Raw genomic sequence first — 538,532 nt, 5'->3', positions numbered from 1 at the left:
TTTAACTTGGGAGAGGTATATGTGTGTATCAACCTGATTCTTTTAATTTAGAGTCTGACGGACCATTCTCTGAGTCATCATCATGACTCCTGCCATTCTTTTCTTTTTAAATAATGAATGTTTTAACGACACTGCTGTTATTTGGATGAACCAATTTAATAGTGCACTAAAAAACACGATTCTTTAAAACTAAAAAAATGACTTCATTGAATATTTACTAATTAAACTGATTGTGGGTCAACTTTTGCAAGGTGGTATGAAAAAGACATCACCCGAGGAATACACTCCAGACAACTCCTGTGGGCTCCTTTGATTTTAGAGGCTTAGACTAACCTGTCACAGGACTGCTCACTTATCCTACCTGCTTCCCCCCTCTTTGAACTGCAAGAGACACCTTTGTATGTGTTGTTGTTTGGCCTTCTTTGGGCATCACATGACCATAAAGACAACAAAGGGGTCGGACAACCTGGGGCGCCAGAGTATTGTTGCTAAAGGCAACACTTCAGTTGCATTCATTTAATTTAATGATCTGGGGGTAGTTTACCATTGGAGCCCCAACTTCAAAGGGTCAAGTAAAAAGAGAGGTGCTGCTGGTAAGAATGCCCTGATGTGGGATTATTGGAGGACCTTGGCCCACACAGTTTTCCCAGTTTGCCTTGTCACTGCCGTGTCACCAGTTCTTGCACACAGTGAGTGCTCAATGACTCCACACTGAGTGATGAAATGCCATTATTCCTTTTAAGAACTTGAGAGACATTTTTAGTTCCTCTGTGGAACAATAGGATAGCAGGTATTTTATAAATAGGATCAAATGATTTAATGGCCTTGACCAGAATGTTGTAAACCATGGCCTCTGAAAAATGACAGAATGGATTTTTGTTTGTTTGTGTGATCAATGAATTATTTTCCTCATCTCAGAGTCATTGGCCATCTGCCCTTCTATGTTCCTGGGCACTTCCTTGGTAAGTGCTCGCAGCTCTTCCAGCTGTGGCCTCAGCCAGGGCTGTCAGTACACCCCATGCAGGAGGGTTTCGTGAGGATTCCAGTCACCCAGTGCTGTCTTTCCTCCCAGGGTGTGGCCCAGAGGCCCCCGAACTTGCCAGGTTCCCATTGGGGCTCTTTACAGGGAGAGGAACATTTTCATGGAGGTTTTGGGATGAGCTCAGCTTCGCTGCTAAAAAATGAAGGAAAGTCAGTCCAGAGCAAGAAGCTGAGGAGACAGAATATAAAAGAATATTGCCTTTAAAATATAATATATTAGGTTTCTTAAAATTTTAGTTTTAGACCCTTCTTCTTGTGGCTATAAAATTAAATATTAACTAAAGAAATGTGTTTCTAGTTCTTGTTCAAAAGAGCATGCTGTGATGATAATACTGCCGAGCAACCACTTGGAGTTATTTTCCCTGCCGAGTGGTAGGTTGCATTGACTTTCTCCATCCTCTCAGGACTGGTCCCCTCTGTGTTTGATAGTGTGTTGCCATGGAGTCATCGGGAAGTACTTTCTTGCCAATGGACCTGCTAATGGACTATTCTATTCTCGGTATCAAAAAGGGAGTGGAGAGAAAAAATATAATTTAATCAAATTAACCGAATAAATCCCATGAATGTTGGGAAAATAATGACAAAAATATTTGTATGCAGAGGAGTTATAAATAATCCTCTGATAAAACAGTATTCATGAGCAATATGCTTCTCTTTGTGCATTAAAATGTATTTATTTACTAAAGACCCAGTACACAAATTCATGCATGGGTGGGGTCCCTAGGCCTGGCCAGCGATCAGGGCTGATTGGGGCCTGCCGGACAGGGGGAGGGATCGTGGGAGGTTGGCCACCGGCCCCAAGGAGGGAGCTGGCCCTCAGCCCCCCTGGGAAAGGGGCTGCATCCACCGTCACCTACCCCCAGTTCCCCGTCCCAGCCCAGGGCCTGAAGGCCCCAGCGGGGTCGGGAGAGGAGGTGACGGTTTCGCCAGGCTGGGCGTGGAAGGAATGGACACCGAATGCCACCGTTGGTGCCCTGCCACCGCGAGGTTCCCCGCCTCCCCCCTCCTCCTTCCCTCGCCGCCATGCTGCCACCACGGCGGGTGGGCTGTGGGCTGATTGGGGCCTGCGGACGAGGGGAAGGGATGGGGGGAGGAACCGCGGGAGGTTGGCCGGGGTGCAGGGAGGGACTGTGGCTGTCCACGGGAGGTTGGCTGTGGGAGCACACTGACCACCAGGGGGCAGCTCCTGCATTGAAAATCTGCCCCCTGGTGGTCAGTGTGCATCATAGCGACTGGTTGACCGGTCGTTCGGTCATAATGGTTGCTTAGGCTTTTATATATATAGAAGATCTTTTAAAATTTGGTTTAAACTTTTCAATGCTTGATCTAATATTGGACTTTACCTTAGAGAATTTCGTCAGATTATCTTCTTATTAGATCTTATACAGTCACTTGACATAGTATTGTTTCTCATAGGATATCATGCTTGCATATAAAGGTGCTTTCTTTATAATAATTTAAAAATGTTTCTATGTATCCTAAAGAACATTTTTTTTTGCTGTAATTATTCATTATTGTCAACATTGCCTAACTTTTAAAACTGTTTACTGATTGTTTTAATAGTTTGCCTATCATTTTGGTAACTCTGGGTTTAAAATTTTACAGACAAGTTTTGGCAAAATTCCTCCAAATTACTGTCTTCTTGACTAGGTTAATTGAGTTGACCTCTCCCCGCTCTGTATTTTACATTAAAAAGGCAGTTAACCCTTTAAACTTGAATGTACTAAAGAAATAGCTTTGCCTATGTGAAGTTATGGAAAGGAGGACCATTGGTGAGGGCTACAGTGTTGGCAACTTTAGAATCTCTGAAGAGAAGGCAAGAGTAAACTATGGCAAAGAGGGAAAATAATCTATTAAAGATGCTCCCTATGCTAGAATGTTGTTCGCCAGCAGGTGAGCAATATATTTTGAGATGAACGTTATCACTCTGCTTTATTATCATTTTAGAAGCTATCAACTAAAATTCAAAGCACAAGACAGTGCCTTGGTGATCTCTTGGCTGAGTCAACAGCAGTGACTAAAGAAATCCCTGGAAAGTTTCTCATGACAAAAGAGCTCCAGGCAAAGGGGGCGCTTTGATTGTGATCAACAGAAAGAGGACACATTAGGTTTCCAGGGGTGGGCAAACTTTTTGACTCGAGGGCCACAATGGGTTCTTAAACTGGACCGGAGGGCCGGAACAAAAGCATAGATGGAGTGTTTGTGTGAACTAATATAAATTCAAAGTAAAGGAACGGAGGGGAGAGCAAGAGAACCCTCTGCTCTTTCGGCTCTGCGGGCCGGATAGAACAGCTGAATGGGCCGGATCCGGCCCGCGGGTCATAGTTTGCCCACGGCTGGTTTAGCCACATCTCTGGAGACCCTTAGGGTTACTAACATCCCACAGTGACAAGCAATGTAGCAATTCTTGAAGGTAAAGGAATCCATTCAGAAATATGTTGACATTTTGCCACGTAGATGCATCCTCGTAGAAGACAAATGGCCTCAGTGGGTATTGGTATATGTGCGTGTACATGTGTGTGTGAGTATGCACACACATGCATGTGCTGTTGTGTGTGAGTTTAAATTACACAATTTACACATTGCAATTGATTTCTCTGAACCCACATATTTAGAAACCACTAGTTATTCTCATCCTTCAGAAATGACATTTTCTTAGTCTGATAGTATAAGATGAAGAAGTTTATCTTGTACCCTCACATTTGAAGTGAGGTTATTGAAGTTCTGTCTCCATTTATACACAGCAACACATCTTTATTTGTCTATCACTTTGCATGCATCTGTCTAATATGGAGGCAGCAAGGGCATAATTAGCTCAGGAGATGGTGGCTACATCTTTGTCTGAGATCTATCCCTGACTGGCTGTGTGTCCCAAGGCAGGCGGCTTAACTGCTCTGGACTTCTAGTTCCACATAGTGTCTAAGTCCTCTTGTTATCTCTGTGTTTCATAGATCATTACAGAATCTGCAGGCAATAAGAATATTTCAAGTTTTTGTAGCCCTAGAACTGCCAATCATGTAGAGGAGCAACATATAAACATAGAAAACATCACTATATTAATGCATTTTATAAAAAATTTTCAAAAATCCAGGCATGGGCTGACTTACATGGTTGCTTCATTTCTGTCGTGGCAGTTTTGAGCTCTTTCTGAGGAATGAGCTCTAGACATAAGGGCCTCTGAAAAAGTTTTTAGGTCTCTTAGAAAAATCTGAGTTAACTACAAGGAAGAGGAGAAGAGGCAGAATAACCTTTTGTTACTTCCTTATTAAATTCTTAGTGACCAGAGGTTAGAGGGAGACAGGGAGACCATTTTTGCTGCTGGAATGAAATGAAATGTTTTTGTTGGTGCTATAATTTTACTGAAAAATGTTTGTTCAAATTTTCTTTTGAATGCAGTATTTACAGTTATTTTAAGGATTTTGAATTGAAACATAATCACTCCCTGTGGGAAGGTTAATTTATAGTGAATGAAAACTAAAGCAATGAAGAGAGGAATGCATGGGTAGGAGATTTAAGGATGGAAGTACTTGCTTGGTTTTAAAGATGGTAAAGCTTTAATATCAATCAAATCTTTTTCTTCTATGTTATAATGGAACTGGCTAGAGTTTCTTGAGACAGGCAGATCAACTGAAGATGGCATAGAGCTAAATTTCTTTTTGAAAAGAAATTTAGCAACACACACCAATAACTTAAAAAATTCTTACCATTTGACTGAATAGTTCTACTTTTAGAAATCTATTCTTGGGAAAAACGATTGAAAATGGAGAAAGATTTACATTTACAACATGCTTATTGTAAGGCTATTTTGAATATCAATCCATCTCCTGATGTTTTGACTTGGCTTCTTTCCAGGCTAGGTTCCATAATCTAGTATTACAATCATTCTCTTGCAACTGCCTTCCTTCTTCTTGTCTGCCCTCCTTTTAATTACTCATTGGGCGAACCCTAACACTGGGTGAACCCAACTCTCTTGGCTCTCTGTCTGTACCTCACCTTGGAGAGAATCACAGTCAGGAAGAATTGTAGCACTGTAAGCTCATGATTGCCAACCCTATAAATGTCAACCTTCAGCCCCTGCCTCTCTCCAGAGCCTCAGGTCCCCAAATTCAAATACTGACTTGACGGAGCCACTTGGCCATTCTCTAGCGTCCAGGTTTGACATCTCTTTCCATCTGCTCTTCCTTTAGGAAATGTTGTTCCACCTATAGAAGATAACTTCCTTAATATTTTGGTGAACTTTATGCTAGGGCAATTATAGCTATTTGTGAAGAAAAATACAAGTATTAGAAAACAAAACAACTTAGAACCCCCCCCCCAAAAAAAAGCCAACCAAAAAAACAAACAAACAAAAACCTCCCTCCCCCCCAACACCCCAAAAACAAACCTAAGAACGTTCTTACTCAATTACATGACTTGGGTTGTTTTGAAGAGTTTATTAAGCTTCCAGTTTATTAAATGCAAATGTTAGAAATTAAAAAACACGGAACACTTTATTAAGAGCTAATAGGATACGTAATGGTAATTTGAATGTTATTGAAAACAATAAAAAAACAAACCCTGGCCAGTTTCTTCGTTGTTACATCTGTAATTTAGACAAGCAGAAAGCGCACTCCAGGTGTGAAAATGGCTACTTCTCAGAGGAACAGATCCACAGATAGTCTCATTTGCAGCAATGCACCTGGGACCAGTAGCATTAGCATGGACACCCTACTTATGTCCATAGATTATAGAAACACCCTGAGGCGTGCAGGAAAAAGAACTGTCTCTATTTGTGCGGTTGCCCTCAGGGAGAAGCAGAGCTGGAATGTGAGCGTTAACAACAATGATTCTCTTTCGAAAAGTAGATCAGCTCGAAATTGTAAGTCAGAAACAATTTTCTAGCTCAGTGGTTCTCAGCTTTTCAAAGTATGAGAATACCTTTCTAACACCTCCTTCCCATAAAACAAAACAAAATTAAACCAAAGCTCCAGACAAAATCATGTAGCTGTTATGTTTTTATTTCTTTCAACTGAGAAAATAAAGTGACAAAAAAGTTTCTATGAATTTGGTAATTCTTTAAGAAACTTGTATTCCTTTCTCTCCTTTCCGTTGCCTTTCTTCCATATTCATATTTACTTTTCTAGTTTTATAGAAAAGTAACCCCAACCCTAAATCTAACCCATATATGGTATGTCACTCAGATTCTTTATAGGTAGTAAAAAGAAATTAATTTAGTGATTTTTTTTTACTGGGTAAGGTATTTTTAAAAATTATGAATAATTTATATTTAAACTAGTTAAAGCTACAGGTGCAAATAGTTTAGAACCATCCATCAGCTGCCTCAGTTTAAAAAGTCAGACTATTTCTACAGGGCTTGCAATAAAAAAATACCAGACCATAGGACACCTCTATACACCCTCCCAAATTTTCACTCCTCAGCAATAATAACTTTCAACTAATTGAGCTGTTTTCTGATATTTACTTCATACCTCTATATAGTTTATGTTGTCACATTTTTTGCTACAGCTCCATTACTAAATCTTTGCAGTTTTAGTCATAATGTATTGACTAATTCCCTTGCTTGATACTTTTTCTTTTGACCTACATATTTACTTCCTGCCCCTCCCTCCTAATACAGCTGTAGAAGAATTTTCCTTATATCAATGTTCAGTGTTATTATTTTGATCATAAAAATGTTATTTTACAGATAAGCCAAGGTAATGCTTTATTTTCCTTGGAGTTGATAATTGTTTTCTCCATTATTTTATACTAGAGGCCCGATGCACGAAAATCATGCAAGAGAAGGCCTTCCTTCCCCTGGCTGCTGGCACCGGCTTCCCTCACAGCCCTGGCTTCGTCTGGTCTAATTAACATATTACACTTTTATTATTATAAATGATTATCACCAATTTAATGCCAAACTCTCTGTCAGTTGTCCAAATTTAATCAGCCACATTAAGTTCTATCTGGTTATTTTCTTGAACCAAATCCCTCTTGGTGCTTTCTAACTTGCTTTAAACTCTCTCAGTTGCTCTAAAGACCTGCTTCAGAATCACCTTCTTGGGAGCTCTCTGTACCATCTACCTAGGGATATTTTTCATTCTTATGTTGGATTGCCTGCTTTTTTGGTTCCCTTGTCTTCCTGTTTCTTGGTTTCCTCCCTTGTTTTGATGGAACATATCCTTTGATAGTTTCCTGAGAAAGGTGTATCTGAGAAAAGGTTTTTCAGACTTATATTATCAGAAAATATTTTTTTATTTCATTTTCACTTTTAATTAATAGTTTGAGTATGTAATTCCAGGTTGAACTCTTTTTCCCCTCATAATTTTGACTGCTGGTTTCCAGAGTTTCTCTTGGACAGGTCAGTGCCAATCTGATTCCTAATGTTTTGTAAGAAAAAAATTATTGAAGCTTTTAGGATCTTTTCTACTTTTCTGTTGTTTTGAAATTTCTCAATGATATGGCTTCAAGCAGGTCTTTATTCATCTGTATTAGAATGTTGTGCACCTTTCAATGTAAAAACTGATTTTGTTTAATTATGGGGAATTAAAAATTATTATCTTGATTATTTACTCTCTTATTTCTCTGTTTTCTCTTTCTAGATTTTCTGCTATTTGTGTGTTCGACCTACTGGACTTTTGTAATTTTCTATTTTCCATTTTTTTTTGTTTTACTTTCTGGAATATCTGTCCTTTCTTCTAAGTTTTTCACTTATGCTATCATATTTTTGATTTCTCAGAGCTCCTTTTTGTTCTCTGCATATTATTTTTGGTAGTGTCCTGTTTTTGCTTCATGGATGCAATGTGTTCTCTTATCTTTTTGAAGATATGAATCATATTTTTGAATATATATATTTTTTACTTCTACATTGTATCTGTCTCCTATAAGTTACCTTTTTTCTTGTTTATTTGCATTGGTCTCTGTCTTTCATTGAGATACTTTTCTCCAGTGTCTGGTCCTTATTTGTCTGTCATTTTTTTTCTAGTGAGTGTGGCCTATCTTTAATTTTTAAAAGATTTTTATTTATTGCTGAGAGAGAGAGAGAGAGAGAGAGAGAGGGAGAGAGGGAGAGAGAGAGAGGTTTGTTGTTCCACTTATTTATGCGCTCCTTGGTTAATTTTTGTATGTGCCCTGCTGACTGGAGATTGAACCTGCAACATTGGTGTATTGGGATGATGCCCTAACCAACTGAGCTTCCCGGCAAGAGCTGTCAGCTCATTTTGTAAATGTTTGGAAAAACCACTTAAAAGCTGGTACAGTGGTTCTCAACCTTTCTAATGCCGCGACCCTTTAATACAGTTCCTCATGTTGTGGTGACCCCCAACCATAAAATTATTTTCGTTGCTACTTCATAACTGTAATTTTGCTACTGTTAATGAATCATAATGTAAATATCTGTGTTTTCTGATGGTCTTAGGCTCTACAGCAGCGGTTCTCAACCTGTGGGTCACGGCATTAGAAAGGCTGAGAACCGCTGGGTTAGAAGCTCTGTACCTTTATAGGAGGCCGGCTGCCACGGGCTGTCCTGTAAAGCAGTCTGGTCATGTCAGTAAAGTTAGAACTGTTCTCTTGGGCTGGTGTGAATGTCTAGAATAGTTTCCTCTAATTTTCTTCCTAGAATGTCTGTACCCGGGAAGAGAGTGTCTCAAGTTTCATATGTAAGCTCTTGCTTAATTCTACCCACGTGGTTGCATAGGATAATTTTTCTTAGGTTCTATAAGTGTGAAGAGAGAAGGGGAAACCTCCAAGCCCTGAGAGAATCTCTGTGGTCACCCTGCAAAAGTGGGAGGACCCTCAGCCCACGTTTGGTCCTGGTGGTGCCATACACACACTAAAGGGATATGAAAAGGTTTAGCGCCACATTGATGAGGATTTCTGGGTGAGGGGAGCAGGACAGATTTCTAAAGCAGGTTCAAAATGTCTTGAGAGAGCCAGGAAAGGAGACTGGCCTGGGTTTTTATCCTGGTTAGGGGTGGGCTGGCAGAGGGCTATGTGTAAAAGAGAATTAGTGGTTTGAACCTCCCACCTGTGCCAACGCAGGGAGCACCCAGCCAGGCTCAGATGATAGCACAGGCCGAGGGGAAAGGGAGGAGTGAGGTCTGAGAGCTGCGAACAGTCAAACACCAAACATCAAACTTGGAGTCAGGCTCTGGCCCGTGTAGCTCAGTGGCTCCTAAAGGTTGCCGGTTTGATTCCTGACCGGGGCACATGCCCAGGCTTGATCCCCAGTGAGGGGGTGTGCAGGAGGCAGCTGATGGATGGTTCTCTCTCTCACATTGATGTTTCTCTCTCTCTCCCCCTCTCCCTTCCTTTTTGTCTCTCTCAAAAAAGTAAAAGGAGTCAGGATCCTCATTACAGGAATGCTCCAAACAGAAGGCAGAAGAAATATTTTAAGAATGGTTTCCACTTATAGAAAACTAGAGACCTGATGCACGAAAATTCATGCAAGATTAGGCCTTCCTTCCCCCGGCTGCCGGCACCAGCTTCCCTCTGGCACCCAGGACCCAGGCTTCCCTCCTCCAGCTGCCTGCAGGCACCCGGGACCTGGGCTTTCCTTGGGCCGCCCACAGGCACCTGGGACCTGGCCTGGCTTCCCTCGCTCCGCCCACAGGCACCCGGGACCTGGGTTGGCTTCCCTCCGGCCCTGGCTTTGTGAGGAAGGACGTCTGGAATGATGTCCGGTCTAATTAGCATATTACCCTTTTATTATTATAGATGATACTAGGGGAGATTGTCTTACCCAACTAGGTGCAAGATACAGAAAATCTTTCAAAGTTCTTTCAAAGTTCAGTTCTCTCATTGTATGGGGAATGATAAGGCCAGGAGTTCGTAGGTAATTTTATTGTTAGAAAAAATGTCTTTAAAGCCGTGACTTTCAGAGTGTGGCAGGTCACCAGCAGCATCAGCATCTCCTGGGAATTAGTTACAAATGGAAATCCTCAGGCCCCACCTCAGACCCACTGAACCTGAAACTCTGGGGGTGGGGCCGTACAGTCTCTGTTTTGATGAGCCCTCCAGGGGATGATAACACTTGCTTAAGTTTGATAACCACAGGTGGAGTGTGTGCAAGTTCAGACAAGTCTGGGAAGGGGCAGGAGAACATAATGGCACAGCATACTGAAGAAATAGGGTTTTTAAATTTTCCACTGGCAGGTGGAAATAATAGGTCACTGTCCCTGGCAAGGGCAGATAGCCGGGAAGTCTTTGCAGAGGGGAGAAGACCCCAGCCACACCGCAGAAGGGAAGGGAGTGAGGGAGAAGAGAGGTGGTGAAAACTTCCAGGAGGTAGGGATGACCAAGGACCTTTTAAGGATGATGATGTGTGATGCTCTCTTGTAAATTTTCTATGATGTAATATCCTTCCCGCAGTCACAGTCTTCAATAAAAGTCACACACAACCAACCTGTGTGAGTGATGGAGAATGAAAGAGATGCCAAAGGAAAGAGAACCCACCATCACTGTGCAGACACCACACGTTTCACTTATTTCCTTGCCGATCTGTGACCCAGTGCATTCGGGTTCCCTGGACTGTCTGACTAAATAAATGATGTGTCTGTGTATTTTAGAATTTATGACAAAAATGTAGGCACATTTTTTTAAAAAAAGAATTAATTTGTTCCTTTAGGCATCTTATGTATTAAAAATAAAAATGAAAAATGCATTTGATTTTTCTCCTTAAAAATGGTATGTGATTTCCTTATAATAGAATACACCTATATCTATACACATCTGTATAAGTTATCTACATTTTCCTTGAAAATTGTTAAAATGAAACCTTATTCCTATAGATAGATGTCATGAGTTTCTAGAGTACTTTTTCCCATATTTAAAAAAAGTTAAACATTCTTATTAGCGAATACTATAAAATAAATATAATGTAAAACAATGACTAACGTTATCCATAATAACACATCTAGAGATGGGCAGCATCATGAAGAATTTAGAACTGGAAGAGACCCTCCATTTTTTTTAAAATTTCTTTATTGATTAAGGTATTACATATGTGTCCTTATTCCCCCATTACCCCCCACCCCCCATTCATTCCCTTAACCCCCTGTTGTCTATGTTTATTGATTAGGCTTATATGCATACATATAAATCCTTTGGTTGATCTCTCCCCCTTACCCCCACCGTCCCCTGCCTTCCCTGAGGTTTGATGTTCTGATTGATGTTTCTCTGTCTCTGGATCTGTTTTTGTTCATCAGTTTATGTTGTTCATTATATTCCATAAATGAGTGAGATCATGTGATATTTATCTTTATCTGTCTGGCTTATTTCACTTAGCATAATGCTCTCCAGCTCCATCCATGTTGTTGCAAATGGTAAGAACTCCTTCTTTTTTACCGCAGCGTAGTATTCCATTGTGTAGATGTACCACAGTTTTTTAATCCACTCATCTGCTGATGGGCACTTAGGCTGTCCCAAATCTTAGCTATGGTAAATTGTGCTGTTATGAACATAGGGGTGCATATATCCTTTCTGATTGGTGTTTCTAGTTTCTTGGGATATATTGCTAGAAGTGGGATCACTGGGTCAAATGGCAGTTCCATTTTTAGTTTTTTGAGGAAACTCCATACTGTTCTCCACAGTGGCTGCACCAGTCTGCATTCCCACCAGCAGTGCACGAGGGTTCCTTTTTCTCTGCATCCTCAACAGCACTTGTCATTTTTTGATTTGTTGATGATAGCCATTCTGACAGGCGTGAGATGGTACCGTATTGTTGTTTTGATTTGCATCTCTCTGTTGATTAGTGACTTTGAGCAGGTTTTCATATGTCTCTTGGCCTACCTTCTGTCTTCTTTCGAAAAGTATCTATTTAGGTCCGTTGCCCATTTTTTGATTGGGTTGTTTATCTTCCTTTTATTAAGTTGTATGAGTTCCCTATAAATGTTGGAGATTAAACCCTTATAGTTGATTGGCAAATATGTTCTTCCAGGGCTTTCTTGTTGTTTTATTGATGGTTTCCTTTGCTGTGCAAAAGCTTTTTATTTTGATGTAGTCCCATTTGTTTATTTTCTCTTTCGTTTCCATTGCCCTAGGAGCAGTATCAGTGAAGAAATTGCTTCAGCATATGTCTGAGATTTCGCTGCCTGTGGATTACTCAAGTATTTTTTGGTTTCCCATCATATGTTTAAGTTCTTGATCCATTTTGAGTTTATTTTTGTGTGTGGTGTAAGTTGGTGGTCTAGTTTCATTTTTTTTTTGCATGTATTTGTCCAATTTTCCCAACACCATTTGTTGAAGAGACTGTCTTGACTCCATTGTATGTTCATGCCTCCTTTGTCAAATGTTAATTGAGTGTAGTGGTTTGGGTCGATTTCTGGGTTCTCTACTCTATTCCATTGATCTATATGTCTGTTCTTGTGCCAGTACCAGGCAGTTTTGAGAACAGTGGCTTTGTAATACAGCTTGATATCTGGTATTGAGATCCCACCTACTTTGTTCTTCTTTCTCAGATTGCTGCAGCTATTCGGGGTCTTTTTTTTATTCCAGATGAATTTTTGGAAAGTTCGTTGTAGGTCTGTGAAATATGCCATTGGTATTTTAATGGGGAGTGCATTGAATCTATAGATTGCTTTGGTCATGGACATTTTAATGATGTTGATTCTACCAATCTATGAACACGGTATGTTCTTTCCTCTGTTTATGTCTTCCTCTATCTCTTTTTCCAGTGTCCTGTAGTTTTCCATGTATAGGTCTTTGACCTCCTTAGTTAAGTTTGTTCCTAGGTTTCTTAATTTTTTTGGTGTGATGGTAAATGGGATTGCTTTTTTAGTCTCCCTTTCTGTAAGTTCATTATTGGTGTATAGATTTCTTGGCGTTAATTTTGTATCCTGCTACATTGCTGAATTCATTTATTAAGTCTAATAATTTTTTGATGGAGTCTTTAGGGTTTTCTATGTACAGTATCATGTTGTCTGCGAATAAGGACAGTTTTACTTGTTCTTTTCCAATTAGGATGCCTTTTATTTCTTCTTCTTGTCTGATCACAATGGCTAGTACTTCCAGCACTATTTTGAACAGGAGTGGTGAGCGTGGGCATCCCTGTCTTGTTCCTGTTCTTAGGGGAAATGGTTTTAGTTTTTGCCCATTGAGTATGATGTTGGCTGTGGGTTTGTCATATGTGGCTTTTATTATGTTGAGGTATGATCCATCTATTCCCACCTTGTTGAGAGTTTTTATCAAGAAAGGGTGTTGGATTTTGTCAAATGCTTTTTCTGCATCAATTGATATGACTATGTGATTTTTATCACTCAATTTGTTTATGTGATATATCACATTTACTCATTTGCGAATATTGTACCTCCTTGAATCCCTGGGATAAATCCTACTTGGTCATGGTGTATGATCTTTCTGACATACTGCTGGATCTGATTTGCTAGAATTTTGTTGAGGATTTTGGCATCTATGTTCATGAGGGATATTGGCCTGTAATTCTCTTTCATTGTGTTGTCTTTATCTGATTTTGGTATTAGGGTGATGCTGGCTTCGTAGAAGGAGCTTGGAAGTGTTCCTTCCTCTTGAATTTTTTGGAATAGTCTGAGGAGGATAGGTTTCAGTTCTTCCTTGAATGTTTGGCAAAACTCCCCTATGAAGCCGTCTGGCCCTGGGCTTTTGTTTGCTGGAAGCTTTTTGATGACTGTTTAAATTTCTTCCATACTTATCAGCCTATTGAGATTTTTAGAATCTTCCTGAGTGAGTTTTGGAAGGTTGTCTTTTTCTAGGAATGTGTCCATTTCCTCCAAGTTGTCTAGTTTGTTAGAATAGAGTTGTTCATAGTATTTTTTAACAATCCTTTGTATTTCTGTGGGGTCTGTTTTATTTTGCCTCTTTCATTTCTGATTTTGTTTATTTGGGTCCTCTCTCTTTGCTTCTTGGTGAGCCTGGCTAGAGGTTCATCAATCTTGTTTATCCTTTCAAAGAACCAGCTCTTGGTTTAATTGATCTTTTGTATTGTTTTTTTGGTCTCTATGTCATTCATTTCTGCTCTGATCTTTATTATTTCCTTCCTTCGGCTCACTGTGGGCTTTTCTTGTTGCTCTCTTACTAATTCTTTGAGTTGTAGAGTTAGATGATTTATTACCATTTTTCTTGTTTTTTGAGGTAGGCCTGTAGTGCTATAAACTTTCCTCTCAGGACTGCTTTCATTGTGTCCCATAGCATTTGCATTGTTGTGTTTTTATTGTCATTAGTCTCCAGGATGTTTTTAATTTCTTCTTTGATCTCATTGATAACCCAATCATTGTTTAATAGCATGCTATTCAGCTTCCAAGTGTTTGAATTTTTTGGAATGTTTTTATTGTAGTTTATTTCTAATATTATGACATTGTGAGACCCTCCATTGTTAATCACATACCCCACCTTTCAGAGCTCCCTGCCCTCCAGCTTGGGGTTTTTCCCTGCACACATTTACTTATTGATTTAGACCAAAGTGTCAGCATCAGTTGCCACCCTTCATCATTCTCCACCATGGCTATTGTGGTAGGAAAAGTCAAAATTCCTTCCTTGAAGAATCCATGCTCTTTCTTCTAAGTGTCTTTTTTCTCAGTATCCATTCATACTTCATGTCTGAGAATCCTGCTCTGTGAATCCACCTGTTCTTCCAACTTTCATGATCTGAGGATCCCCAACCTGTTTTTTGAGCTCAGATCTCTTTTCTGTAACAATTTCATATCTCCATCTGCCCTTATGAGATTTCTTTTTGGATGTTTTCTGTTACCTCAAAGTCTTTATTCCAGAATGGAATCCCTGTTATCTCATTCTCACTCCAAAATAAGCTCCCCTGTCCTGATTTACCTATTTGTGTCACTAGCACCATCATTCTTTTAGTCACTCGTGCTATCAACCAACTCCTCTCCCATCTCTAATCTGTCACTGAGGCCGGTTGATAGTTCTTTCCTGAAAGCATCTGTGCTGAGCCTTTCCTTTTCTATTCCTCAACACCCCCCACCTGGATTATTGCAAGAGTCCTGTGAATGCCTTCCTTGACTTGCATCTCCCCTCCCCTCCAAGCCTCACTTGTAAGTGCTGTAACCTTGGCAAAGACTCTACTCATATCCTATCATTCTCCTTTTTAGGAATCCTCAGGGGCTTCCCATTGTCCACAGGGTAAAATCCACAGTCCTTGTCCTGGTGCCTAGCCCTTCCACAATGGGCTGTCCATCCTTCAACCTCATAGCCACCTATTTTCTAATGGGAAAAATACCATTCTAACGAGGTTGTCCTATATCTGGTCCTTTGAATTCTCCTCTTCCTCTGGCAATCATCTTTCTCTTCAGGTCTTACTTCAGATGCTAATATTATATCTCCTCTGCATCATTTTTTGGATCAAGCAACCCACACTGATTTCTCACTTGTTTGAACTTTGAAATCACATTCTGTCCCATGTATTTAGCTCCTAGTTATAGAATAACAGCTACTCTCCTTTAAGCTGAATGCCTACTATGTGCCCAGCACTGGTCTAAGTTGTTCTTAATTTATTTATTCATCATACAATCAGATGAAGTAAGTACAGTTGTCAGAGAGAACAGAGACATAGAAGGTTAAGTAATTTACACAAGGTCTCAGGGCAGTAAAACCTGGGCTTGAATCCAAACTGTGTGGCTCAGAATCTGCCCTCTTGTCCACTCAGGACTGCCCCTCGGTGTGTACTGCCTTAGGTGGCTGTTTCCCTAACATGTGTGTGCACATTTTGCGTGTGTTGCCTTCCCAATTAAATTGCATGCCCCTGGAAGGCAGGGGCCAGAACTTGCATGTAGGCTCTAAAGGGCCTGGCAGAAAGCTGCATGCTCAATCAGCGCTGAACATATGAATTGAATGGATAAGAGAGCCTTTTATTCCTTCCTGAGATGATATAGCTAATTTTCATTAATTGAAAAGATAGTCTGAAAATCAGATTCGACTAAGTCATGACCAAAGGAAAGGCAAAAATTAAGGGGTGAGCCAGTGTTCTGGCCTCAGCAGAGTCTGATCATTTTGCAAATCATCCCATGTGAAAGTGTGAGATATAATAAGGGCTTAATGAGCTCCACGCCTCTCCCTGTTCTCTGCAGTGGAAAGTAAACGTGGGTCAGGCCCGCTTGTCAGCAAGAAGGAATGAACCAGCCTTAAGTTGCAGCTGAAGGACCACCATGAAAAAGGCAATTTCTCTCTTCCACTTTATTATTTATTTATTTATTTATTTATTTATTTATTTATTTATTTATATTTCCCTTGAAGCCAAGTGTGAGCTGTGGGAGGGAAGGTTTGATACAATTTTTGTGTGTTCTCGGGGGCTTCACTGGCAGGCTGTTCAAGAAAAAATCCCACAGAAATGCTTGGCGTCCCAGGAAGAGGCAAATAGCCAAAGGTAGGACAGAGAAGATATTTTTTAACCCACTGAATTGTGTCGGATTACACACTTACTTACACCTATGCCACAAGTTGTAATTCTTGATGTTGTTTTTTTCCTACAATGAAACTCTTCAGTTTTTCCAGATTACTTTAAAAAAAAATATTTTTATTGATTTCAGAGAGGAAGGAAGAGGGTGAGAGAGATAGAAACATCAGTGACAAGAGAGAGTCATTGATTGGCTGCCTCCTGCATGCCCCCCACTGGGATGGAGCCTGCAACCTAGGCATGTGCCCCGAACAGGAATCGAACCTTGACCTCTTGGTTCATAGGTTGATGCTCAACCACTGAACCAAACTGGCTGGTCTAAAATGGTCTTTCTTGAGAGCCATTCACTTTTATTTTTTTTTAATTTAAATTCTTTATTGTTTAAAGTATTACATAAGTCTCCTCCCCTACCCCCTATCTGTGTCCATTGGTCATGCTCATATGCATGCATACGAGTCCTTTGGTTAATCTCTTACCCCTGCACCCCACTGCCTTCCCTCATAGGTTGGACAGTCTGTTCGATGCTTCTATGACTCTGGCTCTATTTTTGTTCATCAGTTTATGTTGTTCATTATATTCCACAAATCAGTGAGATCATATGATATTTATCTTTCTCTGACAAGAGCCATTTGCTTTTAAAAAGTGGGTATGGATCTCAAATTATATGCCAGTTGAGTTTTCTGGTATTTTTCAAGTGCTTTGTAAGTGTAAAGGACTACCTGTAATTTTTTTCTCATTATTATTAACCTGCATACAATTTGCCTTTTGCAAAGCTCTTGGATACACACACACACACACACACACACACACACACACACACTTAAAGAAATACATGACTTGTTATTTCAGGTCATGAACTGAGCCCATTTGGCATAATGTTGGATGGAAAAACAACCTGGGCCTGGTTCCTGTCCTGACAGCATTTATCCTCTAGTTGTGAAGGCCCGATGGGGTTCAGGCCCCCCTCCTTCAGCCATACATTCTTCTTTCAGATGTCTCAGCACCCTTGGTAATGTTCAGCTTTTGTTTTTACTCTATCGGACCAGATTTGATTTCTAGCATTATTTTCTCTGACTTGACCTGGGAGGTAATTACCCCAAGGCTGCCTCGGGGTATTTGCAAGTTGTGCATCTGGCACTCGGCAAAGCTGTACCTTGCTCAGCCTGCACATCAGCATGGGGTGCCCTGACCACTGGGTCTAGGTGATTTCTGCAGGTTGCCCATTTTATTTACTTTGTGTTGGTGTCACTAGTTTAATACCCAGAGTTCTGGAGGAGGTCGCCTTACTTTTATCCCCAGGTACTAATCATAGAAGATACAAATGAAAGAAAAACAAAGACCATACATTATAAATACAAGCATATGATAAACTAAAGATTAGATGACTTGAAAAATGCATTCTTAAACTTCAGAGGTAGGGTTGCAATTGTGGAAATATGTGGTAGAGTCAGAACATTTGGTCTTTATACCAGTTCAGTTATTAATATTTTGATACTTGGTGGGTTATTTAACATTTAGGAGCCTATAGGAAGTGGAAACACCTGTTTCCTTGGGTCTTTACAAATCTCACAAGAATATGCAAGAGAGAGTGTGGTAGACACAAATGCTATATGCAGGGGTGAGGCCAAGTCGTCATCAGGAACACAGGGCATTGAGTGGTTTGGAAAGGAGAGTCCTGAGCTGGGATTAAATATAGAATTTTTTAGTGCATAAGACTGAAGGTAGGAGCCATATTTTGTAACCATCTCTCCCTTAAACACTTAGATATAGTTATGAAATCCCTGGTTTTGAAATGAAAGAAAAAATAGGTAAAGTCTACAAATCCAGGGAAAAATGTAACATATATTGACCCAAGCTCTCAAATTTTTCAAATCAACAAATATATTCTTAGCATGCTTACTATGTGCCAGCCATAAAGATAGGCACTGAGTATATAGCAAGGAACAAGACAGAGTGGTCCTTGCCATTAAAGGATATACTGTGCTGGCAGGGCAAGAAGATATTTAAAAATTGATGAAAAATATGGCCTTGGCCAGAGTTTCTCAGTGGTTAGAGCATCAGCCCTTGTATGGAAGGGTCGTGGGTTCGATTCTTGGTCAAGGGCATGTACCTGTGTTGTGGGTTTGCTCCCTGCCTCCATCGGGATGCGAGCAGGAGGCAACCAGGTGGTGTGTCTCTCTCACATTGGAGTTTCTTTCCCTCTCTCTTTCTCACTCTCTCCTTCCCTTCCACTCTCTCTGAAAAGCAATGGAAAAATATCCTTAACAAAAAAAATTTGATGAAAAATGTGTTGCCTATTATAAAGAGATATCCAGGTGCATAATTAGGAATCTGACAATTGCTCATTTTAAGACTATTATTTAAATACATTAAAACACATTTGCAAAAACAGTTGCCTCTCAAAGGACTTTTTAGGACAAAAATTGGCAGTTGATATGATTTTCCAGACTCCTCCTATTTTCTTGTACTCGAGAGACTTGTTTGTAGATTCTTTATGGTATTTTCTCACGGGGGCCTAACGCATGGCAGCTTTTTTCTAGGAAACATCGAGTGGCATTGTCAGCTTGGAGTTGTTTATTTTTGAAGAATTTATTAAACATTTACTAAGTGCAAGGAGATGCCTGTAGAAATGCACGCTCCACACGGTCCACAGACACGTGCACTTGAACTGTGGCGAGACCGAACTGAGATGTGCTATAAATATAAGACACATCCTGGATTTGAAAGAGTTAATGTGAAAAAAAGAATATAAAATATCTCATTAGTAATATGTTTGCATTGATCACATGTTGAAATGATAATATTTTGGATTTATTGGTTTAAATATATATAAATTTTACGTGTTACTTTTTTTGGCATGTGGCTACGAGAAAATTTAAATTATACATGTGATTCACATTTGTGTCTCATATTAGCTTTCTCCTGAACAGCGCGTTTTTAGACGTTCATATGATAGGGAGACAGACATGGAAGCAAATCATTAAGTCAGTAAGACAGGTGCTTTAAGGCAGATACGTTGGAAGGATAGAGGGTGTGGCCAATTTGCTGGTGTGCTCAGGAAAAGATTCCAAAAGGTGGGCCATGAGATTAATTTTAAATGCACAATAAGATTTTTAAAAGAAAACTGGAAGGGGAGGCAGGCCAGGAAGAGAGAGAAGTATGCATAAGGCAGGGAAAAGACCGGTGGCTCTATGAAAGCATCTACAGAGAAAAAGAAAAAGGGGACAGAGAAAGAGTCCAGAAAAAGCAGCAGGAAACTATAGAAATTTTTCATAGCATTCTATGATATAACTAAAATCGAGTGTAACTTATCTAGAACGTTATTTATTTGCCTTTCGATCTGAATGACAAAAATTGTTTTTCTTACACAAATTACTCCAATGTCATGAATGCATTATCTGAGGCACCACCAGATGGCACTGTGCCCTAGGATTGAAAAGCAGGTTGGCAAGAAAAAGTGGCAATTTCTTGGCTCAGCAGCTGCCTAAATTTTTCAAGAATACTTCCTGTCATGTTTGAGCATGTTAACTCAATATATGTGTGTTTATTTACATAAAAATTATATACCTGATGCTGCACTAATATATTATGTCAACTTAAGACATAGAAAAATGGAAATACACAAGGCTATGATCAAGATTAAACTTAAGTTCTAATGTCTTTCTTGCCCTTCAGTGGGTTATTTGTGTGTGCCTCACTCTTGAAAGAACACTGGTCCATTTCATGGATTTTATCTTTATAAAGATGAAAGTAACACGCAAAAGTCTAAAACAATATATTTTTACTACACGTGGGATTAAAATATGCATTACAGTTGCATACCAATCCATGTACAGCACTAAAATTAAAGCCTAAAAGGAAAAAAGACAAGACTTGTTGGCTTTAGGATCTTTATATTTTTCAATTCTAAACCAGATAGGATCTGATATATTTTGTTGTTTAAAAATCACAGGTTAAAATTTTTATAAAGTAACAATTAAAAGAAACCCCAAAGAATGGCCTAACCAGTGGTCGGCAAACTCATTAGTCAACAGAGCCAAATATCAACAGTACAATGATTGAAATTTCTTTTGAGAGCCAAACTTTTTAAACTTAAACTTCTTCTAACGCCCCTTCTTCCAAATAGACTCGCCCAGGCCGTGGTATTTTGTGGAAGAGCCACACTCAAGGGGCCAAAGAACCGCATGTGGCTCCAGAGCCACAGTTTGCCTACCACGGGCCTAAACGATATAAATAGATTAGTGGTGGTGCCCATGACAAATAAATATGTAGGACTGAGTTTTAGTAAAAGCCCTCCTAAACCAAAAGCAAAGAAGAACCTTATCCTGACCTTTTTAGAGGAATACAAGTAATTGCATTTGCCCTGATTTGAGGTAAAGCCCTGAGAGACCTCTTCCATTCCCCCTTAAAAGGGTGACCTTTCCTGAAACAATGCATTCTTTGCTAATAATTTCCTGCCCCCATTCCCAACCCCACTTTCTGCTATTCAATGGAGCTCCTATCTATTTACTAGATAGGATACTATCCCATTCATGAATCTTTCAATAAAGCCCATTAAACTTAAACAAATTAAATTTAAAAAATTTGGCTCTCAAAAGAAATTTCAATCATTGTACTGTTGATATTTGGCTCTGTTGACTAATGAGTTTGCCGACCACTAGGCTATCCCAATTGTACTGAATCTGGAGGAAGTCAACATCTTCATGGCTTTGGGGGTTGGAGTCTGTTACAATGAGTGAATGAAGGACCATATAGATAATTTTTATTTATTTAAAATTCAAAACAAGAGGAAATAAAATAAAAGGGACTTGATGAGTTCATTTTTGCCCTTCAGGAAGCATTGTCTCAGAACCTGGCTCACCTAATTCTGCTGGTGACTCAACTCCCCAGGGCACTCCATTCCGGAAAGTGAATTATATAATAAGAGGAAGTTACACATGTAACAGAGAGAGATGACCCCCTTGGTGCTGTATTTAAGCCAATGTTTTAACCACCTTTTCTGTCTAATTCCTCAGATAGGTCAGATTAGGTTAACACAAAGAGCTACGCTTTTCTGATGAGGACATGGTTGCCATGTTAGCTTCTCTTGCCCTTGGCTGTGCTATTTTGAAGATCAAATTCTTGAATTTCCCAGACTTTGGATTCAAGAAAAAACTCAATTGCAGGTTAGCTTTGTTAAAAAAAAAAAATTTGTCCAAGTAAAATTTGCAGATTTAATGGGCTTTATTGAAAGATTCATGAATAGGACAGTATCTTATCTAGCAAATAGATGGGAGCTCCATTGAATAGCAGAAAGTGGGGTTGGGAATGGGGGCAGGAAATTATTAGCAAAGAATGCATTGTTTCAGGCAAGGTCGCCCTTTTAAGGGGGAATGGAGGAGGTCTCTCAGGGCTTTACCTCCTAGTGCTGACAAGGAAGTTCCATGTTGGTGGGTTAAAGGTTACATTTCTGGGGAAGCTTGAAACTGTAATTAGGTTAGGTATTAAGTCTTGGTTTACTGATGTGGGGCCTTAACACAAGTGACTTCATTATGGGCCTGTTGTCTCTCTCCTTTTTTAAAAAACAGCCTTAAGGGGGTACAATGCCATGGCAGGACTTCTTATGAGAAATATAAACATTACACCATATGTGTGACATTAATATCTTCATGGCTTTGTGGGCAGGCTACATGGAGGATATATACCTAGGATTCCACTACTAGACCAAACTCCATCAGCTTTGCTTTTAGTTATGATTGATTGATATTGAGGCATTTTCATTGTTTTACTGGACTCATTTAGGATAAAAGTTCCAGAATTTTAATATTAGCCTATGACACGTGCACACTTAGGATGGAACTCAGATTTTAAGATCAAGCACCTTACAAGGCAACACATAATTTTCAACATGACAGTATTTAATAGAGTATACTCTCTAAATATTCCCTATTGTACTGTGTTCTGCAAACTCTTTTGGGGGTAAGGCACTGATATTAATGAACAATTTTATTTATATATCATGTACATCTATGTTATTTAAGTGCATCATGGTATTTTATCATGAAATCAAAACACACAAAATAATAATTTCTGAAAGGATGAGGTAAAAAAAACAAATATAAATCAAAGCTCTGATCTTTTCTTCTCACCTGTCCTGGGGTCTGTGTTCTCTGCTTGGACTCTGTTGAGGTTCACAAACTCAGCATTGGATGTACCTTTCCCATACCTCTGCAAATAAAAACAAGAACCAATGTCATGATTCTGGAAGGAACTTCTCAGAGTCTGCTTGTCCAACTTCTTGTTTTTTAGGCACAATTATGAGATTACTTCTAAGGTGAAAATTAATTAGTTCTCAAAGTTCTACATTTTAAAAGGACTTGCTCACTCATGTGTGGGAGTAGAGTTCTCCTTAATAAGTGGGAAAACACATACGTGGTGACATCACTCTGTGATTCATGCCCCACTGTGTGGCCCTCTGTCTCCAGAGAACCAAATGTTTGCTTGAGAGCTGGTGATGCCCAGGACCTGGGGAAAATGTGTCTGTGTCCAGGCTCCCTGTTCTGTAGCCTGAGTCACAGGCACACAAAACCAGGGGATGGTTAGGCATACACCTAAGACCAGGATGGAACCTGTTCATAGACGCGGCTTCAACTTTCTGGCAGCTCCCATAGCTACTCCTAATCCACAATCAGATGGAATAGAAAGGCGCATTCATTTATTTGTCCTGTAATAATTGAAACTAACCTGAGCACAGCTTGTTCAAAGGAGGAACAGATAGGGCATTTATTTAAAGCGACATTGAGAGCCAGAGAGGAAACTTGTGTGCCTAATATTTCCATTTGCTACTGATGTGTCTAGGTCTTGTTACCATGGCTTCTGAGAGCTTTCACCCAGACACCAGGCGGGAATGGGTCCCTGTGGGGATGCTTTCTCTGCTTGCAGATGGCTCTTGTTCAGCATCTTTCTCTTTCCCAAGGCTGTTTATTCCTTACTTAAGAATTTTTTTTTTAATTTCCCATCTTTTTTAGTAGAGCTCAGAAGGTTTTACAGTTTTCTCAGACATCACTTCATTTGATCTTCATAACCATCTAAGGTGGATAGAACAGGCTGTTGGTATCTCCCTTTTATGGATAAAGAAACAGAGCCTTAGAGAGGTTCAATGACTTCAGTAAGCTGCAGAGCTGGGAGAACACTGGTCCTCTGATTCTTTCCAAAGAGTCAGAAAAATTATAGCACAGGAAGTATATTTTATTATAGCATTAGGCATATTCAGATTAATTCTACTTTATATTTTATTTCAGCTGAGTATGTTGCAGTTCATCTATTGTTGTCCTGGAGTTCAGTTAGGTGGGGTCACCTGGTCCTAAAATAGATGCATTAGCTGCGTTTGTATCCATCCTCCCAGCAGCACTCATTAGCCTGGTGCCAGGAAATTGATTATAAGAACATGACGTGTGCAGTGCCATCTTAAGAAGCCCCCTTTAAATAAAACTATGGGAAATGTGTCCTTCGCTACAGAGGACGTTTAGCTGTCCTGACTGTAGGACTGTATACCCTCTGGCCACTGGCTGTCACAAAGATAAAATTGACAGCTTAAGAGACCAGCCAGCTAAGTGAGATATTTAAGCCAACAAACAGCTTAAACACTCTTAGGTCATTTTGCTGTACTTTATGGGGCAATTTTGTTTGGGGAAAGTGAATGATTTCCCTCTTGCTTCCTAAATCAAGATGCCTCAGACTCTGTCTGCTTTGGTGTTTGTCTCTTTGTGCCTGGATCTGCCTCTTTTTTCTACATCTACTCCCAGCTCTCTGTCTTCATCTCTCTCCTCCTATATTTCCCTTTTTTGTTTTGCTCTCATTTTCTTTTATATTATTTGTCACCTTAATTTACACATAATTATCACTAACAGATTAAAAATCATATTAATGATGAGGAAAATTTAGAACAATTTCCTTTAAGAATTTTTAATCATTCTCTGTGTGTGAGACTGAAATTTATGTAGTGACATGCTATATCCTTAACCTGAGACCCCAAATGTATAACCAAAATATACTTCTGTCTTGCTCACAGTACCTCTCCTGCATAAATGCCCTGATTTATGCCTGATTTCTTTACAAATAACTCTGCAATTCCAATCACACATATTTGCATAGATCATAACAGAATCTTGCAAAATATACTTTCTTTCCCAGGAGTGTCTGCATAGGAGGAGGAGGCCAGCAGGTGTCAGCCTCACTCAGTAGGAGAGCCGAGAATGGCTTCGTTGCAGTATTTCTTTAAGACAGTTTACTTTTTTTTGAATGAACTTTTGAAGAACCAAAGTTAAATTCTTGTTTGTTTTAAGCAAACTCTGGGTTGGTTTAAGAGAAAGTAGATAATCTCAATCCTGTTTCACTACACCCCCAAAGTGCTATACTGATTGGTCTCTTGTTAAAAAACACAGCTATTGGATTGAGGTCTAATCTCATTATTGTCTGGGCATCTGTGTATCAGTAAACAGGTGATTTAAATTTAATTTTCACTTGCAGGGTGATTGATTCATGATAGAAAACAGAACTCCATGGAGGGTGCCTTTGGATATGTGCAGGAATATCCCAGTCCCTGGAATTTGGATGTAGTCTTCAATGCACCAACCATACACCCTCCCAGCCCACTTTCAGATGAGAAAACAGAAGTCTAGAAAATATTAGTTCAAAGACTCACAGCTGTGGGGAAGAGGATCTGAGTTAGAACTAAAGTCAGGAGCTGGTCTTCAACGGGCCTGTATGATAAGTTGATAAGTCTAAAACTAGGGGCCATGTTGTTGACCTTGGGGCTTGTCTGGCATCCATGCTCTGTTCCCCTGGTGTCAGCATGTTCAGATCGAGAGGGCAGAAGCCACATGAGACTGGATTGGGCTGCCAAAACCTGTGCCGGTTCACAAGTGATTACCTTCAGTGTAATCCCCATAGCAACGGTGCCAGCCCAAGGCAGGATGATAAAGATGATTATGCTGGAGAAGGAAAGAAAATCCTAGGGACAACTTGATTGAGGAGGGGTTGTTTTGCATGTCAGCTCACAGAATTGCTTCTCCTTAAGCAGCCGCCACAGCCCTGTGTGAGAGGGGCCTGTTGTTTACATAATCAACCGAAAAGCACTTATCCTTGTCTAGCTGACTAGCGAGCCAGAAGTCACTCGGCTCAGGCTCCCTTTTTCTAGCTCCTGAAGGTGTTTAAAGATGAAGGATGCTCTGCCAGCCAATCCCTGCCTTTGCTGTGGGGTTCAGGAAACTGGAGCAAGCAGCAGAGGCCAAGGAACAGATGCTCAAGGTGTTTTTTTCAGAGGCCCATACTTGCCAACCTTGGCGGAGGAAAGCAGGCTTAACAGACATGGGGACAAGCTCAAGGCAGGCCTCCCAAGAATGGTGGTCCCTGTGTCTTTGAAAGTGGTTTATGAATGTTACGTTTTAAAAAATGTTTTTAGTTAAATGGCATGTCTCTCTAAAGCATAGGATTCAGGTGCCTTTGATAGAGGCAACTAGGGAGTACCCCAGTCTGGCCAGTTAATAGCGGTGTGGGAGAGAGACATGGAGCGAGTTGCTTGTATCTTTAAGGAAGAGCTTGCTGGTTGGCTGGGGGGACTGCTGTTAACGGAGAGCCTGTGGTTGTCATATCCTTCTGTGTCTGCCTCACCTGCAGGGAGTGGCTCCCTCTGCCCAAATAGCCCACCTCCAGTGACCGAGATGGGGAGGGGGGTAAAGGCTAGCCAGCCATTTCCACCCCATGTGGCCCTACTCACCAGAGCTCCCAGCTGGGTTGGCCAAGGCTTGTTGGACATCGAAGTTCCTCTTTTCCCTTTGCCCAATCCAGCTTTGTCCCCTACCCTCCACAGGTATTGATCCCAAAGCCATCCTAGCATCTGTTTTTGGGGAACCCAACCTGCAACAACCAACATATCTCTTCTGTTCGGAGAACTTTATGGCCCCATAAGGTAAATGCCTAAAAGTCTTTTGTGATCATTTAACTTTTCAGTAATCCTATCTAATAAAAGAGAAACATGAAAATTGACTATACCTCTGCTACGATACCAGCCAATAGGAGTGAGTATGCAAATTAACCCAACCAAGATGGCGAGGCCCATAGCGGCCAGGTGGCGCTGGGGCTGCCGGGGCAGATGAGAGACACAAACCAGCAGGGAGGCCGGCACCCAGCAGCCCCAAGCCCCGCCATGGCCGTGCTGGGGCTGTAGGCGGCTGGATCAGAGACACAAACGGCAGGGAGGCCTGAACCCTGCAGCCCCAAGCCCCGCCACCACGGACCTGGGGCTGGGGGTGGGAGGGTGGATTGGAGACACAAATCCACAGGCCTGGCACCCACCAGCCCCAAGGCCCGAGGCGGAGGCGCTAGGGCTGCTGGGGGGTTGTGGGGTGGGGGGGGGGGGACAGCAGATACACAAACCCCGCAAGAAACCTGTGGAAAGGGAGATAAACTATCATAACTTTATCTCCCTTTCCACAAGATGAGAAAACTGCCCCTGGATTATTTAGTGATGTGGCCCACACCTTTCTACAAACACAGGGTAATGTTATGATCACTCCCAGGAAGGTCTGGTCAGAATACCTTCTCCAGGGAATAACGCTACTGTGGCAAATCATCTAAGAGAGGAAACAAGCTTTTGTTGGGTTTATTCTGAAGGGCAGAGAACATGCCACCCCAACATATGCTGTGTTGTTATATTGATGATCTTGACCTGCAGATGCTTGAAAAACAGCAAATGCATGCAGAGGATTTCACTGAAGTCTCCTGATCTGCCTAAAATTGGACCCCCCCTAAAGGAGCTTAAATGTCATAGGTCCCCTTGATGGGAGAAGTGTCATCAGGCAGAGAAGACTGACTCATCACAGGACAGGAGAGTAGAAGTTGACATAACACCCAAACTTTGTTACAAACTATTTCCCCGCCCCCATTCATCTTTCCTAAAAATCATTTACTCTCCTCTAAGAGGCCTACATCTCCCATCCCCTTTCCCTCGGAAGAAGGGATTTAAATCTGCATTCTAAGCCACCTTGGGGAGTTACTCATTTTCCCCTGGGATCTCCCACATATACACGAGGTACACATGTTAATGAACTTTTGTTTTTCTCTTGGTTATCTGTCTTTCATTACAAGGGCCTCCACTAAGACCTCAGAAAGGTAGAGGAAAACTATTTTTCCTCCTCCATAATTCTATCTTGGGAAATCAAGTCCCCAGCTGAACAATGAGGTTGGCTCAAGTACCAAGCAGTCTTGGCTGATGGGAGGAAAGCTTCTAGGGAGAAATCAATGATATTGGCATCAAAGTGGGAGGGAGGGCACATGCATGGATGTTGGTGGGAGTTTAAAGTAGTTCAACATTTTTGGAGGATGATTTGGCAAATTCGATAGAAATGTTCAAGGTACATCCAAGAGTCTGTTCTAGGAATCACATCTGCTGAGATAAAGCACAAGCACATAAGCCCTGGTCAGAACCCAGGATGCTACTGCGGGCTCCCCTTCCATGATAGGAAAACCTGGGAACAACCTGCATTTTTAGGACAAGGTGGCATCTATACTAATAAAAGGGTAATATGCTAATTAGACTGAACATCTTCCGGACGACCTTCCAGATGTCCTTCCAGACATCCTTCCTGACAAAGCCATGTTGGCGGGGCCAACACAGAGGAGGTTAGAGGTGATCAGGCAGGCAGGGGAGAGCAGTTAGGGGGATCAGGCTGGTAGGCAGGTGAACAGTTAGGAGCCAGAGGTCCTGAGAGGTCCCAGATTGGAGAGAGTGCAGGCCGAGCTGAGGGGACCCCCTTCCCGTGCACGAATTTTGTGCACTGGGCCTTTAGTCCTATGTAATAAAGAGGGAATATGCTAATTGACCATCACTCTGTCACAAAGATGGCTGCACCCACAGCTGAGGCCAAGTTCCCATAAGGAGCCTTAACGAGCAATCAGCAGGGACCTGAGGCTACGCCCGCCCCCGTAGGGCTTGACAGGGGACCTCAGGCTGCATCCCCACCAGGTGGGGCTTGACAGGGGACTTCAGGCCATGACCCCCACCCCGGCACCAGGCTCAAGCTGCGCCCCTCACCCCAGTACCAGGCCAGGAGACCTGAGGCTGCACCCCCCTGCCTGGCTGGGTTTGACAGGGGACCTCAGGCCGTACCCCCCACCCAGCGGGGCTTGATGGGGGACCTCAAGGTGCACCCCCAGTGCTGGGTCAGGGGAACTCAGGCTGTGCCCCCCACCCCAGCACCGGGCCAGGGGACCTGAGGCTGTGCCCCCCTGCCTGGCTGGGCTTGACAGGGGACCTCAGACCACACCTCCCACCCAGCGGGGCTTGACAGGGGACCTCAGGCCGCACCTCCCACCTTGGTACCAGGCGGGGGGAACTCAGGCCTCGCCCCCTGCCCTGGTGCCAGGCCAGGTGACCTGAGGCTGCGCCCTCCTTTCCTGGCGAGGCTTGACGGGGGATCTCAGGCCATGTCCCCCACCTGGTGGGGCTTGACAGGGGACCTCAAGGCATGCCCCCTGCCCCAGTCTGGGCTGGGGGACCTCAGGCCATGCCCCCGTCCTGGCGCTGGGCCAGGGGACCTGAGGCTACGTCACCTGCCCAGCAGGGCTTGACAAGGGTGGGACTGGCCAGGTCTGGATCTAGCCCAATGGGGGCGGGGGCTGTCCGGGTCTGGGTCTCACACGATTTTGAGGTGCAAGTGGGTGGGTGGGGACTTGACTCTGGGTCCCATGGTGCACCCCAGACTCTGACAGGAGGAAGGTTTTCATATACATTTTACTAATTTTCTTTCATCTCTGACACTTCTATTATAGAGAAAGGGCAAATAGCAATATTAAATTATTTCCTCTAATTAATCCCCTTTTATGTGCACGAATTTTGTGCACCAGGCCACTAGTACTTAGATAAGAAAGGAAGTATTTACAATCTCAGAAAAGAAAAAAATAGTTATCTAGAATTAGGACTATAAAACAGTCAGTTGACTCTCAACATAGTCCACATAACATTTTTTACAATTCAAGGAGAGGATTCTTGAATTGTTGATTTATGACACCCCAAAAATCTCACAGTTGAGGTTTTCACAACCAGTTCCTCATTGATGAATGGCCCCAAAAGTTTTTCACATGTTTCTAGTTGAGCTTTGTGGCTCCATGAACCTTCTTAGGTAGTCTCAAAATACCAGTGCATTGCCTTGCTCTTGTTGGGGGTGAGGTTTTAGTGATTTTCGGCGAGGGGCAGAAAACAGGGGGAAGAAGAATTGGGTGGAGAGGGTATCTCTAGGGCACCAAGCTCCACTCTGGCCCTGGTGACATTGTTTCCAGAGACTGCTGGATCTGTACTTGAGCCTTATTTACCTAATTGGGTAGTTTAGAATTTAACAGATTGGGTCAAAAAAAGAAAACATCTGAAGGAATAAGTAATCTCATCTTGAAGGTGCTGCACAGGTAAGGGGGCAGAGATAATGAGCAACTGATTCATGGCACTGGTAAATTTATTTTTGAATTGATAACATGTTCGATGTAACCTAAAAATTAATAAACATATGCAACAAATTGGATTACATGAAATCTGACAAATTTATAATTTGAAAGGTACAGAGATTTAAAGGAACAATTCAGCCCAAGTCAGAATTAGAACAGTTTTTAATATGATACCAAAGCGTGATAGCCTGCATCACACAGGGGCTGGATTTTGTGTGTTTGTTAGAACTAAGATAGCATCTTGTTCTTATCTGTATTTCAGGAAGCATTCTTATTAGAACCACCTCCTAGAAGAAAGCAAGTTATATTAAAAATATTGAAACATGAGTCAGTTTTCAGTATTGCAGAATGATGAAAAAGCAAATATATGAATCCTGAAAAGTTTAGTGAGAGTAGACGCTTAAAAAAAAACATGACAAAGAAGAGTTGGTTTTTATTTCTGGAATTAAGCAGTTTTCATAATAATATATGGATATAGTTCTGTCATAAAAATGTGGTTTAGGCTTTACTCAGTAAGTTGTTAAAGCTGTTTTGCTTTCTCTAACATGGTTCTCTTAAATTTCATCTGCTAAGTAAAAAGAAAAGTGTCACAAACTTTTTACAAAATGAAACTCTCCTTTTCCTCAGTGGTAATTTAAAACATTCAAAACCATTGTCTCACAATGCCGTGAATGAAAGAGTCTCAGAACTATGGGTTTTAGATTATGATACATTTCCACTATGTTTGACCCCCACATGGGAGGTGGATGTTTAAACTAAGTGGTGTTGCTTTAGGGGTGCTTCAATCTGCAATGCAAGCATTTCCTTTGTTGGACTTTAGGCTTTCATAGCACTTCCTAAATAAAATATGCTGGATTTAAAATCAGTGGCTCTCACCATGTGTTGGCTGGGCTTCTTAGCTAGGTCCATGTTATGAAAATCAGAGAGCATTTAGTCTCATCTGGCCTGTTAGAACACAAACCTTCCCCCCACTTTCTCATTTCATTTTCCGACCTGTGAAAGCGTCTCAGCTGTGCACCCTCATGGTTTCTTCCTTGATTCTACCATTAGTGTTGATCTCTGCTGGCTAATTTTTTTCATTCATCCTACCATTCCTGGCTTTTTTTTTTTTTTTTGCCTATTCGTGTCAATGTTCCTTTTTAAAAAATTATTATTATTTTTAATCTACTGAAGAGAATTCTTACCATGTTCACTTGAAAGTGCTAGTGGCAATTTTCGAGGTCTTAATTGAACTCAATCTGCATTTCAAATGCCAGTATTTTACTTAAAAGAAATATTATTATTCAGCTTTATCCTCTCCAAAAGACAGTAGGGAAGGGAGAAAAAAGGACACAATTGTTAGCAATTAACAAATCACAGGAGAAAATTCTTACTGGGTCACCAGGGGATATCCAGGGAAGTTAGGAGAAGTTTGTCTTCTCATTGTTTTGCATTTGATTATGTGTCGAGTATCATTGGCTCAGAAGTTTTCAATTCCCATCAGAGCTGTTCTCATTTTGTCAGAAAACTTCGATTTAGTCTCTTAATTTGTTTCCTTTGGTCTATCATGTTAATGTCCAGAGGAGTCATACAGAGACTGTAAGAAGACCCCAGGCCTCTGTATTTGCCTTCTCCTTCAGCAGGCCTTTATCAGATGTTTGTCACTCTCGTCAGAGCAGTAAAACACTGACATTAAGAAAGAGAACCCAAAGGAGCAACATTATCCTGGGGCTTCATTATCAACAATTTGAAATGTGAAAACAAAACTGAGCCCATGAATGTCATCTTTGGAAAGGTAACTACTTTGGAGAACTTGGTCCTCTGGGCTTTGGGGGAAGAGTTCTGAATGCCTCAGAGATACAGCACTTTCTCTAGACCAGTGGGATAGCTCGTTCCATTCACTTTGATTTTTGCCACCTATCAGAGTCTGACCTGCAGATTCAAATCTAGGTGGAAACTAAATCTCTTTTCCTTCTGTTCATTTTATCTATCTTTCGTTGTGTCTACTGAGAGAACAACGTTTTTAATAGGTAAATGTTTATTTTACCATGCACAAATTTTCTTGGATACATATCATAAAATTCACTGGTAGGGCATAAATATATATTTTTTAATTTGGAAAAAATTTCAAACTTACAGAAAAGTTGCTTGAATAAGAATAGCACAAAGGACAACAGTTAACCCTTTACCCAACTTCATCTATTGTTAACATTTTATGCAATTTGTTTGATCATTTGTGCACTCTCCTCTCTCTCCATGTGTATATACACACATATATGCATATATACATACATACACATACGTGTATAATAATGTGTATGTACACAGATAATATTTTGCTTTTCCTAAAGCATTTGAAAATAAATTTCTCAAAATAAATTTTGAGAAACACATCACTACCCCTTAAATAGGTTAGTACTTTTTACAGATGAGGGTATTCTCTTACATAACCACAGGGCAGTTGTCAACTTTGATAATAAAACATTAATAGTCTTATCTGATTTGTATGTTAATTTTCTTATTGTGCCATTGATGTTCAGGATGAAGTCTAGGGAGGGACAGGTATTGCATGTAGTTGTTATGTGTCTTTGATCTCTGAAAGGTTTCCAAAGCCTTTCTTTGTCCTTTATGACATTTTTGAAGCTGGAGTCCCCCTTTTTTTTTAAAAACAGGACTTTCCTCTTGTGTTTTTGTCTGATGTTTTGTCATGATTAGACTCAGGCCATGCGTTCCTGAGGGGAATACTGTACACATGACACTGTCTGCTTTTCAGACAGTCACACCTGGAGACACAGGATCCATCTGCCCCTCCTCAGTGATGTCAACTTTTCATTCGACATTCGCTATGTCTCTACTTCAATGTCTCCGCTGAGTACTTACTATTTTCTCCCTTCCCACGAAGCAGTTTTTGGAGAGATACTTTGGAACCATGGAAATATCCCTCTCCTCATTAAAATTTCCCCTTAGGTTTTGCCTGAATTGACCTGCTACAGAATAATGATGGTCCATCCAGCACTCCCTCCTGTTTTCCGGTCGGCATGCAACATTCTACCGTGTCCAAGAACCCTCCCTTCTCCCTCACACACGAAGTTCTGCATTATCTGTATGGACTTGTGGCTACCTGTTTCCCTCCCCACCACTCCTGACCCCAAATGGTCTATAAGTATTATCCTCACTTAGTAGTTTAGAGCTCAGATTGTCCCAGATTAGGTCAGTGAGAGTCCCTTCAAGCTGGCTCCATGCACCGGTGTCTCACTGCCATTACTCTTTTGAGCACATCCTTATCTTCTGGAAAAACAAAATGTTCCAGGCTCATTCTGAAGTTCCTCTTCCCCAGTCCTGCTTTCAGTGACTTCCGCAGGACCACTGGCTCCTTTAGTGGGGAATGGTGTCACAGATCAAGGTGTGTGCACTAGCTGGCTCATCGCTCCTGGGATGTCTGTGCTTCTAGACCTTTTAGTGGACAGAGCCAGGAAATATGTACATGCATGTGATACACACATATAATTACACTTGTACATACAAAAACACACATGACATGCAGATACACAAACATATACATATTTTGGATAACCTGAGTCTATACCAATATCTCTAATTTCAATTTCTCTTTCTGGTCTTTCCTGTTTCATATTTATATATATATTTAAAATTTTTTAATCCTCACCTGTGGATATTTTCCCACTGATTTTTAGAGAGAGTGGAAGAGAGAGGGAAAGACAGAGAGAAATATCGATGTGAGAGAAACACATCGATTGGTTGCCTCCTGCACGCTCCCCGACCAGGACCTGGGCCTCTTGCAACCGAGGTATGTGCCCTTGATTAGAATTGAACCCAGGACCCTTTGGTCTGTAGGCCAATGCCCTATCCACTGAGCCATACTGGCTAGGGCTTTCCTGTTTCATATTTACATACTCCTTTCACAGCGATAATCCTAGCTTCCTAAAACACCAAGACATTTACTAATTTGCCCAATCCCATAATACATCTGAAATAGTGTCAGAACACCTTCACTCACATCTACTACAATAAACAGAACTAATGAAGAGTTCAGGATCCCTAGTTTCCAATTTTCCCATCTCCCCACCCTGCCCAAGACTCAGGATCCCTAGTTTCCAATTTTCCCATCTCCCCACGCTGCCCAAGACAAAGGGCACGCAGGGCATATAGTCAAAACTGTGTTTGTAAGTTACTCAAATTTGTTTTTGTTTTTTTCCCTCTTCCTACATTGTGGTTATGGTATTCATATGAAATACAGTTGGTTTCATTTGTTCCAGATTCTTTCTGTTTTTGTTTTTTGATTTACTTTTTTTTGAAGGTAAAACATTATTGTGCTTCCAATAGTAAAAACTTATAAACAGGTATAATCAGGGAAATGCCCCTCTCTCAAAGTCCCTTGCACCCTCTTCTTCATTCCCTATAGCCATGATTTTCAACCGATGTGCCAAAAGAATTTTTAAAACATGCAATATAGACTATTTAGTCAGGAGCATTGACCTCTTTTCCTTAGATGGTCAAATAAAAAAATAACAACAGCCAAAACAATAGCCATCTGGTGTGAATGATTAAAAATTATACCTATATTTTTGTCAGATGGCAAAAAAATATAGTTTATGGTGTGCCACAGAATTTTAATAATTACTTTATGTGTGCCATGAGATGAAAAAGGTTAAAAATCACTGCCCTATATGTAACCAACTTAATTATTTCTGTTTTTTCTTTCCTGTGATTTGTTTTTGGAAAGATAAGCTGATATATGTACATTTTCTTACTTCCTCTTCTTTGTTAAGCAAAGTTAATGGTACTAGATATAATCTTTTGTGCTTTGATTTTTCACTTTATAAGCTCTCTTAGACATCATCACCTCACGTCAGTTCATAGAGAGCTTCCTCATTCTTTTGTTCAATAGGCTAGTATTCATTGTACCAGGGTTTATTCAGCAATCTCCTAGGCTATGATGTTCAGGCAGTTTCCAGTATTTGGAAATTACACATAATGCTGCAATGAGTAAACTGATGCATGTATTTGTTATGTTGTTGGAGGGATATCTTCAGGATCAATTGCATTTGTAATTTTGTTAGATATTACCAAATTTCCTTCATAGTGTTTGTATCATTTTGCCTTCCCAGCAATAATGTATGAAAGTGCATTTCCTCACAGTTTCAGCAACAATTGTATTGTTAAGGTTTTGAATTCTTCGCAATCTAATGGGTGAGAAGTATATCTCATTGTAGTTTCAGTCTGTGTCTCTCATATTACAAATGAAGTTGAACATCTTTTCTAACGTTTCAGAACCAATTTTTTTCTCATTTTGTAAGTTGTCTGTTCACATTTTCTGCCCATTTACCTTATAAGTTTTTTTTTTTATTTTCTCCCCTCAATAAAATTTTTTTAAATTTTAGAAGTACTAACACTTTATCTGTGATATATGTTGCAAATATAGTAGGTTTTTTGTACCCACATGGGGTTGGTTCCAGAACCCCCTCTTCATTTCAGGTGGATATGAAAATCTGTGGCTGCACAAATTCTTTATACAGTTGACTCTTGAAGAACTCAAGTGTCATTGGTGCCTATTCTTCACATAGTTGAAAATCTGCATATGTTTTGACTTTCCCAAAACTTAAATACTAATAACCTACTGTTGACCGAAGCCTTACTATTAATGTTAACAGTCAATTAACACATAATTTCTGTTATATGTATTACGTACTTTATTCTTACAATATAGTAAGCTAGAGAAAACATTATTAAGAAAATATGAACTTTGTTTTTTCAAATTGTCACAAATCTCCAAAATTTCCCCCAATATGTTTATTGAAAAAAATCCATGTATAAGTGGACCCACACAGTTCAAACCCATGTCGTTTAAGGGTCCACTGTATAAAATTCCAAAGCACAGAGAGAAAATACTGTTTTCCATCCATAGCTGACTGAATCCACAGTGGCGAAATCCAACTGTATTTTATCCTAGTTTGTACTTTCTTAGGTGACTTTATTTTAGGCCTTGTAAAAATTTTAATTCTTATGTAGTTAAATTTAATATGCTTGTTCAACTGCATGCTGATTTTTAGTCACAGTTGCAAAGACTTTTCCTACCTGGATTATAGAGAAACTCAGTTATCGTTCTTTCTCCCTGGACTTGTATAGTTGTTTTTCGTTTTTTTTTTAAACACTTAGATCTGTGATTGTGAAACACTATATTTATATATACAGTAGGTACTTGCTAATATTTGGCTGTGCTAATATTTAGTATTTGTTTTTTGACTTTGGCTCCTGACACAGAACTTTGAAATTTCTCGAAATTTCCTGGGTGATAGAAATGTCTTTTGTTCTGAGGTGACTCTTGATGGGCTTCTGGATGGGAACTGGTCACTAAAAGGACCAGCCATGATTAGAGTCTTGCAACTTTTAGCCCCAGCCCCATCCTCCAGAGAGGTGGAAAGGCTGGAGATGAGTTAATACATGATCATGCCCATGTAAATTATGGGGCTTGGAGAATTTCTGGGTTGGAGAACATATCCACATGCTGGAGGGGAACCACCCCAAATTCATGGGGACAGAAGCTACGGCGCTCAAGACCTTCTGGAGCCTGCCCTATGTATCTTTTCATCTAGCTGCTCATCTGTATTCTTTAAAATATCCTTTGTAATAAATAAGCAATGGTAAATCAAATGTTTTCCTGGGTCCTGTGAGGTGCTTTAGCAAACTATCAAATTTAAGGAGAGAATTGTAGGGACCTCTGATTTATAGCCAAGTAAGACAGAATTTGAGAACCTGAGAACCTACCACTTGCAATTGGTATCTGAAGTGGGGGAAGTCTTGTGGGACTGAGCCCTTAACCTGTGGGGATTGTACTAACTCTAGGCAGTTAGTGTCAGAACCGCTTGGTGTGGAAATCCATCCATCTGCTGTTAGCGGTATTCTGAGTGTGGTAGTAGTGTGAGAGTAGACATCAGAAAAACAAGAGTTGTTCCTATTAATTTCCCTGGTTCATTTGGAATTTATTTTATGTGTGGTGTGAGGAATGGTTCTAATTTTCTCTTTTTCCAAATGGCTAATCAGCAGTCCAGCATCACTTATAAAAAGACTGTCTTTACTCTGGTGACTTGATATACCACTTATGTGCTAAATTCTCTAAGTAGGTAAGCCCTACCTTTTGCCATCACTAGATAGATGGCAATAACATTTTGGTTTAAGTAAGCCCTCTCAAGTCAATAGACCCTCTATAAAAGAGGAGTTTTACAATTAAAATATCATTTACAGATTTTGATATTAACCTCAGTAGAGTGTCTGAGTTGGTGTCACAATGAAAGCAGTAGAGGGTTGTATGTCCCTAGTACCAGTTGTCAAGCTTTGTTAAAATGCAGATTTCTGAACTCTATTATTAAAAATTCTCATGTGTTGCCTTGGCTGGTGTTGTTCAGTGATTAGATCTTTGGCCCGTCCACTGAAGGGTCGCTGGTTCCATTCCCAGTCAAGGGCATGTACCTGGGTTGCAGGTTTGATCCCCAGCCCAGTTGGGGTGCGTGTAGGAGGCAACCAATTGATGTGTCTCTCACAACAATGTTTCTCTCCCTCTCTCTCACCCCTCCCTTCTACTCTCTCTAAAAATAAATGGAAAAAATATATCCTCAGGTGAGGATTAACAAAAACAACGACAAAAAATTCTCATTGGATATTTTATCTCCTTAATAACCAACGTGGGTAGATGGGGTAGGGGAGGTCACTGGATCACTTTTTGAAAAGAAAAGGCTTAGGGGGAAGGGACTGACTACATGGAACAACTATCCAATTCAGTCACATGTGGGAAAAGTAATAGTTAATTTGATGATGAAAAAAAAATTCAGGCTTTCCACTACACTACATACAAAATGTGAGAGTTACTCAAAGCGCTAGACATTTACCACAGAAATCATTGGAAGTACATTCACATTTGGTAATCTTCCCACTCTTTAGATTCTATTCTCAGTTGTCTGGACATGAGAATTAGGTCTGTGATTCTCAGACCTTTTCAGTTTTACATGTTCAGGAAGATTAGGGCTCTGAGTGACTTGTTTTTGTGATAAAGCCTCTGATTTTACAAAATTAGAAATGAGATTAAATAAGAAACTACACTTGTAGTTTAATATTATGCATTTTACAATGGTAACATTAAAATTGCTCCATACACTATCGCCTAACATCTGGAAAATTAGTAATTCAGACGATTTCTTTCCAAACCAGGGACCTCAGTGGTTGAGCATGGAGACAATCATTGGTACAGATCTCTATCAAGCTTTGACTCTCCGTGTTTGGCTGGATTGTGTGTTAGAAAGTACAAGAAACACTTGCTTCCATTTCCTGGGACTGATTCACCCAATCTTTTTATCCAGACTGTTTTCATCTGCCTATTCCTTTATCTCTCAGAATAAAGTGCATTGTGGTTCTAATCTCTGTTATGCACGTTCCTTATGAATAAAAATCCAGGCTCACAGCACACGGGTGCACATTTTATTATGAGATAGTAAAATCTCAGTGTGTGGCTCCTCGTTCCCAGTATGGCCTTATGGTTCTCACTCTTTGCAGCTTTAAATTTTTATATGAACCTGGCCTCCGGAACAAGGATTTTTCTTCTTTATTGTAAGTCAGAGGAGTAATATACCAGGCATAGAATTGCTAAACGTGGAAAGGCTTGTTGGTAAATATTTAAATATCTGCCCTTTGTTTTTTTTTTTCCTGGTTTTCATTTGTATTTCATAACACAAAATGAAGGGATTTTGCTTTGATGAAATCTGACTACTAAATGATGCTTGCAAATAACACACTTATCAACTAGCATTTTGGATTTTGATTAAACCATTTTATAAGTAACTTTATATTGGTGGCCAATAAAGAGTATATTTTGAAAGGAAAAATAAGTTTTGGCATTGAGTGCTTGGAGTCAAGTTCCTCTTCAGATGATAAAAATCTATGCAAATTGTAATGTGACCTTTTAATGTACAAGTTAGCCCTTGGGGTCCCAGTGCTAACTATCACATGATACACAAAATATTGCACATGTCAAACATTGTCAATAAAATCTCAACCTGTTTCACTATCGACCTGTTTCACACTTTTATTGTCTACACTGGCTCTAACTGGATATGTTGTCTCCTTATTCCCATTCTGTTGCTTAAAACATTTGCCCCATTGTTTTATTCATGCTTAGTCAAATCTTCATTGGCAAATACGGTTATTTGATTACTCATATTCTATGGTGATTCCTGGCATTTGGCTCAATATTTTTTTCTTTAGTCTCCTTATTTTACTTTTGAAATCCCTTACATCTCACACAGCAGCAGTTGAATATCTCAAAGGTACCTCAGATTATCCTGACTCATCCTTCAACTTCTGATAAGGACCCTACCCTGGTATCTTAAGACCTAGGTCATACTGCCTTAGTCATAGTCTAATAGGTTGTTAGAAATTGTTCTATACAGAATAAAAAAATCCAACTCCATTTAGTTGTCTTTCATTTGCAGATATTACTTGAAATTCAAGTTAAAATTGCATAACTTGGGATGAAACAATCTTAATAAGATGAAATTGTTGAAATATTAAAAATTTCCTACTCTTAAATGTTATTTCATAAGAACTTCATAGTGGATCACTCTAAAGTAACTATAGAGTTGTTTTTATTTATTATATTCCATTGAACAAAAGTAGTTGGTGTAATTGTGTAGTGGGTGACATAATTTTTACCTTATTCTTTTGTATCCTGTGTCACCAATTCTTTGCTTTGTGTACAAATCCTCTGGTTCCTAAAGGCTGCTGAAATAAAATATCTTTTCAATATAGTGATTAACTTTGAATGAATATGCATTTTTTTGGGGTGGGCAGTGCAAGTAATAATATTTCAACTTACTATGTATCATTTTTTTCCTTGCAGGTGCTTTATTAATTCACACGTGGTATCATATCTTTTATTCACCTTCACCAGAACAGATCTCTCTTCCTTCAATAATGTTCTTTCCTTGAGTAAATGCTGCCATTCTTCACAGTATTTTTGCCTAGATTTAAAAAACAACAACATTTTTCTCTAACAAGAAGTCCAGACATTATCGGATGGCAGAGTTAGTCCAGTGATTCAATGGTGTCAGGTCTGACATTTCCACAACAATTTTAGCCTTTTCCTTATGGTCAAGGATGGCTGCCACCAATCCAGCCATCGTATCTGCCTTCAAAGCAGGAAGAAAGGGAAAGACGTGCCTTTAGCTTACAGTTTAAGAAACAGATATGAAACTATTTTTAGGAGGATCTATAACCTGAAAACAGAAAGTGTTGTGACTTATATTTGGAATACTATTTTATCTTTCAAACTGGTTATCTGAAAGGCTATAAAATAGGTATTATATTATTATTTTAATATGTTTTTACTGATTTTTTTTTTAGAGTGAGAGAAAGGGAGAGGGAGAGAGAGAGAAACATCAATGCGTGAGAGAAACAGGTATTGGTTGCCTCCTGTCCAGGGACTGAACCCGTAACCTGGGCCCATGTCCTGACTGGGAATCAAACCAATGACCTTTTGGTGCATGGGTGCATGGGATGATGCTCAACCAACTGAGCCACACTGGCCAGGGCTATTTAGAATATATTAATTTAAGAAATACTGTGCACCAACTATGTGACAGATAATGTTTTAAAAGTTGAGACTATAAACTCTAATAAAACAGAGATTTTACCTTCAGGTATCTCCTAGACTCATTGGGAAGAAATGCCAGAGAAGAAGCAAATGCATTACTGTGTGACTGATAAATGGTAGAGCTTAGCACTCACTGTAATGTGCAAGATTAGAGTGTGGAGTTGCTAACTGGTACTTGGAACTGTGAGACTTGACCTGAGATCTGGTGCATGAAGATAAAATAATTGAAGATAAAATAAAATAAAAGTGAGAGGAAAGTATCATATGGGAAGAAAAATTTCCCCTTCTTCCCTCCTAGGTTTTTTGGCTGCTCTAATAACTACATTGATATAATGTAGATTAACAGGAGAAAACCAAATTTAATTTCATACATACAGGAGCCCCAAAGTTACCAAACTTTAAGAAATAACCAAAGCAGGCAGTTTTTATGCCTTTTAGACAGGCAACAGTTAAGTTTGTGGAGAACTGACAAATGGATTTAGGCTTGAGATAGCAAATTAGTGAAATAATAAGGCTTGTTTATGCAGCCTTATTGATGGGCCCTGAATTCCCAGCCTATGGTGATTAGGGTGTCTTTTATCCTCCTGGTACAGTGAGGGTAGCCTAACATGGGAGATTTAGTTCCTGCTTTCAGGGGAATCTAGGAGGGTCAGAGTGTTCTTTTTGCATTGGCTGTTTCTTAAGTAACTTTGATTCAAAATAGTCAATACGCCAAAGTGGCATATTTGGAGGATATACTCTGTTCTCTTTCAATATGAAGAGTATCCAGGCCTTAGGACCTGTGTATGCAAAGGCCTGGAAGTGTCAGTGTGCGTGGTTTACTCAAGATCTACAAATAATTCTCTGTGGCTGGGTCACAGGCATGAGAGCTGGACATTTAGGCAAACATTTTACAAAGGACATTAGTCTTCATCCTACCCTTGGTCTTGTACTTTCAACTGATGCTAATTTCTTGGAACTTAGTTTTGCTACCTGAAACCTGTGGGCTAACATATCAAGTATGTTCTTAAATGAACATTGGTACGCAATAAAAGCTGTATATGGGTGATCTGTTAACATGCAGACATGGTTAGTGTTAGTCAAGAGAGGAACTTGGGTGGAAATACAGAAGTGGAATTCTACCAGATACAGAGATGAATAGATGCAGAAATACCTGGTGAACTCTAGCTTGTCCTCACGGTCTATCACTTGGTAGCCCTCTCCTCATCCTGATCACTGGACCTGTTGGCAAGCCATGGCCCAGGGACACCATCAGATAGATGCTTGCTTCACAGGTCTCTCCACAAGCTTTGACTTGTCCCCTGGGGTCCTTACTTCCTGAGAGCTGGTTAATGACTCTTCTGCCCTCAAATTCTGTCTTCTAGACCTTTGCTTCCCCTGTTCCTTCTGTAATTGTGAAAGCTCTAATTCCTACAGTAAATCCCTTCCCATAACACTTACAGTGACTCTGTTTCCCCAACTAAAGCCGACTGAGACACTCCTAGGCTCATCCATTGCCTTTCTCAGAGTGAAATTTTCATAGTGAAAATAATTATGTTTTGACTCAGTTCTCCCTATTAGTCTTTGATCCCCATCATTTCTCTTTCAAAACTCCCACTTTGCAAATTCAGAATCCCTGGGTCCCGCCCACCCCAGCATACTTTGCCCACACCTGCATGCTTTGGAGTGGGAGGCCTCTGCTCGGATCCACTGTAACACAGAAAGCTAGGGTTGGGTGTGAAGCAGATCTTGATTCAAATTCTTGATCTTCTTCCTAGGCGGGGCCTTGGGCAAGTTATTTGGCAAGTTTTTAGGCACAGCTTTCTCACTTGCAAAAGGAAGATGATAGTCACAGCTACCTTAAGGAACTGGTGTGAGATGTAAGTACAAAGCTTTCCACAACTATTAACTTGCTTTTTCTTCTTAGCTGCCAGTCTTCCACTGCCCTCCATGGAGAAGAAAGATGTGTCTTTGTGGTCCTGATATTTCACTTCCTCTACCACCACAACTCCCAGTGGAAGAGGCCAGTGTGTGAATTATGGATTGAAGCACTGAGATTGGGGTAGGAGCATCTTGGTTCAGGGGCAAGGGGCCGCTCTTTCTTTTGATGTGGGTGATAGTTCCTGTGAGTGATGATAGTGAAGCCACATTAAAAATAATTGCTGGCATTGATGTTAATTATGGATTTGAAGAATGGAGAAAATGAGAGAAATTTTAAAAAGGGACTTGACTATTAAAACAATATTAATGATAGATGCTTTTATCCATGGCTTGTAATTTATGCCTAATAATTAGTATAGCACACAATGGCATTGATGCAAATCATTAAGTATATCTCACCATTAACTTGTTTGTTTTTATTTTCTTCAATTGCAACAATAAGTTTCTCCATGTACATTTAACCATTTAAGTTTGTTGTTTAGGTAACATGTTTATCTGCTAGAAACCCAGAGCAATTAGAGGAAAGTCAGTTTCCACAAAGATAATGCTAATATGTAGTGATCCTTTTTTACATTTTTATTCCATTAAAATGAAGGGGGTCATTGGTTATTATTCTTATTCCATTCTTTTCTAACAAGAAACTAAGTCTCAGGGAATATAACTAAATATGTAAAGCTGTAAAGATATATATTGGAGTCAAATAATGTTATGCTCCAAGCTTTTATTAGGACCTATGTGGCAAAGTGGATCTGTTGGAAGATGTTTAGTGACATACATAAATGCCTTATATATGACAGGAAAATGTGAAGACAGTTGGGTTTGCATCAACCAGGATTTGTAGGTCTAGGCCTAAGTCTAGATCCTGGAGTAAGGGCGAGACTGGTTATTTACCCCTGGGTTCCGATTTCTTCAGATATTTTTGGTTTCTAGCATTTGTGTCTGCCTGTATCTTAAAATCTGTAGACTTCCTAAAAGCTCGAGATTTAAAAAAACAATTATTTGGTCTCTTTTGCATGTTCCAGCATCTCTGAGCTGCTCAAATGGCCTTGCACTGTTTCATATTTCACAGACATTGCTCTGTTCCAGACAAACAGTAGTACCCCTGGTGACAGTGTGATTCCTCACCCTGGTGGATGTGTGGGTTCTTATACCTAATGGCCTTCGGAAGAGGATGTTACTATCAATCCAAATTCCTAAATAAGACTAATAAATACCCCATGTTATTCTGATCTGATGGTCCTGAAATTCTTTTGCAAGGTGTGCAGGAGAATGAAATTCAATTTGTTATGTTTGAAGAAAAGAAAAATGGGATAAAGAAACTTTCACAATGTTTTGAAATCTTGAGAAAGGTGGATTGCATGATCTTCTTCCAGGGTGTTGAGTTACCCTTTTACTTCCTGGCTTGGCAGTTATTTCATGCTCCTAAACACAATGTATCAATCATCTATTGAATAGTGTACCAATTAATTTATGGACCTGAAGATTAAATGGCAATCTGCTAATGCTGCATTAACATGTTTATGATTTTCATTAATACATGGACCAATTTTGAGTTTTATCAACCTCAGTGGTTGAAATTAACCACTGAGGAAATAACAACATTTGTTTTTTTGTTCTCTTTACCAGGCAACTAATTAGTTTCGTCTGGGTAATGACAATTAACACAGTTCCTCTGGTGTTCCTGATCAGTGCACAGCTGGCACTTGGATAATCACCAAAACTTGGTTTTATGTGGTGACATTAAACCCATGTCTAACTGGGGAAGTGAATTAACTGTAGATTGTTGCTGAGTTATTAATTCTAAATTATGCCTCAATGAACATCTCAAATTGAGACCAACAGTTATATTAATAAATTGTTGTCAGAGATAGTTATCATGAGAGTCTACTACTGAGTGTTGATTTTGCCTGCATCAGAATATCTCATCTGCTTGTATTTCTAGGCATTCTTCTTTTATTTTATTTATTTATTTATTTAATAAATCTTTATTCAGATTATTACAATTGTTTCTCCTTTTTCCCCCCATAGCTCCCCTCCACCCGGTTCCCACCCCACCTTCTGCCCTTACCTCCCCCGCACTGTCCTCATCCATAGGTGTATGATTTTTGTCCAGTCTCTTCCTGAACCCCCCATACCCCTTTCCCCCTGAGAATTATCAATCCACTCTCTTTCTATGCCCCTGATTCTATTATATTCACCAGATTATTCTGTTCCTCAGGTTTTTAATTCACTTGATTTTTAGGTTCACTTGTTGATAGATATGTATTTGTTGTTCATAATTTTTATCTTTACTTTTTTCTTCTTCCTCTTCTTTAAGAATACCTTTCAGCATTTCATATAATACTGGTTTGGCGGTGATGAACTCCTTTAGCTTTTTCTTATCTGTGAAGCTCTTTATCTGCCCTTCAATTCTGAATGATAGCTTTGCTGGGTAGAGTAATCTTGGTTGTAGGTTCTTGCTATTCATCACATTGAAAATTTCTTGCCACTCCCGTCTGGCCTGCATAGTTTCTGTTGAGAAATCAGCTGACAGTCGTATGGGTGCTCCCTTGTAGGTAATTAACTGTTTTTTCTCTTGCTGCTTTTAATATTCTCTCTTTGTCTTTTGCTCTTGGCATTTTAATTATGATGTGTCTTGGTGTAGTCCTCTTTGGGTTCTTTTTGTTTGGGGTTCTGTGCGCTTCCTGGACTTATAAGTCTATTTCTTTCACCACGTGGGGGAAGTTTTCAGTCATTACTTCTCCAAATAGGTTTTCAGTATCTTGCTCTCTCTCTTCTTCTGGCAGCCCCATAATTCTGATGTTGGTACGCTTGAAGTTGTCCCAGAGTCTTCTTACACTATCTTCAACTTTTTGGATTTTTTTTTTTTTTTTGCTTTTTGCTTTTTTGGTTGAGTGTTTTTTGCTTCTTTGTATTTCAATTCTTTGACTTGATTCTTGTGTTCCTCTAGTCTGTTTTTGGGTCTCTGTATAATATTTTTTATTTCAGTCAATGTATGTTTAATTTCTAGTTAGTCCTTTTTCATATCTTCGAGGGTCTCATTATATTTATTGGCCTTTTCTAGGATATTCTTAAAAAGCCTTATAACCGTGGTTTTGAATTCTATATCCAGTCATTTGTTTTCCTCCATTTCTTTCATTTGTGATCTGATTCTTTGATGTTGCATTTTCACTGCTTCCCTGAGTTGGTAGGGTAGATTTGTGTGCTAGGTTTCCTATATGGCCCAGTGGGTCGGCCTCCCCAGTTAACCTGAGGTGGACACTCTTGGCGCACCCCTTTGTGGACTGTGTGTACAGCCTTGTTGTAATTAAGTCTTGATTGTTGTTGGTATCACTGGGAGGAATTGACCTCCAGGCCAGTTGGCTGTAAGAATCAGCTGTGTCTATGCTGGGAGAAGTTCGGTGCTGGAGACAGCCTTATAGGATTAGACTTGCCAAACTGCAATAGCCTCTGTGATCAGCTTGGATGGGGTGGAGTCTCAGGGCGGAGCAGACAGTCTTGGCTTCCGTCAGCCCTGCCCTTGCACGCACGTGCACGCCTTCAGACCTCTGCCTTCCCCGGCTCCCAAGTCTCCGCCCGAGAGTCCAGATTCCCCCCGTAAGAGCATGGGTCCCCAGGGGCTCGCCTGGAACTGGGGTTCAGTGCAGTCAGAACTGGGGTTCAGTGCAGTCAGGGGCTTCCTTCCCCCTTCCGCCAGAGAAAGTCAGCCAGGCTCTCTGCTGCCCTTCCTCTCTGTGCGCACAAAGACCCTTTGCCGTACCTCCAATTCTCTGTGAGCTTTTCTCTTTCCTTCTAGTTGTAGAATTTTCACTCAGCCAGCTTTCCTGTGGTTCTGGATGGTGTCCGTTCTGTCTTTTAGTTGTAGTTTTGAAATTGTTGTGTGAGGCAGCAGTTTAGGTGCTTACCTATGCTGCCATCTTGGTTTCTCCCGGCATTCTTCTTTTAGTTAAACAGGAATTTATTTGGTAGGCCTGGACTTTGGGGCTGGCTACTCACTTCCATTCCCTGGGCTTTCCTGGAGGGTAGGTTTAGACAGAGCTGGCTAGAGGATGTTACCAGACTAAAGGGGTCTATTTGCCTATGGGCATGAAAGCCCAATTAGACACCAACAGGAGCTTGTAGTAAAGAAAGTAAGGATTTATTTTTAGGAAGTGGCCCACGCTGGGAGTCACAGGTGAACAACTGCTCAAAGACCTGGCTCCCGATGGCTTCCAGGGAATGGGTTATATAGGGGAAAAATCATTAATAATGGTGACTAAGGGAGTTAGGTTCATGGTCAGGGTCGTGGTCTCTCCCGTTTGGTTGGTGCTGGGGTAGGGGGTCATTGGTTAGTGCATCTGGTCCTGATGTCAGCCATGGTGTCACTTGGTCTGGGTCCACTTCTTTTCAGGGCCTGGAGCTTAAACACAACTGAGGCCTACATGTTATCTCTAGTTTGACTGAAATTCTTTCTCTGGGGTCAGCAGACCTGAGGCTTTGTTCCTAAGATTATTTGATGCTGATCAGAGCCTCAATGACCTGAGGGCTTAATGATTATGGAAAGGAGTGGACAGACATAAAGGAGAAAGGGTCATGTTAAAGAAATTGAGTTTCTTTGAGGTTTCAAGGGCCTGTGGAATGTGTATCACTGAGGGGAATCCAGGGCCATGCAGGGCAGCCCTGAGTGGAATGCAGGGGCACTTCTCCGTTTGTACTGCTGTAAAGACTGTTATCCTCCTCCCATACCTTGCACAACAGTCTCCTTAGGGACAGGACTACACATCAATTACTTTCATTGCCAAGTTTTGCACAGTGCTTGTAATCTAACCTATGCTGATCAGTGTTTGTTGGATGAATGAAGGGTGGTGGAAAGGAAGAATGGCATGTTTGGTCCTTGCTAGGAAAAGAGACTTGATATTGCTTGATCAATGACTGGTGATTATGTCTCAACAATCATGCAGAAAAGACTATGTTTGCACTCATATTGCCTTAAGAACACCAGTACGTGTCATTTCTTAAGTTTCCATGTGGCAAATTTTAAAATATAATAGTACTTTATGCTGATGAGGGTATGTAAAAGACATACTTATGCAACCCTTTAGGAAACAAAGTAAGCAATATCTATCAAGAAATTGGATGTTTATTTTCTTTTTTTAAATAAGTAATTTAAAAATATATTTTAAATAATTTATTGGGGTTATGCTTGTTTTCTTTAATCTGGCAAAATTCAGCACCTGAAAATCAATTTTGATGAAATAATTTAGAAGAGAGAAATTACTCTCTGCACACCAATATGCTCACCTCTGATTTGTTTGAAATCATTGAACACAAGAAACAACCTAAGTTTCCAATAACATGGGGGTGGTTAGTAAAATGTATCATAGTCACTAATTGGAACATTATTTGCTGATATAAAATGTTCATCAAGATTTTACAGTGAGATAAAAATTTTTTATGTTAAGGTATAAAATTTATACATCATTATCACAACTAAAATATACCATGTATAGAAAAAGCCCGGAAGGCAATATTAAGAAATCTAGAATAGAAGAAGATGGGAAGAAAATGCACCAAAATATTAACATTAGTTCTATTTTTGTTTCTTTTTATTTCTCAGTTTTTAGCAGACCACTCAAATTATGCCTCCCCTACTCCTTTGTATTGCGAATACCTGACCCTGTCCTTTCTCCTATCCTGTCCCTGTCCTCTCCACGTTCCACTGCCTGTAACAGTCGTGATGGGCACCTGATTCAGGTTGAGCAAATTGGATTTTCTTTCCTGAGAATTTAGAATTGGGAATTCAGAAAAAGCAAGTCAGTTTGTATGCATGCCTTGGATTGAGGGACAGGAAGTTGTGGACTGGACGTGCAGGCATCTTTCCTCACTTGCACAAAGAAAGCACATTTGCATAAAAATAAGAAGAAAGCAGATACACAAAGAAAAAAAAATGACAAGAAATCATGGGACCCAGAGAAAAACTGGTTTCTGATGACTTTCTTGTTTCTGGTTTTAGTCCTGATGAGGCCTGGCTTAGTGCCAGGAGATATTATTTTGTCCTTATAACATATTAATTTTTCTCAAGATTAAGTATAAGTAAATAAGACACCTCTACTTTTGGATATTTAAAAAATATCCAATGTGGTGTTCCAGGTGTTGCCCGCCCAGCAAGTGTAGCTCAGTGGTTGAGCATTGACCCATGAGCCAGCAGGCAGGATTTGATTTCCATCCAGGGCACATGCCCCAGTTGTGGACTCATCCCCAGTAGTGGGTGTGCAGGAGGCAGCTGATCAATGATTCTCTCTCATCACTGATATTTCTGTTTCTCTTCCTCTCCTTTCCTCTCTCAGAAATCAATAAAACACATGTATAAAAATATCCAAAATGAGCAAGTATTACTCCTAACCTAGTATTATAGTAAACATAATAATTGATGTATTTTTTAGAAACAGTAGATATTTTATCAAAAGTTCCTGTTGATACACTGTAATAAGTAAGAAACATGGGTCTTTCATGGCTGTCCTATATAATAAAAGCCCAATATGCTAAGTTTCCAGTTGTCAGGTCGGCCATTCAACCAATCAAAGCTTTCCTTGCTAATGATATGCTAAGGCCGCTCAACCACTCAATATGACATGCACTGACCACCAGGGGGCAGACACTCTGACTGGTAGGTAGGCTTGCTGCTGGGGTCCAGTTGATCGGAACTGAGCAAGACGGGCCGGTCACGCTCTGGAGCCCTCCTGCGGTCCCTCCCTGTCTGGCCAATCTCCTGCGTCCCTCCCTGGCCCTGATCATACACCACTGGGGTCCCTCAGCCTGGCCTGCACCCTCTCGCAATCCAGGCTGAGGGACCCGCCCCCGCAAGTGCACGGATTTTGTACACCGGGCCTCTAGAATTATAATATTTCTTCTGGTCCTGTTTTTCTGATTTTGGGGAAGTTTGATAATTTTATTTGCCTGTAACACACAGTTGTTTGTTATTTTTAGCAAACTTAATATGACCAATTTCAATAAAAAAAATGATGAGAGAATCATCTGTTAAGGCAGGTCACACCGCCCTCCCCCACCCCCAATTCTCTTCCCCTCTGCTATTGTCTGACCTCTGTTCCTGACTCTTGGCCAGACTAGACAAAAATTATGTTTGCCACCACCCAACCACTGGAAACACTCATGGATAAAAGATTACTAGCAGAAGACATTGTTCATAATGTGCTTATCAATAAAAACACAGGTTATGATCCTAATTACACTAAAAACTATAAACATCTGAATAAAACCTGAAAAGAAATGTACCTTAATATTAAGCATTGTGATTTTACAGAGAATTTAAATTTCTCTTTCTGTGCTCTATTTTCCAAATTTTCTACAGTATATATGAGTTTAGTTGGTAATAGAATAAAAAACAAGTTAAATTTTTAATGAAATAGTCATTACTTTAGTCACCAAAAGAATCTTTTCAGGCTTCTCTCCTGATTTTATCAGGTGCCAGCATTCACGAAGGGAAGGAGTAAGGAAGGACAAATAAATAGAGCTTGGGCTCCCATGGATGTTCTACTTTTGGGATTCAGGCCCTCTGCTGCTTCCCAGGGGAGCATGTATCAGGAAGAAGTGGACTGGGATTTGTTTTCAGTCTGGAGACTCCAAGGATTTCAGCAGGTAGTGGCTAAGAGCTCTGGCTTAGGAGTAAATATCAGTTTTTGACCACAGCCCTACTCTTTTCTACCTGTGGGGACTTGGAAAGTAGCTTAACCTCTGTAAGTCTCAGCTCCTCATCTGTAAATGATGTGGTTCCCTCATGGAGCTGTTGAGAGCAAAAGATGAGATGGCGTTGTCTCAATCACTTAGTAGAACCACTGGCTTGTAGTAAGTGGTCGTGATGTTTTTTATTATTACTGTAGGTGACAGACAACTCCTCCATATGCACTCCACCAAGCCTCCAGTTCTCAAGCACACAGTCCATATTCTGGTCTCCATTATTTGAGTTTGCCACTGACATATCATTTCCCCTACGTTTCTATCAATTCTAAAAGGAGCTGCATCAGTGCTTCTCAAGCTTGAATGCCCATAGGTGTCTGGGTCTTGTTAAAATGCAGATTCTGACTCTATAGACTCTAAAATCTGGGTGGCATCCAAGATTTTAAAATCCCCCCCGCCAATGACTATACCATTTTATTTGTTTGTTTATTTCACCAGTTTTATTGAGAAATAATTGACAGACATCACTCTATAAGTTGAAGGCATACAGCATGATGGGTCGTTCAGTTTACATATATTGTGAACAAGATTTTGAATTTTTCACATGTTCCCACGTCAGGTCGGTGTACTGTCCAAAGGCCACTTTAGTGGTAGGAGTCAATAAGGATGGCTGAGCGCAAATCCAACATCTGTGTGAAATCACCTCTAATGTCCCCAGTCAGAATGGTCCTCTCCTTTTATGGCTTTCAAAGCCCATCATCTAGATTCCTAATTTAGCACTTATCGCATCTGGCCTGCTTTGGTGTATCGCAGTGCGTGATTCTGTTCACTCGTAACTAAGCTCCTGACAGCAGCCTGTGTGCTGTTCAATCCCTGGCAGCTATCAGCACCAGCAGTGATGTGGATGCCGTGTGCAACCCAACGACTGTCAAATTATTGAACTGAATGAGAGAATGAAATGATATCTTAAAAAGAAGTGTTTTCTTACATGAGTATTCTCTTAGAAATTGTCAACATAAAGCAATACAATTGGTAGAAATAGTGAAAGAGGTATCTATGTGAATGAATCCCAAATGGCAAATATAGAATAGTGCTATTTTTCTTTCTTTTTAAAATACATCATAGAACACAGTGGGATGATACACTTGGTACAATGACAAAGTCAATCTGGGATGATATCTTTTCCATAGATAACCAAATAAATGGGTAATTATTTTGGTTTTCAAACTCCGAGTCTCTTGACCATAGCTTAAAAGTAGCATCTTGGCCCTGGCCAGGTAGCTCAGTTGGTTAGAACTTCGTCCCCATATGCCAAGGTCATGGGTTTGATCCCTGGTCAGGGCACATACAAGAGTCAATCAATGGATGCATAAGTAAGTGGAACAACAAGTCAATGTTTCTCTCTCTCTCTCAAATAAATAAATAATGAATACATAGATAGATAAATACATAAATAAAGGTAGCATCTTAATGGGTCTGAGGCCAAAGTTAGATCTTGTAATTAGTGGTCTTTGGGTAACATGGACTCACTATTGCTGAGAGTAATTAGGGAAGAAAATGTGTGAGACCTGACGAAAGTACAGTGTAGTTCTGCTCTCTCTGGATATTTCCTGGTGGCCGAATAGCCGGGGCGTTGCTCTGTATGTCCATGGAGTTCGTTCAGCCTTGCCATGGCCACTTATTGTGTAATTCTCAATTTCCTTCTCTGGAGCAATTGACATTTAATTTCAGGAGGGCTTTCAATTTTATGTAAAAAATCCAATCAATACGAATAGAAAAGAAACTGCATTTTCAGTAACCTTTTATGCTTCTACTACTTAAGTCCTTAGGGAAGCTTAAAGAATTTTCATCTGTACACTAAAAATAAATTGTTGGAAATATTGCAAAACTTTTTTCAACACTGGATTCCAAATCCCCATTACTACTAAGACATTCTTTAAAGAAACCATTTGGGGAAACTTAGCAACTACTGTTTTCATGAAGTGGTCCCAGTGGGGATGTGGTTTATGCCTCGCTCTTTTTAAATTTAGTTTCTGTATCTTGTGCCTGGTATCCAGCATTACTTACAGAGTAAGCAGTGTTTTCCAAAGACTGACAGGGTCAGCTGCTCTGGGAATGTGTCCGGTGACCTCCCTGATGGATCACTGTCCTGCAGGCTGCTTCCAAGTCAGTGGAAAGGTAAGCATTTTTTCTGTAAAAGTGCAGACTGCTTTTGAACATGTTTCAGTTTCAACTGATCAAACTGAAAGTATACCCTGGGCACACTGTCTGAGAGGGCGCGGGGCTGTTACTTTGGGGGCAAAGTGATTTGTCATGTCAACACAACCGCAACTGCTAAGCTGCTGGGCTTAGGGGATAGTGAGCTATAGTGCTGAAACTGCTTGCTTTGATTAGTCATAAAGACACAGGAAAACTAAACCCCAAATTCCTTTCTCAAGTTAGAAATACACATTGTCATTCTAATATCCAACAAGTAAAGCTTTCCATTTTCATAGGCCTTTTCCCTGAAGTCTTGTCACTTTAACTTGGCTTGTTGTCTTCACTTCTAAAACAGCAATGTTGTGAGTGTGTGTGTGTGTGTGTGTGTGTGTGTGTGTGTGAGAGAGAGAGAGAGAGAGAGAGAGAGAGAGAGAGAGAGAGATTGAGATTCGCAGGAGAGAGACTATTATGGAAATATATTGAGTGTTAACCAATGCAAGAGCAAAAATCTGTTGCACCCGGCACCTCTGTAGATGTCGCCATGAACAAGAGAAAACATGTCAAAAGTCTCTTGGAAATTGTAGGCACTGAGTGTAGAATAGTTGAGAAAATGGAACACAGTGGACTTGGATCCCCAACTGGTTTTAATCAGCTTGTATGTTATAAACTCTGGAGGTATGGGTTTAGTTTCATATTAGAATCATTGTTATTTACAAGTTATCATCAATGTTCTTTTTAAAATCCTTACATTTTATTTTTCAATTTTTTTTTGCTTTGTTAAAAGAATTGCATTTTTTAGATGCGCACATTAAAAAAGCGCTTTTCAAAGTTCTCCCAGCTCTCACTAGATGGAAGTATTTTCTAATGCTCCAAACAAATGCTCTGTTATGAAGAATTGATTTTAAAAAGAAAATGTTCCTGCCCTTACATTGACTACAATATCTTTTCTATAGTCATTTAAAAAATAAGGCCCAGAACCCAAATAAGGGGACAGATAGTATCAGAAGAAGTAAAAAAACACACAAAAGAAACAAAACAATATTCCAGTAGAAAAGGCTTATGTTTCACTGAAAAGTGGTAATTACAAAGGTACAAATTTGTACAGCTGTTATTTGTAATGATCATAAACTGATATTGTGGGGTTTGCTTTTGTGTCCACTTGGCAGATTCAACTTACAAAAAACGTTTATTATATAGCAACAAACTCACCTTTAAGAAATTCCTCTGTAGACATTATCTTTCTACGAGCCTTGGGCGTATATATACCACACTTCTTAGTATCCTATATCTCTGACCTGCAGATGCCACAAGGGATGCTTAAAAGTGGTGATGGTGGGGGGTGAAAAGTCTTCCTGTATTTGCCTATGTGCTAGGTGCACACACAGACAGGAAGGTAAGAGCCAGGGGATTTTCCAGAAGAGTCCACAGCTGCTGCTTGAGGGTTCACAATTGCCAAAGCTGATAGATAGACCCAGGTAGGGATTCTGGGAAAACCAGAACATTCTGGGAATTCTTTTCTGCCTTTTGTTCGTTACTGCTGCCTCCCACCCTACCCCAACTGGACTACAGATAGAGCCTTTAAGTGTTAAATTTTGAACTAAGAGCCATAACAACAGGTCAAAAGTTAGAGCATTTCTCAGTGCTAGGTCTGAGCTAGATTTCCATTTGACTCTTGGATATCACAGGAAATACATTCCTGATGTGGCTCTTGGGACGGGCTATGGCTCCTGGAGGCTGCACTGAGTGTAGTATCCTTGTTCACTCCTGAATGGGAATGGTGGTTACATGGACTTCGAACTTGACCATGGAGAGCTCATAGGACCCTTGAAGAGCTATGTGGAATGTGAAGAGACCTACATGAAAGGCATTCATTATCTCAGAAGAGGACCCATGTCTAATAAAAAGATATTTATCCTTGAAACATAAAATATAAAATATCCTCAGGGTCTACACACCATGCTTTGCAAACTCATCTTTTTTTTCCCCAAAAGAAAACAGAATTTTTTATGCCTCATGTATATCTATCTACTTTGTACAGTTTCAGAAATAGAGCATTTACCTGTGCTTTTGTTTTGGAAGTGAAAGTTCTTTAAATGGCAGGTATAGGGAAATTGCCACCATCAACAAATATATAAACAAAACTGCATCTAGCCCTCTGATCCAGTAGATGAACAAGCCAATTTAGTAGCTGCAAACCAGACTTTCCTCCAGGGTTTGAATACAGAGACAAAATCTGAGCAGCTGAGATTTCAAAAGTCACATATTACTCACAAGCCACATGGTGATGATGCAAAGGACACATGCAAGGGAGGATAAGGCATTGTCTTGGAGCAAATATCACTTGCTGAGGGTCACTTGTTTCAATTTTGAATGGGATTATTGCTTGCCTACTGTAGATTTTAATTTCCTATTTGGAGTGACCCATTGTGCATATTATATTCCTGGAAAAAATAATACATTTCTAGTTTAGAAAGGAATTATAGATCTTCCTCTGATATTTAAAAAAATAGATTTATTCAGATAATCTCATAACATTTATTCTTTTAAAACATACATACAATTCAGTGATTTTTAATATATTCAGAGTTATGCAGTCATCATCACTATTTAGTTTCAGAATATTTTCATCACCCCAAAAAGAAACCCTATACTCATTTGCAACCTATTTTGCCCTTCTGGTAACACCTGGCAACCACAAATTATCTGTTTTTATGGATTTACCTACTCTGGACATTTCATATAAATGAATCTTATACTATGTGGCTTTTTGTGACCAGCTTCTTTCACTTATATTATCAAGGATCATCCATTTTTTGTATGTATCATTAATTCATTCTTTTTTATTGATGAATAGTGTGCCACACTATATAGATACATCACGTTTCACCATTCATATATTGGTAGATTTTTGTGTTGTTTCTAGCTTTTTACTATTATTACTAATGCTATCATGAATATTTGTGTACAAGTTTTTGTGTGGATATATGTTTTCACTTCTCATGTGGAATAGCTGGATCATGTCCATTTGATACAATTCCCTCCTATCTCACCCTCTTTCCCTTCCTCCCTCTTTCATTCTTTCCTTTCTCTTCCTCCCGCCCTCTTTCCTTTACAAGCATTTGTTAGTGCTTATAATATGTTTTTAGTGCCTGGATAAAGTGATGAACAAAGCACCCTCTGGTGCTTATACTCTAGTAGGAGACATGAACTGAAAATAAGTAGATAATGGATAAACTTGAATCATCATGTAAAATAATAAAATACCAGAGGCGATAAGAGCTATGAAGGCAACAACAGCAAATAAATGGACAGAAGGTTTGCTATTTTAGATGGGGTCATTGGGGAAGAGCTGGATGAAGTGAGAAGGGGGGCACATGACATGTGGGGAGAGAGCACAGCAATCAGAGGGAGGACCAGGTTTGTTGTGATTGATTAACAGAGAGGGGACCAGTGTGACTCAGTCTCTTCTGCTTGACCAGCAAGTGCATGAGGACTAGCTTTTGCATGGGCATATATTTTTTTTACATGTAACAATTTATTGGGGGTGGAGAGAAGAAGGGTCAGGTTGGTATTAAATTTATACTTAAACAAATGATGATGATGATTGAAAGGAAAATTGCCACGGTGATGATTGTAACCTTTTTAAATGTTTCCACCATACCCTCCTAAGAATCTTTCTTGTTTTTTGGGGAGTCTTTGGTAGTTGTTTGGAGATCATCTGTTCTGTCAATGAAGATACTCAGTTTTTGTTCACTTTCCAATATTTTATCAATACTTTTTTATATCAGACTAGAGGCCTGGTGCATGGGATTCGTGCACTGGTGGGGGGCGTGGCCTGTGGGGATCAGAGCTCCGCTCATTCCGGGCAGCCAAGTGGCTGTGGACCCGCCCTCTGAGTGGCTGCTCCCTGGTCCAGCATCTTTCGTGGAGTTGGAACACTCGCCTCTCCAGGGGACCTGGTCAGGGCCAGGCCCAGGGACAATAGCACTAAGAGGTGGTAGAGTAGGCCTCAGTCCCACGGCAGCCATGAACCCTCCTCCCAGCCTCTGGGGTCAGCTCTGCGAGCCTGGTAGTGGTGCTGCATGACATGTGGGCATCTGGAGGAGGTGGCAGGGAGCGAGGAGGAGGAGCCTGGAGTGAGGAGGTGACCAATTGCAGCCTGGGTTCCTGCCCGTTGGCCCGGGGTTCTCAGCGGGAGCAATCACTCATCCTGGTCAGCCAAGCAGCGCTCCCACTGTGGTAGTGCACTAACCACCAGGGGGCAGCTCCTGCATTGAGTGTCTGCCCCCTGGTGTTCAGTGTGCGTCATAGCAACTGGTCAACCAGTCATTCTGCCATTCGGTTGCTGGGCTTTTATTACATAGGATATTTAATTCCACAGTATCGATATTGAGCTGTCATCTTGATTTTTTGTTGTATTTCATTAGTCTGTTCAGCTGGATTTCAGGCAGTTCTGAATGATGCTTGTTATGTCCTTCAGTTGTAATTTTGATGTGGTTTTGGGAGGTTCTGAGAACTGCATTTACCTACACTGCCATCTGCATGGGCATACTTTTACTCAAGGAAACTCTTGTTCTTAAAACATACCTAACATATGTTAAACATATCTCTAAATGAATGGAGTAGATAGCATTCACCACGCATGCTGGTGCTGTTCCCCCACCCTCTCTTTTATGTCTGTGAGGAAACTGTTTGATCAGAGGCACTAATGTGCACAGTGGATAGGAGCTTGGGCCAGTGGCTTGACTGCCACCTGTTAGTTGTGTAACTGTGTCTAATTTTTTTAACTCTAAAATGGGCGTATTAGTTTGCTAGGGCTATGATAACCCATACCACAGACTTAAACAACAGAAATGCATTTCCTCATAGTTCTGGAGGCTGGAAGTCTAAGATCAAGGTGTTGTCAGGGTTGTTTTTTGTGAAGGCCACTCTCCTTGGCTTGTAGATGACCATCTTCTCCCGATGTCTTCCTTCTATGTGTATCTTTGTTCTAGTCTCTCTTTCTTTTTTTTATTCCTACTTTAAAAAAAAAATTTCTTTATTGATTAAGGTGTTACATATGTGTCCTTATTCCCCATTAACCCCCCCCACCCCCCCACTCATGCCCTCACCCCCCTGTTGTCTGTGTCCATTGGTTAGGCTTATATGCATGCATACAAATCCGTTGGTTGACCTCTCCCCCTGACCCCCACCCTCCCCTACTTTCCCTCTGAGGTTTGATGGTCTGATCTCTTACAAGGACACCAGTCATACTTGATCAAGGCCCACCTTAATAACCTCATTTTATCTTAATTACCTCTTTAAAGACCCTATCTTCAACTATAGTCTTATTCAGAGATATTGGGGGTTAGGACTTCACAAAATTTTTTTGGTGGGAGACACAATTTAGCCTTTAACAATGGAGAAAATAATAGTATCTACTGTCTAGAGTGGTTCTGAGAATTAATTGAAATAATATATGGAAAGGCTTGAAGCAGTTTCTGGCACATGGTGAGTGCTATAGAAAGGTGCTGTATACGAGTGTTACAACCCTGCTTATATCTCGTCACGCCTACATTATTTAAGGGAAGAAATGTAGACACTGTATCTTTTTAATTTTTATTTATTATTTTTAAAACATCTGTCTGCAACTAGGATAATCTCCGCCGGCTATAGGTACTCTGTGCATGTTTGTTGAATCCCAACTTTAAACCCTTCCACTGCCACTGGCACAGGCCTCCCATTATCACTATTCTCTTCATCTCCAACCAGCTCTGTGGGCCACCATCCCTCTACTCCTAACTGGATCCTGAATTCCCCTTTTGGGCATGAAACTAGCTAGAATTGAGTTTACTTTTGCATTCCTACTGTGCTTTTTTTTTTTTTCCCCTAGAGAGATTTTGGAGGTTCCATTTACATACAATTTCAATGATTGCCTTGCTTTTGACACAGGCCAGTCTTGCACTCTGATAAATCTAGATTTCAATTTCCAAACTTGTTAGGGCAACAGCTAACACGTATGAGTCCCTTTCTGGAATTCAGAGTTGAGCCAAAGAGGGAAGTCCCTTTTTCCCATGAATGTAATATAGGGTTTTTGAATTATGCTAAAGCAGGAATAGTTAGGCCTATTATATGTCCACTTCTGAAATCCTCAGCCCTTCCATCATGATGCAGAGTAGGCTTTAGCAACCCTGCCTGGCCACAGAGGACCAGCTACAATCACGCTAAAAGACAGAGCTTTAGAGCACATTACCTAAAATGTTTTCTTAAGAAGTAAAGAAAACACTGATAGGACATTTGAGTTAAGGTCAGAAACAGATGTTAATAGGACATTTTAAGCAGGTTGAGGGATTAAGCCAGCATAGAGATCAGTCTTAGCTGACTCTGAACGCCTTTTTATTTTTTATTGCCCTCCACATATCTGGATTGCTGTAAAAACAACAGGGAGAGTTAATTACCAGCAAGCTACACAATTCATTTTCTTTAAGGCATGCAACAATTTCTAAAGAATTCTGAAAACATTTGTTCCATTCGAGATATAAATTTCATCTCTTATCTCTTAACTTTGTTTCCAGTAGAAAAGCCAGAACAAAATCAGTTTTTGTGAAAAGAAACATGACTGTTATTTCATTTGGCAACACCCTTTGAATATATGTGTGTGGGTCTTAATACTTATAATTACTTATCCTTTGCTCTTTCCCTTTAATTGACTTTTAAAAGTTTTGAGTACCAAATAATACATAAATGCCTGGACTATCAGGACAAAAATTGAAATTTGAGAGACTAAGACTGGCTGATTCATATTTGCTATATGACCATCGCATTAGTCCTTTACAACTGATTTATTAGGCCTGCATTCTAAAGTGTATTTTATTCTTCTCCAAAGGCAGTTAATGAATTCTTTGACAGTGGCTATTTGTCACACACATCTTCCTTCATTCAGAGAACCTAACCTGTTGGAATATTCTCCTGTTGAAGAGTTTGCTTTTATATCTAGTGACATTTATCTTTATCTAAGGCCAGCTGCCTGACTCCTCTTCAGTGCTCTGTTTATGGGGCTTGGACTTCTATAAATGGAAACACTAGCTAACCCGAAATTATCGCCAGGGCTTCCTGATAGTGTCCTGGGCTTTCACAACTTGGAGTGTCTTGCAATATCTAACATGTAAGCACGTCACATCATTTTCTAGACAGAATCTGAATCTCTCTTTTTCTGTTTCTCTCTCTCTTAATCATCATGGAATTTGAAAAGCATGAAAAAGGAAGCGTATTAAATGAGAATTTAGAGGAGAAATTGACGGTAAGATCTGTGAGATTTGGCCTGTACAGATTTATAACATAATTGTCAGAGTGAAGAAGCAGCCGCCACAGATTGGAAAAGTTGTGTTAGCCAGTCTGTTTTTTCATGTTTTCATGGTCAACAACCTTGAAGTGGAGAATTCCATGGGCTTTAGAAAAAATAATGTATTAAAGTTATTAAAATTTTTTCATTAGTAGAATATGGGCAAAGTTGATTTAGTTAAATGATGTGCTTTACTTTCATTTAAAAAACCAGAATCAATTTATTTTGAGCCCTTGTTATGATTGCCTCAATACTGGAAAATTATTTTATTTGTTGATATAAAGCTTAGCAAATATTCATAGTCTAATTTCTCCTGGAGATACTAGGAATGTATATCAAGGAAAATATATCAGTATTATTGAATATTTTAATGTTTTATGGAATAAGTTAATGAACTTCTAATGTAAGGATAAAGTTAACAGATAGTTATTATTTATTTGCCCTAAAAGTTATAAAAGTAACTTTATCTTGATGCTAAAAAATTAATATCAGTGAACTATTGTGGTCAACTATATTTGCTCAGACAAATATGCTATAACCTTGAGCAGAATCATGGTTCACCTGATGGACATAGGAGGCTAATTATATTTGTAAATTTACTGTTAATGGTAGAACAGAACATGGCTAATATTAATAGTCGTGCAAGTAGCAAAACGTAAAACCATATCGATGATAAAACCATGGTTTCTTAAACTGATGAGAATGCATTGTTCTGGATGCCTGAGGTTGAGATTTATGCACTGTTAATGATATTAATACTTGAATTATGAAAAGAAGAACCTTATTGAGTTAAAACTCTTAAACTATATTAGAACTTTAAGGTCTTAAAGAAATATATTGGATTAAAATATAACCTTCACTTAAAGGATTTAGGTCATAATTTTGAATATCAATTGTGGACCTCTATTCCACATGGTTGTCTAAACATGTAATGGCCACAGACTATTTTGCTTTTTGACTGTTTTTAAAAGCCATATATTATTGTAGAACTAATGAGGGGTTTTAAGTCAGAAAGGTGTGGGTGACAATTCTTACATCCCAGCTTCTAAGTGTAGGACTGTGGGGTTTCCTTTAAGCTTTCTGAGTCTAAGTTAATGTACTTGTGAGTCAGGGAACAGTAATACCTAATTTGAAGGCTGTTTGAGGATTAAAAACTATAATGTATGTGAAATCCCTAGACTGAGCCTGTGATTTGCAATATGTTTCGGCCTGACTTTCTTTGAAAGAACATACCCAAAGTTTACTAATAAAGAAAGAGAAAACTGAAATGCATTTCAAAGTAAAAGAACATTTCAGATATGCTAACCATAAAGATTTGCTTAATAATAATAAAACCTTTATGGAACCAGATAGACAGTAAGTGCATGAATAAAGAGTTGCTGTATGTTAGTGTGAAATTTGACCTAGATTTTTCTAGCAATGTTTTACAAGAAATTTTGCAAGTAAACATAGTGGACTTGGGGCAAGAGAAAAAAAGTGAAAATGATCTCTTATTATTTGAAGTGATTTGATGTATAAACATTTCAAAGGTCAGACTTTCTGCATTCCTGACTCTACCTGAAACACAGCTATCAATCTAGAAGTGAGAACCTCCCTTGGAGAAAGTAGCACAAAATTTATGAACATTCTCGGGATGAGAGGCCCAGTGCTAGCCTCTGATTAACTTCCAGAAGATTGGAGAAAATGTGGGACAGATCAGAAGGCATGAGGACATCTAATCTGCACTGAGAAGGGACGGTTCTCAGCAGGGAGGGAATGTATTAAAGTTCAGTATTTGGGGCAATTGCCTGTACAAAGAGAACTAGATCCATAACTCAAACACTTTTCAGATATAGAAATTCTGAAAACACTGTTAGCTTATGTGCAGTATCTCTACATAAGAGCTGAAAAATAGATGTCTTTGAAAGATTTTAATAGACATTATTTTAGTTAAACACTTTGTCTGTTTTTGTGAATAAATATTCCAAAACTTCAACTCATGGAGCAGTGTATTCCTTGCTAAAACCAATTAATATAGTATGATTGGCTAGATTGTGAATATAGTTTCAAATGTAGTTTTGTGAAATTTAGTAAGTTCTGAAAATTATTACATTTATTTTAAATAGTTTATGAAGATGTTGTTTTGAAAAGGTCAGAATATTTTGCCATTAAAATATTTAAATATAATACTGTTGAGTTATAATATGCATCTTGTTTAAATTTAAAGGTGTATTTATAAAGGTCATTATCATGAACAATGTTCTAGTACATAACAATTAAACAATACGCATAGTTAGCTTTGTTTGAAAAAACTTTTAAATATATGATTTGTAGCAAGTAAGAAAATCAGTGGTCAGGAGGTTTAAAAAAACTTTCAGTTCATTCTACCCAAAGATATAGACAAAAATAAATTAGGTTTCTTTAGTACATATGCAATGTGGATTGTACCTTGTGAATTGCTACCTTTAGCTATTGACTTTTTGCCCTTAATTTGTTGCTCTTTGGTGATTAAAAGTTGATTTCTGGGTGCTTGACAATTGAAGGTTCCACTTTTACATCCATTCATCAATTGATAATTAAAAAATAATATTATGAATCTCAAATCATTCAAAATGTCCTAAATTTACCAATGCCAATCTAAATTGTGTTGAATATTTTAGTAAAATTTGATTCTGCAAAGCCAGATTATATGAAAAGTCATTTTTTGGAGAGGGTGGAGGAGGGAAAGGGGGCTATTTTGTAACAACACTGTTCAGTTTTGTTGATTCCACAATGATTGGTGTTCGTGCTGAATGGATCTTTTGTTTTTTCTGGTCAGGCTTGAATAACCATTGTATCATGTGTCTCCCAAAATATGCTTCTTGGAACTCTGATTTTCCAGCTGCCTCAGAAAGAGATGCTGTGGTCTATTCTCAAGAACATTTATGAAACTCTGTGTAGGGAATTCACTAGGCAGTATATTTCCCCATGGAGACTCATACTGTATTCTAACATGCTGGAGGCTAGGAAACCCTCTGGAGATTAATTTAGTGTTTGTTAAATTCCTTACCAATATAGTGCTTTGTAATATGTGTATGCAGTGACAGTGAATATTTTAAGTAGTGTTCTCTGGAACACACTTTAAAATGATGTGACAACATAGTAATTGTCTAATTTTATTTGTGAGTTGCATTTTCAGAATAATGATACACAGGACAATAAATTCAAGCTGGGAGCCATTTATATCTATAACATGAAGTTATTTCTGGAATAATTTTAAAAAATAAGAACCTGTCTATTTAGTACATTTTAATAAATGAGTAAAATTGAGTCAAGAAATTCTGACTGCTTTCCAAACTCTTTTTCTTTTACATTATTAAATGCATCAACAAAGAATTTCACTTACATTTATCTTCATCTGAAATATCTTAATGAAAAGGAATAATTCACATATTAATAAAAAGGATCATGCACCTCAGGGCATTCTGACATAATGGTTTTTCTAAGAGATAAGACAAACATATCTCACGCATATTTTAATAATTTCTATCATATTCGTATAATATGTCTCAAGAGACAATTCCATCTTCCCAAGTAATAAATTTTTAATAAACATCACAAAAATAATGATAATAAGGGGATGTCATCCAGCTCCCTTTATATTGAGTTTTGGTAGACACAAATCAAAACAGTAGATAATTTCTGAATATCATAAATATTACTTTATTGAGTAAAAGTAACTGAGTTTGAGAAATAAATTATGTAATCTGACAGTTTTTTAAACAGGGTGTATCTCAAATTCGAAGCTGAAAACATTTTAAATAATAGAATTTTTACTTTTTACATTTAAAATATTTTTAATTTATTTTGATCCTGATGGTGGAAGCCTTATTCAATGATATATAAATTTTCTTATGATCTCACAAAAAATTTTGAGATTATGCCACTTCATCTTTAATAGTACAATGAAAAAAAAAAGAAATTGAAGAAAATACTGTGGATAAAGTGTAGAAACACAGAAAAAGGAAATATGCATTTTAAAATTCTGTGATAATTCAGTGAAACATAGCTCTTTAAATTAGGTTAAATTAGTTATTAATTCATAGCTTAATTAATACAAATGAAATTAATTATTTACTAGAAGAGATCTGTTGCAAACAAAAAACATGGAACTAGCACTTTGGTTATAATTCCCGAAGTTATTATCTGCTGACAAGTTAAAAATGTTAGGGAGCATCTTCAGAGATGCAGCCTAGTGTCTATAAGAAATGTCCTAAAAACCCCCCAAAATAAGTCTTTCAAATCAATACATGTTTCTGAATGCCTATTTTGAGCAAGACAGGGTACTAAGAGCTGCAATGGAAACACACATGCTAAAGTCTTGGCCATCAAGGAGACTATTATGTTTTTTTAAATTCTTTATTGTTTAAAGTATTATATATAGTATTACATATGTCTCATTTTCTCCCCATTGACCTATCCCCAGCCACCCCCATCCCCCCAGCACATGCCCTCAGCCCCCCTACTGTCTGTGTCCATTGATTATGCTTATACTAGTATGCATGCATACAAGTCCTTTGGTTGATCTCTTACTCCTCCCCCCCTCCCCCCGCACCCTCCCCTGACTTTCTTCTGAAGTTTGATGGTCTGTTCGATGTTTCTCTGTCTCTGGATCTGTTTTTATTCATCAGTTTATGTTGTTCATTATATTCCACAAATGAGTGAGATCATGTGATATTTATCTTTCTCTGACTGGCTTATTTCGCTTAGCTCTCCATGTCCATCCATGCTGTTGTGAATGGTAAGAGTTCTTTCTTTTTTTACAGCAGCATAGTATTCCATTGTGTAGATGCACCACTGGTTTTTAATCCACTCATCTGCTGATGGGCACGTAGGCTGTTTCCAAATCTTAGCTATTGTACATTATGCTGCTATGAACATAGGGGTGCATAATGTCCTTTCTGATTGGTGTTTCTGATTTCTTGGGATATATTCCTAGAAGTGGGATTACTGGGTCAAATGGGAGTTCCATTTTTAATTTTTTTGAGGAAACTCCATACTGTTGTCCACAGTGACTACACCAGTCTGCATTTCCATCAGTAGTGCAAGAGGGTTCCTTTGGTTATAAGGACACCCTCACCAGCACTTGTTGTTTGTTGATTTGTTAATGATAGCCATTCTGACAGGTGTGAGATCTCATTGTTGTTTTGATTTGCATCTCTCAGATGATGTGAATTTGAGCATGTTTTCATATGTCTCTTGGACTTCCATATGTCCACTTTCAAAAAGTGTCTAAGTCCTTTGTCTATTTTTTGATTGGCTTGTTTATCTTCCTTTTGTTAGGATGTATGAATTCCCTATAACTTTTGGAAATTAGGCCCTTCTCGGATAAAACATTGGCAAATATATTCTCCCATTCAGTCAGCTTTCTTGTTGTTTTGTTGATGATTTCTTTTGAGAATATTATATTTTGATTATGAAATAATAATGGTAAGTTTTATTAGCTTGGGAATATTCTAAGTGGACCAAATAAAAACATTCCAAATTCATTTTTTTCTCACATAGATTTACAACAGCAAGTCTATAATTATTCATCAGAATGTTTTAACAAAGGGAGCCATTTTAAAGCATTTTATGTAGTAACATATTTTTTTTCCATCATAATATTTTCAATGGGAGGAGGTCATTGAGAGGATGTGACCACTGGTTGACCCATGATTTGGACCCTGGGCAATAAGAGGCTCCCCCCAACTCCTGTTCTTGGAATGTACATTAGTCACCCCACCGTTCCTACAGTGGGAGCTGTTTTCAAAGACATGGTCATGAGAGTAAGGTATTGTTGAGAACATCTGGATGACTTAGAGGACTGAACCCAGTTAAAAACCTCTACATAAACTTTTAAGATTCTGGTGGGCAGGTGCAGAAATCTACTTGTCTTGTGGCTGCCCAAGATAAGCTTCATATGTAAGTTCCCTTGCTTATTAAACCTACCATCTACCAATCTGGAGTGGTCTGCTTTCCATGTCTCCTTGTTCTTCATGTAAGGGGGCCAGTTTGCTAGTAGGCCTTCCTTTGCCTGACTGCCGACACCAGCTTCCCTGTGGCACCCAGGACCCAGGCTTCCCTCCAGCCACCAGCAGGCACCTGGGACCCAGGCTTCCTTCGCAGCCCTGGTTTCATCCGAAAGGACGGAAGGATGTCCAGAAGGATGTCTAGTCTAATTAGCAGGAAGCTCCCAATTTTTTACAACTGACATCTACATCTATTTTTATTTTTCTAACTGTATCTCAACAGAATAGTTGTTACAGGTACTCAGTAAGCACTGACACACCTGAAGAAAAAATTTATATTGCTGTTGTTTCTGATGTGTAATTTAGAGATTATTTTCCGTAGGGCATGAATGTTGTTTCTGATCTATACATAATTCCTGACAAGATAACATCCTATCTAATAAAAGAGTAATATGCAAATTAACCATCACTCTGCTACACCCACAAGCCAATCAGGAGCCAGTATGCAAATTAACCCAACCAAGATGGCTACGGCCACAGAGCAAGCCAGGAGGCTTGGGTTTCCCTGGCAATGGAGGAAGCCAAGCTTTCTGCACACCCTGGCCAGACCAGGCCTCCACTCAAGGCTACAAAGTTTCAATTATAGAAGATAAATAAATCCCAACAAAAATGGTGGCAGCCACGGAGCTGGAAAGAGCGGGAGGCTTGAGTTGTCCCCGGCGATAGAGGAAGCCAAGCTCCCGCAGTCCTGGCCTGCCTTAGCCTCTGCTACAAAGTTTCAATTATAGAAGATAAATAAATCCCAACAAAAATGGCTGTGGCCATGGAGCGAGCAGGAGGCTTGGCTCTGCTCAAGGCTACAAAGTTTCAATTATAGAAGATGAATAAATCCCAGATACCAGGGCCTCCACTTGGGTCACTGGGGGTCATGGCCAGCCTGCAAACCACCACAGGCCCCTCGCCCAGGCCACCCCATGCCCCAAGGGAACCCCCACCCTGATCGGGGACACCCTTCAGGGCAAACCAGTGGCCCCCACCTGTGCACCAGGCCTCTGTCCTATCTAATAAAAGAGTGATATGCAAACTGACCATCACTCCAACACACAAGATGGCTGCCCCCATGTGGACACAAGATGGCCACCACCAGATGGCCAGCAGTGGAGGGAAGTTGGGGGTGACCAGGCCTGCAGGGAAGGGCAGTTGGGAGGGACCCAGGCCTGCAGGGAAGGGCAGTTGGGGGGGACCCAGGCCTGCAGGGGAGAGCAGTTGGATGGAACAGGCCTGCAGGGGAGGGCAGTTAGGGGCAAACAGGCTGGCAAGGGAGCAGTTAGGCATCAATCAGGCTGGCAGGGGAGTGGTTAGGGTGTTATCAGACTGGCAGGCAGAAGCAGTTAGGGGCAATCAGGAAGGTAGGCAGGTGAGCAGTTTGGAGCCAGCAGTCCTGGATTGTGAGAGGGATGTCCGATTGCCCGTTTAGGCCCGATCCTACTCGGATTGGGCCTAAATGGGCAGTTGGACATCCCTTGAGGGGTCCCAGATTGGAGAGGGTGCAGGCTGGGCTGAGGGACACTCCCTCCCCCCCCGTGCACAAATTTCGTGCACTGGGCCTCTAGTCATATAATAAAATAAGTGGTGAATTTAGGGTCTTAAGTTTCTGGAGGTACGGTACTAGATTTATGTATCTTTATATCACAACTAGAGGCCCGATGCATGAAATTCGTGCAAGAGTAGGCCTTCCTTTGCCTGACAGCCGACACCAGCTTCCCTGTGGCACCCGGGACCCAGGCTTCCCTCTAGCCACCAGCAGGCACCTGGGACCCAGGCTTCCTTCGCAGCCCTGGTTTCATCCGAAAGGACGGAAGGATGTCCAGAAGGATGTCTAGTCTAATTAGCATATTATGCTCTTATTATTATAGATTGATTGCCCTGGATCCTTAATAAACTAATTTGGTAGATCAAAATGAAGGAAAGATGAAAACAAACCAACAATGACATTTCCTTTTCTTTGGCATTTGATTATTTTGGAAACCTTCCATTTCTCTGCCACTTGTAAGAGTGGACCAATGACTCTTGTATGTTCTGGATTTTACTGATAAAGTTGCATGGAATGCCAATTTTGTCTGCATGGCCATTTTGATGGTAGGGGATGTGAATTCATTTGTTCCCAAACTTTAGTCCCTTATGCTGCTGACTCATGTTTGCTTTTATGGGAGACACTATCATGGAGAATGGTAGGCATTTGGGCATCTTTAAGAATGCTGCTGGTCTCTCTAACATATTTGTGGTACTTAACAGGATGGCCTATTCATCAACAGTTATATTTTGAATTTATTATTCCCTTTTCTCCATAGAGGACGAGAGCTCTATAATAAGTTGACATTTAAAATACTCTGTGGAAATAATTATTTAAAAAAACACACAGATGGGCAGTGATGAACAAAATTTTATGGTTAGTGCCTCAATAAGTATCTTTCAACAGGAAGGCAAGTAGAAGAAATTCAGAACTAGGATGCTCTGAAGTTCTGAGCTCAGTGTTGCATATAAAATTTTAGTATGATTAATTTATTTCCTTTTCTAAGGGAGCTAAGAACTCTCTGAGGAGTCAGTAAATTGGACATAGGATTCATCAGTCTGTACCTGGTATTAGAGAGTTGACCGATAATGTTTTCCACAGAATTGAGACATCCCTCAAGCATTACAAGTAATAATATTCGGGTTTTACTCCACTGATGATGTATAGTTGCAAAGAGAAACCATAAACCCCAATCATTTGGCAGGTCAAAGTTGAAAAACTAAATAATTGGTCTTAAATCTTTCTTTGCATAAGAAATAATTCCACCCTGACCTCTTTCTGGCCTCCTCTTCACAGAGCCAATAACAAATACATTTTTATAAGGTAAAAATTATTTTATTTTTTAAATTGAATTTATAAAGAGCTTATAAAACTCAATACCAAAAAACCCAAACAATCCAATTAAGAAATATACAAACGACCTGAATATACACTTCTCCAAAGAGGACACACAGATGGCCAATAGACACATGAAAGGATGCTCAATGTCACTAATCAACAAAATTTAAAAAAATACCTGAAGAATCTGCAGCATGAAATTTAAAAAAGGAGGAAGGGGGTGAGATGCCATGATAATGGTGGACTACGGGGATCAATGAGAAATTACTAAGCAGTGGGAATTGAAGTCATAATGGGCATAATTGCAGAATGATGAGTTTTGCATAATGTAGAATGATAAATTGCAGAATGATGATAATGGAGAAATGATGAGTTAGGGCAGGTGAGTGCATGCAGGTGTTCTGGGTACCATCCTAAATTTCTATGAGAACTGAAACAAAGAGCCCATGCCTTTGTGTGTGTGTGTGTGGCGGGGGGTGAGGACTTCTTCCAGAGAAGAGGCCTCCATCTTTTCCTAAGAGCCATCTAGTATGGTAAAAAGCATTTTGTATCTGAGTCTAGGACAGTGGTTGGCAAACTGCGGCTCGTGAGCCACATGCGGCTCCTTGGCCCCTTGTGTGTGGCTCTTTCACAAAATACCACGGCCTGGGCGAGTCTATTTTGAAGAAGGGGTGTTAGAAGAAGTTTAAGTTTAAAAAATTTGGCTCTCAAAAGAAATTTCAATCGTTGTACTGTTGATATTTGTCTCTGTTGACTAATGAGTTTGCCGACCACTGGTCTAGGAGATCAGTATTGGTGTTAAAGTTGTGTTTGTGTGGCCTTTGACAAATCACTTAACCTTTCGTTTCCTAATCTACAAAGTGAGAGGTTGGGTTGAATTTGCAAATATTGATATGTTCTTTAGAATTTTATGTCTGCAGAAAATGTCCTTTGGCTGTGTACTTATTAAATCCTTTCCATGCCAAATAATGCTTGTTGAGAAACCTCCAAGTAGCTCATAGTTTTAAGTCATCACTGACCAAATGTAAAACAAAAGTCCTTGTTATTAGATTAAACCTTGTTTGTGTCACAGAATGTTTATAGTTTATTACTCATGAGTTGAATGGCATATATTTTCTATATTTTCCCTGTGAAACAACAAAGACTTAAGGAATTGGATTGTGGGTGAAAATTATGGAGTAGGTGAAGAAAGTATCCTCAATATTAATATTGAAACATTATCAAAACAAAGCATTCTATTTTCTTATAATATTACTTAAAATGAAGTGGATGGTGTGTTTTCATCAGGAATAAAAAAATTAGAAAATATAAGGTCAGTGTTTTAAATGTTATTTCTAAAATGGTTTCTTTAGCTCTATTCATTCCCCTTTGTAGTTCTAACTACTCCCTGCAAAGTACCTGACACAGATATCGTAGTCCCTTTGCGACTCTAATTTTAGTCCCTTTGCATCACTGGAGGTTGGGGAAAAGTGGACTGTGCAGAAATGGCAAAATCCCAGCCACCAATTCCATTTTTCTTATTCCTTTAAGAAAAATGAGACTGTGTGTATTAGAACCCAGGAGGGGAGGTGAAAGTAAAGTGAAACTGATAAGGATCGATATTTCAACTTTATGGTTCCAATGAAGTTCTGGAAGCCATCCAGTCCTTTGAAAACCACTGCTGGTTAAAGCAGTGTCTGCCGATAATGTAAGTCTGAGATGCACTGTTTCAATGGATCTTTTGATACAGCTCTGTGTGATGGTGAATAACAGAAGGGAGACGGATTGCCGGCTTTAATTGAGCTGTGCTTTCACAGTGACATTTATAACACACTGTATGTACAGTGAAATGTTTTCTAGGTTTTCATTGTGGGAATTACAATTACTTACATATCTAGTTGTTCCGTCCCAAGTATGGCTCCCCTCAGGGAATGACAAATAGACTGTTGTATTAGTGATGTAATTGCTTAAAGAGTCATGGGCTTTATTTTGCTACATGATCTTCATAAATATAAGGAAGTGACTTTTTTTTAAATGGTGAGAGGATGTCTGTGGTTTAATTGCTGATGTTTCTCTTTTATTTATAACCTTAAATTTTCTCAAGGGGCCTTTCAGCAATTTTCTTCTCAGTTAATGGGCGTTTTCCTTGCATGTGTCACCCCAGCTTGTTCTCCAAAAAAGGCCCGTGCCCTTATCAGAATGTAGCAATTCAGAGACCACCTCATGCTTTTAAATACTAACTTGATGACATTCATCTCAGGAGCAGACGAGAGAGCCCATAGGATTGTTTTCCTGAACCTGTTATAATTTCTCTGGGATATCATGTCCTAGGGGGAGACTGAAGGAGGAAAATGTCAGCATGAATTAATAAGCTTATCACAGAGAGTTCTTTTAGAATGTGTGAAGGAAATGTGAAAAATAAAATTTTTCATTCCTATTTTCTTTTTCCTGTTGAATTCAGCTTTCAGTCTGAGATATCCTGCATGTTTGTTGTTCCATCTGCTTCTGCTCATTCATTCTTCTACCCACCCACCCATCCACATGCCCATCCATCCATCTATCCATCCATCCATCCTGGGAGTCCTTTGCTTGCAGTTTCTTGGCCTCCTTGTTGGTGCTATTCCTTTGCATGGGGTGTGGAAGGAGAAGGAGTAACTGGTCTTAGAGATTTTTAATCAAGTCTCTTCTTTGCAATCCCACCACAGTCATGCCCCTATGGGATTTGCCTTTCTCGATTCTGGAGGGCCGTACAGGGCTTGGAAAGGCATTTATTAGAGCCCCTTCCTGGCTGTGGCTCTGCATCATCTAGGAATAAACATCCATCTCCTTTTTATGTTCCGGAGATTTATAATATGCTTTTCCATGCTGATGCTCCTCCCCTACCTGATCTCTAACTGTTGTGGATGTATTCTTTTAAATTCCTATACTCCCATTTTAATGGGGTCAAGAGAAGGATATGAGAGAAACTCATGTGTTCCATCAGCCACCTGGAACCAGAAGCCCCTCAATTGATTTTTAAAGTTCTTTCTTAATATGTTTTCCATAGTTGGTAAGTGTTGTGGAGCATCCTTATTCTTCATTGAGAGATAAATGGCATTATGCATAGGCTGTGCTAAAGGACATGCCAAAAAAGATTCTGAGCATATAACTGAAAAAAATTATGCCATTTTTAGAGGTTTGGAAATTAAAAATTAAGAAAGTTATAGTTCCTACCCTCCTTCTTTGTGCCAAAGTGGTTTTGATGGTTAAACAAAAGGACTTTGGGGTGAGGATTCAAATCTAGGCTCTTGTGTGCTCAACCTATACAAGCCACAGTTTCCTCATCTGTAAAATGGGATATGACTTGCCTCCCAGGGCTGTTATATGGGTTGAAATGACAAAATCTTTGAAAAGTGCCCATGTATAGTAAAGACTAAAAAAACACGGTAGTTATTAGAGTAAGGAGAATAACAGTTATGTATAATTAACTTTCTTGTTTCTGGAGAAATGCTGGCTTTGTGATTGGTGTTTGTTGTCTTCAGACCACATGCCATTTCAAACTGACCATTAGAGCAGAGGAAATGCTTACTTTCCCACTAGGCAGTGGGCCATCATCAAGACTTTGTTAAGTTTTAATTGTATGTCTGTGCTGTGAAGACTGACAGAGATTAAAAATAAGAGTGTTTAAAACATGATGACTTTTCTGAAAGACATTATGTCCTGGCCTTAGTGGAGAATGACTATATTACTTGAATACAAGTACTGTATAGGATAGGACTTAATGGCTAAATTGTGAGTTGTAAATAATTAGGACCATACTTAATATGTGGCTCATACAATTAGTAACAATATACCCCAAACTGCTAGACTTATCAAGGCAGGATATCTGTAGGAGGGGAAGAATATAGGTGAGTAGAAGGAGGGTTATGGAAAGCATCCTGGGTGCGTGTGTGTGTGTGTGTGTGTGTGTGTGTGTAAAATGTTCAAAAGAGGAACATAAACATGGTTAGCAGAACTATCTGATTTTAAAACGTTTTAAATCCAGAAGCTATTTATTCTGTATTGGATATCTAATTATGTCTCTTAGCTTCATCTGGCATTTTCCCCCTGCATGTAAGATATTTTCTGGGAAAGAGACACTTCCAATAGTTAGTTTTTTTTTTTTATTTTTTATTTAGGACTTTTTTTTTTCTATAAAACATATAGTTTCACATACTACAAGTAGAACTGTAAATTAATGTAACTTTTCTGGAGCCTAATATGCACAGAGGCCTTAAATACTTATATGCTTACTGGCCAGGTAATTCTACTCTAGGATTCTGTTTGAAGTGAAGAAATATACAAATATTTAGTTATGATGATGTTTACTACAATGTTTTTTAAATAAAATATTGTTCATTGGTAAAAATAATGGACACAATAGTGGAATTACTGATCTATAATAGCATACAGGGAAATTTAAGGGCATTTATATAGTGGACAATATGCTACATATTTTTCTATAAAAATTCAAATGTTATGCAAAGAGGAACAATTCCTTTATGGACCCTCTATGTTGGCAGAACATTAGCATGCAAATCAGTGAATAGATTTGTGCAGCACATCTCTTATAGCTAAACTGTAGAATCCTAATAGTTCAAATAAAGGCCAAATTACCGTGGGTTGAATTGTATTTTTCAGTTTCACTGATATTCCAAAGAGCTTTTTCATCATAATCTCACATTTTTTATGATCCTGCTGAATTGATGAGATTTTATCTAGAAGATTGAAAGGTACGCTGATATTTGATGTCTTATTCTTCATCTGAGAGCAGATTTATGGACACCTTGGGTGCTTTCATCTTTTTGCCTAACAGCCTTGGCCACCAGCAGACCACAATTCTTCAAGGTCAGGATCTTAGTTTTCCTGGCACCGAGGGCTGTGTCTGACACCTGGCAAGTGGTCCGCAATAAACCTTGTTTAAACTGCAGAGGCCTGGCTTTTACTTGTTGCTCTGTGTGTGCCTAGCACTCTATCTGACTTGACAAGTGGCGGAGATCCCTAACTGAGCCTAAACTGAATTCACTGAGGTTCCGCCACATCCGGAGAGCTGACAGTTTGGCACTTTCAAAGGACTAGCTTGAAGCGACATGAAAGAGCCTCCAGGCAGAGACTTATCCCCAGGCCCCAAGGGAAAAACAGATGAGATACCTTCGTTGTTTGTTCAGAGAAAACGAGTGACCTTGCCTCCCCTTCTGATTGACTTCAAACTCAACCTCATCAATTTTGCTTGTGAGTGAAAATGGAAAGTTGTTTTCCGTGAAGTCTTTGAGCAATGTGAAAAGCACTAACTGTCCACATGCTTGATGCTAGCAGCTTTGACAGAGGTGTCAGCATGCTCAACATAGAGCCCTGGACACCTTGGTGTGGCTGTGGCCATTGGCAGGCAGCTCTGGCATTGGTGGCAGACTCGCAGATTGGCACTGGCAGTAGCAAGCCAGAAAGTGACAGGGGGAAAATGGCAGACTCCATACGTATTAGCCAACGTGCTAATTAAATAATTTTAGAGGTTGTGGAACTTTCTCATAGTGGATAGAAGGACAGCCATAAAGTACCTTTTTTTTTTTAAATCCTCACTCCAGGATAATTTTTCCATTGATTTTTAGAGAGAGTGGAAGGGAGGGAGAGAAAGAGAAACATCAATGTGAGAGAAACACACATAGATTGGTTGCCTCCTGCATGCACCTCTGACCAGAGCTGGTGGTCAAACCTGCAACCCAGGTAGGTGCCCTTGACCGGGAATCAAACAAGTGCCCCTTCTGTGGGTGGGCCTGACACTCTAACCACTTAGTCACATTGGCCAGGGCTTTAGTACCATTTTAAAAATTAATTTTACCTTGTTTTTGTCCCAAGAATAGGTTATATTTACAATGCACTTGTAGAAATTAAGTACTATAGAAATAGCACTTAGTATTAGATATTTTCAGGTATCTGGAAACTCTTTTCCATTGGCAGTTATAACTAATAAGATATTTAGGAAAAAAATAAAACCTGCATTACCCATTGAGAACTTTTATGTTTATTTTGGGGTTATTTTTGCTTAGATTCCTTTTCTTATCCTCCATTGCTTAGAGGTAGATTCTTCTCTCTCATACTCTGCAATAATAACTGTAGAGTATGGATGAGGTAGAACAGAGTACTTGAGATACCAGGCATTTTTGTACATCTGGTTTTAGTTTGTTTTCATAATACTTGAGATGTAAAAGCAATCATTTTCTCGCTTCCCCCAGGTACAGTAGCCCCTCCTTACTTATGGTTTTGCTTTCTGCCGTTTCAGTTACCTGTAGCCAGCCATGGTTCAAAAATATTAAATGGAAAATGAAAGAAATGAACAACGTGTAGGTTTTAAACTGCTGCCCTTCTGAGTTGCATGATGAAATCTCGAGCAGTCCCTCGCGAGAGGTGAATCACCCCTTTGTGGAGCGTCGCCATGCTTAGACGCTCTGCGCCTGGTAGTCGCTTGGTAGCCGACTCGGTTATCAGGTGGACTGTGGTGGTATCACAGTGTTTGTGCTCAAGTGACCCTTATTCTACTTCAGAATGACCCCAAAGGGCAAGAGTAGTGATGCTGGTGACTCAAATATGCCAAAGAGAAGCCATACATTTCTTCCTTTAAATAAAAAGGTGAGTACAGTACAATAAGATATTTTGAGAGAGCAACCACATTCACATAACTTTTATTGCAGTATATAGTTATAATTATTCTATTTTATTATTCATTATTGTTGTTAATCTCTGACTGTGCCTAATAAATAAATTAAACTTTACCACAGTATATACGTTATAGGAAAAAGCGTAGTATACCAAGGGCTCAATATGATCTGTAGTTTTGGGGTCTTGGAATATATCCCCCTCAGGTAAGGGTGGACTACTATATTTAAAGTTCTTAGTACAATTTTAGATGGGCCTTTTCAATAACTGTAGGAAAGAGTGAGCCTATTGTTGGAAAGCACCGAGCGTGCTGAGTGCCTTTTTCTGAGAATATTGTTTTTGTTGATATTTTATTATGAATGCACAGCTGTTAGTGTTTTAATTCAGTAGCCCAAATAATTTAAGGCATTATTCTTACAAAGTATTTTAATTGAATTTTTAATGCAATAGCAAGCTTTACAACGAGGTCTTTAGTTAAGACTGATAGTTTAAGAAAACCAGTAATTTTGCCTGCATGTTGATAATATCGATGATGGTTAGGGCAGTGGTCGCAAACTGTGGCTCACAAGCCACATGCAGATCTTTGGTCCCTTGAGTGTGGCTCTTCCACAAAATACCACGGCCTGGGCGAGTCTATTTGGAAGAAGGGGCATTAGAAGAAGAACAGATATTAACCAGGATTGGCCCAGACAATCCAGGGCACATGGGCAACTACTATTTAACTTAACCATGAATGGAGACCAAAGAATTAATGATTCCAGGGGTCATGGATGGCTTCTATACTCTCTAAAAGTTGAAAAAAATTCCTAACAGATAGATGTCTTAGCAAAAGGGATGGAGAATACTAAAAGGACAACTTAAATATATTCACTGACATTCTTTTTAAGAGCTTAAACTTAGTTTTTCTTTTTGTATATCATGTATTTTATGATAGAGGGATGATCTTTCAAGTCATTGCTTCAGAGCTAGAGTTATTGGCACAGCCAGTGCCCTTGACCATGAAGAGGGAAGACTCAATCCAGTTTTCCTAAATGTTGGTTAATTTCACTTGTGGAATGAGAAGAATCCAGTAAGAGAAAGAGATGATTCATAGACAAATAGATGTATCAACTTCCCAGTGAATAGAAATTTATATTACATTACTTAAAAGTATGGAAATTTCTGTGTAAATGTGTAATGGTATTCGTTTTTAAAACATCATAAATATTGTCACAAAGTTATCAGGGAACATTAAATGTTGCTCTTATCCTTGGACTCTCATAGTTGCTATTCTCTGAGTGAAAGAATGAGTAAAACTTGGCCTTTAGTTTAAGATTTACCAAGACAAGTCACTTACCCTCCCTGGATCTCCATTTCCTCACTGATAAAAAGAAAACATTGAACCAGATAATCTTGGATTCCTCCCAGTTCTGATTTATATATTCCTATACTCTCCTGGGTGTATGTGGCCAGAGAAGGGTGGAGCTTAGGTTCTTTTAAGTTCTGATTTGGGAATCATCATGCCTAGATTTCATGCCTCACCTATAGAAAGAGGCAAGTCCAAAACATTTCTGGAGTTTTTACCATGGAAAACAACTCTGTATTGTATACTTGAAATTTGCTAAGAGAATAGAACTTAAATGTTCTCTCACACACAAAAAAAGGTAAATATGTGAGGTGATGGATATGTTAACTAAGTGGGGGAAATTCTTTCACAATGTGTACATATTGCAAATCATGTACTTGATACATAGACTTTAAATATCTTACAATTTTACTTGTCAGTTATCCTATATAATAAAGAGGTAATATGCAAATTGACCATCACTCCAACACACAAGATGGCCACCCCCATGTGGATACAAAATGGCCACCACAAGATGGCCAGCAGGGGAGGACAGTTGGGGGTGACCAGGCCTGTGGGGGAGGACAGTTAGGGGCAACCAGGCTGGCAGGGGAGGGCAGTTAGGGGCAATTGGACTGGCAGGGGAGCAGTTAGGCATCGATCAGGCTGGCAGGGGAGTGGTTAGGGGGTGATCAGACTGGCAGGCAGAAGCGGTTAGGGGCAATCAGGCAGGCAGGCAGGTAGGTGAGCAGTTGGGAGCCAGCAGTCCTGGATTGTGAGAGAGAGGGATGTCTGACTGCCCGTTTAGGGATCAGGCCTAAACGGATAGTTGGACATCCCTCTAGGGGTCCCAGATTGGAGAAGGTGCAGGCTGGGCTGAGGGGTACACCCCCACCCCCCACCCCCATGTATGAATTTCGTGCACCGGGCCTCTAATACCTCAATAAAGTTAGAAAATATGTTCCTTTAATATTACCCTTGGAGAGGCACAGGAGCATAGTAAGTGTTTGTGGTATTTATTGATCTTGTCTTTGGTTTACCCAGGACCATGAGTAATATTAACCAGGATTGGCCCAGACAATCAAAGTTTTGGGCACTCAGAAGGGGGTCTCTAATAGGTTTCATTACTTTTCCCCACGTTATGTCCTGCTTTTGTTCTCATTTGATTGATAATTCAGTGTATGCTCAGCAAAGAATTGGTGATAACATTCACAATGTTCCTATTATCCTACGAGCTGGGATATGTCATACAGATTTAGTTCCACCAGCCTTGACTCCACATGTTTGGTGTCTGAAATCTTGCCAATCTTCCATGGCTTTCCATGTAATCCAAAATGATTACCTGAGTCCACATAGGGGATTTCTTCTCAAAGGACTTTTGTTAGCTACTAAACCTGCGTGAATGCTTTTGCCTGTGTGTGTTTGTGTGTATGTGTGAATGTTGAATATGTGTGTGTGTGTGAGAGAGAGAGAGAAGAGAGAGAGAGAGAGAGAGAGAGAGAGAGAGAGAGAGAGAGAGAAGAGAGAGAGGAAGAGAGAGAAAGAGATTTAAAATGTAGTAAAAGAGGTTTTAATAGGTGCCTCCAAGTAATTATATTTTCTCCATCATGATTTTGGATAAAAGCAATATCCTGTGAAGTGGAAATGTCTATTAATAGATCCGGGCAGGACTGTGGGCAAGGTTGGGATTGTGATGGGTAGGGGGAAGGAGGCACAGGCACGGATGCGGGCAATTCTGTCCTCACTTATAAACTTAGTTTCACACAAAAAAGCAGTTTTAATAAAGAAATGTTTCCTTTGGGAAAAAAAGGGTGGGTGTCTTATGTTAGTTCTTGGGAGGCTTTGAAGAAATTTATTAGATTTTTTGAGAAAGCAAAAGTCAGCAGCCTAGAGGTACATTTTCATAGGGGAAAGACCATTCTGAAAAAGAGATTTATGGATTTCACAGGGGAGGGTTGTGGGTAATGGTCCAAACACAGTTGACAGTGCTGGGTGCTTAAAATGTCATGTTGGATTCAGAGATAGAATCACAGCTCTGATGCCTTCCAGCTGTGGTGATGTCTTTGGCAACGTTTAGTGACCTAAATTTTCCTTTTTAAAGTATTGTTACTAATATCTTTTGATTATACAGGCTTGGGCAAAAGTAGGTTTATAGTTGTGAGTACATGAGGTACCCCATCAAGCCCTGCCAGGGCGGAGGGCGCAGCCTCAGGTCCCTGCCCTGGTGCCACACAGCCTCAGGTCCCTGCTGATTGCTCATTATGGGAACCCACCTCCACTGTGGGCGTAGTCATCTTGTGATGGCATGAGGGTTAATTTTCATATTACCTCTTTATTATATAGGATTATTATTTTTCCATATGAACAACTGTAAACCTACCTTTGCTTACCCCTGCAATTTCTTTGAGTTCTCTCTTAAAAAAATTTTTTTTTTGCTCAATTCCTTTATCCCCCAACCTTGGCCCCCCAACCCCAGAGCTGTCTGTCTGCTCTCTATGAGTCTGTCTCTATTTTGTGCCAACCCTGTATTTTTATGATTTAACATGAGATTAAAAAAATGACGACACCTAGACTAATGCAAGAAGGTGTTCAGATCATGCTTGTTCCTGCCTCACCTTACCTCCCTATTCTTCAGGATTCTGCCAAAGGTCAGCTCTGGTACAAACACATGGCAGGAGTGCCTGTAAAATGAGCCAGAGTAAATGCACATAGTAGACTATCAAATATGCCTTTTGATAACTCATCAGCAGACATTAGTTCTCTGATATGACTTCAGTCTACGTATGTGTGGTTATTACTTTCAGAGTGAGGTTTTCTCTTACATTTGGTCAGAAGAATTGAAGCTCCTTGAAAAGAGGAGGTCTTTAAAGGGGAGAGTAAAGATCTCAGAAGTGCCTCATTCATACATGGTGTTCTCTATGAAACTGAATGAATGCCATGAATGGTTTGTGGGTCACTGCTGGTCTGTGGCAGGTTTTACTTACTCTAGAGTAAATAAGAAAAATAAGAACGATGTAACCCCCATAAAGTAGTTTATGTTTATTTCAATATTTGAGTCCCTTTCTTTCTTAATTTTTTGATTTAAAGTTTTTCGTTATTTATGAAATGATGATGAATTCTTAAAAAATAATTACTGATCTGTGAAGTTCTAAAGTATGGAAAACCACTCTTTCTGACATTTCAGTCTTTGTTTTCAGATGCCCATAGGAAGGTATTCTGTATTTTTTGTCATTATAAATTGTAACAGTTATATAAAAAGAAGCCCATTTTTCTTTTGCTTCTTTCAGAATCCTAATTTTCACACCTAGCAAACAAATCGGTCTGTCTTATATACAAACACTAAATTAATTTTTTTCTATCTTATCATTCTTTCACACGTGTAAGTAAGCACATTTACTTTTCATACTAGGAAATTCGATTCAAAACTAACAAGGGTTTTGAGCACATCATGACATAGCATATCATTGGCTTTTTTATATGCACTATCTCATTTTTACCTAATCACAGCCTTGCTTTATATTTCTTGAGAATCTGGTATTTATTTTTCTCTTATGAAATTGGATATGGTATGGGTAATAACTGAGAAATTGTAAAACATTAGGTGTTCAGGATGTTATTTTAGAAGGATTTTTATTAATGAAACCCCTGGTTAAATTAAGATGGGTGTTTTATTAATATTCAGCTCAGAGAGAAACTAAAAAAACTCCATAGCCCCAATCATACAACTTAATAGAAGTAGAGTTGTTATTGTAAAATTTATCTCTGATATGAGTGGAAGATACATAAAAATAATGTATAAAGTAGATTTAAATAATTTCCTAGGATTGATGTTCTTGGATCTTTGAGCAATAAAAGTCTCACAAATAAAGGATATGAACAAATTTGTATAAGATCTTTGGCAACTGTGTTTCTAGTAATTTTCAATCATGTCATGTACACAGTTTAAATGTGTACATAACATGTTATGTATAAATTATCCAAGAAACTAAGATGAAAGTCAAACTTAAACGTTTGACTTTCATCTTAGTTTCCTGGGTAATTTGTTAGAGAAAGTGGTACTGTGTGATGACATTTTATGAACTTTGAATCATACTCCTCTGAAAACCATGCTGGGAGCTGCCATTTAAAAACAAACAAACACAAACTAACTCATGAGAAATAAATATATTGGATTTAAAATGGGTGAATGTCATTGAAGTGTATTAATTAGGCCAAGACTGATCTTAAAGCCAGAGCTCACCTGTCTTTCAAAAAATGAAATGTTCTTTGGCATGATGCAAGTATAGGCAATGTGACTATCAGGTTTAAAGATGGAAAGAAGTAAGTATTGGCATTGAAACAAAATTAGAAATTTATTTTTGGCATGGTGCTGAACTGTGAATTTGGTTTCAAATGAGTGAAAGAGTGCTAGCCCCATATGTAAACTTGCATACTGTTGGTTTACTCAGTAACCAAAACAAGCAAAATATAATAATTAAAAACATTTTATTTTAGTCGTAACTGGTTTGGCTCAGTGGATAGAACGTCGGCCTGCGGACTGAAAGGTCCCAGGTTCGATTCCGGTCAAGGGCATGTACCTTGGTGGCAGGCATATCCCCAGCAGGAGATGTGCAGCAGGCAGCTGATCAACGTTTCTCTCTCATCGGTGTTTCTAACTCTCTATCCCTCTCCGTAAAAAATCAATAAAATATATTTAAAAAAAACCCACTTTATTTTAATTTTGTCCTAAGTCACCTAATTCCTTTTGGTTTTGTAGTCCATGAAATGAAGTTGAAAAGAATAGAGGCCATGTAATATATAAGCTAATATCAGCTATTGTTTGTCTCTTTACATGTGTTCTGTGCTATGGTGAGTTGTATGTTGGGCTGTGTAGCCATGCTAAGATGCTGATCATCTTTAGACCAAAATCAAATAATAACTATAGAATTCTTCGCTTTCAGATATCTAGGGCACTTAAAAATAAGGAAGTGCCTGCTCAGCAGACAGTGACAATGACCATGCAAATACATTACATTTGATCTGAAAGAGAATTTGATAGCATAGACACTTGTTAGCAAGTAATACTTTGAGTTGAATATAGTATGTTAAAAATAAACTGAGGCATATTAAAAATGGTAACAGTTTATTTGAGGAAAAAATCTATTCAAATCAGGCATTGCCAAACTGGAAGTGGTTAGGAGCTCTCCCCCAAGAGGAGCTGGAGGAGAGACTTTTATAGTGAAGAGACAGAAGCAAAACAAGGAAATTAATTCATTGGTTATAACTTAAGCAGTTGCCTTATTTGGGAAGCCTGGTTGGTTGTGATTGGTTGCCCTTAGGTTTTGATTTCTTAACTTTGAGGCATTACAGACTTTGGTTTTGGTTTGACTATATGGTCTACTAGGGCACTGAAGCCACCCTAGTCTAATTGTTTAACTAATTTAACAAGTAGAATCATAGAGGTTTCTATATTGATTTTCATCATTTTTGAGCACATATTATATATAAGGCTACTAACTTTCATTCATTAGTAATTAATTTATTTATTAAAATTTTTTTGAGCATTTACTGTATATCAGGCACTTATCTAGGTACCAAGGATAAGAAGTGGATATGACCAAGCAGATCACAGCCTTCATGTGACCAGCATTAATGTGGAGGATGTTGAGAGAGCTGACAATAATCCGTTAAACAAACAAATAAGGCAATTTCAAGTAAGAAATGGACAATGAAAATAAAACAGGATGAAGGAATAAATATTGATAACGGTGAGGAAGTAAATGGTGGCTATTCAAGAGACTTTGAGAAAGCCTCTTTTAAGAGTTGACACTTGATGAAGAGGAGAAAAGGGAGAGCATACTCCACAGAAAAATAGGCACAAAGGGTTTTTATACATTTATTTTATGTATTTCTCATGTTGAAAATGAGGAAACAAATTGTGCAAGTTTGACTTGTCCAAAGTAGCATAGTGAGGAACTGGCACATTCTTTTCCTGAAAGTATTTAACCCAGATCCTATGTTTTTAGCTATTATACTGCTTAGTGGAGATGGCCACTGACTAGAGCCTTATTTGATTTGTATAATGAAACCAACCAAACAACCAACTAACCTTAGTGTAGTGAACAAAGGCCTGACTGGGTTCCACAACAGAGAGCTGTAGCTCTAGACCAGTGATTCCCAACTTTTTTTGGCCATGCCCCACCTAAGCATCTCTAAAATCCTGATTGCCTCCCCTCTGCCCATGAGATATAATTCTTATTATTCAAAAAGTGAACTCCTATTCACATGGAGGAAGCCTTTTAGGCCATTAACTTGGTCTAAACAAGCTTCCAAAGAATATGGCATCCATGAAAGAGAAAAATAAAAGAACGAAAGGGCAGTTGAAGTACTGAGGAAGAAATCACTAAGAAATTGTTAAAATAATAATAATTTTTAAGTGCCCTAGATATCATAGAAGTGATATGAAAAAATAGCAAATAAAGTTACAAAACATAATAGAGAACTGAAATGCATAAATATGTCACAATATATATTTATATACTGTATATGAGGACCCTAGAACCATAAAAAATGCAAAAAATTCACTGTTAATAACTCATTCTTGAATTGCCCCCCTTAAAAATCAAATTTCCTCTCTGTGGGGCATGTGCCCCACATTGGGAACCCTGCTCTAGACCGATATTGTTCATACCTTGAGTTGCCAGAGGAAGGTTTAAAATACGAACTTTCTATTTTATATAGCCAAGTTCTATTAACCAAGAGCAATTGCAAATCAATGAGTAAAATTAGAAAAAGAAAACACAACATTCAAGAGAAAAAAGGACATGAACCAGAACAAGAAAGAGAAAATGGCAACGAGGATGCGAAAAGATGTTTATTCTCATTAATTATTAAAGTTTAAATTAAAGCAGTCACTGTTTTGACCTTTTTTTTTTTTTTTTTTTTTTTTTTTTTTTTTTTTTTTTTTTTTTTTTACTAGCAAACATGAAAGAAACCAATAATATCCAGAATTAGTCTCTTTTATCTATCACAATTTGAATGTAAATCCCTTATAGACTAGTTGGGCCACTTAAAAAAAATATTTTTATTTATTTCAGAAAGTAAGGGAGAGGGAGAGAGGGGAAGAAATTTCAATGATTAGAGAGAATCATTGATCAGCTGCCTTTCACATGCCCCCTACTGGGGATTGAGCCCACAACCTGGGCATGTTCCCTGACTGGAAATCAAACCGTGACCTCTTGGTTCATAAGTTGACACTCAACCATTCATTCAACCACACCAGCTGGGCTGGTTGGGCCACTTTTAACAAAATCTTACAGATTTCTTGTTCATAAGTTATAAGGTGTAGTAAGTTGCATGGTGCCTCATGCTCCCAAAAGATACATCTAGTCAGACTTCTATTATAACTTTATTTGTAAAAAAGGTGTTTGTGGCTATAATTAAGTTAAAAATCTCAAGATGAGATTATTCCAGACTTGGATAAATTATTAATTCAAAAACTAGTGTCCTAAGAGAAGAATAGGAAGACAGACACAAAACAAAGCTATTTGAATGATAGCAGAATTAGGGTTATGCTGCTACAAACCAAGAAATACTGGAGTCATCAGAAGCTGGAAGAAACAAGGTTTTCCATCTGTTGCCCTGTCAACAAAGCTTGATTTTTTTTTGGAAAAAATTGTTTATTATTAAAAGTATTGCATATGTCCCCCTTTCCCCCCATTGTCCTCTCCCAGCCTGCCTCCACCCGTCTGCCCTGGCCTTCACCCCCTCCTCCATTGTCTGTGTCCATTGGTTATGCTTATCTTAATAATTAAAGTCCAGGATTGTAACGACCGCTCAGAACCAAACGCTGACAATCTGGAAGTCAGTGCTGGGTTGCCCAGCTGCAGCCTGGTGACCCAGCACTGACTGCCCAGGTGGCTGAGACCAGAAAGTGAGTCAGGGTCTGATCTGCAGCCTCAGTGGAAGCTGTTGATCAGTGTACTTACCTCTCTCTTTCTCTCCCTCTTTCTTTCTGATCTTCGCCAGCAGCCAGGCTTTTCTTTCTCTCCGGCCTCCACAGGGGGCTGCTGTTAAGCTCCGCCTCTTTGATCAGGCCCAGAGATAGGCCTGGAGATGCTGACTGGCATAGGAACCGACCAATCAGAACCAAAGATGGGTGCTGTGGGGAGCCACTGGCTGCCTAGGAGGTGGAGCTTCCGACGCTGACTGGCATAGGAACCAACCAATCAGAACCAAAGGTGGGTGCTGTGGGGAGCCAATGGCTGCCTAGGAGGTGGAGCTTTTGATGCTGACTGGCATTAAAACCAATCAGAACCAAATCTGGGTGCTGTGGGGAGCCAATGGCTGCCTAGGAGGCGGAGCTTTTGACGCTGGCATAGGAACCGACCAATCAGAACCAAATTGGCCAGCAGAGGAGGGCAGTTGGGGGCAACATCAGGCCTGCAGGGGAGGGCTGTTGGGGGCAAGACCAGGCCAGCAGGGGAGGGCAGTTAGGGGCGATCAGACTGGCAGGGGAGGGCAGTTAGGGGTGATCAGGCAGGCAGGCAGGTGAGCAGTTAGGAGCCAGTGGTCCCAGATTGTGAGAGGGATGTCTGACTGTCGGTTTAGGCCCAATCCCTGGGATAGGGCCTAAAATGGCAGTCGGACATCCTGCAAGGGGTCCCCAATTGGCGAGGGTGCAGGCTGAGTTGAGGGAACCCCCCTCCGTGCACGAATTTCGTGCACCAGGCCTCTAGTATGCATATAAGTTCTTTGGTTGATCTTTTCCCCATAAGTCTCCCCCACCCACCACCCACCCTCCCCTAGAAGAGGTCAATGGAGAAATAAAGGGGACATATGTAATACTTTCAATAATAATGATTAAAAAAGATTTAATTATACTGACAAGTCATCAATAATATGAAAAGTAAGAAAAATATGTAAAAGTAGCAAATCTTATGTAGATCCTATACTGATTAAAAAATATAACCCAAAATATACATTTGTATATATATATTTGACATAAAATGATTCTGAATGTGAGGTAATTCCTCATTTTTCTGATAGGGATAACATAAAGGGTTTTTTTGCTAACTTGAATATGCAAATCTGTAGGGATATAGATGAAATAATCAAGTCTACTCATAAATTATTAATTTAGCTGAACATGCATATTTGATATAACATATATAAGATAATATTAACATATACAGATTTGTTCTTTTAAATTCTTGATTTTTTTTTGCAAATTTATTCAAATTCTTGACAAGTTAGGTATTACTTGTGATCATTTCAGGTTAATACTTTTTCCTCAAAAAACAAAACAAAAACAACTGCTTAGTGAGTTAGTTTTAGTGGCTGAAAGGCACCACAAAGCAATGGAATGTTTCCCAGCTGTTTTTAGGGGTAATGTAGCAAAATCTGAGAGAGCATGATTACAGATATTAAAGAAAAATATAATCATTTCATGTCTGTATTCTACTGAGATCAGTCTGTACAATATACTATATATTCAGCATTTGTTTATGTATAAAAAATGTTTGGGAGGGTATAAACTAAGTTATGTTCAAGTTAAGGGTGGTTACCCTGGGGAGTGTGATTAGTAGTAATCAGTTTTGTGTGTGTGTGTGTGTGTGTGTGTGTGTGTGTGTGTGTGTGTTTCACCATTTAGTCTTATAGTTCTACATTGTTGGACTGTATTATATGGGTAAATATTCCTTCTGTTGTACTAATATTATACATTTTTAAAAAATATTAAAACTTCTACCAACCCTCCAAGATCCAGGCTACCTTTTATCTGTGTCTACATTCTTATCCGGAAATATTTCTCCCCACTCAACTCTCTCAGTGTTTTTTTTCTCTCTCATTAATACACTATAACTTTCTTTGCTAAATAACTTTAATTTGTTTATGAGCACCTGCTGCAAAGTGAAAAGCTATAGAATAAATATATTTGGTAATTATTTTATTTTATTTTATAACTAGCATACGGTATATTGAATTTTATGTATAGTCCTATACATTTTAACACATGTAAGATATGAATACACTACCATCAGGATACAATACAGTTTAGTCACGCTAAAAAAATTTCCTGTGGAGATACAATAAGAAATTCCAAATCTTCCTTTTTGTAGTTACATCTTTTCCTTCCTCCTAACCCCAGTCAACCACCAATCTACTCTCCAAAACTGTAGTTATATCTCTTTGAGGGTGTCCTATGAGTAGGATCATACAGAATATAACCTTTCACTCAGCTTAATGTCTTGAGATCCATCCAAGTTGTTGCATGCTTCAATACATCAATACTTTGCTCCTTTATTGCTGAGGAAGACTCACAGTTTGTTTAACCATTCACCCACTAAAGAACATTTAGATTGTTTCCAGTTTGGGTTTGTTATGAGTAGAGTTATTATAAACATTTGGTGTGCATGTTATTTTTTGTGTGTGAATGTAAACTTTCATTTCTCTAGGGCAGGTAACTAGGAGAGGACTTTGGGTGTATGTATACCTTTATAAGAAACTGTCAAACTGTCTTCTCAGAGTGGCAATACCATTTTGCATTCCTACCAGCAATGTGAGAGAGTTCTAGGTGCTTGGTATCTTTACTGACACTTGGGTATTTTCAGCATTTTTCATTATAGCCATTCTTTTTTTTTTTTTTTAAAGTAAGTATAGTTGATATGTAATATTAATTATATTAGTTTTAGGTGTACAATACAGTGATTTGACATTTTTATACTTTACAGTGTGACCACCCCACTAATTCTAGTAATCAGCTGTCACCATGCAGACTTATCACAATATTATTGAAAACCACTGGCTTAGAAATTAGAATTTTTCCCTGTTGCTGGAATAAGGTCAGTTTCCCATAGTTCACATGGGATTTGTGTGGGAAAGGTAGCTAACTTAACAATATCAGGGTTCTTGTAGGGAAAGAAAGGGAATGAACGCTATTCAGAGGACCAGCAGTTTCCACTGGGATTTAACTCCCTTTTCAACAATCTATGGCTTTTACTCATGGCCTTTTTGTGAGTAATAACTTCTTAGATGTAATAAGCATTGTCAGGATCAGTCATTGTCATCGTCATCATCATCATTATCATCATCATTGTATTAGCGAGTCTGCAAAGAATCAGAACTGATAGGCTATCTCTTTATATAGATATAAAATATAAGAGGAGATTTATTATGGGAATTGACTCACATAATTATGGAGGATGAGATATACCATAACAGGCTGTCTGCAAGCTGGAGAACCAGGAAAGCACTGGTATAATTCAGTTCAAGTATGAAAATCCAAGACTAGGAGCTCCGATGTCCAAGGGCAGGAGAAGATGTACATCTTAGTTCAAGAAGAGAGTGGACAGAATGGAGTTTCCTCAGAAAACTAAAAATGGAACTCCCGGAGAAACCAAGATGGTGGCATAGGTAGACACCTAAACTGCTTCCTCGCACAACAATATCAAAACTACAACTAAAAGACAAAATGGACACCATCCAGAACCACAGGAAAGCTGGCTGAGTGGAAATCCTGCAACTAGAAGAAAAGAGGAAAGCACATTGAGACTCAGAGGAGCTGCAAAAGGCTGATGTACGGAAACTTGCACGCGGAGAGGACAGGCGGCTGTGTGCACAGGCAGCTGAGTGTGTGGATGGCTTTCCAAAGCAGGAGGGAGAAGGAAGCTCCCGACTGCACCGAACTCCAGTCCCGGGCGAGACGCTGGGAAACCAGACTCATTTGGGGGGAAACTGGACTGTCAGGAAAAGAGAAAGCACACTGAGACTCAGGAGCTGCGTAAGGCAGAGGTCTAGATGCGCGCGCATGCAGAGAGGACTGACTGCTGAATGCACGGGAGGCTGAGTGCGCAGCTGGCTTTCTAAAGTGGGAGGGAGACAAAAGCTCCTGACTGCGCTGAACTCCAGTTCCAGGCAAGTTTCTGGGAACCCCGACTCATTCAGGGAGAAACTGGACTGTCTGGCAGCGGGCGAAACTTGAGGGTGGCTTTCTCTCAGAGGTGCTTGCAGCAACTACCGAGGGACATTGAGACTCAGGGGCCTCATAGGGCAGGGCTGACAAGAAACCAAGGCTGTCTGCTCCGCCCTGAAACTCCGCCCCATCCAAGCTGAGCACAGAGGCTTTTGCAATTTTGCAAGTTTTGTCTCATAAGGGTGTCTCCAGCACAGAAGTTTTCCCAGCGTAGAAACAGCTGATCCTCACAGCCAATTGGCCTGGAGGTCAATTCCTCCCAGTGATACCAACAACAATCAAGACTTAACTACAACAAGGCTGAGCACACAGTCCACAAAGAGGTACACCAAGAGTGTCCACCTCAGGTAACTGGGGAGGCTGAGCCACTGGGCTCTAGAGGACACCTGCCACACAAAGCTACTCTACCAACTCAGGGAAGCAACAAAAATGCGGAGACAAAGAAACAGATCACAAATGAAAGAAATGGAGGAAAACAAACAACTGGATATAGAGTTCAAAACCACGGTTATAAGGTTTTTCAAGAATTTCCTAGAAAAGGGCGATAAATTTAGCGAGACCCTGGAGGATATGAAAAAGGACCAACTAGAAATTAAGCATACACTGACTGAAATAAAAAATATTATACAGAGACCTAACAGCAGACTAGAGGACCACAAGAATCAAGTCAAAGGTTTGAAATAAAAAGAAGCAAAAAACACTCAACCAAAAAAGCAAAAAGAAAAAAGAATCCAAAAATTTGAAGATAGTGTAAGGAACCTCTAGGACAACCTCAAGCGTACCAACATCCGAATTATGGGGGTGCCAGAAGAAGAGAGAGAGCAACATACTGAAAACCTATTTGAAGAAATAATGACTGAAAACTTCCCCCACGTGGTGAAAGAAATAGACTTACAAGTCCAGGAAGCGCACAGAACCCCAAACAAAAGGATTCCAAAGAGGATCACACCAAGACACATCATAATTAAAATGCCACGAGCAAAAGACAAAGAGAGAATATTAAAAACAGCAAGAGAAAAACAGTTAATTACCTACAAGGGAGCACCCATACGATTGTCAGCTGATTTCTCAACAGAAACTATGCAGGCCAGACGGGAGTGGCAAGAAATATTCAAAGTGATGAATAGCAAGAACCTACAACCAAGATTACTCTACCCAGCAAAGCTATCATTCAGAATTGAAGGTCAGATAAAGAGCTTCACAGATAAGAAAAAGCTAAAGGAGTTCATCACCACCAAACCAGTATTATATGAAATGCTGAAAGGTATTCTTTAAGAAGAGGAAGAAGTAGAAAAGGTAAAGATAAAAATTATGAACAACAAATACATTTCTATCAACAAGTGAATCTAAAAATCAAGTGAATAATAAAATCCGATGAACAGAATAAACTGGTGAATATAATAGATTCAGGGGCATAGAAAGGGAGTGGACAGACAATTCTCAGGGGGAAAAGGGTGTGGGAGGTGCGGGAAGAGACTGGACAAAAAGCATACACCTATGGATAAGGACAGTGTGGGGGAGGTAAGGGCAGAGAGTGGGGTGGGAACTGGGGAGAGGGGAGCTATAGGGAGGAAAAAGAGGAACAATTGTAATAATCTGAACAATAAAGATTTATTAATTTAAAAAAAATGGAACTTCCATTTGACCCAGTGATCCCACTTCTAGGAATATATCCCAAGAAACTAGAAACACAATTAGAATATATGCATCCCTATGTTCATAGCAGCACAATTTATAATAGCTAAGATTTGGAAACAGCCTAAGTGCCCATTAGCAGATGAGTGGATTAAAAAACTGTGGTATATCTACACAATGGAATACTATGCTACTGTAAAAAGGAAGGGACTCCTACCATTTGCAACAGCATGGATGGAGCTGGAGAGCATTATGCTAAGTGAAATAAGTCAGTCAGTGAAAGATAAATATCAAATGATCTCACTCATTTGTGGAATATAATGAACAACATAAACGGATGAATAAAAACAGATCCAGAGACAGAGAAGCATCCATCAGACTGTCAAACCTCAGAGGGAAGGTAGGGGAGGATGGGGGTAGGGGGGAGAGATCAACCAAAGGACTTGTATGCATGCATATAAGCATAACCAATGGACACAGACACCAGGGGGGTGAGGGCATGAACAGGAGTGGGGGTGGGGGGGAATAGGGGGGTAATTACACATATGTAATACCTTAATCAATAAAGAAAAAAAAAAGAAGAGAGTGGAGAATGCACCCTTTCTTTGCCTTTTTGTCATGTTGAGGCGGTCAAAGGAATGGAAGATGCCTGCCCACATTGGTCAAGGCCAGATCTTCTTTCCTTAGTCATCAGATGCCAATCTCTTCCAGAAATACCCTCACAAGACACACCCAGAAATAATGTTTACCAGCAATCTGAGCATCCCTTAAGCCAGTTAAGCTGACATATAACATTAACCATTATAGCTTCATGCTCATCCTCATTATCCTGTAGTAATGAATATTTAACTGGCTTGAGAGGTAGGGAGGAGGCCATGAATAGGAAAGGAGACATGGAGACACAAGGTGTTATCTGGAAAGATGGAGAGGCATTATATGATGTAAGTATAAATTATAGGCAAAAGTCTCAAAGCATTTGAGATTTTTTTCACAGAGTGGCTGCATAGCACCCCACCACATCCCACCCTTAAACGTTTAGACCCAGTGCTGCTTCCTTTGAGGTAGCCTCAAGTCAGGAGAGTGGAACAAGTACTCCTCAGTGTTTTGTACAGCCTAATGCTGTCTCCTCCAAGCTAGACATTTTTTTAAAGCAAATTTCTTAATTTTATCTTAAAAAAGGAATGTGAATATTGTATTTTTTCCATGATGTGATTGTTTTAATGTAAAAATTATGATTATGTTTTCAGTTAATAAGAGCTTTTACCTATCTCCCTTGTGGTTAAACTATAGTGAATTGAAAAGATCACTGTTGAAAAATTGAGCTGAATTGAAGAAGCTTAGCACAGCATGCCAGGTTCAGCATCTATGTAATTTCTCTTCTTGGTGTTTGGGTTTATTCCAGATGTTTTTATTTTTGCCCGGTCTCAGCCCTCTCTAAGGAAAGCTGCTCTACCCACAGCCCAATGACTTTAAGGTTTTGTGCTGAGTATATGCTCCACCCACCTCTATGCAAAGCTAACTGAGCAAGGGATCCAGCCAATTCAGAGCCAGAACAGAAAATGATATCAGGCAGAGAGATGGGCTGGACTCTCTCTTAGAATTCAGGACTAGGATGCCAATGAATGGTAAGTTACCATGTAGAAAGAAGTGGGGAAGTTACACTGGAGAGCAAAATTAAGTAGCAGAGTCCACAGTTTTACCTAGTAAGTATGGCAATAGTGTGTGTAATGGATAAGAATGAAGAGGAACTGGAATTGGGGAGCAAGACAGAGCCTCACTTAACTAAACATTGTGAGATGTAGGTAGGCTGGAATGGAACCAAGGGGATTCAGACCTATGGGAAGTTATGTGTTTTATCTCAAAGAGTTACCGAAGAGATGATGACTTAGTGCTTCTTTCTTTTCTTGCAAGTGGAGTAAAAGCCAAATTCCTTGGACTTTTAAGAAAGAACACTTACATTATCATTTTGTTCCTAGTGTAGATTTAGTGATTCATAGCAAAGAGCAAATAGTCTAGTGATTTAAAATATTTAGTATTTAAATTTGACAAATGTTCCAATTACCTTGAGCTGTGGTTCCTGATTCAAGAATTAAAAGCCACAATCAATTTAAAAGGCTGCCACAATCCTTTTGGAGTGAATGAAAACAGAATGCCAAGCAGCTTGGCCTTCAGTGCCTGTTGTCTGTACACAGGATGTGTGCTACTGATATGATAGGGACTGCGTTCTTTCACCATGTCAGTCTGATTACTCTGGCCCAAATGAAACACTGTGCCTCAGAATCTCTCAGTCTTGTTGGAGATATACACCTTAGTTTCTTTTTTATTCCCCCCCCCCCGAAAAATTGCAATGTTTGGGAAGTATTTCAAACAAATGGGCCCATGTTCATTATTGTTAAAAAATATAGGCCAAACACATGGCTCCTTTGGCCAAATTTTAGGTGTTTGAAAGCCATCTTTTCTTGTGGGGACAGGCTTTTTTCAGTGTAACTTTACTTCAAAAGAAGAGCTTAAATGTCATTCAGAAATTGTTAATTAATTTGTACTTCCATTATGAAGCCTTTAAGGGGTACTGCTCAGTGAAATTAATGCCAGAGGTATGAGAAAGAAATAGCAAGACCTGAGCAGTGGAGAGGACACAGGGAACCAAGCATTCCTACTTTAAAAGTTCCTTTAAAAGTTTTTCTCTAGTGCTGTTTAGGTGCATCAGCTTTCTTCCGATTTAGAATAGGCAAGAGTAGAATAAATTTTCTTATTGAGCTTGTGTAACAGGAAATGGCTCATGGGATTATACACAATATTTGACATGTAGGGAAGTCTAGATTTTTATTTTAAAATGTTATATTTATTTTAAACATAGCTATTTTAAACTTGGTTCGACATCGTTGAATTATACTTCCCTCATTAGAAATTCATGTGACATGGTGACACTGTGCATGACCAAATTGTGAGAGTTTTATCCTTCTCAAGGAATAAGCTAGTGGCACAAATATAAATTTGATTTTCCTGTGAGTCATCAAGACCTATTTTATTATGCAGGTAGATTTGCTATGGATGTTGACAGAACAACGGCATATTTGGCAGACCTCTAATTTTGTATTTCGTTAAGGTCAGTTGTATTTAGTGTCAGGTTCTCTCTAGGCAAGACTATTAAGTGGGGAAGCTGGTATTTTTATCCTCCCCCTTTTTTGACCAACTGTCATTGGTGGCTATCTTTTTCTTTCTTCTAATGAATTCAGAAACTCATGTCTTCTCTTTCTCAAGACTCTATCAATATATGTTTTCCACAAATGTTGAATAATCTAATTATATTGACTCTAGATGTTGACCAATAAAATACTATCTTTAAGGTTTAGGGATTACTTTTTTTGGACTGCTATTTTTAATAACAAGAAAACTTTTTTCTCTTTCTATAATTTATTTTTTATTTTATTTTATAATATATAGAAAATATAGCCAAACAAAAAATTAAAAAAAATCTCATCATCCCAGTTCTCCAAGACTACCTCTGCTAATTTTGATATGTATTCTTAATATAACAAAATGGAATCATCCTATGTGCAACTTTCAAGCTGTGCTTTTTTCTCTTAATTTCTGATGACTTTTTAATATCTTTAAAAATGCTGATAAGCCATGTTTAATATTTCCATGGTTTTGTGTTACACGATTGTATCCTAAGTTATTTAAACAATCCACTATTATCTGACTTTAAGATTGCATCTATTATTTTGCTATTACAAGTTGTCAAAATTAACATTCTTTAGCTTATTTCTTCAAATATAATCCTGATCATAGGGGAAACACCTTGGATATAGTACCTTGTTGCAAATGAACCTGGGACAGAGAAATTTCTTGCCCCTTGAAGTCCTATCTATGCAGCCATTTTCTTTGCTTGCTGTTCAGGATAGCCTTGTTTGCCAGCCCTTGAAAATGTACTAAAATTGAGCTAATTTGTCACTCACCAAGGGAGAAAACTAATAGCCAATAGTTGAAAGTTTGGAAGTGCTTGATGTTAGATTGAAAAAAAAAGTTGTCTGGCCTATATTCAACACAAATAACTATGATGTTTGGAAATACTCAATGAAACTGAGTTTACAGCATTTGGAATTAGATAATAGAACTTTTCCCATGAGAGTTACTCATTGCTGAAATGTTCAGGATTCTAGAGTGGTTTCTCTGAAACTGTAATTCTTGTTCAGTGTCAAAGTTACATGGGAGGTAGATGAGAAACTTTGCTTGAGACCAGTGAAGGGGAACAGGCAAAGAGAAATGGTCAGTGAATGGAAAGGAGATGGATGTTAACAGATGCAAAATTCATGGGATTTGAAATGTGACTGGTTAGTAGGAGGGAAGGAGATAGTGGGTGGATGATATGAACCCAGAGGCCGAAGGATGGTTCTGCCATTTGTAGAGAAGGAACAAGTTGTGTGGATATGGGCAAATTTCCTTGCAGGCATTTGACCTGAGCTTCTGCCAATTTAACCATGTGAAAATATCCCAGCAGGGAGTTTGAAAAGCAAAATTGGAGCTAGAACAATAAATATATACAATTAATAGTTTTAACCAATGGAAAGAATACGTGTGCCTCTAGAGAAAGACTGGTACATTTGAAGGTTGAAGTGAACAATATGATGGCAGAGTTAGCAGGGAGGACCGTAGGAGAGTGCAGGGTCAGGAGGAACCCAAGGAGGATGTAGCTTTGGTGACAAATGAGGATTGAAATCTGCTGACCCATGACCTGGTGTCATTGCTGAACTTCAACTAAGGTGTTCAAATGCATGTGTGTGTCGAAGTTAGAGAATAACAGATAAACAAACAAACAAACAAACAAACAAACAAAAAACAATGCCAACAAGAAGAATAAAATGTAGCACGTGTTAAGAGTCAATTGCATTAGGTCATTTAATCCTCTCAGCAATATCTGTGATGTAGAAGTTTTTTTTTAATCCTCCTCCCACACTTTATAGAGGGAAACTAAACTCTACAGAGATGAAATATTTTTCTCAAGATCACACAATGTGTCACATGTTGGACACAAACTCATGACTGTGCTCTTAATTTCTCTGTTTCAATGAGCTATGCAGCCTTCGAGGGATTATATAGTAAATGGTTGGTGAGAAAGTGGGCAGCAAATTGGACTCTTTTTTAAGAAGCTTAGCTCACTATTGAAGAAAACCATGGGAGTTGCGGAGCAAGAAGACGGGGGTGGGGGGGGGGGGTGAGATGGAAGAGAGGTACTTGCAGAGTTAGGCATTGAGAGAGGAGCCCTTCCCAGTGAGAGTCCAAGGCATGGTGATGTCTGTCAGTAGGTGGCAGAAGTACAGTGGAAATAAAAGGCATTTTTGCTGAAAAGGTCAAGTTCTACCTTGAGATCAGAGTTCTGGAAAGGTTATCAGTATCCATGTTCTCCTTTAGGGGAAATAGAAGAGACCAAGTTGAAGAGTAAGATGCTAAAATAATCAAGGAAGATGGACAATTGTCCTGTAGCCAAAAGATGACAGATCTGTATCATCTGTCATGGGCTGAGACTAGGTGGTCCTTGCGGTGAAAGAGGATTTTGAGAGAACAGAGGTTATTAGGAAATGGCAGAGAATAAAGGTTGGAAATCAAGAATTGAGGGGTGCCTTGATGTGCTTCTAGCTTCCAGTAGGTGTGTGCTCCTAGAAGGGAGTGATGGGAAAGTGTAAGAACCACTGTCTTCCATCGCTCTGTTGGAAAGATGTTTAATTGAAAGGGACCTTGAGGAAAGGGGAAGATTTCAGTTATTGGGGAGGAAGTAAAAGGAAAGAACAAGGCACAAGCTAAATATATTTTTCCCTCCAGAGAAGAGTGTTTCCACAGGGCCCAGGTGAAGGTGCCAGTCTGAGCCTTGGGTGGCATGGGTATGTTTCAAGTATTTTAGTAGGAGGTTGTGAATAGATTAGAAATACCTGCTAGTGATGGAGACAGGGCAAGATGGGGCGGAGCCCTGAACTGCCTGAGTTTTAGACCACATCTCTCTAAAATTTCTGAGTTGAACTTTTGGTCTTTGCAAACTGTTCTTCAACAGCCAGGACTCAGGACCAAGAGCTGCTCCAAGAGAAAGTCAGGGACAGTAAGGAAAGGAGAGGCATATCACACTTGAAAGGAAATGCTAATGTTGTCCTGGCTTGTCTGAATAGTTGTAGCCTTTCCTTGAAGGTCCATGGAATGGAATGACAGAATTTACTTCAAAAGAATTAGACATTTGATGTCTTAAATGTGCATAGACATAGCCCAACATTGAACCAGACATCTCAACCTTGGCTGGGTTATAATCCTCTGTGGGCTTTCAGGAAATACCTGCAGCCTATCAAAGACCAATGAAGAGCTAATGCTCGTGGCTGGGTCTCTGGTATCGGTGTTTAATAATCCTCCTCAGGTGCTTCTGATGTACTGTGAAGGCTGAAAGCATCTGCCTTACACTAGCATAAACAGCAGACCACCAGGAGCATAGCTGAATAAACCTTTTGTGGTGTGAACCCAGCTGTGTGCTCACACTTCTGCTGGGTCAGGGGTCTGGCGTCATTAATAAGTATTGGCATCACTTGTTGCTGGCCCATTATTAAGCTACGGAATGTGGACACACATACAAGATTAGTATTGATAGTATTTGTTTGACAATTAATATTACTCTATGCTTTATCTCCCACAAAATAAATGTTAGGTGAAAGGACGCAAATTGGGAAACACCCTATTTACTTGTGCTGAGAGTAAAATAACAGGCTTAGCATGTAGAGACACTTTCTTACCCTTTAAGGTATTCTGTAGCGCTCAGGTAACACCACCATCCACCCTCAATCACAACTCCAGGTCTTATCTTTAATGCATTATTCCAAATTATATAAATTAAGATCTTATGTAATTTACCTTTTGCATACAACTAATAACATGATGTCAATTAGTTGTAGTTTCAATGAAACAATCATTAAATAATTTGAAAGGTCCTTGTGAGATAATGTCAAAAGGAAATGAAAGAGCTTAGTCCCTTTATTCTAGTTATTTAAAATATATATTACATGAAATTTTATTATGGTAAAGTTCAACATTGCATGACTGAAATGTTGATGGTAGCTTAAGAATGGTCTCAGAATTTAATAAACAAATTGAAGTTTGACTTGGTTTTTGAAGGGTTTGACTAAGTTGTGTAGTAGGTAGAGCTCTTATTTCAGAAACAGAGAGCATTCATTCATTTACTTCCTCAGGTTCTTTCTCAGGAAACATCTGAATCTCAGTGTTTACTTTAAATTCACTTTCTCCCAGGTAAAGAATTAAGCCTTGTACATCCATAAGTACATACATATTCATATATAACAACTAGAGGCCCGGTGCATGAAATTCGTACATGGGGGAGGGGGGTGTCCCTCAGCCCAGCCTGCACCCTCTCCAATCTGGGACCCCTCAAGGGATGTCCAACTGCTCGTTTAGGTCTGATCTCAGCAGTCGGACATCCCTCTCACAATCCAGGACTGCTGGCTCCCAACTGCTCGCCTGCCTGCCTTCCTGATTGCCCCTAACCGCTTCTGCCTGCCAGCCTGATCACCCCCTAACCACTCCCCTGACAGCCTGTTTGCCCCTAACTGCCCTCCCCTGAAGGCTGGTCACCCCTAACTGCCCTCCCCTGAAGGCCTGGTCACCCCTAACTGCCCTTCCCTGGTCACCCCTAACTGCCCTCCTCTGCAGGCCTGGGTCCCCCCCAACTGCCCTCCCCTGCAGGCCTGGTCACCCCTAACTGCATTCCCCTGCAGGCCTGGTCCCTCCCAACTGCCTTTCCCTGCAGGCCTGGTCGCCCCCAACTTCCCTCCTCTGCCGGCTTGGTCACCCCTAACTGCCCTCCCCTGCAGGCTTGATCGCCCCCAACTGCCCTCCCTTGCAGGCCTGGTCCCTCCCAACTACCCTCCCTTGATGGCCATCTTGTGTCCACATGGGGACAGCCATCTTGTGTGTTGGAGTGATGGTCAATCTGCACATTACTCTTTTATTAGATAGGATAGAGGCCTGGTGCACAGGTGGGGGCCAGCTGGTTTGCCCTGAAGGGTGTCCCGGATCAGGGTGGGGGTTCCCTTGGGGCATGGGGCGGCCTGGGGGAAGGGCCTGTTGGTGGTTTGCAGGCTGGCCACGCCCCCTGGCGACCCAAGTGGAGGCCCTGGCCCTGGTATCTGGGGTTTATTTATCTTCTACAATTGAAACTTTGTAGCCTGGAGTGGAGCCAAGCCTTCTGTTTGCTCCATGGCGGCAGCCATTTTTTGGGGGATTTATGTATCTTCTATAATTGAAACTTTGTAGCCTTAAGCGGAGGCCTGGGCCGGCCAGGGTGTTCGGAAATCTTGGCTTCCTCCATCACAGGGGGAAACCCTAGCCTCCTGCTCTTTCCAGCTCCATGGCTGCCGCCATTTCTGTTTGGATTTATGTATCTTCTATCATTGAAACTTTGTAGCCTTGAGTGGAGGCCTAGGCCGGCAAGGGCAGGCGGAAAGCTTGGCTTCCTCCATTGCCAGGGAAACCCAAGCCTCCCTCCTGCTCTCTGTGGCCATAGCCATCTTGGTTTGGTTTATTTGCATATTTGCTCTTGATTGGCTGGTGGGCGTGGCTTGTGGGTGTAGCGGAGTGATGGGTCATTTGCATATTACTCTTTTATTATATAGGATATGTATCTCTCTATATATTTACATTACAAGAGTAATAAATTCTCAGCTTGAACACAAATAAGCAAAGGGAAGAAAATGAAAGCACTTGCAATATATATGTATGTAATCTTATCATCTGGCTACTCCCTTGGAGCATAATCTCCTTGCTTTACATCCACACATATACACATACAACGCAAGCACACAGATTAATTCTGTATATAGTGTTTGGTAACCTGTTTTCTTCTCCCTTAATAACATATATGAACATTATTGTTCTCATTCAATATTCTTCTACAATGTGACTTTGTTGGAATAGTGTTGATAATATAATTTATTTGACAATCTGCTGCTTGACATGTAGATAGTTTATAATTTTGTTTGCTTTTGATTTTTGGTAATGTAAACAGTGATGGGCTGAATATTTTCATAGTTCAATTCAAAGTTTTTAATGCTGAAACATAAAAGGGTGAAAAAAGAGGCGTGTTCTGCCTCATTGGTTACCATAGGTAATTAGGTAATGTAGTGCATTTTTAATATTCTGGCGAGTTGCATGGACCTCATTGTATTAGTCCCCTAAACTTGACATTTTGAGAATTCTGAAAGCCCACTGAAGACAGTAAGCTCTTCTCCTGGTGTTCTGCACCTACCACTAATTGTTTCTGTATGCTCATCTTGCACATGAACTCCTACGGATCTGAGCCTGTTGTGTTTACCAACTTACCCTGGACTTTTGAGTTTCTGTCCTCATGCTGCTGACTACTGTTGCAAGCTTTTGTCCCACCATGTTTCCAACTCAGGCTTTTGAAATCCAGCTCTTCGGCCAAGCCAGCTCAAAGGTCACTTTTCTAAGAAAGCCTCCCCTTTCCATCAGGAGGAATTTATCTTCATCTCTTTTTTTTAAAAAATATATTTTATTGATTTTTTACAGAGAGGAAAGGAGAGGGATAGAGAGTTAGAAACATCGATGAGAGAGAAACATTGATCAGCTGCCTTCTGCACACCTCCTACTGGGATTGTGCCCGCAACCAAGGTACATGCCTTTGACCGGAATCGAACCCGGGACCTTTCAGTCCGCAGGCTGACGCTCTATACACTGAGCCAAACTGGTTTCGGCTATCTTCATCTCTTTTGTGCTCCCTGCTCCATACCTCTTTTCCCCACAACCACACCCAGGCTTCAACTTGGACTTGCTGATTATCTTAATCTTGTTTAAAAAGTACAAAATCCAAAACATACAAAACACCCCTAAACTCAACTTGAAAATAGTCTCTTCATTTATCCCCTGCATTACTTGTTCCTGATAAATTCTAATGTCTCTCTGAGGCCTTAATTATTCCTGATAGTGTCACCTATATTGTAGATAATTTGGGAGTATATAACTTGTAACAGAAATGAAATCTGGATTCTGATCTCAGGTGGTATGAATGAAGAACAATTTGATTGTGAGAAACACTTTAATCTCTCTGTGTCTCTGAGAACAAGAATATATCTCTATGGTCTAATCCTACATAATAAAAGCCTAATATGCTAAGTGTCCGTCCATTTGTCTGTTCAACCAATCAAAGCATAATATGCTAAAAATATGCTAAGGCAGCTCAACCACTCGCTATGACGTGCACTGACCTCCAGGGGACAGACGTCTGACTGGTAGGTTAACTTGCTGCTGGCTGATCGGAACTGAATGAGATGGGCCAGACACACCCTGGAGCCCTCCTGTGGTCCCTCCCCAGCTGGCCAACCTCCCGCGTCCCCCTCAGCCCCAATCGTGCACCAGTGGGGTAACTTGGCCTGGCCTGCACCCTCTTGCAATCCAGGAACCCTTGGGGGATGATGGAGAGTTGGTTTTGGCCCAATCCGGTAGCCAGGCCAAGGGACCCCACTGGTTCATGAATTTGTACACTGGGCCTCTAGCCCTATCTAATAAAAGAGTAATATGCAAATTAACCATCACTCTGCTACACCCACAAGCCACGACCACCAGCCAAACAGGAGAGAGTATGCAAATTAACCCAACCAAGATGGCTGCGGCCATGAAGTGAACAGGAGGCTTGGGTTTCCCCGACAATGGAGGAAGCCAAGCTTTCCACACACCCTGGCGGGCCCAGGCCTCCACTCAAGGCTACAAAGTTTCAATTATAGAAGATAAATAAATCCCAGATCCCAGGCCTCCTCTTGGGTCGCTGGGGGGCATGGCTGGCCTGCAAACCACCACAGGCCCCTCGCCCAGGCCACCCCATGCCCCAAGGGAACACCCACCTGATCTGAGACATCCTTCAGGGCAAACCAGCTGGCCCCCACCTGTGCACCAGGCCTTTATCCTATCTAATAAAAGAGTGATATGCAAATTGACCATCACTTCAACACGCAAGATGGCTGCCCCTATGTGGTCAAAGATCCTGCCCCCATGTGGACACAAGATGGCCACCACAAGATGGCCAGCAGGGGAGGGCAGTTGGAAGGGACCAGGCCTGCAAGGGAGGGCAGTTGGGGGTGATCAAGCCTGCAGGGGGGGGCAGTTGGGGGGGACCAGGCCTGCAGAGGAGGGGAGTTGGGAGCAACCGGGCCTGCAGGGAAGGGCAGTTGGGGGGGACCAGGTCTGCAGGGGAGGGCAGTTAGGGGTGACCAGGTCTGCAGGGGAGGGCAGTTAGGGATGACCAGGCCTGCAGGGGAGGGCAGTTAGGGGTGACCAGGCCTTCAGCGGAGGGCAGTTAGGGGCAAACAGGCTGGCCAGGGAGCAGTTAGGCATCAATCAGGCTGTCAGGGGAGTGGTTAGGGGGTGATCAGGCTGGCAGGCAGAAGTGGTTAGGGGCAATCATGAAGGCAGGCAGGCGAGCAATTGGGAGCCAGCAGTCCTGGATTGTGAGAGGGATGTCCCACTGCCCGTTTAGGCCCGGTAGGATCGGGCCTAAACGGGCAGTCAGACATCCCTCGAGGGGTCCCATATTGGAGAGGGTGCAGGCTGGGCTGAGGGACACCCCACCCCTGCATGAATTTCGTGCACTGGGCCTCTAACTATAAAAGCCTATAATTTTTAAAGCATTGTTGTTGACACATATATATGATTTAATAAGCACTTAGTATGGACTAGGCATATGCACACATTTTGGTTTTGGTTGTTGGTCACAGAAATTCAACTCAATTTGCTTCTGATAAAAAGAACATCATTGACTGGTGTAACTGGAAGACCACAGGCTATGGACATTAGGCACAGCTGAATTTAGGAGTTCAAATGCTGTGTTCAGTGTTCTGCCTCTCTGCATCTCATCGCTGTTCTGCCTTTCTCTGTCTTCTGGCTTCTCTGTGTTGGACTCACTCTTAGATGGGATCATAGGATACCATGGAAAAGATGGATGGTGACAGTCTCAAGTTAGCAAATTAGTAGGTAGGACTCTTAACTTGTCAAATTTAGGTGTAGACATAACCCCTTGCCCAATCACTAGGTCCTGGAGAAGCATTATATAATCCTTGGCTGTGCTGAATGTCAAACTGGGTGTTTGCAGGACAACTGTGATAAATAGTCACACTGGGACCAATGAAGTGGAACAGGAGGTAAAGAAACAATGGGGTCAGGAAAGTATATTAAGCTCCTATCAAAATCATGACACTCTTGGGGCAGAAGAAAAACTTAAAATTCATGTATCTATTGTTCAGTCATGCATTGAGAACGTCTATATAGCTTCTGCAATTCTGGCAAAAAATAAAAAAAAAAGATTTAGGTTATGTTTAAATAACACAAATTTTAGAGAAAGAATTAGCATTTTTACCTTTAAAAGACACAGATATCTGTTTTTCTTTACACAAAGTAACAGAAACAGTAAATAGTTATCTATATAAAAATGGATAAATGACAAATCAATGTTCCTCTTGCCTTCTCTCTCTCTCTCATCAATAAAAAAGTTTAAAAATGGATAAACATTGTGAGTAATGTTTATATAATTGTACTAAAAATTCCTTAAGCCCAGCTGGCATGGTTCAGTGGTTGAGCATTGACCTATGAACCAGGAGGTAATGGTTTGATTCCTGGTTAGGGCACATGCCCAGGTTGCGGGCTTGATCCCCTGTAGGGGGTATACAGGAAGCAGCATATCAATGATTCTCTCTCATCATTGATGTTTCTGTCACTCTCTCTCCCTCTCCCTTCCTCTCTGAAATCAATGAAACATATTTTTTTAAAAATCCTTGAGTTGTAATCACTAGTTTTACCACACAAGAATGCTATTTGCTTGCTGTTTCTTTACAGACAAAATAGAGTAAAAAAATATGCTTCTTAAAAAGAGGAGAGTGATGATCCAAGATAGAAATATGAGAAAACACTGTGACAAATTTTAAGTATGTATTGCTAGAATGAGAGAATAAATTAGAGTGCAGAGTTGAATCTTGTTTGGGTTCTCAAGTGAATTTGACACTATTTCTCAGAAAAAAGTGATGGCATTGCAAATGAGGGCTCTTATTATGCCCCTCTACTTGGAATTAAGAGGTAATGTAAGAGGAAGGTATGTGGATTGGTGGCTTATTGGCATGGTTGGAAAAACATATACAACGGTCACTTCATAGCATCATTGACCGCTGACTGTGGGATGGGGCTCCAGCAGGTGCTTTGTACACATTATCTTCTCACAAAGGTGGGCACTTTCAAAAGCCCCATTTTACAATGAAAGGACCTATGACTGAGAGCAATAATCATGTGCTAAGGTCACAGACCTGAGAGTGGCAGTACCAGGACTTGAACCTCAGTCTCCTTGATCTGAGCCTGAAGCGGTGTTATCTGGTTGGTTGAACCATATAGACTTCCTATATGATTCAGAACATATATATATATATATATATATATATATATATATATATATATATATATATCAGCTATTTCATAAGATGAAAGTATGTGCTTGGCACTAGAACTTTGAAATATTAAAGGGATGATGTTTATATTTTTCTACCTTTAAAACCTCATTCAAGATGTTTCTTCGTTCACAGTTTAGAGAATGTATCTTTCTTTTCTCCTAATTCTCATTCCAGGCAAATGCAATGTGAAATTTGAATTATTAGTCATACTTACCATAGTCAGGGACATGTGAAAAATCTCATTATAAAGTTCAAGTGATGTGATATTAATTTCTTGATTTACCATAGCAGGTGGTCATGAAATTAAAATGGAAGAAAATAAAGCCAATTGCAGAATGCCATTATGATTACTAGTTTTGTGACCATGGGCAAGTAACTGAATGTGATTCAGTCATAATAAGCTAATATACCTTGTAGAGTTATTGTGAAAATTAAATTAGAAAATGTAAGTGAAGAGCTTAGCACAGCGCCTAGCTGAATAAAATTTCCCCTGTTATTATTAGTTTCACTTTATTTTCAGGTTTTGAAGTGTGTATTTGAGAATGGTACCCACTGGGGATTTTCTGAGATGGTTTGCTGATACAAGTCCACTGGTGGCTAATATAATAAATAATGCAGGACTTGAAATGAAGGCTCCACAAAGCACCCCTGGGCTGTTTGTTAAACCTCCGCTCTGTTATCAAAGCCTGTGGTGCTCTTCAGTACCAAAGCTTATTTCAGAGAGTAAATTTTACTTAAAGGAAAGCATCCAACTTTGTTATCTGAGCTGCGGGAGAGAAATGTGGTCACGTGACACTTTCTGATCTTCTGGAGTGTTGCCTATCTACAGATTTGCCCTTTCTTGCAGAAGGACCAAAGTAGTGCAGCCACAGCACTACTACAAAGTTCTCAGCAGTTACAGCAACTTGTCAAAAGGCCCTCCCCCTTCCCTTGCTGAAAGGCTGCTTTTTTATCAGCACTCTCCCGAGAATGTACATGCCACAGTGAGTCACGCAGTAAGTTCAGTGCTTCCCAGCAAGCAGCTTAGAGTCAAGTTCTGCAGCTATTCTTAGCTGCTCCACACCCTGTAATGGGAGATACTGGATGAACTTGCAAATGACATATTGTACTGATGACAAACGGGGTGGATCGTGTCAGATTGAGTTTCCAAGGCTCTATTTTCTTTGGTGCAATAAGGACAGTGGGGGGGAAAAAGCCAAAAAAAAAAAGTCTTCCTCAGATCAGTGCGGAGCAGATATAGCACTGTGTAGTGGAATGTGTGCCGAAAGCAATAATGTGCTTCTTTGCAATACTCTGACCTCCACACTGTTCCCAATATATAATCGGGGCGAACTTAATGATATCAAAGCAGTTATATCTCTATCTCATTTATAAGATCTCATTGTGATTGTGAATAATTCAGAGGCAGTGGCCTTGCTTTCAAATGGCAAGTAGAACACTGCATCATCACCTGCATCAGCAAGGTGACATTTCCCCTGGCAGCGTGGACATTAAAGTCAGCACGCAGACACTAAAGTGCATTTCCTAGAGAGATAACTGTTCCCACATTTCCCGATTCATTTTCTCAAGAAGCCAGACATTTCCTAAAGCAGAAGAAATGTCCATACAGGGCGGGAGGAAAAGTAAGTTTACAGATGTTCGTATGGAAAGTAATATGATAATAAATAGTAATACAAGAATAAACTCTGTTTCATGGCCTCATAACTATAAATCTACATTTGCCCAACCCTGTATATTCATTATAGTGCCTATCAAACTGTATCACCATTCTTTTTATATGTCTGTTTCCTGAGTATCCTTTTTTCATCTGGGTAAACTTGTAGCATAACGCCAGACAATAGTAGGTAATACATACTAATATGAACATACAAATATGTGTATATGTATTGGAAATGGGATCACATTATATAGGTTCTTTCATAATCTTACTTTGAACTTCTAATACCATGGAGATTTTGCATGCTATTAAATATGGAAATATATATTTTTCATATATTTCGTTTTACAGAAGAATCACAGTTTACCCAGTCCTCTCCTATTGGACTGGTTTATAATTATTAAACCAACTAAAATTAAACAATTAAATGAATTAAAACAATTTATAATTATTAGGAGGAAGGTCCATTGCATTGTGTTTTTATTCGATCTCTCTTCACTTGTTAATTCAGTCAGCAAATATGTATTGGTTACCTCATCTGTGTCAGATACTGTTTAAACTCTGGGTATACTATAACAAGCCAACATTTTAGTGAGAAGAGAGAAATAATAAACAAAAGAGAGTAGAAAAACATAATATTGGATCAAACTAATCACTTATGATCTGCTACTTTTCTTAATGAATATGGCACATGAATAAGTATAATTATTACATAAATATTTTCAAACGTGTTCAGTACTATGGAGAAAAGTTAAACAGGGAGCACTGGAGGGAAAATTTAAATAGAATGACATCTGAGTAAAGACTTGAAGGAGAAGGGTCCCTGCTAACCTCTTTAAGGGCATGGATCACGTCTCTTTGCTCATCCTTACGTGAAGATAATGGCCATCAGGGAGCTTAGCATAAGGTCTAATGTTACCTGAGTTATTTCCAAGTTGTGAGGGTAGGAAAATTTTTGTATTCTCTCTCTCTCTCTATATATATATATAACATTATCTATAAATATTTAAAAATATGTATTTCATTATTTTCAAGCTTTTCTACAACAGCCATATACCACTTTTACAATAAGAAAACAATGACATATTAACTTAAAAATACTTTCTTGAATTACTTTGTTAGGACATCACACTGTGGACACACGTCATGGTGTAAACCACCTACCCCCTTCCTCAGCCTCATTCATGGCACCCGCTATTGAACCGAGACTCATCCATCATGCACATAGGCAATCTTTTCTTTGCTCTAAGTGCAACACTTTGTATTTGCATCTTTAAGTTTTGGCTGTAAGTTACCCAAGTTTGGGAAAATGTAAAATTTCTTTGAAAAACTGAAGTGGAACGCACCGTACAGCAGCTTGAACGTGAAAAGTCAAGCCGACCTTTGGGAGCAATTCATAGAGGCTTTGCTCATCATTTCTTCTATCTTCTCTCCCCATTTTGAGAAGATGTTGCTCTTTCTCTTTGTTGGAGGTCATTCTGCTCCCTGCACCTCTGTTAGGCTGCTCTATGAATCGATGTACTAGGGAGTACTTGCAGAAGTAAATAGTGGGAGACCCAGGAATGAGAGACTTGTTCTGCTTCTGAAAGAATGCTTTTATATTTTTTGTGTAGCATGTTTTAGGTTCACTCTGTGATACTAAAAATGCCCAAGTCTTTTATATGTAGAAAAATGCTAAAACCCATCTCTAGAAGCTTACAGGCAAGAATGCCTTTATTTCTACAACTATTGTCTACTCTGATGTAAAATTCCCAGCTCTTTTTAGTGAAACATTTCTCTTACAGAGTGAATAGGAAAATAGTTTAAAAAGTGTTTGCAACTGAAGGAAGAAAGATAGGAAAAAATTTGCTTAAAGTTCATAATATTAGTTTTATTTCCTCCTAGTATTTGAATAGGAGCTGATAAATATTCCAAAGCCTTTTTACATCTCTCCTGTGATTTTCACAATGCTCTAAGGTAGAATGTTATTTTGGTACATGCTTTATAAATGAGAAAACTAAGGCACAGAAAAGAAAGAAAATTGCCCAAGGGCATACGGTTAACATTTATTGAGTACTTACCAGTGTCAGGCAGGATTCTAAGTACTTTCTATATATTCACCCATTTACTTCTCACAGTAGCCCAGATGATGTTGGTATTCCTTCTACCCTAATTTTCCAGAGCAGGAAATAGGCATTGAGAATTTAAATGACTTGCTCAAGGGCATGCACAGCTAGTTAGTGGCAGAGACAGCCTAACCTGGCTCTGACCCCAAGCCCTGAAAACATGATTCAGTACACCTACTCCACTGGGTAGACGGGAGACTGTTCCAGAGTCTGAGCTCTGGAAGGTCTGTAAGTTCAGGAGCTGCAGCCCTGGTAGGAGCACAGCCTTGGGGTGCAGAAGTGAATCAACTAACCTTGGGATTTCATCAGTGAACTCACAACAAAATGTATTCCTAGCAATTCTATTACATTCTTCTGTCCATAAAAGATAATTAATAAAACACCTTTCAATTTGCATTCTTAGAGGGTAGGGGTAGTACTCCCTTTTTTGGGCAACAGAACCTTAGGAGAAGTTAGAATATAGTTCTCCATTAACTTTCCTCCTTCCTGCACAAGTCTCTTTATGATATCTCTGACAAATGCCAACTCATTTCTTTTTAAAAATAATTTAACAAATATCTATACTTTATTCAGATTTCCTTATTTATTTATTTATTTATTTATTTTTTAAAAATATATTTTATTGATTTTCTACAGAGAGGAAGGAAGAGGGATAGAGAGTTAGAAACATCGATGAGAGAGAAACATCGATCAGCTGCCTCTTGCACACCTCCTACTGGGGATGTGCCTGCAACCAAGTTACATGCCCTTGACTGGAATCGAACCTGGGACCCTTCAGTCCGCAGGCTGACGCTCTATCCACTGAGCCAAACCGGTCTTGGCTAGTTATTTATTTTTAAAAATTCTTTATTGTTGAAAGTATTGCATATGTTTCCTTTTTCCCCCATTGACCTCTTCCCACCTGCCCCCCCAACCCGCCTCCTGCACATGCCCTCACCCCTCTACTGTCTGTGTCTATTGGTTATGCTTATATGCTGCATACAAGTCCTTTTGTTGATTTCTTAACCAACCCCCCTCCCCCTGACCCCACCACTCCACTCCCCTGCCTTCCCTCTGAGGTTTGAGGGTCTGTTTGATGCTTCTATGACTCTGGATCTATTTTCATTCATCAGTTTATATTATTCATTACATTCCACAAATGAGTGAGATCATGTAATATTTATCTTTCTCTGACTGGCTTATTTTGCTTAGCATATGCTATCTAGGTCCATCCATGATGTCACAATTGGTAAGAGTTCTTTTCTTTTTTTACAGCAATGTAGTATTCCATTGTGTAGATGTACCACAGGTTTTCAATACACTCATCTGCTGATGGGCACTTAGGCTGTTTCCAAATCTTAGCTATTGTAAATTGTGCTGCTATGAACATAGGGGTGCATATATCCTTTCTGATGGGTGTTTCTGTTTCTTGGGATATATTCCTAGAAGTGGGATCACTGGGTCAAATGGCAGTTCCATTTTTAATTTTTTGAGGAAACTCCATACTGTTTTCCATAGTGGCTGCACCAGTCTGCATTTCCACCAGCTAATGTAGGAGGGTTCCCTTTTCTCCACATCCTTGCCAGCACTTATTGTTTGTTGATTTGTTGATAATAGCCATTCTGACAGGTGTGAGATGGTAGGTATCTCATTGTCATTTTTATTTGCATCTCTCAGATAATTAGTGACTTTGAGCATGTTTTCATATGTCTCTTGGCCTTCTGTATGTCCACTTTTGAAAAGTGTCTATTTAAGTCTTTTGCCCATTTTTTTATTGGATTATCTTCCTTTTGTTAGGTTGTATGAATTTCCTATAAAATTTGGAGATTAAACCCTTATTGGATGTAACATTGGCAAATATGTTCTTCCATGCATTGGGCTCTCTTGTTGTTTTATTGATGGTTCCTTTTGCGGTACAGAAGCTTTTTATTTTGATGTAATCCCATTTGTTTATTTTCTCCTTAGTTTCCATTGTCCTAGGAGATGTGTTGGTAAAAATATTGCTATGAGAGATACTTGATATTTTTCTGCCTGTGTATTCCTCTAGTATTTTTATGGTTTCCTGTCTTATGTTTAAGTCTTTTATCCACTTTGAGTTTATTTTTGTGTATGGTATAAGTTGGTGGTCTAGTTTCATTTCTTTTTGCATGTATCTGTCCAATTTTCTCAACACCATTTATTGAAGAGACTGTCTTGACTCCATTGTATGCTCTTGCCTCCTTTGTCAAATATTACTGAGCATAATGTCTTGGGTCAATTTCTGGGTTCTCTGTTCTGTTCCATTGGTTTATATGTCTATTCTTGTGCTAGTACCAGGCCGTTTTCAGAACAGTGGCTTTGTAATATAGCTTGATATCTGGTTTTGTGAATCCTCCAACTTTGTTATTTCTCAGGATTGCTGCAGCTATTCAGGGTCTTCTTTTATTCCAGATGAATTTTTGGAGAGTTTGTTCTAGGTCTGTGAAATATGCCATTGGTATTTTAATGAGGTGTGCCTTGAATCTGTAGATTGCTTTGGGTAGGATGGACTAGTTATTTCTTAATGTTCTTCCATTCCAAAATCAGGTCCAGAATACCATATTACATGTAGTGATTACATGTCTTTACACTTTTCTTGGTTGTGACAGTTTTTTGACTTTTCTTGTTTTTGATGACTTTGACAGTTTTGATGAGTGCTGGTCAGACATTTTGTAGAATGTCCTTCAATTGAGATTTATCTGATGTTTTTCTCAGTTTTTAAAATTTAAATAAAAAAATTTATTACCATTTATCTCCTCTATGCTCTCTTCCACATCCACCTCCCTCACAGTCACTACACTGTTGTCTATATCCGTGAGTTCTCTCTCTCTCTTTTTTTTCTTTTGCTCAATTCTCTCTAACCCTCAACACCCCTGCTTGGGCATACCCAGCCATGGCAAGTCTCTTAATTTTTTGAAGCAGTTTGTTCTATTTGGGGATAACTAATTGCTGGGAATTTCATATCTCCCACACATATATTTTTGATAAAAATCTATGTCCTGATTGCATTAAAATATTCAGCTTAAGGACTACAAGATAAAAAATGAAATCTCTGTATTCAAATAGAGCCCCCATTTTATCAAGAGAATGCAGGAGAACTTTACAAACTCTATGGGACAGGGAGGTAAAAATAGAGACTTGATGTTTAAAAAATACATTAATAGTATTAATAGGGGAGAAAATTTGTAATAATACATTGTGCTAACTTCTATAATTTTTTCTACTTTACCTCTGAAACTTTCATTGTAAAACTGATTATAGTAGTAAGACTAATATAAGCAAATAATTTTGGATGACAGACTTGGAACAAAAAGTTTACATTGTGTGAAGATTACGTGTGTGTGTTTGTATGTATGTGTTTTAAAGGGGGTAAAAAGAGAAAGATGTAGGAAATAAATTGGGCAAATTAATTGAAAGGCTATTTTTATAATTAGGTCTTTCCAATGTCAAAATGTCAAGTATTAAAATTTAATTTGCTAAATAATTATTAAGCATCTTCCTGATGCCAGACTCTGTGTTAGATACTGGGATTATAATGGGAAAAACACAGGTATGGTCTCTGCCTTTAGGGTATTGTGTGTGTTGGGCATGTTCCTGCCAAGGGCATGAGTGGACTGAAGTGCAGGCAGCATTCCCCTTGGTAAGCCTGAGCCTTGGCGAAGGACCACATGTCCCCGGGGGGAAAGGGAGACCTTTATCTAACCAGCACAGATGTGCTGTATGGGCTTGTGCCCCTCTGCCTGTCTTTATAGGACTTACATTCTAACAAGAAAGACAGTCTTTAAATAACAAGCAACTAAGGGGAAACATAAGACACAAAGCTATTTTATTTCAATCAAAAGGTCAGGAAAAGTCTCCTTGAGAAGTGACATTGATGAGCACTAAATATATGATTAGGAATTGAAGCCACATTGGTTTAAATGAAAAGAAACAGCTTCCTTATCCATGCCTCTCTCAAAAAGTTGCTGATAACATTGGCCCCTCAAATATCGGATATTGGCTGAAAGATAATTGTAATTCACAATTAGTTGAGGTAGGAACCAAATATCTAGGGTAGGATAAAGACAGATAGAAGGAGAAAAAGGAGGGGATACAGAGAAAGTTATATGGACATTGACTTACCTCCTTCCACTGGAGTAAATTGGAGCTTAAAACTCTTGTAGCTAAACCTGCATGGTTTCAACAACAACCAAGGAAAGTACTATAAGTTAATAATAATAATAAATAATAATAATAAATTATAATTTGGAAACTGATGTATAGGTTAGATATATGTACTTTTTTAATGCAGGGAGGCAAGCTATGAATTGTGTATTCAGACACCTTTCTCTAGGTACCTAGCTTGCTTTTTCTCCTTTCTTTTCTATGTTCCTTTCAACTGAATGTGCTGGTTCTACTTATTTTTGGATAAAGAAAAAGATTGCACTTAGCCTCAAATCTATCTGGTATTTGAACAGTTATTAATAAAATGTTACTTTGATTTGCTTTTGTGCATGCTGCTCCCTTGGAACTTTTTGAAGTTGAGATAATTTGCAAAACTCAGACATTCCTATGAGTCTTGCCATATTATTCTTAAAATATCACTGCTGATACCCTTCAATGCCTCTTCTTTATTCTCAAAATGGAAAGAAGATGAAATAATAGGGAAGGAAAATAGGATAGGAATTAAAATTTGGTGGGAATTAAAAAAAACTTTGGAATGTGAGTGTCGGAGGGAAGTAATCATCTGCAATGTTCTCATTTCAGTGTTCATGAGTGAATGACCCTGGATTCACCAGGGAATGTTGTTTTAAATATCCTGCTGACCATAAGTAACAAGTTAGAGTTTTGGCATGTCTAGCGTTTCTTTATAGTGAATGGTTATGTAGTTAATGGTTGTTTAGAAAGAAAAAGAATAGAATGTGTCTAAATTTGTTATCTATTATGCACTTTGGTTTTGATTAGAAAATCATTCCATGGTCAAATTAAGTTTCTTTTCTATGATTGGTGTTTCCTTGTTCTCAAAATAGTTTGAACCTTGATTGGAAATAAATCTAGTTCATCCATAAAGGGTATTTGAACCTTGATTGGAAATAAATCTAGTTCATCCATAAAGGGTATGTATTTATTTTCCCCAAAGTCTGTCTAAAATGTAGACTTTTGTTGAAAGATTTTTAAGAGTAAACATAATGCTCTTGTATATTAGTATTACATTCTATAAATGTAGAGAATTAGGATAGTGTGAAAGTGGAAATGACATATAAATTGCTATGTGTCTGGAGAAATCTTAAGTAGTTTTAAATATTCTCTCAGAAATGCCTAGATACTACCGGAGCCACTGAAATCTATAGTTACCTCCTCTACTTTTAAAAGATGACAAAGTTATATCTTAAATGTGGCCTTCTTGCCAAAGTTCTAAAGTGCTGCATGCTGAAGTGACATTTTTCTGAATCATAGTTATTTTAGCAACTCTTTCTTTTTAACAAGTTCAACTGAAATGTAAGAAATCTTAGGGAGAGAAGTTATTACCTGTATTGCAATTTGACCTTTCTCTGTTAAAACCAATATTCTTAAGTGTTTCCAAAGGGCCAGATAAGAGAAAACAGGAAGCAAACCTCAGTTGGATGAGAATGTTTGTTGGGTATGTGTTTAATGATTATGTGTGGAGGTCACAGTTGTGAGATGTGACTTCCAGTTTGCATTCTTTCCTGAGCCATGCTATCTCACTATGCCTCTAGTCATTCAGCTAATACATATTTTATTTCAAAAATATTTTTATTGATTTTTAGAGAAAGGGGAAGGGAGAGGGAGAGGGAGAGAAAGAGGGCTGGGGATTGAACCTGCAACCCAGGTACATGGCCATGACCGGGAATAAAACCCATGACCCTTCAGTCTGTGGGCTTATGCTCTAACCACTGAGAAACACGGGCCAGAGCAAAATTATATGATCTTATTAGTAGATGTAGAAAAAGCATTTGATAAGATACAACATCCATTTATGATTAAAATACTCAATGGTTATAGAAGGAAAGTAAGTCAACATAATAAAGGCCATATATGACAAACCTTCAGCCAACATCATACTCAAGGGTGTCATTATTATTCCATTGTGCCCAAATCTTTGTACTAGGCATCAGGCTCTAGCCTTTGAAGAATTTATGTCATTCCAGAGACAAAACATACAAATTGAAGTTAAATGACATTGAAAAAAATGAGATCTTTTATGGATTAAACATTGTGCTAGAGTTAGAATATAAAAATGAATAAGATGCTGAAACCGGTTTGGCTCAGTGGATAGAGCGTCGGCCTGCGGACTGAAGGGTCCCGGGTTCGATTCCGGTCAAGGGCATGTACCTGGGTTGCGGGCACATCCCCAGTAGGGGGCGTGCAGGAGGCAGCTGATCGATGTCTCTCTCTCATCGATGTTTCTAACTTTCTATCCCTCTCTCTTCCTCTCTGTAAAAAATCAATAAAATATATTTAAAAAAAAAATGAATAAGATATCATCCCTGCCTTCAGAAAGTTTACACTGGAGAATTGATATAAAAATGATTGTAAATTGTATTGTAATAATACTACCAGTGCAGATATGAAAAACAGAGGTGATCAGAGTGTTATATATGGGTTATACAAGGAAATCTTAGAAGGGATGGAAGTAAGACAAAAGTCAGTTTAGAAGTCCTAGTCCTAGTATAAGAATTGCCTAGAGATTTGTCTATCCCATTACTCTCTCATGTTGGCTAGATCTGTTTTTAAAACTACTGTCTTTTAAAAATCTTTGCTTTGAAATGTACTAAATTTTGTTCTAGACCAGCCGTGGGCAAACTACGGCCCGCGGGCCGGATCCGGCTGTTCTATCCATTTCTCTTGCTCTCCCCTCCGCTCCTTTACTTTGAATTTATATTAGTTCACACAAACACTCCATCCATGCTTTTGTTCTGGCCCTCCGGTCCAGTTTAAGAACCCATTGTGGCCCTTGAGTCAAAAAGTTTGCCCACCGACATTTAAAATATTTAATTTTTTTGGAGAGTTCTTAAATCCTTTCTAACTGACTTGATTTTACATTAGATACCTTTTTATTAAAAAAGGAAATAGCATTCAGAGACATAAATTCCAGCCCTTCCTATCTGAATAGCAGGGGCAAATTAACCAAATCAGAGAACAAATTACTTTTAATATCAGACGTAAATCTAGACTTCTTTGTCATGTTTCTTACTTCCAACCCAAACACTATTATAATGTATTAGTTCACCCCAACAAGCTGTTCTTCCTACTCTCCTTTTCTATTAATGATACCCTTATTATCCTAATCACAATTTTTACTTTTCCATTTACCTACCCTTCACTCCCCTCGGTTGTCAAGTTCAGACAAAGCTTTCTTTATAATGTTGTTTGAATTCAATCTATCTATTGTCCACAGCTAATTTCTTGGGGCATTTAAGGGACTTTTGTAAATGTCTCCATTATACTGTACGTGTCACAGCCAGGTGAATAGCACTAAAAGCCTCTTAACAATAAATCAGACTGTTTTCTTTTCTAAAAACTTTATAGTTGTCCTCCATGATGAAGTCAAAACTGCTTTAGACTTTAAGGTGATCTATCGTCTAGGCCTAGTCTACAATTTGCCACCTTTCTGAAGTCTTTTCTGTAACCTGAAAGCAGAGGCTCTTTAATTTACGGTCCTCAGGAGTGTGATAGGATAAAGGGGAAAAAAAAGAGAGAGGTGAGGAATTCTGCTCTAAACCTCTGTGAATCCTGAATTGACTTGAATATTTATTTCTCAGGTTTTTAAAGTGGAAAAAATGATAAAGGAAATTATCCATGGCCATTGGAAAACAAATGAAAAAGGGAAAAAATCAAGTTTAAAATAGCCTCTTCATATATTTTTGAACAAAAATTAGATCTTGTGCCTGTCATACAGTGGCCACTTAATAAATGTTTGTTGAATGAATAAATGGTCAGGGCCAGAATTAAAATGGGTCAAATTTTTTTTTTGCCATGATTCCTCAGTTCCTTCACCTTTTTCCTATCAACTTGTTTCTCTTTTAACCTGAAAACTCCTAATACTCTCTGTGTCAATGTGTATGCACATGTGTGTGTATGTGAACTTTTGAAGAAAAAATTACATTTGAATAATACCTATTTTATAGTATTTACAGGAAAAATTTTGCATATGATAAAAATATCATGACTTTGGTATGTTTAATTATGGTGTGCTAACTCTGTATATACAATTTTTTTTGTTTATAGGTATAAATGTACTGCAAATAGGTATTAAGCAATTTAAACTATTTGGATTTACCTAGTCAGTATTGTTATGGTAAGTAAATTTGCTCAAGATAGATTCACCCTAAAAAAGTCAAAGCTTTTTAAAAATAGACATGATTAGATGTGTAGGGGGAGGCAGAACTAGGACAGTGGTGTCTGTGTGTGTGTGTGTGTGTATGTGTGTGCTTTCATAGTCTATAAAAAGAAAATCTTATTTCAAATTTTATTGCCTGAGGCAGATAGAGAATCCATTGTATTCTTTCAGAATTCTATGCTGAACTTACTTGGTACAAAGAGTTAGAAAGGCCATGTATATGTTTAAATTAAATACTTTCTTTTATCAAGAACTTCCAATAGTGTTTCCTTGTACTTAAACTTATTCAATTCTGGGGAAAGGAGCATCAGAAAGCATTAGAAAGAAGCATTAGATTTTCATAGTGTCATATCACTGGCTGCTGATGGCTAAAATAAAGCATCCTGGAGATTTGTCCTCCAGAACCATTGAATCCTAATATTTATCAGCACAGTATGGAAGAGTGTGTGATACAAGAATCCTGAGACTCAAAGTCTCTTTGAAAAGCCTCTAAATTTTGGTAGCAAGATAAACATTTCTCCCTTGTCTGAGTTAAGGTCAGCTGCAGTTTTTGGAACTAATAAGGAAAAGTTTGGAGGGCAGAGGGGATACAGGAACACCAGAGACAAAGGAATGGATTCACATTAAACCAAATAATGCATTCTCAGCAACTGACAGTATTTGAGGCATTAAGGAGTTTAACTGTATACATACACTTATTGCAATTACTTCTGAGTTCCGATTTGGAAGAATCTGGAATTAGCAAGCAGCTGCCTATCAGGGGAATCTCCTTTAATATAGTGTTTCCATGTTGTTAAGAATCAGGATTGTTGTTAACAGGAGAAAAGTAATGGCTAAAGAGAGGTAGTATTGAAAGTGATTGAGTGATTCTTTTTTATTTTATATTTATTTTTTTCAGTTACAGTTTACATTCAATATTTTATATTTGTTTCAGGTGTACAACATAGTGGTTAGGAAAATCATATGCTTTACAAAGTGTTCCCACCCGATATTGCCAGTACCCACCTAGCACCATACTTAGTTATTAAAATATTACTGACTATATTTCCTATGCTGAGCTTGACATCCCCATGACTTTTAGTAATTACCAATCTGTACTTCTCAATCTCTTCACCTTTTTCACTCAGTCCCCCAGCCCCCCTCCCCTCTTGAGTAGCTCTTCATTTAGATGATAGGTATACACGTTCTGGTTCTGCTCAAACTAGTAAAATTGTGAACAATAAACTTCTTTGTTCCTTGGTTTCTGTCTCTGAAGAATATAAATGTACCTGCAAAGCATGATTGTTGTGAGGCTAAAATGAATTGGTCTATAATAAACACCCAGAATGGTGCTCAATAAACACTCATTGTGTGTTTCTTATTGTTATTAACTAAATTATAAATAATCACTTCTTATCACATCAAAACTACCTCTAGTTGAAAAGAATGATAGACTTCTCTTTTTTATTTAAAGAAGATTTAGATGCATATTTAAAGATGTGTAAAGCGAGTTGCACAAAGGAGGAATACTAACTAAATGCTGAGAGAACAAAATAAAATATGAAAATTATATACCATTTGATTACAACTACATACAATTCCAGTTGTATGAAAACTGGAAGAGATTGCAAGGGGAAGCTAAATGTGTACAGGGAATTGCACAAAGGAGGAATGCTAACTAAATCATTGTTTCTCCCTAGGGAAAAGCAATCACAAAATTCTTAAGCTATAGCATAAAGGCATTAGAGGAACCAAAAGGAAGAATAGACCAGTGAGATTTATGATTAAGTCCAAGTAAGATTATGAATCTGGGATGCTTCAGGCCGGTCAGTTTTAGATAGCATTTGAAACAATTGGGTTGAATTTTGGTGCTTTGTTCTCTTGGGTTTCTAGCTATTGCTTCCAGGGGCTGCCGAAACCCTTCCTGGAAAAGGCAGTCTAGGCCAGTGGTCGGCAAACTCATTAGCCAACAGAGCCAAATATCATCAGTACAAGGATTGAAATTTCTTTTGAGAGCCAAATTTTTTAAACTTAAACTTCTTCTAACACCACTTCTTCAAAATAGACTCGCCCAGGCCGTGGTATTTTGTGGAAGAGCCACACACAAGGGGCCAAAGAGCCGCATGTGGCTCGTGAGCCGCAGTTTGCCTACTACTGGTCTAGACCAACCCTGATTTACCTAGTCAATATACATTTTAGTCACCACTCATCTCAAACTTTTTGAAAATTTAATAGTTTTAATTTATTTAAATAATTTTTCAATGAGACAAAAATGGATTTCTGACTCTGATAACTGTATGTGTAATTTTCCCCCACAATCTCTTCCAGTTTTCATACAACTGGAATTGTATGTACTTGTAATCAAAAGCTACATATCATTTTCATATTTTATTTAGTTCACTCAACATAATTTTTTGTATCCTTTCTACATTTATCTTAGCTGTAGAATCATTCATCAAACCTCTGTATAAATCTTGAATAATTTTCCTATTATTGACTATTTTGGTTGTTTTTATATTTTCCTCTTAAAATGCTGTTATAAATGTCTTTGCTACTTTTTTTCATTTTTCACATTTTTTATTTTGAACAAATTCGAAATGTTGGATGACTAAATCAAAGGCATTAACATTTCTATGTATCAGGTCAAAGGCATAAGCACTTTTATGTATCGCCATGCATATGCACACACATAGCAAGATTTCGATTTCTGTCAGCATTAAATGTGTGTAATATATTTGGCTCAAAATAAATACTTTGACTAGCTCAGATTGATGCATGAGAGACTGGTGGCCTTTTCTTTCCTCATTTTAGAAAGAATTCTAAGCAGTATGAGTGTGTATGCATATGCACGCATATGCACATACTTCTGAATATTTGGAGGCAAGAGGACTTTCTCTGGTACTTTGATCATGCTGTATAGCAGTATAAAGCTTGCTCATCTGGTGAGGCCAGTTTAAGTAGAATTTAGATAGATACTGAGTGAGGGAAGGCAATAGATGTTTTTCCCAGCATTATATTATTATAAATTAATGAGAAGTAGATTGGTTTGGCAGGTGGTTTGTTACTTCAGCAAACACTTTGTGGAATCTCTCCTACTTCAAAAGCACGGAGTTGGAGTGCTGTTACAGCTACATAAGTAAAAACTACACTCTCAGCCTCGGTGCCTTCTTAGTCAAGTAAGGGAGATAACACATGACCACAAATCAATTTAATGCTAATTAGAAAGTGATGTTTCATCCAAAAATAATGTGGAAGTTAAGTAGTATTTTTATTTCCATTTAAGGCCAGTGAGATTTGTGTTCAAAACTAATTACATACAAGCTTTCTGGCCTTTATCAGTGGCATAAATACATGAAAATATTTGGGAAACTTCATGAAAGTCCAGCATCCTTGTGGAAAGCAAACACACTGTAATTTGCCAAAACCATTTATTTATTAATGCAAAATCTCTTCTGGGAGGTTGAGATTAATGGGAGAACAATTTATAAATTATTTAAAAATTTATGAGTTGGCATTTGATCTTTAGCATGACACTAAGATTAATTCAGCGTATAGTATGTAGTTGTAGCCGAATTAATCAAATATGCTGAAATTGATAAAAGGAAGGAAGAAATTGACTTTGATGTACTGTTTAATAGTTGTCATTATGTTAAATGCCCAGCAAGTTCAATAAAATAGTCAGTTTAGAAATAAAATAAAAGAGGAAATGTAAAATGGGCACTTGAATTCTTTCTCTTAGAATTGTACCTTAATTAACCTTCAACAGCTGCTACAGAACTCTTAAAGTAGCAGATTCTTTAGAAACAGACATAAAAGTTTCCATTCTTTAATATCATCAGCTTATTCAATTCACTTTCTAGAATTGTATTTGATTACTTTTTCTGTTAAGGCTAAATTTTACTGTCTTCTAAACAGGCAATCAGCATTTTGAGACTTTCTTAGGTTCAAGTGCTAATCACCTGAAATGAATTCTGTGTTTTAATATTCAAGTCACAAAGTTTAAAGCTGTCATGCACATAGCCCATACCTTGAACACTGTAGGCAGAAATGGGAAATCCAGGGTGCTATAAAACCTCCAAATCTTCATTGTAGTAAACAGGACTGGTGTAAGAGAAAGGAATCAAACTGTATAGAGTTTAGGCCAAAACAATATTTTATTGACTCACATATCCAAGCCAAAGTTGACAATCCAGATCTTACCTGAGACTGGGCTATAAAGGCCCTTGGGGATATTTGAAGCTGGGATTTCCAGCTGCCAGGTTATTCCCTGGGCACCGAGCCCTAGTTCTTTCTTCCTGTCAGTTTCTTTCCCACCACATATTGAGGTTGTTATGTGGATGGAAACATGTCATCAGTGGCTCCTGAATTTTACTAGTATGTTTTAAACCTTGCCATTTATGGGGAGGATGGACTACAACAATTCATCCCTCAATGTAAAACATCCAAAAGAAAAGTTCTTGTTGGTCCAGTTAAGGCCAACTGTTAATACTGAACATGGTCTAATGAAATAATTAATGGAACACTCTATCAGAAGCAATCTTAAACCTTATAAATACGTTTTTGGCTTTGCTCTCATAACAACTCTATGAGATGAGAATGTTATAATTATTATTTGATCCATGATATAATTGAGGCTTAAAGAATTAGTTGACTGGCATAAATTTGCCAGCTAGTAAATCTCACAGCCAGAATTTTCTTCCAGTTTTATTTTTCTGTCCTCCATTATCTATCTCTGTGATTACATCCTCTGGGTCAGGTGTTCTCCTATTTATTGGCAGGTGAAGGGACCATGAAGAAACATGCCAACACCCAGAATAGTCAGAGTGGAAGAGGGAGTTGGAGGTGGAGAAGCATCTTAGAGACTAGGACACTATTACACTTTAACCATCACCTATAGAGATTTCAGTGGTGTTTGTTTTCCTGGAGAATATTGATTGCCCTGACTAATACAGGACACGTCTAAGTCACTTCATGTTCAACAGTGTTCCAAGTGTCCAAAGAATCTTCATTGTGTCTCTAGGTCTGCAGTCCAGAGGTCACAGTTTAGGTTTGCTTATTTTTATTTATTTATTTATTAGAACTAGGAAATATAGGGTGGGATAAAAATAGGTTTTCAGCTGTAAATACGTGAAACACAGAGTTTATTCTTGTATTATTTATTAGTTATTGTATTATTTTCCATATGAACAACTGTAAACCTGATTTTGCCCCACCCTGTATTTATTTATTCTTGAAATAATTTCAAGATTATTCAGTGAATGTTATCCTTTTCTTCCCAATACAGAGGATTAACCTTTCTCTGTGGTATGTTTACAGATGACAAAGAGAAAAATATATTTTACATACACATGTTCAAGTGGAGACCTTTATAATTGCTTGATGATGAAAATCATGCTTTTGATTTAAAAATTAAATAAAATACTCAAAATTTAAAGAAAATATCCTATATAATAAAAGGCTAATATGCAAATAGACTGAACGGCGGAACCAAACAACGGGTCGCTATGATGTGTGCTGACCACCAGGGGGCGCATGCGGAACATGGTGGGCGTCGGCCTTGGCAAGATGGTGGAGCAGGTGAGCGGAGGCGCCAGACCAAGGTGGGGCAGCGGTTGCTTTCATCTGGGCAAACTTCTGGTGGTTACTGAAAATTCTTTGTTTCCATGTGTCGCGGTCCTGCCCAGCGCTCACACCTGCTGCCGGCGCTGACCCTGCTCCCACCCACTGCCAGCACCCGGCGCCAGCCCCCATTGCTCAACACCATCAGGAGATGTGAGTGGTGGCTGCCGGCCCCAATTGCTCCTCAGGGTTTCTCTACCTCCCCCTGCTCCTGAGGGGCAATCAGGGCAGCAGCCGCCACTCGCACCCGCTGATGGCACAAGCAGAGAGGGGTCCAGGGGTCATGGTGGGAGGGGCCAGGCAGGGGCATGGAGGATGGGCCGAGACCTGCCCCTGTGCCCACCACAGCCTCGTGGCCCACATTTCCTTTCAAGGTGCACAAATTCGTGCCCTGGGCCCCTAGTGTTCTTTATAAAAAAAGATCAAATCAGCAGTATTTTTATTTCAAGCATAATAGACTAAACTACAAAGTAAGCTTAAACTATATCTTATTTCTCTTTGATACCATAATGTTTCATCATCATAATTTTTGGAAAGTTGGGAAAAAAATACTGGCAAAATGCAGAGTGGTTGCATTCAAGGTGTTGGCTTATTCAACAATCCTTTTTGTTTGTTTTGCTAAGCATTTTTTATCTGTGTGGCAATGTGTCCACTATACAGTTTCTCATTTTGTTTTATTTTCCCCCTTCTCTTTTCCTTTTGGAGGGAAACACCAAATGATTGCTTTGACTCTGTAAAAAGAGGGAGGGCCCATTCCTGCCATCTATACACAATTGCTTGACTATTATACCAAAGACACAGCAATCCAGCGTGTCCCCTCAGTCAGTCTCCATGCCTCATTCATCATTTTTGTTGTTTTGCCTTCATTTTTTTCAGGTTTTTAGTATCATGCTGAGACTAGCCCAGCTTGATATAATGTCAGATTTCCCCACCTTCTCCATGATTTATATACTAGATAATGGCACTTTGTTAAACTAGATTGCTTTAAGCAAAGAGTCTCTGTTAACATTCTGGTTACATAGATAAAGTAGGTATATCCAGCTAATGATTTTCAAGGTGACAGTTTATGTAATGTGCCTCTAGGACCATGTTGCTTCTTTTGTTTCTGGAAAAGGCATGGGATGTCAAATTTATTACATGCAAAATTTATTTTTTAACCTCAAGGAACCCTTTCCACAGCTATTATGATGTTCTGCAATCTTTTGCTGCCCTGGACAAAGAAAAACAAATATGATAAATGAACTCATTATATACTTGTTGGGCCATGGATCCTTTTGTCAGTTTGAGGAAGCTGATGGTCCCCTTTTAGCATTTTTCTTTTACATGCATAATATAAAATACACACATTAAAGGAAACCACTTATATTGAAATTGGGGCATCAACATATTTTTTAAAATTGTGACAGTAATATGTGCTTCTTTATTCATTCAATAACACAATTTGGTGGTGGGTCTAATAACTCTTATAATTTGAAAGTAGTGACCAGTGATTGTTCTATATCTGCAACACTTACAACATTTTAAAAATTTATGATTTTAATAGGTATCAAAGTCACAGATAGTGCTAATTTTACAGAGGTTGATTGATTACATTTATAGTTGAAGGGAATGTTAAATTTCAGTTAGAAATCAATGAAAACATAATGTAAAATTTTTCTCATGATGGATACTGTCTCTCTCAAAGTTGTCACCTCCATAGACTATAATCATATTTGCATACTATTTCTAATTCCAGAAACTTCCTTGGGAACAATTTTTCCTCATCTATTGAGTTCATGATAAATAATTTTCTTTCAATAGCAGATTTTATTTTTAGAGTCAAAGTCATGGTGAGTTAACTTGTTTAGGTTTTTTTTTTAAAGGTGTAATTTTAAGGCAGTAAAACTAGTTTCCTTTTCTTATAAATTAGTTTTTAAGTTAACTCCAAGAGAGAGTTAAAAATATTTTGAGAAATGGCAGAAACATGAAATAGACATATAAACTCCCCCAAAGTAAATTATTGTAGATAAAGTTCATATGAATATACTGGTATGTTTGTTTAAAAAAATCTTAGTTCATGAACCATATGTCATAATTTGGGAGTAGAAATACTCTCCTATTGAACTTCAAATCCCATGATTTCAGCATTTGTCTTTTCTGCTTCAGCTTCCTAAACACTGCCACATTCCAAATGAAATTAAGAACTGTTTATGGTAGAATCCATTAATAACTGTTTTTTTTTGGAGTTTTCTAGAATTCTGCTGCATGAAGCATGCTTTCATTTACCTTCAAATGGCACTATGATGCTTTCTGAGAGGTCTTAAGCAGAGCAGAAACAAAATTTTATGGGAATCTGTCATCAAAAATAATCTTGCTCTCCTTCTCGCTGAATATTTCATGTAAGTGTATTGAGTGATTGACTTCATTCTTCTCTGCTTACAAACCTCTGAGTAACAAACAGCCCATAGATACACACAGGTGCTTTCCAAGCATTCCTCTTTTTTCCTTCCCCTCAGGGGTTGCTGGTAACTTTGTCAGCTTCTGGTGGACACCAGTAGCCTTGAGATCTCTGGGGATGTTTGCCATCCCTCTCTCAACCTTGCCACAGTTATCAGAGGCCCCGTGGCTGCACTCAGCACTCACTCCCTTCTCCTGATAGGGGAACTCAGTCTCTGTCACTGCTCTCCTGCAGACCTTGCTCAACCTCTAAACTGCATTCTTCTCCTGGGATAGGAGGGTGAAGGATTGGGACTTGGAGTGCCTTTTTGCAGTAGCAAGTTGCCCCTTTCTCATACACCTTGTTATTGGTGGAAGTGGAGTATCCACCAGTGAAAGTGGGGGATCCCTCTCCCCACTGGGTGCTAGAGGTTGGGTCTTTATGATATCTTGAGAAAAAGAAATTTCTGAGAGTCTCTCTCATGGGAGGATGAGTGATTTTTGTTTGCATGGAATTACATCCCTGGGTTTCAAAGTCCCATTTCCCTTAGTACAGTCCTGGAGAAGATGCAGTTGGAGATTTAGTAGAGCTAGAAGCAAAGCTAGTGTCCAAAGTTTCTGTTCCATGGTGGATCTGGGTCGTTTAGTATTAGGCTAGTTGCAGTCCATTAGTCCATTGTGTGTGGGGTCCACATGGCCCTCAGCAAATGTAAGAGAGTAGGAGCATGAGAATCCCATAGGTCAGAAGTCAAGTGTGAGCAAGAAAGAGAACTCCTTTGTTTAGGAACTTGAGTATTGTAAATCTTCCCGTGCTTGCAGAGGCCATGCCTACCCTGGCCAATGACCTACACCCAGGAGTGATTGACAAGTACCTCCCTATGTCACCCAGACTTTACTGGGCATGCATCTAAATTGCAGCTGTGTGGCAAAGCTGCACAAATGGCATGCCATAATATTTGGCCTTTCCCTTGCTCCTTTCCAGTTATTAATAACTAGGTTCATTACAACGGCATCACCTTGACCACTCCCATGTATCAATTTTCAGCTTTCCGTAGTTGCTTCTGCCAGGACATTCCATTCTAATACCCATTAAATTGTATTTTTAGCATGATAGTTCCAATTTTAGAAGTTAAATTGGCTTTGTGAGTTTCTTGAGAATTTAGAACATGTTACTATATTCGTATAGAAAAACAACACAAGTAGTTTACAAGTAAACTTTCAGTAACTATCTATAAATTGATAATTACTGTAGTTAACTTTTCTTTGGTTAGTCCTAACTGGACATATTTTAACCAATTCTTGTAAACCAGAACACTGAGTTCATGGGCCCTAGAATAGTGGTTCTCAAATTTTAGAATTTCTTAAAAGTCTGTTATGACATAGATTGCTGAGTCCCACCTCCAGAGTTCCTGATTTAGCAAGTCTGGGTGGGAACTGAGAATTTGCATTTCTAACACATTCCCAGGTGATATCATGCCATTGGTCTAGAAGCTGATTTGGAGAACCACATCTAAAACTACTACTAATCTCTATTATTCCTAATATAATCTGAATCTCAAATTTTCTCAAGAGTGTGAATTTTAAATTCCTCCAGAAGAAGCAAATAAATGGAGATGCATCCAGGCTCACTTATAACTTATTTTTATTTAAAAAAAATATATTTTATTTATTTTTTTACAGAGAGGAAGGGAGAGGGATAGAGAGTTAGAAACATCGATGAGAGAGAAACATCGATCAGCTGCCTCCTGCACACCTCCTACTGGGGATGTGCCCACAACCCAGGTACACTTATTTAGGTTTAATCACCAAATTTTAGTCTTGCTATCATATATTAACTCCACAATTTATAATGAAAAATTTTTATAAACTATCCATAAATGGGCTACTATTTATGAATTCATATTTTTAATCTGTGCTAAACCAAACTAAGTTTACTTTTTTTTTTTGTCCCAGCCATTTCTTTGGCCTTTTAACTACATTTTCTTAAGCAAGTTTTTTTTTTTTAACAGCTTTAAAAACTAAATTTTCACCAAGTTTGTTATCTTGTTAGTTTAAAGTTCAGTGGGATTTTGGTTTGTTTAGCTTTTTACAGTACTATTGATAAATGACTTCCAGTATGTGCCTGCTGTGATAGGTGGAAAATGTAATTGATTTTATAGTAGTGTTGAGTGCTCACCTCTGTGATCTACCTATACTGTGCAGATGTGTGAATTGAATTGGAATGGGAGAATTCTGTTGCTAATCACCACATGCCCCCAGACTTGGCATCACTTTTCCTTTCTTGAGAAAAAAATGAAATCAAAGTCATAGTATGTTTTTCTGTTTCTTTGTTTTTTGTTTTCCTACTGGTGCTCATATTCTCACTTTAAAAAACAAATACCTTTGATTACATGTATCTTTGTTCAGTTGTCTTCCTGAAAGATAACTAATGTTCATATTTTAGGTTGAGGAGTTTCGCATTGCACATAAGTAAAAGTAGCCTGAGTTTGGCTTAATTTATGCAAATTGGTGGGTGTGTCTCTTTGTTCCAGTGTTCCTACTTCTGCATCTAGTAAAGCATTCACACAACTGGGCAAGCAGAGTGGCATCAAAGAATGAGCCCAACCTTGGGCACATCAATCTTGAGTTTAAAGCCCAACTGAGTCATTTGTTAGTTATGTGACCTTGGGCAAGTATTTAGTTTCCTTGTCTATAAAATTACATGGAGCCTGTGAGGGATTAGAAACACTAGATGTAAAATAGCTGATACACAGTAAAATCCAATAAATGGAAGTTATTTGATAGATATATATTCTTAAATTTGCTCATAAATTTCACATTTTTCTGATTTCTTCATTTACAAAAGCACAGTTGCTATATTTATTTGAAAAACAAGTTCTAAGTCCCCGAATAATAACCAGAGAAATGCCTGTGTACTTCTTACTGAATTTTTATCCAAGGTGATTGATGCTTATTTGTCCTCATTTTTGGAGATGAATTTGTGTTTGGTTCTTTGCATTTTAATAGCCACATCAGAAGTTTTACCAATTTGATCAAACTCTTTAAAGCAACTTTTAAGTATGCAATAGTTATAAATAGGATTGCTATTATGAGCTTGATAAATGTTGAAAATCCCTACCACCTTGCCTAGCACATACCATTAACTCAATAAATATTAGGGATGATTGTTAGTAACTGTAATATTTAGAGATTCCATCATACATGTTTCCAGAATGTAAATGTTTTAAAAGAAAAAGTAAAAGTGCTATTTCCCTCCACCCCCACCACTACTTATATGGGTCCATAGTCAGGATGCAAGTTACGATATCACTTCAGAGATATCTCACAAAGGTCTGTTTTCTCTTTTATTGCTTTGGCCTCCTGGTCTCCCAGGCCATCCAGGCAGTTTTCCTAATGACTCTGATTGCCCAGCACCAAAGCTGCTGCCTCACAGGTTCTTCTCTAGAGTCTGCCAGGTAATGCCTAAAGTTCAGTCCACAAAGCCAACCTAAGATTGGCCTTTGTCACTCAAGTTTCACTACTCTTAAAAGAGGGGTTTGAATATCTATATATATAAAAGCCTAAAGGAAGGTTCGACTGTTCGACCCATAGCTATGACGTGTACTGATCACCATGGGGCAGATGCCCAGTGCACAGGCATGGAAACATGGAACAGACTGATGAATCTCAGAACGAAGGGGGGGGGGGTGCGGGAAGAGATTAACCAAAGATTTTATATGCATACTAGAGGCCCAGTGCACAGACTCATGCTGGTGGGGTCCCTCGGCCTGGCCTGTGCCCTCTCACAATCCAGGACCCCTTGGGGGATGTCGGAGGCCTGGTGCACGGTTTTGGCCTGATCCCCACAGGTGTGGCTGAGGGACCCCACCAGTGCATGAATCCATGCACCAGACCTCTAATACATATATATATATCATCATTATAGAACCATTTTTTCTTCTTCTCTTTTTCTTTTAAATTGACAAATGGTACAAAGGGCAGGATGAAGTTAACTTGGATCCGAATTGGGAATTTTTTCAGTAATAGGGTGTATTATTTCTTTTTTTAGCCTACTGCTCTGATGAGCATCAGCATGATACATGTCTGACATCTCTGGAGAAGCATTTACTTCTAGGCAACCACCCTTCTTCTCCTTTCCATATGGTTTTGGAATCAATGGATGTACCAAGGGGTGGCTTTGGGTGGGGAAACCTAAAGTCCCTCCCTATAATTTCCATTACCCTTCCCAAAGCCAACTCCAAATAAATATAAATCTAATTAAAAGTTATGTTCTGATTGTGCCATCATCCGCAATGTGTGGTCAGGGTGTCCTTTATCCAATCCAAATGAGGTTGATGTGTCTGGGCTTTGCTAAGCAGCATTTGGTGCCTTCACTGTCCTCCCTTTCTCAATTGTAGTGGTGAGAGTTGACCTATAATTTGGAAAGGCTGCTTTGACCATGTTTCAGGGGAAAGCATCTCTGGGGCACTGCAAGTAGGATTTAATTAATAGAAATGCAATGTAACACACACGTTTTCCGAAAAGAGGCATGTCTGTAGCCAATGTTTGAAAGATTTCCTGCTGGAAATTGATTGCAGTCCAATAGATTGTCTCTGGGTGGCTTTTGTAGGTTTCAAAGAATAAATTTTGCATAGCGTCCTGGAGGTACTGCCAAGATCAGAGCCTGAATACAATTTTATCTTACACAGCCCTGGGTGGAAAATGTGCACCTCCTATATTCCCAAAATGAAAGGGTACCCACTGATCATGGTGTCTGCTTGGTGGTGTTTGTTGGCTTGATTTAGGGTAGTATTTAATGGGGATGAGGGCAGGATTTGCCAGAGGCAAGAACTTTAATGGATTTTTAGTTTTAAAAAGATAAAAGAAGGAAATCAAACTGGATTGTTAACCCCATTCTTACAGCAACTGGATAACATTTTCGTAGCTCTTATGTCTACCAGGAGCAAAGGACTGAGACGGATGATCCACTGAGAATGCCTTTTGCATTAGACCAAGTGAGGAGAGAGCCCCTTTCATCAGATTTTACTCTTCCTATTGCTTTGCTAGGAATTTTTACATTGACATTTACATTTTTATCAATAGTGCTTTAGACTTTAGTCTCTTCACTGTGCAAAGCCTGAATTATCAAAACTGGCACACTATCCTAATTATATCCAAATCAGCCGCAGAGGAATGATCAGTCCCCTTTGACTGGTGGTAAATGTCTATTTGGACTAGAGGATGGAAATCCTTTGTGTAAAGGGCCAGATAGTCAATATCTTAGTCTTTGTAGGCTGTAACTATTTGACCCCAGGGTTGTAGCAGAAGACAATATAGTAAAAATGAATGAGTGTGGTTATATTCCAATAAAACTTTATTTTCCAAAATACGTGGCAGGCCAGAATTGGTCTGTGGACCTTAGTTGCAGACCTCTGATTTAGACAATTTCTAGTGAATCTATAAAAAGTAGACTGTACTAAAGGCTTTAATATTCAAAATAATTATCAGGTATGATCTTGTTTGAAAAGGATACCAAACTTAACTTTTCCTTAAAAAATTTAAAAGGACAAGCAAGGGCTCTTAATAGCATACCTTCTAGCCCTAGCTAGTGTCGTTCAGTGATTAGAGTGTTGGCCATACACGGGAGGGTCTTGGGTTCGATTCCAGGTCCAGGGCACTTACCTGGGTTGCAGGTTTGGTCCCGCCCTCCTGGTTGGGTATGTGCAGGAGGCAACCAGTCTGTGTTTCTCTCTTTATCTCTCTTCCTCTCCTTCCCCCTCTCCTGTTCCACTCTAAAAATCAATGGGAAAAATATCCTTGGGTGAGGATTAACAAAAACAAACAAACAAATAAATAAAATAAAAGCACATTCTATATAGCAGTGGGAGACTGTGTGTCTTATTAATACTAGGAAAAGGCAAATGCCACCTGTCAAATACTAGTACATTGATGAAAAAGGTACACCAGTGAAAAAGGTGGGACCAAGAGCTTCATCAACTTAGAACACTGACTGATTTTGGCACAACATTTATAAAGTTTGCATGGAAGTAAGTGCTTTAAGAAGCAGATGGATAAAGTTCAACCAAGAGCATCCATCTTCAAAACACATGGCTCACGACATATCTTTTCTTGCCAGACATATAGTTGGGTTATTCAAACTATTATTGACAATTATGGAGTATTTTTCATTAATGAGAAAATAGCTTTCCATACAGCTAAAAATTAACAATGTTCTAGATCAGGAATCCACTTCACTGTGGTCCAGTTTGTTCTCATTTTCACTCAGCAATTTAACAGAAAAATAGGATGTGACCTGAATAGGTTATATGCCATCATGATCTACTGTTATTTTGGCAGAAATGTTTCAACTGGCTCCATTTACCACTCCCGACAGGCAGGGAGTTCTTTGTTGAATCAAAGCTGCTGCCTTTGATGCACCTCCTGCTTCTAACTTTCACCATTTAGGTTAGCAGTGTTTGAAAATGGATTTGTAATCAATTCATTTTCTCTCTAAAAATTTGTGCTCAGAAAATACCACAAAGGTAGTAAGTAGTCAAAGTAGTTCTCTATCACTTTTTACAGTCTTGGCACAAAGCTTGGGAATAGCATTGCCAGAGTTTACTATTCCAAATTTAGTGTTTATAATTTTTGTGAGCATTTTATATTAATAATACATTTAATCTATAAAATTATATGTAGTTGATTTTAAATTTTTAAAAATAATACACAAATTATATCATAGTAGTTATCCTATATAATAAGAGGCTAATATGCAAATTGTCCCCTCAACTGGAAGTTTGACTGAGAGTTTGACCAGGGGGTGGGGCCAGTCAGCCAACTACCTACGGCCCCTCCCCCCAGCCACCCTCATCCCCCATTGCCCCCCTGCCATACACACACCTGCCAACCACCCTTGGTCCCCTCTCCCCCAGCCAGCCCAGCCTGATTGGCCCCGATCGGGGTAACCGGCCAGACCCCACCTGTGCATGGATTCGTGCACTGGACCTCTAGTTCTTTTATAATTTGCTTATTTGCTCAATATTATATTGCTAAGATACAGGTATATTGATAGATATAATCTAGGTTATTTATTTAATTGCTTTGTACTATTTCACTGGACATATTTATTCTTAAATTGATAGGCCTTTAGATTATTTCCTATTGTTGTCCTCTTTTTTAATGTAAAGCATCAATAAAATATTTATGTACATGATTTCTTGGGTCAGGTGCAGGAGTTTCTCTAGGGTATATACCTTGGGACCAAATTGCTGAGTCAAAGAGCATACCCATGTTCTCTGTCTCTGGAATATTGACAAATTGCTTTCCAAAGTGGATTTACCAAGTCATTCTCCCTTTAACTGTATGTGACATCATCTGTGCTCCACATTCTTGCCAACATATAGTATTGCCAATTTAGTGGGTAGGAAATAATATTTCACTATGGGTTTAATTTGTATTTTCCTGATTACTAGTAAGATTGCATATTTTGTCATGTTTTGTTTTTGTCATTCATACTTCTTATTCTTTGTATTTTCTTCTTTTATAATTTGCTAATTATTTCATTTATTTATAAAATTGATGTGGAGAGCATATGTATTTATTATTATTATTATTTGCATCTATGAGTTTTAAAAAAGTTTGTTTGCTTAATCCCATACTTTTTTCACCCAGTCTCTCAACCCACCTCTCCTCTAACAGCCGCCAGTCTGCTTTCCATGTCTATAAGTCTGCCTCCACCCTGCTCCCTCATTCTGTTCATCAGATTCCACAGATAAGTGAAATTATGTGGGATTTGTCTTTCTCTGACTGGCTTATTTCACTTAGCGTAATATTCTCCAGGTCCATTCATGCTGTCATAAATAGTAAGATTTCATCTTTTTTATGACCAAGTAATATTCCATTGTGTATATTTAGCACAGCTTTTTTTACCCACTGATGGGCCCTTGGGCTGCTTCCAAATCTTGACTATTGTAAATGATGTTCCAATTAACATAGGGGTGCATATGTTCTTTCAAAGCAGTGTTTCCGGTTTCCTCAGATATATTCCTCAAAGGAATCACTGGGACACAAGGCAGTTCCATTTTTAATTTTTTCAGTTAATTCCATACTGATTTCCACAGTGGCTGCATCAATATGCATTCCCACCAACAGTGTACAAAGGTTCCCTTTTCTCTGCATCCCCACCAACACTTATTGTTTGTTGATAAGTCATTTTGACAGGTGAGATGGTATCTCATTGTGGTTTTAATTTGCATCTCTCTGATGATTAGTGATAGGAAGCATCTTTTCATATGTCCATTGGCCATCTATATGCCCTCTATGGAGAAGTGTCTATTCAGGTCCTTTGTCCATTTAAAAAATTTAATTGGGTTTTTTTTGGTATTCAGTTATACAGTATAAGTTCCTTATGAACTTTGGATATTAACTTCTTTTCTGATGTATCATTGGCGAATATGTTCTCTCATTCAGTGAGTTGTCTTTTCATTTTGTGGATGGTTCCTTTTTCTGGGCAAAAACTTTTTAGTTTGATATAGTCCCATTTGTTAATTTTTTCTTGCCTGAGGAGATATATCAGAAAAAATATTGCCAAGAGAGATGTCAGAGATTTTTACTGCCTATGTTTTCTTCTAAGATTTATATGGTTTCTAGTCTTACATTTAAGTCTTTTACCCATTTTTGTATGGTATAAGAAGGGAGTATATTGCCAAAACCGGTTTGGCTCAGTGGATTGAGCGTCAGCCTGTGGACTGAGGGGTCCCGGGTTCGATTCCGGTCAAGGGCACGTAACTTGGTTGCGGGCACATCCCCAGTAGGAGGTGTGCAGGAGGCAGCTGATCGATGTTTCTCTCTCATCGATGTTTCTAACTCTCTATCCCTCTCTCTTCCTCTCTGTAAAAAAATCAATAAAATATATTTTTTTTTTTAAAAAAAGAAGGGAGTATAATTTTTTTTGCACATATCTATCTTATTTTCCTAACACCATTTACTAAATAGACTATCTTTACCCCATTATATTTTCTTGCCTCCTTTGTCAAATATTAATTGATTACAAAAGCATGGATTTATTTCTGGGCTCTCTACTCTGTTCCACTGATCTATATGTCTGTTTTTATGCCAGTACCATGATGTTTGGATTACTGTGGCCTTGTATTATAGTTTGATATTAGATAGTGTGATTCCTCCAATTTTGTTCTTCTTTCTCATGATTGCTGAAGCTATTCGAGATCTTGATGGTTCCATATAATTTTTGGAATATTTGTTCTAGTTCTGTGAAATACACCATTGGTATTTTGATAGGAATTATGTTGAATCTATAGATTGCTTTGGGTAGTATGGACATTTTAATGATGTTAATTCTTCCTATTCATGAGCATGGTGTATGCCTCCACTTATTTATATCTTCTTCAGTTTCTTTATTCAGTGTCTTATAACTTTCTGAGTAGTCTTGTATATTCTTGGTTAAATTTTTTCCAAGGTATTTTTTTGATGCAATTGTAAATGGGATTGTTTTCCTAGTTTCCCTTTCTGAAAGTTCATTATTGGTATACAAAAATGCAACTGATTTCTGGATATTTATTTTGCATCAGCTACTTTACTGAATTCATTTATCAGTTCTAGTAGTATTTTTGGTGGAATCTTTAGGGCTCTCTAGAAACAGCATCATGCCATCTGCAAATAATGACAGTTTACTTCTTCCTTATAAACCCTTTTTTGAACTACAAAATCTTTTCCTCACCAATGAATTAGCATAGCATTTTTCCATCTGTGGATTAACATAGCAGTTAACTCATTGTGGAACATTTTGTTTGTGTATCTCTTTCTCTCATAAGACTATAAATTCAAGTGTGAGCAGGAGCAGACATTTTTATTTTGATTTTCTTAGTCCGTGGCACAAAGGTGACACTCAGCAAAATTGCTTGAATTGAATTGAGAATGTCACTTAATTTAACATGAATGCTATTATAAATTTGAGATTTTTACTTACATCATTTTGAAAGCATTTGTGTTAGTCTTAGTCATGTGACATATACATATATATTTACATACATACACACATATAAATACATACCACTTAAAAGAGTGACAATTTGCAACCGAGTCAGATTAATTTGGTCCTTTATTAAACTTTAACATAGGGCTTCCCTCAATTTGCAGGCAGAGTTTCTCTTAGAACACTTCTAAGGTCAAGATAGGTTAATACATTCAGATAGGATTGAAATAACAGATGTATTGCTATTTCTAGTCCTGAGCTGTTGGGGAAGCAAGGAGGAAGGAGGCATAATTGTACAATGCTTTGTCATCTTAGCAGCTCATCAATATTAGCAGCTGACACAGGCAAGTGTTTGCTAATGAATTCTATTGGCGGACACTGACTTTGTCGTTACAACCATTGCTTCCTTGACATCTCTTAGATTGACATGTGGCACAAGTCTCCGTGCGCAGCTGGTACCTTGGATTTGAACATACTGTGAGTTCTCTGGCATTGTTAGTACAATTCCTTGTTATTGTCACCATGTCATACCTTTGACATCAAAAATGGCTGCTTTTCATCTCTGTGTTTATTGCTTTATATCACAGTAGTTATGTTTTAGTTGATAGGACTTTTTATAGTGGCAGCAGATAACATGTTAAATTAGCTATGGACTGATGCATGTTCAGTTTTTGAATTGTTCAAGGAAAGTTGATTTTAGTAAGACTTTATATAATGAGAAGCAATTTAAATAAATTGTGGGTTGCAATGAGAATCATGAATTTGTAGAATTGCTTTTTATATAAGATGTAACTGTTTTTTACTAAACTTGAGGTTATATATTTTTTATTTTTAAATATTTTATGTAGAAGAACTTGGGATTGTAAAAATCTATTATTTGAATGATTTGTTCTTAAAATATGGTTCAAAATGCAATTTTAACTTCCATTTATTTATTTATTTGCAATTTTAACTTCTTAACATATTCTTAGTTATGTGTTGGGATTACAAAATGTAGAAACCACAATTCTCACATTTTCCCCTTTCTCTTTCCTTGAACTTCCCTCCTTCTCTCTCTCTCCCTCTCTCTCTCTCTCCCCACTTTCTCTTATCTCTGTCTCTCCTGATCCCTCCCTTCTGTCTTTCCTAACCTGGCATCCAAACATTCTTCCCCTCTTCAGGTGAAGCTTAGCACTCAACTTTTAAAGTTTTATTACCTGTTCCAGACCCTTCCTCCCCCCCCCCCCCCACAAATGTCCTTTGAAACTAAGAATTATCCACAGTAGTGACTGGAGATAAGATTGCTATTTATGGTGCTGCACATAATTACACTTACTGTTGGGTGTGTCAAGTCTACGATGATAAGAATAATAAATGGGTACTGAATGTTCCTGCAGCTTTTATTTGTGAGGCATTGCTCATGCAGTCAGGGTCACATTACCTAGATGTAAGTGAAATAAAGCCAGGAAAAGAGGACTTATCTAACCCACCATGAAGGCATTTCAGAGTGATTTGGTTTTCTCTACTTTCTAGCAGGTGGCTATGTGCATATGTGCAATAGCTGGAAAATTTTTTAAATTTAGGTTAATAAGAAAGAAAAGTACTCTTTGCCTTGCAAATGCAGGCATCTTCTTTTTTTTCTTCTAGAATTCTTCAAATTTGGAAGATTACTACATTTTCATTGCCTTTTCAGCTGTAACTATTCACAATGTCCTTGTTGTTGTAAAAGCCTTTTCATCTCATAGTTAAGGGGGCAGTTGAATCGTGAATTTTTATTCCAGAAATTCAGCACTTATGAATTTCTGTAAAATTTTGTCTCTGCTATTTATTTATTTATTTATTTATTTATTTATTTATTTATTTATTTATTTTTGTCTAAAAAGTTATATATGCTAATACTTGAAGGTTTTTTTGAGATGATGTCAGAAGTTATTCTAAAAATGTATCCAGATTCCATGCCAAACACCCACTTCTTGGGAGACCCAATAGGATGGATAGATCTGATTTCTAATCCACTGCCCTTATCCTGTAGATAGCTTTTCACTGGTAATTGCATCCACAGCAGAATTTTTATCTTTAGTAAATCATGGGCTCTACCTGGGCATTCTTACATAGATAATGAGGGGCATGGCCAGGTTAACTTGAGAGTAACATCTCCATCCTACTCCTCTCTCCTGACTCCAATCTCATAGTGTCTAACTGCCTACCATCCCAAGTGGCATCTCTGAGAGACACAGTTCTGAGAAGCATTGTAGGACAGTGGTTAAAGTTATGTTGCCATGGAGTCAGGCAGACTTGGATTTGAGTTCTAGATCTATCATTTGCTTGGTGTATGACCCTGTGAGAAGTTATCTAACTATTTTAAAAAATTCTTAGGACTTTATTTTTAGAGAAATTTAGCCTCTAATTTCATATTTACTATGCTATCATGACTATTATGACCAACTCTGATTATGTCAAAATTCTGTCTGGGATATTTGAAGATAGCAGTTTCTCATTTGTAGCTAGGATACTGGTCAACAAAAGGAATCAATGATTAAAGGGTGGAAGCCCAGCAGGATGAGGCTTAGCAGTTTTACAAGGACAACTGTGTAGTATCCTGTGAGAAGCCTTCACCTTACCAAGTGCAGATCTATTGCTTTGAAGAGATCATTGTGTATAATCTTTTACAGTTGTCTTCACATTAAGCATTTACTCATGCTCATTTTCTTATTCATGTCCCCAGAATTCTAGCCTCGTTTCAAGGCATCTCTTATTTCCCCCCCTGGGCAGTCTCATAGCTTATTGAACTTTATTTCCCTTTATGTTGGTGACTTCTAAGTCTACATTTACTACTCTCATTTCTCCTGAATTCTAGTTGTATATTTCCATCTTCCACCTGCAGCCCAATAATATCTCAACTTTATTATCTACACTAATAAAAGAGAAAGATGCTAATTGACCGTACCTCTGCTACGCCTACAGCCAATCAGGAGTGATATGCAAATTAACCCAACAAAGATGGTGGGTAAATTTGCATATGCAGGCCGGGTGGGCAGGCCTGACGCAGCCCGCAGGGTCCAGGCCATGATTGGGGACCCGGGCAGGCAGCACAAGGCAGCACCTGATGCTACCCACAGGGTCTAGGCCGCGATCAGGACCCGGCAGGCCTGGGTCTGGGTGGCAATCGGGGACCTGGGTAGGCGGGGGTGGCCAGGGTCTCCAGGATCACTGTCTGCCCCCGGGCCACCTGCGGACACTGGTGGAGCAGGCCTGGGTTGAACATTTTAATGAAAATGGGATGCCTGTGCCCTGCCCCACCATGCCCCATCCCTGGCGAGGAGAGGGAAGTGGGCAGTTAGGAGGCACCGGGGCTTGGAAGGGGCTGGGAGCAACCTGCAGGCGAGCTACCAGGAAGAGGTGCTGAACCACGAGGACGCAGAGGGCTGGCTGATGGAGGTGCGCAAAGGTGCAGATGAGGCTGCTCTTGCTGGCGCTGAACTCAAAAAGCGCATGGACAGCCTAGGATGGACTAAATTGCCTTTCTGAAGAAGGTGCACAAAGAGGAGATCGCGGAGCTGCAGGTGCAGATCCAGTACGCTCAGATCTCTGTGGAGATGGACGTGTTCTCCAAGTCCGACCTTTCCGCCATGCTCAAGGACATCCCCGCCTAGTATAAGAAGCTGGCTGCCAAGAACATGCAGAATGCCGAAAAATGGTACGTGCTGACCGAGAGCGCTGCCAAGAACACCTACGCGTCCGAGAGTCGCCGCCTGCTCAAGGCCAAGACTCTGGAGATCAAAGCAAGCCCGGGGCATGAATGAAGCGCTGGGAAAGCAGCTGCCAGAGCTGGAGGATAAGCAGAATGCTGACGTTAGTGCTAAGCAGGACACAATCAACAAATTAGAAAATGAGTTGAGAACTACAAAGAGTGAAATGGCACGATATTTAAAAGAATACCAAGACCTCCTCAATGTGAAGATGGCTTTGGACATTGACATTGCAGCTTATAGGAAACTCTTGGAAGGTGAAGAGACCCGGCTCAGTTTCACCAGCGTGGGGAGCATAGCCAGCGGCTACTCCCAGAGTTCCCAGGTCTTTGGTTGATCTGCCTATGGTGATTTACAGACCAGCTCCTACTTGATGTCCACTCTCTCCTTCCTTTCTTCATATACCAGCCAATTCCAGTTGAGCAGATTGAGGTGGAGGAGACCATTGAGGCTGCAAAGGCCAAGGAAGCTAAGGATGAACCACCCTCTGAAGGAGAAGCTGAAGAGGAAGAGAAGGAGAAGGAAGTGGCTGAGGAAGAGGAAGAGGAAGAAGGTGCCAAGGAAGAATTTGAGGATGCAAAGGAGGAAGAAGGAGGTAAAGGTGAAGGAGAATCTGATTTGGGAATGGTTCCAAAGAATCTGAGGACGAGAAGAAAGATGAAGGTGTTGGGGAGGAGCAAGCAACCAAGAAAAAAGATTGAGCCCCCCTTTCCTTAATTATTTCAGGAATAATCCTCCTGAAACCAGGTCAACCCCGTCACCAATAAAGCAGTTGAGTTCCCAATACTATATGAATTAAGAAGTCAATATATATAACATTTTGAGGTGACTCAGGTTGGACATTAAATGTTGTGCTATGATTTTTCTCCTTATGCAGAGTATCTGTTTGCTTGCAGAGTGGCTTCCTGGCTTGCTGCCAGCCTGTGCATGGTCCACGCTTATGAGTTCAGGATCTATGACAATGTGAATAATTCAAATGTTTACAATAAAAACACATGAATACATGAATTCACTCATGTTAATGTTAAACTTCATGGAAAAAATAGTCTTTTGAATCTTTGGTGGTTAGAAATTAAAGACCTCAACTCATGTGCAATAAACAGTAAATAAAGTTACACTGAATGGCAAAAGAAAAAAATACATTAGGGGCGAGGAAACATTCAAAGAATTGGGGAACCATTCTCAAATCAGGAAGGGAAGTCACAGCGTGTATATTATTGCTACGAATACAGTATTTCTTACTACTTACAACATATACAATGTAATGTATTAGATGCCTTCCTATCGCATGAAGTACGTATTCTCATAGAGTAATACTGGTAGATATGTTATAGTTATGGCAGTATGTCATATCTTATCTATATTAATAAAAGGGTAATATGCTAATTAGACCATGAGACCTTCCAGACATCCTTCTGGACAAAGCCATGGTGGTGGGGCCGAGGCAGAGGCAGTTAGGGATGATCAGACCAGGAGGGGAAGGCAGTTGGGGGTGATCAGGCTGGCGGGGGTGGACAGTTGGGGACGAGCAGACTGGCAGAGGGGACCAGTTGGGGGTGAGCAGGCTAGCAGAAGGGTGCAATTGGGGGAAAGCAGGCCAGCAGGTAGAGTGATTAGGGGTGATCAAGCAGGCAGGCAGGTGAGCGGTTAGGAGTCAGCAGTCCCAAATTGTGAAGGGGTTGTCCAACTGCTGGTTTAGGCCCAATCCCACAGGGGTCCCAGATTGGAGAGGATGCAGGCCGGGCTGAGGGACACCCCCCTCTCCCCGTGCACGAATTTCGTGCACTGGGCCACTAGTCTCTATAATAAAGTGATTTCTCTTCTTTTTTGCTAGTGGCATTAGTGTGTCTCAAGTCTATTGTTTAAATTTCAAAATTGAATAAGTTCCTAAGTGTAATCTCTAATTTCATTTATATATACATGTCTCATGTACTTAATGGACATTCTCAACGATTCAAAAAGTAGGAACATATACTACACATATTGCCTGAAAAACTTACTAAAATATATGAACTGCAAAACACAAAAAATGAGGAAGTATTTAAAAACAAAATGATAAAATAGGTTTTAAAATATTTGTTATAGCAATGAATATAAAGGGAACAAATATCTTCTGTAAGGCCCTCATGAAATCCTACCACCTCAAAAGTCCTATATAATAAAAAGCTAATATGCAACTTGTCCCCTGGACCCAGAGTTCAACTGGGAGTTTGACCAGGGGGCAGGGCTGGCCAGCCAATTGCCCATGGCCCCTTCTCCTGGCTGGCTCAGCCTGATTGGCCCTGATTGGGGCAGGCCAACCAGACCTCACCTGCACACAAATTTGTGCACTGGGCCTCTAGTAAAGTATAAATTTCTTAGGTTGCATTCCAAACTCTGTATTCTCTTCTGGACCCATCATAACCAGCCTGATTCATGTGTCCTAAGTCCTAGATAAACTGAACTGTTTTCTATGCACACAACAATTTTGGCCTTAGCCTTGCTTTCATTTATCACCCTTGCATGTTTGTTCATTTGTTTTCACTTACTCCTTGGGTAGGGGCTATAATTGAATATCAAGGCTTCAAATGATCTATATATCTTGATAATTCCCACATTTATATTTTCAGACAAAACCTCACATTCAAACTCCTGACTCAACAACTTTACTTGGATTTCTACAAGACCTCTCCAACCCTGCATGTCCAAAATTCAACTCCTGTTCTTTCTCAGTGAAGATTATTTAGTGTATTTTTCCCCCCATTTCAGTTTAAGGCAGCTCCATTTTTCTAGTTGCTCAGTTCCAAAACTTTGGAATAATCATTAACTCCCCTCATCTCCCATACCCCACAGCCAGTCCATTAGCATCACTATGGCTCTCCCCTCAAAACAAATTCAGTCTTCCCAATTCCTACTTCCTCCACAGCTACTATCCTGGTCCCAAACTAATCTTTTCTTGCCTAGATTTAGTGCAAAATTAGTCTCTTTGCTTCCAACCCATGTTACCCCATGGTCTATTGCAGCGATTTTCAACCAATGTGCCATAAGAATTTTTAAAACATGCAATACCTGACTATTTAGTCAGGGACACTGATCTCTTTTCCCTTATATTGTCAAATAAAAAAAATGACAACAGCCAACACAACAATAGCTGTCCAGGGTGAATGTATCAAAATTATACTTATTTTTTTGTCGGATCAGCAAAAATTTTCCCAAGAGTATGAATTTTAAATTCCTTCAGAAGAGACAAATAAATGGAGATGCATCCCGGCTCACTTATAACTTATTTAGATTTAATCACCAAATTTTAGGCTTGCTATCAGATATTAACTCCACAATTTATAATGGGTGCCATAGATTTAAAAAAAAAAAGGCTGAAAATTACTGGTCTATTATCTTATTTTTAAGTGTAAACATTTATTCTCTTGCAAAGTTTTAGATTCTCCCACTCCCAGCCTTTTCCGGGACATTTTGTCCAAGTAAATCAGTTTAAATAAGCCAATATGATTAGTGCCTATTGCCCAATAATTGTCTGTACATATAAAATAAAGTGGTAGTTCAGTTATATTTTTGCTTCAGGCTAACAAAGGATTCATTGAGACTTTTTGATAATTGATATTTGTGATTTGTTAGAAACAAGGTAAGCAATTTTATACTAATATGTTTTAATATATACATTCTTTTAATATTTTTACCATTTTTATATTTCACTTGATATTAAAAATATCAAAGATTCTTAAAACATTTTTGTGCAATGAAAAGCAAAAATCCTTTGTCTAGATTGACCAATTATTTAACATTTTGACATATTTGCTTTATACCTCTATATCTATCATTTATTTATTTATCTAGCTATCATTTTTCTTGTTCATTTTTCTCGAACTAATTGAGAGTAATCTTTGAACATTATGATATTTCATCCCTAATAGCTCAGCATGGATTTTCTAAGTATAAGAAAATTTTCTTACGCAACAGTTATCAAATTTAGGAAATTTAGCAGAGATACAATAATGTTTCCTAACATATACCCTATATTAATTTTCTTCATAGTTACTACTCTGATCTCAAATTCATCCTTTTTTTTCTGGAGTAGTGCAAAATTATCACAATGCCCTTTATAATACAGAGTAGGGCAAAAGTAGGTTTATAGGTGTGAGGATGTGAAACAGAATTAATTCTTGTATTATTATCTATTAACTAGAGGCCCGGTGCACAAAATTAATGCATGCGGCGGGGAGGGGGGTGTCCCTCAACCCAGCCTGTACCCTCTCCAATCTGGGACGTCCCTCTCACAATCTGGGACCACTGGCTCCTAACCACTCTCCTGCCTGCCTGCCTGATCACCTCCAACTGCCCTCCCCTGCCAGCCTGATCACCCACAACTGCCTTCCCCTGTTGTGACTCGCCTCCTCCGCTGGTACCTGCCTCTGTGTGAAGCAGCAGAGACGCCAGAACTGGCCTCCTCTGCACTGTACAGAGCCACGGGACCCCCAGGCCTCACCACGTGGAGCAGCCACCAGGCCTCATCTTCGCTGTGCGTGTGGCCATCTTGTGGCAGCCATCTTGTGATGACATCATGCAAGGGCGTAACGCCATCTAGGCTTTTATTGTATGGGATTATTGTATTTTTCATATGAACAACTGTAAACTTACTTTTACTCCACTCTGTATTGCCCTTTATAGCATTATTTCTTTTCAATCCAGAATGCAGTCTGGGGTCATGTTTTATATTTACATATCATGTCTTTTTGGCTTTTTAAATATAGGACAATTTCTCATATTTTCTTTGTCTTTTTTGATGTTGATATTTTAAAAGTGCAGAATATTTATTTTGTAGTCCTTTTATTTGGGTGATTTTTGCTGTTTCCTCCTTATCAAATTCAGGTTATTATTTTTGACCATAATGAAATATAAATGATATAGTCTTCGTATCATATCATATCATATCATATCATATCATATCATATCATATATTATAAAGCACATGATTTCAGTATATTTACTTAATGTTGATGCTAATGAACACTTGTTTAAGGTGGTGTCTACCATACTTACTCCTTTTGCAATTAATATATAGTCTATGAGGAGAAATTAAACCTCCTCCTTGTATTAACTTCTTTTATTTTTGTTGTGTGGTTTAATGTTGTCAATTCTAAATCTGTTAGGTTAATTTGTTTCTATTTAGATTCACTTTTAGGATCTCCTCCATTGTTGATTTGATTTTATCTTTTTAAACATGTAAAACATTGGCATGACTTTTGAAATCAAAACTATGCAAAGAAGTGTAATTTAAGGTATAACTCCCTCCTGCTTTTTCCTTCCCTTCCCCCACTTTAAGTAATCACTTTATTTATTTCTGTTTTATTTTTCCTGTTTTCTTTCCTAATACAGTAATCAGAATGACTCTTTCAGAAGAAGCATAGTGCAATCATGTTACTGCTTTGCTCAAATTTTCTAATGGTTTCCCATCTCACTCAGAATAAAAACCAAAGCCCTAGTGTCTGACAGAGCCCTCATGATCTGGCCCCATTCTCAAGCACTATTGTCTCACCTCCTCTGGCTCTTCCCCAGGATCACTCATCCTCAGCCTCACTAGCCTCTGTTCCTCAAATATGACACATATTTCCCCATCTTTGGGTCTTGGCTTTTGCTGTCCCCTCTTCCTAGAGTATAGATATGTGTATGGTTTACTAGTATTTCCTCACTTTTCTCAATTCCCTTCTTAAATGTCACCTTTAAGAGAGACTGCCCCAATACAATCTATTTACATCTATTTTGCTCCCATCCTCGGACCTTCTGGTGCTCCCTGTCCATATTCTATGCTTATTTCCCGCCCCCCCTCAGCACTATAACTTCTAACATGGAACATTTATTTTATTTACTAGAGGCCCGGTGCATGAAAATTCATGCACTGGAGTGGGGGGGGGGGGGTCCTTCAGACTGGCCTGCCCCTTCTCACAGTCCGGGAGCCCTCAGGGGTGGGAGGCGATGCCCCCATCACACCTCTGCTGCTGCCACTGCCGGCAGCGCAAGCCTCAGCCCGCCCTGGTTACCTGAGCCTTGGGCGGCCCTGGGTGGCTGGGCAGCCACCATCCAAGGCTTGCCTGTTCCTCAGGCCTTCCCTAGGCAGCTGGGGGCCTGAAGGGACTGGGGAACTCCAGAGGCAGGCGCACAGCCTTGCCGTGTGCCTGCTGCCCTGGCAGGGCTGAGGGGACTGGCACTGCCATCTTGTGGCTGTGGGCACAGCCATCTTTGAGGGCAGGGCAGTCAACTAGCATATTCCCTCCTTATTGGATGTGGGCGCCACCATCTTTGAGGGTGGGGCAGTCAATTAGCATATTCCCTCCTTATTACCTGTGGGTGCTGCCATCTTTGTGATGGCGTGAGGGTCAATTAGCATATTCCCTCTTTATTAGTTAGGATTGTCTGTCTCTCTCCCATGGAACAGAGACTTCAAAAGAGCAGGGATTGCAGAGGAGGTTGCGGTTGGGGGGGTGGGGTGGCTGTAGGAGATCAACCAAAGGACTTGTACGCATGCATATAAGCATAACCAATGGATAAAAAACACTGGGGGGGGGCAGGTAAAGGCATGTACTGGGGGGAAGGGGAGGCTGGGGGAAGGTCAATGGGGAAAAAAAAGGAGACATATGTACTACTATTTGTAATACTTAAAACAATTTAAAAAAAATAAAAAAAATCTTAAAAAAAACACAACAGGAGCCACTTAAAAAACACACAAAACAAAACAAAACAAAAAAACCAAAAAACAGGAGCCACTTAAAAAACACACACACACACACAAAAAAAAAAACAAAAGAGCAGGGATTTTATGTATTTAGTGCACTTTTCAAATGTCTAGACCTAGAATAGTGCCTAACACATAGCCAGTGCTTAGATCAATATTTATTGAACAAATAATGAATGAATGAACGTGGCTGAGGAGATAGCAGTAGAGAATGGCCTTTGAAAGGTCCATACCATTATGGCATCAAGTTATAACACTACACTGTGGCTGCAACACTTTGGCAACTGTGAGGGTGGAAAGTAGGGAGGTGTTACACAATCTGCTTTAGGGATGTAAACTGCTGAGGAGGTGGAAGTTTCTAATTTACAGCAAATAGCTTTGGGGTGTAGATGGTTTATTAATAAGAATGAACTGAATGAATTAATTGAGGTGGGTGGTTTCATAGAGGGAACATATTTTAAGTAAAGGAAGTATTATTTGAAGAAAAAAAGGAAATCAGAAAGGAAAAATAAAGCAAATGCAAATGAATACAATGAAAAGGGCAAAGGAATCAGACAAGTAAAGAGTCCCGTGAAAGCTGTTGGTGGCTCCTCCTGAGTGGTCCTGCTTCTTCACTCTGGGACAGCTGGTCAAGGAAGTGTGTGTGTGAGACAGTGAGAAGAAAGAAAATCCCAGCTCTCAACCCACAAGGGTATGTTTGTTGTAAGAACATTACTTGGCCCAAATAAAAGAAAGCAGATTTAGCCTGGGTGATGCTGCCATTTATGGAACTGATTAAGAAGAGTTTACCTAAAAAGCACAAAATAACTTCAGGTGCTTATGAAAAAAAATACCTATTTTAGGCTCTTCTACAGTGTGAGATCCTTGCCCTTTGCCAGAAAGCTGTCTGCCAGTCGGCAAGCCGACTTTCTGTAGGGCCAGAAGCTGTACTTGGGGAATGCATCCAAAGGGAGAACATCTGGATGGGTTGAACTTACTCTTTATTGAACTCCAATTTCTTGAACGGAGCAGCTCCCTTTGGGAGTCTTCAGAAAGGGCTATGGTGTTATTTTCATTTTAGTTCTTGTTCCAAAGATAAAATATGCATATTTTCTTATGCTAATGTGTTTTCCAACTATCACACATTTAGTTTAAGCCAGGTGGTTTTGGAATTGAGGTAAAATAGTTTGTCTTTTCTGAAAAGAGAGAAACGTCTGAGAGGGCTTTGAGGCATCAAACTTCCTGAACATGTCAAAGGTCAGATGCTGCAGGTTCAGGAGGAAGAGGTAAGAATATGACCTACGTAGGAGACCTGAGAAACAGGGCAAGACACACAAAATGGACTGGCAGTGTTTTACCCTTCTTTGCTTCCCTTATGTTTCTGTATCAGATGAGACAATCTTGATGCCAGAGTTGAAAAAGGCCAGTGAACATGAGCAGTCATAGACTATGTCATTAGTTAACCTTATCCATGAAGATAAATGCCACCCATCCCACTGTTATCAATGAAAATCGAGTATCCACTGGTGAAAGTGGGGGATCTCTTTCCCCACTGGGTGTTGGAGGTTGTGTCCAAAGAATTTTCTGAGACTCGCATAGGAGGATGAGTGATTTTTATTTGTGTGGAATTACATCCTTTGGTTTGCAAAGCCCTATTTCCCTTAATCCAGTCCTGGAAAATGTGCAGCTGGGGATTCAGTAGAGCTAGAAGCAAAGCCAGTGTCCAAAGCTTTCGTTCGATGGTGGAGTTGGGTCCAGTTAAGCATTAGGCTAGTTGTATACCATTAGTCCATTGTGTGAGAGGTCCACGTGGGCAAATGCAGGAGTCTGAGAGCTCTGCAAGCCAGGAGTCAAGCGTGAGCAAGCCAGAGAGAGAACTCCTTTGTTTAGGAGCTTACCTTAAGTCTTCTCGTGCTTGCAGCAGCTATACCTATTTTGGCCAATGAGTTGTTCCCAGGTGTGACTGACAAGCAAATATCTTCCCTATGTTACCCAGACTTTACTGGGCATATGCCTATTCTTCCTTTGTCCAGTCCCTTCCCCTAGGATCTGCAGGGAATAGATCTTGACAGTGTTAAATTGCAGCTTTCTGGCAAAGCAGCACAAATGAATGCCTATATTATTTGGCCTTTCCTTTGTTCCTTTCCTCTTATTAATGACTAGGTTAATACAACGGTATCACCACCATCTCTTGATCATATTCTTTAAATTACTGGAGTATCAAAGAATGTCTCCTGAAGCCCATCTGTATCTTATATGTTAGGGTAAATTGGCTTCTCAACTTTGTTGGGTACTGTTTACCAGTCTCCATCAGGCTCAAAAAGTGTTGTGCCATAAAATCAGCTACTATGCACTTGAATAGTTTAAATTATTCCTATTGCAGTGGTCTCAAAATGAGTAAGCACATCACAGTGCTTGTGCCAGGAATCCGTTAGGGCATGGGGAGAAGTGATTAATCTATATTAATTTTTATTTTCACTATTTTAATTTCCACTTAGGTGCATGGTTTACATTATATATTGTGCAAGAGCACATATATAACATAATAAATATTCATATAGAGAAAGCATGTGCTCAAATTATTTTATTGGTGGGTACATACTCCAGAAACCTTGGTGACCACTGTCCCAGTATGCCCTTTGATACCCTTACCTCAGCTTAAACAATCTTTATGTGCTAGTACCCTGAGACCGGGGCCTCCCCCTTCAGGAAGTATTTAATAAACACTTAAGAGCTTCAGCATTATAAAGGATGAAACCCCTACTGGAAAGAAATTTCTTTGTCTTCTTTTTTTTTAATGGGCATGCTCATTATGATGTTATGGATGATACCTCAATAAATTTTTTAAAGATATTTTTTAAAGTAACATTTTTTTCCTACAAATTAAAAAAATTTGAGGCTTATAACAAAAAAATTGAACTGTTTCTAGTGGAACCTAAAAAACAGAAAGAAAATACAATATTTAGACAAAATTATGGTGTATTTGTAAGAAAAAAATTGTGCTCCCATAACAAAAGTACATTTATAAGCATTTCTCTTTTAAAGAAACCTGATTTTCTCCAAAAATTTTAGTTGTATTAGTAATAAATTGACTCAGGATTTAAAAAATGCATATAACTGAATTTGCAGAGGTTCTATATACATTTAGCCATGCTGAGTTACATAACTTTATTTATTGAAAAGATAAGTCCTTTCACAATAATAACATTTCAACAAGGCTAAAATATCTATTTTCAGGGTGTAAATACTATTGGAAATTGCCTTAACTGAGCTTGAATTTTAGACTGCTTGGTCTTTTATATCACCTGAAAATGTTTATATCCCAAAGCCATAAGATAATTTTACTCCCAATATTTGAAGCTGTGCTTTATATTTTAATAGAGTACAGAATGTGATGGAACACACATTTCAGTCTGAGCATTGAGGGTTAGCTGAAGGACCCAGATTTAGGACAGTCTTACTTCTAATGGATGGCTCATGCAACTCAAATTCTGAGACTGTCCTTCACAGAATGGTCATGCCTGACCATCTAAATCTTTCAGGAATCAGAATCAGAATGCCCTTGAACAGCATCTCAAGAAACAAAACCAAACACTGTCCTGTAACATCAAATACACTTGAAGAATTTGCTAACACTTTAATTAAATCAAATATTGAGTTTATTTTTTACACTAAAATCTGTATTGAACATTTTTAAGTATTTAATTTGAACTGCTGCCAAACTTCAATATTTTCAAAAACTATTGAACTGTAACAAAACTAGGCCATCAGTATATACTCTGAATTAAATTGGATTTGATCCAGGACATTTGTCTTATTTCCCTGAATTAAATCTCCTAATGGCAGTAGCGTCCTCATGGTGCCCATTCCACCATAACTAATTTTTTATTCATCTTTGCTGATAGTACCTCTCCCTAACAAGGTTTTTAATATCCTTACCTCTCATTTGGAAGTATCATTCTTAGAGAGAAGAAATTGAGTTGAATAATCTATCAGTTTTTATTTGTTTTCTGATTCTTTATTTCTTTTCTTGTGCTGTTGCATATTAGGAGTATGCAGAAAATGAGCAGTTCACAGAATACACCTTCCTATCATTGGATGGAATCTGACCCTTGAGGGATTTAAGTTTTCTTCTCAACTCTTCCTCGGTGCTAATCCCTTACCATGTCTTCTCTGGCAGAAAATGCTCAGATTGCTATAGAAAGCATACCAATTATTTTATAAGGATGTGCTGAGATACAAAAGTTATGCACAACAACTACATTGAAGGATACCCATTCTCTATTAGAGTCAACTAGATTTACAAATCACTCAATCCTTCTCAGGAAGGTACTCATACCTCCATAATCAGTTACCGTGTTTGATAGCCTTATTCTAAGTCTTTCACTTTAACTTGTTTTTATTTTCACTTTTTATCCAGAATAACTTCCTTTGACCATTAAACTATTAATCCTTCTGACTCCAAGACAGTCACTTTGACCCTCTCAGTTGGAGCCACTGGTTGGTATATGGACTCCAGTTGTATGCAGGGCATTCCATCTGGGTTAAGTGGTGTGTGTGTGTGTGTGTGTGTGTGTGTGTGTGTGTGTGTGTGTGTGACAAAGAGAGATAGAGTCTTATGCACACACACACGACAGTATAGCAGATGATTTTGGCATGCATGACTTTAAAATTCTCAAGCAATCTTGAAGCTCCAAGTCATGGAGTCATAAATTGACCTGCAATTATGTTGAACCTGAACATGAGTTCCATGTATTTGAGGTTAATGTAGGGGAGCAAGTTACTTGGCTAGTGCAAGGTTACTCAACCTCAGCAAGGTTCAAGGTTGACATTTTGGGCTATGTAGGTTGTTGTTGAGGGAGGCTGACCAGTGCATTGTAAGATATATAGAGACATCCCTAGCCTCTACCCACTAGATGCCAGCAGTACACCTCTCCCCCATGTTGTAATAACCAAAAATGTCTTGAGACATAATCCTGGGCAGGGGGCAAAATAGCCCCAGGTTGAGAACCACTTCTGGGTTGATAAATGAAAGTTAGGCCATTGAAATTTGATTCCTGAGAATGCATTCCTTTCATAAAATTACAAAATTATCTTAAGTTTTTGTCTTTTAAATATGCTTACTAAATATGAAAAACTAAATACTATAAAATCTATATTCCTTTAAAGGAGATGTCTAACAGCTGAAGCTTCTAAAAATCTTTTGCAGTGAAGTTTGAACTAAATACTATCTCTTTTTCTATTGAGTAACAATGTTTCCAACATAGGCATTCTTCATAGACACTGTTTGAGAGAAATTATTGATCAATTGAATATAGGAGTACATGGAGAATGGAAAGATTTTATTTAAGGAATCTGGCCAGGAGACTGGATTAGCCTTGTCTATAAGATAGGAATAAGGGTGTGTTTTCAAGATCTGTGGAAGATAAATGAGTGAGTTTCAAATAAATGGTGATTTTGATTACTGTCAATGAAATCTAACCATTCCTACATTGAGGTGGAGAACAAGCAAATGACTTGGCTTTTAATCTCAGGGAACAGCCTCAAGTGCTCCTTGCATCAACTCTCATGATCCTTCTAAACCCTAGGCCTCCCCTTATAGATCTCTTTTAATTATACTCACATCTGTTTGAGAACTTGTAAACATTCAGCACATTCACGTATTCTTATTTACTCTCTCATTTCTGTGTACTTAACTAATTTCATGATTTCTGCTTTTTAATTCTTCAGATTTCAGAGTCATTTCTCTTCTCAGCAAAATTGGCACTGAACTGGGCTTGTGTTTCTGAATACTAATCCATGAAGATAGTTTTCAGAAGGGAAATTGCAGCTAAGTGAAGCACTGTTAATTTGTCAACCTGGATTCTTTTTACAACATGACTTGACTAGGATCTGGAATTAAATACCAAGAGAGAGGATTAAAAATAGAAGGGGTTTCAATTTCAGAGAGTGAATTCTTGAAGTGTCTTTCCTGTCCTTTTCATTCCATTTATCACATACCCTGGCACTACCATTTCTGCAAATGAGGCAGTGTTTCCTCTGGGACTTCCAGATTAAAATGGAACCAAAAGGGCTGAATTCTTTTGGCTGGGTTTTTCTGCAGGCAGGGGAGTTGCCATCTCAATGCAAATTGTAACATATTGGCCTAGAACTAGCATATATGGTACCCTTCAAGTGGAGACAAGAACTGGAAAGTTTTGCCCTTCTTACATATCTTGATATATGTTTGATTCATTTCAATATGGGCCCATATTTGATGATGGGCTGGGAGATATTTCATTTGGTCTTGTTTCATTTACATGTAGGCAAATAGTACCATGAGAGTGGGGCAGATTTTTCAGAACTTTTTCTTCGTTGATCATATTTTCTATTCAAAATATATTACTATAGGTATAATTACATTATATCTATAATGTAGCAAATGTATTACTACTATTAATATAGCAATAGTGTTATAAAATGACAAAAACAGCATGATAATAGAATTCATAATATAACAGAATAGCATTCATAATAGAGTGATTATAGTTTCTCAATAATTGCAATATTTTGAGATGCTGACAGAATTTGTAACAAATATAATTCTATTGACTTTCAATCACTTCAGCGTGTGGTTTGATTGGTTTTATTGAAGTGAGAATGGGTTATAGAGTTAATGACTCTTAAAGCTGCACAAAGCTTGCAGATCACCTGGTCCAATGTTTTTCAAATTTGTTAACCACAAATTCAGTGTGTGTGTACTCACAGAAATCTGAAACAGAGTCTCTGAAATAGTGCTCATTTGGATATTTTCTATTAAATTCTACTTTGTTCCATTCTATTCTTCTCTTCTAATTCACTTAAAAATGCTGAACAGGACTCACTCATAGTCATAACTTATGGTTTGAAAAACACTGATCTAGGTCAAAGAGCTCATTAGCAGCTAAAGCGAATGTTCTTTGAAAAACACATATGAGATTTCAGAGTCAAGTCACTTAGTATTTGGCCCTTACGAGGTGATTCATAGCTAATTCAGAAAGACTTTCAAACTGCACCGATAGATTCAGGAGGCCAGCACAACCCACTGCACATGCACAGGCACACTTGCTAATCTCTGCTACTGGCCCTGTGGCACAACAGGCCCAAGAAACCTGACTCAGGTTGTTGGCTTGTGGTTACCTTGTGCCTTTGGCATGGTGATGGGAGACACACAAAATTCCCAACTTGCCTATTTACAACTCTGGGCCTTGGAGAACCCATGGACAATGCAGCAGGAGGAATCTCAGGAGCAGGTGCCAGCACTCCCTGCTCTTCCCCAGGCTGCCATACAATACGTGCTTTGCGCACGTCACTTAACTTTTTAGGACCCTATTTTCTCTCTCTGCAGCATGGGGATAATAATATCACCCATCTTTCCTCCTGGGCTTTTTGGGAGGATCAAATGAGAGAATAGGATAAATGCTTTTGAAAGACCACAATGACACATGCATAAAGAATATTTAAAAATATTTCCCTACTTGTCAAAAACAGGTATAATTTTTCCTTTATTTTTAAAGCATAGAAAGTCATGAACAGGATTATATAGAATTGTTCTTATATTTCATCTAAAAAATTAACATTAGTAAAATCAAAGGTTGGATTTGCTGTTTATATTTTTCATACCTATTACAATAAATAAAACTATTAAAATGTTTATATGTGCATCTCCTAAAGTAATCCTGAATAAGAGCCAGGGATACATGCATCTCACTCTGGAATGTGATGAAGAGAAGACAGTTGTTTGGCCATGGCTAGACCTAGGCTCAGACTGGCCCTCCACCCCATCTGCTCCCTGTGTGATTGCCGGCAAATTAGTCAACCACTAACAGGCTTGGTTTCCTCCTTGGAGGAATGAGGATGCCCCTGCCAACCTCACAGCACTCTAAAGACATTTATGAAATAATTAGGGGCTTGTACACTACACCTGCCATTTATTTGCACACTAGGGTCCCCTAGGCCTAGTCTGCCATCAGAGCCATGTTCACCACCCCGCGACGCCTCACACACTCCATGGACGCTGCTGGTGTCCCATGACGCTCCCAGCTCGCGCCCTTCCCCCGGGCGCTGCCTACCCCTGCCGCACCCCTGTTCCTCCCCCTGTGGCGGGAGCACCTTTGCTTGCCACCTGGGGACCCATGCCTTGCTCCCTGCCCCCGCCTGCCCTGCGCCCATCCCCTGCGCTCTCTTCCCCGCGGGGCCCCGCCCCCCGCGCCCACCCACCGCCTGTCTTGCCCCCGCGAGCCCCTTGAGAACCCTGCCTCGCCATGCAAGATGCGAGTCCTGGCCCGAGAGAGGTGCTCTATGCACCTCCTGGTGACCAGTTGTTTGGTTGTGACTCCGTATGATATAGGCTTTTATGATGTAGATTTTCTATCTCTGCTTTCACCCTACAGTGGCAGAGTTGAGTGGTTGTGACAGGGAAAGTATGACCAAATGAGTCTAAAATATGTATTCTCTGGCCCTCTAGAGAAAAGTTTGCCAATTCCTAAGAACTGTCTGATAATGAATGTGAAGCACTAGCCGTTTCTGTCACATAGTAAATACCCAAAGAGGAATAGCTGCTTTTTTTATGCAGTGGTAATGGAAATGAAGGTGACATGAATTATGTTAATATTGATGATAGTAATAACAGATGATGGTGGTGTTAACAGTGATGATGATAATAGTAATCTATTTTTGGCTATTAGCCTCAATTCCTATTACCCCATTATAGAAACCACTCTTTATATTGCCCCAATATCTAACACTTGAATTTTTTTCTTTCCTCAGTATTAAACTTATTTTTCAGCAAAGGATCTGAGACTGGCTATGAGGTAAAAGAATGACGTTCTAGATATTTTAGGCTTAATCAGCAGGAGTGGTATTTTGAGGGGAAATCCAGATCTGCTTCTTGTCCACTTCTGCAAATAATCTCTTCATACTTATTTTTTATGAGGGATTTTTGTATCCCCCCACCCCCGCCGCTAAAATTATATTGTTAGTGTGTACCAGAGGCCTTCACGTGTGCAGGGCTTTGAGATGAGTCCTGGTCATTTTCTTGGATCTCATGGGTTTCCTGAGAAAATATGCATATCTTGCCTGGACTTTTTTTTTTTTTTTTAAGATTTACAAAGCTAAGAGAAGGAGAAGAAATAATCTTTATTCATAATTTCTGGGCTGTAGTATTAAGGTTTCCTATGAAATGGATAATTTTGCTATATCTATGGCCAAAAAATGTAACCTATTTTTGCCATGCACCGACCCTGATATGTCTCCAAGTAAATGAGACTCACTCAAAAACTTAGCATCTGTGTTTTTTTTTTTCCTTCCAGTTCTAAATTCATGAATAGGATCTGTTTCTTTCTTTAAAGCAGTTTCCTTAGCAACTAAACCACCCTTATAAGATCAGAGCAGTTTGTCACTTTCAAAGTTTGACTTTCTGACAAGGCCTTCTGGCTCAGGGGCATGAAAAAAATAACATCCAAACACAAACATTTCTACAACACTCAAGTAGGGAATTATAAATTGAAACTACACGTAGGTGACTTTTCTGTAGATTGGTGTCAGTCCCCAACATCACCACCCTCCCCAACCAACCAGCGAAGATTGCGATCTGTTGAAGTAGCTATCTTTGTAACAGAGAACAGATGGGAGTGATTCTTAAAGTGGCTAAATTACCCTAAAGATATATTCTGGGAAACAGTGGGTAGGAGAAGATACAGGAAGATTTGCAGCAGGCAGCCACACAAAGTAAACTCACCTTGTTATTGTTCAATCTTGCTTAACCGTAGGCTGAATTAGAAGGATCGGTCGCAGCTCAGAACTCAACATGGGGACACAGACTTTTGTTCCCTCTGCTCATAAAGAGCCACGAAAGTTAGAGGATGGCTCTCAGCTAATTCTCAGACTGGCTTTTCATTTATTACTATTATTATTGTTCTTTCAGCCCTTGCTGCTTCATCCCCCCGCTGCTGTCCTGTTTATCAGTGACCAGCATCAGAACCTCATTCAATTCTGGGGTTCTTTCCCCTCCACAATCCTATTCCAACTCCAGCTATAACTAGAGTGCAATGGGGAGTGGATAGAATGATTACAGTAGGAAAGAAGGATGGAGTACAAAAGGAAGTAGGCTGCTTTCTTATGTCATTTCCTTCTCACCCCTTCACAAAGTGGAGACACAAATTTAAGAGACCTCTAGAAAGTTATGACACTCTTTAGAGACCCCCAAGTGAGTTTAGATTGAAAGAGAACTGGAGCATCGGAGAGAAGAGTGGAAACAACAACAGTGGGTGTTTAATCAAAGTGTTTTCATAGTGAATTTGCCGTGTGATCTCAAGATTAATGGTGAGTTTTCTTCCTTGGAAGATTTTCCCCAAGAGCACAGTGTTTCTCATAGCAATCCAGTCAACCAGGCAACTGTGCCCCTCTAGCTTGTACTTCAGATGGAATGTGTCTGGAAGCCCTGGCAACATCTAGCATGGTGGTAGGCATTACATGGAGTTAAGTAAAAATGCATGTTCTGTAAAACAAAGGGCCTTAAACCTTTCTAAGTCAATGCTGGTTGTAGGACGCAGAAGGAAAATGTTTTGAAAAAAATATCTTTAGATACCTTTTTTTTTTAGGGCATGAGTAGATTCATTCAGGAACTTCGTACAGATATATTTCTTAGGCTAGGCATAGAGTATGTTTTAATGAAGTATTCTGTAAATATTTACCAAACACCTATTATAGGTTTAATATTAAAATTGGTGTTTGGAGAAGAGAAGCATAAAATCTAGACACAGGGTAGTAGACACAGAGATGTGGTGCCCGGATCCTTCGCTGAGGAAGCCTTGTTGCTGAGCTGCAGGAATTGTGGTTGTCAGGCAGCCTGTAACTGTCTCCTCCTTCAGGGTCTGCCTCATCTGCAAACAGATGCTTTGCTGAGGTCACATCTTCCCAGGGCAGCCAAGTCAGGTGAAGGCCTGGCCACCTTGGCTGGATACAGGATACCCTCATGGTCATCCTTACTCCTGAGCTCCCTACTCCATTTTGCTGACTCTGTTAGGTCTGCCTCACAGTTCAACTTCCCTGTCTGCCCAGTCCTCTTCTGCCGCTTTCCTCTCACCCGTGTTAATCTCGCAGAAACAATTGGCATCCTGAACTTTGTCTTGAGATCTGTTTCTGGAGAAACCACCCTCAACACCTGGTTTTAATTATATTACAGATAATTCAAGAGACATGATTATCCAATGGGCTAATTGGTAGTGTGGTATGAAATACAAATACCACAGCATTCTTATGAGAGGGAAAGAGTTGAGCACTTCCAAACTCAGATATAGATTTTGCGTAGATCTGAACCATTTTGGTAGATTGAGCCCAAGGGAGACTGAAGAGACCTGGCTGGGATGAAGGGTACATGTTAGGGCAGAGTTAGAAATTAAGATGTTGTTAATTCACTTAAGATTAGATCTGGCTGTAGACAAGAAAGAAATATCACCGTCGATGCTTACTTCTCTCTCACATAAAAAAAGTTCAGAAGTTGTCAGTCTTTACTGTGATTGGGAGCTCCTCCTGCTAATTCATTCATCTTTCTATCATCTCCAGAATGAAACTTTTATCATCAGTGTCTAATGTGGTTGCTAGAGATCCAGCCATCACATCCAAATTCCAGAAAGCAGGATGGTGGATGTAATAAAGAAGGGCATTGCACACCATTTTAAGGAGACTTACTTTTAATTACATCTCAGTGGTCACAGCTTAATCACATGGCCACACCTACCAGTAAGGGAGGCTGCAGAATATAATCTTTGCTTTTTCAAAATTATATTGACAATTTTTTATTATTTAAAATCACTCTAAACATGTATTTTAGACTTATAAATAGGCACAAGAGCTAAGATATATAATTTTAATTCCCTTAAATAAATTCTAAAATAAAGTATTTATTTATTTATAACTACATTTAGAAAGGTGTTTCAGTGTTGTGATTTTCCTGAAGCTGCCCAGAATATAATCTTTAAACAAAGCAGCAACATACACAGCTGAGAAGAATTTAAATTACAATTAAAGAACATATTAACATATTTTATTTCAGATGATAGAAACAAGTGAGAAAATAATAAAAAAGCAAAAATCTGGTGTCTTGAAATTGATGGTAGCAGTAAAACATTTCTAGAATTATTGCAAAGAAGAGTTATTTTATATGTGTGTATAAAATGTCAATATTTGTAGGCATATTTAATTAGGCATTAATATTAATAATCATCTAATATATGATGAGCATTTTCTACATACCAGGCACTATGTCAAATGCTTTATGTCTATTGTCTTAATTAATGGAGCCTATGAGGTAGGTTTTCTAAATGATCTATTACAGATGAGGAAATGGAGATTTCGAGCAGTTAATAAATCGATCAAGATCATGCAACTTATCAATGGTAGAACCAAGCCTCAGGCCCATGTTTGTCAAACTCCCCAATCCAATCACTTGCACTGTGGTGCTTGTGTTAGAGCCACCAAGTGAAACAGCAACAAAGAGAATCTGGGCTTGGCCAGAGAGAACTCAGGCAAAGGGAGGAGGAGGTGCTAAGTCTGAGTCTCTGGATTCTTTCTCTCAGAGGAGGGAGCGACACAGAGGAGTGACTGGGGGAGTCAGGGCAGGGAGGGTTCAGAGAAGACAGGAAGACTTTCTTGATGATGAAAGGAGCCAACAATGTCATTAACACGGGATTTCAGAAAAAAACATCAATGATATGAGCAGTTAAGAGGTCATTCATTGATTACCTCTAAAAGTGTTGGAAGCGGCGGTGGATTTGGTGGAAGAAATAATAGATGAACTATTAAAACATCTATGGTCATCCTATTCTTAGTAGTAGCTGACAATAATAGTTAATATTTGTGGAATGCTTAGTCTATGCCAGGTATTGTTGCCAGTGCTTTTGTGTACAAATTCATCTAACCTAACCCTATGAGGTAGCTACTTTTATTATTCCTATTTATAGGTGAGAAAATTGAGGCAGGGAGATGTTAAATAATCTTTCCAAATTCAAACAGCTTTTGAGTGGCAGAGTTGAGATTCAAACCCAACTCTTTGGCTGCTGAGCCCTTGGTTAGTAGTCTAGAAAAGCCAAAGTTTTCTTTAAAAGTAATGAATTGCCGAAACCGGTTTGGCTCAGTGGATAGAGCGTCGGCCTGCGGACTGAAGGGTCCCAGGTTCGATTCCGGTCAAGGGCATGTACCTTGGTTGCGGGCACATCCCCAGTGGGAGGTGTGCAGGAGGTAGCTGATCGATGTTTCTCTCTCATTGATGTTTCTAGCTCTCTATCCCTCTCCCTTCCTCTCTGTAAAATATCAATAAAAAAATATATTTAAAAAAATAAAATAAATAAAAGTAATGAATTGGTGAAAGTCCACAGATTTTTTTTTCAGAGACAAAAATCTCATGTATATTTTCATAGGAAATGTTAAGGGTACTTAATGATTATTCATTCTTTCCCTAAAAAACTATTTTGGAGAGGGATTCATTTTGTTTTATTTTTTTTCCTATGTCATTTTTAAAAGGAAAGATATTTTTTTAAAAACAATTTAAGTAAAATTTGAAGTCCTGAGGGAGAATAAACTGCATTTTCAATAGTAAGCTTATTGAGAGAATTGAAATGATGCATTATGGACCTTAGTAAATGTCTCCAGAAAGAAAGAGAGCTTTCTATCTTTACAGCAAAACATTTTAATGACTGTGTGCTGTAACAATGATGTTTTTGTGTCTCAAATTCCTTTATGCCTACGACTGCTCAACTGAATGTCATTAGAACCTCTAGAACTTACTTCCAAGGCTCTCTCATCTCCTACAAGGTCACGTGTTGATTTGAAAAAAAATTATATATATATGTGCATAGCTGGACATAATACAGGATGGGTAGCAGAATCTAAGACTTCAGAGTGCCAGCCTGCTCAGCATTCCTAACTCTGCCCAGGTAATCAGATTTATCAATGTCCATACATGCTTTCCAAAGACTGAGAAATGATTCTTAAAATATTTCTACCAGGAACACTATAATTAGATTTCTGAGTAAAATAGTACTGTGGTATTGAAAACCAAAGACTTGAAAAGCATTTCTGTTTTAGAATTTGCTCCTAATTGGACTGGATGGGCTTGATGGAAATAAGTTTGCCTTTGCCTTTTCATGTAATCGTATCAATTAACAAAATCACCAGTGAGAATGGATTTTCATTATATACAGAGATGTAAACTATAAAAAAAAAAGTTGAACAGAAAAAAATCCAAGTACTAATTTTAAAGAAAAAGTAGTTTGACGTATATATTCAGTAACAATATTTTTATGAAATTTAAAAATGATGATTTTGTAACTGTCATTTCTTGGTTTTGAATATATACTTAATGTTAGATTGCTAGTTAATTTGGGCAACTCAACATTATTTCATATAGCTACAATATCAACTAATCATGTCTGAGAGCTTATCAGATTGTAGGCATGATGTGGGGAATATCCCATGTGTAATTTTACTTAATTATCACAAAATCCCTGTGAGTTAGATAATCTAGTTTCCTTATGGAAATGAGGGAACCATTTTTCATTATAAATTTTTAATAGACTCTTTATTGTAATCCATGAGCAAATTTGATAAATAGTGCTCTTCTCAGGTAAGATGGTTGCTATTTCAATTTCCCTGTCATAATATACAAAAATACCTTTAAATGATCTATTTTATTAACTTGAAAAATGTCTTCTTATATCCTGCATATTACTTCATCACACACTGTGAGAAGAAAATAAATAAAAATGTTTTCCTCATGCTGTCTTCTATATTGCTCCTTAATACCTTACCCTCGAAACAATAGCCATTTCTGACTTAGGGAGCCTTGTATCATTTAATGTGATTCAGTCAGAGACGTACCAGTGGGAGGTTAAATCCTAGTCACAGCTACCGACTTACCACTAAGGTGAGTCCTGGGGAGAAAAGCTTTGTGTTGTACCTCCCATTTCTTCATGCCTACTCCATAGCACCTCCGTTTCTTACCTCTTATGTTCTCTAGGGTAGGCATACACTGTTCATTCATTCATCCAACAAATATACTAGAATCTTAGTATTTACTAAATGTGAAGCACTAGGGATGCAGTGGTGATCAGAGAAAAAACACATCATTAATTTCTGTCTTCATGGAAGACTGCACGACAGCGTTGGTCCCAGGACTTTTCCCATTTTGCAGGAATATATTGGCATACTGGGTAAAAATTACTGTCAAATCTAAAATTAGAAGGAACAATTCTCCCAGTGTAATTTGATTCACTTGCAAAGCTTTACCCACTCTATTATCTTTTACAAGTGCATATGCATCTTCATTAAAGAAAACCCCCCAGTCTAACTGGTGATTGATTCTGGAGGATATGAAGCAAATGTTAATCTGTTAACTCGCTACTCCATTTTTGGCTGACTCCTGATGAATCTGGTTTTTAGCAATGCGGGCAAGTCACAGGGCTCGTAAAAGATTTTTAGGATGATGACAGTTAAGGGTTAAAATCTGCCTTTCTGTTTTGTTTTGGAGTGTCTACATTAAAGGGGGAAAAGGAGGAGACCACAGGTAAACATGATAGTATTCTGATACTTGTGTCAATTGTAGTTTTCCTTGAACCTCATACATTTACTTTCTCCTAAAAAAAGATATTAGTATTTTTCACATGTCCACTGTGTGTCAGACTACATACTAGAGGTATTATATGTCATCTCATTTTATTTTTACATTAATTCTGTGAGATTTGGATATTTGTATTATGCCTACTTTATAGATGAAGAAACTAAATCTCATAGAATTTAAGTAACTTACTTAGTATCGTCAGTTAATTATAGGTAAACTTATGATTTGAATATGATTCTGACTCTAAATTTGTTTCCATTAGTGGAATTAATAAATTGGTAGTGTAAACATAGATTAGAGCTCACCCATTACTTCAGATGTTTTTGAAGATAAATGTTATTTATTTAATATAATGACATATTCTTTATAAACACATTTAGTCATTCAACAATATTTTTCTGTGTCTAAGCTGTACTACCCACATTGAAATTTATGTAGCTTTAATGCTCATACCAGTGACAACATGCACTTTTTTGGGTGATATCTCATTTTATTTTATTTTAAATCTTTATTATTGAAAGTATTACATATGTTCCCTTTCCCCTCCCCGCATTGACCTGTTATAGACTGCTCCCACCCCCTATCACAGGCCTTCACCACCCTATTGTTTGTGCCCATGGATTAGGCATACAAGCTCTAAAATTATGTTACAAAATAACCATGCATTACTTTTTTAGCTAGACTGACATAGACACAGTAAGAGAATAACAGGTATAAAAGTTAGAAAAGTCAGAGTATGTAGCAACATTTTTGCACATTTTGAGAATGAATACTGAAGGCTCGGGAAAAATGTCCATCAGAGCCCAACTCTCCTGGGTAGGAGTCATGTTAAGAACAAAATCCTTGCTGGTTACTGCATTGTAATGTACTCTGTACTACCACCTTTCTTTTTTTTTTTTTATATATATATTATTGATATTTTTACAGAGAGGAAGGGAGAGGGATAGAGAGCTAGAAACATCGATGAGAGAGAAACATCGATCAGCTGCCTCCTGCACACCTCCTACTGGGGATGTGCCCGCAACCAAGGTACATGCCCTTGACCGGAATCGAACCTGGGACCTTTCAGTCCGCAGGCCGACGCTCTATCCACAGAGCCAAACCGGTTTCGGCTGTACTACCACCTTTCTTATCACATTTATATAAATGAGTATTTCTAAGATAAGGCTGGCAGAAGCAGTCAGCAAATATGAGTCAACATTCACCTGGGTTCTGACCAGGCAGACTTGAGTTCAAACCCAATTGAATTATGTGCTGTTTAAGCAAGTAATTTAATCTCCCGAGTCTCATTTTTGTTACTTGTCTAATGGACATCATAATTCTCATGTTGGCTTGTTGAGAAATATAAGAGATGATGTATATTATATATCAAGAGAAGCAGCACATAAAACTTACCAAATGATACATATATTATATGTAGGACAAAATCTGTCCTTGGGATGAATGAGTGCAGTGTTTGGGGTAGCCAGGGTGACAGCCTGTGGCTGCCAAGAGTGGGAGGAATAATCTAGATAGAGATGCTTTTCCCATTTTAACTGATGCACCCTGGCCCCTCACATACTCTTTTAATGTTGATGCCTTCCACAAACTCCTAAAACATTCACAGCTTTGGCATTCAGTGTGGATTGTTATTTTTATATGTGTGCTCTATCTTCAAAGTAATAAAATTATACAGTGATTAATCACTCATTACTCTGTGGACCCTGATATCATATATTTCTTGAAGACAGAAGTCTCTCTTGCCCACCCACTCTGAATGTTCCATATAATTATCATGAATGCACACAACCATTCACTTATTTAATGGCCATTTATTGACGCCCTCCTATGTGATAGGCACTATACTAGGTGATGGAGGTACAGAAGGGAACAAAATAGATATTTCCTGTTGTCATGGGGCTTGTGTTCCAACTGGGGAGCCAGATCCTAAAGAACTCACTATATAATCATAGAATTTTAATGGCAGCAAATGCGATGGAGAAGTACAAGGTGCTAAGAGTGTACCACAGGCCATTGCATCCGACACATGGAGTTAGGGAAGGAGCCTTTAGGTAATATTTTATGAAGTACACTGTGTGTCAGAAATCATTCAATTCTCATGATGAAATTACATCAATTCATCCTGGAATCTTAGAGTTCTTTAGGACTCAGCAGGGTGAAGAGGAATTAACTAGGGAGAAGGTGGCTGGAGAGCATCCCAGGCAGGGCAGATAACATGTCAGTCATTTATCTTGCTCCATTTTTAAAAGATAATACAGTAAGCTTCTCATATCATCCCCATCCCTGACCAGTACCCTATTTTCTAGAAGGGAGCCAACACATATATCGTCAAACTTCCTATATAGAATACTAGAGGCCCTATGCACAAAATTCATGCAAGGAGCTCGGCCCTTGCAGCCTCGGCTTTGTCTGGAAGGTCGGCTGGAAGGATGTCTGGGAGGTTGTTCAACTGTCCGGTCTAATTAGCATATTATGCTTTTATTATTATAGATTATATAATGCCCTTTTAACCTCACAGCAGTATTGAGATATTATCATAGAGTAGCAAATAAATAGGCTGATTATGTCTTGGTTTGCTCTAAATAATTACATTTTATGCTTATTGTGCTAAAGTAAAATTATTAAAGTGCCTCTGCCTCCTTTCATGCTTGAGGATATCCCAGTTTTTGTAATAAATTCTGTGGTCATAGACAAATGGAGCTCAGAGAAATCAAGAATCTGTCTTGGGTCACATAGCTAATAAGTAGAGGGTTGGGAAGACCACACCAGTACTCTTTGAACTACAGCCCATATTCTCTCTACTATATTGCAAACACATTAGTTATATGCACCCTTATATTGCTCTCTAGTTTGTTCTTTCAATTTAACACAAAAACTGACAAAAACTGGCTTTCTGACATCTGCCTTCAGTTATTCTGCTAAGTCATGTATTTCTATAGAGTAGAAATGAAAAGAAATGATGAATTAAAGTAAAATATAAAATATGTAAAGTGAGCAGTAGATATTTTTGATATGCCTGTCTTCACACTTATATTTGGTCTATTTTTTATGTTACCCAAGTATGATGAAATTAATTTAAAATGCAATTGCTTCTGAAAGTCAAGATGAGACTCTAATGACAAAACATTGGTTAGTGATCTTTTCTATGATAATATACCCTGTATGTGGAGGAGGTTCACGACATATCACGGTGGGCAGAGCCTGAATGTAAAGCGATTAAAGCTTTTAAAATAATCAGTTAAACCCTTTTATGCTTAAGCCATTTTAATAACACCTTTTGAACACAATTTTTATCATTGTTAAAACTGGTTAATATAGATAAAATACTTACCTGTAGAATATGATGAAGGCTTTTTAAGAGCATTCTTCAAATGTAAATATATCTGAAACATAAAATAGGATGCTGTTGTGTCCCCTTTTATTTTAAATAAAGTACATATAAATCGTATTATACCAACAGTTACATTGGAAATAAATATTACTTTCTCATGTTATATTACAAAGTTATGATATAAACTAAAGATGTTAATATCCCCCTGTCTACTTACAAATAAGATTTTATGCACTGTATTCTGGGTCAGAATTTGTTTCTCTTAGAAATGATTCACTATGGAATCTTTGAATATTAAGATTAAATATTGTGCTTCATCCCCAGCTGTTTCCCCCACCCACCCTTTATTTAGTACCTCTTTGGACATATTTTGAGATATGTTAGTCAATTCCTCATCCTCGTATTTAATCCATATTCCTGTGCTGTTGAATATGTTGTTCATGAACTGTTGGCACAAGTGGGTTTGTAGTTGGTAGACCTGAGTGTGGGCAAGGGGATAGGATCAGAGTTGCAATTTTATGTAAGGTGGTGAGGGATGCTTTACAGTTAGTGATGTTTAAGCAGGGACCTGAGGAAGTGAAGGAACAATGAGCTTGGGAGAAAACATTCCAGGGAGTGGGGTTAGCATTCTCTAAGAATGCATAAAAAGCATTGTGGCTAGAGTTGAGGAGAGGAGTTTAGTAGGGACCAGATCACATTGGGCTCTTGGCTATTGTAAGGATTTTGGCTTATTTTCTAGGTCAGTGGTTGGCAAACTGCAGTTTGCCGCTCTGTTGACTAGTGAGTTTGCCAACCACTGTCATATACTACCCTTTACCTCATTGCACACAATATGCCACAATTGCCTAATCCTCACAGCTTCCAACTACGTGGTAACATTTAGTCTAGTCCAGTGGTCGGCAAACTCATTAGTCAACAGAGCGGCAAACCTCGGCGCGAGCCGCAGTTTGCTGAACACTGCTCTAGGTGACAAAGGAATCTATTGGAGGGTATTGCATAAAGAAGTGACATGGTCTGATTTGCATTGGGTGCAATTTTGCTACTGTGTGGAAAATAACTGCAGTAAGATACAATAGACCAGGCTTTCAGAAAGCAAACTGTGAGATGGAAAATAGCATGCACGAAGTTTATCCTCATAGACGTGCTCTTACTAATAATACTTTGGGAGATGGAAAGGAAGCAAGATTAGGCAGAGGGAGATTTGGGCTGCAGTGCAGTCTCAACAAAAGCCTAACTGATCTCATGAGGAGCTCTGAAATTGGTATCACCCTTTAGAGTTGTCAGAAATTGGAATGAGAGTGCCAGGCCTTTACGTGGATGCCTCAATAGCCATTGGATGCAGAAGGCGGAGTGACTGTGGGTAAGGAACTTTATTCAGCTGAGAGCTACTCTTGGAGAGGACTGACAGCTGAGTATGGTCACAACACTTCCAGTATCTGGGGAATAAATAGTCCCTAGCTTAAAGGGAGAGAGGATTTATCAGAGCATCCACTACAGGAGGCAAAGTGGAAGCAGGCAAACTAGTTAGAAGAAAGTGATTCAAAAAGGAGACAGTGGTAGGTTCTGCAACTAAGATGTTAGAAATAGAAGTAGTGATATGTTCATTTTCTGGATTTATTTTAAAAAGAGAGCCAGCAATATATACTGATATATTGATGTGGAATTAGCAGGAACCAAGACATAGACAATATAAGTCCATCATTTTTGGCCTATGTCACGAGAAATAAGTACAATTATATGCTGAAGTGAGAAAAAATTTTTGGGGGGTGGAGAACAGTTTCAGGAGAAAGAGAAATAATTCAATTTCAAATGTATTAAGTTTTAGATATCTCTGAGATATCTAAGTGAAGATGTTAGTTGGATATATGAGTGCATTACCCAGGGAAGCCATCGAGGCTGGGTAATTAAATTTGAAATTCATTGGCTTATACGTGCTATTTAAAACTATGGGGCTAGATGAGATTATCCAAGGAGTGACTCCTGGGCTATTACAAAGCTTAAGGGTCAGATGGCACAAGGCAGAGAGAGAAGGGAGTCCAGGGTATGGGAAGAGGACCAAGAGGAAATAAATGGTATGACAGAAACCAAGCTAAGAAAATGATTCAACAAAGGGAGAGTAGCCCCCAGACATTATTCCTGATGGATCAAGGTTTCTTATCATTTTCTCTGTTCCCCTTTTAAATTCTACCATTCACAAGGCCTATTCATTTCTTCTGAATATCTAATTACGTCAAACATTCTCACTTAGGTGCTAGATTATTTTTCAATATTTGGAAGTTTCATGTTTACTTGAATTAAGGAGGTTTACTAGTGTTCTTTTAACAAGGATGATATATCCAAAAGAGAGGAGAATCTACAAGCAGTAATCACAGGAGTAGAAGTAATCCAGATGAGGCCAATACAGATGTCTGATACAGATGAGGCCAAAGTTAGGCTGTGATGGAATCTCATGCATTTTTGCTGAATTCACTTAAAATATCATGCACTCATTTCGGAGTCTGTGATTTGGGATAGCCCTGATTGAGATCTCTGGAATCACCCATCACCCTGGAGACAGGGATCCAAACTCTTGATGATTCCTATCTCAAAGGAAACACACCACTCAGGGCCACGGCAGAGTGAGTCTCAATGTTGGTCAATTGAAATAATAAACAGGAAACAGCAGCTAAGAGTGAGATGTCCCTGGGAATGGCCTGAGACAAGGTTTTATGCAGCCTATATTCAGCATATAACCTTGCACTCTCTCCTATTTCACTTACCACCAGTGTAACTTGTGAAGGTGTCTTGTTCATGAGACTGTCACCCACATTGAGAATAGGGTCCAAGTCTTCTTTATCCTGATGTCTCCCAAAGCTTAGAATAGTGCCTGGCACGCAACAGGTGTTTATTAAGATAAATAAATGGGATTTCTAGTACCTTCATTTATCAAGCATAATGCATGAAGAACAGACAAATGGATACCCAGTAGCCTGGGCAGGTGGATCTATTTAATTCCATGTTCCTTGGCAAACTTTTGTGGGCTAATCTATTTTTCTCAAATTTGTTTTGCATGTCAGGAAGAGAGACTATTTGTTCTGTATTATTTATTTAAAAAGCAATATCTTAAGAGCCTTTGGCTGGAAGGTACTGCATCAATATCTGTTTAGTAAGAAGGGTGAAGCATGCCTTACTTCAGCTATCAATGATGCTAGCTTTTAAAGATAATTTTAGATTATATATTTTTGTTGCAAATTTTGATAAACTATTTTTTTTTTTTTAAATATAACTCAACGGAGAAGTTTGTGCTCCTTAGTTGAAGAGAGATCATTAAAAGTATTTGTTTAGAAAATACTTCAGGGTCTTGGGCAGACCCTAGGTGACCTTTTAATCCATAAGAAAAGTGGTTGTAATTGGAGGATAGACTGCCCTCACCTCCTTCCATCTGTGTAAGTAACTTACCTGTTCTTCATAATTCAAGACTGGGGCCTGTTTTTTTGTTTTTGTTTTTGACCAGGCACCATCATTTTCTATTCAAATGAGGATGGTTTCTATAGAAATTATCCTAAATACATCTGCTTTTTGAGGCTATATGTAGTTACTCACCAGATGGCTGATGCATGCTGTTATAATACATGACTATATGTGGTTTTTTTTAAGTAAAATTTATAACTTCTATCAATATAATAGTCTCTAACACCATCAGTTATTAATTAACTAGAGGCCCAGTACATGAACTTATGCACCGAAACTGGCTCTCCAACATCCCCCAAGGGGTCCTGGGTTGCAAGAATGCACAGGCCAGGCCGAGGGACCCCACTGGTGCATGATTGGGGCTGGGTAGGGACACTGGAGGTTGGCCAGCCGGGAGGACTTTGGAGGGCTCCAGGGCATGTCTGGTTCATCTCACTCGGTCCCGATTGGCTGGACCCCAGCAGCAAGCTAACCTACTGGTCAGAGCATCTGCCCCCTGGTGGTCAATGCATGTCATAGCGAGCGGTTGAGTGGCCTTAGCATATTACGCTTTGATTGGTTGAGTGGCTGGCTGGACAACTGGACACTTAGCATATTAGGCTTTTATTATATAGGACTAGAGGCCTGGTGCACAAATTTGTGCACAGGTGGGGTCTGGCCGGCTGCCCCGATCGGGGCTGATCGGGGCCGGCTGGCTGGGAGAGGGTACACAGGAGGTTGGCTGACTGGCCCTGCCCCAGATCAGGGTGGGGGGTGGCTGGAGGGCAGAGCCTTGGGAGGTTGGCCGCCAGCCCCACCCCTGATTGGGGCCCAATTGGGGCTCGATTGGGGCTGGACTGGTGGGGGGTCCCCAATTAGGGGGGGGCTGATTGGGGGCCTGGTCAGCGGGGGGAGGGGCCACCAGAGGTTAGCCGGCCACAGTGTATGTCATAGCAACTGGTCGTTCCAGTCGTTCCAGTCGCTTGGCTTTTATATCCTATATAATAAAAGCCTAATATGCTAAGTGTTTGGTTGACCAGTCGGCCATTCAACCAATCAAAGCGTAATATGCTAATGATATGCTAAGGCTGCTCAACCACTCGCTATGATGTGCACTGACCACCAGGGGGCAGACGCTCCAACTGGTAGGTTAGCTTGCTGCTGGGGTCTGGTGGATCAGGACTAGGCCAGACGTGCTGGACATGCCCTGGAGCTCTCCCACAGTCCCTCCTGGCTGGCCCACCTCCTGCATCCCTCCCTGGCCCCGATCATGCACTGGTGGGGTCCCTCGGCCTGGCCTGTGCCCTCTTGCAATCCAGGACCCCTCAGGGGATGTCGGAGAGCCAGTTTTGGCCTGATCCTGCAGGCTAGGCCGAGAGACCCCACTGGTGCACGAATTTGTGCACCAGGCCTCTAGTATATAGATAAACCTAAAAAAATGGGAAAGAAAATGATTAGTAAAAAATTGCCAGTAAGACACAGAGAAAATAGCAAAATACAAGGTGGAGCAAAAGTAGGTTTACAGTTGTTTGTATGGAAAAGAATACAATCTATACTAATAAAAGGGTAATATGCTAATTAGATCAGGAGACCTTCTGGGAGACCGACTGTCCAGATGTCCTTCTGGACAAAGCCATGGTGGCAGGGCTGAGGCAGAGGTGGTTAGGGGTGATCAGGCCAAGAGGGGAGGGCAGTTGGGGGTGATCAGGCCAGCGGGGGGGGGGGGCAGTTGGGGGCGAGCAGGCCAGCTGGGGGGGGGGACAGTTGGGGGCGAGCAGGCCAGCGGGGGGGGGGGCAGTTGGGGGTGATCAGGCTGGCAAGGGGGGCAGTTGAGGGCAATCAGGCTGGTAAGTGGGGGAAGTTGGGGGTGAGAAGGCCAGGGGGGCAGTTGGAGGCGAGCAGCCTGGCATGCAGAGTAGTTAGGGGTGGTCATGAAAGCAGGCAGGTGAGTGGTTAGGAGCGAGTGGTCCCGGATTGTGAGAGGGATGTCCGACTGCTAGTTAAATCAGCAGTCAGACATCCCCTCAGGGGTCTCAGATTAGAGAGGGTGCAGACCAGGCTGAGGGACACTCCCTCCTGTGCACGAATTTCATGCACCGGGCCACTAGTAGATAATATGTATAATAGAATACATATATTCTTCATTTCAATTCCCCACTGAGTAAATTAAAACAACTTAATTCAAGATTTTTGATGATCAAGACTTAACCTTCTAGTCTTATTGCCTTTATTCTCATTTATGTTACTTACCAAACTGAATAACACAGAGTTAAGGCTTTACATGCTGAATTTTACTGTTATCCTCACAAGAATCCTGTGAAAGTTTTATCCAAACTTCACAGGTGAGAGGACAGAGACTTCTGGAGGTTTAGCAGCTTCTCTGGTCCCACAGCCAGTAGCCAACTGACTCCAGGGTCCCGTCCTTTTAGACTACACCTGCTGCTCCCTGCAGTTCTGATCAGTGCCTTCATGCAGGCTTTCCTCTCTGCATGAAATTAGTGCTATTCTTTCCCATCTTTATAGCTCCCTCTTCCCCCATGTTTCTAAGAGCAGCCCAAATGCTGCTTTCTCCTTGAATACCTCTGGGTGGCTGTGCTCGCACCATGCTGAAAAATTCCTCCAAGCCCTTACTACTCCACGTGTCACAGGCCAGCAGTAGGGGATCAAATGGAAATGCAGAATCTGAGGCCCCACTCCAGATGTCCTCAATCAGAAACTGCATTTTTATAAGATCTTTGGGCAGTTTATGTGCAAAGTTTGAGAACTGCAGTATGGGATACTTTTTTCTTCCTTTTTTTCTTTTCCTTTTCTTTTCTTCTTCCTCCTCCTTCTCTTCCTCTTCCTCCTCCTCCTTCTCTTTCTCCTCCTCCTCCTCCTCTTCTTCTTCTTCCGTTCTTTATACCTCTGTTATTTGTATACCTGTTGTATATTCTCAATTGAGCTGTAAGATCTTTGAGGGCAGGAGGATATTATATTCTCTTTTGAACATATAAAATATACTCATAAATATACATAACATAGAAAAGGCACATAATTTGTTTGGTGATATAACAGAACTTATATTTAAAAATTCACATAATTTTTTAGGTCAAAAAGTACTGTGTTATTTGGAATATTTTTTTCCATTGTGCTAACAGAGTCACTTTGACAATTAATTTACTGTTAATATTTCCACAAATTCAAGCTTTTGATAACATTGAAAATGTTAAGAGGCATAATCTAAGTCCTTAAAAAAAAGCTTTCATTCTTTCCCATATCCTTTGGTCTATAACCAGCGCTTGGGACAATACATCTTTCATTGCCAGAGTAAAAATATAGATATTACAGATTTGGAGTAAAATCAATACTTAGAAAATAGAAATACTGAAAGCTGAGGACTTCAGTCAATTTCACGTGTGAAGTTTTGAAGTTTGTCTTCATTCAGGCCACTCACAGTCTCCTAAGAACATTGGAATGGAATTTTGTTTTGACAAATGTTTGATTCCAAGCTTTATTTTATAGCTAATTTGTTGAAGAGCAAAACCTCAGTCACTGCAGATGCTCCTATATCATTCTTGCTACTTACATGCCAAGGACCGATAATTCAAACTATTGATTTTTTGAAATGATTAGTGTATGTTTTCTATTTTTCTATTTAGACACAGTGTTTGCATATATTTGTACCTTTAAGTGTTCTCAGGAAGTGTGACCAACTGATCACTGAGACTGGCAGATGCTCAGCCCTTCAATCAGCTTCTTGTTGCTGCTGTACAATCTGGCGTCTCTTCTTTCTGCAGAATATGTAATTGGAACACATGCGTGAAGAGGGCAAACACATAGCGGTGGCTTTTTTACCTTCTGCTGGCTCCATTTCAGCAGTCAGTATGACCGCTCAGAAAGTTACAAACCTAAAAATTGTCTACATATAAATACACCCTTTGGAGCTGACAAAATTCTTCAGAGAGGATTACCTCTTTTCAGAATTATTTCTTTTTCCCTGTGTGAGTGTGTGTGTTGCTTCAGTCACAGGCTCCCTTCCCACCTCATCATTGGCTTGCTCACTCCCTTATGTGATGAGTCAATGCTTCCAGAATAGGGGCTTCCGAGGGACTGCGGGAACTATTACTTCCAAATGAGCTCGTGCATCTTAACAGGGAGCGTTCAGACCACACCCCAGGTAAAAGGAAGTCTTTCCTTTATGCTTTCAAGAACTTTTAAAGGCTGTGTACTGTGGTATTTGCTGCAAAAGGGCTTGAGGGAGAGCTGCCTGGGTGTAGATAAATTTGACTGTGTATCAAAGAGAAATGTTATCTGCAGTTACTGTAAAGGCAGAACTGCTTACTGGGGAACTAAAGAAAATGCTCAGGACGGCCCTTGGCTTAGTGTCAATGCTAAGACATCCTGTAATGTCTGTTTTCAACAGGAGGCTAGTGGCCATCTGTGAGTGTGGGTGTCAACACTGGAAGAAGAGAACTTTTAGGGAAATAAAAGAAACGAAGGCATTGCAGCCTGAAACTGAGCAAAGGAGCAGTTAGCTGTCATAGCCTGGGGGGAAAACAATTTCTTAAATTATTTGGCTGTCTGGTGAGAAGGTGACAGGCTCAGAACTTTTGAGTGCTTGAAACCATTTAGAAAAAGATTTTAATCCTGCCAGCTCTAATTTCTATTATTAAAATAGTTAGTTTCCCAAGGATAGGAATGAAGACGTGATTTTAAACCGCACTGACAACTGAAAGTGTTAACTGGCATTTAACAAATGCAATGGTATTAACATGCATCTGTTTCTGCTTTGTGTGGAAAATGATTTTTCATCACCATAGCGATTCATTTCTGGGCTCCAATGAAACTTGGCCACAGTATGTGGTAAATAGCAATTTTTTTTTTCTTTCCTGAAGAAGGGATTTAGCAGTCTACCGGCTAGGCTAACACGTGACTCTTCATCTAAATGTAGCTGCTGTAATGTCAAATCCCTTTCCAACTGAATTCTGTACAAAATTTTGTACATCCTTGGTAAGATAAGAGGCTGCTAGGTAAAGGCAGAGAACAGAGCCCCATGCTAACACTGTACTCCCAACTAAAAAGCGAATACCAAGCCATTGCCCTTTTTGTGGTTGCTGTTCTGAGGAATGTGTATGGACAGGAATTTTTTCCTGATCTTGTTCTCTAACAGTAAACTAGGAAGATAAATGAGTCTTTAGTCCTATTAGATTTTCTGTTTTAATGTTATTCTTGAATGGCATGTATTGGTTCAATTAAAATTTAAAAGAGTATTCTTCTGCAACTGGTACAGAAATTTCATGTAGGATAGGGATACTTTTATAAGAAAATATAACAAATGCTTCTTTTTAGTTGCTTTCATTGTCAACATGTGATTATGTCCTGACATTCCTTTGAGGGTGTTATAAAAGCACACTTTATTCATTGAAGCATCAGTTTTCTTTTTTAAAAAATTTCTTTAAAAAAAATCTTTATTGTTGAAAGTATTACATAGGTCCTCCTTTCCCCCCATTAACCTCTTCCCGGCCCCTTCCATTCTCCCCGCTCCCCAGGCCCTCACCACCTCACTCTCTGTGTCCACAGATTATGCATACATGCCTACAAGTTCAGTGGTTGAACTCTTCCCACTCACCCTCCCCTGCCTTCCCTCTGAAGTTCAACAGCCTGTTCAGAAGCATCAGTTTACATCCACACTAGTGGAAATCTGTGTATTTTATAGAGATTTAAGGAGTATTAAATTATACAACTTGTGCAAGATTTTTGGAGACATAAATTTTCATTATTTATATGCTTTAGAAGGCAAGGGCACTTACTTTTATTAATGGTTATGTATATTTCATAACATATGAATTGCTTATACTGAATGGGGTGTTTATACTGAAGACTGTACTACATTAGTATTTAAATTTCATTTGGATGAAACCAAAAATACACCTATAGTCACCATGTAGGGGCATGAGGGAGGCCTACAGAACCTGGGGACAAAATCACATTGTCACCTCTTCTTTGACTTCTAAATGACAGTCTATAATATGATGAACTATCTGAACAACCTAAGTGATTTTTTTGCTAAAGCCACTCTCTATCCATCATGATATTGATGAAATTAGTCATGTCAAGAAACCTTTCTAGAAAATCCATGTAGAAAGTGTGTTGCATTATGTATTGCTGTTAAGACTAGTGGGCTTCCCAAATCTCACAAAAGATCTAATGTTCCTCCCTACAAAGGAAAGCACTGGTTTTCTATTTTCTGATGATAAGCTGCAAACTGGGAGTTGTAACATGATTGCAATCATGGAATAATGACAAATATCATTCAAGGCTAAAAAGAATATTAAAAAATAAAAGTTGGCTCAGGAGGATTTATCTGTGTATGTTACACCCACTAAGGATTATGCATTGTTTTTATAAGACATAGATGTTTTAGGTTTTTAATTACCAGAAAGGTATGCCCTATAATAAGTGGCCCAGACTTAGTTTGTTAGGCCTGTAACTTCAGCAAAAATTTCCACAAGGAAATCCAGTTCTCTTTGTTTGATCTCATGTCCACAAAGGAAATATTCAGTTACTAATGTAGTGTCCAAGATAGCCTGTTCCAGGTGCCCTCTAACCTCAGTCTCACATTGAGCCACCATGCTGTCTGTCTTTCTCTCCAGCCCAGTCTTTCTGTTACCCAACACATCTTTTGTTTTTATAAGGATGACCTTGTTGACATCCTTGTGTCACAATTCCTTAACCGTCACAATCTCAGTGTCCCTCCTGCTTTTTCATTTCAGATACTCAATCTCAAGGCCAAAGCCTGGACCTCATAATCACCTAGAATTATTATACTTCTAAATCTTAAACTCTCACAACCATGCTTGACCCTAAGCCTTCTAGTGTCTTGAATCTGTGGTCCCTCTTCTTTACCCATTTAAACTAATTCTGTCCATGGTGGATCATTTGCTCTACTCTCATTAGTACTCTCAATTTCCTTGTACTCACAACATCCTTCTGCTAAAACCACATTCAAATGTCAATTCTCTAAATGCTACAACTCACTTTCTCTGTTCCTTTGATAGGCAGTTGAGCATCCCTGGAAAGAATATGAAAAAGCTAAGCAAATTGCTTTACTACAACTCATAGATTTACATTTGGACTGGGCCCTCAGTATAATCTGTCAATCCTTTTGTTTATTTATGGTTAGTCCTCTTTCCTATTGCTGTCAAAGATATTCCAGGCTTTCCTAATTTCTTTAAAATCAGATGTTGCCCTAGCCAGTTTGGCTCAATGGATAGAGTGTGGGCCTGTGGACTGAAGGTTCCTTGGATCAATGCCTGTCAAGGGCATGTATCCCAGTTGCAGGCTTGATCCCTGGCTCTGGTTGGGGGCTTGTGCAGGAGGCAACCAATCAATGTGTGTCTCTCACATGGATGTTTCTCTCTCTGTCTCTCCTTCTCCCTTCCACTCTCTCTAAAAATCAATGAAAAAATATCCTCGAGTGAAGATTAACAAAAATAAAATAAAATAAAATCCCATTTTGCCTTTACTAGTTCTTCCTTTGCTGCTTGGTCACTTAATGGTAAAGTCTGGAAGGTTCAATCTTGGATCTCTTTTTTTCCCCTCTTTGTGGTAATTCCATCTAGTCTCATGATTTTAAATACTATATATAGGTTAACAACCCTAGTAATTTAATCTCCAGCACAGACTTTCTTCTAAGCTTGACTCCCTATACGCATTCTACTTGGATGTATATTTCAAATTTGATTTTTATTCTCAAACAAGCTTTACCTATTGTTTTCCCCATCTAGTGAATAATAACTCATGTTTTAAGAAATTACTGACATAAAAAATGTTGACCTGGTCTTGACTCTTGTCTATCTTTTATATCCTACATCTAACTTTTCAGCAGTTTCTAAGATTTTACTTTAAAATATAGCCAGAAACTTACACTTCTAATCACTATTATAGCAGCAACCTGAGTGCAAGCTACCATTTTTTCTCCCATGGGTTATTGCAATAACCTTATAGCCAGTCTTCATAGCTTATAACTATTGGAAATAATATATATTATACAGAGTTTTTTTGTTTTTTTTTTCTCTTCTGTTCACTAGAATGTAAATTCCATTAGGGTAGAGATTTTTGTTCACTGTGATATTACCAATCCTACAGTAGTACCTCACATTTAATAGGCATTTGATAAGACCCTGTTCAAAATGAAAGTAAATAAAATGTTCAAGTGAGGATTGTTTTTAGTAGGAACATAGTATCAGGACTGAAGGCCACATAAAATGACAAAGATGTAGGTGAGTGGATAGATGTGTGATGGGGACCTTGGAAAATCTTCTCCGATTGCTTTAATTATCTTAATGGAATGAGAAACAAAGTCATCAGCTTAGAGTGAGACTAGGGGAGATGTTGGGGGTTTGAAGAAAGAAAAAAAGATGTGAGTTTTCTAGGCAAGTGGAAGAGTGAATGGGCTATGGAACCATAGTATGATTGTAGAGCAGCATTGAAGAGCCTACTTGAGGCTTAGAGTCATAAATTTGAAGTGAAACCAGTAAGCACAGTCATGTGATTTTCCATAACCACATTCACCTCTGTGGTCCAGGGGTAGAATAGGCATGGGGTCAGATTTAGTGAGGACTGTGATTTACCCACACAGGGATGACAGTGTGAGAGAGGTAAGACATGTAAGGGGTATGCATGGGAGTAGTTGTGGTAAATGTGGTCATGTGGTAAATGCACGCTGATTATAAAAAAGAAGTATGGGAAAACCTAATGTTGGAAGAATCAGTAGATTTTCATTCTGGTTGGATCCACAAAGTGTTGGAGTTAGAAAACTGGAGTGAGTGGTATTATGAAAAAAAGAAGGGGTGGTCATAGAATGAAAAAACCAAAAATATGGAGGGGCTGCAGGAGGTTGGCCAGCCAGCCGGCCCCGCCCCCTATTGGGGTGGGGGGGCAATCCGGGGTGGGGCTGGCCAGAGGGAGGGGCTGTGGGCTGATCAGGGTGGTGGGGGCCCATTGGGGGTGGGGCTGGCTCGGGGGAGGGGCTGGTTGGTTTTGGTCTAGGCTAGGAATGTGAGAGGCAAGGAGAGTAGAGGTCAAGGCAACATAATACTAGAAAAATTATCCATGGAATCTATATATATAAAAAACCAGCAACCTAATGTCGTAAGGACCATAACAACCAGTTGCGATGAGGCCTACTGTGGCCAGCGAACTGGCTGGATCAGGGGATGGGGCCTGCCAGCCAACATTGCAGCCCCTTCCCCCTGCCATCCTGCCCCTGATCAGACTCTTCCACCCAGATCAAGGGCGGACTGCCGGCCAAACTCACCCGCCCCTTCCCCCAGGCCAGCCCTGTTCCCCATAGACGCACCCCACCATGATAGGCCCACAGCCCCTCCCCCCGGCTGGCCCTGCCCCTGATTGCTCCCTCCCCCAATAGGGAACGGGGCCGACCCGCCAACCTCCTGCAGCCCCTCTCCCCAGCCAGCCCTGTCCCCAATGGGCCCCTACCACCCTGATCAGCCTGCAGCCCCTACCCCTGATTGCTCCCCCACCCCAATAGGGGGTGGGGCCGGCCTGCCAACCTCCTGCAGTCCCTCCTCCCACCTGGCCCCACCCCAGATCAGCCCCTCCACCCTGATCAGGGGCAGGGCAGGCAGACCAAACACCAGTGGCCCCTCCCCAGGCCCCTGGTCCCTGATTGGCACACCCCACCCCATCCGGAGGCAAGGCCAGCTGGCCCACCACCCACAGCCCCTCCCCATGGTAGGCCCCACCCCCAATCAGCCCCCCAACCCCAATTGGGGACAAGGCTTGCCGGCCAATCACCCATGGCCAATTTCCCCAGCCGGCCTGGCCTTGATTGGGCCCCGATTGGGGCAGGCTGACCAGCCAGCCTCCCACCATCTCCTCCCAACAGGCCCAGCCCCAATCCGTCCCAATTGGGTCCAGGGAGGCCAGACCCCACCCATGCACAAATTCCTGCACTGGGCCTCTAGTATAAAATAATGAAAAGCATAGTGTAAGAGATAGTAGATTGAGCCAGGAACCTAATTTTTAAAGAAAAGAGTTTGATGTAGGTATGGACAGGTAACTGTGACAAGGAGAAGTAGCGAGTGTTCTAGATTGATGACACAAGATTCAAAGCTGGAAGTTTTTAGGTAAGAGGAAGGAAGAAGAATGGTCTGGAAGCATTAAGAAGGAGTAAGGAGCACACCTATTCTACTCCCATGTCAGTGTGAGAGGAAACAGCTACCACTGAGAGAGCTTCTTGGGAAGGAGAGTCCTTCAGAGGGAACCATGGTTTGGTTAGAGCTAGAATATTTAGGGAAGAAGTTAAGAGAATGGAGGATTTTGTGATGGCTGACTGAATCCAAGACAGTGAACAGTGAAAGTATATCAAGAGTTGGAGCATGGTACAAGATGGGAATAAAACTAGGGGTGTGTATAACATATAGAGATTGAGGGATGATGCAGAGGTCTGGATTTTCACAGGGACAGAAGTGATCAGAGTTAAAATCCATGTTGAGATAAGGTCCAAGTTGTCCAAGGCATAGAAAGGTAGTACAGCTTGAAGGGAACGGAAAGTAGGGATCTTGCCAGGGCATATCATATATATTTAATATTTTTTTTTTATTGATTTCAGAGAGGAAGGAAGAGGTAGAAAGAGATAGAAACATTAATGATGAGAGAGAATCATTGATTGGCTGCCTCTTGCATGCCCCCCACTGGGGATTGAGCCTACAACCCAGGCATGTGCCCTTGACTGGAATCGAATCCAGGACCCTTCAGTCCGCAGGCCAATGCTCTATCCACTGAGCTAAACCATCCAGGGCCATATCATATATTTTCTGACAGAGGCATGGAGGCAGCAAAGCAGCAGTGTTACTCTGACTAGATGGGGCTGATTCTGTCACGTACATTGATTATATAAAAAATGATCTCCTCTCACCTTCCCATTTCTCCACTCCATCAGATGTATGAGCTTTTCTTCATCTTAATTAATTTTCTCTGGACTCCAAGGAGGCCATGTTCCTTTTCTTGTTTCCATAACTTATTCTGCCTGCTTCTTCCAAGATCTTGCTCTGCTTTTATTTTCTACTGGTTCCTTCCTTCAGTATAAAGACATGTTCAAGTCTATTCCATTACAGATCAAAAGGTTATCTCCTTGACTCTGCTTCCCTGTCTGACTACTCTTAACCTTTCTCCTTACTTCTCATCCAAACTTCAAAAGAGAAATCTACAGCACCATCTTCTCTTTCTCCCTTTTCATTTAATCCTCAGGTGATTGCTGTTGGCTTTTTGTCCTTGTCTCTAGTCTTGTGTCCCTTCAAAACCAGAATTATCTATCTAAAAATTTCGTGTGAATATGTCATTTCCCAATCTTTAATGGTTCTCTGGTGGCAATAAGTAGGACACAATGAAAGCTTGATCTACCCCCCATTGCTGCTTTTTCCCATGCTTTCTCTCTGCTGGATGTCTCAGCCCTGGACATCATTACCTTCCTCTTCACTGGGACTTAAATTTCAGGTTTGTTTTTTTCTCTGAGGTTTCTAGATTGGGTAGGTACCCTATCACTTTTCCCTTAGTATTCTGTGCACACTCTTTTTCTACTTGTGAGTGGTCTATTGACTGTTTCCTATTCACTGTTTTATCCCTAGCTCCTGATTGCCTGCCACATAGAAAATACTTAATAAAATTTATTTCTGAATAAATAAAGAATGAATGAAAGATAAAATATATCCTTTAGCAGGCATTCACATCCTGATAGCCAGAAAAGCATGCTTCCAATTTTAAATCCACATTTAGCATTCTCATTATTGATAAATGTTAAGTTTCTTTCATGCTTAGTGATTATGAGTCCAATTGAACCTGCTAAACCAGGGTTAAAAGGATAAAAGTCCATTTTGAAACAGACCAGAAGCTGAGTTTGTGATGAACCCACCGAGGTAGAGATGCCCTATAATATTCTAGCACATCAACTTGCCACCTGTTGTTTTATTGTCATCCCCTACAACAGGATCTTCCTGATACACTATGACTATTTTTATAGCTGTTTTCTTTGGCAACCATAAACACGATCACAGGACAATAGGCAATTTATCAAAATAAGTGAGATAAATATCCTTGTGTATAGAGAAAAAGTCAAGATAAACCTTTGACAAGACTGAAACTCTAATTTATTACATGTCTCATAGGTCTCTTCTGGTGATTCTGAAGACAAACCTCTGATCTTCACATTTGTCCCCACTGTCAGAAGACTACCAACCCACTCTCAGTTGGCTGACACCTCTAAATTCCTTGTTAAAATTCCTGAGGAACCAAGTGATAAGAATCCAGAAACTGTAAATAGGGTAGGATTATTTTTATTCTTTTTTATATCAAGCAAATAACATTACATTATCCAAACTAATGTCTTAGAAGTTTGAATGAATGTTTATTTCCTCCGCTTAAAGTGAGATGACTAAGAAATCTAAGGTTGACTAAAAATATAATTGTGTAACAGAAACTTAAATGTAATCTAATCCCAGGTTCTCTCTACTACATTATTCTCAAACCTTTAGAGTTGACATTTTATTGTTTGCCTCCTGCCACCTCCCCTTCTCTCAAATGTATTTTAAATTATAAAAACAAAATTAAAAAGAAGTTTACATTTATTTAGAAAGAAAATACAAGATAAAACAGTGAGGTGCTACTATTTACATGTAATAATTGGCAACATTAAAAAAATATAATACCCAATGTTGGGGCCATTGTGGGGATATTCACATGGCTCACATTTTGTTGCTAATTATGTGAATATGTACAATTTTGGTGGAAAACCTTTATCCACTATCATAAAACTGTTCATAGCCTTTCAATAACCTGACTCTTTGAAATGTATCCCCAAAAATAGGACAAAAAAAGAAAAATGTTATATAGAAAAATATTTAGTGAAAAATAAAAACAGCATAATACCAGAAAAGTTAAGAATATGATAATACCTCACCTTGACAAACTTATAATTATGGTGATTATGTAAATTCATGGAAAATGTTAACCTTATAATATTATAGTACAAAATAGGTTATAAAATTGCATTTATACCCTGATTATACCTATCTAAAATGAGACCAATAATGAAAATAAATTTAAGACAAAATAGAAAAAAAACTGAAAATGACTTATATTAGAAAAGTAAATGATATGTGGGTTAAAAAAAATCTCCTTAGAATGTGTTTCAATATTGTCTTATTTAAATAAAATGTGACTGGGGAACTTTGTGGTATTCTTGAGCCAACTGGAAGGGCATAAAATAATCTGATTTACTTTCTATGAAAACATCTTATCTAGCAAGTAGTAATATATCTGGGATTCTGGGTATTTCAATGCTATCTTATTTCAAAGACCATTGGGGCCAAATTATTTTAGAAAAATTCTGAATATGCATAAGGCACTTCTGGGAAGTTTCTAACAGTAGTCAACTACATATAATATATTCATGGGTTCCTTTGTTGTTAGGCACTATGATTATGTGAGACTGTAAATATACGAACCAATTTTGGTTTCATATTTCCAAAGCTTCCTAGGATGATGATAATCATCTGATGTTTGCAATGATACACACAGAACTACATTGTTAAAATGAGATTAAAGGTTTTTCTTTCTATTTTTTAAACAGTTCAGTATTATAATGGAACAGGATAAATAATCCCTCATTCTTTCTATATTTCACTACTATTTACTGAATGTGTTACATGCTTGGTGCTGTGTATTCTGAGTGAATCAAGTCAACGCATAAGTTATTTGTTATTGGGAATGCAGGCAATGAAAAAACTGAAAAAATATATAATAGTCTCTAATAGTGATAAATGCTGTAAAAATCTTCAGAGTAAAGGGATAGAGAATGATAGACAATGGGTGAATGGGCTATTTTAGATCCTTAAAAATGTTTTTAAAAACTAGTTCAATTTTTTGCCAGTTTTTTAGTTATTCCATTACTTTTCATAATAAGAAATTTGTCATTGAATACTTCTATTTTTAATTTAAATCCTTCCAATTTGGGGGGTTGTTATTATAGAGCATCGTAATTAATATGTGAAGTGACCATTATCAGAGAAATCCTAGTCAGAGGCAATTTGTATTTTATCTTGACTATACCAGCACCAGCTGAAAGGTGTGAAATGGGTGTGTAAAGTCAACTCCTTAGTTTAGTTACACCTAATCAATGATCTGACTTCTATTCTGTCTTTATACACACAGAACACATACATACATATTATCACACATTATATTGATGACCATAGTTAAAATTATTTTAGTTTAATTAATGTATTCTTTAACTTCTATTTTGAAATAATTTTAAACTTAAATAAAAGATTAAGAGAAGAATATTAACCACTAAAGGCTTGGTGCATGAAATTTGTGCACAAGGGAGGGGTCTCTTAAGCCGGCCTACACCACTGGCTCCTAACTGCAACTGCCTGCCTGCCTGATCACCCCTAACCATTCACCTGCCTGCCTGCCTGATTGCCCCTAACCCCTTTGCCTGCCTGCCTGATCGCCCCTAACCACTCTGCCTGCCTTCCTGATCACCCCTAACCACCTCTGCCTCGGCCCCTGCCACAGTGGCTTCATCCAGAATGATGTCCGGAAGGTCGTTCGGCTGTCCAGTCTAATTAGCATATTATACTTTTATTATTATAGATGGTATGGTTATCGAAACCAAGAAAATTAACACTGGGTCTTTTAAACACAATCTTAGCATAACACAACTACTATCATTTTAGAACAAATTGTTTTGGTAGCATGGTAAAGCTGTCTTACATCTGGTCTTATGAACCTTCTTTATATTCATAAAAAATTGGATGGGAAAAGGTATAGAATTATAAATACAAAATAAAATAACAATAAAAAATACTTTGTACTGAAAATATCTTTTTTGGGTGTCCTATTCACAAGTTCTTCCCAATTAGCTTAGATTGTTTTGTCTGATTATCTGTGAATTTTGTTCCAATTTAAATTTTCCTCTCAGATTTTTAGAGATTTATATTATTTTAGAACATTTCAATGGGATTTCCTCTCTCCCCCATTTATACAGACTATATAGGTTTTGCTTGACCATTAGCTAAACCCTTTACCAGTCTCCCTTTGTTTCATGAATGTCTTTATGGAAAACATTACTCTCTTCATCTCTTTTTACAAAGTTATCTCATGATTTATTTGAAAGCAGGTTTGTTTGTTGATGTTGATTCTGAGGCCTACAGTGTTGGGGTTTGGACTAGGACAAATAGGTGGGCTAGTAAAAGTAAACTGTTAACTTCAACCTAATCTTTCTTCAGCCAACCTGATTTTTAAATATATTTTTAGAAATTCTTGTCCTTAAGCAGGCTATGCTTTTAAGTCTACATGCAAAAACGTAGCATGTATCAAACTGATGTCAATGCTTTTATTTATTGCAGTCTAATTTCAGTGAGTACTTGACCTTGAAAGCTGGGAGCCAACTGCAGAGAGACAGAGGGGCATTGACTTATCCTTCAGAGGTCATTGGAAAGATATCACAAGTAAGGGAATTTAAAGTGAACGAACCCCAAGGAATGCAGCAAAGTGGCCTCTTCAAAGCTGAATATGTCTTTATTGTGGACTCTGAAGGGGAAGATGAAGCTACAAGCAGAAAAGTTGAACAAAGCCCCCCAGAGGGGATGGGCACCACAGCTACTCGCCCTACATCTCTGGCAATCTCCTCCAGTCTGGTCTCTGATGTGGTGCGTCCCAAAACACGGGCAGCAAACCTTCAGGCTCCATCACATCCTGAAATGCCTCATGGGATGGCTTCTCAACAAAAGCATGGGCAGGTGGGTTTTTCTTCTTAAAAGAAAAAAATATTGTTTATACACCCTTTGTTCTAGACTGTTCCTGGTCAAGGCATAAAATACTCTTAAAGAAAAAGATATTATAATACCAAAATCTTATGATAATAAATCATCAAGGTGTAAATATAGGCAGTAAATTTATAAGACATAAAAGATTATATAATTATACTGTGAATTGGCTGAGGAGAAAATGTAAAACCTTTAGTTGGAGTGGATTTCAAGAAACACTACCTCTTCCTTTTGAACAATTCTTGGGAAGGTTGATAATGGGAGTTTCTTAGGAGAGAGTGCTTGGTGAGCTGGGTGCTTCAAGAGGCACATTGAAAACATGAGAAGCATCCAATGAGAAGACATCCGTTGGATTTTAGATATACTAGTAAACATGTTGCTTTTGAACTAGGAAAAGAGTAATAAAGGGTACAGTAGGAAATAAAAGTGTATAAGGAAAATAAGTTCCTCCTGTATGTCATAAGGGAAATATGTACTGTAGACCGGGAAGCCACCAGGGTGGGACTGGCCTCAATAAAATGGGAAGAAGATCCCATCCCATAATTTAGCAGCAAGATTGAATGATTTCTTTAAGGTGGACAGAAAGCCTTTGGTACAGTAGAAGACTGATGTCTGTGATGGCAAGAAAAAATATCAAGGAAAGAAAGGGAGGGATTTTGAAGGGGAAAATAGGAAGATTTTGCCATTGACTGTCTATTTGTTGTAATGAAATTATTGGATGACTTTAAGAAAGTGTAGGTAGAATGTCAGGAATGAAGAGGCTGGCTTTGGAGTAAATAGTGAATGGAGAGTTGCCCTTGACAGTGAGCATGGGTGAGTACCAAGATGTTGTTTAGGATCTATCAGACCAGATATTTGCAAGCACCCCAAAGTAGTTGGGTGAACATTATTGATGAACTGGACTTTTGGTTGGACTTTTGGATCTATGCAAAACTGTAGATAGGCATCTTATTTTTGGTGCCACCCCATCTTTATTTCTGTGCTTTCACTGGCTTCCTGATGCTGTATTCATATCTCCATCAAGCATCCAGTATCCTGATGCTGCTTTTTGGTGATAGAAGACTCTTTCTGGGCTATCTCTACCCAGGATGACTGGACTGAAAAAAAATTATTTCTTCTTGAAGTTTATTCTCAGCTAGTTATTGGAAATATTCTAATTATATAATTAAACATATTCTCAGTAAGTGGTGATAGGCTTAAATATTTTTTTTTCTTAACTCAGGAAAGATGATGGAATAACCAAGTAGGAGATGTGAGGGTTTCCATAGTCAGTAGAGGGTAGTGTGATGGGGCCCCTTTGAAAAAGAACATGCATGTGTGATGATACTAGATATAAATGAAGAAAAGTATTCTTAATGAAACAATTTTTAGCGATTTTTTAAATTTACTCTTTTTTCCCAGTTGATATATTTCTTCCCAAATTGGTCATTTATTTTGTTTTCATGAGACTAAATATATAGAGGTCAAACTGGATACTACACACACACTTTGGAAACTTTTTAAAAAAATATATATTTTATTGATTTTTTACAGAGAGGAATGGAGAGGGATAGAGAGTTAGAAACATCAATGAGAGAGAAACATCGACCAGCTGCCTCCTGCACACCTCCCACTGGGGATGTGCCCGCAACCAAGGTACATGCCCTTGACCGGAATCGAACCCAGGACCCCCCAGTCCGCAGGCCAACACTCTATCCACTGAGCCAAACTGGTTTCGGCACACTTTGGAAACTTTTTGCAGCATAGGTTAGTTAGGAGGTTATAGTTCACGCTATTAGAGCTCCAACGGAAAGGCAAAGCTCCACCTTATTCATTAGTGGTGGCTGAAAATGATGGTTACCACTGATGGAGGAGTTCTGAATCCCGAAATGTTTGGGAATAGCCGTTATTCCTGTTTCCATTTTCCTTAATAATTCATTTTAATGATGAATAGTAGGTCATCATGAAATAAAAAAAGATGAATTAAAAATAAGAGGACTGCCACACACAAATTTAAACTAAAGAGAAATGACCGGAGCATGAAAGAAGACACTCTAAAATAAGTTTAATGATGTCAGTAGTAGAAGTTTAATGTAAAAAGTGTAAAGACTACCCTGTGATTGGATTACTTGATGCCAACAATAGCAATTTTTCAATCAGAAATGCAGTTAAGTGATTTTCTGTTCAACCTGGTGAAAATGAATCCATATATAGGATTGTATATAAATTAGCACTATTAGTTAGTCATAAGTATTTATTAGGCTATTCCTAAAAAAATGTCTTTAGTTACTTGTTTGGGATTTAAGCTTTTCATAACCTAACCTAAATGTCATTTTCTACTCACATCTTGTACCTCTCTTCTTCAGTTCTCCCAAATTATCACCAAAGTTCACACTTCATACCTTTCTATCCCAGAGCTCTTGATGTCTCTGTGTCTGTGTGTAATGCTTCTTTCTTCCCTGGACCCAAGGCCATATTGACCCAGGCTACTTGACACTCTAAGTTCAGCTCAAGTAGCACCTTTTCCTAGACATTTTCTTTGAAGGTGGGTTAGTTTTTCTTTTTCATCTCTGTCACTTTTTTTTATAGTTTTGTAGCCTCTTCAATGCTTATACTAATTGATTTTATCTTTCTTCCTCACTAGACTGAGAATAACTTGAAGTCAAAGTCTGTCTCCTGTTTATTTCTGTATCCATAGCACAGAGTGTAGTGTCTTGAACATAGGTGAAGTTCAATAAGGTGTATGAAAAGAAAAATATTTGGAAGTTTACATCTTTGAAGTTTTTTCTCAGATATTGACTCCTTTATGAAGTCTGCTTTGGTTCTTTCAGTGAAAGCAAACTCTCCCTCAATTTAATTCTGATAACTTTTTCCCCTGAACATTTTTTTAAAAATTTCTTTATTGATTAAGGTATCACATATTTGTCCTCATCCCCCCATTCCCATCCCAAACCCCTCCCCACGCATTCCCCCCCCCCCCTGTTGCCCACTGGTTAGGCTTATATGCATGCATACAAGTCCTTTGGTTGATCTCTCCCCCTTACCCCCACTCTCCCCTACCTTCCCTTTGAGGTTTGACAGTCTGATCGATGCTTCCCTGTCTCCGGGTCCATTTTTATTCATCAGTTTATGTTGTTCATTATTTCCCCTAGATGAGTGAGATCATGTGATACTAGAAATACAGTTATAAGAATCGAAAATGAGACAAGCAATAATGGTTATGCTGAGAGGCAAATGAACCAGTCTGTAGTGAGTTTCTTTCTGGGCCAACAGTTCTTTTGAGTCCCAATTTCAATGCCAAACAGTTCCTTATGTGTACATGTCAGCATGGTATTTCAGTTCTGGATGGTGGACAAATGGTGGTAATGCAGGTCCGACCCTCTCTGGTTTGGTCCTGGGCAACCTGCAGCGACGCACAGCTGCTGACTGCTAGTATGGCAAGGTGTCGTCAGCATCTTCTATCTCTGAACTGTTTCTCTTCTGTCTTCATGGCTGGAGCAGTCCTGTCAATTCCTCTCTGTTGCAGGAATCCACATGGTCTTGGAGTTGTTTTCTGAAAATATACAAACATATTCTTGACCAAAAGTTAATAAAGGAATCTTTTCTATAAATTTGACTTGGGATCCTTTTTCATTTTTTGCCCCAACGATTTTCCTTTGGCTTGTTTTGACACCATGTGTGTTTTTCATGGGTGTCTTGATGTTAGCATTACAAATGAAAGTTAATTTTCTAAAGTAAAAATTTTCTAGATGTAATTTACTTACAGGATATTTTTCCTTACATGATATTCTTCTACTATCCCCCCTTTTTTGATTTAAATATTAGGAGGCTTTTGGAAATTTTATAATGTAGTCTTGATAGCTTTTAAATTTTATTTTTTTGCACTAAAATATGACTGCTTTAGGTTCATTACATGTTACGCAATTTTACCATGAGATGAACTACCAATAAAAATTTTAGTTAACACTTTAGGAACAGCTTTTTGTCCAGTACCATTTATTACAATTATCCTATTACAGCATGTATTATAACTATGTAGATTTGTGCCTCATCTTCCCTAGCAGACTGTAAATTCTTTATAGGTAAAGACCCTGTTAAATCCATTTCTATTAAACATTTTGTTCCCTATAGTAGTTACTGTGTTATCTTGAACATAGTATAAATATTGGGTTGAGTTTATTTTTGTTTGAAGTATTTTTATTGTAGTGGCATGTAGAATTTCAATTGTAAAGTGTAAGTAAAAATGCTATATCAGTAATTGAATTAAAATCCTCATTAGTAAAATTCAGAAAAAAAGTACTGTTTTTGAATGTTTGTGTAAAGGTGCAAGAATTGTCTTACTTAGAGATAGTATTAGCATCCAAAGGGAGGTGAATATACACATACAAACACAGAGTGATTTGTCTGAAAGACTTATGATAAAATATGGATTTAGGCAATGATAGTGTGAATAAAAAGACAAACTTATGGGGTAGAGTTAATTGTTTTATGAGAAAAAGTAACAATGCTTGAATTTATAACCAAGGAAATTAGATGAATGTTGGATTAACTGGGGGAAAAATAACAGGTATTGGGAAGGGATAGGAAGAGGTAAGACGTTCAAGGGTAGCTTGAGATGCCTTGGAAGCACGGCATGATGATATCTAAAAGGAAAGTAGGAGTATGAATCTGGAACACAAGAGAGAGCTGGGAGACTGGAGATACTTGCTGCATAAATTAAAACAATGAGAATGGATATATATATATATATATATATATATGTATATATATATATATATACATATACATACACACACACACACACACACACATATATATAGAACAAGTAGACATAAGATACAAGTCAGGAAACAGTAAGATATAAAAAGCCTGTGGAAGTAGGGAAGCCACTGAAAGAGACTGAGAAGGGACCAAAGAAGCTGGAGAGAGGGGTTCATGCAATGGAAGCTAAACGGGCTTCCAACAAAGAGTGGAATATGAACAAGGTCATATACCTAAATATGTAATATTTAGTTAAATTTATTGATTTTTTAAAGGTAGCTCAGTAATTTTTTTATAGAATTCAAATGAATCTGGTATCAATCATATCACCTTGGGAAAGCAAAATAATAGTAACATAATAATAAATAATAACTTTTTGACAGTGTGACATAATTTGAGTACTGATCTAGGTTTATCAAGTATGAAGCACAATAGTTCTCCAACTTTTATGCTGAGAGACCTCATGGAGAATGAAACTTTCCTTTACAACATTGTACTTTCATATTTTCTAGCTGCCTTGCCAGATTTTTTTAATGTACATTAGCAAGTACTTTTGCCAAGTTGGACAGGCAGGTTAATATATGCTGCTGCTTGAGTAGGGAAGAAGGGCAGGTTGGGAGATTCAAGAGGCCCTGATCAAAGCTGAAGGAAGGATCAAAGGCCTTTTGCTGACATAGCTGGATGTGAAACATGAGGGCAACCTACCTCTCTCCTCAGTATTAGCAGGACCAGAAGATGTGTAGGGATGAGGCCAGGGGTGTGAGGTCTGACCTGGCCACAATCTCAATTTGGAATATGAGAGCCCTTTCACTCTCCTGGGTGAGCCCCTAGAGCCTTGTCTGCCATTACCTGCTTGGAGCCACACCTCCTTTGTGCTTTCTCTTACTCTGGGAGAGGCAGGATGAGGTTCCCTAACATCTGACCAGTTCAGCTACAGAAGAGGCACTTGGTGCCTTTTATTAAAATATAAAATTTAATATAATATAAAATATAAATGTAATACAAGGAAAATATAAAACAAAGTTCAATAAAACAGGCCCTCAAAACTTCTTAAATCTGGAAATTAGGAGGTTATTTGGTGACTTTAATGTGAATAGCGTGAGTGGGGTGGTAGGGACACAAATCAAGTTGAGAAACAGATAGGTGATGAGGAAAGGAACTTCTATGTGTTGGAGGGATGGTATGGGAAAATGAAAATGAGGCAGGCAACTGACTGGCCATGCTCTTCTGGGTGACTACTTGTAATCATAAACCTTAGCTTCCTTATTTGTAAAACGGGGTGGTAATATCAAATTTCCTTATGAAGGTCAAATTAAATTATATATTTATTAATTTATATTTATACATAAAATGATCATAACAGTTTCTGGCCAAAAATAAGTTCTCAACAAATAATCTACTGTATATTAGAAGTCTAAGAAGGTAGCATGTTTTGGGGTACAGAGTAAAGAACATGTGAGGAGAAGAGGTTTTATATATTGGTTCAAATGTAGCTTGAATGTAAGAAATGAGGAAAGACTTGGAAAATAAGATCAGAAGAACTGGTTGAAGTCAAATAAAGGAGGTTTTTACATAAAATGATTGGAAATTTGGACATTAGATTTCCTGAATCCATGGAAAAGGGATTACAATGAATTATTTGGACAGGGCATTAGACATAGAAATCTTCCTTATAACCCTGGGGCCTCAATGCTCCAATATATTTGTGAGCCTCATTATGACTAAAAAATCTTCTTGCCTTCTGGTCCCCATCACCTAACACAATGCCTGGGACACTTGTAGGTGCTCTGATAAGTGAATAAATGATCCTCCTTTTCACAATACCCTGGGATATAAATAGGGACTAGACATTATATGAATTGTCTTAACCCAAAATATCAGCATGAAAGAGAGCCGAGGACTCCTGCCTTATACTTTAGCTCTTGTTCCATATTTTGCTTATTAAAATAAATCCTCTATACATAGCTTTTGCTTTAGAGATTTAGAGATTGAAGACTGAAAAAAGCTGGTAGATTAAACTTCCTTGTTAGATTCTGTTAACTGCTGGGAGGACTAGCTTAGGATGACTGAAGTAGTTCCTGAAAAATGGCATTAATATTAAGATGCTGGGAAGTAATATGCACCTGACAATCATCTGGATGACACTCTAGCTGCTATCTGGATGACACTCTGGTTTGCTCAAGTAGGTGAGAGGTGATCAGTGTAGTAGCTCAGATTCTGGGTGGGCTCTCTTGGTCATATAATTGCCTTGAGGCAGTAGTGATAATGTAGAGGCCCTCATTCTTTTGTTATACACATTCCTAACCAAGTGATTTTTAAAACATATTTATTTATTTTTGAATGAAAGTATACCAGTAGTTGGTATACACTTATATTAGTTTCATGTGTACAATATAGTGATTACATCTTACAATGTGATCACCACAGTCAAATTTAGTAGCCATCCGTCACTATGCAAAATTTTCACCATAATATTGAATACTAGAGGCCTGGTGGACAAAAATCGTGTACCCGGGGGGTTCCCTCAGCCCGGCCTGTGCCCTCTTGCAGTCTGGGAGCCCTCAAGGGATGCCCAACTGACGGCTTAGGTCCGATTCTCGAGGGGAGCAAGCCTAAGCCTGCAGTCAGACATCTTTAGCGCTCCCACGGAAGCAGGAGAGGCTCCCGCCACTGCTGCTGCACTCCCAGCCATGAGGCTGGCTTCTGGCTGAGCAGCACTCTCCCTGTGGGAGTGCATTGACCACTAGGGGGAAGCTCCTGCATTGAGCGCCTGCCCCCTGGTGGTCAGTGTGTGTCATAGCAACTGGTCGTTCCACTGTTTGGTCTATTTGCGTATTAGCCTTTTATTATATAGGATATTTCCTTTTATCTTTGAAAAGTCACCAGGTGGTGATTTTAATTTTTTAACCACCTTTCTCTAGTGATCTTCCCACTGCCACCTCCCCATTTCCCTTCTTGCTTGAGGTGAGGATATGATTCTGTCCTCTTAATCTTTTTGTCACCATCTATGGTGAGTGAGATTGGACACACTTAGGAGAATTTTTCTTACTCTGTGGGAGGCCCCAGGCTCTGCTCTGATGCTGGTGGAATCGGATGCTGTTGCTTCCTCTGGATGAAACATCATTTGTACCATTAGCTCAGAGGATAGAGGAAGTACATTTATGGGAAATCAAGTTGCTTTCACAATTCCAGCAGAAAGATGATGGAGCCTTTAAAAGGAGGGTCTCCTGACTTGATATCAGAACTCAAATTTTTTTCCCCTCGCTGGTGAGGTAAGACTGAATTGGCCATCAGAGTCACTGTTTTCTCCGTCCCTCACCTAACCTCACTGTCTGGAGTCTGTAGCAGAGTTAGAGGGGACAATCTCTGAAGGAGGTGATGAGGCCTTTTTTAAGGAGACACTATGTCCCTGCTCTATGTACTTTTGTTCTTACATTTACAGGATACTTCTTCATTCTTGCAGGAAAGCAATATGCCATGCACTAGACACTAAGGGGATAAACTTTAAAAGGCATAGCACCTACCTTCAAGGAACTTGAAAACAGATGCACCTGAATGACAATGAAAGGTAACACATTCAAGGAACAGATGCACCTGAATGACAATGAAAGGTAACACATTCAAGGAACAATGGGAAATGCAGGGGAGGACACCTAAATCAGCCTCAAACCTCAGGAAAGGTTCACATTGGATGAACTAAAGTGTAAAGATTAAGTACAAGTTTTCTGGGCAAACAAGCAGTGCTTAGGCATTTCTAGGAATCAGCAGAGAGAAGTTCTAACATATAAGAGAAGAGGCTGAAAAAAGAGAAGGACTGATGAAACAGATGCCACAGATAAAGCAGTTTTGAAAAGGAGGGAGAGATGGGAAGTGTCAGATTCTAGAGAGAAATCAGAAAAGATAAGGGATCCAAGTGCCTGTTGGGTTTAGAAAATGATAAATCATTGTAGACAATGGTGATAACAGTGCCTGTGGAAGAGAGGGGTGGGAGGACTGTTAAGAAGCCAGTGGAAAGTGTATTAGTTTTCCATTGCTGCATAACAGATCTCCATAAATTTAGTGGCTTAAAGATGTTTATTCTATTTATTTGCTCTGCTATTTTGATCTCTAACCTTTTGGTTCATTTTTTAAAAACTCACTTGATTAGGTCATACCCACACAGGATAATTTCCTGTTTGATTAACTTCAAGTCACCTGATGAGGGACTTTAATTACATCTACAAAATTCCTTTCCCTTTGCCAGGTTCTATTAATTAGAAGCAAGTCACAGCTTCCACCCATACTCAAGGAGGGGATTATACAAGAGTGGGATTCTGGGAAGTCACTTTAGGGTGTGTTGGCCATGAAAAGGAAATTAATACAGTGATTGTATGGTAAAGATGTAACTGTCAAGGGAACAACATGGACCTGTAACTATGGGAAAGACAGGATCCACTTTGATCTTAGTGTATGTATATGCATACATTTCTAATTAGCTTTTACTACTTAACAAACCATGCCAAAATTTAGTGTTTGTAAAGAACAACCTTCAGTTTAGCTCAGAAATCTGCTGGTCAACAATTTGGCAAGGTTCAGCCAGGTGGTTCCACAGGACTGGATCCTTGTTGTGGTTCACTTATGTGTCTGCAACTGGCTTCTGGATTGGTTTGTAGATGTTAAGCTGTCTGGTGGCTTGTTAGTTGAGATGTGGTATTGTATTTTCCAGCAGACCAGCTGGACTCATTCACATTATGGCAATGTTCTGCACTCAGCAAGCCAGTAAGCTCCAATGCACACTGCTTTTCTACACTGCTTCTTTTATCACATTTGCTAATGATCTACTGGCCAAAACAATTATATGGCCAGTTGAGCTAACAGGGCGAACAAAAGGAGTTTGCCTTTTTAATGAAAAGACTAGAGAATGGTAAAAAATTTTCTAGCCCACTAGATGATATTTATTATGATGTTTTAAATATTAGAAAAATTCTGCTTTATATTTATGTTAAGATGAGAGAGCTAGTAAAAAAAACACAAACACACACAAAAGGATGAATACATAGCCTAGGAGAATAACTGATGAAATGTGATCCCTAAGAAGACAGGATCTTCTGTGACTCAGAGTATATAGAGAAAATTAACCTTTAAAAAGTGAAAAGTCATAATTTTTCTAGAATAAATAAAATAAAATGAGGGTAAATCGAGAAAATTGGATTTTCCTGGTAATCTCAGTTTTCCTTGGAGAAAAGGAATCTACGTTGTTGAGTATAGTGAGAGAATGGTGGGAAAAGGGTTCATGGTGAGTGTTGACTTTTTGGAAGATCTGTTGTTCAGAACAGGAGAGCAAGCTGATGACAGCAGAACATTGCAAGTATCCTCTGTTACTGAGATTATGTGAATGTATTCCAGGATTCAGGAGAGTCTTTCTAGGAAAAGAGAGTTTTGAGAATGACTTTGGAGGAGGTGTGTGGTAAGGGGGCTCAAATAATCAGAGGAGGGTTTGGAATTGGAGTACATAGTCAGTGGTAGCTCTGAAAGGTGTTTGAAGCAAAGGACTCAACAAAGATCAGGTTAGAAATAAATAGTGGAGAAGAAGGAGAACAAGTTTGAGGGAAAAGGAATTAGAGCAACAGTAACAAACCCAGTAACAAACAGCATGAGGAGTTATTAATGGGAGAGAATGAAAGGATGGAAATAATTTATAGACATCAATAGAGAAATAAGGGATTTACAGGGAAGAGGTAAAATAAAGGCTGGGCAACTGACTGAGCATTTGACAGGTATCCATTCTTTCTGCATAAAATCATTCATGTCTTTAGCTCCTCTTTTAAAAAACTAATTGATGAGAGGAACTCAGGACAATGAGTATTTTTCATTAAAAAATGCATTCTTCACTCCTTGAAATTTTAAAGAACCATGGTGCCCCCCCCTTTTTTTTATTAAGGTATTATATGTGTACATATCTTACCATTGCCCCCAGTGCCCCTTTTTTTATTAGTATAAATTAGAATAACATCAGAGTATATTTACAAATTAGAAATGAATATATTATAAATACTTCTAATATACAGAATATAAAAATATGTAGATTAATATAAACAATAAACATTCTTAGATTTTTCAGAGTTTTTCTTTTAGAAGTTCTTCATAATCAACTATTAAAAAGTACAATAAAACTTTGAGTTACTTATATTAGTTAAAAATATGACTTCATGTAGTAGAAAATTTGGTAATTAGAATCCATGCTCTTGAAAAAGTTTGTTGGAACAATATTTTCCCCTGAATGAGATCCTCAAAATTATGGCCCTATGATTTTATCATGAAATTTTGATGAATAATCAGGATAAATTAATGAGTTTGTCATATAAATTGAAGTTATTTGGAAACATGACTGTTTCCAAGATAATGGGATTTTGGGGTTCTATTACTAATTTATAAAATTCTTTACTAAAAGCTGTGGCACAACATGAAAAGGCACCCTACCAGGTCTTGAAATGTTTTCATTCCTTCTGTGAGGAGACCATCATTGGAAATAATAAGAGAAGAATTTCATTTATGATTAATCACATGAAACAGTTCTACAACCACTGAGGGAATTTTTAAGCTTTCTTTCTCAATTTCTCTGCTTGATGTTTTCAATTATCCCATATTACGGATATTCTGGGTTATGCCAATGTACTCAAATATTATTTATTGTGGCAAGAATTTTGTGTTGCAAATACATATGTGGCTTACATATAAAAAGAAATGAATATTTTGGGTATGTTTGCTCAGAAACTGGAAAGTCTGGGGTGAGTTGTTTGAATTTATTACTTTTAAATATTTTTCAGAACTCAAAACTATATATGAAAATCTTTACATTAGAACTGATGGATACCTTAACATGGACACCTTAAGCAAAACCAAGAAGTATCTTTTACTGAATTTTTAAATCAACCTTTTATTAAGTTTAAATATTATGGTCATACATTTTCCTGCTATGTAATGTAAAAAATATATACATATAAAATCACTTAATAAATATTCATTAATTCCCTAAATTCTTTGTTAGACACAAGTAGTTTCTCTTATGAACTGATGGAATCAAATCAATAATTTTGAAAGAAAACCTCTGTTTAAAAGATTTACTTTAGACTCACTTATAATTTTAGTATTTGTCTTAAAAAAAGAGCACAGGAATACAAACACCCTGTTATTTCACAGGCTCACCCTAGCCTTGCTTGACAAGGATACATTATTTCTTTATTGTCTGTTTATTTTGTGTGGAATTGATGAGTTAGTTGCACTGTTTAAGGTAGATTACATTTGTAAAGTACTCCGGATTCCTTTGATATGAAAGAATATGTGTCCCTTTTAGTAACAAATGACCAAGTTGTTTGTTATGTGTTTATCCTGGCAAGTAATTAGGGAAAATATTTTTGTAAGCTAAAATTCCCTCTCTGTTTTGGACTTTGCTTTCACTCTCTCATTATTTATCATTGTATATTGATATTGGGTGCTACATCTTTTGAATTCTGGGCATTTTTTTTTTTTTTGGTTCACAATATGTAACAGTAGTCCAGATTTTTAGAATTTCAAACTTTGAAGTATGTTAAATTTTTTGAGGACTGTAGTCATTATTATTATATGATGGTTTATATTCTTACAATGAAAGAAAATCTATTTCATTTTCCGAGGTGAATTTTGAAATTTAGATTGACGATGATTTAAATCTTTTCAAATCACATAATTCCAAATTAAGATACCTCTTTTAGATTCTGTCAATGAATCATTTTCTAAATGGAAATATGCAAATATAATTTAATATCGATGCTCATTCTGGGGAATAAATGAGCTGTTGTATATAATACTTCAAGTTTTCTAATATTCTTTTCCAAATTCAAAACAATGCCTCTTTGGCAAAACAGAATTTCTTCCATTTTTATGGAGGTTTAAGGTGCCTCTTTTCATGTAAACTATTAGGACTGTTTGCATAAACACACAAGTGCTAAGACTATTTTGATAGTTTTACAAATAATGTCCTATTACAATCTGTCTGTTTCTCTCTCCTCCAGTCAACTTCTTCCACTACCTCTGAGCAGCTTGCCTGTAAACCACCTGCTTTCTCCTTTGTTTCTCCAACTAATCAGAAAGCACCACCTGACCCCTCTAAGCTCGGAGGGGCCTCTGCCCTAGAGGAGTTCCACACTAGGAGGCTGGATGCCCATGGGGCCTTGGTGGAAGAAACAGCTACGTATTTTCAAACTTCTGCTCACTCGTCACCCTTTTTTGCATCGAAGGGCACCTCCTCGACGTTTCAGTTTCCCCATTCCACCCAGTTATCAGGTTCTAATTTGTCCAGTCCCAGTGAAGCAGATCAGAAACCTGGGCGGACCTCGGAAGTTCTGAGGAAGACTGCGTCGGCCTCACATGTCCTTAGCCCTGGAGAAAGTCTGAGACCCTCTTCTCCTCCACCATCCTCCAGTGCTTCTCTGAAGTCAAATTCAGCCTCATACATACCAGTCCGTATTGTCATGCATTCACTCTCTCCAAGTCCCAAACCATTTCCTCCCTCTCTCCATGGCTCTTCTTCCACTATCTGTAGCCCAGTATCTTCTAGTGGAAATCTCTCCAGGTCAGGGGTGAAATCCCTGGTGCCCTCCCGGCTTTCTCTTCTCACTGCCATCCTCAAGTCAAACCCTTCTCACCAGAGACCTTTGTCCCCTGCATCCTGTCCCACTTTCTCTCTCAACTCCCTGGCTTCATCCACACTCACACTTGATCAAAAAGCAAAGCAAGCCCCATCCACACCTAAAAAATCTCTCTCAAGTTGCTCACTGAGCGCCAGGTCTCCTGGGCAAAGGGAACACCAGGATTCTGAATTTAGCCAGCCATCCTTTCACTTACCTTTTTTCACCCAATCTGCTCCCCTTCCTCAGGCACACCCCCTTTCTCCCACAAAACATGAGAGTAGTAGCCTTGCTTCTTTGAATGTAGAGAAAACACCATCACCCACTTCTTTGAAAAGTAATCCAATCCCCTCCCTGCTGCAAACAAAGACATTGAGTCCTATAGGTCTTCCTCTTGCTTCACAAAGATTTTATCCTTTTTCTTGGAAGAACAAAAGGGATGCTGACCTCGGGGGTCCAGAAAAGCCCAGGAATATTTACACATATCCTTCTGCATCAGACTCCTCTATGTCACCGTCTGCATTTCCCACTAACCAAAGAGCCACACTCTCCTCTCCAGAGAAAAGTTTCCATCCTTCCCCAGTTCTTTCAGACCTGCTACACAGATCCCAGAGAGCATCAGCGCAGCTCTCTGGCCAAGGGCAGAATCCTTCTGCTCCTACTTCACCACCTGTCTCCAGTGCTAGCTCTGCCTCTCTTCCCAAATTGGGGTCCTCCCCTTCCCCTCACGCTAATCTTGCCACTCAGGCACTCCAGCTCAGTCCTTCAGCACTGCACCCAAATTGTGGCAGTGGCACCTTACCTTCAAGATGTGGGAAATCGGAAAGCTCAATATCTGACCACAGGTCATCTGTTTCAACCCCATCACCTTCCACCTCTCTAACAAGAACCAAGGAGCTGATTTCACCTTGTGCATTTTCCATGCCAACAGACCCTGAGAATAAGAAACCCAAGGTATTTTTTGCATGTTGCATGGTGCATGCTTATTTTGAAATATGGAAGATTTTTTTTTTTGAGGACTGGGTAAAACCAGTGATTATGACATTCATTCTATTCCTATGTGAAAGTACAAGTGTGGGGTTGGGGTGTGGCTAGGATTTGGTATATTTGAACATGGAGTTGAATTATAATCTGTCTAAAGTTGTGCATGTTTCTGTGAAATACTGATTTTGTATATCCTCCTGTTATGATAAATTCTTATATTTTTATTGTTTCAGGCATAATATGGGTTATATCATTGATTCAAAAGCTGGAATTTAAAGCAGCTAGTAGAGATTTGGTGATATGATACATGTCTAATTATTTAATAACGTGGAATCAATTATCCATAAAAACATCCTGTACTGATAGAATTACAGATAGGATTAGTGTAAAAAGGAATATTATCTTAGATCTAGGCCCATATTCTAGGCCAGTGGTCGGCAAACTCATTAGTCAACAGAGCCAAATATCAACAGTACAACAATTGAAATTTCTTTTGAGAGCCGAAAACCGACTTCTGTGCATGGGCCATGAAGTTTCAATCCCACTGTATGTGCACGCCCACACGTGGCATTTTGTGGAAGAGCCACACTCAAGGGGCCAAAGAGCCGCATGTGGCTCGCAAGCCGCAGTTTGCCAACCACTGTTCTAGGCTAAGCCAATTTAAAAACTTTCTATTTCCCTTGTCATCATTCATTTATAAATATTAATTTTTCACCTTCTACCAGGTTTATTTCATTATTGCTCTTCATACCTCAAGTTAAATCAATATGCATTTAGCTATATCCACATAGGGCAAAAGGAAATAGAAATTTCCTTTATATGTGAAAATGATTTGATTTACAATAAACACAAAAACACTTAGTAATTTGAAATACAGAGAAAATAGACAGGCTGGTTATAAGGAAATAGAATTAAGAAAGTAGAAATATTGACTTTTGAGTACTCCAAAGCAACCCACTGAGCAGAGATGTGAAACTGGCATTTATTTTAATACTAGAAGCCTAGCGCGCGAAATCGCGTGGCCCCGCCCACCTGCACGCTCCTTGCTGTGCTCACAGCCCCACCCACCTGCATGTGCCTCACCGTGCCCACCCGCCTGCTGCCAGCCTTGCTATGATTGGAGCCTGTGGGCCGTGGGGGAGGGACTGAGAGGTGCTCCATGCACTTCATGGTGACCAGTTGTTTGGTCGTTATGGCGTATGGCCATGGGCTTTTTATATATATAGATAAGAAGGGAAATATTTGAAGTAGTGATCCACAGAGCTCATTTCTTTTGGAAGAAGGCAACACTGCTATAGAACATGCCAGCTTCCCAGCTATTCTCAAATAATTTAGAATGTGCATATTATACACCCAGAGCTTGGTCATTGCTATATAAATAAAATAAAATTATGAAAGTGCTTGTATTAAGAGGGAATTCAAATTTTCAGTTCAGTGCATTGAAGTAACACAGTTTTACTGCTTTCAATTTCCATGGAGACTGTGTCCAACTCTGTTTGAAAGATGAACTTAAGATAGGAAAGATAAAACAACTCACGTGCTCTTACTAATGATGTAGTTCAACTTAAAAAGCATGCATGCATTAAACACCCACTGTATGCCTACCACTATACTAGATTTTTTAAGATGTGTGTATAAATGTGTTTCTGTGTGTGTTTAAGGAAAGTAAGAGACCATTTTTTTCTCTTAAATTTTTTTATTCAAAAAATACATATGCATAATGTGGAGAAGCTATCTAGAGTTATTAAATCTACAATAATGCTAGAAAACAAGTATAAGGAAATATTAACATAATATAATACAGTTTACATATAATTGTACACTGAATTTGATATAATAGAAATATCATGAGAGTCAGGCCAGTTGAAATATTTAGTATTTATCTTAATGAAGAGAAAGGAGTTGATATTTCAGAAAAGGTAAATAACCTGACAAATATATAGAAGTTGATTCCAGGGAAATGTAAGTGGAGACATAAGAAGATTGGCTTATCATCGAATAGTGATGATAATAGTAATGACGACTATAGTAACAGATATCAAATGCTTTCTGTGAATCAAGAAGTATCCTAGTAGTTATTCAAAATAGTTAAAAATTAATTAAAAGGGACAATGTCAGTTAATTTTATGACCATATGAGATTGGTAATATTATTTTCTCCATTTTATACACCAAGAAACTGAAGTTCAGTGAACAATTTATTGTTTTATAGCTGTAAAACAACAAAAAAACCATATCAATTATTATTTTGTCTTTATTTAATAGTTCTCATGAAGAAAATAATTTTTATAGAATAATGATAAGAATTATCAATTTATATAATATTTGAGCCATTTAAAAATGTCTTATTAGAGATTATTAAGTCCTTGCATTTTAAACTTTCAAAGCAAATGGGATAGAGGAAAATCTAACATTTTTATAACTCTAAATTGAAAATCTTATTTATTTGAGGTAAAATGACCTAGTGATTATCTTCTTAATGCATATGCAATTATGAAATTTATTTGTGCTATATTACAAAAACCTGGTGATGTAAACATTATCATTTTCTGAATTTATTAATAATTATTGCCTGAACCCTATGGCCATGCACCTAAGTCATTCCTCACCTTTGTGGGAAATGACTGTACTCTGGAGGCTTCTTCCAAGTGTTTCTGTTTGTAGTCACTTTGCTTCATTCATGTTTTGTCCTGTTTTGGGAGAGAGCTGGAAGAGGCTTGGCCCAGCGGGGCTTTTGCTAAAGCCAAGTCCTTTTTTTGTTCTAAAATCAAGTTTGTTAAAGACCTGTTTTTCCACAGCTCATTTACTGCTCCCAATATTAAAGAACTTTCAGCATTTGCCCTCTATTTTGTTTATTTTCTTTATTTCCAAGCTAAAAACTAAGCTTCTAGGAATGCACGATAAATTTGATGTAATTAAAATGTAAAAATATTAAGAAATTATAATTTGTCTATTTTTACCTGATCCTTTGAACAGAAAAATATTTCTTATAATGGGTAAAACTTATGATAACTTCTGCAAAAGGAGTCACTCTCTGAGACATGCTGTTCTTTGTCTATTTATTTCTTCCTTGCTTCTTGCTATTATCTCTCCAGGTAAAAAAATCAGCCTGCATATATATATTTTGCAAACTATTTTTGCAGAAATTGTAACCTGAATATAAAAATTCATTAAAATGGATTCTGGAATAGGTAAATCTTATCCCAGTTTCTTTGATGTTTGACTAGTCTTTATTAAATTGGTAAGATTATTTTATAGATTGATGGGAGAAAATAGACAAAAGCTTTGGTATATCAAAGAATTTATATGCCTTTATGGATTGTTTCTTGTCTTGCTCCTTTTTCTGTGCTGCTAATCTGAGCACAGGGCTATCTTTGAAATTAAAAAGCTTCAGATATATATCAGCTCCACTTAGTGCCACATCCTAAAAAAGGAAAGAGGTCCTGGAATACAAATGGCCATCATATTAAAACATGAATACTTGAATGACATTAGTTCAAAGTCTGGGCCCTGCTGGCCTTTGATATGAAAATAAAATGTAACAGTAGAACATGCTGAGCTAAATTCAGGTACAAAGTATGTGTAATGTTTCTTTTTCATAGTTCAAATCTTAAGGTTCTGAATCTGTGTGTATTAGTTTGATACAGTTAACATATTTTAATATCAGATATAGTTAAGAATAACATTTCACAATATGATCAGGGCTGTAGACAGGATGGACATTTCCCAGTATGTTGTTCAGGCTACTCTTTGATCAACATATATGTTGTCTGAGATATTTTTAACCCCTTGGGAAAGCCTAAATATCACAAAATTAATCCATGGAGTTGTATTCACGTTCTAATATATTTCGCATTTATTTATGAAACAGCTTAAAATTTCTCCTAGTGAGTCATGATGTTCCATACACTCACCCCCAAGATGATGGTGTGCCTGTGTTGGCCTTAAAGTTATTTGGAAACATAGCATATTTAAGGAATTAGTTGGGAGCTTTTTGATATCTTATGAACTTGTAGCTGGTATTATTTTTTTTAAATAAACTCTCTTTCCTTTAAGGCATCTAAACATTTCTAATTATATCATACTGGAAACTTGGTGGCAACAGTCTTTATGTAACTTTCTCCATTTCTGCTAATCTGTATATAATCTGGGAAATGAGCAATATGAAATATACCTCCATGAGCTAAAATGCTTAATGAGGGTTCAAACAAACCACTCATTCATTCAATAAATATGTACTGAGTGCTTATTATGTGCAAGGATATGTGCAAGGCACTTTTCAAAGTTGCAAGGATATATTGCCACAAATAAAATAGCAAAAATGCCTGCTCATAGAAAGTTTATATTCTGTGGTGGCACAGAAATAATCAATAATAATCCCCCTTCCCAAATAAATACATTTTCTTGTGTGTTAGAAGGACATATGTGGTAATGAAAAAGTATAGCAGGGTAAGGGATGGTGTCACAAATTAATATTGGGTGGTCAAGGTAGGTTTCTTTCCGAAGGTGACATGCAAGGAGGTGTTGCTCATAAGAGTACAGTCAGGAAAAATCCCTGAGGCCAGAGAGTGTTTGGCAGATACAAAGAACAGGGGAGCCAGAATGGCCAGAGTGGAGTGAGTGAGGGAACTTGAGGTTGTCAGAAGGAGATGTGACTGTGAGTTATTGTAGGCCAGTGAGATCTTGCAGGCCACTTCTAAGCCTTTGATTTTTAATTTGAGTAAAACAGGAAGCAATTGGTGTGTAGGGGGAAGGTTAAATAGATAACTGACAATCTTATCTATCTGGCTGTGTGTGAAGAACAGACTCTAAGAGAGTGAGAGAGGAAGTAAGGAGTCCTTAAGAGGCTATTGCAGCCCTGGCCAGTGTTGCTAAGTGGTTAGGTGAGGATTAACAACAAAAAAGAGGCTATTGCAACAATCTAAGCAATAGTGATAGTGGCTCTGGGAGGTTACAGCAGTGAAGACAAAGACAGCATTTCTGTATATATTTTGTAGGTAGAAAAACATTCAGCAATCATTAAAGCTAGCCATATGTGAAAGAGTAGAACAGCTAAACTACACATATGTGCCTCCTTGTTTCCTTTTTGTCTTTTACTCTACCTCCTACTCCACAGAGTTCTTGGCACCTTTCAGGGGATTCTAGATTCATGATTCTCCCATCCCTGCTATCTGTCATGTCCATCTCTATACTAACCAATGCTGTGTCCCATTTTCTTTGCTTCTCTCCAGCCAGGTTTTCTGGATTCATCTTAGCAATGATTTACAATGTCAGGGATTGACAAACCTTTTTTTATTTTTCACCCCTTGGGGAATATTTGCATTTTAATTGAGAGAAGCTTGTGCAGTTTAACTCAAAGAACATACTTAGGAATATATCCCAAGAAACTAGAAACACCAATCAGAAAGGATATATGCACCCCTCTGTTTATAGCAGCACAATTTACTTAAAAAACAACAGGGATTCAAGGTCATGAGTTCAAACCTGAAAGTTCAGATCATTGAAGGAAGATGACTTTAGGAACTTAACGCATTGGAAATGTCTCTGGGGCATGCTTGAATAGGGAAAGAGAGTCTTCAACATCTAAGACTTGGCCTGAAGATGAGGAACTAAAATTTTGGGTTTTTATGTCCTCTGAATCAGCATAATTTTCTCAATTAAATACTTTAATTTTAGTCAAATATTTGTTCTTGCCAGGATGATATTAGGTTTTGGAAATAATATTAAATTCTCCCCTTAAAGATGTTACAGGGTAATAGGGATCGCAAAAATATTATAATACAATGAAATAACTATTATACATTTAGAGTGCTAGAAGCACAAAAGGATAAATCAGTCATGGAGAGGGCCCCTGGGAAAAAAGTCTAGGAAATTTTCTTAATAGATACCACTGTCATCTCTCCCTCTCCTACTCCTCCACTTTAGTTATAAAAATCATTATAGAGATTGTGCTCTGCCAGTGATCCAGATATAAGGGAGATGTCTGGCAATCTCTTCTGTGAGTTGGATCAGGACCTCAGTTGAGCTTTCATCTGAAGGAGAGTCTGACTCAGGCAGTGCAGGCATGTCACTGAAGAGCAGGAAGTATATGTATAGAGTGATGCTCTCATCTTTGTTCATCGATGCTTCTGGCAGGAGAAGTTGGCCATAGTGAAAGGTAGCCTCTTCACTAGAGTTCTCTTTTGTCATTTATGTAATCCGAGGTTCTGCTCGTCACCTTTACTTAAAGTGTAATCATGAGTTCAAATCCCCAATGCTTCAGGCGACTAATATAGTTCACTTTGAGATCTTCTGGGTCTTTATTACTAGAGCCTGGTGTGGAAATTTAGGCAACAGGGGATAGGACAACAGGGGTGGGGAATATTTTCTGAAGGAGAAGGATATGCTCTTGCTATCTCCACCCTCACATCCAGGATTTATAGTGTAATATCTAGGATTGCCTATAAATAGGATTAGTTCTGATAAACGTATGTCCTAAAACTCCATTTCCTTTTCTAAACCTAAATTTTGCAGTGTACCTGTCATGTAGTGGATATTTAAGACATATTTATTGGATGTTGACTAAAAGCATAGATTACAAATTGGAGGGATACAATAAGTATCATTAATTTTTTTGCTAAATTCAGGGTCAGGTTGGTCAGGTCTACCTTCTGTGATTTGCTGAAGGTGATTCCAACCTGTAATATGACAGTCTATTATTCAAGTTATAATTACCTTGACTAGAGTGATTTCTAATTTTAAACAAAGGAAGGGAAAGAAATGAATCTGGTTTAATACCTGGAAGCCTTAGAATGCTGAGGAAGAAATATGTTCCAAATTAGAATGTTGTTAAAAGAACCCAGAGGAAATATAGTGAACCTAAAACATATCTCTTATGGCAACAAGAATGATTTTCAGACTGAAAAGAGAAAGCTATATATGTCTTAGAGATGCATAAAGCCTAAGATAGATGAGGAACTAGAAAGATTGCCTAGTTATGAGTAAGTTCATATTTCCTGGTCTAGATAAATTGTGTCTGAAAACAGATGACATTTCTACTTCTATTGCAAAACTATTGTAACTGATGGGAAATAAGAGATTTACCAGGGAAAAAGGCAAGCCATATGTTCCATTTTTTAAAAAAATGGAAGATAATTTCTAAAAATTATAACCTATATTCTTAGTTTGTGAATGTTTACAACAGTTATAACTGGAAGTCAGACATTTTTTTCAAGCAACAGACCTTTATTTATTGAATGCCCTCCACATTCTAGCTTTTATGATATCTTTCACTATATCAAGAACAAAAAGAGATATTTGAGTATAATGACTTGTTTCTGTGAACTCACATTTATTCCAAGTGCTCAATCCAAACCATCCTCAAGGTCACTCTCTAATCCATTAACTTATTTCACATTTCTGCATATTATTTGTATTTCTAAAACTTTTCCTTTGGTTTCTTATTTGTTTATAGTTTGTCTCTATTCATGAGGATGCAAGCTCTAGAGAGTAAAGGCTTTGTATGTTTTGTTCACTGTACTTAGAGCAATGCATATCACAAAATACACAATAATATTTTGTTGAATGAATTCATGAATTGAACTGCTATATCCAAATGTATTTATAGGATTGATTGATGGCAGAACCCAGTAGGCAAGAGCTCTTTATCACTGGTATATGACCTGAATGAAAATATAAATGACATGCCTAACAAATGGTTCATGAAATAATATAAAAATTTTATCTTCATAGTTTACAGTGACAAACCAAATCTAGTCAGATGAAATTGGATAGAGATAATGCCTAAAGTACTATTTTTGGATCTAGAGAAAAAACATACCTACAGAATGGAGTTTGATTTCAACAAATATTTTAAAAAATAAAAGGATTAGAGATTTTAGGCCACTGTGAAGTTCTGGGAGCCAGAAATCCAAAGTCAGGGTGTTAGCAGGGCTGCACTCTCTCACATCTCCCAGCTTCTGGGGCTCCCGACTCTCTTTGGCTTCTGGCTGCATAACTCCCATATCTACATTTGTCCTCATATGGCCTTCTCCTCTCATGCTTCATATGATCCAACAATATGAACTAACTCCAACTTCACTCTCCTGTATATTCTAAACTCGCGACAAAAAACAAGGAGACAATTCTAATTATTATAATCTTCATTGTATTAGTTGACTTTATTGTCAAATCATAGAGGTGATGATTATATTCTACTTTGTGTTAAAAAATACATCTAGTTAAACACATGACTTTTCAAAATTTAAAGAAATATCAACAGAGCAAAATGATGAGAATAGTGAAATTCATCAGTTAAGGATTGGTAAGGAGGGGTTGATAGGAATAGCAGTATAACTATCATGCTGAAGAGAGCTCTTAGAATGCACATGATTCGAAGGGGAGAGAAATAGGAACAATGGAATGGTACTGTATTTTGGCTCAATATAAGGAAGAATTTTGCACCAATTCTAACAATTATGCTAAATGTGTTGCCTTGGAGGTAGGCAATTCTTAATGTGGTGGCAGAAAAGAGGATCAGGGAGATTTATGTCTTGGATGGGGGCGTTAAACCAGATGGCCTTCAACATCACTTCTGATTCCAAGATTCTATTGCATAATATGTGCATTAACAAGATACCTCTCTGTACAGGTTTCTCCACCTATAATCTTTAGAGCAGTTGAAGACAGGAGGACAAGTGTTATGATTATGCTTCCTGAAATGATAGGCCAGGGTATATGGTAAATAAGTGCACTGTTATTGAGCTGGAGTGTCTGCACCCAGATCCCAGCTATAACTTACTAGCTAGGGACCTTACATAAGTTATTTAACATCCCTGCACTTTAATTTCCATATATCAAATGGATATAATATAGTATCTGCCTAACAGGTTTTCCATTGTAATAATAAAATGAGGTAACACACAAAAAGCTTTTAGAATGATACCTGGCTCATAGTGATTGCTAGCTATTATTATTATTGTAGCTATTATTACAATTAAATAGAATAAAATCATCATGGAGTATTAATGATATATTTTATTTCATATTATTTGTCTTTAGATATTCTTTGGGAGAATGTATTATCTTATAGAGAAAGGATGGCTATTGGATCCAGGCAAGCCTGGATGTCAAACCTGTTTCTTTTTATGGGCTGGTTAGTCTTAGACTAGACTACACCTGACCTCACCGTATCTCCTTTTGCTAATGACTCTTTAGTTACAGGCTTCTGAGAAATTAAATGATGCAATATATATAATTTTCCCAGTAATAAATGTCAGTTCTTATTCCCCATGAAGAGATGACATTTTATTTTATTTTTTTATCCAAATAAGTTATTGTCTACAGGCCATAGCAGTTCAGAGTGAATATAGAGACTTAGGGCTTAAAAGGGACCTGAGACTTCTTTTGGATCTGGAATTTTGATTTCTCTTACCTTCATTGCACCAGTTTAATGAAGGTTATTTCAATTATATCCATAAAACTCAAGGATTTATTTGACTTGATTGCCCTGTCTTCTTCTGTAGACCGTTTAGTATGCTTTTTAGTGGAATGAGGCAATGTGGAGCTCTGTGCAGATTTCCCCTTGCCTCCGAGTCTCTGGGTAAGCTGCCTGAAACAGGGGCTTCTGAAATGATAGGAACCTTGAACTTAGTTAAGCAGCTTGGAACCCAGAGCGGTATCAAAGATGGGCTTTTGATTATGAATATTATCTTGATTTCTACAACTTCCTCATGTTCAGCCTTCTCCCCCCAATACTACACAAAATGAAACTATATTACACTGAGTTGTACTTAAAACTCAGGACATTTTATCATTTGATTCATTAACATTAATATATTAGAAAATACAGGAGATGATAAGGTCTAAAAAATAAATTTAACATCAAGAGCTTTCTAGTTTTTTCCATTTTAGAGTTAAATTGATGAAATTACTTCTATTCAAAATATGCTGCTTATTACACTGCTACTAAATTTTATGTATTCTGATCTTTGTTTTTATAAATGATGTAAGAGAATATATCGTGAGTTCAATATAATTTATTGGCATAATATTTGTTAATTATGGCACTATGAAAAACACTTTTCTTTGAAAATCAAAACAACAACAACAAAAAATAATAAAAAACAACCATCACATTGAAAGAATAGCACTCCTGTGAGGAATTGCTGCTAATGAGAAATTTATATATAACTTTCTAGAGAGTGATACTTTTGAATTCTGAAGCTATATATCATACTAGAAGCCTAGTGCACAAAATTCGTGCACTGGGGTGGAGGGGTCCCTCAGCCCAGCCTGCACCTTCTCGCAGTCTGGGACCTCTCACTCCTTACCACCCGCCTGCTCGCTGCTCCTTACCAGTTCGGCTTGCTGCTCCTTAGCGCTGCCGCGGAGGCAGGAGAGGCTCCCGCCACTGCTGCTGTGCTTGCCAGCTGTAAGCCCGGCTTCTGGCTGAGCAGTGCTCCCCCTGTGGGAGTGCACTGACCACCAGGCAGAAGCTCCTGTGCTGAGCGTCTGCCCCCTGGTGGTCAGTGTGCATCATAGCGACTGGTCTTTTCGCTGTTATGTCAATTTGCATATTAGGCTTTTATTATGTAGGATAATTGCCTATAATCACTAGGCTGATATATTACTGCTGTGATAGTTCATTGCTTCTCATTCTAATGAAATATTAACATGGGGAGCTGATTTTTTTTCTGTCAAAATCACGTTGGTCAAGCATAATAACTGTTTTCTTTGATAACTTGTCATTTAACCTGGTAGAACTACTCTAAAATTATGTCATGTTCTTCCCTCTTTTCATCTCCACTCTTGCTTTCTGGTTACCCATTCTAGCAATACAAGACCAGTTCAAGCTACAAGGCTTTTGCAGCAATCCCTACCAACACATTGCTTTTGGAACAGAAGGTCAGTGTTGGCTGAAAAGCAGAGTAAATGTTATGTTTATAATGTCACTTTTGTTATGTTTTCTAAAATTTATGTTTTAAAGTTCTGTCTCTACTAAAATAAAATTCTACTCTCAGTTTAGGATGATGTGAAGAAAACATCTTGGTGAATAAAATTGAAGACATCAATTTATCATTAGAGGCTAAATATGAGCCAAGAGTGTCCAATCCAATGTCAAGTAGCCCTGGGAAACTTAATTTAGATTTGGAAGGATCCTGTCCTTTGGAATTTTAGATTGTTGTTATATTCAAGAGCTACCACCTCTATTTGCATTGATCAAAAGAGTAGAGGCAAAATGGGGTTACATGTGAAACTGGCCAGCTTGGTCAAAACTTGGTGACTTGAAGTGGCTTGCACACTGTAGAAATGTGTTAGCTGAGTATCCAGGTTAGCTCCTTAGACCCCATCATGGGCTAACCCTCTTTATAGATTCCTGCTGGCTACTGACCCTACCTCCATAAATGAGAGGGAAGATTGAGATCACTTCCAATGACCCATGCTTTTGCATGACTTGAGGGCACTTTTGCTTTGCTATTCAGTCATTAATTATAAAATTATAGGATTCTACCTCAGTAGGTAACTTAAATTACAGCCTCTTGTTCAATAAGCACATTACAGATGCTCAAATGAAGGCCAAATGGAGGATCATATCAGAATCAAAGTGGAATCAATTATAAAAATCTATGAAATTTTTTATTTCATATGTTATTTTGATGATATTTATTTAGGCAATTTATCTCTTTGTGCATTAAACTCATTTATGTCCCCTCCCCAGTGTAATTAGTATTTCAAGTACTGTTATTATCATTTGTAAAATGTTAATGTTTGCCAATCAGGTAGTATTTTGGCCACAGGTTTATGAATCTACATTTTTGTTATTTTAGCTTAATCTGGGGAATAAAACCTTCGCATGATCTCTTGTTTGAAAAGTAGGAATTGTTAGTGGGAAATGCTAAGTAGCATGTAGGTGAGCATTAGTGGGAAGCATTTCTTATATCATATATCTCTGATAACTAATTCCAAATTATACACATTTAGTTGAGAATCTATTGTATATATCTGAATGCTTTGAACTGAGGATTGCGGTGCGGTGGGGGGGGGGGGTGTCACTGGGCTTCAGGGAAATTGAAAGCTTTTTCTCTAGCTTCTCTTCTAAATTTCTACCTTTTATAACTCAATAAATAAGAGTCCTAAAACTCTGATTTCAGGAGGCTTCAGAAGAATGCAAGAAGTGCACCAATTGCCTATTATTCCAATGGCCTATTGTTATGTTGAATCATAGTAGCAGTGTTCCCTCAGCACAGACCCTCTGCCCATTTCAGATGGACATTTCTGAAATCTGGTCATTAGTGCCTGCCTTCACAGAAATGGGAGAAACTCTCCCACTGAAACAGCCAGGCAGGGAGGAGAATTAGGGGCCTGTTGGGTCATGGTGTCCTTTCATCATACTTGTCTCACCTAACCTGTCATATTTTCCTGTATCTGAGTGCTTTTACTATATGAATGTTTTATTTAGAAAAACAATAGTTAATTCTTCTTGAAAATTTTTTGTAAGATAATGTTGGATGGCATTATTAGTTCCAAAATTTCTGTCTACCAGCTCTCTTTTTTTTCTAATTAAATGGATTTTAGAGATTATAATTTACTAGAGGCCCAGTCCATGAATTTGTGCACCAGTGGGGTCCCTCGGCTTGATCTGCGGGATTGGGCTGAAACTGGCTCTCTGATATCCCGCGAGGTGTCCTGGATTGCGAGAGGGTGCAGGCCAGTCTGAGGGACCCCACTGGTGCATGATCAGGGCCAGGGAGGGATGCGAGAGGTGGGCCAGCCAGGGAGGGACTAGGGAGGGCTCCAGGGCATGTCTGGCCCATCTTGCTCAGTCCTGATCAGCTGGACCCCAGCAGCAAGCTAACCTACCAGTAGGAGCATCTGCCCCCTGGTGGTCAGTGCATGTCATAGTGAGTGGTTGAGCAGGCTTAGCATATCATTAGAATATTACACTTTGATTGGTTGAATGGATGACTGGATGACTGGACACTTAGCATATTAGGCTTTTATTATATAGGATTAATCATTAAAAGTGAAGAACCATTAACTTAATTTCTAATTTTATCACAGACCTATTTCATCAATGTGTATGGTGGTATCACTATATATTTAATCTAATACAACTTCATATGGGAGAATTTTTGTGTTTTCAATTTTGAATAAAACATAGTTTTTAGGAAAATTATTATTTTTGTTGTTAGTACACCAAAATGTAAATGTCATGATGCCTAATTTAAAATATTATTCTAGAGAGGATTGATTATTATACAAGCAATAATGTGGTTAATTATCTCTTGGCTAAGATAAATTATTTTTGGACCATAAATATTTTTGGACCATGAATTGCTCAAAGATCTCATGATATGATTTGATGTTTGTTTTTGCTTTAGAGCCTTTTTATAATCCCACATATTTTTTTTCTGGCTTTTCCATAGTATGTGCTCCTCAATAAGAAACTTTACTTTGTAAAAATTTTTAAATAGCAAAAGTCTTATCACAAGATTTTATGAGAGCTTATTTCCATTTCCATTAATATTTCTTGAATAATATTGTGTTGCTCTTGTCATAGTTGTAGTTCTAAAAAAATAAATCTGGTAATTTAGACCTTTTTACCTATCTGTTTATACCAGCAATTTTCAACTGGCATGCCACAATAATTTTTAAAACGTGCAATATCTGACTATGTAGTTAGGGGCACTGACCTCTTTTCCCTTAGATTGTCAAATATAATAATAGCCAACACAACAATAGCCATCCAATGTGAACGAATCAAAATGATACCTTTTTCTTTTTTCAGATGGGCCAAAAATGTATTTATTGGTGTGTCACAGAATTTTAGTAATTAGTTTATGTGTACAATGAGATGAAAAAGGTTGAAAATTGCTGGTTTATACAATAGAACTCATCCTATAATGTTTAAGTCGCAGGATTTTATTTCTGAATTGAGTGAGAAAATTAAGACTATAATCATCAGAAACTCATCTATTTTGGAAAGCATTAGCATTATGGAATATTTTAAATCATGGAAGCTTTTTTGAGATCCGTTTAATATAACAAAGAACACCACCTTTAAAGTGTAGGGTAATGCTGCAGTCTCATTATAATAATCGGTTAGCATCTATACTATAGAATGCCTTGAAAAGATGGTTAACAATTTATTCAAGCCTTAGTTCAACAATTCATTCTTGCCCCAAGTCAAATTAAACCTATGGTTGACATTTTAAACATTATGTTTATAGAATATAGTATATAGGAATTATTAGTAAGGGACCAGAGTCACTTAAAAATAACACTATTTTTAAAAGCAAGATTTTCTCCAAATTCAAACACAGGCATCCCTTACCATGAGACATTAAGCCATCATTAAATCACTGGATTGGTTTCAGATTTAATCACCCCTAGATGAAGCACATAATTTTCAAAAGAGCACATTTTGTTATGAGGTTTCTGGTACTTCTGTTCTATAATTTATTTTCTGCATCAAAAGTGAAATTTATAGCATATTCAGTATTCTATCTTTTTTCCCTATGTACATTTAGGAGGAAAGCATTTTTAGCTTGTCTTAACTAAAGCTTTATAGGAAGAGGTAAATGTAAGCATCATCTTTTAACGTGTTTGCTTCAGGGTCTTTGGCTTAGTCTGCTGCTAATAATCATGTCCAAGCTTGACATGAGGATGAAATACAAGTGATTATAAAGCAGGAACAAAGTAATCAGATTACTTTGCATTTGCAACTGTCCACAGACCTTATTACAATATGTTCAACAATATACTGAGCTCTGCAGAGAAAATAATCTTGATGTGGACATTATTTTTTAGTCTCTATTTGTGTACTGCTCTCAGTGAATGTTAAAAGTGGCTCTTATTGACTAAGCGTTCTTTTTATCATCTGAGTTTGATAGCAATGGGTAAAAAGTTAAAATTAAACTGCAGAGTACATATTGATATTCTAAATAAGTGGATTATTATTTTTCACTGTGCATTTGAGTTCAGGAAAGGAAAGATGAAGGTGGGAATATTTCCATGAAATCATATAATATGGATCTTTATTATCTCTCAAGTAATTAATATTTTTCAATAATAGTATAAAATTTCTTCTTGCAAACTAATTTGAATTCTTTGTTCTTTTCCTCACAAGTATTCTTTGGGATAAAATCAAGGCTATGATCACTACTGTTTTACAACAAATGACATTACTATCCAACAAATGGCATTTTAAAGATACTTTTAATTCATTAGCAACACATGTTTGAAAGAAAAATTCTAGAGGAGCTCAATTTTATAAATAGCATATATAAATTACAGTATTAATTATTCAAACAAAACTTCTGGGATAAAATTTATTTTGGGTGGAAGGAAAATAAAAAATCCACTTTGAAGACTATGCAAAAAAATAAAAACTTAAAAGATTTGAAATATCTCATCAGCTGTCAAACCATTTTATTCTAAGTTGCCAGTTTAATTTTTTAAGACGTGAGTTGGTAAACTCCAATGTGCTTAAACATATGTCTTTGGGTAATACTATTTTAAGATCTCTGTGTGTCTGAAAAATTTAACAAAATCTGGTTGCTAACTTAGCATATGGCCTATACTAGAGAGACATCTCTTAATTTAGATTCGTATAAAGAGTGAATGCGTTCCCAATTTCTTTAGCAATGGAGAAATGCCAGGACCCAATTCTAAACTGATTGGTTCTCCTTAGGCAGTTGTCTACCATGCACATAGCTCTTTTAAAACACTTGGCAAATCATATTTAATTATGCATATTGCTTGCTTTATTTTTTATCATGAACTATTTGAAAGAATATAGATTTTTTGCTTAAGGTTTATTGAATCAATTAATTTAGTTTATAGCTGAGTATGTCTATAAAATATCCAATTTTATTCAACAGGATTTTAAGACAAACTTTTGTTCAGAGGATTATAAATATAAAGGGGTCTGGTGTATGATAATTGGGATGATGACAATTAAGAATCTTTCTTTAGGGCAGAATAGCCTCCTCAATTCTGCTTCCATGGAAAAGATATAGGAAGTGAGTTGGTTTTAGACTTGACACCTTTTAACAATTAGAGAGTACAGTCACAATGGCTGCCATAGTAGTAATGGCTATAGTGTATCAGACACTAAGCTGAGTACTTGACTATCCTCACAGCTCTGTGAAGATTTTGATGATCACAGATGCCAAGTAGATACCTCAAAGCAGCGGGGCTAGTAAGCTGCTGAATTGGACCTCAAGTGGACCTGATTATACCCGTCTTTCCCTTCTCATCACACAACAGCGACATCAACTACTAGCTAAAGTGAAATATTGAGGAAGAGATGATGATTTGGGATCCCTGTCTACAACACCTTTTTTTTTCATTATTTGCTAAAATATATTTAAATTCTCATCAAGTTAGAGAAACAAAAGCATCTTTTTAAATGAAGACCAATGAAAGGAAACTGGAAATGATTTAGCTCTGAGAAGACTTTAGTGACTCGAGGAATTACAAAACCAGCCCAATTCCTTGAGCGACTGGGAAAGATGAGGTGAATTACAGTGGAGGAGGTGCTGGCTGGAAATAGGAAAAACCCTTCTGATACCCTTGATTAAATGAAGGAAAAGTATAGATTCTTCTGCCACTGAGCCTTAATGAGTGGATTTGGAACAGTCTTGTAATGGTTTGCAAAAATTCCTTTTCCTCTGTGTGGGAGGAACAGACATTTAACCCTTCAAAGATTTTAGGATTAAAAACAAGTAGATTTCACAAATTCTTGAAAATTTTAAACCAATCATATGATAATAATCTAGTGATAAATATTCCTGGGTCTTTAAAGAAGCTGTACTTTTATATATCCAGAAGCCCCTATGGTTTACAGGGTATACATTTCCCCCTCTTCTTCAGATTTGAATGCTATTCAGACCTGAATCTCCAACTAGATAACCTAAGTGAGATTTATTTTCCAAGAATATCTTCAATCCTACAGGTGATTTTGTATTAATGACAAAAAAAAAAAAAGCAAAGCTTTTGTATCTCTCAGAAGATTTATTCCACCAAATGGCTGGGCAGGTTAACAAAGTATACGAGCATTTAGGTTGAGCATGAATCATTGATGGGGGATGGTTAATTTGATCCTTACTAAAATATAGTAACTTGTCCATGAACTTTTTGAAATCCAATTAGATAGAGTAGGCATCACAAAAAGTTTAATAAATTGCTTTTAGATTATTCTTCCTTTGAAAGCAGTTAAGTTTCTAACTCTATTTAGAGTGCAACTAACGCATTCTATCTTTAGATATTTTTTAGAACTTAGTCCTATTTCGAAAAAGAGTAGTAGATTAGACTGATTTAATATATCTGATGAAAAATTGTTTGCAATTTCATCAGACATGCTCTCTTTGCTGGGGGAACACCGATTACAGTTTATTGGCATCTACTAGTATTCCCATAAGGACTTGGATTTACAAGGCTTGCTCATAATTCTTAGCTATTAATGATAATGTAGTATTAATCTCAAACTATTTTATTTTAAAAATCAGATTTAATAGGTCTCTTTAAAAAAACAAAACAAAACAAAACAAACAAACAAACAAATGGGGCCACAAAGTTGCCTGTACCAAGCAAAATATCACTACTTTTAATGAAAATATTTTGGATAACTTATATTAATTAAGAATCTTTGGAAATGGAATTCAAAGCATGTCCCAATTATGCCTCACTTGGCTATAGTCTAATTTGGTAGACAAATATATGTTTTTAATAAAAATATGTTATTGAAGAATATCTGAGAGAACTTTACTCCAAATGAATAAATATAAGAAACATCAATACAATCCTCCTGGCTAAGTTGTGAAAAAGCAATCGATGGTCATATTTCCTGTTAATAAAGATTTAATATATTTAATTTTAATACTTTTTTTTTTTACTATAGAAAAAAAAACACTACTTTTTATGGCTGCTAGAAAGAGTGGATCAAGATGTACTTTGATAAACTCTTGTCAATAAAAAAATCAATTCTACTAAATTTCAAAGCTATTTAAATTAAAAATAACGCCCTCCCAAATTTTAATGCAGTCTTAGTATTGTCCTCATTTCAAAGTTTCAGCACATTAATGTCCCAATACCCGTTATCTTCCTTAATTTTCCAATCATTCTGCAAAGATTTATTTTTGTTCTTTGAGTAAATGTCAGCATTTTAAATAGACCAAATAAAAGTTGTGTTTTCCTATAACAAGTTCCCACAAAGTAACCAGGATACTAGCCTTTATTGGTTTTATCTGGAAAAAAAATTCTCTCATTAAGTCAACACTGACCACTTGCTCAGATCTTTGAACAAATTTAATTGAAATATGGGGAAAGAAATTATTTATTTGTTAAAATATTTAAAGATTTTAAACCACTTCTCTAGAACATTTTACTAAGGAGTATTAAAACCACATTTTTTAATGATTCATTAATTAATTTCATTTACTTGTCAGTTTACCCTTTCAATTCATCCTAAAGATTTTTATTGAGTGCTTATCAAGTGCTCTTTCCTGAATATATACAAAAATAAATACCATATTTTCCCAATTGAAATATGAAAAATTTTCCAGTAAGGTGGAGATACAATTGAAAAAGTAATTATGATGCAATATAATTAAGTTATGTGCAAAGTGATAGGGTGTCTCAACCTGACAAATGTATCATATAATTAGAGTAAAAGAGAAAAGGGCTAAGAATTAGATAAAGCATTTTGAAGAATGAAATCTGTTGTCTGCCTCAGATAGAAAGGCTCACTATGAATTTGTTTTAAAAGTATGCTATTGACACATAGAATAAAGTAGAATATAAAACAGCTCACATCCATGCAAATGATAAATGAAATAGTGTCAATGAAGAAGAGGGAAATAAACATATGAAAGAAGACCAACCTCAAAAATTATCAGGGAAATGAAATCTAAAGAGAGATATACATCAGGATGTTAACATTTTTTTTAAAGTGTGAAAAAAGTTCTAATTCATTGCTATGATGAGTATAAGATTATTCATTTCAAAGGACAATTTGGGAATCTATATTAATAAAAGGGTAATATGCTAATTAGACCAATGTCCTTCCGGATAAAGCCATGGTGGCGGGGCCAAGGCAGAGGCAGTTAGGAGTGATCAGGCTGGCAGGGGAGAGCAGTTATGGGGATCAGGTCAGCAAGCAGGTGAGCAGTCAGGAGCCAGCAGTCCCAGATTGCGAGAGGGATGTCCGACTGCTGGGATCTGGCCTAAACTGGCAGTCGGACATCCCACAAGGGGTCCTATATTAGAGAGGGTGCAGGCTGAGCTGAGGGACACCCCCCCTTCTGTGCATGAATTTCGTGCCCTGGGCCTCTAGTATCCAATAAAGGTGGCTCTCCATGATTACACTATTGTGCAGGTACTTTAATCTTAAAACTACAAATGTGAGTCTAAAGAAATGTGTACATGGATGATAGTTGTTACAGTTTATAACAGTAAAAATTGGGGACACTTCAAATATTCAGCAACAGAAGAAAGTATCCATTTTGTGTGGAATATGCATACAGTGGAATCCTATGTGTAAATGAGTGAATACACAACTACATGGAAAAAGAAATAAGGTAGGAAGGAATTTTGAGTGGTAATGGATATGTTCATGGCCTAAATTATGGAGATGGTTTTATGGATGTATATTTATTTCCAAATTCATCAGTTGTGTACATTAAATACAGGTTTTTGTATGTCAATCATAATTTGAGAAACTGGTTAAAATAATTACACAAAACAAAGCAAGTTCCAGAAGTGTACGTTAAACTTACACAAAATTAGAAGGATTGCACAATCATAGTAGTTGTTACATTTTGAAAATAGTTAAATGTCATTTGAGGCCAAGTTGGATGAATAAGGTAGCCAAGACTTTTTGTTATATAAATAATTACAAATCAGGCAAGATTTTAAAATTCTGTGTGCATGTTTCTTGTAAACTGGTTCTGAAGCATTTCTCAAGAATAGTTTTTGTACATTTTGAGAAATGCCTACATCATTGTTATTTTTGTGGGTAGCTTCTCAAGGTAACTGCTTTGAAGGGAACAAGGCTCATCTGGATGTATAAGGTGTCCAAATTCTACTTTGTATGTTTAAAAACTCAGCCTCCTTTCTTTTTTTAAAAAAAAATATACAATTTTTATTGATTTCAGAGAGGAAGGGAAATGGAGAGAGAGATAGAAACATTAATGATGAGAGACAATAATTGATTGGCTGCCTCCTGCACGCCTGACAATGGGAATCAAGCCTGCAAACTGGGCATGTGTCCTGACTGGGAATTGAACTGTGATCTCCTGGTTCATAGGCCAATGCTCAACCACTGAGCCACACCTGCTGGACTCACCTCCTTTCTTTATTCCAATGTCTTATAATAGACTAGAGGCCTGATGCACGAAGATTCGTGCAAGAATGGGCCTTCCTTACCCTGGCTGCCGGCACTGCCTTCGCTCTGGCTGGAGCCACCTTTCCGCCTTCCCATGCTGCCCAGAGGCCCAGAGTGGCTGGGGTGGTGTGGAATGCCTGCGTTGTCACCATGCCCCTGGCTGCTTGGCGCCTGCATGTGCAAATTAACCCACCATCTTTGTTGGGTTAATTTCCATACTCACTCCTGATTGGCTGGTGGGCGTCGTGAAGGTATGGTCAATTAGCATGTTTCTCTTTTGTTAGTGTAGATATTTTGATTCCACAAGAGAAAACATGTCAGGGGAGAGCTCATCAAATTATTTGAAGATTTATTTCTTGGAAATACTGAGATATACAGGTATTTTTTTGAAGAGACTTTTCTATGACAATTATATTTGACTAAAAGCCTCACATAAGAACTATTTCATTTACCACTAGGCACTAGATGAACCGGCCAAAACTGGAAACATCTCCAAAGACAACACATTGGACCCACCTCTGGAGGTAATGACTTCATATTACCCCTACTTTTGAAGTTCAATCCCAAAACTCATTGCTAACTCAGTACCTGGTTTCAATTCTTCCAGTTTTGTTTCCCTGCACAGCTCAGGCAGCAAACTGAAGAGCTCTGTGCTACCATTGATAAGGTCTTACAGGATTCCTTGTCTATGGTAATGCCTTAGACTAGAATGTGCAATTCAAACATTTGCTTTGCTTCTCTTCACTTACCTCTACTTGAGTGTATGCATCATAGGCTTGTCCTTTTTATTTTCCAGCATTCTTCTGGTTCTCCTTCAAGTTCTCTACAGAAATTGTTGGGTTCTGACACTACCAAAGTATGTATGTGTTTAATATAATTTACTAAACCATGAGAGTTTCTATAGCAATGATTTTTAAGCTTCAGGTCAAAGCCAATAGTGAATTGGGAAGTTATTTTAATGGATAGCAACCAGCATTTTTTGTTTTGTTTTGTTAATAAATAGCATTTTAAAAATAGAATAGTAAGAATGTAAAATATCAGACTCTATTCTAAGTAGTGCATGTATTATTGAAATTTATTTCAATTTGTTTACATATACAGGTATGTGTGTATAGGGTTGCAAAGTAAAATCTGTTTTTAACTATGTATGGGCTAAGTTCAAACCAACACATTAGATTCTGTTATATGTTGGCATTTGCGGGAGCTATATGGAAGTAACTGCATGTAGAATCTGTTGCCTAATCTCATCTCAAACCCTACCTTCAGTAACTAAGTAATTCACAGCCACTTAGAGTTATAGAAGTGGAAAATGAAGTAGACTAAAGTAGCATTAGTCTAAGAGCTTTAACACAAGTATTATTTCTGGAATGTCTTTTCTTTTGAAGTTTATTTCATTGTTCTTTGACTCAGAGGGAAAGAAGCATGGATATTTTAGATTCTTATGGCACTACTAAAGCATTAATTGTTGAATTTACATATTTAACTATTTTCTTCTTATAATTGTAGCCAATTTTATTTGTTGGAATAAAATGCTACATTTTTTCCAAAAATTTTTGAATGCTTAATACAGACCTACTCATCCAAATTTCAAAATGGTTATGTTTTTCCTTTATTGATAATTGTTAGGTTTTTTTTTGTCAGCGTTATATTCTCTCTTGGAATTAGTATACTTTTTGCATGTTCTTTTTAAAAATTGGACACTGTGTGTGTGTATAAAGTAGGTTTTAAATGTAGAAATTGCTTATAATTAGAAAAGTAATCCTAATTATCAATTGGAACATTATAGACAAATATCCTATACTAGAGGCCAGATGCACGAAATTCGTGCACGGGGGCGGGGGGGGGTGTCCCTCAGCCCAGCCTGCACCCTCTCCAATCTGGGACCCCTCAAAGGATGTCCAGGACATCCCTCTCGCAATCCAGGACTGCTGGCTCCCAACTGCTCGCCTGCCTGCCTTCCTGATTGCCCCTAACCGCTTCTGCCTACCAGCCTGATCACCTCCTAACCACTCCCCTGCCAGCCTGATTGATGCCTAACTGCTCCCCTGCCAGCCTGATTGCCCCTAACTGCCCCCCCCCCTGCAGGCCAGGTCACTCCTAACTGCCCTCCCCTGCAGGCCTGGTTCCCCCCAACTACCCTTCCCTGCAGGCCCGGTTGCCCCCAACTTCCCTCCTCTGCCTGCCTGGTCACCCCTAACTACCCTCCCCTGCAGGCCTGATCACCACCAACTGCTCTCCCTTGCAGGCCTGGTCCCCCACAACTGCTCTCCCCTCCTGGCCTGATCACCCACAACTGCCCTCCCTTGCAGGCCTGGTCCCTCCCAACTGCCCTCCCCTGCTGGCCTGATCACCCACAACTGCCCTCCCTTGCAGGCCTGGTCCCTCCCAACTGCCCTCCTCTGCTGGCCATCTTGTGGTGGCCATCTTGTGTCCACATGGGGGCAGGATCTTTGACCACATGGGGGCAGACATCTTGTGTGTTAAAGTGACAGTCGATTTGCATATTACTCTTTTATTAGATAGGATAGAGGCCTGTTACATGGGTGGGGGCCAGCTGGTTTGCCCTGAAGGGTGTCCTGGATTAGGGTGGGGGTTCCCTTGAGGCGTGGAGCGGCCTGGGCAAGGGGCCTGTGGTGGTTTGCAGGCCAGCCATGCCCTCAGGCGACCCAAGCGGAGGCCCTGGTATCTGGGATTTATTTATCTTCTATGATTGAAACTTGGTATCCTTGAGCAGAGGCCAGGGCTGGCCAGGGCGGGCCATATTTGTTGGGTTAAGTTGCATACTCGCTCCTGATTGGCTGGTGGGCGTAGCTTGTGGGCATGGCAGAGGTACGGTCAATTTGCATGTTTCTCTTTTATTAAATAGGATAATAAAAGGGTAATATGCAAATAGACTGAATGGCGGAACGACCAGTTGCTATGACACACACTGACCACCAGAGGGCAGATGCTCAATGCAGGAGCTACCCCCTGGTGGTCAGTGCACTCCCACAGGGGGAGCGCCACTCAGCCACAAGCTGAGCTCACAGCTGGTGAGCGCAATGGCGGTGGCAGGAGCATCTCCCACCTCTGCGGTCATGCTAAGGATATCCGACTGAGGCTTAGGCCCATTAGTAGGACATCCCCCAAGGGCTTCCAGACTGCTAAAGGGTGCAGGCTGGGCTGAGGAGATCCCTCCCCCCAACAGTGCATGAATGTCGTACACCAGGCCTTTAGTCCATTAATAATAACATAGAAACTTAGCAATCATTAAAAATTATATTTCAGCAGAGAGGAATGAATAATTGTAGTTATGTTTTTATTAAATGTTTAGTTGTATATGTTTTGTCTTTTAATCTAAAAATATAAAACTTTGCTTTGCCAAAGAAATACTATGTAAATTTTAAAATATATTTTAATTAACTATAATGGGAATATGATTTAAATAGTAATATGTGAATAAACATCTTAATTATTGATTTATTTAACAAATATTTAATGCTTATAGTGTTTAAAAATGTTATTCTGCATCACTGTTATTAAGGCAATTATTTCATTCAACAAATATTTATTAAGTGCCTGCTATGGGCCTGGCACTGTGAGGCATTAGGGAGATAATGCTGAACAAGGCAGAGTAACCTAGAGCGGCATATTCTGGATGTAATAATCAGAAAGTAGAATTCAAGCTGAGACCAAAGATGGGAAAAAGGCAAGCAGGAAAGATCAGGGAGAATAGTTTTCAGGCAGAGGAGCAGGCATATGCAAATTTCCTGAGCTGGGAAAGCGCTTAGTGTGTGAAGATGAAGACAAGTGTGATTGCAGCCTCGTGAGCTAGGGGTGAATTGTGTAAAATGAGATTGAGGAGGTGGACTAGGGACAGTGAAGATACCTATATGCCATGGCATGAAGTTTGGGTTACAAGGAAAATGGGAAGACATAAAACTATGGGGGAAGTAATATGAAACCATTGAAAAAGATCACAATGGGTGCTGTGAGGAGGCAACTGAGGTCAGAGAGGCAGTCAATGAAGTTGTCCTGGATAGGGTTGGTTCATTGCCAGAGAGCAGAATGTGGGTATGAAAGAGAGATTTCAGACTTGCTACAGGTTTGAATGTGAGTGTGAAGGAGAGAAGAACCATGGGTGAGCACCAGGTCTCTTCCTTGAGCATAGATGACTGTGAAGGAGGCACTGTGTGGTGGAGAAAAGAGAGTTGATGTTTGTTTTTGAGGTGACTTTGAGGTATGTTTCAAGAGGGACTTAAACTTATGTGTCTGGTGGTAGTAGGAGAGATTTGGGGATGATCAGCACATGGATGTTGTGAGCTCCCTGTACAGAGATCCAAGGAACAAAACATTGCAGATACAATAAAGAAGGTGGAGCAGAAACCTGCAAAGGAGAACAAACCTATTGTATTAAAAAAATCAGCAGTATGGTATCATGAAGCTACAAGAAGAGACTATTGAAGAGAATGTAATTGCTGTGATTGCTGCCAGAGGCAGAGAAAGCTAAGCCTAGAGAAGTATTTATTAAATTTGACATATATTTTGAAACTATATTGCTGTTTCTTATGTGTTGGTGTTCATTCTCATTTTTTTATAACTTATACTAGCATTTATAATCCTTTTGAACCTAAGGTTCTATTTTTAGTCTAGTATGAAACAGTGACCTTATATATGTAATTTTAAATTCATGTTTTGTTATTTTTTTATTCCTTCATATATTACTTTAAAACTTTATTTTTATCTTTCTATAAACTCTTTAGTTTTATTTTCTTTAGGACAACATTTCTGGATATCACTTTTGTATTCAGTCTGAGATTCTTTTTATCTGAGACCTTAACCCATTTATAATTACTATTAATACTAATTTCTGCTATCTTATTTTATATTTTCTACTTAATATATTTTCTTTTTTGCCTTTCCTGCTTTCCTTTGGATATTTTGACATATACTGGTTTGAAACTTTTAAAAAATTTTAGTTTATATTTTTGTTAGTTTTTGTAGTTACACATAAATTATTAAGGATGATAATTATGTTTATTTTTCTATCATTTTAAAGCTTACATATATTTTCCCCCCAATTAGGTAAGTATTATAGCACTTTCACTTTTTCACATTTTTTTAAAAATCAGGTTACGTAGTCACACAGAAAAATTTGTTAATATATTTTGGACTTATATATTTGAATTATTATGTTTATGTTTTCATTAATTTCTTCTTTATTTAGATACTTATTTTTATTTAGATCCTTATTTCTTACAAATTTATAGCTTAATCATGGGTTTACTTTTTTCTTTCTAGAATTTTGTTGAAAATTGTATTCAATGAGGTCTGATTGTGTTGATTTTATAACCTCTGTCCCTGAAAAAGCCCCCTCCTTTCTATTCATTTAAATTATAGTTTTGTTGGACATAAAAGTATAGATCTTCTTTCTTCAATACTTTTTACCCCAGGCTCTTTTACTTCAGTAACATTCTTGTGAAGTATTTTGTCAGCATAATATTCACTCCTCTTCTATAGAGTGATCATTTACAGAGTGGTACTGTAATCTTTTAGTATTTTATCTTTATCTATAATGTGACTGATTTTTCCTATAATGTGTCTAGGTGTGCATTTTTTTTCTTTTATGCATCTAGATTGGTATTCTCTTTGACCTTTTACTTGGGGTCTTTAATTTTTTCTTCCTCTTATATTCAGTATAATGTTTAGCCTTTTTTTTTTTTTCTTCTTCAAATGTTTTTTTCCTGCTGGGGCTTTTATAATACTGATATTGTCACTTTTGCTTCTGTATTCCATATCTTTTAATCTTTAAATATTTTATTCTATTTATTACTTCCTAATTCCTTTGAGAGGATTCTTAGATCTAATATTCTAGTTCAAAAATTTGTTCAGTGTCTATTTTATTCTTCAATGCCTATGTAAAATTCTTTTTTGTAGCATATATAGTTCTTTTATTTCAAGTCAGGTTTATTGAGGTACTAGAGGCCCAATGCACAAAGATTCATGCAAGAATGGGCCTTCCTTCCCCAGGCGGCCGGCACCGCCTTCGCTTCGGCCGGAGCTGCCTTTTTGCTCCGGCCTGGAGCTGCCTTTCTGCCTTCCCATGCTGCCCAGAGGCCCGGAGTGGCTGGGGCTGTGTGGAATGCTTGCATGCATCATCACCATGGCAATGATGCAAGCGTCCTGCCCCACCCCCAGCCACTCGGCACCTGCATATGCAAATTTACCCGCCATCTTTTTTTTGGGTTAATTTGCATACTCACTCCTGATTGGCTGGTGGGCATCGCGAAGGTATGGTCAATTTGCATCTTACACTTATATTAGTGTAGATAATTTACTCACTGTAAAACTTACCCTTTCAGTGTATATCACTTCTGACAAAGGATACAGTTATGCGACCACCCCCACATCCAAGATACAAGAAACTTCCATCATATAAGAACGTTCCCTTCTGCTCCTTTGTGGTATCTCTCTCTCTCTCTCTCTCTCCCTCTCTCCCCCTCTCTCCCTCTTTTTCTTTCTCCAACTCAAGTGCTGAGCAACCACTGATCTTTTCTCTGTTTCTATACTGTTGCCTTTTTAAATGTCATATAAACAGAATTATACAGTATGTAGTCTCTTGAGTTTTACTTTTTGTACTTAGTAGAAGCAGCTGAGTTGATTCATTCATATTTTTGCATGTATCAATCATTCATTTATTTCTTTTGCTGAATAGCTTTCCATTGTATGGTTGTACCATATATTTACTATTAGCCAATTGATGGACAATTGGGTTATTTCTAATTTGGGAGTATTACTGATAGAGCTGTTAAGAACATTTGCAAATCAGACTTCGTATTTTCATATGCTTTTATTTCTCTTGCATAAAGATCTATAAGTAAAATGGCTGGACCGCTTTTTTTCTTTTACAGTACTTCCATTTTTCAGATGTCCTGTAAATTTTCCATGGAAACTCAAATATCTCTGGGTATATAAGCTACCTTGGCTGTATGTATGCCTGATGCCTGAGGTGGTAGGCACTAAAAGCCTAATCCCTAGCATTTCCTCATTCTGTTTTATTATGTTTATTTATTTATTTTATGATATTTATTATATTAGAATGTGAGTAGGAGGCGCATGTGTCTCAGAATATAGAAATTCCATAATATCAGCAATTTTTCACTTGCCACTTCCTCCTTGCCTCAGTGACACTCACCTTTGCCTCCTTGTATCTCTGATTATGGCATTCCATACTCCTCTTTTCCAATTCCTGTCCCAGTTGTCATTACTCTGGGATCACGAAAGGGACTTATCAGAGGCTGGCCAGTTGTCCAACCTAAAGTGAGCTGTTCCCTTCTCTTCAGTCAGGCTGAAGGACCACCTTGATGTTATCTTCATGCATTCTTCTTTGCACCATCCCTCAGGTTCACTCCCTTACACTCCTTCTTTGCTCTCCTTATCTATTATGAATGTGTAAAACAAACACTTGGGCTATGAAGGGGAGAAGAAAATTGGGTCAGTAGTGGGGTCCAGGAAGAATTTTCTGTCTGCCTTCTAAAGCTGAAAATGATAAGAGCAAGTTGGTATGTTAGTGGGTTCATTCAGTACCGTGGGAGGTACTGTTTATACAAAACAAAGGGAGATTTTGACGGATGAAAGACCTTGAAAGGAGAAAGGAAACTAGAGCCTAATTCAAATTAGTATTCTTTGATAAGAATAAATTAGATTGTGAGCCTCCTGTGCTTAAAACTAGTAGTGCCTACACATTTTCCTCAGAATGTAAGCCAAAATCCTTATAAGACCCCAGGAGGGCCTCTGGGACCTGGCCTTCCAACACTTGCATGATCTGTTCTCCAATGTCTCCTTTACCCACTTTCTCCAGTCCTACTTGCCTCCTTGTTGGGCCTTGAAGATGCCATGCTCCTACCTCAGCACATTTAGCTCTTTTTCAATCAACTATATCACATTTTATAGTTTCTAGTAACTAGAAAGTTCCATGTAAAAATTCCCAAGTTTCACTTTTACCTCAAACAATATGGATAAGTATGGTGATTTTTTGGCCTGATTCTAAGAAAACCAATTTCTAGATTCTTTATGGGTCTTTTTTGGTTTATTATTGCTGCTCATTCTCACTCACATTGTCTTACCTCTTTATTTTTTTCTAAATCTGATTGTATGTGGGATATTCTATTTGAAAATGTATTCTGTAAGGTTCGAGGCGCAGGAAATGGAATCGGAGACTCAAACAAGTTAAAAGAGGAAGTTTATTCCGCACTAATGGGCGAGATTCATTAAGAAAGAGGGTAGAAAAGCCAGGATTAGAGGAGAAGGAAGACCCAGCTGGGTTGTCTTGCAAGGGGAGAACAGCAACACGTGCAGAGGTGAACACGCCTTTTGAGAGCAGGAACAGGAAGGGCTGGGGCCCAGGGAGGAACAGGAAGGGGTGGGGCCCAGGGCACTCAGCACACGCTGATTGGTGGTTTAATGTCTCGGGAATGTCCCGGCCACAGACGCAGGTTATGTCATATTTCGCCCACCAGTTGGGGGAAGGGAGGATCAATCATTCCAGGTTTTTGGTGATATTTAAAAAATTGAAAGTCTGGGCAAGGTCAGGGGGTGAAGGTCCGTTTTCCATAGCTACTTCCTCCTGAGAGGGGGCATCGTCAGGGGTGTCTACCCAGGGTCTCAAGGATTCTGGTGACATAGGTGTCTCTAGGTTCTGAATTCAAGGCCAGATAGATCTCTCCCACCTTCTAGTTGGTGAACGCCTGCATTCTGTTCTGCAAAAAACTAGTGAAACAGCGCATGAGACAGGGGCCAAAGAGCAAAATTAAAGGAATACATACCTAATGATGGGCCTAATGATGGGAGAAGCCATGGGGTAAGTGAGCGAAAAACAGGGAGTGTTTTCCGTGCTGGACGAGGGTGCAGCAGCATGATTTCCCCAAGGGACTGGTTGCTGAAGTCTCGAGAGTGATCCTGTTGAGTCTCTTGGGAGGTAAAAGCTGGTCCTGAGGCTGCCACAGCATCACTTGTCTGATTTTGCTGCTTTTCTGGGCCTGGAGCTGAAATACAACCTGGGGGTAAGGTTCTTGAGGAGGACTGAGTCCTCCGGCTGGAGGGCTGGTCCTTGGGAGTCTTGGTCGGCTGGTTCTGGCCTGGGCAGAAACCTGTCAGAGTGTTCCCAGAGCAGTTGCCTAAGTAAGGGCAGGTATGGAAGATAAGTAGTCAGGAGAGGAGGGTCAGTAGGGAGATGATGGTTGAGCAAGAAGGGTCTCCCATATAGGAGTTCAAAAGGGCTTAAGAAGGTGGGGCTCCTTGGTGTAGCCCGGATTCCGGTCAGGGCCATGGGCAGGAGGTCCGGCCAGGAGCTGTGAATTTCTAGAGAGAGTTTAGTTAGATGGTCTTTAAGGAGGCCGTTGATCCTCTCAATCTTACCCGATGATTGTGCATGGTAGGGTATGTGCAGTTTAGTTAAGTCAGGATTAGAGAGAGGAAAATCTGAGAGTCCCGCCCAAGGTTGAGTGAGGGCCTTGACGACCTCGGGCAGGAGTGTGTTGCCGCAGGTTGGGTGGAGGCAGCAGGAAGGAGAGTGGCCGGGTTCAGGGCTGGGGACTGAGTTAGGGAGATGTCAGGACTCTAGAGGAACAGGAGATGGAGTTCCTGCATGCGAGAGGGGGCAAGGAGAGATAAGGATCAGTGGGACAGAAGATCCTGTAGCCTATGGGTGGAGAAGACCTGTAAGGGTTGCTGGAGGCAGATCTTCTGGGCCTCCTTGGTGAGAGCAGCGGCTGCAGCCAGAGCCCGGAGGCAGGGCTGCCATCCCCGAACCATGGGATCAAGCTGTCTGGACAGGTAGGCTACGGGAGTTAAGGCTGGCCCTAGAGGCTGGGTGAGGACCCCCATAGCTATTCCCTGTCTTTCATCAGTAAATAGTTGGAAATACCTAGAGGTGTCCAGGAGAGAGAGAGAGGGAGATGCCAGAAGGGTATCCTGGAGCTTAGAAAAAGCCTGGCGAACGAGGGAGGGTGAGGAGAGGGGGCCTATTGGTGTTTCTTTAGCGGCCTGGTATAGGGGCTTAGCTAGGAGAGCAAAGTTTGGGACCCAATGGCAGAAGATTCCTACCAGCCCTAGAAAGGACAAGATCTGTTCCGCAGAAGTGGGAGGTTGTAGGTCTCGTATTGCTTGTGTTTGGTCAACTGTCAGTCCTCAGGAATTGGGCCTCAGACAGATCCCCAAGTAAGTGACGGTGGGGGCCGACAGTTGCGCCTTGGCAGGGGACACACGATATCCTTTGTCCCCTAGAAAGTTGAGGAGGCCAGCAGTATGCCTCTGAGACATGTCCAGGGAGGGGCTGCAGAGAAGGAGATCATCTACATACTGGAGAAGAGTGCTGGGTTCTAAAGAGCATTGTCAGAGGTCTCTGGGTAAGGCCTGGCCAAACAGATGAGGACTGTCTCTGAACCCCTGGGGCAGGACTGTCCAGGTGAGTTGGCAGGATACCTGCTCGTCTGGGTCCTCCCAAGTAAATGCAAACAGATGGTAAGAGTCTGGATCCAGAGGGATGGTAAAGAAGGTGTCCTTGAGGTCGAGGATGGAAAAGTGGGTGGTACCAGATGGGATGCAGGAAAGGAGAGTGTAAGGATTGGGGACTACCTGGTGGATGGGGACCACCGCTTCATTGATTAGTCGGAGGTCCTGCACCAGCTGGTAGGTCCCGCCTGTCTTCCTAACGGGGAGGATGGTGGTGTTGCAGGGAGACTCGATAGGTATGAGGAGACCCTGACCCAGAAGCCGAGTAATGAGGGGTTTGAGCCCTTGGTGATGAGTTAGGGAGATAGGAAACTGGGGACGGGAGGGAAATGAGGTGGGGTCCTGACCGGGGTATGGTGTCTAGTATCCACCGGGGTAGAGGTATCCCATACTTTTGGGTCGACAAGGGATGCAGGCAGTGGGGGATCGGCATTCCTGTGAAGGGAGGGGACCAGGAGTGGAAGAAGCAGGGAGGCTGAACGGCTCTGAGTGAGCTGCAGTGTGGCCCCTAGTTTGGTGAGAATATCCTGTCCTAAAAGGGGCACGGGGCACAAAGGCATGACTAGGAACGAGTGGGATATAGGGCTATCGTTGAGGAGACAGGGAAGGGGCCCAGTGGCCTGCGGGCAGGTGGATTTGCCGTCAATACCCATGGCCGAGATTGTGGGAGGGAAAAGTGACCCTGAAAAGGAGGGCAGGACAGAGAAGGCAGCCCCCGTATCGACCAGGAAGGAGACTGTCTTACCCGCTACCTTGAGTGTTACCCTGGGCTCGGCGAGGGTGATGGGGGTTGTTGAGTCTGGGAATCTTCAGTCTTCAGCCAGTCTTCAGTCATGGCCAGCGGTGGGTCATGACCTAGAAGGGCAGTCCCTCTACACTGAGATGCAGAGGGCCCGTCACTTTTCCAGGGGCAATCATTTTTCCAGTGGCTGCTTTGACCACATGCCAGGCAGGGCTTGGTAGGAGCCCGGGTCCGGGGGCACTGCTTTGCCCAGTGGCCTTCATTTCCACACTTGAAGCATCCTCCAGGTGGCGTTCGTCCTCTCGTTGCACCCCCGCCACACACAGTCCCTTTGGGACCATGCATGGCTGCCGTCGGCCTCAGAGCTGCAACCAAGGCTTGGGTTTGTAGGTTCACCTTCTGTTGCAGACAGGCTTCCTGATCCAACTCTGCCTGCTCCTCACAGGCATTAAAACCTTAAAGGCCTTATTCACTAGATCTTGGACTGGAGTCTGAGAAGGCATTAGGGGAGGGGGTGGTGGAGCAGGCGACGGGCCGTGGGCTGGAGGAGGAGGAGGAGCGTGGCGGTGGGTGGCCACACCAGGCCGGGCTGCGGGGGCAGGCTGTGGGAGGTCTCAGTAACTTTATTCAAAGAGAGGGGTTGGACTTGCTGTTTCAAGATGGTGGCCCCCATGGGAATGGCAAGCCATGCGGCCAACATGGCGGCTGCTCACAATACACAAGGGAAGAGCAAACCAAAATTTCTACAGACAAACAGAAATTTCACTTAGCTGTTTGGAGCAGCTGGTGGGGCGGTGGGCGGGCGGCTCTCGTGCTGCGTCATGGCCTCTGCTCGGCTCGCAGCCCGAGGCGGTGACGGTGGCACCTGCAGTGGCGGCCACTGGCCGGGAAAGGGGCAGCCTCGGTGAAGAAGGAGGAGGAGGAAGAGAGGGAGCTGAAGGCGGGGCGGCGGGAGAGGGAGAGGTGGAGATGAAAGATCGGCTGGGTCGAAAAAGTCAGAAGACAGAGAAAGGGGCTGAGGACTGGTTTGAGGGGGTGAAGAAGACTTTGCGAGGAGGATCTGATGAGTGGAACATGAGGAGTAAAGCGAGGGGCGGGAGCGAAGGGCCACTTCCCAGTTTGCTGGCAGAAATTACTGAGGTCAGTGAGGATGTTAAAATCAAAAGTCCCGTTTTCGGGCCATCTGGACCCATTCCAATTCATACTGAGGCCATGCCACATTACAGAAGTAAATGAGGCATTTAGGACACAGATCCTAGGATAGACCTAGCTTAGCCAGATTGGTGAGGAGACACCCTAGAGGTGTGCTAGGATCCGGTTTAGATTTTTTTGTTATCCATGTCTAATATCTGGGGTCAGTAGCCGGGGCTAAAGGACCAGCATCCCAGTCGTTCAGCCAAGGCTACGGACGGAGGGACCTGAGGGACGGCAGGGATGTCTCTACAACCTCCCGGGGTCCGGAAAACAGAGGCCAAAAGGCCAGAGAACCGAGGGGCGGCAGGAACGTCTCCACTGCCTCCCAAGGTTTGGAACACCCCCTGGAGGGGACCGGAGGGCTATGCCTGGAAGGCAATCTCTGCCACGGGCCACAGTTTACGGACAGAGATGCTGGAAAAACGACCGCCAGGAATCAGTACGGGCTGGGACTTACCGCTGATGCTGCTGAGCTGGGGGGAGAAGCAGGAGGATCCTAGAGAGAGAGGAGAGGGGGGCACCCCAGATCATGAACAGTCAGATGGAGTGCTCGCACCCTCCCGGGTCTTCAGCACCAAATATAAGGTTCGAGGCGCAGGAAATGGAGTCGGAGACCTAAACAAGTTAAAAGAGGAAGTTTATTCCACACTTATGAGCGAGATTCATTATGAAAGAGAGTAGAAAAACCAGGATTAGAGGAGAAGGAGGACCCAGCTGGGCTGTCTCGCAAGGGGAGAACAGCAACACGTGCAGAGGTGAACATGCCTTTTGAGGGGAGGAACGGAAGGGGTGGGGCCCAGGGCACTCAGCACACACTGATTGGTGGTTCAATGTCTCGAGAATGTCCCGGCCACAGACGCAGGTTACGTCATACTCCGCCTACCAGTTGGGGGAAGGGAGGATCTATCATATTCAAGAACATATTATCTTTCTATGAGAATCTTTGCTGTCAGACACCAGGAACCCTAGCAAAAGAGGATTGATTACCTTAATTTAATCTAAGGTTTTGAGATGATTTTTTTTTTTTTCTAAACAATCAGTTTTAGATGCTTTGAGGCCAGGCTGAAGCCTATATGAGATCTGGATCACTCTTACTGCTGGGCCTCAATCTATTCTTGGCTCTGGGGACTCTGACTTTTATCTCGCTTCACCTCTGAGGATGTCAAATGTTTGGATCAGCTCTCAAGCAACTCAACAGTATTTGCAAACACCCCAAGGCAAAAGCAGATCTCAAATGCCTGACTTCTCTTTTCAGATTCCCAAATTCTCCTGATCTTGCCCTCAAATTCTTCATTCTTATTAACTCACCGATGTTTTTAATAAAATTTTTTCCAACATTTTGCTCAACTTTGTTATTACCTATTATGTCAGGATTGCTCTGAGTTCCTCAGCCACCATTCTCAAAGGTGGAAATTCATATAAGGACTTTACACTTATTCCATCTTGCTGGAATGCTTTATATCTTGATACCCACATAGCCAACTTTCTCACCTCCTTCAAATCTTTGCTCAAATGTCACCTCTGGATTGATCATCCTATTTAAAATTGTAAGCCATCAGTGCTCTTGACTTCCTTAACATTTCGGTGGTGATATACATGTGTGTGTGTTTGGCAGAAGCAAAGAAAGTTTGCTTTGGAAGAATGTGCTACCCTAGGCTTCAAATTATTTCTACTTTTTTTTTTTATTATTGAGTTTGACACCTCCTAACATATGTTGTAATTTACTTATTTATAATTTTATTGTTTATTTTATCTCCTGCTGAAATGTAAGCTCCCAAGGACAGGGCATCTTTGTCTCTTGTATTCATGGATACATCTGAAGTGTGCAGAACAGTTTCTGGCATATAGTAGATACATAATGATATTTGTTGAATTGATAAATGAATTAAATAGCTAATTGATATCAGAAAGTTGGAAAATGAGCCTGCAAGAGAAAAATTCATGTTTGCCAGGGAGTATTGAATGCCCAATTGAAATTGAATATCACTACTGATATTTATAATGACATCAATTAGCTGATTGAGAGTGTTTTCCAGTAAGATTTTATTTCTCAGGTATAAGCTTAGAGAAAATGGATAATGAGGTCCATCCAGGAGGGATTCAAAGGAGAGAGAGAGGCAAGAGAGATTAAGGTATAAAATGACAATGTATGTAAGCTCAGAGGTACTGAAGCTTGAATGGAATTGGTAAGGGTTAATGATTTTGAAGTCTCAGTGAAGCTGAGGCTGAAGGAATGTTGCATTAGGGATATTTGAGAAATGGAGAAGGTGGCTAGGAGGTAGAGTTCTGAATATAGGTTGTTAGAAATTGAAATTTTAGAAGATTCTCATTTTATTTGTTAAGGCCAAGTATAGGAATGGTCCTAGAAATGAATGGTTGAAATGGAGTGGATGAGAATATCTTTGAAGCATGAAGAATTAAGAGTGCAGAGACTTCTACGTGAATTTTGAAGTAACAAAAATCATGTAAGGAACTATTATGATTCATGAATAAACATAACCAATAAACTAGGGAAAATTAACCAGAAAGCCCATAGATAACAGTAATGAAAAGGATGATAAAATGATGTAGTTTAATGAAATGATTTTCAAAGGTACAGAGGGTTTTATATAGAAAAAAAAGGAGTAATGTTTAGAAAGTCTTAATAAGAAAAAACAGGTGAACACTTATCCCAGAGGTTAAAACTTTTAAGACTATTTTATTGATTACTTTAGTATTATAATTATTTTTATTTTCATACAGACACCTACAACTCTTCCGAGATCAGCTGGTCGAGAAACCAAATATGTAAGTCCCTTCATAATTATACATTCTGCTTTTTAAGTGGGTGCTTATATAGGCTTTGGAGGCAACTCAATTATACAATCATTTACATTGAATTGGTTGATTTTTTTTTCGTAAGTAGAAAGGGGTAGGATGGTATGATTGACTCAGATGTGGAAAATCAGGTTAATTCAGGTAAATTCATTGAGTAAGTTCCTTCTTAAGGGAGGTCTATATTTTGTCTAAGTAAAGCAGAACTTCAACACCTGCTTTCTGTCTTTCTAATATCAAAGATCAGATGGCATTTTCATTTCTGTACTGGTTTATTGTGGTTATTATACAATAGTCAACTCACATAATTGAAACATTGATTTGTTCATTTCCAGTAAGATTGCAAGTTTAGTTGATTCAATTAATTATGGGGATACCCTTAATTCAAATAATTATGGGGATCTGGTTCTGAATGTCCTAGATACACACATGGCCTCATCCCATCCCTACTCTTTATTCATCTAATAATCTATCACAGTAGAAACAAGATTGTTTCCTAATAAGTGTTTTGTTTTAAGTTTAATGTAAATCATTAAATTATTTATTTTGTTATATACAATATTTGCTAATATGTAGTTTTCATGATCATGAGTACATAGTTATTAAATTTGTATTTTGTGACCTATTTTTTTCTGCAATTGGAAAATTTCTGCTTTCATTTAAATCTCTATAAGGCAAATAATAAGCTGGGTGAAGTTACTGAATTTTATCACATTCAGGAAATGATGTTTAGAGGACATGTGTAGGAACACTCTTAGAGCATTTTCTAGAAGTTTGCACTGTTATTTTGTTGTTGTTGTTGTTGTTATTGAAAGCCATTGGAGTAATACCTAAAAGACTAGAAGCATTTAGTAGGCTATATTCAAGTTTACATTTATAGAGTTGCTGCTTGGTAACTGTTTGATGCTGGAAAATCACTTAACCTCTTACTTTTATCATAAATAATATTAGGATACTAATAACCTTATTTGGTTGGTGTAAGGCTTAGGTTGGTTAATGTATGAAAAGCCCTTACAAAAGCTGATACCTCCTCCCACCCCTTCCAACCCTGAGGGTGGTTATTTTGACAGGAATTGGTATAATTCTGGAGGGGCTGCTTTACTCTCCATAGTTAGTAGTGATTTCAAATTATTCTTTAATTACTTATCAGCCTTAAAGTCAATTAACATTTGCCCCAAACTTTGTGAGAGCATTTGAGTCACTTGAAGTTTACACTAAATCATCAAACTTAATATAAACTAGAAAAAATATAAACTCTGATTCAAATAAGATTGTAAGAGACTTTAATTAAATTTGTTTTTTTTTTTGAGTAAGAAGCTTTGCTTTGGACTTTCTCTTACAATATGACATTTGAATTGTTTGTGACACCTCAAATATGTTCATGTCTTTTGAAAGACTGTAAGGGATGATTTTCTGGTGAAAGGTAAAAACCAACTCATTGATGTCACACTTGTAAATATTTGGTTGCAATTATTATATTTACTAAGTGATGTCTGAATCTGAGAAGTCTATGGACTGTAACATTTCAATATTTACCATCTCTCTTCAAAACTTTGAGGAAAGTAGGCATCTTTCTTATATACCTGCTTGGGACTCAATGCGTCATTGACTTTGTAGAGATTCTTAGATTAGACTCAAGCAGGGGTCACACAAGTTAACAACTCCTGCACCACAGAGGAAAAAAGGGAAGACAAATTAGATCCAAAAAAAAAATTGTTATACTTGAGACTATCCTGAACAGATTAGCACAGACTATTCAAAACCCCTATTTCTGGGTGCTCTTTAAAGTATAATATATAGTCTATAAATCATGACTACTAGAAACTCTAGTCAGTGTTTTCATAAATAATATTGGGATACTAAAAACCTTATTTGGTTGATGTAAGGCTTAGGTTGGTTAATGTATGAAAAGCCCTTAATGTAGTTCTGACACACAGGAATCACTTAATAATAGCACCAATACTCATTTGTCCAATTTTGTTCATTGATTTGACAAATATTTATTGTGTGTCTGCCATACCCCAGTCCTCACTGAAGATTCACTGGAATGAGAGATGAACAAGGGCCCCATTTCTAAAACATACAATGAGGTAGACAGTAAACAATTAAAAGAGTCAATGAGCAAGATACCTTCTTATTGAAATTAGAGGAGAGCTAGCCAGAGAACTGGTCAATGTTAAAATAAACTTATAAAGTTGCTAGTTTTCAGTGTATCAGTATGTCCATTGGATTTCCAAATTTCCTTGGATGATTATAATTAGTTTAACTAAATAATGACAAATTGTATGACTAATTCCTAACTGGGGGGCCTTTGGTGAAAGGCTGTCTTTTCTCCATTAAGAGAAGACAAGAAAGCCAATGCAAGAAAATTAGTTTCCTTTTCTTATTATTTATTGTACTCATTGTTCCATGTCCCATAGTGTTTTCTAGGATGACCCAGAAGCATTAAAAGCACCATCAAGTCAGAATAATTAAAGTCAAATGCTTCTCTAATTCATGGTGTACTTGACCCTTGTTATTTTAAAGTACAGTTGACCCTTGAACAATACACGTTTGAATGTGCAGATCTATTTATATTTCAGTAAACAGTACAAGTGCAGTTTCTCTTCCTTATGATTTTTTAAATAACATTTTCTTATCTCTGATTTACTTTATAGTAACAATACAATATATAATACATATAATATACGAAATATGTGTTAATTGACTGCTTAAGTTGTCTGAAAGGCTTCCAGTCAACAGTAAGCTATTACTAATTAAATTTTGGAGCAGTCAAAAGTTATATTTGGGTTTTTGGCTGTGTGGGAGGTCAGCATCCTTAACTCCTGCATTGTTCAAGGGTTAACTGTGATTTAATTGAGGTTATCTTAAGTGTAATAGAATTTAAACTAGGCTAATGACCGTTGAATAGTTTCCATTGGTCACTTTGTGGGATTGATTAATTTATCATCACTTCACTAGATTATTATTAACAGGTGCCAAATTCAACAATAATAATAACTAATATTTTAAATCTTACTTTTCAAATGAAGTTTAACTATCTCATTTAACCTTTCATCAATCCTATGAGGTGGCTATTGTTATTACAAAATCTCCATTTTACAGAGGAAGGAACCAAGTGTCAGAAGTCACAATAGGCAAAACCAACCCAGGACTTTCACATGTCAAAGCCCTTGACATTAATACTCATGCAAACCTACAGAAGCTGGGAATAGTGTGTCTGCCTTAAATATTTTATCCACAAGTATTTATTGTCTGGGTCTAAGATCTTCATGCCCAATAACCGTTAGTCAAACTTTGAATAAATAATTTCATATTTGGTGATATCTGATGATAATATTTTACTAAATTTCTAGTGTTTTAAATCATGTGCTTATATGTAAATTAACTCATAATTTATCATGTAATTTATGAGTGATTATTTCTCATGACACTCACTTTTAAAGAGTTTCTTTCCCTCTATGTAAAGAAATGAAATTTTCTATTTAAATTTACATTTCATTCTGTTTTAATTCTATCATCTTTAGAGGTCAATGTCATTTTTTTTCTTTGCATTACACTTACCTTTGTAAATGTTTATTTTTTATTAACTAATACCAGTTTAAATTCATTTCATTCATATAATTCAAAATCATAGTATACTCTTAATAAAGAGCAACCTCAGAAAATAGGGCAAGTATTTGGACCTATTACTAATTTATCAAAAAAACCCTTAGTTGAAATAACATTCTATTGATAACAGCTTATATTATGAACTGTCTACACTTCATGGATTACTTTTTAATGTCAGAGAAATAACAGAATATTGAATATTATATAGTGTACAGGTAAGATCTCATTTTAATGAGCTTGAGGGACAGAAAATGTCATTACAATTTCATACATACTGCTTTCAAAATATCACAATATATTAAAAAGTGTCAAACTTTATTAAAAATATTCCCCACTATATATACAGATATTCATATAAAGGTCATTGTCTCAATTTAGCCAGCTCACAAACTCCCCTTGTTGCTATACTTGGAAATGTTGCTAGGCTGGAGTGTTTCAGAGGTGATGTGCACTAATGTAGCCATGGATTTCAGGCTGAGGTGACTTAAATCCAATCCACTTAAATCCAGGTGTGGGTTCAAATATGTTTCCATAGGATGTAAGCAGAGATTAGATGAGTTACAGGAATAGTTGTAAACAATTTAAGCAAGAAATTGCACTCTACTGATCAGTCTTATTTTTTTTCTTTATGTTTAGAAATATTTCTATGGTATGCTCATGTGAAAGGGAATGAGGAGGAAATGGAAGATAATTATCTGGTTCTGCTAGTGAGGAGGGAAAGAAAGGATTTAATGAGGCAAGTTTTATGCCTTGTATCCTTCTCATCATCATTTCAGACTTCTTCAAGCATGATGGGGCAATAGAATATAGCTCATGGGATTTTGTTTCACAGAGTGCCATTCTTACACTCATCTCTAATGCTGTTCCTCACAGTCAGTATTAACAGGAATAGATATGAGTGACTAAAAACTTAGGGTTGCTCAAATCCAATTTCTTTGAGTTCATTTTTAGGTACTTCAAGTTGCTTCTCTACCTTAGTTTAGTTGACTGATAGACAGTTGTTCCTATATAGTAGCCTCCTCCCTGTACTCACGGCTTCAATCTCAACTCACCAAACAATATTCCCTCACTTTTGAAAAATAATTGCTTCAATTTTGATAGCATAACTATAGCTACAACATTTAACAAACATAATTAACCTGTATTAGGCAAACAAAAGGAAGCTTCTCAAAAGGTTTAACATGATTGGGTTGGTTGAAAGACAGGCTTATATTCAAAATGATACACATAAGCCAATATTTTTTCTTTGGTAAAGGATCTGCAGTGGCTTTATAGATATTTACTCCACCCCAAGGTTCACATTGAACTCTGTCCTTACTCTGGGAAGTTTCTTGTAGTACTGACATAAAGTCTGTTATATTAGATGAAATAAAAATGTACTGGGGCTATCTAAAATCCTTAATTATTATGTCATGATCCCCAGTAAAGGAATTTTAGGGACTTTTGGGGACTGGATACAAAGTTATTTGGGTTTTCCCTAATTTAATTAATATGTTGGCTTGAGCATTTTATCTTTTTCCTCTAAGAGTTTGATATTATTTAACACAATGTACTGATAAATGTTAGTAAAATAGTTAACTTGTGCAAATGGTTTATTTTAAACTAGTGGCCCGGTACATGAAATTGTGCACATTAAAAGGGAAATAATTAGAGGAAATATTTTAATATTGCTATTTGCCCTTTCTCTATAATAGAAGTGTCCAAGATGAAAGAAAATTAGTAAATTGTATATGAAAATCTCCCTCCTGTCAGAGTCTGGGGTGGATCACGTGACCTAGAGTCAAGTCCTCACCCACCACCCGCACACGCTTTGAAAATGCAGGAGACCCAGACCCGGCTGGCCCCACTCCCATTGGGTGAGACCCAGACCCAGCTGGCCCCACCCCTGTCAAGCCCCTCCAGGCGGGGGATGCAGCCTCAGGTCCCCCATCAAGCCCTGCCAGGTGAGGGGCGTGGCCTGAAGTCCCCATCAAGCCCCGTGGGGCGGGGGGCGCAGCCTGAGATCCCTCGCCCCAGCCAGGCGCCATGCAGACTCAGGTCCCTGCTGTTTGGTCATGACGTTACAGCATCCCAGCTAATTTGCATACTACTCTATTATATAGATAGATGTGTAACCTCTTCTTTCCTTTAATACAGAGATAAAAATTTAACTGATTTGTTTTAGTCAAGATGCATTTAATTCAGCATATTTCATAGTAGATATTATTTAACTTAGGAAATTCATAGAGAATTCCCTCACATTATTGCAATAATGTAAAATTAACTAAAGGGTAAAAACTAAAGTTTCAAAAGAAATCATTATTACTCATATTATGTTAAAAATGAAACTCTAGGTCAGTGGTCGGCAAACTCATTAGTCAACAGAGCCAAATATCAATAGTAAAATGATTGAAATTTCTTTTGAGAGCCAAATTTTTTAAACTTAAACTTCTTCTAATGCCACTTCTTCAAAATAGACTCGCCCAGGCCGTAGTATTTTGTGGAAGAGCCATACTCAAGGGGCCAAAGAGCCGCATGTGGCTCGCAAGCCCCAGTTTGCCGACCATGGTCCTAGGTGAACAGAAAAAACACTGGTGCCAGAGGAAATAGGATTCTTCCATGGGATCACAGGAAATGCATTTCAGGGCTGCACACATAGGAGGATTTGAGGTGTAGTAGCAAGATTTATTATAGCAAAAACAAAGGACTGCCCCCAGGTACACCAGGCCCGATATCTCATCTACAACCAGGCATTTAGTAAGGGGTATGCCTCTGAAAACGGAAGGAAAAACAAAGTTTAGTGATCAGAGCAAATTATAAACCCATTTCTGAGTCTGTAAGGCTGTCAGCTGAGAAGGATTTTAGATGCAAGGCTTTTGCTGGAATGAGAGCAAGCAGCTACAATCTGATAAATCCTCCTTGGCTGCATTTTGAACATCCCTGGTGATGCCTTCAGGCGATAAGGTTAATTCTGTATGGCGGACACAGCCTTAGAAAAGAGTTCTCAGTAATTCCAAGTCAAAGGGTGGGAGAGAAAGGAGACATGAGTTTGGAGGGTTGAAGAAAACTAGGAGAATTCAGGATTCAGTTCAGTTTACAGGTGAGAAATAAAACTTTGAAGATCTTTAACTGAATTCCAGCAAAAGTAATATCCACAACTGGGCATTATGATTTTTTTTTTTATTGAAGCACAATTTCTCCCCTGGAAATCATCCTCATTTTTATTAAAGAGCAAATTAAGACCAATTTATTTAGTATATTAAGTCCAGTTTCAGTTTTCCCTGGTTATTTGCATAAACACAGTGAGAATAGCAATTGATCACATAGGCTCTTTTAAATCTGCCTTTCTGGAATCTCATAAGGAATCTCCAGAATGAGCTTTAATTAGCCTCTTAGGGCAAAGAAGCCAAGCCACACAGTTGCTATCAGGTTTTGCCTGCTATACACATAGGTTTCCTGGGATGCCTCTAACTGACCAAACCTCTCATTGCACAGTTTATATTGGGGCTAGACCTTGTTGCAAAAGAAGATTAGGGACTGAGGTGAAGTTTTGAGTATGTACTCCAAAAGGGATCTCTCTAGGCACTGTGGATGGAGGTGGTATTGCCCATTGTCTTCAGGGAGAGAGATTTTCTTCCTTGTAAAATAGCATGAGTGTCCTCAATACTCCCAAGCCCTGCAACACACGAACAAAACCCCAGGATGATGTGCTACCCGTTTCTGGCCTTGGTGTCTCAAGACCCATGGCTTGCCCCGCCTCCAACAGAGGTGAAGGCCTTCCGGAAGATTGCAATATGGTTTATGTCCAGGTATGGAGTGTTACCCCATCTTCTGAGGGCAGCCTTACCAATAGTCACAGTGATGACCAAGTATTGCTTAATTGGATTCACTCTGCTCAGTCAGGTGGCTTTAGCTCTACCTGGACTATAAGTATGGCCCATTTCCTCAAGTGAGGCTTCTCTGCTTGATGGCCTTCAGCTTTATCTGGCCTTACCTGAGGTCCTACCCTCATGTCTGTCTGTGTGAGGGGTGCCTAGTACCTCCACTGCCTAGGGTAGAAACTCGTTCTATAACTTTAGTAGTCTGGCTGCTGACCTATTTCCCTGCCTTTCACATTCCCGGCAGCCCTGGTCCTTCAAGGGCCATAGTAGGCAGAGGGCAGCCACCCTGAGAAGGGAAGGGGGGTTCCTGTTATGTCATCTCCAAGGCTCTCATGGAAAATTGGTTTTAAAAACCAGAGGACACAGGAGGGATAAGAGAAGATCCCTGGTGTCATATGTATATGGCCCTAGTTGGGTGAATCTTGCAAATCCTCCTATGTGTGTAGCCCTGAAATGCAAGACAGCATCTCTGGCCCTAGGGGTGAATCTTGTCAGCCTTCTCTAAGAAGATCATAAATTGCTGGATATCCCTGTGTCTGAGAGAGCATAGGAGTTGTTGGAAAGATTAACAAACATTCAGTCAGTCTCAAGATTAGTTTCCTCTTGTGGAAATTCTTTTAAAATTATTTTCCCAAATTGTTTAATATAAACCTCCCCATTTTTGTAACTGCTTGCAAGTAAAGCCTTTATATTTATTGTATACCAGCAGGAGCATTAATGAGGGCTGGGATCTGGGAATTTTTGGCCTTGGAGGCACAATTTCCCATGTTTAACTGCACAGTTCAGGGAACTTGGCACCCTGGGCTCACAGGGCCCCTGGGGTACAAAGGAGCAACAGCAGTTGTAACAGAAGCAGGGAACATGGCAATGAGCTGTGGGTCCCAGGTGCTTCCACTGGATGCTGAACTGGCAGCAGCCCCCATTGCATAGGGGCCCAGGCTGCAGGTGAGCCACAGAGCCAAGGGAATGCTGTCTGGCCTTGGGGCCGTGGGGAGGGAGCAGAGAGAAGGAGGGGAGTTTCTGATCTGGAGATGGAATGGGCAGGCAGCAAAGCCGCAGGGTTGAGGATGAAACAAAGAGTCTGAGAGTATACACAGGCAGCAGCATAGGGAGGACAGATGAATGAAGAAAAGACTTCTGAGGACAAGGGAGGTGAGGTCCCAGCTCTCTTAGCACAAACCACAGCTCCTTCTTGTCCCTTCATGGTATCCAGTCATTACTGTCCATGGAAAACAGCATGCGTGTGGTGTGTAGGGGATGGCGCTGCTGGACAAGTTGGTATTCTTGTATCCTAGAGGTGCCAAATTTGACATGAAGGTGAAAAAGGCATGGTTCAAAAATGAGGAGAATTTTAGCCACGATAGGTCTGATGAGAGGTAAGAACCGGGTGATAGAGGGAGGGACTAACTTTACAGTGTCCTAGATTAAGTTGGAGGAAGGGCATCCCTGGACGAAGGTGGGTCACACTTTTTTGAAGCCCTTCTTGTTTATCATACTCAATTCAGATTAGGCTAAGGGTAACATTCTAAGCTCTTCTTCTTGAAGGAGGCCTTTTCTCTCTGCACTTCTTGGGCAAGAAAGGGAAAGCAGCCAGTCTGTTGCCAGGGGAAATAGGATTCTTCCACAGTGTCACAGAAAATGCTTTTCAGGGATGCACGCATAGGAGGATTTGAGATGTAGTGGCAACATTTATTGAGAAAGGGCTTAGGCAACGTCTCATTCATGCTCAGCTCCATCTCACTGTGGAAGAAGTCCAGCTTCTGGGGCCCCAGGCCCGTACTTGTCCCCACCAAGCCCAGGATGAGGGCCAGGACCCAGAGCTACCATGCCATTAGCCTGGCATTCAAGGCTCCAGTAGTCCAACACCATCTCTGCTCCTGACCAGCTCATGATCAGTGCTGTGCTTCATCTGCATGCACAGCTGCTGAAGAGAGAGAGTAAGAAAAAGGGTGCTACCAAGACAGACCTTTGTTAAACGTTGATTACATATCTTTGGGCTTGGGAGGGAGGAGGCTTTCTGTCAAACTATCTAGTCTCTTTCCTGGATATTCCCAGGGCTATGCTGGTACCTCTCCATGCCCCCCTACCACCCTCCCCACCCCGCCCCAGCCCAATCCAATTCCTTTCTGAGATCTTTGGGGGGTTTCTTGCCCTTATCCTAATCCAATTTTTTTCCCAGACTTTTCTCTTCACCTTTATGGTTGCCATTTTTGCTCCTACTGTGCAGGCCTCATAGTAAAAAGGACTTCCCATAGTGCCATCTTGGCTTCTACTGCTCATGCCTCAACAGAGGAATTTCCCCCTCACTATTTATCTCTCCCTGCTTAATGAGGGGGGAGCCCATTGTTCCCTGAGGAGATTGGAAAGCTGGTCTTTCCTGCTTATTTAAGGATTGGAGTGTGTTTGGTGGGGGGTGTGGCTCTTTTCTGAAGTGTCTGTGAAGCTGCCCCTTCCTAGTTAATCCACTTAAATGTTGGGCTCGCTTTGCTTTTATTAGTATCTAACTAGCTGCCTACTGTAAGAACATGGTAATGTACATTCTGAAGGGCAGTTTTCTGCAGCAATGACTAATCATAAACCTCAGTGCACACCCACCTGGTCTTCAGCAATTAGAGACAGGGGCACTTAGCCAAGACAGCCTGCTGCCAGGTATGGCAGCGAGCAGAGACAGTCCTGAAGAATGGCATGACACAAAAAGCAGAAAACACACAAGGACCGAAGGTGCCTCATCATTATGTTTGGTGATTCACATGCCTATATGGTATACTTGGCAATATTGTAAGAACCACCAAGTTTTCAATGTTCAGTATGTTTCATCTCTCAGAGTAGAAAAGCCACATTGACACATTTATAATAAACCCTGACAAATGTTTGCCATTTTTAAAAGAATAGAAATATTTAGGAACACAACTTTATTATATTTTAGCTAAGTATATTTATAATTATACACCTGTATGTTGACTATTTCCCACGAAAGGTGAAGGCTTAGCTGATGTGGGAGCTCAGCCTCCCATTTAAATGCAGCAATGCTTGTTAAATTAAACTGTTAAAATATGCCTATGTAACCCAACCTAAAAGAGAGAAAGGTAAACCTCCCAGTGCCAGAAATGAAGGGCAGCTCCAGGCAAAAGGATCACAGAAAAGAAAAAGCTAAAGCTTGATGGACCCTAAGTACCTCAGAACCTAGGTGCTGGCAGCCAGGAGTTTAGATTTTAACTTTCACTACATAACAAGCCTAAGACCTGTAAAGGAATTCTTTTTTTTTTTTTTTAATATATATTTTATTGATTTTTTACAGAGAGGAGAGGAGAGAGATAGAGAGATAGAAACATCAATGAGAGAGAAAAATCCATCAGCTGCCTCCTGCATACCTCCTACCGGGGATGTGCCCGCAACCAAGGTACGTGCCCTTGACTGGAATCGAACCTGGGACCTTTCAGTCCTCAGGCGGACGCTCTATCCACTAAGCCAAACCAGTTAGGGCTGTAAAGGAATTCTTTGTGTACATCTCTGATGGCAGAAATCGGGCCCCGTGGGAAGTGACAAACCAAACGCACTCGCACTCGGAGGTTCGAAATGACTGTTTATTGGCCCCGATGCTGGCTCAGCGGGGTCCTCTCCAGAGGCTGAGCTCCGAGCAAAGCCGGGTTGGGCCTTATATATCTCCCTAGGCTCTTTTGTCTCCCATTTATGGTATATATACACACTCTAGAGTAGACATTCTTTCTAGTTACGTGCTAAGCTTCCAGGTATTTCACGGGCCTTCCACACCCGTTCCAGTTCACGCTGAAGGCCTGTTGCCTAGGCTGCAGAGGGAGGACTGGGTTCCTTATTTGCGCCTCGGGGAAAGTTCCTGGACCGCAGGCAGAGAGTGCTGTGCACATGCCAGCAGACCTCCCCTGCTTCCCACTGTCAATTCGCCAAGAAGCCAGCGAGATTACAAGAGCTGAGGCGTAGTTATGGTGGTGCAAGCAGAGAGGGGGTTTGCCATTTCACATCCAGGAGTCTAGAAGGCCATGTGGTACATAAAAAAGGAACAGAACAAAGATAAATCCATCTATTGCCTTTACCTTACACACTTGGGTAGTAAATAGATATCCATAAGAAAGTAGGTCCTAAGCCTGTGAAATTTAAGATGTGGTAATATGTCACCCTTGATATTTAGAAATATCAGGGTGATAAAATAAAATGGAAACAGATCCAGAGCCAATAAAATTCAACAAGGGTGAATTTGAAATATATTGTAGAGATAGTTTTCCAACTCAGGGTTTCTCAGACATCTTCAGAAATTATCACCAGTTACCCTGACTAAAGATGGACTTTAAAAAAAAGCCATAAAATGAGTACAGATTATCATGGGGAAGAGGCGAGAGAGAGAGAGAGAGAGAGAGAGAGAGAGAGAGAGAGAGAGAGAGAGAGTCAGCAGATACAAGAAATAGATTTAGCAATTCAGGTCTATAGAAAAATCTGGAAAGAATTAGCAAATGTATTAAAACTATTAAAACAGTTAATAGGAGTTATAGTTACCATAAAACATATTTGAAAAAGAACCAAATAGAACTGCTAGTTAAAAATAAATTCATTAAATAAAAGTTCAATTGTGTTAAACATACTGGTATACAGTTGAAGAAAAATTAACTGTCGATCTTATATATGAAAACCATCCAGAATGCAGCATAATGATATAAAAAATATGAAAGGGAATCTTATAAAAATGGATGCTGGATTGAGAAGATCCAACATATATTTCATAGAAGCTCCACAAGATGAGATTAGATATAATTGGAGAAAGGTAATAACTGAAGAGGTATTCGTGGAAGATTTTCCAGAATTGAAGAAAGATATGCACACTCAAAATAAATAAACTAAGTCCCCAAAAAAGATACATAAAAATAAACTCACCCGCAGACACATCATAGTGAAATTACAGAATGTCAGAGAGAAAAATCTGAAGTGCTAAACAAATGTGAAGACAGCTGATCTGCCAAGTCATGACATTTAGATTGACAGCAGTAACAGAAGCCAGAGCCAGTGGGATAGTACCATGAAGATGCTGCGGGACAATGACTATTACCCCAGAATTCGATGCCCAGTGGAACTCTCCTTCAAGAATGAGAACAAAATAAAAACATTTTCAAAGTCCAAGACAGTAAGGCCTGAAAAAACTACCAAAGCATTTACTTCAGTACGAAAAAAATTAAATCCACACTAGAGTGAAATGCAGAAACAAAGGATAAGGAAATAATAATGACCTCCTCTTTAACTGAAAACAGCTAAAAGCCAAATCACTTTATTTCACAAATCATGAAAACTCTGGGGTTACTTTTATATAAAGATACTTAAAGAAAAATCTGGTTTTGTTTCAATTTGCATAAATATATATAAATATACAACAATGCTGCTATATTTAAGTAAAATGTGGAGTATGCAGAGAATGAAATATTATGTGACCTTGAAGAATTTTTTTAATCCTCACCCAAGGACATGCTTAGAGAGGGAGGGAGAGAGAGAGAGAAAGAAATGAGAAAAATCAATGCTAGAGAGAAACATTTTATCTTCCATGTACTCCTCAACTGGGGATCAAACCCACAACTCAGGTATATGCCCTGCCCAGGAATCAAACTGGCAACCTTTTGGTGCACGGAATGATGCCCAACCAACGGAGCCACTCTGGCAAGCAACTTGAAGAATTTTTGATGTCTTGTAATAGTGCTTATGTTAAGATGTTCAGGGAAATCAACATAAAAGACATCATATTCATTATTATGTGAGCTGAATAAAAACACACAGGAAAAATATTGTAAGGCAATGTACCAAATATGCATTTTTGGTGGTAGAATAATATTTTTCTTTTAATTATATATTTAAAAAAAATCTTACAATGGATATATCTATTACTTTAATAATAAAAAAACTTCAAAATACTTAGTAACATAGATATATTATTTTAGTAAGTTATGAATTTTGCTAAATAAATACCATGTTTATATTTTGCAGGCAAACCTCTCTTCACCATCATCTACAGTATCTGAGAGTCAGCTGGTACGTATCCTCTTACTAAGTCATAGACCTAGTTTAGAAAATTCTGACCCTTCAAGACAACTTTATTTGAGCAAAAATGAACTGAGAATAAATTGACTTCATATAAGTTTATTTGCTTACTTTTCTAATAAAAGCTTTACTAATGCTCCATGAGGGTTGTTTTGCAAGCTACACACATACACAAACCCTGTAAAACTTGCATTTAGTAGTGATATTAGAATAGAATTGGTGGGGGTCAGAAGCAAGCTGTTGGAATGTAGAGAAGGAGAGAGCTCACGTCCTGATGGGAGAGATCAGAAGAGGGTTCAAGGAAAAGGTCACATTAGATAATGCAGGGTAGGCTCTGGACTTGAGGAAATGAGACTGGACTAGGCCAGTGATGAGCAGTAGAAATATGGTGAAAATCATAATGCAGGCCACATACGTAATTTAAAATTTGTTAGTAGCCACATTTAAAAAGTAAAAAGAAACAGATCATATTCAATATTATATTATTACTAGAGGCCCAATGCACAAAATTCGTGTAAGAGTAGGCCTTAGCAGCCGCGGTAGCTGCCTGGATTTGTCCCTCACAGCCATGGCAGCTGCCTCCATTCCATGGCTGCAGCTCCGGCTTCGTCCAGAAGGATGTCTGGTCTAATTAGCATATTATGTTTTTATTATTATAGATATGTTCAATTATATTATTATTATGTAGTATGTATAATATTCTATAAAAATGTATTATATATTATTTTCAACAATGTGTTTTACTTAATTATAAATGTCATTTTAACATATAATCAATATGTATAAAATTGAAATGTTTTACATTTCCTCTTTGGGACACTATCTTTGAGTCCTGTTGTGCATTTAACTTTTACAGTCCATCAATTCAGACTAGCCACATTTCAAGGGTTCAACACAAGGACTAGTGACTACTGTGTTGACGGCACAGATTGAGACTCTAGAACCTATTATTTATAGATTAATATTTGATTAAATAGGAGAATTATTTTTTCTTAGTAAATTGAAACTATGAAATAAGTTGACTATTAATAAAGATTTTCTTTATAATTTTAATTTTTATTATTTATAACTGTAGATTCCTGAACAATAGGCACCTTCAGGAAGATTAATAAAAATTTCTAAAAAAGCAGTTTAAGACATTAAGAAGACAAAAATCACTCCTTAATACTGATTTTCCCCCCTTTAAAAAAATTGTTTTAATGTCCTACATCCATGGCCATCAAGTCATCTTGTTATTATCATGTCACAATGACAACAATATTTTTATTTTGCCTGAAAAAATCATAAAAGGGTATTTTTAACTCTTAAAGTAGCCTGATTCAATCAAACTGCTGGCTATGGTGGTGGGTATACACTGAGTGGCCAGATTATTATGATCTCTGAACGCATAATAATCTGGCCACTCAGTGTATATCTACACTAATAAAAGAGAAACATGCAAATTAACCATCACTCCGCTACACCCACAAGCCACATCCACCAGCCAATCAGGAGCAAACATGCAAATTAACCCAACCAAGATGGCGGCTGGCCATGGAGCTGGAGCAAGCAGGAGGCTTGGGTTGCCCTGGCGATGGAGGAAGCCAAGCTTCCCGCCCCCCTGGCTGGCCCTGGCCTCTGCTCAAGGCTACAAAGTTTCAATTATAGAAGATAAATAAATCCTAGATACTTGCTTCCAGCTGGCCCTGGCCTCCGCTCAAGGAGGTGCTGAAAAAAAAAAAAGAAAAAAAGGAGGGACTGGGACCTTGGGTCACCGGGGGTGATCAGGCCAGGATGGGATGGCAGGGGCCATTGGGGGTAAGCAGACCAGCAGGGGGGCCAGTTGGGGGTGAGCAGGCTGTCAGTAGGGGTCAGTTGGAGGTGATCAGGACAGCAGGGGGCAGTTTGGAGTGAGCAGGCCAGCAGGAGGGCAGTTGGGAGTGAGCAGGCTGGCATGGGGGGTAGTTGGGGGTGATCAGGCTGGCAGGGGGGCATTTGGGGGTGAGCAGGCCAGCAGCGGGGGGCAGTTGGGGTCGAACAGGTCAGCAGGCAGAGTGGTTAGGGACAATCAGGCAGGCAGGCAGGCAGGTGAGTGGCTGGAGCCAGCAGTCCCGGATTGTGAGAGGGATGTCTGACTGCTGGTTTAGGCCCGATCCTTGTAAACTGGCAGTAGGACATCTTTTGAAGGGTCCCAGATTGGAGAGGGTGCAGGCTGGGATGAGGAACACCCTCCCTCCCCCCATGCGTGCTCTGGGCCACTAGTTTTATATAATAAAAGGCTAATATGCAAATTGTCCCCTTGATCAGGAGTTCAACCAGCAGGCAGGCCGGACAACTGCCCATGTCCCCTCCCCCTGGCCAGGCTGGCCGGACCTCACCCATGCACGAATTCATGCAGCGGGCCTCCTTAATTTACATATATATATATATATATATATATATATATATATATATATATATATATATACTGAGTGGCCAGATTATTATGCATTCAGAGATCATAATAATCTGCCCACTCAGTGTATATCCTATATAATAAAAGCATAATATGCTAAGTGTCTGGTCGACTGAACGGCCATTCAACCAATCAAAGCATAATATGTTGATGATATGCTAGGCCACTCAACTGCTCACTATGATATGCACTGAACCACCAGGGGGCACACAGTCGACCGGTCAACCAGTTGCTATGATATGCACTGACCACCAGGAGGCAGACACTCTGACCAGTAGGTTAGCTTGCTGCTGAGGTCCAGCTGATCAGGACTGAGCAAGACAGGCCAGACATGCCCTGGAGCCCCCCATGGCCCCTCCCCAGCTGGCCAACCTCCTACATCCCTCCCCGGCCACGATCGTGTACCAGTGGGGTCCCTTGGCCTGGCCTGCACCCTCTCGTAATCTGGGACCCCTCGGGGAGTGTTGGAGAACTGGTTCGGGCCGATCCCACAGGCCAGGCTGAGGGACCACACTGGTGTACGAATTAGTGCACAGGGCTTCTAATATATACTAGAATCCCGGTGCATGAAATTCATGCATGGTGGGGTTGAGGGTGGTTCCCTCAGCCTGGCCTGCAACCTCTCACAATCCGGGACCCCTTGGGGGATGTCCCACTGTTGGTTTAGGCCCAATCCTAAACCGGCAGTCAGACATCCCTCTCGCAATCCAGGACCACTGGCTCCTAACCCCTTGCCTGCCAGCCTGCCTCCTGATGACCCCTAACCACCTCTGCCTGCCTGCCTGATTGCCCCTAACCACTTTCCTGCCTGCCTGATTACCCCTAACCACTTGCCTGCCTGCCTGATCGCCCCTAACCACTCTGCCTGCCTGATCACCCCTAACTGCTCACCTGCCTGATCACCTCTAACCCCTCGCCTTCCTGCCTGATTGCCCCTAACCACTTGCCTGCTTGCCTGCCTGATCGCCCCTAACCACTATCCTGACTGCCTGATTGCCCCTAACTGCTCGCCTGCCTGCCTGATCTCCCCTAACCACCTCTGCCTCAGCCCCCACCGCAGCAGCTTCATCCAGAAGGACATCCAGAATGGTGTCCAGAAGGTCATTTGGCTGTCCGGTCTAATTAGCATTTTATGCCATATACTAGAGGCCTGGTGCACGAAATTTGTGCACTGGGGGGGGTTGTCCCTCAGCCCAACCTGCACCCTCTCCAATCTGGGACCCCTCGGAGGATGTCCAACTGCCTGTTTAGGGTTAGGGTTAGGATTAGGGTTAGGGTTAGGGTGAGGGTGAGGGTGAGGGTGAGGGACAACCCCCCCCCAGGGGGTTGTTTTTGTTTTTTATAAAGGGTCAAGAGGGCCTCTGGGCAGCATTCCGCCAGGCCGCTTACTCTGCAGGCTCTCAGCGGTAGCCCTCCCTGATACTGGGGGACTCCGACGGGACTGAGAGGACTGGGTGCTGCCAACTTGTGGCTATGGGTGCCGCCATTTTTGTTGCGGAGTGATGGTTAATTTGCATATTACTCTTTTATTAGATAGGATACACACACACACACACACACACACACACACACTAGAGGCCCAGTGCACTAAAATTCATGCACTGGAGGGGGTCCCTCAGCCCAGCCTGTGCCCTCTGGCAGTCTGGGACCCCTCAGGGGATGTCCACCTGCCAGCTTAGGCCAGCTCCCTGCGGGATTGGCCCTAAGCTGGTAGTCAGACATCCCTTTGGCAGCCTGGGAGCCCTTGGGGGATATCCGACTGTCAGCTTAGCACTGCCAAGGAGGCAGGAGAGGCTCCTGCCACTACCGCTGTGCTCACAGCCATCAACCTGGCTGTGGCTGAGCGGAGCTCCTCCTGTGGGAGTGCACTGACCACCAGGGGCACCTCCTGCATTGAGCATCTGCCCCCTGGTGGTCAGTGTGTGTCATAGAAACTGGTCATTCCTGGTTGTTCTGATGTTAGGGTCAATTTGCATATTACCCTTTTATTATATAGGATATGTATCCTATATAATAAAACTCTAATATGCAAATCAACCAAACAGTGGAACTACCGGTTGCTATGATGCACACTGACCACCAGGGAGCAGATGCTCAGTGAAGGAGCTGAGGGAGCTGACCGGCAGAGGCGATCGGGGGGGGGGGGGGGCAGGGTCGTCCTGCAGGTGGTACCAGGCTATCAGCCAAGACAAATGCCAGTGGGGGCCCCCCAATCACCCTGCCCACTGGTTGCCACCAGGAATCGGCCCTTATCACTGGCCAGGCCTAGGCACCCTACTCTATATATTGGGAACAGTCTCTTAGATTTAAAAATTAAAACCTGGCAAGGCTACTCTAACATTGTAAAAACAGGATAATACAGTGATGGCATACATGGACTCTGGTGTGATCAGCCCTGATTTTGACACTTAAACTGTGTGAGAAAGCCAAGTACTGAACTTCTCTCTGTTCAGTTTTTTCAACCACAAAATGGGGAAAATGGTACTACTGCCCCAGAAGGATCATGTTATGTACTACTTTTTATAACTAGGACAAAAAATGTAGCTGCCCATACAACAGCAAGAAGCCTTTCACCAGTATGAAAAGTATGGTCACTGGTGCATGCAGCGTCTCAGATTGCAAGAGGGATCGGGCCTAAACTGGCAGTCAGACATCCCCGGAGTGTGCAGGCCGGGCTAAGGAAACCACCCCCCCCCCCCATGCACGAATTTCATGCACTGGGTCTCTAGTATATATATAATGTGTTTGCATGTGTGTGTGTGTGTGTGTGTGTGTGTGTGTGTGTGTGTGTGTGTAGTGTGTGAAATTTTAATGTCAATTGGTTTAGAATAGTGGAAGGTAGTATAATATAGTTAAAACTAGAGGCCTGATGCATGAAATTCTTGCACTGGAGGGGAGGGGTTGTCCCTCAGCCCAGCCTGCATCCTCTCCAGTCTGGGACCGCTGTGGGATTGGGCCTAAACCAGCAGTTGGACATCCCTCTCACAATCTGGGACTGCTGGTTCTCAACAGCTCACCTGCCTGCCTGCCTGATTTCCCCTAAGCACTTCTGCCTGCCAGCCTGATCAGCTCCTAACCACTCTCCTGCCAGCCTGATCGATGCCTAACTGCTCCTCTGCCAGCCCGATTGCCCCCAACTGCCTTCCCCTGCAGGCCTGGTTGCCCCTAACTGCCCTCCCCTGCAGGCCTGGTCACCCCTAACTGCCCTTCCCTGCTGGCCTTATAGCCCACAACTGCCCTCCCCTGCCAGCCATCTTGTGGTGGCCATCTTGTGACCACATGGGGGTGGCCATCTTGTGACTACATGGAGGCGGCCATCTTGTGTGAGGGTGTGATGGTCAATTTGCATATTACCTCTTTATTATATAGGATAATGCTGGAATAGGGGCCAAAATACCTATATTATACTTCCTGCTCTGACTCTAACTACTGGACTAACAGTAGATAAGTCATGAATCTATGAGTCTGTGCCTCAAACTCCTAATTGAGCAAAGAGAGCATTTTATTACATACTTTCCAAGCCTTTCTAGTGCTGTGAGTCTATCATTACTAACACAGTGAAGTGAAGGCATTGCCATAGAAACAAGCACTGCAATCATGTAATGAAGATGAACAGTTTCCCACTTTAGATATGGAAATATTACCACAACTATTTTAATATTTCAAATAATAATAAACTTATTGCTTGAGAGTAATGTTGAAAATCAATAATATTTTTAATATTTTCATATATATTTATACTCAATAGAGTAATAAATACAGATTTTAGATATTGAATGGTTAAATATATATATTTATATGCAAATATTTATTTGGGGGCTATATATATTATCATACTGACATATATGAGATAGTTCTTGGCTTAATATTTTAAGAAACTATTTCAAAGAGGCAAATATACATAATGACTTCACAAATGGTACATAGTAAAAACAACCCATAGTAAATATAATATATAAACATTTTCCTGCATAATAAAATAATTCCATAAATTTTTCATTGTGTTCTCTAGGGGAAAAACAAAAGCATTGCTTTGACTGACTGATGATAATTCCTTTGCATTTACTTTAGACTTTTTCTCTAAAAAGTTCACAGAATTTCTTAACCAAGATTTAAATTGAATTTTAATACTCATATCCCCTAGAGATATAGATAGGTTTGTGAAGGGTTTATTATCAAGTAAGCTTATCACGTAAAAAAAAGAACATCTCCTGCATTGATATAATTATTCAGTCCAATCACTTTGACTTCATTTCATGACATTAACCCTGTATTTAGATTACCTGAGAATAAAATAGATTAGAAATAATTGCATGGAGTGATGTTATATGACATTTGCTTTTAAAGATTTATAATATTTTTACTTTTAAGTAATATAATTTATGAATAATATTATAATTGTATTCACTTTTATGAATGAATTTCCAATATTTTGCCATCATGAATTCTCTTCAGGATTAATCTTTGAATAAATTAAATAAGAATGCTTTTGAAAAACAAAACTATATATATATATATATATATATATATATATATATATATATATATATGTATGTATATATACACACACACATATAGATGCCATATAAGAGGTAGTTCTGATAATGCATATTTTTTTTGTTTATATATGTATATACTTGTATGTGTAGCACAGAAAAACAAAATTACTGGGATCTTGTGATAGATTATAATTAAAATTAAGTAAATGATGTATGTTTTGTATAAATTAAGTAGTTAAACTTATTTGACTTCTGTTTTAAATGAGAAATGAAATAAACTGGTTGAAATGAAAATATATGATAAATTACTGTGGCAGCAAATGCTTAATACAGAAGCCATTTTGCTTTTGAGGATTGGCTTTTTAAGGATATATTGCTTTTTCATAATTTTTTTCTTTTTAATTTGGCTAATGTATTTGCTTTTTTACATGGTCAATGTGCCAATTCAACATTGGAAAGGAAAAAAAAATGACCTGACCCTTACTCTTAAAATATATTTTCATCTTTATTCTGGAAGCCAAATTATTTAATAGCAGGCTCAGGGAGAATAATTTGAGGGCCCCTATGAAATTAATTCACCAATCTGTGCCTCAGTTTATTTTTGTTTCCATTAAACAATATCACAGTACATCAAAACTGGAAAGAAACTTAGTGATGAGTGTATTAGAAATACCCATCTATAAAATAGAATTTGGTATAATTCCTCTGTCAACGTAAAGGAGTTATTTTAAGGCTCACGTATCTTAACACGTGATGTTGCTAATGTAGCCCTGTTCACATGGGAGGAGTAATTATTGTACACAAAATCTCTAAAATATTATCTCTGAGGTGATATGATTGGCCAATTTACAGATAAATAGATTATCTAAGATCACAGTGTTAGTGGTCATCTTTGTTCTGTGTGACTTTCAAAAGGAATTGTGCATTTTAGATAATTGGAGGGGAATAAGAAAAGGTTGAAGAAGTTGGGAAACTGGGCTTCTATGAAAGTGTGACATTCATTGGACATCTGTGTGGAGCTAGCATTTTAACATTGCCTGCAAAGATGTGATCACTTACAGAAGAGAAGACTGGGTAGGGTCAATAGAGTGTTGAGGTTTTGCACCTGTAGATGGTGCTTCCCTAGAATAAGAAATGGAGCAAAAGAAAGGGGGATCTAGGTTGAAACTTCACATGCTTTCCTAATTCCTGAGCTGAGTCATCACAATATTAACAGAGGCCGAGGGATCTCTTTTCTCTGGATAAGAAAACAGGTTGGGCTCTACAAGACGGGGAAAGTGCCAGTCTTCCTCGGAGGAAGGTAGGGGAGTGTGGTTTAGATGACATTGGGCTTTTGCTTTTGAAATTTCATGCCATTAAAAAATGTTCATCGTAACTCATGATGGAATACTGAATCTAGAGAGTACACAAAAAATAGATTTGAAAATTAAGTCACATGGCCATATACTGGCAAAAGCAAATGCAGTTTCCTGGAACACCATAGAGAAGAGTGCTTAAACTTGCAGAAACTTTGTTCCCAGTTTTGAATGCCAGCTGATGTATCCTGCTTTAGTGGTGCATGACTCATCCTTCTGAGGGCTCTTGAGTCTCTGTTGTTCAGAAAATGTGGCCCTGAAAGCTTTTGTGTAGAACTGATGTTTTCTTTAAGCTAAAAGGCAGTTTGTCCTTGACCAGTTTTTCCTTGACACAACATACTTAAATGCTACGGCATTTATCATACACGCCTCCTCAGATTTGAGTCATGCCATTGTCTTTTCTCTAACCATTGAAATATTTCAATCCAGCCCATCTGTCTTGTGTACATTCTACAAAATGTTTCTTGAGCCATGGGATGTGGCTTGTAATTATTGAAATTTTATGTATGTTTATTTTTGTACAACTACCATAGTAATTATAAGTGTTTTTTTGAGGGGAAAGAAAACCACATCAGGTAGGTACTATTATGTAGATCATTTAGCATTAACACTGTATTATAAATGTGAAAATAGAAAAAAAATTTTTTTTCAAATTCTTTTTATGCTGTTTTTTGTTTTTCTTTACAAAGTTCTGTCAAATATATTATCTCATTAGATTTTCATATCATTTAGTATGGCAGAAATTATTATTTTCATTATTCTGATGAAAAAAACTGAAGTACAGATATCTAATGCCATGTCAACAGTCCCATGGCTAATGGGTGGTATAAAATCTGTTTTTGTCTTTTGTTGTCCCCTGCCCGCAAAGTCTTAAAATGTAGTGTTTTAAAATTTGAGATATTTCTTTGAGATATTTCTTAACCAAAAAATGGTTAAGAATTTGCTTCAAGCATATAATATTGTTTATTTAAAAATAGTTAAAGCTAATAAACATTTATTAATTGAATGAGTAGATCAGCTATATAACTTAGAGAATAATGTTTTTGTAAACAATCTTGACTGGTAGAATGTGTCTTGGTTTCTATGAGCTTGTTGCCACAGTAACTCTTAAAAATATAAATAACACCAGAAAATAAAGACAAGACTGAAGCAGATGGTAAAAGAAACAATGATGGCACTTTCAGAGACTCTTTGGATCTATTGAATTGGTAGAATTCCTAGCCAGGCTCACAGAATTTTCTATTTTCTGTGTTTTATTACACATCGTATTTCACCACAAGGATAAAAATAAGCCCTTAAAAATTTGGATCCTATTTTTAATTATTTTGTTCCCTCATTACAACAACCTCAGAGCTTAGTACTATAGTCAAAGGCAATTAAAAACTTTAGTACTAGTTGAAGTTACTAATTTAAGAAAGATGATACTCTAAGAAGCCATTATTTAAAAATATTAGTAATGGACTTTCTAGGTCAATACTGGCAGTTAATTTTCAACTTTGTTCTCTAGCCAGAGGCAGTACTAACTTGTCATAGAATTATGAGTACAAGTTCCACAGGGCAGAAACAATCTCTCTTTTTACAGTGGCCTGAGTAGCAATGTTGAAGTATAAGTGTATACTTGATGAGTTATAAACACAAATGAATAGCAGACTCAAATCAGTGCCTCACAGGCCATTAAAACCTGCCCACAGCCCCTAGGGACTCCACATACTCTATCTCTTGAACTTTTTCTCTTCTCCCTCAAGACTTCCAATAGAGTTAGATATGATCTCCTGAGTTCCACTTTACTTTTGAATTCTCAAAAAAAGATGACAGTATTATCTTTTGGTTTCAAGTTTTATTACTTATTACCATAAACAAACAGGGGGCAAATAATTTTTTTTTTTTTAATGGAGAGGGTTAAATCCCTAAAGAAGTGTTCTCTGGCCTTGAGTTCTTATTTTTTTTCTTTATTGATTAAGGTATTACATACTAGTATGTATCTTTATCCCTCCATTGCCCTCCCCCTCCCTCCACTCGTGCCCTCACCCCCCTAGTGTCTGTGTCCATTGATCTCTCCCCCTTACTCCCACCCTCCCTTGCCTTCCCTCTGAGGTTTGATGGTCTGATTGATGCTTCTCTGTCTTTGGATATGTTTTTGTTCATCAGTTTATGTTGTTCATTATATTCCACAAATGAGTGAGATCATGTGATATTTATCTTTCTCTGACTGACTTATTTCGCTTAACATAATGCTCTCCAGGTTCATCCATGCTGTTGCAAATGGTAGGAGTTCCTTCCTTTTTACAGAAGCATAGTATTCCATTGTGTAGATGTACTACAGTTTTTTAATCCACTCATCTGCTGATGGGCACTTAGGATGTTTCCAAATCTTAGCTATTGTAAATTGTGCTGCTATGAACATAGGGGTGCATATATCCTTTCTGATTGATGTTTCTAGTTTCTTGGGATATATTCCTAGAAGTGGGATCACTGGGTCAAATGGGAGTTCCATTTTTAGTTTTTTGAGGAAACTCCATACTGTTCTCCACAGTGGCTGCACCAGTCTGCATTCCCACCAGCAGCACACGAGGGTTCCTTTTTCTCTGCATCCTTGCCAGGACTTGTCATTTGTTGACTTGTTGATGATTGCCATTCTGACAGGTGTGAGACGGTACCTCACTGTTGTTTGACTTCTTATATCCACCAGAGATGATAACTTCTGTCTTTTACTCTTATCTTTGAGTGTGGAGTCACTAACCCACTTTCCTTCTTCTGGTCTTCTATTTGTGAAAGGCAGTGTGGATCCTCTATCCTGCGAAAGAAGTGTGGATCTTCTGTTTCCCCTTCCTGGGTTATGCTGTAATCAAAAATTAAATTCAGGAAAAATAATGGGAGACCTCAAGCTGGCAACCATCCATCTTGGGTTATAGCCAGTATACAGCCAGCTTTTGCCTGCCAATTAATTTATCCATTCCTCCAATATTTATTTAGTATCTCCTAAGTTTCAGACATGATTCTAGGTATTGGAGATACAAAAGTGAACAAAACAATGATCTCTGTCCTCACAGAGCATACATTCTAGTGGAGAAAGCAATACAATAAACATGAACTGATGTTAGATTGTGATAAGTATAATTGAAAAATAATAAGGCAGATAAGAGGAACAGGTGGGGATTTCGATCCTGGAAAGGGAGAAAAGAGTTCCGGACAAGCAAATGCAAACTCCCAAAGGAGGGACTGTCATAGTGTGTGCTCGAGTGGAGAGTGAAGGGGCGAGAGGGAAGTGGGAACAATGTCAAAGGCAAACTATGTCTAGTCTTCTTTTTTTCTAGAGTCAATCTCCATGTCTATGAAATACTGACTACTGAGTGGCAACAAGTTATAGTGCAGGAGAAAATTAAGACTAGAAAAAGAGGTGTTAAGTATAATCTAGGATTCAGGGCAACCATATCAAAACCAAGTAAGCAAAGTAGAATGAGTAAAACTGCGAGACTTCAGGCAAACCAAGTTTCTGGACAGAGTTCAAGAGGAGAGCATGTGGTAAATCTGGTAAAGTAGAAGAAATCGGAATAGAATCATTATCAAGTTGTCAGACAACCATGAAATCCAGGAAATTTATAGGAACTAAGGAGCATGAAGGCTGGTATAGAAATAAGATGAAGCATCAGTAACTGAGTCTGATACTGAGGTGCTTAATATCCAACCAACCAGAAGAGTTCTTCTCTGGTCTCACCCTGGAGGATGATGATCCCAAGAGAGATGATGTGAGTGAAAGGTTCCAGGCTAGGATCACCCAAAATATCTGCCTACTAGTAATTCAGGGACCAGTGGTTATGTTTTCTGGCAGAGACATTCTTTTAGCATATCAAGTGCTCCTGGTCAGATTTCATCTCTTTGCTCTCATCTTTCTGTATACTGCCATCAAGTTTAGCTCTTACTAGTAAAGCTCCTTGTTGGTTTTAGTAGGCCCTGAGTATGGATATTGTTGTATGGATTTCCTGCATCATGAAAGAGCAGGAGAGAAGGAAGAGGCACAGGAGTAGAAGTAGAAGGAAGGAGAAATGAAATAGAAAGACAAGTGGAAAAGAGAGAAAGGAAATCTGGACAATTTAGGATCATGACTCAGACATTGGGCATCTCCCTTATGACAGGTGGCTATAGAAATCAGAAACTGCCTGGGCTGTGTTCTTCTATTGCGTTTACTGGAGGGATATTCCTCTCATATCACACTCAACTGTGTGACCTCATGCATAATTGGATGTTACTTCTCATTTTTCCCCCTTGAGAGAAATTAGAGTTTCTTAAGTGGGAGATATTTCTCAGCCTGAAAAAACAAACAAACAAACAAACAAAAACAGAGAGACTTTTCTCAATTTGTATTTCCCAAGTTGGCATAAATATAAAAGACAACTGGGAAAATATCGATTTAAAAAAGTATTGCAGAGCGACATTTATTCAAGACTCAAAATATTTCAGGCAGTTTATAGAGCAGAGAGATAGATGTAGTCCCTGAAGGCTTAACTTGTGAGCATCAGCATTGACTGAGGAGAGCTAATTTACTGTTTTCCGAAAGGAAATGGGGTGGAGAAGAAGAATTACAGCAAAATGCTTAAACAGAAAGAGAGTCACAACTTTTTATTGAATTATTGTTTGGGATGGTTTTGCAAACTTATCAATCATTTTGTGACATTTTACACTGTAACAAGATTTTGGTGTTTGGGAAACATCATTTTGAAATTGCCCCAAACTAGATTTCTCTCTCTCCCTATTCCATCAAACTGACATTGGGTACAAGTTTATGAATCTTGAATGATTGGTCTATTAGCTACAACTTTTTAATGGCAAATTACAGAAGTAAACGACTTTGAAAAAAGCGGGGGGAGTCTAGTGTAAAAGAAGGGGAAAGTCTTCGGGAGCCTCAAGACAAGAAATGCAGCTGGGCCCTAGGAATATTTCAGAATTTATTCTGGAAGGCCCTCAAATGTCTCTGCTCTCTGGGCCCCCTCTTTAAGCACTTTGCTTTATCTTTCTTGATCTAAATTATATCTGTTTTAATACAGATTAGGGCTTTCCCATGGTTTCCAAATTGACATATTATAATTTCAACCTCCCAAAGTGACCACAGAGCTGTTTAAATGCCTATTCCACATTCTTGGGAGAGAATATCTGTTTGCTACCCACTGTCCACCGACTTAGGTCAGAAGGCCATCCCTGGTTTCATCATACATAAAAGGAACATGGTTTCTAGAGGCCGAGCTCTGTGGATTTGGGGACATGAAGGGAGTGTAGTTTCCAGAAATGAAAAATTGTTATGGGCTTGGGGAATGTGCCTAATTCGTCTGTCCTACCATGCCCAGAATGAGAATGCTGCCTAGCACCAAGGATGCTCTCAATAATTATTTGTCATGTGAATGGTTACTAACTGAATGCACTGGCAAGGAAATAAAGAATATGTTTGGTTAGATAAATGAAGATTTTGCATTTTGAACATCATGGCAGTGAATCTTTGAGTTGATTGCTGTAACAGTTAACTGAAAACTGAAGTTACATTAGTTAAAATCATTTAATTTCTAGCTCTTTTTCTGTATTTGAAAAATTATTTTAAAATTTAAAAAATCATAAATTTTGTGAAAACATTTGAATGACTTAATAATACACATTTATTTTAATGGTGTTTATTTTTCTATTTAAAAATTATTTGATGCTCATGAAGACTAAACCTGGAGTAATTCGCCCAGTACTTGTAAAATCCAAAATATTATTGAAAAAAGAGGAGGAAGTCTATGAACCCAACCCTTTCAGTAAATATCTGGAAGATAACAATGACCTCTTTTCTGAACAGGTAAGTAAACATATAAGAAATTCTTTGATATTTTGATAAATGGCTGTATATCATTTATAGCTCTACAAATATAGTATGTGCAAGAAAATGTCCATTTAATGGAATATCCTGAGTAATAGAATAGGTCAATTTTTGCATGATAAAAATAAATTCTTATATATTTTCAATTTCCAGAATAATATTTTGAAGTATTTCAATGTTGTGCGTTTAAAATTTTTTTTCTAATACTGATAATATTATTCAAGACTTACTCTCTATAAAGACATCACGAAGTCACTGGTTGGATGTATCAGATAGGTGTTGTATTCTTACTTCTACAGTACTGTTTTCCTTTGAAGAGATGTACTATTTTAGATTTGGTTTATTAGTACATTTGAAAAAAGATCTATTGTTCTCATATTAATATAGAAATGATATCCCCTAGATTGAGCAACACTAGTTAGAAGTTATCAAGTTATTTAAGGCTTTGTTATTCATTCATATTTTTTTGTGTGTGTATGTGTGTTAAAAAGATGTACTATCTTCCTCTAGTATATCCTATATTTTGGAGGAAGTGTAATGGAAGGTTGTCAATGCGTTTTTTAGATATTTGGAAAAAATGTAAAAATAAATACTCATATAATATAAAACTTCACAAATCATTTCAAAGAAAACTTTAGATATTTATTTGTAAGATAACCACATTGGATAATCTATAATAAAATAGTCTTATCAATAAGGTGATATACTATTTTTAAGTTTTAGTTTGAAAATGATAACTACCTTGTCCTTGAAAATATAAATGATATCTATACTTATGAAATGTAAGCCACATATTGGCTGTATAACCCTTAGCAAGTTGTTTCCTCTCTCCAGGTTGCAGTTTCTTAATGTATAAGATCAGGCATTTGGATCAAGTACTTTAAAGGGTACTTCAAATTCTAAAATTTGGGTTACTTAAAATCTAATATTAACTCTAACTGGATCTGAAGTCCATATATAGCCTTGAAAAAGTTCAACATAAATACTTACTCATGCTTAACTATAATGTTTATTTATGAAGCAGGGAAGAAAATATTTTCTGTTTATTTGTATATACTTTGTGACATGATTTTAATAAATTAAAAAATTTTAGAAAGCACTGATATTATTGAAAATTATAATTAGAGGAAATTATTTGTATTTAATGGAATACAATATAGTTCTCAATTTAAATTAAATACAGGGTTGTTTTAACTAATTCCACATATAACAGAAATGGAAATTCCTGTTAAGAAAGCATATTTCCATTATCAACAAAACACTTATTAAATACCTATTGCTTGCATGTCACTACATTTTAGAAGTTTAATGTAACATTTTAGATAAAGTATAGGGTCATGAGAAAAGCTTTATGAGTAATATATTCTTATATGACAAAAATGCCAATAGTTAAAATAAATTTCACATATGATACATGTAACTTACATTCATCAAAATTGATCTAATGCTATAATATAATAATTTTCCTCTTGTATTATAATTTCACATTTATGCATTTTAATTTAAACAAGATTCTTTGTAGAATATCAAGTTAATCTACCTATAATTTATCACAATTTGCTGTCCTCTGAAATGATAAATTCTGTTTTCAAGTGTAGGAAATTATTGCCATTTCTTTGCTTTGCTTTTCCTGACTATATAGCAAGTTTAAAGCTCTGTTTATTTTCAACATAAACCTATGAATTTCCAGATAATTTGTTGAAAATTTGAGCTTTTTTGGAAATATTAAGGTGCCAAAGACATAATCTTATTTTTATTTTCTTTCAACCAATTTATTCTTGAGTGTATCCCAATTTCTGTGTGGAACATGGGAAGTAATAGGAGTCTGCAGACTGTTGGAATTGAAAGAACCCCAGCATACCACTTAATAGTGAATTCCAAACATTCCCTGGTCTTAGTCGTTGACTGTGCATGAGAGAGGAAGTTGTGATAGAAGCGAGGGGTCACTGCACAGTGAGAAACCCCACATACTATCAACTTGTCTCCTTATATTGAGCTCCAGCTACCATCTCACTGGGACAAGAATCTACAATGGAGGCAGCTGCCAAAGACAGCTCACTAGGGTAGATGCTTAGTTCTGCTTGCAAACAAATTGAGTGATAACAATTTATAATCTCAGATTGCTACTTTCATCAGAACACTTCAATAGAAGAGAGAGTACTCAAATTCAGTTCTAGCCACTATTGTGTTCTCTCCTGCCACCACAGAATAAATTGAATGGTTCCAAACTCAGCTGATATCACCCACCCATGTAATGGAAAATTCTTTAGCCAGAATGTTGGGCCAAATTGAAGCAGCTCACATTCACTAATCTGCCTTGTACTGGGGACAGTTCCACATGACAGATGTTGAATGAGATTGTTAAGTCAATAAATTTCCCCTAGCAGCTTCACTGCCATAAAATATGATTTCAAAACTCTCTGTTGCAAAACATCAGACACTAAAGATGATGAGACCAGACGGAAATGTATTTACTGTCACTTAAGAAGGTACAACTGGGCAACCTTTTGAACTGATAATGAACTGAAACTTTGCCTGGAGACAGCCTCTGGGTACTAAAAGGAAAGTTGGAGACCACATGCAGAATCAAGTAATTGAGACTTATTAATTAACAGCTTTTACATCAAAATGGCATAGGCCAGGAAGCTTCTTTCTGAATTAGATGGATTTTTTTGACAAAAACTCTTCATAATGAAATTTATGCTTATCTGAAATTACCTTTAAACCCATCATTGCATCATTTTGTGGTACTATTGAGTTATTATAAAATATCTTCACTCTGTACATATGAATTTTAAACTATGAAGTGCTTTGAAGCATAGTTCTATTGATAATACAATCAATTTCACTGATTAAAATGAAGATTGTAAGGGGCAAAATGGTTTTTATTTTGTCTGACTAGTGAGATTGCAAAATATATCGATTTCTTTCTGGTCTCTTAATGTACCTAATTAGATAAAGGTTGATTTCTTCACTGAAGATACTCAATTTAACTAAAAAGTACTTGCTAACCTCAGTTCTGTAAAATATTCTCTCATTCTTTATAAATTAGTAAATCAACCCAGAGTATTACATATGTCATTTCCTTCTTAAAGCACTAGGGTAATGTATAAAAAAGGTTTGGCGCAGAATTAAAGGGAAATATTGTTTTCATATGAGTTCCTCTCCCCTCCCCCCCCCCCAAAAAAAGGGAAATAATGCTTCCCAGCATGTATGCCTCTTAAACTTTACTTTCCTTCGAACTTGTTTCTCAATAGGTAAGATAACATGTTGATGTGTGAAAATGACCATTTAGCAAATTTCCTCCATACCACTTCACAGAGAACATAAAAGGATAAATATACGGAATTTTCTTGTTTTTCTTTTATTCATTTTTTTCCTGATTTTTCTTAGCCATAATACTTGCTTATCTTCTTTCCAAACTTTCTGTGCTTGACATTAAACTTTGAGGATTGTGTGGGTGATTTTCAGATTTCTAATGATTCATCAAGTTATATTTCTACTGTGACCTTCAATTTTAATTCTTTATGTTACCCACATGTTAATATTACAGGGCAAATACTCACCTTTTTTTATAAGGTGAGATTGACAATATTGCCCTTTATTCTGAATGACTCTGGCTTTGCCACAAATTGCTACTTTTTCAACATTTGTTTCTCAGTCAAGATGACTCATTGTCTTTTGTCTGGAAATATTTTATTAAGAAATATTTTTCAGATTGAAATGTTCAATTTTTTAGATCTAGAAATGATTAAGTGGTTTGCTGAATTATTTTAAGGGGGAGAGAACTGAAATTCCTTGTAGTGTTACATTTCTTTTGGAAGGGTTAAGGTCAGAGATTTGGCTTCTCCAACTTGATTACCATGTTGTTTTTGTTTATCCAAGTAATGAAATCCTTGTGAGTTTTTCTTCTCTTTTGCCACCCTCCCTCCCTGCCTGCCTCCCTTTCTTCTTCCATATGTAATAGGTAATAGATAATTTATCTGTAAACAATGTAAAGCAGTATATGTAATTGATATTTTATCATTACAATAAACTACTTTCTTAGTTTTATATGTATACTAGAGGCCTGGTGCACGAAATTCATGCATTTGGGGGGGGGTGTCCCTCAGCCCAGCCTGCACCCTCTCCAATCCAGGACTGCTGGCTCCCAACTGCTTGCCTGCCTGAGTTCCTGATTGCCCCTCACCGCTTCTGCCTGCCAGCCTGATCACCCCCTAACCACTCCCCTGCCAGCCTGTTTGCCCCTAACTGCCCTCCCCTGCAGGCCTGGTCACACCCAACTGCCATCCCCTGCAGGCCTGGTCACCCCTAACTGCCCTCCTCTGCAGGCTTGATCGTCCCCAACTGTCCTCCCTTGCAGGCCTGGTCCCTCCCAACTGCCCTCCCTTGCTGGCCATCTTGTGGTGGCCATCTTGTGTCCACATGGGGGCAGCCATCTTGTGTGTTGGAGTGATGGTCAATCTGCATATTACTCTTTTATTAGATAGGATAGAGGCCTGGTGCATGGGTAGGGGCCAGCTGGTTTGCCCTGAAGGGTGTCCCGGATCAGGGTGGGGATTCCTTTGGGGTGTGGGGCGGCCTGGGTGAGGGGCCTGTGGTGGTTTGCAGGCCAGCCACGCCCCCTGGCGACCCAAGTGGAGGCCCTGGTATCTGGGGTTTATTTATCTTCTACAACTGGAACTTTGTAGCCTGGAGTGGAGCCAAGCCTTCTGCTTGCTCCGAGGCGGCAGCCATTTCTGTTGGGATTTATGTACCTTCTATAATTGAAACTTTGTAGCCTTAAGCTGAGGCCTGGGCCGGCCAGGGTGTGCGGAAAGCTTGGCTTCCTCCATTGCCAGGGGAAACCCTAGCCTCCTGCTCTTTCCAGCTCCGTGGCTGCTGCCATTTCTGTTTGGATTTATGTATCTTCTATCATTGAAACTTTGTAGCCTTGAGTGGAGGCCTAGGCCGGCAAGGGCAGGCGGAAAGCTTGGCTTCCTCCATTGCCAGGGAAACCCAAGCCTCCCTCCTGCTCTCTGTGGCCGTAGCCATCTTGGTTGGGTTTATTTGCATATTTGCTCCTGATTGGCTGGTGGGCATGGCTTGTGGGCGTGGCTTGTGGATATAGCGGAGTGATGGTTAATTTGCATATTACTTAGATAGGATATTAAAAAACTGCTCTATAGAGACAGTATTTGCTTTTTCTTCTAGGATATAATCACATAGGATTACCTCTTGAAACAGAATTTCATCTCTTCCTTTTCCAGGCTTTAAGCTTGCTCTTGACCTTGTGTATGTATCAGGGTTGAAAGATTAGAATAAAAATATTGTAATTTTCTGTTGCACTATCTACATTTCTAAGAGAAACTACTTTTTTGGTCCCCCTTCCCTTGCCTCATGTACATTTAAGAATCTTAAAGAGATTATTACTTGCTTTAAAATGAACACACACACAAAGACCTATTTGCCACTTCTATCATAATAGGTAGAATTATTCAATATTTCTAATACCATGTAATTCTAATAATTAGTGAAGTTCTGAAGCACTGTTTGCTTTACAAATACTTGGTGACTGTAGTGTCTGACTCTACCCCAATCTACTGGGAAACAATGGCAATCTGAAAGGTTTATGTATATGTGTTCTATGTTTTCTTAACCCAGGATGTCACCATATATCTTTATCTAAGAGAGAGGGCCATTGACATATTTAGAATTTATCATGGAAAGTATACTCCTTTTTAAAAATAAGGCCTTGCTTAAATAGAATTAAAATCTCTATAGTTATTTTATCTGAACAATATTAAAAACAGAATGTCAAGAGAAATAAGGTAGCTGTGTAAAAATAATTTTAAGTAATACCTAAAGTAAATGTCATTTAGAGATTAGAAAGTCAGTTTTACTTGTTGGCAATAAAAAAAAAAAAATGCATTCTTATGTTTTACTTCACTGGAATCTATCCAAAACTTCTTGAACCTTGAGTCAAGGTCAGCCTGGAATAGAACCATAGATGTTAACTGTCACATGCCTTTGACATCACTTTGTATCTATATCCTATCTAATAAAAGAATAATATGCAAATTAAACGTCACTCCATGATATAAATGGTGGCACCCATAGCCACAAGATGGTGGTGCCCAGTCCTCTCAGCCCCAGGGAGGGCTGCTGCTGAGAGCCGGCAGCATAAGTGGCCTGATGGAATGCTGCCCAGAGGCCCTCCTGACCCTTTATAAAAAACAAAAACAAATTCACTCCCCACAGAGTGATCCCACACTCACACACCTGCAGCCTGCGGTGTCAGGCTGGGAGGTGCCCACGCCCCCACGGAGTGATCCCCTCCTAGCGGCAGCCACAGGTCTCAGCCTGGGAGGCAGCCGGGCCCCCACACAGCAATCCCCTCCCAGCGGCAGCCTGGGGTGTCAGCCTCGAAAGCGCCTACGCCCCCATGGGGTGATCCCCCCCACACATACACACCATAGCCTCAGGGTCTCAGCCTTAGAAGCGCCTGCGTCCGGGCGAGTGATCCTGCCCCACTGGCAGCCTAGGGGAGTCCGCCTTGGAACTTCCCTTGCCCCAAGCCAAGTGATTGGAGATGGGGGTGGGGGGACAGTGGTATCTGGGAGAGCTGCCCAGCAAACCTCTCCCATTGGGTAGAAACTTCTGACCAGGTTAGGGAGGTAAATGGGTTTTGTTTAAAATCTTTACAAACTGCAAAGGAAATGTCTGAGGTAGGGTTTCACATCGGAAGTAACTTACAACTAATTTCTGAAGGCAAACGGGGACATTGCAGTTACATTACTGGAGAGTACCCCGAGGTCCAGAGGTTGGCTCTGCAAGGGCGGTGGTGGGTGCTCCCCACCCTGGTTCCTCAGCACCTCGGGCAGGGCTTGAGCCCACCCAGGAAGGCCTTTTCCCCTACAGTTTTCACCAAGCCAGGGAGGATTTGTAGACATGAATAAGAAGTGCCCACGCACAAGTCCTGAAGATGCCGGGGCCGGCAGAAATGACAAACAAACCAGGAAAAAAGCAAAACCAGAAACACCACCGATCCCAACACAGATCATCTTTTTCTTCAGATGACGGTGTGTTTCCCTCTTCTTCATCTTCTGGAAGCAAGACAGATTCAAGTACTGACAATTCTACCAACAGAAAAGTTAAGAGAGAGGACAGAAAAGGAATAAAAGGAGAAGAGAAAGAAAGGACAAAAGATGAAACATCAAGAAAAAGAAAGAGAAGGAAAAAAGGAAGAAACAACCACATGATATCACCTTTCCAAGGTCTCATGAAATTCCTGTTTAAGGAGTTCATTTTATGACACTTTTAGTTTGGATTTACATTTTTACTGGTTTGTCAAGACCACGGGAGGTACACTGTCCAATATGTTTTTTTAAAAAATATATTTTATTGATTTTTTACAGAGAGGAAGGGAAAGGGATAGAGAGCTAGAAACATCTATGAGAGAGAAACATAAATCAGCTGCCTCCTGCACACTCCCCACTGGGTATGTGCCCCAACCAAAGTACATGCCCTTGACCGGAATCGAACCTGGGACCCTTGAGTCTGCAGGCTGATGCTCCATCTACTGAGCCAAACCAGTTAGGGCTGTCCAATATGTTAAAGAAAAAACCCTATCTAATAAAGAGGGAATATGCAGGGGAAGGCTTTTGGGGGTGACCGGACTGTCAGGGGAGGGAGTGTTGGGGATGATCAGGCCAGCAGGGGAGCAGTTAGTCATCAATCAGGCTGGCAGGGGAATGGTTAGGGGGTGATCAGGCTGGCAGGCAGAAGCAGTTAGGGACAATCAGGCAGGCAGGCGAGCAGTTGGGAGCCGGCAATCCCGGATTGTGAAACAGATGTCTGACTGCCTGTTTAGGCCTGATCCCACAGGCAGTCGGACATCCCCTGAGGGGTCCCAGATTGGAGAGGGTGCAGGTTGGGCTGAGGGACACTCCCCCCTCCAGTGCATGAATTTCGTGCACCGGGCCTCTAGTGTATATATATAAAGAGGTAATATGCAAATTAGGCTGGGATGCTGTAACGGGTCACAACAGGACAGGAGGAGGTTGCGTGCTCACATGAGGCCCAGAGTGGAGATGGAGACAGAGACAGGGGGGCCTGCCTGAGCCGGTGTGGTGGCTCGGGCGGCCCTGGAGGGGATATAGTCAGGGGGTCTGGGGGACGCTGTGAATCAGGTGTGGGTCCTGGCCTCCCACAGTGCCAGAGAAGCAGGGTTTCAGATAAGGGGATGCAGCATTCCACTGCTATCTTGAGTTTGTGGTTTCCAAGGAAACAGCCAGAAGGGATAATAAACCCTCCGAAAACAGCAAACGGCTCAGCCGGTGCCTATCTAAGCTGGGGCTTCATTTAAATCGAGCCTTTCCTGCAGTGAATGGCCCCAACCCTCCCTGGATCAGGCAGGTTCCTGTGGAACGCAAGCTCCACGCAATACGGGGCCCCAGTTTCCTTCAGGCGATCTCATGTAGGTTTCAATTGCGCGCTGGGCCTCTAGTTATGTATAAGACAATTTGGGTGAAACTAATGCCCCTCTCCCAGGACTCTGTCTACAATTTTTCCTCCCTCACTACACAGTTTCAATTCCACAACTGCTTTATAGTTATTTGAAGGATAGTTATTAAGTATCCATAGATAATGCAGTCAGAGTGAAGGGCTTGTCATTTTATTTTCTCTACTGAGCACTTTCTTTGACTCATGAGTGGAATCAAGGTAGAATGCATAGAGGAGGATATATTAAAAATTGGATGTATTATTTGAATATATGGGCTATGATTGATGTGTTTGGAACACATTATAATCTCTAATCATTGGAGAGATTACATATTTTAAAATGTGAGTGAAATCAGACTTTGAATGATGACAGATATAAAGGTCACAGCTAGGCATATAAGACTGAAGATGAGTTTTCTGAGGAGAATTAGGAATTTCTCTTCCTCTCTTTGATCCAAGATAAAATAACTTAAAGCAGGATATTCAGGCAGAGAAAATATATCCAAATGAGAAGAGCAATCACAAGAATGCATAGGAGAGACTGAGGCAGAGAGCTAAAACTGGTAAGTAAACTCTGTTTGAATTTCCTTAAAATAAAGTCAGCTTGAGAAACCAAGCCTATAGAAAACTGAAATGAAGCTGGTAAATTCAGTCTCTTAAAATAAACACTATATGGAAAAAGAGAAAACAAAATTAAAGAATATATTGTTCTTTATTTCAAAGGCCACATGGAAAGGATGCTCTGTAGTAAATTTGTAAATTTAAAATCAGTGATTCCTTAGGGACAGGAGAGCTATAGGTTTTTAGAATTTTTCAAAATAATGTTCTAATCTCCAAATACTGACATCCTAAGTGCAATTTAATTTATTGTAGGTCAGCCATCCAACTATCAATTTGTCTTATGGACCTTTAGATCTTCAACATTTTTTAAAATCTTACTTTCCCTTATAAATATAAAACTACATCTGGTAAGAAAATAAACAACTTACCAGGGACTGGATTGTCAGTTATCTTTATCTAGTAGAGTTTTGAGTCTTAGCAAATTTATCTGCTCAAATAAAAGCAAGTATATATTATATTTACTCCATTGGGTAAGTTCAGAAAAATAGAGGTGTTTTTCTGAATCTTTGGATAAACAGTTTCCAGGAAGTATTAGGCTCTCATGAATTTCATTTAGTCAAAGGACTGACCCTTTACAGGGTGTTGTAGGGTCAGGCTAGTTTCATATGCCCATTTTAGAGCCTGCATTCAGGGAGGATCTAGTGACCTTATTCATTTTGATGCGAAATTGAACCGAAGGGAAACTAGGTCAGCTTGGTTTTACATAAAGAACTCTGTAATGTGGTTTTAGTTGAGACTGATTAACCAGCTCTACCCAGTGCATTTGTGAAAGCTGAACTTCAATGATTAAATGAGGGGATTAGACTGAAGTCAATCAGGGTGACTTTGGCTCAGACATTGTCATGACTGGGAAGGTAGGTGCTACGGGTATGGAGTGGTTAAGAGGCCAGGGAGGTTGCCAAACATCCTACAATGCACAGGACAGTCTCCCCTCTCCCCTACCAAATTATTCCACTCAAAATATCAATAGAAGACCCTCTCACCTTCCCCCAGACTAAACCAGCTTCTGGCTGCTTTTCAGCTCCAAGGATACTATGACTAATGACGCTCAATACTATCGTTGCCAGGGGCATTTGAGTTGAACCAGCATTGATTAGGTACCTTCTTTTTGTGTGTTTTAATTAAGAACTTTTTTTCCTATTTGATTTACACAGAGGACGTAAGTAAGCCTGCATTTACAGAATTTCCCACATTCCATGTAGCCTCTACTCATAATGATAGCCCTGTTTGATAAAGGACATACATTTTCATTGACTCTGGATATTTCTGCAAAATTGTGGCTTTTCCATCTCTCTAGACTTTCTCCTTTCTTGTTGTATTTCCTTAATTATTAGTTGTCAGGGAAGTCACCTAAAAGAGACATTTTTAAAAGTCAAGCAGTCAGTATGAGAACTCTTAATATGCATGGTGTTGGATTAAGTCATTCCTGACACTGCACTTTATTATACACCTGCAAAATGAGGACATTGGACTTTGACAAGTACTTTTGAAGGTGCCTTCTTACCCTGAAATTCTGTGGTTATGTATTTAAATATTATTGAAGCCCTCCTGATATTTAACATCCCTGCATGATCAAAAAAAATTCCAGAGACTATTTAAGGCATAAATTTGTAGAGATGGAAAGTCTTAATCTACTGTTTAAGTCAAAATGATGACAAAAAATACTCATCCCCATACAGTTTACTATGACTTTTTTTTCTTTCTGGACTGAGCAGTTTTGGGTAGTGAATCTTCTTTTATTTTGACTTTTTTCTTTAAAAATCACTTTCTATTTATTTACTCTTTGTAGAACATTGAGAAATCATTAGTATAGTATATTACCACTATTTCCCTTTGAATACCTTTGCCTTACTCTTTCTTAAATTAAAACTGTGGGAGGAGAGATATTCTCAAAATTAAATATATATGTGTGTCTATGTAAAATAACACATATTTAATGGACTTTTTAAGGGTCCTTGTATTTAAATTATTACTTAAATTATTCTTTGTTGTTTGTTTTTTGTTTGCTTTTTGCATTGGCAAATTTGACAATTATTTTTGTTACAAATATCCTCAATAGGAAGGCTAAGTAGGCAACCTAAAATTTAAAAATAGATGCTTTTTATATGAAAGTAAAGATTCCTTTGCAAGTCTTTACTGCTTCTGGATTTCCCGTTTCTGCATTCTTCAAGTGCGCAAAACACAAAGGACTTTAGGATAATCCTTGCAATAAACTTTGGAAATAATTTTTGCTCTTCTGTCTCTCTCTGGGAAGTGATGTTAGACTGGGTAACATCCTCTGCATAGGAAACATAATGGAGTTGCAGAACATCAACCTATTCACTCACATTCCTTGTGAAGACAATAATAGATTCAATCAAACAAAACCCCAGGATATTAAAAACTGTAAGATCATTTTTCCTTAAAATTATAACACTTCATTAACATGAACAATATGGATGCAGCATTTAATGCACCTAAGTATACAACTCTAGTAACATGAAGAAGTATGTAATGATTCTATATAATATAATGATTCTATATAATATGCTAAGTATATGGTCATTTGTTCAACCAATCAAAGCGCAGTATGCTAATGATATGCTAAGGCTGCTCAACCACTTGCTATGACATGCACTGACCACCAAGGGGCAGACAGTTGCCCAGTCAACCAATTGCTATGATGTGCACTGACCACCAGGGGGTAGATGCTTTGACCTATAGGTTAGCTTGCTGCTGGGGTCTGGCTGATAGGGACTGAGATGAGCCAGACATGCCCTGGAGCCCTCCTGTGGTCCCTTACTGGCTGGCCAACCTCCCGTGTCCCTCCCTGCCCCCGATTGTGCACTGGTGCGGTCCCTTGGCCTGGCCTGCACCCCCTCACAATCCGGGACCCCTTGGGGGATGTCAGAGAGCTGGTTTTGGCCCAATCCCACAGGCCAGGCTGAGGGACCCCATTGGTGCATGAATTCGTGCACCAGGCCTCTAGTGTAACATAGAAGCTATCTGTATGTACACAACCTGCTCAAAATTTAAAAATAGTAAAAGTGTATTTTTACAAAAAAGAAATTTAAAGGCATCTATGTTTTTTAGAATCAGTCAAGTAAAAATTAGCTCACATTTATGTGCAGAGCATCTTAGCTTGAAAATGTTACCCCAAAATAATAAAATCATTGTCTAGTCCTAGCAGTCCTAACAAAGATAGAGGAGTTAGTAAAGGGCATCCAAGTCAAGAAGAGCACAATAGTTTAATTTTCCGTTTTAATAAAAAGATGCTATCTCCTCACAGTATGTCAGACATTTGCAGGTATCAGTCAAATAACAAGTTTTTTAAAGAAACTTATTTATACTTGGACATTTTCTACTATTTTGTAAAATAGGATAGTTCTTATGATCAAAGAATCTCTTACTGTTTTAAAATCCAGCCAGTTTCCAAAATCTCCTTTCACTCTCAAAATGACCTCTCATAGGGCTATTTTTCCTCCCTTGATATACCCAACATCCATTTCTATTTTGTGGGTCCCATAGCAGATTAGACACTAGGAAACTTTTGAATCTTGTCATTTCATCCAGTTTTACTTGTGAATTCAACATGCATGTCTTTTCTAATTTCGAATTTTTTCAGTTTATCGGGGGTTAGTTTAACCAGCACCAACTGCATGCCAGGACCCAGCCCAATTGTGATGGTAGAGCATAGTGTGACCTTTCTCAGTCACATACTAGGACTTCCAATCTCTTTGCTTCTCCCTACCCCCTCCATCTCTTCTCCCTCATCTTTTCCCCTCAGTCTAAACACACTTTTCATATTCTCACCCTGGATCCTGGATTTTTGAAAAGCTTTTTTTTTTTTTTTTTTACCCCTATCCCAGTATTACCTGTGTCATGGGTTCCCCAAATCAATTTTGAAGCAAAAAATTAAAAAGGACTCTTTTCGTTTTGCTTTGAAATTCTGCCTTAGCTGCCACCATCAGAAATCCTCACCTGAGACATGATGATGGCATTTAGCTGCCTGGGCTGGTGGAAGGACCACTGAGCACAGGGCTATGGGGTTGTGAGATCTGGAAAATATTTACTGGCATGTGGTTCTCAAAGTGATTAGTAATGCTGTGGCTTCCTGGTGGGTGATATCACTGCTTCTCTCCACATTCACTTCCTTTCCCTCTATTCTTAGCATTTAACCATTTACTAGGTGTACCAGTTAATAATGTAGATTTTTTTCAATAGATGGAGTTACACATATGTTGATATATATGCGATTTGATATGTATGTGATTTTGTTGTATTGACAGCAAGCTTCAAAACTTCATATGTCAAATTTGCTGAAGGTGTTAACATCATAGATATTTTTACACTTAAAAATGTGGAATTTCATACCCTAAAAAGAGCATTTGTGGGAAGTTTTAATTCATTACTTTATTTTGAAGAAAAAGTTATCATATACTTCAGGAAGCTTATGGTGAACATGCTCTATCTCAAGATATTTGTGAATGCTGGTTTAAATTCTTTAAAAGTGACAATTTCGATGAGAAAGACAAAGAACGTCCAGGTCAACCAGAAAAGTTTGAAGACCAACAATTATAAGCATTATTGGATGAAGATGCATGTCAAACTCAAAAACAACTTGCAGAAAGATTAAATGTTGCTCAGCAAATAATTTTTGATCATTTACAAACAAAGGGAAAGATTTTAAAGGAAGGAAAATGGGTGCCACATCAACTGAACAAAAGACAACTGGAAAACCGAAAAGTCATCAGTAAAATGTTGCTTCAACGGCATGAAAGAAAGTCTTTTTTGCATTGAATTGTGACTGGTGATGAAAAGTGCATTTATTTTGAGAATCCCAAATGCACAAAATCATGGGTTGATCCAGGTCAACCATCAACATCGACTGCAATGCCAAATCGCTTCAGAAAGAAGACAATGCTCTGCGTTTTTTGGGATCAGAAAGGTATGGTGTATTATGAGCTTCTACAGTGTTTCCCTGAAAATAAGACCTACTTACAGGTTTCCTTCTGAGTGAGATATAAGGCATCCCCCAAAAATAAGGCCCCCGGGCTCTGTCTCAGAATGAAAATTAATTTACCGTAAACTGGTCACTAGGGCCACCCCGACTGGCGTCTAGCAACCAGTGACGTTACGCGGAGTCCTGACGTCACTGCTGTGTGAGGTGGAGCAGAGGTCGGAGTGAACGGTGAGCGCGGGGTGGGAGAGAGGAGGAGACTTTCGCAGATGCATGTAGAAGAACAGGAGGATTAGAGCGGACAGGACGTGGCGAAGGAGGTGAGTGCTGGTCTGTCTCTGGTGACACTACCTGATGCTCGCGGCCGCCTTCATGATGACTGAAGGTTCTCAGTCAGTGGCAGACCCTGCTCCAGCCCAGATCCAGGCCCCAGCAAGCCCAGTGACAGTACCCAGGTAGGCCCCAGGGGGTAAATGTCTGATAAAGAAGTAGGGGGGATGTCTGGTGAAGGTGTTCAGTGCCACAAGGGTGGGGGGAGGGGGATCACTTAAAATGACACAGGAGGATCAGAGGGGGCAATCAAAATGACACAGGAGGATCAGAGGGGACAATCAAAATGACACAGGAGGATCAGAGGGGACAATCAAAATGACACAGGAGGATCAAAAGGGGTTACTAAAATGGTAATCCCCCCTCTGATTCTCCTGTGCCATTTTGATTCCCCCCTCTGATCCCCCTGTGTCATTTTGAGTGATCCCCTCCCCCCACCTTGATAGCCCAATTCCTTTTTTTTTACCCCTAGAAATGAGAGCACAAAGAAAAAGCTACTCCGTGGAGTACAAGAAAGGAATTGTGGAAGACTCTTGGGGCCAAAATCTTACTGCTTTCTGCAAAGAGAAGATGTTGAGTATCCGATTGGTCTGAAAATGGCGAGCAGAGTATGGTAACCTCATTGAACAAGTGGACAAGGGAAATGCTAAAAAGCGCAAGTGTGGATCAGGTCGGCGACCATTATTTTCCGAGCTGGAAGACCTGATCTGTGAATGGGTTGTTGACAGGAGTGCAAAGGCTTTGGTTGTGAATAGGGCTCAGATTCAAGAATTTGCCCTTGCAATGGCACCACAGTTTGACATAGCCCCCGAAGACTTCAAAGCATCACAACACTGGATGGATAATTTCCTTCAGCGAAGTGAACTGTCTTTAAGAAGATCTACAACATTGTTTAGGTTGGAAGATACTCAAGTTATTAAGCGAGCACTTGCATTCAAGTCCTTTATTGATGATGCTGACTTCTCTTAATACAATCTTTCCAACATGATTGCTATGGATGAAACTGCAGTGTTTATGGGCCAATCATCTCAAACAACAATTGAACAGCGGGGTGCCTCCTTGGTGTACATTCCCTCCACTGTTTACGAAGTGCACGTGTTTCCTGTATTTTGGCAATTTGTCTGGATGGCACTAAAATCCCACCTTTAATCATTTCTAAGGGCAAGAAGGAAAAGATTGAATGTGTTTTGGGCATTTTTATTCTTGAAACTGAAAAAGCCTGGGCCACACAAGCAGTTATAAGGAAGTGGGTCGATTTAATGCTGCCGCTTGTTATGCGAGGGAGCCAAAGAGGTCTGCTAGTCTGGGATGCAGCCAGCACTCACCGCGCTAAAGACATGAAGACATTTCTTCACGAAAGAAAAATAGATCAGATAATGATTCCCGTAGGAATGACGGCCTATCTCCAGACTCTTGATATTGCAATAAACAAGCCATTCAAAGACAATTTGCGCATGGAAATTAATGACTACATTGAAAATAGAATGGAGAGAAATCAGCGTGGAAACTTTGTGAAACCTAAACTGCAAGAAGTTGTGACTTGGGTGAAGAATTCATGAGAGAAAAATCACTGACAGTTGCATTGCAAATGCACTGCTAGCAGGCTACCTTGACAAGAAGTACTCATTTAAAGACAGTGCTATTGCTAAACATGAGAGATTTGGTCCACTGATTCTGAAAGAAATGGAGTCACAAGCAATTCACCAGGAAATTCAGGAATTGGATTGTTATGATGATGTTCTAGAAGATGATGACATGATTGTCATTGAATGAATTAGTAAATTCTTGATACTGTAGGATTCACAGTTTGTCTGGTTTGTGTTGACAACTACCGTACTACCGTACTGTATACAGGTAATAAAGTTCCTTTATTTTCATTTAACAATAAATGTGTACCGTATTCTTCTTCATGGAAAAATAAGACATCCCCTGAAAATAAGACCTAGCGTGTCTTTGGGGGCAAAAAATAATATAAGACACTGTCTTATTTTTGGGGAAACACTGTAAAACCAGGTGAAGCTGTTAATACTGATTGCTACCAACAACAAATAATCAATTTGAACCACACTTTGATTGTAAAACGACCAGAATGTGCCAGAAGACAGGGCAAAGTAATTTTACTTCATGATGATGCACCATCACACACTTCAAAACCAGTTAAAGACACATTAAAAGATCTTGTCTGGGAAGTATTAACCCACCCGCTGTATTCACCAGACCTTGCTCCTTCAGATTACCAATTGTTCAGATCGATGGCACACGCACTTTCTGAGCAGCACTTTAAAACATATGAAGAACTGGAAAATTGGGTCTCTGAATGGTTTGCCTCAAAACAAGAAAAGTTCTTCCCTAACTGATTTGGCTCAGTGGATAGAGCATCAGCCTGCAGATTGAAAGGTCCCAGGTTTGATTCCTGTCAAGGGCATGTACCTTGGTTGTGGGAACATCCCCAGTAGGAGGTGTGCAGGAGGTAGCTGATCGATGTTTCTCTCTCATCAATGTTTCTAACTCTCTATCCCTCTCCCTTCCTCTCTGATAAACAGCAATAAAATATATTAAGAGAAACACAAAACACAAAAAAAGTTCTATTGGGACAGTATCCACAAATTACCTGAAAGATGGGGGAAATGTATAGCTAGTGATGGACATTATCCTATATAATAAAGAAGTGATATGCAAATTGACCATCACTCCAACACACAAGATGGCCACCCCCATGTGGTCAAAGATGGTCGCACCCATGTGGACACAAGATAGCCACCACAAGATGGCTGGCAGGGGAGGGCAGTTGTGGGCAATCAGGTCAGCAAGGGAAGGGACCAGGCAGTTGGGAGGGACCAGGCCTGCAAGGGAGGGCAGTTGGGGGTTATCAGGCCAGCAGAGGAGGGCAGTTAGGGGTGACCTGGCCAGCAGAGGAGGGCATTTGGGTGTGACCAGGCCTGCAGGGGAGGGCAGTTAGGGGTGACCGGGCCAGCAGAGGAGGGCAGTTGGGGGCAACCAGGCCTGCAGGGGAGGGCAGTTATGGGGACCAGGTCTGCAGGGGAGGGCAGTTAGGGGTGACCAGGCTGGTAGTGGAGGGCAGTTAGGGGTGACCAGGCTGGCAAGGGAGGGCAGTTAGGGGTGACCAGGCCAGCAGGGGAGGGCAGTTAGGGGCAACCAGGCTGGCAAGGGAGGGAAGTTATGGGTGACCAGGCCAGCAGGGGAAGGCAGTTAGGGGCAACCAGGCTGGCAAGGGAGGGAAGTTATTGGGTGACCAGGCCAGCAGGGGAGGGCAGTTGGGAGTGACCAGGCCTGCAGGGGTGGACAGTTATGGGCGACCAGGCCAGCAGGGGAGGGCAGTTAGGGTGACCAGGCCAGCAGGGAGGGCAGTTAGCAGCAATTGGGCTGGCAGGGGAGCAGTTAGGTGTCAATCAGGCTGGCAGGGGAGTGGTTAGGGGGCGATCAGGCTGGCAGGCAGGCGAGCAGTTGGGAGCCAGCAGTCCTGGATTGTGAGAGGGATGTCCGACTGCCCGTGCAGTCAGACATCCCTTAAAGGGTCCCAGATTGGAGAGGGTGCAGGCTAAGCTGAGGGACACACCCCTCCCCCATACATGAATATCATGCACTGGGCCTCTAGTTTTGAATAAAGCACTTTGGATGTTTCTCTTGAAATAATCATGTTTTTTTTTTTATTACAAAATCTACCCAGTATTAACTGGTATACCTAGTAATGTTTGTTTGTGCCTGGCTGTATGATAGATATGGATGACCCCATAGGAAAGAGAGCAGACAATTTCTGCACCACCCACTCCATGCCTTCTAAATTTTCTGAACCTTGGTTGCTCTTTTCTTTTTGCTACTCTTAAAATTCAATTTTTTTTCATAATCAGGACTCAAAATAGATTGTGTTGCTTTAAGTATGTCTTGTTTTAAAAATGCATATGGATTATTTAAAATCAGGGCTGATAAGCTAGAAGTTATGCCATATGTTCAAAACTGAGAGGCCTAATTTATCTTGGCTTGATCTTAATGAAATGCAGATTATTAGAATCTCTTGGTAATTTGGGTTTTCTGTGATACCATCTGTAAAACGTTGACATATCTTTGGCTAAAGGAGTCACTCTTTAAGAAATACATTGTGACTGTTCTTGAATGTATGATCAGGGTGTTGTTTTAAATTAAAACTGTAGCAGAAATGCTGTAATTCGGATTTTCAATTGTTATAAAACTGGGTGGGAAAGGGAAGCTGTAAAGAAGTGCTCCATTTATAAAGAAGTGTTGTTTTATCAAAGAAGTGGGAAGAAGGGAGAGAGGATGGAGTTAAAGGCTCCAGTAATTTTGCCTAGTGCTGCTCTGAGTTCCCAAAGGCACAGGGACAGCGGGGGCAAAGAGAAAGTGGATTTTCACCTTTCGTTTCCAAACCACAGGCAAGCAGGTGACCTTAAAATACCAGGATGCAACAAAAGAGTCTCAGATGTACAGACTTTAATATAAAGTGCTCTTTGCTGGTACTGCAATGAAAACAGCTTTTGAAATTAAACAGTGTGACTTTATGGCTGAGTAGAAAGTGGGCTTTTTTCTAGAGTGGTGAACACATCGATATGGCTTTAGCATTACTTTTCTGATGTCTATGTCAATATTCAGTGCTGCAGGATCTGGAATTCCTTAATAAATAGAGCTAAATTAATTTACCCTCTGCGTATCTGTCTGCTAATTTGTTTCTAATGCACAAAGATATTACTTGCTTTATAAATTCTCGTGTTCTTGAAATGTTGCAGGATATGAAAATTTGCAGGGTATAATCACTCAAAATAAAAGTCACGCTCCTAAGTAAAGCTCTTTTTTTGATAAATATTTTCTCTAAGTATTTTTATCTTGAAGGAGACAATTCTTGAGTAAGTGAAAGGCAATTTAAAGCATTTTATCAGAAAAAACTGTTGCTTAGCTCACTGATAGAAACATGTATAAGACAATTTTATAATCCCTGTCCTTCCCTCAATAACTAGAACATTAACAGATTCATCTATTGAAAGCAGTGTAGAATGTTGTTCATTTTTTAGGAATCATTAAAATAGTGATCTCCAAAGTAAGATGTACCAACCTCAAGATAATTCATTAGGGGTGGGAGACATGATAAAGATTTTGTTAGGGTTTGTTTTTCTTTAAACCTAAAACAGGGGTCACAATCTGATGCAACCAATCCCTGTTTCTATAAATCAGTATATTGGCACACAGGCAAGCCTACTCATTTATGCATTGTCTAAGGTTGCTTTCACATGACCATAGTAGGAGGAATTGTGACAGAACATATGGTTGCTAAGCCTACAATATATACTAACTGGATCTTTATGGAAAATGTTGGCCAACTCCTGACCTAAAATCACAAGAAAGATTTTAAGCTTTGCTGTATCATATGGGTTTACATTGGTCTCTTTTGTAGGTCTGAATGCTAGATAGTCATAACTCATGTATATTCTAAGTAAGAGTTTCTGGGAGAGTTTTAGGGCTCTCTAACTTGGGGTAATGGATGGAGCCCTCATTTGCATATTCCTTAAGCTTATAGCAACTTTTTTTTTTTTCTTTTTTTTTTTGCCTAGTGCTGCTCTGAGTTCCCAAAGTTCCCAAAGGCACAGGGACAGTGGGGGCAAAGAGAAAATGGATTTTCACCCTTCGTTTCCAAACCACAGGCAAGCTAGTGGTGCATAAATACCAGGATGCAACAAAAGAGTCTCAGATGTACAGACTTTAATAAAAAGTGCCCATAGTACCTTAAAGTGCCCTTTGTTGGTGCTTTCTTAGTAGTTTATGTGCCAGCTGGACATATGATTTATCATTTTAACTATTTTTGATTAAAATAATCTTCATAAAATGATTTGATTTTTAAAAATCTACTGCAAAATAATCTAGATTGAACATACCATTACTAATATAGGCATAAAGAACAAGAAATGCCAGAGGTGACATAATACTTGTATTTAGTATAAATAAGCTTGTTATCAGCCATAAAAATAAAGTATAAACAGTGATAACCTATTGAATTTGATAAAAATATTTTGAAACTAGAGGCCCAGTGCATGAATTCATGCACGGGTGGGGTCCAGCAGGCCTGCATTGATGGGGGACCATTGGGCTGGGACAGCAGGGGGGAGGGGCTGCAGGCTGTTGGCCAGCCAGCCCCACCCCCGATCGGGGTATTGGGGGCCAATCAGGGACCGGGCCATGGGGGGCGGGGCTGAGATTAGGGCCCGGATCAGGATGGTTGGCTACTGCAGTGTGCATCATAGTCACCGGTCATTCTGATTATTCTGGTCATTCTGCCATTCCAGTCACTGGGCATTTATATAGAGAGATTATTTTTTTGAAATAAGATTTTATATCTACTTTCATTATTCATAAGCCTAGTCCTAAGTTTATATTTTTGCCTTGAATTTTAATTACTTACAGGAGGCTTTCTCTTTCTCTGTGGCATTCTGGACACAGACAGTCTGTTCTGTAAAGTACCGTATAGCTGAGTTTCATTATTTGAGGGAAAATAAAGTCTAAATAAACTCACAACCCAAATCCTGTATCTTTGAAACACAAAGACAGTCCCAGCAGTTGTCCTTCCACATGTGAATCTCTTGCAAAAACAGCTCATTCAGGAAAGATTTGGTTACTATGGAGATAAAGATAAGAAAAATGAGGAGGGTGGGGGAATCTCCCAGACTAAATAACAAACAGAATCGATCTTTAAGTTCAAACTGTTAAAACAAAGTGATTGGGGCCCAGCTGGCATGGCTCCGTGGTTGATTCCTGGTTCGATTCCTGGTGAGGGCACATGCCTAGGTTGCAGGTTTGATCCCAGTGTGGAGTGTGCAGGAGGCAGCTGATCAGCGATTCTCATTCATTGTTGATGTTCCTATCTCTCTCTCCCTCTCCCTTCCTTTCTGAAATCAGTAAAATTATATTTGAAAACTCAACACACAAGTGGCTGGGGACAGTTGAAGATGACACAGTATTCCAGGTACTACAAACAGAAGGAAAGGAGAGATTATAGTCTTCACAATGAGCAAGCTGAATTCAGGTCAAACATTTCTTAACCAAGACAAATAAGACCCCCTTATATGCTAAAGGATAAATTTGACAGGGAAAATATGATTGTTTGGCTATTTCAACATCAACACTCACAAGGCAAAGCAAGAGATAGAATGAGAATAAAATAAAATATATTAGTGATAAAATACTTTGTCACTTTTTCAATTTATGATAACTATGTGGAAAAATAATCATCTAAAGTAGATCAAACTATTTGATTAAAGAGGAAGTTCAAAATAAATTTCTACCTGGAAAACAAAAGATAATTATTATTTATTAGAGCTTATGAGATACAGTTAAAACAGTCATTGGAAGGTTATTTATGAATCTAAGTATGCTAAATAAATAAATAAAAGAATAAAAGTAAATCAATTAAATATTCAACACAGAAATTTTAAGAACAATAAAATTTTATGTGCATAAGAAAAGCAAAACAAAGCACCTTATTAGAAATGACAAAGGATAACTGGAAAACTGAAAAGCTATAGAAATCATCTGTACAAAACTTTTTAAAAACAATTGAATAAAATAGTAACAGTATAGTAACACTGTTCCAGTGTAACAGTACTTTCAAAATTCTGAAGGAAATAATTTTGCTTAGAATTCTATATCCAAAAACTTAAAAGTAAGAGCAGAAGAAAAATTTTAAACTGCAAAATATAAAAATTTTACTTCTAATACTCTATTTCCCCCAGGAAGCTCCTTTAAGGCCCAGTATATATGAGAGAAACCAAGAAAAGGAAAGATATGGGGCCCTGGAAAGAGGAGAGTGAACACAGGAGATAGGAAAAGAAAGTTTCCAGGATTTTGGTAAAGAGAATCATAGGATTCCCTGGCTGGTGTGGCTCAGTTGGTTGGGCATTGTCCTGTGCATAAAATGGTCTCCAGTTCGATTCCCCAGTTTGGGGTGTTTGTGGGAGGCAATCAATGCTTCTCTCTTGCCCTCTCTCTCTAAAATTAATAAAAGTATTTTAAAAAGGAGAATCACAGGATAAGAACTTACACAAAGTGTAAAAGACAACTAGCACAGATTGGAACAGGATGTACGTGTTGAGGCTGTCACTACCAAGAATCCTTCCACTTTTGTCCTGTAGTGTCAACCAGATAGAGCTCAAATGAGCCTAGCCAAGATTCATAGCTCTCTTTGGCTTTTCCAAGTGTGGGTAAAATTCTGTTTTCCTCTCTGCCCAGCTACCTGGAGTAGCTGACACTGTCTGACCTTACCTATAGATAGATGTGTTCAGGTTTGACTGACTCCGAAGAGATGGAGGTTGGCCACAGAAAGCGTAGAAGAAAAAAACAACAGCACAACTCACCACAACAGCACGACTCCTCCTAATTGGTTCAACTTCAACCCTGTCGGATTCCCCCATATAGGCAACCCTCTGCCCTCCATGGATCACTACAAGCTTGTCTCCTGACATTTCCAGAATGGGTTCTTAAACTCTGCAAGAAAAGCTGAAGCCAGAATATAAAACATAGACTCGGTTCAGCTCATCTTTCCCTATGCAACCTCACCCTCAGGATGCTGCCCTTTTCTTACACAGCTGGGCTTGTGCTTGCTATTCAGTTTTCATATTAATCACTTTTTGCACTGGTTAAGAAATGTAATTAGTTGTTGATAGAATAATGGAATAGCTGATTGAGAAATATAAACAACATTAGAACATCTTTCAATCTAAAAGCCATCTTTAATGGGCAAAACTATAAGTAGTCCATTAATGTTGCACACTAACATGACTATTGTTTTATAATGTTAGAGGTATGAGCCAACAGAATTATACAAAAGAAAGGAATAAAACATATAAGAACTGGCAAAGAGGAGGTAAATTTATTACTAAGGTAAGTGATTTAATACTTTAGGTGATTTAACTGGAGCTTCTGAGAGAATCAACTGAATGACAATTATAATCAATGAGATAACTCAATAATGTGTCTCAGTAGGAAATCTAAAGCTTTCATGTTCTGACATAGAAGTATTCCAAAGCTGTTAAGTGGAAAAAAGTCCAAACAAATAAAATACAGGATATTGTACATAGGGTGCTATCTTTTTTTATAATAATGTATGCATGTCATGTGTATGTGTGAAATTATTTGTATGTGCTCAATATGTAAAATAAACACTTGAATCATAAACAAGAACCTAATAAAAATAAAACACAGTTAGTCACCGTTTCAAGGTACAGAGGGTTTAAATCCCTTAATTCTACAAATAAATACATTAGAATTATAATTTTCTAACCTGTTTAAATTTTCTGAGAGTTTAGTTTGCAAATTAAGTTTTGAATCAGTTGCTTTAAAAAGGGCGGTAGGAGCCTGGCCAGTGTGGTTCAGTGGTTGAGCATCGACCCATGAGCCAGGAAGTCACTGTTCGATTCCCAGTCAGGGCACATGCCAGGATTGTGGGCTTGATCCCCAGTGGGGGGCATGCAGGAGGCATCTGATCAATGATTCTCATCATTGGTGTTTCTATCTCTCTCTCCCTCTCCCTTCCTCTCTGAAATAAATAAAAATATATAAAAGGGGGGGGGGGGTAGGAGTATACATCTATTGATACAGCCAACACATTCAGCATAAATTTTAGAAAACCAGTCAATGGTTTCTAAAATGGCAAAATGGATTCAGTTTGAAATTTAAGAGGAACTTATATATCAGCAAAAAAAAAAAAAAAAAAAAAAAAAAAAAAAATGCCCCTCTCTTGTATAGATATTAGACAAACCTTCTTTGCAACTTTAATTTGTAGGTTCAAGACTTCCCACCCATAGTTTCCTTGCTCCTTTCACATAATCCATGGCCTCATCTGGTAATTCCTACTTCCTCCAAGTCATTTGCATTAGTCCCTTTTCCTGGTTAAAGACCCACTCAAATTAGACCTCATTAACTCTCCTCTGTATAGCTGAACTCATCTGTTTGCTGTAACTTCACTTCCTCTCCATAGCAACACATTGCCTGGAATTAAAGACCTCATTCATTCATTCTCCTCTGCCTGATCCCTGGTTCAGACTCAGCCCAACTCAACAATTTACTGTACCATGAATTAAACCAGTATTTTTGCCCCTGATCACACATTAATATCCTCTGCAGTGCTCTAGCCTTTCTCCCCCATTTCTTCCAGACCCAATCTCAAGCACCTTTAAATTCATTTCCACTGTTACCTACATCTTCAACAAATGCTTTCTAATCCCATCTACCCCTTTTGGGACGAGCTCTCTTCTCCCTTAAACATTTCCCCTCTCAGTACTTCCAAAGATTACAAACTTGGCATCTTTTAGGAGATGCTGTAGGCATTTGTAGAAGTGGCTACAGGTGGGAGATAGATAGGAATTATTGAAGGAGACAACAATACGCTATGGAAGCCGATGCCTTGTAAGGGACCTAAGTATGAGGTTTTCTTCTTACTAGTAAGAAATTCTGACATAGCATCTATAATATTTAGACTTAATTCCAAGTGAGTTTGACTTCTGTCCACTAATATACTCTTTATGCCTTTCTTCTTCCCAGGATGTGACAGTCCCTCACAAGCCTGTTTCTCTCCATCCTTTATATCAGACTAGACTCTATCCTCCTGCTAAGTCCCTGCTGCATCCACAGACCCTCTCACATGCTGACTGTCTTACCCCAGGACCCTTCAGTCATTTGTCCTCCTTCTCACTGACTGACGAACAGGAGAATACCCACACCCTGTTTAGTCACAACGCATATAACAAGGTGAGAATTCCCCGCTGAAATGGGAACTATTCTGTGCTGTGAACCTTCTTTGTGCCTAACTTTTAAAACTTAAGTGTGGAGGAAACATATATTAAGAATATTTAAATATATTAAGAATATTAAATATTCATATTAAGGCACATGACCTTACAAAAAGATAGTAATTGACCTTGGGAAATTATTAAATATTTGTCTTTCCTTTCAAAGTCATTTTCTTATTTGCATTCCTTATTGTTTCCTGTTCTAACCTAGGGTGGAAATCCCAAGAAATTTTCTAAAACCTTTCAATGTCCCATTATTAATTTATCTTCTGATCTTAGTTTAATGTTCTTACAAAGCTTCTTTAATTTAAAATGCCTTGAGGAGGAAGCACTTACACTTGCACTCAATGGGCAAAGAAATGGTTAGAGTTTCAGCAGGTATCTGTAAAATGTGTCTAACTGCCTCATACTTTATACTGATGGGATATAAACAATAATGAGGTGTTCAGCACCTAAAACCATACACATATATTTTAAAAACAAGCAAAATACTTATAGTTGGCTTTGGAACACAATCATAAAGATTCTGTTAGAAGCAAGGGGCCAATACCACACAGGCTTACATATATGTGCCCTTTGCTCTTCTGAGCATTACTGGAAGATCATCCTGGCACGGACAAACTCTCAGACCCTGAACATTTCCTGAAAGAATTGACTTGTCAAAATCAACCTGCAATTAAATGTGTTTTTTTTTAAATTCAAAATATTGTTTAAAAGCATTTATTTAGCAAATTCTCTATAACTTAGGAATATACCCCTATACTTAAAAAGCAGTCAAGGCCATATATTCCAGAATGTAGTAGAACAATATTACTTGGGCCCTGAATCGTTAAAAAAATGTTCATAAGCCCAGTTTAAACACAGACAATTATCTAAAAAGTAAACCCAATCATATTAGGAAAAATGTGCTGTTTATATTTAATAGCATCTATCACAACTGAATGATGAACCCTGAATTAAACATTCTAAATAATCATTTTCCACAAACAAAATATTTTTGGGCAAAGTTCAGAATGACATTTTTATGAGCTTTATTTGTTTCCAACTCTTGGTGTAGAAAAAAGTATTTCAGAGAAAATATATTATTTTTAATTATTGTAAATTATTTAAAATTCTTTCAGATTTAATGCTTACTAACATTTTTGAAATGCATTTAGCTATTAAATATAGTTAATTATTCTACTAATAATATACCAATTTCTTATAAATTGCCATCTATGATTGGGTTATAACTATATTTTATATGCATTGATTGCATCAAATAGTTCCGTTAAAAATATTTTGGTGGTGTTTTCTGGAGCTATTTAGCAAGGATAAAAACAATATTTCATCCCCATGTTAGCTTGTGCTTGGTCAGACTGTGAAAAACAATATGAGAAAAATCATTTGAGGTTGTACAATTATATTCATTCTATACAATCTTCATAATAAAATTTGTCTTTCAGAGTCTGAGATTTATTGATATTGAATAAAGAAACATTTATATCTGAAATAATAATAATAAGATAATATTTATTGATGGAAGATTAAATTGCTTAGTCTTGTGCTTCAATTATTCCTACTAAATATATATAAATTACCCAATTTGATATCTATTTTTACCAACTTGTGTTATAAATATTGTCCAAGAGCATACTGTTATCAAGACTTATTTTTATTATTTGAAATAACTTCTTGCCTGCCATTATCCTATCTAATAAAAAAGTAATATGCAAATTAACCATCACTCTGCTACACCCACCAGCCACACCCACCAGCCAATCAGGAGCAAATATGCAAATAAACCCAACCAAGATGGCTACAGCCACAGAGAGCAGGAGGGGGGCATGGGTTTCCCCGGCAATGGAGGAAGCCAAGCTTTCTGCCTGCCCTTGCCGGCCTGGGCCTCCACTCAAGGCTACAAAGTTTCAGTGATAGGAGATACATAAATCCAAGCAGAAATGGCGGCAGCCACAGAGCCGGAAAGAGCAGGAGGCTAGGGTCGCCCCCGGTGATGGAGGAAGCCAAGCTTTCCACACACACTGGCCAGCCCAGGCCTCCGCTTAAGGCTACAAAGTTTCAATTATAGAAGATAAATAAATCCCAACAGAAATGGCTGCTGCCATGGAGCAAGCAGAAGGCTTGGCTCTGCTCCAGGCTACAAAATTTCAATAGTAGAAGATAAATAAACCCCAGATACCAGGGCCTCCACTTGGGTCACCAGGGGGTGTGGCCGGCCTGCAAACCACCACAGGCCCCTCACCCAGGCCGCCTCACGCCCCAAGGGAACCCCCACCCTGATCCGGGACACCCTTCAGGGCAAACCAGCTGGCCCCCACCCGTGCACCAGGCCTTTATCCTATCTAATAAAAGAGTAATATACAGATTGACCATCACTCCAACACACAAGATGGCTGCCCCCATGTGGTCAAAGATCCTGTCCCCATGTGGACACAAGATGGCCACCACAAGATGGCCAGCAAGGGAGGGCAGTTAGGAGGGACCAGGCCTGCAAGGGAGGGCAGTTGTGGGTGATCAGGCCAGAAGGGGAGTGCAGTTGGGAGGGACCAGGCCTGCAAGGGAGGGCAGTTGGGGGCGATCAAGCCTGCAGGGGAGGGCAGTTAGGGGTGACCAAGCAGGCAGAGGAGGGAAGTTGGGGGTGACCAGGCCTGCAGGGAAAGGCAGTTGGGAGGGACCCAGGCCTGCAGGGGAGAGCAGTTGGGGGGGACCAGGCCTGCAGGGAGGGCAGTTAGGAGTGACCAGGCCTGCAGGGGAGGGCAGTTGGGGGGGACCCAGGCCTGCAGGGGAGAGCAGTTGGGGGGGACTAGACAGTCGGGCAGTCGGACATTCCTCAAGGAGTCCCAGATTGGAGAGGGTGCAGGCTGAACTGAGGGACACCCCCCTCCCTGTGCATGAATTTCGTGCACTGGGCCTCTAGTAAAACATAATCTTGCACCTAAATTAACTTTTCTCCAGTACCATAATGTCATTCATAGGCCTAATTTTACAGCTTTACCTGCTAGGCTTGTCTGCAAACTCTAATCTTCCCACCATTCCCCCAGGAGAGCCACAATGAATTTGGCTTAACTATTCTTAATGGTCCCTCATCAACTGGGTCTACAGAAGGTGTATAATAGATTTTATTCTCCTGTTGAATCTGTAGTGTGCATTTCTCTCATCTCTATTTTCATCAGGCTCCATGTTTCCTGAATCCTTACTCTAATCCCTACCCTCTTCTCCTACTTTCAAGATAGAGCTCTATCATATGATGTCATACCATTTATGCTCAGGTACTTAACTTTTCATCTTAGAATAAGCCAGCATATCCTTTCTTTTCTCCAGTCTCATAAAAGGAGACATTACTCTTTAATCTTTAAAAGTAATTAGCCCAGAAAATGAGAGCATGATGTCTGTATGTCTTCATTCATTTATTGACCTCACTCTTGCCCGATGGTGATATTGGGTAAGTTATTTAGCCTCCCTGTACCTCTATTTATTGATAAGTAAAATGAGGATGATGATAGTATCTATGTTATTAGACTATTAGGAAGTTAAAGTGTATTAATATGTGCAAATCACTGAGAACAGTGTCTGGGAGAGAACAAGAACCACATGAGTTAGTTCTTGTTATTAATAAGCTTTCCCAGTGTCATTCCCTTCATTTTCTTGAATCTTCATTTGGTCTTTTTCCATTGGAACTCTGTTCTTTGTGTGCAGAAACCTCAAAAAAGAAAACAAAATGAAACACTTCCCCATCATTTTCCTTGATGATGCTGCAAACCTAGTAATTTCTAGATTTCTTTCTCTCAGAGTGATCAATGGCCATTATCTCCATTCCCCTCCATATACTCTTGAACCCATTCTTGAAAGCATTCTTTCTTTCACCCCAACCACTTTCCTAAAATTGCTCTCTCAAGCATAAATTGCTTGTCACCAAACTCAGCTGAATTGCTTCAGTCCTCTGTCTAACTTTTATCCCATGTAGCAATTGACACAGTGGATCATAAACTCTTGAATTTTTCTTCTTGCTCTTCTCCTGGAAATAATAGGAATGTTTCTATTCTTAGACTGCTCCTTCTTTGTTTTCTTTGTGGAAACTTTTCCTCCTCCACCTTTTCTCTCTCATTGCATCACTTCAGTCACCCACTCACAGGCTACCATGATTAATCTTAGTACTGATATTTCTCAAAGATACATTTCCAATTCTGCTTCTCCTCTAATATCCTACTTTATAACTTCAGCTGCTTACTTGTCATTTCCCCTGGGATGTCATATTATCATCTCAAACTCATCACTTATTTTGCCTCAAACTAGTCCTGCTCTAGTTTCCCTACTTCTGTCATTGGCACCACAGTTTTCACTCTCCAACCTCAAAACTTGATTCATCTATTATGCTTTTTATGCTTTTTTCCCATAGTGAGTCATTCATCAAGTTCAATGGATTCTTTTGTTAAGTCTGTCATATTGTATTCTCTCACTATTCTTTATTAGCATTCTACTTTACTTAAACTGATCTACTTATTTCCCTCCAGGCACACTTTAGGGATTTGTTACTGTTCAACCTACTCATTTGCATTCTCTATATGTAAAATACCTTCCTGCATTTTCTCCTTACTTATGCAAACCATTCATTCTTGTACTTTATGACCTAGTCAAATTATCCATCCTCCCCTGTGGTTTCCCCATGCGTCAACATTCAGAGTAGTATTTTTCTCCTTTCAATTTCTATAATCCTTGCCTGTGCCAAGGTATCTCATGCATATTGTAAGTTATCTCATATTTATTTGTTGTGATTGTCTTAGTGTCTATCTAGGATGTAACATGCTGATGTGGTATTTTTCACTTTATAGATAAAGCACTAAATATGTGTTAAATCCTAAAATGACTCAATTTCTTCAATAAGAACACAAGATGCTTCAATATTTAGGATTATTTCTATTTTAAGCAGAAACTGAATCTGAGTCAACTTATGAGGTTTTCAGTGCTTTGAGTACAATTTCAATCAATTGAGAATCTCCCCCTTTTGAGGGCTGCATCCAATTTCCAACAAGCTTATTGAGTGCCTTGGCATGGGAGCATAGGTGGGGTGGGAATGTGAAGGCAGGATGATCTGATCTTTTTCTGCTATTTGTGGACTCTGGTATCCACTGGGGTGTCCCCAGTCCTGTCTGGTGTAATAATCATATAATAATTGATTATATGATTGCTGCACTCTTCTTTCTTCAGATGCAGGGCATGCCTGCATTGACTCTATGTTAGCTATTTCTGAGCCCCTATAGCATGCATGGGAAAGCATCACTACCTGCATACTGGGAGCAAGTAAACTTTGTGAAGCTATCTTAGAACCATCAGTTTGGATACCCTGCATAGCCTTCTCTACTCTCCAGTTCCTACTTCCTTTCCTGTAGGAAACTCCACAAGAGTTCATTTGTGAATTTGCCTACTTGCTAAAATTTGTCCATGATCCTCAAATCAATATTTGCTGCATTTTTGTGGTCATTTGTGGACATATTCCTTATTGAGGTTGAACAAGGTGATGCCCTGCCTTCTTGTTTCAGCTTTCATGCTGTAAACAATTGTCCTTTTCATAATCTATTTAGCACTCTGTGTTTTGATGTTTGTGCTTGTTGGTGTTGTGCTGTTTAAAATGGTGACAAAGCAGAATGCTGAAGTGCTGCCTACTGTTTTCTAAGTGCAAGTAAGCTGTGATGTGACTGACAGAGAAAACGTGCATCTCTGGTAAGCTTCCTTTAGGCATGAGCTAGATTGCTGCTGGCTGTGAGTTCAGTGTTAATAAATCAAAACTCAAGGTGTCTTTGAAAAGAAACACATAAAACAAGGTTATGTTTGATCATTTGATGAAAATATTATTAGACTTGTAGGAACGCAATCCTGTATTTCCCCTTGGAGCAATGGTTCAATATATTTCTAATTCTGTGTTTGCAGTGACTTTAGAGAACATAACTACTGAGGATAATGAGAATCCATTGTATCTTAGTTTGGGTTTCCTAAGAAGAGGATTCATATATTGGTAGTTAATTTGGGAGGTAGTTCCAGGAAATACCAATCAGGAGAGTGGGAAACTGAAAAGACATCTAATAAAGGGTGTGTAATTAAGCAGGTGACTACTATACATAACCTGAACTTGAGTTTACTGGGGCACTCTGGGAGACAATATAGAACACACAGCCCAGATTTAGGTGATCTGAGCTGGGGAAAGGGAAATCCTGCTAGTCATCAGTTGAGGGCTGTTCCTGAGGGAGGGGTGTATTAATCCCCAGAAAGAGTCCACAGGCAAAGAGAAGCAGGGACAGAGGCTAAATTTGAAGTCGAGGATCCTGCAAATCAAAACTTTCCCTATCAAAACTCAAGATAACTTCCTGTATTTTTGATATATTATGCAATAGGCTACATATAATTACTGAAACAATAGCGTAGAAAGGTAATGCGTGTCTAGGTATGTGGGATTACTATTTTAAAATCATGTCTCACCCACAGTCATTTTGCCAATTTCCCCTCCATTTTGCAATGCATTAAAAATTTTTTAATTTCAAAGCTCATGAAGTACCATGTACAACACATTTGTTTATGTCTAGATGAAGGCCTAGATTTGAGAAATCCACACTCTACTTCTGAGAACTCAGTTCATTTTAAAAGATTTCTCTTCCTAGGCAACACTAATACATTGCCTTGAGAGGCTTAACTACTTTCTTGCCCTCAGGTGAGAAACCTAACATACATATAATGGACAGAAGTAGAAAGTTTATTGCTTTCCCCAACTTTTATTCTTTTCTCTGTCCTCTGCCTCATTTCTCTTATCTTCTCTCATAATATAAGCTACCCCTGTCTTTTTAAGTCAACATCAAAATCCAATTTTTCTGGCCTACTTTCACATCCCAAATTAAGTACTCAGTTTTGTTTACTTTTTTCTCTTTTCTTATCCCAACATTTATTGAGCATATTTTCTTTCTTTTATTAAGCACAACTACAGGCCATGTAGACAGGAAGTTATCTCCTATCCTTGTCTCCCCTGAGTCTCTAAATTGGCACCAACAAAGACAACACATGGCCAGTCCCTGAATAGAACTGGAAGGAGTGAGAACTAAGCACTCACAATCTAGATGACTTTTCTGATCTGTTGGCAAGAGAAAGGCTGGGATTTCATATTCATAAAGGCTCTATTTACAGGGAAAGCTTGAGAGGTTTTATAGGAAAGAATAGACTCTTTATAGATAGACAGCTTTGAAACCCCAGGAGAAAATACAGAGTTATTCTGAGAACATCTTCTCTTTCCGTTTTCAAAAATTATAGTATTTGGGGCCTAGTTGGTGACTGTGCAGTCATTTTACTTCACTTCTTTCACTATAGCTTTCACTTCAGAGCATGAGAGGGTATTCATCTTCTACCTCTATTCTTCATGCCCAGCATCCCTCCCCGCCCTGACCACTCCTTCTCCCACTCCCAATTGTTGCCCGCCCCAGGCTGCTATCATTATGGCTAGAGCTCAGGGTAACACTTCAAGGTCTCTCACAGAGAGAGGAACATGTATTTTCCTATGGAGGACCACCATGTGTCCTGATATGGCCTAGCCCGTTTTAAAAAATATACCAAATATGTGTTTTTCTTATTTTTAAAATTTGATTTTTAATAATAATGTGCAAGAGGCAGCCAGTCAGTGATTCTCTTTCATAATTGATGTTTCTATCACTCTATCCCTCTCTGAAATCAATAAAAATATACTTTAAAAATAATAGTTTTTTTGAAAAGATATATTTTATAGGTCTACCAATGTAACAAACCACTTCAATCAATCTATCAATATTTTTATAACTATATGATTTCAATTATTTTTAGTGCCCCTTCTCATGTAGAAATATCCTGGTTTGATCAGTAAGTATACCTATACTTATTCTACCTACAGTAAAATGCAATTAAAAGTTCATCTGCAGACTCTATAATAAGACATCACTTGCTAAATTAATTTTGTTGAATAAATGAAATTTTTATGCCTATATTTGGAAAAGTAATTCAAACTCTTGCTTTAGCTTCTTTACATGTAAACCTGTAAAATAGCAATAAAAATAGTGTCATAGGATTGACTGTAACCAGCATTGAGCAGCATGTGTAAGTAAAACTTTCATGTTCTGACTTAAATACCCAGTTTCATATAGTTTTCAGCTTGCCAGCTATTATTTGTAGAATTTTGGTGCTGGAATGAAGAAACAATCCATCAACCTGACTAGAAGGACATTACTTTCATCTAAAATGCCTTTTCATTCCTTTAAAGCTTCCAATTTCTTCACATATGTATTCCCTTTCATTCTCATTACTTACTCTGCTTTGTTCCCCATTGTTAACTATACCAATGTATTTTTTGTTTGTATATTTTCTTTCAAACTTGTGCTATTTTGTGTGCCTATAATTAAATTTACATAAATGCTGTGTATCACATACTTCACTCTTTTTTTGTGGGTTTCTTTTCCCTCATCTATAATAGTTTATTATGGTTTGGTTCCAAAACTCTTAATCTAGAATCTAAATTGGGCTGATTACATCAAAATTATGTAAAGAGCTTTAGAAAAATGTCAGTTTCTAAGATTCATTTAAAACTTCTAAACTCAGGACTTCCACTGAACTGGGTGATCTTAAAGTTTTTACCTCATCAAAAATCCTATGCTTCTCTATGATAGCACACTTTTCCACTTTTGTTTTTTAATGCTCTAATGATTCAGCATGAGAAATGAACTGTAATATAAAAAATAACTTCATAAAGGAAAACTGTTTATACTGACATGATTATAAGTGCTTGATTATAATTGTGTTTGTCACCCCCCCTCCCTGATAAGACCCCCTAATAACTAAAAGGAAGTACAATTGTGAAATAATATACATATTAACTTAGGTCACAGGATTTTTTTTATTAGAATAGGTTATGAATTGTTAGGTTGAGTTCTTTATTGATATTGTCCCCATGTGCTTGTAACATTTACAGTTGGGCTGAGTTTTATACATCCAGTATTTATGGACTTACTGAATCAGAGGGTACATATAATTTTTCCAGTGCACTAAGTCATTTAAAAAAATACTATAGCTGCCAACATGTACTTTCTTACAATTTACTTTTTAAGAGATTAAAGTGCCTTTTTTCATAGAAAGAGATGTTAAAATATAACAATCCTTTATGTCAGAATTATGTTCTTGCTAAAAAAGAGAAATCATTTTACCTGAAATGTATTTCATCTTTATGATATGCTAACAGAATATTTACTGATGAGTTTTTATTAATCTCTTTTGCAAGCAGCTGCTCTTGAGATTATATATTAACAATAAAGAGAAAACTTGTCTGTGATAAGAAAAAAAAAGTGAGCGGAGAGTGAGCAAATGGAGGTATTTCCACTCGAATTCTATCCATTATTTATCTTTTCTATGTAAAGGATCACTTCACTTATAGTAAGCCAAGGGTGGGACATCTGTTAGAATAGCGAGGAAACCTACTGATGAATGAGGAACACTGAGTTTAAGGATATGAGAGAAAAACAATGGTAATAGACAGTCAGCTCTTTGGGGGAGTTGGGCCGTATTGTCTCTTATTTTCACATCATAGGGTGTTAGGGAGTTGGTACACCGGCTTTGGAACTGCTGCTGAGGTTTCATGGTAGTGGCGCTGTGTGAATGAGACAGGAGACATAAGAAAGGAAAGAACTTTTTATACCCAGGATGGGTGAGAGAGCTGGGTCTCTTCCTAAACTGGCTTTAGCCTGCTTCCTATATCATGAGCATCATTCCTGTAAACTTATTGAATATTTCACCCTATAAATGGTGACTTTTCTCATTCATATTCTTTTTCTCCATTTTATTATTTTTATCACTTTTAATTTTAAATTATAGTTGTCATACATTATTATGTTAGTTTCAGGTATATACCCCAGTGATTAGATATTACATAACTAAGTGATCATCCCAATAAATCACATACCCCTCTGACACCTTACATAGTTATTATAATATTATTGACTATACTCCCTGTGCTGTACTTTACATCCCCATGACTATTTTGTAACAACCAATTTGTACTTCTTAATCCCTTCAATTTTTCCTCCCATCTCCCCAACACCACTCCCATCTGTCTCCATTTTTTTCTCCTACTTATTTATTTTTAAATTTAATCCATTTGTAAAGTTTGTTTTTACCATTATTGAGAATATTTTAATTGTTATTATCATTGCATAGTTAGAAAATGACTCTGTGAAGCTAGAGAAATCCAATAAATGAGTTAAAATAGTCATAGCATAGGCATATTTCCAACATGGGTTAAATTTTTTAGTCACTCCTCTGAAAGGAATTTTTTTAAGGCTTCTTTTGATATTTTAACAGAGATCAATCAAAAGAATTTAAGGTAGATTATGATGTATCTGGAAAATCTGAAGTAGTTCTAACTCCTCTAACTCCCACCTTTTATTTCAAAGGCTGAGAGCACTTTGAAATAAAATTTGTTTTTTAATGAAATCCATAAATATTTATATCTAAATATGTGAATAATATTTTAAAAATATATTTGAAAAATAAAGAAAATGACACCCCTTTGAGATAAACAGGTTATAATTTTTAATTTCATAAAATGAGAAAATAAATATTAAGTGATTTTGTTCAAGGTTATAAAAACCTTGTCTAATTCCCTACCAATAACAAAGAACATAGACTTTGCAACATTTTTATTCCAACATTAAGTAGGAAAAGAAGTCCATTGGTCTCTTCCATTACCTACCATCATGTTGATTATCCATTTCTAGATTTTTATTTTGGCATGTTATGGTTATAAATTCCTTCCTACCCATGGTCTTTTATGGATATTTTTTTAAATGGCAAAAACACTTAGAGTATTTTATTACCTTACCTTTGTATATTTCTTGCTGCATTCTAGTGTATTTTTTCTCTTACTTGAGTCTTTGATCCAAGAAGCTTTTTTTAGTTATTTATTATTATCTTAAATATTTTTATTGATTTCAGAGAGGAAGGGAGAGGGGGAGAGAGATAGAAACATCAAAGATGAGAGAGACTCATTGATTGGCTGCCTCCTGCATGCTCCTATTGGGGACTGAGCCCACAACCCAGGCATGTGCCCTGACTGGGAATTGAACCCAGGACCTCTTGGTCCATGGGACGACACTCAATCTACTGAGCCACCACAGCCGGGCTGATTCAAGAAACTTTTAAAGTTAGTTCTTTACTTGGCAAATATTCTGAGGCCTTTTATGCCTGGGAATATATTTTATGGCTTTCACATTTCAATGACATTTTAATAGTTTATCAATTTCTAGGAGATAAAAATCTTAGACAAATATGGTAGTATTATAAACATTTTTATCCTAATTTTCAAAATATTCACTCTTTGTAATGGTTGAAACCTACTAACATACATAATCAAACATAGAATTTTCCCTAGAGTCAGGAAATTGACATAACACTATCATTTATCTATACTAATAAAAGGGTAATATGCTAATTAGACCTTTGCTAGGGACTTATTCTGTATTTGGGAGAAATAGGAATTAATCAAATAAGCAAAAATTCACGATTTAATTGTGACAACGGCCATGCGGAAGACAATCAAGTAGTGGTGAGTACCTATAAGAGATGTTCTGATCTAGTTTGATGAATCAGGAAAGACTTCATGAAGAACTGAAAAGAAGCAAAGGTTGGGGACAGGCTAAGCATTTCAGTTAGAAGGAACAGCATTGGGAAAGGTTTCCAGGCAAGACAAGGAACAGAGCAGGCTTGAGAAAATGCAAGGAGGCTGGTGTATTGGAGAACCAAGTGAAATCAGGAAGTATAGTTTTAGGTAAGACTGCCAGACAACTTCTGTATCTCTGGGCATAATGGTTTATTGTCATTTGTGAGAAGAAGCATGGGGTGAAGTGAGGGGGTTACTGAGATTTTGTCAGGAAGAAATTAATATTTAGAAAAAGTAGGAAACATGCCACTTTACAGACAGTAGTTTATTTAAATTTCAAAATAATCTTAAAGTAGGTTTTATCCCCTTTATTTTACATATGAAGAAATCAAGGCTCAGCAAGTATCAATAATTTGTAAAAGATCATACAAAACTCATATAAAAGCTGATACTACACTAATTTTCCTTAAAATACTCCACCTCCCACCAAAGGAAAAACATCTAGCCATAAAATGGCATCACCACTTTCGCCACATCACCATCCTAGAAGTCTAGGCTTTCATCTGTCAAACAGCAGCACCAGCTACCTGAGGTCTGGAGATGAGATCTGCAGATGAGAAACCTGAACACTAAAGATACAAAGTGACCCCCCAGGGCAGTGGTCGGCAAACTGCGGCTCGCAAGCCACATGCGGCTCTTTGGCACCTTGAGTTTTTAGCAAAGGCCAGCTTAGGAGTACCCTAATTAAGTTAATAACAATGTACCTACCTATATAGTTTAAGTTTTAAAAATTTGGCTCTCTAAAGAAATTTCAATCGTTGTACTGTTGATATTTGGCTCTATTGACTAATGAGTTTGCCGACCACTGCCCCAGGGCATTGTGTGAGGTGTAGGCAGAGCCTGGGTTTCTCAAGGACCAAAATGCTTTTCACATTTCACCCCAGGCTCCAACCTTCTTTTGACTGCCACAGTTGCAAAGGCTAAGAGAACCGCTCTCAATTTAATACTCCAAAAAATTTACTGAGGCAGCCCCATTTACTGAAAAAAGCCATCTGGAAGTTTGGAGGTGATACCTTCTTTTATCCTCCTCATTAATAATGTTTGTTGGTTTCTTGTCTACATAATTAGAAATCTTCCTGTGTGAATAAGCCAAAGTAATTTGTTTTCTATTTTCACAGAGATAAACTGCCTTGCTCTCAATTCTAAGACTTTCTGGCAACTTTTGGAGTTAATGGGAAATGGATAACGATTATGATGCGGTAGAATAGAAAGCCGTCGAGGTGGGTGGAATGGGAGAAAAAGCTTTATAAATTCAAAATTGCTTTTTAACATTTAATGATTTTTCAGAAAACAAGAACAGGGCACTATTTGCCTATGCCAAATTGTTTTCGAATTGGATGAATTTGTATAATATGTTCATAAAGAACATTCTGTTCACAATGGCTAAATGCAAATTAATTGAACTTTTAACATTAAAAAATGAATGCCAGTTTGCAGGTATATTAAGAGAAACAGTTCTGAGAAATGAAGTATCAATCATATTAAGTTCTCCAATACAGGGAAAAAGAACACTTCGACCCAATAGATGCTTTGATGGACTGGCATTTGAAACCAGGCATGTTTCAGGTTCTCCAATCACCAGCCATCATTTTCCAAATGTGCTAGTTTAATCACAAACAGTTGACTTAAATTTCTTCCAGGAAGCTGGGAGCAATCAATTGCTTATGTGTCTGCCATTCCATTCATTTGTTGTCATCTAGCTGAAAATTGTCATTGTAACACCTTCAATGAAATCATTTAAAAAATTCAGCATTTGCTGATTGTAAAGAGATGTGTGGTAGGGAGCAGGCTGGATGATATTTTTAGGGGGAAAAGTATACTGGGAGAAAGATGAGTTTTAAAGCTCTTGTAAAAAAGCATGCTGGTCCCTTACAACTTATTGACCATGGTTGCGTTTTACAGGCATAGAGAAAATAAATCGCCATCCGTTGGCAACCTGTGCAGATGGAGGCATTCAGGAAAAATGAGCTCCTTGTGTTTTACAGCACTCAGGTGCACCTGCTCCTTCCCCACTGCAAGGTATCTTAGATCAGTTTCCTTAGAGACCGAGCCTGAGGCAGGGGTTCAGGCTTTTCTGATTTATGGAGGGTGTGCTCTGTAAAGGAGGGAGAAGTCCTAATTGGCAAGGTCAAAGACTCCTAATTCACAGGGAGAGGGGTCTGGAGTATAAATTGCAAAGGAGCTGACCTTTGATTGTCCTTAGCAGCAAGTCATTGGCAATGAGTCACCTTGTGGGGAGGGGGTCAAATAACTCGGCTTCAGGACTTCATCTCAGCTGAGGGCCTGGTCTGTGGAAGGAGGCAGTTGTGGACCCTGAAATATAGTGGAAACCCTGATGGCAGCATTTATCTTTGCAAATTGAGTCTCTATATATCTATACACATACCTATATATATGTATGTATGTATATAGTTTACCTTTGAGCACAGTTCCTTGTCTAATCTTTTATTACTATTGCTTTTTAAAAATTATGTATTTTTATTGATTTCAGAGAGGAAGGAAAAGGGAGAAAGAGATAGAAACATCAATGATAAGAGAGAATTATTGATAGCTGCCTCCTACATGCCCCACACTGGGGATCGAGCCCACAACTCGGGCATGTGCCCTGACCAGGAATTGAACCATGACCTCTTGGTTCATAGGTCAATGCTCAACCACTGAGCCAAGCCCGCCGGGCACTATTGCTTTTTTTTTTTTTTTTAATGTCTTTTATATGAAGTTGACTCACATAATGCACATGAAATTGCCGTTGTCCAACAGTTTTTAACCTACAAAAACATCAGTTTTAGTATCAGTTTCAAATTCTTCAACCTAATTGTTTGTTTCATTGCTTTATTTTGTTATCCTTTTACACATTCTGTGCAACAAAAGCCATATATACTGTGTGTTATTTGCATTGTCAAGGAGACTCTCATTTTGAAACATCAGGGCAAAATTTTCATGTGTTCATCTTGTTTAATGTGACTCTTGTTTTATCTTTTTTACTAAAATATAAATATAACATTCTTCAGATTGCTACATTTTTTGAAGTTTACCCTTGTGTGACTGATTAAAATACAATTGAGACATTTTATACAGTCATCAAATAATAATACCCATTTGCCCACATGTTCCACATGTTCTGTGAGTCAAATAGAAATATCTTCTTGGGAAAAAAGACATGACTCTGGGTTGGACTCTTCCTTAGGTTGTTTAAAAAAATATTTATTTATTTCTTATTGGGCACCGAAACACTTCCTTAGCCCTTAAGGCATTGAACTGAAGTGTAAAGCAACTCCTTGCTCTCAAAGTATTAGAGGTCAATCATTGGAAAATCTTAAATCTTTAAAATTGTATTATCTACACAAATAAAAGAGTAACATGCTAATTGACTGTACCTTCGTGACGCCCACCAGCCAATCAGGCGTGAGTATGCAAATTAATCCAACAAAGATGGTGGGTTAATTTACATACACAGGTGCCGAGTGGCCAGGGGCGGGTCGCAGGTGTTCCGTACCACCCCAGCTGCTCTGGGCCTCTGGGCAGCATGGGAAGGCAGAAAGGTGGCTCTGGCCAGAGCGAATGTGGTGCCAGGGGAAGGAAGGCCCATTCTTGCACAAATCTTTGTGCATCGGCCCTCTAGTTAAGAATATAAATTTATTATGGGCCTATCGTCTTGCTCATTGACATTTTTTAAAACCAATATATAATGTCTTTTTTTGTCCTTTAAATTTTTTTCTTAAATTCTACTTTAAAGATAATAAGATTTTTATTCCAGTTTTATTTTGGTTCAGATTAGACAGAAAATTTTTATTTTTATTTTCAACTTTGTGTGTCTTCTTGTTAGTGTCAGTGTCTTTTGACCATATATTTTCTGATCTTGCTTTTTATTTTAATCTTGAGAGATTGCTCTTAATATATGAGATTATCTCATTACATAACCTTAATCTGCCATATTATTTTACATTTTCCATTATTATAATTTCTATCTTTTTTTTCAGTTTTGCATCCAATAGGTATGGTTTTGATTTTCTAGTTTAAAATTCATTCATTGTATTTTGTTGTTATTATTGCCCTCCACTTAGGGTCCACATTCATGGTGGGTTACCCTATCAATATGCATATTTTCTCATAGGAAAAGAAGTCCATTGGTCTCTTCCATTACCTACCATCATGTTGATTATCCATTTCTAGATTTTTATTTTTGGCATGTTATGGTTATAAATTCCTTCCTACCCATGGTCTTTTATGGATATTTTTTTAAATGGCAAAAACACTTAGAGTATTTTATTACCTTACCTTTGTATATTTCTTGCTGCATTCTAGTGTATTTTTTTCTCTTACTTGAGTCTTTGATCCAAGAAGCTTTTTTTAGTTATTTATTATTATTTTAAATATTTTTATTGATTTCAGAGAGGAAGGGAGAGGGGGAGAGAGATAGAAACATCAAAGATGAGAGAGACTCATTGATTGGCTGCCTCCTGCATGCTCCTATTGGGGACTGAGCCCACAACCCAGGCATGTGCCCTGACTGGGAATTGAACCCAGGACCTCTTGGTCCATGGGACGACACTCAATCTACTGAGCCACCACAGCCGGGCTGATTCAAGAAACTTTTAAAGTTAGTTCTTTACTTGGCAAATATTCTGAGGCCTTTTATGCCTGGGAATATATTTTATGGCTTTCACATTTCAATGACATTTTAATAGTTTATCAATTTCTAGGAGATAAAAATCTTAGACAAATATGGTAGTATTATGAACATTTTTATCCTAATTTTCAAAATATTCACTCTTTGTAATGGTTGAAACCTACTAACATACATAATCAAACATAGAATTTTTCTATGGACTTCTTAGCAATCAGTACATACCCTATTTTATGGTTTGAAGTTTGAATAAAGAAGTACCATGACTGTTAGGATGTGTTTCTAGTAGGAACATGGAAGGGAGTTAAAAACATAGATTCTCCAGGGTAGATCTTAGACTAGACTCAGCAAAGCAAGGCTGTCAGAATCCCTCAGGAATAGCTGCAATCTAAGGCCAAGTGGAGTGGCTGGCAGGGCTATATAGCTGGGACAAGAATAGGGAGTGGGGACAGAAAACAGTGAGTGTGCTGACAGTTTAAAAATGTATAACCCACATGGTGTGAGTTTAGAAGTGCCTATATCATTCTTGAAATGTAGTTTGAAACAATGTATAGGGAGGTGGGTGATAAAGGAATAGGGTCCACGTCCAGGGAGGCAGGGACCATACTGGAGTCAGCCCTCCAATTACCTGTAGACATACAGTCCTCACCTCATCTGCCTGCCAACCATTCATGCATCCTCTCCCTCTTCTATGCCCCTCCCCCAACCATTCTCAAAGATGTTGGGAGTATAGTGTTAGGAGAAAGCAAAGTTCTGGTAGAGACTCTCTGGACCTGGGGGCATTGATTAACCCTGTATCACAATCATGCCTGTCTCTCCTCTTAAGACACAATCTTCCAAGTTTTTGTGACACATCAGTTCACATCTGTTGACACATTCCTGAGTTCTGGGATAGGTTTCTTGCCACTTGGGGTAACTGCTTATAAATTAGGAACAGTTTGGATGGGACTAAGGCAGGCTAGGAATTGAAAAATATTTATGAGGTTGAGAGTCATAATACAGAGATGTTTATTTTCTGTTATATGTCATACTGGAATGAAATGAATAGTGTCCCTGATTGTCTTTAGAAGAGAAAGAATGGAGAGAAAACAATTTCACCAGCATTGTCTTTTGTGACAAAAGTGACATTTGGTTTATGATTGTACTCGAGTTAGTATGATATTGAAAAATTGAAAATGATGTTTTGCCTATAGTACTAAGCAACTAATTGTGTCCTTAAAGAATAGAAGAATGAAAGAACAACAAATATGCTTCCTTGTCAATTCTAATTTCAGTTTCTGGAATTTATTTTGAGGTCTAAAATGGTGTGGGAATATAGATTCTGCTACATTTTCATTACAACCTGGGAGCCGTGTACTGAAAAAAGTGAATGGTATAGTTAATCCTCTTGGGGAAGTGGATTTCTTGTTGAGAAAGAAACAATTCTAGATGAAAAATGTGAGTAAACATAGGGATGTGGTATTGGTTTGTAAAACAGGCTGAACACATAGTAACTGGCAAAAAAGAATTCTATTATGCTGTCCTTTAGACAGTGGTCTTCGGAGGAGGTGATTTTAACATGCCCCACATCTGTGCCTCCTGCAAGGAAGAGGAAAGGCCAAGAATAAAATAGTTTAATTTGAGAATTTTAAGCCATATCTCAAAAGACTTTTTACAAAGATCAGAGGAGCAAATTCTTGGGTTTTTTTTTTTACTGGTATTAGACTAGTATTAGACTTATTGGGACTCAGACTTCAATGTAATAATATTACCAATCAGCAGTTAACAGCGAGTTTTCTGTGGGTTTATAAAGTGATTAACGTACCAAATTCCAACTGAGTATATGATAATACTCAGGGAATACACAAAAGAATGTTGTGAAATTTAATAGAGTTTATAAAGTTCACACAAGGAGCAAGTGTTACCGCTAAGAACTGATAGTAAGGATCCCAGGTAAGATTCTATGTAGAGTTCATGGTTAGCATTACTGTAGGCATTGCTTGTACCCTCAGCCATGGCTCAATGCAGGAGACTCCAAAAAGGAAGAACTTTTTTTTAAAAAAAAACAGCATCATTTATTAGTCAAACAATTCTTGCTTAAGCATCACAGATTCATTGAATTATCTGGAATGGAAGAGGAACTGGAATTCATCGAGTTAGGGCACAGATTTGAAAGCTGAGGAAACTGAGGCCCAGAGACAAAGTGATTTTTCCCATGTCATCTAGAGAGTTAGTGGCATCAAGGAAGTCATAAACCTTCGAGCATCACCAAAAATAGATGCTGTACCTCTAACTTATAAAAATAAATATTTAAGCTATTGGTGTTCTGTAATTTTAAAAAAATATTCAGGTTAATGCAGATGAAATTTTTAAGAGATATAGATAGAAGTAGCATATTTGTGACTGTCATTAAAAGCAGTTTTTTGTTTTTTTTTTGTTTTTGTCATAACCCACATCAGAACTCTCCTCATGAAGGGAAAACTCAAGAACACTGCCCACATTTTGTTCCAAGGCATAGCCTCTTTAGTGATGACATCAAGCAACTAGTGTTTGGTGCACAAATGCTAAGATATCATGGGCCCTAACCTCCAGCAGCTTGCAGTCTTTTTTGTTAATGAGACAAAGTCATATTTAACAGCCTTCATTCATTTAATTTCCAAGGACTACTCCTTTGCTTCCTAAGTGGAGTTGATGAATGCAAAATACCTACACGATAGTTCCCCAGCCTGTTTCTGACGTTCTCATGCTCATTTTGCCCTTTCACTGGGAATGTGCTCCCTGTCTTCCACTCAGCCTGCCATTTATTCTCAGTTACTAGCCCCACATTGCTATTAGGAGATCTATCCTTTACACTTTAGCCTCTTGGGAAGAGAGTCCTTCATCTTTCTAGACTAGGTCAGATTTATCATTAAAAGCATAGTACATTCTGAAGTTTTGCTTCAGAACTCATCATTCTGTTGTTGTTTTTCCAGATATTCCTCATTAATTTTATAATTAATAGTTGTCTCTCCCACTATACTGCTCTCCAAGGGCAGGGACAGTGTATTCGTTCATCGACATCTAGCAAAGTGTCTGGAACATTTGCAGATACTTAATAAAAAATATCTGTGCTGAATTAATTAATTATATAACTGCAGTACCATGTAATTGATTAGAACGTTTTGAATATAATTCATTTCAGTTGTGAATAGATGAATATTTGAAAAGCATCAATTGTATCAGTTCATACAAAAGTGTTGGTTATGGCCTCACTACTCAACCTATGGTAGCATTAGCATCAGTTGGGAGCCGCTTAGAAATGCAGACTCTTAGACCACTCTCCAGACCCCCTGTGTCAAATCAGACATTTATGAGACTCCCTGGTGCTTCCTATGCACCGGTATATGTTGTAAATCAGGGTTTAAAAAATGCAATGTTTTGTTAGGCCAGATCCCCTAAATAAGTGAAGTAAGCCAGATGTATATGTATAAGCACGATAGGTAACTTCTCACACTTGGCCTCCTCCTAGTAGGCATGGTGGGACTGTGTTGACATAGAAAGCATTAGCTTCTTCTAAAAGGGACAGGCTGCCCAGCCTGCCCAGCCTGCATGATTCAGTGGTTGAGCATTGACCTATGAGCCAGGAGGTCAGAGTTTGATTCCCAGTCAGGACACATGCCCCGGTTGTGTGGCTCAATCCCCAGTGCGGGGCATGTAGGAGGCAGCCAATCAATGATTCTCTCTCATCATTGATGTTTCTAGCTCTCTCTCCCTCTTCCTTCCTCTCTGAAATCAATAAAAATATTTTAAAAAATAAAATAAATAAAAGGGACAGGCTGCCACAAAGATCAAGATGATTGCAGGACTAGTGAAACATTTGAGCAATTCAAGAGAAAGAAACGCAAACTTGCAAGTAGAATATATGACCTCAAACACTGACAACAAAATTCAATTTTTTAAATATTTATTTCAGAAAGGAAGAAAGAGGGAGAGAGAGATAGAAACATCAATGATGAGAGAGAATCATTGATTGGCTGTCTCCTGCATGCCCCACACTGGTGATCAAGCCCACAACCCACAACTAGGGTATGTGCCCTGACCGGGAATCATACGGTGACCTCCTGGTTCATTGGTTGACAGTCAACCACTGAATCATGCCAGCCAGGCTAAAATTTAATTATTTTTAAAGCAGAAGAACTGTAAGGGTCAAAGAGGACAAACATGTGTGACCTTTTTGGTTCAAAGGTCTCTCTACTTTACAAAGTTTCATCTAAATGAGGAGACTTCTAGGAATGCAGTAAACACTTTCTGATTCTTCACTAATACAGAAGTCTTTAATTCTGCAAGTCAGAAAACCCTCTTTGTTTTCTCCAGCCATTTCATTCATTCTTTCTTTTATTACTTTATTCATCAATGCTCATTTAGTGTCTAGTCTGTGTTGAGGTGGCCCCAGGCCAGAAGCAGAAGACTAAAGATGAATAACATAGAATCCACATGTCTTCTCATGGCTTACATCTCATAATGATAACCTTATGTTATGAAATGCAGTATTTTATGTAGGGATTGCTAAGTAATTTGTTACATCCTTTTTGAGAGATGTTCTTAAGAAGGTTTCTCTCTAGCTTGAGTCATTCACAAATCTAGGTGAGGAGACCGACGTAGAAGGTATAGCTTATGTAGACAAATGGAGTAAAGGAGTTTTAAAAGAGGATGCAGTTCAGCAGAAAAAAATCCCCAAGAAGTGAATTCTGAATAGCATGTGTAGCACCCTGGGTGATTTTAAAATGTGAACATTTCTTGAAATACTTTGTCAGCTTCATAATTTCTGGCAGACAAGATCTACTTCATCTGCACATAGAAGGGAGAGCTATTTCACAAAAGCTAGAGCGTGGAAGCCCATTTCTCAGGTAGATTAAAGACTTAATTATGTGATTTAACCACATTTTGCATTTTTTTTTACTTGTAGGTTTCTCATTTCTCCAGTTGGTTTGAGTGAACTTTATCTGTCTTTGTCAGAAAAGTTCCTGTTACCTCTGGAGAAACAGTGACATTTAGGAGAAAGCCCCGCACTGGTAATAAACACTTCTCAAGGTTTTATATTCGTTTGGTGGCAGCTGTGATCAAGTGTAATAAAAATTAACTGAACATTTTATTCAAATACCACTTGTTGCTCTTTCAAGAAAGCCATGGGGGGAGATAAACCAAGATGGCGGCATAGGTAAACAATTAAACTGCTGCCTCGCACAACAATATCAAAACTACAATTAAAAGACAAAATGGACACCATCCAGAACCACAGGAAAGCTGGCTGAGTGGAAATTCTACAACTAGAAGAAAAGAGGAAAGCACATTGAGACTCCGAGGAGCTGCAAAAGGCTGAGGTACGGAGATGCGCACGTGGAGAGGATGGGCAGCTGTGTGCATGGGCGGCTGAGTGCAAGGCTGGCTTTCTAAAGTGGGAGGGAAAAGGAAGCTCCCAATTGCACTGAACTCCAGTCCCGGGTGAAACTCTGGGAAACCAGACTCATTCCGGGGGTAACTGGACTGTCAGGAAAGAGAAAGCACACTGAGACTCAGGAGCTGCGGAAGGCAGAGGTCCGGAGGTACACGCACTCAGAGAGGATTGACTACTGAATGCACGGGCGGCTGAGTGCACAGCTGGCTTTCTAAAGCAGGAGGGAGACGGAAGCTCCTGACTGTGCTGAACTCCAGTTCTGGGCAAGTTTCTGGGAACCTAGACTCATTCGGGGAGAAACTGGACTGTCTGGCAGTGGGCGAAACTCGAGGGTGGCTTTCTCTCAGAGGTGCTGGTAGCGATTACCAAGGGACACTGAGACCCAGGGGCCTCATAGGGCAGGGCTGACGGGAAGCCAAGGCTGTCTGCTCCGCCCTGAGACTCCACCCCATCCAAGCTGAGCACAGAGGCTTTTGCAATTTTGCAAGTTTTGTCTCATAAGGGTGTCTCCAGCACAGAAGTTCTCCCAGCGTATCACAGCTGACCCTCACAGCCAATTGGCCTGGAGGTCAATTCCTCCCAGTGATACCAACAACAATCAAGACTTAACTACAACAAGGCTGAGCACACAGTCCACAAAGGGGTGCAGCAAGAGTATCCACCTCAGGTAACTGGGGAGGCTGAGCCACTAGGCCCTATAGGACACCTACCACACAAAGCTACTCAGGGAAGCAGCAAAAATGCGGAGACAAAGAAACAGATCACAAATGAAAGAAATGGAGGAAAGCAAACGACTGGCTATAGATTTCAAAACCATGGTTATAAGGTTTTTCAAGAATTTCCTAGAAAAGGCCAATAAATTTAGCGAGACCCTCGAGGATATGAAAAAGGACCAACTAGAAATTAAACATACACTGACTGAAATAAAAAATATTATACAGAGACCTAACAGCAGACTAGAGGACCACAAGAATCAAGTCAAAGGTTTGAAATAAAAAGAAGCAAAAACACTCAGCTGGAAAAGCAAAAAGAAAAAAGAATCCAAAAATTTGAAGATAGTGTAAGAAGCTTCTGGGACAACCTCAAGGGTACCAACATCCAAATTATGGGGGTGCCAGAAGAAGAGAGAGAGAAAGGTACTGAAAACCTATTTGAAGAAATAATGACCGAAAACTTCCCCCACCTGGTGAAAGAAATAGACTTACGCCATACCCGGTTTGGCTCAGTTGATAGAGCATCGGCCTGCGGACTGAAGGGTCCCAGGTTTGATTCCAGTCAAGGGCACATGCTCGGGTTGTGGGCTCAATCCCCAGTGGGGTCACGCAGGAGGCAGCCAATCAATGACTCTCTCATCATTGACGTTTCTATCTCTCTCTCCCTCTTCCTTCCTCTCTGAAATCAATAAAAGTATATTAAAAAAAACAAAAAAGAAAAAAAAAATAGACTTACAAGTCCAGGAAGTGCACAGAACCCCAAACAAAAGGAATCCAAAGAGGACCACACCAAGACACATCATAATTAAAATGCCAAGAGCAAAAGACAAAGAGAGAATATTAAAAGCAGCAAGAGAAAAACAGTTACCTACAAGGGAGCACCCATACGATTGTCAGCTGATTTCTCAACAGAAACTATGCAGGCCAGATGGGAGTGGCAAGAAATATTCAAATTGATGAATAGCAAGAACCTACAACCAAGATTACTCTACCCAGCAAATCTATCATTCAGAGTTGAAGGGCAGATAAAGAGCTTCACAGATAAGAGAAAGCTAAAGGAGTTCATCACCACCAAACCAGTATTATATGAAATGCTGAAAGTTATTCTTTAAGAAGAGGAAGAAAAAGAAAAAGGTAAAGATAAAAATTATGAACAACAAATACATGTCTATCAACAAGTGAATCTAAAAATCAAGTGAATAAAAAATCTGATGAACAGAATGAACTGGTGAATATAACAGAATCAGGGGCATAGAAAGGGAGTGGACTGACAATTTTCAGGGGGAAAGGGGTGTGGGGGGTTTGGGAAGAGACTGGACAAAAATCGTACACCTATGGATGAGGACAGTGTGGGGGAGGTAAGGGCAGAGGGTGGGGTGGGAACCAGGTGGAGGGGAGCTATAGGGGGAAAAAAGAGGAACAATTGTAATAATCTGAACAATAAAGATTTATTAAACACAAAAAAAAACACACACACAAATACCACTTCTTGATGATCCCACAATGGTGAATGAGCAAAGGTCTAATTAGTCTGGAACTCAATATCTGAATTTTGAATTATAGTATGTTTTGTCTCATTGCATCTGAACTTTCTATTTCACCAATTCTATGTTTAATAACATTTTGATAACTTTGATAATGTTTAGTAACTTTTTATTTTATTTTCTTGAGACCAAATATTCATTTGTTTTCAAGCATACTTACCACCAAGTAAAGAGGCATAGAAGACTCTTTGTCCTTCAGTGTTCACCCACTCTCTCTCTATTCTCTATATATAGATAACAAGACATTCACCTATGTAAAAATTTTCATGTTTTAGGTTCATCATTTCCATTCTTACTGTGAAAGGGTTTTTGCACCATTTTTACTTTTCCTCCCAACTTAGCATCTCTAGCCCTCATGCATTACAAAATCTCTGCACTCAGCAGATATATTAATATTCAACATTATTTCTCTCCAACATTTCCCAATTTTTCTTCCCCAATCAACAAAATACCAATGTGTCTACCTTTACTCATCCTAGAGAATAGGGGGGCCTAGATTCACCTAGAAAAACTTGAGTCTATTCTCTAATGCAGTACTTTAATTTAAACCTTCTTTTCTCTCTCTCTCTCTCTCTCTCTCTCTCTCTCTCTCTCTCTCTCTCTCTCTCTCCATAAATATCTTCCAGTCACCTCTGCCATCCATATTTTGCTCTTTAGCCACATTTACTTTTTTTGAAATGAAGATCTAATCACACATTCCCCTTTCTTGTTTAGAGTACTCCAATGGCTTCTCACTGACTAGAGAATGAAGTCCAGCTTCCTTATCCAACATATAAGCTCCATTGTATGGTGTCTCTTACATGGCCATTCAGAGCTAGACCAGCCACTCCTGAAATGCTTTGACCTCTGAAAGGGACACTCTTGCCTCTAGGATGTGGTTTTTCCTTTTGCACAATGGTGCACATCACTCCCTTCCCCTGTCTCCCCCTCTCCTGTCTTCTGTGTATCTTCCCACTTCACACTCCCTTAGAAAGCACAGTCTCCGGGGACTGTCCCCCTCGATTCTAATTATGACTGTGTTGTTTGGCTGTGTTGTTTCTTCAATAAGTTGTTCTGCCTCTCAGTTTTAGTTTCCTCATCTGTGAAACAGGATAAAATTAGTACTCACCTCACTAGGCTGTTACAAAAACTAAATAAACAAATAAGTATAATGAATTTACCATGTGAGAACATAATAAATGATTACGACTAAATCCATTAATAATATCACTTTTTATTTAGTGTGTTTGGTCAGCTTGAGGATAATAAGAGGCAAACCTATTGTGACAAAAGATCATAAGTAGAAAAAAGCATTACAAAGCCAAATATAAATGACTTGAGGATTATCAATGAATTAGAATCAGTCATTTTCTGTTCTCTTTTGTTGATTAGGATAATTAACACAGTTTTTGAAATTCAAGATTAAAATGAAACAAATTTAAATGAATAAATGCCTATATTGAAAAGAAGTATAGAAAATAAAAATAGATATCATATAATTACTCAACTGCTTTGCTAATCTCAGTAAGTATTTTACTGGGAGTGTTCCAGTATTTTCAAATTTCAGAATATTTATCCTATCCTATTTTAGGAGACTAGGAGAATGAAAACTTGACATTGTACAAAATCAGACGACTCATATAATTACTGTACCATTTAGCCTAGGTATGCAAAAGATTCTACTATCTCCAGGACCAATTACTTGGGTTTGAGGTTTGGAGGGGTACATAGGGAGATCCTGATGAACAGGAGAAGATAATTGCTTTCACCTGATTTCTGGAATGCTATTTCGATCTCTAGTTGGCTTAGGAGTCAGATTATACTTTTATTTAAAGCAATGGTCTCAGGCAGTTAGAAGGAGTCCTCATGTTATGCTACCCAGAGGATTTCATGGTTGGTAACAGAGTATAATGGTTGGGAATTAATGAAGCTATAGTTTAAATAAAGGCAGGCTGCATTCTTAAACATCTGCCAGAACAGCGGGACCTCCTTGGCCTCCCCAGCAGCCAGTGTTGGCATCCTCCTAGGGCAAAGGCTAAATTTCTGGGAACCTCTGGATTGCCCTGGAGGATTGGGAGGTAGTCACTGTTCCATTGATTTTTTGATCAATTAAGGAGTTTATTAAAAGTGAAGGTGGGGCAATTGTTTCCTGATTTCCCCAGGACAGTAGCAGAAACAGGAAATGTTATTGTCAAAATAGGTATTGTGGTTACCTTAAAGTTGGAGGGAGGAGAGAAGGTAAAATAAAAAAGAAATAAATAGATTTATTACAAATGATTGCTCTCCTCATCTCGTGGTGTGTGTCCCTGACTCTGTCTCTTTCTCTGGTGTGTCTATGACTTTCTTCTATATTAATAAGTTTAAGAGTATGTGTAGTGCTCAGTTTAAGAGTATGTGTAGTGCTCAAAATTCTTATATAAGCAGAAGAACCTACCTTCTGTTAAAGTGTTGTATTTGACATTATAATAACATCACCTGGTAAGATTGCAATGGTTATGAAGTCTCTGAGTATTGACATTATTAACGTTTACAATAATGCACAATGCTTTCCATTCCAAGTAGCGTTTACATACATACATCTGCATTTACTGTGGGTCTGAGCATGATTTATTTCTTTTGCTTTGGAATTTTTCAATTTGAACCTTTTGTGAGAGTTGACACATAAGTACAACTTTGTTTTCTCTTTATAATTCCTGTCAGTGAGTTTTAATAATTCATTAATTCAATAAACATTTAATAACTGTCTTGCTATCTATGTGCCAGCATTGTTAGAGTTTATATGGAATAGAAAAACAAATAGGATGTGGTCCTATGCTCAAAGAATTCACCATCTGCTAAACATTTTTTCTATGTTAAGAATCTCTTCCTTTGTTTTTAATAACAATCAAAGTTTAATGTTTACACTTGATAGAATCTACTATGCTCTTCAGTATACTTATGCCATTACTTAACTATATACTTAAATGAAATTTCATCATTTATTTCTCCTTACTTCTTCCCCTCATCACATCTTGGGCCTCTTCTCTGTGAAGCTAAGTCATCCAATGGTGGCTATTCCTGAACATGAGACTCTTGATTCCAAAGAGGTAAATATAAGATACAATTGGAGATCTAGTTAGCCATATCTATGTAATATTAGTTTGTAAGAATAAACAACCTCATTTTAAAAATATTAATAAAATTTTGGTGTTTTTTTTTTTAAAAAAAACATTAACTGGCCCACTTTGTGTTGTTCAGAAGAATCTGTCAGTTAAATAAGTAAAATTTTGCTGCTTCTCAACGTGAAAGGTGATACCTGTGTGTAGCAACTTGATTACAAACAAAATCCTATCCTGAATGCTTTGTGATTTCCTCTTTGGATTAATTGGGAAGCCACTGTAGTCTTCTTTTTTCTAGAGGGACAGTAGATGTCCTATAATACTTATAATGTATCTCTCCAGTCTCAGTATCTCATAGTATCTAGGTTCCCAGACCCCTAAGTGAACTTTGCATATGGCAGGTAGCATGCCAGTTCAAATATAGCCTCTAAATTTCATGTGAATGTTTAGCTACTTTCAACTTTTGAAGTGAAAGACAAAAAAACACACACAAAAGTATTTTTAAAACTTTTTATTTTTATAAATGTACCAAAGAAAAAATACTTATTTTTAAAAAAAATTTGTGTTAATCAAGAGCAAGAATAATTGAACAATATTTTCTTTGTCTACATCCTCTCAGGCAAAGTGGTAAATGTAAATAAAAAAGTGATTTTAAAAAAAGAAGTTATCTTTAAGAAATAAGTGAGCTCACTCATTCATTTCCGATACCCTCACAAATGAGCCATGCTCAATTTTGCAGCCTCCAATATTTTTGGGGGGCCTGGGGGGTCATAGTACAAAAGAAGTAGAAGGATAAAATTCCACATAATATTTAAATATTTTTCCCCAAAGTATCTCTTCCACAATTTAGGGCATATCACTCACTTTTCATAAATTGACATCCCTATTTCTGCAAATTTTAGAAGCTTTATTATATAAGACCAGTGTGCCTCTCTGTTATAACATTAGTTATTAAAATAGAAAAGAGATTTTAAGAATAGGTGTGGATTTATATCCTTGATCACATCTCTGATTTAAAAAAGTAGGATTATTGGTTCAATGAATATGAACATATGAAAGACTTTTGATACATATAGCCAAATTGCATTCCTGAAAAATTGTAACAATCTTACCAGGAATCTGTCTGGATACCTGTTTCCATGTACACTTGCTGCATTGAGTAGTATATTAATTGCCAATTTATTGAGAACTTAATATATGTTAAAATGTTACACACTTTTGATGCATTATTTTATTTAATCTTCACAAAACATTTTAAGTTAAGTACTATTATTATTCCCATCTTACAGATGAGGAAACTGAGGCTGAGGGAAGTCAGCTAAAGCCAAATAGCTGGAAACTGTCTGCACAATCAGGAATCCAGATCTAACTGCCTGAAGCCTGTGCTCTTAAGCGCTCTACTGTACCCTCTCTGGCTATCTTCATTTCTCTCTGTATTATCTAGTTCTGTCTCCCTTTTAAATCATACTTTAAAATATTTGCAATTTATAAGGAGAAATTATCTTTTGTCTTAATTTACATTTTAAAAATCCTGTATTTTCTGTTATTTTTGTCTATTTTGCATTAAGTAATACATTTATCTACTGGTATGGTGATATTTTTCTTATTGCATTATAAACTTCCTTTCTATATTAATGATATTAATTCTTTGTCAAATGTGCTAGCCCTTTCAGTGAGATGGTGGCAAATTGTGTGAGACTAAAAAACCGGATAACTATATACTAGTATGTCCAAGAAGAGGAGAATGGTTGAATAAATTTTGTACATTCCAAGAGAATGTATAAAAAATAACAATCAGATGTTCTCTTTCTTTCAAACAATAATTGGCTGAAGTTCACATAGGCTAGATCTATATAAATAAAAATGTTTCTACATAATAATAGAAAGTCAGTTGGTTGATTAAATAACAAAAGCATTCAGATGGGATAATAAATACTGAATTAAGAACTTCTGAATGTTAGGTAATGCTGAAAGACTGTGTTGCAAGAACAACAGGTAGCGGTAGTATTGTAATATTTACACTTTTTGCACTAATTATCATATCCCTAAAGACAAAACTTAAAATTAAGCTAGTGAGCAAGGTTGTCAAAAAGTGATTTCAAGCTCATATTTGGAATATATGAAAAACATCATAAAAGAAACTGGAGTTTGAAGTTTAGCAATTGTGAGTCAGGAAATTAGATAGTATTAAAAGAAATGTAAATAATTAAGCAAAATGATATTTTATGTTTCTATTGTTTAGTGTTACATTTGGGACATTAACAAATTTTATAGTTTCTTATGATATGTGGTCAGACTATAATATTGATCCATGTTTTCCCCCAAAACCTTTCTTTGTTATTTAAATATCTGCTAAATTATCCTTTTTTACATAGCAATTCTGGCCTAAGAAGTAAAGCATCCCAGTTACCAACCCAATCCAAATAAACAATTATGGAAAAACCCTTCATCATATCTCAAAATTTACCCCTTAGTGTTTCTCCCATTTTCTAAAGACAGCAATCTGTTTTTCTTGCCACCAGACTCACATTTCTTGAACTTCATTATGCTGTTTATGGTTTCTAGTTTTTCAAAATTAGCTTGGTAATTCATTTAAAACAGACAGACATCAGATTTATCTGATTTGACTTGTTCATTGTTTTCATAAGTCATATGATTTATAAAGTGTATTGAAAAAGAACTAACTCAAAACAATTCCACTTATCATCAGTTCAGTGGTTGTCAACTCTGGCTGAACATAAGGACCTCCTTTGTAAAAACCACAGGAGCACAGTTCCACTTTGGGCAAATTGAATCAAGAAGCTCTGGAGGTGGACAAAGACATTGGTTGCTATGTTTTCAAATCTTGGTGATTCAAATGTGCAACAGGAGCTGAGATCCTCAAATTCTAGCTTCTTCATTGGCGGTTTGGGAAAGCCAATCAAATCAATTGTGGAAACAAAACTTGAAAGTAAAAGCAGGAGAATTATTTAAAAATTAGTTTCAGCCCTGCTGGAGTGACTCAGTGGTTGAGTGTTGACCTATGAACCAGGAGGTCACGGTTCAATTCCTGGTCAGGGCACATGCCCCAGTTGTGGGCTCGATCTCCAGTGGGCAGTGGGCAGTGTGCAGGAGGCAGCCAATGGATGATTCTCTCTCATCATTGATGTTTTATCTCTCTCTTCCTCTCTGAAATCAATATTAAAAAAATAAAACAAAAAAAAATAGAAGTTTCAGGGAATGCTTTGAATTAATAAAAATGTGGGCCACATGTTCTGACCTGCCAAAAATGTTTAACCTGTGCTTTTACCTGTGTAGATTAATTTTGAGAAATCTGTTCTATGTTGAGATTCACTATAATTTCTTTAGTAACGCCTAATACTTTGTTTTGGTTTTCTATGTATTCCACACAGGTTTGGAAAATACTTAGGGTAAGGCTGGGCATAGCATTTGTTGCAAGCTGAGTCTGGGGGCTAGTAAGCTCCAAAGAATGTTTTATTTAGCATTTTACGAGGCACGTAAAAAAATACTTGGTCATTGATGAAGCCTTCTACAAGCAGATGAGATCTCAAAATAATTGATTTGACTGTTGTGGTCAAACTGACTGATCAATTTGCAAAGAAGGTCACTTTCATAAATTTCAATTATTCACACCAATGCAGCAATCTCCAAGAAGGTATATAGCTAACACCATTTAATTTCAAGCTAACTCCCTGCCGGAGATAAAAGAAAATATATTCTAGTAGCAATAATTATTTCTGATTATATCCATCATGTCTTGTGAATTCAGCAACTCTTTGATCTACCACCACTCTGTAACCCGCTTCTCTTTCTACAGGTTTAATTGTGAAAGTCGTACTGGGGAATGAGATATAAACAGACCCACCGTTTTCATATCAACTGGTACATGTGGCCCTAGGCCTCTTTTATTTTTAACTTGAGGGTCAATTGATTTCCAAAACATGATTAGATGAATTTGATTCTGACCTTTCATATTTACTTTTTATTAACACCACTTGAGAACTAATAATTTACTAACTGCCCATAAAACACACACCTGGCAAATTCTTCTGTTTTCTTATTCCTCCTCTTTGCAAATTTTGATCAACATTTAAGGGTTGGCAAGATCACAGTTCTGCTAGGAAGGGGACTATAAATGATTTGCTGCTTTGGTGTGTCTAAACTTTTTATTGTGCTCATCTTATTTTGAATTTCAGAATCTCCACTGATGTCTAAGGTTCTAATCTAATAGGACAAGCATCTCATTCCTCTATCTTTATTCTCCAGATGACAACATAGAACAAAGAAAATAAGTGACTTGTCCATGGAAGCCAGTCTCATTTTCTGGTTTGATTCAAGGGTAAAATTGAAATTATCAAGAAGAAGGGGCTCACACTATTCCCTTTAGGCAATTGTCCTAAATATTATTTTTCAAAATCAAGCTTTGATAAATCTCAGATTGAAGAGTTCCAGGTTGTAATTTCAGGCAAGAACTTGGAATACGGCTATTGTAATAAATGCTAATTAAAAGAAAATTCATATGTTTTGATAAACAACTGTACAGAGGGTAAATGTGTCTTATAAAGACACCTAATAAGAGCTCCTGAATAGACAGCACCACACAGACAGGCAAGGATGCTCTCAAAATGACTTTCTTGTGTTGTAAGCCCCAGTCTGTGTTGGGGAACTATAACAACAACAATACCAAACAAAACATTCTATCAACTCAGAGGTCCTCTTCACAAAAGCAGTAGAGAAAGAAAACAACTTTATTGTTGAATAAGCACTAAACCCGAATGTGATATGCACCACAATAGCTAAGAGATTGCAAAATCAGAAAAAAAAAAATCTCACCCTTCATATAGCTATATATACATGTTTTTAAGATAAATAATAATTCAATCCATCCTCAAGTAAGAGGGCTTGACAGTACCATGTATCATTACACATAGTTTATTCTTTAACACCTGGTAAGTGGGGTGACCACCTGTCAGTTAATTGGCTTTACACAAGGGAAAAATAAGCTTTTCATATCTTTATGACAGGAGGTAGTTTTACAACTTGGAGTCAGGTATCGGCTAAAGTTAGCTCTTACCCCCTCTCAGAAACTAGGAGAAAGGGGTGCTATCTCACTTGGATGTTTACTTGGTTCTCAGGTCCTTGGTTCTCAGGTCCTTTCCTGGGTCTTAAAGCTGACAAAATGCCCCTCTAATTTTCAAAAGGACTTACGTGCATTTTAAAGAATGGAGAATGTACGCAGAGTGACAAGTTTTCTAAAGTAAATGCTCTAAGAACAGAGGATGGGAAATCTCTTCCCTTATTTTGAACAGGAGAATTAAGCCACTTATTTTTAATTTCTGTCTGTCCTTATACTTGGTTGACGAGGGGCAGAACTGAAATCTGAGAGAGTCTTACTCTGAAGAAAGAAGCCCCACTTATTTTCCTTTTCTAGGGTCTTAGTTGAATCTACTGTAGGAGAGAGAAGTGGTTGACAATTTTGAGGTCATCTCAGTAGGCTGATGTTGGATTTTGTAGTGTAGTGAGTCACGGCAAAGCTGAGCAAAAGGCGGGAACTGGAATGACTGACATTCCTCTGTGTGCTAGTTTTTTAAGATAAACAAACAATGTAAGATCTATGCTAAAAACTGTTTGGAGCTCAGGCCATCCAGGTATTAAATGTTTTTTTGTTGTTGTTTATTTGGTTGGTGTGTTTTTTAATCCTCACCTGAGCGTATTTTTTTCCATTGATTTCTAGAAAGAATGGAATAGAGAGAAGAGGAGAGGGAGAGAGAGAGAGAGAAACATCTATGTGAGAGAGACACATTGATTGGTTGTCTCTGGCACGTGTCCCTACCTGGGCTGGGGAACCTGCAACAGAGACAAGTGCCCTTGACTGGGAATCAAATCTGAGACCACTGGGTCTGCAGGCCCATGCTCTAACCACTGAGCCAAGCTGGCCAGAGTGGTATTTAATGTTTTTGACCCCAGAATCAATGCTATGCTCTCCAGAATCCATTACACCTGTATTCTCTATCAATCATGCTGTCTTTATAGGACCTTAATTACTGAATGTTTTATAGCTTCTGGCTTATGGACAATACATTTTAGTGTAAGATCTTGTATCTTTACACTGAAGTTAGTGGTTATATAAATGTCCAAAATACATTTAAAATTTTTCAGGAAAAAAATAAATATGTAGCAATTAATAATATTATGATGTACATTTTTCTTGAAAATTGCTTTTTGTTCGGCATGCATGAAGTCTGGTTTCATATTTACAAGAACACATATGTAGATAAATTTGTTTTCATTTGGCAGAGAAGAGAATGTGCAGAGGGTTTTGTATTAAAAGGGGATGCAAAATCAGTGTACATAGCACATTCTTTAGTAAATTAAATGCTTTCTGTAACATTGGTTTAAAGCTTCACAACACTATATCGCTTATTACCCAAAGTAAACTCTAAATAAAATTATTTTTGGAATTTGATTCCCTTCAAAATAATGATTTTCTAAATGTCTTGAGTTTTTCTTTATGTTTTCTTATATCCGAAAAAAGTGTGTTGTTCTACTGACAATATAATAAATTACTGAGCTTTAACTGTCAGGATGCTAGTCTGAAAATAAGAATTCATTAATGTTTATTAATGATTTTTCATCTTCCTTAATTGTCAACCTTTGTTTTTCTCAAGTTATTTAGATCTTTACCTATGTTGAGATTGGCAAAGGAAAGTAAAAAGTCCACAAATGTCTAAAACCATGACTGTATCTGTCATAGCATAAGCCAGCATTTCAAGCCAGCTGCTGGATTGTGGTGCCAAACATGACTTTGCTCTGCCAGTGGGTTGTGGACGGCTGAGAAACAGTGTTGACTTTGCCAGCATGATGTCAGAGGATGCACTACCTATTTGTCTCAGTCTGATTTAATTATTCAATCTTATATCCGAAAGAGAATTTAGAAGGCATTTAATCCAATATTTTATTTAATATTGTAATCTTCTGTTTAAAGTCTTCTGGTGATGACTCAGACACGATATATGTTTTAAGTATGGCTAAGACAAACGAATGACTGCAGGAACTACAAAAACAAATAGAAAACATTGAAAGATTAGGGCTTAATTTCAAATACCGGGGCCTTGAGCATGATACTTAATCTTTTCCAGCCTGGATTTAATTCTCTGTAAAGTGAGATCAAAGGATTACGGTGGAGATCTGCATTAATGCATATAAAGTGCTTAGCATCTAAAACACCTAGCACTTAATAACTGTTAGCCAAGTCATGATGATTTATTTAATGCTCTTGTAATACTAGCTACTAAATGTTGGTACTTTCAGGAAAATCTAAATAAGTGGTAGTTTTCATTTGTTAGAAAGAGAAGGAGGAGATGTAATTTAGTCATTTCCTCCTTTCATTCTAAAGCTTCTGAGAATCCCAGATGGTGAAAGCTACAACTCACTTATGTTGTGACTGTTGATTTTCTTTGGCCAGAACAAATCAGTGCAGTGATGGAGCTACCCCTTTGTTTTAGTAGCTCTTTCTCTAACTCCTCTTTCTAGTCTAACAAATGCAGCTTCTCCCTAAATGGTACAGAATGTACCTATGTTTCACAGTCCTAGGTAGCCCCATGGCCATGCCCTTGTCAGGTTTCCTGTCTGCTTTACTTCCCCCTTGCATACAGTCCATGTTCTGGCAGCCAGCTCTGTGCATGGCTCTCTCAGAGCACTGCCTCTTCACACTATGATTCAGCGCAAGGCAAAGCAGGGAGAGTTGCCTCCAGAGGAGCAACTGACCTCTCTTAGCCTCCCCAACCACTTTGGAAGCCTCCATTCATGGCCCTGAGTTGGCACCTGGAATAAAGTTAAGTTCATTTCCTTCCATTGGTATCATTCTGTCCCATTCTTGAAAGCATATAGCAGAGAAATGTTTTAGAACTAAATTTCTCTTTTGGCCTCATGTCCAACACTTTCTTTTATACTCTTGTCTTGAATTCTATGATCTGCTAATATCCATCTCCATCCAGTTATGTTTATCTTATCTGTTCCAGACAGTTAACCCCTATCAAATAGAAATACATAGAGCTTGGATGGATAAATAAATTATTAGAATCACTTCCCTGCTGCATAACTACATTATAAAGCCAATTGAATCAATATATGAAAAAAAAAGGCAAGCGTTCCATTCGCTGTCTCTGTCTTGTAATGTTGCATTTTGCAAACGCTGGGCTTAATTCAATCCTAGTTCACTTTACCCCCTTGTTTTAGAATTTACATTTCAGGGGATGATGCAGTCAATGGTAAAAGATAGGGAGGGCAGCAGGCAAGTGATGGGAAGGTGAGGGTTGTGGTGGGATGTGGCAGTGCTGTTCCTCATGGCTGCTGGCCTTTCAAAGCTATCATAACCCTCTGCGGGAGGCCAGAACTGCTCTGCTGAGCTCTCAAGAGATCAGTCTGAGGTGAAGCTAAGCTGCATGTCTTTTATATGCCATTAATTGTATAACAGCTACTAAGGGGGGAAAGAATACAATTTTTTTAAGGATAAACCATTCTTTAAAATGTGAAATGCGATGCCCAAATGTTAATGTATACATTTTTGGGTGTGTTTTTAAAAATTATCTTTATTGCCTGACTATTATTTTTTCTTATTTTTCAGCAATGAAGTTGGAGCAGAAGCTAAAAACCCCAGGTTGTGCTAAAGATTTTTGGAGTGCTGGTGCTAATCATTTACTAGATTAAACTTTTTTTTTTTTTTCACTATTAGTGTTCTTTTTAGCAGTGCAGCAGTGGAACTAACAACAAAAAAAAAATTTTTGCAAGCGTATAACATCTCAGTACTCAATTGCACTCAGCATAGGAGAGATTTACCCATAGCTTCTCACACAACTGTTAGAGTCTTTAATGCCTTCTGTTAAGCTGACAGCAGTACTAAGATGCCCATGTATTTAGCAACAAAATAAAGAAAAATTGTGGGTTTTAAACAGAAAATGGTTGTGACTGTTTTTCCACACCAGTTTTATTTAATGCATACATTACTTACTAAATCAGATATTATTCCCCTTTGCTTCATTTATTTAAAAATATGTTTTTTATTTATTTTAGAAAGGAAGAGACAGATAGAAACATCAATTATGAGAGAGAATCATTGATCTGCTGCCTCCTGCACACTGCCCATTGCGGATCGAGACCACAGACCTCCTGGTTCATAGGTCTACGCTCAACCATTGAGTCACACTGGCCGTGCTGCTTCCATTTTTTTTTTTTTTTTACATGTAAAGAAAAAGTACAACAACTTTAATAAAAGAGTCTCTGCCTGCTTTCCAGAGATGTTAATGAGGTATTTACTGGGGAGATCTTGGGTAGGAGGGAGTTGGTATTTTGCATAACATATACTGTTTTCCCATTCTTTTGGGGTTCTCTGCTGCCAGAACAGGCTACATGTCAGGGGCAGGCCAGTGATGTTGAGCATCACATCACTGCAGTGTCTCCAACATTGCCACATGATTCCTGTGAAGGCTATTTCAAAGTCAGTCCACATTCAAAATCTTGCAAGTAGCAAAGGCCACAGAGCAAACCCACACTGTGATAACAATCCTGGGAACCCACCCTGATGTTCATATACTGACCATGTTCAGTGTTTTCCCCCAGTCATCAACCTAGTAGTCTGTCCTAGGCTTCTGTAAGTGTTTTTTCTTCTACAGCCTTCTGCCCAGCCTGGGAGCCTAGGGCAAGGCACACTAAGGAAGAATCCTTTGCAATCCTGATAGTGAGCACCTGGTAGTAGAGGAACCCTTTGCACATATCACAAGTTTCTTAGTGTCAACTCTGTCTGAGCCACAGAGCTTTCTCAGACCACTGCTTCATCAGCCCATCAGCCCACTCAGGGCAAAGTAGAGAGAGTTGCCTCAGGAAGAGGAACTGGCCTCCATTCTCTACCCACCATTTTGGAGTGTTTCATTGTCAGTCATTATTTGGCACCTGGAAATATAAAATTCTCATCATCTCTTCAATTAGTGTGTGAAGACCAGTGGAGCCTTAGTAAAGTTCTCTACTAATCTCTCCTCCTCCAAATAAAATATTCTCCATCAACCTGCTAAATAGCATGAATCACCACTTTATACTACTGTTAATAATTTCTAGTTTTCGCTGTGCTCTTATCATGTGCCAGATACCACACCAAGTGGTTCACATGAATTTCCTTTAACATATTCACAATGAGCCTCTGAATATTATTATCCATATTTTATGTTTATAAGAACAGGCCCCAAAAGATTAAGTCAAGCTAGTAGGTGGTTTAGGCAGAATTCAAGTCCAATCAGATTCCAAGTCTACGCCTTTTATTGGATTTTGTCCATTCATTCATTCATTCATTCATTCATTTGTTCATTTTTTTGACCTTGGGTAAAGAAAGTTGAGTTGATGACACTCCCAGCTCATGGCAGATTACTATTATAAATTTGGGCAAGGCCCCTCTCCTGCGTTCTTTGATTAGATGATGGGTTGTGTATTATATAATAATTTCTATCTTACCTTCCCCTGATGTAGGCACACATTCTTATGTGTTTAATATATAGTCTTTACTTACATATGTTTTGAAGATCTGTATGCATATTTAATAAATGTAAATGGCATTATTGTTTATATTTCATTTTCCCCCCACTCAGCACTATGGTTTTTAAGGTCTATCCAGATTGCTCTGCAAATGTCCATTGGAGTGTTTCCTCACAACTGCATAGCCTCATCACATTTCACCAACCCATTGGCCCCAGGGGTGGTGTCTCAGGTTGCTTCCCTCCACCAGGAACAATTGTGATGTACGTCCTTACATCTGCCCCATGTGGAACTTGATGAGAATTTCTCCACAATATATACCCAGGGATTGTTTAAATGACTAAATCCCCCCAGATTGCTTCTCTCTAGAATGTATGTACCCATCTTTATTTCCACCAATTCAATAGGTTCTTGTATCCCCATGTTCCTTTTCACCCTTGAAGGCCTGAGCTTTTAAATACTAGGCTAGGTTATACTATCATTAAGGGCAACTTTTGAGATGGGAAATTTGTTTGAATATGGTATCCTATTCCACTAAGTTTTCTAGTTCTCAGAGACTTTCATACTATTTAACTAATTGCAGTTGTTTGGTATTTTTGTCTTCATTTCATTGATGAAAAACTTGAACCCGAAAGGGTATATGAGAGTACCAAAGTAGTGAGTTATATAGCTTGTCTAAGATCTATTGATTTTCCTATTATGTTATTTCAGCAAAACAAGCTGCATCTGAACATTATGGCTTAATCTATTTGTTCAGTTTCTCAGCAAAGATCGGAGTCTTAGCATAATTACAGGAGGGGCAGGTGTTGGTTGCAGGGAGAACATGGAGAATTGGCTGCTTTTGGAGATGATCGGTACTAGACTTAAGTGACCCAAGGAGCTTAGAAACACAACTGATGTTTGTGAGGAGGAAGGGCGTGGGAACATGTAATATGGAATAGACAGATGTTGAGGCTGTGCTTTCTGTTGGAATCCCTGGGAAGTAGATTCTGAGACAAGAGGGATGATCACAAAGAACACTGGCAAGGAAGTGAGGGAGTACTTCAGGGAAGGAACCAATAAAGAATCCATTACAAAGCCAGCTACAGTCATGAGCTACTGGAGCTCATCCCATTGGGGAGTTCTAGGACATAAGGTTGAACATCTCTCAGAGTTCATCCCACTTAGAAGAAAGAAAACAGGGGTAGTTTTTTTACAGTTTGACTGTCAACACTTACCTAATAATAACTTTTCTCTTTTCAAAGCTTTTAAATTTTTTTTGACTTTTTATTATGACTTCCTAATAAGACCCATTGATCTCTTGTGAATTATAATTTGGAAAAACATGGAAGTTTATTGAATATTGTTCTTTATAGTTTGCGAAGTAAGGTTCAGGAAGCGAGAGTTAATGAAAAGCTTACATAATAAGGCAATATTCCCAAAATTTTCTTTTTTGGACAAGCAGAAGATTCTGCAATTAGCGATGGGAACAAAAAATGCTTCTTTAACTAGACTGCCATGGATGTCCATATTTGAAACAACCTTCATCTATTAGACATTAAATCAACAGTGTGAGAGTATAACTTGGTTTGTAAGAAGGAAAGATTATTTTGTTTAGAGCAAGTCTAGAGGCCTTAAAATAATTAAATTGTAATTAGGAAATATTACTGAATTTGTTTCAAATATATACTGCATGGCCAGATTATTATGATCTCTGAACGCATAATAATCTGGCCACTCAGTGTATATCCTATATAATAAAAGGCTAATATACAAATTGTCCCCTCGACCAGGAGTTCCACCAGCAGACAGGCTGGCCAACCGCCCATGTCCCCTCCCCCTGGCCAGGCTGGCCGGACCCCACCCATGCACAAATTCATGCACCAGGCCTCTAATTGTATATATATAATTTGAGCTGAATTAAGTCACTCAAGGCAGTAAGAACTCCAGTGATTTTACCAACCTTATTTTGGGTCATAGTTCAGTTTTGTTTTTTTTTTTCCTAATCAACACTAGTTTAGGTAAAAATTGTAGAAATTGTGGAAAATTAACAATAGCAACGTAAGTTGTTATTTTTTTCCTGATGAACAGATAAGTATATGAGAAACATTTTACTTGAGTTATGTAAGATTATAAAAAGAAATAGATTTTGAACAATATGTGATAGGCCATGCCCTGAATTGCAAAAAAAAAAAAAAAAATGTTTAGCAGTTATAAAAACTTTAGGTAGGTTTAACAGAATTTCGGAAAATATACCACCAAGAACTCAGGCTTTTGTTAATTATTATAATCTAGGTTGGTAATCCTAGGAAGAAAATTTCCTTTTTCCTTTTCATCATTTCTTTTTGCACAAAAACTAAGGACATCTTCTTAAGAGGGAGAAAATTCAAATATGTATGTTTTCCTTTGACTTTCCAATCCTATCGCTAATCAGAAATTTTACTTGAAGGAAGAGTCAAATCTCTTAACAGAAATGCATTGAACTGCTACTGTGATTTTTGTTCAAGGACCTTCCCTGAAGTAGGATGAACAGAGTGTTCAAGTATCACATGTTTAGTGTTTCTAAAAATAAAAGTTGAAAATCACAGCTCCATCTGGTTTTCATCTTTTCTTCACTAAATTTTCCCCCCAATTTAACTTTGTCATATTGATAAAACAATGAACATGCATGTGAAATAAATTATTTGAAAGCTCAGAGCAGGACATTTTTATATTATTAGAGTACAGTTTAAATTGTTAGTATTTAATTATTTTTCATGTTTTAAACTTGTCTAGAGAAAGATTACATTTCTAACAAGTACCCACACAAGGCACACATGTAGTTACTCCTAAGGTGTTTATGGTAGACCTGGATGTCAAGATGCCATGCTCATGCAGGAAAGAAAATGGAGCCATTTTAGAATAATAGCTTCCGGGATAAACTCTTTGTGACTACTTGGGCACTTGTTAGTTTGCTTTTATGAGGCTCAATGTTTTCCTCTGCAAAATATGTGTCGACTAGATTTTTCTTCCCTTGGTTTCCTTTCAATTAAAATAATGGTGTATATTTGTAAATTTGTTGCTGAGTTTTAGGGAATTTTGAAATTGAGGAGCAGAATAATTTTTGGAAAATGGGATTATGTTTCAGCTCTATGGGCCATTAAAGTTTTTCAGAGTGACCAAGACCACATCTCAGAATGAGTGAAGATACTTTATTAAAAGTCATTTTCTGGTCCTTTTCCATGACTATTGAATCAGAACATATGAAGTGGGGCCTGGAAATATGCTTTTAAAATAAGATCTCTGGGTGATTATTATACAGACAAACTTGAAAACCATAGATCCTTAGATCAGTATGGTAGATAAATGGGAAAAATAGGGATGTTCTTCTATGTGGTTAAGATAAGTATTTTTGGCATTGTTTATTTTACTGGTGGTGGGAGGAAATAACAGAGAATCCATAATAAATTATTTTTCATCTATCAAATAAAAGTAGATAATGTAATTACAATGAATAATAAGTAATCTAGAATTGGCGATATACTACAGAATTTTTCAGAATGGAAAAATACTCACCATTGCTTTGGTTGTAAATATTAAAAATTTAGAATGAATCTAAACTCAAATACACAGGACAGACAAAAGGAATGTTTAAGGGAACAATTTATATTTTTCTTTTATTTTCATTGCATATACCAATTGGAATTAAGGAATGAGAGAACTAGCATCTATTATGAGCCCCTGAAAGGCCCAATATGAAAAACAGACTCATCTACATATGTTAACTCATTTTATTTTATTCCTCCCAAAGTTAAACCAGGTGGTCATTATTTCTTCAGTATTATAGACAAGTAAACTGAAGCCAAGAGATATTATATCCCAAGGCTAGGATATAGCAAGATTGGATTTGAGTTTTAGTCTTTTGTGCTCCAAAGTTCTTTATACATTACAAGTCTTTTTATTTTTTTCCCCCACCTCATGCCAAACAGGTAAACATTTCATTGGAAACACACATCTCCTTCTGTAAGAGCACGTCGCCAAGGGCCACTGGATGGAGGTTAAAACAGGTGAGAACCTCTCCACCAGCTTGGCCTGCAAATCCCTTAAACTATTTTACTTTTCAAATTAATAGTTCAGTCTCCACTTACCTATGAAAAGTAAATCCGAATGATCACGTCTTGACATTGTGCTCTGGTTCCCCTTGCCCAAAGACTCCTTTATGCGAGCTGAATTCCCTTTTGCAAATCCAGGTCCTATTTGTCTCAGCCAATTGTGATGAGCCCCATACTACTGAAGCAATTCCAATTTAACATAATCTGCCTCTAGGTGACTTGTTGCTAAGGACTAAATATATATATATTTTGTTTTAAAATAAATTGTGTCTCACTCAGCACTCCATCATGACAAAAGAGGATTTAGAGAGAATATGCATTTCAAATGGTATGCCAGCTGTCTTTCACCCCTTTCTCTGAGTGCTTTACACTTGGATCATGCTCCCTGAAAATTATGAAAGCCCAGTGTGATTTATTCACCATCGCAGAATACATGGGTTAAATCACTCTCAAAGAATATATAGAATGCTACCTCTAGTGAAGACTAGCTTGAACACATACCTATTTGCTAAGAAAAATGCAATGCCCTCTCCAAGATTTCTGTGAATTCTCAAAACATATTTCTCCCGACTTCCTCTAGAACAAATTCCCAGCTCCTATGGGATATTCTTGCTCCACTTTTCATCTCGCTGCTGTACTCTTAGAGTGTCCTCAGTGTGAGTCACAACCTGTTAACATGGTGATCCTAACCTCGGGGTCCCTCCAATGAGGTGTTGAATAGACATTTACTGGATTTGTGGATAAAGGTGAGGGATGTGGGAGACACAGAATTATAGTATGGTATCAAATGATATTAAATTGGATTTTAGATTTTTCTGTTCTTAAAAGAGAATGAAGCATTTATGCCTAATTGGTGTCTTCAGTTTCTACCTAGTAACTTTCAGCTTCTCCCATCTTCTGTCTCCTTCACTCCACTCTATTGCTTCTTAATTTTTATGCAGCTCTTTTAATATCACTTTCTCAGATCTTTTCCCTGCCATGGGTAGCAGTAACTAGATACAGAGCTTCTGTGACAGGTTGCTCTTTGGTATCTTTCAGTTACTCAAACCTTCCACCCTCTCAGCTCCTCTTGGTCACCAACATGTTCAGGCCCTTCCACATTGCTAGGACCTCTTCAGATTGCAACTTGAGTTTGAACATCTTTAGCTCTGATCTGACACTTCCCTGAGGTGCTGATTCCTTACTCTATGGACCTATGTTCTAGAAAATTCACCATATTCAAGAGTGATGCAGCCATGAAGATCTCAGGCCCAGGGTCAACCTATAAGGGAAGGGATGGAGGTTCACTAAACTTGAACCATTTAGGATTCTCCATTGGTGGCTTTGTGTTGAATAATAAGCTATGGTGAAGGTGACTTATGCTTTCTACTTTATCTTAGACGTAGATAGTACTATTGGGAGAAACAGCAAAAAAGGCTGTTAATTGAAAATACACTTGACTTTCTGGAAAAATGCCCAGAAATTTTTCAGTTTCTAATGACTAGTTACGTCAATGTTGTGCTTAGAGGATTTAAATGAAGCAGAATATATGAGTCTAAGGGTGCATATTAACTCTGAAGCCCAAAGTCATTTTTGTTTCATAAGATACCTTTTTAGGTTTATTAAAAATATTACATGTCAGATCATTTTCTTAGTAAGTGCTTTATCTCTGCAATTAATAAAAAAATCTAAGTGGAATCTGACTCTGACTGAATGGTCTTTTTAGCTTGCATCCTACTTCTATTTATGCCTAGAGCTAGACATAACTCAGAAAGTATGCTTTGTATACTTGATAAGCTTCTGCTTTGCTGAATTGCCCTGGACAATAATGGGTTTTGGATGTTTCCTACAAAGAGAACTTCCGTTCTCTGGCAGAGCCAGCTCAGGCACAATCTCAGTGAAGGTTTTCCTGATAAACATTTCTCGGTCAGCTCTCAGGGTATGAAAGCTGATTAGGCAGTCATCTCAGGCCTTTGGCATTGGCAGTGTCAGAACCTGTTAGCACCTTTGCCAGATTCGTGGATGGGAGTTGGGTGGGCAAGGGAACAAAAGCAGATGGGTTGTTAAATCAATCTTTCACTTTTATTCCAGTCACATTCCTTACTTCCCAACTATCTTTTCCCCTCTCTCTCTCACACACACACACATACATACACATTCATATAAGTAGACATACTCTTGTACTTCATCACTAACAGCTTATGGCTCTAAAATATTCTAAACCTCCTTTTGAATATTTAAATACAGACCAATGAATACTGGTGATATTATATATGTAAGCCTTTATACAGACCCAAGGTGGAGAGGTTTGAGACAACTCTGTCCAGTTAGAATGGCAAATATCTGACATCAATCACTTATTCTGTACTAAGAGCAGAATTATTTTCTGATTATGGTCTTGAGCTATGGAATCTAGGCTTGGCTTCAGAATCCTCCACACAGAGTTCCAGACAGCCATAATCAAAAGGCTGTAGTTTATGTTCAAGATGAAACTTGTTATCATCCCTGTCCTTAAGTGTCACAAGTTAGTCCTTTGACAAGTCTTTCCTCTGTGCACTTGTTTCTGCTCTCCAAGCCCATTCTCTCTGTCATCTAAATCATTCAGATCCCCAGTATTCCCCTTTCCATGAGCAAGTGGGGTCCATTCCCTGGGCTCTGTACTTCAGGGAGCCCTGAGCTTCAGAGTAACTTCCTTCAAAATGTCGAAACTACTCTTTGGTTGCTGAATAAATAAGTTGATAATACCATCCAAATGGGGCATTCCAAGTTTGGGCAATGAACTTCATGGGCCCTGTTCATCCCATTTAGGGTACCTTGACCTTCTATCTCATGCTTGAATCAAACGGGAACACTAAGATGCTCAGAGAATGTGCCTAAAAGGTTGTCCAATGGTCCTGTGGCTAGACTCCAGTTATGAGAGTGGTCTGGTGATTGGATTACTCAGGAGTACAATGCATGCCCTATGTATTATTTCTTTCACAGAATCATGAAAGACTGGGCCTCTACACTATGCTGACATGCTGATTTTTTGCTGATTCAAATAGCTTGTAAAGACAGAGGCTTCACAAAACATAGTCTGTCTGCAATATATTAACATGATTTGTGTTCTCTGCATTTTTTTCTTCCTACCAGTTTCTTTAAAACCCTACTTTTTTTAACTGCAGAAAAAATACTCTTCTTCCAATATTTTGCTTCCAAAATGCAAATATACTTGTCCTGGTTCCTAGTATCCTATTGCTTCTGATGGCTATTCTGTTCAATGAGATTTAAAGAAGTCTACTTGGTATATTCTAGTAAGGATTCCTTAGCTCTTAAAAAGAGACACAATAGGAGAGAGAAGTCAGCAAAATTGTGGAATAAAAAGCCTCATTCCCTCTTACTCTCATGGAGATTCAATTAAACAGCAATACATGGACCATATCTCTTTGGGAGAAATCAGAAGCTAGTTAAGAGTCTCCTGTACTCTGGGTGAGCATGACACCAGCTGTATCGAAACTGGTAAAAAATTCATGACACTTTCTGAACATAGTCCCTCTTCCTGGTATAGTGCTACACACTCTGGAGGAAACACTCAGCTCCTGGGTTCTACCTGGGGAGGGAAAGAGAAGACATTATGAATTTTTGGGTGCTACTCAAAGAATTGGTTTATTTCTTAACTTGTCTCAGAACATGGGTGGGAACTCACATAATCTAAATGCCCATGAGGCACTGAGAACAAAAAGGATCTGGGTGGTGTGTTGCTGCTTCATGCTACAAAAGATAGACACCAGAGGGAGCAAGAGATTGTGAGCTCCAGAAAAGAAGAAACCAGCAAATCCTTCAAATTAGGAATCTACATACAAATCCAGGGAAGGCACACCCACAGAAAAGGTTGGAGAGGTCTCTGAAATCTCTAGCCAGACTAATTGCTCTGTATGAAGGCAGTTTATAAAGAATGGGAGAGGTGGTGGTTTTTTTAAATATAGGAATATCAACACAAAGTCACAAGAAACATGAGAAACAGAAAAAAAAAAAAAGGACCAAATAAAGGAACAAAGTAAATCTCCAGAAACTAACCCTAAATAAATGGAGGTATTTGAACAATCTGAGAAAAAACTCATAATAACCATTAAAAATATGCCAATTAGCTCAGGAGTACAATGCATGAACAAAATGAGAATTTCAACAAAGAGAGAATACAAAAAAAGAGACAAGCAGAAATTTGGGAGCTGAATAAAGCCATAACTAAAATGAAAAATTAAATAGAGGGGTTCAACCCAGATTTTATCAAGCAGAAGAAAGAATCAGTGAACTCAAAGACAACCATTTGAAATTATCTGATAAGAGGGGCAAAAAGAAAAAGAATAAAAGAGTGAAGGGTCTAAGGGATTTATGGGGATCTCATGTTATGTGTTTTTATCACAATTTTAATGAAAATTTCTGTTTATGACTTTTTACATTGATAGGAGGAGACACCCTGAGGTGTTGCAGTCATTTTGCAATATTAAGGAATAATGACTTAGTCAAATGTAAAGAGAACTTTGATTATTGATAATGCCTTTGAATAGCTCAATTAAGCAACACTAGAGACAGCATAGCTTTTATTAGTAAAGCCATTTTATGTTGGGTTTATGTTACTTACCACCAAAAGCAGTTTTATAAATATACCATTTGTGAAGATTTGTCCTTAGTAAATGGGAGTGACCACAGGGAAATGCTTAAATGAATTGGAGAAAATAACCTAAAAATAAAAATAAGTGAAGACAAAATATTAAGCATAGAGCTAATATATGACTAAGCAATTCCACTCCTAGGTATATATCCAAAAAAAAAAAAAAAAGACAAAACATATGTCAACAAAAAGCTTGTACATGAATGTTAATAGTAGCATTATTCAGAATAGCCCCCAAATGAAAACAACCTAAATGTCTATCAATGATGAATACATAAACAAAATATAGAAAGGAATAAAGTACTGATATGTGCTAAAGCACTGATGAACCATTAAAACATTATGTTAAATGAAAAAGTCATAAAATGCTGTATTGTATGATTCAATTTATATAAAATGTACACAATAGATAAATCTATAGAGACATTAGTGATTGCCAGGGGCTGGGGAGAGTGGAGTACTAATGGGTATGAAGTTTTTTGAGGGATGATGAAAATATCCAAAAATTAGGTAGTTATGATGGTTGTGCAACTTTGTGGATATACTAAAAACCCACAGAATCATTCACCTTAGGGGTAAATTTTATTTTATGTGAATTATATCTTAATAAAGCTATAATGAGAAAAAAAAGAAATAAAAATAATTCAAGGAAAAAAATGCCCACCAAAATTTTCTTTTGCTTTTTTAGGTAAGGAAAGTACATGCCTTATGAGAAAAAAAAATATATTATTATCTGAGTTTTGAATACTAATGTTGAAAATTCCAGAATAAAAGATGGAATATCTTAAATATGGCTATTTAAGATATTCATAAAAATGTGATCAAGAATTTTATATCCAATAAAATGTCCTTCAAGTTTTAATGACACTGGCTAACTGGCCAACATGAAAGAACTCAGGGGACATTGCTGCTCGGAGCCCTGTTAAAAAAGAAATGTACTAATGAATGAGCTTTATACAACCAGAAATAACTAGAGAGACATGGTATTAAAGACATGGAAGTAAGGGGTAAGTAGTAGATACATAGCTACTTGAACAGTTAAGGCCAGCTAAAGCTAAAAGTGAGAGAATATAGTATATTTATATCTATATGCTTTGATAGTATAGCTATAGTAAGTCATTTTAAAAAATGACAGGAGAATGGGTAATGTATGTATGATATTGTGATTTATAATAAGAAATATATATTTGGTCTTTGTCCTGGATAACAGCTTCTAAAACTCTTGAAATTTCTGGTGTTGAGAGTGTTAAAGATGTTTTCTGTTATGTTAATAAGGTGATTTTTGGAAAGAACCTAAAGATGGGAACTGGTCGGCAGTGCAGCCAACCATGGGATTAGAAGGTTGAAACTTCCAGTCCCACCTGAACTTCCAGGGAGGAGAGAGGGGCTGGAGATGAAATTCAATTACCAATGGACAATGATTTAATCATTCTTTTCTATGTGATGAAGCCGCCAACAAAACCTGAAAGGAATGGATTCAGAGAGCTTCTGAGTTGGTGACACATGGTGGAGGTACTTGCTGGGAGAGTGGTGCACCTATAGAGGGTGTAGAAGCTCTGTGCCCTCTCCCTATACCTTGCCTTATGCATCTCTTCTTTTTGGCTGTTTCTGAATTATATCTTTTTATAATAAACTGGTAATCTAGTAAGAAAATTATATCTCTCAGTTTTGTGAGTCACTCAGGCACAGTGGTCGGCAAACTCATTAGTCAACAGAGCCGCAGTTTGCCGACCACTGCTCTGGCAAATCAAATCTAAGGCGGGGGTCATGGGAACCTCTGATTTATGGTCAGTCAAAAGCACAGGTAATAAGCTGGGCTTGCATTTGGGTTCTCAAGTGTGTATGCATGAGTAGGGCAGTTTTCCCTGTGGAATCTTTAGCTGTGGAATCCAATGGTATCTCTCTGTAGACAGAATCAGAATTGAGGTGAATTGTAGAACACACAGCTGGTATCTAGAGAATTGCTTAACGGTATGAGAAATCCTCCCCACTTTGGAATTGGAACCAGAACCCTTTTAGCTGTTTTTAATAATGGTATTGATTGTTGTGGTTTTATTATTTAACTGCTTTTACTAATCATATTGAGCAGAATATTATTGGTATTGTCATCCTGAAACTGTTGTGTGTGGAATGTGAAATAAAGCCAATGGGTAAGTGAGGAGTATTCCAATTCTATTAGCCCCTGGATCTTTGAGAATGAGATTCTTAGTATGGGAGAAAACTAAGCACCCTGCAGTCTGATTTTGAGTTGAAACATTAGTAAAAACTTCTAGCTTTGTCCACTGAAGATGCCTAGAAGCAATGACTGGCTCAATGTCAATGAATGTCTAGCAACCTGATTCTTGTTTTCAAATACTATATCACATCAAGAGAAATGCTGGCTCCTTGGACTGATAGCTGATTTACATTCTGGAGCAGGAGATATCCAGGATGAGCCAGAAGGCTACAGCAGACCACTGCAATCATGTTGGAAGGACTCAGAAACAAACTCGAAGGGACTCTCACTGACCAAAGATGGAAAAATTTCAGTTTCAATAAAAATAAAATTGAAATGGATCAAAACCCCATGACTTTATAATAATATTAAAAAATAAATTCATGATGTCAGAATATGACAGGAATCTAATTTGTCATCTTTAAAAATGGGTAAATTAAAGGAAAGAATGAAGGTTTATCCTGGCTTTTCTCTGTGAGTGGTAGCACTGGGTAATTAAGTGGTAAAAGAAGGGAAGCACCTCCTCATAAAGTTATTCCAGCTAATATGTGAAAATAAAATGATAGCATAATAGTATTTTGTAACCTGCAATGAATTTGTGAATCTAGGAACTGAGAATTAATGATGCAAACATCAAAAAAGAGGAAAAACAGGGCATTATGTGCCTCCTGATGAAAGCATATGTCACTATCTACATTCTGTCAAATGGACTGAAGCTGATCTGATCAAGCCTCACTATCCATCTGCCATTTTCCAGGCCATAGAGAGGATGGAAGAATGTGTTAAATGATGCTATGACAGTGCACTTGACACAATCCAAACTATAGGAAAAAAGCCATAAGACAAATAGCCTGAGCTCTTCAGCACTTTCCTGTCAGTCTTATTTTTGCACTCCTACTTCTCATTACCCAGGGCTTCCCCCTTTTCTCCTTGGCTCTGATGCTACAATATTTTCTTCATCTATATGATTTACATGATTATTTATTTGTACTTTATATTTTGCTACCAAAATTCTCCAGAGCTTGAAGGTTTTTTCTTTTATATATATCTTTATATTTTTTACATTTTTATTCATTCATTTATTTTTTTTATGTTTATTGGAGTGACATTGGTTAATAAGAATTAAATCTGGGAAGGAGAGAAGATGCTGTGATTGGAGGGTGGCTGGCAAGTTTCTGTTTTTTGACTTGGGTGGTCAAAGATATGTGCCTTCTAATAACCCAGTAAGTTGCAAAAAATAAAAATGCTAAGCATATGTTTATAAACCCTAAATATATCATCCATCCATAATCCATAATTCACTCATTCTAAGTATATCACTCATCCATATACCACCATCACCATAATAATAATAATAAAATTTAAATAAATTCTTAATAGGTACCAAGCATTAGTCTTAAGTCATTTATTTACATATATTATGTCATTATTTACTATTGCAATTTCCACTTTACAAATGAAAACTGAGGAACAAAGATGCTAATTAACATGACTAAGTCCATATAGTTACTAAGCCTCCCTGGAGTTAATGTTCTTTACTGAGAGAAAGATTTCTGGCTAACTCCAGGAGCAAAAGCAGCCTTAAAAGAAGATGGATTTGGAGTTTATTAATTAATTGCTTTATTCAATCATTTCACAATTGAAAGGAATTTTAAGAGTAAAGTAGGCAGGTTTAGGAATGAAAATGGTCCATGGGAATGAATAAATAATGGAGACTTGAAGACACCAAGATGTTTATCTTACTTGTACAGAGGATAGAGAAATGCCACAGGCAGATAGAAATATTTCTGTCCTAAGCAATTAAGACAGCCATAAACCGAGGACAGACAGGGGTATCTCTGGCCTGAGCAATGAAAGTGACCATAAGTTAGACCAAAAGTAGCCCTGACCTGAGCAGCTGGGAGGACTATAAGATAAGGCTTTCTCTGCCAACACAACTGGGAGAACACCATGGGATAAATCAAACGTGACTCCAACCTAAACAAATAACCAAAAGAGGAAAGGTGTGGGGGTTGTGAAAGCTGAGTACAGGGCTAAGGTCCCACGGTAGAAAAGGGGGGTCTCCAGCCTACTTAATGCCTCAAGACAAAGAAAGTAGCAGTCACCTTCTTTAGGGTACCCTCTGTCCGACCAGGAGGGACAGAGTCTTAGGCTTAGAATTTAGAATTAAGTTTTAGAGGTAGTGTTTGCTTGCAATAAAGCTTCTGTGCTTTTCACCTATCACCTTTTGTCCGTGGCTTCATTCTTCGAATCCATCAGGACAAGAACCTGGGGAAAGCAAATCACCCTGCTCAATAAAACAACCAAAATCACAATTTTTGGTGAGTATCTGCTTTGTGCCAGGCACTGTACCAGACACTGTACCAGGGGCTGGGCTGCAGGGTCACATGGGGTCATCACTCTCAGTCTCTCATGTTGCTTGCAGACTTGCAGTAGAGACAGAAGGTACCGCCGAATGTTTAGCTGTGGGATGGGCATGGCTTTATTGAGGAATGGAGGGCTAAACTGATACTGAAGGATGAAGTACAGTTGGCCAGGCCATGGAGGGTGGAAGTCTTAGGAGAGATACAGGTAGAAAGACACTGGCGGCACAGAGGAGAAGGATACATCCAGAGACTGTGGAAAGGGTTCCAGAGTTTTCCTGGTATTTAAACTTTAGCTCTTTCCATGCAATTGCTACTTAAGGACTAGTGACATTAGAAAAGCAAAATCAAGCCAAAGCTAAAAGCAAACATTTGCATCTAAAGTGAACCAGGAATGAGATGAACTCACAATGAATGAAAATTTCATTCTCTCTGTCCCTTATTTTAATTGAGTTACAAATGAGTTAATACATTAAGAAAGAGTAGGTAGGAGGTTCTGAATTAACCTGAACTGAAACTAAACTATATCCGGGCTTGTTTGGTGTGGAGCCAGAAGGCTAGATTAGTGCCAGAGTGATGGAGTTCATGGTGTCGTGTTTGTATTTTATTATTAAAAGCTTCAGAGAAGAGGAGTAGAAAGTTTCCACAGAAGGGTTTGAGAGACTAGATCCCTATATGGCAACAACCCCTGTGTTGAGGAGCAGATCGGCCTTGGTGAACTGAAAGTTTCTCTCCAACTCATTTTCCTAAAATGAGAACATTAGACTATTCTCAGAAGTGAACAACGGTGGAAGACAACTATTTTGTTATATCTGAGTACATCTGGAGGCTTTGAGCTGATAACTTGCTTAAACTCGGAGTAGCTGATTAAAGAAAATCCTTCCTCTCTGACCACAGGGAGGGACACAGGTCCAGGGGCTCAGCCCCTGCTGGCACTGCTGTGTCCTCTATTGAGGAGACATGAGCCCTGCTTTAGGCTCATCTCCGCATACTTGATAGCCTCATTTTCCTCTCTCATAGCTTATGCAGAGCTTGAGGTTTTGTTTCATATATATAGTAACCTATTTATTTATTTAAATTTATTGGGGTGACATTGGTTAATAAGATTATATATAAAATGCATTCTTGTGACAAAAACAAAAAGGCACAGTTTCTAGACAAAGACTTGGGTTTAAATTATCTTTTTGTAGTTATTAGGATTGATTTTGGAAAAGGTATCTCTCTGAGTCTCTGTTTTTAAATCTGCTATATGGAGATATTATAGAACAGTGATTTTCAACCTTTTTCATCACCTGGCACACATAAACTAATTACTAAAATTCTATGGCATATCAAAAATGTTTCTTTTGCCTATTTGATACAAAAAATAGATATCATATTGATTCATTCACACCAGATGGCTGTTATGTTGTGTTGGCTGTTGTCTATTATTATTATTATTATTATTATTATTATTATTATTATTACAATCTAAGGGAAATGACGTCCATGTCCCTGACTGAAAAGTCAGGTATCACATGTTTTAAAAATTCTTGCAGCACAACTGTTGAAAATTGCTGCTATAGAATAATTTATAGTGTTGCTGTGAGGATGAAATGTGGTAAAAAATGGAAAGAGCTGAAATAGTACTCTATGCAATAAAGATTAGTATTCTGTGCCTTCCTTAGTACTACCAAGAACAAGCTCCAATAAATGCCTTTATCCTTTTTCTCATAGTCAGCCAAACACTGCGTCAAGAGTAGCCCAAGAGAAGGAAGAGGTTCCCCATGTACATGTTTATTCCTGTTCAGCAGAACTGGGTATTTGAGGTTGTGACTTAGAATACTGTTCTTTTATGTTTCCAATATCAATGACATATCAACGCATGTTTGAGAATTATAGCTATGATTTTTCTCTTCCCTGTTTGCGCTGAACACATATTAATCTATTTCATACTCTCATTTCTGTGAATTCCCCAGCCCTTCTACCTGCACACGGACCCACCATCTACACAGCCATGGGGGGAGCTGTGATGTACATACAACTGTTACAGTGATGCTCCCGGGTCACAATTAAATCATACAGACGTGAAACCTGAGCTCAAGAACCTAACTCAATACCCATTTAATTGGTCATGATGAGTATATGTATCAGGTTGGACCAATAAAGTTCTTCCTCAGAAATTCAGGTTTTGACTTTAGAGAATTAATTCCATCTCTTGTATAGGTGGCTGGATATTGAAAATCTCAGACACTCTCAGAGATATTTTTCATAGTGGATATAGGTAAAAATGAAAATGTGACTTGAAAAAGTGAGAGTCAAAAGAAGGTAATGCATGAAGGGAAGGGTGATGAGAGGGACTAATCTGAAGTCCTTCTAGCCTTGCAGCCCTTGGTTCCGTGGATTCCCAAGGGCCACCTGCCTCCCTGCCTACATAAGCTCTCCATGAACTCTCCCAGTGAATGCATCTGTTTTTGCTTAATCTAGTTCTAGTTAAATTCTGCTACTTGTAACCAAAAGAAGTTTAATTGACACTGGTATTAAAACTCATATGCTGCTAGTCTGGGTAGCCACTACAGCACTTTGAGACAAATGAACCTTTTCCAAAGATTTGATTGCACAGATATAGCCAACAGCATTCTTTACTCCTAATAAGTATGTCAATGTTCAGATGATGTTCAGACACAGTTGTTACAATGCACTTTTAGCTTAACTTAGACTTCTTAAGGAGCGTGGTTCATTAGGTTCATTAAAGTGAGTTGGAATATTTTGTGGAAACTTCTGGTAAAGTATACCTTAAGAAGAATTTGACTGGGTTTAAAGCAGAGGACTCTAAATAGGGTTTAAGTACTATGCCCTTAGGATCCATTTAAGCAACTTTAGTGTGTGAAAACCATAATGATTTCATCATGTTAAAGAACTAGTTAGTATGTACAGTAGAGTGTTCCACAGTAATAACCAAAAAATCATTCAGATATGCAGAAGGAAACCAGTGTTGTGCCACAGTAAAGGCATGAATTCTAGACTAAGTTGTCTTAAGTTGATTTACAATTTTGCCACTTAGCAACCGTGACTTTGGACAACTTACTTAAACTCACTTCTAAAATGGGAACATTTACATTAGTAATCTTCTAAGATGCTTTCAAGTAGTATATGTAAACATTCTTAAGTAGTCTGGCTCAGAGTAATAGCTCAAAACATGCTAGCTATTATTTTTATTACAGCTATATAGCCTCAGCCATGTTTAGAAATTCTTATGTGCCTCAATCCCTAATTAGAATCACTACCTGGAAGTTATTTATAATTCAAAGTCTAATTGATTTACTTATATTTTTCTGTATGCTAGTTAACATTGTTTTTAAAATTGTATGCAGAAACAAATTACACCAGTCAAAGACAGGTAATCTAAAAAAACTATCCTTTTAGACAGCATGGAGGGACCTGGAGAGTATCATGCTAAGTGAAATAAGCCAGTCAGAAAGACAAGTATCACATGATCTCACTCATATGTGGAATCTAATGAACAAAATAAACTGATAAACAAAGTAGATCCAGAGACATAGAAACATGGAACAGGCTGTGGAATCTCAGAGGGAAGGCAGAGGTTGGTGGGTGGGTGGGTGGGAAGAGATCAACCAAAGAACTTGTATGCATATATGCATAGTCCATGGACACATAGTCCATGGACACAGACAATAGGATAGTAAAGGCCTGGAACAGGGGATGGGGACAGATTATAATGGATCAATGGTGGGTGGGAGGTAGGGAAGAGGACATATGTAATACTTTAAACAATATTTAATTAAAATAAATAAAGAAAAATAAATAAATAATACTAATTTAAATTTTTATTTTTAGGAGTTTAAAGTCTGGTACAATAGTTGAAGATGAAAAATAATAATAAACATAAAAAAATAAGTACATGCCATATATACCACAAATGCAAGTTAATGCTAAAAACCACAGTATATTTTCTATATGTACAAGAATCTAGCCTATTTTTCTGGCCCTACATACTAAGATATGTGAATTACTGGTGAAAATGAAGGATACTAATATTCCTGAGAATGAATTTCAGCTGAAATTAAAAGAGAGTAGCGGCAAGAGTTTAAAGAGATAAACAGATGGGGCCCGTCAGTATAGGAGCAGCATCATAGTACTGGTAGATCTGAAGTAGGAGGTAAAGATACCCTGTCTTCCAACAAAAAATGTTGGATCACCTGCCATATGCTATGCACTATATTTGTCACTGAATTTGCAAAGACAGATAAAAATTCTTAACTACTGACAGGAAACTTACACTCTTAAGTGGAAGATTTGTGAATAAATGTCATGGGGGACAATTCTTTGCAAATATGAAACCCACACATTTTCATATCCTTTTTAAATGTGTTTCCTTGCAGCCCTCTCTCAACTCAAACTGAGCCACCAGCTTCTGGCTCCAGGCAAGGAGAAGAAAGACATTGCTTAGAAAAGAGGCCACTCATTAGTCTTAAATGTTAAAGCTGACTTTTTTGACATCTTTAGGAGGCCAGTAGCTCTGAAGGAGGTGAGCAGGGAAAATCGTTTGCTAACTTGTTTTTTTTCCTTCTTCAGCATATCAAAAGATAAGTGAAAGACTGAATTGAAGGAGTAGACTATACCAGAAAGATCTCAGGATATTGGGGAAGGTGTAGAATGCTAGCTGTTGTCTTGAGGTTGGTGAGTAAAGAAGAAGGACAGATGTAACATGATGGAAGCTGAAGATGCCTAGAAGAATTCTAGCCTTCAGCTTGTTGCTACAGTCAAATGGTATATAAGTGATTGGGTGGATGTGCAGCAGGAGAAATCCAGGTGCCACTCTGTCTCCCCAAGGCCACATGCAGAGTTCAGAGGATCCAGAGGTTCCCAGATCAATAGGAGGTGCTATTAACTCAAGAAATATAGTAAGGGCTATGTTCAGAATAATAAAACAAACAAAAACAACAATACTGTATTCTGGGTTTCGAGCCCAGGGTAAAATAATTGGGATCACATATTTTTTGTTTGTTTGTTTGTTTTTTAAATATGTTTTTATTGATTTCAGAAAGAGGAATGGAAAAGGAGAGAGAAATATCAATGATGTGAGAGAATTATCGATCAGCTGGCTGCCTCCTGCACACCCCCTACTGAGTATACAGTCCACAACCCTGGCATGTGCCCTGACTGGGAATAGAACTATGACCTCTAGGTTTATGGGTCAACACTCAACCACTGAGCAACACTGGCTGGGTGAGACCACATGTTTTTATGATAGGTCCCTCTTGTGACCCCAAATATAATTTCATTGCAATTCTGAGAGTACTCATGCCCCACTTTGCAGGGGATTGTAATGCAGTTGGATAACAAGATTACATTGCTCCGAGACTGGTAAATTTTGCAGGAGGGAGGATCTATTTGGAGTACCTGTTGCAGACTTGATGAGAGGGCTTCTTTGTAGATTTGCTGTTCTTTGTTGGCATGATGAGCTGTTCAAGACCCTGAGAATAAGTAGGAATTACTCAGGCAAAATTAGGGAGGTGGGATTGCACTCCAGGCCACAGACACCATCTGAGCAAAGGTCTAGATGGAAGAAAGGATGTATTTGGAGTGCTGGGAGTGTTTCAAATCCCTGCAGCATGGAGTCTGAGGAATGTTTCAGATTCCCCGGGAAACAGACGCTAGGACACAGATGGCTGTATAGGAGGTTGTGGGGCTGTGACAACATCTCTCAGGGCATGACTGTGCTGCACACCTCAGATTGACTGTGCTGGAACTGGGATGGTGTTTACATTGGCCACAAATTGAAACAAGGAGAGGTTTTTTGTGTTCTCTCCTGACCTTGGATAAATGTGGCCGCAGGGGTGAAAGAATAACCATGGCTGAGGCAGCTTCCTTTGGTTGCAGGCGATTCCTGGAAAGGGTTTCAGCTGTGAGCTATCAGCTGTCAGCATTTCACTGTCTGGACAAACAAGTGCCTCAGACTTGAAGGAGGATCCAGGGGGCACAACACAGCTTCCACTACAAGGTGCACACTGGAGAGATGAAGTTAGAGAAGTAAGCACATACCAGATTAATACAGGGTCTTAGAAATCATAGTTACAGGCTTGGGCATTTAAAACAAAACAGCCATGGGGAGCTACTGAAGGGTTTTAAACCGGAGGTTAAATCAATACAATCGTGTTTGTATTTTAGAAACATCACTATGGCTGCCGTGTAGAGAATTGATTTGAGAGGATCCTGGCAACAGGGAGACCTGTGAGAAAATCAATGCTGTCAGGGAAGACATCTGATGAGAGTTTGCATTTAAGTGGAGGTCGGAATAAAAAATGTGAATTGATTATACAGAGAGAGAGAAAGCAGGGTTAACGGTATCTCCTTATTAACTGATGGAACGTGGGGGTGTCAGAGAAAGATGGGTGAAGCCACAGTTTCTGGCCTGAGAATCTGAAAAATAGGAAATTTGGACAAAGAGAATGTTATGTGGTTTTCATTTCCTAGCTCTTCTTTCTGGCACTTGGACAGTTGTACTTGGCATCACTTTGCCCAGGAGAGAGCATGTAACTATTTCACCCAGCTTTCCAAGCCCCTCCCACCTGGCAACGCTCCATTTGTTCTCTGTATCGATGAGTCTGTGTCAGTTTTGTTTGTTCGATTGTTTTGTTCTTTGGATTCCACATATGAGTAAAGTGGTATGGTTTTCATCTTTCTGTGACTGGCTTATTTCACTTAGGTGATGTCCTCTAGGTCTGTCCATGTTGTTGCAAATGGTGGGATTTCATTCTTTTTTTACAGCTGCATAGTATTTCATTGTATATGAATGTACCACAGCTCCTTTAAACAACAACAACAAATGTAAATTCAAGTCACATGTGTTACTTCTGGGACAACGCGATGGAAACCTCAGTGCCGTTCTCTCGTCTTTTTCTTCCTCTTTGGCAAGTAGCAGGGTGGCCACACGCTGAGATGACAGAGCCGCAGAATGAAAACAGCTGAGCACCACGTGCCATGCTGGAGCACAGGTGCTTTATATCAGTGCCCAGTCGAGAGGAGGACTGTGTGTGAACCAAGCATAAACTTCATATTTTATGCTTGGAGATTTGGGGGCTGTTTGTTCTCACAGAATAAGGCTAGCCTATCTTGACAAATACTGGGACATAGAAAAAAATTGTGGTGTGTGTGTGGCTGGAGGCTAAAAGAGGGGAGCGGAAAGGCAGAATGTGAACTGGGTTTTAGAAATGTTATTTCAAGGTGACTGGGAGATATTTAAGTGGAGATGTTCAGTACACAGTTAAAATGTGAGTGAGGAATTTGAAGCAGACTCTAGATTGAGGATATAGATTTTGAAAGGCATTGTAGCCAATAAATGAAGTCATGTGAGGGATGAGATTTCTAAATACCCTGATCTAAAATGACCTGAGCATATTATTTTCCTGGTAATGGTCTTTTTGGGTACATTTTAGAAAGCAGTAGAATTCCAGAAAGATTTGCTCTTTTTCTTTTAAAATTGCATTTACAAATAGGTTAATCTCAATATCACCATACATTAAAAACCTTTTCTCTCCTTTCCCTACTTCATGAAAGTGTGGGCACAGAGTGCCCTGTTTGAATGCAAGTAGAAGTGCCAACCTCAACCTCAGAGAAGAGCAGGTAAGTCAAACAATTATTATAAAAACTCTGCAACCAGTTTCTATGTTCCTTGAAGTGAAGTCTCAGACTTAAACTAGGAGTTGTTTTGAAACCTTAAAGGGAACCTTTGGCTACACAAATGTAAAATAAATACCAAAACATTATTGCTGACAGTTATAAAGTATTCTGAATGTTGGCACTGTGACACAGAAACTCTGAGAGCTATTTGGTAATGTAAATTTTATATCTGATGTAAATGCTGCAGATTGTGTTGCTTTGGGGATAGAAAGAGCACCAAACACGGGGTCTGATATGAATTCAGCCTGCATTGTGTTTGAATTGTTGCCTATTCTTCAGATGTGTGTTTGTGGTCATTAATGCCTAAACTGACCCTGAGGTTAGCAGCCAAAATATACAGGCATGAGATTTACACCATGTCACAAGAGGGGCAGAAACAAGGACTAAACTGTTGACATCCTTCACACAGAAACCGCATGTAAGAAAATAGGCCAAACTGGTATATTTATTACCATTTCACTTATAAACTAAGTCACAGAAAGTTTGCGACCTCTAAAAAAGAATACACCAAAAACAAAAGGATCAAAGCCAGAGCCCAAGTTTGGTTCTCTTTGATCCCAGCTCCCATACAGGTGTACCTTGTGTTTTTGCCCTTTGCTTTATCAAACTTCACAGGTGTGGTGTTTTCTACAAACTGAAAGCAAGACCTTTCACCAGCAAAAAGATTACAACTCACTTTTATTATAATACTGTTTCATTAGGTGGTTTGGAACTGAGCTCATGATATCTCTGTGGTATACCTGTACTTTCTTTTATTGACATCACTGTTTTAAGTGACATAATTTCAGTTGTGTTTTATATCTCTCTATATTGTGTAAGGGATGTGTTTCTCTTCCTTCCTTCCTTCCTTCCTTCCTTCCTTCCTTCCTTCCTTCCTTCCTTCCTTCCTTCCTTCCTTCCTTCCGCCTGCATTCCTCCTTCCTTCCTTCCTTCCTTCCTTCCTTCCTTCCTTCCTTCCTTCCTTCCTTCCTTGCCTTAGAGCTTTGAAACATTTTAGAAAGAGTTGTTAGTCTTCATTTCCTTTTTCTTTTTTGTGATAATGGAAACATTTCTACTGTCTGTCTGCTGGTGTTCACTAGAGCACCTGCTGAAAATCACTCAGCTTTTCCAGTCAGTTGCGGTTCCTGCCTCATGGTGGGGAGGAAAGGACCCTCCACATTCCACCTTGTAATAATGCATCAGAAAGGGCATATTTGTGATGAGAAACAAGGAGGCCTGTCCTTGTCTGTAACCACCATCCCTCCCTCAAAACACATGCATCCATCTCACCCAGTGTTTCATCTCATTTCCTCACTTTGTTCTGATTCAACAACATCTTTTTTGAATGGGTTATTATCACCATCTCTGTTAGTAAATGGGATATGATTACCCTGAGGATCCCCATGAATGAATACAAACTCTCTCCTATTCTACAAAGGGAAGAAATATGATTGCTGAATATTAATATTTCACTAGAGATTAGAATTTAAGATTAGACAAGATCTTAATAATGCATTTATTATCTGAAGGTGAGGTAGGAAAGGGAGGAACAATGCAGGGAAAAAAATTAGAGAGGGAACTAATATATATTTAGTGCTTATTATATCGGAGACAGAAGTTTTTCTACTTTTAAATTTTCAGTTTATGGCTGTAACTATGTGAACAAGGTTATACTTCAATTAAAAGAGCCCACCACCAATAGATGGAGTAAAATTAGGTCATTTTAGTCATTATGTTTCTTGAGTCATAGACAGGAAGACATCCATGCATGTGTGACTTTTGAGCTAATTTATGGTCATCATTAACTCCATCATAGTAAGTAAGTGCAAAGAATAGTGCTAAAAAGGAAAGACATAATGAGATGGAAAGTAGAGATAATTTTTATAATTTAAGAGTGATAAAGAAATGAATGAGCATTATACAAGTATATGGTATGACTCATTTTTTTCAGCATGAATAATCCCAAGGACCTATCACAAATCATGAAATAATTGAAAGCCCTGTGTCTGTATCATTGAAATTAATAGGCAAGAGGTGAGAAAAAGTGATTATAAAAAAATGAAATATTTTTTGAATGTGTGGTTCCAGCAGTTGTATTTAGCCTGACTCTCTTGCATACAGTATCAATGAAATAATTTTGAGGGGTAAGACCTGCAAACTGGCTTGCTTTTATTTTTTTATAATTTTTAATTCCCAGGTTATTCTGATCTATAGCGAGTGTGTGAACCACTGGGTTAGGAGTTCAGAAGTGAGACTGTGGGTTTGTAACCAAAAGAACTTTTAAGCATTGAGTGTGCTGGTGCTGTGGATTTAGGATGATTGCCCCACTCTCGGGGAGATTCCACAGGCTCAAAACCCCTTGGAATTTTTGCACATTAAAAACAGTGATGAGATAGTAAATGCTATTGTCATGTGCTGAGTTCCCTTTTCCCTTTTGTAGAGATCATTGAGAAAGTGGCTGTCTTATTCACACATTTTCACATAGATAAAACAGTCATATTTTGGAAAAGACTACTACTTGAATATAAGTCAGCAGAGAGGATAAGATTCTGTTTAGTTTTAAGTCACTTAAGGGAAAATGCATCTAGGACCACAAGCTAAGACCTTGGAGTCCCTTTGGATTTTAAACACATTGACGTTGATAATCCTTTTGCAAACTAATCCTTTGCAAGTAAAGAAACTTCAGTGTGGTTCCAGTACTTTCTCATAGATTATTTTATTTAATCCTCAAAGCAACTCTATAAAATTGGTGTTATATTTTCTATTTTGATATTTGAGTTAACTAAGCGTATAAGAAGATAAGCTGACCAATGCCACAGTAAGGAATTTCAATCTGATTTTGATTTGAATCTAAAGCTAAGAATAATTATCATGTATCATGAAATCCCCCATAAAACAAATACCCGAGGGACACGTGTACTTTGTAGAAAAGAATAATAAACTTTCGGTTAATAAACCTCAGGGTCTATGAGGTTCTAAAATAACATTCTTTGCAAACACATTTAGACTATTCAAATATCTTAAAGAGGCATGCTTCAGCCCTGGATGGTGATGGGTAGCATCATTCACTCCCATGGTTTTTACTATTAACTATGCGTTGACATCCAGACCCTCACTCTATCACAGATGGAAACCAATTTCTCATTAGTCATTTCCATCTGGATACCCACCAGAAAACCAAAGAAGAGATTATAAATCGAGCTAATCTTTTTCCTAAACAGCTTCTCCTATGTAGCTAAGTCTACCATTTAGTCACTCATAAGTAATCTGGAACTCACCCTAGGCAACCCCTATTCTCAACATGATGGGAGAAGAGCAGATCCCCAAAGGAAAGTGTATGCTGTTACTTAAAAAATATTGTTGGGTGAGCAAACCAACCCACTGACTTATATTTCTTTTAGAATCTATAGTCTGTATTTAAATGTCCTTGTCACTCAAGTTCCAAAAATAATATGGCCCCTATCCATTCTCAGTCTAGACATTCTGTCTATTTTACATGGCAAATACCTAAGTATTCTTTAAGACCCAATGAAAATGTCATTTCTTAATATTGCCTTCCTTAATTCCACTGAGAAAGATTGCCCACTACCTCCTTTATGCCCTCATTAAATCCCCTACCTGTCCCTGTAATAACACTTATGAAGGCTGGTTGCACTGGCTTCCCTGGTTAAACTGGGTTGTTCTTTAAGCACTAACATAGGTTTTATTAACCTGTGCATCCACCAAATATAGCAGTGCCTGGAATACATTTGAAGTTCAACATATATTTACTTTGAGTAAAAAACTGTTAGAAACGCACAGAGAGAATGATATGTCAGGCCTATTTGTTATTTTCAAGCGCCTCTTGTGAAATAAAATATTAATACAAAATTTTATTACCTCTAGAGGTAGTTTTTTGCATTTCTCATTGTCTCCTGTTTAAATACATTGAAATTAGAAGTTTGATGTGAAAGAAACTATATTCTAACTCAGAAGCACAACTTTTTCTTATAATAACTATTTCTGTTAGCTTTTTCTCCAATGTAATCTTTTACTATATGTACCCTTGGCCTTCATTTATGTTCCTTTATTTTTTCTTTTCTTTTTTTCTGGGGGTGGGGAAGTTTCTTTTTGGGTCTTATTATTATGAGGCTTGAAGGCCCCTCTACTGTCTACAACAAGGCAAATAATTGGAAACATAACTTCTGTAGGAGGCCTTTGAACCAAAATAGAGACCCCATGGGAAGGAAAATGAGACCTTTGTCAGGGTTTTTCTCTCTGTGTCTCTCGTCCTTTCAGGTTTAAATGCATACAATCTCTTGGGCCATTAGAGGTTTTCTTTGGTGTTTGGTGGTTTAAACCAAATATTCCCTCTGGGAGTTTTAATCTGCAAATGCACAGTGCATAAATCACTGTACATACAATTCTATACTGGAAAAAAAAATGGAAAAAGTTGTTAACATTGCCATTGCAAAAAGTAAAAAACAAGGGGAAAGTAAATCCAAAGTACTTGTTTAATTATCGTGCAAAGTTGCTAAAAGCCTGTACTTGAGCCCAGCATCCTGAGCTATTGTCAGCTGAGGAGTTACTGCAAGGTCCTCTTTATCATTTTATGAGTTGGCTAAGTTTTTAATTTTTTTCCAATTTTCTCAGCAATGAGTAATTAGAGGCCAAATATTCTACAGAAAAGTGGAGTTTCACTTGAATGTTTAAAAAATGCACAGACAATCCGTGTAAAACCCTGAGATCCTGACCTAGATCTCCACCTCCTTCCAATTTCTCTCCACCTTGAATCACTGCATTGGAAAAGGATCTGGAACGATTATTCACATCATGGGCTAAATCCAGGCTTTAGTCAATAGAACCAGGTGAACATTTATACAGAAAAGCAGGATGGGGCAGGAAAATGTGCACCACGCTTGGAATCACACAGTCAGTCACTGGCTGTGTGACCTTGCATAGTCATTTGAGTCTCAGCCCTTCATCTATAAAAACTAAAACAGGGATAATAATAATTTTGCCACCATAGACTATTGCAAGGATCAAAAGAGATTATTACACACAGTAACACACAATATGTAATGTGTATTGTACTGATATGTATATATACATCTACACTAATAAAAGAGAAACATGAAAATTACCGTCACTCTGCTACACCCAACAGCCAATCAGAGTGAGTATGCAAATTAACCTGAAAAGATGGTGGCAGCCCCGCCCCCAGCCTCTCCGGGCCTGTGGGAGTCCAAGAAGTTGGGCACCAGCGCCTGAGGCTGGCTGCAGCCAGGGAGACCAAGAAGCCATCTGCCACATGATCCCAGGCCTCAGAAAGCAGCAGAAGCCTCACGTCCGCCTGCCCCACATCCTAGGGGAGACGGAAAAACCGGGCCCCAGCTCCTAAGGCTGGGTGTGGCCTGGGAGAAGTAGAAGCTGCCTGCCCAGTGATCCCAGGCTGCAGCCAGCTGGAGAAGCTGCCTGCCCCATGTCTGCCTGCCCCATGTCTGCCTGCCCCATGTCCTGGGGGAGATGGAGAAACTGGGCCCCAGCACCTGAGGCTGAGTGCGGCCCGGGAGATGAAGAAGCCACCTACCCCGTGATCCCAGGCTGCAGACAGCCGAAGAAGTCACCCACACTGCATCCCAGGGAAGATGGAGAAGCCACCTGCCTGTGGTCCAGGCACCAGCACCTGCAGCTGGCTACAGCCTGGTAGACAGAGAAGCCGCCCACCTCACAGTCCCGGGCACCAGTACCTGCAGCTGGCTGTGGATCAGGAGATGGAGAAGCCACCCGCCCTGCGGTCCTGGGTGCTAGCACTTGTGGCTGCAGTCCAGGTGAAGCCACCTGCCCACCATCCTCTGCAGTTGCAGCCGGCCTGGGTGCCTATGGCTGACCAGAGGGAGGGAAGCCCAGATCCTGGGTGCCTGTGGTCAGCTGGAGGAGGGAATCCTGGGTCCCGGATGTGGGGCTGAGGCAGAGGTGGTTAGGGGCAATCAGGCTGGCAGGCAGAAGCAGTTAGGGGCAATCAGGCTGGCAGGCCAGTGGTTAGGAGCCAGCAGTTCTGGATTGTGAGAGGGATGTCCTATTGCTGGTTATCCCCTGAGGGGTCCTCAGATTGGAGAGGGTGCAGGCTGGGCTGAGGGACACCCTTTCTCCCCAGCCCCCCATGCACGAATTTCGTGCAACGGCCACTAGTTAATTATAATGTGCAAAATCCTCCAGTCTTCCTCAGCAGCTTAATCCAAAGACAACTGCACCTTGTAATCAGAAGTTTTCTTTAAGTCTTATTGAAATCCTTTATTCTAAGATTTGAAATAATCCAGTGGAGCAGTAATAAGAAGGTAGCTTCGTATAATTACTTGATGCCCCAATGTGTGAAGAAAGAGCATTTCATTTTTGGCAAGTCTCCCTGTGCTTTTCTTACCATCCTTACCCAGTCTTCACCAGTCCTCACCACTCATGGGGCATCCTAGACTTCCTGTCAAAGTAAAGATATCAAGCCCTGAACCCTGAAAGGTGAGATAATATTACTTCAGTTCACCAAATACCACTTACTACCATAGGAATAAACTCCATAATTCAGAGGAATAAATCTCTAATGACAGAATTTAAGCCAATAAGATAAAATGTTTAGTAAGCCCACATTTTTGTTATGTCTCTCTATAGTCCCTCTTCCTTTTCAAGTTTATATTTTGCCTATTTAAACTTTCAATATAAAGATGATTAAAATTTCCAGTGTGCAGTAATTTTTATAGCATCTAGCTAAATATTGTAAGGAAATTATTTGATTGACTTCACTCTCCTCACCCCTGCAAAGCCCAGAAGGCTGCTGATTGCCTCCACTGTTTTTGTTGTTGTTGTTTGTGTGTTCTTGTTTTTTTTTTTGTTGTTGGTTTTTTTTGTTTTGTTTTGTTTTTTTTGTGAGATAGAGGTTGTAAAAATTCCAAGAAGAAGGAATGTGAAACTTTTCTTATCTAAAATGCATCTCATCCAAAGAGAATCATCAGGTTGGAAGAGGGTGTGTCATGGTGGACTCTAACCTTTGAGTCATACATACACTACACCCCAAATTTTTAAAATATCACCCCTAGTTTATATGTACTGTTGTCATTAGTTGACATCTCAAAGCAACCATTAACTGAAAGTCCATGTGATCAAACTTTATTTAAATCCATTTGCATGTAAATGTGTTATTTTCATTTGATTCTGATTTTTTCTTCTTTAAAAATTTTTGTAACAAGCGTAAATAAGAGTTTATCAACAGTGTCATTAACACTTTTGGTCAGATAATTCTTTGTTGCGGGTTGTGACCTGCACATTCTGAGATGTTGAGCAGCATCCCTAGCCTCTATATACCAGAAGCTCATGGAACTTCTGTAGTCAGCACAGTAAAAACTATCTCCAGACATTGCTAAACTCCTCCTGAGAGGCAAACTCTCCCCTGTTGAAAAGCACTGGTCTAAAGGAATACATTAGTAGAAATACTTGTGTCAATATGTCACTTTCAATGTGAAGTTCCTTTGCAGGACTATTTTAAAGCTTTTGTCAATTTAGAGAAGAGATATTAGTCAAAGTGGGATGTTGTAATCAGTAGATAACACTTAGCAGACAATGATAAATTGCAGTATTTAACTGTGGGCTGTAAACAAATAAATTAGGGCACCACTGGCAATTCCCCTGCCTATGGAACTCCCATTCTTACCTGGGAATGAAGGCTACCTATATGAGGATATCAGAGATAACTCATCCCAGGGTCTGAAGAGTGGGGTACATATACACCTCTTCCTCCAGGCATCTTATAAAGGCTGCTTCTGGCCTACAGGGAGGGTGTTAATTCTTTAGCACTTCTGGCTTATTATGTAGTGGGATGGGGCAAGGACTGAGCTCTGCTCAATTACTCATAAAATTGGAATTTTAGCTAGTTTGTTCTAAAATAATAAGGACGGTGGGAATATGGGCAGGGTGACAATGGTGTCTGCTATAATCCTATCAGATTAAAGGACTTGCATGAGAGAGTTTGAAGATGAATAAGAACCAAGAGACAAGCAAAAGGATAGTGTAAATGGTCACAGACTAAAAATCCTAAGCAGAAGAATTGCTTAACAGCAGAATGACACCTCATCTTCTGAACCTAGAAGGATGGCTGCAAATATAGATAGGTTTATGGCTTCTTTGTTTTCTTGGTAACCTCTGAGAGAAGGTCATCCCTAGAAAGTGATGATCTCTAGTAAGTTAGGAAAGCAAAGTCTGTAATAGTCATAAGGAAAATGAGAGACAAGTAGCATTTAAGAGCTTAACTGAGATAAAAATCCAAAAATGTGTGGTGGCACCAATTCTGTGGGCTGGTGGGTCATCAACAGTACTCAGTAGATGTAGAGAGCGCCTGGGAAGGCACATGGGCATTCTTTAATTATTGTTAGCTGAACCCAAGGCGACAGGCAAAGCCACGCCCTGGGAACATGCTTTGCCAAAAAGGTAAGGGTGTTATCAGCTTGACCTTCATTTCAACCCAGGTGTCGGGTAGTGGGTTTTTGATATGTAAATCTAGTCAAGCACCAGGAATGCTTGGGCCTACTCAAGAATGCAAATAATCTCCTTTGTCTTGACTTTTGGTGATACTTCCTGGTATTTGGGGGTATAAAATAAACATGCTGTATCAGCTCTGGGTCACTGTCTCTCCAGCAGAAGAGGGCAGCAGTTCCACCTGGTTCCCAGCTTTTCCCTTCCATTTTGTGTCTTGTCTCTTTCTTTCTTTTATTTCTCAATCCCCAGCTCCTCTACTCAGGAACTGGACCTGCTCTCTAGCCAGGCTGGATGCAGAAAAGAGAGAAATATTTTTACATCAAGTAGTTGTAATACAGAGGCAGGAAATGAAAATTGAAAATTCATCCATTGATTGAATTAATGTATACTGAATGACAAATATGTCTCAGGCTCTGGGTGCTGCAGAAAAAAAAAGATAAATTATAAATAGACAAAATTCTATGATTTGTAGATCTTACATCCTGGAGGAAAAAATAAATAAGATCAATGAATAAAATTTTAGTATATTAGTCATAAGCACAGAGAATGGGGATAGGGAGTGCTGGAGCTGGAGAGGGGTGTCATTTGAGATAGGGAATGTAGGCATGGCCTCTCTGCGAAGGTGTAGTTTAAAATAACATTTGAAAGAGTGAGATATTGAACCATGTGGATATCTGGGATGCGTGTTCCAGGCATGGGGCACAGCAAGTGCAAAGGTCTTAAGACAGGTGTATGCCTGGCATGTTGAGGAATGGAAAGTCTAGTGGCAATATGAGTAAGGGCTCAAGTGGTTTAAATGAAGGTCAGGGAGATAACAAGGTTGGAGGTCCACTTTGTATAAGGTCTTGTGGCCTATAGCTTTTAGGTTAATTCAGTGCTAGGTAAATTTGAGGGAAGATAAGGTGTGAGGAGTAGGGAGGGAATGGACTGAGAATGTTGGTGAAAATATATTTTAAATGAACATTGAGATGAGAAGAAAAAGGGTCCAAGAATAAACAGATATTTGGGAGCCTTATCAAGAAAGGGAAGAGAATCAGGAATGAATGAAAGCATAGAAGGCAAAGGAGGAAAAAGTTTCTAGGTGGAAAATATACTTATTCATGATAACTAATAGTTATCTAGTATGTGGGATATGCTGTAAGTGCTGTGTAAATAATTTCATTTTAACTTCCCATTCACCTGATGTGATAATAAATGTTATTCTCCAAATTTTGTAGATGAGAAAATTGAGGCCTGGAGTGACTGAGCCACTTTCCAGTGATAAAAGGAGGATTTGAACTCCATTAGTCTAATTTCGGCTCCTGTTTTTAACCAGTTGTTATGCAGACTAAGTGCTGCACAAGTTCCATGTATGATAAAGATGGACACATGCTTATGGGAACTGGGTGTTGAGAGGTCATTGATGAATGTAGTTGGGAATGTAAACAGCACTTTGCTGTAGTTTAGTGATTCCCAGTGCATGACAAGGAAGTGGAGGCAGTAGCTTTTGGACTGGAGAGACAGGGCGACTATGGAGAGTGACACCAAGATGATGTAAAATTAAAACAAAAAAGATAAAAAAGGAAGACAGAAGAAAGTACAATTGAGATAAAAGTGTGAGTCCAATAATTTATGAAACAAAGTCAAGGAACAATTTTGAAGGGTTGGAATTAGCCTTTAAGGGGAAAACCCTGGTTTTATAGGAAAATACCTGAGGACAGGGAAGCTAATTGTGAATCCCAAGTCATAAAGCCAATTAAACAGTGGCTTAGGGACCAGAGTCCACGTTTTCTGATTGTCAAGACAAGCCCTTTCCACTAGACCATCCAACCACTCTTGCTGAATCATCGTCTGCTGGTTACTTACCCCAATCCAAAGGGAGTTATTGTAGTTAATGAATAAATGCAGTCTAGCAAAATCCACTGTACATGTGAAGCTCTACAGAAACACTAAGGACATCTTGACCTTTGAGTTTGCTTCACAATTCCCTCCCTGCTGCAGCTCCTTAGCACAGAGTACTGACTTTCCTTAACTATAACTGCCTTCCAGATACTGCAAGTTTCCATATTGATGCCAAGTAGGGACTCCGGTGGAGAGAGTCACCCTCAGGGAATTTCTAGCTGAATTAGGCTCCACTAAGCCTTGAAATCAACATGTTTCTGGTAGGTAAATGGAGTGCAGATAAGAAATCAAACCAGTGTGTGACTGGACATGATTTAAAGCAACTATTATTAATATGACAGATCCTAGCAGGCAACCTCATGAGAGCCTGAATTTTCGTTGCAATGCAAGTAGGTAAAATTAATAATTGTGTTTTTGACTTTTGAATTTTCTATACCTTGACAGTGGTTATTGCAGTCATAATTTGGGTCATGCATATTCTAGAGAGGTTTTTGATTTAAGAATTTAGATTTTTTGGGAAACAAGCAATATTCAATATTTCATCTATGTATTTATTTTTTTGGTGATGAAGATTTTTTACATGATATTAAATATAAATTTTTAACTTTAGAGGAATTACAATGGTCTGTTTCTAACACTTATATTATCTTGGGTAAACATTTAAATTCTTGATTAATGTTTAACTACAAGAAGTATACTCAGTTCAAGTGAAGGATCAGTATCAGGATTCAGGCTGAGTTGTCTTTATTAGAATTCAGGCTCCAAGGAGAAACCCCAAGAAGTTATATACTGGATATAATAGAAAGTGGGAGCCATACCTGACCTGTAGAGAATGTGGACCGGGTATAGGATCTTAATCTTCTCTTATCTTCTTACAGAAATTTGGATGGAGAAACAGTACGTATCTCAAAGACAAGTGGACCTGGGAGCAGATTTCACAAGGAATCACACCGTTTTGGAAGGTACTCGATTCAAAAGAGCCATTTTCAAAGGGCAGTACTGTAGAAGTTTTGGTTGTTGTGAAGACAGAGATGATGACTGTGTCACTCAGTTCTATGAGGCGAATGCACTGTGTTACTGTGATAAATTCTGTGAAAGGGACACTTCTGATTGCTGTCCTGATTACAAGTCATTTTGCCATGAAGAGAAAGAATGGCCTCCTCACACAAAGCCTTGGTATCCAGAAGGTAGGCTTTGGTAATATGTTTAAGCGTTCTACTAGTTCATGAAGATCTGTCTCTTTCTCTTCTCCTCCTTCCTTCCCTCCCTTCTTTCCTTCTTTAAGATAAGATAGAAATGAATATTGTGATAACCAGAATAAATTTCTTTGGATTGTTAAAATGTTTTGGTTTATATGTGGGGTATCTGAACCATACTAACACCTTCAAGAAAGTTCTGGTGTGAAGGTCTGAATCTTGTTTTGAACACACACTCAACTTATATAAGAGTTATTGCAAGATTTATTGAAGGTAACCTCTTAGAGAATCTCATGAAAGTCACACAATCATCTGCAGATTCATGTACTATTTTACTTACTATTTCATGGGATTAATGGACCTCCTACCATTAGAATCTGTGGTATTTCAGTACCATTAAAACCAGCACAAAAGCAAAATAAAGTTAGCCACACACCCTGTCTAATACCAAGTAGACTTTTGATGTATATTTTTGTTTTGTTTTGCCAATCTGGGACTTTTAAACTATTAAAAACAAATGAGGGCTTCATATAGGGTAATTGTAAAAGTCTAAGATTGAATGGATAAATATAAATAATTCATAATGAGAATGATGGTATTTACTCTATTGGTCCAATTATAAGAGGATGCCCATATATCCAAAGTTTGCAACAAAACACAAAAAAACTCTACTGTTAGACATATATGAGGTGTTATTTCTCTGTCACTTGTCTTACCAGATCTCAGCAGGAATGCAGGTTTAATCAGAGTTCTGTCCTAATACTATGAATGGTTATGGTGGCTAGAAATGAGTTAGAAGAAAATGTTATATAAACTAGAATTTGGTATCCTTTAAAATCAAGATGCTGTGGGCTTCATTCTCCATGTCATGTTGTTTCTAAAAATTGAGGGAATACTCCTTAAAAAACATCTGCATTATGTTAAAATTTCCATAGAATTGTCATTTATCCCAAGCCTTTGCCTTTATCAGCAAACAGTTCAGCAAACATTTATTTAATCCTAAAAAGTGGAAGATACTATACTAGAAGTAGGAGAATTAGTTATACATAAAAAATTACTCATTGAATGTCCCCACTGTGCCAGCAATGGCATTTAGTTCTGGGCAACAATGGGGAAGAAAAAAGGCAAGATCTTATTCTCATTAAAGTATCAGTCAAGTTGGGGTGTGTGTGTATAAAATATTTAACAAAGTCACTGCACAATTGCAAATGGTGATAATGTCTCTGAAGGAAACATTTAGAGTGCTGTGAGAAAGTATATCAGAATATAACTAATATATAAAATTATATGTACATTTAGCCTGGGGGAGGGGGCAACAAAGGAAGACATTTAAGTTGAGACTCAAGGAATGAAGAGAAGGCATCTGACCCGAAGATCTGAGGGCTGTTTCAGATCTGAGACTGAAGAGCATTGTTCAGGAACTGAAAGGAGAACATCATTTCTGGGAAGTAATGATTACTAAAGGGTTGAGGGTGACATGAGATGGAGTTAGAGAGGTGAGTAGAGGTCAGATTATGATAGCATTTATAGGTCATATTAAGTATTTAAGAATTTATTTTGTTTGAGAACTCAGGGAAAGAGGTTAAGTAGGAATAGGGTTGGCTTCATGGGTCCTGAGTGTAATATTATATGTTAGTTGCAGTACTTTTGAGTTTTTCTTATTTGGGACATAGAGACTCTTTAGAAAAGTAATTACAGCTTCTTCAATGTTCATTTTTGCTTGAGAGCTAGAAATTTGCTAAGACTTTAATTTAAGATCATGTTTTAGGTAGAATTTATGTAGGTATAGTTTTTATTGCATTCATTATGGAGGGAAGCAATTAATCATTTTATTTAGTAGCAAAAAGTTCACATTAGACTATAATTGCTCTCATGAAGGTAATTTTTTTTCTTTTGTTTTATCTTGCTTATGGAAGTAACTGGCTGAAAGAAAACTCCTACACAATATTGAAAAATAGTGCAAAATTAACTAAAATGAAAAGACAATGGTATATTATATATTTTTGCATGTATACAGACACTTTCCTCTGGGATGTGCTGTTAATTTGCTGATCTATTAAATATTGTTTTTCAGTTGTCTAGTAAAATGGCATTATCTAGTTCTTTGTACCATACCTATCCTAGGAATTCATTTTAAACCAGTGACTTAAAACTATGCACATTATTTTGAGAATTTTTTTAAAAATCATATCGCTTTTGTATAAACTGGAAGTAGGGCATATCCATAAATATCTTCCTTCTGTGTTTTTTTCCTTATCTCTGATGGTAACTTCCAGTAATTGGAGGATTTCAAATGTCAACTACAGAAAATAAGTGATAGAGTTTGGAATAGAACCAGAGTGGATTTTGCAGAGAGAAACTTTTGGTGTAGCAGGTCTTCAGGAAAGAGTCTAGTATACCATCTGTTGTGAGCAGACCGAAGCTAATTTGATTATGCCCAACTCATGTTCACGTTGATAAAAAACGTGTGTAAGTCACTGACACATTTGAATTGGATGAGGGTTATTTACTCCTTCACAACCTCCTTAACCACATTATAATGAAAATAAGACACAGATGAAATGCTGTCATACATACTGATATTTACAAAAATATATGTGTTTTTATTGTTGTTAATGCTCACTGGAGAATATTTTTTTCCCATTGATTTTTAGAGAGAGTGGAAGGGAGGGTGAGAGACAGACAGAGAGAGAGAGAGAAACATTGATGGGAGAGATAGACATGGATTGGTTGCCTCCTGCACTCACCCTGACCAACCACTGACGACACTCTAACACTGAGACTAACTGGCTAGGGCACAAAAATACATGTTGGTAAGGAGACATAAATCAATTGATACAACCTCTGTAAGCTACATGAGTCGCTGACCTTTAAGATGTTCTGACATCTACCTTGCATGAAAATTAGCAGGACATGTTATAATATTACAGAGGTAGGACTCTGTTACCCTTACAGTGGGTGTCAGGGAATGAGAAATCCTTCTACCAGTAGCTGGAAACAACCTTTTAGAGATCAATTCCAGGGAACTAGGTCTAAGAGTACAGGCTTTTGACCTTAAGAGATACATATAAACTATGAGGTACAAGAGTAGAATGTAACTTTAATATATTTTATGTAATCTACATAAATTGAATGCTATTAATTTAACCAGAAAGAGCTGATTATTTATATCCATTATGCTGATTACCGAGCCACTAGTTTTACCAACGAAAGCCCATTTCTGACATTCATTATACTGATACTCTAGTATTCATCAAAAGATGGGTAATGGAGGTACTTGTAGCAGCTGCCCTGAAATTGGGCCTTTCAGAATGACCACTGCTGGGGTGTGGAATCCTGATTGGAGCAGTAACTTCATTCCCTAATGTGAACTTTAGACCTGCACAGACATTATAACACATTAGGATGAAGTATTTTAAAATAAATTACAGACATCTTATTATCATCTTTTCTCACATTAATAGACCAATTGTCTCTCCAAATATTTTATATTAGTGGCTGTTAAAGTTGCAAAATTCCCTTAATTTTAGTAGTCATTATTTTGTGTGTGTGTCAAGATGCTATATGTGTAACCAATTCAATTAACTCACTATGTGGTGTTTCATACATATTTCACTGTGAAAATAATGCCACCAGGAATTGTCTTATTTTTCTATCATCATAATTTCCAACCTACTGCCATCTGGGTTACTGCTCACCTTGAGTTGATTTTTCCTGTTGACCTCTGAATCCCATACTCCAGTGACTATTTCAAGATCTTCACCCTTGCAATTGTCTCTTCCACTTCCTCTCCCTTCTTCTCTATATCTCTCCCTTCTGTCCTCCTCTCTCTAATAAAGCATTATTTTCCCCCTTCCATCCTGATCAACTATCAACTTAAAATAATATGTCTTTGTATCTCCCAACTTTGTAAAAATAACCCACAAACCTTTCATTCCATTTTCTTAATCAGCTACTCTCCCATTTCCTTTTTCCTTTAATGGCAAAATAAATGAAAAAAACAACAACAAACAAAACATTTTGCTTCCTGACTTTTAATTCTCTTATCAAGCCATTCCTACAAGATTTCATTTCCTGCTACTTCAATGAAATCTCTTTTGGCAAGGTTATTGACCCTTTCATATTACTAAATGCAATATTCAGATGTCTAGTATAACTTTCTTGACCTCCTCACACTATTCTACACAATTGACCACTTATGCTTGTATGAAATACTTTCTTCTCTTGCTTTCCAAGATTCAACTCCCTCCTGAATTTGCTACCTCCTCATAGGCCACACTCCTTCCCAGTTTCCTCTTCTGAATGTTTGTTGGCTGGAGTGTTTAAAACTTAGTTCTGGATCTCTTTCTCTTACCTATATACAATCTTTCAAATGAGCTCTTATTTAATCTTAAGGCTTTAAAAATATGTATGTTGTTGTATCTCAAACTCATACTTCAGTCTTGACTTTACTCTGCATTTTCATGAACTGCTCTACTTGACATTCTCCAATAAGCTGTCTAACTTTGCTTTAATTCAAACCTAAAACAGGCAAAGCAGAACTTTTGATTTCTTGCCACAAGCCTGTTCCTTACTTCAGGAACAGCTTCACTGTCCCTGTATTGCTAAAGCCAAAATCCTAGTGAAACACCCTTGATTCCTCTTTTTCATCATTCTCCAAACTCAATCCATGTCCCATTTGCTTTACCTCCAAATTATGCCTCTTTACTTCTCTCCATTCTACTATCATGCAAACCCTTCCATTCTGGGAACCCAACCTCAGCCAGCACAAGGGAGTAAGGTGGGCAGAGGCATTTTGGGTAGGATCTTATAAGTCACTGTAAAAATTTGGCTTTATTCTAAATTGATGGACTACAGGTCAGAGAAGGGACAGCCTTTCCCCCTTAGGACCTTTATGAGTACTGTTCCCTTTTTCTACGTAACTGGTATGATGGACAAGCAAGATTCCTGGGGGATGGTTAAAGATCATATATATATATATATTTTTAATATATTTTATTGATATTTCACAGAGAGGAAGGGAGAGGGTTAGAGAGCTAGAAACATGGATGAGAGAGAAACATCGATCAGCTGCCTCCTGCACACCTCCCACTGGGGATGTGCCCGCAACCAAGGCACATGCCCTTGACCGGAATCGAACCCGGGACCCTTCAGTCCGCAGGCCGATGCTCTATCCACTGAGCCAAACCGGTTTTGGCTAAAGATCATATTTGATTTAACCACCCACTTTCCCTATAAAACTTATCAAAGAAGTACTTACCTTGACTTTGAATTAATGTGAATCATTGCATGAATTTTCTGTTGCTCCTAGATAATAGAAAGTTTTAGGATCCTTTTAAAAACAGGATCCAGTTAAAAACATAGTGTACATTGGAAAGGGTCAATAGTGTACATTCATAGTGTACATTCATTTATTAAAAGTGTGTGATTGTGGATAACAATTAAGACTTTGAATTTGATTTAAAGATGAATCTTTCTCCTCTTCTTTGTTATATCAAGAAACAGGACAGAAGTGGTTTCCTTCCCTTTCCCTAAATTATGAAATGTCAAAAATCCATGGGAAAGAAGTGAATGGATGTCTTTATATAGAGATTTTAGATTCATTCCTTAAGCAAAATATTGGGCTGTGAAAACACAATATATGCTAACGAGGGGCAGTTGTGAAATGTTTCCTACAAAACAATTTTTTGAAAAAAAAAAATAGAGCATAGTTAATTCCATAAGTGGCTTTGGTGATATTGTGGCTGGTAGTTACACCAAACCTTAAAATGTTTTCTAAAGATGTAGATTTTCCCCTAAGATTGAATGACTAAAAACTTAAAATTCATTTTGTTTAATTAGGGGCCATTGATGTGATCTATTAATTACATGTTTCTGTCAAAAAAGTTTTCATGCGACGAAGTAGTTGATTTTGCTGCTTTGCTAAGAAAGCATGAATTTTAAATTTGTATAAATTATAGAGGCCTGATGCACAAAATTTGTGCACGAGTAGGTTCCCTAGGCCTGGCTAGCGATCAGGGTTGATCTGTGGGGCAACTGGAGGGGTGATCGGGGGGCCCCCACTGGCACCTACCTTGTCCAGCCTGGCACCACCCACTTGCCAGCCCTGCCCCCTGATTGCCTTGCTGCCACTGGTTGCCTCCCTCTGTGGGGCAACCGGCAGGGCGATGTGGCGGGGAGCAACTGGCATCCGCCTTGGCTGACCTGGGACCTGCAGGCTGGGGGCAGCTCCAGCATTGAGCATCTACCCCCTGGTGGTCAGTGCACATCATAGCAACCGGTCTTTCCCTTGGTCATTCCGCCATTCTGTTGATTTTCATATTAGGCTTTTATTATATAGGATTTTCTCAAAAGAGATTTAATATATAACCAGGGTACTATTTTCACAATATCTTATTGGTGGTTTTTATATGATGACTGGGGGGGGGGGGGGGGTGTCCCTCAGCCCAGCCTTCACCCTCTCCAATCTGGGACCCCTCCAGGGATGTCTGACTGCCCTTTAGGCCCAATCCTGGGTCCCCCCCCAACTGCCCTTCCCTGCAGACCCGGTCGCCCCCAACTTCCCTCCTCTGCCAGCCTGGTCACCCCTAACTGCCCTCCCCTGCAGACCTGGTCCCTCCCAACTGCCCTCTCCTGCTGGCCATCTTGTGGTGGCCATCTTGTGTCCACATGGGGGCAGCCATCTTTGACCACATGGGGGCAGCCATCTTGTGTGTTGGAGTGATTGTCAATTTGCATATTACTCTTTTATTAGATAGGATAGAGGCCTGGTGCATGGGTGGGGGCCAGCTGGTTTGCCCTGAAGGGTGTCCCGGATCAGGGTGGGGGTTTCCTTGGGGCGTGGGGTGGCCTGGGAGAGGCGCCCGTGGTGGTTTGCAGGCCGGCCATGCCCCCCAGCGACCCAAGCGGAGGCCCTGGTATCTGCTATTTATTTATCTTCTATAATTGAAACTTTGTAGCCTTGAGCGGAGCCAAGCCTCTGGCTTGCTCCGTGGCCACAGCCATTTTTGTTGGGATTTATTTATCTTCTAGAATTGAAACTTTGTAGCCTTGAGTGGAAGCCTAGGCTGGCCAGGGTGTGCGGAAAGCTTGGCTTCCTCCATTGCCGGGGGCAAACTAAGCCTCCTGTTTGCTCTGTGGCCACAGCCATCTTGATTGGATTAATTTACATGCTCGCTCCTGATTGGCTGGTTGTCATGGCTTGTGGGTGTAGTGGAGTGATGGTTAATTTGCATACTATTCTTTTATTAGATAGGATAGTTCACCATTGATCTCTTTTGAGTAGTTTATATATTCTAGTAAACTAGCTAACAAGTAGTGAATAGTTAAAAAACATTGGATTTGAAACATAAATAGCAGCACTCTTATTGGTTTCATGAATTTTTCTCCTGATCTAAATCCTAAAGAAAAAATATAATTTTTTTTTTGGTCAGGTGAATTTAATGAAATTGTTTTACATTTTGTCCAAAACTTTGAGCTCCTTACTCTAGTCACATGCAATTAGTCACATTTACATGAGACTTACATCTTTAAAAATGAGAAATGACATAAGTTTATTTAAGCACTTTTATTGCTTACCTATTAAGACATAGTTGTTGTTTTTTTTTAGTGTGGTTAGTGATTAGTTCCTTGATAATCTAGTTTTCAAGCTTCACAAATCCGCTCTGTTGGAATATAATATGCTGTGTAAAGATAAAAGCTCCTGGAGTCAGCCCAGAAGAATTTGGTACATAAAACTTGACACAAACCAGATGTGAATTACCATCAGGTTGGCACCACATATTTTTGCATAATTGAAAAACTAAACACAATTGTAGATTACCTGTTGTGTGGAGGCACTTTATTGCTCAATTTAGAATTTTCATTTGTTTACATTATTTTGATAGGTTGCCTCAGAGATGGTCTACATTATGAAGAAGGATCAGTAATTAAAGAAAACTGCAACTCCTGGTAATGGATTTAAGTGGCACTGAACTGAATTCTACTATGCGTTTTCTTCAAATAAAATAAACATCTGTGAAACAAAACATACATTCTATCTAGAAAGAATCATAAGTAATAAGATATCACATATCTACCATCATTTGTATAAGCATATTTAATTTTAATGAATGTTAAAAAATATAATCATGAATATATTTTGTATTGCTTGAGTTTGATGTTCATGACAGTGGGCCTTCATAATACAGCAGGCCTGCATTTTATATATATATATATATATATATATATATATATATATATATATATATACCTCTTAATTATAAACATTCTGATATACTATGGATAAACTGTGTTTCTTTGAACACAGTAACTATATATAAAAACAGGTTTCCTTGACAGGATTATCCTGTAGAAAGCTTCTAATTACAAATATATTGAATCTACTGTCTAATTGGATTTGTGTTTTTAAACTTCAGTGACTGTGTGGTCACTTTATTTATCAATTGCCTGGAATACAAGATGAGAACATATTGAGTGGTAGCTAATGCATATGATATATACATACATACATATATATATATATATATATATATATGCAAAATTCAAATAGGTATATGACTAACACTAATCAAAATATGTTTTATGCCTTAAGAATGGACAACTCTGGTTACTAATTTTGTAAACGGACTCCATTAAGGTCAGGCCACCTTTGTAACTTTTATATCTTTGCAGCACATGTTCAGGACAGCAATGGAAATGTTCCCAGCATGTATGCCTTATTGAACCAGAATTAATTGAACATGTCAATAATGGAGACTATGGGTGAGTGAAATCTTGCTTTATAGGCTTTTGGCACTCCCAGTAACCTTTCGGATTGCAGGCAATGTATTTCCTATTACTTCTAAAAATAGTCACTTCAAAAGAAAGAGTGAGAAAGAAATGGGAAGAGAGGTAGAAAGGCATGTAAAATTGGGATGCACAGAGGTAAGTATTAAGTAATTAAAAATTAAAATGCACAAAAGAAGTATAGAGCATGGTTTTAAATTGTGTAGAAAGGAGCAGTGTCAGGGTGTGAGCAGGAGTGTAGGGAGAACTTTAGTTTGGATAAGTATTCAGGCAAAACCAGGAAGTAGGCATAATTTATTCGTGATATCATCTTTCCCTAGGCTGCTTAACCCTGCCCCAGCAATCACATGCTCAGCTCTCCTGGGAAGTCTAGCCTTATGAAGGCAGTATTAGATCTTTTTCTTTTTTTAATCCTCACCCAAGGGTATTTTTTTCCATTGCTTTTAGAGAGTGGAGGGAGGAGAGGGAGAGTGGGAGAGGAAGAGAGAAAAAAAATCAATGTGCAAGAGACACATCTATTGGTTGCCTTCTGCACAAATCCTAACCGGGACTGGGGATAGAACTTGCAACCCAGGTACATGCCTTTGACCAGGAATTGAACCCAAGACCATTTTGTGTGAAAGCCAATGCTCTACCCACTAAACCACACTGGCCAGGGCTATATCTTGATGATCCCCAAATAATCAAGCCATACAGACAATTTCACTGACCTGCTGATATCTAGTCAATTTCACTTACAGTTGAGTCAAAAGATAGATTGAGCCTTTTTACTAAAATGAAAGATAGGGCTGACTGACACTTAAACATAGGAAATAACTGTTTGATGCTCTTTGAAAGATTAATAAATTAGGTGGCTTCTTCACTTACAAAAAGGAAAGTAAGAAGTAGGTGCTCACATCAGCTTTCTCTATAGAACTGAAAGGAAGAGGGATATAGGCTGGTTGGTGTCTATCTTGGGATTTCTCCGCCGCCACTGATCAAATCACTATATACCCCTGAGAACATTTTAGATGTTTTGGAAAAGATTTCACATAAGATGATTTATTATCAAGCAATCTTAAAAGTGAAGTAACCCTGAAATGTATTTTTTAAAACTAGCAATATCATTTTCTTTCACGCGCAAGACTTGTTTGTCAGCACAATAGGAATGTTATTGCAGTGTACCCAAAATATTTTCTTGGAAGACATGAACTATAGGAAGTCACATTTGTTGACATTAATAATCTTAAATCATTCTCAATTCTTCTGTGTATGTATGTGTGTGCCTGTGTTTAATCAATACTTTTGGTGGTAATATATTTTAAATATTTCTAGGGAAGACTCATAATTTTCTGTGGCTGAATTACATTCAAATCATTAAAAGAACCTAAGAGTATGTGCTATCATGAAACATCATCTGAATCGGATTTCTAAAAGGATTCATATTCTTAGCCTACAAGCACACACTTCCAAGAAGCATAATTAGCAGCCCACCTTTCAATAGACCCATGAGAAACTGCAGTCTCATGCAATGAGGAAAGTACACACAGCAGTACAGACACTGTTGGGAATGCTGCCTTCTTTAGAAGGAACAATTTTCTTCTCATAATTTGTTTATTAACAGAGTACTCCAGGACTGTTTAAGTGACATGGATTTTACCTTTTAGTAGAAAACATAGACGACTTTAAAAGAATAAAAAATGAAGTGATTAGAGCAAAAGGAAATATACACCAACCAAAGAGGGGAAGGGAAGTTAAGCAAAAGACACAATACTTGGAAAACTACAGGACATTGAAAAAAAGTGATAGAGGAAGACATAAACAAAGGGAAGAATATACCTTGTTCATGGATTGGTAGAATCAACATCATTAAAATGTCCATACTACCCAAAGCAATTTATAGATTCAATGCACTCCCCATTAAAATGCCAATGGCATATTTCACAGACCTAGGAAAAACTCTCCAAAAATTTAACTTATAAAAAAAAAAAGACCCTGAATAGCCATAGCAATTCTGAGAAAGAACAAAGTTGGAGGGATCACAATACCAGATATCAAGCTATATTACAAAATCCCTGTTCTTAAAACTGCCTGTTACTGGCACAAGAACAGACATATAGACCAATGGAATAGGACAGAACCCAGAAATCAACCCAAGAGCATACAATGGAGTCAAGATAGTCTCTTCAATAAATGGTGCTGGGAAAATTGGTCAGAAACATACAAAAAATGAAACTAGATCACCAACTCACACCATACTTAAAAATAAACTAAAAATAGTTAAAGGACTAAACTGTAAGGTGGGAAACCATAAAAATCTTAGAAGATTCCATAGGCAGCAAAATATCAGACTTATGTCATAGCAATATCTTTACCAATACAACTCCTAGGGCAATGGAAACTAAGGAGAAAATAAACAAATGAGACTACATAAAAAGAAAAAGCTTCTGCACAGCAAAAGAAACCATCAACAAAACAACAAGAAAGCCCACTGCATGGGAGAACATATTTGCCAATGCTATCTCAGATAAGGGTTTAATCTCCAACATTTAAAGGGAACACATACAACTTAACAAAAGGAAGATAAACAACCCAATCAAAAAATGGGCAAGGGACCTAAATAGACACTTTTCGAAAGAGGACATTCCGAAAGCCAAGAGACTTATGAAAACATGCTCAAAGTCACTAATCATCTGAGAGATGCAAATCAAAACAATGAGGTGCCATCTCACACCTGTCAGAATGGCTATCATCAACAAATCAACAAACAAGTGCTGGCAAGGTTGTGGAGAAAAAGAAACCCTCCTTCACTGCTGGTGGGAATGCAGACTGGTGCAGCCACTGTGGAGAACAGTATGGAGTTTCCTCAAAAAAGTTAAAAATGGAACTCCCATTCAACCCAGTAATCCCACTTCTGGGAATATATCCCAAGAAACTGGAAACACCAATCAGAAAGGATATATGCACCCTTATGTTCATAGCAGCACAATTTACAATAGCTAAGATTTGGAAACAGCCTGAATGCCCATCAGCAGATGAGTGGATTAAAAAACTTTGGTACATCTACACAATGGAATACTACACTGCAGTAAAAAAGAAGGAGTTCTTACCATTTGCAGCAACATGGATGGGCCTGAAGAGCATTATGCTAAGGGAAATACGCCAGTTGGAGAAAGATAAATATCACACGATCTCACTCATATGTGGAATATAATGGACAACATAAACTAATAAACAAAAATAGATCCAGAGACAAGGTAACACTGAACAGACCGTCCAACCTCAGAGAGAAGGCAGGGGAGGAGGAAAGGGGAAAGAGATCAACCAAAGGACTTGTATGCATGCATATTAGCATAACCAATGGGCACAGACACTGGAGGGGTGGGGGCTTGTCCTGGGGGTGGGAGTGGTGAGGGGGGGGGGACGTCAATTGGGGAAAAAGGAGACATATGTAATACTTTAAACAATTAAAAAAACACACAAGCTATGAAGAAAAGGAGTAAAACTAATTACTGGGGGGAATGGCGGTGGGGGAGAGAAGGAAGTCTTTGAATTTAAAGGAAAGTTCTAATTTTCTGTTCCTTATGTCCAAATTGTTTCAAGTGTGAAAATTGCATTATATATCATTCATTATTTATTAAATGCTTTACATACAAATATATACAACCTTTGCCTTAAAATATTTATTTCTTGCATCATGGTAGTATATTGGATCCAAGTCTTTATTCATTCTATATAACCTACTTCAGTACTTATTCCCAGTATTATTTTTAATGCAATCAATATTAATACATTTCTTTTGTGGCACTGCTAAGGTTACAAATAAATAATTTCTGTCTTAAAGGAATTTATAATCTAGCTGAGAGTCAACATGTCATATTTTTCAGAAGGATTTCTAATGATAGGGCAGTATATAAGTGCCAGTTTAGTGGCACAAGTAATAATTAGCATGTTAGTGGAACAAATGGATATTGATAACTGTTCCAGTTGCCTGATGCTACACACACACACACACACAAAAAAAAAACCACACACACACAAAAAAAAAAACAAACAAAAAAATCACTCCAAAATTTAGCAGCTGAAAACCACAAGCTTTTTATTAGTTCACATCAGCAGTTTGGGTGGACTTTGCTGGTCTCTCCTGGGTTTACGCATATATCTACAGACACCTGGGACCTCATCTGAGACTGAATTGGCTAAGTTGGCCTCACTCCTCCATCTGGGGGTTGGAAGTGGTTGGTGGTGGACCCACATGTCTGCAGCAGGCTAGCTTTAGCTTTTTTGCTTAATGACAATCTTCTAATAAGACATGAGTGGGAGAAGCCAAGTGCTAAGCTTGAAATTTGAAGAGAATCAATTCTGCTTTCTAGTGGACAAAGCAAGCACTAAACCAGCCCGCATTCAAAAGTTGGGAAAATAGGCTCCACCTCTCAATGGAAAGAGCTGCAAAAATTTTGTGGCCATGTTAAATTTATCAGATCTCTAAACTTGACTTTTTTATGAATTCAAAATGTAGTCTGTTGGATAAGTTGGCCTTGATTTTTCACTTTTTTTTTTTTTTTTTTTTCAAAATCAACTTACCCCAAACTTAAAAGATTAGCCTCTTTGGTCTTTCCTTGATTATTGGGATCCTCCTGTACCTTGTCAACCAACCCAGAAAATTTGAAGTTAGTTTGATTCTTCTTTCCTCTTCACTCTCAGTCACTATGCTCTTATAATTCCCACATTTCTTTTTTTTTTAATATATTTTATTGATATTTCACAGAGAGGAAGGGAGAGGGATAGAGAGCCAGAAACATCGATGAGAGAGAAACATCGATCAGCTGCCTCCTGCACACCTCCCACTGAGGATGTGCCCGCAACCAAGGTACATGCCCTTGACCGGAATCGAACCCGGGACCCTTCAGTCCGCAGGCCGACGCTCTATCCACTGAGCCAAACCGGTTTCGGCTCCCACATTTCTTTTAATATTTATTTTCTCGATTCCTTTGCTATATTCTAGTGCATTTGTTTATGAAACCTAGTTTGAAATGACCCTAGTTTTAGGCTGACCAAACACCAACCAATCCCTCATACTTTCATGGCTATCCTTCTAAAACAAATGTTTGCTGCTCACATTCTAAAAATCCTCAATGACACTTCATTGCTTATAATATAGAATTAATACTCCTTAGTACAAATAACCATATGAGCCAAATGCTTCTTTACTGCATCATCTTTTATACTTTTTCCTGTCTCCCTAGTCCCTCTCATAACTCAAGCATTTAATTTATCTGCCGTTCCATAAATGTTCTACCCAATTTCAAACCCACATGCTGTGTTCCAGCATTGCTTCTATCAGAATAAATGCTCTCTTCTTTCACATCTGGCCACCAAATTCTGAGCCTTCCAGACTGAGCACTAGATTCACTTTCTGTGAAAAACTGTACCTACTCCTTCAGGCAGAGCTATGTCATGAATCCTCTACTCTGGTCACACTTTCATCTACTGCTAATAAATGACAAATACTGAAATATTTCTATCTTTGTTGTCTTTTTAGGTTTTTTCTCCTTAAGGGTACATACATTTACTTATTTTAATATTGCCAGTGTTTACGGGGGAATCCGATAAGTTAAGAATGCTCAGTAAATGCTAAAGTGAATGAGAAGGAATGGATGAGTCAAGGTCAAAAGAGGATCGTTTAGGACAGTCGTGTTTCACATATTTTTTGAGCTTAAGTCACATCAAAACATACATTTAACTCACTGACCTAGTACACACACACACACACATACACACACACACACACGCCTAGATGTTTATAAACTGTACTTACCAGTAGACTCATTGTGTGCAGTAAATTCTAATATTTCCTATTATTTCTCCTTCATTCTATTTTATTTTTTAAAATACTAACCCCTGCTCACTAAACTTAGGGATTAAATAAATGGCCCACAATGTCTCTGAATGTATAGAAACTACTAGTGTAGGGCACCAAAAACATACTTTACTGATATTGTGATTTTGCCTAAGGCTTGTTCTGTTAGTCTCTTAAATAATGGTGCAATACCTAATATAGTCAGAGGGTTTCTTATTGAAATTCCTTGGGCGATGGAAATTGCACTTCACAATTATGGTTTAAAGTTGCTTAAGGTTTTAAGAACTAGTAGATCTTATAAAATAAAAGCATTAACTTGCTAAGCATATTATTGAAAAGTGAGTTTTATCTTAAATCATTCATAATAGCCTATCACATTATAAACAATTTGGTAATAAACACAACAGAAAAAAGTTTAGATTTAAGTACTGAAAATATATTGCCCTCAATTTTCATATCATTCAAACAAGCAATGATTAAATTATTTTAATCTCTCTCATTTTTCATCTCCTAACATTCAGAAATTTTTGTTGTCATTACATATCAATATTGGAACCTGAAAACAAAGCTCCTTTTTCTATGTAAGGGCACCAAATATGTGTCTAGAAAGAGATTTAATTTTCTTGTTATTTAATTTCACACCAATTGAATTTATATTATTATAAATATTAATTGATAATAACTAATATTGAGCACTTAACACAAATTAACTCACTTAACATGATAGAGTATTTTAATATTTAAATAAAATATTTCAATAAAACTAGCATTGATGTAATCTTTTAAAGAATACCTATTTTTTCAATTTTTTATGGGTACTACTTTTTATGTGTTCAACTTCTTTTCAAATCTAAATTATCAATAAAATAGATTGCTGTATTTAATCTATATGTTTTACACATTCAAACTTCTATCTAAAATGCATTTAAAGACATTTTTTCAAAACTGCACATATTGGCCTTATTTCCACTTAATCCCTATACAGTTTATAAATATTTTATATTCTTAAATTCAGTCTATATTATTACAGCCTTAGGTTTCTCATATTGGAATATGCTTAATTTAGGAAGAGCGTAGCAAATACTTCACTACTAGAGTAAGCAATACTGCATCACTTATATAAAAATAAATCTAGCTTGCAATAATAGTTGCAATTTTGTGAGCTTTGCATTTGTATAATCTCTGAAATATAAATGAACATGTACTTATAAAAGTGTTATTATATAACCTGTACATATTATTCTCTTTCATTTGTAAGGCAGATGGACAGCCCAGAACTATAGTCAATTCTGGGGAATGACTTTAGAAGAAGGTTTCAAATATCGCCTTGGCACCTTGCCTCCCAGCCCCAAGCTTCTGAGCATGAATGAAGTGACAGTAAGTGTTTACTCTCTTGAACTGTGTGAGTGTGTGTGTGTGTGTGTGTGTGTGTGTGTGTGTGTGCAGGTGCATTTGTATGTGCATTTAAAGCTATTTTAAATAATGAAAATAGTGAGTTCTGAGCTTTCAGTTATATTTTTGTCATAAAAATAAAAAAACCTTTCCCAAAATGGTGGTTACATTCCTCAAAATTTCATTTAAAGTTTACCAATATCAATTAGATATAGTCTCCTATCTCCAAAGCAACTGTGCATTTATTTGCATTGCTAATGATTTCACAGAAAGTCGTGTTTCTGATTATTGGCTGTTTAGTGACCCAGTGCTTAAGAAAGGCAATAGTTGTCCTTATTTCCTTTTTAAAAACAAACATAGTTATTTTGTGAATTTGTCTCTTGAACTATCCGTTATCATATGAGGATGAATAAGTGCCAGTAATAGCAGCTATGTATGCTATGATGATTAAAAAAGGTTTATCCTCAAAAATCCTCAACATTTCCTTTGAAAACACATCTTCAAATTTTGCCTGCTGCCTGGCAAACTTCTTGTGATTTCTGCTTTTCCTAACACTCTTATGTTTTGTACTATTGTATTGATCTTCCCTTACATCTTTAAGATGTGTTATCATCTGATAACGGGTATCTTGCATAAATATGCTTCCACCTCTATAATTGTCACAGATTTCTAACTCCCAGAGCTATAGTTTTACCACCCCGAGATACGGGATGTCTTTCAGGCACACACACTTTGCAGTTGAGATGTTGATTGAACCAGGACAGCGCTGGGCTCCCAGGCTGCTGGACTGCAGCCTCTTCACTGTGCAGTAAAGGTACCAGGCCCTGGTTGCCTGGAAACTCTCAGCATCTCAGAGACTGCTGTTTGCTGTTGGATAAATTGTAAATCCACAGGTTTCTCATTAAACATTTAATGTGCTTTGCTTTTGAGAGATGTAATCCCCTGAGTTGTTATTTCAATTCAAATTCCGCTAGCAGGGCCTTCTAAATTATAACTAGTATCAGAAAAGATAGTAATAGCTGCCATTTATTGAATAGTTGTATGTTGAGCACTCTTATAAGCACTTTCACACATCATCTCATCTAATTCCCTCAGTGGCTTGATGTAGTGGGTGCTATAATTACCCATATTGTAAAGACAAGAAAATTGAGATTGAGAGTGGTTAAGTCACACTGAGATTGAGAGAAGTGAAAAGCCACCGAAAAATTACTTAAATTATGGAACTAAGGTATCTTTAAAGATCTGCCCTCAAAATAGTGCATAGAGTTCCAGTAGAATCAGTAATCTTTGGCCCATTGAAGTTCAAAATAGCAAAAAGCCTTTTAATCTTTGATCCAGCACTGCTAAATTTATGAAATAATCAGCTTAGGTGTATTTTTGGATTTTTCCTGTAATTGATAAGGTATCAAATCTTTAGAGATGTGTCTCAGATTCATTAATTTTAGTGACCTAACCGTGTCATGGATTATAAGAGGTGTCCTCCTACCCCCCCAGCTCTTTTATTTCTTTTCATTTTTATCCTCATCTGGAAAAAAAAAAGCAGAATCATTTAGGAAAATAATAAATTTCTATCTTTATAAGGTTTGCTCTTTCCCCTGCTTTTATTGAGGTCCCCAGTCACCCACATACTGAGTGTCTATATACTTTTTCTCTATATTATTTCTAACATTTCCTTTTTAAGTGTTAATTTTTGCAACTTGGAATATTTTACATTCTAGAGAAAATGAGGTACATTTCTTTCCTAAGTTGCCTCTCACCATAGCCTAGAAAAAGAAATTTAACTCTAAATCATTATTGGCTGCAGAGATTTGTTTGCATATATATATTTAATATATATTAAATTTATCTTTATTGTTGACTCCCTCTACTCCACACTCTACGCCCCCACCAGGCCTTCACCACACTGTTGTCTGTGTCCATGGGTTATGCATATAACTGGGGTGCTATTTAAATGAAAAACATTAATGATTAGTAGTTTGGAAGAATGTAGCTTACCTAATGCTATGAATTAATGTACTACAGTAGCCTATTAATTCCAGGAAAGCAATAAGGACAATTTGAATGATCTGTAAGATTTCTATTACTCACTTATGATGTAAGGTAAGGAAGTAGCTTTTTATTTCTAGGGCACAGTAGTTTGAAGACTGAGGACCTTTCAAAAGCTTTAAGGGTTGGCAGTGTCCTAATATCTGGTCAGACATAAGATGATCAGAAATACAATAAGTACTTCCAAGAAGAACATGAGGTTAATATGAACTGAAGAACACTGGTAACTACAGGAAGAGCTTAAAAAAATGGGTTAATTCTTAGCTTGGTGACTAAATAGAAAATATCATCAATATATCAAATTACCTCTGAGTAAATAGAAAGTGAATTATTTTTTGTATGATTTTGGATAACTTCCCTCCACCCCAAACTTTTCTCCAAATTTTTATACCATTTTCAACATAAGATGGTCTGTATGTATAGTTAGAGTAAGTGGTTGACAACAGTGGTAATGATTTTGCTGAGAAACTCCTTTGCATCCTCACCCCAAAACATCTCCCTTTCCTTGACCATATTACATAGAAGCAAGTTGTGTTTCATATAATTCTCTTTTTATGCTGGGTGGGAAAGATAAGCCATGAGTCAACCCTGGTTCCTGTGAAAGCTCTTCTGTTTCCTGCCTGGTTTTCTGGATTCATTCCTTGGCTTATGTCACTATTCCCAGAATATGTTTGCTGAGGATGAGTAAGAGGAATACCAATAGGTGTTGTACAAAGAGTCCCACAATCATATACATATGGAAAGTCTATTTAATCTATAGGAATTAGTTGAATTGAAATGAATTATTGTAGAGTGTGATTAGTAATAAAGAGGAATAGAAATATATTGATTGTAGTGGATCGGAAACAGGTAATTTAAGGATTTTGGGAAGCCCTTCCTGGATGGCATTCCTAGATGAGGGCAGATAAAAGGAAACATAGATGTCCTGTTTTCTCTGGATGTAAGCAGAGTGGATGAAAGAAAGTAGGAAAGGGGAAAGAAAGAAGCCCTTGAGGGACCCTACCTAGACCACATAGCTTCTTGATGTGTACAGAGGATCCCTTCACCCACTTTAGGATTATGTCTCATGTCAGGTCAACAAATTCTGGCTGATCAATTCGTGCTTAAATTTTTCCTGAAAGCATTAACTTGAGATTGTTCGAAGTCATGGCTTGATTGTACAGCTCTATTTGACATTGTCTACACTATAAATGTTAAGAACAATGGAATAAAATCAGCATTCTATGCCAGTCCATTGAAACTTTGATTGTTGAATGGATAGACTCACAAAGGGATTGAATGGGAGCAGGCCTTCAAAAGAAGGATAGCTCCCCACAAGAACTTGAAATTCTGCTCACTGAGCCTTTTGTCTCCTTATGGTGCAAAGCAGGTTTACCACTATATCTTTCTTCTGGAGATTCACATTATTCATTAGTATGTTGAATACACTGAGAACCCTTATTCCAACATTTTTTAAAATATTTTTATTAATTTCAGAGAGGAAGGGAGAGGAAGAGAGAGATAGAAACATCAATGATGAGAGGGAATCATTGATTGGCTGCCTCCTGCATGCCTCCTACTGGAGACTGATCCCGCAACCTGGGAATGTGCCCTTGGCCAGAATCAAACCTGGGATCATTCAGTCCGCAAGCCAGTGCTCTATCCACTGAGCCAAACTGGCTAGGCTCCAACATTTTTTTTACCTAGTATTTCCTAAATTCATGAGATCAGGGAACCTTTTTGTTTTTCTGTTTGTTTGGTTCCTAATAATTATTAATATTCCCCAAGGCTTAGGCTCCATAGCACACACTTTAGGAAATGCTCATTTAAACTAAAATCCTATCTAATAAAAAGGGAATATGCTAATTAACCATCACTCCATCACAAAGATGGCTGCACCCACAACTGAGGCCAAGTTCCCATAAGGAGCCTTAACAAGCAATCAGCAGGGACCTGAGGCTACGCCCTCCCCCGCCCCTGTGGGGCTTGACAGGGGATCTCAGGCCGCCTTCCACATCTGGCAGGGCTTGACAGGGGACCTGAGGCTGTTCCCCCCTCCTGGTGGGGCTTGACAAGGGACCTCAAGGCACTCCCCCCCACCCCGGTCTGGGCTGGGGGACCTCAGGCCATGCCCCCCGTCTTGGCACTGGGCCAGGGGACCTGAGGCTACATTCCCTGCCTGGCAGGGCTTGACAAGGGTGGGACTAGCCAGGTCTGGATCTATCCCAATGAGGTGGGGGGCCGGCCGGGTCTGGGTCTCATGTGATTTTGAGGTGCATGGGGGTGGGCGGGGACTTGACTCTGGGTCCTGTGGTGTGCTCCAGACTCTGACAGGAGGAAGGTTTTCATATACATTTTACTAATTTTCTTTCATCTCTGACACTTCTATTATAGAGAAAGGGCAAATAGCAATATTCAATTATTTCCTCTAATTAATCCCCTTTTAATGTGCATGAATTTCGTGCACCGGGCCACTAGTATTGAAATAAGAATGCTGGGGGAGAGCAGAAGTGTATTCATATAAAACAGGATACTCTCTGTGTTTTAGAAAGAAAACAATGGAGTCAACTAATTATTATAACTATATGCAAAACTCGCATTGATGGAAGTTTTCTTGAGCCAGCAGACATATCATAGTTGAAATAGGTTAATAGGCAGGCATAGGCCAGTGTGTATACCTGTGTGGCACCATTCCATATACTATACAGCCAATGTGCTTGGGTCTCAGTCTGGCTGCTCCTCTTATTGCCTCAGTTTCCTCCTCTGTGAAATGGTGATAGCAGTAGTTCCTAACTCTTATAATAGTAAAAATTCCATGAAACACTGAATGAGAAGTGCTCAGCACAGTACTTAGTAGTAAAGCACTAAGGAAACATTATTATATAATATATAAATAGTTCTTTCTCTCTTGGATTAACCTGAGAAGAATACAGGGTTCTAAATAGGTCAAGTCTCTAAGGACTAAATGATCCACAGTTTCATCATTTGGAACATTTTATTTCATAAAGATAGGTGTAGTTCTGGATTTATTGGCCCTGATGGAGTTTACATATTTCTGGTAAACCTGAAGTTCTATACCTCCAAATAAAATAAAATCATATCAAAGCAAATCTAATCAATCTATTTGATTGTTTTTGCAGACAATATGCAAGTGCTTTTTTAATTATTTTAGAGCGAGAGAGGAAGGGAGAGAGAGACAGCAGGAGAGAGACAGAGAGAGAGAGAAGGGGGGGAGGGAGAGAGAGAGAAGCATTGATGTGAGAGTGAAACATCCGTCAGCTGCCTCCTGTGTGCCCCCTACTGGGAATTGAACTAGCAATCTTTTGGTGCATGGGATGATGCCCAACCAACTGAGCAACACCAGGCAGGGCTCAGGTGCTTTTGAATTTGGGAAATAACTTCAAAAAGAGTCACTGTGTTATATTCTATTATAAATATTATGAATGTTTGAATGAAAAATACTATTTCCAACAGAAATGGGGAAGTTAAGAGTTTATTTCTATACTCGGCTATTAAAAAACTTTTAAATAGTTTTATTGTTGCTGATTCCCCAGGGAGAACAATAAAAATTAACAAAAGCTATTACAGATAAGTGATTTTGACACTATTAAAACATTAAGAAGCTATATGGACACTATTAAAATCTGTAGCTGTACTATATTATATGGTATGAGATTGATCTATGTAAAAATGTTCTAAAATCATTTGTCAACCTCATAGCTTACTGGTGCATCTTTTCTTCCTCACCCAATATAAAGGACTTTAGTGTGTGTTAGTTGACATTACTAACAAAAGAAAAATAATATATTTTTAAATAGTTTGTTGGAAGTTAAAGTAAAATCACATTTTATGTATTACATAATAACTTTCAAAGCCATGGAGCATTGAGGTTAGAAATAAAAATTTATTTAATAAGCTCTATACGTTATCATTGTCTAGATCAGCCATGGGCAAACTACGGCCCGCGGGCTGGATCTATCCGGCCCGCGGAGCTGAAAGAGTGGAGGGTTCTCTTGCTCTCCCCTCCGCTCCTTTACTTTGAATTTATATTAGTTCACACAAACACTCCATCCATGCTTTTGTTCCGGCCCTCCGGTCCAGTTTAAGAGCCCATTGTGGCCCTCGAGTCAAAAAGTTTGCCCACCCCTGGTCTAGATAGCATGTCGTATTGACTGTATTTATTTCTCTAGTCTTTAGTTTTAACAGGAAAAACTGTTTTTACCTTTCTCAAATACATTTCAATGACAGCAAAAACTGAGGGATGAGAAGCACCTTTGGAAAAAGTCAAAGTAAATTATCACCAAGTTTAGTTTTCACCCTTCATAGGATATTGAAATTTTAATTTGATTACGAATAACTCTGCCTGAACAAACATCTTCCACTTGATTCTAATAATGTTTGTCACCTGTGTAAACAAAAGCCTGTGTAGAAACTAGAACACTGAAAGAAAAGTGAGAAAACACAGTTGGATTGTTACATTTTTATATAATATTGAACACAAATACTGAATAAAATTAATGTCTAGTTCCCACATACATTAGGCAAATGACATCAAGCTTTTATAATAGTTTTATAAAGTACAGTAGGTGCCCATAATGCTGCAGTTCAAAGGCATGACCGGATGTCATGGTGGAGCCTCTTAGAGTATGTATTTCTGTCAGCTCATCTCAGAATCATCTCACCTGTGTAGGCCAAGGGTGAGAAACACAGTAGGATGTCAGTTCTTGCTGTCTTAATTCAAAGAGCATCAAAGGATTACTTATGTCTTCTCAAATCTCTGTCTTCTCTTTCTTTCCTTCCTTCTCCGAATGGAATCCCAAATCCTTCAGCAAATTTTACAAAATATATACCCAGCCTCACTTGTTATTCAGCTGAACATGTGGCAGAATGCATGTCTTATCTCTCAAATCAGTTTCTGAGTTTTCAGTTTTACTTTTCTATATTAGTCTCAGTCTGATGCATAACACTGTGGTATAATTGAACATGACATGAACAACACCATGGGGCTGAATTGGTCACCACAAAATACATTTTTAAAAAAGGTGAAAATTATATTTTCCCTCTCTAGCAACAAATATTTGGAGCTGTTAAAAAGTAGGCTCCAGAGGCGATTTGTTGTGTTGATATTACAGGGGCCTACTCTCTGGCCTCCCCAAACCTTGGTCTCTCTAATCCATACTATAGTTCTTCTCGAAGTTTATTCCATGAAATACTTTGATCTGCTTCACAATAAGAATGGTGTGAAATAAAATACATTGCGTTGGATCACAAACATTTACAATCATAAACATTATTTCATTTCTTTTAGCCTCACAAATCTTAAGTTTATAAAACAAATTACAGCCCTAGCCGGTTTTGATAGAGCATAAGCCTGCGGACTAAAAAGTCCTGGGTTCAATTCCTGGTCAAGGGCACATGCCTGCATGCAGGAGGCAGCCAATCCATGATTCTCTATCATCATGGATGTTTCTCTCTCTCTCTCCCTCTCCCTTCCTCTCTGAAATGTTCTGTATTTAAAAGAACATATTACAGTGAAGACAAAATTTATTTAATTTTCAAAACCAGTGTTTCTCAGAACTGTTGGATTAATTAACTCCTTATTTTTGCAATCATTGATTACAATAACTCAAAACTAGTATTCTAAGAAACAAATGTTAGGGAATATCATAGTTCATCAACTTCTAAATGAATATTTTCTTCACTTTCTACCCTCTGAAATTGGAAAGTGTCTTACGTTTGAGGACGTCCTGGATTCAGTGAATATTGCATTGCCCTGCAGCTTTCATGTCAGTTATGTGTGCTGTTTTAGTGATGATTAGGCTCATCTGAGAGTGACAAATATCCAAAATGATAGGGGCTTATGTAACAGAGAAACTGATCTCTTCCCAACAAATCTGGAGGTGGGTGGTCCTCCATTGGAATTGCATTTCTTGGTATTGGATACCCAGGCTTCTTCCTTCTTGTTTCATTTTCCAGAGCCTTCATATCCAAGGCTATATAATGTTTTAAGAAGGCTGCTCTGTGCTTATCTACAATACCCAACCTCTTACCAGCAGTAAAACAAACAAACAAACAAGCAAAAACAAACAAAAGATAAATAAAAAGTTGTAAAAGTAAAGTGCCAGATGTTTGTTAAGGAAAGTTCTGAGACACTTCCAATAGCACTTGGTGTTATAGCCATAGACCAGAAGTTAGTAATGTGGCCACACCTCGTAGCCAAGGGGGGCTAGAGAATGGAATCATTTTTCTAAGCTTTCATGTATGGAACTAAAATTGTTATTGCTCTGAATGGGGAAAACTTATGAAGGGGGAGGACTGAGGAACTAGCACTACCTGCTATAGTGCGATCCCTGAATATCAATACTTATAAGAAGTAGATCATTTAAAAATTACTCTATAAATAGAAACTAGAGAAATATCAAAGCACAACTCTTTCAGAAGGCAACTATTGATAAGATGAAAAATTCATTTTGCCATTAGCAGCCAGAAAATTAGCCCTTTCCTCTCCAACTTCAAATAGCTTAGAAGAAATTTCTTGGTATGCATGGCTTTAGATTGTGAAGGTTAGAACAGAAGGATATTCCCTGTTGCCTTCTTTTGATCCTCCGGTTACTTTGATTATCCAAATTTCAGTGGGGGAAGTGCAATTAGAGGTACAGGGAATGATTCACATAGTCAATACTGTGTAGATATGGGCTCATAGTAAGAGCTTCTGGAATGTCCTGAATTTGATTAGTTTGTTCTCAGGCTGCTCTCTGATTGTTTCCATTATTCCTTTAGAGATTTTGATTGAATTAAATGCAGGAATTACTGTAAAAAGTTCTCCAGTGTTAACCATTGAATTTAGCTTTTCTATTTGTTCACAATATCTTTAATCACTAATTTCTAAAGGAAAATATTGAAGTAGGGAGACTGTTCAAATTTAAACTCAAATTTGACTACTGTTCACTTGGAAATCTAATTAGATTACAATTTAATTTTTTTCAACATTATAATTAAAGGAATTAAAATGCCCCTTATGTAATAGTGTGATTCTTGTTAAAATATATTATCTATTTATACTACTGTCATTTTGGATTTTTTTTCACTCCCAGCTGAACTTCTTCATTCTATCCTTTGACAAAAAAGCAAGCAAACAAACATATCATTCATTGAAGATAGACTTTTGTTCCCAGTTCCTGAAAGCTGTTATTCTGTAACACTTACCTTTATTTATAAGCTCTTAAAATGATTCACTATGCAGAGAAATTATATAGTAATTTAATGTAAACATAGCAATTATATAATGAGATATAAAATTTCCTCTGTGTTCATTATATCAGATTATCTGATATCATTAGGAAAACAATATTGCAAGGTAATATATGCCCATTGGGCCTCACATTGTATGGGCTTATTTTTTAGGAAAAGAAATATTAAATAAGTAGTAAAAAATCTTCAAAGATCTAATACGTGAGCTTCATGAGTTGATCTGGCTTAGTGGGTTGGTAAAAATGTTTTAAATAAAAATGTTATTTTGCTTATTGTTTTTCTATTGCCTTAGTGTATTGAGAAGGATTAGTCATTTATATATTTTTTATTTTTGAACAATAATGCATAAAAGCAAAAAAAAATGCATGCTGGTATTATTATTTAACTTAATGTGCCCACAGAGGAAAACTACTTTTTTAAAAAGAGATGAAATCTACTAGGTAGATAGGTAGATATCTTATTATTATTACCAGGTATGTACTGAATACCTCCCATACACAAAGCTCTCTGGTAGGCTTTAGAATGTGGAAGTCAAATTCTAAATGACTGGATCCTGCTGAACTATGTTTGAAATTATGTTTATACCTTTATTGCTTCAACAGAGAAGGGAAATATTTTAGCTGTTATTAAATAGGGATTATGAAGTGATAAATCAAAATAACTGACACCTTTTTTTTTTTTTGCAACTTGAGGCAACTTAGAATTATAAATGCTTAAAAGCCCATTACAAACCAATAATAAAATTGGGAGGTATGAGGATTGTGTACAGTAGTCCTCCTTTATCCATGGGGAATATGTTCTACAAACCCCAGTGGATGCCTGAAACTATGACTATACCTATAATAAAATTTATAAATTAAGCATAGCAAGAGATTAACAGAAATAACTAACAATAAAATAGAACAATTTATGACAATATACTCTAATAAAAGTTATGTGAGTGTGGGCTCTGTCTCTATCACTGATAACTAATCTGATTGCCAAGATGGCTATCAAGTGACTAATGGGAGGGGAATGTATACAGCATGGATATCTACACTAATAAAAGAGAAACATGCAAATTGACCATACCTCTGCTACACCCACAAGCCATGCCCACCAGCCAATCAGGAGCGAGTATGCAAATTAACCCAACCAAGATGGTGGTGGCCATGGAGCTGGAGTGAGGAGGAGGCTTGGGTTGCCCCCGGCGATGGAGGAAGCCAAGTTTCCTGCCCACCCTGGCCAGCCCTGGCCTCTGCTCAAGGCTACAAAGTTTCAATTATAGAAGATAAATAAATCCCAGATACTTGCTTCCAGCCAGCCCTGGCCTCCGCTGAAGGAGGCGCTGAAGAAAAAAAGAATAAAAGGAAAGGCTGGGAGCTTGGGTCGCCAGGGGGTGATCAGGCCAGGATACGACAGCAGTTGTGGGTGATCAGGCTGGTGGGGGGTGCATTTGGGGGCGAGCAGGCCAGCGGCAGGGGGCAGTTGGGGGCATGCAAGCTGGCAGGCAGAATGGTTAGGGGCAATCAGGCAGGCAGGCAGGCAGGTGAGCAGCTGGAGCCAGCAGTTCCAGATTGTGAGAGGGATGTCCGACTGCCAGTTTAGGCCCAATCCCTGTAAACCGGCAGTAGGACATCCTGTGACAGGTCCCAGATTGGAGAGGGTGCAGGCTGGGCTGAGGAACACCGCCCCACACCCCATGCATGAATTTCGTGCACTGGGCCACTAGTACTAGATAAAGGTGTGATGTACAGCACAGGTAGAATAGAGCAGGACAATGCAGGATTTCATGGCTCTACTCAGAACAGCATGCAATTTAAAACTTATAAGTTGTTTATTTCTAGAATTTTCCATGTAATATTTTCTCACCATGGTTGACATTGGATAACTGAAATTGCAGAAAGCAAAATAACTGATAAGGATGGACTACTGTATTTCTGTCTATAAAATGACTCCTTTGGAGAGTGGTTCTATATTTCTGAAACTATCTACTCAGAACAATAAATTTATTCTGCTCCAACTATAAGTTTTTGCAGTGTGGTTAATCTAATGGCTTAGTATTCTAAAATCAGCTGGATATCTATGATACTGCTCTTCTAGTTACTATGCAGGCACCCTACTGTGATCTGTTTAACATTTTCTGGACTTTTCTTCCATCATCTAAACAGTAGTGTTTTTAGTAATGAAATCAAGATTTAATAACTTTCTTATCAGGTAATGATTCTTTAAATAAAAACTGAACTTTCTCATTAAATTTTAAATTTATAAATATTTTGGAGGATACCTTTTCAAGCAGACATGTACATTTTCAATTTTACTGTAGGCTTTTCTTTTAAATATATTTTTATTGATTTCAGAGAGGAAGGGAGAGAGAGAAAGAGATAGAAATGTCAGTGATGAGAGGGAATCATTGATCGGCTGCCTGCATGCCCTACACTGCAGATCGAGCCCACAACCTGGCATGTGCTCTTGATGGGGAATCAAACTCGGGACCTTTCATTCCACAGGCCAACACACTATCCATTGAGCAAAACTGGCTAGGGCTACTGTAGTCTTTAAAGGTATTATATACATATCAGAAGTAATTTTGTTTGCAAGATGTTGGATCAATGCACAATTACAAAACTTTTTTTGAGGATTTTAGAAATGTATAAAGGTCAATTTCTAGATAAGAAACTTAAAGACTTTCTCCATTATTTGCAAACATCATATATCCAAGGTAAAGAGAAAAAAGTATGAATGTCAGACTTTTGTATAATTATAATAATAATAATAATAATATGTATATATACACATACATAATCGTTTGGTATAATGTCGACCAGGCTAATAAATCAATAATAGCTGAAAGCATCCTATTGATGAAACAAATCAGAGGGGATGCTGTGGCAGTGTCACAGTGTCACCACTGTGGCACCACTGTAGCATTTGTGACTTTATCTGAGAACAGCTAGAGAAAAACTTCTGCTTTTATGTATTTTTTTATGGTATTTCTTCTTAATTCTGACTTTAAAGTAATTTATTTTATTTTATTGTTTAAAGTATTACAAATAGTAGTACATACTAGTATGTCTCCTTTTTCCCCCATTGACCTTCCACTACCCCCTGGCACATACCCTCCCCGCAATCCCCATTGTCTTTAGTCCATTGTTTATGCTTATATGCATGCATACAAGTCCTTCGGTTGATCACTTACCGACCCTCCCCAGCCTTCCTGCTATAGTTTGACAGTATATTCAATACTGCTTCGCCTCTGTATCTATCTTTGTTCATCCGTTCATAATGTTCTTTATATTCACAAATGAATAAGATCATGTGGTATTTTTCTTTCACTGACTGGCTTATTTCACTTAGCATAATGCTCTCCAGTTCCATCCATGCTGTTGCAAATGGTAAGAATTCCTTCTTTTTTATAGCAGCTTAGTATTCCATTGTGTAGATGTACCATAGTTTTCTAATCCACTCATCTGCTGATGGGCATTTAGGCTATTTCCAATTCTTTGCTATTGTAAATTGTGCTACTATGAACATAGGGGTGCATATATCCTTTCTGATTGGTGTTTCTGTTTTCTTGGGATATATTCCTAGAAGTGGGATTATTGGGTCAAATGGCAGTTCCATTTTTAACTTTTTTGAGGAAACGCCATACTGTTTTCCACAATGGCTGCAGCAGTCTGCATTCCCACCAGCAGTGAAGGAGGGTTTCTTTTTCTCCACATCCTCTCCAGCACTTGTCATTTGTTGATTTGTTGATGATAGCCATTCTGACTGGTGTGAGATGGTACTGCATTGTTGTTTTGATTTGCATCTCTCAGATGATTAGTGACTCTGAACATGTTTTCATAAGTCTCTTGGCTTTCGGAATGTCCTCTTTCGAAAAGTGTCTATTTAGGTCCTTTGCCCATTTTTTGATTGGATTGTTTATCTTCCTTTTGTTAATTTGTATGAGTTCCCTGTAAATTTTGGAGATTAAATCCTTATCTGAGATAGCATTGGCAAATATGTTCTCCCATGCAGTGGGCTTTCTTATTGTTTTGTTGATGGTTTCTTTTGCTGTGCAGAAGATTTTAATTTTTATGTAGTACCATTTATTTTTTTCTCTTTAGTTTCCATTGCCCTAGGAGCTGTATCAGTAAAGATATTGCTATGATAAATATCTGCTATTTTGGTACCTATGTCTTCTTCTAAGATTTTTATGGTTTCCCATCTTACATTTAAGTCCTTTATCCATTTTGAGTTTATTTTGTGTATGATGTAAGTTGGTGGTCTAGTTTCATTTTTTGCAAGTATCTGTCCAATTTTCCCAACACCATTCATTTACGAGACTGTCTTGACTCCTTTGTATGCTCTCGCTTCCTTTGTCAAATATTAATTGAGCATAATGGTTTGTGTCAATTTCTGGGTTCTCTGTTCTATTCCACTGGTCTATATGTCTGTTCTTGTGCCAGTACTAGGCAGTTTTGAGAACAGTGGCTTTGTAGTATAGCTTGATATCTGGTATTGTGATCCCTCCAACATTGTTCTTCTTTCTCAAGATTGCTATAGCTATTCGGGGACTTTTTTTATTCTAGATGAATTTTTGGAGAGTTTGGTCTAGGTCTTTAAAGTATGCCATTAATATTTTAATGGGAATTACATTGAATTTATAAATTGATTTGGGTAGTATGGACATTTTAATGATGTTCATTCTACCAGTCCATGAACATGGTATATTCTTCCATTTGTTCATGTCTTTTATCCTTTTTTTCAGCATCCTGAAATTTTCTGAGTACAGGTCCTTTATCTCCTTGGTTAAATTTATTCCTAGGTATCTTAATTTTTTTGTTGCAATGGCAAATGGGATTGCTTTTTTAGTTTCTCTTTCTGTGAGTTCTTTATTGGTGTATAGAAAAGCCATTGACTTCTGGATATTAATTTTGTATCCTGTTACATTGCTGAATTCATTTATTAAGTCTAGTAGTTTTTTGATGGAGTCTTTGGCGTTTTCTATGTAGTACAATGTCATGTCATCTGCAAATAAGGAGAGTTTTACCTCTTTTCCAATTTGGGTGCCTTTTATTTCTTCTTCTTGTCTGATCTCAATGGCTAATACTTCCATTACTATGTCAAATAGGAGTGGTGAGAGTGGGCATCCCTGTCTTGTTCCTGTTCTTAGGGGAAATGGTTTTAGTCTTTCCCCATTGAGTATGATGTTGGCTATGGGTTTGTCACATATGGCTTTTATTATGTTGAGGTATGATCCTTCTATTCCCAACTTGCTGAGAGTTTTTATCAAGAAAGGGTGTTGGATTTTATCAAATGCTTTTTCTACATCAATGGATATGATTAAATGGTTTTTATCTCTCAGTTTGTTTATGTGGTGCATCACCTTTATTAATTTGTGGATATTTTACCATCCTTGCATCACCAGAATAAATCCCACTTGATCATGGTATATGATCTTTCTAATGTAATGCTGGATTTGATTTGCTAGAATTTTGTTAAGAATTTTGGTGTCTATGTTCATGAGGGATATTGACCTGTAATTCTCTTTCTTTGTATTGTCTTTATCTGGTTTTGGGATTAGGGTAATACTGGCTTCATAGAATGGGCTTGGAAGTGTTCCTTCCTCTTGAATTTTTCAGAATAGTCTGAGGAAGATAGGTTTTATGTCTTCTTTGAATGTTTGGTAAAACTCCCCTGTGAAGCCATCTGGTCCAGGGCTTTTGTTTGTTGGAAGTGTTTTGATTACTGCTTCAATTTCCTCCATAGTTATCGGCCTATTCAGATTTTTTTATTCTTCCTGGTTGAGTTTTGGAAGGTCATATTTTTCTAGGAATATGTCCATTTCTTCTAGGTTGACCAGTTTGTTGGAATAGAGTTGCTCATAGTATTTTTTTTTACAATTCTTCGTATTTCTGTGGGGTCTGTTGTTATTTCCTCTTTCATTTCTGATTTTGTTTATTTGGGTCCTCTCTCTTTGCTTCTTGGTGAGGCTGACTAGAGGTTCATCAATCTTGTTTATCCTTTCAAAGAATCAGCTTTTGGTTTCATCGATCTTTTGTATTGCTTTTTTGGTCTCTATGTCATTTATTTTCACTCTGATCTTTATTATTTCCTTCCTTCTGCTTACTCTGGGTTTTTCTTGTTGCTCTCTTTCTAATTCTTCAAGCTGCAGATTTAGATGGTTTATTACGTTTTCCTTTTTTTTTTTTTTTTTTTTTTTTTTTTTTTTAGGTAGGCCTGTAATGCTATGAACTTTCCTCTGAGGACTGCTTTCACTGTGTCCCAACAATTTTGTATTGTTGTGTTTTCATTGTCATTTGTTTCCAGGATGTTTTTTATTTCTTCTTTGATCTCTTTGGTAACCCACCCATTGTTTAATAGTATGCTATTCAGCCTCCAAGTGTTTGAATTTTTGTAATTGTTTTTATTTTATTTGATGTCTAATTTTATGACATCGTGATCTGAGAAGATGTTTGATATGATTTCAATCTTCTTGAATTTAGAGAGACTTACAAAACTTTTAAAATATAGACATTTTACTTCTTTGCAAAGTTTCTCTGTATTCCTGATATAGTAGGGAAATGCTAGATGGAGCATAGTGTTAAGAATTTGAGAACCTGAGTCTAGTTTCAGGGTTATCTCTTATTTAATCGAGAGGCCTTAGCATGGCATTTAACTTTAAAAAATGTATTTCCTCATTCATAAAATTGAATAATATTTTCTCTGATTCTGTTAGAGCTAATGAGAAGACAAAGAAAACACTGAGTATTAAAATACTTTAAAAACTTTAAAGTAGTCTCAAAAATGATGCATGCATCTGCGAATATGTATGTATGCATAAGTTCAGGAAAATAATAGTCAGATCCTTATTTGGCTTGAGTTCTGATTATTTATGGAAGTGAAACATCACTCTTTAGAAAGGTTTGGCAAAGAACAGGGCATTATGTTTTACATTTTCTTTGAATGATATGAACAGAGCAAGATCTCTAACATTTAATTTGCTTTCTTGGAAAGGTAGGAACTGAAAATTGACTCTGTCAGGACTTTAACATGTGCTCTTAAGACATAATGGTATTATATATTTGGCATTACACACTTCCTGGAGTCCTTTTAATCTTCAAAGATTTTTATAAATGTCAACCAATTTGTCCCACTTTTGTTTCTTAATAACTGGTGTAAAAATCGTGTTCCTTGGGGCTCCCAGTATGTTAATGAATAGTTGCCACAAATTCATTGTTTCAAAATTAATTTCATATAGAATCATACACATTCTCCAACATAGGAGAGACATAAAAATAAACATAATTTATGAGGCCAAATTTAAATAGCACCGTGCGATCTTTCACAAGGATGACCAAAAGCTCTGATTTAAGATGACAAACATAATTATTGTACTGTGTGGTAACCCAGGAAAAGCTTTCTGTGTACTGTTGTTAGGATTTTGTACTGTTACGATTCCTCACATTAAGTTGCCATTTTAAAACATATGTGGATTAGAAATTGTACATAACTAATGCTTTTCAGGGATGTCATTGAGAAAACTTGAATGTACAAAAGAAATACAATAATAAATGTTATAAAAGGACATGGAATTTTATTATAATGGTTATCGGGGTACATTTGAAACAGCCTGACACATCTGCCTCTTCTTCTTTAGGTTCCTTTATCTGCAATAACGGATCTTCCAGAGTTTTTTGTTGCTTCTTACAAATGGCCTGGATGGACTCATGGCCCATTGGATCAAAAAAATTGTGCTGCATCATGGGCTTTTTCCACTGCAAGTAATGAAGTCATTTTAATTACTTCCTTATAAATTCTCCCTTTGACTCTAGATCCTGGGACAGTCATTAAAATGTTTTAAAATTTAGAATATTTAAATATTAACATTTGGTGAATTAAAATAAAATCTTATTCTTTGGAGAAAGCAACCTGAACATTATATAAAAGTCCATTTTATTCTGAAAATTGGTCTGTAGGGTTTAATCTTAAATAGAGAGTAAATCAAAAGAGCAACGAAAAAAAGTTGCCTATTTTGTTTGTCCTTTGATTTAAGGACAGATAGTAAGAGGAGTATAAGGTTCCTTTTCATTCATAATATAATACTAATATAGATATATGCACATCCTTATAATTTTTAAGTTCTTTCTTTTTTAAATATTTTCAAAAATATATTAAATTGGTAAACTAATTTGATATAAAGCAGGAACAGAATGAACTGATAGTAGGTTGAATGGGTTTAATTTAATTTTAGATAAAAACAAATATATAGGTTCTGAGTCCAAAGTAATATAACTGGCCTTTTAATAAGAATAACTTTCAAATTAGTGTTGCTGATCATTCAAAAGTGTAACAATACTCTTTTGTAGCAATTTTCCTATAAGTTCAGAAGTCCAGTAAATCAACACTCAAGTTAATGCCAAGATTTGGTGTCCAAATTATCCTCAAAAGAGTGTTCGTTGTACTCTAGCAATTAAATACACTAACAATATTTATTGGCTGCTATCAAGAAACTATGTTATAAGCTTTAAAGGTAATTCCAAAAGAGTACTCAAAAACAGTCTAAGCACCAAGAGCATTGTGAAATAAGTACATAGGCTCTTAGAGAAGCCAACTCTGAAGAGGAGAATTCCTTAGGACAGAAAAGTGCTGATATTTTTGTGTAAATAACATTGCTTCATTGTGTAAGTATCAGCTAGTTTGTTCTAGAAATAATGCCAATAGCCAAGGTCACCTCTGGAGTGGCTTCCTTTGTGTATGCTACTGCCTACTAGCTCCCTGACTATCTGATGTTTGTCCTCACTGCAGTAGGGATCCACATGGGGATGTCTTTAAGCCCTATTCCAGATTGATGGGAGAGATTTAATCAGATAAATCATTTGCCATTTTGTATTCATGTGGTTAATGTATTACACCTCCTAGGTGATATCTAAGCATTCTACTTTAACTTTAGGTTAGATCAATATTTCTGAAGATGTCTTAGGACAGATGTTGGTGGTGAAATGCTGAGAGTAAACTTGCTTGGCTGATTTGGACAGTGTGTTTTGGGGTCACTAGGTCACAGACCCACAGAAGGCCTCAGTACAGGACTAAGTCTGCATTTGTCCCCAAAATAATGGAGAGAGGATTTTTAACACGTTCTGGATTTCAGAGGACACACTTTTGTGTCCTGTGTGTCCTGCATGGAAAACCAGGCTGATGATACATTTTTTTTTTAATGTGTTAAATAAAGAAATGAAGAAACTAAGTTCTTGTGAAGATCTAGAAAATTCTATCAGAAAGTAGTAGTTAAAATGACAAAAATTGTGCTTAAAATAAGCTATAAAATGGAATAAATAAGACATTAAAATCTATATTATAAAAGGCCTATGGCCCTAACGCCGTAACGACCAAAGACCCGCTTGGGTGGGCGGGGGTGTGAGCGTGGGTGGGTGGGGCCGCATGATTTCACGCGCTGGGCTTCTAGTATTTACGTATATAAATCAGTAGTTATTCAGTGAAATAAAATTCCAGCAAGTTGTCAGAGGCTGAAGATGTGAAGTTGGAAACGGTGGGGATGATACAAGTCACAGAGCAAATTTGGAGACAGAATAAAATAAGCAGAGAAAATAATACTGTGTGTCTCAGAGGTAAAGCCCAATAAAAGTCTTCAAACAGAGTGAAAAACAATTTGCTGAACTGAGTCATTCTTTAATCTTCTGACCTTTTCTAAGTATTTCTAGTGAATTTGGATTAAACCTTCACTGAGATTCAAAAATGTCTACATAAGAGCAACATATTGCATACCATCTGAATTTAAAATATTTGTCCTTTAGTTGAAATCTCCAGATTCATGGGGCTAGAAGGAATCTTATAGGTCAATTTTTTTAAGTCTTTGGTTTTATAAGAGGCACATATAGGTAAAGTGACTCACCCAGAGCCCAAAGCCAAGCAGAAATGATCCTTGAAGCCAAGTTTCTGACTCCTTGAATATTTTTTACTCTACATTGTAAAGTATATTCTGAGCCAAAGAATAGCTACAATAACATTTCAAAAAGTTATATTTGATTCTGAACCCTTGTACTGAAAGTCAAAGCATCAAAGGATTTCTATTTTCTTTTCAAAGTAGGGAACTGTTTTCTTGAAGATAGCAGAGGAGGATAGCAGTATAATGTCATTTGTTCCTATGAAATATATCCTAACACAATAACAGTTGGGAACACATATTGAGCATCTGAAATTTGCCAGCAATTCTACTATGAAAATATACATATGCTGTAGTTACATAAAAACCATGTATGTACATAAATGCATATGTAAATGAATTATTTTAAAATAAGTTATTTAAAAATCTAAGTTGGCATTTTGAGGGTTTCCAGTACCCAGACAGTTTTAATGAGCAAAAATGATAACTTTTTCTGAGAAAAATGGATGGATAGACGAAAGGCTATGACTCTGCTGCCTTCTATTAAAAGTAAGAGGTTAAACATCTAGACTGAGACTATACCAGGAAACAACAATGTGTACCAAAGTGGCACCCTCCCCAATTTTTTTCATGACCTCATTGCTCATGGTAGCATGATCAAAATGAAAACATGTATAGTTTTCTGGAACTGGTTGATTAGTTATGACTCTCTTGTGTCTTGTCATATATCTAGTGCTTAGCACATCTGTCATTTAGTAGGTGGTCAATAAATATGTGTTGGGAAAAGGGATAAATTGATTAATGATGGCCATGCTAGGAAATTATTTAAGCAGAAGACTGTAGGTTTCAATAATAAAAGGCATATATAAATTCCACGTCTATTGAAATAAGATTAGGATCATGATTTTTAAGAATATTATAAGCATAAAAGTGTGCTATGTAACTTTTAGATATTTTATCAGATAGAGTCATATTATTCTGGATTAATTTAAGAATGGTCTCACAGGCAGTTAAACTAGATACCAGTTAAAAAACCCAGAAATTTGATTTATTCCAATATATAAGATTAATATAGATGAATTTCCAATTAATATTTCTATAATCAGTTTTTCTCACTTCCTTAGTTTAGTTACATTCATTTCAAAAAAATATATTTATCCATGACTATATTTAAGATACTGTTCTGGTGCAGGGGATACAAATGTCAGTAACATGTAGCCTTGGTCCACGAGGAGTTTCATTTGACAGATTTCTAAATGAAGAATTCAGAAGTATATAGAACATGAAAGAAACAAGGAACTAGAAAGTCTTTGAAGTTGATAAGACAATGGGGCAATACCAAAATCAGATAAAACTTATGGCTGAAATTATGACACAGTGGACTTATTGGAATACATAAATATATTAATACAATTTTGCCTTAATTTTAAATTACATAAATGTTAGAAGACGAGTTTAGTGTTCAAATTAAAAGGGTATGTAAATTATTAGAAATTCCTTGTGCCATTTGAATATTAATCAATATTTTATTTGAAATAGGTGTGGCTGCTGATCGGATAGCAATCCAGTCTAAGGGTCGATACACAGCCAATCTGTCTCCTCAGAATTTGATTTCTTGCTGTCCCAAGAATCGCCATGGATGCAACAGTGGAAGCATCGATAGGGCTTGGTGGTACCTGAGAAAACGTGGGTAAATAGCTGCCCAACATATATTTCTAGGATTCTTATGAGGGCTGCTTAAGGTTAGAATAAGGAAAAAAAAAAAAATATATATATATAGTTCAAAATTTTTACCCCAAATATACAAATATATATGCTACATCTATATAAATGTATGCTTCATTTGGTATCTGCTGAGTTTATAAACTATTAGAAATAATTATTTGAAGAATGTATGCTTTCTAGCTAAATTAGTAGAAAGACTCAAATAAGAATTGCCTTCTTTGTTGCTCTGAGCCAAAGGGAGAGATAGAGTAACTGATATCATTGATACCTCTGTTGAACCTTTTAATTACCCTGGTAGATGAATAGATGTCAGATAAATCAGGGTTAGAATCAGATGAATAAAATAAAGAAGTAATTTACAGTTGCCTCTGTTCATCAATATCATTAATTGTCTCCATTGCATTTGATGAGAAAAGATAGTTTTTATTCTTGCTCTCATGTACTCTGATAACCTACTTTGAGAGCTCCTCTACTTAAAAGCTGAATTATTTGGCTACGTAAATTGCAGGTGATATCTAGTAGTAGACATATGTACTGCTCACCTTTTTTCCCCCTCATTCACTGAGTACTCTGGACCTGCTATGAAAGAGTGGGGATCAGATATTGATGAGTGGCAATAAATTTCTTTAAAAAATTTCTTTTCACATATTTTGCCTAATAAGATAGTGCTTAGAATGGACTAATGGACTACTTGGGCTGATACCCTTCTGATGTGAGTGCTTGTTTGGCTCCTGTTTTGTATTATAATAAAAATTAAAGTCCTTTAGGGGTTAAAAATATAAATGATCATTGAGACCCAATTAAATCTCATTGTGTTAATCGCTTAGGTTAACAAAACAAAATACCATAAACTGGGTATCTTAGACAATAAGCGTTGATTTCTCAGAGTTCTGGAGACTGAGAAGTCCAAGATCAAGGTGTAGCCAATTCAGTTTTTGGAGAGAGCCCTCTTCCTGGCTTACCTTCTCACTATGTTTTCACAGGGCAGAGAGAGTTCTCCTGTCTGCTCCTCATCTTATATAAACACTAATATCATTATGAACCCCACTCTCTTTACCTCTTTTATAGCTAATTATTTCTGGAAAGTCCCATCTCCAAAATATCTTCAAATTGGGGATTAGGGCTTTAATATGTGACTTTGGGGCAACATAATTCCATGGATTGCACTCATTATCCCATTTAATACAAGTTGTCTTTTTGAAGTGGTTAGGTTTTTAATGGCTTTGCTTTCATTACTGTCTTTGCCCAGATTTTCTTAGTCTATTGAACACTATTGAATTTTCTTGAATTAATCCGATTGTATACTTATATGGCCAGTTAAACATTGAGTATCTATAAAACCAATTGTTTTATTTTCCTTACCATCTGCTTCTCTACTCAATGAATTATGTTAGATTTGGGGCCAAATAATTTGGACTTTTTTATGTTCAGTTTCAAAATTAAAGATTAAAATTGTTTTCTTTATCTTTTGTGTAATTCAGATAACTTTCTACTTTATTAACTTTAAAAATTATGTTAGTGTATACTATTTCATCAAAGTATCATGAACCACAAATAATAGTTGAAGTCTTATGAGAAGTTATCTATAACTTAATAAAAATGTAAAAATACACTTACATAAACATATGCTTTATCAGAGTATCCCATCTAAATATAATAAAATGTATTGTTTTTTTTTACATTAAACTTGGCTCTTCCACATTATAATTATAGATGTAGAATGAAATAATTCCCCTATTAATATCAGCACGGATTTTATTGACAGTCACTATTCATCCTTGGGAAATTCTATAATGTAGATAGAGTTATTTATTAAAGTGGATTGAAGCAAGATTTTAAAAAGTATAGTGAAGAAACAAGGGGGGCAGAGGAGAGTGTAACATCAGTGAACTGCTCTTTTAGAATCAGTCAACATTTTGCAAGCATCACAATGTTCAATTCAGTAAAGTTGCACATAGATAGGGTGTTACGGCATTTTCCTAAGTATTACGTTTACTTCTTTGCTTGTTCCTGATAGACTGGTATCCCATGCATGCTATCCACTTTTCAAGGACCAAAATGCTACCAATAATGCCTGTGCCATGGCAAGTAGGTCTGATGGGCGGGGAAAACGGCATGCCACAAAGCCATGTCCCAACAACATTGAAAAATCTAATAGGATCTACCAATGCTCTCCTCCATACAGAGTCTCTTCTAATGTAAGTCTGTCAAGAATTAACAATGGTTTACTTTTTAAAAAATATATAGCTCTGCTGTTATTAAAGCTATTTAAAAACTATTTAAACCTATTACATCCTAAGATAATGTTATGTTTTCAGGTATAATCTCTGGTATTCTTAAAGTGACCATTAAAAATGTCCAGTTTGGGTATGATTTCTGATCTTTATAATATGAGCAGTATAGATGCTTGACTTACATTTAAAAATGCCCATGGAAATAGAGTTTTTAAATTATGTTTGAATTACTTAATATACTTGACAAGTAAAAACTAAATCCAACCTTTATTACTGACTTTTTATTTGTGGTCGTAGCTCATTTTCTCAATCCTTTGCCTTACTCCACAAAATAATTTAAGTAGACATAACTGTAATGGGCAAAAGATGCCCTTGGATTCTAGTTTGTCATGTTAAAAGCACTGGCAAATTTTATTCTATCGAATCAGTGTTACCCAGACCTTCTCATTTTCAGAATATCTCACCTTCACTGTCTTTCAGTTACCTGTGAAATACAGCCCAATATTCTTATCACGACATACAAGCTTTCGTGATTTGGTTCTGACCTGCTGCTTTTACAGACTTTTGTCTGGCCAGCATCTACCCTCCACCCACTCATACTGCTCCTGAGAGGACTACTGTCTGCTTCCTAGATACACCATTCGCTTTTACGCTTCTCTACTTAGCCAAGTGATGATTCCTCTTACCCAAATGGTTTTCCCACCTATTTCCATCTGGTAAAATCCCACATATGTGTCAAGGTCCACGTCAAAACTTCATCTTCTCTGTGAGGTTTACTTGCCTCCTAGGTAGGATTAATTTCCCTTTCTTGTTTGCATCTATGGCACTTTGAGCTTGTATCTATAACAGAACTTATCATTTTGTAATGCAGTTATTTATGTTGCTGTCTGTCTCTTCTACCAAAATGTAAATACATTGACGATAGGTTCAGGGTCAATATTTGTTTCTATCCTGGGTTTTGGTAATATGTACTCTGTGATTCCTGTGAATAGATGAATGGATGAATGAATAACCTGGCTCTTTACTAAGGGCTGCATTACAGAATGGGTAGCAACATTTGGATGTTAAATCTACACTGAGAAACTCCACTGAACATGCATCTAGAACTGCTCCTGTGATCAAAAGAATGGAAATAGCACTAAAAGCCAATGATTAAACATGGTTTTAACTTAATTTTTTGTGACCATAAAAAAGTAATTATTTTCCCTCTATTCCCACATTATTGTCAGTGTTACAGTCAATGAAATAAATGGGTGCATGTTATTTTAGCAACTTTATCAATGGGGCATTTCACATGTGGGTATTTCAAAGCCTGATTAATGGCAGGTGATCAAGGCACATTGGATTGTGTAACTCCTAGATTGATTGTACAAGACCTGACATTATATACCAGACAATGGTTTTAGAATGCGCTGATAACAATAACAATGCTCATTGATAATTCTCCTTCTAGGAAACTGAAATAATGAAAGAAATCATACACAATGGACCAGTTCAAGGTATGCTTGGATGAAATATGGTTGTGTGTTATTTATTCCTTTAATAAAGAACATTACAGTTTAGCTCATGCAAAAGAAGCTTAATAAAAGAAAGAAAATTTTGACTTTTAGAGTGTTCATAAGGGTTCAACAATTCTAAGGTCAGGGTAATCATGGAAATACACTCACATAATAACTTCATTAGTTGTCATTTTATTTAAAACATAGATTCATCCATAGATTTAATTTTTAAATATTAATGACACATTTGATGAAAGTTTGATAAATCCTTCCAACATGATTATGAACCAAGCAGACAGTCAAACATAAAATGCTAAGTGATGGAGCTCATTTAATTGTTCAGTCCTATTTAAAATTCATACATAGTATTAGACATTTTTTCACCTTCAGCTTAAATGGATCAGGAAATGGAATTTTAAAAAATCAAGATTTAGCAGTAGTAATAAGGTAGATACACTTATTTTTCTATAAATTAAAAACAAATCAAGCCAGTAGGATTTTGTATTTTATAAAAGGCTTTCTATTTTGATCAATTTGTGTTACAGATAGTAAGCAGTAAATAAAAAATAGTATGCTAACTTGCTATACATTGACTTTGAGTTGTAAGATATCATCTCTGATACATAGTTTCTCTGTTTACCTATTGAATTTTATTTTTCACCAATGACATATCTAAAGATACAGTCACAGTGTATATTCTCTGTAATAAACATATCTTTGAAGGGCATGAAGAACAAATCTAGTGAGTCTGGAATGGAAATACAGGTCGTGAACAATAAAAGGCCCAAAATATATTATCAATGTACTGGGATGAACCAAATATATTAAACCAAAGCTTAAATTTAAAATATTTGATATACACCTAAAGAACTAACTATTGGCCAGTTCTTGTTTTTGTTAATGGTGACCTGATTAGTATTGATTCAATATCTAGCAGGCACCATGGATTTTAAAATTGTGTTGGAGTAATTTGTATTGATTGTTATCATCACTTACTATTTATTGAGAAACTGAAGCTTACACTAAGCATATCCTGGGACATGTTTTAGTTTTTAAAATCCTTGGGTCTTAAGCAAAGCCTGAAACAAATGAAAAGAAAAAAAAATTTTTTTTTTTTCTTTACAATTGTGTCATTTTTGTTGGCTCTTATAGGAGAAGAGCAATACATGTATAATTTAAATATATTAAGTAAGTGGAGTTAGTGTGACAAATTTGAAGGAGCATATTCATTTGAAATCAAGAGTGAATTTAAAAATACAACTTTGACATTGGCTACTTAAATGACCTTAGGCAAGTTACCTAACCATCTCTGAATCTTCAGATCCTAAGTACGGTTATAAGTTCTCTCTCTATGTAAAAAAAAAATTGGGATAATAATTATTTAAAATGGAACACCTTAGGTTTCTTGTATGGTCATACAGTTAAATGTTCATGAATTTCACACAATAAATCAAAAGTAAAGAGATAAAATTTCAAAATAATAAAGTTGGAAGGCAAAGTATTCAATCCCTATTGAACAAATGTTTGTTGAGAAGCTATCTCCTGCCAGCCTGAGCCGGGAGTGAGAGACAGAGAGCAGTGAAGGTGAGCTTATCCTGCCCTCAAGCATATAATTCTGCATAAGTTTGCTACAGGTTCAAAATAAAATCGTACTACAGTAGCTTATATAGTTAGATGTCTGTGGGTTCATCAAGTCTGTTTTGGTGTCAGAAATGGAAGGAAGGAGCTGCCTTCACGTTCATTGTGATGGCTTCTCACTCATGTTTCTTTAGTTCGCAGTGTTTTTCTGCAATGAAGAATATTTTATCCATGATGGTTAACAGAGAGTTTGGAAAAGCTACAGAAGCTAATCCTATATAATAAAAACCTAATATGCTAAGTGTCTGACCATTCCCTCGACTGTTTGACCAGTCACTATGACGTGCACTGACCACCAGGGGGAAGACACTCCGACTGGTAGGTTAGCTTGCTGCTGGGGTCTAGCCGATCGAGATGGGCCTGACACGTCCTGGAGGCCTCCCTCGGTCCCTTCCCAGCTGGCCAATCTCCTACGGTCCTTCCCCGGCCTCTAAAATATTTATTCCAATTAATTTCCTTTCAGTGTGAACAAATTTGTGCACTGGGCCTCTAGTGGTTCTGTAAAAAAGGAAAAACGCTTGCAATATCTTCCCATTTTTATAAATGCTGATTGACTCATCTTGCTGTAGATGCAAAGTGATGTCTTCCATTGTTGCATTTCTCCCCAGTCTCAATACAAAAGGATGTAAAAGGCAACAGAATGCTGACTAACACTGTGAGCATTTTTATAAAATATGTAGAATGAAAAATAAGTTTAGGTTATGGAAATAGAACAATAGCAAAGATCTGCATAGATTACAGTTATATAAATGCTTAAAAACCTATGGGAATGTGTTTTAAAGTCGGTAAAGAAAATTTAACCTCTTTTAGAATATTTGAACAGCATCAGAAAAGACATGGAACATTAAAAATAAAATAAAAATGGAACATTAAAAAGTTATATTTGACTTTGGAATAGAAGCTTCATTTTAGTAGCTATCAAATGCCTATGCTATGTAAAATGCATGTCAAACTAAGATAGATAAGTAGGGTACATAGTTATGAAGGGGGTTTATCTTGTCCCAACTAAAAATATTTTCAGTTCACATCTTCTAGAAGTTTAAAGTCTTCATTCTGAATTTCCCAAGCCCTTCAACAAAGCCCACAATACAGAAAATAAGTAATCTAGGTGAGGAAATGAAGGAGAGCTTTATAAAGCATAAGCTCTAACTTTCTAAAGAATACAATATTGGCTCAGCTTTCCAGAGCTGGGAGGCTGGAATCTTGTCAGAATATTCTTTTGCCAAGGGTTTGCTTTCTATTCAAGCTCACCAAGGAAAGATTTGTATTTATTTCTAAGGATTAAGGACAATTACTTTAAGCCTGGTTTGCTAGACTCACCCTGTGCTGCTAGCTTAATTGGAGTTTAAGAGGCTTGTGGTAAAGCATAAGGTTAATGGAGTAATCGCAAATCACTAGCCAAGTGCAGAGGTCCTTCACTGCAAAGACTCAATTCCTGGTAATAGTGCCTCTGTCAATTAAGAATACCTGGTGTTTTAAAGGTATAATGTGAATTTAAGTAACACTCAAACAGCTAAAAGTTGTTTTTAGAAGAAGAAAATATTGCAGCCACATGTAAGTGAAATCATAAAGCACTTGTCTTTCTCTGACTGGCTTATTTCACTTAGCATAATACTCTCCAAATAAACTAACAAACAAAATAGAAACAGACTCATAGATACAGAGAACAGACTGACAACTGTCAGAGGGGAGAGGAGAGGGGTGCCAGGTGAAAAAGGTGAAGGGATTAAGCAAAAAAACAAAATAAGCAAACAAAAAAACCAAACTCATGGACAGTCCACAGAATGGTGATACCAGAAGGAAAGGCGGTTGCGGGGAGGCAAATTAGGATAAAAGGAGAATAAATGGTGATGGAGAGAGACTTGAATTGGGTTGGTGAACACACAATACAATATACAGATGATATATTATGGAATTGTGTACCTGAAACCTATATAATTTTATTAACCAACTAGAGGCCTGGTGCATGAAATTTGTGCACAGGTAGGATCCCTGGGCCTGGCTGGCAATCAAGGCTGATATGTGGGGCAACTGGTGGGTGATCAGGGGGCCCCCACTGGCACCCACCTTGGCTGGTCTGGCGCTGCCCGCTTGCTGGCCTTGCCCCCCACCACTGGTCGCCTCCCTCTGTGGGGGGGGACCCCACTGGCAAGCTCCTTAGATGGCCTGGGGCCTGAGGGCTGGGGACAGCTCCTGCATTGAGCATCTGCTCCCTGGTGGTCAGTGTGCATCCTAGCGACTGGTCATTCTGCCATTCAGTCTATTTGCATATTAGGCTTTTATTTTATAGGATGTCATCCCAATAAGTTCAACAACAAAAAAATATTGCAACCAATTCAGCAGGAATAAAAATTAGCCTGTATTACAAGACTGCTTCTTAAATTCTATTCTGGAAATTTACCCATTGGTTGTTTTGTGAGAATTTCTGAAGGTTTATAAAGTTAATGTTTTTAACTGTGCCATTTTTCCTATTGGGATTTATTTCAGCCATAATGCAAGTCCATGAGGATTTCTTCCATTATAAGTCAGGAATATATAGACATGTGACCAGTACAAATGAAGAATCAGAAAAATATCGAAAGCTTCGGACACATGCAATCAAACTCACTGGGTAAGGCAATTCTTAAAAATCTTTAATGCTGTTAAAAAATGAAACTAAAAGAAAGTGTATGTAGTGCATTTTGGTACCGAAACTCCGCTTTGTATTGAGAGAGTCTGATATAAATTAAAAATTATCTAAGCCTTAATAATCCTCAGTTATTAATTTAAAATTCAGTGAAAAGGTAACTTAAAATTCTGTAAAAAAAAAAAAAATGGCCATTTCCTGTCTCTCACCTATTAGTAATGTATCCTAAGAATCTGTTCCAAGGGCAAGGGAAATATATTATTGCAAGTCTGTTCTCATAATGTCTCACTCCAATTCAAATGAAATGCTACTGAAAAGATTTTGGGAATCATTTTATTTTGTTTCCATCCCAAACCCTCACTTTTCTCATCTGACTGAACCCACATACAAGCAACCTCTGCTACAACCAAATCATTACCTTCTCCTTACTGATCTTTGAAACTCTCTGAGTGAACTCCAAGGTATGTAGAACAGTTATCCCCTATGATGTCTCTTTAATCATCATACCTCCTTTAGTTGAAACTAGAAGCCTGGTGCACAAAATTTGTGCATGGCGGTGGGGGGGAGGATCCCCTCAGCCAAGCCTGCACCCTCTCTAATCTGGGACACCTTGGGGGATGTCTGACTGCCAGTTTAGGCCTAGGGATTGGTCCTAAACTGGCAGTTGGACATCCCTCTCACAATCCAGGACTGTTGGCTCCTAACTGATAACCTGCCTGCCTGCCTGATTGCCCCTAACTGGCCCCCCTGCCAGCCTGATCACCCCTAACTGCCTCTGCCTGCCAACCTGATCACCCCTAACTTCTTCCCCTGCCGGCCTGGTCTCCCCCAACTGCCCCCCCACCCCCACTGCCAACTGCTCCCCCTCACCAGCCTGGTCGCCCCAACTGCCCCCCTGCCTGCCTGATCACCCCTAAAAACCTCTGCCTGCTGACCTGATCATCCCTAACTTCCCCCCCTGCCGGCCTGGTTGTCCCCAACTGCCCCCCCCCCCCCCGCCAGCCTGGTCACTCCTCACTGCCACCCCTGCCAGCCTGGTCGCCCCTCACTGCCTACCTCTGCTGGCCTGGTTGCCCCTCACTGCTCCCGCTGCCAGCCTGGTCACCCCACACAGCCTGCTGTTCAGTCGTTTGGTCATCCCTCACTAACCCCCCTGATGGCCTGGTCACCCTACGCAGCCTGCTGCTTAGTCATTTGATCATTCCTCACTAACCCCCCTGCCGGCTTGGTCGCCCCACGCAGCCTGTTCGGTAGTCCGTTCAGTTATTTCAGTTGTCCGTTCAGTTATTTCGGTCGTGACAGCCCCTGGCTTTTTATATACATGGATACTCTGGTATTTCCACTATAAAATTACATTTTATTGAATGTAAAAAACTATTGATTTTATGGCTTTTCTTGATTTCAAGGATGTGAAAATATGTGCATCTTAGAATTGAAATACATTTCAAGTTAATATAGAATAGATAATTTCACTATTCAGTGATAATGTGGCTCAAGAATTTGGAGTATAGAGAAAGATGGCTAGATAAATCACTAGTTGTATTTAACAGGAAAATGAGATACTAAAGTATTTAAAATTTTATGGCAACAAAAATTTTGCTAAATTTTTATCAGTAGTATATAAGAATACCAATTTTTCAATATTCTTTTAAACACTGGGTATTTTACTTTAAGTCATATTAAATTTCCCCAAATCATTATTAACAGTTGGTGAAATCATGTCACGTAAGTCTCTCTCTCTCTCTCTCTCATCTTCTGAAAAGTTAGAGAGACAAATAAAATAATAGAAAGATAATATGGGATAGTGGCATTTTAAAATACTAATATTCAGGTTCATTTTACTTGAATTTAAGACAAGAGATGCTAGTTTCTAAAAGAACATTTTATTCTTAAGAGAAAATTATAGTAAAAGAATTAGTGGTTGGATTAATAATCCATTTTTAACTTTATATTTCAATTTCAGATTATATTGATTTATTAACAGACAAGATGAAGAAATTTCTCATTCTTACACTTTTCCTATCTCAATTCCTCTCATATACCTTATATGTGTTAGTAATATTATTTTTACATATCAAAGGATTACAAAATTTGCATTCTTCTCTGAAACCATAATATACATAGTTTATAATTTTTTATATATTAATAAAGTCAATGATAAGCAAATAGTAATGCTGGCTTTCCTGTTCTTGAATTTAATTTTCATTATTTATTTTACTTTTAATCAAGACATGCTTTTATGCCTGTGGTCCCTAATTTCTCTCACGTTTATGAAAGTATTTGTTTTATTTCTATTCAGGAATAACTTTAGTAAGTATAAAATCCTGGGATTTTAGAACCTTTAAAACTTTCTAAATAGTGCTCCAGAGTTTCTGGCATTGAGTTTTCCTGCAGAAAAATCTCTGGCCATCCAGGTGTTTTGTCTCCTTATAAGTGACATAATCTTTTCTAATCAAATACATATATTAATCTTTTTTCTTGAATTAGCTCTATTCACTTTTTTAAAAAAAGTATATATTATACATATACTGGATCTTCTATATCTGCTTTAATATTTTAATAATACTTATATTATAATTATTTATTATTTCATTGTATATGATTTTCTCTACTCTGTCCCATCTATCTCTGAATATTTATTGTAATATTTGGCATTCATTGTCCAAAGAGCTTTTGCCTCTGAAATGTTTTTTCATTTTTTCTCTTCCCTTTCTTTTGGTTGTCTTTTAAGGTCTTCTTTGAGTCTATGTCTGACTTCTCCAATTTCCCTGAATAGTTCCTTTTGAGCTGTATAGTATTTCATGTGTCTTTTGCCTGACTTAAAAAAACAACAACACCTGTTACCCTAGTACCGTGGTCAGCAAACTGTGGCTCGCAAGCCACATGTGGCTCTTTGGCCCCTTGAGTGTGGCTCTTCCACAAAATACCATGACCTGGGCGAGTCTATTTTGAAGAAGTGGCGTTAGAAGAAGTTTAGGTTTAAAAATTTTGGCTCTCAAAAGAAATTTCAATCGTTGTACTGTTGATATTTGGCTCTGTTGACTAATGAGTTTGCCGACCAATGCCCTAGCAGATTTTGCTCAGTGGAAAGAGCATTGGCCTGGGGACCTAAGAGTCCCAGGTTTGATTTCAGTCAAGAGCATGTACCTAGGTTGCAGGCTCCTGGTCTGGGCATGTGCAGGAGGCAACCAATTGATGTGTTTCTCTCTCACAATATTTCTCTCTGTCTTTCCCTCTCTTCCACTCTCTCTAAAAATCAGTGGAAAAATATCCTCCGGTGAGGATTAAAAAACATAAAAAGAAAGTTAATCTCTAATCTATGCATTTCACTCTCTATCACTTCCTCTTTCCAGTCCACTCCCTCTACTACTTTGACCTCGGCTGTCCTTCAGTCACATACATACTTTCAATAAATTATTCCATTCAATCTGACCACCACTTAACTGTCACTCTTCTCTTTGATGGCCACTCCCTTCTTTATTTAGTTAAAATTCTGTAGTGATTTATTATAATCACTTACACACGCCCTGGACTCCTCTGCCTTTGCTTGATTCATCATATTGGCTTAGCAAAATCTCAAATCTGGTTACATTAAAATCAGCCTGTTTTGTACCTGTAGTTGTGCATCTGAACACAGCCAGAAAAAGTAATAAGTGTGCTGATTTCACTTTTATTTATAACCACAAATTTCAAGTAGTTACTTAATACTGCCAGGCAATTATATTCTGGGTTTTTATTCTGTTTACGGTCCCATTCCAGGTGATTATCTCAAAACCTTCTCTCTTGTCTTGAATCCCCAATACCTCTACCCCCATGCTCTTAGTAGATAACCTTGAATTCTATTTCACCAAAATAAATTAAAGCCATCAGAAATAACTCCAAGTATAATGCATACCACATCTCAGCATGCACTTTCTCATATTCTTCCTTCTACTTGTTACATACGTGAAGCACCCATGCTCCTACCTAAATCTCTCTTTCTATAGTGTGGACACCAACCTTCTTCACTATTTAAGAATATGCAGAGGAAATTTCCCTTTCTTTACTTTATAATCAACCTTTTCTACCAACATACATGCATGCCATTATATCTCAGATATTATGATAATAAAAACTTTCCCTTGAATCCACTTCTCCACACTCCATTCATGGTCTTTTCTTACAGCAAACTCCTCGCATGATTTGTCTGTCCTTACTTTCTTCAATGTTTTTCCATCCATTTTTTCTTAAACCTCTCCAAACACTTTTATTTCCCCACTCCTGTTCATAAAAAAATATTTATTTCAAGGTTATTAATGACCTCCACATTGCAATATTCATCGGTCAGAATGCACACCTGCCCATCATTTCATGCTGGTTTTTCGTTTCTGGCTATGACTTTTCAGTGTTCTTTGATAGTTTTTTTCCCCCCTCCCTGTACTTCTATACTTCTTAATGTTCGAGTGTCCATACTCAGTTTTAGGTCTTTTCTCCATTCTATTCTCACTCATTCTCTGATGAACTCATCAGTCTCTGAGCTCATCCTGGCTTTGAGAACCATCTAAACCTGACACTAACTGGATTTACTAGAATATCTCCCACCTAGATCTCTCTCCTGAACTCTAAACTTATGCATTCCATGGCCTTCTTGACATCCCCACTTGGTACCTAATAAATGAATCAAATTCAGCACTTCCAAACTCAACTCCTGATTCCTGCCTTTACACCTGCTGAACAACACCAACTTTCTCCATCTTAGTTGATGACAGCATCCTTCCATATGCTTTGGCTGAAAACCTGGAAATTATCCTTGAAATTCCTTTCCTTGAAACTCACTTTCAATGTGTCAGAAACTGTTATTTCAACTTATATCCAGAATCTAACCATTTTTTATAATTCAAACTGCCACAACTCTTGCCTGACCTACCATTATCCAATATTTTGTGCATGGACAACTTAAGTAGCTTCTAACTGATCTTCCTTCATTTATATTTGCCCTTAAAAGTCTATTCTCAACAGAGAAATGAGAGTGTTCCTTTTATAACACTAGTCAGATCTTGTTACTTCTTTACTCAGAAGCCTGCACTACTTTCCCAGTTCCATGGGAGCAAAACCCAAGGTCTTTACAATGGCCTACAAAGGCCTGCATGATCTAAGGACTCCCCCACCTGCCTGCCTGCACCCTCATCCATTTTCTGATCTCAGTATCTGTTCATCTGTGCCTGTTCTTCCTGCTTTAGTTCCTTCAATGTTTCAGGAACCCACACATCTGGGTCTTTCTCTGTGGTTAAAATGCTCTTTCAGACATCTGATTTCTTAGTTTCTGTGCTTTCATTGAGTATTTGTTCAGATCTAATCTGTTCAGTGTAGCTACCCTGACTGTCTTATTTAATACTGCTAACTGCCCTCTCTTCCAGCATTTCTGATCCCTCTTACATGATCTATTAATTTTTATAACAATTATTACTTTCTAACACATGTTTAATTTAATTAGCTTTGTATGTTAATAATATATTGTCTTTCCTCCCTGCTAGATTGAAGCTCCATGAAAGCAGGCATCTGTAATATTCACTGATGTAGTCAAACCACCTAATACAATGCTGACCTATAAAATACTTAATGCTTTCTCTAGTCAAAGAATAAACTTTTTAGCACACGTTCTATGCTAGTTCTCATTTGGCACTCTTCTTTAAATGGGTCAGCTTTTTGTTGAAAAATAGAGTAAGCAGAAGTTGGAGGAGAGCGCTGAAGCACTCCTCAGCTTTGACTGAAGTGTGCAATTCCTGAACCCATTCTGGCCAAATCAACTCTTCCCTTCATGCACATCCTGGAACATTTGGTGGGACTCACAATAGAGCCCTTGCAGGTATCTGCTGTCATGTGCGATTCTTTGCATTTCTTCTCTGCTTCACCTTGCTTTATCTTTCAACCATTGCCCCTGGGTGGTTGGCCAGGACTGTCGCAGCCGAGTGGGCTTCCAGTGTGATTTCTTCCTCAGCAGAACTCCCATGGGTTGTATGGGAACAGACCGACATAGTTCAATTGCTGTATCCTCATTAGGGGATATTCCTGGACTTCTTACATACTTTTAAGGGCAAACTTTTCCTATTCAGGTTGGACATAGAGGGGAAGGATTGTGCTGTTGTTTCTCAGCATCTGCTCTTGCTTTGGTAGAGAACAAAATGTATTTTCTGTTATTCCTCAGTTGTTATTTGGAATTACAGCTGTTTGCTTGGTTCACTAATGACAGAAAGTATTGAGGTTTTAATTTTGGTTTTATTTTTATTTTTTAAATTCTTGTTTAGTTACTTTTCAGGAAGATGAATGGAATAAAAATGTCTTTATGCTGCCACTGTATGAAGGAAAATAAAAAAGAGATGAACTTGGAAATTCATCTCTTTTTTATTTTCCTTCACTTTGAAAGTCCCATTCCTTCTAAACCTCTCCTTCTTATGTATATCTTTTTTTTTTAAAATATATTTTATTGATTTTTTTACAGAGAGGAAGGGAGAGGGATAGAGAGTTAGAAACATCGATGAGAGAGAAACATCAATCAGCTGCCTCCTGCACACCTCCTACTGGGGATGTGCCCGCAACCAAGTTACATGCCCTTGACCGGAATCGAACCTGGGACCCTTCAGTCCGCAGGCCGACGCTCTATCCACTGAGCCAAACCGGTTTTGGCCTTATGTATATCTTATTATCAGTTTTTGTCTTCTCTAGTGATGCCCTTGATTGGAAAATTTTTTCCACCATATACTTGATGATTGAAATAATTTTTGCTATCATTAAGAGAACACTGAAAATGCCAACACTGATGTGGAGTCTTTCTTTCTTGATTTATTAGAACGGATCATTTAGCATCTCTACCACCTACTTAGCCATGCTGGTTATGTTACCTTCAGTCTACTCCTAAATTTGTTCATGCTGGCATTGTACAAGATATGGGTGTGTTTACATTTAATCGCTCTGACACCATCTGTTTTCCATGTTCAATGTGTCAGTTGCAGTAGTGTGTTCATTTTTATAAACATTTAGAAAATTGAGACCTTTATAAATATATATCACATGTGTGACAATTAACAAGGCTAATTCTGAAAAATTACTCTTGGAGCATATGTTTATTTTTCGGAAATACTTTAGGCCCCTGGGCATTGTTAGGTGCCCTGGAGAAGTAGATTTTAGTTCATTTCTTCATTAGTAATTCCTGATTTGGTAATTACTACATGCAGAAAATTAATGCATCAGTGAATTAGAGAGTAATAAAATAGCCCAAGTAAGTTAATGTTTCTTATCAGAGAGCTTAATATACTCCTGTCAAGTACCTTACAAATTTATTGCAATACATACATTCTATTTGCTGCTCTTTCTGTAGAAGACAACTCCGTTAGACTTCACTTACTTGAACAAATGAATTTAAAGTTCTATCACATGCCAAGCACTGGGAAATAGAAGGAGGATAACTACATAGTCATACTCTTAAGGACTTTAGGGAATAAGGCAGACACATTCACAACTGACTCCAACGTAAGGTAATAAATGCTATATATTCCCATATATTTAAAGGACAGGATTGTAATAGGTAGATAACAACTTATAAAAACAAAGTTTTATTCGCTCTAATAAATAATTTTATTTTACTCCTCCCTTTTCTCCTTCTAAAACCTCTGTTTATCTCCATTATAGATACTAGACTTATAAAAACATTTAATTGAATAAAAAATGTCATATTATGAGACTGGCATTATTTTATACAACAATAATAAGGAAATATTACCCATTAAACTGAGAAAGTCCATTGATTTTTAGATGGTTCCAATTTTAGAGATATTAAAATATGCAGAAAAAAAGTATCTTGAAATAAAAAAATATGATTGGTATTTGAGATATTTATCCTGGCCAGTGTTCTCTATACTATGATTCTATTCCATAAGTATCTCTCTCCATATCTATTACAATTTATCTAGTGTTCCGTGTTTGGGTACTAATTTGTGTGTGTGTGTGTGTGTGTGTGTGTGTGTGTGTGTGTGTGTATCTGATGTCAACAATATCAACTTTTTCACATTATATAAATATTGTGTAGTGACTCAGACAGAAGACAAACCATTGTGAAATGGAAGCTGAAAGGAAAGCAAACATGAAAAGGATCCAGGAAGAACCAATTACAGAATAACAAAGATGTTTTTCAAGTACATAATGAAGGATAATGCCAGTTTTTAAAATTAAATTGAACACCCCAAAATACATTTTAAAATGCTGCAAAATTATAGAAATTAAACAAGTTTCCAATAAGTGACTGTGAAGACATCTGCTTTGAGTGAATCATCCAAAAATCAAGGAAGAGATTTCTGTAAACTTTGATGCATATCTATTATAATGACTTAAACTTGGGTACAAATAGAATGATTTCTAAGTTCCTTTTTTTTCTGTGTTTTCAACAAAAATAGAACTCATGTTGTTCCTGGTGCTGTGGTAATAGGCTATGTGTGAAAAATAAAACAACAGTCCTTGATTTCAAGTGCAACTAGATATCAAACAAAAACACATAAAAAATGTAAGGTTATACATTTTACAAAAGCAGGGTTGAAAGTAGTAAGAGGGCATACAATACTTGATCTAAACTTTAGAATCTGAGAAATGTCCCTGAGGAAGAAAGTCTGAGCTGAGATTTATGGGTTGTTTAGAAACAGGCAAAAGGAACAGCTTGTGTAAAAAAAAACTGTGGTCAGAAGGATAAAAAACATTGTATGAACACAGTGCTATGATTGCTGAATCTCAGATGGCAAGGACTTGTAGGCCATTTTACAGAATTTAGTGAAGCATGTTACACATTTAGTTAAGCATTTTAAGAGCAAAGGTAAGTCACTGAAGTTATTTATTTATTTTTCTTTTTTTAATATATCTTTATTAATTTCAGAGAGGAAGGGAGAAGGAGAGAGAAATAGAAACATCAGTGATGAGAGAGAATCAGTGATCAGTTGCCTTCTGCCCAATTGGGGATTGAGCCCGCAACCCAGGCATATGCCCTGACTGGTTCCTAGGTCGACGCTTAACCACTGAGCAACTGCAGCCAGGTTCACTAAGTTTTTTAAATAGAAAAGTGGCATGATCTTCCTTTGTATTATTTTTAAAGATTGTTTTACTATAAAAATGTTATGTAAAAAGGCAAATTGTAGTATCTAAGTAAAAGATAATAGTCTAGACTTGGTAAGATGGTGGGAGAGTTGTGGAGACATGAATGGATCAAAAATATTTAAGGAGAAAAGCTGGCAGACATAATGTGGATTTGGAATAGAGCATGGACAATGAGACAGAAAAGTTCAATATTGGGCATGATGATTTTTGAGGTGTCTTTAAGACATAAAATTGCAGATAGGTGTCAGAGAAGACAGATACTGATCTCAAGGTCATAAGAGATTATTGCAGAAGACCGGAGAAAAAAACAAGCAGCACTTAGAGAGGTGGAGTTACACTTTATTATACACTGGTGGGCTCAGAGAAAAATGCCTTTCAAATTCTGAGCAAATAAAGAAAGAAGCATTCTCTTTTTATATCTTCTCAGGTCTTTGTGTATGTTATTTTTGCAGACAACTTGTAACCTTGAGTACATATCATATCTAACAAACACCTGTAGCCTTTAGTACATATCATATCTATACAGACACCTGGCATGGGAGTATTATCAGTATCAGCATATCAGCCCCTTATGTTAGATGGCTAGCTTGCAAGGTCAGACAGTTAAATTTATCTTTTCTATTATTCAAGCTAAAAAATAAAGTTATATCTTACAGAATAAGAGACCGTCTAAAAATAACATAGTTGACTTACAGAGCAAGGGACTTTCTAAAAATAGCAGAGAATTTCATACTGCAGTTTTTCCAAAGGAGGGATTCTTATGCTTCAAGATAAGTGCTGAAGATGGATAGCACTGAGCAGATTAAGCAAAACAGAAAGATTGATTGAGACTAAGCCATGAAAAAAATCCAATATTTAATGACTGGCTAAAAAAAACGATGAGCCTACAAAAAAAGATAAGAGGCCCAGGAGATTTTACTTTAAAAATTGCTGTTGTAAGATTTTTCAGAAAGCCGGAAGGATTTGGGGTTGGTCTTAGAGAGAGACTGATGACTCTATTTTATCAGGAGAGAAGGCAGAGAGGACAAGTTTCAATGAATCTGTTTTAACATTTAAGATAGTGGTAAGTTGAGAAAAGATCCTACCAGATACCTTCATTTTTTATCTCCAGAAAGTAGAAGGTAAGGTTATCTGTAGAGGGAAAAGATGGTAGGAGGGATGCATTATCAGGAATTTGAGGAGAATAGAGATGGTTTGCAATGGTTCTCTAGATGTTTAGGAGAGAGAGCTACCCAGAGGAACCTAAGGAGATTGCCATGCGTTACTAACGCTACCATTCTGCCCTCTTGTGTGTTGTAGTCAGCCGCTGTGTGTACAGAAAGAGTACTGGGTAGTTGAATTTACCCAGTTGAGTTTTCCAGGTGGGTGCAATGAAGAGTTAGAAAAACAAAAGGTTTAGGATATGAATATTAATGTAAGTATTGCTGAATGACAGAAAGCTTTAATAAGAGTGATGAAAAGAGAAGGATTGATGGATTTGGAGAAAAATTATTGGAGTAGATGCTGTGCTAATTCTAATCTCAGTGATTTTATGATTCTCTAATTTATTTTTACCTTTTAAATTTTTTTATTGAGAAAAAATTAATCATGTAATAATGATATTACATGAACTGATATTTTAAAGATTATGAATACAATGTTATAGAGCCATATGTTTCTATATTAATGCCTAATTATATTAAGAACTAATTTTCTACTTTATAGTCATAAATCTTTGATATTAATTTACCTATCTATAGCTATGTAGTTAAAGATACTTGTTCTCTAGGAGAATATAAAAATAATTGTTCAGAGTTAAATTTCTAGTATATTTTTCCTATATTTTCTATACATTACCGTAAGTAGCAAGGATTCCAGGAGCACAGATTCTTATGTAGTGCTATTGACAAAGCTTTATTGGGGTCACCACTTGTATTTCCTCATTCACCTCCCCCCCCCATTTCTTTCTGAATAACCACTGAATGTTAAGCCTGAATTTTCATGCTATGTTATGTTTAACCCCTGGCAAATTGATCAATTCTGAGCAGATGTTTTAATTAGAGGTTTTGAATGCATGGCAAGGTCTAAGACAGTTTAATAAACATTTCAACTACACTTACTTAGAAAATGAAAATAAATGTGTGATAATTTGTATAAACAATAAAAAACATTTAATTTGGGTCTTGGGATATGTTTCAACTGCACAATGTTTAGCTTTTTCTTTTTTGGGGTCACAGGGGTGCCCTGTTTTGAGTAGCTGCTATAACAGATAGATTCAAAATAATTAATACTTCAAATGTATTAATAGAAGCTTATTTCTTGTTTACATAAATAGTTCAAGGTGGGTGATTCTAGTTTTAGGGTAGTTATTCTTCATATGGTTTCATGGACCCCAAACTCTTTCTATTTTGTTGCTCTGCCACCTCTTAGGATTATGTATTGTGATCTCATTCAGCCTATTGAAAATGAAGAGGAGCATGAGGAGGGTTTCTTTCTTTTTAATGTAGTGCTTTTATTTTTTTAAAATATATTTTTATTGATTCAGAGAGGAAGGGAGAGGGAGAGAGAGAAAGAAACATCAATGATGGGAGAGAATCACTGGCCAGCTATCTCCTGCACACCCCCCACTGGGGATCAAGGCTGCAACCCAGGCATGTGCCCTTGACTAGAATCGAAGCCAGGACCCTTCAATCCTCAGTCCGATGCTCTATTCATTGAGTCAAACCAGCTAGGGCAAGAAGGAGGGTTTCTTACACTCACTTCTTTTAAAGCCTTGACTCAGAAATGGTTCTCCTTACTCCATTCACATTCCTTTGGCTAGAACCCATTCACATGGCTCTGGCCCAGTTGCAAAGGTTACAGGGAAATGTAAGCAATTTGGCAAGAACATTTTAATATCAGAACAAACAGAGCTAAATAGTGGGGTAGAATTTCAAATTTGCATATATTTTCAAGGAAAAGAACCAAAGACTCAAATTTTGAGTATGTGAAGTGCTAACTTGGTTGACATCTCCCAGGCCCTCTGTGATTGTGTGTTCTGCTTTTAGAGAAATTTTGAGAATTACTGCTCTATGAGATTGATTAAATTAATAAATGTATTTTGTAGTAACTAACATCCATAGACACTGAGGTAGCACTACCACACAGTCCTCATACTTACCAGGTAAAATCCTTATATAATGGAAATTGTTCCATTTTACCAGATATAAGAAACTGAGAGTGTTTTAGAAAACTTTTCAAATCCTTCTGATTTCAAAATTGATATTCTTCCAATACTACATTCACATATATGTGAAAAAGGAAGGTCAGTCTCACAATCCACTCAGTGTCTGTTTACTACATAGATTTTTTCAAGCAATTGCTATATTTTTTCTTTTAATAAAAATTTTCTTAGGGAAAAAATAAACATATTCTTTTATTCTATCTAAAATTCTATTCTCACTTGCTTTGACCATACATCTTTAAGCTTTACATAAATACTTTTGCGCCCAACTGCTGTGGCTGAGTGGTTGATTGTCAAGCCAGGAATCAAAAGGTCTCTGTTTCAATTCCTGGTCAGGACATATGCCTGAGTTGTGGGCTTGATCACCAGTAGGGGGTGAGCAGGAGGCAGCCTATTGATCATGTTTTTTTTCGTCTCCAGGTTTCTGTCTCTCTATTCCTCTCCCTTCCGCTCTAAAAATCAATAAACACGTGTTTTAAAAAAGACTTTTGCTTAATTTTTCAAAAAGAAACTTTAAATACATAATAGGTATGAAGTATTGTGCTAAACGTTAAGAATACAAATGCCAATAATATAATAATATAATAATATACTTCTCCTGTCCTCAAGCAAGGAGGGCAGGGAGGGGGCTGGAAAGAGAAAGAAGCAGATGCTAATACAGGGTCTGAAGCATGGAGATGGAAATAGGACAGGAATTTATACTGAGTAGTGAGGATGTACTTCATATAGGAAGGTACATAAACCCAATTCTGGGGCCAGAGAAGACTCTGGAAAGAGGTGGCACCTGCTGTGGAGGTTAGTTTAGCAAGTAGAAATCATAGAAGATGTATGGAAAGAGAAGAGTATACTTCAGGGAAAATGGGCAGCAAATGCAAAATCTCACAGTGAGAGAAAATATGGCATCTTTAAGGAATTGGAAGAAACTTAATATGGATTGAGTATAGAAGGAGGAATCTAATGAAAAATGAATCTAAGAAGTAGGCCAAGTCAGATGGGCATTCTTCTATTGAATGACTTATCCTGGAGCTTAGCCTAACTCTATTTCACTGTCTCTGAGTTGCTTAACATCCCTCTGTTATCTCTATATTAATTTGTGTGTCATTGCCTCAACATAATTTGCTTTACAGTGAGAGTGCCAGGACGTGTCTGTGTGACACCCCTCTACCTCTCATCCTGTGAAGTGATGTTCCCAATAAAGAGACCAAATAATCTTTCACATTTGCATACAGTTCAGTTCAGCATCCTAGTTCTGAATCCTTCCACTTTGAGATGAGACATATCTGAGATCAGAAATTGTCATCCAAAAAGGAAATGGGATTTCAATGAACTGAAATTCAGTTTCTGCTACAAGGCAAGCAGCAGAAACTAAATAACTTTTAAAATGGAAAAAGCATCTTTCTTCCCCTGACACATTGGCAGATCTGAGCTCTGGGAATACATACAAATACTAGCCTCCACTTGAAGGATTTAAAATGTAGTAGTAGTAGAGAAATCTTCTTAAACATATAATGTAAGTCAGTGGTTTTGAAATGGATGGGGTGAAACTTCATAGAAGCAGAGAGAAGGGGAACCTCACCTAAGAGTGTATTGGTGCATTAGAGTTGAAATAAGTGAGGCAATTATTTCTTTGTATTTCTCCTACTGTAAAATTCTTTATTCTTTTCTTTTATTCATTCTCCTAATAGAGTCTTAGTTTTTAAATGTTTGATGTCTATGAGCTCATAATGCATTGGAAGTATTAACCCTTTTATAATATTGACTAAATTCCAGTTTGTAGTTGGCTTTTATAAATTTATTTTTAATGATTTTGACCTGAAAAATATTTTAACTTTTAATTAAGGTTTTAATGTTCTATATTTAAAATAATTAAGTCAACAATCTACCTGAAAGATATTTGGGTGAATGATGTGTAGTAACTATCTATTTTTTCCTCCAAACTCTGAGCTTAAAAGCACCAAGGTCACATAATATATAATCCACCCTTTCCCTACTCTTTATAATACATTTTTTTTGTGGCTTATTAAATTCTTAATTTCTTGATTCTGGTGTGTATTGTTCAAAATAGTCTCTATTATTCAATTTCTAGCACTTTATCTTAATACTAGATGGTGTTTACATTGCTTCATTGCTTTCATTTTTTCACTGTTTATCCAATTATTTTTACTATTTATTTTTCCAATGGTACTAAAAAAAGTCAGAAAAAAACTTGGAGCCAGTATGTTTTGTTTATAAAAGATCAAATAACTTTTTTAACTGTTTGAACTATTATTTAGTAGCCTGTACTTATTTTCCAAGGATTCTACTTTTGTAATCCTTTTTTTCTCCCTCTTCTCTATACCCTCAGATTTTATATCTTTCTGAAATGCAACTTTCAAAGTTGAAGCTATTTGATTGCTAAACTATTTTATTTCACTTTTGTTACCAGTTTTAAGTATTTTGAGAGTAAATAATATTAAATATAAAAGAAGTATTAAAATAATAATTTGATTCAATGTATAAAAATTTACCATTTTCCAAACTTGAAATATTTTATTATCTAAGATCTAAAAAGGACCATGGATTTTATCAACCCAGTAACCTAATGGAAAAGATGACACAGTCATAGTTTTTCCAGAGATTATGTGCTGGTTAATTGCAGAATCAATACTCAGCTCAAGGCACTTCACCACTAATCTTTTTTGTAAAACCACTGGAACACAACACAGCGTGAAGAATATGTGTACTGAAGTCAGACACATCTATATCAAAAACCTATTGCTACCATTTAGTTAACTGTGTTTAGCCTTTTGTAAGTTGGACATGGAAGGGTTGTAAGAAATAAGTGAGGTCGCCTGGCTGGTGTTTCTCAGTGGTTGAGCATTAACCCATGAACCAGGATGATGATGGTAAAAGTAGTATCAATTGCTGCTAACTCCTCTGTATAGTGTTTAAATAGCTTGGTGCTATTTTAAGTGCTTCACATCCATGAACTCAATACCGTACTCCTATTCCTGATAGGATATTCTTTAAAGTGTATAAATTTAAAAAAGCATTTTAACAAAAGGCTTCTGATGTTTTAAGTAAAAAACTGTGGGTTATATCCATTTATATTTATGTACATATTTAATTGTATAATACATATATGGATATTATTCTATGTATGTGTGTGTTGTGGCAGAATGCATGGGAGAATGATCAGCCAGCACTCTGAGGAAGGAAAGTTTAACCTTTATTTCGTAGATCTGCTAGTCCAGGGGAATTCCAGATCCAAAGCCTGAACTGAACTGGTGGGGAAGCTCTGACCTATATATCTCCTCCTGTGGTGGGCCCCTGAGGGTCCCCACAGCTCTGCCCAAGTCAGTCAGAGTGGGGAAGTAAGACTACAGTTTTAACCAGATACTGAACTAGGTTGCAAGCCCCCCATTTTCCTTTTCATGTGTACTGTTTTTTACAAAGTTGTATGTGGGAATGTAGAAGAGATATAAATACAATATGTAAAAGTGCTCATCTTGCATTGCAAGATAATAATATTTTTGTATTTGCTTTTTTTACTTTGAGAATATTAAATTAGGTAATATTAAAATACTTGGCATATTTATTATTATTGTAATAACAGATGTAATGGTTTTCTGGTGCATAAATATAGTTGTCAATAGACAGTGTTGTAGATTGTTCTTAGCATCACCTATTATCTCCTTAGTCTCTGGTACAATCCCCAGCCAACATTTTGAATTAAAGTTCACACTGATCTGTACAGATGCTAGCTCCATTACCACGATATATTGACTGTTTCACTCAAGCTCTGCTGCACTGAGATAGGCCATGATGCCAAGTGCCAATCAGCATTCATCATTACTGGACAAATATTCCTATTCCACAGTAAATTATTACACTCTTCTTAGAACAATTATGTTCACTCTCTCCTCTCAGGTACTGTTTTGGTGTTTTCTGGGAGTTATTGGAAAGCTGAGAAACAGAGGTATAAAAAATGTGGTTGAAAACCAAGAAATGAAGTTAGGCATATGACAAAGCTTGCAGGGACTTGTTAGTTACAGTTAGGGCTTTGAACCTCATCCCAAGTTTTAGGGAAGTTATTTTCAAGGAATTTCGGCAGAAAAATTACCTATTTTGCATTTTTAAAAAAGATCACTTTATGTGATCCTTGGAGAATGAAATGATGGAGATGAGAGTGGGAGGTGAAGAACAATTAGGAAAGTAATGTGGGAGGTCCTAATAAAAAAAATAATGGTAGCTGGGACTAGGTTGGAAGTTTTGAATATAAATAAACAAGCGTGAGGTATATTTTTTTTGGTAGAATTGATAGGACTTGGTAATTTGTTGGAAGGGATAGTGATTGGAGAGGAAGGTGTCAAGGGTAGGTTCCATGTATCTTTTCTGAGTAACACATTGTACAGATGTTCTGAGTAACACATTGTACAGTTTGAGAACAATGGAAAAGATGCAGATGGAGGTAGAAGGGAAAGCAAGAGTTTAATCTAGATATATTGAGTTTGAGATTTCTGGAGATGTCCCAATGGAAATGTCAAATATGTATGTATACATATATTCTATATAATAATCCTATATAATAAAAGAGTAATATGCAAATTAACTGTCACTCCGTGACAAAATGGCGGTGCCCATAGCCACAAGATGGCGGCGCCCAGTCCTCTCAGCCCCAACAGAGTCCCCCAGTCTCAGGGAGGGCTGCCGCTGAGAGCCTGCAGAGTAAGCGGCCTGGCGGAATGCTGCCCAGAAGCCCTCCTGACCCTTTATAAAAAACAAAAATTCACTCCCCATGGCCCGATCCCCTCCAGCAGCGGCAGCCTGGGGTCTCAGCCTGGCAGGGGCACGCACCCCCATGGTTCCCCCTCCCAGCAGCAGGAAGTTGTTTCTTCTTGCTTAATCTTTGTATTTATATTTGTTATTGTAATTGTAGATGCAAATTACTTTAGAATATTCTTTTATCTCCATCTTAAGTCCTGTTGAATTTTATTTCTCTTATGTGAGTTTACTTACCATTCATATATTTTCATATTGTGTATGTATTAAATTTGATGAAAATATTTCCAAATCATTACCATTATATGAAGGCTGAGAGAATCCTTTGGCTAAGATATTGAACTAGTGGCCCAGTGAATGGGATTTGTGCCTGGTGGGGAGCATGGCCTGCTAGGATCTGCCCACTGTGGGAGCAACCGCTCATCCCTGTCAGCCAAGTGGCTGTGGACCTGCCCTCTGAGCAACTGCTTATCCCAGTCAACTGAGCGGTGTTCCCTGGGAGCGCACTGACCACCAGGGAGCAGCTCCTGCATTGAGCTTCTGCCCCCTAGTGGTCAGTGCACATCATAGCAACTGGTTGACCAGTCATTCTGGTCACTCTGCCCATTTGATCGCTGGGTTTTTATTATATAGGATGACTTCCAAAAATATTTGAACCTTAATTAGAAAGTGAACAATGCAATTATTTAGTTGACATAGATGCTCCCCAAATTTACTCTCAACTCAAACTTTCAACAAATTTTATTGAGCAATGATTATATGCTAGGCACCTTGCTAGGTGCTGGATTTACTGAGATGAATAACATGGAGATTCTTTATAAATAAAATAAAATAGGAGTCATTGGTTTGACACAGCGATGGAAAGCTATTAATCAGTCATCCAGATAAGCCACTGGGAGGTTCTACAGACCTGTGGGATCCTTTGACCTGAACTCATTGACAGAGAGTGGAGGTGGAGAGGAACCTGGGGCAGTGAAACTGATAAATGGCTTTTATTTTTCTTGTATTCTCAGGGCTGATTGAATTGTGTTGCCTTCTCTGTCAGCACTGAATCATATTGACAGGACACTTTGTGCTCCATTTGTCTTCTCTTGTTTGACATTGGTCTTTCATTGATTTGTCATCTCAAACACTGACCAGGTCCGTTCTACCCTGTAATTGCCATTCATACAAAACAGAGCAATAATGGCAAAAAAAAAGCTTTATTTTTTTTTAGGTGAAGGCCTGTTGCACATGTTGTTTTAAAAGGAATTCTTAGGAAGTCTTGACATTCATAAAAACGTGGCTTATAAACATGCTTATAGCATATATAAAACATGTACATATGTGTGTGCACACAAAGGATTCTAAGATTGTTTTCCTTCCAGACAGTGCTGGATTCATCTTGGCTTGGAGATAATGCTATGGAGCATAAAGAACATGAGTTTTGGAGTCAACCTCAAGTTCAAATGCTAGTTCTGCCCTTCTCCTTCTGTGATCACAGGAAGGGTATTCTATCTCAGTTTTCTCATTTATTACATTGGGATAATAAATAGTTTTCTCACTGTATTGTGAGGATAAAAGGAAACAGTGTATCTCCCACCGAGTAGGCTACTTGCTTTACACTTCCTTTAATTTTATAAAAATTTACACTTAACATTTTTTATTACTCTGAATCTGCTTTCAGAATTATTTTTTAAGTATAATTTAGAGCTGATTCTAATTATGGCATCAATGAGTCCTATCTATGATATAATATATGTATTATTCCAATTTATTGTTATTTATTTTTTTCATTCAACTTACTCTGGGAACACAAGTAGATGAGGAAGGATAAGAAGAAAAGGAGAAATGTGATTGTAGGAGGAAATTATTAATTTCTTTGGTAAATGTGATAAAATTTTCATGAAATTAGATAATGATTCTACTTTTACCAAGAAAGCTACGTAAGTCATAGTAGTTTGGTCTTTTACTCTATCCCATTGTGTGAAATAAGTGGGGTTGGAAATAACAATTTCCTAGTTGGTAAACATCAAGGAAAGATGTGATACATGAACAAATGGTCCAATTGAAGACAATGAGTATAGACAAATCCCTTAGATTTATAGAGAGAGGGAGCAATGGGTTATAGTAAGGCTGAGAACTGAGAAAGTATACTTTTATTGAGAAAGTATACTTTACCTCTTGCTGAGATGACTTGTAATGTCTGTGTATATTTCATATTTTGGGGACCTGTGTGATGAAGTTTTATTAGCTCCTGGTACAGTGCTACCTTCCAAATTAGTTTAATAAATTATTTTTGGAGGTTTTATTTTATAATCTAATAGCTTCTATGGTACATATTGCTCTCAAAATGCCAAATATGATAGAATTGACATGGAGATCAGATAAAATGTATGTTGGTGACTTTCCAGAGATGTGTGATTGGGGGAGGGACCATCAGCAGTAGGAAGTATAGTGGCTTCTGACTTTATTCTGTCAACTGGAGTGTGACAATACAGCGTGTTTTCAGGGTAATCACTGTACATTTTTAAAAGCATATGATACAAGCTTACCCTTTCAGAATCTTGTATCAGTATATTATCCTGTACTCCAGGAATATGATATATATGACAATTCTGATGAATGAATGAACTGGGAAATTTTAAAAGGCGTTGTGTTGCTATGGCTATTTATAATGTTTTCTCTGAACAAAAACATGTAGAATATTAGTGACTACTTCAATAAGATCAAAGAGAAGGTCAGGTCAAGTTTATGTCGCAATAAAAAGGGAAAGGTTGCAGAAAAACAAATTTTGCAGATGATGGATCAGTACTATTTGTGATATTGATGCGTTTAATATTAGTCTTGCTAATCCCATCATTGTAATAATTATGTTCGTTATTTTACAAATGAGATGGTTGGATGAATGCAACCCTAGTTGGAATATTGCTATAATGACCAAACTGTTCTTCCTGCCTCCAACCTCACATGTTTCCATTTTAGTTCCTCTTGTTAACCATTACCAGATTAATTTTTCTATGGCTGCCTACTGTTCTACTCCCTCCAAACCTTTCATGATTTCTCTATGAATGCACAAAGGCTGACTCCTGGCATTATTTCATGCTCTCCTCTCAGGCATATCCTCATTTTCTCTTGGCATGACTACAAATCATTCAAGGCCCACCATGACTCCCATGTCTGCCTCCTCCTCATCTCACTTTTTATCATTTTGCTATTAGTTGCTCCTTAGACACTAGTGACAATTTATCCACTTGTCATATAATTTTGAAATGTTACTTAGCCTCTTTTAGCCTCAGTTGTCTTATTTATGAAGCAAAGAAATTGGATAAGAGTTAGATTAATTTTGGGAACCATATGGTCTTGGCTGTTCAACTCTGCCACTAGAAGACATAGGTGATGCAGAAATTCATGAGCTTGGCTGTTCTATAAAACTTAATTTACAAAAACAGGCAGTGGGCCAAATTTGGCCTGTGAGTCATAGTTGGTCAACCCTGGGAGTATACTATAATCTCTGAATCTCCTTCCAATGCTAAGATTTTATGAGACGATAAAAAGCCATTTCTATTTCTAACATAAAAGGATTGAAGGTTTTCCTCAAAGTATAGCCTCATAGATATTCCCCCATTAATTGTCATCGATGATAATGACTGGTTTTAGCCTTGCACCCTTTCTCCTGTAAATTTCCCATGGTTGTGGAATGTATATTCTGTCAATATAGTAAATGCAGTTCAACAGCAGATCATTTTGACTGGAGCATAAACTGGATACAACCTTGTTGTCAATTTCCTCCATACTTTATTTATTGGTCAAATTACATGGGATATTATACTTATAATATTTTTGCCTCCTGAATTTTAGGATACAGTAGGATTAGTGATGTGTCAGCAACTCAATAAATATTATTGATTGGATGATTAATTAATATTAGGAGTACACAATTACCTCTGACATTGTCATACAAACATTATCTTTTGGAAATATCCCTCTGCTTCTCCAATCTTTGATAAAATTTGTAGTTCCTATGCAGAACATATCAATAAAAGTACCTGATCTTAGCCCTGGCCAGTGTGGCTCAGTTGGTTGGGTGTCAACCCGTACACGTTTCTCTTTCTCTCTTCCTCTCCCTTCCTCTATCTCTAAAAATCAATTTAAAAATATTTTTTTAAAAAATGAAATGAGAGGGGAGAATGCTCTCATTTTATGGTGCTTTCCTAGGCAGTCTATTTTCATTCACCTTTGATCTACTATTAATTTACACATTCTGATAGCTCTCAATTATATTCAATATCACCACACTCACTAGGTGTGAGTATCTATTTTTTTAATGAAGTTACTAAGTGTCCCTGATAGAACATTCATAAAGCAAAAACAACCTGCATATCTTTGCCTCATTGTGACTGCAGTTACTTTTCAAATTTTTTTTGTGTAAAGAGAGCTGAAAATCTATCTGCCATCACCTTTGAACAAAAAATCCTATACCCAGAGTACTCATATCATTGTTATTGACTGGAGGCTTATCTGGTGATTTCTTTATGCGTGTATCCTATCTGACTTTCATTTCCTTCATAAGAAAGTTTGGAGTTCTGTATCAGACTGACTTACGCATTTGTACTTTGTTTTCCTTAGAAATTTCCTGTTCTAGTAGGCTGTACTACATACATTTTTTTAGAAACTTTGTTTTTATCTGTCTGGATCTATATTCACCAACAGAGAATTGGTCTGCCCAGAAAACAGGAGTTAGAATTCCTATTGTCAAGTCTATGGGGCATATGCAGGGACCTTAGAAGCAGTAAATCATCAGAAGCATTGCAGCATTTTAGTCGAATTGATTCTGTGACAGTGCAATACACCCACCATCAGTATAAACTAAAAATGATATTGTTCTTGTAGCTCCAGATTCTTAGATGGATGTGAGACCTGCTTTAAGGAACTTGATTCCTAAGCTCCTGGGATCTTGACACATGAGTTAGGAAATAATTATTCTCATCACAGAAGACTTCCTCGCTCTGCAGATAAGCTCTTTCACAATTTCTTTTAATAATCAGCTTTCCTTGGTTCTTACAGTGTTTTAACTGTCAGAAACCCTGAAAAGCCAAGAATTTAAAGGTCAATATGCAGAACCACTATCAGTAGAGACAACTCAAGGAAGATGAAGCCCCTCTGTTATTACAGTCTTTGGTGATGATAAATCAACTTGATCATCAGGAACACATCTCTGTGCAGTGTGAAGTGCACCTCAAGTAATGCCACCTTTGATATGCCTACTCATTCAACCTTGAAATCTTGGAGTTAACCTTGACTCTTTCTTCTCCCTTTCTGTAGGTATAAATTGGCCCAGAAATTCCATTACTTTTACCTCCAAAGTAGTTCTCAAATCTGTGCCCTCCTGTTCATGCCCACTGTGAGTGTACTTCAATGCCCTTGCTTAGCAAATATCTAATTTGGGTTGACTATGCGATAGTCTCAATTCTAGGTGTTGGAGATACAGCTGTTAAAAGAATAAGCAATATTTGCTTTATGTGTCTTACATTCTTACTCAGGATTTCATTATTTCTTGCTTTAACTCTAGCATTCATCTCATGTCTTCAGCCTCCTGCCCCTGGAATCTATCCATCACAGGAACACCAGAGTTGTCTCTCTGAAGGAAAAACTGTGGATTATGTCACATCCTGTATTCAAATGTCTCTTACCAGCTTTGTGAATGCCAAGCTTGCTGGCCTTGTATACCCTTGACAGCCAAATCTGCTTTCCCCACTTGATTTCCTGTCTCCCATCGCTGTCCTCCAGTCACACTGGACCAAGGGCTGCTCTTAGATTAGGCAGAGATAAGCTTTTCATGCCTCTCTTTTGACTTTACACTAATTTATTGTGCCTAACAGTCCATACTCCCATTTCTAGCTGAAGAATTTCAACTCAGTTCTGTGAAGGAAGTTGTCTTTGCCTTCCACAGACAGTTAATTTCTTCATCTGTAACCCATAGAAATATTTAAAACACTCTTTTATAAAAGTAGCAATTAAAGAATTCAAATTATTTTATACTTTGTTTTTCACTTCCCAACATCACTCCCATTAGGTTGTCAGCCTCTTGAAGACAAAGGATATATCTTCTTTATACTAAACAGTAGTTTGCTGAATAAAATCAGAAATAAATGAAGTACACAAGAGATTCTGTGCTCTCCTTTAAAAAGAGATATTAATGGGAGTATGAATATTACTTTAAGAAAGGTTTACCTTAATTTTCTCTTTTTACCATGTCAAATATGATAATCACTGGATATATTGACCTCATTGGGAAAATCAATACCAAGGGAGGAAAAAATTATCACTTAAAATCTTATGCAAAGTAGTAATTTGGTTCCAATAATTTTACTATTTAGACATTGTTTAAAATAGCGTTTTAAGAAACCTAGTATTGTTTATCATGGCGATCTGAAAAGGACAATATTCTTTCAAAATGGAACATGCACAAAAATATTCATAACCTGTTTGGTGATTATCAGAAGGAAAGATGGGTAGGAGAGGAAAAAGAGGGTTAAAGGGGGATAAATGGTAATGGAAGGAGACTTGAATTGGAATGATGAATACACAATATAATATACAGATTATATATTATAGAATTGTACACCTGAAACCTATATAACTTCATTAATCAATGTCATCCCAATAAAATCAATAAAATTTTAAAAAATATTCATAACCTTAGCAATACAAAATCTTACCTTATTTTTTAATGAGTTTTCATGCTGTATTCTACAGAATTTATGGTTTCTCCACTAAGACCTTTCATATTATGCAGAAAAAGTGTTTCCAGAACTATCTAAAAGTGAGCATATAAAATGAATACAGAAGGAAGAGATTAAATGATCATGTGCTTGAAGTGAGAGTAAACCAATGTAGGGAATCACCAGTTCTCAGGCATCCTTGGGAAATATGTTACATGAGTTAAGACTTGCCTAGATGTTTTAAAAATATTGGCATTTATCTGGTTGTCACATAATTTTAAGAGAAAATAAGCACTAAAGGATCTTAACAAATAATTGAAACAATTTAATGAGGTAGAAAAGTATTCAAAAGAACAGTATAAACTTCACATGAAGTACAGCCACTTGAAGCAAAAAAAGGCACTCTTAAGATCTCTCAAGCTTGTGAACCTATTGTACAACTTGCTTTAGAGTAGCAAGTTTAAAGAAGCAATCTGAGAAGAGTAAGATTAAGGTTTTGGTCTGTCTAAATAAATGCCAGTCTTATAAGGAAGAGAGATAAGTGGAGGAAAGAAGAGCATAAATAGTGATGTTTAGAGAAAATATGAATGTATTTTATGTTAGGTAACTAGTAGCCAAAGCATCTAAAAGCAAGTTTGATTGAGTGGTAAACTTCTGAAATTGTTTTGATAGCCATGATAAATAAGAGAGTAGAAATGAGTGACTTGAAGTTTCAGATATGATCTACTCCTTGAAGTACATAATGTCCTTTAAAGATTTGGAGGCACATATGGGACTGGTAAATTTTATCAATGATGATGGCATTTTAGAAAAACGAAAAGGATGTAAATGCAATGCGAAACTACAAAAATGATTTTGGAAATTGAACTAGTTTAAACTTACCCATTACACTGCCCAGATATTTGAAATCTTCAAGTGTCCCCTTTTGTGTAACAGAGAACTAAAAGAGAGATGGCAATCAGTGTAATTGCACTCTTAGCCTCTGTCAGAAACAAGAGAAAGAAAAATTGTTCTTTAGTGTTTTCCTATCCCAAATCACCTTTATCCTTTCATTCTCATGTCAAAGGAACCAAATGCATTAATATATTTTCCTAAATGCCTCAAGATCTCTACCATAAGCCTGTCATCTTTAAAGTGCCATGGCCCCATTATTCTATTCTGTACCCTACAAAAAATAACTTTCTGCAAACTGACATGTTGAAAATATTTAAACAACAAATGTGTGTCTCTTCCAGGAATGTTTGTTATGTTATGGCATGTCATGATTTAGCTCGAAGGAGCTCTGATGTTGAGATCTGAGTTATTGGGGATGGATTGATGGGGTGATATGTGGGCAGAACTATGTTCTCACAATCCATTAAGTCCCATGAAAGTCGTAGTCATATGCTTTCTCAACATGAAACTGATGCTGTTCAGGACACATTGCAGTTGGGGAATCTATAAGAAAAGCAGCTTATTAAAAAGAGCATGGGATTTGAGGTCCTGGTTCAACATTTCTCACTCTAAGATCTTGGACAAGTCTTGTTATTAGTAAATAGAACATATTAGTAATATTTGCCTCACTGGTTTTAGTCAAGAGAAAAAAATAAGATATTATAGGTTTCAGTTCTTTATGAACGGTTACACTGAAAATGGGCCAGTACTGGGAATATAGGATTTTATTTCCATATATACACATGTATAGAGAAACTCCACATTAGATGTATAAAATGCTATATACATATGAACACTTTTAAATAAATTCTTTTATTTATAACAATGATCCATATTTACATTGTTTTTTATCATTAGTCTTGGAGATTTATAATTTATGCTGTTATGTAGAGTTTCAGAGGGCTAGATATAAAGAAAGGAGCAATCCTTAAATACATTAAAACCTCTATGAAATTACAGAGCATTTGTCTTTCTCTGTATGGCCTATTTCACTACATAATACTGTTTAGATTTATCCATGTTGTCACAAATGGTGAACTTTTTCTATGGCTGATTAATATTTATTGTATATATGTACCACATGTTCTTTACCCATTTATCTATCAAATCCCTGTTTTAAATCTGAAATTAACATACTACTTTATGCCAACTGTACTTTAATAAAAATTAATAAATAAAATAGAAACAAAAAATAAACCCCCATAACCCAGTTGTCCTAAAACTTATCTCTTTTAGTCAGTGAGTTTCATTTCAAACCTTTGGATATAGATGAACATATTCTGAGCAAGTAAATAATGATATAGTAAAAATGAAAACTATACAAGCATATTTCTGTATGCTAATATTTTATTATTACCATTATTATTATTATTTGTAGATGGGGCACACTGAAAGGAGCCCAGGGGCGAAAAGAAAAATTTTGGGTATGTAACTCTACTTGAATTTCTACTGTGAAGTGAACATTTTAGAATCATCTGTGTCTCTATCCCCTGCTTTGTATTATTTCATCACATCTTAAGTCACCAACCTATTGTTTGTAATACTGGTATTTTCTCCAATGCAAAACTCATTGCAATAATTAATATTATAGTGATAGTTTTTCTAAATGACTATTATTTCAAATTGTAAAAAAATTTTTTTTCCAAAATGAGAATCAGAAAAATTTTTTCCTATTATCATTTATATTAAACTTAAAGTAATGGTTAGACTTCTCTCATATATGTCAATCAGCTTTGTTTCCTTACAGAATTTTTGCTATGGATTATGCTTTTGTAACATTTGCATCAATTATTTATATTTAGGGGTAAAGTGTTTTGATTTTGTTTTTGCCAATTATAACATACACAGGTTTCTTTATGGAAAAAGAGAAAATGTCTAGTCTGAAAAATAATAGAAAGTTACATATAAGAAACAGTTTAAAAATATTAAAATATATTACCTAAAATATTCAGTTGATTCCAATAAACTATGATGAATTGTCTCAAGTACTTATACACTTTTTGGTTTTTAGGAATAGTATAAAAGGTGATAATATTTATTTGAATTTGAATGCATACAGTAGAGGGCTTATTATAACTTATAAAACACTATACATTAGGACTTGTACTTACCAGAGTGACATGTTATTTAGGTTTCTCCACAAATTACTCACAAAAATCAACCACCCAAGTATGTATCTGTATCTGTCTTGATATATGGGAGCTTAAAGTAGAATGATGCATCTTTGTACATAAACTCAGCTTTCTTAGATATTATTTTTCTCATTAAAATAAAGCTTGAAGTAGCCAATAATATTAATGTTAAAGAGTTAAAATTAATATGTGAAAGATGATATGTTATTTGAATATCTAAAATTAAGTTTCTGAATGAGATTTTTATTAAGTGAATTTGAATAGTTATTCAATCACATAATAATATAGTATTTAAAGACAAAAACAAGTTTTTTAATTAATTTATCTCACAACAGTTTTTAGCATATAGCTATTTGTTGAGTAAATACGTGTTGAGTAATTATGAATATGAATGTTAAGTGCAAAGGAAAACTGTGATCCTCTTATCTACAACCTCATCATTTCCATCCTAGAGCCCCACAGTAGTACACACACAGACACACACACACACACACACACAAAACGTACACACTCACTCACACTCATAGTATATTCAAAACATGCATACTATCCTTTTAAACTACTTTTGTTGTTGTTACTATCAATTCTAAACTTACTACTTATCAAAAATTTTTAAAGAAAAGTTTATTTCATGGGGATAGGGGCAGGATTTCCTTTTAATATAATTCTTTGGGATAAATTGTTTAACATAAGTTGTAGGAATACAAGAATCAGACTGAAAATTTATCATATTTTGTTTTATTAAAAATGCTTTGACTTTTTCTCTACTAAACTGTATATATATTTATTTTGGGCCAGAATCATATCTGCCTTATTTACCAATGTATCCAAAAAACAAAGCAAAGTTACTGGTACATAGTAGGAACATAAACAATATTTGTTTAATGAGTGAATGAATAACATTAATCTATGCATTCAATCTCCTAGAAGGAGAGAAAACACACACACACATCCTTTTATTCCATTAAGATGAGCTGGAAAAAGTTCCTTGTTCTTACCCTTGCCTTTAGGAATATAAATATGCCTTTCAAGGGCCAGATAAATACCAGATAATATCTTCAAAAGATGATTTTCATCCTTTTTGACAGGTAAACACCAAGGGAGATAATGTTCCAGTACTCTTGGCACCCTGGCTCTTAATTTAGAACCTTGTCCGGTCTCTAACATGTGGGCCCGCTTGGGGAGATGAGAGAAATGTTATTATCCTTTGGGATCAGATCACTTAACTAGACAAATGGCTACAGATCTAATTCTCAGGGTATGTGAAGATAAAGTATTTCTGGGAGAAGTGAAAGTAAACATCACCCATCTTTATGTCATATGTATAATTTGTATGTCAGGAGACTAAGTTTGAAGTTTAATGTGCATAAAGTGAGGATTTTATATACATTAAGTATTGGAAAATGCTTACCAAAATAAGGTTTGTTAACACATCCATTACCTCATATAGTTATCATTTTTTTGTGTGTATGGTGAGACGATTTAAAATAAATTCTCTTACCATCTTTCAAGTTTTCAATTCATTACTTTTAACTATAATCATGCTGTATATTAAATCCTCAGAATTTATTCATCTTATAACAAGAAGTTTGTACCTTTTGACCAACATTTCCCCGACAAATTGGATAACCTAGATGAAATAGATAAGTTCCTAGAAACATATAATATACCAAGACTGAATCATGAAGAAATAGAAAATCTTAACAGAACAGTGAATAAGAAGGTTGAGTCAGCATTCAAAAGCTTCCTAATAAAGAAAAGCTCGTCAAAATGGTTTCACTGGTAAATTCTACCACAAATATTAAATGAATAATTAATGCCAACTCTGCTCAAATTCTTCCCCCCAAAAATTGAAGAGCAGGACACACTCCAAAATTTCTTTTATGAGGCCAGTATTAACCTGATACAAGGCCAGATAAGAATACTACAAAAAAGGAAACTATAGACCATCATCCCTGATGAACATAGATGTAAAAATTATCAGCAAAATACTAGCAAATTGACTTCAACAGTACATTGAAAGGATCATATATCATGATCAAGTTAGATTTATCTGTGAAATACAAAGAGAGTTTAAATGCAAATCAATGAATGTAATACACCATACTAGTAAAACAAAAGATAAAATTCTTATGATCATTTCATTTGGTACAACAAAGCATTTGACAAAATTCAACAAACATCCTTTATAATAAAAATACTCAGAAAATTGGGTATAGATAAAAACATACCTTAACATAATAAATGCCATATGTGACAAACCCACAGTAAACATTGGATTCAATGATGAAAGGTTGCAAGCTTTCATGCTAAGATCAGGAACAAAACAAGGATGTCTACTCTTACTTCTTGTCAATATAGTGCTAGAAGTCCTAACAGAGCAATCAGGCAAGGAAAAGAAATTAAAAACATCCAAATTGGAAAGGAAGAAGTGAAGCTATCTCTGTTTGCAAATAATATGATCTTATATATAGAAAACCCTAAAGACTTCATTGAAATCTATTAGAACTAATAAATAAGTTCAATAAAGTTGCAGGATACAAAATAAACACAAAAATCAGTTGCATTTCTACACATTAAGAACAAACTAAGTAAAAAAGAGATACTAAAAAGTCCTATTACAATAGTATAAAAAGATACCTAGGCCCTGTGGATACTTAGATATTTTCCACAGAAATTAATAAAACAATCCTAAAATTCATACAAAAGAGTCCAGGCAAAAGAGTCGAATCTTAAAAAAAATGATGAAAAGCAGTTTTTTTCTGAAAGCCGAAGATTTTGATGCTGAGTAAATCTGCCCTCTCTTACATGGTAGTAGACAGTAAAAAGCTCACTGCAACAATATATGCCTTGAGAAGATCACTGTAGATCACATCCAAGAACATTTTCCATCTTAGGCTCAGTGTAGGGTGAGTGTGAGGCAAGTGTAGAGGCTCTTCACTTACCATCCCATGAACAATTGCAGCTGGTATCTGACTTAGCTTTTCTGTTGTATTTAGTTGTGGTCAGCTGACTCCCTTCTGTGTGCCCTTTGGGCCTTCGTGTTGTTCTTTATACACACTGCATTGATGTGTGTTGCTTTCCTATGCACTTACTCCCTCAAGCTCTACACCCAAGAGTCATTCTGGACCTATCCCAACTCCCTTGCTAAACCTCCTCATATTTTAAAAATAAAAATAAAAAATGAAAGAAAATTTCTAATTCCTAATGGTTTCACTTTCTGAACATCTCTCTTTCTCTTCCTATTTCCCCTGCCCCTGCTAAGCCTTCCAACTTAATTATGTCAAGTTTACTAGCTAGTTTCCCTTCCTCTTGTGTCTACCTTCTTAAATCCATCCATCTCATTTCCTACAAAATATTGCAAGGAAAATTTTAATCCAGCTTGCTCTCATGCTGGAAGCAACTAAAAAAACTTGACATTATCTTCACTATTATTTTCTCAGTATGGAATTCTTTACCTCACATGCCATCCTCATAACCTACCACCTGCTTGTGTTTTATGATCTAATTTTATAACAATTTCATTGCTTAATTTCAGTTTCATGCTGCTTCGTGCTTTGGTGCTTAGGCTCTTCTTTTCATTTTACCCAAATCTCCCTCCTTCTCTTTTTATCTGGTTAATTTATGTCAAGCTCTAACATGCATCTCATGTGGCATGTTCTGCATGACAACTTCCCTGAACCATCCAGATAGGTGGGATGCCCCTCTGCTGACTTCTAGGACACATCTGCATGTTTCTACCTTAGCACTGGCCTTCTGTTGATTGCATTTCATTAGAAGATAAGCTCCCTAAACACAGCATAATGCCTAATTTATCTTTGCTCACATGCCTAGCACTGGGCCAGTCACGTAGCAGATAACTGTAGCTTGTATGTCCTCTGAGGCCACCAATTCTGGCTGTTGCCAACATAAATGTGCATGCATATTCATCTAACTGATGAATGGTATAACCATTCTATTATTATTTAGAAAATGTTTAGGTTTTTAATAATTACAATGTACAATAAGTCTACAGGTATGTAAAGCTATATATGAGTTCCCCTTGTTTTTACAGGCAGGACTTAAAAATATCAAAGTATGATACTCAGCTTTTTCATTTTTGTCGTTGTGTTGTTTTTGTGCAGATTGCTGCCAATTCCTGGGGAAAGTCATGGGGAGAGAACGGCTATTTCAGGATTCTTCGAGGAGTAAATGAGTCTGACATTGAAAAGTTGATTATCGCAGCATGGGGCCAGCTGACAAGTTCAGATGAACCATAACGTATCATTAAATTTCCATAGGCCATGCATTGCAGTAACCCCTTAAATAGAAATTAAGTGGCGCGAGGTTCTCTGTGACAGTGCACTCTTCGTCTCTTCCCCTTGTTATTGTAATCTGCCAGTTTTCTTGAAGTATGCAGGCTCTCTGCTTCTGCGTTCTTTACATTACCAAGTATATGAAAACGGAGAGAACAGCAGAGTGGCCACATGCCTTTCAAGTTCCCTACTTGTCTTTACTTTTCTCTCATGACCGTGTTCTTTTTGACTTTGATAGTTCACAGTGTGATGGCACTTGTCCGAAAAGTTCATTGCATTTATTTGTAAACAAAATGGTTTATCTCTTTGACCAATGAGGACTTTAGACAACAAAAGCAATGGAAATGCCAATTTAGCATCTTTCCAATTTTTTTCAACCAAATAATGCCTCCTTAATTCAGAGCTTGTTTATGTTTAGTCAAAAGCAATGGAAATAGATTATTGTTTCTCTCAATAAGCTAACATTTTGTTTCTTTTCATTTGTCTAAAACTAATTTTCAATCTGAACATAAAAGTAAACTCTCCACAGCAAATAACTACTCTTTATGGTTAATTTAATAGTACATAATGTGGAAAAGATGGTAAGTAATGGAAAACCTTAGAGGCCAACAACAGAAGTACAATCTTGACACATAGACACCCTATTTTTTGGAAGCCAGTAAACTTTGTGTAAAGTCAATGAAAATCAGCTGCAAAACTGTGTTTGGAAAGATAACATATTTACCGCCCCCCCACCTCTAACAACAACATGATGCCATGAGTCAGACGGAATAAAGGCTCTTTATCACAATCCTTTCATAGTTCACTGCTTGAGATTCTAAAGTCAGCTAAGTTGGCACTAATTTGCATCTAACTTTTAGTTTTCTATAGACAGAAAGCCAAAAATAATGGTTGGGAAAGGATATTATGTTTTCATAACTCACTGGCATCTTACATGGCAAACTAATAAATGAAGAAGCAAAGCTGATCAGTAAGTGAGCATGGCCGATTATAACCACAATGGTGGGATATGCATGGTCTTTGTTTCTGGGAACTTTTTCATCTTAATTTTCAGCATGAGGTTTTCTATGTCATTGTGCCCAAAGATGCCCTGATGAAATAAGCCAGGTGTGCTGAATGTGGGAGGAAGCAGAGCACAGAAAGGTGGAGTGTTGCCATAACTCTTGTTTTCTCCATCAATCACTGCATCTTTATTCACATAGTTCCTTCCTGGAAAATATACACAAGGCTGATTCACTTTGTTGAGACTGGCTGATGACCCCCAGAGAGATGAGAAACGGTTTGGTTTTGTTTCAGTTTGGGTTTCTTTAGATGCAGCCCCTGAGAAAAGATTTTGAATGCAAATTGTGGGTGAAGGGAACACTGAGAAGGGAGGGGGCAGTGATACAGGGTGGTGAAGATGGACAGTAAAGATGCATTAACAACAAAGCACCACCACAGGTGACTAGTTCTAATCCCTCTGGGGACTGTTGATACATTCCTCAAGTATATGCCACAGGACAAAGAAGTTCATTGGTTGAGAGCTGTTCCTGGGGTCCATGAATTCCCTGGCTGTTCTGATCTGGCATACTGCTGGGAAAAGCAGGTTCCAGTGTCAAGAAAAAGAGCCACAACCAAAGAAAAGCAGGTTCTGGTATTTGGATATCAGGTTGATGTCCACTGAAATGGCACAGGTGAGGTCACATGGGCAGGACACCAGCAATGTATCTGCTAAAGATGTTAAAACACTTTCAGAATATTCCTTAGATGCTGAAGACAGAAGAAGTAATAAATAATAATGTACTAAAATGTCAGATGGCTAACATTGCTTTTAAAAACACTTAATGAGATTAGGCTGATCCAACCTGTCTTTCTTATGTAAATGGACAAGAGTTGTTGGACTTCATTTTCACATTGTGGTGTGAGATTCTACATTATAGACTTAGATTCTGCTGTTTTAAAATTCCCTACCCTTCTAACTATCCCAACTGGTGAAGAAACTGATCCCAATGATTTGAGGAAAAAAGAAAGAAAATATAATAATAGCAAGCCCCATGGGAAGGCACAAGATATGCTAATTCAGCAATTATGGACTAAGAGCTAAAAGAGAGACAGAGATTAGCTGGAACAGAATTATAAGGGAATAAGACAATTATGTGGTCAGTGTCTTCCTTTGAATGATATTCCTTTTTATTTTTACAGCTTTAAAGAGCATGTTTGGTTCTATTTACTATCCAAAGGCCCTGAGTTGTCAAACTTCAAAAATACTAATTGGCCTATTCCTTTGCCCACTCTAGGGACTAAGTCACTATTTGTAGAATTGATTTGACTGATGACTAGATGGTCTCTTCCTACTGTGGCTTTTTTTAGTTACATCTGGTGTGTATATCTTTAGAGTTCCTGTCTCTTTTTGCATGTATGCAGATTTGGTATTTTGTGTTAAGAATATACAACTGAAAGGAATTCTAGGGACAAAATAGGGTGGTTTAGGGAATAAAGAGGGTCCATGGGGAAGGAATGCATATGTGAAGGACAGGGGTATCTCTGGCCTGAGCAACTAAAGCAATTATAATGTCGATCAAAAGCAGCCCTGACCTGAGCAGCTTGGAAACACCAAAATGCTTATCTTACTTGTACATAGGATAGGAAAAGGCCATAGGATAAGGGGGAGGAGGAAGACATACATTCACAGGATAAAGAAAAGTTACAGGATAATGGAAAGAAGGAAACATTTTCACAGAGAATAGAGGATTGTTATAAGATAAGGGGAGAACCACATGGACTTTGGCTTTTGAAACTGATACTATGTAACAAAATAATCAATGAGGAGAGCATGGGGGTCCTAAATTAATGAAAGGTCCAATTAGAAAGGGCCAGGTTCAAACAAAGAACTGCAGCATATATAAACCCAGACAAAGGGTCATGAGGCAGGATTTTTTAAATTTTTCCCATTAGAGAGAGACCAGGCCTTTCCTATTTGGGGACCCGTCCACAAGGGGCCCCTTTGGGGCCATCCCTGCCCAGATGGAGTTTGTATATACTTCCAATAAACTTCTACATTTTTATTAAAGAAATCTGTTAGTCTACAAATTTATTCTTCATCTTCATTGGACAAGAACCCATGAGAAGAATTCTGTGCCCTGAACCCCATGTTTCACTACTATGGCTTTTCTTAGTTACATCTGGTGTGTATGTCTCTAGAGTTCCTGTCTCTGTTTGCATGTATGTAGTTTTAGTATTTTGTGTTAAGAATATACAAGAAAAAATTGTCCATTAAGATCATCTAGCTCAGCCAGGAATATGTATCTGAAATTGGGTAATACTGTAAGCACTGAGATCTGGTTTTCTTCCTTTCCAATTAGAAGTACGTGCCTTTTATGTGCTTTTGATGGGTTCCAGTTTAAACTGTTTATTGTATGTAGTTTTTCATGGAGGAAGAGAAAATCCCAATGCAGCTCATTGAATCACAGCTTGACCACTCCACTCTCTTGAATAATGCTTCTTTCTTTGGGTGTCTTTAGGGAATGCACATAAGGAAGAAACAGGAAAGACCTTGAAGATAGGGCTGATGCCCTTGCCTGCTTCCCAATGTTTGTCTTTCTCATTCTATTCTAAACAATGAAAAGGCTTCCCCAGGTTTTTACAATGCATAGTCACAAATTCTCTTAAGAATGCATACAATAGAATTAAGTCAGTTGGTATTCAGTTAAAAAAAAGAAAGAATACCTTTTAAGTGTTTTCAAAAGAAGGACTGTAGTGAAAGTAATTGGTTACTTAGGTGATAGAAGAGCAGAGAAGGCAACAGAGGGTGGTCAGTTGGTCCAGAGATGAGCAATAGTAGGAAGCTGTCCTCATCTGGAGACTGAAGGGACAAAGTGAAAATGTGGGTCACTGGAATGTCCCAGTTGGTGTTTGCCTGGAGGTAGCTGGAAGCATGACTGGCTTGTGAGGTAGAAGATATTGTCATAAAAAGACATGGTGCTGCCAAATTTGCCAACTGAGTCATTGAGGCTTCTCCTTTCCTCATGCCTTACAAATTCTCATCAGTGCCTCTCTTTGGCTGATCTGCTGAAAGACACGGATTCAGGAAGTTATGAAATTAAACTGTTGTGGTCAGCTTCTACCCTTTATCTGAGGAAAAGGAGAATAGGATAGGGACAAGGAATAAATAAGAGGAAACACATAGAAAATAAATTTTTGATTCATCCCGTATAGATATTGGTAATTAAGCTTATGTAAATAAATAGTTTCTCAATGATTGATTAGCTCATGAACTCAGTCCAAGATTAGTAAACTGCAATGTTTACTATTACATGTCCTTTGGGGGAGGGTGTTAAAATCTTTTGATCTATGGAGAATACATTATACTTTACATAGAAAAATACATTTTTACACTTTATTCACAGTCATTTCTAGAGACTCTGATGTTTTACCACCATTGTCTATCAATAAGATTATGATGATCTGATCTCAGGACTTTTTTTTTTGGGGGGGTGGGCAAGAGTTGATTCTATTTAAAAAGAGAAAAGGATGAAAAAGAGGGTAGATGTCACAAACAACTGTTTTATAGGATGTTTTAAGAGAGAAGAAACACCAATTCATCAGATACTACTGTATGTGAAAACACTCTAAAAAACTCACAGCCTTCTTTCAGAGAAGTCAATGAAGGAGGGAAGAATCTAACACTGTCAAAAATGGGGTGTTTGAATGGAGGGAAAAACTCCATCCTCAGCCATGAACACTGTTGCACACTGTTTTGCTACCATATCTGATAGACATGCTTAAAAAATTATTGACAGCTATATCCAGTACAGTGGATATACTTTCTCCTCAGAGACACCATCACTAAGAATCTCATTAGAAAAATAATTGGCAAAGAACTGTCACTTCTATGACCTGTGAGGCAAGCTGCTAATTCTGTTTCTTCTGAGGTTATAAGGGAAAAGGTGTCTAGTTAAATAGAATTTAAGATATATCTGGTATTACAACCACCATTTAAAATATCCACAGTTCACAGGCTGCTGAGAAGTCCTGCAATAAAGTTTGGCAAAGCACTTCTTGGATCTCAGCCCTCATTCATCATGAGCAGGTACTATTTTGTGGTGATCAACAGGTACAATAATTTACAAATAGAGGCCTGGTGCATGAAATTCGTGCACTTGGAGGGGTCCCTCAGCCTCGCCTGCACCCTCTCACAGTCCCAGAGCCCTTGGTAGATATCTGACTACCACGGAAGTGGGAGAGGCTCCACCACAGCCACTGCGCTCACCAGCCATGAGCCCGGCTCAGGGCTTCTGGCTGAGTGGAGCTCCTCCTGTGAGAGTGCAATGACCATCAGGGGGCAGCTCCTGCATTGAGCGTCTGCCCCCTGGTGGTCAGTGTGCATCATAGTGACTGGTCATTTGGGCATTCAGTCAATTTGCATATTAGCCTTTTATTATATAGGATGGGTCCACATATGACCAAAGACCATTTTCTCTTAAAAATTCCCATTAAAGCACATCTTATCTATTTAGTATTTATTATGTGTACTTAGACACTCTGCTAGGTACTAGGTAAATAGCAAGGGGACCCATAGGAGAGATAGTGCTTGCCTTGCCTTTTCTCACAAATTATTCTTTTGAAAAACACACTTTGGCAGTTACTGACATAGATGCAGTTTTGAATAATAAGGCCCATAATAAGTTCTTAGGGAGAAGTTGGCATGCCCTAACCTCTGACTTCTGATATTTCAGGGAACATTTATCTTTTTGTACAAAATCAACTTTGGTGCCACTCTCAGAATTCAGCCACAGGCTGGATGTCTCTGGAGCCAGTCTGAAGTGTCTTATGATGGTGCCCCAGGGTACAAAGTCACAGACTGTTGTGTATGAGTGCCATTAAAGTATGTGAGGGTACTGTGCTTTAATGCTTCAGTGAAGTGTGTTTTAAAGAGAGCCCAAGGTTTTAGTGATTCTTATTTCTAAGACATTCTAAACTTACTCTGTGAAGGACAAATATTATCATCTGTGAGGGATACATCTCAAGAATTTTGTGAGTGTCCAACCATTCCTAATAGGACTCGTTTGATAGTATAGTGCAGAACCCCAAGACAAACTAGCTTAACCTAGAAATGAATGACATTGACCTATAAATTAGGAGTGATCAAAAAGGGGATCTAGCTTGAAGCATTGACTGGTTCAGGGGTTTAAACGATTTCATCAGTTCAATGACTTTTTCTCAAGGTGTCATCTCTTTTTGACACCATATGGCCTCTTTCCAGGTACATTTTCTGTATGTGGCAAGAGGATGGCTGCTGGAAGTTTCATGTCAACAAATTATAATCATGATGCTCAGTTTTTGAATCTGTAAATTAGAGTTATAAATACTTACTAGAGACCTAGTGCACAAAGTTCATGCACAGGTAGGGTCCCTAGGCCTGGCTAGCGATCAGGGCCTGTCTGTGGGGTGACGGGTGGGGGGGGGGCACCCACCTTGGTCACCCTGGCACTGCCCATTTGCTGGCCTCACCCTTTGCCACTGCTGTTGATTGCCTCCCTCTGCAGGGCTACAGGCAGCCTGGGTCTTGTGGGCTGGAGGCAGCTCCTGTGTTGAGCGTCTGCCCCCTGGTGGTCAGTGCGCATCATAGCAACCAGTTGTTCTATCATTCAGTCGATTTGCATGTTAGGCTTTTATTACATAGGATAACCCTTACTATGATGAGTAACAATTGGGAGTATGCAAAATTTTTACATGATTCTTGGCTAGAAATAAGCTGTCAATCGATGACAGCTGTTATTATCACCAATATCATCATTGCCTTCATGATCATAATGTTGGAAAGATTCTTGTCATGTGGCTAAGCTCCCAATAATTCCAATCCGTGGTTGTATAAGTTATAGACAACTTTTGATTAATGGCTAAGAGCTGTCATCTTTCTACACTGGTCCCTTTTCCTTTAGGGCAGTTATTCCTCCATCACCCAACTTTATAGGTGAGCATCAGTAAGTGGCTTTCTTTCAGTATGGAAGTGACAGTTACCCCCACAGCAGGCTCACTGAGTCACACAGGCCAGGGTGAGGAAGCTTTTTTAAAATTACAAAATACAACATTAAAGTTTTTCTCATTAGGAAATGTATAGCTTTCATTTCGTGAGCCACAAATGATTTGCTGAAGTTATTAAATGTAGAGAAGCTTTTTGAAATTAGTGGAATTTACTTCCTATTTACTCAGTTTATTGAATTAATTGCCTTGTCTGTTCACTTTCCTTTTGTGTCTTTGTGTACTATATATACAGTTTATATATTTTCCATGTTTATATTCATATTAGTGTAATATGTAAATATGTTATTTATAAAATATGTAATATCTATATATATAAAAGGCTAATATGCTAAACATCTGACCGTCCAACCAGTTGCTATGATATGCACTGACCACCAGGAGGCAGACGCTCAACACAGGAGCTGCTAAGCTGCAGTGACTTGGCAGGGGCAGTTCTCAGGTGATGCACCCCAAAACCAGAGAGGAGAGCCCGATTTCTCGTGGGGCCATGTGATTCCACCTTCAGCCATGGGTTATGTTGTTGCTGGGGAACTGTTGGCCCTGAATCTGGTTTACTGCACACTTGCATTTGGTTCCACACCCTGTATGACAGCAACTTTTCAGAGTGCCCTCTTGCACTCCAGGACCCCTCAGGGGATGTTGGAGAGCTGTTTTTGGCCCAATTCTCACAGGCCAGGCCAAGGGACCCCACCTGCCAGAGGGACCCCACTCACTCCACAGACACTGGGGAGAGACCATAGAAGGTTGGCTCCAGAGCATGTCTGGCCCATCTCATGCAGTCCCACCCCTCTTGCCACCTTCTAATTAATTTTCTTTCAATGTGCATGAATCCATGCACTGAGTCACTAGTATAATATCCTATACTTGAAGCCTGATGCACGAAGATTTGTGCAAGAATGGGCCTTTCTTCCCCTGGCTGCTGGCAACGCCTTCGCTCTGGCTGCAGCTGCCTTTCCACTCTGGCCCAGAGCCACCTTTCTGCCTTCCCACACTGCCCAGAGGCCCAAAGTGGATAGGGTGATGTGGAACACCTGCCATGGCAACGATGAAAGTGTCCCGCCCCACCCCCAGCCGCTTGGCGCCTGTGTATGCAAATTAACCCACCATCTTTGTTGGGTTAATTTGCATAGTCACTCCTGATTGGCTGGTAGGCATCATGAAAGCATGGTCAATTAGCATGTTACTCTTTTATTAGGCAGATAATAAAAGCCTAATATGCAAATTTACCGAACAGTGGAATAACTGGTCGGCAGGGGCGGGGCTGGCAAGCAGGCGGTGCCAGGCCAGCCAAAGCAGGTGCCAGTGGGAAGAGGGAGGACACTGGTAGCGGCAGCAATCAGCCCACCAGTCACCTCCCACAGAGGCCTAAGCCAGCAATCAGACATCCCCAGAGGAGTCCCAGACTGCAAGAAGGCACAGGCCAGACTGAGGGACCCCCTGAGTGCATGAATTTTTGTGCACCAGACCTCTAGTGATTATATAAATTCTATGATAAATAAATATATATAATTATATACAAATTATATATATATATGAAGTGACCCAAGAATAGAGTATGACACAAAAAGCATTAACCATGAAAAATATGGTTGCTAAATTTTGCTATATATATATATATATATATATATATATATATATATATACACACACACACACATTAGAGGCCCAGTGCACGAAATTCGTGCATGGGTAGGCGGGGTGTGCCTCAGCCCAGCCTGCACCCTCTCCAATCTGGAACATCCCTCTCACAATCCAGGACTGCTGGCTTCCAACCCCTCGCCTGCCTGCCTGCCTGATTGCCCCTAACTGCTTCTGCCTGCCAGCCTGATCACCCCCTAACCACTCCCCTGCCAGCCTAATCAACGCCTAACTGCTCCCCTGCTGGCCTGGTCACCCCTAACTGCCCTCCCCTGCAGGCCTGGTCACTGCAACTGCCCTCCCCTGCTGGCCCAGTCACCCCTAACTGCCCTCCCTTGCCAGCCTGGTCGCCCCTTGCCCTCCCTGCCAGCCCGATTGCCCCCAACTGCTCTCCCCTGCTGTCCTGGTCACTCCTAATTGCCTTCCCCTGCAGGCCTGGTCACCCCCAACTGCCCTTCCCTGCAGACCTCCTGGTCCCCTCCAACTGCCCTCCCCTGCAGGCCTTGTTCCAACTGCCCTCCCCTGCAGGCGTGGTCCCCCATAACTGCCCTCCCCTGTAGGCCTGGTCCCCCCCCAACTGCCCTCCCATGCAGGCCTAGTCCCTCCCAACTGCCCTCCCCTACTGGCCTGATCGCCCACAACTGCCCTCCCCTGCCAGCCATCTTGTGGTGGCCATCTTGTGTCCACATGGGGCGGCCATCTTTGACCACATGGGGGCGGCCATCTTGTGTGTTGGAGTGATGGTCAATTTGCATATTACCTCTTTATTATATAGGGCTAGGGGCCTGGTGCACGAAATTCGTGCACTGGGGGTGGGAGGTCCCTCAGCCCAACCTGCCCCCTCTCACATACTGGGAGCCCTCAGGGGATGTCCTACTGACGGCTTAGGCCCGCTCCCCGTGAGAGGCGACTGGGCTGATCAGGGGAAGGCACCAGCCCCATTACCCTGCTGCTGCAGCCACTGCCAGTCACCACCAAGGTGTTTTCATCAACAGGGACTCCAGTCCCTTCGCCATGAAAAGATGACAACTTTCTTTAGGCATTTTCAAGATGTGTCTTTCATAGGATATGACATTTCTTTCTTTCTTTCTTTCTTTCTTTCTTTCTTTCTTTCTTTCTTTCTTTCTTTTTTTATCCTCACCTGAGGATATGTTTCCATTGACTTTTAGAGAATGTGGAAGAGAAAAGGAAAGACAGAGAGAAACATCAAAGTGAGAGGAACACTTTGATTAGTTGCCTCCTGCATGAGCCCTGACCTGGGCCCCAGCCAGGGAGGAGCCTGAAACCTAGGTACATGCCCTTGATCAGAATTGAACCCAGACCCTGTGGTCGGCAGGCCAATGCATTATCCACTGAGCCAAACTGGCTAGGTCAGGATATGATATTTCTTAGCCCTCCAACAATGGACCTTCATTTTTTCCTCCAGAAGTGTGGTAGAAAAGCCCTAGATCACCTTTTTGGATTCTTTTTACCCAAATTACTAAGAATATTACCAGTGGCATACAGGAAGCTTAGCCAATGAGCAGTCAGAAAAGGCCCAATCCCCGGCTGGGCCCTGCCCAGGCCTAAAGCCTCTGGCCGAAGCTTTAGGCCTAGGCAGGGGACCCCCAGCTCCCTCTTATCACCAGCTCCACCCCTGCCCAGGCCTAAAGCCTTGGGGCCTGGGCAGGGGACCCCCAGCTCCCTCCAATTGTCGGCTCCGCCCCTGCCTAGGCCTAAAGCCTCTGGCCAAAGCTTTAGGCCCGGGCAGGGGACCCCCAGCTCCCTCTGATCGCTGGCTCCACCGCTGCCCCCTCGGCTCTGATCACAGGCTTGGCCCTGCCCAGGAGTCCCCTGGCTCAGGCCCTTCCCAGGCTGCTCAGGGCCCACGTGAGGCTTACCTCAGAGTGGACTGGGTGCCAGGATGTTCCCGGGACCAAGGCACTGGCCGCCTATGTATGCAAATTAAACGCCATCTTTGTTGGGTTAATTTGCATACTCTGATTGGCTATGGGTGTAGTGGAGGTATAGCCAATTTACATGTTTGTCTATTATTAGGTAAGATATAAATTTGCTCATTTTGTTTATTTTTATGATATTAAAATATATTTGTTTATGTTATACATTTTATTACTAATGTTTTAGTTTAATCATTCTGGATCTATATTTATTTCTCACATTTCCTTCTTAATATTATTTATTTTTAATTTATGCTTTTTTTTTTTTACTTTCTTAAGAAAGGTGACCAGAGATTTGTCTATTTCATTTTCCTTTCAAAGAAGCAATTTTTGATTTTATTTATATTTTCTATTATACTTTTGTTTTCTTTTTGATTAATAACTACCCTCAATTATTTACTTCTTTCTAATTTCTTTGAATTTATTCTGATAGTTTTCAAACTGCTTAAATTATACCTCATTAATTAATTAAGCTCATTAATTTTGAGCTTTTCTTTTGTTCTAATTTAAGCATTTATGTAGGGTACTCTCTAAATGATTTTTCTCAGTATAATGATTGCTTCCTTTAGCTCTTTATAATTGTAACTAGAGGCCCAGTGCACGAAATTTGTGCACAGGGGGTGTGTCCCTCAGCCCAGCCTGCACCCTCTCCAATCTGGGACCCCTCAAGGGATGTCCGACTGACCACCGGTAGGATCGGGCCTAAACGGGCAGTCGGACATCCCTCTCACAATCCAGGACTGCTGGCTCCCAACTGCTCACCTGCCTGCCTTCCTGATTGCCCCTAACCACTTCTGCCTGCCAGCCTGATCACCCCCTAACCACACCCCTGCTAGCCTGATTGATGCCTAACTGCTCCCCTGCCAGCCCAATTGCCCCTAACTGCCCACCCCTGCTGGCCTGGTCACCCCTAACTGCCCTCCCCTGTAGGCCTGGTCCCCCCCAACTGCCCTCCTCTTCTGACCCGGTCACCCCTAACTGCCCTCCCCAGCCAGCCTCATCACCTCTAACTGCTCTCCCCTGCTGGTCTGCTCCCCACCTCAAATGCCCTTCCCTGCAGGCCTGGTCCCCCCCAACTTCCCTCTCCTGCAGGCCTGATCCCCCCAACTGCCCTCGCCTGCAGGCCTGGTCACCCCCAACTTCCCTCCTCTGCCGGCCTGGTCACCCCTAACTGCCCTCCCCTGCAGGCCTGGTCCCTCCCAACTGCCCTCCCCTGCTGGCCTGATCACCCACAATTTCCCTCCCTTGCAGGCCATCTTGTGGTGGCCATTTTGTGTCCACATGGGGCAGCCATCTTTGACCACATGGCGGTAGCCATCTTGTAAGTTGGAGTGATGGTCAATTTGCATATTACTCTTTTATTAGATAGGATTACTTAAATGTTTTAAAAGAAAACATTTCCTAAATAGTCAAAACTGTAGAAAAGTTGTGTCGATTCTAGTTATATTTTATTTCTCATACCCAGTAGTCCACCTTGATTTGGAGGAGGTCTATTCAAGACCCTCATGGATACCTGGAACTTTGGATGGTTCCAAACCTCATATATGTTTCTTTTTTTTTTCTCTAGTTTTATTGAGATATAATTGTCATATAACACTATAATAGTTTATGGTGTACAACTATTGATTTGGTATATGTATATGTTATGAAATGATTACCATAATAAGTTTAGTTAACATTCATCACGTCACATAGTTATATATTTTTTCCTTGTGATGAGAACTTTTAAGATCTACTCTCTTAGCAGCTTCCAAATACATTATAGTATTAATGACTCTAGTCAGAACTTATTGATATTATACCTGGAAGTTTGTACCTTTTGACCACCTTCATCCATTACCCCCACACACATTCCCCACCTCTGTTTGAAATGAATAATTTATATAATATTCAGCCATGAGAAAGAAGGAAATTCTGTTTGTGACAACATGAATGGACTTTGAGATCATTATGCTAAGTGAAATAAGTCAAGCAAAGAAAGACAAATACTGTATGATCTCAATTACATATGAAATCTAAAAAACAGAGAAACTCATTGATGCAGGGAATAGATAGGTATATACTATGTTCTTCCTATATATACTAGTATATAAACATACACACACACACATACTTTTTACTTAAAAAGGAAGCAAGCACTTTATGTTATGGCTTCTCTTTGGCATATCCAAATTGCCAGCAACACTACTCTTGCCCTTTGGGTCATTATTAAGTAAAACTAGAGGCCCGGTGCACGAAATTCGTGCACGAGGCGGGGGGGGGGGGGGGTGGTTCCCTCAGCCCAGCCTGCACCCTCTCCAATCTGGGACCCCTCAAGGGATGTCCGACTGCCCATTTAAGCCCTGGGATCAGGCTTAAATGGGCAGTCGGACATCCCTCTCACAATCCAGGACTGCTGGCTCCCAACTGCTCGCCTGCCTGCCTTCCTGATTGCCCCTAACAGCTTCTGTCTGCCAGCCTGATCACCCCCTAACCACTCCCCTGCCAGCCTGTTTGCCCCTAACTGCCCTGCCCTGCTGGCCTGATCGCCCCCAACTGCCCTCCCTTGCAGGCCTGGTCCCTCCCAACTTCCCTCCCTTGCTGGCCATCTTGTGGTGGCCATCTTGTGTCCACATGGGGGCAGGATCTTTGACCACATGGGGGCAGCCATCTTGTGTGTTGGAGTGATGGTCAATCTGCATATTACTCTTTTATTAGATAGGATAGAGGCCTGGTGCACGGGTGGGGGCCAGCTGGTTTGCCCTGAAGGGTGTCCCGGATCAGGGTGGGGGTTCCCTTGGGGTGTGGGGCAGCCTGGGCGAGGGGCCTGTGGTGGTTTGCAGGCCGGCCATGCCCCCTGGCGACCCAAGCGGAGGCCCTGGTATCTGGGGTTTATTTATCTTCTACAATTGAAACTTTGTAGCCTGAAGCGGAGCCAAGCCCTCTGCTTGCTCTGAGGCGGCAGCCATTTCTGATGGAATTTATGTATCTTCTATAATTGAAACTTAGTAGCCTTAAGCAGAGGCCTGGGCCGGCCAGGGTGTGTGGAAAGCTTGGCTTCCTCCATCGCCGGGGAAACCCAAGCCTCCCTCCTGCTCTCTGTGGCCATAGCCATCTTGGTTGGGTTTATTTGCATATTCGCTCCTGATTAGCTTGTGGGCGTGGCTTGTGGGCGTGGCTTGTGGGTGTAGCAGAGTGCTGGTTAATTTGCATATTACTCTTTTATTAGATAGGATAAGGGTTACTTGATTACAAGCACTATGATATCTCTACAGTTGATATGATAACCGAGATGGGTACTAAGCGACTAACAGGTGGGTAGTGCATACAGTATGGAGACTGAGCAAAGGGATGATTTATGTCCTGGGCAGGATGGAGCAGGAGGGCATGGGATTTATCATACTACTCAGAATGGTATACAATTTAAAACCTATGAATTGTTTATTTCTGGAATTTTTCATTTTATATTTTCAGACTGTGGTTGACTGTGGGTAACTGAAACTGAGGAGAGTGAAACCAAGGATAAGCGAGAACTACTGTACTCTTAGATCAACTCTATTCAAGTACAATGTAGAAATAATATAAAAGCATAATATGCCAACTATGTGATTTGATAACTAGCTGGACTGATGTACTTTGTGTTGCAGGAAACATGTTTTAGTCACTTAGGTCTCTAATACATATTTGAAATTCAAAAATTCATAAGCCATGTTTCAAGGGGGAGCTGCTTTCTGTGGCCAGGCAGTTAAATGTTAGTTCTTTAATTTAAGGTGACAACATTCTCTTTTTCAAGAACTACAAGGTACAGATCATTCCTTTTTTAGCCCTCTAGTTTTCTACAGAGACAAAGAAAAGAAAATAGCAAAAAATTTCACCCAAGATATAAAGATTTTGGCAGTTAAAAATCTATTTCAGATTTTGTAGTTTATTATATATTTCTCTTTAAGGTACATTAGTATGTGGTATGTTGAATTCACAGGTACATTCCTGGTAAAGAAAATAGATATTTGTTCAAAGGCAGTAAGCTTATTCTTATCATTGCAATTACCATTTATAATATCTGTAGCATTTAATCAACTCTAATTTATGCTTTTGATTCATGAATTAACATGGCATGACTATCTTTCCTCAGAAATAAATATTAATTTAAAATTGAAACTACTCCATAGTAAAAAAAGAAAAGCCCCATTTTGATTATTTGTAATTAGTATTTTACATATTGACATGCATATGAACAGTGCTTAAAAGATTATAAATGATTATATATGATTAAGATGGAATAATTGAAGTAATAAGAATTTCATTTTTTCTAGTTTAATATAGTGTTAAAAGAAACCTGTGAAATACAGTAAACGTAGGTCTCAGTTCTCCTTATGAATATTAAATGGTCAGGTAAAGTGGCATTAAGACCTGTGGGAAGTTACTAAACCTCTATTGTTTATTCAACTAAATGAATATATTAATCATACTAACATTTTTAGAGCTTTACTAAGTATAGAGTGATATGATGAGTGCTTGTTATGCAGTCTCTCACTTAATGCCTGAAGTGGAGCATGCAGCTGTAGAAGGTAGAATTTAAGGGGCAGCAGTATGGCTCCTTTAATGAAAGACCAGCTTTCTCCCCATCCTGACCTGGTGCAGGTGTAGTGAAGGCAGAGAGAAGGGAACACAGAACTGGAAACAAGTCATAGAAGCTGTTCTCTCTCCCAATGATCCAGTTCTAAAAGTGGCTCAGAGTAAGCAGCCTGCTCTCAGAGTGGTTCTGTGTCAGACCAGTGTCCACATTTTCTGAAGCAACATCAGAATGCCTGGCTGGAATTCTGCAAGTGCACTTAGGGAGGCTATGAGACATTCTGTTTGATGTTATGACTTCTCTGGAAAATCTAGGCCCCATGGAGACTGGGTGCAGAAAGGCCTCTAAATAAAAGAAATTCTTCGCAGGTTTTCAAGTTCTTCTCCAAGGACTGCCAGGGGCAGGGGGAGAAAAGGGAGGGTTCCTAATTGGCAGATTGAATCTGGAAATAAATACTTATGATCTCATTTTAGGAGATGGAAATGGAAGTGTCCCTCTTCCAGGATTCTCAGAGCTTGTTGGGAGCCGGGTCCCATCATTCATCTGCCGATGGTTTTAATTATCCGATGGCTTCTTTGGTGAGAGCACACATGCATGCACACACTTGTACACACATTTGTGCACACATTTATACATAGTTGCACATGCATTCTTTTCAGAACTGTGGAGGTAGGAGTCTTATGTCTAAGTTTGGAAGTTTTTATTGAGGGCTTGCTAGGTACTGAAGATATTTAGGGCAAAAGATTAAACTTAGGCCCTACTTTCATATAATTTTTAGTCTGGCATGTTAAATAGACAAGCAAAGAATTATAATAAATTATGAGAGATATTTTGATGGAAAATTTCACTTTGCTGGAAGTTATTGCAGAAGAAATTGATATAATTCAGAGTGTTGGTGAAGACCTCTTCAGGAGGAATATTTACGTTGATTCCTGAAGGAAAGGTAGGAATAGGCCAGAGAAAGTAAAGCCTACATGGCAGATAATGATGCTTTCTGGAGGTCCAGGAGGGAGAAGTTATCTCAAAGAAGTTAGGTAGATAAAAGTGAGATAGAGTGACAGGGAGGGCACTAGAAATATAGGCAACAAGCAGACTTCAAAGGCCTATAGAAACTGTTAAAGAGTTTTGCCATTATCCCCAAAGCAATGGGGGCTAGTAAAGGATTAGGGAAGTAGCTCTGGCTGCTAGTTGGAGAGTAAATGTGAGGTGGACAAGACTAGAGACAAGAATGCTTATCAGCAGTCTATTGTTAAACTTGGGTGAGAGTTGGAAGTTATATGGACTAAAGAAGTGAAGAAATGTCCAGGTTTGTAAAATGTTTAGATTATAAAATTATCAAGACTTGATTTAGGACTAATGGTGATGAGTGAGGGAGAGTGAGGATTCCAGAATAACTTCAGAGTTTTGGTGACTAAAAATAGTTAGAGATCAAAAATTTCCAGAGGGAATCTCCAGGTTATCATGAATTTGTACTTGAAATACTGCTTTGAAGGAAAATGCTAACTTGCTGGGTATAATTTTTCTGCATTAGTTATTTGGTATCTAATTCGACAGGTACTTTTGAGTGGCTAGTCTATTGCAGAGTATTTAGAACGTTTCTAGTCACGTAACAATAACAACATGGAGATATATTCCATTGTCAGCCTAGTGGGAAGGCAAAGAAACAAACAAGTATATTCAATATTTAAGGGCTATAAAGAAAACAGGCTAGAATAAGGAAAATAATGGAAATGGAGGATCCACCCAGATAGCGTGGGCATGAATGGGAAGACTTTTTAGGGAGGCGGGGAGTAACATTAAAGTTATTAATAAAACAGCCATGTGGATGAAAGAGGGAAGATGATTTCATGAAAAGGAAATATCCTACACAAAGAGGAGGCAGGGATATTATTGACAACATAGATGGAAGAAGAATAAACTCTTCAGAAGATAGTGGGGTGGGATAAATATAATTGGGGGATGGACTAAGGTGTTTTTGTAGAAGTAGCAGAGGACAGATCCATGTGGAGGCCACGGGAAGGAGCTTGGATTTTATTTTGCGTGCAATGGGAAGCCATTGAGTAACTGTGCAAAATAGTTGGAGAGAGCTAAAGATTAGGAAAGAACCATTAAGCAAGCTATTGCAGTAGTTCAGGTGAGAGGTAATGGAGGCTCAGATCAGGACTGAGGCTGGGAGATAAGAAGTAGGAAGAAAGAGGACTGTAATTAAGGAAGACTTAAATTTTTCTCCTGAACAACTGGGTTGATCATGGGGTCATTCACTCAGATGTGGAAGAATGAGGAAAAGCAGGAAATAAGATGAAACCAAGCATTCACATGCTAGGTTGAAATGACCCTAAGTCTTCCACAGTCCTCAAGTAATATACAAAACACCGAAGTCTCCCATTTACCAGGCTGGGACAGCAAAATAGCAAGAGAGGCCTCTAAGTGTGGATGAATTACACAAAATGGGAATGAACTAGAGATTGACACTGAGATGGACATGGCAGTGGACAGATGGATGATCTTTCCTGAGGCCAGACAGGAGAATGAACATCATGTCAGCATATAAACAGATGCAGATGATAAGGTCCAAATACCCTTCTGCCCTCTACCCAACCACACAATGCTCCAATTAAGGCTAAATAAATCCTAGGACTTAGCTACCTCCTAGAACACATTCAGGAAAGAGATGAATCCCTAGTTAACTACAGGGTGTCCCCCAAAATGTATACACTTTGAATAATTATTAATTCCAGTGGGTTAAATCTGAAAAGAAAGAAACATTTTGAGCTATCAGCTATTAATGTGTATAGTGTATATACATTTTTTGGGACACCCTGTATTTTTTTGAAATGGAAATGACTGTGTTTACCAAGAATTGGTTAATATTATTTACCCATAATATTAAATGGGCAATTAAAATAGATATAAAAAGTATTGTAAAGATACTAAAAATATATACATGTGTGTCTTTGATATATATATGTATATGCAATTAATATACATATTGAATGGGTAATTAAAGTAGATATAAAAACTATTGTAAAAATACTAAAACATATATACATGTGTGTCTTGATTGATATATATGTGTGTGTGTGTATATATATATATATATATATATATATACACACACACACATATACATTTATGATAAGAGAGAGATAGAAAGAGTATGGGTGTGTGGGTATGTGGGTGTGTTTAGCATATATTATCTTCATCATTGATTGACATTTTTTGAGAGGATATGTTTGTATCCTTAATTGTGCTTAATGTAATGTTGTTTCCAAACAAATATTTAATATATGCTTGCTGATGAATAGCCAGAATTTTAAAACACAGAAAATATAAATGAACTGATTTAAAATTTTGATGAGCATTTCAGTGTTTGGCCAAGTTTTGTATCAGTAATGAGATAATTCAGATTAATGAAAATATCATGAAAGCAAGAAACCAATAAAAACTGATTTTAATCACACCAGGAAGTCTGATAAAACCACATATGATGCAAATACACAGAAAATGTGTACCAAAATTTCCTTCCTGGCTACATATACAAACACTCTCTGTTGAATGAAACTCTATGTAACCTTTTGAAATCAGGCAAGTGTAAAAATTCTAATGATAGGAATAATCAAAACTGATCCCTTCTGCTATATTTAGTCTAACAAATGCTAAGTCAACTAAAAAATTAGATTTAAAAAAAGAAAAGAAAAACAAACTTCAGAAACTCCAAGTTTCTTCATTCATATAATCACTAAGTAAAATAACAGAACAGCATGAGTTCTGCCTTTTGACTTTATAATGCTCTGTATGAAATCCAATGTAGACTTAAAAATTATATTATCATTAGAACTAGCTTTTACTTAAAGCATTAATGAGAAATAAAGGACTTTTTAGGGAAGCATAAAGGAAAATTTTCTTAGAAAATGGAGTGCAATAAAAGATGAAAAGACTTTGATTTTGGCTCTGTGGGGAACAGAGAACTCATGCAAAGAAGGCATTATTTATTGTGTTAATTACCTGACAGGATCATCCAAATTCTTCTCTTGTACTTCCCTACACCCTCCTCTTATGTCCTCTGACTTTTATTTTTGGAAATAAATTTAAACTTCTAAATATATTTCTATAGTTGGAGTCACTCAAGCATTAGTAAAACAGATATTTCAAATATGCAAAAAGTGATAAATTCTCCCCTCATTGTAGGTTTTTCCCAAGCTAGAGCACTGGAAGTATGTTTGTAAGTATAATATGCTGCCCCTGTAGTGTTATAATTTAAACTCTGTTAATGAACTATTTCAAAAACCAGCTGAGAATGGTGATCAGAGAAAAAGCTGGGCTGACATTAAATAAAATCTTTAATGGTAATTTAAAATAATTATGTGAATCTGTATCTTAAAAACCAATCACCAATGTTCGGATTCTCTGTACTATCTAATATATTTCAATGCATGACACAAAAATTTTAACCTTCGGAAAAGCTTTGGCACTAAATGTTATTATAAATAAAGATGCCTGAACATCTTCTTCCTACTGAATCAAACGTAGCCAGGGTACCATGCATTTTTCTAGGAGTTTTCTTAAATAAAGCTTAGATCACTAAATTATGCTATTAAAGCTCCCTTATTTTTTTTGGAAACTCAGTGGACACAAACTTTTGTTTTTAAAAAATGAAAAGCCATCTCAAATCAGGATAAATCATAGGGTATTTATTGATTCATATAACTGGGAAAATTAGAGATGGAGCCAGGTATATAGTGTTAACTGCATCAAGAGCCTAAATAATGACCTTAACATTCTCTCTATCATATATCATCACTACTCTCTTTTTCTACACCTCTTTGAGCTTTGTCCTCATCACATACCATTATAAAAAAAAAGAGCATATTTTATCCACAAAGTGTAGGAATTGGTCACTGATGGTCTTAGGTTTGCAAAGTAGTAGAGTGGTTTGCTACTAGAACTCTGCAAGCAGAAAGCCATGGTTCAAATCCAAGCTCTGTTTTTCACTTGCTTTAAGACACTGAGCAAGTCATTTAATCTTTCTGTGCCCAGGTGTCCCCATCTATAAAATGGGAGTGACATTACTAATACTTCTGTCCAGGATTATTGTGAACACTAAATGTGTTCATATGTATGAACCTGGAAACAGCATGGAGGGATCTGGAGAGTATTATGCTAAGTGAAATAAGCCAGTCAGAGAAAGACAAGTACCATATGATTTCACCCATATGTGGAATCTAATGAACAAAATAAACTAACTAGCAAAATAGAAACAGACTCACAGATACAGAGAACAGACTGACAGCTGTCAGCGGAGAGGGAGGTTTGAGGGCTGGATGAAAAAAGTGAAGAGAAGAAGCAAAAAATAAAAATAAACCCTCATAGACACAACAGTATGGTGATTACCAGAAGAAGCTAAAGTGAATAAATGTGATAGAAGGAGACTTGACTTGGGATGGTGAATACACAATGCAATGTTCATATGATATATTATGTAATTTTATACTTAGAACCTATGCAATTTTATTAACCAATTCACTCTAATAAATTAAAATAGATAAAGTGTATGATATCAGCATGTAATGTAAGTTATCCTTTGGTTTGAACAATGCATCCTCCACAAAACAAAAGTCTATTTCTCAAAGAAAAAAAGAAAATAGGCTGTTACATTAAGTACCAAACTGCAGGAATATAGCCCACATTTTGTTTTGACATGTAAGTAATTTTTATTAAGGTGAGGGAACATGCTCTATATCACATTTTTTAAAAAAAACACAAATTATTTTGCCATGCATTTGAATGTAAAGGCTGATTAAAAGCAAAATTGATTAACCTTTGAGGAAAAACAAAAAAACTTGGAGAGTTTTTTACATAATTCTATTTGATTTCAATTTTGAATTAAGTTAAAATAAAAACTGCCAATCAACAATCTTCCATTTGGCATAAGATAAAAAAATATCCAGGATGATAGTTGGCTTCTGGTAAATTCTTCTGTGTAGGGATACAGTTAATCTACAAAGAAGGAGAAACCCTCAGATTAATTAAGAGCATGTGTAGATCCCCAAAATAAGCATTCTTGCACACCAAGCAGAAGAAATCTGGATTTTTGGGTTTGTTTGTGGATTTTTTTGTGTGGCTACTTCTTCATAGATGTAAATTGGTTGTATTTAAAAACAAATTAAAATACCTTTAGTTGGATTTCATTGTGAATAAATATTTGGAGTATGGACTGGATCAGGAAAAGTGGGAATAGAGACAAAGAAATATAAAATATTCATTTCTTTATATTCCTTAAAATGTTGAGGTCAAAGAGAAAATTCTCCTTCATAAATAAAACCTTAGACTTTTTAATATAAAATGTTTTTAACAGTAAATTTAAAACTCAGATTTCTTATGTCTCATAAAAAATGAACAACTTTAATGGAAAACAGAAAAGAACAGGAAGAAGAAAATGGCAGGAGATAAGGAACAACAGAAAGATACCAGAGGAAAGGAAGAAAGGACTAAGAGTGAAGACAGGGGAGGTGCGTGGGAGTGGAATGGAAAAGAAACATGGCGAGTGGGTGGAGAGTGCTTGCTCAGCCACAAGTTCTCCACTGCTTTTACTTCATCCCATTTCACGGTTATTTATTGAGTGACTACCCTACCCTATGCTAAGTACCAGGTGTGTAAAGACCCAGTGAAGGTCAGATGGGTATAAACACAAATGATTGCATATAAGTATTAAGTGTTCAGGACATGAACAAAATTTTCTGTGTTCATAAACAAAGAAATCATTTTCCTTTAGGGTGGGATGGTTTTTTTTAGGACAGACTCACAATGGAGATAACTGTACATGGCATGGACTTAAAAAACAAACAAACACAACAGGACACACATAGGAACTCCTCAGATTGAGAAAGGAATGGAGGGGGACTAGCAAATGAAGAATGTAGCAGAGAGGAAAGTTGAAACAACAGGTAAATTATTTGCCCATTCTTGCCCCTACCCACTCCCACCTTTGCTCATGTCTGTGTCTTTGCCTCATTCAACTGACTGTATTTTGTCAGTTGAAATTCATGGGGTAATTATAGAATTAAATGTTTGAAACAAGCCTATTTCAAACAAATCTCAGTCTATTCCCTGAATGCATCAATGCTCTTCACTCCCTAGTCCATAAGGACCTCATTTAAATATTTAAATACATCATTTTTACAGAGGCAGTATGGGGATGGGGTGGATAGGGACTCTGTCAACACCAAACGAGATTTAATTTTAGCAATATTCAGACCCCAGGTGAAATTATTCTGGACTGTCCTCAGAAAAAATATTTATGTCTATTGATAAACCTTGGTAAAATGATGTATTTCTTCATTAATAGATATAAAACTCTATTGGTAACTGAGATAAACTATGTTAATGTGTGACCATACAGCTTCACCTGTTTCCCACTTGCCATCTCTTCTTTGTTTGCATGAAAACATGAATACTTAGTAGAGGAGCTTGTGGAGGGAGGTGTGAACACATTACTACTTACCCTCTTTTACTTCTCACCTGTCCACCTGCCTAGACAGAGGATCAGTTTCTTCTCATTTCAGTTGTTAGGCAAATTTCTTCCCACATTCTCTGTAGTCCAACCCTCAACTCCTGTTCTGGATCTCTCCACTCTTGATTTGGACATGGGGACAACTATTAGGCTAGGAAAGAATCAAATTAAAGGTTGTTCTAACAAAGAAGGAAAACATAGAAGTCCCTCCCCAGACATGTACTATTGATAAGGAGCAGCTGACTGCCTCAGGGGTTTCCATCTCCCTTCCAAATGCAGTCTTTCCTACTTTCATCTCCTCTGCACCTCAACTCTAAAACAAAGACTTCCTGGGGACTGATACCCTTAGGCTGCTTTTATTTAGGAATATAAGCTTTTTATGTTCCTGGCAAGATAGGAATTATATGTATTAACAATTAGAAATGTTTTCTCTTTTGGTCCCTCACTTTTGCTCAGTAGTGGTACCCAGGTGAATGAATGAAAAGGGGCCTGACACATGGGGTATGTAGTGGGTTGTCCTGAAGGATGGAGATGTGTAGGTGCCCCTGGAGGGGGGAAGGGACCCAAGAGCTGGAATGTCTTGGGTGGCTAAGGAGCAACACCACATGTATTCGGCCTTTGTGGCTCCTCACGCCCCACAATAAGACAATCACAAGAGTTACTTAAAAAATATTGTCTTTCTAGTTTTATAAAACCAGAAACAGCTCAATAAATGCTATTTACATGCATACAAAATATTCATTTTATGTAATAGGGCAAACGCCATGCATTAGAGAACACAACTAAATGGACATTGATTACCCATAAATGTGGGGAGAGAGAACAGCATGGGATCCTGTTTGCCCTTTGATGAAGTTCTATTTCTCACAGTACTCGGAGTTTATGTGGAGCTAAAATGTCTACACAGTTGTTGACAAGGCCTTCAGTACAAAGGGAAAAATTACACCACAATCGGTCCCACAAAAACTAATCACCAGGCTCGGGCAATCACAAACACTGAAATAGAAAAGATGGTTGTTCCAACTTAAAATTGACACAACAATGCTGAAAGCCAGCACTAGTTTTTGGACAGCATCCTATTCAATGAACTCAATCCTTTTAACAAAATAGTCTCAAGAGTTTCCACACTTTGGGGGTACAACTTTAAGATAGTTTAATGAATCTTTGAAATAACTTGTCTATACTACAATTTCCCGATGGTAGGCAATAAAAGCTATCATGAAGTGTATGTACCACTAGCTCTCCCTCACAATTTAGAAATGGGTTGGATTACATTAGGACTGATTTGACAACTTCCTTTTCCTAATAACATACTGGAATTTGTTTTCCCTTTCTTATGATCTCATTGAACTACAGATGTCTCATATGGCTTAATTTGTACCTCTTGAACACAGCTAAAAATAATTGGAATGGGGACAATTACAAAATTGCATTTGACTTCAAAAATTACCAGAAGAATTAACTAATTCTGCTGTTGAAGCTGAAGAAATCTTAGATTAGTGCCTAGCACATTCCTCAACATCAAGTGGTTTAGTTATTATTGCTTCTTTTTAATAATAAAAGACATGGCATTATTGTAAGTAGCTTATTATTTTTACTGATTATGAAGCAAACATTATGTTAAGTAAGCCAGAAGCTTTATAGATACTATCTCTCTTTTAATTCTCACAATACCTCTTCTTTAATAACTATTTTACTGGTGAGAAAAATGAATATAAGTAATTTGTCAAAGTTACCTGGCTTGGATGTGACAGGCCAGGATTTGTACCTGGGCTTGCTTTATTCTAAATCCCATGTACTTAATCACTTTGTTATACTGCATCAGAAAAATAGGCAATTCTATTTAGATTCTTTATATTATGAGGGTTTAGTGTGGTTTTACATCTTCATTATTTCCCCTAATAGCTCTGTGCACATATTTACCATTTAAATATAATAATTTAAAAGGCAATTTCACTGAGAAGATCATATTGACCATATGGCTGGCATATGAATCACTTGGCCCCTGCTCACCCAGCAATCTAGTGCTCATTAATCAAACATTTACGTCCACGCAGAGAATATGTATAGTAATGATGCAAAATCCTCTCTCCTGATTCATCCATTTGCCCATTCATTCATTTCCTCCTCAAGAAACACTATGTGCAAAGCACATTGCTATGCAATAAGGAGCTTGCGTATTGCACAATTACTAAGTCTCTCCTGAAGGAGCTAGGACTCCAGTGGGTACACCAAGTAACTGTCAGGCAATGGCAACAGAGGGACGCATTATTTAAAATTATAAGTTACTCTACCTCTTGCTGACTTCTAAGATGAGTGGAAAAATTTACCTCAGTGAGGAAAGAAATTCTGCTGTTGTTGTCCTTCCTATTCAGAGACCGGTGGAAGAAGGAGACCAGAAACATCTCTGCCAATTCTTTGCTACTAAAGGAGGAGATGGCTCCTTTATGAGAGGAGATATTAATGTCTTTGGAACTACCAAAGTAAGCTCTGCACATATTAAGTGGTGAAGGGCTAAATTACTCAGCCTAATAGCAGAAAGGTAATCAGTTTGGTAGCAGAGCCCAAGGGTGCCGAGGTCTGGGGAAACAGCTGTGAGGAGAGGAGGAAAAGGGGGCTAAACAGCATGCAGGTATGGAGTTCTCCATTGCCCAAAGCATTGGTCCAGTCTGCTTACAAAATGTCCTGGGTGTATTATTGATATACTAGAGGCCCAGTGCATGAAATTTGTGCATGGATAGGATCCTTAGTCCTGGCTGGCAATCAGGGCCGATCTGTAGGGTGACTGGTGGGGCAATCGGGGACTCCCCCCCCCCCCCCGACTGGCACCCACCTTGCCTGGCCTGGGGCCTGCAGGCTGAGGGCAGTTCCTGCATTGAGCATCTGCCCCCTGGTGGTCAATTTGGGTCATAGTGACTGGTTGTTCCCCCGTTCAGTCGATCTGCATATTAGGTTTTTATTATATACCAGAGGCCCAGTGAATGACATTTGTGCACAGGGTAGGGGGGCCCTCAGCCCAAACTGCACCCTCTCGCAATCCAGGATCTCTGGCTCCTAACTGCTTGCCTGCCTGTCTGCCTGCCTGATCGCCCTTTACTGCTCATCTGCCCGCCTGATCACCCCTTACTGCTCGCCTGCCTGCCTGATCACCCCTAACCACTCTGCCTCAGCCCCCACTGCCGCGGCTTTGTCTGGAAGGATGTCCGGAATGACGTCTGGAAGGTCGTTCGGCTGTCTAATTAGCATATTATGCTTTTATTATTATAGAGGATATTTTTTGAGGAGTGTAGGCAAAAGAAGGGTATCATAGAAAAGTGACCCATTCTCCATTAGGTTTAGCACTGAAAAGGGAAAAAGAAGATGAGATGAACATGGGTCTAAAAGTTCACCAAAACCAGAGACTGGGCAGAAATACCCAAGAGAATCTGCCCTAGGACTATTCACAGAAGTTTTTATGATGAATTATTAGCTCACACAACACTAAATGTGGGATGATAACTACCAGCTTTTTTTTTTTACATTTTAAAGGACAAATTGACCTCTAAATACATAAACAAGTCATAGATGGCAAGTGTCAAAGAAGATAAAAAGAAGAAGAGGAGAAAATAAGAATGTGATGTTCTTTAGACTTAGCTGGGATAGTTCTAAAAGTTGTTGTGTTGTGGTCTACCTCAGTGGATGTAATGAGATTCAGGAAATCCTGCCTATGAACACCTTGCCTCTGTGAAGGAGCTGGCTTTACCAGAAAGGGATAGGGGACAACCACTGGGTGACAAGCCTTTACTTGGTAGCACTGCAAGGTAGTTATTATTGCTTGTACTACACAGGAAAGTGGGCTGGGAATTTCAGTAACTTATTCAGAGTTTGTAACTAGGTAAGTGGCATATCCTGGATTGAAATTTGGGTCTCACTGATTATAAAACTCATGTTCTTCATGACACTTTGCTGCTTCTCAGCTGTCATGCACTCATTCCTCATTTTACGTAATTAAAGCAGGGATTAACCTAGGGTGCATAGAGAGGATTAAAAAGGAATCCAGGAATTAGGGTGAAAAAAAGCTAACATACTACATCTTAACTTTTACTAATATCTGACTCAAATGTAGCAGTTTCATTAGTTTTTAATATAGGCAACAAATGAAATCGAATTAGCAATACCTGTGACTTTATCACCAGAAGTGTAGATATTTTAATAGCAATTAGTATTATTTCAGTATTGGAAAAATATCATTTACACTCATCCTTATTTAAAAAATATGACATTATTAAGACATATCATTAGGTATTGCTATTTATTATTTTAAAAATATATTTATATTGCTTTTAGAGAGGAAGGGAGAGAGGGAAACATCAATAATGGGAAAGAATCATTGATTGCACATCAGGTAAGGGTTCACCAAAACCAGAAATACCTGAAAGAATTAGGAATTCCAGCATGCCCCCATACTGTAGATTGAGCCAAAATTCGGGCATGTGCCCTGACAGGGAATCGAACCATGACTCTCTGGTTCATAGGTCAATGCTCAATCACTGAACCACACTGGCCAGGCTATATATTGCTATTTGAGAAGTTAATAAGGAAACATTATTATGTCAAATTTTTATTGTAATAATAGAATTTCAAAATAAATAGCTCCCTTTTAATACTGAGTCATATTTTGTGCATATAAAAACATTATTCTGGGAAGAGGTTCATGGACTTCATCAGAATGCCTAAGGGGTCTAATGCACAATGAGTTGAGCTTGAGGCCCAAGTCATTTTTATTTAGACTGAGTAATTCAGGAGAGTGAAGGCTGTATGATAGTCCTCATCGCCATTTTCTTCCAGTAGAGAAAGGATGAGAGGGTAGAATGGGGGAATGTTGAGTATTGAGGTAGGGAGTCCAGCTCCATGAACTTGATGTAAAAGAGGATGGATGGGTTCAGTGCTACATCCTACCAGACACTTCAGGGTCAGAAGGCACCAACGGAATTGCACAAGGTTTCAGACCTAAACTAGCTTATGTTCACTTATATGCCTAGCAATGGTCCCTGATATTTTTTACCCTATCATGTCAAAGTCTAATGTGAATATTTATTTTCACCATAAAAATGGCTATACAGTTTGGTTCTTTGTAATCAAGATACATATTTGGTTAGTGAATATTAAAGATAGAGTGCATCTTGATTCATATTCATGTAACCTTGATAAGATTGCTGCTTTCTTTGAAATACTTCTAATTTAAGCAAATCTATAAGAAAATTGGAAGTTTTCAAAGTTTGAAAATACTTTGTCAGGAGTGCAGAACTAGTAGGAAGACAGTGATTTGACACATTGATGGCTTATACACACAGCATCAATAGTGACCCACATAATATTTTAGTAAAACTCTGGAATTAAAATTATAATTACATTTTTTAGATACAGAGGTAATTACCCTGCTCATAAAAATGTTGGGAAAAGATATCAGTTTAAGTTAGTGAAACCTGCCAAAAAATTTATTATCTTTTAAAGTAAATCATACATTTAATAAATTATTGCATAATGGTATTATATAAAACTACTTTTATCACTTCATGAAGAATAGTTCAGACAATATTATGCTGAACAGTCTTCAAAAATGCGTTATGACGTCTCATCTTTTCAGTCCCGCTTTTTTTTAAATTACATTACCTGCATTCCCTTCTATTTTTGCCTAGTGAACCTGCTTATCTTATAAGACCCAGTGTAAATGTCACTTCTCACAGCAAGTACTCCCTACTCACCATTGACCAAGTGACCCCTCCCTCTGCTGCACATCACATCGAATGGTAACAGCTTATGATATGGTAATTGATGTATATTGGCAAATTTCTTAATCTTTTGTAAACTCTGTTGAGGTCAGAATAAGTGTCCTATACATTGATTATCTCATTTCTATATAAATGTCCTCAAACACATTTAATACATAAGTGAATGGATTATTATCATTTTAATAATTAAATAATAAATAGTTAAATCAAGCTATTAAATAAACCTTCAAGTTATTAAATTGCTGGAAGCTAATTCCAGCATGTCATAATAAATGCAAGAAGTCCTCAAAAGGTTGAAGAGCTTCTATATTCAGCAGGGCTGAACCATATTGTTGCCTGCTGGAATGGCCAAAAGCATTTCCCCAAACCTGAAAAAGATGCATATATTATTGCATGTTGCTAGACAGCTGAGGGCATTTCAATCTACATATTATTACCTGCTGCTGGCCAAACAGCTGAGCAGCCAAAGGTAGTTCCTCCAACCTGACAATACTGTATAACAAACCTTGCCTTTGATATGTATATCTGCTTTGCCTTAGGACAATTTGTGTTAATAAAAAGCTAGGGGTCCAGAGATTCAGGGAACTTGGTTACTGAAGCTAGGTCTCCTCTGGCTCCCCAAAATGCCTTCCAAATTTATATTTCATGTCAAGTCTCTATTAATTTACACACAGCCCCTTCTCCAGATTCCTGAACCCTTCTAGATGCTGAGAAACACCCTGGCATTAAATAATTTTTAACCTACTAATAAGAAAACTACAACAATGGTCACTGTTTCATGTGTCTGGAATAGGTTGGATTTGCAAAGAAAGACTACTTTGCCCACCTGTTTATTTCTGAAAGACTATGCTCACAAATTCAGCTGTGATAGATTCTCACAGCTTGCGACCAGGAATATTAGAAAAAGAAAACAAAACACCAGATTGAGTATCAACAAAGTTGAATTCAGCTAGCCAGCTATGGTTAAATGATTTTTTAAAATATTGTGTTGTAATCTATTGAGGACGTTTTGTAGAAGCTATTGATTTTATGTAGAAGATACTAATAATGTTTTCCCCTTATAGCAGAGATATTTCTATTTCATAGCCCCTTTTGAATAGAGAAAAGGTTACTTGCTTATTACCATGTGTGTTTTCAGTGTGTGTCGATGTCTTTACAAACAGCAAAATTATACATCTGTTCCTTTAGTGTTCATGGCAATTAGAAGGTACATAAACTACTACTCATAACTCACACTCAAAAGTTGGCTCATAATACATAGCCTTAAAATTCAGAAGTGCAGCATTGTAGCCAGACATTATCTTCAATCAGACATTTTCTAAATGCAAGAGTAGTGACCACAATGCTTAGATTTTGCCATAGCTGTAGCTCTGTCATGGATTCATAGGAAAGAGTGTCAATTACATGATGATCTTCTACTGATGCTTTACTTCATGTACAGAATTTAAAATGTAAACTATAAGCCCTCTATATCTGTATCCAGATTAAATCATATTATTTGAAAAGAAAAACTTGAGAAATAGTTATATCAACTTAAGAGACACTAAGCAAACATTGCAGAATAACAAAAAATTTAACATTAGAATGACTGAATTCTGCCATATTTTTTGCTCCTTAGTTATGTGATCCTGGACAAGCGTGCCATTTAATGCCTCTGGGTCTCTGCTTATTATTTGAAAAGTAGAGCAACCGTGACCATTCTGGAAAATTCACAGAGCTGAGTATCAAATGATATAACAGATAATGAAAAGTGTCCTAAGTTGTATTTGTTTTGCAATTATAAGGTTTTCTCCTTCTTTTCATATTTCATGTGTGTAGACCAGGTGGTAAGACACATGTTGGCATATTCAAGACATGGGATAAATCTAGCAGTTCAGACAACTTTTACTTTTTGATTGAAACTGTGATTTCTTATTAAAATTTCCGTATCAATAGTGATGAAACAAAACTACCTACTATAAATGTTATAGCAGAGCTGCCTGAAGGGGTTATGGAGTAGAGTAGATAACATAATTGCTCTCTATTTCTCCAACTCTGGTTTCTATTATTCTTGCCAAGTGTTGTTAAAATATTTGCATGTTTTTTCATGCCAAGTTTTGTCATCTTTCAATCCCTTTAAAAACTGATAACCAAAATAAAAGGGATGCTAGTATTTATAGATGCAATGAAATATACACTTACAGTAAGGCTGTCCTTTTTTTAGGGAACCCTAGGCACTCCTCTAGGTGTGTGTGCATGCCGATAAGTTGACTCTGATTCCTGGAGACCCTATGAATGAGTGATGTCCACAATATCTTGTCTTCAACAGCCCTGCTCAGTTCCTGTAGATGTATACCTATGGTTCTTTATGGAATCAATCCATCTCATATTTGGCCTTCCTCTTTTCCTGCTGCCTTCTATTTTTCCCAGCATTTTTGTCTTTTACAAAGAACCCTGCTTCTCATGATGTGCCCAAAGTAGGACAGTTTCAGTTTTGTCATTTTTTGCCTCCCGTGATGTTTCAGGTTTAATTTGCTCTAGGGCCCACTTTGTCTTTCTGGCAGTCCAGGGTAGCTGTAGATACTCCCTATAGCAAATAATTATTCTGCAAAGTTTATCAAGATACCAGATATTTGTCAAAGTAGTACTTTGACAGGACATTAGGTCTGAAATTTGAGAGGGACAAAAAATCATACCTTCTGTTAGAAAAAGTAGTCAACTCCTGTAGGCAGAAGAGTTTAGTAATTAAAAGTGTGTATGGGCTGCCCGAGTTCTAGTCCCAACTAAGTCACTTACTAGCTATTTGATATTGGCAAGTTACTCTAAGCCATAGTTTCCTTATCAATAAAATGGGCATAATAAATGTAAAGAGAATTAATAAGGCATATTGGTTTGTGATTATTTTGTCTTATAAAGTCTTTGCCTGGTTTTGAGATTAGGGTAATGCTGGCCTCGTAAAATATATTGGGGAGTATCTCCTCATGTTCTATTTTCAGGAAGTTTTTTTGGATTGTTATAACTTTCTTAGATTTTTAAAATAGAATTAATAGTCAGGGAGGCCATCTGGACTAGCAGTTTTCTCTTTGAAGGGAATTTCAATTACAATTCAATGTTATCAATGACATAGGGATATTCTGGTGTTTTATTTCTTTTGGTGTCAAATTTGGAAATTTGTGCCTTTCAAAGGATTTGTCCATTTCACTTAAGTTGACTAGATCTAACCACAGATTCAGGCAGTCCAAGGAATTACAAACAAGGTACATACAAAGAAGTCCAAATGTAGATACATCTGAGTGAGCCTGCAGAATATCACAAACAAAGAGAAAATCTTAAAGACTGCAAAAAAGAAAAGACAGAGTATCTACAAAGGAGAGGAAATTAGAGTGATAAGGATATTTTTAATAAAATAATAGAAGCCACAAATCTATAGGATAATAACTTCAGTACACTGAGAGAAAACTACCTATAACCTAGAAATTCTAGAGTCCTATAGCCAGTGAAATTATATTTTTAATGGGGTAAAATAAAAAGTTTTAGACAAACAAAAATGAGTTTGTTGCCCACATACTGTCACTAAAGGAAAGGCTAAAGAAAAATGTAAAGGATCCCAGAAATAAGGTCTATAATGGAAAAACAAATGGTGACTAAATATAAACAAAAATTGATTGTATAAATTAATAATTGTGTCTAATTTCTGAATTTAAGGTTAAATAAGATAAAACTCAAATAATAGTCATTAGAATATAAAAGAGAATATGTGATTAAAGTTAAAGCATTCTAATGCCCATATATTGTTTAGATTGTAGGTAAAAATATTGACTGACTTCAAACTCTGTTAACTTAAATACACATTAAAATTCTCAAATTAACACTAAAATATAGCAATATATTTTATAACTTACAAAACTGTAAAAGGAGAAAATAATATAGAAAAAGGCAAAGAGCAATGAAAAATGACAGTAAAAATAGAAAGTGCAATGTAAGATAGTATAACAAAATCAAATATAGTGGTTAATCTCAATAAATGTAAATGGCCTAAACTCTTCATTTAAAAAAAATCAAACTTGACAGGCTGTTATAAAGAATGTTTATTGAGGATAGTACCTACAACATGCAAGATATTATGGAAGGTGAAGCAAGCATAATTGGGTTGTAGAGAGGTAAGATACAACCCCTAAAGCAGGCATGCAAAGACCCTATGCATAATTAACCATCTCTTTATAGGAGTAGGTCCACCATGACTGTTATTACATTTCAGCCAGAGTGGATTCTAAAGAACGATAATGGCGCCATTCCTATGGGCTCATGGGCCACAGCAAATCACAATATGCGTCTCTTGTATTAAAATAAGTAGATGTAAAATAAAGTAGAGTAAACATCAAGAAGTAAGTTTGAATCAAAAAGAAAATCTCTAAAGGGCAGCCTAAAAGATGAGCATGGCTATTGCCTCAACCACACCTCATGGAACTCTCTAGCTTCTTACCTTCATGTGTCCTCCACCTTTCATGACCCTCCACTTGGGTACAGATGTTGGGTAAAGAGAAGTTATTTTAGAGGAAGAGAAGGGACGCTGGAAGATGTGACCATATTAACATTTATACAGAGCTTCATAAAATAAGGTCTTAAATTCCATTTTTGTTAATTTATCTTTTCTTGAGGTATAATTGGCATTTAACATTATATTTGTATACCTTGAGAAATGATCACCACAATAAGTCTAACAATTGTCACCATATATGTGTAATTACATTTTTTCTTGTGATGAGAACCTTCAAGACCTACCCTCTTAGCAACTTTCAGATATACAATATAGTATGATTGAAGTTTTTTAATAAAATATCCTTCTATCTAAAATTGGAGTCCAATGAACTATAACTCCAGGTGAAATTTGGCTGCTGTCCAGAGCACAGCAAGTATGACAGCCTGTTTTGGAAGTTTTTGCTTTCATTTGGTGCAAGGACTATTTGACTCTTGCCGGAATCACCACTGCACATGTAATAGAGCAGTGCTCTAATCCAGCATGACAAATCCTTTTTTCCTGCATAGACATGATCTGAACAGAAAATGTGTGTCATCCTGGGCAAAAATATAGATAGGTGGTTTTTAATAAGACTTCTGCTTTTTATCTTCCTTCCGTTATTTAAATGTGGACAGAGTGTATCTTCCTGTAATAACTTACTAGAGCTTTCAATCACATCCAGGGAATGCATATCAATACACCGAAGTCTGCCTTAAAGAACAGATCCTGAAGTTTTACTATTATGCAACATAAATGTGTCTTTTAAATTACCTTTATTTCCTTTGGGTTTTACAACTCTGTTTTGTATACTTTGTTTTTTTCTAAAGCTTTTTTTTTTTTTTTTTTTTTTTTTTTTACCAAAAATGTTTTTAGTTCACGCCAAATTCTAGTTTAATGTTTAAAGTGTAACATTTAATCAGGTCTGAGCTAAAGTATATTTACTCAGAAAGGTTTCCCTGACAACTTTATTCATATATGCTCTTAACTCTAGGCATAGTCCCTGTCTATACTGTTATTTACTTTTATTTCCTTCAAACACCTTATCAAAATCTAAATCTTTAAATTAATTGATTTTTTTAAAGATTTTAGTTCCACAAGAATATAAATGTCTTGCAATCAAGAACATGTCCTTTTTTATTCTATATCCTCAGGACATACATATTCTGTTTTAAGTTATACTTGTTAAATAACTTAAAAATTTTGGTGATGCCTTCTAAGACTCAAAGGTAATATATTTCAGTTAGATCTGCTTGTCTCGTTCTTAGAATTTACAGAAGGATAGCACATTAGCATTTGGTCTCTGAGTGCTCTCGTTTAGCAGTCTTTCTTTTACAGTATTTTCACTGCTTTAGGCTTTCCTGTGAAGTGTGATGGTCCACAGGATAGTAATGCATCATCTAACTGGTGGTTAGAATTTAGAAATTTCCCAGGCTCTTTCCTTTTGTGTTCTCAGAAGTAAAGGCATAACTAAATAAGTAACTGTCATACAGCCTATAAAATTTATTTTGCAGAGAAAATATGAAGTTACTTGAGGGTCTTGCCTACATTTATTTTGCAGAGAAAATATGAAGTTACTTGTGTGTTTTGAATTAGAATCCTACATTAAATAAAGTTGTTGTTTTTTCTGATGGAAGTAATGGGTGGATTGAAACCAGAAGGCACTTGTGCAAGGCACAGGTGCAGAAATGTTGAATGACGCTGAGGAAAGAGACATAAAAATTGAGTTATACATATTCAAGAACAGTCTAGCACAAAAGTTGGAAAGTTTTTAAAATTTGTTTTTTTAACTTATAGCAGAATCCTCTCTATGGTCATGATCATTAGGGTCCTAGAGTAGAAAGTGAATGCTGAGGTGCTTCTAAATTCTAGAGTTTGTTATTCTAATGATGTCCAGCTGTACCATAAAAATAACTTTTCTCTGTTTCAAGATGAATTCAAGAAAATAATCTTTCACAAACATTGTTACACTTAATTTCTTTTATATGTAAAACAGTTTTCTATGTTATTTACCATCATCACAAATAATTATATCCAAAAATATATTATTTGGACCAAGAGCCATAGAGGAAGCTTTTAATGTTGTCATCTGGGGACCCCTGCCTCCTTTTTGACTTTTTAGGACTTCAGCATACCAAGGAGGTCATGTGGATTGTGAAGGTCTTCCAATATTCCAAAGGTTCCCTCTTTCATATTTTAATTTCCTGTATGTTCTCTCAAAGTTCACAAGCCATTCATAAAAAATACTGGGGAGAAAGGTGAGATCTATGAGCTAGAATATCAAACACTCCTTTACTTACATTGGTAGATTGAATTGTGCCCTCTCTTCCTCCCCGCCTCCAAAAAAACAAACAAACAAAAAAACAATAACGCTGTGTTCCAGTCCTAAACCCTGTTATCTATGACTATGACCTTACTTGAAAATTAGGGTCTTTGTAGATGTAATCAAGTTAAGTGAGGTCATCCTGGAGTAGGGTGGGTCTAAATCCATTATGACTCATGTTCTGACAAGAAAAAGAGAGGAGACACAGATCCATTCAGAGAGAAGGCCATGTGATGACAGAGGCAGAGATTGGAGTGACACGTCTACAAACCAAGAAATGCCAGCCACACCAGAAGTTAGAAGAGCCAGGAAGGACCCTCCTTTAGAGCCTTCAGAGAGAACACAGTCCCAATGGCCTTGGTTTGGGGCTTTTAGCCTGCAGAACTGTGAGAGAATACACTTCTGTTGTTTTAAGCCAGCTTTGTGGTAATTTGTTATGGCAGTTCCAGTAAGCTAATATATTGCCCCATCATATAGGATTGGGATTACCTGTTTGTCGGTCTATTTCCTGTGCAAAAGGCAGGAGCTGTTCTCATTCACCTCAGTAACTCCAATACTAGGACAGGATGGTACATGGCAGAACATTGTTGCTTAGTCCCCGTTCATGGAATGAACAGGAGGGAATGGGGTGATGGTGGCTCTGTGGGACCCTCTAAAAATACTAGGGAAAACTAGATTCCTTCCCCAACGAGCAGTAAACAGTGTAGATAAGAAGTGCAGAATGTAGTGGAACCAAAAAAGGTCATTATGCTCATGGTGGGTCACCCTGGTCCATTCAGCTTCCTATAGATTCCTAGTTAAAACACAGAAATAGATGAGCTTTTGGGGGAGCAAAGGGTCAAATCTTCTGCCCATCAACATAAACAGTTTCAAATCTTTTAGAGTATATGAACTCCATATGGTAATATTACGCTTGTATAGATTAATCGTTTTCCCAATGAAGACTCTAGTTGTTGAAAAGGCTTTGATTTCTTTTGGGTAGCTTCTATTTAATATGGCTGTACTATGTGCATTATAAGCCTCTTGCCTTATTAAACAAAGCCCTGATCTCTTAAGATACTCAAACAGTGGTGTATAATAACATTTAGTTTCTACTAGATAGCTGTGTGATGTTGTGCAACTTATTAAATAATGTATCCTCTATCATGCAGAATTGCTCGGAGGGTTAGATATAATGTATATATGTAGCTCACAGTGTAGTAATATATACTGCAGGCATTATTGTTATAGTAATAACCTCCACAATCAACCTTATAGATTTTCCTGCTTTTATAAGTATACAACCACTTAAAATTGTGTTCAATTAGCCATTCAATCATTTGCTTATTCATTAGCAGTAAATCCATTATCTCCCTCTTGAGATATCTGCCTACCAACTTCCATTGTTCAAAAAAGTCCAGGAGCTTGTTCCATTCAAAAGAAGGTTACTACTATTTTCAGACACTAAGCAGACAGCAAAATAATTGATCCATCGTTGCCATCTGCTCCTTCCTCTCAAACAACATGGAAGTGGACGGATGACATAGCATGTGGGATGGTGCTACTCCGTTGCAACAGAAATATTCTTGCTGGACCAGCGCTCTAACAGCACCGTCATGATGTTCCACAATGAGCACCCAAATTAAAACCCTTTGTATTCCTACTCCCATGCTTGGTTATTGCTCCGTAAAACAATTAAACAGCTACTATGCCAGGGAGGCTGGTGTGCTAATATCACCTCACCTCCTATGCACTTCGGTCCTTAGAGATCAGACTTGCTGTCCCTCAAGGACATTCTTGGAGTCCTCTGCCAGCGGACTTGGCCAGGCCCTGAGGGTAGGAATGTCGCTTACCGCTGGCAGAGAAGGACTCTAAGAATGTCCTTGAACTCCCTAGCACCTAGATCGGGGCTTGGTCCTTAACAGATGAAAGAATGAATAAATGAACACATGAATGAATTCACTCAATCAACTCTCACTGATATTGAGTCTTATGAAGCATGACTCAAGGTCTTGGACTTTTCTCTTCGAAATGTCCTCAGCAAATTGATCTCTCTCTTCCCCCAAATCAGGTGTGCACGCTAATGGCTTTTTATGAGACCTGCTCATTTCTGAATGTTGCACTACACCTTTTTTTTAGTGTTATTACAAATAGGGGCATTTTTTATTTATCTGGAAATTTGACATATGACAAATGTCCCACATTTAATGATGCCAGGTGACTGTTGCAGTAAAATATGGTTTCAGGAAAGGGAATGTTAGTGTCCTAAAATTTATTAGAGCTTCTGAAATACCAGCAATCCTCAAGCAGCCACATATTCACCCAAAAATTATGAGCATTTGTGGCTAAATTACATGAAAGTTGAGTGAATCATAGCAATGTGGGATGCAAACAGTACCCTTGTCTAAATACCACCTTTTTCGAAATTCCACTTGTAACCTAGCTTTGATAAGTGCTTAAAACGGGGCTCAATGCTGACAAAATGAGATGTCAAGGCAGCTTTATCAGCTACAGTTAAAGAAAAATACACTTTTTTCCCTCTGATCATTAATCTTACTCAGAGTGTCTCTTCTCCCCATAAATGTTCAACCAGGGGCTGGAAAAGAGGTTTCTGCCTTGGCTAAGAGACTAGAACTTATGACCATTAATATCCCTCCTGAACTGAGGAGTCTATGGTTAGTATTGTGTGTTTCAGTGTAGTTAGAATCTGCTTTCTAGTGTAATCACCAATGCATGCCTCACATATATTTCTGCCAAAAATTAAAAAGAAATTTAAAATGTTACAAATGCATACTGATATCTTTACACAATGTTTCTTTTGATTTTATTTTTTACTAGTGGCTCGGTGCACGAAATTCATGCATGGGGGGGGTTGTCCCTCAGCCCAGCCTGCACCCTCTCTAATCTGGGACCCCTCAAAAGATGTCCTACTGCCGGTTTACAGGGATCGGGCCTAAACCAGCAGTTGAACTGCTGGCTCCTAACTGCTAACCTGCCTGCCTGCCGGCCTGCTTGCCCCCAACTGCGCCCCCTGCTGGCCTGCTCACCCCCACCACACCTCCCCACTGGCCTGCTCACTCCCAACTGCACCCCTGCTGGCCTGCTCACTCCAAACTGCCCTCCCCCCGCTGTCCTGATCACCTCCAACTGACCCCCACTGATGTCCTTCTCGCCCCCAACAGGCACCCCTGCTGGTCTACTTACCCCCAATGGCCCAGCTCCCCACAGGCCTGATCACTCACAACTGCCATCCCATCCTGGCCTGATCACCCATAACAGCCCTCCCCTCTTGGCCTCTAACTGCCTCTACCTTGGCCCTGCCACCATGGCTTTGTCCAGAAGAATGTCCGGAAGATCTCCTGGAAGGTCTCCCAGTCTAATTAGGATATTACCCTTTTATTAGTATAGATAGAGGCCTGGTGCATGGGTGGGGACAGACTGGTTTGCCCTGAAGGGTGTCCCAGATCAGGGTGGGGGTTCCCTTGGGGAGTGGGGCTGCCTAGGCGAGGGCCTGTGGTGGTTTGCAGGCCGGCCACACCCCCATGGGGTGAGGGTCCCCGCTGGGGGGGCATGGCCAGCCTGGGTGAGGGGCTGAGGGCTGTTTTCAAGCTGGCCACACCCCCTTCAGGGTGGGGGTCCTTACTGGGGTGCCTGGCCAGCCTGGGTGAGGGGCTGATGGCTGTTTGCAGGCTGGCCAAGCCCCCCAGCATGGACCCTCACCCCATGGGGGTGTGGCCAGCCTGGGTAAGGGGCTGAGGGCTGTTTGCAGACTGGCCACACCCCCTTTAGGGTGGGGGTCCCCGCTAGGGTGCCTGGCCAGCCTGGGTGAGGGGCTGAGGGCCATTTTTAGGCTGGCCACACCCTGTTCATGGTAGGGGTCCCCACTCGGGTTCCTGGCCAGCCTGGGTAAGGGGCTGATGGCTGTTTGCAGGTTGGCCAAACCCCCCATAAGGGACCCTCACCCCATGGGGGTTTGGCCAGCCTGGGTAAGGGGCTGAGGGCCATCATCAGGCTGGCCATGCCTCCCGGTGACCCAGTCTCCTAACCCCTCCTTTTTTCTTTCAGCGCCTGCCTCCTTGAGTGGAGGCCAGGGCTGGCTGGAAGCAGGTATCTGGGATTTATTTATCTTCTATAATTGAAACTTTGTAGCCTTGAGTGGAGGCCAGGGCTGGCCAGGGCAGGTGCTTGGCTTCCTCCATCACCAGGGGCAACCCAAGCCTCCTGCTGAGTCCAGCTCCGTGGCCGCTTCCATATTTGTTGGGTTAATTTGCATACTCTCTCTGATTGGCTGGTGGGCGTAGCGGAGGTGTGGTCAATTTGCATGTTTCTCTTTTATTAGTGTAGACTAGAGGCCCGGTGCATGAAATTCGTGCATGGGGGGGGGTGTCCCTCAGCCCAGCATGCACCCTCTCCAATCTGGGACCCCTCGAGGGATGTCCGACTGCCCGTTTAAGCCTGATCCCAGTGGGATTGGGCCTAAACAGGCAGTCGGACATCCCTCTCACAATCCAGGACTACTGGCTCCCAACTGCTCGCCTGCCTGCCTTCCTGATTGCCCCTAACTTGCTTCTGCCTGCCAGCCTGATCACCCCCTAACCACTCCCCTGCCAGCCTGATTGATGCCTAACTAATCCCCTGCCAGCCTGTTTGCCCCTAACTGCCCTCCCCTGCAGGCCTGGGTCCCTCCCAACTGCCTTTCTCTGCAGGCCTGGTTGCCCCCAACTTCCCTCCTCTGCCAGCCGGGTCACCCCTAACTGCCCTCCCCTGCTGGCCTGATTGCCCACAACTGCCCTCCCTTGGAGACCTGGTCCCTCCCAACTGCCCTCCCCTGCTGGTGACCTTGTGGTGGCCATCTTGTGTCCACCTGGGGGCAGGATCTTTGACCACATGGGGGCAGCCATCTTGTGTGTTGGAGAGATGGTCAATCTGTATATTACTCTTTTTTTAGATAGGATAGAGGCCTGGTGCATGGGTGGGGGCCAGCTGGTTTGCCCTGAAGGGTGTCCCATATCAGGGTGGGGGTTCCCTTGGTGCGTGGGGCGGCCTGGGTGAGGGGCCTGTGGTGGTTTGCAGGCCAGCCACATCCCCTGGCGACCCAAGTGGAGGCCCTAGTATCTGGGGTTTATTTATCTTCTACAATTGAAACTTTGTAGCCTGGAGCGGAGGCCTGGGCTGGCCAGGGCTGCAGAAGCTTGGCTTCCTCCATCGCCGCGGGCAACCCTAGCCTCCTGCTCTTTCCAGCTCTGTGGCTGCCGCCATTTCTGTTTGGATTTATGTATCTTCTATCATTAAAACTTTGTAGCCTTGAGTGGAGGCCTAGGCCAGCAAGGGCAGGCGGAAAGCTTGGCTTCCTCCATTGCTGGGGAAATCCATGCCTCCCTCCTGCTCTCTGTGGCAGTAGCCATCTTGGTTGGGTTTATTTGCATATTCGCTCCTGATTGGCTGGTGGGCATGGCTGGTGGGCGTGGCTTGTGGGTGTAGCGGAGTGATGGTTAATTTGCATATTACTCTGTTATTAGATAGGATGTTTTTATTGATTTGAGAGAGAGAGAAAGGGAGAGGGATAGAGGGTTAGAAACATCAATGAGAGAGATGAACATTATCGATTGGCTGCCTCCTGCAGCCCCTTCTGGGGACTGAGTCTGTAACCCAGACATATGCCCTGGCTGGGAATCAAACCCAAATCTCCAGGTTCCTGGGTCAATGATCAACCACTGAGCCACACAGTGTAGGCAGATGCAATAGAACGACCACACTACCAAAAGTTTTTGTGATTGGCTATTTGTTTATAATAAATAAGATACCAGGAAGAAACTTAACTTTTTATTCTTCTCTTAGTAAGACCACATTCATCTTCTTCCTTTTCTCTTTTTTATATTTGTTAATGTTTTTGTTCTTTTTTTTTTTTTTTTTTCATTTGTAAGTGCTGAAGGACTTTTGCCATAGTAGCCGGAGGCTTTTCTCTCTTTATCTTCACTTTTATGGCCATTATGTGCCCAGAAAATAGGTATGGTTGAGTTGTCAGAGGGAAGGTTTCAGTGCCTCCAGCTGAGAGAAGGCTGGGTTAAGGCAGAGGCTCATAAACTTGAGTGCAAATCAGAATCACCTGGGGTGCTTGTTAAACTACAGCCTGCTGAGCCCACTCCCAGGAATTTCTGACCCAGTCATGCAGCCCAAGCAGTTCCCAGGCGATGCTGATGCTGCTGGCCAGGGAGGTGCTCTGAGAACACTTTGGGTAAGGACTTTTATTTCACGATTTTGTCTGAGTCTAGCCTTGACCTGTTATCTGTGGGGCAGGTGGACTTTCTGGGTTCTCCTGATGTAGCAACGCCTTTAAAATATTCACCTCTTTCCTTAATCTCACATATGTTTATAGTAAATATAGGTCATGTTTTTATTTTTTTATTGAGAGGCATCAATGCTAAACCCATTCTATGTTAGCGGGTTGGGGTGGGTGGGCGGTCAAGTGGCAGAGAACACAACTGGCCTCTTGTACTTGCCTTTCAGTGATTCAGTTGCAGGTTAGAGAGAATTACCATTTCATCAATAGGTAGTGTTTCTCTACATGAAGATATTTTCCCTTTCAAAGTAATGTCGCCTTGGGGATTTGAAGATCTACTAAATTCTGAATATTTTACTTGACCTGGATGCATAACTGAATATTTTATCTTATCAAGTGTATTCGTGTCTATTCAGTGCTTTTGGTAATTCCCTTTCCACCTCTGCTGACTCCAAAGGTGACCTATAAAAGTACAGCAGCTTTGTGATCCCTAAGTCATCAGGCGCCCTTTTAAGGCTGGCCTTTTTAATACCAGTTTTAAATCTTCCTCACTGGTGTGGGGGTCCCTAGGAAGTGTCCCAGATTAGCCTCTTGATTGCACTCTGACTTACTAACTCACCTCTGTGACTTGATGCTGAAATAGGAATTTTAGGGGAATATAGGCATGTTTAGGGAATTTTTAGAATTGGGGTCCATGGGAAAAACACAGGGTTACAGACTGGGAGAAGTTACATTTCCATAAGACAAGAGAGCTGGGAGAAATTACATTTCCATAAAACAAGGAAGCAGCAACAGTTACATTTCCATAAGACAAAGGAACTGGGAGTAGCCAAAAGGTCTATATTTACAAAGTAAAGAAGGAGGAAGAAAGCCCTGAAGGAATAGGAGGACAACGAGGGAGGAGGGCATCACATGTTCCATGTGATGTTTGACCTTTGATCTCAGGAGTTACTATAGTAATCAACTCAAAAGGGAATATTGACCAGTCAGAGGGGATGTCAGGGCACAGGACCGGCAGCCTTTATAAACCATGGAAACAGGAAATCAGTGGGACTCTTTCCCGCTCCCCACGTGGGAGTCTGTACTTGCTCTTCAGTAAAATTTCCACCTTTGCTATATCACCTTCCATCTGAGGATTCATTCAATTCTGTCAGACAAAGAATCCGGGGAACCATCCTGCCCAGAGGAATAACACAGGTTCTGGTCCAAAAAGTCATGTACGAAATGCTTCTGTTGAACTGTCTGCTAGACTGACATTCAAGTTCCCCCTTGGTTCTGTGCCCTGAAGCCCATAGGAATCCACCTCTGTGCCCAGCTCAGGTCCCAGCACTCCTTCCTAAGTACAGGTCTCTATTTCTCTGTGTTTGGATAGAGCTTGCTAATTTGATTTTATTTGTGTTGATATACGTACAAGTCCCCATTCATTGAGGAGAGAGGATGTGTTGCCTATTTAGGAGAACAAAATTCTAACATCTAGTGTTATATTATTGAATTTAGTATTCATATATATTTCAAGATTACTTGAACTCGATATATATCCATTACCACATTTTTAGTTTCAGGTGAGAAAAAACCCAGCCCAAACTAGCTTAAAGAAAATTAGTTTTATGATTCACATAAAGGGAGAGATGGAGAGGAAGACTGGCTTTAGGTGTAGCTTAAGGCAAAGTGTCCAGCGGTAACTCCAAAGTCTAGTTTCTCACATTCAGTTCCATTTCTTCTCAGTCAGTTCCTTTCTCAAAGAGGCTTTGCCTTATTCCAGCACTTCAATCACGCACACTCCCACTTCCATCATTAGTGGAAAGAGAAGGCTTCCTTCCTCTCAGCCTCCCAGACTCCCTGAGACCTGCTCTGGCTGTTCTGACTAGGGTCATGTGTCCACATCTGAGCCAGTCGTTACGGCCTCTGTGGGCAACAGAATGCTAAGGGCTCAAGGCTAGCAAGTCAGGCCTGAGAGTCCGTGCTGGGAGCTGAGCTAGGAAGTGTCCCAGTCAGAACTTGATGAACTGACTACTGAAGAATGCATCTCCCACATAAAAAAGAGGTGTCCCTCCCATGTGTACTAATCAGAGGATGGCTGAAGTTTTAGAAAATAGATCTTATCCCAATCCTTAATTTTTTCCCTTTCAGACCATGTCACCAATATTTCTGATGCCCTTTTTTTAGTTGAATACAGAAAAAGAATGCTCTTTGTTGCCATCAAGATTTCTGAGGTATATAATATTTAGAGATAAAGTTTTCACAGAATATAAGTTTTTGGTTATTTTGTTTTTTTCTGTGATGCTTATTTAAAAATCTGATAAGGACTAGAGTTTAAATGCAAAAATTTGGGGGAGTATAGAAAATAATTACATCAGTGGCAATTTTAAAAAAACACTTTAGTGTTGGTATCAATAGAACATTATATAAGCTTTAAGATCCCTCCTGCCAAAAATATGTATAAGGGAACATCAACAAAATTAAATAACCAGAAGTGATAACTCACTCATTTGCTAAAAATAACATCGTTCAATAGGCATATTCTTTATCTTTTTATTGAGATACTAGTGGCCCGGTGCACGAAATTCATGCACATTAAAAGGGGATTAATTAGAGGAAATAATTTAATATTGCTATTTGCCCTTTCTCTATAATAGAAGTGTCAGAGATGAAAGAAAATTAGTAAAATGTATATGAAAACCTTCCTCCTGTCAGAGTCTGGGGCACACCACGGGACCCAGAGTCAAGTCCCCGCCCACCCACATGTGCCTCAAAAATCACGTGAGATCCAGACCTGGCCACCCCCCCCCCCATTGGGCTAGATCCAGACCCGACCAGTCCCACCCTTGTCAAGCCCCGTCGGGCAGGGGACATAGCCTCAGGTCCCCTGGCCGGGTGCCAGGATGGGGCATGGCCTGAGGTCCTCCAGCCCAAACCAGGGCAGCGGGCGTGCCTTGAGGTGCCCCGTCAGGTGTGGAATATGGCCTGAGATCCCCTGTCAAGCCCCGCTGGGTGGGGGGCATGGCCTGAGGTCCCTCGTCAAGCCCCACCAGGCAGGGGGGGCACAGCCTCAGGTCCTCTGGCCCAGCACCGGGAGGGGGGCACAGCCCACTGGCAGGGGGGTACAGCCTCAGGTCCCTCGTCAAGCCCTGCTGGGCGGGGGGCGTGGCCTGAGTTCCCCGACCCAGCACTGGGGGTGCACCTTGAGGTCCCCCATCAAGCCCCACTGGGTGGGGAACACGGCCTGAGGTCCCCTGTCAAGCCCTGCCAGGCAGGAGGGCGTGGCCCGAGGTCCCCTGGCCTGGTGCTGGGGTGGAGGGAGCAGCCCGAGGTCCCCTAGCCCAGCACCAGGATGGGAAGCACACCTTGAGGTCCACCATCAAGCCCCGCCAGGTGTGGGACATGGACTGAGGTCCCCTGTCAAGCCCCACAGGGGTGGGGGAGGGCATAGCCTTAGGTTCCTGCTGATTGCTCGTTAAGGCTCCTTATGGGAACTTGGCCTCAGCTGTGGGTGCAGCCATCTTTGTGATGGAGTGATGGTTAATTAGCATATTCCCTCTTTATTAGATAGGACTAGATGCCCGATGCACGAAGATTCATGCAGAATGGGCCTTCCTTATCCTGGCTGCCGGCACAGCCTTTGCTCTGGCCAGAACCGCCTTTCTGCCTTCGCTCCGCCCTGAGTGGCTGGGATGGTGCGAAACGCCTGCGTCATCGCCATGGCAACGATACAAGCCTCCTGCCCCCAGCTGATGGGCGCCTGTGTATGCAAATTAAGCCAACATCTTTGTTGGGTTAATTTGCATACTCACTCCTGATTGGCTGGTGGGCATTGAGAATGTACAGTCAATTTGCATCTTTCTCTTTTATTAGTATAGATAATTGACAGATAGCATTGTGTAAGTTTAAGGTGTACAATGTATGGTTTTGATACAATTATATATTTCAGTATGATTATTACCATAGTATTAGCTAACAATTCAATCACATCACATCATTATCTCTTTTTTTGTGTGTGAGAACATTTAAGATCTCATCTCTTAGCAACTTTGAAGCATATTATACAGCAAAGTGGAATGTAATTACCATGCTGTGCATCAGATCTTGATAATTTATTCATCTTCAAACTTCAAGATTATACCCTTTGACCTAAATCTCCCTAATGACCCCTTCGCCTCCACCAGCAGTGCCTGGTAACCCCATTCTACTCTGTTGCTCTGTGTTTGGCTTTTTTAGATTCCACATATAAGTGATATAAAATATTTGTTATATTCTTACATCTTAAGAGATATTTCATATTCCTGCACAGAAGCATCAGTGTGGTTTGTTTTAAAGTAAAGTCCAATTGTTCATTCAACAGACACTCCCCTGACTCATTTCCATCTCACTTGAAATAAATCCAAGGCCTTACTGGCCCTGTGACTGCCAGCTGGAGTGTCTGCCTCCGCCCTGCTCACTCTCTCTGTTAAAGCTGCACCAGCCACCTAACATGAGGGTCATGCCATGCCATGCAGCTTCCCTATGCCCTCCTACTTGTCCCCTTAAATACCTACTGGGCTTGATCCCTGACTCCTTCCTTCACTGCATGAGTCTCCCGCTCTAGTTTTATTTCCTGGGAGTCACCTTCCATGTCCAACCTACTTAATGTGCCACACCCAACTCAAGGCTCTTTCTCCTTGCCCCCCACACCTACATATATGACATTATAATCTACTAGAGGCCTGATGCACAAAATTTGTGCAAGAGTAGGCCTTCACAGCCACGACTGCCTCAATCCCTCCCTCGCAGCTGCGGTGGCTGCCTCTATCCTGCAGCTGCAGCCCTGAAAGGACGTCCAGAAGGACATCCGGTCTAATTAGCATATTATGTTTTTATTATTATAGACTAGAGGTCCAGGGCATGAAATTCATGCATGGGAGTGGGGGGGTGTCCCTCAGTCCAGCCTGCACCCTCTCCAATCTGGGACCCCACAGGGGATGTCCGACTGCTGGTTTAGGACCGATCTCTGCGAGATCGGTCCTAAACTGGCAGTTGGACATACCTCTCGCAATCCGGGACTGCAGGCTCCTAACTGCTCACATGCCTGCCTGATCACCCCTAACTGCTCTCCCCTGCTGGCCTGATCACCCCTAATCACCTCTGCCTCGGCCCCTGCCCCCATGGCTTTGTCCGGAAGGATGTCCAGAAGACGTCTGGTCTAGTTAGCATATTACCCTTTTATTAGTATAGATTACTTTATCTGTCCTTTAATTATTGCTCTCATTTGATGGTCAGCTCCAGAGAAGCAAGGGTTTGGACAGGTGTTTCGGTGCCATACACTGAGCTAGCAGAACTGTTCCTAGGCTATAGTTGACTCTCTGTAATTATTTGATGAATAAAGCAGTGAAGTAGCTTTGCATTGTATCTGACTTTTTAGGGGTTTGGAAGCATTATTTTACCACAAGGTGAACATTTGTGGGTCATGTAGAAACATCTTCTGCAGTGAAGGAGTGCCAGGATTCTGCTTCATGTTGGTTTCCTAGGAGACTGACATTTTCTTCAGCCATGTGGTTGAATTGCCGTTGGAGCCCCTGCTGTCATTTTGACATCTAGACCTGGAAAATGCTTATTTTCTCCTTTTTTTTTGGTTTTGTTTTGTTAATTCTCACCAGAGAATATTTTTCCATTGATTTTTAGAGAGAGTGGAAGGGAGGGGGAGACAGAGAGAAAGAAACATCTATTTGAGAGAGACATTGGTTGCCTCCTTCATGTGCCCTAACCAGGGCTGGGGATCAAGCCTGCAACCGAGGTAGGTGCCCTTGACCGGGAATTGAACCCAGAACCCCACAGTCTAAGGGCTGACACTCCATCCACTGAGCCAAACCGGCTAGGCTTATGTTCTCCTTTTTAAGGATTTGGTAGTCAAGTTCTTCTTCACAGTAAGGAACTGAGGAATACTAATACTAATAAACCCTTATTCAGTTTTGATTGTTTAAATTGTTTAAATCTTTGCCTTCATAAAACCCATGATTGTGAAAATCTGAAGAGAATAATCAGGAGCTTAGTAAGAGTGAGAACTTTTTCTGAAACCAGTCTGGAAACAAACAATGGTAGCATTATAAAAGACTGGCTTTTCCAAGTTCATTTGTAAATTGAATACTTTCCCCCAATAGACTAGATAAACATGCTAGTTAGGTGGATAGCCCAGGCTCCAAAACCCACATAATCCTCCAGCACCTGATGCATTATTGCTATGATGTATTTTTACTTGAATCCATTTATTATATTGCTTCTATGGGGTATTTTGTTGATGATTATAGATTTCAGTATCAAGCTCTTCAACTTCCCCTATGTGGGCTACAGGGGACTGGGATTAGAAACTCTCACATAAAACATTTTAGGCATTTATCCCTTATATTTGTGTAACAAATACTGGGTGTTCAAAATTAATTAATACAGCAACTGCATTTTTTTCCCAACTGGGAGATTGGATGAGAGATTACAGTGGATGGGAATTTCTTTGATGGAAGGTCTAGATTTGAATTTACATAGATAAGTATTCATTGTTTGTATAATATTTGAGGAATTACCTGTGCATATGAAATTAGAAGGAAAATTTGTCACAGATCCAAGAGGAGTAACCCTGACTGCTACTGCTACAAATTTTTATTGTATCATACAAGTTAAACAGAAGCATGGAATCGGGGAGTCATGGAGTTGAGAAGGTTTAGCTTGTTGAAAGTGCAGATCTGAGCCCTGGCTGGGTAGCTCAGTTGGTTAGAGCAGTGGTCGGCAAACTCATTAGTCAACAGAGCCAAATATCAACAGTACAACAATTGAAACGTCTTTTGAGAGCCAAATTTTTTAAACTTAAACTTCTTCTAACACCACTTCTTCAAAATAGACTTGCCCAGGCTGTGGTATTTTGTGGAAGAGCCACACTCAAGGGGTCAAAGAGCCGCATGTGGCTCGTGAGCCACCGTTTGCTGACCACTGGGTTAGAGAATTGTCCTGATACTCCAAGGTTGGGGGTTCAACCCCTGGGTAGGACACATGTAAAAATCAACCAATGAAGGCATACATAAGTCTAACAGCAAATCGATATTTCTCTCTCTCTCCTTTCCTTTCTCTCTAAAATCTATCTATCTATACAGTACATCTACAGTGCAGATCTGAAACATTAAATGGAAAGTTAGCTTCCTTTCAGACTTCACAAACTTTGAGGACATATCTATTATTAGGTAGTTTTTCTAACCCTGAAGCTGACCTAAATTCTAAGGAAGCATACATTTCAGAAAATCACTCAACTATTTGTCTAGAGTTTGAATCTTTGCAAAACTAATTCATAATAGATTGAAAAAGAAGCTTCAGGCAAAAGTATGTGAGAGCCGAAACCGGTTTGGCTCAGTGGATAGAGCGTCAGCCTGCGGACTGAAAGGTCCCGGGTTCGATTCCGGTCAAGGGCACATACCTTGGTTGCGGGCACATCCCCAGTAGGAGGTGTGCAGGAGGCAGCTGATTGATGTTTCTCTCTCATCGATGTTTCTAGCTCTCTATCCCTCTCCTCTCTCTTCCTCTCTGTAAAAAATTAATAAAATATATTTAAAAAAAAAAAAGTATGTGAGAAACATCCTTTAACTCCTACCCGACAAGTTTATGAGGACGAGGGTTTTGCTTGCTTTGTTCACTATTGTACCACAGTGCCTAACAGGGCACACAGTATCCTATCTAATAAAGAGGGAATATGCAAATTGATCATCACTCCGTCACAAAGATGGCTGCACCCACAGCTGAGGCCAAGTTCCCATAAGGAGCCTTAACAAGCAATCAGCAGGGACCTGAGGCTACGCCTTCCTCCTCACCCACACCCGTGGGGCTTGACAGGGGACCTCAGGCTGGCAGGGTTTGACAGGGTACCTCAAGATGCGCTTCCTGTCTTGGTGCTGGGCTAGGGGACCTCAGGCCACGCCCCCCACCAGGTGGGTCTTGACAGGGGACTTCAGGCGACGCCCCCGACCCTGGCACCGAGCCAGGGGACCTGAGGCTGCACCCCCCCTGCCTGGCAGGGCTTGACAGGGGACCTCAAGGTGCAACCCAGTGCTGGGTCAGGGGAACTCAGGCCGTGCCCCCCACCCAGGTGGAACCTGAGGCTGCACCCCCTGCTGATGGGGCTTGACAGGGGACCTGAGGCTGTTCCCCCCCTCCCAGTGCAGTGCCGGGGGACCTGAGGTTGCGCTTCCCCCCCACTCCTCCTGGTGGGGCTTGACGGGGGACCTCAGGCCATGTCCCACACCTGGCGGGGCTTGACAGGGGACCTCAAGGCATGTGCACGCCCGCCCCCCCCCCCGGTCTGGGCTGGGGGACCTCAGGCCATACCCTCCTGTCCTGGCACCGGGCCAGGGGACCTGAGGCTACGTTCCCTGCCCAACAGGGCTTGACAAGGGTGGGACTAGCCAGGTCTGGATCTATCCCAATTGGGGGGGAGGCTGCCGGGTCTGGGTCTCACGCAATTTTGAGGCACGTGTGGGTGGGCAGAGACTTGACTCTGGGTCCTGTGGTGTGCCCCAGACTCTGACAGGAGGAAGGTTTTCATATACATTTTACTAATTTTCTTTCATCTCTGACACTTCTATTATAGAGAAAGGGCAAATAGCAATATTAAATTATTTCCTCTAATTAATCCCCTTTTAATGTGCACGGATTTCATGCACCAGGCCACTAGTATATGTAATAAACACAGGGTGGGGCAAAAGTAGGTTTACAGCTGTTTGCATAAAAAAAGATGCAATAATCTATACTAATAAAAGGGTAATATGCTAATTAGACTGGATAGACAGGACATCTTTTGGCTGTCCTTCCAAACAAAGCCATGTTGGCAGAGGCAGTTAGGGGCAATCAGGCAGGCAGGCAGGTGAGCAGTTAGGAGCCAGCAGTCCTGGAATGAGAGGGGGATGTCCGACTGCTGGTTTAGGCCCGATCTGTAGGATCTGGCTTAAACCAGCAGTCAGACATTCCCCAAGGGGTCCTGGATTGGAGAGGGTGCAAGCTGGGCTGAGGGACCCCCCCCTCCATGCATGAATTTCATACACCGGGCCTCTAGTTAATGAATAATGATACAAGAATAAACTGTTTCATATACCCACAACTGTAAACCTACTTTTGCCCCACCCTGTATTTGTTGAATAAGTTGGTGGGACACCTCAGTAGGGAAGCCAGAGAGGGGTGGTAGCCTCTGTTTCCATACCTGACATCAGGGCCATGAGCAGGTGACCTCGGAAAACACTCCTGCAAGGGAGTTCAGGACGAGGAACAGATGTCCATGAGTTTAGATGGATTTACAGTCGCAGTAATGGCATCAGATACCTGCAATGGTGATTTCAAGTCTCTGCTTTGGTGGCTGCCAAGTCTGGCAGCATCATGGTGGAAGAGCCAGAAGCTGTCTTATCTAACCCTCTCCTGGACTTTGAGGGTGGTTCTCACTGCATAACATCCCATGGAGTCTGACACTTGTATAAACCAGTATTTTATTTTTTAGCTTTTCTATTAGATCCTTGTGGTGGCATTGCTTCTTTATGGAATATGTGAGCCAGAGTAGTTTCTGTTGTCTGTATCCAAGAATCTTAACTGATACAGGTAGGAGATAAGAGATCCATAGAAGTGAGAAGTTAGGATTAGGGGATTAATAGGTAGCATATAAATTTTAATGGACTTTGAGAATTAAAGGGATTGTCTCAAATAAAATTAACATAATTATACTAGAGGCCCAGTGCATGAAAATTCATGCACTGGCGGCGGGGGGGGGGGGGGGTCCCTCAGCCCGACCTGCCCCCTCTCACCGTCCAGGAGCTCTCAGGGGTGGGAGGCGACCCGGCAACGCCCCCATCAGGGGAAGGCAATGCCCCCATCACACCTCTGCTGCTGTCACTGCTGGCAGCGCAAGCCTCAGCTGGCCCTGGTTACCTGAACTTCCGGCCAGCCCTGGGTGGCTGGGCAGCCACCATCCAAGGCTTGCCTGTGCCTTGGCCAGCCCTGCTTGCCTGAGCCTCAGTCAGTGGGGGGTGCAGGAGGACCAAAGGCCCCTGGCAGGGCTGACAGGACCCCGGCGGCAGGTGCACGGAGCAGCAGGCCATGCCCCTGCTGTGGGTGCCACCTTCTTGTGATGGCATGATGGTCAATTTGCATATTGCCTCTTTATAATATAGGATGAGTTGCCATTTTTTTTTTTTTGCATGATAAATAATTGCTGAAACACTTGGAATTTACTTCCCCAATTGGATATCCTTTTGGACATCCCACTTGTTTCATTTAATTATAATGACTTTTCCATTGAGGGTCAATATCTGAAAAAGTGATATGGCTGCTTCTCCCTTTCAGCAATACCTTTGAGATTTTTGAAAAGGTTCTTGCTTTTTGCTCAAGATAGTCCTGGCCTTGGAATCAGCCCTCTTTTTGCTCTCTCTTTTTTAGCAGAGCTAGGAGTGCAACTAAGGCATACCACTGGTAGGCAATATGACATTGCATCCCTGCTTTCTGAATGTTTACCTTACTCCACTTTGCTTTTACGTAAGACCTTCATTAGCACTGTTCCAGCTTTTTCCCTAAAAGCAAGAATCTGCCTTAGCCGGTTTGGCTCAGATGGGCCTTCAGACTAAAGGGTCCTGGGTTCGATTCTGGTCAAGAGCACAGGCCCAGATTGCAGGCTCTATCCCCAGTGTGGGGCGTGCAGGAGGCAGACTATGAATGATTCTCTCTCGTCCTTAATGTTTTTAGCTCTCTTTCCCTCTCCCTTCCTCTCTGAAATCAATAAAAACATATTTAAAAAAATAATAACAAAAGCAAGAATCCTCTTTGGATTTCTTCGGTTACCAACACAGGTACTAATATAGGTCTTTTGTAAAAGTGATGTGGCTTAAGTAGAACTTTCAGAAAGTGGGGGACACTCCTTGCTTTATGTTGTTTCAGTTTAAGAAAGGTCTCAGAGAAACGCTGGCTTTCCGATAGTGGGGGAAACCTGCACTTTAGTGACTGAGTTGCAAAAGAGTGTCTTTTAAAAATCATGAGTTCACAGTGTTTCCAATTTTTTTTTAAAATATATTTTATTGATATTTTACAGAGAGGAAGAGAGAGGGATAGAGAGCTAGAAACATCGATGAGAGAGAAACATCGATCAGCTGCCTCCTGCATACCTCCCACTGGGGATGTGCCCGCAACCAAGGTACATGCCCTGGACCGGAATCGAACCCAGGACCCTTTGGTCCGCAGGCCGACGCTCTATCCACTGAGCCAAACTGGTCTTGGCACACAGTGTTTCCAATTTTATAGTAACTTTTCTATATCCCTCTTTCTTTGTTGTAAGGTAACCACTTTCTATTTGTTTTCTTCACAAGATACCCATTTAAATTATTATTTCCTCACCCAAACTTTAATTATATTTCCTTCTTTTTGTAATCCTTATATGTTTCTTTGGCATTTTGTACATATACACTTTATTATATTTACTACAGTAATCCAATCATTTATAATTTTGAGTTTTCTTTACTATGTCCCATTTTTAGATACCTTTATCAAAGAATCAAGATATTTTGATAAGATGTTATAAAATAGGAAATTATGATAATTGTTAATTTTCCCCAAATTGCTGTTTGCTGGTGCATTGTTTTACAAAAACGTTCTCCAAATAACTTAAATGCTAAATATTTTAAAGAGCAAAGTGTTTTCATTATCTGCATATTATTTTTTATTAAATAACCATGCATTTTGTTAAATTGGATTTCATGTTGTATTAGTACATTCTACATCTATGTGTGAATGAATAAAACTTGTACACTCCCTACACTCCAATTTATCAGAAATTTGGAACAATTTGGGATTGAAATTGTGTAATTAGTTTGGCTTCATCACAGCCACGTTTTAGACATGAAAGAACAGAGCTTGCCAAGAGTAATAACAAGTCCGTGGCAGCCCTGTCGGATGGGCAGACAATGCTAATACTGGCTAAGTGTCCTCTTCCAGACCCCTTGGAAGCAGAGTGGGTATAATATTAAAAACTGGGATGAAACACAACAGCTCAGAATTATATGGATGTTGAAAACAGTAGAATAAGAAACTAGCATGATGCTGAGTTTAATTTGTAAATAAATCTTAAAGCATTATTTTGTAGGACAAATGATTGGTTTGCAAATTCTACAACAGTGGTTATAGCTGGTGAATAGAATTTCCTAGAGTGCTATTATTTGTGGCCCTTTACCTTAAGTTTAAATATCTTTTTGGAATTAAAAACCTAAAAGAAGAAAATCGTGAGGTTGGTCCTTATTTTCTTGACTGGAAAGTATCTTTATTTTGAATTTTATTTTGCTTTGAAGGAAGTTTTATGATACCCTGCACCTGAGAGGATGACCTCATATTCTCTTTTTCCTAAAAATAGTAAGACATGTAGCTGGGGAGCATGACATACCACCCTAACCTCACCTATGATATAGGAAATTGTTGATAGAACTGCTGACCTGTAAGTGTTGCAAAGAGAATTTCTGCAATTGAAGAAACTAGCCCCTTCACACCTATTCCTGACATAACAGTGTAAAGCATATAGAAGTCGTTTTAGAGAAAGTGCAATATATATTCAATAAAGTAAATGTTGAATATTTGAGGTTGCTGTGTCACCATTTCAGTGATCTTTCTGTTATTGTTACTAGCAAGATGACAAGACCTGGGTTCTTGTCTTCTTGAAGGAAAGATTTCAATCAAAAGACAAAGTGTAGAAAAGCAAGCAAGGATTTACTGACCAAAGTAAAAACACACTTAGGACAGTGAAACAAGGAAGGACATAGAAGAAGAAGCAGAAGAGCAGAGACTGGGCTGCCTTCGCTCACTGGGAGGTCAGAGGAGAGGGGGGATTGGAGACAGGGTCAGGGGTTAGGTAGCCCATGATGAGCTGCTGCTGCCTGTTGCTCCCGTGGTTGCAATGCTCATGGGGTCCCTTAGAGGTTAGGGGACACTTGCCTGTGGGGGAGGGAGAAAGGGAAGGGAATGGCAGGAACATGAACCTTGTAGGGAAGGGAGAGTTCGCTCTGGGTCCTTCATCCTGAGCATATTGATCTCTCTTGCAGGTGGAAATCTTAGGAGAGATCTCAGGGGAGGGTCTCAATAGAATATTCATCAGCTTTCCAGGTGTGGTCTCTCAGGATGGTGTTCACTGCTTGGTCGGTGCCAGGGCAGTGGGTCAGTCACTGCAGCTGGTCCTGAGGCAGCCAGAGCATCATCACTTTGGTTTTGTTGCTTTTCTGGGCCTGGAGCTGAAAGACAATGGACGCCTAGATGGTATCTTTAGGGAGGAAAAGGTCAGGGCATCTAAACCACATGATCAGTGCTTTGCTAGGGGAGGATAGATTACCCTGGGGGTGAGGCTCTTGTTTTCCCAGTTTTGCTCCGCTAGGCATTTGGGGCTTTCTGCCCTGGTGAGTTTCTGCAATTGGCCCATTGTCCTTACTCTGCTCCCTTGCTCTGCTCCTGTCTAACTGTCTATAACATTATAGTCACTTGTGCTCATACAAATATATTGTTTTCCTTTCCATAGCTATTCACAACAGCTAACAAACTATAAGAATGAACTATTTGTCTTGCGATTAATTTATCTACATTATATAAAGAGACATGCTTTTTCTTAGGAACAGAAAGAAATCTAGCTTGGCCCTTGGTTAGGGGCTTTGAAAAACCAATTCTTCTTTTTTTGCTTTGTGCAGCCAGTGTGCTGACACTAAGTGGGGTTGCTCACCTGTCCTGCACGGCTTCTCTTGCAGCATGCAGTCAGTCACTTTGCAGAGCGATCTGTGAACGGAAGTCAGGGAAGTCAGTGCTCTTCCCTATAGATTCAGAGAAGAGGCGATGCTTTTTGAGACTATGTGAGCCAATCCGCAGTATCCATGACTTTCTGAGAAGTTCTAGGGAAGGAGGGAGAAAAGAGAACATTTGTGAATTGTTAGCAATTTCCAGTTAGCTGAGAAAATTGGTTCTAATTTTCAGACTCAGCTGAGCAGGAAGTAAGGCAGTGGTTCCCACACTTTAACATGACTCAGAATCGCTGGGAGGGCTGTTAAAATACTTATGTCTAGGCCACCCCTAAAATTTCTGACTCAGTAGGTCTAAGGAATTACATTTCTCAAAAATACCTGGTGATTCCCATGCTGCTGGTCTGAGCACCGCATTTTGGGAACCACTGCATTAAAAAATGGGTACTCTAGCCCTGGCCAGGTGACTCAGTTGGTTGGAGCATTATTTGGTGCCCCCAAAAGGTTGCAGGTTTGATTCCAGGTCAGGGCACATACGTAGCTCATGAGTTCAATCCCCGTTTGGGGTGCATAGGGTAGGCAACAGATCAATGTTTCTTATTCACCATTCTCTCTTTCTCTCTCTCTCTCCCCCCTCACCTCCCTTCTTATCTCTCAAATCAATAAAAAAAATTAAAATAAAAGACATCTGTCTGGTTCAGTGTTGTACTCCAATGCCTAGTAGTAGATTGTAAATAAATAATTGAAAGAATGGATGAATGAAATAATGGATTGTTGTAAAATCTACCTCTAACGTCAAAAATATCAATCTGACAATGTAATAGTTTAAGTTGTTTTGACTTACTCAGAGTCAGTCTTAAGCAGGTAAATAGCTCAACTGTGTTTAAAAATATGTAAAGAAAAGTATCTTAGGAAAATATTTATTACTAGAGGCTTGGTGCATGAAATTTGTGCACTGGGAGGGGGGTCCCTCAGCCCGGCCTGCGCCCTCTCACAGTCCGGGAGCCCTTGCTCCTTACCGCCCACCTGCTCACTGCTGCAGAGACGGGAGAGGCTCCAACCACTGCTGCTGCACTTGCCAGCCATGAGCCCATGAGCCCATGAGCCTGGCTTCTGGCAGAGCAGCGCTCCCTCTGTGGGAGCGCACTGACCACCAGGGGGAAGCTCCTGCATTGAGCATCTGCCCCCTGGTGGTCAGTGTGTGTCATAGTGACTGGTTGACCGGTTGTTCAGTCGCTTAGGCTTTTATATATATAGATAGTTCCTTCTGTATCCCCACCCCTACTTTACAGAAACTTCCTGTGCCTTAATACCCTTTGTCTCCTTACTTCCCCTCCATCACTCTTATTAATCCCATGCTGTTTCTTTATTCACACTGGAATATAAAGCAGTTGATTACAGCTTGTTATGTTAACTTTTCTAAGGAAGACATGAATTTTAAAATCAAGGTTTATTCATTCCTATTATAAAGTTAACACATGTTCATTTTGAAAAAAATAGTAAAAATATTAGCTTAAAAGGAAGAAAAATGAGCACTTTTTTTTTAATACAGCCAGAAATGACTCCCATTTGTAGCTTGTTTTCTCTCAATCTCCTGCTCTGCATTTTTCTACCTAATTATGATCAATAGTATATGTAATGTTATACCATATATAAAGGTTTCCAACTGATCAGACACTAGGTTAGTCACAGAATATAAAAATTCAGAAGCAGGTAAAGAGGAAAAGCATGCATAATCTTGTTACTCAGCAGTAACACTAATATTTTAACTAATTGCCTTGTAGCCTTTTTGTCTTGGCATCTATTTAACATAGCTGAGATAGTTTTGCACTCAGTATTATTAAGGAAGGAACACTCATAGTCAAATACATAGCAGGTGACATAAAGAAAGGCTGGTCGGTGACAGATAACATCTGGCATAGAATGATTTATTAGTCTTTCCAAGTTAAAATGAAAATAACTGGGTGTTTGAGATAATTCAAAGATAATAAAAGTATAACCTATGTTTTAGGTAATGAAAATTGTCATTATAAAGTCCTGTGGCAGGGAGGGAGGGAGAGAGATTTGACTCTACAACCCTTCCAGTGCAGTCACAATGACAATGTGTGAAACTCAATGGAGCCAATTACTGTTTTAATTGGTTACTATGGTAGGCAAGATAGTTCATTTGAAATATAAACATGTGGAATGAGATACATAATTCCTGGTATGCAAAAGAGGTTGTAGGATAAGATGCTAATGTAAGCCCTCTGAGCCAGATTTTTAAGTTTATAAAATGTGCCAATAACATGTGGTTCAACTGAGCTCTGAAGTTAAAAAAAAAAGCTATTTATTTTTGGTTCCTGGTCTTTGATTCATTCCTTATTTGTTTATTTAAAATATTTTTTATTCGCTGCTTATATTTCTGTATTATTTGGTTTTATTTTAATCCAAAGAGAGTTGATGGTAACCTTCCTAAACCATAACATAGCTGAGAGTGTCTTTTGGTAGCATTCCATATGAAAGAAAATTAAGCTGGCTATAAACTTCATGAAGTAGCAGCCATCCCTTTGTGTAGTTCTACTGTTGCAGAAGACCAAAGAAGAACCAAGGAATGCTTAGAGAAATGGAGTCACTCTTTATTATTATAACACGTGGGCCCAGAGAAAAATGCCTTTCAAATTCTGGGCAAAGTCACACAGGAAGTTTCCTGTATTTATACCTTTTGAGCTTCTTTGTCTCCCAAATAAGGGTTTTTTCTGGTCCCCTGTGCAAGTTCTTAAAGAGCCCTATGTGCTGGGGCTCTGAGACTGCAACCAAAGACCTGGCCTGGCACCAGCACTTATAACTTCATCCAGGGAAGGCTTATGAGCTCTCTGGAATGGGAGCAGTCTTATTTTCCTTATTATTTAAGCAAGCAAGCAAGCATTTACAGAAGCCAAAATAGCAGGGTTAAAATTTCAAACAGCAGTTTTTATATAAGATGGATGCTTCACTACTGTCCTGGGGCTTCTTCCTATTCTTGCAGCTGAAAGTCTGAGGAAAGCATGTCTTTATTCTTATTGGCAACACCTTCAAAAAATTTGTTCTGAATATATCAAGAACATTTCTTACATATCTGTACACTTTAAATCTGGACATACAGATCATTTTTCAGCCCTGAAACTGACTCAGGAATTTTTATGGGTGAAAAAGACAGGTTTAGAAAAATTAAAAAATTAAGGGGACCATGGAAAAAGCACAGGGCTGCAGAGCAGCAGAAGGTATAGCTCCATAGAGTAGGGGAGCCAAAAAGCTACAACACGTACATTTCCATAGAATGAGGGAGCTGGGAACAGCAAAAGGCCTATATTTACAAAATAAAGGGAAGGAAGCCCTTCATCCAGAAGGAGGAGAAGAAAGCCCAAAGGGAATAGGAAAACAATAAGGAAGGAGGTGGGGGGAACCTCACAAGGGACCTTTGAGCTCAGAAGTTACTATAGTAACCAGTCCAAGGAATAGTGACCAATCAGAAGGGATATCAAGGCACTAAGATCTGCAGCCTTTATAAGCCATGGAAACAGGGACTGGGTGGGACTCTTTCCCCCTCCCCATGTGGGTATCTGTGCTGTGAGATTCTTTTCCCTTCCTCGCGTGAGAGTCTGTACTTGTTCTTCAATAAATTTCTACCTTTGATATACCATTTCCTGTCCGTGGATTCATTCTTCGACTCCCATTGACAATGAGCCCGGGAACCATTCTGCCTAGGGGAACACCACATGTTCCAGACCAAAAATTCCGTTTCAAAACCTTCTTTTTTAATTGTATGTTGCTATTCTAATTTTTCTGGCTTCTTATTTAGTATTAGCCATTCTGTTCAAGACCCTGTTCTTCTAGCTGTTGGAGATGCCACAGTGTGCATGATAAAGAGATCCTTGTTTTAGTGGATCTTACAATCATCCTATCAGGAAGAGATGGGCAATAAACAAGGGGGTAAAAAACAAGGTAAGTTGATTGAAAGTACTGATGAGAGAAGAGGAAGAGGGTGGTCAGTTTTAAAGAATCATGAGACAGATTCTCTTTACAAAGGTAACATTTGAGTGAAAGCATGAGGGGTATTATTAAGCAGTGTCACCACAATAAGTTAAAAAAAATTTTTAAAAGCCAGGCTTGACCTGTAGTTGGGTTAATGGGTTGGAGCTATCCTTGTTCTTGAAGGATTGATGGCATGGAGATTCTAAGTTGAGTAAACTGAAAGAATTAAAGGTGCTCATGAGTAAATGAGATACTTACTGTGATTTTGAATTTGGGGCAGTTGTCACTATAACAAAATCCAGGGTATGACCATGTGCTTGGTCAATGTGGGATTTAAAAGAAAATATATGTATATATATATAATCACTGGTGCTTGAAAGGTCAATTAAGTGTAAGGCCAAAAGAAATCACCCAAATGTATTTTGATACCATCAAGAATAATTGCATCAAGTACAGCATAGGAAATATAGTCAGTAATTTTGTAAGAACTGTGTATGATGCTGGTGGATACTAGAAATACCGGGTAAAACACTTCGTAAAGCACAATGCTCTACACCAGGAACTAATATAAAATAATATGAAATGTAAGCTATAATTTAAGAAAATTAAATAAAGAAAACAAATGAAACATATTCCATTATAGATGAAAAAAGAAAGAATAATTGCAGAAGTACCAGTGGAGAGGGACATGCTGCCTTGTACAAAAAATATGTAGATGACACATAAAGAAAGGCAGTAAATGGCAGAATTGTAGAACATGCTTTACAGAGAGGATGAGATTTGTGAAAGAAAAAGAACTAAAAAAGGTTTGGAGACTGCAATGTGGAACAAAGAGAAACTTGGCTTATCTCTATGCACTGGTATATTTGGTGTACGAAATAAAAAGCAGGCTGGATGGAGACTTGTCTGTGGATGTTCAGCACAGTACAGATGATGTACTATAGAATTGTACACTTGAAACCTACATAATATTATTAACCAATGTCACCCCAATAAATTAATTTCTTTAAAAATCAGGCTTGGCATTAAAAAGTTATATGTTAGGGCTCACCTTCAGGAAAATTTTCAGTAAGGACAACATACAGAAAAGATTCTGGTAACCGGCAATGAATCCCTGAGGGTAGAAGGAGGATTTGAGAGAGCTTGGACTTGAGCCAGTGTTTTCTATCTTACCTAATAAATATAATCTTTTTCTGTATTCATCATTTTGTGCTTTTGACTTCCAAATCAAATATTTACATTTCTAAAGCATTAATTCTGCTTTTTGCTCGTTGTTACATATATTTGAATAATCCTATTGTGTTTTTGTTGTTGTTGTTGTTTTATTCCTTGACACCCTCTCTCTCTCTTTCTTTCTCTCTCTCTCTCTCTCTTTTTTTTTTACAGAGAGGAAGGGAGAGGGAGAGGGATAGAGAGTTAGGAACATCGATGAGAGAAAAACACCGATTCAGCTGCCTCCTGCACACTCCCTACTGGGGATGTGCCCGCAACCAAGGTACATGCCCTTGACCAGAATCAAACCTGGGACCCTTCAGTCCGCAGGCCGACACTCTATCCATTGAGCCAAACCAGTTAGGGCAACACACTCTCTCTTTCACTCATCCTGATTTATCCTTGTTTTGACATTTTCACTTCTAAAGGATTTCTGCTTTGACCAATAAATAATGGCTTCTGGAATCTACTGCGATTACCTAATGTTTTTCTATACTTATCTTGGCTTCTTTTGGAGATGTGCTTCTCCTCTGTATTTTCAGAATGATGCTCCCCATCCCTTAATTGTGTGATTTTATTCCATAATTATGGAATAGTCCATCAGGATTTTGGTCCTGCTCCAACAACTCCTAGGTCAGGAAAACACAATATGCTAAGTTGCACTCTAACTGGGTTGGCCCTTGTGTCAAAGGTGACCCTACACAGATGTCAGAAAACAGAGAACTCGCAAGGCCCTAAGAGTTCTGCCCAATATGTATGCTAATTATTTACACAAATGGGTTCATCTTGAATTTGAAGCAGGGAATAGAGGGGACTGACAAGTCTGCTGGGAAAGAGTTGACCAGTTCTTAGTGAGAAGATAGTGGGTTACCAAAAGAGATGCTGCAGGCCATGAAAACAAGTAGTTTGTTCCCAGTCTGCTTAATTTACCAAGGCTTGCCTGTTTCATTTAACTCATACTTATATCAAACATTATATTTAGGTAGTCTGACTTGTATAGGTTTTCACATTTACAGACTAAGGGTAGGTTAACATATATAGTTTCAAAACATATTGTTTCAAATTTCCTCTTTCGGGAATTTCTAGTCCCACAAAATGTGGGAAGGGATGCAATTTATGGTACACTGTTTTGTAAATGCTGCAAGCTATGCAGCTTGCTGCCTCCATGGCCTTCATGATGAGAAACATTAGTGTAATACAAATTAATAAATCTTGAGTTAAAAATTCTTCTTTTAAAAATTAACCTATTTTTTAGTCACTTGAGCACAGAATCTTGCATTATATTTGATTACTTTTGTGCAATATTTACTGTGTATGCTAGTTATTTAGAACACTAGTGTCCCGGTGCATGAAATTCATGCACGGGGGGAGGGGGTCCCCCTCAGCCTGGTCTGCACCCTCTCCAATCTGGGATCCCTCTCACAATCCAGAACCACTGGCTCCTAGGCACTCACCTGCCTGCCTGCCTGATGCCCTAACTGCTCTCCTGCTGGCCTGATCCCTCTATCTGCTCTCCCTTCCTGGCCTGATTCCCCTAACTGCCTATCTGCAATCCCCTCCTGGCCTAAACCCCTAACTGCCTATGTGCTCTCCCTTCCTCTCTGCACCTTCAGACCCCGGCGCAGGAGTGCTGAGAGCTCTCCACCAAGGCCCCGCCCCCATCCTGACACCCCTCTTCAGGCTGGGCAGCACCAAATGGCCTGCAAATGCTTCCACCCGGGGGGGGGGGGGGGGGCGGGCTTGTGCCCAGCGGCAGCCTCACATCCTGGTGGTGCAAGTCCCCACCCTGGAGCTCCTGTGTGCGTGCCTTTGACTGGTCATGACTCGGATTAGGACCAATTAGCATATTCCCTCTTTATTATGTAGGATATGTACTTGGGAAATTGCTGACTCAGCCAATTCCCTGTGTCCCAAAAACTTTCTTCTTTGGCATCTATGTTGGACTAACATGGGCCTTCCAGGAACCATGCTGCACTAGGATAAAATAAATAAGTATATGAATAACTTCAATTCTCAGAATGCCCTGCATTTGGGGACTTTTTCTCTTTCTGCCAAGTCTATCTTGCATGACAGGAACTGTGATTCCCAGTAAGCAATGTGCCAATTCCAGTCACCTTCCCACCAAGTTCATTCTCTTTGTTTTGTTTTTATGTTTTTCTTTCCCACAAGCATTTTTATCTTTCAGTGGTTCAAGAAGAGAAGATAGATTTAAGTATAAAAAAGAGATGAGTCCACTGTTGCCTTAAATATGTAGCCATGAGGTGAAAACATGTCTGCCTTTTATTTTGGTTATTTAATAAGAATTCAAAAAAGGAAAGCAGACAGGATCTTTCAAAACATTTTAAAGCAATAGATTTACTGTCATCAGAAAATAGGTTCTTCCTTGGGATTTCCTATCCAATTCCATTGACTTTAAAATTAGTGCAAATCTTGGCGTGATTCTGTGATTGAGTGGATGATCAGCCCCCTCCCATAGATATATATATATATATATATATATATATATATATATATGTATATATATATATACATATATATATATATGTGTGTGTGTGTGTGTGTATATATATATATTTAATATATCTTTAGTGATTTCAGAGAGGAAGGGAGAAGGGGGAGAGAGAGAGAGAGAGAGAGAGAGAGAGAGAGAGAGAGAGAGAGAGAGAGAAAGAGAAATGTTAATGATGAGAAAGAATCATTTATTGGCTGCCTTCTGCACGCCCCCCACAGGGATGGAGCCTGAAACCCGGGCATGTGCCCTTACCGGAATTGAACCTAGGACCCTTCAGTCTGCAGGCTGCGCTCTATCCACTGCCAAAACAGCTAAGGATTTTTAATATATTTTTATTGATTTCAGAGAAGAAGAGAGGGAGAGAGAGATAGACACATCAATGATGAGAGAGAATCAATTGATCGGCTGCCTCCTGAGAATTGAGCCGAAACCCAGGCATGTGCCCCCGACTGGAATCAAACCCTTCAGTCCACAAGCCAACACTCTATCCACTGAGCCAAACCAGCCAGGGCTGATCAGCCCGTTAATGTGGGGTTCTTCTTTCAAACTGTGTGTGTGTGCGTGTGTGTGACTTTCTAAGTTTTTCCGGGAGACATTAACAGGATTTGTGCATAACTACCTGTCAAAAAAAAATCAAACTGGATTTCTCATCTGAGACCTGCTTTTCAATGGAATCAGCATTTTAAGTTAAAAAACTGAGACTGAATATAAATTTTACATGTAAGAGAATGGGTGAGAAATTGTAAATATGGGATAGAGTGGTTTCAAAAGAACTGAAAACATACCCTATAGTGGTTACATATATACATACATCCCCTCCTACAAATCCTATCTAATAAAGAGGGAATATGCTAATTAACCATCACTCCATCACAAAGATGGCTGCACCCACAGCTGAGGCCAAGTTCCCATAAGGAGCCTTAACAAGCAATCAGCAGGGACCTGAGGCTACTCCCTCCCCTGCCCCTGTGGGGCTTGACAGGGGACCTCAAGGTGCACTTCCTATCCTGGTGCTGGGCTAGGGGACCTCAGGCTGCTTCCCCTGCCCCAGCACCAAGCCAGGGGACCTGAGGCTGCCTAGCAGGTCTTGACAGGGGACTTCAAGGTGCACCCCCAGTGCTGGGTCAGGGGAACTCAGGCCTTGCCCCCCGCCAAGGGGGTACCTGAGGCTGAACCCCCTGCCAATGGGGCTTGACAGGGGACCTGAGGCTGTTCCCCCCTCCCAGTGCCAGGCCGGGAGACCTGAGGCTGCCCCCCCCCTGCCTGGCGGGGCTTGACGGGGGACCTCAAGCCACGCCCCCCGTCCTGGCGCCAGGCCAGGGGACCTGAGGCTATGTTCCCTGCCCGGCAGGGCTTGACAAGGGTGGGACTAGCCAGGTGTGGATGTATCCCAATGAGGCGAAGCAGGGGGGGGGGCGGGGGCGGGCCGGGGCTGGCCGGGTCTGGGTCTCACATGATTTTGAGGTGCATGTGGGTAGGTGGGGACTTAACTCTGGGTCCCGTGGTACACCCCAGACTCTGACAGGAGGAAGGTTTTCATATACATTTTACTAATTTTCTTTAATCTCTGACACTTGTATTATAGAGAAAGGGCAAATAGCAATATTAAATTATTTCCTCTAATTAATCCCCTTTTAATGTGCACGAATTTCATGCACCGGGCCACTAGTATAAACATAATATTATATGGCTCTGTACATATAAGGTATAGGAGGTTATGCATGTTTGCATAAACTAACTCTTTTTTTAATATATATTTTTATTGACTTCAGAGAGGAAGGGAGAGGAAGAGAGAGTCAGAAACATCAATTAGAGAGAATCATTGATTGGCTGCCTCCTGCACGCCCCCCCATTGGGGACTGAGCTTCCAACCCAGGCATGTGCCCTTGACTGGAATCGAACCCAGGACCCTTCAGTCCACAGGCCAACGCTCTACCCACTGAGCCAAAGTAGTTAGCCAAGAAACTAACTCTTTCTTTTAAAATACTTCTTTACATCCAGAAACAGTCAAATCAAGAATTTTATCAATAAAATTGAACAATCAAGAAATAAAACCCAAACTGTTGGTGGATATTAAATAATGGAAAAAAAAACTGGAATGATTTAAAAAGCTGAGATAACTTAAGAAGTACTACGAAATTAAATGAAAAAGGAGAAAATAACAATGAACAAAATAGTTTCCTTTTGTCATGTTAATCAACATATTTGTTTTTTTATAAAAACTGAACTTATTAATGATAATTTGATTGGTGTATGAAACCAATCAATTGCTTTGCAACATATGCAAACAAGTTATTCCTCACATAATCTTAGGAAGGGAAGCCTCTCGGAATGTGAAAGTGAGTGACCAGTTATATACTTATATACCAGAGAAAGCACATAATGAGTGGTTTTAGTGTTGCTTATTGAAATGAGAAATACTCTTGAAGTTTCCATAAAACGTTTTATAAACCCAGCTAAAATGTGAATGACTCATCAAAACAAACAAACAAACCAACAAAAAAAGATGTATATTCAATTTAATTACATTTTGGAATCATTGGATTCTGCAATCTATTTTTAAGAATAACCTTTTTCCACTGGGGTTTTCTGAGAATGAATGAGAAAGCTGCGATGATCTGTTAGTGACTGTTATTAAACATAATGGGAACTGTGGTTGGGTGTCCCCTGGTTCCCTCTGAGTTCTCTAGGGACTGAAAGGAGAGCTGGGTAAAGTGGAGGGGAATAGTGATCATCTTTTCTAGCATGTTCAGGAAAATAAAATTTTCATTTACCCTAAATTTATGTGGCAGGATAGCATCTTCTCCTCTCTCCCCCCACCCCCCACTACCCCCCAACACATGTCACTCCTGCCTGAGGCTTCAAGTAGAGGAAATGAGCTTTTTCTTTTTTTCCCCAAAGTAAAAAATCAACACTAGCATAGCTTGCTTAGTCTATTCCAGTTAAATGAAGCTTTTCTGTGGAAGATTAGAAGATATTTCTGTGGGATGTGGAGGGCATAGGAAAGGGCAAGATCATCAGAAATATTTTTAAAATATACTTTCTTGGGGTAATGAACTACTGTTTGCCATTTATAAGAGTAGAAGCTATTTCTTTAGAAAGTCTATCCGGACCCTACATAAAAGCAATGAAGAGAACATAAATGTGGAGTGTGGTGGGTCGGCACGGCCATGGCATACTCAGCCCCAGGGCGCCTTATGTGCCGCGCCAGTTCAGCCAGATTCAGTGACTCTGAGAGGGGGCGGCTGAAAAGCTTAGAAAAGACAGACAAGAGAATGAAAGCTGGGTCCCAGTGGGACGCTGCTTCTGTGTCTTTATTTTATAGCCAGATGCCATGAGGCAAAGTAAGGGCGTGGTCAAGATGTTTACAATATTCTCGTGGGTTTGGATCCTACTCAATTACATGCACCTGATCAAGTTTTGTTTACTTGCAGCCTATATCACTTAGGCAGGAGACCACAGGTTCAAGCTTACAACTATAGCTGTTGGCTATAATGGTGCTGGAGGGGCTCTGCCCTCCAAGCTGGGACTTGCACGTGGCCATGAGAGGACTCAGCCCCAGGGCGCCTTATGTGCCCAAACACTGTAATGGAGATTGTAGGACAACTTATATAATAGCCTACCTACCTCTTCTGAACTTTCACTTAGTATTTCAATATTCAGGAGGACAGACATTTAATGTTTGAAATATGATAGACCAAGGGATATTTATAGTACATGGTACTGGTTCTATGGAAATTTGTCACTTGGTTCCATTAGTTCTACATGTGAACTAGCAGAACACACTTACCATCAAGATATAAATGGAGCACAATGGACACATGAGGTTCTCTTACAACCTACCACTTACAGGTCCGCTTATTCTTCCCCAGTAATACCACCATTTTAGTCCCTTCTGCAGAAATGACTCTCGAACTGAAAAAAAGGAATGAATAATACTTACTGTGTGTTATACACTATTCTAAGTACTTTACACACATAAATCTTTTAAAAAATCTACCCAAGGATGCATGCACTGTTATGATTCCAATGTGGAAGGCAGAATTCCACGTTCCCTTCTTCTGGCATCCATGTTGTGTAATCCCCACTCATTGAGTACAGGTGGAGCTTATGGCTTGCTTCTAACCAATTAACATGGCAAAGGTGGAAGGATTTTGAAGGTAAAATTAAGGTCTCTAATCAGCTGACACAGAGTTAATCAAAAGGGAGACTATCCCAGGTAGGCCTGCCTTCATCAGCAGAGCCCTTAGAAAGAGGGCCATGCTTTCCCTGAGGGAAGAGACTGGAAGGAAGCTTGCCTTGAAGCTAGTAGCCATTTGTGAACGACACAGTCTTCTGAGATGAGGGTTTCAGTTTTACACCCGCAAGAAACGGAAGTCTGCCAACAACTTTGGGGAGGACTCCCAACTCTGGAAGAGGATGGAACCTGATCGACAGCGTTAGGTTTGTGGCAACTTGTTACATAGCAATAGATAATCGATACATCCCATTTTATAGTTAAGAAAACGAAAGAAATAACTTGCATTCGTTGTAGCTAGTTCTATGGGGAACCAAGAGTCAATCCCAGGCAGCCAGAAACCAGAGCTGCATGGATAACCACTTTGCAGTAATTTCAAAACTGATTGAAGACTCGGCAACATGAGCATATGTCAAATATATAGCATTGGATATATATATACATATATTCAATGAATACATTACATATATATAATGCCTATTAAAAACTGTATCACATAGTAAAACCTTCCAACAAAGCCAAATAATTTTGAGGATAAAGCGATTTGTTTTCTAAATGTTGGATTTAAGCAGGACATATTTTTATTATTGCAGGCTACTGCAATATGAAATAGAATATTCTGCAAATTATAGATTGCTAATTAATTTATATTAACACCTCTTTTCCTCAAAAGGCTTTTCATTCCTGTATGCCAAATCCACTTGACAGTTTTGATAAAATTTCTGCTTAATTATATTTTATATAATAAAAATCTATTTTTTTAAAAGAAATACTTATGTAGAATAAGTGGTGTTAAGGAGCAAAATTATTTTTTGGGGGAATGTAAAAGGTAACAATCATAGAAGTATTTTAAAATATCATAACTTTCTAAAGCAAGGAGTTTCACAAGGGTTGTTTTTGACACTTAAAATTCCTTCATATTTAAAAATTGAAAGACCAATTTTTTAAATCCTTTGGTATGTAACTGAAAATCTCAGTTAATTAAAATTAAAAGGTCTATTATAAAAAAGATAGGCTGTGAGCAATTTTACTTCAAATATAAATTGCTTTCTTGGGAGTTAATATCTAATTAATGATTTTATGTTAAGCCATTAATTAAAGCAAGCTGTTTGATCTATATGTTACAGTTATGGTTAATGAATATTCTTAAAAAGTAAATATCTTTCAAGGACTGGACTTTAGTGCTAGGATTGTTAGAGTGATAAGCCCACTAGCAAAATAACTCTGCTACAAATGTTTTGTTTAAAGCCGTGCTATTTCTATAATTAACCACTGATGTAGTACACCTTTGATAAGCCCCAACCTCAGTCCCACCTGTAGTAAAATACTAATTAAAAACTTGTGGAGTTTCCCCAGTGGTTCTCAACCTTTCTAATGCCGCGACCCTTTAATACAGTTCCTCATGTTGTGGTGACCCCAACCATAAAATTATTTTCGTTGCTACTTCATAACTGTAATTTTGCTACTGTTATGAATCGTAATGTAAATATCTGTGTTTTCTGATGGTCTTAGGCGACCGGTTCTCAACCTGTGGGTCGCGACCCACAGGTTGAGAACCACTGCTGTAGAGCCTAAAACCATCAGAAAACACAGATATTTACATTACGATTCATAACAGTAGCAAAATTACAGTTATGAAGTAGCAACGAAAATAATTTTATGGTTGGGGGTCACCACAACATGAGGAACTGTATTAAAGGGTCGCGGCATTAGAAAGGTTGAGAACCACTGAATACAAATGAAGTGGCCACTACAAAGTCACAACGTGAACTGTACTGATAAAAAAGTGACTTAAGCACATAGACAACCTTTTGCAATCCTATATGTAGGAACACAGTTAGATGCCCCTCAGGCACCAGTGGAGGGAGGTAGTTTGATGATTAAGAGTATTTGTCTTGATATCTGCTTATAAAATTAGTAACCAAGTCTTCCTTGAATATTTATTCTCTGCATAGCATTATGTATATTGACTTCTTTTTGCATAGTCTCATTGGTTAGGTAGAAATTGCATAAACTAGTAGTTCAATTAGTTGATAGCATGAAGATTTTACCACAAGTAAACAAAATAAATCACTCACGAATTCTAAAATATTAAGGATGGTTAGCATTAAAGATTTCCACTCACCATCAGTTCTTCTCCTCAACTTTCCCTCTTCTACTGTGCCACTCATCTCTCCCTAACTCCTAATTTCCAGGAGAATGTTCTTTTGCCACCATGGCCCAAGGTTAGGTGTATGTAACTGAATGAAGAAATCAATCCTGAGGTTAAATGAATGGTGAAGTTTTCTCCGGAACACCATTTGAAGGCACTCGGGAGACGTCTTGATATGCTGACTACTAGAGAGTTTTCCAATGAATAGTTCTTTTTTTATTTTTTACTATGTTTTTATTGAATTCAGAGAGGAAGGGAGAGGGAGAGAGATAGAAACATCAATGATGACACTGATGGGCTGCCTCCTACAGGCCCCACACTGGGGATCAAGCAGGCAACCTGGGCATGTGCCCTGACCAGGAATGGAACACTGACCTCCTGCTTATAGGTTGATGTTCAACCACTGAGCCACACTGGCTGGAGGAATGAATAGTTCTTTATAGGACTGACCTGTACAGTAAGCCACTTCTTTTTTACTTTCGTATTCAATTGTGGCACATCACAGGCCACTGAAATCTTTGAACCATATCTGTGCAACAGAGTAATGACCTTGATATCTTCTTTTGAATTATTTTTAATGTTTTGAAGATGCTGCTATGGACGCCAGACAGGTCTTTCTCATATAATGCTTCTAGTCAATCAGTATTCAACTCTCCAACTGAAAAATGACATAATGTCATTATAAACTAAATGAAGTTTATTTGCAAAGCCAAATGCAGAGATAAAGTAAGATTATGCAAAAGTTGTCTCTCATTCTCAATCAAGTACTTAGCACAATTATGTTATCAAAGGAGGCTGCTCTTAAGTGAGGGCTTAGCCTAGAACAGTGGTTGGCAAACTGCGGCTCGCAAGCCACATGCAGCTTGTGAGCCGCGGTTTGCCGCTATGTTGACTAATGAGTTTGCCGACCACTGGCCTAGAACATTCACAGCTTGCATAAATTCTAGATCAGTGAAGTGAAGTTCCTCATATGACATTTCTTCTGGAAATGGAAAAATCCTGGAGATGTCAGGGGGAAATACCAGAATTCTCATTATTATCTCTAAAGTAGGATTAACTTAAAAGCCTTACTCCACTTTATTTTATTTGCCTATGGATTTCTGTTTCACCTATTATTCATCATTGGCATAAAATTATGTGCCAATTATTTTATGGTTCATCATTTCTGTATTTCCTGTAACAATCCCATTTTAATTTGATTTATTAACTAAATTGCTAAGTAACATAAGGCTCAATGTTCCATGCCGAGGATTCATCAAAGATTGCCTCTCTATGAAGTCTTTCTCCTTGACAAGGCTGCCTTACTTTCATTGCAGTGATTCTGAAAACACTGATTACATGGCAAAGAAGTACTGTGAGTATAGAACGGTGACTGTAGTTAACAATACTCTATGTTTAAAACTTGGTAAGAGTAAATCTTACAACAAGGTCTCATCACAAGAAAAATAAATTTGCAACTATGTGAAGGTGGATGTTAACTAAACTTATTGTGGTAATCATTTAGTAATATATGCATATATCAATGTTATACACCTAAAATGAATACAATGTTATATGCCAGTGATGTTTTGATTAAAAAAAAACTTACCATCTCTTATGCACTGTTCTGAATATCATATATGCATTCACTTAAATATCACAATAGTTCTATGAAGTTAGTAGTAGTATCCAATTTATAGATGAGAAAAGCATATTATAGAGAGTTTAAGATCACACATGAGGTGGTGGATCAGAGATTTGAACTTGGTTACTAACTCCAGAGCTCCCACTTTTAATTGCTAGATGGTTGCTATGGACTGAATTATGTCCCCCTAAAATTCATGTTCAAAGCCTGACCCCAAAGGGCTGTATTTATACATAGAGCTTTTGGTTAGGGTAGCCTAAACTGAGTAAACCAACTATTTTTTCCTAAGATGTGGATTGTAATTTAATATATCTTTCAGTATTGTATTTTTTGTAAACTTCTTGAATGGTATTAGTCTCTTTATATATATACTAGAGGCCATTTGCACAGATTTGTGCACATTGAAAGTAAATTAATTAGAAGGTGGCTGGTGGGGTGGGACTGGGCGAGATGGGCCAGACACACGCTGAAGCCAAACTCCCGCAGTCCCTCACCGGCCGGCCGCACCTGGGGCAGCACTGTGGCTCCAAGGGTGTCTGCAGAATAAGCAGGGTCCCTCCAGGAGGTGGGGTCCCTCAGCCTGGCCTGCAGGAATCGGGCCAAAACTGGCTGTCTGACATCCTCCAAGGAGTCCCGGAGTGCTAGAGGGCACTCTGAAAAGTTGCTGTCGCTCGTCAGCTCCTTTGTTGAACGTCAGCCCCCTGGTAGTCAGTACGCATCAAACCTACTGGCCAGTCGGCCGGTTGGCTGGTCACTTAGGCTTTTATATATATAGAAGACTAGAGGCCTGGTGCACGGATTCATGCACCGGTGGGGTCCCTCAGCCTGGCCTGTGGGGATCGGGCTGAAACCAGCTCTTCAACATCCCATGAGGGGTCCGGGATTGCAAGAGGGCGCAGACTGAGGGACTCCACCGGTGCACAATCAAGGCTGGGGAGGGACCGTGGGAGGGTTCTAGGGCGTGTCCAGCCCATCTCGCTCAGTCCTGATTGGCCGGACCCCAGCAGCAAGCTGACCTACCAGTCAGAGCGTCTGCCCCCTGGTGTTCAGTGCACATCATAACGACTGGTTGAACAGTCGAATGAACAGTAGGACACCTAGCATATTAGGCTTTTAATATATAGGATATATTTACAATTAAATAAAGGCAAAAGGCACACTACACTCTTATTTATAAGAAAAGTGTGCCAATGTCATTGGTTTCCTTGGCTTTTCAGAGTGTGGGTGTATCTGTAATGAAGGCATTCAAAATCATTTTAATCTGATACTTCTGGAAAAAGTAATGAAAATATTATTAATTTTCTTTCTATCACATTGCTTTACTATGAATTTGATTGTCATTTCTGCTGTAATTTAAATTACACTCTTTGACACAGAAATACTTGGTCATTCAAGTGGATTTTTGAACTTCAAAGTGATGCTTTGTTTTAGGGTTTAGGCAAGTTTATTCAGATTATTTGGAACTCTTAAGTGCTCTTAAGGTTGCTTAGAATTGGAAAAAGTTTCTCCAAAAAACAGAACTGCATAATGAAATAGTATGTCAAGTAATTAATAAGATGTCCTAGATTCAACTGGATAGAAAGATGAGACACTGGTAGTGAAATATAAATAGAAACTACTTTTGGCAATGCAAATTAACCTGAATACAGCATGAACCAACCATTTTTAGTTAACACATACCCTATCATCCATGGATTAAATATATTCATTAATGTATGTTGTATCTACAGTAATGTGCATAAATCTTAAGCATACATCTCATTGAATGTTATGCTCAGATTAACATATGGAACACTGCTACGGAGTGCTCCCTCTTACCCTTCCCAATCAGTAACCCCAAATAGCCGACTCCTATCACCAAAGATTGATTATTTGTGCTTCTATTTGAATTTCACATGAGTACTATTGTGCCTGGCTTCTTTTGTTCAACATTATGTCTAGCAGATCTGTCCATGTTGTTACATTCAGTAGTTCACTCCTTTTTAAAAATTCAATTGTTCAGAAGTTTTTAATTATATGATATACTACATTTTATCCATTTTCTGTTTAGATACAATTTTTGAATGTTATAAGTTATTTTGTTTGTTGATTTTACAAGAACATTTAGGTTCTTTTCCTAGCAAATTTCAGTTACACAATACATACTATCAACTATAGTTACAATGTTATAAATTAGATCCCCAGACCTTATTGATATTATAGCTGAAAGGAAGTACCCTTTTCTCAACATCTCCATGTTTCTCTCACCCTAAGGCTCTGCGTCTATGCGTTAGACTTCTTCTTTTTTTTTTTTTAGATTCTAAATATAAGTAGTGATACCATGCAATATATGTTTTTCTATGTCTGACTACTTCACTTAGCATGGAATAAGTGACTCCTCAAAGTCAATTCACATTGTCACAAATGTCAGGATTTCTTTCTCATTGTTAAAAAGTAATGGCTCAAGCAGCATTAAAAATGATAATTCTGAAATGCTGAACCACACTTTTAACTGAAGTACATTCTTGCTCATTTATGCATAAGTTAATCCAGTACAGAGTCATTGAGCGCCTCCTATGTGCTGGACATTACTCTCGGAATGTCCCTCAAGCTCTTTGTAATGTGTGGGGAAGTAGAAAACTTGCAAGGCTAAAAATAAACAACTAAGAACCCGAAGTGTGTAAGTGCTAAGAAAAATAAATAGGGCTCTAGAGCAAATCAAGTGGAGACCTATTTCAGGTGGTTAGAAAAAACATTGCTTTTATGAGGTAACAGTACTCTAAGGGCTCCATTAATAAAATAGGCAAAAGGTTGAACTATGGTCCATAGAATCTCCTTGTGTATGGAGAGTTTGTTAGTGGAAATGTAAAAAGAAAACATGGAGTCAGTGACTTATTTGCAATCGACAGCGAAACAGTGATATGTATCATAGTGGCAGTCCCATTGCAGCCATCATCATGTTGAGGAAAAGATGGAGCAAGGAATCAAACTTAAGTCACAGTTGTGAATCAGACCTAAGAAAAAGGTTTCCAGTGGACCTACTGGCACCAGAAACTGGAAGAAAATAGAGCAAACCTATAAATTTTTTTAGAGAATTGGTTTGCTTAAAAAAAAAATAATAAGTACAAGCCCAAGCAAAACAAAAACAAAACCTGTAACTATTCTGAAATCAAAACAACTCCAAGCCCCCCAGTTTTGCATGAGCAAGAGTCATGCAAAGTCCCAAAATACCATGCCCCAAACAATCACTGCAGTTGCAATCAAGGAGGAAAATAAACAAGAAGTTCCCAGAAGGTGGAGCCAAGAGTCACAGAGAACAGAGAGAATAGGTTTCTAATCAGGACCTCATTAAAGCCACTTGAGTAGCTGATTACCGATTACTATGTTACTTTCTATTGTAGTGGAAACTTCCATTGAAAATATGTTGTCCCTGATATTCCGTAGCATATGGAGGATTGATATCTATGGAAAAGTAGAAAGAACTTGATGACTTTTTTTTTTTTTTAGTTCATAAATTACTAGATCTGGACCTAAGGGATAGGACTTCACCCAAAGATCCAGAATTTGAGATGGATGAAGGGGCTGAACTAGACTATGGTGTTCCTTAGTGGAGGGAGATTCTATAGGTTTAAAGAAGGGGCATGGGGGCATTTTATAGTCAGAAGTGCAACTATTTATTTTATTGATGGATGAGCTTGATTCTTCTGAGGGTTGTTTGGAATTTCTAGACTCTAAAGTAATCATTGCTCTCTAGACCTAAAGTGTGGGATTTGGGGAAGCCTCAATCGTATGCTTAGGGTGCTCTGGGGGAAGGGTGGGGGGAATCCCTATAATGGCAGATTAGCACTCCACTGTCTCCCAGTTTCATGTGACCTCTAGAATTTGTTTATCTCACTGTTTTCAAAGAAACGTTTCTACCTGGTCTTACATTGCACATCTGTAGAATTATCAAAGTAATATAGGAATAAATCTGAAAATTGCAAAGCCTTTAAAAATACAGAGAAGTAATAACAACTTCCAAAAGCTTACATGCTCACCCTACCTAGGAGGTGGAGAACATACAAATTTCAAAGTATCTACCACTCTAGAAAACTAAAAAATACTCAGTGAGCTATTGCCTCTGCTGACAGGGGAAGCCTTCATAGAGAAGAAAAGCAGTGTAGAAAAAAACTGCATGGGAGAGAAAAGTGGAGAGCTAGTGTTGGGCTTAGATTGATTGAGAGAGAGAGAGGGAAGGAGGGAGAGAGAGGGAAGGAGGGAGAGAGAGGGAGAGAGGGAGAGAGGGAGAGAGGGAGAGAGGGAGAGAGGGAGAGAGGGAGAGAGGGAGAGAGGGAGAGAGGGAGGGAGAGGGAGAAAGAGGGAGAGGGAGAGTGAGGAGAGAGAGGGAGGGAGGAGAGAGGGGGAGGAGAGAGAGAGAACCCACCACAAGCACTAAAATTCTGGAAAAATATTTTGGTAGCTCTGAGTACTAGCTAAGAAAAGAGCTTAAAGATGTGCACAGGATGTTGGGAAGGCAGTAATAGTACAAGGGAAAGAAGAGGTTAAAAGAAAGCGAAGGATGCCTTTTGGAGACTGCAATAAAAGGAAAAATAAAAAAGAAACAGAAAGACATTTAGAATCCTATAAAAGAAAATGAAAACAAATTGAACTGCACAAAGTCTTCCAACTATGCCTCAAAAATAGTCATCAGTCAAGAAAGGACACTGTTACACTGACAAAAAGGGACACTTTTAAACTAATAATATTATAAATCACAGCAGATATTCAGTCCTGTACATAGCTTTCACACATTGGTGCCGAACTTATATAACTACTTTAATGAGACACTAGAAAATGAGAATCCAAACAATTTCAGCTGATGATAATTCTACTTAAAAAAAATGAGACAGCAGAAGAAAATTGTAACATTTCAGGCTGAGTTCAATAACTTGAAACACATATTTGGAAATGTATATTTAAAAACACAGATTTTGAATCAGAAATTCAAAAACTTGGTAGAGAAATGGGCAGAAACAGGAAAGAGAAAATGAGAATTGCTCAAACTTAGGGAAAGAATATAGAAAGAAAAAATATATAATGAATAAAGACTAAAATACTCGGTGCTTAAGGAAGAGTAGATTCAAATGTAAATTTAAAAAGTTGCCCTAGCTGGTTTAGCTGAGTGGATAGAGCATGGACCTGCAGACTGAAGGATCCTGGATTTGATTCCAGTGAAGGGCACATGCTCAGGTTGCAGGCTTGATTCCCAGCAGGAGGCAGCCAATTAATGATTCTCTCTCATCGATATTTCTGTCTCGGTGTCACCTCTCCCTTCCTCTCTGAAAAATCAATAAAAATATATTAAATAAATAAATAAAAAGTTATTTAAGGTTAAAACAATTAGATGGGGAAAGAAGAGTTTTTTTTTTTTTAACAAGTGGTATTAGAATTATAGAATATCTACATGAGAAAGAATGAAGTTGGATGCCTACCTTGAACCATATATAAAATTCAAAGCAGATCAAAGACTTAAATGTAAGAGCTACATTGTAAAAATGTTTTCTTTTCTTATTTTGAGTTATAAGACTTATTAATATATTCTAGATATAAGTTCTTTCTTAGATCTATCATTTGCAAGTATTTTCTTCTGGTCTAAGACTTGTCTTTCTACAACAGTGCCTTGTGAAAAGCCATAGTTTAAAATTTTTATGAAGTGTTATCAATTTTTTATCATTCATTCTTTTTGTGTCCTACTTAAGAAATCTTTGCCTAATCCAGTCACGAATATTTTCTCTTATGTTTTCTTCTATGTGTCATATAGTTTTACCACTTACACTGCTTTCTCAATAATGATCTATTTCAAGTTAATTTTTATACTAGTATGTGCTGTGAAATTAGCATCCAAGTTCATATTTTTGCACATAAATATTTGTTTATTCCAGCACCACTTGTTGAAAGATTGTACTTTCTCTTCAAATTACATGAAACTTGTTTGCAATTGATTTATCATATATGTGTGGGTCTGCATCAAACTCTCCATTCTCTTTCACTGACCTGTATTTTTATTTATTAGACCAATGATTTTCTTAACATAGTAAACACAAAAGTTAATCCTAATGAAAAGGTATTAGTTCTAAAGGTAACATCTTACTTAATGGGAAAAGACTAGATCTTAGTTTCCACTAAGATCAAGAAGATGGCAAAGACTATTTCCACTATTGTTCAAATTTTTACTTAAGGGATTAGCTAATGTGATTTAAAAAAAAGGGAAAAAGCACATACAAGTCTATATCAATTTGCAGATTATATGATTGTGCACCTGAAAATCCTAGAGAATCAATAATAAAACTACCCCAGAGTATAAAGGAATTCAGTAAATTAGTAGAATATAAAGCTCAATATTCAGATTTATACAGCCTTCATATATAAAATAATAACCAGATAGAGATTTTCTCTTAAAGGACCAGATGGAGATTTTTCTATAAAGGAAATTTTATAGTAAATATTTTGGGCTTTGAGGACTATAAATTCTCTATTGAAATTACTCAGCCATGTCATTGTAGCATGGAAGTAGCCACAACAACACATAAATAAATGAGCACAGCTATATTCCAATAAAATTTAATTTACAAAAATGGGCATTGGACCAGATTTGGCCCTCAGGCCACTTTGTGAACCCTGGAGATTGTTAGAAAAAGGCAAGAGAAAACATTTAGAATAGCAACATAGAAATAAACATTTTGTGTAAGAAGAAAGGGGAAATGAAGCATTTTGCACATATCAGCTAACTTGTTCAAAATACAATACATGAAGAATAAACCAGAGAGTAATGAGATTGGTTGCCTATAGGAGATAGATGAGGACAGGATAGAAAATACCAAAGGGAGAGGGTAAGAAAGACATCTTGTGAGTGGGACAGCTCTGATTTTTGGAACCCTGTTTATGGTTCATATAATCAATAAGTAAAAATAAATGAAATCAATAAGAATAGAAACTCCAAAATTGTAATAAAAACAGAATCGAATGAGTTGTATTAACAAATGAATACCATAACCACACTGAAGAGAGGAAAAATTAATCATTAGAAAAATTTAAACATAGTGTTTGGCTCATATATTCCAAGGTTAAAGACAAAAAAGAGCTTTAAAGAAATATTGAGCTCTAGTTGGTAGCATGGGTTAGTAATTCTAGAACTATTTTTTATATATTTAAGGATTGAGCAAATAACTAGCTTATTGTGGATAGTAAGAGAGAGGTTTCTCACTGTTGGCCAAAGGATCTATAATAATAAAAACATAATATGCTAATTAGACTGGACAGCCGAACAATCTTCCAGACGTTGGACGAAGCTGTGGTGGTGGGGGCCGAGGCACAGGCGGTTAGGGGCAATCAGGCAGGAAGGCAGAGGGAGTAGGGATGAAAAGGCAGGCAGGTGAGTGGTTAGGGGTGATCAGGCAGGCAGGTGAGTGGTCAGGGGCAATCAGGCAGGCAGGCAGGCAGGCGAGCGGTTAGGAGCCAGTGGTCCTGGATTGCGAGAGCGTGCAGGCAGGACTGAGGGACCCCCGGGCCACTAGTTTATAGATAATAGAGAGGGGAAGATAGAATGAACCCAAGGGCATGGATTAAAACTGGAGATATGAAAGCCTACTCATGTGTTATTTTTTAAAATATATTTTTATTTATTTTAGAGAGGAAGGGAGAGGAAGAGAGAGAAACATCAATGATGAGAGAATCATTGATTGGCTGCCTACTGCTGGGGATTGAGCCCACAACCTGGGCATGTGCCCTGACCGAGAATCGAACCATGATCTCCTGGTTCATATCTCAATGCTCAACCACTGAGCCACACTGGAAAGGCCTACTCATGCTATCTTTTAATAGAGAAATATATATAGCAATAGATATGGGTGTGTGTTGGTATCCTGTATACGCGCGTGTGCACGCATATGTTTCCTAGTTCTGCTGAGAGGATCTAGAAAGAATGATATGTCACCTAGATCTCAGACCTTGGTTTCTAAACATCTTTCCCATTAAAAAGAGCTAGGTCTCTTTGGACAAATATCTGATTCCAGTGCTGGATAATATGAATCATCTCAAATATTTTAATTTTCTGGAAAATAATGAAATATTAAAAGAATGATGAAGACATGTCAAAGGAATTCCAGAGCTAGTTTCAGGGGGTTCCCTAATCTGGGATATGAGGATCAAAATAAATAACAATAGTAAAGAAAATATTACCCACAAAATAAAACAAGGGTACATGAGCCCACACTGGCAGGGAGAAAGAGAGTGAGTGAGTGAGGGAGGGAGGAAAGAATAGTAAGAAGAAAGGCGAGAAAGGAAGAGAAAAACCCTTTCTTACAGTAGAGTACCAAATAACAACCATAAAAGAACTTATGAAGTTTAAAATCACCATTCACCATTCAGAAAACATCCTATCTAATAAAGAGGGAATATGCTAATCTACCCTCACACCATCACAAAGATGGCGGTGCCCACAGCCAATAAGGAGGGAATATGCTAATTGACTGCCCCGCCCCCAAAGATGGCGGCACCCAGTCCCCTCCGCCCCGCCAGGGCGCCTGCCTCTGGAGTCCCCTAGTCCCCTCAGCCACGCAGGGCTGGCTTGAGGCACAGGCAAGCCCGAGGCGCAGGCAAGCCTTGGATAGTGGCTGCCCAGCTGCCCAGGGCCAGCCCAAGGTGCAGGCAAGCAGTAAGGGGCTCAGGTAACCAGGGCCGGCTGAGGCTTGTGCTGCTGGCAGTGGCAGCAGCAGAGGTGTGATGGGGCATTGCCCTCTCCTCCTGAGGGCTCCTGGACTGTGAGAGGGGGCAGGCTGGGCTGAGAGACTGCCCCCCCCCCCCATCCAGTGCATGAATTTTCATGCACCGGGTCTCTATATAATTGTTCAGGCAAAAATCATTGATGGATGGCAAAACGAGGTTGAAAACTTGTAGAATAACAGGTATTTACACAATCTCAAAGTATCTTCCCACAAGAAACCTATTAGTTACAAAAGGAAAAATGGTACCATTATAGTGGAAACACCTGGCAAACAACTTCTTAACCAAGTGACCAAAGTCAGTGTAGCCAGTAATGGGGAGCAATCAGCATCATGATCCTCTTGATAGAATTCATTGAGAACATAAGATCGCTTCAGTGGGCCACCTGCCAAATACCTGACTCTCATAAGGAAAGATCAGACAAACTCAAATTGAAGTACATTCTACAAAATTACTGGCCCATGTCTTGAAACACACTTGTATGTCTGAGGAACTGTTCGAGATAAATTTAGGAGACTAAAGAAACACGGAAAGTAAAGGTGATGTGTGACATGGGATTTTCTTTTGCTATAAAGGATATTATTGGGACAATTAGCAAAATCTGAAATAACATTTGCAGAGTAGGTCATAGTGTTGTAACAATAATATTATTCTGACTTTGAAAATAATACTGAAGTTATATAAGAGGACATCCTGTTGTTAGGAACTATACATGGAGTCACTGAAGAAAGAGTCATGAATGACTGCAAGTTATCTAATAACTCAGTAAGAAATCATGTATAGATAGAGAAAGTAGAATAAAACAGATATGATACAGTATTTATTTTAGCATTTTTGAAACCCAAGTGAAGGGCATGAGGGAATTTCCATTATTATTCTTGCAGTGTTTCTGTAAATCTGATATGTCAAAAAAACCAAAACAGTTAAAAGAGAAAAAGGAGCGTGAGCAGAGTCCACTTCACATTCTCCTCTGGAGTGGACAGCCTGCCCACTAGAGGGTTGGAAAAAGTCCATTCTTTCAATACAAATTGAAATATTGTTGAGCATATTAGTCTTGATAATATAATTTTTGAGTCAAGATTGTTTACAACTTAAAGTGGCCATAGGATTTTCTAATGCCTCCAAGTCACCAGAAAAATTATAGATTCTACCAGGTTTTTTTTCCTCCTCAGCAGAGAAAACTTCCTCTGATTAAATTTTAAATAGACAGTGGAAGACAAAATAAAGTTGCATTTAGATCACACACACAAAAATAAATTAAATGTTAATACCAAGTACATGCCATTTCCAAGTTATGTCACTAGAACGATATCAGATTGGAAACTCTAAACTCTAAAAGTTGATGAGCTGCTAAAAAAATAGTTATCCACACAGAGTATATTTCTATCAATGAATACATATTCATTATTTTTGTTTCACATGGCAAAACTAAATCCGTACTGTGGAAATTTGACACCTTATTAAAATGAAGGCCTGCAATCCATGAAGACTGGGTCTTTTAAGGAGTTGTTCTTTCAAATATGTGTTACTGTGTAGCTTCCTATTTTAAGCTGTACTTATATACTCATTTCCATGGGGTTTCAACAAGCAAAAACAAAACAAATCCTCCTATCTCAAAAAATTACTAAACTATCCCTTACGTAAAAAAAAAAGCAATTTCAAAAGTAACATAAGCAAAATTTTGCAAGAGTGAGTGAGTAAAGCTTTGTATTAAATCTATTTTGTTCTTATTCTGAGAGATGGTTTTGTTCCATTTCAATGTCCTATTTTGAATATAATATCTATATCACAGTTGAAGTCCACTTTTAAACAGTTGACATTCTGGTTTATTTAAATACAATTCTGAAGCTGGGAAGCAAGTTTGAGAAATGTGGGTATCTTTAAGTAAAAAGGAATTATTTTGGATGTTGTTTATATACATGTAAAAAAACAGATCCATGTTTTATTTAATTACTACATTAGCCATCTGTCCATGTCTTGGATCAAAGCATTCATTTTCATATTAGATAAAACATTTTAGTTTGCATTCTCATTTTGTTTGATTCTTTTAAACACAGTTGGCACATCTAAAAGACTTAAAATTTGGAACAGAAAAATTAGAGATAGGCCTCAGATAATTTTACATATATTGTGTTCTTATTTATATTACTTTGAGGAATGTCATCTTTTTAAATAAAATCTGAAAAACAGGATAACTAGTAAGAAAATCTGGCATGATATTTATAATAAAATTCAGTTTAAAATGGAAAAATGAATTCTACAACTCAATTTTTTTTAAATTAGGCTTTTCTTGAAAATAGGGTTAAATTCTATCTTTTAAAAATATTTTTTTTATTGATTTCAGAAAGGAAAGGAGAGAAAGAGAGAGAAACATTAATGAAGAGAATCATAGATCAGCTGCCTCCTACGCACCCCACACTGGGGTTCAAACCCATAACCTGGGCATGTGTCCCAACCAGAAATCGAACCTGAATCTCCTCTTGTTTCATAGGTTGATGCTCAACCACTGAACCACACTGGCCAGGCAAATTCTATCTTAACTAGAGGCCCAGTGCATGAAAATTCATGCACTGGAGGGGGGGTGCCTCAGCTTGGCCTGCCCCCTCTCACAGTCTGGGATCCCTCAGGGACAGGAGGCGACTCAGCCATCAGGGGAAGGCGATGTCCCCATCATACCTCTGCTGCTGCCACTGCCAGCAGTGCAAGCCTCAGCTGGCCCTGGTTACCTGAGCCTCAGGCAGCCCTGGGTGGCTAGGCAGCCAACATCCCAGGTTTGCCTGCACCTCAGGCATCGGCTGGGCAGCTGCTATCCGAGGCTTGCCTGCGCCTCGGGCCAGCCCTAGGTGGCTGGGCAACTGACATCCAAGGCTTGCCTGCACCTCGGGCCAGCCCTGGGTGGCTGGGGGGCTGAGGGTGGGTCCAGCTGCACAGCATGTCTGCCACCCCCCCCCCAGCGGGGCTGAAAAGACTGGGGGACTCCAGCAGGGCTGAGGGGACTGGGCACCGCCATCTTGTGGCTATGGGCACTACCATCTTTGTGATGGTGTGATGGTCAATTTGCATATTCCCTCTTTATTAGATAGTATAATGAGATAGAATCGTTATTTATTAGTGCATGTTATGTTTGAAACAGAAAAAGCAATGTAAGTATTACTATTTAAAAACATATTTGGAATTAATTTCAAAAGGAAAAATAAATTTTTTCTTTTAAATAATTTTTTAAAATCCTCTCCTAGGGGTATGTTTTTTTGTTTTTGTTTTTTTCATTAATGAAAAGGAGAGGGGAGAGAGAGAGAAAGAAACATACAGCAGTTGGCCTCCGAACCATGCTCCTCGGGATCAAACCTGAAACCTGGGTATGTACCATGACCCACCACTTTTTGGTGTACATGACGATACTCCAACCAGCTGAACCACACTGGCCAGGGAAGAACTTCTTTTTTAAATTTATTGAAGTAACAGTTTATAACATTATGTAAGTTTCAGGTGTGCAACATTAAAAATCAATATGGGTATATAGTTCATTGTCTTCACCACAAAAGTCTGGTTTCCATCTATCAACATACATTTGTATCTTTTTATCCATTTTGCCCTCCCTCCATCCCTCTGGTAATCATCAATTTGTTGTCTATGAGTTTGTTTTGTTTTATTTTGGATTTTTGTTTTGTTTTTGTTTTAACATGAATGAAATCATATGCTACTTGTCTTTTACTGTCTGATTTATTTCACTTAGTGTAAGACCCTTAAGGTTTATCAATGTTGTCACAAATAACAGGATTTCACCTTTTTATTTTATTTACTTTTTTATGTCCTAGGAATATTGTGTTGTATATACATACCACATCTTTATCCATTCACCTATCAGTGAATACTTAGGTTGTTTTCATTTCTTGGTTATCTATATATATAAAAGCCTAAACAACCACTATGACCTGTCAACTGAACGGCAGGTCTACCGCTCGCTATGACGCACACTAACCACCAGGGGGCTGACGCTCAACACAGGAGCTGCCCCTGGTGATCAGTGTGCTCCCACAGCCAACCTCCCAAGACTGGCCAACCTCCCGCAGTCCCTCCTCCACACTGGCTGGCCCCAATCGGCCCCGATTGCCCATCAGGCCGAGGGACCCTACGAGGGCATGAATTCGTGCACCGGGCTTTTAGTTGTAAATAATGCTGCTATGGACATAGGAATGCATATATCCTTTTGAACTAGTGTTTTCGTATTATTCAGATAAATACCCACAAGTGGAATATCTGGGTCATGCATATGTTAGTTCTGTTTTAAATTTCTTGAAGACTAATCATACTGTTTTCCATAGTAGTTGCAGTCATATACATTCCCACCAGCAGTATATGGGGGTTTCTTTTTAACCCACACCCTCTTCAACACTTGTCATTTCCTGTCTTATTGATGACCATTGCCATTCTAACAGGCATGAGATGATATCTCATTGTGGTTTTTATTTGCATTTCCCTAATTAATGATGTCAAACATCTGTGTCTGTCAGCCATTTGTATGTCTTTGGAAAAAAATCTATTCAGATCCTCTGCCCATTTTTTTCATTGTGTTATTTGTCTTCTGTTGTTGAGATGTATGAGTTCTTTATATATTTTTGATATTAACCCCTATTGGATGTATAATTGCAAAAAGCTTTACCCATTCAGTAGGTTGCCTTTCTCTTTTGTTGGTAGTTATCTTTGCTATGCAGATGTAGTCTCATTTGTTTATTTTTTGTTTTGTTCCCTTGCTGTTGGAGTCAGATTCACAAAAACATCACTATAGCACAATGTCAAGGAGCAAACCACCCATGTTTTTTTTTCTATTTATTCTATAGTTTTGGGTCTTACATTCAAGTCTTTAACTCAGTTAAGACTCAAGTCTTTAACTCAAGTCTTTAACTGAGTTAATTTTGATGTATGGGGTAAGATAGTGGTCTAGTTTCTTTCTTTGGCATGTGGCTGTCCAGTTTTCCCAACACCATTTATTGGAGAGACTTTCCTTTCTTCATGTTCTTGATTCCTTAGTTGTAAATTAGTTGTACATGTACAGGGAAAGACAAAAGTAGGTTTACAGTTGTGAGTATGCAAAACATAGCATTTGTTCTTATATTATTTTTTATTAATTATTGTATTATTTTCTATATAAACTATAAACCTCCTTTTGCCAACCACTGCTCGGCTCTTGATTTTGTTTCACTGATCTGTGTGTCTGTTTTTCTGTCAATACCATACTATTGAGGTTATTATAGCTTTGTAATATAGGTGAAATCAGGGAGTGTAATCCCCCTGGCTTTGTTCTATTTTTCTCAAAATTACTTTGGCTGTTCAAGGTCTTTTGTACTTCCTTACAAATTTTAGGATTTTTTTTCTATTTTTGTAAAAAAAATGCCATTGGGATTTTGATGGGAATTGCATTGAATCTGTAGTTGCTTTAGGCAATATGGACATTTAATCAATGTTAATTCTGCCAATCTAGGAACATGGGATCTTTCTATTTCTTTGTCTTCAGTTTCTTTCAACAATATCTTACAGTTTTCAGCGTGCAGGTTTTTCACCTTCTTGATTAAATTTATTCCCAAGTGTATTTTTTTTTGGTTGTTTTATTTTATTTTGTTTGAGATTGTAAGAGGGATTGTTTTCTTAATTTCTCTGATTTTTTTTTGCTGTTAACGTATAGAAACACAATAAACTAATGTGTATTGATTTTGTAGCCTGCAATTTTACTGTATTTGTCTATTATTTTAATAGCTTTTTGGTGGAATATTTAGGGGATAAGAATTCTTGAAGAATAAATGTGTCACTTTTTCCAAAATGATTTGTATATTTACCTGAAAGTAATGAAATTCTTTTTCTAATCAAAATACTCCATTGATTGATTCATTAATAAAAGAGACCATATAACTAGTATAGTTTTATTTTCTAAATTCCCAAATTTGAAATAGTTATTTCTAAAGTTAGTCCCTGAAAGAAATAATAAAGGTCATTGGATATACTGAAAACTTTGTAAGTAGGATTTTGGAAGACAATGCATTCATTCTTATACCATCTTGAATTTCTAATTTATTTGTGATTGTTGTTATTCTGCTTGTAAAGCATAATTTGTCATATAATTCAATTAGATGAGGTGATAACAAATACTTATGAATAAACATACAATGACAGGGCCGAGGCTGTGAACACCTGAATCTTACTAGTGAGTAGCACAATCTACCTAAATAGTGCCAAGAAAAATATATCCTCAGCTGTCAGAATTAAATATTAAATAAATACATATAAAAATAGGACAAAGGAACATTTTATTTCTAGGTGATGCCTTATTCTTCATCCTCAGAGGAGATCTTTAATGAGCTTGACTGGATGATATTGAAAAGCTTTGGTTTAACATTCACTCCCACTCCACACCTAAACTAAAATTGTTTCCATGCAATAACTTTTATGCACTACACTCTGATGCTCTCATACCAGTCCCCTCACACACTATCTTGTTTATTCTCAGTCACTTTTTCTGATTCCTCCTTCTCTACTCAATTTGTAAATGCTCCAGTTGTTCATTTTGGAAGGGCTATGACATGATATATATATATTTTTTCATTTTATTGTATTACTAGAGGCTGGTGCATGAAATTCGTACACGGGGCAGGGGTTTCCCTCAGCCCAGTCTGCACCCTCTCCAATCTGGACCCCTCGAGGGATGTCCGACTGCCCGTTTAGTCCTGATCCCAGGATCGGGCCTAAATGGGTAGTCGGACATCCCTCTCACAATCCAGGACTGCTGGCTCCTAACTGCTCACCTGCCTGCCTTCCTGATTGCCCCTAACTGCTTCTGCCTGACAGCCTGATCACCCCCTAACCACTCCCCTGCCAGCCTGATTGATGCCTAACTGCTCCCCTGCCAGCCCGATTGCCCCTAACTGTCCTCCCCTGCAGGCCTGGTCACCCCTAACTGCCCTCCCCTGCAGGCCTGGTCACCCCTAACTGCCCTCCCCTGCAGGCCTGGTCACCCCTAACTGCCCTCTCCTGAAGACCTGGTCACCCCTAACTGCCATCCCCTGCAGGCCTGGTCCCCCCAACTGCCCTCCCCTGCAGGCCTGGTCACCCCTAACTGCCCTCCCCTGTAGGCTTGATCACTCACAACTGCCCTCCCTTTAAGGCCTGGTCCCTCCCAACTGCCCTCCCTTGCCGGCCATCTTGTGGTGACCATCTTGTGTCCACATGGGGACAGCCATCTTTGATCACATGGGGGCAGCCATCTTGTGCGTTGGAGTGATGGTCAATTTGCATATTACTCTTTTTTTTAGATAGGATTTTTTGCCCCGATATTTTTAAATTTAAATTCATGCTTTCATGTAAACACCACCTGTTTGCACACAACTTTTACACTTGTATTTCCCTGGTACCCACCCTCCTAACCTCGTTCTGTGCTGAAGAGACAACTTCAGCCCCACGTGGCCAAAAGGAGCTTGATATTTTGCTCCTCCACACACTGTCTTCCACCATCTTGGTTTTTCTCTCTCTCTTTACATAACTCAACAATCCAGCTGGAAACAAGCACAAACATAGGGGTTCTTATTTATTCCTCTTTAAAAATCTCCTAGTGACAGTCTGACAGTAAAGGCCTCCAATTCTGCCACCAACATATATCTCATATCTAATGATCTCTGCTGACACTGTGCTTGTCTAAGCCAACTTCTTCTGCCACAGTTGCTTCCTAACTCATTCTTGACTTACCGTCTATGAAGGGATGGTAAAATATGTCTGAGCCAGCTCAAGGTCATAAGATAAGGAGTAAGGCAAGGGACTGGTTACTCCCACGCAGTGCAAGCAGTCACTGTAGGATACCCTGCCCCTCCCCATAGCAGTTTAGGTCTTTGGTAGCTGAACATGGAGGCTTTAGAACAGCCATGGGCAAACTACGGCCCGCAGGCCGGATCCGGCTGTTCTATCCGGTTCTCTTGCTCTCCCCTCCGCTCCTTTACTTTGAATTTATATTAGTTCACACAAACACTCCATCCATGCTTTTGTTCTGGCCCTCCGGTCCAGTTTAAGAACCCATTGTGGCCCTCGAGTCAAAAAGTTTGCCCACCCCTGCTTTAGAACCTCAGCTCAGCATGTATGTTTTTGGATGAAAAAAATTTCCTCCAGTTTCTCTCTCCTTTCACCCTTTGAATTTTGCCATTGGCCAAATCTAATGGAAATCAGAAGACCAGAGTTTCTGATTATATGGTCTATAAGATCAGTCTCCCAAGATAGTCAAAGGAAGAAAGTGAATAGGGAGTACCAGAAAATACTCAAAACACTCCACCACAGTTCTTTTTCCACACAGTAAAGTGATCTTTCAGTGATATCATTTTTACCTTGTAAATCAAATATTTAAAACACCTGTTGCAGCTAGAATGAAATTCAAACTTCTCACCATGCCTCCTTCTGCTTATCTTTTTATTTAAACCTCTTCTCTCTTTCTCTCTCTCTCTCCCTCCCTCCCTCCCTCCCTCCTTCCCCTTTTCTCCTTCCTTCTCCCTCTCTCTGTCCCAGCTCCACTGATCCAAAACACAGGCAGCTCTGTGCTGATTAAACATCTTTGCACTTCCTCTGTCCAGAATTCTTTTCATCTTTTTGCAAGCCACAAAAAAAGGAAAAATGTAGTTACTATCTAGTGCAATCAATGACAATTAACTTCTATGAAGAACAACTAATAGGGCAAGGTGGACAGGGGCAGAGGTATATTATTAATTTGTATACAGTAGTCCTTGAGAAAGTCTCTAATAAGCTGTTTAAGTAGAGACTGGAGGAAGTTAGAGAGGGAGATACTCAGATACTTGCATTGAATAGCCATCAAGGTAGAGAGGTAACCAGGGTCAGACCAGGTAGGGCTTCATAGGCCATTGCAAAGATACTTGCTTTTATTAATGAATAAAGTATTTTTTGGCAGGTTTTTATCAATGGAATTATATGACCTAATTTAAATTTTAAGCAGATTAAAAAGTATACATATAGTTTTTTAAACAATATAGAGTTATATAGAGTTATAAATGATATGGAGTTATATATGGATTGTTATATAGGATGTTCCAAAGAAATTTATATATACACTTTGAATAATTATAAAGGCATTGTTTATTAAAATACATTTCATTTTCAAAATTGAGCTATTAGCTGTTAAATTGTATATACAATTTTTGGGATACCCTGTGTATACATTTAAATCATACTATATATATGTATACAAAAGTAGATTTACAGTTTTTCTTATGGAAAACAATACAATAATTCATAAATAATTTATAGGATTATACTCTGTTTCATGTACTCACAACTATAAACCTACTTTTGCCCCACTCTGTATAATAAAATAAAGGAATATTGTGGATATAATAGTGTTAATGGTTTTACTTTTAATATATAGTTAATTATTTTAGGAATTATGTAGATGACACTACAATTTTAGTTATAATGTAAAACTGTTCAAAAGAAACAAACCTGACCTGTAAATGAGTTTAAATTTAGTCCTATAAAATAGAAACTAATAATTCATAATACATTTTTGTTACTCAAAATAATCTACAATCACATAAGACTCTTGTTATTAAAATTGCATATGGGACCTTTATTTACATTTAAAAAATGAAGAATAAATGCTTTCAATCATATCTCTTTATCATTTTATGAACTTTTTTTTCTGATAATATAATTAGAACTAACTTGAATTTTTCAGTATATAATTTCTCTTTCTTAAAATGTATTTTTCTTTGGGATAAATTCTTTCAGTGTTACATTGTTCGGAGGGGAATGCATTTAGTTGAATTCTAAATTTAACCAGTTTTATATCTAAATCAGCAATCTTATCCTAATATTGTATATTACTATTGAAGTTTCTCAAATGCTCTTTGAATTAGGTGTGTGTGTGTGTGTGTGTGTGTGTGTGTGTGTGTGTGTGTGTTCCAATAAAACTTTCTTTACAAAGGCAGGCAGTAGGCTGGATTTGGCCTATGGGCTGTGGCTTGTTAACCCCTGCTGCATAGTATTTCATTGTAGCACAAAGCTTTTAGCAACCTTGTGAAAATATTCAACTGCCCCTTGTCCAGTTTTCTCCCTTGTTAGCAGGCCCGTGGGGTAATTTGGCTTTCTCCTAGACTCGGGAGCTTAGAACTGATTTTTGTTCCGGGAAAGACATAGGCTGGGTCTGGGTCACCAATGATGTTTAACCACCAGATCTCCCAGAGCACCTTGGTTTTGAAATTTGTGTTTTGTCTGCTCTTCTCTCTCCACTTCAGACATACTGAAAGCAGTGCAGTTTGTCCTGATGGTTGGAAATACCTTTGAATCATTTTTAACATCTTACTATTTCTTCATTAAATGAGTTAAATGAAATATTTGACATGTTAATTGTGCATTTACATAAGATTTATGATCTTTCCGATTTAAAGTTATTCTGTGGCAGTGTAAAGAAATTTGCAAACTGAATGATATAAAGAAGCTGTGTAAAATTTATCATGCATAATTTCATAACACAAAAGATAATCACTTTTTTATTATGCTTTTTTTTTCTCTTTTGTTTTCTATAATGGGTGGAAAAATATCCTACCTAGTTTACGTCTACCGAAAACCTCAGAATGTGACTAATTTGAAAATAGGGTCTTTGCAGATATAATTAGTTGAGACTCTTGTTTTCTTAAAAGTTTGTCTTTAGAATTTATTAAGAATTTATCTAGGTTACTTTCATCTTATACTGTTTGTGTGTGTGTGTGTGTGTGTGTGTGTGTGTGTGTGTGTGTGTGTTTTAAATTTTGTAATTACAGTTGACATTCGGTAGTTAAGGAACTTGAGATGAAATTATCTTGGATTTAGACTAGGCCCTAAGGCCAATGAGTGGTTTCCTTAAAAGAAGAGATAAAGACACAAAGACACAGGAAGGAAAGTCTTGGGGTGATGGAGGCAGAATAGAGCGATGCTGCCACAAGCCAACAAAACCAGAAGCCAGGGCATGGTGGGGGAGGCAAGGAAAGACCCTGCCTGGAGCCTTCAGATGGAGTTTGGCCCTGCCCACACCTTGATTTTGAACTTCTGGCCTCCAGAACTGTGAGAAAATACATTTGTTTTTTAAGCATCCTAGTTTATGGTAATTTGTTATGACACTTCCCATTTTGACTCCTTTCCCTTCTTTTATGTGTGTTTCACAGGGAAACCTGAGGGCCTCCTTGTTTGTAAGATAAGCCCCATGTACCTCAAAACAGTCACTTTTCACATTTTTAAATGACTATCAATTTTCTTCAAATACAATTTTACATAGATAAGCTTATAATTGTGAATCACATGTAATTATGAGTTTTTCTTTTTTAAAAATTTAAATACTGAGTCTCCCCCAGTAGTAGTAAAAACTGTTTTGTTTAATATCTTTGTCAGTACATATACAGTAATCCTTCATACAAAGGTACTTTATTCAACTCTTTCCATATTTGGGAAAATTAAAGTTTCTAGTTACTTGCTCTCTTCAAAGTACTGTTGTGTATATTGACCATTATCAGCCTATTTCCTTAAAGAGATATTTAGAGACATGAAAAATACCCAGTAAAAATTAAGAACATTTTTTTTGAAGTCTCCTGATTTGTAATGAAAAACTGTTTTCCCATGTATACCCAAGAGCATTCAATATTAGCATTTTAATTGCCAATTTATTTTATGAAAAAGAAAATTATGTTGCTTAAATATGCATTTAAAATTTATCAGCAAATTTTAATCATTTAAAACCATTTATTAACCATTTGTACAAGCTATTTTAAAAAATTATCTGCTGTGTCCTCTGCCCATGTGTGATTTGAGGTTTGTATTAGTTTGCTAGGGCTGCCCTAACTAACTCCCATGGATCGGGAGGCTTAAACAGGAAGAAAGAAACAAGGCAGAGACTACTGACACACAGTTCTGGAGGCCAGAATGCCAGCATCAGGCTGTTGGCAGGGTGGGTTCCTTTTGAGAACTGTGAGGGAGAAGCGGTTCCATGCCTCTCTCCCAGCTTCCGGTGGTTTGCTGGCAATCTTTGCTGTTCCTTGGCTTGTAGCTGCATAACCCCATCTGTGCACTGTTTTGCAGGGCATTCTTCTTTCATGCATGTGTCTCTCTGTGTCCAAACTTCCCCCTTTTATAAGGACACTGCTAATATTGGATCAGGGCCCACCATAATCTACATACTTTAACTTAATTACCTCTACAAGGACCCGAAATAAGTTATTCGGGGTTAGAGCTTTAACATATCTTTATTAGGGGACACAAACTCAGAACAGTCTTCATGTTTTCCATTTCTTTATAAATATTAAAGATATTAAATATCTGTAATGTTTTACAAATATATTTTCCAGGTTTGTTGCTTGAGTTTTAATTCTCTTTGTGATCAGAAATTATTTTTTCTTTTAGTTCTGATAGCTTGTTTATATGTATTTTATGCAAAGATTTTTTGTATTTTTGGGTGGTCAGATTCATTTATTTTTTTATCAATTGATTTTAATGTTAGAAAATCCTACTCTATATAGATTTAAAAATTACTAATTACTGTTTTCTTTAAAATAAAATTTTTACATTTAAAATGTACTTGTATATTCATATGGAATTTGTTTTAGCTCTTTTTAAAAAATAATTTTCCTGAGCATATTTTAATATATGAAAATATGTAAAATAATATTTTATTCCCCATGTGCTGTGCAAAAGCTCAATGTTGCTAGGTTAAAATTTTTGCTTTACCCAGTAACAAATACAATCATCTTTTCCTTATCTTACATCCTATTTTTTAGTCCATTATTTTAACCAATCTTTTATGGTGTATAATTTGGGAGTCTTGGATGTGTCACCATTTGGTGTGAGACTTTGAATAAGAAATTTAAATTCTTTTGGTTTTGTTTTCATTTGTTAAAAAACAAAAGGCTTTGAACCATATTTTCATTGAGGTATCTCTCAAGATCTTTATGATTCTACCAAGCCAGGCTCATGTAAAATGGAGATGATACAATTGTTTGTAGCAAAATTCAGGAGGGTATTGCATAGTATAAAGCATGAGGGCTGAGAGTCAGTTGTCTTGGTGTTAGTTTTTAGAAAATAAATATATTTCTGTAGGAGTCTCAGTTTCTTCTAATTTAATATAAGTAGGATTGTTTAACATTATCTAGCAGATTAGGCATGTTATTGGAAAACACAGAAAAACAGAGATGTTGGCAGCATTTGAATGCTTCAATGATACTATGAAATGTTTAATGGAAAAATGAAACAAAAAACATCTTTTAATATTTTAAGGTTTGAGTTTCTGTTTTAACAGAATTGATTATTGGTATTGTTCTTTGCTTTAGGTTGATATATTTATTAATTATAAACATATTCTCCTGCTTTGTGACATAGTTGGCCTAATATAAGCAAGAGTAAATGAATTCAGTGGTCAGATTATGATGCCATGTCTGTCAGAAAAGCCATTAGCAAGTATGAAATTAAAAATTCATATTGCATAGACTTCTTCCAGTTACTAAAGGGAAAAGAAAAAAATGCAAATAAGATAAGTTATTTAAATGGATCTTCATTCTATTTTTTGCTTTGTCATCTTAAAAATAGAATCCCAACCTTTAAGAGCAACGTCTGTTCTGGGAGCAGGATCAGCCTTTGGCTGTAATGCTGGATGCCCGACCCAAGTCACTTCTGGTGGTAGAGCCAACCCTCGGCTCTTCCCTCTGTTTTTCCCTCATGAAAGAGATGACTCAGTGCAAAGTCCTTAAAGAAGAGTAAATATGATAAAATTGAAGAAAATTCAGGGCTTATAACTTGTTAGACTTTTTCTTTCCCATTTTCAGTTCCAATTAGCTCTGAAATAAGATTTCTGAAATTACTATTTTTTTCTTTCTCATCTACTCATGTGAAGTGATGGGGGTGGGGGGGAAGTCTAGGAAAATCAAGGAATATCTGTTTTGATCCTTTGTTTCCCTCTGTCTATGACCTTTTCCTTAATCAGCATGAGATCCATTATTTTTCATGGCTGTAGGTTGGGGGTAGATTAGGATTTATTGTAGCAAAACTGAAAGACGTTATTTATATTTAGCTTTAGATACCTGAAATAGGATTTTCAAAACTTCAGTGAGAAAGTCAGCTTGGGTTCCATGCTTTATGAGTATGACTTTATTCTCTATGAAATCAAGCAGTAGATCTAAAATACAAGAGTTTATGTAAGAAGGGTTATAGTCAGAAAATAAAATCATGACCTAACTGGATCAAGGAAATAGAAAGTAGGTTCAATGTCTGAATTATCATCTTTGGTATTAAATTTTGAGATAGTGGTCTTTAGAAACATATAGATTACTAATGGTGATTTGAGAAGCACAAGAGAGGCCCCAGCTGGGAGGCCCCTGCAACTTCGTGCAGGAACTTAGTGGTGTTGGTGAGAATCTGAAGCACTGCTCCTGCTTCCCTGTGGCTGGTGTGTGGTGTGAGAAGGGAACCCCAAAGCATCTTGCATACCTCCTGTTGGATATGGGGGAATTTAGAGATGGCTGGTGGAGTAGCACAGGATTGGGATTGCACAAAAAGAGCAAAGGAGCCAGTGTTAGAGACCAAGAACCCCGGTCATGGGGCCAGCATGTTGCCCTCACAGACCAGATGGGACCATTCATACTGATTCACACCAGGAGCTCTGCAGTGAAGGCAACCACCATAGGCCTTTGAGGCTCCCCCCAACATTAGCCACAACCCAGGGATGATTCTGGCTTTTTGGTTCCTAAAACTCACATTGTTTTGGAGCGTTACTGAGAGAAAAAAAATAGAAAATTACAAGTAAAAATTAGAAATTAATATAAATATATGAATAATGGAAAAATTACAGAAGAAAATTTCAATTATCACAAGCTTTAAAATGTTCTAGAAAATACTGGGGGAAAAAGAATATAACTAATGTTGATTTATTAGCTATCCAACTCACCTCTATAGTACATTTCATCCCTACATTATTAGCTGCTTACACTTTAAATGATTCTTTATATGATGAGTTTGAGGTAGCTCTCTACAGAGAGATGAGAAAAGTAACTCTTGTCTTTTCTCTAGCCTGGTTAATAGAAATTGGCTTTTTAAAAATTATAATCTTTATTTCTTCTAATAGGTTTTCAATATCTTGCTCTCTCTCTTCTTCTGGCACCCCAAAAATTCGGATGTTGGTACGCTTAAAGTTGTCCCAGAGGCTCCTTACACTATCTTCATATTTTTGGATTCTTTTTCCTTTTTGTTTTTCTGGTTGGGTGTTTTTTGTTTTCTCATATTTCAGATCTTTGGTTTGATTCTTGGGGTATGTTGATCTACAGTTGAGTTTCTGTATATTCTTTATTTTAGACAGTGTATGCTTAATTTCTGACTGGTCCTTTTCCATTTTTTTTTTTTTTTTTTTTTTGGCATTCTCATTAAGATCCTTAAAGGTCTCACTAAGTTCCTCAGAGGTTTTTAGAAGATTCTTGAGTAACCTAAACTTTCCCTACCTGGTGAAAGAAATAGACTTACAAATCCAGGAAGCGCACAGAACCCCATACAAAAGGAATCCAAAGAGGACCACACCAAGACACATCATAATTAAAATGCCAAGGGCAAAAGACAAAGAGAGAATCTTGAAAGCAGCAAGAGAAAAACGGTAAGTTACCTACAAGGGAATACCCATACGACTGTCAGCTGATTTCTTGGCAGAAACTATGCAGGCCAGAAGGGAGTGGCAAGAAATATTCAAAGTGATGAACAGCAAGAACCTACAATCAATATTACTCTACCCAGCAAAGCTATCATTCAGAGTTGAAGGTCAGATAAAGAGCTTCACAGACAAGAAAAAGCTAAACGAGTTCATCACCACCAAACCAGGATTATATGAAATGCTGAAGGGTATTCTTTAAGAAGAGGAAGAAGAAGAAAAAGGTAAAGATAAAAATTATGAACAACAAAATGACATCAAATACATACCTACCAACAAGTGAATCTAAAAATCAAGTGAATAAAAAATCTGAAGAACAGAATGGACTGGTGAATATAATAGAATCAGGGACATAGAAAGGGAGTGGACTGACAATTCTCAGGGGGAAGGGGGTGTGAGGGGTGCGGGAAGAGATTGGACAAAAATCCTACACCTATGGATGAAGACAGTGGCAGGAGGTAAGGGCATGGGGTAGGGTGGGGAATCAGGTGGAGGGGAGCTATGGGGGAAAAAAAAAGAGGAACATCTGTAATAATCTGAACAATAAAGATTTATTAATTAAAAAAAAACTAAAAAAAATTATCTTTAAAAACAGTATCAGCTTAAAAGTTCCTTAGGCCTCACAACTTATAATTAGTAATGCCATGTAGATCTGGGCAGATTACTGTCAAATCTGGACAGCCCTCTGTCAAGCTTCTGTCATATATGAGCTTTAAAAAATCTGAGGGCATTTCAAGTCTCCCTAAATACCAAATGACTCTTTTTTTCCCAATTTTTTTTTATTGATTAAGGTATTACATGTGTACATATCTTCCCATTGTCCCCCCCACCCCACTCCCATAGATGCCCTCACCCCCCAGTGTCTTGTGTCCATTGGTTATGCTTATATGCATGCATACAAGTCCTTCGGTTGATCTCTTATCTCCCCCCCCCACCCACAACCTTCCTGCTGTAATTTGACATTCTGTTAGATGCTTTACTGCCTCTGTATCTATCTTTTTGTTCATCAGGTTATAATGTTCTTTATTATCCATAAATGAGTGAGGTCATGTGATATTTTTCTTTCTCTGACTGGCTTCTTTCACTTAGCATAATGCTCTCCAGTTCCATCCATGCTGCTGCAAATGGTAAGAATTCCTTCTTTTTTATAGCAGTGTAGTATTCCATTGTGCAGATGTACCACAGTTTTTTAATCCACTCATCTGCTGACGGGCACTTAGGCTGTTTCCAAATCTTAGCTATTGTAAAATGTGCTTCTATGAACATAGGGGTGAATATATCCTTTCTGATTGGTGTTTCTAGTTTCTTGGGATATATTCCTAGAAGTGGGATTACTGGGTCAAATAGGAGTTCCATTTTCAGTTTTTTGAGGAAACTCCATATTGTTCTCCACAGTGGCTTCACCAGTCTGCATTCCCACCAGCAGTGTGCAAGGGTTCCTTTTTCTCCGCATCCTTGCCAGCACTTGATATTTGTTGATTTGTTGATGATTGCCATTCTGACAGGAGTGAAATGATACCTCATTGTTGTTTTGATTTGCATCTCTCAGATAATTAGTGACTTTGAGCATGTTTTCATATGTCTCTTGGCCTTCCTTCTGTCTTCTTTCGAAAAGTATCTATTTAGGTCTGTTGTCCATCTTTTTATTGGATCATTTATCTTCCTTTTATTAAGTTGTATGAGTTCCCTGTAAATGTTGGAGATTAAACCTTTATCAGTGATAACATTTGCAAATATGTTCTCCCATACAGTGGGCTTTCTTGTTGTTTTGTTGATGGTTTCTTTTGCTGTGCAAAAGCTTTTTATTTTGATGTAGTCCCATTTGTTTATTTTCTCTTTAGTTTCCATTGCCCTAGGAGTGGTATCAGTGAAGAAATTGCTTCGGCATATGTCTAAGATTTCTCTGCCTGTGGATTCCTCTAGTATTTTTATGGTTTCCTGTCTTATGTTTAAGTCCTTTATCCATTTGAGTTTATTTTTGTGTATGGTGTAAGTTGGTGGTCTAGTTTCATTTTTTTTGCATGTATCTGTCCAATTTTCCCAACACCATTTATTGAAGAGACTGTCTTGACTCCATTGTATGTTCATGCCTCCTTTGTCAAATATTAATTGAGCATAGTGGTTTGGGTCACTATCTGGGTTCTCTATTCTATATCATTGGTCTGTATGCCTGTTCTTGTGCCAGTACCAGGCAGTTTTGAGAACAGTGGCTTTGTAATATAGCTTGAAGTCTGGTATTGAGATCCCACCTACTTTGTTCTTCTTTCTCAGGATTGCTGTGGCTATTCGGGGTCTTTTTTTATTCCAGATGAATTTTTGGAGAGTTCTTTCTAGGTCTGTGAAATATGCCATTGGTATTTTAATGGGGAGTGTGTTGAATCTATAGATTGCTTAGACAAACCCACAGCCAACATCATACTCAATGGGCAAAAACTAAAACCATTTTCCCTAAGAACAGGAACAAGACAGGGATGCCCACTCTCACTACTCCTGTTCAACATAGTACTGGAAGTGCTAGCCACAGCAATCAGACAAGAAGAAGAAATAAAGGGCATCCAAATTGGAAAAGAAGAAGTAAAATTGTCATTATTCACAGATGACATGATACTGTACATAGAAAACCCTAAAGACTCCATCAAAAAATCTATGACATTTCTATACACCAACAGTGAACTTTCAGAAAGAGAGACTAAGAAAACAATCCCATTTACCATTGCACCAAAAAAATTAAAGTATTTAGGAATAAACTTAACTAAGGAGGTAAAAAACCTCTACTCAGAAAACTACAGGACATTGAAAAAAGAGATAGAGGAAGACATAAATAGATGGAAGAGCATACCGTGTTCATGGATTGGTAGACTCAACATCATTAAAATGTCCATACTACCTAAATGACTCTTTCAATTGACTACATCATTCCTAGTTCATGCTTTCAAGACTGTAAGCATGAACCTAACTTACATAGAAATGACTGCAAATGACAAAAATACATTACTGTACGTTTATGGACTATATGCGTTTTCAGCTAAATGTCCCCAGAGGCTGACTCCAGAATTTCCCATGGCCCTGCCAATGCTACCAAACAAGAGGGAACTATGACAGGGAGGCAGTCAGAGTGGAAATAGCCCATGGTCTTCACCAGTTGGGATTCATATGAATGTATTTTGCAAATTTCATTAAAAATGCATCACCTGTGCATGGATTCCAGAGCCCTGAAAGGGACCTGTGCCAGTGGGAGACCTGGAAGTGTCAGCAGAGTGGTTTCCACAGTCACTCCAGGTCTGGCTTGGAGAGGAGCCCTTGTAGTCACAGGGGAAAAGGTGGATCTTAGAGAACTGAATGATCTAAATGAGGATATGTACATTTAAAATACTTTCCATTTATTATAATGGAGCAGTGTTATCATATTGGAACAAATTTACCATTCTCTGCTGTATTTTCATCTCCCTCCCCGTCTCTGCTCCTCAAGAGGAGGGGGTTTAGGTGAATGTCACATCTGTTCATTGAAAATGAAGAAGCTGTGTTTCCTTTGTGCTTCTGAATATAATATAAATAAATGTGAGACATTATTACATGTGTTGTTAAATTAATATTTAGTTACTTTTAATGTAGTCATAACATTTATACTATCTACTTTATCACCGTATTTGTTTTTTTATTAGACCTATAGGATAAAGGCTTTAAATTGCTCAATCAAAATCTATATATATATATAAAAGCCCAAGTGAACCTCCAACTGTCTGACCTGTAGCTATGACGCTCAATGACCACTAAGGGGCAGATGCTCAACGCAGAAGCTGCGGTGACTTGGCAGCTGTGGTTCTCAGGTGACACACCTGGAACCAGAGAGGAGGGAGCCCGATTCTGGGGTGCATCACCCGAGAACCACCCTCTCACAATCCGGGACCCCTTGGGGGATGTCAGAGAGCCGGTTTCAGCCCGATCCCCACAGGCCTGGCCGAGGGACCCCACCAGTGCATGAATCCGTGCACCTGGCCTCTAGTTACTTAATATTATTCTAAATTCAATGTCAAGGGCTTGTGCCCAGTAAGGCATCAGGAATGTTATAGGAACTGACCTATAAGGTCCCAGGTGCAGAAATACTAATAGTTCACTGCCCTTGCAGCTACTCATTTAATGGTCTTTTAACATCTTTTTTTTTTTTTTTTTTTTTTTTTTTTGGCTGAGCTCATGATAAGACCTAGGTAAATTCATAATGTAGATCAATTTGTTTTCCTAAATTCTCTTTTTTTCCACTCTAAGCTTATTTGTGCCCATGGACTTGACAGGTACATTAGACTCCAAAATACAAAGATGAGCTAATAAAATCACATTGATTAGTCCTTAGAAGTCTCAAATTGGGTTGCTGAGTGAACACATTGCCTTAGCTGATAATGGACAGGAGGGTAGGAAAAGAAAATAGTGCAATGAGAATGGATTACATTAACAAGCATTGAGGACCTCATTGTGCTCTTCTTTATTGAGCATCTACTCTCCCCAGTGACAGAGGAGATGATAGGATTATAAGTAATCATGTTTTGTTTGTGGGGGGATGTATTATCAGGTAAGGGCTTCTAGGGAAGGTATTATCTAGTTTGAGATGTAAGGTAGAGGAATTAGTCGGGTAATAAGAGAATAGGTGATTCAAAGCCAAGTGAATAGCATGTGTGAAGGTAAGATCATGGCATATTTTCAGGTTTAAAAACAAACCTGGACTGTGAGGTAGACATTGGATTAAAGGAAAGGATTGGGAAACATCAAGAATATTTTATATGGGAGGGCATCCTGAATCACTGCTGGAAAGACTTAATGCTTCTACCCCTAAGAGACTTAAATATTTGATTAAGTAATTAAGAAGAAAGAAAAGTAACAGTTATATCTTGCCATTGGTTACCAGAACTCTTCACCTTGAAATTTAACATTTGTACATGTGGGAGGTGAAAAGAAAATGGTTAGGATATAGTATCCTATCTAATAAAAGAGTAATATGCAAATTGACCGTCACTCCAAGACACAAGATGGCTGCCCCCATGTGGTCAAAGATGGTTGCCCCCATGTGGACACAAGATGGCCACCACAAGATGGCCTGCAAGGGAGGGCAGTTGTGGGAAGTTAGGGGTGACCAGGCCAGCAGAGGAGGGCAGTTGGGGGAGACCAGGCCAGCAAGGGAGGGCAGTTGTGGGCAATCAGGCAAGCAGGGAGGGCAGTTAGGGGTGACCGGGTCAGCAGAGGAGGGCAGTTGAGGGGGACCCAGGCCTGCAGGGGAGGGCAGTTGGGGGGAATCAGGCCTGCAGGGGAGAGCAGTTGGGGGGGACCAGGCCTGCAGGGGAGGGCAGTTGTGGGCAATCAGGCAAGCAGGGAGGGCAGTTAGGGGTGACCGGGCCGGCAGAGGAGGGCAGTTGAGGGGGACCCAGGCCTGCAGGGGAGGGCAGTTGGGGGAAATCAGGCCTGCAGGGGAGAGCAGTTGGGAGCCAGCAGTCCTGGATTGTGAGAGGGATGCCCAACTGCCTGTTTAGGCCTGATACCAGTGGGATCGCACCTAAACGGGTGGTGGGACATCCCTCAAGGGGTTCCAGATTGGAGAGGGTGCAGGCTGGGCTGAGGGACAACCCCCCCCCCCCCCGTGCACAAATTTCATGCACTGGGCCTCTAATTTATAATTTATGTAGCCTATGTAACATTTAGGTTAACAGTTTACAGAAAGAATATATATAAACATTTACCAAAATCCTATTTGGGCTGGGCACTTTCACATATGTTCTCTCATAATCCTTATTAAAAAAACACTCTAAATTATTATGGGATTTTCTAGGTTAGAAAAGATGCGTAAAGAGCTTAAACATGAGATTAAACAAGGTGAGAGGATGAGAGGCAAAACTTGAACCTGTATTTACTTGTCTAACAAAGAAAAGTAAAAAAATAAAAAATTTTGAATGAAGTTTAATTTAGGCAAATACCATAAATAAAGGAAGTCCCTAAACCTTGACTTTTTTAGCATTTTAAATACACATGTTTATGAACTGCAGAGTATCCATAATAATAAATTGCCAGTTTGAAATTTTTCAAAATGTTTGCATTTTTACTACAAAACCTCAAATTCAAAAGAAATCTTAACTAGGGAAAATGAATTATGTATGTAAGGCTGAGTCCCAAATTTCCAATTATTTTGATGTGGCATTGCACTCCCTTCAGAACAATCAATTAGATTCTTGCCTCCTGATATGAATATCTCAATGCAAATTAAAAGTGAGGGGCATGTAACACAACATCAGAATATAGATCAAATTCATTACCCAGGTTAGTTTTTAAGGGGGAAAATTATAGGCACTCATCATGGTAATAATGACAAATACCTGTGATCACTTTTGGAAACCCATAATTTATAAATTTGGAGATATTTCAGAGATGACTTAAAGTTCTCAGGTAAATGATATAATGTTACTAGAGGCCCAGTGCATGGATTCATGTACCCATGGGGTCCCTTAGCCTGGCCTGAGCCTTCTCACAATCCAGGACACCTCAGGGATGTTGGACTGCTGGTTTTGGCCAGAACTGGCAGTCTGACATCCCCCAAGGGATTTAGCAGTGTGCAAAGTGGCAGGTGGTCGGGGAGGAGCCCGAGCCTGGGCCAGGCTCTGTGCCGCTCCCACGCATCCTGGCCCTACTGTGCCTGCCACCACTCAGTAGCCTCCATAGCTGTGCTCACCAGCCGTGAGCCCAGCTTCTGGGTGAGCAGCATTCCTCCTGTGGGAGCGCACTGACCACCAGGGGCAGCTCCTACATTGAGCGTCTACCCCCTGGTGGTCAGTGTGCATCATAGTGACCAGCAATGGTTGCTTAGGCTTTTATATATATACACAAGGGCCTGGCACATAAAAATTCATGCACTCAGGGAGTCCCTCAGCCCGGCCTGCACCCTCTTGCAGTCCAGGACCCCTTGGAGGATGTCCACCTGCCGGCTTAGGCCTGCTCCCTGGGGGATCGGGCCTAAGCTGGCAGTCAGACATCCCTCTGACAGCCCAGGAGCCCTCAGGGGATGTCCGACTGTGACTTAGGGCCTCCCCCTGGGGAGTGAGCATAAGCCTCAGTCAGACATTATTAGCGCTACCGAGCAGGTGGGAGAGGCTCCCACCAACGCTGCTGCGCTCGCAGCTGTCAGCCCAGCTTGTGGCTGTGGGAGCTGACCACCAGGGGGCAGCTCCTGCGTTGAGTGTCTGCCTCCTGGTGGCCAGTGTGCATCATAGCGACTGGTCGTTCCCAGTCGTTCTGCTGTTAGGATCAGTTTGCATATTACCCTTTTATTATATAGGATACTTAAATGTATATATTAAGGAAGTTATTGTAATTTATTTCTGGAATCAATGGGAAAGTATATATTTCAAATAAGAGAAAGGTAAGATTAATGAAATTCAGTGACCCACTATACATAAAACACCTGACATCATGCCTGGCATACAGTAGTCACAATGGAGTTCGTTTACTTCTAGTTTAACAGACAGGAAGGGAAAAGAAACACAAGAAAACACATCTAAAATGAAAGCAAGTAAAGGATGTATTTAAGAAACTGAGGCTCTAAGTCAGGGTGGGGAACCATTTTTTCTGCCAAGGGCCATTTGGATATCTATAACATTATTTGCTAAATATCATTCACTTAATATAAATTTATGTTACTATGAGAAAAAGCTCCTAGATTTGTTGAATTTCAAGTCCAGACCAAATGATTTCACAGGCCAGACATTCCCTACCCCTTCTCTAAGTAGAATTCTATTAGTATGAATATTATTACTTAAAGTTCAGGCATATCTTACCTTCACATTATTTTACTTAATAATTAAAAACTGCTTAAAAATATTAGCCATAAACATTTACAACCTAGTTAATTTTTTGTCTCTTAGGTTTCTTTCTTTTCACATGCCTTGGATTTGAAGGGTGGATAATTTAAATGGCTTTCTTTTAACTTTTCACTATCTGCTTTTAGGCTATTCAAAGTCAAATACTTCAGTGAGTGCAGAGAGGCTTCCCTGCTATATAGTTTTGGGGAAGTCACTGTCTCTGATTATGGTTCTTCACCTGTACAATGGGATTGTTACTACCTCTATGCTGATTAAATATGCAACACAGTATGCTTGTGGTATGAAACAACTGTTCTCTAAAAGGCTGCTATTGATGCTTTGGATTGGTTCAGAAATCAAGTCTAAGGAATGTTTGAAATTGAATCCTTTTGATAAAAACTGTTTTAACAGTAGACTGCTGTGGAATATGCTATGGATTATGCTACCTGTATTGAATGGCCATGACCCTGGTGACCTAAATACAAATGATGGAATCAGGGATTATGGTACCTGATTCAAAGAAGTCCATTGGCATCTGCTCTTGAACAAGACCATTTCCTCTTGAGATGGCCAGGGTGAAACTCTGCTTAGTAATCTTCTCCATATTGAATGATGACATAATGATCACTCTTAGGATATATAACTACTGAATAAATAAAGAGAAGGCAGGCTACTTAATATTACTCTGAATAATTTGGCATACATCTATAATAATAAAAGAGTAAAATGCTAATTAGACCAGACATCCTCCCAGACGTTCCTCCAGGATGAAGCCAGTGCTGCAGCCATTGTGGCTGCGAGGGAGGGATCCAGGCAGCTGGCCATGGCTGGAGGGAAGGATCCAGGCAGCCAGCCATGGCTGTGAGGGAGGGATCCAGGCAGCTGGCCATGGCTGGAGGGAAGGATCCAGGCAGCCAGCCACAGCTGTGAGGAAGGGATCCTGGCAGCTGCGGCTGTGAAGGCCTACTCTTGCATGAATTTCGTGCATCAGGCCTCTAGTCTTTTATAAAAACTGAGACCCAAACCCAGAATAACATCATGGATAAATAGTTATAACATTTTTGAGTACTCTTATAATAAATGTCTCATAGCAAAGGCACCTGGGTTGAGCTCTTCCTTATAGGCTTTTTGCTACATATTGGTACCTCGCTGTGAAGTTTTAAGAAATAGGCCTCAGACTTGGAATGGAGTTAGGTGAAACTCCTAGCAAGAGGTGCTCCCATTCAGTAATACTTTGGGTTTGGAGAGAAAATGAGAAATTAAGATATCAACCCACTATATTATTGTTTCTGCATGACCCAACAAAATCAAGGCTTTGAGCCACATGGTATAGACACCATATTAAAGTAATTTGGAGGGACTATGATGAGGAAAAATAACTAGATAAGCAGACAGTACTGGTGGCACTATGTTATCTACATGGAGAAAACAGTATTCAGATATTCTGACTGCAGACCACTAATCAAACTGAGTTCCAGTATTGTGTCAAATATGTTGAGTTGATCATCTAAATAATGACCTCTCCCTTTCTGTTCTTTAAAGGACATTTTTGGGCCAAAGATTAAAATGTCACATACTCATTTTGTGTGCTTTATCTGTGACTAAGTCATGCCAGGCATTGTGACTTGAAGGGTAGTCTGCTTAGCTTATAGCAAAGATTTTTTATGCATAATAATGGAAATTTTGGATAAATATCCCTTTTCTTTGATACTATGAACTGCAGTAGCGATCTTTTTACCACAGGGGGCAAGACTAAAGCTGAGCCAACACACTGAGTATGGTCCAAAAGGAACATGAGAAGAGCCCATGTCCTTGGTGATGCACTGAGCTCTTGGAATAATAGTGGAACTGCATTACTCCAGAATTTTGTTGTATATTAAGCAAACAAAGCCTGAATGTTGAAGTTCATTAAGTTAGGTCCATTGTTCTTTGTACTGGAAGGTGTCCTAATTGGTACAACCATTTGACTCTAGAAAAAAAAATACACTTTCATCTCTAATCCAGTGCTTGCACTGCTGTATGACAGGCAGTGCAATGGTGTGGGGCACGGAGGACCATGTAAGGGAATGCTGAATTCGCATTACCCTTTCATGATTAAAGTCGAGTTTCTGGTTGATAAAATTAGATTTCTTTTTACTGAAGTATGGACTTTAAGAATTAAGTGAAACATTAGAGTAGATTGCCTGACACACCAGAGCATTTGTAATCATTTTCCTACCACGTGAACCCTTCCTTCCATCTTTTTTTTTTTGTTGTTGTTGCCATTAGGATGATCTTTCCAATTAAAGACATATCTAGTAAAAAAAAGTTGGAATTTGTCACTGGTTTCAGCATCAATATGCAAAACCATACTCAGAAGTGGAAATGTACCCAGGAGGAGTTGTATAAGTTGTCAGAGTACTGAAAGAAGGTAGGAGAGATGAAGTGGCTTTTGATTTTAAAAGAACCTTGGCCAGGAGACAAGAGCATGTACTTGGAGTATGCTTCCTTTCTTTTTTTGGACTCACCAGGAAGGCATATTAAAGCACAGTTCTGGACAGTGCTCAAGAGTTTTAACTGCTTGGTATTTTAAGTGATGTGCAATTACACTAGGCCCTGTCTTATGATGACTGCTGTGAAGAGCCAGATCTTGACATAATTTAGGAAAATGAATTCAATGGTTTGCGGGGAGAGGTCTTATCTAGTAGATCTATCATCTACCTGATTCCCAGAATCCACATTATGTTTTCTACACAGCACTACCTGTCTGTTAGTGTTCAGAGAACCTGGTAAAGGAAAGCTCCAGGAGGGTTCAATGACCTCTTGTCGTTTCTCCACTGTGGAGGAAGCTGTAACCTCAAGAGACTTGATTATAATGAAAATGATCAGAATTGGTAGGTGAAGGTAGTGACTTTCAATAAGAGCAAGAAGAGGGCATGCTATTCCAGCTTTAGGAAATGGTAACAGTAGAGATATTTGGTTATACTTAGAAAGTAAAGGATGAAATTTCAAAGTATTCCCTCAGATTCTATTTGATCTGTATAGTCAAGGAAATTTCCCTGCCTAGTGAAAGGGGGAGCTTTCATACCAACAAGACATTATACTAACAGTGTAGTGCAAAGAGCCTGGATTCAAATGCTGGGACCCATTATACTTGCTGTGTGACTTGGACCTCAGTCTCTTCAAAAGAAATATACAATGGGGGTAGGAATACTACTCGAAAGGGTTGTTGTGAGAATAAAGATAATGTATATAAAATACTCAAGGACGTTTTGGAGCCCTGGCCGGTGTGGCTCAGTTGTTAGTGAATCATCATCCTGTGCACCAAAGGGTTATGGGTTCAATTCCCAGTCAGGGTACACACCCAGGTTGTGGGTTCAATCCCCAGTGGAAGGCAACTGATCAATGTTTCTCTCCCTCTCCCTTCCTCTCTCTCTGGGATCAATGAAAAACATATCATAGGGTGAGGATTTAAAAACATAAAGAGAATTCTGGAAATGTAAATATTATATTTTATTGTTAAAGATAAGGATACTTGGTTTCCTTAGTTGTAACAAAACTGGTCACAATTAGAAAACCTGAAAATAAAGAACCTCTAGAAAAGGCTGTTTTCATTACTTTTATACATACTTTTGACACTACTTTCTGTTCTCTTCAAGAACTCAAAAAATTATAAAGACATGATTATTGTTTAGAGCAGGGATGCTTTAAAAGTTTCAGACATTGACCACAGTGGTTCACTGGAGGCTTACAGCATAAAATGATAAATTATTGTGACTGAGTTTATCTCACAGTAGGTAGGGTAGATAGTTTACATTTTTTCCAATAGTTGTGTTCCAAATTCAGGAATATAGAATTAATAATTGAAAAAGCAAACTCAAGTTGATGGCTCCCGAACCCATCAAGTAAATTACGTTGGATGGAGTTAGGATGTTGCTGACCAGGAGAAAGCCATGAACTCTCCTTTTATCTACTCTGTTTATAAACTGAAGTAACATTCTATTTCAAGAAATATTTTGAGACTTCAGTTGCTACCCGAGATTTCCTAGGTATGGTATTTCTATTACCT

The 538,532-nt window shown here is 38.7% G+C and overlaps 2 protein-coding genes and 1 pseudogene across 33 annotated transcripts; all 3 read left to right on the top strand.

Moving 5' to 3' along the window:
- Positions 1-59,420: 59,420 nt before the first annotated feature.
- On the top strand, positions 59,421-321,470 carry MLIP (muscular LMNA interacting protein). Of its 31 annotated transcripts, XM_080666515.1 has the most exons (15): positions 59,423-59,586; positions 84,488-84,699; positions 178,628-178,783; positions 181,871-182,263; positions 195,061-196,629; positions 207,471-207,542; positions 217,485-217,550; positions 217,634-217,717; positions 217,823-217,882; positions 232,196-232,240; positions 245,737-245,781; positions 259,774-259,902; positions 284,852-285,058; positions 312,118-312,171; positions 320,810-321,131. In XM_080666515.1, the coding sequence occupies exons 4-15, from the start codon at positions 182,006-182,008 to the stop codon at positions 320,813-320,815; spliced, it is 2,595 nt and encodes an 864-aa protein (XP_080522641.1). In that variant the 5' UTR covers positions 59,423-59,586; positions 84,488-84,699; positions 178,628-178,783; positions 181,871-182,005; the 3' UTR covers positions 320,816-321,131. The 31 variants fall into 31 exon arrangements, with proteins under 31 accessions (XP_080522660.1, XP_080522649.1, XP_080522638.1 ...); XM_080666534.1 differs by lacking the exon at positions 84,488-84,699 and having other exon boundaries at positions 59,421-59,586; positions 284,900-285,058; XM_080666523.1 differs by lacking the exon at positions 84,488-84,699 and having other exon boundaries at positions 59,421-59,586.
- Positions 134,063-145,058, top strand: LOC308245928 (neurofilament light polypeptide-like; annotated as a pseudogene). Its single transcript has 3 exons — positions 134,063-134,112; positions 136,935-138,026; positions 144,930-145,058. The product of its transcript is annotated as a neurofilament light polypeptide-like (transcript).
- A 32,888-nt stretch (positions 321,471-354,358) lies between the features above and the next one.
- On the top strand, positions 354,359-431,775 carry TINAG (tubulointerstitial nephritis antigen; the record flags this gene model as incomplete). Its single annotated transcript, XM_080664616.1, has 12 exons — positions 354,359-354,413; positions 354,903-355,211; positions 363,107-363,170; positions 363,894-363,983; positions 371,109-371,223; positions 388,139-388,262; positions 391,922-392,072; positions 394,125-394,305; positions 395,795-395,840; positions 399,966-400,089; positions 426,197-426,242; positions 431,075-431,775. 12 exons carry the CDS (start codon positions 354,359-354,361, stop codon positions 431,207-431,209), a joined length of 1,440 nt encoding a protein of 479 aa, XP_080520742.1. The 3' UTR covers positions 431,210-431,775.
- Positions 431,776-538,532: the final 106,757 nt, after the last annotated feature.

The sequence above is a fragment of the Plecotus auritus genome (assembly GCF_963455305.1).
Source record: "Plecotus auritus genome assembly, chromosome: 4".
Taxonomy (NCBI): domain Eukaryota; kingdom Metazoa; phylum Chordata; class Mammalia; order Chiroptera; family Vespertilionidae; genus Plecotus; species Plecotus auritus.
The sequence above is the reverse complement of the archived record's forward strand: the minus strand, read 5'-3'. Positions and strand labels throughout refer to the sequence as shown.

Excerpts from the sequence above, each read along its gene's own strand:
- MLIP (XM_080666512.1), top strand. The coding sequence starts at position 59,524 with ATGGAATTTGAAAAGCATGAAAAAGGAAGCGTATTAAATGAGAATTTA. Across the intron at positions 196,630-207,470 it reads CTGAGAATAAGAAACCCAAG|CAATACAAGACCAGTTCAAG; the intron begins GTATTTTTTGCA and ends TACCCATTCTAG. Across the intron at positions 207,543-217,484 it reads CATTGCTTTTGGAACAGAAG|GCACTAGATGAACCGGCCAA; the intron begins GTCAGTGTTGGC and ends ATTTACCACTAG.